Below are 564,899 nucleotides of genomic sequence, written 5' to 3'. Positions count from 1 at the left end.
GCTTTTTCTTACATGAGCCCCGCGCGCCAGGCGGGCAGATTTCTGTGCACAATTTGCCGGGAGAACTGGACAAGGGGTGGTTATCCTCAGGCGGGCCGAGGGTAAAGCTGGGGCACCGCAGGCAGCAGATCACACACCTGGCTATTTCGGAACCTCCACCAGAGGTTGCGGCTTAGGAAAAGAAAACGATGCTTTCTGCTTCTTGTCCTGGGAAATAAAATGCCCCGGGCAAGATGAGCGGTACCCAAATGTAAGTCAGCGTCTGTCACCCCCCTCTTAGCCCACTCGTCCATTTCCGACTGGGAGAGTCGATATTGCGTCTCCGAGTCAGAAAAACTGGCTTTTGAGTCCCCAGCTCTGCCGCTTACAACCTGCGTGCCCTGAACCTTGCAATGCCCCCTCCTCTGCCAGGGGGTCCGCTTCCTCCACGTTAACAAGGGGGTACCCCCTAACCAGGGTTGTAATAATCTAGACACGAGCCGTGTCCCTATAGGGAAAGTACTTTTGGAGGAGGACTGTGTCCCACAAGGAGATGCACAGAGTACCCCCCAAATGTGAGATGACGTCCGCACACATACACTTTGAAAAGCCCCCCACACACACACCGCCCCCGGGGGAAACAGGCAGCGACACATGTTGCGGCAGAACATAGCTGCACGGCCTCGTGCTCCGGGACTTGGCACATGAGATTTAATCCTTAACAGGTGGCGCCTTCGGCAGCTCTGCCGGGCACTGAGTGGCAAAGCGGGCAGAACCGTCAATCAAATGTCCTCTCGCAAAGGTCAAAATGCTGCTGAAAGGGACTAAGGATCTATCTTAGGGCGACAGGTGGGTGGCAGCCGGGAGGGCAAGGATGAAGCGCCTGGTGACAGAAGAGGGGTGAGGATGAGTGATGAGTCCCAAAGGGGAAAGGCAGAGGGGCCCCGCGGGGGTATCAAGTTAGAACAGCTCCCCCGCACTTCTGAGGGGCTTCAAAGCAGCGGCTTCAGAGCGAGCCCCCCATGCCCGGCGATCCTGTAGGTAACTATAGCCCAGTTGGGAGGTTCCAGGGCTGAAAAGAAGGGACAGATCTACTTGTAAGCCCACGGCTAGCGACAGGGAGGTGAAAATGGGCCACCAGGTTGCACGAGACACCGAGCCTTGGTGGGAGGGCTCATTTATAGATGCGCAGGCGGGCTATTGGGGAGATGAAGATAAAGTGGCCTTTGGAGGCCATGGCGGGGAGCTACCTTAAAGTGTCAGATAACGTAAAGGGGGGAGAGAACCCCATTTACAGCCTGCGGAGCACGCACGGCGCCCCAGAGACGAGAGCCGCAGCAGCGGGACTTGCGAAACAGAGAGGCCCGCACCAACCGCGGACGTCAAGAAAGCTTCAAAAAATCATGGCTCCGAGCATCCTAGTCAACAGGAGAGCGTTTATTAGCCACGGTATTAATAGCTAGGAAACAGCCGGAGCCAGCGGGGACCAATCAGCGGCCAGGAGCCCCTGTCGTCAAGCCGGCGCGGCCAATCAGACACCCGCAGGCCCGGTTGCTAGCCTCTCGGGGGCAGAGGCGAGGGGTGCGCATTGTCATGGGGGCGCCAGCTCACCCTCCGCGCGTGGGAGGCCTGCGTGAGAGCCGAGGCGGCCACCGGAGAGGCTCAGTAGTCACGAACTTGGGGTCGCTGGAGGCTGTCCTAGCGACAGGGCCTCCTGGCGTCATCTCTGCCGCCCCAAAAGGACATGAGTGATGCTCTGGGAGGAGCCCCCGGCTGTTTGGGGTGCCTCTGAGAGGCCCTGGAAGGAGAAACTACAGATGGCCAATGCGCATCTCTGCCCTCAAGGCCTGGCCCCCGGGAGGAGAGGTGGGCCTCCCAGCGCAAAGGCCGCCTCTCTGCTTTTTTTTTTTTCCGGACTCCCTGACTCCTCCGGCTGCTGCTCAGCATTTAACAGTAAATCCCACTCCTCTTTTTCAAGGTCTCACTGACAGGCCAAGGTAAAAGACCCTGGAAATTCTATATTTCTGACGAAAGCACCGCGGGTTTTATTCCCAGCTCTCCTCCCTCCTAACTGGGAGGCTGCTGTCCAGGCCCTTCACTACGGGCCCCTATTTCCTCATCTGGAAAAAGGAAAGAGTTGGACAAGATGGTCCCCAAGGAGCCCTCCAGTCCTGCTTTGCTTGAGTTGAATGTATACATCAGGCGAGTCAAATGTCTTCCAGAACATTCTGCGTGACAGTAATTAGTATCAGGTGCGTCCTGCCGTCCATGTGGTTACTTCATCATGCTGCTTTTCTTTCCATTGTATTTTATTTTAAACAGAACTCCATGGCAACATGTTTATCCTTCTGGCTTCCTAAAAGAAAGAAAGAAAGAAAAAGATGGGGGGGGGAGAAGGCAAAGAGAGAAAGACAGACTGCTGTAAACTGATCTCTACTGAGCATGGTTCAACCATACACAAACACACACACAAAATCCATATGTTTAAATGTTTTCGTTGGCTTTTCTGGAGCTCAGAACCTAACTTTTCAAATATTTGTTGGTCCAAAGCAAAAAAAAGAAATAACTTGAAAGAGCTGAATCTATGGTAATATTTGGACCCGAACTGTTTCTCAATGTGAACAACGTCTTGAATGCTTTACTTGCTCGAAAAGGACATTTGAGGGACTCAGATTCATATCTATAGGGCAAAACAGACAAGGAAATCCAGGTTTGAGAAACGGCTCACTTTCTTTCTGTACATGCTGAAACCCAACTCTCCTGAAGAACCCTGGAGGAGAGCCAGTGTCCCAGGCGCAGGGCTTAGCCTGCTGCCTCTTTTTTTTTTTTTTTTTTTCACGTAGATCTAATTCAAAGCATACATTTTTCTTCTTTTTTTTAATTCATACTTGGGAACCCTCAAAAGCCGTGTGAGCAGTCTCCTATCCACATGTACATACTTGTGGGCAAGTATACAAACGTCCTAAGCTTCAGCCAGGAAATGAAGACAAGCTCCTCCTGTAGCCATCTTCCAGGCATCGGTAAATGTAGTCTCTTCTCAAAAACAATACTCAGGCTCTTACTGAACAGCGACCCCTGAGTGCCTGCCCCTCTAAGCAGGCCTTCCCAGCCTTCCAGGTAAAATGCTCGTGTAGCCCAGAGGTCTCTCCTCCAGGCCCTCTTCCACACATCCCGAGGGTGGCTACAGTGATGGCTAACGCTCCTGCCTTTCTGATCCCTAGTTCCAGTACCAGCCTCTGTCAGTTCAAACCACCCAAGATCACACGTCCCTGAACCACCCCCAGCACCCTTAGACCTCATCCCAAGTCAGAGAAGCAGAAGGGCACACAGAGGGTCTTCCTATGAAGCTGCTTTGGAGTGAGGGAGCCTGGAGTTGCCGGGCACCACCTCTGTGCCTTCTATAGGGCATCAAGCCCCCAAGGATTTGGAGGAAATGATCAAATACAGTCCTGTCTTCTGGGATCCTGGAATTGACAATACCTCTTCTAGAATGCACGCTAGTCTGTGGCTCCCATGCTAGCCAATTTTCAGGAACTTGATTTTGCCTTCAAAACCAAGTCTACACTTTCGAGTTTGGCATTTAAGGACTTGTAGGAGGGGCTCCCTTTTTTCTTTCTGGTCACTTATCCAAACACAGTTCCTACCCACATTTCCTGCCGGTTGGATGCTTGGTGGTCCCTGCCGTGCGTCGTGATCCTGGGGTTGGTAAGTGGGAGCACCACGGCCGCCTGGGCACTTGTGGATTTTCTACCCAGGAAAGCTAAGTTCCGGGTTCAGCCCCAACCTTTGCATAGAAGAGTTTGCCAAACTGTAGATACTAAAAGACAAATAAAATTCAGCGCCTTTCATAAAAGGCCACGGATAAAGCTGACTTCCCAGTAGACTGCTGGCCTTCTAGGCAGAGCATTACGTGTTGGACTCTGGGGTGTGTGGTATGTGGGAGGGAGGGTGGGCATCGCTCTTTAGGGATCTTTTTCATGACTAGAGCCAATGAAAAAGAGCTGAAAGGTAATACCCCCAAATACCACCCACCCCAAACCATTAGTTGTTCTGGGTGAATAAATTCTGAATGATCTGCTCTTGTTTCTACTTTTGTGGATTTCTCTACTGACACGTATTGCTTTTATTATGTGTATTTTTTTTTATGCAACAACCCAAGAAGACTGACCATTTCTGCCTCTTTCTGATGGACTGCAAATAGGAAGTATTTTTCTAATAAGTAAATAAAAATCAAGAGACTCGGGACCCCCCCACCCCGTCCTGAGTAGTTGGAGGCACCGTCCTCAGATGGAGGCATTGGAGCATGGGGTGGGCGTGGGGGTGTCCAGGGGCAGCCCTACAGCCTCACCCGACTTCTGGAAGGGCTCCCTTGAACCTGCCGCAGAGGTGAAGAAATTCCAAGCTGTTAGCAGCAAAAGAAAATGAACTTCAATGGTTGCCTTCATACGGGAGGGGCCTCAGGAAACCCACTTACTGGGGGAACGAGGCAGGCCGAGAGCAGGGTCTTGGCGAAGCAGCCCACCACCGTGAGGTGGATTTTAGGAGTCACACCCTGACCCCAGGAGAAGGTGGCCACCTTGCCCCACCCGGCCCACATGCAGCCCCCGTGGCTTTGGGCGTGGGCCAGCCCGGATTCAAGCAAGGGGTTTTCCTGGCCCAACTCCATGGAAATATTTCCTTTGGTGGAGCAAAGAACTGCTTCATTCAACTGCCTGAGGCTAGGGAGGGGGCTGGCTTCACTGTGTTGACAGAACTGCAGAGGCCGGGGGAGGCCCCCCCCAGGAGAAAATGTATTCCAGGTAGAACAGGACTGGAAAGTTTGCTTTTTTTTTTTTTTTTAACTAAAAGATTGCTAACAGTTGAAAAACTGCCACCCCACCCAAGAGGCTCCAAGAGAAGACATCTGTGCTGGATTTCAGCAAAGACGGTCACAGAGACCTGTCTCCTTAAGGGCCAGGGCAAGGGGACCATTTGCAGGCTCGCTTTCAGTTTAAACACTCAAGGTCTGGATCCTTCCAAAGCCCACGGTTGGCTTCCCTGGGCCAAGCCTGGTGGTACCTGAGTCTCGGCGCTCACCCAGAAGCCACTAGCCCACTGGTGGAATCAAGGGTGCCTGGGGGACTCTGCAGTTGGAGCCCGTGTGCCCTCAGAGGTTGACTTCCAGGGCGCACACCGTCCTCCTTGGCTGACCCTAGGTTTGCCGACGTCCACGTCATAGTCGGTGCCCAAGAGAGGTCACCCAGAAACAGAGGAACTCCCCCGCCCCTTCACCAAAAAGCCAGAAGTAACCACACTCACAAGACTCCTGCCTGAGAGCACAGCTCTGAATCTCATCTGCCAATGAGAGGCTTGGGAGGAACGTGGGGCAGGAGCGGGGAGGGACAGGCGAGGTTCTTCACCATGAAAGGGGGTGATAATAACCTGCAACCTGGGGCTCTCCTAGGGTTGAAAGGAGACAAGAAACAAACCGAGGGCAGAGTGTGGCATGCAGGTAGGGGCCACTTTATGCAGTGCCACCCGAAGTGAGGGGCTAAGACCCCATAATCACGATGCCGATTGCTAGCGTTGTTTCCCAGCTCTCGGGTAGACCAGCAGTCTCGCCGGTGGGTGAGGGTTTGGGGCCCTGAGCTCAGACCTCAGGTGCAAGTCCACTCGCTACCCACGTGCCTTGAGTTAGTTGTTTACCCTCCCTGAACCTCAGTGCACAATCTGTAGAATGAGGGTAAATGCCTCCTTCGGGAGGGAAGATTAAGTGGGCAGAAAAAAATGTGTGCTGTAGTCACCACGTGTCCCCAGTCTGTCTGACACCAGGGCTGGGGATGGGGAGAGACCTTCTTGTTTTCTATGCTGCTTTCTATGAAGCATACATTTATTTTGTAATTTACAAAGTTAAATCCAACATACGTGCTAGAAGTGAGCCAAGGTCTGTGCCACGTGTGCCCTGTTGCCCTGACACGGACATGGAGATGCCCTTCCTATGTGGGTGGGACACCCCTGAATGCTGTTGTCTCCATGAGTCCTGAGAGCTTGGCTGCTGTAAGCTGAAGTTTGGGGGATGGGCTCTGCACAGTCAGCCAGGGAGTAAAGAGAAACATGCGTCCCCACTCTCAGCCTCTTTGCTGAGCCCCGTGGGTTCTCTGTGGACCAGGCTGGCCACCCTAGTGCAGCCACCTGGACCAGTATCCTCCATCCCCACCACCAACAAGAGCCAGCTCTCTTCCTCAGCAGGACCCCCGTCCCAAAGACCGGGATGTGAGATGCAGCCTGCAAGCTCAGTAGGGAAATAGATCTTCCAGATAAAAATATTCCCAGAACACTTGGCCTGCCTCCCCCCACTTCCCTGCTGTTCTCCTGTCCGTGGTAGGACACAAGCCCTCTGCGGCCAGCACCAAACATTTTGCGAGGAGGCAGCGAGGAGAGGTGGGTGAAAACACAGACTCTGACATCAGACAGGCTCGTTCAAATTCCGATACCACCAACCTACTAGCAGCTTGACTTTGAGCGAGTCTCTTTTGCCTCTGTGTGTCTCGGGTTTTGCATCTATAAAATGGGGATAATAACCGTACCTGCCCCCCGAGGGTTCTTGAGAAGTCGAAATGAGGCCATACATGTGAAGCCCTCAGAACCGTGCCCGAGTACCCAGTAGAGGCTCAGTAAACCAAGCAAGGTGGCATCCTCCCCCTGCCCACGCAGGCAGCCCTGCTGCCCACAGAGAGAGTTGATTTAACAAGGTCACCTTTTCCGCAGGGACACAGGGCATGAAACCTTTGCCACAGTCTCCTGGTTCAGGGGGAGCAGCCCTGGGCCTGGCAGATGAGAGCTGTGAGTCTCTCCATTCTGGGACTCCCAGGATAGGGACAGTGGCAAAGATTCCAAGGGTGGCCAGGTGCCCTGCATGCCAGCCCCTGCTGCGTGCCCTTCCTAGAGCCAGAATGCAGGCGCATCTTGCAGCCTCAGCCCCTGAAAAGCTCCCCCCACCACTCCTTGAAGGGCAACTTCACCACCAGGGTTGCCGGGGGTGACTGCGGGTCACCGAGGGTCATCTCTGAACACCGCAGGTCACCGCGGGTCTCCGCACTTCGCCCCCATCTACCCACTTGCTTGGGCTTACGCTCTGCAAACGCTTCGCCCTCCGAGACAGTGGCTCAAATGTTCAACATACCCTTTAGGTGTTTGCGGAAAGGATGAGCTTAAAGGCGCCTGCCTTTAGGTAAACAGAGCTGCCCTTGCACATTTGATGATAAAGAAAAGCAAACAACGGCCACCTTTCAAAGCCTGCTCCAACCTAGAGACAGCGTTGCCTTTGTGAACTGGTGGGGGTGGAGGGCTTCAGGAAGACTCTGGGAGGCCCAGGCCCTTTGAGGAGGGTCCTGCCCACTCACCCCACGGAGCTCCGGTTTCCAGTGCAAAAATACGGAAATCAGGACTCACACCACGGGTCTGCCCTGAACACAGATTGAGACAGACTGACAGACTATTAAAAATAAAAAGCCTCCTGCTTTATTCGGAGGGACCCCGAGGGTCAACGTCCAGGGCTGGGGTGGTGGCGTCTCTCTCTGAACCAGTCACCGGGTAGGGGCACACGTGCAGGGGAGCCAGGCCAGGCACACTCAGAACTGGCTGCCCCCCAAATACACCGCTGAGGGTCTGCGTCTTTAGCCCGAGCTTTGTCAACCTTGAAAGATGAATTCCAGATAACTTTGTTAATGCGTTCATTCATTCAGTTCAAGAAACACTAACTGGGTGCCTAGGACCAGCAGTTTCAAGTGCCGGGGATAAAACGGCAAGTGATGGGCAAGCTCCCTGCCTCTGGGAGTTCCGGGAGCTGGGCTGCACCCCTACTGTGTGCCGGGCTCAGCTCTGGCTGTCTCTGCTCCCATCTCAGGTGGACAGCGTGCTCAGCCCAGGCCCTGAGAGCAAGTGAGTGAGCCCCACCCTCCCTAGAAGGAAGAGCCAACTAGTGGCAGACTGTCATTTACCTAAAACAGAGAGCCACTGGGGCTGGGCTGCCCCTGAAAAGCTGGCACCTCTCTCCCAGCTCTGAGTATCAGGAATCCTGGGCCCATGTCCTTTCCCGACAGTCTGGCCTTATGTACATTTCCCAGAAATTCTCACTGTTTACTCTGAGGGGCCTCCCCACACAGCAGAAGCCCTTCAAATTCTGCTTTCGGCTGTAAGTCACTTTCTGGCTGGCTCGGGGCACAGACATCTCAGAACGTTGAACGTATGGCCACGTGGCCACCCCAGAGATCCAAGCAAAACTGTCTGGCTGCCCGGCCTGAACTGTCCCTGAAAGGTTTCAGTGTATACCCCCGGCCCCCTGCTTTGGGGGTTCGCACGGGACCCTCACACACTCCCTGAACAGCCAGTGCAGACCCAGGCCCGGATTTAGGACTGATTTCCACAGACCAAATCAAGGCCCTAATTTGGAGAAGCCTGAGTGCATCTCGACTTGGGGCAGAGGGCGGGGAGCAGGAAGCGGCTGCGGGCGTGTGTAAGCTGCCATCTCCCACCAGGCTGGAGAGGAAGCTGGGATGAGATGGGGGCCTGAAGGTGGGGATAGGAAGATGGGGAGGGTGGGCAGGTGGTCCAGGTGACTGGGTGCTCACCGGCAAGCCCCCTCAAAGTCCCCTCCCTGGGCGAGGTTTCCGCAGGGGAAGAGCATTTCCACTTGGAACCAGAAGGCTCCACCCTGCCCCATCTCAGGACCTTGTCTAAAGGATGTGCTGACCAATCCCACCCAGGAGCGACCATGGCAGAAGAAATGTGGACCAACGAGGGGGCCAGGAGGAAGGCTCTAAGTCCTAAGAGAAGCCCCTCTGTTCCCAGCATGCTAGTCACTGCAGTCTCCCATTAAAACATCCTAGCTAAAAAAAAAAAAAAAAAAAAAAACATCCTAGCTGAGTTCCCGTAGTCCAGCTCGCCAGAGAGAGCAGAGGCTCAAAACGAACATCCCCAGTGAATGAGGCAGAAGATGGAACAGGTGCCTGGGAGCCTGGCAGAGATGCTGCCGCCATGTACGTTGCACGTCCCACCCGGTGAGCAATGTGGGACTGGAGAAAGAGGGGTCCCAGGTCTGGGGTCGTATACCCCATCAGAGGCTGTCCCGGCACTGGGGAAGGGAGACCCCAACCCACAGCTGGGGGGACCTTGGAGATCAGAGGCAGCCGCTGTTCACTCTGCGCCTCCCCAGGGTCCTTGCACGTTCTGTGAATTAAGAGGAGGATTGGGGGGTCCAGGAGGGCAGCCCAAAAGGCGGGGCCTGTTGTGCCCCTCCCACTCAAAAATGCTTTGGAGCAGAAGACAGGAAGCAACTCACACTGCAGCCTTTCGGAGGCGCTCCCGGTGGGGGGGGCGGGGCCCAACCTTGAGGCAGGCCTCGGGATGGGGGTTGGGAAGTTGGTGCCATTTCCCATATGTTAAAGGCAGCGCCGTGCCTACATTTCAAACCCAACGGAAGAAAGGCAGAGGGAGGCAGAAGGAAGATGTGAGGGACTTTAACATCGGCTCCGGGGCTCAGGGTGGCCTCACCCCGAAGGATGGGGCGGGCCTCTCTGAACCGTGGACGTGGGCTCAGGCCAAAAGGCAGCCGCCCGGGTGTCAGTTCGTCCTGAGCAGAGCACAGACGCAGAGCTGCGTTCCCCTAGGTCAGGATTCACACTTGAGCCCATGTTCCTCCTAAATAAAGTGAAAAACCCCGTATCGTCCTTCCACTCCGTGCCAAGATTGACTTGCTCCCGGCAAAACCGTGTGCTGAGGCCACATGCAGCTTTTTGACTCTCTAACACCCCTCACTCCAGACCTGCAGCCAGGAGTGATGGCCTGTGGGGTTCTGGGTCCCGGGCCAGCATCATCCCGCAGAAGGGCTACAAAGCGAAAAGGGAAACGCTTGATTTGGACCACGTCAAGATGTCTCTGCAGGACTTTGTTTGTTTGAGATCTACGTTCTCTTACTAAACTGTTAGAAGATTCACCATAAAATTCCGCCCACCCCCTACACACAAACACACGCAGGTTCCCTCATCAACTTGATACCGCGTCTGCAATCTAAGCAGGCACGACTTCTCTGAAAAACCTTCTGGCAGAAGAGACCAAACATTTAAATGCACAAGATTCTGAGCCCAGCCATTTCCTCTAGAAACGATTCCCACCGAAAGGATTGCGCAAGGCGGAGATGCAGAGCCACGGGGGTATCTGGCCTGGGGCTGTCAGTCGGCAGACCAAAAACTGTGCGCGGTGGGTTCTCAAGGCTTTTAGTACCTATTTAATAGCCTGTTTAACCTTCACCCATGTACTTGATCAAGCCCGTTTGTGGATAAGGAAACCAAGGCACCGAGGAACGGCTAATGAAGAGCCGAACTGGGATTCGGGCCACAAGGCACTCCTCCCTGTCACACTGTAGTCACATTTTCTCCACAACCCCCCACCCCTTGCCCACCGGGAGGGCACTGAACTCAGGTCTTGACAGGGAACCCCCAGGGGCTCAGGACTTTGCAGGCTGGGAGTTATCCCTCTCTCCTCCAGCCATGATAAGGGCCACGTGCACCCCCATATTTGGCCAGGGGAGGTGGCATCGCTGCGCCTGGAGGGTACTCTGGTGTACGACGGAGCTCCACGCAGAAATCAGTTTGAGTTGACCCTCTGCAGAGGAACTGGGTCTTTGGGTCTCTCAGTTTCCCTAACTTGGGAGAAAGGCCTGTAGCGGCTCCCACCCCGACTCTTCAGCAAATACCACAAGGGGCAAGACATGGCCCCAGGGGTCACTGACCGAGCTGCCGTGAACTGCGCCGCAGGGAGTGCGGTGAAGGAGGGCCCCAGCTCCACAATCCTGGGGCTCCCAATGCTGCCGTCCGAGTGAGCCGTGGTGTCGTACACAGAGGCCCCCTGGCAAGGGCAGCAGGTGCCCACGCATCACCCACCACCAAGGGCCCCGGAGGCCACAGAGTGCGGGGAAGCTCGCCGAGCTGAAGCGCAGCAGCACAGGGGTAACTAGCAAGGCGCACGCACCAGGATCCTGGCCTCTTACAGGACCTTAAGTGGTTCAAAATCACTGCCTTGGAGGCTACAGCATTCAAACTACCGCATTTTCAAGGCCATCAAGCAGCCCAGGCACACACCGGTGCTTCCCAAAGCCCCCTTTGCGTTAGCACAATGGGCAAATGTTGCTAGCAAGTGTCCAAGGGGCTTCGGAGGTCTGGGGTGAACCCTGCAGGTGCCATGCCTCCTCTGAGACTCCCCGACCCTAAAGCCCTTTCCTCAGTCCTTGGGGCTGAGCAGGAGGTGGGGAATGGGCAGCCTTCAGCCTCACTCCTCCCCCATGGAGGACACAGTCTTCTGCAAACTAGCCTGACCGGGCTGGGGGCCTGAAACCTCCCACGCTGGAGAGTTCTTCCCCTTAGTAAAGTAACAGAGCAACCCCAGCTGGGAGCAGCCCCTGGGTCAAAGACCCCCTCCCCTGGGGGAATTCGTTTTCAGTCACTTCCTGGGCTAAAAGCAGCACTACCCTCACTCCAGGCTCGGGGAGGGAACCCACAGACCCCGCAGGCTGTGCAGTTTTCATGCTACAGCCTGGGGAGGGGCTGGCACCCCATCCAACACCACTGTAGAAGGGCTCTTTCTGGGTCCCCAGGGAACCAGTTCAGGCCTCTCCTTACAATTTATCGAGATCTAAGGGATCGTGCTATGGTGCTGTGTTCTTGTATTTACCTCCAAATCCTGCCCACTCTTCACTTTTATGAAAACCTCGGCTGAGGTTCACCCAAGTTCCCCAGCTATGATTTGGCAGGGCTAAGACGAGGACCAGTCTGCAGATAGCCAGGGCTTTCTCCTCACTGCTGCAGGAGAGTCTTCTGGAAAAGCAGGACCCAGCACTCCGCTCGGCGTTGGGGAACAAGAACTGATCCTCCTCAGAGTAACGGGGCTTGAGTCCCTGCACCTTCGGCGCTAGGAAGCAGCCTAGGTCCACCCCCGGGGATGGAGCTGGCCCAGACGTGTGTGTGAAGGCAGTGATAGTGAGTCGGGCTGCAGTGCCGGACACTGCTCAGACTTACGCCTGCAGGAGTATGATACCCATAGCCCAGTGCTGACGGGGGCCCCCAGGACCCGATCACCTCTGCCCAAACCGCCTAGAGGGCTGAAGTCTGCCTGGGAGCCGGAGACAAGGCTGCACCTCCGTCTGACTCCACCATCCCCCCCGCCACAGGCGCGTGATTCCCGGGGAACCAAGAGCCTTGGGGCGGGTGGGAGGGTCGACTAAGAGTCAAGTATCAATTCTTCTGGAAAAGCAGAGTTTCAGATGGGGGAGGTGCAGGACCAGGGCCTGGAGCAATTTGGCCGCAGCCTTACCCGCGAAGACTTGAGCCTGCGCACAAAGTTGCCCGAAGACCGTAGATAACCCGCAGCACCGAGAACTGCGGAGACCCATGACATCACCAACCGTGGCGAATTGTGGTAAATCGCAGGGAGCTATGCTGCAGAGAACTGCATCTGGGCGAAGAAGAGCCAGGAAGCCAGGGGGTCAGGGCAGACCTGTGTGCCAGGTACAGCACTGCAGGATTACGGTGCGGATCGCTGGCAGCTGGCGGACTTCACCCCGGCGAGTGCCGCCTCCTCTCAGACCCACGAACCCTTAGCAATCCCCAATTTGAGTCTGGGGCTTGAATATCGCCCTGGCCCCCAAGCCACCCAGCAGCCTACCCTCGGCACGGCAGAGCTGTCCTCTCTTTTCTCGAAGAGTGGAGGTTTGCAGGAGTCAAACCTCCTCCAAAACTCGATAGCTTAGATCCCGGGCCTGAAAGAGGAAGATGCCGCCGACCTCCTTCTTGGAGCAGACCGGGCCGTCCCCCTGCCCCCCACCTCGTAGCTCAGCCTCCGCAGGGGAGAGCCATTTGCAAAACAGCAGGCCAGGTGGGGGGCCACCCCACCTCTGGAGCTCGGGAGGTGAGTTAGTCTTTTCTCCCTAGCCCATCTTTCTCTTCTTAAAGGAGAAAGGTGTCCCTGGGTGGGCTGCGGGGAACAGCATCTAAGGCTGAAATTGAAGGAGCTCATCTCAGCGGGAGGTCCGCTGTCTGAACAGCCCAGGCAAGGCCATTCTGGTGACACCGTTTTCCCCAGACGTGGAGAGAACCACGCTGTGGTTCTTGAGGGCGTTGGTTCTGGCACGCTCACACAGTTCGTAGCATTTTCAGGAGCCACACTACAACACTTACTTCATTTGCTTACCACAACTGTGCGAGGAAATGGGTTGTCTGTCCTCCAGTTTTGGAGAATCCCAAACTGGCTTCTCTCACTCACTGGGCAGGGGGGCCCAGAACCATACCAACCGTCAGGGGAAAGATTTAGGGTTACACACAGGCTGTCAGAAGGAGAACTGGATCTTTGGAGCCCCCTAAATAGTTTCCCTAAGTAGGAGGAAGGGGCAGTTTCCACTGCAGAATTTCAGCAGATCCTCAAGAGGGTACACAGATTTGCCCGAGAACCACTGGAGTAGGCGTGATTACACACAGGTACGTTGAAATGAGAAGCTGCGGGTCTGAGAATCACGGGGATCCAAGAAGTCGCAACAGGTGAATCACAGAGAAGCAAAGAAGCCTGGGACCTAGGGGATCAGGGCAGATCCCGTGTGGCACTTACAAAGCTGCAGGATGGCAGGTGGGCCACAGGTAACTGGTGGACTGAGGCAACTGACGGGCCACCAGGAATTGGTGGGCCTTGGGCAACTGGCAGTCTGCGAGCATCTGGTGAACCGTGGGCATCCAGCAGACCATGGGCCTCTGGCAGACCGCTGCGGACCACGGGCAACTGGCGAACTGCGGGCAACTGGCAGGTCTCGGGCATCTGGCGGGCGGCAGGCAACTTGGCGAACCGCGGGCATCTGGCCGGCCTCAGGCAACTGGCAGACCGCAAGCAACAGGCGAACCAGGGGCAACAGGTGGGCCACAGGGAATTGACCGTCTGTGGTCATTTGGTGGGCCATGGGGAATTGGCAGACCGTGGGCCTCTGGTGGACCATGAGCAACTGGCAAACCATGGGCACCTGGCAGGTCTCGGGCATCTGGCGGGCGGCGGGCAACTTGGCGAACCGCGGGCATCTGGCTGGCCTCAGGCAACTGGCGGCTCTCAGGCATCTGGCCAGCCTCGGGCAACTGGCGGACTGCAGGCAACAGGCGAACCAGGGGCAACTGGCGGGTCCCAGGGAATTGACCGTCTGTGGTCATTTGGTGGGCCATGGGGAATTGGCAGACCGTGGGCAACTGGTGAACCGCGGGCAACTGGCGGACCGCGGGCAACTGGCTGGTGGACCGCGGGCAACCGGCTGGTGGACCGCGGGCAACTGGCGGACCGCGGGCAACTGGCTGGCGGACCGCGGGCAACTGGCAGGCCTCAGGGAACTGGCAAGCCACGGGCATCTGACGGGCCTCAGGCATCTGGCAATCCTTGGGGCATTGGCGGACCTTGGGGAACTGGTGGGCCACGGGCCACTGATGGACTGCAGGCAACTGGTGGGCCATGGGTGACTGGCAGACCCCGGTTCGACAGCAGGCTGTGCTCTTTTTGCCCAAAGGGGTAGCTAATGATTTTAGAGTGACGCTCCAAACCTCCCCAGAGACCCCAGACTCAATTCCTGAGACCCCAGGACTCAAAGAGAAGAAGGATGCAGCCTGTCTCCCAGGCAGACCCACCTCAGGCTAAGTGAGCCATTTGCAAAACAGTAAGGGGTGTGGGAGCCTATTTCGGAATTCTGTGGGCTTTTGAGTTTCCTCTTAAAGAAACAGAGCATCCCCAACAGGCTCTAAGGAACTGCCCTAGGGATGAAATTTACCAAGTTATCCCAGAGAGCCTTGCAGTCACCACTGTCTCACCCCTTTTCCCCAGGCGGGAAGTGCAGAGTGTACCCAGATCCTTTGGTCCCCCAGACCTGGGGAGTAGTCACAGGCCACTTCAAGCATCGGAGATCTGAGCAAATGCTACAAAACCTGGCAAATCGTGATGAAGCATGGGCACAAATCATGGTCCGGCAGGGGCGGTGCAGCGCGGCCAGAGGACCGTGGTGAACCTCAGCATCTGTGCAGGATGACGGTGCTGCGTGCCCCCTGACCACGGGCCACTGGTGAACCACAGCCCAAAGGAAGTTGCCTCTCGCAGTCTGGCAAATTTTGCAATCCATATTTAGGGTCTGCGGCACAAAAATCCTCTTCACTTCCTAGCCACTGGCAGCCCAATCCTGTACCTGGGCTCAGTGCTCTCGGAGATCTTCGGGGAACCCAGCAGGTGCCAGACCACATCGGGAATCCCAAAGCTCAATTCTGTAGGCCCCCGGGCTGGAAAAAGGAAAGTGGTGCTCTCTTCGACCAAGCGGTGGGTCCATTCTCATTCTTTGGGGGGCTTTGTGCATTCCGGTAGACAGAGCCATTACGAAGCAGCAGGAGGGCCCGACAGAAGGAGGGAATATGGTAATTCTTTTGGCCATTTGGTCTTTCCCTACCCAATGGGTCTTCTCTTAAAGGGGCAGAGGATCTCCAGGCAGGCTTAGGGGGGCAGTTAAAGTTTGAAATTTACCGAGTTCAGCCTTGGAGCAATGGAGGGCAGTGGGGTGTGTAGTGTATGCACGTATGCATTCTACTATCTCCCTGATGGGGACACACAGAGTTCGATCCAAAGACTTTTGGAGAGACATTAAGTCATTCTGAAACTGAGCAGGACCCCGTGGGGCCCTCCCAGGTACCAAAGCCTTTCTATGTCCCCTGTTTCTTGTTTGTAGGAAAAGGCTATAGTCTCCTAGACTTACCCTGAGTTTCAAAGTACAGATTCAAGTATTTCGTACTTAGGGAAGTAAGGGAATGCAGGAACAAAGGGAGAGCAGTCAAGAAACAAGTGGAGCAATAAAACAAGAGTTCTAGTTCCTCCTCGAGGGATATATATACATAACAACCTTTGAGTTGTTCTGCCGGAACTAAGGCCCCCACCCAGGTGGAGGATGGTAACTATTTGCTGAGACCCCAGACTGGTCTGAACCAGAAGGTTGATAAAATTCCTGGAACACCACATTACCTCACCACCAGCCAATCAGAAGATGGTCATGCAACCTGTGGCTATCACCCCAAATTAAAAAAATAAAAACAAACAAAAGAATACTCCCCTGAAAACCATTGAAGAGCTCGAGCCTTTTGATCGTGAGCTGCCCGGTCTCTTGGCTTGGCCCTGCAATAAACCTCTGTCTCTCCAAATTCCAACGTTTCAATTTGTTTGGCCTCACTGTGTGTCGGGCACACAGACTTGCATTCAACAACAATTCTGGCTAAACCGTCCTTTCCTCATATCTGGGGAGAGGCTATTGTCGTTTTCCTCCCTACAGCCTACTCTCTGCATCAGATTTTGGGAGACCTAAAGGGATGTCTGGTTCCTGCACACTCTTACAAGGTATACCGCGCTACTGGACCTTAGCATTTATTTAACACAACAGACCTAGGAAATCGGTCTTCTAGTCTCCAGTTTTGTAGAATCCCAGGCTGGTCTGTCTCAGGCTTGGGGAGGGCTGGGCCATAAAGACCCGGGGAAAAACTATCGGAGGTCACAGCCAGGCTCTCCATTGAGAATGGATTCAGGGCAAAGGGCTGCCGCAATTTCTATGCCTTCCCCCCGACCCGCCACCCCTCCAGACTTCGTGTCCCACGGGTGTTTCTGCTAGGAGTTGACGATCACAGGGCTCTCGGTAGCTCATGAGCATGAGTGGGTACAAGAAGAGCCAGTGATGGGGAGCCAGGCGACCACGGCACCACGAAAGATGGCAGGGCAGCGTGGCCGGGGACCACGGCCCAAGAGGCCGGTATGCCACGGCACAGAGGCCATAGCAAGCCTCAGCACCACTGCGGAGTGTCAACTCTCACAATCTCCGCGACGACTGAAGTCGCAGCTTAGACACCTGGTGCCTTCAGTGCATCTTAGCCCTGGTGCCAGCAGGAAGCCCCACCACACCTTTGGGCATCAGGACCCCCTCTGTTTGCTCCAGAGGGTAAGCATGTGGGCAAGAGGCACCCAAGTGGCCTGGGGCGGGCTTGGAGTGGCCCCTGCGGGTACCTAAAGCCCAATTCCCCAACCTTGGGGCTTCATTGGCCTCCAGTCTTTCCCCTGCCCCCTCTGCCCCACCTTCCCAATGCCCATCCTCTGGCATTTTCAAACTAGCATGACCTGGTTGGGGGCCAGAAAATGTGGATTTTGCTTGTTGGAAGCTCCAGGGGGAGTTCTTCCCCTTCTTAAAGGAACAGCCGGAGCAGCCCTAAAGACCACCCACCCGGGGGTGCTTGCTCCCATTCTCTCCCCTTGCCCCAGGCTGGGGGAGGGTACCTGCAGGGCTCCAGGCTCAGAGCTGAGCAGGTTCCCGGCTGCCTCCTGGGACCAGGGGAGGGGCCTCACTCCATCCGAACCTGCTAGTCTGCTGGGACCCCAGGCATCTGGTCGCTGCCTACTCTTCAGTTTACTGCGCTCGCAGGAGTCTTAACTTGGCATTTATTTTATCGAATCCTCACGACTGTCCCTGGAGGTGTGTTTTCTGTTCTTCTGCATTACAGATGCCTAAACCACAGAAGTGAAGGCACTTGACTTCTTGTACGGGCTCTGCTAAAATGGTTGGATTCCGGTCTCGTGACTGTCTCAAGGCCTGTGTGCTGCCTGGAAGGTGAAGTTGGCGTCACAGAACCCCCAGCACAGGACCTTGGAGCAAAGACTAGGGTGGGCAGTGTCCAGGAGCAATGCCGAGGCGGTAGGCTTTGGGATCCGAGCCCTGGTTGGAGAAGCAAGGCTGGATGGGAGTATGACAGGTCTGGAGAGGTTGAAGATTCTAATAAGAATCGCACCCCTAAAGTTCTTTATGACTGAAAACTCCACTCAAAGACTTGAGTGCTCCAGTAGGACGCGAGGCCTCCCTGGAGAACCTGTAGGAGAATCTGTCATGTGGAAGATGCCAGCAGCCAGGGTCTAATGAGTGACAAGCTTAGGGTACCAAACAGCTCCCCACAGACAACTGAGGCAAAGGATCCTGGTGGCAGAAGGGCTGTTCTCTTTCCTGCACAGTCAGAACGCTCCAGAAAGCCGCTCTGAAGTTCCCTGGAGCCTCATCTCATTTAATTCTCCCCACAGCCCAATCAGGGAACTGTCATAATATTTTAACCTTTAAGACAATTACAGGAATAATTCTTGTTTCTTATTTTAAAAAAAAAGATAAGAACAAACAACACAAACAAAAAACAAAGCTGGCAGTGGTGTGTGACTCTGAAAAGCGCGATTTCCCAGCCCCCTTCCTAAACGCCCTCCCCGGCCAGCCAGAGCTGGGGGGACCCCGGTCCAGGTGGGTTTCTGGTATCCCAGGTGTGATGGGGCCGGGAGGGTGGAAGTGGATGGAAGAACGTCTTCTCCACAGGGTCCACGGCATCACTGGAGGGTCAGAGGACACACTGGGTTTTAGGGTGCCCCTCCCACTCTCAAAAAGGAGCTAAGGGGAGGGCCAAGGAAGATGCTGGCAGATCAGGGGGCCCCCGCTGTGTCTTGTGAAGGCAGTTAACCCTCTCAGATCAGCTCTGCTGAGAAGGTAGATTTCAGAGGGTTTGGGGGGAAGGGCGAGCCCCGAAATGTTGGGGAGCAGAGGGACATCGCTGGCTTAGGGAGATGCGAGTTCGGAATCGCTTCCTCCCAGCAATCTTCTCCCTCTAGAAATGCAAACAGAGGCATGAATACTTGATGGGCCTTCCTGGGTCTGGAACTAAAGGGGATGGTCCCCTGGGGACCCGCCCAGTTTCTGTCTCACAGTGTCCAGGGAGCAGGCTTGCAGGTTCCCTTTTAACCAAGGAGGAACTGAGAGGCGGCTGAGTCGAGTGGAAACCACCCAGCTGAGCAAAGATACAGAGCCTGGAGGGGGTCCACTCTTCACTTCCCGTCAGCCAGGTGTCTGCGGCCGGACTAGCCCTAGAAAAATAGGGACTCCATTTCTCCTTCCTCCCTGGGCTCACTTCTCACCTCTCCATCTCCCTCACGGTCTCCTCCGCCCCAACCCCAGACCTACCACCTCCCGGCTGTCTTCCCCACCCAGGGAGGGCAGGGCCCCAGAGAGCCCCAGACCCCCCCTTGCTGCGCCCCGCCCCCATCCCCAGGGCTCTGCTATGGTGGGGAGAGTCGGGAGGAAGCCAGCGAGATGGCTGCCCCTCACCATCTGCTCTGATTACAGACCCCGGGCGGGAAGCCATGTGTCCAGGAGCCCTCAAGAGACAGGGCACCAGCTCGGCCTCACAGCTTCCCGTGTGTCTTTGGGGGAAGGTTGGCAGCCATGGGCTGACTGCTCTAATTCCTCTGGCCAACCATGAGGGAGCACGCTTGTTGGACATGGAGTGTGTGGCATTTCTACAGCGGCCCGAAGCTGGGACTTCTGGGCGTGGCTGGAGGGTGAGGATGGGGTGTACGGGCTGCACTGAATGCCAGGCTCCCAGGATTCCCCCTTTGGACAGTGAACCCCAGTGGCCCTGCCAACAACCCCCGAAAGGCCTGGAGGGTCTTTAAGTTGTACAGGAGGGAGAAGGGAAGCTGGGCTTCTTGGGGTGTAAGTCGGTGCGGGGAGGTAAGTGGAGCCTGGTAAAGGTCCACGCGTGGGACCCACTCTCCAAGGGCCCCGGACCACAGAGCACCAGAGCTCTCACACCGGGAACCTCTTCTGACCTTCTTCAGCCGCAGAGATCTAGACACATCTGCTGTCCAAATGGAACGCCAAGGTCAGGGTCTGCGTCCAGGGGTCAGGGTTGTCCTGGGCAGCAGGAAGGACACTAGAACACAATCCCTGACCTACCTACAGCACCGGCCCAACATCCTCTGAAAATAAAAGATGAAGGTAGTAGAGGGAACACTCGTTGAGGGCTTGCTAGGTGCCGGGTAGGAGGAGCCCTGGGGCAGCCGTCAGAAGGAAAAGCCCCCGGCAACAGGGTGCCAGTGGAGGGGGCACCCCAGGCACTGCTAAGTGGACACCTTCAGCCTGGAACCTGTGCAGGGGGACAGGGCTGGGTCTGGCAGGTGGGCACCACGTGGGGCTCACGGGGGTCGTGTCCTATCCCCACCCTATTCATTTCTTGCCTGGGTCAGGGGCTTCCCCGGTCCTAGACCAACACAGCCAGAAGGATGGGGGCCACACCACGCTGACAGTGTCCCATTCCCTGGACAGGATCATCTCCCACTTAGGCCTCTGTGTGTCGCAGGGTCCAGCGGGGAGGCCAGGAAAGAATCACCGGACTGGAGACATCCAAAGCATGGCGAGGAGTCAATTCATGAATCACGAGGCTTATTGCATCCAACTAGCCCACAGCACAGGTCAGTCGAAGTAGGGAAAGTAGAAAAGGGGGCAATGAATCACTGCACTGAGAAATCCGGGAAGGAGGCGTCTCAAGCACGAGCACTGACATCCGGTCCAGCAAGCGGTCTCCCAACAAGGATGAGTGGGAAGTCGCCTTCTGCTCTGACAGAGCCTCTGGAGCGGCCATCTGGAACAGCTCTCGGCCGCGTGGAACTATCAGTTACTCCTTCTGTTCCAGTGAAGTCTTTCCGCGGACGTTGCCAAATGAATTCCTTATCTAAAGTAACGCGCTTATCACCCTAAGACACCCACAGTCCTAGACCGGACGTTTCAAAACAACTAACACGGAGTTCACGTTGGCCACGGTGACTCCATTTTCAACTCCGTCACGTAGCTGAAATCCTATATGTTTCACACAAGATGAGTTGGAATCATAACACAAAGGAAATCACATCGTAACAGCCTCACGGCAGCGGGGCAGTTTTAATTTACAGTTTACAAACATCATTTATCCCGTGCCCGTGAGAAACTTAGACGGTAGGGAAGTTTGTGAGTAGAAAGTGAAAATAGCTGCAAAGCGGAATGTTCCAGGCATAACGGCCGATGGTAACAGATGCTTATTGGTCCATGTCTGGGAATAAAGGAAGCGAGTTCTGGGACCAGCAAATTCCTTTGGCTTTTCATATGTCAGAGGCTCTCGGGGACAACCTTAGAGAGCCAGCCACAGGGAAAGTTTCCCTTTCCCACTGAGATACCCTCTGCCAGGAGGGTCCTCTGGGGGCAGATGCCTTATAAGCATTTCAGAGCATTTTCAGGCAAAATTGAACCTAAAAGTGATCTGGACGGAAGATGTGTGGTGTTTCTGGGAACTTCTGTGTCACACATACACACACCAGCCTCATCCTGACCCTCGATCACTCACCCTGAGACCCCCCCCCCCACTGAGATATTGCCCCAGAAGCAGGGCCCATCCCCTGGTGAACCCACACTTAGCCAGCTATGTGCACCCTAGGCAAAGCAGGGCACAGAGTTCTGTCCAGAGTTCCCAGCCCTGCCACAGAATTATTGAAGGCAAACAAGGCTCTTCCAAGTCTAACTCTCCAGAAGGCTCCTTCCCACTCAAAGCCTGGAGACCACTTTACCTCCTTCCCAGTTAATCTCATCCAAGAGGACAAGATTTTGTAGCCAAATATTTTTATCCATATTGAGGTACATATGACATACAAGAAACTGAATACATTTAAATTCTGCAGAATAAAGTTTTGACTTGTATACAACCATGAAGCTATCAGAAAAGTCAAGGTCGTGAACACACCCATCACTGCCCAAAGTTTGCACATCCGCCTTTGTACGGTAAGCCCCCTAATACGAATGAGTTCTGTTCTGAGAGCGCGTTCGTAAGTCCAATTTTTTCATAGGTCCAGCAAAGTCAGCCTAGGTACCCAACTAACACAGTCAGCTGTATAGTACTGTATTATAACAGGTTTAAAATACTTTTCATAGGAATGATGCATAAAAAATAAACAAACACAAAAAATAAAGAAAATATTTTTAACCTTACAGTCCAGTACCTTGAAAAGTACAGTAGTAAAGTACAACAGCTGGCACACAGGGGCTGGCATCAAGTGAACAGGCAAGAAGAGTTACTGACTGGAGGAGGGAGAGGAGGTGGGAGATGGCAAAGCGGAAGGATCGTCAGCAATAGGAGACGGAGGGCCAGCTGCAACGTCACTCACGCCTGACGTCGATGGCACAGGTTCTGGTTCCTTGCTGGATTCAATTCTATCTACCCTCTTGAAAAACTGATCCAGTGAAGTCTGGGTAGTAGCACGTGCGCACCTTTGAAAGTTCGCAACTTGAAGGTTCGTTCGTACCTTTGAAAGTTCGCAACTTGAAGGTTCGTATGCAGGGGGACTTACTGTAATTCCTCCCTGCCGCAAACCTCTTCCCCAGGCAAGCCCTGACCTGCTTTCTGTCTCTGTAGATTACTTTGCATTTTATAGAGTTCTATAAAGATGGAATCATAGTATGTGCTCTTTCGAGCCCGGCTTCTCTCATTCACCATAATTATTTTGAGACTCATCCATGCTGTTGCCTCTATGAATAGGTTTTTTTTTTTTTTTTCCTTGCTTAGTAGCATTCCATTGGAGGGATATAACACAATTGTTTTTCCCCACAATTTGTTTATCTATTTACCTGTTGATGGACATAGGAATCGTTTCCAGTTTGGGGCTATTACAAATAAATGCTACTATGAACATTCATGTGCAAATTTTTGAGTGAACATATGCTTCCATTTCTTGTGGATAATGCATGGGTGGGAGTGGAGTGGCTATGGTACCTGTCTTTCACTTTTTAAAACAGCCAAGCTGCTTTTTGAAGTGTTTACACCATTTTACGTTCACTTGGATGTACTGAAGTTCCAGTTTCTCACTAAAACTTGTTATGATCAGGCTAGAATTTTGCCTTTTTAATAGTTCTGTAGTAGTATCTCATTGTGGTTTTAGTTGGCATTCTCCTAATAATAATGATGAACAGATTTTTGTCAAAAGTCGGGTCTCCATATACATGGGCTCTGTTTCTAGATTCCCTATTCTGTTCCATTGATCTATTTTGTCTCTCTCTTTACTGATACCACATTGTTTTAATTCCTATAGCTTTATAATGAGCCTTGGAACTAGGTAATGTTAACCTACCAACTTTATTCCTGTTTTTCAGGGTTGCTTTGGCTATTCTAGGTCTTTTACATTACCATATGAATTTTAGAATCAGCTTAGAATGACTTTATCAATTACTATTTTCAAATATCCAACTGGGATTTTGATTGAGAGTTTGTTGATCTATTGATTAATTTTGGGAGAAATAACACCTTAACAACATTGAGTCTTCCAACCCCTGAACAAGGTGTATCTCTCCAATTATTTACATCTTTAATTTCTCTCAACGATTTTGTAGTTTTCATTGTACAGGTCTTTCACATCTTTTGTCAGATCCATCCATTAACGTTTAATATATTTTGATGTTATTGTAAATGGCGTTTTAATTTCGATTTCTGATTGTTGCTAGAAAAACAATTGATTTTTTATATTGCTCTTGTAATCTGCAATCTTGCTAAACTTACTTATTAATTCTATTAGCTTCGTACGGATTCCATGAGATTTCCACATAGATGACCATGTCATCTGCACATAGAGTTTTACTTCTTCCTTTCCAATCTGAATGCCTTTTCTTTTTTCTTTCTTCCCTCCCCCCTCCCTCCCTTCCTCCTTCTCTCTCTCTCTCTCTCTCTCTCTCTCTCTCTCTCTCTCTCTCTCTCTCTTTCATTCTTTCTTTCTAATAGAGAGGCTACTGGAAAGATTAGAACCCACAATACAATGTTGAGTGTAAATGGTGAAAACAGGCAACCTTGTTACTGTCCTCCGGAGGGAAGTATTCAATCTTTCACCATTAAGTACGATATTAGCTGTAGGATTTGTGTAGATGCTCTCTGTCATGTTGAGGAAGTTCTCTCCTGTTCCTAGTTTGCTGGGAGTTTTTATCACAAATGGATGTTAAATTTGATTAAGTGCTTTTTCTGTGCCTATTAAAATGTTCTTATGGTTTTTCTGTTTTTAGTGCGTTAATGTGGTGAATTACACTGTTCGATTTTCAAATGTTAAACAAATCCTGCATTCCTGGAATAAACTCCATTTGGTGGTGAATATTTTCCTTTTTATATATTTATTGTTTGATTCAATTTGATAAAATTTTGCTAAGGATTTTTGCATCTGTGTTAAAAAGAGATATTGGTCTTTAGTTTTCTTTTCTCATAATATCTTTATCTGGTTTTCGTGTCAGGTTAATGCTGACTTCATAGAATAAGGTAGGATGTATTACTTCCTTTTGAATTCTCTAAAGAGATTGTGTAGCCCTGATATTATTTTTCCCTTCAATGTTTGGTGGAATTCTCTGGCGAGGCGATCTGGGCCTTGAGTTTTGTCTGTGGGAAAAGTTTTTAACTACAAATTCAATGTCTTTTATATATATATATATATATATATATATATATATATATATACATATACATATACATATATATATATACACACACACATGGCTAATTCAGTTATCTATTTCTTCTTGAATGAGCTCTCATAGTTTGTTTCTTACAAAGCACTTTTCTATAGCATATAAATTGCAGAATTTATAGGCACAGAGTTGTTCATGAAATTACCTTATTATCCTATTAATACCGGTAGCTGTGTAGTGATGTCACCTCTTTCATTCCTGATATTGGTAATTTGTATTTTCTCCTGGTCAGCCCGGCAAGAGGTTTATCAATTTTATTAATCTTCCAAAGAATCAGCTTTTGGTTTCATTGATTTTCTCTATCAATTTTCTGCTGTACGGTTCACTGGTTTCTGTTTTGATGTTAATTATTTCCTCTTTTCTCCTTGCTGTGAGTTTAATTTGCCGGGGTTTTGGGGGGGGGGGTAGTTTATTAATTTATAAATGGAGGCTTTGATCTGAGACCTTTTCAATACAGCCATTTGATGCTGTTAATTTCTGCTTGAGAGACAGCCCACAAATTCTGATAAGTTGTATTTTAATTTTCATTCAATTCAAAATGCTTTCTACTTTCCCTTTTTATTTGTCTTTGACTCCTGAGTTGTTTAAAAATGTGTTATTTAGTTACCAAGTGCTTGGGAATTTCTCAGAGATGTTTCTGTTATTGATTTCTAATTTAATTCCACTATGGTCAGAGAATATACTCTGTAGGACTTGTATCCTTTTAAACATACTGATGCTTGTTTTATGGCCCAGAACACAATCTATCTTCTTTTTTTTTTTTTTTTTGCGGTACACGGGCCTCTCACTGTTGTGACCTCTCCCGTTGCGGAGCACAGGCTCCGGACGCGCAGGCTCAGCGGCCACGGCCGACGGGCCCAGCCGCTCCGCGGCATGTGGGATCTTCCCGGACCGGGGCACAAACCCGCGTCCCCTGCATCGGCAGGTGGACTCTCAACCACTGCGCCACCAGGGAAGCCCCAACCTATCTTTATAAATGTTCCATGTCCCCTTGAACAGAATGTGTATCTGCGGTAGTTGGGTGGAGTGTTCTATAAATGTCAGTTATGTCAAGCTGGCTGTTAGAGCAAGTCAAGTCCACTCTGTCATACTGATTTTCTGCCTACTTCCTTTCTGCCTGTTCATTGTTCTATCAATTACTGAGAAAAGGATGTTGAAATAGCCAACTCCCGTTGCAGATTTGGCTATTTCCCCTTGCAGTTCTTAGTCTTTGTTTCACGTATTTTGAAGCTCTGTTATTCGAGGTATAAATGTTTGGGACGGTTCCCTCCTCTTGATTCATGACTCCATGATCGTCTCTTTTAGCCCGGGTGATATTCTTTGCTCTGCATCTACTTGTCTGACATTAAAACCGCCTGAAGTTTCTTCTGTTTAATGACAGCATGTCATATCTCTTTCCATCCTTTTCCGCTTAATAACCTGTCTGTGTCTTTATATTCGAGATGAGTTTGTTGTGAGCGACATTGGGTCCTGCTTGTCTATTAATAGGGATCCTGGGACCACTCACATTTAATATGATTACGGATTTTACTTAAGTTTAAGCCTATCCTCTATTTGCTTTCGATTTGACCTTTGTTCTCTTTTTCCTGTTTCAGCATTCTTGGGACGACTCGTTATTTATACTATTCCAGTTTATCTTCTTTGTGGGCTTCTTAGCCATAACTCTTGGCTTTATTCTTTTAGTCATTATTTAGGGTTTACAGTTATCAAGTTAACTTATCACGGTCTGCCTTCACGTAAATGTCACTTCACAGATCGTGTAAGAACCTTCCATCCTAGGCTTCCATTTCTCTAATCCCAACCTCCATGACATTGCTGTCATAAATTTTACTTCTACATATATTTTAAACCTGACAATACTTTGTTAATATTTTTGTTTTAACTGTCAACTGTCTTTTAAGACATTTAAGGAATAAAAACCAATCTTGACTATTTAGCTACAGAGTAATCATTTGGGGTATTTTCTCATTTGTGTAGATCCATATTTCGAATCCCATTTTCTTTATGCCCAAATGACTTCTCTGACATTTCTGTAGGTGCAGATCTGCTAGTGAAGAATTCTTTCAGCTTTTGTATATCTTGAAAAAAGCTTTATTTCACCTTTGTTCTTTTTTTTTCTTTTTTAATAAATTTATTTATTTTTTTTTGCTGCACTGGGTCTTCGTTGCTACGCGCAGGCTTTCTCTAGTTGCGGTGAGCGGAGGCTACCCTTCATTGTAGTGCATGTACTTCTCATTGCAGTGGCTTTTCTTTGTTGCAGAGCACGGGCTCTAGGCACACAGGCTCAGTAGTTGTGGCGCACAGGCTTAGTTGCTCCGTGGCATGTGGGATCTTCCCGGACCAGGGCTCAAACCCAAGTACTCTGAATTGACAGGCGGATTCTTAACCACTGTGCCACCAGGGAAGTCCCTCACCTTTGTTCTTGCAAGATATTTTCACCAAGTATATCAGTGAAGGTATTCTAGGTTAACAGTTTTTCCTTTCTTTCAGTACTTTAAAGATTGCTGCTCTATTGGCCTCTTATTTGCATTGTTTCTAATAAGAACTCTCTGCATTCATCCTGTTTTTGTTCCTCTGGACTAACATGTCTTCTTTCTTCTGACTGTGTTTAAGAGGTTTTTCTCTGTATTACTGGTTTTGAGCAATTTGATTGTGATGTGCCTTGATACGGTTTCTTTCCTTGTTCTTGTGCGTGGGGTCATTGAGTTCCTTGGATCTGAGGGTTTATTGTTTTCATCAAATTTGGAAAATTTTGCTGGTTACTTTTTCAAATATTTTTTCTGCCCCCCACCCCTTTCTTTTAGGGTCTTCAACTACCTGTATGTTAGACTGCTTGAAATTGTCCTATGATTCATTGATACTATTTTAATGTTTGGGATTATTTTCTCTGGATGTTTCATTTCGGATAGTTTCTATGATTAAATCTGCAAGTCCTTTATCTTTTATCCTGCAATGTTTAATCCGCTAATAATCCCACCCAGTGTGATTTTCATCTCCCACATTGTAGTTTTCATCTCTAGCAGTTCAATTTGGTTCTTTTCTTTGTATCTTCCATGTCTCTACTTAACCTTTTGAACATATGGGATATAGTTATAATAGCGGTTTCAATGTTCTTTTTTGCTAATTCTAACATCTGTGTAAGTTCTGGGACGGTTTGGGTTAATTAATGAGCCTCTTCATTGTGGGCTGTGGATTCTAACATCTGTGTAAGTTCTGGGACGGTTTGGGTTAATTAATGAGCCTCTTCATCGTGGGCTGTGGATTCTTACCTCTTTGAATGCCCGATAAACGTTGATTGGATGCCAGACGTTATGAATTTTACCCTGTTTGTGTGCTGTGTATCTTTATATTCCTATAAATAGTCTGAGTGTTTAGTCAAGTTACTTGGAAACAGTCTCATCCTTTTGGATCTTGTTTTTATAATTTACTAGGCAGGTCTGAAGCAGCATTTAGTCCAAGGCTACTTATTTCCCACTGCTGAGGCCATACCTTCTTGAGAATTCTACTTGATACCCTGTGAATATGAATTTTTCCAGTCCGGTTGGTGGAAATAGACACTATTCCCAGCCCTACGTCAGCGCTGGGACTGTTCCCACTAATCTTTTTGAATGGCTTAAGGGTTTTTTTAAATTCCTGGATTTGAGCAAGTTGGTTTTCCCGACCTCAGGTAGTTTCCTCCACGTGGGCACTGCTCAATCCCCTGCCGGGTCCTTGGGGAGAACCCCTGCGGGCCTCCAGGGCTTTCTCTCCCTAAGCGTTTCACTCTGCCCTAAGCATTCGAGCTCCCTTGGTCTCCGCAGCCCCTCAGTTCCTTCTCCTGGACTCGGGGACCCTCCAGGTGCTGCCTCCCTTTCCCTCCTTGCCCCACAGCCTAGAAATCTCCCAAGGGAGTAAGCTGGGGCAATCGGAGGACTCACCTCACTTGGTTCCCAACTTTCAGTGTTGTCCAGCGTCTTGAAAACCCTCGTTATACACATTTTGTCTGGTGTTTTTGGTGGTTTCACATGGGAGTGTAAATCTGTTCCCCATCACTCTCTGTCTTGACCCAAAGTGGAGGTTCCGCAGAATATGGCTGAGATGCGTCCTCACCTCTCCAGGATCACAGCTTTGATTATCCAGATTCCATTCAGCCTGACAAGAAGGATGAAACTTGCCAGTGGGGAACGCCCATTGTTTAGCTGTGAAAACAGCCCCCTACTTTCTCCAGAAAAACAAGAAACAATTTAGGCATGGACTAACACACAAGCCTCAGCTCCGCAGAACTGCCAAGGGGTCAGCAGATAGTAATGGTATTTGAGACCAGATGGATGGAAGTCTAGAAATTCTAACGGTACGGGGAAGACGGGGGTTATCAACACGATGGAGGGAGGGGGCAACCCCCAGAAGAGGTTTTTTTCCCCAACATGGGAGGCAGCCACTCTGCGGGTGAGAACTGATGGGCAGGACGACAGAGAAGCTGTTTCTGCCTTGCAGCGAGACCATTCATACCAACAGCTTTTATCTCTAGCCAGGAAGGGGAACCAGGACTGGGAGAGGGGCAGCGGGTGGGCCAGGGTCCCCGGGAAAATTCCTTCCTGAAGGTCTGTCTTGTTCCTGGGCAGCCCTGAGGCCTGGAACCTCACCCCTGCCCCCATTCTACCCCGCAGGAGCCAGTCGGGAGAGAAGAGCCCGCCCAGGGCTGCAGCGGGACAGGCTGGGGCCTCACACGGCCTGGAGCTGCACCGCCTCAGCCAGACAGCTGCCAGGGTGTCAGTTAATCCCCTCAAGAGGCCGGTAAGGGTGGGTTCTTGGCCCCATTTTACAGATAAAGAGCCAGAGTTCCCAAGTTACTCAGCTGACAGACGGGACAAACCAAAGGGTCAGCCTGAAGCTTCCCATGCTCCAGCCACGAATGTCTCCTTCACCGCCCCTGAGAGTTCAGAACCTCTGCTCCCCAAATTCCCCTGCTGAGTGGCATCCAGGAGTGTCCTGGACCCCAGACCCTCACTCCTGGACCTCTGCAGTGTGTCTGTACCGGGCAGGGTACTGAAAGACCCTCCGCCTCCCTCCAGACCTTATAAGTAAAAGGAGGCCGCGGTTGCCTCCTGGCATCGGAGATGGTGAATGAAAGATTGAGGGGATGCTGCCCTGGATCTGGGGCAAGGGTCTGCTCGATCCTAAATAGGTCCTGTTAGGCCCCAGCAGGAGACTCTGTGTCCTGAAGCTGGAGACGCGCGGGTCTAAAATTGGAAGGCTTGGAGGTGGCCTTGCCTTTTTCCGGCCTTGACTCATCCACACCCCGCCTTCAGCTGGGAAGGATCTGACAGGTGGGCCCGGCCCTTGGGCCCATGTGCCTGGATTCCTGTGCTCTCAGCAGAGGCCCTAAAATAGACCAGGACATGATAGCCCACGTCCACAGCGTCCTACCTCTCTGAGCAGCCATGGGGTCTCCTCGCGGACTCTCAGGGGCCACCTCCTGCATTTTCCCAAACCTGGGGCAGGTGAAGGCGAACGCGGCCCTGTGTCTCTGCTCCACTACCGGTTACCTGTGGGTTTGGGGAAAGTCACCCGGGTCCTCGGAGCTGCGTGTTTTTCGTGCGTTCACATTTTCTCTGCCCTTCAATCTGTGTGGGTCTCGGGGGCTTGTCCTTCTCCCAAGTGCTTTCATTGCCAACTTTCTCATTCCCAAAGCCCCACAGACATCATTCAGTTTCTTCCATCCACCCAGAGCACCCAGAAAGCTGCTTTGTACAAATTCAGCCCACGCTCTGAAGGCTGCGATTTCCTTCTCTCTAAAGCCGCCGTCCTCTGTTGGATTTTAAGTGTCCCCAGAGGACAGTCAGGGGCAGCGCAGAGGCCACCTGCTTCTCCTGGCGGACTCATGGATTGTCATCTTAGACTAGGGGCTCGGGGGGCCCAGCCGGGCCTTCCTCTGGTGGGAGGCAAGGCACGGCCTTGATTGATTTCACATCGCACGTGCGCATCCTGCCCGATTCTTGCAAGAATCGCACGAGAGCTCGCTGTTTCCCAGTGGAAGAAACTGAGGCTGGGAGCTAGCGCTCTCAAGTTCACACGGCCAGCGATGATCAGATGTGACCTTTGTACCCAGTTCTGTCTCCAACCAGATTGTCCGCTCTTCCCCTCCAGGGCCATAGATGCTGCTAATAATGGTTCCTTATTCCCAGCCTGGAGCCACCAGCTGCCGAGATGTTGAACAAGAGCTTCCTGGCGCCGTGTCCCATGTCCCAGGCTATTTTGGGTGTCAGGAATTCATGCACATTCAGCATGTGGCCAGGACCACTGCAGGGCCTCTCTGAAGTTGCCAGCACCTCAGCCCACCCCAAGACCCCCTTTCATTCCCTGGCAGGTGGGGACAGGAAGCTGAGGGTCTTCACCTAAAAGCCCCTGTGCCTGGAGAAAGTCAGGTGGCTCAAAGCCCAGGACCTGTGGACACTCTCTGACCTTCTGTCCACAGCCTGTAACCTCTGGACGTCTCCGGAAGGTTTCTCTAAAGTGGTGGCCTCCTTTAGACCACAGGAGCCGGCCAAGCAGATGATCCTCCGTCTGGGAAGCCTGATGGCTTTCACTCTGCCCTGATGTGACTCTTTGGGCTCACGATCAACCCGCGGTTCCCAAGCTGGACCTCGTTGTGCTTGATTTAAGGCTGGGGCAGTGGGGTCTGCGGGGTGGCGGCCTTGGCCTGTGGCGCCGCGAGTGACTCCATGCTGTGTCCACTCAGGCCTCCCTAATGCTTCTAACAACCCAGCAAGGAAGGTCTCCTCTCCCCATCCCACAGCAGAGGGAGGGTTCCAGGACCCCCGGGAGATCGGCTGTGCCCACAACTTTTCATTCGGACCTGCGTCTCTCTAAAACCCATAGCTTCTCTCTTTGGGGGTCCAGAAATGTCCGCCTTTCAAATACTACACCAAAGCCACCTCCTAGCAGACGGTCCAGGGCAGCACCAAAGCGGTGTGCCATGTCTCAAGCTATTTTCAGGCCCTGCTTGGGTTACAGGCATCTGAACACTTCCAACAGGTGGCGGGACCACCCAAACGTCCCCTGCTCGAGAGCAGCAGGCGCCGTGGGGAGCGGAGGGGCTGGATGGAAACGCATGTGCGCCTGGAGTCTGGCTTCAGAGCTGCCTTCCCTGGTTGGACCCACACTATGGTTTTATTAATAACTGGCCGGCACCGGGCCCGACAGAATCGCCAGTCACTGCAGACTTTTCCCAGTTCTTCATCAGAAGCAGAAGGGGGCACGATGACAGAGGGGGTGCCTTTGAGGGAAGTTTTCTAGGCCCAGTGGTCTCTGGAAGGTTTCTTTCCACGTGGAAAGTCTTTAAAAGCTGCATGATTCTCCTGGAGGGTGGCGGGTTTTGAAATCAAAGCATTTCAGAGATTTGAGGTCAAGGTTTGTTTGTTTTTTTGGCGGTACGCGGGCCTCCCACTGTTGTGGCCTCTCCCGTTGCGGAGCACAGGCTCCGGACGTGCAGGCTCAACGGCCATGGCTCACGGGCCCAGCCGCTCTGCGGCGTGTGGGATCTTCCCGGACCGGGTCACGAACCCGCGTCCCCTGCAACGGCAGGCGGACTCTGAACCACTGCGCCACCGGGGAAGCCCTGAGGTCAAGGTTTGAAGGGAAGGCCACTCTGCTCCTTGCTCCATCTGGGGGCGTGGAGTGAGGCTCTCCCCTGGGGCAGCCTGTCCATGAAACTGACGCCTCCTTTCGGACGTCACTGGTGGCCACAGCATCCTGGACCTGAGCTCACCTTCCCTGCAGGACCATCTACTTTCCAAGCTGCCACATTCTAGCTGTGCATCCCACAGCTGATAAAAGGAATCTGAGGTCAGCAGCTCTGGGGATCCCTCAGACTTTAAACAGCTGCCCGCTGGATACCGGGGGACGGTGGATAGCAGGACTGTGGAACATCTTGACCAGTCAGGAGGGATCCCCAGCTCCAGGGCAGGTGGCACCATCCTGAGAACCGGGGCAGGCTTCCGGTGAGGGAGGCCCACGTGCGTGGACACTGCCCACTGCCCACCTGTCGTGCCCCTTGCTGGGTGGGATGAGGGCTGTGCCTCCCTTCAAGTGGCTGCCCGAGCTGCACAGGACCCAAGCAGGCGGCCTCCCCCAAACCCCTTCTCTTGCCAGCCACAGCTGTCACAGCGCCAGGCCGGAGGGCGGCTTTCATGTGCACATACATGGCCACCAGGGCGCCACTCGCTTCGGCCACGGGTTTTAAAGAGAACCGGGATCTGTTTTATCTTCCAGTAAAGAGGACTTGGCAACTCCTCCTTCCTGGGTCAGAGAGCCCCAGAGGGGGCTTGGGGCAGTCCTGGAGGGGAAGCCCCCCAGGACAGCTGTACGCTGAGGAGCTGCTGGGAGGCCCTGTCCCTTCTGAGGGCAGGACAGGGCAGGACAGGGTGGCGGCCCAGCGTGATTGGCCAAGGCCTTCAGGCCATATGGAGGCCCCACCTCCAGACGTGCCTGGCTTGGGTTTCCCTGCCTTTGGCGCTGGGAGGCCACACAAAGATGGTATTCATGGTGAGGCCCTAAGTTCTCCCCGGAATGAGGCAGGGTTTAAATAAATACATAAGAAAGTTGGATCCTGGGGCCGGACTGGGCTTGCCCTGGGGGATGGGTGCTCTTGACGCTAAAAGAAAGAAGGCGCCTCTCCCCCGACACACACATGTTCATGGCGAATTAGTAAAAATACTTCTTCTGTGTCAATCAGTGGGGGACTCCCATGCACACCCATTCGGGGACAGTCAGGAAACCCTTGTGTTTGTTGATGACTCTAGTGACCAAGACATTCACTGCCCATGTGTTATATGAGGAATTTAATCTTCCTGCAGGCCCTGAGGTAGGTAGGTCCGGAGGTTCTTTCTTCCCACCCTTTCAAAGGGCGATCGAGGGGGCTGGAGGAGGTGTTGGGGGTGCAGAGGTGAGTGGGCCCCAAGACACGCAAGGTCTGTCCTGTCAGTCAGGTCAGGGAGACAGACAATTAGAAAAGGAAATGCACGGTCACCTGCTCCAGAGCCTGGCCTGGGACCGCGTTTGAAAGCCCCCTGGCCCTGCATCAGGCGCTCGGGTAAGTGAAATGGGCACTAGCTCTGCTTTCTAGGTGAGGAAACTGAGGCAGGGAACATGAGGGACCTGTGCTAAGAAATGGAAACTAACCAGTTCCTCCCAGAGGAAGAAAATTCTTGGGCCGTGTGTGTGCGTACAGGGGCGCTGAAGCAGCCATCAGAAGACACATGCCGCCTCAGGACCACCCTTCCTAGCCAGCCCGGAACTAGCAGGATATGACTTCTGAGTGGAGCCGTCCAGGGCAGGGGGCCCCGTGACCCTTTGCTTAAAGCCAACTGCCTAGTCTTAAAGGGCCGGGAGGGTGGCCAGAGGGCAGAGGTGCTCGCCCCCACGTGGCCACGCAGGAGGCCACGTCACCACGTGTCTGGGGAGAGTGTCCCTCCCCCGGGCTGGGGCATGCTTTCTGATCAGGTCAGCCAACTAGAGAAACACAGACCTTTCTTCCTGCCTTTTGATGGGTTCGATTCCCACCAAAGAGTGGGATTGGAAAGAGCTGGGGCACCCCCAATCCCGCCACGGGGAGCCACCCAGGACGTGCCTCAGAAGTGGGCATGGCAGCAGAGAGGAAACATGGGGAAAGCTTTGGTCTCTTTTCTCAGAAGGGTGTCAGCATTCCCCTTGGAGATGGAACTGGGTTGAAGAGACCCCTTCTTCCCCAAACCTCAGGCACGTTTCACCACTTGCAGAGGGTCTTTTAAGAAATTCAATAAATCACTCAGTGGGGTCAGCTTTGCACAACGTTGATAAATGAGGATGGACAGATGGGTGGTCACGGCCACCCCCTGGAGTTAGTATACCACGGAGCGGAGGAAGAACTGCATGGTTTGGTTGATCCCATCTATTAAAAAAGAAAAAAAAAAAGGTGCACATAGGTACATATTTAGTTAAATGACTGTATGTGCCTAAAAATATTTGGAAGCCACAGCGACTAGTTTAACAGTGATTACTTTGGGGGAGCGTACCTTCCTCTGTATTTGAATCTGTTACAACAAGTCAGTTCCGCTTCTGCCACATAAAAAGAGAGATGAGAAACACGTTACTTACCTTGGGATAAAATCACAGATCCAAGAAAGTGCCCCCTATCTGCCCCGTGGGTTCTGGCCACGTGTTCATCAATACTGCATCTGCGTGTCCAGGTTGAGAAGTATGCCCCCAGTGTGTGGTCCGGCCACTGGACGGCTTCGAGGGTCCCCTGCCTGCCCACCGTGCTGGACACAGACTCAGGCCTTTATCTGCCAGCCGAGCTGGGCATCAGAGACAACACTGTCCAGTGCTGGCTTCTATTTTGACGGGCTGAGCCTTTCCCTCTTTCTGGAAGTGGTGGATGGCAGGGCGGATGCCTCTGAAAGTGCCCCTAGAGGGAGATAATGGACCCCATTGTCTGTGGCTAAGAGGATGCCCGTCCCTGCCCCTTAAGTCTCATTCAGGGATACAAAGGGGCTCGGAACATGACAAAGACACACAGTTGAAGGAAGATTCACTGTCTGGTCTCCTCCTCTCTCTGTCTTAAGAAATCCACATCCAACGACCGCTGATTTTTGCCAAAAAAAGCAAGGGAAATTGTCCCGACACGTACCCTGGGCAGTGCCAAGGGTAGAGGAGGGGGGCTGCCCAGGTCACCAGGATTAGATGGGGGACTGGTACTTTGGGTACCAACACGGCACCAGGACACAGGACACCGCAGGGCCGGGTGGCCAAAAAGGTTGTGGATTCCGTGAGGCTCTGGCCCGGGGCTCGGCAAAGCCCCTGCCCCAATGTCCTGGGCACGCCATTGCCTGGGAGCCTGGGGCTGGGGGTGTGCTGGACGCGAAGGCAAGGAGGATGGGAGAGTGAGAGAGCTGGAGCACCTTGCTGTACCCCAAGAGAGGGCACAAGACGTTACCATCCGCACGTCCCAGATGCTCCCAGGTTTTAGAGGGAAAGGAATTTGATTGCAACCAGAACGGTGAGGAACAAAATAAGCTCGTTGTGGTGGACGTGCTGACCGGTCACCTGGTGAGCGGGGAAGGCCCAGGACGGAAGCTCTGGTCGGTTCTTGCGACCGTGAAGGGCAGAGCGGGCCGGGGCTGGAGGTCAGGGGCGAGGCTGGCAGAGCAGAGACTGTCAGTCAGCGTTGGGGAGGAGGGAGCTTCAAGGGGGCCAAAGGGCTGGTGGCATCCGAGACTGCAGAAGCCTCAGGTGCAACAAGGGCTGAGTGTGTCCCCCGGAGTGGCCACAGGGCCTGAGAATATTGTTGGGGGAACCGGGGAGCGGCAGCCAGTGGGGGAAGTGTTTGCGGGGCGGGGGGGGGGGGGGCAAACCCCACCTGGGAGAGGGCAGCAGCTGGAGGAGCCTGAGTCTTGCAGGAAGGGAGTCTCCAGTGTGTTTGCAGGTGAGGGGAAGGGGCCTGCACGAGGGGCGGGGAACATGGAGAGAGCAGAAACAAGGTCTGGCGGCATGGCGAACACAGAGGCCCCGGGAGACGGGGGCTCCCCCTCACCGGGACCAGCAAGCATGCCGGGCGCCGGAAGGGCAGAAGGTGAGGTGTGAGGTTCGTGATTTCGGCGTGGCAGCTCCATCCCGGGTATAGGGCTGAGGTGGCGTGAACTTGAGAAAACCAGGAAACAGTGAGGAGATGGACAGAGAGAAGTACCTCTGCAGTGCAAGCACAGGCTGATGCGCCCCATTGTGCAGCTGTGGGCCAGGCCACATCGGGCCGAGTCTGAATTGTGCAGTGCACAACCTGCCCAACTGTACACGCCAGCCCTTTGCAGGAGCAGGATGTGACACTCACGTGGCTGTGTATTCTCAAGAGCAGGACTGTGAGCCAGGCCCCCAAACAGCCAGGTGCTGCTGTGAACACAGGAAGGTGGCACAGGACAGATGAGGAGACAGTAATGTCCACAAGTGGAGCCTTGAAGGAGAAATTTCTCCAGGGAGTGAATAAGGAGCTGCAGGGCTGCTGGACAAGGCAGGGATGCCAGCTGCTCCAGCTGCAGCCAAACAAGGGAGCTGAGAGCAAGGTCCTCCCCAGGGGACCCAGCAACCTCAGGGACAGCAGCAGCGCAAGCTCGAGGCTGGGCACAGCAGTGCCAGCCTCAGCTGGATGGCTGAGGAGGCTCCATGAGGTTCAATGCTTGCCCGACGGTGGAGCCAGGGTTTGGACCCAGGCGTGGACCGAGGCCAGCATTTTTCTAGACCTCAGGCGGCTCACATGTCCAGGTCCAGCGCCCGGCCGGCATGCAGCCCCTGGTCCTGGGAGGGATGGGGCCTGCCTGAGATCTCCGGCAAGAACAGAGAAATCAAGTCAGTCTTAATTAAGTCGCACACAGGGACCGGGGGTCCGGAGGGGCCACGCCACCTGCCCGCAGCTCTCATTGTGCACAGCTAATCCCGTCCAGGTGTCTGCTGGCAGCCCCTGATCAATTAGTCACTGCGCTTGAAGCTGAGTGTAATTAATTATTCAATTTTGAACTGTTCCAGCTTAATGCGTCTGAAATGACATCATGCATCCTGGGGGTTCTGCAGGCGGGGACAAAAGGCAAACAGGTCTGAACAAAGCCCCCCGTGCACCTGACCAGCTCTGAATGGGCGCTAACCCTCCACCGCCCAGCGCGTCCCCCACCTCCCCGCACCATCGCTCTGAGCAGCCGCCCAGCCCCCTACACGGGGCGGCTGACGCGACCCATCCCGGGAGCGTCCGGGTCACGGACCCGCAACTTACGACGTGTCCTAGCACCATCCCAGCTCCCCAAGCCCACCAGGGGCCTGGCTCTTGGGCTACAATCAAGCTCGGGCCGCACTGGGAGCGACTCCCACTCCCCCTGACCCGCGCCCCGGCTCTCTGCTGTCATCCCCTCTCAATGCCGGGCAGAGTGGGAAGCCTGGGGCCCCGTAGCCCCTGGGGAGATGGACGGGCCCTGTGAGGGGCCCCCGCCTGCCCCAGAGATACGGTCAGGGGCTCCACGCAGCGGGCAGGGCTCCCTCCTGGTTGCATCTTTCAAGGGGAGGTCGTGGGTCCCTTGAGCCACCCTGACCTGCACCACTGAGGCCAGAGAGCGTCCAGGGGGCTCTCCTGTCCTGCCTCCCCGTGCCCTCCGCTGTCGTGGCCCAGGCCCGCCCCCTCTCAGTAGCCCATTCACAGAACTGGCACCCTAGCACGGGCATCCACCCAAAGTGACAACGGTCTCTCCTGAACAGTCCGTGGCTCCCGATCACCTTGGTCAAATGCAAGCCCTCAGCCCTGGCTGCAAGGCCCCCGTATCGCCACCCTGCTCCCCGCTTCCCCCTTTCTCCCATCTTTCTCTTCATGCACCATTGACACTCTGCTGGTCCCTGAACTTTGGGGCTTAGAGTGGCCTTCCCAGGCCCCAGTGCCCCACCTCTGCCTGCCCAGCAGCCCCTTATTCTTCCCTCTGTCTTTCCAGACCCGCAGCAGGCCCTGCCCGACGGCGCCTCTTATCTCAATGCAGACTACGCGTGTGTTTACAAGGCAGTTCCAGCTGGGGGTCTGGGGGGCAGCGACCTCTCTCCCTTGGCTGTGTTTTCCGGGCACCCAGCACAGCGCTTAGCGCATAATGGACCCTCCAGAAATGTTTGTTGAATTCGTGAAGGAAGAAATTAGTAAATCGGCCAAATTGAACTCATTATCTCCCCCTTCCTCCCTGCCAACAAGGGAGGCCTCGCACCCTGCATCTGGGAAAATGGTGTCGTTGTCAGACGCTCAGGCCGCCCAGCTGCAATCCAGGCCACTTCATCCTCTCCTCTCTTCGCCGCCCAGGGCCGTTGTATTTATCTGGGCTGCCTCAAAAAAGACCCCCAATCCTGCATTTCTCCACCCCCATCGCCCAGCCTAGCTCAGGCCTCCTGGTCTCCACCCAGCCTCCACCCTGGGGGCCCTGCCTCCACTGACCCCCACCCTCCAAGATGGGCCCCAACTGGGCTTTCTGAAATTCAAACACGAACTGCTGTGCTTTAAAACGCTCAGATGACCCAGCAACTCCATTTCTAGGTGTACACCCAGAGGGATGGAAAGCAGGGACCTAATAGATATTTGTAAACCCACGTTTACGTTGTTCACGATAGTCAAAATGTGCAAACGAACCAAGTGTCCACCGATGGATGAATGGATAAGCAAAATGTGATATATACATGCAGTGGAATAGTATCGTCTTAGAAACAAACTCTGATACCTGCTGTAACATGGACAAGCTTTGAAGACAGTATGCTCAGGGAAATAGGCAGTCGCGAAGGGTCCAATTCTGTGGGATTCCACTTACATGAGGTTCCTGGAGGGGTCAGATTCATAGTGACAGAAAGTAGAAGAGTGGGTGCCAGGGGCTGGGGAAATGGCGATCGCGTGCCTCCTGGCTGGAGAGTTTGAGTGCGGGAAGATGAAACAGTCCTGGAGATGACGGTGGTGTGACGGTTGTACAACAACGTGAACGTACTTAATGACACTGAACAGTACCCTTCAAAATGGTTAAAACAGCAACTTTTCTGTTATGCATATATAACTACAAATTTTTAAAATCCTAAAAAATATAGATTTTCTAAATGCTCAGGTGCATCAAACGTCCTCCGAGCTCCCCTCACCAGCCCTGCACAGCCTCCTGCCCGGGCTCTACCTTCATCTCAACTCCCTCCACTCTGGCTGCGCACCCTTCCCCCTGGGCACCAGTCTCCCCATCGAGCTCCCTGCCTCTGCACGGGCTGCTCCTTGTCTCCCCCAAACCTGCCCACCGCACCCAACCCGCGTACTCAGCACCCTGCCAGGGCTGGAACATGTTCTGTCTCCTGTGTCCCCCCCAGGCCTGGAAATGCCTGGTGACAACACAACACTATGTAAATATGGGGTGAACTAGTGATGGAAGGAATGAATGCTTGGGTCCCTAGTGGCCCCCCCACCACCTGCCTGTGGCTTTCCCCGCTGTTATTACTTCCTGCTCCCCGAAACTCACAGCTCCCACCCTGCCAAGTCTCCCAAGAGGAGGAGGCCAGGTGAATCAGAGACAGAAAGCATGGCCCTGTCCAGCTCCTCCGAGCAGTCCCCCATGGCCATGCACTCTGGGCAGTGGGACAGTAGCCCTGAGGTTTGGAGGAGCCAGTGCAGACCCCTAGGCCTGGGCCACACACACCCCAACCGGCAGGTCCCTCATTTCCAGGGTCCCCTGGGGAAGAGCGAGTGTCTTACATCACCCAGAACAGGACTCACATGCTGGGTTGTTCCTGCCCCGTGTTCCTGACTTTTCACTCATTTGTTCAGGGTGAGAGCCACTTTGGGGTCAGATGGACAGAGCCTCAGTTTCCCCCTTTGTAAAGTGGGAACCGCACATCCTTTGTGACTGGGGGTGACGGCACAACAGCAATTGCTACAATTTGCCAGACTGTCCCCAGCAAGCACCGTGGAGAGCGCCCGGGCTCCAGCCACAAGGAAGCCCGCGCAGCTCGGGGTCCAGTGCAGAGACAGAAAGGAAGCCAGGAGTTCCAGGATTAATTCTTCCTCAAAACCAGTGAAGAGCCACAGAGGGCCATTTCAGCGGACATTTGGATGCATCAACTCAACACACATCCACCAGGAGACACGGACTCCGCGTCACTGGAACCAGATGCAGCCTGCGGGGCCGCTGGAGGAGGCGGTCCCGCTGCACACACGGGTGAGCGCTCTGCATCCACCCTGAAAGCCACACGACAGGGGCCACGGGGGTGGGAGAGCACAGGGCACGATTCACTTACAGAAGAAACACGCACAAGCAAACCGAGCTGTGGCTTCGGTTTATTTATAGTGTCAAGACAACAGAATGGCTGTTACTGGCGGGAGGGCGCGGGGGTGTTTGCCACTGGGGAGAGCATGAGAGGGCTTCCGGGGTACAGAAATGTGCCAGGCCTGAGTGGGCGTGTTTATGGTATGTGCGTTTTGCGGCGTGTGTACTACGCTTTAATAACAAGAAGGGGGAGGAGCTTCATATCAGTTCTGTATTTGAAAGCTCCTGATTTGCAAACTGATGTTATATGCACAGTAAACTCTTATTAAATGCTAAAAAAAAAGAAAAAGAAAAAGAAGGAAGAAAAGAAGAAAAAGGGAGGGAAGGAGCGGGGAGGGGAGGGAAGAGAAAACCTAGTCAAACACACACAGACCCCCTCTGGAGGGTCTGGCTGAGGCTGAGGGCAGGGGACGCCTTTCCCGAGAGGGGACACTGAAATTTTGCCTGAATCTTGGGGAAGAGCGGGGAGAAGGGGGTGAGCTGCCAGGGAGGCCCAGCTCTCCGGAAGGGGCTGGTGTGGCCTTCTACATAGCGGGGTCTTCTTGCGGGAAGCCTCTTGCTGGAAGCCTCCAGCAATCCCAGTTCTGGGCATATATCCAGAGAAAACCATAATTCAAAAAGATACATGCACCCGCAATGTGCTTAGAAGCACTGTTCACAACAGCCAAGACAGGGAAGCAACCTAAGTGTCCATGGACAGAGGAACGGATAAAGAAGATGTGGTGCCTATATACAATGGAATACTACTCAGCCATAAAAAAGAATGAAATAATGCCATTTGCAGCAACATGGATGGACCTAGAGATTGTCATACTGAGTGAAGTAAGTCAGACAGAGAAAGACAAATATTATATGATATCACTTATATGTGGAATCTAAAAAAATAATACAAATGAACTTATTTACAAAACAGAAACAGACTCACATGGAAAACAAAGTCAGACAGAGAAAGACAAATATTATACGATATCACTTATATGTGGAATCTAAAAAAATAATACAAATGAACTTATTTACAAAACAGAAACAGACTCACATAGAAAACAAACTTATGGTCACCAAAGGGGAGAGCAGGGGGCAGGGGGAGGGATAAATTAGGAGTCTGGGATTAACATACACACACTACTATATATAAAATAGATAACCAACAAGGACCTACTGTACAGCACAGGGAACTCTACTCAATATCTTGTAATAACCTATAATGGAAGAGAATATTAAAAAAAGAATACATATATTCTTTTTTAAATAGATTTATTTATTTATTTTTGGCTGCATTGGCTCGTCGTTGCTGCGCGAGGGCTTTCTCTGCTTGCTGTAAGTGGAGGCTACTCTTCGTTGCAGTGCATGGGCTTCTCATTGCAGTGGCTTCTCTTATTTCAGAGCACGGGCTCTAGGCACCCGGGCGTCAGTAGCTGTGGCACACGGGCTCAGTAGTTGTGGCTCATGGGCTCTAGAGCACAGGCTCAGTAGTTGTGACGGGCTTAGTTGCTCCACGGCATGTGGGATCTTCCCGGACCAGGGCTCGAACCCGTGTCCCCTGCATTGGCAGGCGGATTCTTAACCACTGCGCCACCAGGGAAGCCCAAAAAAGAATATATATATGTATATCTGAATAACTTTACTGTACACCTGAAACTAACACAACACTGTAAATCAACTATATTTCAACAAAAATTTTTTTCAAAACAAGTGGGGCTTGCTGAGCCCAGAGTCTCTGATTCCCAGCGGGAAGCCAAGAAGGGACCTGGGTAAGGTGGGCGCAGGGCTGACCGTCTGTTCCATTTGGGAGGCAGGGTTGGCGGGTGGACTGCTGGGGCGGCCGGGGTCGTGATTCAGAGCAGACCTCCAGCCCTGGGACTGGCCTTGGCCGTGGCCTTGGACCAGCAGTGGCAAAGATCAGGGAAAAATCAGGCCAAGGCTCCAGGCTGAAACGTCCTCTCAGCATCAGCGCTGATGGTTCCACGCTCCGAGGGAGGGAACACTTTGGCATATGGTCAAGCCTCATTTCCTCCATCTGTGGCTCAGTAGGGATGGGGCTCTGTGCCCGGGACCCCGAGACTTGGAAGCAGGGGGAGCAGGCGTGAGCACAGACCCCACTGCTCGGTGCGGTCCGAGCGTATTTGGGAGGGCCTGGTGCCCGGCGAGCCTGCTCGAGGCAGCCCAGGGTGATGCTGGTCTGGCACTGCTCCCCATGCGGTCATGTCTAATTGCCGCTGTGGCCTAGCTGATTAGCACGGTAACCACCAGCCTCGGGAAGGAGGTGGACTTCAGAGCGCCAGGAATTAAGCCGAGACTTGGCAAGTTCATGCCTTTGCCTGCCCCGGCTAGCAACACGGGTCCCCGTGGGCAGAGGCGGGCCTTATCCAAACACGGCTCAAACGCCCTCATCTGTTGACCAAACCAGGGTCATGAAAAGGCAAGCAACCCCCTGGGCTTGATCCCTGTCCCTGCCACCCCAGCGGGGACCCCGGGGCCCCATTTCCCCCAGAAGCAGTCCGGGAGGGGTAGCACGGCCGCCGCGCTGGGCCGGGCTGCGCCTCGCATCCAGGGAACACCAAGCCCCGTGGCTTTCTAAGAAAGGATTTTGGCCAACGCCTGTGGCCACAGCCTGACCACATGGCTTGGCCACAACGAGTCTGTCTGTGTGGGATTCTCCAGGAATTGTTTGTCTCGGAGGATGTGGTCAGAGATGGAGGGCAGAGGTGGAGGGCCTGACTCCAGTGTTCCAAGGATTGGGGCCATGGTTGACAAGCCCAGAGGAAGCGTGGACATTCATACAGGTGGGGGGGAGCCAGAGCTAAGGGTTTTTTGTTTTTGTTTTTTTCACTTTTTAATGATGAAGAGTGTCCAGGGACCACAAAGGTGGAGAGAAGAACAAACCAGCCTCCATAGAGTTTTACCCAGACTCAACAGCCTAAGAGCCTGCACACTTGGAGGCCAGCGTGCAGTCCATGGCAGGACCAACATCATCCCCCTCCCCTCACACGCCAACGCATCTGACACAAGTTTTCTCCACCCTGGTCAGCTGTCTTCTAGAAGCTTTCTCTGCACCCCAGGCCCATGCCCTTGGGAAGTCCTCTGTTCAGACAAGACCCCCCCACCCCCCGCCACATGCACACAGGCCTCTCTGGAAAGTCCCTCCAAGTCTTCTGAGGTAGCCCCGGAACAGGTGGCACAGAAGAGCCAGAGCTACTTTGGGTACCACGAGACGGCCACACGCCACCTGACGCTGTCGGAGCCCCAGTACCCGTGATAAATGTGCTCGGCTCTGAAATAGCCTTCAAAGCGAGTGCCCCGGGCCGTTCCAAAGCCGGGCTCCTGGGGCTATTGGGTTTCATGATTTCTCTTGCAGCCTTGGTTACGGGTTAGCATGAAATCTTCTCACCCCTTAATTATAGTTCTGGCATTCGAAAAACACCAACACCTCTCCCTCCCTTGGTGCCCTCGCCCCATTCCTCCCCACTCCCAAACGCTCCGAGAGCCGCAGATAATCCCCGGGGCCATTTATGACTATCCCGTCCCTGTCCTCCAGTGTCTGACCGCACACTCATGGGCCCAGGCCTCTTAGCTGCCTTACAAGGTAACACTGCCCGCCAGGAGACGCTACCTCGGGAAGAGTCAAGAGGACAGAGAATGTCAGGATCTTTGTTTATGCTCTGAGCCAAGCCATTCCAGGGGCCGCCGAGAACAGACGGGGTCTGTATCCGAGACAACTTGAACACACGCTCTCTTCCCCAGGGAAGGGGTAGAGGGAGGGTGACGGGGGGTGGGGTGGGGGGAGGTGGAAAAAGTAAGCCCATGGCCTCTTTGGCTCAAGTCAGATGGAGCAAATTAAAACATTGAGGAATTTTCCCCTTCCAACTGCAGTTCTGTTTTAGGTCTGATGTCTGTCAACCAAATTAAAATAGATGAAAGCCAGCCTCAACTATGTCTCTGGGTGGAGAGGGGAGGTACGCCTTCGTGCTGGGGACGGGTGACCTCGTTCTGGGCTGCTTCCCTAATTGATCGCATCTCCAGGGTGGAAAACAGATTTGGCATCCAACCCTCCCGTTCCTCCCCACGCCCCAGTCCACGCAGGGGACACAGCAGGAAAGCCAGAGGGAAACTCTGGGGTGACTGAAAGTCCTTTGGAGGCAAAGAAAAAGATTGTGGGAGAAAAAAGTCAAGCCCACCAGAGCAGGGTGTAGATGTACACAGTCCTGGTGTTTTCAGGGACAGTGGGCTTAGCACAGGTCCGAGTGGGCCGGGTGTCTCTGCAGGCTGTATCGGGGGAACAGGGCGATGTGTCCACCACACAGGGGAGGGGGCCAGACCTACACTGCCTCGCCCTGCTCCCACCCCCTCCCAGACCCCATGCTGTCAGAGGAAAATGGACGATTTGGCAGTTTTAGATTGGAGAGAGGGAAAGACTCCCCGAAATGGAGGGACGAGTGGAGGCCACCAGAACCGCCGAGCTGGGAAAAGGACACGGCTGGGCAGCCATGCGGGAGGGAAGAAGGATGGCGCTGGGCTGGTATAAAGGGTCCCGGCGGCCGGGACACCGAACAGGGGGCCTCTGAGGTGTCAGCCCCTGGCCACTGCTTGAACTCACGACTCCAGTGCAAATGGCAGTGAATCTCCAGTGCTGCCTCACCCTCTGGCCTTCCCTGGAGTCCTCAAGAAAATCATGCCGGGAGACGGGGTGGACAGGCGCAGGGAGGGAGGCACCCTAAGGGAAGGCTCCAGAGAGCACCCACCGCGGACGGAAACCCCAAAAGAGGCACCAAGACGCCCCACGCCAACATTCTCACGTAGTCTTCTGACAGCCCGTCGGAGGGCTGAGGTCTCCCTGCTTTCGCCACAAAGCAGCAGAGAGCAGAGCCAGCGCAGCCCCTCCCTCGGGGATGCCCAAGGAGACGCCCTGCACACCCCTCCCCCTGCCCCATGTTCCCCCAAGTCCAAGCCCCCAGGGCCTGTCTGGCTGTCCTTCCCTGGGCTGCTGTGAGCACGGTGGGTGGGTGTGGGGAGGTGCTCTCCACAACAGTTTCAAGGGGCTCAGGCTTTCTGCTACCAGCTGCCCCCCTGTTTCTCCCCTCCACCCCTGGTCTGGGCCTGCACGTAGGTCATGCCACCTGCCGCTCTTCCCGTGAGATCACTGGACAGAAATGGTGGCATCTGCTGTCCCCGCACATGGCCGTAACCAGATCAGCAAAGAGCCCCCTGACCTCCTCCCGCCCAGCCCCGCCGGCTCCCTAAAATAGCCTTGATGTATGTACGGCATCTTCTGGAGCAGAACCGACCCGATCACGTAAACATTCCCGGCGTCTCGCGTAGGCATGGTCGTTATCAATAAGGCAGGTGGGGCTCCTGGGGCTCATTCTCGCAGGGGCCCCGGATCAACGGCACACATGTCTGCCGCGGCTGGGGGCTGAGCTCAGTGCCCGTGTGGGCCTGGGCTTGATGAATGGTCTCTGCCCATGCTGACATCGATAATTATAGGATAGGCTTCGGGACTGGCAGGGGCCCAGCTGCAGGACTCTACCCCAGCCACCTCCTTTTATAGAGAGGGAAACTGAGCCCAGAGAGGGAGCTAGCTGCACAGGGAGTTGGGGACCCTGGCAGCCACACACCGCATCCACTGGCCCATCTCTAGGCTCAGCAGAAAAGGAGGGGGCAGGGAATCAGGGTGCCCCGAAGGCCACCAGGTGGGAAGAAAACTTTGTGCTCAGTTTGGCCGGACGGGGACAGGCCTTTGGTTCTCGAGAATGGGCCCCGAAGAGGAAAAGAGGCTCAGAGCACAGGAAAGGTCCTCGGACTAAGAACACTCAGCATGTCCTCAAGGCCCTGGACGCCCCTCTTGGAGCCCCACCTTGGGCCTTGGCAGCAGAGTTTGGGAACCTGGTCACTGTTAACACTTGGGGCTGGATCCCTCAGTGCTCCGGGGGTGCCCTGTGCACTGGGGGACGTTGAGCCCCATCCCTGGCCTCTACCCACCACGCGCCATTAGCATCCGGTTGTGACAATCAAAAATGACTCTGGATATTGTCTGACGTCGAGACAATGTCGAGAGATACGACTGTGCCTGGTGACCGCCCCGGTCCCTGCCTGGTCTGGGAAAGGTGCCCGTGGCTGTCCCCACTCTCCCTCTCCCGTCGCACCGCAGGCCCTGAGGTCAAGTCATTTGGCCGGGACAGTGAAGGCTGCAGAAGGTCCTGGCCTTGGCGCTGGGTCCCGAGTGGAGTGGAGGTGCTCGCAGGGGAGGAGAGGGAGGGCAGAGGGAATGGGGGCGAAGACACATATATGGAGGCAGAGAAGCAAAGCGGTGAGGGTAACTCATTGTCCGGGGCTCCAGAAGGAGATGCTCCTGGGGGGACTGACGAGGCGAGAAGGGGGCCCAGGGAGCAGGTGAGCGAGACGGTCCGCATCCTGCCCAGCTTCTGGCGCCTCAGGGGGGCCCTGGGGAGCTGGCCCTGCTTGCCTCCCACCTTCAAGTGGGGTCTCTGACCTGCAGGTGGCTCCATCCATGTTTCCTGGATGGGGTCCCCCCAGTGTACCCTCCTCTGGGAAACACCTGTCCATTGGGTCCCTCGGGCCCAAGACTGACTGGGAGGCTGGGAGGCTCTGGGCAGTGTGGGGAGGGCCGCAGCCGAGCCTGTGTGAGGTACCAGAAGCCCCCAGTCCTCGTGTCTCCCCCCTGCCCACCCCGGGGGGTACCCTCGCTGCGGATGGGCTGCACACCAGGGCCCTGGGGTCCAAGGGGTGCTGGTGGGCCCAGGGGCGCCAGGTGACGGGCTGGGGGAGATGTGATGTGAAGGTTTCCCAGACAGCATTTGGGACGATGCCTCAGTGGCAGCCACCGCAAAAAGCGGGGAGCAGGGCCAGAGAGCCGAGGGCGGTGCTGGGTCCCAGCCCAGACCAGGCAGCCCAGCGGGCTTCAGTGCGTGCATGCTGCCATCGTGTGGAGGCCCGGCCTGGACGGCCCGGGAGCTGAGGGACACCCCCAGGCCCCCAGTGGGACCCTCTCCTGGCCGGGACGTCTCTGGCCCCAGGCTATGGGCCTAACTGGGCCCAGGTGGCCTTGGCAGAGGAGCTGACCGGTCTGCTGCATCCCAGGGCTGCAGAGCCCTGCCAGGGGTGGGAGGGCAGGCCAGGGGGTTAAATGGGCAAGTCTACCCCAGGGCCTTTCAAAGATGATTGACACTGGGGTGTGGGTGAGGGGAGCGGCCTGGCCTGGAGGCCTGGCCTGGCTTGGCAGCCCGTGGACCGTCCCTGCCCTGTTTCCCGTCTCACCCTGGAAGGATGCTCTCCCCAGTGGACAGCCTTCCCACCCTCCCAATGGCGCGCCCCTCTCCTCCTACACATCCTGTCTGCACAGCTGCTTCTCCTCAGCAAACCCCTCCTGTGCCCTGGTCCCCTGCCAGGGGCTGCCCCTCACCTCCCACCTCAGTGGCTGCAGCCTCTCTCCGCCCCCCTCCACCGTCCACCTCATTAAAAACTATAGCAGCTGGATAAGTCAGGGTCCTGCAGGAAGCAGACACACACTCGAGGAAGGGGACCATTTAGGAAGGTGTGAGGAGGAATGGGGGAAGGTGCAGGCCCCCCACCCGGGGTGTCATCCAGGGGCTGGGCTCCGCCCAGGTCCGCAGGGCCAGGAGGAGGGAACCGTTCCAGTGCAGGGCTGCATGGGGTGGACCCTTCAGGGAGGAATAAACGGGTCAACCTCACGAGCCACAGCCCCCCACCCCTGGGTCCAGCACAGAGCGAGCAGGGAGGGGGTGGAGCGGGGCAGGTCCCCTAAAGTGGGTGTAAAGCAGCGGGGGCGTCCCCAGGCGCACAGCTCCCGGGCTGCCATTGTTCCAGCGTCCGCAGGCAGGGAGGCCGTGTTGATTTATGCCCTGGAGCAGCCCTTCTCCTCCTCCGGGATGGGCACTCTGGACAGATCACAGCACGGCAACAGAATATAGATGGGGGCGCTGACCCTCCCCCTGCCGGATCCCCTCCCTGGCCCTCTGCCCACCCGCTCCGTGCCCTGGGAGGGAGCCTGGGATATTCCCCTCCTGCTACTGGTCTCCCAGCCCCAGCACTCCAGCCTGGGGGGCCGCGTATGTGTGTGAGACCCTTTCCTGCGATTGCAGCCTCTCCAGGTGCTACAGTGTCCCCGGTTGGTTATCTTCACACCTCGTGAATCATTCTTCGGTCAGATCTCCTCATCTGAACCACCTGAGAGGGACCGCTTCCCGTCAGGAGGCTGGTAACCCGTAAACACACACACACCTGTCCATCACCAAATATTTTCATTCCACTTTCCAAATGTTGGGCTCAACCTCACGCGATGGCTGCCTTCACACCAGCTCCCGCGTCTGTCCGCCGGTCCCTGCCAGGCCCGCCAGTCCTGCAGGGTGGAAACCGCCTTGGACTCCTGCCTCCTACATCCAGGTCCCGCCCAGCTGTCAGCACAGCCCTGAAAACCGTCCATCCGAGCGTGTCACCCCACTGCTTCACCCAGGGGTAAAGTCCCGGCCGACTGGCCAGACACCGCACTACCTGACTTCTCTAACCTGGTTCAGCCTGGCCCGGTCCCTCTCCCCTGCCCCCGGGCGCAGCACGAGGGGCCGGACGCCCCCTGCCGTGCCCGCCCTGCCCCCCACTCTTGCTGATGCCCTGGCCCTGCTGCATCCCCCCAGTCGGCCCCCTCCTCAGAGATGCCACTCTTAGGGCCTCCTGTTCCTCTCCTTCTGGAAGGTTCTTCTCCTCTCCCTGCCGTCAGGCCCCTCCTGAGCCCCTTGCCCATCCCCTTCCATCTCTCTCACGGAGCTGGGAAGACAATCCACCCTGGGGGAGCCACGGGGTCTCTGTGAGGGTCCTGGACCCCCACTCTGGGGCCACCTGGGCCTTGCCTGCCCAGAGGCATAGAGGGGAATGGAAATATCCTCCCGACGGAGAAGCCGGGGGACTTCCGGAGAAGGTGCTGGATGAGCTCTTCAAGTGGCTGCTTGAGAATTCAGAGACATGTCTGCAGTTTCTCCTGGCAAGCCCAGCCGTGGGTGATTAAAATAAAACGACCTAATAAACACCCCCAGAAGCCTTTGCACATACATTCCTACAGGGATGCTTAAGAAAATTAAGGGCTGAAGTGATTTTTTTTTCCCCAGCAAGAAAGATTGGGCCACTTAATTAAGAGCTATCCTTAATCTTGGACAAACGAAGTCTAATTTCTTCAAATTATTCCACATTTCACTAATTTTGCCCCCTTTTTTACTCAAGAGTGTCTGAGCAGAAGTACTGAGCACAATTTTAAAAGCCTGGGTGTGAAGACTGTCTCATTTCCTCTGACGTGAACAGAGCATCTGGGTGCTTGTTATTTGCAGCTGAGAAAGAAACCCTGGCAAGTGGGGCTGAGGGAGCTCAGCCCCCCTACCCTGAACTGAAGCTCGCACAGGGGGCTTCATTAGCACATGGTTGCCGGCTGCCTTGACAAGGACAGAGCACGACGGACAGAGCCTGAGACCTGACGGGTGCATCAGGCAGAAAGCACGGGTGGGTCCCAGAATTCGGGGCACCGCCGGGGGCCATCCCCACACACCCCCTCACCCACCAGCAACTCATCTGGAAATCTCACTTGCACTCCACTTCTGTTCTTTTCAAACACAAAACAAAGCAAAACAAAAAAGAAGGAAGAAAGAAGGGACGAACAGTGGCTGGGCACCAGCCGTGTGCCGGGCAGAGTGGGATTCAGCTGTAGCCCTGAAATTGGGCTGACTTGGTCATGGCCCATTGGGCAGCTGGGGAAACCGAGGCTGTGAACTTGGGCCCGGGAAGCGGGAAGCGGCGATGGGAGGTGCGTTGGCACAGCTCCAGAGGCCGCATGCATCCTGTTCTGCCACGTGTCTACCCCAGAGAGACGTGGGTCTCCCTCTGTCGGCAGCGCAGGGGCTGGTAGGTGATGCTGAACAGACCAGCGAGCGGCGTCCGAGCTCCAGGGACCTGTAGCGACATCCCTTGGCTTTGCACACTCGGTGCCGTCCCCTTCCTTCTACCAGCAGCAATTCCACTGTCCTCTCGGGGCTCACCGCCACCCCAACTGAGTCTTTGGAGCTGGAGCAGCAGAACCCCTCCCCCAGTTCGATCAGAGAGCCAGAGAACACCCCTCCCCTGGCCAGTGTGAGAGTCCAGCCCGGTTCAGCCAGCCACCATCCATCCCCGAGAAACAGGCACCATCCCTGGACCAAACTCGAAGCTAGAAGGCTCTGTGGCCAGAGTTGCTGAGGGACAAGGGCAGAGACTCTAAGAATGAAGGCACCAAAGCAAAGAAGTTCTGAAGGAGAGACCGTTCCTGCTGCGCCGTTCCTGGGCTCTCGGGTACACGAGTCAGTCCATATGCCCTTTCTTTTTAGCCGGGCTGTTGGCGTTGAGTTTCCTTCATCAGCAAATGCAAGGGTCCTCACGTTACAAGCCTCAGAGACAAAACAGCCCAAGCCCTCTGCCTGGAACAAGCATCAAGTACACCTGGTTAATTTGGGAAGCGATTCCAGGAGGCATCTGTAGGGGGTGGGGACGTGAGAGAGAAGGGAAGGAGCCCCTATAGGGAGGCTGGATAAACAGGTTCCCCTGTGGGCAATGGGGGCTCGGCCCCGCTGGCAGACCCCATCACATCGAATCTGCCTCCGTAGCCCACTGGAGGTACAAGGAGGGTTGCTCTGGGCGGCGTTCATTCCCTAGCACTTCCGGCCTACCCCACGTTCCCCGACAACCGGAAGATGTGTCCGGCAGAGTCACAGCGCGTGCAGTGGGGAGCCTTGTGGCCAGTGTCCATGGAAGCAGTGAGCGCCAGGGGATCTGCACAGAACAAGCATCAACAGCTCCACCTCCCCCTTTTATAGGGGAAGGAAGGAAGGCCCAGGACAGGGAAGGGACAGGCTCATGGTGACACAGTGTGCGAGAGGCAGCCCTGGGTCCACCTGGCCTCCCAGCTGCTGCCCGAGCACGCAGCATCCTCCTTTCTCTATCCACATCTGCCCACTGGGGACACTGCTAGACTGCAGGCTGCCCAGGCCGGCGACTGCATCTCAACTGCTCGGATCAGTCGAAAGCTTCACACGAGTACCTGCTCCATGCTGAGCCCTTGGACTCTGGAGATTGAAACCCCAGTCCTAAGGAGCCGAGGGCACAGAAGTGGTCATGAGCGGGGGGGTCTACTTTTGCACATGACATTAGGGCTTCGCTGTCAGTGGCAATAAAAGGTCCCACGGGGACAGTATTGTTCAACTCACAACACATTTCCATCCATCACATTTTTAAAAATCTCACAGAACCTGTGTCCTCCTCTGTAACAGGAGACAAAGGCACCAGAGTCCCTACCCCACAGGGCAAAGGGTTCCTGTGCCCCAGAGTTCTTGGTGAACTGGAAAGAGTGTGCCATGCATGGAGCCCACAGCTGGGACAGCCCCAGACCTACTGAGATCAGTCAGGACCCCCTGGATCACCAGCAACAGAGACGCAACTAAAACTAGCTTAGGAAAGAAAGAATTTTCAGAATTTACAGAACTGTGAAATCTAGGGGCTCAAACACGATTTCTTTCCTCCCTTCCTTCCTTCCTCTCTCCCCACTCTTTCTTCTCACCTCTCTTCCTCTCCTGGTCTCCCTCATTTCTTCCTCCTACTATAGACACCTCCTCTAAGAATCCAACACGCGGATTACACCACGTTCACACCTCCAGTAAAAAGGGTCTGTTTCTCCCTGCTCCCGTTTACAAACACAAGGGAAGGTCATGAATTGTCCCGGTTTAGGACACGTGCCCACCCCTTGAACCATTTCTGGGGGGTCCCATTCTATGATTGCCCAGGTGGAGAGAGAGCAGAGATTCACGGTTGTCGGCCCCACTAAAACCTCACTGAGCGGTTCCCCGAAGCAAGAATGTTTGGTTGTCATACATCCTCCCCAGGAAGCATATTTTCAACTTGTAGTACAATATCTGGAACTGAATACATGCATACAAGTGTTGACTAAAAAAACTGAATGGATCTAGAGCTTGGTAAATGCAGTGGGTACGGTGTTATTTTTTAAAAGAACACCCTTATTTCTTTTCTTTTTCTATACGCGAGCCTCTCACTGTTGTGGCCTCTCCCGTTGCGGAGCACAGGCTCCGGACGCGCAGGCTCAGCGGCCATGGCTCACGGACCCAGCCGCTCCGCGGCATGTGGGATCTTCCCGGACCGGGGCACGAACCCGCGTCCCCTGCATCGGCAGGCGGACTCTCAACCACTGCGCCACCAGGGAAGCCCATACACTCTTATTTCTTTTTGCCTTAGGTACTCGTGAATGTGGGGCTTTGAGACTTTTGTTTTTCCCAGCATTGAAAATAAGTCACAGCCTTTACCACTGCAAACTTCAATCTTTCGGAACCTGGCACATAGAGCCTGCAAAGATAGATTACCAAGATGGTGGTCTTATGTTGGTTTCTTCTAGGATTTCCAGGAAGTTACCCAAAGGTGCCTTAGGTCTCTATCCTAGAGTCCAAGTTTGGGTTTTCACCTAACATCAGTTGCACAGAGACAGGGGACTTCCCTGGTGGTCCAGTGGTTGACTTCACCCTCCAATGCGGGGGGTGTGGGTTCGATCCCTGGTCAGGGAGCTAAGATCCCACATGCCTCAAGGCCAAAAGCTCAAAAGATAAAACAGAAGCAGTATTGTAACAATTCAATAAAGACTTTAAAAATGGTCCACATCAAAAAAATCTTTTAAAAAGAAAGATGCATAGAGGCAGCTCACCATTGATGTAGATGCTGGGTACACTGCCCAGATTTACTCTCCACCACCCCAGGACTGGGGCGCTCATTCCCCAGCTGCTCAGAGGGTTTTTGGCATACAGCTCTTCCCTGAGTCCTCTCAGGGGGTTGCCTTCATCCAAAGAGACCTGCCATGGGATTTCCCTGGTGGTGCAGTGGTTAAGAACCTACCTGCCGACACAGGGGACACGGGTTCTAGCCCTGGTCCGGGAAGATCCCACATGCCGCGGAGCAACTAAGCCCATGCGCCACAACTACTGAGCCTGCGCTCTAGAGCCCGTGTGCTACAACCACTGAAGCCTGCGCGCCTAAAGCCCGTGCTCCGCAACAAGAGAAGCCACCACTTGATGCAACTAGAGAAAGCCCGTGAGCAGCAACGAAAACCCAACGCAGCCAAAACTAATAAATAAAATTTAAACAAAAAGGGCTTGGCATCCTTCCCCTAACTTGGGACAACTCTGACAAGCTATCCCTGTACCAGGGACCCCTGGGGGATCGACTGAGGTCTTTTCTGTGACTGCACTGCAGCTCGACTTCTTCTGCTACATCCCACTTTTTTCAGCGCGCCCCCCCCCCCCCGCCCCGCATAGGATGGTCCCAAGGACTCTCCCCAATCGAATCTTCATCTCAGAGACTAAATGCCAGGGAAACTGACCTGTAGCAACAGATGGTACCAGGAGTGGTCCAAATATCTCTGAAATGGGATTTTGGAGCTGGCTCAGCCACCAGATGGCTGGCAATGAGGACTCTATCACTGGTGATAGGGGAGCGTTGATAGCCCCTGGCGTGAGGCGGAGGTACAATTAAGACCAGAAGAAAGGAATGCCCAGGAGAGTACAATACGTCAGGTATGGGAAGAACCAGTCATCCTACTGCTTACGGAATTCATGGCTGCTGCTGGGGGCAGCTGAAGCACTGGAGGAAGACAAGAAAAGCCTGAGGGTGGTTAATCACCAATTAATGGATAATTAGGATAACCAGAGGGTCTCCTTAGCACCATACAAGTTAGAGACTCTCATCTCTTGAAGCTGGAGGGCAGAAAGAGCGGAGGATCTGGCCCAGGACTTGATGATAAAGATTGCCAAGCTTTCAAAGAGGCTGAATTCTCCACCTAGGCAAATCCAGTGCATCGGGGCCGGGGCTGAGGGCTGGAATCACCAGCAAGCTCTCTCACTGACATGTCTGGCACCTGGGCTGGAAAGGCAACCAGCTGGGAGCCAGAAGAGTCTGTGCTCCTTCGTCCTCTCTCTCTATCTTGATGTGTCTCTCCATGTGGTCTGTCCACAGAGAGTAGTAGCTGGATTTCTTACATGATGGCTCAGGGCTCCAGAGCAAGTGTCCCAAGGAGAGAGCACAAGGTAGAGGCTAGTACAGCCTTTTATGACCGACCCACGGTCTATTAGGGGAAATCTCCCCACTGATAGGGCTTCTGGTGGTGTACCCCGCCATCCACTCTGGATGGAAAGAAGAGAATCCATAAATATGGGGAGGTTAGGACACCTATGGATTCTTGAGCAGTGACCAGTGGTTTGACTGGCTCCATGGGGACCAAGAAAGAGAATGATTAGAAGATGAGGAAAGAGTAGGTCTGAGGGTAAGGCAAGTGAGCAGGCTTTAGGAGAAGGCACGGTGGAGGAAGACCTCTGGGTTACAAGTGGATACCACCTGAAAGCATCTACAACAGAAGAGGCAAGACATACCCAAGGGGACAAGATGACTGGGCTGGGCTGATGTCAGCCAGCCTCCATGTGGACAGGGCACACGACCAGAGCAGCCATGGGCCCGGCAGCATGGCCTCCCACTGACCAAGGCTGAATGTCCAACCTGCCAGCAACAGAGTCCAACACGGAGCTCCCGATACGACACATCCTTTGAGGAGACCACCGGCCACATGGTGGCAAACTGATTATGTTGTACCCTTCTACCCTGGAAAAGCCAGCCATTCATCTTGGGAATGGACACATCCAGTGTATAAATCAGGCTTCTCCAGAGAAACAGAACCAATAGGTTATGTGTATCTACAGAAACAGTTTTATTATAAGGAATTGGCTCACATTCACATCCACGTTTTCAGTGTGGACCGGCAGGCTCGAGACCTAGGACATCCGATGGGGCAGTTGCAGTCCCAAGGTTGGCAGCCTGGAGATCCCGGCAATCTGATGGAGAGACAAAGTCTGAAGGCAGTCTGCTGGGAATTTCCTCTTGCCCCAGGAACCCAACTTTTCATTCGATTCAAGCCTTCAACTGATTAGATGCGCCTCACCCACATTGTGGAGAACAATCTCCTTCACCTGGAATTTACCTATTTAAATATTGACCTCATCCAAAACACCCTCCAAGTTGACACATAGAATTAAACATCACATCCAGGAAGGGATTTGCCCTTCCTGGCCTCCGAACCTCAGCCAACACCCCCCAACCCCATCTGAAGGTTTAGAGAGTGTTTGATCCATCAACTCGGGAGCCCACATGAAATCCTAGCAAAGGAGGTATGGCCAACTGAACACAATCCTATCACAGACCGGGCCATCCAAAAGCTACTGGACACAGATGGTGGGATGGCACGTTGAAGGCACAGCTGAGATGCTAGCTTGAAGATGGCCATCCTCCAGGGCACATAGACTCTAAACAGATGACCCTTATATGGTGTTCTGCCCCCAGTAGGACACATATATGAGTCCAGGAACCAAGGGCAGAAGTAAGAATGGCCCTGCTTCTCAACACTCCCCGTGGCCCATTTGGGGAATTTGTGATCCATCCTACAATTCAGTGCCCTGTGATTATGGAGGCCCTGGTTCTCAAAGGGGGATCCTTCTGCCAGGGACACAGAAAGAGTCCCAATAAACTTTATTTTAACAGCATCATCGCTTCATTAAAATTCACCCATTTAAAGTGTGCGTATCAATGATTTTCAATAAATCTTCTTTGTTGTGCAACCAGCACGGTAATCCAGTTCTAGACCAGCTCCGTCATCTCAGTAAGATCCTTCACTCCCATTTACGGTTAATTTCCATTGCAACCCACAGCCCAGACCACCACGACTCTACTTTCTGTCTCTATAGATTCACCTCTTCTGAACAATTCATATAAACAAAAGTATACAGTAGGTAATCTTTTGTGTCTGACTTCCTCTGCCTAATACGTTTTTGCAGTTCCTCCACATTGTAAACTGCATCAGTACTTCACTCCTTTGTATTGATGACTAGTATTCCATTGTACGGATAAGCTGCATTTTGTTTGTCCACTCATCAGTTAATGGACATCTGGGGTGTTTCTACTTGTTGGCTGTTAGGTATCAAACTGTTATGAATATTTACATGCCAGTTTTGCGTGGACTTGTGTTTATATTTCCCTTGGGCAGATACCTAGGTGTGGAATTGTCCGGTCATTTAGTAAATTTAAGGCTCACTTTTGAAGAAAAGAAAATGCCAAACCATTTTCCAAAGTAGCTCTACCATTTTATATTTCTATCAGCCATGTATGAGGGAGCCCATTTCTCTCTCTAACATTTGTTATTTTCCATCTTTATAATTATAGCCATTCTGGTGTATGTGCAAAATGGAATCTCACTGTGGTTTTAATTTACATTTCCCTAATGACTAATGATGTTGAGCATCTTTTCGAGTATTTATTAGCCATTTGTTTATCTTCTTCGGTGAAATGTCTGTTCAAAGCTTTTGCCCATTGTTTAATTGAATGTCTGTCTTTTCGTTGAGTTCTCTCTATATTGTGGATACAAGTCCTTTATCAGATACATGATTTGCAAATATTTTCTTTCAGTCTACAGCTTGTCTTTTCATTTTCCTAATGATGACTTTGAGGTGCAAACGTTTTAATTTTGATTAAGTCCAATTTATCAATTTTTTCTTTGTTAGATCGTGCTTTGGATGTTGAATCTAGGAAAGCTTTGCCTCGCCCAAGGTTATGAAGATTTTCTACTACAAGTCCCTCTGAAAGTTCTATGGCTTGAGCGCTTACATTTGTGTCTGCAGCCCCTTTGGAGTTAACTTTTGTGTGCGGTGTGACGATCCAAGTTCATCTTTCTGCATGTGGCTATTCAATTGTCCCAGCACTCTTGGTTGAAAAGCTTATCCTTTCTCCACTTGAACGGTCTTGGCATCTTTATCAAAAATCAATTGACTGTAAATGTAAGAACTTATCACTGGGCTCTCAGCTCTGTTCCATTGATCCATACATCCATCCTTATGCTGGTTTAACACTGTCTCAATTACTGAAACTTCATAGCAAATTTTGGAATTAGGTAGTGAAAGTCCTCCCACTTTGTTCTTTTTCGAAATTGTTTTTGCTATTCTGGATTTTTTCATTTCCGTATAAACTTGAAGATCTGCTTGTCAATTGCTATGAAACAGCCTGCTGGGATTTTGATAGGGGTGGTGTTGACTCAATAAATCAATTCAGGGAGAAGAGCCTTCTTAACAATATTGATTCTTCTAATCCGTGAACATGAAATGTCTCCATTTATTTAGATATTCTCTAATTTCCCTCAGCAATGTTTTGTAGTTTTCAGTACACGTCTCATACTTCTTTTATTAAATTTATTCCTAAGTATGTTATGCTTTTGAATGCTGCTAATGGAACTGTTTTCTTAATTTCATTTTCAGATTGTTTATTGCCAATACATAAAAATGCAAATGATTTGTGTATGTTGATCTTGTACCCTATATCTTAGCTGAATTTGTTTACTATAGTAGAGAGTTCTACGTATAAGAACATGTCATATGGAATAAAGACAGTTTTACTTCCTCCTTTTGGATCGGGACGTCTTTTATTTCTGTATTGTATCTGACTGCACTGTCCAAAACTTCCAGTGACTAGAAGTGTAGGAGAATCTTTGCCTCATTCCCAATCTTAGGGAGAAAGCATTTATTCTTTCACCGTTGACATGTGACCCTACATAGAGGAGTTGGGTAGATGCCCTTTATCAGGTTGATGACGTTTCTGTCTATCCAAGTTTGTTGGGAGTTTTTGTTTTTGTTTTTATCACGAATGCATGTTGAATTCTGTTAAGCGTTTTTCTGTATCTGTTGAGTTGGTCACATGGGTTTTGTTTCTTATCCTATTAACAGAGTGCATTACGTTAATTGATTTGGGAATGTTAATCCAGCCTTGCATTCCTGGGATAAATCTCATTGGGCCACAGTATGTAATTCTTTTTATATGTTGCTGAATTCACTTTGCTAATATTTGGTTGAAGATTGTTGCATCTATACTCATGAGGGTTATTGGTCTGTAATTTTATTTTCTTGTGATGTCTTTGTCTGGCTTTGGTACCAGGGTAATACTGCCCTCAAGAATGCGTTGAGAAGTACTCCTCCCGCCTCTGTTTTCTGGAAGAGTTCATAGAATATTAATGCTATTTCTTCTTTAAACGTTTGATAGAATTCACCAGTGAAAGCTGTCTGGGAATTCCTTTGTGGGAAGGATTTTAATTACTAGTATATATTTTTTGCTTATTATAGGCATATTCAGATTTTCCATTTTTTCTGGAGTGAATTTTGGTGATCTGTGTCCCTTTAGGAATTTATCCATTTCCTCAGTTGCCTAACTTGTCAGCATAGAGTGGATTCGAGTATTCCCTTATAAACCTTTCAAACTCTGTAGGATCAGAAGTCATATCCCAGCTACAGGAATGATTTTTGTGATCTGTGTATTCTCTCCTTTTTTTCTTGATCAAATTAGCTAAAGGTTTGCCTATTTGGATGGTCTTTTCAAAGGACCAACTTTTGTTTTCATTGATTTTCTCTATGGTTTACTTCTTTTCTACAATTTTTACTTCCATTCTAATCTTGATCATTTCCTTCTTTCTGCTTGCCTTGGGTTTGGTTTGCTCTTCTTGTTCTAGATTCTTAAGGCAAAACATCAGATCGATGATCGAAGATCTTTCTTTTTCTCTAGCACAGGCATTTAAGCTATACCTTCTCCCTTAAGCACCCCTTTGGTTGCATCTGATAGATTTTGATACATTGTGATTTTGTTTTCATTCACTTCAAAATACTTTGGATTTCCCAAATTTCCTTCTGTTGTTTTCTAATTTAATTTTGTTGTGACTGGAGAACATACTTTGTATGAGTTCAGCTTTAAAAAATTTACTAAAATGTGTTATGGCCTAGCTTCTAGATACCTATTTTCAAGAATATCCCCCCCCCAAAAAAAGAATATCCCATGTACAATGCAAAGAATGTGTATTCTATTATTGCTGGGTAGAGGTTCTATAGATGTCAGGTTAAGCCAATTTTTAAAAATTTAATTTTATTTATTTATTTGACTGCATTGGGTCTTTGTTGCTGCGTGCAGGCTTTCTCTAGTTACGGTGAGCCCTGGGGGCTCCTCTTCGTTGCGGTGGCTTTTCTTGTTGCGGAGCATGGGCTCTAGGCACACAGGCTTCAGTAGTTGTGGCACACAGGCTCAGTAGTTGTGGCTTGCAGGCCCTAGAGCGCTAGCTCAGTAGTTGTGGCACATGGGCTTAGTTGCTCCGTGGCACATGGGATCTTCCCGGACCAGGGATTGAACTTGTGTCCCCTGCATTGGCAGGATGATTCTTAACCACTGCACCACCAGGGAAGTCCCAGGTTAAGCCAATTGATAGTGTAGTTCAAGGCTTCTATATCCTTGCTGATTTTCTGTCTACTTGTCCTATTAATTATTTTAAAAGGGGTATTGAAATTGTCCACTGTAAGTGTGACATTGTCTACTTCTCTTGGCATATATATCAGCTTTTGTTTCATGTATTTTGAAACTCTGTTATGAGGCACATACAACTTTAGGACCATTACATCCTCTTGATTAATTGATCCTTTTATCATTATAAAACATCCCTTCTTTGTCTCTAGGAACTTTTTTTTTTTTGTCTTAGAGGTCTATTTTTCTAATAATGTAGCTACTCCAATTCTCTTATGGTTACTGTTTTCTTGGTACAGGCAGGCCTCAGAGATATTGCGGGTTTGGTTCCAGACCACCACAATAAAGTGAATGTTACAATAAAGTCAGTCACATGAATTTTTTGGTTTCCCAGTGCATATAAAAATTATGTTTACACTCTCCTGTAGTCTGTGAGTATGCAACAGCATTATGTCTTTAAAAATGTACAGGGACTTCCCTGGTGGTCCAGTGGTTGGGACTCCACGCTTCCAGTGAAGGGGGCCCCAGCTCGATTCCTGGTCAGGGAGCTCGATCCCACTTGCCACAACTAAAAAAAGATACTGCACGCTGCAACTGAAGATCCCGCACACGGCAAACAAAGATCCCATGTGTTGCAACTAAGACCCGGCACCGCGAAATAAGTAAATATTCAAAAAAAGAAAAGATAACTTCTATTTCAAAAAAAAGTACAAAAAATTATTTTTTAAATTCTTTATTGCTGAAAAATACTAACCACCATCTGCGCCATCAGTGAGTCATAAGAGTAACATCAGGGATCACTGATCACAGATATAATGATAATGAAAAAGTTTGAAATATTGTGAGAATGACCAAATTGACACAAAGACATGAAGCGAACAAATGCTGTTCAAAAATGATGCTGATAGACTTTCACAGTCCAGGGTTGCCACAAACTTCCAATTTGTAAAAATCTCAGTATCTGCAAAGTGCAATCAAAGGAAGCAAACTAAAACGAGGTGTGCCTGTATATCTGTTCTATACTTTTACTTTCAGTCTATTTCTGTCTTTGAACCTGAAGCACATTTACTGTAAAGAGCATAAAATCGGATCCTGGTGGTTGTCGTTTTTTAACAGGCTGACAATCTCTGCTTTGTGAATCTTTATTTATACTGAATGTAATGATTACTTTTGTACCGAATGTAATGTATGGTTCAACATACATCTGCTATTTTGCTATTTGTTTTCTATATGTCTCATGCCTTTTTCATTCGTCTATTCCTCGGTTATTTCATTCTTTTGTGGTAAATGGATATTTCCTATTGTACTATTGTCATTCATTTTTTAAAACAATCTTTTTAAAAATTATTTTCCTAGTGATTTTTCTGGGGATTGCAACATGCATCTTTTTTTAAATTAATTGATTTATTTATTTATTTTTGGCTGCGTTGGGTCTTTGTTGTGGCACGCAGGCTTTCTCTAGCTGCTGCGGTTGGGGGCTACTCTTTGTTTCGGTGAGCAGCCTTCCCGTTGCGGTGGCTTCTCTTGTTGCGGAGCACGGGCTCTAGGCGCACAGGCTTCAGTAGTTGCAGCACGTGGGCTCTGTAGTTGTGGCTCACGGGCTTAGTTGCTCTGCAGCATGTGGGATCTTCCCGGACCAGGGATCGAACCCGTGTCCCCTGCATTGGCAGTCAGATTCTTAACCACTGCACCACCAGGGAAGTCCTACAATATGCATCTTAACTTAAAACAATTTATTTAGGATTAATACTAACTAAATTCCAATGGGATATAGAAATTTGGCTCCAATGTATCTCCCTTCCCTCCCCTTTCTTTTGTACTAATATTGCCATACAAACAAACAACTTTGTACTAGCCCAACAATACAGTTTTATAATTACCATTGTATGCAGTTGTGTTCTACATCAATTAAGAGAAGAAAAGATTTAAAATATATTGATCAGGGCTTCCCCGGTGGCGCAGTGGTTGGGAGTCCGCCTGCTGATGCAGGGGACATGGGTTCGTGCCCCGGTCCCGGAGGATCCCACATGCCATGGAGCAGCTGGGCCCGTGAGCCATGGCCGCTGAGCCTGCGCGGCCGGAGCCTGTGCTCTGCAGCGGGAGAGGCCACAACGGTGACAGACCCGCATAACGCAAAATAGTAAAACATAAAAAATTAAAAATAAAATAAAATATATTGATCATTTTTTTAGATTCTGCAGATAAATGATATCATACGATACTTCTCTTTCTCTGTCTGACTTACTTTACTCAGTATGACAATCTCTATGTCGATCCATGTTGCTGCAAATGGCATTATTTCATTCTTTTTAATGGCTGAGTAATATTCCATTGTATACATGTACCACATCTTTTTTTTTTTAACATCTTTATTGGAGTATAATTGCTTTACAGTGGTATGTTCGTTTCTGCTTTATAACAAAGTGAATCAGCTCTACATGTACATTTATCCCCATATCTCTTCCCTCTTGCATCTCCCTCCCTCCCACCCTCCCTATCCCACCCCTCTAGGTGGTCACAAAGCACCGAGCTGATCTCCCTGATGTACCACATCTTCTTTATCCATTCTTCTGTTGATGGACATTTAGGTTGCTTCCATGTCTTGGCTATTGTAAACAGTGCTGCAATGAACATTGGGGTGCATGTATCCTTTCGGACCATGTTTTTCTCTGGGTATATGTCCAGGAGTGGGATTGCAGGATCATATGGTAGCTCTATTTTTAGTTCTCAAGGGACCTCCATACTGTTCTCCGTAGTGGCTACTCCAATTTACATTCCCACCAACAGTGCAAGAGTGTTCCCTTCTCTCCACACCCTCTCCAGCATTTATTGTTTGAGGATTTTTTTTTTTTTTTTTTTTTGCAGGACGCGGGCCTCTCACTGCTGTGGCCTCTCCCATTGCCGAGCACAGGCTCCGGACGCACAGGCTCAGCGGCCATGGCTCACGGGCCCAGCCGCTCCGCGGCATGTGGGATCTTCCCGGACCGGGGCACGAACCCACGTCCCCTGCATCTGCAGGCGGACTCAACCACTGCGCCACCAGGGAAGCCCATGTTTGAGGATTTTTTGATGTTGGCCATTCTGACTGGTGTGAGGTGATAGCTCATTGTAGTTTTGATATGCATTTCTCAACAAACTTATGATTACCGGGGGGAAGGATGGGGTGGGGGGAGGGATAGTTAGGGAGTCTGGGATTGACGTGTACACACTGCTATATTTAAAATGGATAACCAACAAGGACCTACTGTCTAGCACAGGGAACTCTGCTCAATATTCTGTAACAACCTAACTGGAAAAAGAATTTGAAAAAGAATAGATACATGTATATGCATAACTGAATCACTTTGTGGTACACCTGAAACAAACAAAGCATTGTTAATCAACTATACTCCAATATAAAGTAAAAAGTTAAAAAAATACATTGGGGCTTCCCTGGTGGTGCAGTGGTTGAGAGTCCGCCTGCCGATGCAGGGGACACAGGTTCGTGCCCCGGTCCGGGAGGATCCCACATGCCGCGGAGCGGCTGGGCCCGTGACCCATGGCCGCTGAGCCTGCGCATCCGGAGCCTGTGCTCCACAACGGGAGAGGCCACAACAATGAGAGGCCTGCGTACCGCCAAAAAAACAAAACAAAACAAATACATTGATCATATTTTTAATTAATTAATTTATTTTTGGCTGCACTGGGTCTTGCTGCGCTCAGGCTTTCTCTAGTTGCAGCAAGTGGGGGCTACTCTTCGTGGCAGTTCATGGGCTTCTCATTGTGGCCATGGCTTCTCTTGTTGTGGAGCATGAGCTCTAGGTGTGCAGGCTTCAGTAGTTGTGGCACGAGGGCTCAGTAGTTGTGGCTCTCGGGCTCTAGAGCGCAGGCTCAGTAGTTGTGGCGAACGGGCTTAGTAATTCCGCGGGAAGTGGGATCTTCCCAGACCAGGGCTGGAACCCGCGCCCCCTGCATTGACAGGCGGATTCTTAACCACCGCACCACCAGGGAAGTCCCGATCGTGTCTTATATATTTGCCTACATAATCACCTTTATGGGTGCTCTTTATTTCTTCATGTAGGTCCACGTTACCATCTGGTATCATCTCTTCTTAGCCTGAAGAACATCCTTCAGTATTTTTTTATACAGTAGGTCTGCTAGCAATGAATTCTTTCAGCCTTTGCTTATCTGGGTGTGTCTTTATTTTGCTTCATGTTTGAAGGATAATTTTTCTAGATGTAGAAAACTCAACTGTTTTTGCTTTTAGCACTTTGACGATGTCGTCTTACTGCCTTCTGGTTTCCATTATTTCCAAAGATAATCCGATTGTGGTTTTCTTGTACACGATGAGTCATTTTACTGCTGGTGCTTTCAAGATTTTGTCTTTGATGACATATATGATAGTCATAACCTTTGACTATGGTACTTGTAAGTGTGAATTTTTTTTGGTTTATCCTCTGACATTTGTTGAGTTTATTGCAGGCATATACTGATGGATTTTTTAAAACCAAACTGGGGGAATTTTCAGCTCTTATTTCTTCAGAGAAAATTTCTTTGCCATTCACTGATGGTCACACAAGATCTTGAAGCTCTGTTCACAGTACACATTCTTTTTACCTTCTGTTCTTTAGTTTCTATTGCTTTATCTTCAAGTTTGCTGAGTCTTTCTTTTTCCAGTTCAAATCTGCCCTTGAGCCCCTCCAATGAATTTTTCATTTCAGTTATACTTTTCAACTCCAGAATTTCTATCTGGTTCTTTTTTTTTTTTAATTTATTTATTTTATTTTTGGCTGCGCTGGGTCTTTGTTGCCGCACGCGGGCTTTCTTTAGTTGCGGCAAGTGAGGGCTACTCTTGGTACGGTGCACGGGCTTCTCATTGCGGTGGCTTCTCTTTGCGGAGCACAGGCTCTAGGTGCACAGGCTTCAGCAGTTGTGGCGCGCGGGTTCTAGAGCACAGGTTCAGTAGTTGTGGTGCACGGGCTTAGTTGCTCCGCGGCATGTGGGATCTTCCCGGACCAGGGCTAGAACCCGTGTCCCCTGGGTCGGCAGGCAGATTCTCAACCACTGCGTCACCAGGGAAGTCCCCAGCATACAAAGATATGACATTAATCTTGACTATATTCCCCAGGCTGTACATTTCATCCCCGTGACTCATTTATTTTGTAACTGAAAGTTTGTACCTGTTTATTTCCCTCACCTATTTCATTCATCCTCTGCCCCTCCTCCCCTCCAGCAACCACCTGTTTCTTCTCTGTATTTGTGACTATCTCTGTTTTGTTTGTTCATTTGTTTTTTAGATTCCAATTATAAATGATATCATACAGCACTTGTCTTTCTCTGTCTGACTTATTTCACCAGGCATAATACCCTCTAGATCCATCCATGTCATCACAAAAAAACAAGATTTCATTCTCTTTTTTTATAGCTGAGTAATCCATTCATCTGTCGACAGGCACTTAGGTTGCTTCCATATCTTAGCTATTGTGGATAATACTGCAGTGAACATTGGGGTGCATATATCTTTTTATTAGTGTTTTCGTTTTCTTTGGGAAAATAACCAGAAGTGGAATTTCTGGAGCCTATGGTAGTTCCATTTTGTTTTCTAATTTTATTGAAATATAGTTGATTTACAATGTTGTGTTAGTTTCAGGTGTGCAGCAAAGTGATTCAGTTATACATATACATCTATTCTCTTTTAGATTCTTTTCCATTATAGTTTATTACAAGATATTGAGTATAGTTCTCTGTGCTATACAGTAGGTCCTTGTTGGTTATCTGTGGTTCTATTTTTGATTTTTTGAGGAACCTCCCTACTGTTCTCCATAGTGGCTGCACCAATTTACATTCCCACCAACAGGGTACGAGAGTTCTCTTTTCTCCACATCCTTGCCAAACTTGTTATTTGTTGGCTTTTTAATAATAGCCATTCTGACAGGTGTGAGGTGATATCTCATTATGGTTTTCATTTGCATTTCCCTGGTGATTAGAGATGTTGAACATCTTTTCATGTGCCTGTTGGCCATCCGTATGTCTTCTTTGGAAAAATGTTTATTCAGGTCCTCTGCCTAATTTTTAATCAGCTTGGTTGCTATTTTATGTTGAGTTGTGTGAGTTCTTTGTGTATTTTGGCTATTAACCCCTTATTGGATATATCATTTGCAAAGATCTCCTCACATTCGGTATGTTGCCTTTTTATTTTGTTGATAGTTTCCTTCACTGTGTAATTCTTTAAGAAACAGTTTCCTTTAGATCTTTGAACATATTCATAATAGCTGGTTTTAGGTTTTTGCCTACAAAGTCCAACACCTAGGCTCCCTCAGAGACAGCTTCTACCAACTGCTTCTTTCCTGTGTGTGACTGCATATTTCTCTCTGTATGTTTCACAATTTTTGTTAGAAACTAGACATTTTGGATAATTTACTATAAGAAAGCTGGATCCTGATTTGCCTCCCCCAGGGGTTGTTGCTGAATTTATTTGTTTGTTTAGTGACTAGCCTGGATGAATTATTTAGAGACTCTCTCCCCTCCAGTGTATAAACACCAATATCTATGCTTTTTTAAAAAAAAAATGTTCTTGGCTTCATTGTTAACCTGGCTTCCTATAAATTGATCTGGGTAAGCATAGCTTCATAGTCAACCAACAGCTGGTTGTAGGTTTTGCTTAAACACCCTGAGCCAGTAAGGTTTCCCCACGCTTGTTGTGGTCAGGTACACGTTCAAAGCCCAGGCAATTTACAAGCCTGTCCTGGCTTTCCCTGCCTGCTTGTGCACTGTCAGCCAGAGACAAGTAGATAACCAGACCCTCTCCCATCTTTCCTGAACACACACATGTGCACAGCCTTCCAGATCCCCAGGAATGTGGGGGGCCTTCACAAAACCCCCTACGGCTGTCCCATCCCCCAGATCTGTTAACATTTTGGCTGGTCTGCCGCTTTTCTGAATCAGTATTACAGCCCTGGGCAGCTGTGATATTGGCCTTTCTTGATTGTTTTCTGGAGAGATAGCAATTGCTTCTGACAGTGCCCCCAGAGAAAGGGCTTTTCTCTGGAGCTCCAAATTAAATCAACGCTATCCAATGGCAGCGAGACTGCTGGTCTTCATGCTGCCACATCCATTTGGGGAGATGGGCGCAGCCCCATGTTAGAGTGGCATGGATCCCATCACTGTCAACCAGGGTTAAGTAGCTTTCCTTGAATAAACGTCTTTCAATTTGTTATATGTCTTTGGTTAATTTCCAGAGTTTCCGAAATGGTTGTTTTTGACAATATCGTCCAATCTTATTATTGCCTCTCGAGAGACAGGATTTGCTAGGGTCCTCCTTCTACTACTGCCCTCACTAAACTTCGAATTCAGTTGCTGCCCAGTCATGTCCAGCTCTTTATGCACAGAGACCAGTGAACAAGGAAAAGAGCCACCATTTGGCAGGAGAAATTGACGTTGATTATCAGGAGGCGATGGGGTTTCAGTGAAATGATGGGAACAGGAAGGAACAGACTTGGCACCCAGGTTATTTTCTGGGCCCCTCTAAGAACACCTCCTCCTGGTTTGGTGGTAAATGGACCAGTACAGAACCACGGCCTGAGCAGTGCACGGTGACCAAGGTTTCAGATCCCACGGGGCTGAGGGTTGGGTACCGCTACCTGTGGGCCACCTAGACCATGACAGGCACCGCATACCTGGAACGATGAGAGGAATCTAGACTGGGTGGGAAAAGTTAAAGACACTGAGTGTCGTGCGTGGCCTCGAGATCAGCTGCAGCTGCAGGGAGAGAAAGTTCATCCCATAATGTTCCTCTTGTGAGGTTTCCCTAGGGAAATGAGGCCCCTAAGTCCTGGAGGAGTTGCTCTCAGAAACTGCTACATGAAGCAAGTGGGATCCAGGGGCACAGGGGCTGGACTGGACTGGCTGCCCTTGGGTTATGGGAGGGTCATGGCCGACAGCTCTCGGCTGAGTCCCACCTCCTACTTCTACCATTGCCCTTGGCTGCAGAGGACCTCCTTGCCCAAGGTCAAAGCCCTTTTTCTGAGGCAATCCACATCCAATGACTGGTCAATATGGAGGTATAAAGGCCTAGCTCCCATCCTCCAATGTGGGACAACTTTTTTTTTTTTTTTTTTTTTTGCCCACACGGCTTTTGGGATCCTGGTTCCCAGACGAGGGATCGAACCCGGGCCCTGGCAATGAAAGAGTCCTAACCGCTGGGCCGCCAGGGAAGTCCCAATGTGGGCCAACTCTGAAGGGCCATCCCAGCTCCCAGACATAGTTATCTGAGTCCTTCGCGGTTACCCCACGCCACAATCCACACCTGGTTCCTTGTTCCCCAACCCCCCCGACCGCCCACCACGGGTGCTGATCTCAAGAATGTTTCTCAACAAATCTCTTGTACAGGAATCTCCACTTAGAGCATGTTTCCAGGGGAATCCAACCTGCAACAATTGGCATTTCACTCTTCATTTAATCATACACAATTAAGCCCAGCATTTATCATGAATCAGTTCTCCCTTCTCCTTTTTCCTCGCAGCTGGTAGGGAGAGAGGGGTGGCAATAAACAAATCAAAACAAAACAAAGCAAAACAAAAGCCTAAAAGACAGGTGATAAAAATGAGGGCAACTATTCTATGAACGGGTAACTGAACCGCTTTTGGACATCAATGTCTAAAATGATGAAAAATCGTGATTGCATAAAACTGGGACCTCTGGGGACTTTGACAATAACCTCTAGGAGGCCTGAGCTGGAGATAACTTCAGACTGTGGATTGAGCGGGGTACAATCCTCCGTACCGGGCACTGCCCTTAGAGGGGTCTGGAACACATGGGCAAACTAAATGAAGGTAAAAAACTCTTTCACGTGTGTTTTGTCGCACTGGTCTCCGATGCCCACTCCAAGAGTGGGTTCGGATCACACAGAAGTCGAGAGGCGTGGCTTGGGAGCTGTGTTAGTCAGGGTTCGATCCTAGGAGTTGAACAACTCCGAGGGAGGGGGCAGAGAGAGGGGGGGCTCTGACCTTGTGCAGCTGGGGGAGCTGGTAAGCAGGCTCTGCAGAGTCTGTTGTCTTTGCTGGAGTTTGAGGAACGCAGGGCAGGCAATCAGGAAGATAAGAGGAATGCGAGGGGGGTCGGGGATGAAGGGCAAGCTGGAATCCATAAGCAGAGCTGGAACCCCACAAGGATAAACAGACCGAGGTCAGTCCTCCTTGCCTGTGAAGCTGCTGATATGAGCATCGTGCAGAAACCCAGACCTTTCCCATGGAGCTAAACACACACGTCCGGCCAGGACTTGTGGACGTGCCTCTTCTTAAATCCCATAACTTAAATACTGAGATAGAACGTGAATGACTTTTGCCCCATCTTAGGCTAAATGAAACGGAGATGAGAGAATGGGAGAAAACAAGAATATCGGGCATACAGATACATAGACATATTCAAAATAAGGAAGAACTACTCATAATTCCTACAGTCATTCCTAGAACTGGCTCCGCCATTGTAGCTGGTATTGATATTTATAACTACCTTCTTCCCACGCCATTTTGTATTCCCTTTGCCTTTAGCAAGCCTCTCAGCTACTCACGGTTCTTTGCCTTGCAGAGGGGCCCGAGCATTTATTCACGAAGAGTCTGGGCTATTGGAGGTTCTGCGTGAATTAGGTCATTAAAGTTTTCCATTGATTTTAATCACAGGACCTGGGAGTAATAAGAAGCCCCTAAGAGACTTTCTGCATTCCAGACATACCCCTCCTTTCCCCCAGCGTGTAGCGGCAACCCAATTTCTCCCTGATAGTCAGCACCAATCGCCCCAGCCAGTACAGTAACCCCCTTCTTCGCTTGTTGATTCAGGGCCATAGGGAATTCAAGTGGCCAGATGGCGGTCTCAACACCGGCTCAATAGAATCGTTGTTGTGTCAATGACGGAAGCATTCTGTAGATCCATGGATGCTCGTTTTGGCAGAAGCGTTGAGGGCGGGAAAGGCAAATGCATATCCAGAGTCAATATCTGTTCCAGTAAGAACAAAACACTCCCCCCTTCCCTGATGGAAGGGGTCCAATGTAATCAATCCACGCCCAGGTAGCTAGATGATCCCCTGGGGAATGAGCTGTATCAGGACTCAGTGCTGATCTCCACTGTTGACAAATTGAGCCCTCAGCAGTGGCTAGAGATGACTTGCCTTGGAGAGTGGAAGTAAAGGATGCTGAGACCATGCACAACTTCCGTCCCTTCCAACATGGCTGCTTTGCTCCTGAGCCTCTGGGACAATGTGTGGCAGAGAAAGAAAACTGTCCAGTATCCACGAAACAGGCATCCTAGCTACTTGGTTAATGAAACCTCCCTCCACTGAGGCCAACCTCTGAAGACCTTGGTGACCATTCCCATGGGGCACAAATATCTTCATGCTCTGTGCCGATCTGGAGGGGTCTATCCACTGATTTCTTCCAATTCTCTGACCACCCAGCCAAACCATTAGCCATAGTCCATCAATCAATACAGGCCCGTATCTCTGGCCGTCTCTCCTTCTAGACAAAATGAAAACTCGAAATTCTGCCCATTGGCAGGAGTGCCACTCATCACTGGCCTTCAGGGTTGTCCCGGGGTAGGGCTATAGTTCTGTAGCCGTCCAGTTTGGGATGGTACCTTTATATCATGCAGAGCCATGTATAAACCAGGATGGAAATTTTTCTCCCTCACTTAGCTGGAAGTTTATGGGAACTCCCCATTTATGGGAACTCCATAAATACACATTGACAGAGAGAAGGTGATATAGCAAAGAATAGGGGCCACGGGTATCTGGGTCACTTCCCCTTATGACTCACTTTTGCCTTAAGGTCTTGCTTGAACTTGAACTTATAGACACCACTTCTATTTGATGATGGAGTGCTGCTGTGTGGGCCTGAATAAGGCTTAGGGGGTCAGAATACACCTAGTCCCCAATGGGTAGCTTGGTTGCCCACGGTCAAGAGTTCAATCTCTGTGAAAGCCCAGCAGCAAATAAAAAATTGTTTCTCAGCTACTCTCAAGTGGAGAGCAGTTACCCACAGAGGATGGTAGGAACTGGCTCCAATATTTCAATGGTCTGCACTGTGGTTCACTTAGGAGGGGTTGCGAAAGGCTCCAAATAGCATCTTCTCTGCCACTGCCACTTCCAGCACCACTGGACCCACTGGATGTTGTGGCCTCGAAGGCAGAGCAGCTCGGATGGCAGCCTGGGCTCTTGTTGTGGGCCCCACTCAAAACCAGCAGATTTTCAGGTCTTTCAATAAAGGGGTCAGAATGGATATATGTTGCCTCCAAAGTCCAAAGAGTTTCACTAGAAGTTGCGTTCCTTTCATATCGATAGGAGGCAGCAGATGGCAGCTTTCACCTTGGAAAGAATATATCAACATGCCCCCAAATCATTGAACATCTAGAATTTTCACCAAGGTGGAGGACCCCTGAATTTTTGTGGGATTTATTTCCCACCCTCTGGCATGCATGCGTTTTGTCCTGCTCACCAGGTCCAATCGGTGGAATATCGTCAACGTGATGCATCGGCAAGGTGTCCTGGGAAGGGAAAGACAAACAAAATCCCTGGGGAGTAGATTATGAAAGGGCTGGAGAACTGACATGCCCCGAGGAAGGACGGTGGTAATGTATTGCTGGCCTTGCCAGCTCGTTGATTTTACTAACAGGCATAAAGAAAGAAGCATGCACTCGCGCACCGGCTACATCCTAGGTGTCAGCAGGCAGTGTGTGGATTTGCTCCAGCAGTGAAACCACAGCTAGAAAAGCAGCTGCAAATCGGAATCACCACCTGATTAGTTTATAATAATTTACTGTCATTCTCCAAGATCCCATTTATTTCTTCTCAGACCAAATAGGTGGATTGAATGAGAATATTGTAGGAATCACCAGCCCGGCATCTCTCACATCTTTTACGGTGGCAGTGATCTCAGCAATCCCTCCAAGAATACTGGTGTGTGATTTTCCTAGAAAGAAGGAGTTCTAGAGGCTTCCACTTGGCCTTTCCTACCATCATAGCCCCCACTCCATGGATCAGAGAGTCAACGTGGGTGTTCTGAACGTTGCCGAGCGTGTCTGTTCCAATTATGAACTGCAGATGGGGAGATGGCCACAGGGAGGGTTCAGGGACCCACCAGGCCCACTATGAGACAGACCTGAATAAAGCTTCACTAATCTCTTGACTTCCAAAAGCCCCTACTCTGGCTGGTGGACCACAGTGGTGCTTTGGGTCCACAGGAATTAGTATTAATTCAGAGTCAGTGTTCAGGAATCCCTGAAAAGTCTAAGATACAAATGAAGGGCTTTTGCAGCAACATGGATGGACCTAGTGTTGAACACACTAAAGTGAAGTCAGACAGAGAAAGACACATACCGCACGATATCGCTGATATGTGGAATCTAATTTTAAAAAGTGATACAAAAAGGGCTTCCCTGGTGGCGCAGTGGTTGAGAGTCCGCCTGCCGATGCAGGGGACGCGGGTTCGTGCCCCGGTCCGGGAAGATCCCACATGCCGCGGAGCGGCTGGGCCCGTGAGCCGTGGCCGCTGAGCCTGCGCGTCCGGAGCCTGTGCTCCGCAACGGGAGAGGCCACAACAGTGAGAGGCCCACGTACCGCAAAAAGAAAATAAAATAAAAATTAAAAAATGATACAAATGAACTTATTTACAGAAGAGAAACAGATCTCGAAATCAAACTTACGGTTACCAAAGGGAAAGTTGGGGAGGAGGTGATAGATTAGGAAGTTGGGATTAACATATACACACTACTACATACAAAATAGATAATCAACAAGGACCTACTGTATAGCACAGGGAACTCTACTCAGTACTCTGTAATAACCTATATGGGAAAAGAATCTGAAAAAGCATAGATATATGTATCACTGAATCACTTTGCTGTATACCTGAAACTAACACAACGTTATAAATCAACTATGTTCCAATAAAAGGAGTGCAGTACCTTAGCCTTAAGAATAGGTAGGTATTATTATGATTGATGATAATAATGACAGCAAACGGTCCTGATTCCATTCTTATCCACACCTTGGCAGAGTGACATCTGGGGATGCCACTAGGTAGCGGGGCCGGGGGTCGGGGGAGGCATCACAGGCAGAGTGAGTTATTTCATAGTCGGAGAGTAGGTGGACCGGGAGGTAAGCAGAGTTGCTCCACCCTGAAATGGCAAAGGCTGGAAGCTCATTCTACTCAAGATTCTTCCTGATGAGCTTCAGGAATGACAGACTGAGATTGCCTGTCTCCCAGAAACTCCAAGCGAAGCACGTTTACTAATACTAAGAAAATTGGGAATACATTATTTTAAAAAATAGAAGAAAGGATCGGGTAGCAGAAAGAGAATTGGCATAAATATTTGGAGATCTTGATGCTGGGTTTAGCTCACCCACTTTCTAGCCCGATGATCTTGGGCACGTTTTCCCTCCTTTGAGCCTGAGTTTCATTATCTGTAGCACTAGAAGATAATATTATCTACCTCTTGGGTTGTTGAGTGAATTACAGAAGGTGATGCTGTACTAAGCACATATTATCAAAAAGACAAGAGATAACAAGCGCTCGTGAGGATGTGGAGAAAAGGGGACACTTGTGCACTGCGGGTGGGGATGTGAATTGGTGCAGCCCCTATGGAAAACCACCTGGAGGTTTCTCAAAAAATTAAAAATAGAACTACTACATGATCCAGCAATCCCATGTCTGTGTATCTATCCAAAGGAAATGAAATCACTCTCTGAAAGAGATATCTGCCCCCTTAGGTTCATTGCAGGATTATGTACGGCAGCTAACACATGGAAACAACCTGAGTCCATCAGTGGATGAATGGATAAAGAAAATGTATACATACACACACACATACACGATGGAATATTATTCAGCCATAAAAAGAAGTAAATCCTCCCTTTCGTGAAGACATAGATGAATCTGAAGGGCATGAGGCTAAGTGAAATAAGAGAAAGACAGATAACTGTGTGACTTGTATATGTGAAACCTAAAAAACCTGACCTCATAGAAACAGAGATTTCATTGGTGCTTGCCAGGGGCTGGGGGGGTGGGAGAGATGAGGAGATATTGGCCAACGGGGACAAACTTCCAATGATAAGATGAATAAGTTCTGGGGATCTAATGCACAAATGGTGACTATAGTCAACAATACTGTATTGTATACTTGCGATTTGCTAAAAGACTAGATCTTAAATGTTCCCACTACGACAACAACCAAAAACGGTAATTAGGCGAGAAGGATGTGTTCACTAACCCTACTGTGGTCATCATTTTGCAATATATACGTGTATCATATTATCACGTTGTACACCTTAAACTTACACAATATTATGTGTCAGTCATATCTCAGTAAAGCTGGAGGATGTGGAATAAGTTACTTCGCACAATGTTAACTGCATAGACTTAGTCATGGGCTATTCATGTTACTTCCTTTCCTGTCCTACCATCTTAGGCCGGGGTTTCTAAACTTGGGCATCATTAATATTTGGGGCTGAATAATACTTGTTGTGGAGGCTAGCTTGGGCTTTGTAGACTGTTTAGCAGCATCCCTGATCTTTACCCGTTAGGTGACAGCAACGCCCGTCCAGTTTTGACAAAAATAAAAGTGTCTCCAGACGTTACTGAATGTCTCCTGAGGGGCAAAGTTGAAAAACTTCAGGCTAGTTATTCTTTTGGTCTCTTTCCACATTTGTAAATCAGGAGGTGAGGCTGGAGATTAGATTCTTTCAAAGCTACCACTCATGCATGCATTTCTTTATTCCCCTATTCAGAAAACCAATATTATGTGTCTGCTTCATGCAAGACACACTATTTTTACTTTTATGGCTTTCGGTTTTAATATCTGATGGTGCATCTTGCCCCTTCACTGTTTTTTAAATTATTCTTACCACTTCACTTTTTAAAAGATAAACCTTAAAATCATATTGTCTAATGATCTAATGCCAATAAATAGCATTAAACTTATAAATTCATCTGGGGGATAATTAGTATGCTTATAATATTGGACTTAACTACTCAGACCAGTATATATGTATACACACACACACACATATATATATATATATATATATATATACTTTTTTTTTTTTTTTTGGCTGCATGGTGCAGCTTGTGGGATCTTAGTTCTCTGACCAGGGATCGAACCTGGGCTCTCAGCAGTGAAAGCGCAGAGCCCTAACCACTGGCTCACCAGGGAATTTCCCCCAGTATATGTTTTCAACAGGATGTTGTTGGTATACAGGCTTTTATAGATGTAGAGTGTGTGTACTACCTTGCTAATGTCTCCGGTTATCTTCGGGTCATTGTCCTGAGCTTTTGTGGTAGACAATGATGTCGTCTTTAATAAACATTTAATCTCCTTTCTATGTTTTACTTTTTCTTGTTTTATTACTATGGCTAGAAGTTCTAGAATAATAGTAGCACTAATTGTTCCCCTTACCTGCTTGCTATGGACTGAATTATGTCCCCTTCCTCTGCAAATTCCTATATTGAAGCTCTAACCCCCCAATATAATGGTATGTGGAGTTGGGGCCTTTGGGTGGTAGTTAGGTCATGAGGGTCCTCATGGTAGGATTAGTGGCCTCCTAAGAAGACACCACAGAGTTGAGTCTTGCTCTTCTTTCTGTCTCTCTGTCTCTCTGTCTCTCTCTCTCGGTCTCTGTCTCTCTCTCCCTTTCTCTCCCACGTGAGGATACAGCGAGAACATGGCCATCTGCAAGCCTTCACCAGAACCCTATCATACTGACACCCTGATCTCTTCCCAGTCCCAGAACCGTGAGAAATAAACGATAAATGTCTGTTGTTTAAAGCACCAGGTCTATGGTATTTATGGTATTTTGTTCTGGTGGCCAGAGCTGGCTGAGACACTGCTCCTTTGCAGATGAGGAAGTAGACATATAGATAGTAGGTGGCCCGAGGGACAGAGCCAAGTGTAGAGCCAGGCCCCTCTGACCCGAAAGCCAGGGCCTCTTCCTGCTGTATAAAACACAGCTTTCCCTGCCCTTGGGTTTTCTTGATCAGTAGGATACCGAACATTGATTAAGACAGAAGTTCTTAATGACATTGAGGAGATATGCATTTTTTCCTAGTTTGCTTAATTTTTTTAAAAATCAGAGATGTATTTTATCAAATTCCCTCTGGCATCTACTGAACTGTTTATTTTTTTCTTTTGGCCTATAGTTTGACCCACTCTTACGCTTGCATCTTCGCCATGGTCACAGCGCAGCAGAGTCTGGAGCCACACATGCTTCTCGGCAGGGCAGGGCCCTCAGTGGTTCCGAATTAGCTGGGAATTTCCTCCCCCAAGCTGGGGCCGGGGGCTGGCCTTCCCCCTCCTTCCTCCTCTGAGCTCCGAGAGGTTCTTGGATGAGTGATATGCAGTCCAGAGCCTTCTTCTTCAGCAGTAGGAGAGAGTCACTAAAGAGAAGAAAGCCCCAGGGCCGGAGATCACAAGCGTGTTATCATCTGTAGTTGGCTTAGCGGACATTCCCCAGACCCAGGGGCCAGAGGGTCGTGGAACCTGAAGCCATGCAGGCCGCTCAGTGCTGGGAGCCTGGACTGGGCCCACGGAGCCCACTTCCTCCCTCTCCTTCAGGAAGCCCCCATCCACTGGCTCCCTCCGTGCGCAGCTCCTGTTTATTCCTCCACTTGGAGTCTACTGGGTATTTTCATTGGCCTGCTCCCCGAGCTCTGTGTACCCTGCAAGGGCCCCTCATGGCAACGATCCCTCCTGATGCACCAACCTCACCCCTATCCGCCCCACCACTGAGCCTTCCCCATCCTTGGGTCCTCGTGGCCGGCACCACCCGGCGCTGAGCCCACACCCCACACACTGCCGCAGCCCAGTCCCTCCCCCCCAGGGCACCCCAGCCCCCCCTCACCCCTGCTGACCCAGCCCATGAGCCACCGCTGCCCCGTGGGAGGGAGCAGGTCCCACAGGCTGGTTGGCTTCTCCTCCCAAGTCACCTGCCTGACCCTCGGCTTGTCTAAGAGCCACCCCAGTTATCCGTCATAGCTGCCTCCCTCCTGGACACTCCGGGGCTCACTGTCTCTGAGTGCATTTATTAAAACGAAATTAGACTTGCTTTCCCAGAAAATGCTCCACTTGCTCATGAGTTTTTAAAAAACGTTTGGCTGTTTTGGTTTGTTACTGTATCAAAGATTGTGTTTCTCTACTTACGATGGTTAACTTGCTTAGCCTTGGGGTTCTCCTAGCTTTGAAAAAAGAATCGAAAGATCTCCACTTTTTTTTTTTTTTTTTTTTTTGCTCTGGGACTGTGTCTAGCCTGGGCCTCCCCTGTTCCACCAAAGGGTCAAATATTCTGCACCCCAAGTGAGGTAACAGAGCTGGGCCACTTTGGGGTCTTCTCCCAGCGCTAGTCCTGCTGGCCATATTGAGGAATTGTGATCATTAATAGAAAATTCTTTTCATAGGAGTTTCCGTGTTTATAACCTCAGCTTTGCCATCCTAGTTTTTTTATAGTTTCTGGAACAGCACCCATCCCTGAGGTTGTATCGCCCTGGCCATCCCTCTTGTGTGTTCCTGCACTGATGAGACACCCACCACCCACCTTCCCAGCTAAGTCGGGGGGGTGGCCAGACAGGAGACCGGAGCGGCATGGAGGGAAGAGGTGAGTCCGAGATGGGGGGACTCTCAGGGGGCCTGGGGCCTGGAGGGGCAGCTGGGTGGACAGTGGCAGTGACCTGGCAGAGGCAGCCCCAGAGAGGACGTGGAAAGGAGACCCCAGCCCAGGGCTGCCAGGCCAGCAAGGATAAAGGACTTGACTGAGGTTCCTTTGCCCTCGGTGGGCACTCTGGCTGACCCTTCTCGGGTGGACACTCCATGGGTGGCTTTACTGAGCTGAGTGGACATGCTTGTGGCCTGCGGCCTGGGGCCAGAAGAGAGGCAGGTCCCTCCGGTCATAAGCGGGGCCCAAGTCAGGAGTATACACAGGGCCCATATTCCTGATGTGCCAGCGATGAAAAGATTCCAAGTCCCCTTAATTTAGTATCAAACAAAATCTGTTCTACTCCCTCACCTGGGCAATCCCACTTTCCCTAAATCCCAGAAGGCCAGAGGTGAGCATGGAATTCTCGGACGCCCTGCAGTTCTGGTCTGGAATCTGGTACCTGGGGAGAGCTGGCCCCCGGCTCTGCTTCGAGGGTCCTCAAGTGCTCCCATGTGGAACCCCTCACCCCCGCACCCCTCACCCTCACGCCCCAGCTCCATCCCCACCACCCACAAACAGCCACCCATTGGAGACAGAGGAAAGAGGCCCTGCAGGCCCTGGAGGCGGGACCAATGGGCAGGAAATGCCTGTGCTCCCAGCTCCAGAGTGTGGTCTGGGAGGCCTGTGGCCTCCTCTGCTGCATGGGAGGACTGGATCCGGCCAGAGCAAGGCCCTCCAAAGTGTGGGCCCCTGACCCTACTTGCCCAGGTCAGAGACCACCAGCAGGGAGGGACGTGTGTAGCCCGGCGCGTACAACAAACCAAAGCAACGCATGAGGTAGCCCTTGGTTTTTGTTTATTTTTTCAATAAACAAAAAATTTTTTGCATGTCTGGTTGCAGAGACGGGAAAGCTAAAAAGAGCTCATCACTGACATGTTTGAAATTTTTTGGTCACAAGATCATAACGCCTGCTCCTCTCTCAGTTTGGGGACCGAATTGGTGATCATGTCTCCGATGGCTGTCTCTAAGCTTCCCCGTCATTGGCGTAAACTACACACTACTCCAAACACACCCGAGGTGTGGATGGGCAGTCAAGGATCCCGACACTCTCAGCAGAATCTGGTTACCCCATTGAGGATGGAATGGACCATTTCTGCGTGACGTGAAGACCGTGGCAAGGCTGCTGACCCTGTTCTGATCTCGCGGGATGTGTGCGGTGGGCGCGTGGAATTTGGGTGGGGAGGCCTCAAGTGCTGGTAAGAGAGAATTTGTCACGTGGGCAAGTGAGATGGTCAGGCTGTAAGGGAGGCGTCTGTTCAGGACTCTCCGCTCCCACGTTAATTTACCTGCACTGTGCTAGGCTCCCTGGGGACCGCTGTGCGTCCGCAACCCTCCCAGGCAGCCCCGCGTCCTGCGTGCCCTCAGCTCCCTGCTCACCGCCTTGCACTCAGCAGGTGCGTAGAAATGCTTCCTGATCAAATGGATGATGGACGGATGGATGAACCAATGAGGACTTGGTCAAGGATAGACAGTGGTGGGGGGGGTCTTTTCCTTGTCATCACGGGACGTGGCTGTTCTCTACAGCACGGAGACCAAAAACGTGAAGTAGAGAATTTGATCATTGCGTCCCATCTTAGAATTTGGCGTTGGGGGAAAACAGGATCAGAACCGTCAGCAGACTCGATCGGGGTCTCACGCGAGAGGCCGGGCGGGGTACCAGACACCCGCCCGACCGTGCCAACAGTTCTTTTTTTTTGTCTTTTTAAAATTTTATTTCTTAAAACGAACTCAAGATGAGATGAGATGGTGACTCCAATGATCTGGAAGAGGTGGAAGGAGGAAGGGGTCGGGGTGAGGGTTATCGGAGGCCAGGGGTGGGCGCCAGGGAGGGGAGGGCGGGGGGGTGGCAAAGGGAGCTGGTGATCTGGGGGGGGGGCTGGCAGTGGTGACAAGGGTGGCGAGTGAGGGTGACAGGGTTTGGGGATTGAGGGTGAACTGTGGGGAGGAGGGTGGAGAAGGTTGGGGAGCTTTTAGGGGTTTGGGGTGATGGTGGGAGGGGGGTCACCTGGGGGGGCCATGGGACTGTGGGGTGCAGGGTGAGCAGGGACAAGGCGACGAGGGTAGTGGGGGTCTTGGGCTGGGGATGATAAAGGGCCCGGAGTGGTGGGGACGATGTCTTGGGTGAGACGTCGGGAGGAGCTTGGGGGAGATGAGGGTCGGGCTCTGAATCAGGATGACAAGGGACTTGGGACGGTAAACCGGTGGCTGAGAGAGATGAGGTCAGTGGTCACGTGATGGCGGTGGCGCGTGTGGGTGAACTGAATGACCGAGATGACGTAGGTGATGATGGCTTAGCAGGGTAAACACAGCAGGTAGTAATACTGCATAAAGCTAAGCATATAGATTCTTATCCAAATAATTTAAGAAGCAAAATATTCCTAACTGGCACCCAAGGGCTGTTTAGTTGCCCAACTCTAAGAGCTGGAAAGCTAAACAGAGCTCTGTCCCATTTCCTTCTATTTTTTTGCAAAAAATATAGATGCTCTTTTTTTCTAAAAAAAGTCAAGATCTATCATTAAGAAGCTGGCTAGGTCTTTGGGGATCTGAGGGTTATTAATTCAGCAACACAAATGAAATCCGTGCTGTGTAGGCCAGGTCTGGTACCACTGTGGCCACAGAACTAGAAAACGCCCCACAGGCGACAATTTCCACTAAACCCTGTGAAAACCTTGGTGAGGGCTGTGTTGCTGCTCAGATTCGCCAGGGGCACTTGTGGTTCAAGGTGCATTTACATTCCCGGGGGACATCTCTAACCTACAGGGTAGGAGGCAGGTAGACAGTTGTTGGGCCTTTGGGGAGGTGGGTAGATAGGCAGGTGGCGGAGGCGCCGCCGAAGGGGCGGCCCCTGACCGCACATCGTGACTCAAAGGGGGCGAGCGCTTCCAGATGGGCAGTGGGCCAGGAGGCACCCCACTTTGAGAAACGCAGCTAAAATCCATTGCAATGCATCAAGTGTACACCCAGGATAGGCCCGGACCGTCGGATCCCAGGAGGAGATCAGTCTTCACCAGATCCTAAGTTTTTAGGGTCAGGGACTGTTTGGGCTCATCACCCCCTCGTTCCTAATTCAGAGTTTGAGAGCAAGAGAGGGGCCTTGGTGGTCACTGTGTTCAAGCCCCTGCCTGGAAAGGGGCCGAAAGGGCAGCCCGGGGTGAGAAGGGGACTCGCCAAGGATCACACGAGCGAGTTAGTGGCAGGGCTGGGATCAGGTCCCGACCCCCGCCAGCAGCCAACCCGGGGCTCTCTCTGCCTGACACGCGGCCGCTGCCCTCCGCCGGACCTCAGCTCAATCGGAAAGACTGAAGGGCTTGCGGTGTTGATGTGAGTGCGAGTCGGAGGTGGCGTGTGAGAATTAACGAACGAAAGAGATGTTAGCCCTTTTCACAGTGGTTGGTCATGCCAGCAATCGTAACGGTTTCACGAGGACCCTGTGGCCGAGACCCCTCAGAGAGGGACGTCGGCACAGAGCCCTGGTTCTGTTGCCTTGTTTTTTTTTGGTCTTTTTGATTTTAGGTTTAGAGTTTAGAATAACATACTTATTTCTCTTACTTGTTTAAAGATGACATTATTATTTTTTTTGTATCATGCATTAAGAAGAGAGAAAGCGGATTCTGGCATTGCGTTGGTCACACTGCAACACAGAGGTAATAGAGGCAAGCACGGCGTTCACCAGATCTGACACAAAGGAGAGCAAACTCCACCACAAAGATGAGAACAGACCGCATATAGTGAGCTCTGCGGGACCCCGAGAACAGAGAGGGGCCGGTGGGAATGCTGCTTAGATCTCCTCGTCGCCAGCCTCCTTGCTGAAGGTGGTCATGTCGATCTTCTCGGGGAGGATGATGTTGACGGCCAGGTCCTCCCCACTGTTGTAGTGGAGCAGCAGGTTCTTCTTCTTGCGCAGCATGTGATTGTAACGCAGGTTGGACACCCAGGCCTCGCACTTGTTGAGGAAGACGATGCCCATGGTGCCCAGGACCACCAGGCTGGTGAGCACGCCCAGGATGGTGAAGCAGATGGCCTGACCCTCGGAGAGGAGCGGAGTGCTCTTGTTGAGCTCCTTCATGGACACCTTGAGGATGCGGTGCTCGGGCTGCGGCACCGGCAGCTCGTGCACCCCGGGGGTCAGGCGGTACGTCAGCCCGTAACCGCTGGGCAGACGGGTGACCTGCTGGGGGCCCGCCGCGCGCTTCCGGCCGCAGATGGGGCCCGTGAACTCGGGCTTGCACAGACACCCGAACCTCACCTGGGAGTGCTGCAGGCAGGTGCCCCCGTTGAGGCACGGCTCGTTGGCGCAGGTGGACACCGGGCGACTGCAGGTCTTGTCCATGAAGCCGGCGGGGCAGCGGCAGCGGAAGTCGCCCCCGATGTCGGTGCAGATGCCCTGGTTCTCGCACGGGTTGGGCGTGCAGCTGTTGGTCACGATCTCGCAGAAATTGCCTGAGAAGCCAGGGGGGCACAGGCAGGAGGCATGGGAGGCCCGGCCCTCATCGTCCACGCAGCTGCCTCCGTGCTGGCAGGGCGAACTGCAACACAACAGGGGGACACGGTAAAGGGCCCTCGGGCACTGAGCTAGGACTGTGGTGCCGGGAGTGTGGACGGACGCTCCGCTCCCCCTCGTGCCACGTGGCAAACCTCCTGGGGCCCGACAAGAGGGCAGGTGCTCAGAACGCACGAGGTGAGGGAGTGAGAGCCAGCCAGGGGGGTCCCGGGGAGCACCGGGCACCGTGACCCCTGCCTGCGAGGGGCTCCGGGGCCGTCCGAGGTGGGAGCCCCCCCCACCGAGTGGGGTGTGTGCCTCACCCCCATCACGCTGCCAGCCTGGAACATGCCTGACCTCCCGAGTCAGGACGCCCATCTCCTCTCCCACCCCTTAGGTCATCTCTCCGACCAGAGGCCTGACGGTTAGCCACTGCACAGGTCGGGAAACTGAGGCTGAGAGAGGCAAAGTCAGTGACACCCCAGGGCTGCAGCCAGCTGCCCCCGTCAGCTCCGTCCCCAAGCCGTGGAGGCCGAGCAAAGCAGGGCATCCCTCAGTGTCTCCCACCTCCACCGTCCCGAACCCCTCATTATTATTTTTATGTTCAGCGGAGTGAGCCTGCGGGCTATTGTACAGGAAACCCTTGGGGACTCTCAGAGTAAAAGAAATACGCGCTCTGTCTGCACCGGCTTGGAGCGGTGTCTGTGCCCGCTGCTTAATAGTGGCCCATTCACCCAAGTGCAGCTTGCAGACCGAAGCTGTGTGCTCAAAGCAGAGCGCACACAGCATTTAATGTAAGTGCTTTTAAACGAGCAGACCCTTTGTCATCTGATAAATGCCAAAACTCCGGGGAAGAAAGGGGCTCCCAGCGCAAGAAATCAGCATTGCTGCTTCAGGGATGAGGGCGGCATAGGAGCCGGGGCTCTGAAGGAATTTCAAGGACCCTGGGCTCTATTTTGACAGACTGGCTCCAGTCTGTTAGAGAGAAAAGCAAAATATTTTAAAGGTCTCGCTCCGTATTTCCCCTTCCCACCAGCAAGCAGAAATGGAGTTCGGTGGTCACCCCTCTCCTCTGAGCCCGCCCAGGACACTGATCTTGAGATGCCGCAAGAATGCTGGTTCCTGTCCCTTGCGGCTCGGGGCTCTCTGCCCCACCCCTGGAATGCATTTTACGCTTTGGTTTCCTCACGGGACGGGGGCGCCCCAACCCTCAGCTACTGGCCCAGGCCTGGAGTCTACTTTGAATTCTCGCCTCTCTCGAGATCTCTCCTGGTCTCCGTTTAAGCCCCCTCGGAGGGTGGGACTGGCTCCATGCACTGAGCAGATAAGGGCCGGAAATGGCTGAGCTGCTGGGAAGCCCGCTCAGAGGCACCAGAGAGGCCAGGGGCCGTTCCATCTGCTAGGCGCGCTGCCCAGAGCCCCAGAGCCCCCTCCCCATGAGGGGAGCTGAGGGCCGAACACCCCGCCTTCCGGGGCCCCGTGCTGGCTGCAGCCCCCTCTCCCCACCTCCTAAGACATCCCAGAAAACCCCGAAGCAGAGCCTACCAGCTCCCCCAAACCCGCCCCTAAAACACGGTGAGCGGGTTTCACAAACAGCCTCGGGCGCTGCCGAACTCTGATCTCTTGTTACGTCGCCTTTAGAAAATTATGCAGCTCGAGCTCTGGTTCACGGTCCCAATCTCCTCACATTCACACACATCAGGACGTGGGAACGTCAGGGGAATATGAAATCGCCTTCAGGATTGTTTGAAAAAATTATGGAAATGACACACTCCCCCATAAATACCCTGATCCGGGGCGGCCCCCCACGGGGTAAAGGATGAGCACTTACTGGGTCTTTTGTCAGGCGACAGGTCCGACTGGGTTAGGCTGAAAGGGTCTTTAGGGGGTGTGAAAAAGGAATCTAAAGCGGCATTTATCAGAGCACACATAGCCCGGAGAGAATGCTTACCCATTCATCACGCAGGGCCCGTCCTTTTTCTGACAGTCCTTTCCTGAGAATCCAGGGGCACAGGAACACTCGTACTGGCCGTTATCGAGGTTCACACAGGTTCCGTTGTTGGCACAGGGGGTCGAGGTGCAAGCCCGAACATCTGTGGGGAGAGAGAACCAGGGAGATGAGGGGGACACAGACGCTGGACGGAGAGCATCCTGGGTGGGGACAGGAAGAGCCCCCTCCATCTGGTCGAGGGGGACCCCGTGTGAGCTGCTGAGATGTCTCTGCTTGTGTCCACTGCCAAGGGTCACCCAGCGGGGTCCTGAGGAAGAGGGTGTAGCGACCCCCCGAACCCTGATATAAGTAAACAGCTCAGGGAGCTCAAGGGTCACAGAGACAGAAAGTCACAGCCACTCACTAATATTCAACAGGCCAGCTGTGCCCTTCTGCTGGCGCCAGGTCACCTCTTCGGTCCAGCCACACTGACCTTCACCGCAGACCCCTTCCCTCCCCCCAAAACTGTGCCGAGCTGAGATTCCCTAACGGCCGCCTCCCAGACAAGTCTCTTGTGTTTGAAGGGGGTCCTTGCCGCTCGGGGGGGCGGGGGGCTAGTCCAGCCCAACAGTTAGCAACGTCAGCTGCCCTTCGTACTCCTCCATCAAAAAGGAGCAGGCGGGGAATGAGATGTAAAGCCCCCTGTCGGGAATCAAGAGACCTGGTTTGGCCCCAGCACCGCCTCCACCGCTCGGTGGTCTCGCGTTCTGAACGAAGGGGGTCCAGGATAAAAAGGCTGCATCTTTTGAAGCAACGCCATGAGAACTATTGAGTGCTCGCCTGTAAGCACGGGTTTCCATGAACACTGGTGTGTTTCCACCACCGTTTTACACCTCTCGTCACGCACACTTCATTATTCGGAGCTCAGCAAGGCAGGGACGGGCTGAACAAAGGGGCCTGGGTCAGGGGCTCTCTGACAGTGGAGACCCCAGCCCCCAGGCCTGGCCAGGGAGAGACCCTTTCTGTGCCCATCTCCAGCCGGCTGCCGAGTTCAGCTCCCTCCTCCCCCCACCGCCCCGACTCTGTGCCTCACTTTCCCCAGTTAGAAAAGGGGGGGGCTCTCCCTGGCCCATCTCTGAGAGCCCCTTCAGCTTTGTTTATCTACCACCCGAGCTGCCGCATCGGCCAAACAGAAAGCCAGGGCCAACCAGAGACGCAGCGAACGAAGGCAGCCTGGGTCCGGGTCCCCGGGGCTGAGGCCACACACGTGCAGATTTATTCCCTCTTTTCAAGAGCCCCGCACCCTCATGGAGTAGATGGCAATCAATCAGTAAGGAAAAGCTTGCACGCCAAGCTGATGGCTTATCCCGAGCACACGAGGCGCTCCTTGGGAGCCCGGCTTGGTGCGAGGAAACATAAAGAGGATTTATCATTACGGGAAGGCGCCAGGCGTTAGCACGCAGCGCCTCCGTGGCAAGCTTCTAATTCCCTGTTCCGGGCTCTCCTGTCAATGGGGATCTTAAATTTAAGCTGAAGAGCTGGCGACCACCCTACTCCTCTCCCACGGTGTCAAGCCCCGTGAGCCGAGGATCAGCCCACCTTCTCCTCTCCTGGGCCTCTGACCCCGAAGTCGGGTAGATTAAGCCGCCACCGGGAGAAAGCTGCCGGGGGGGTCTCTGCCTGCCTGCCGGGGCAGCAGCTGTGGCGAGGACAGCCTCAGAGACGGGTGAAAAGGGAGAGGGCCGGCGATTACCCGGAGGGCTGTTTCCTCTGGACCCAGCCGTCCCAAGCTTTTGTCAACCCAGTGGGGAAGGGACCTTTTGTCTGGAGAACTCCACGGGGGGCGTCCTGGATTAGATATCAGAAAGAGTGGGCTCCGGGCTAAAAGCCCTGATCCCGAATGGTGGCTTTTCTGGGACCCCTTGGGTCCCCAGAACAGCTTAGAGGTACTTCAAAGGTGCGGAGCCCAAGCTCTGTCGGCCAGAGCGTGAGTCAGCTGTGGGGCAAAGCCTGCGTCATATTTCTGGGGAGACTTTAAAGTCCCGAGACAACGTGATGGGGGATTTTGAAAGCCCCCTGCCTTGGCTACGCGGGGCAGGGGTGCTAACCACGCGCTCTTAGGTTTTTCTTGACGGGAGGGTGTTAGAAACAGCCTCAGATGAGAATGAACCCATTTCTGGGGCAGAGGGAGGGGTTTTGTAGTTGGCTGTTCCCCCAACTTCTTAGGTGTCCTGAGCAGACCCCTTTGCTTCCCGAGGCCTCCGTTTCCCTACTGGTGCCACTCGTCTTTACCGACGCTGCCGTCCGTCGGGACCGAGGGACAGTTACCGACGCTGCCGTCGGGACCGAGGGGCAGCGCGCACGCGCGGCAGCTGCCCGCGCTGCTGGGGGTCCTCCCGAGGACCTTAGTCTGCCTGGGCTTCAGGGCAGGTTTTGCCAAATGAGAATGGGCTCGGATAAGCGTTCTGCAGCCTGAAGGCGCAGCGACAGCCAGCCCTCAACTGCTTAGGGCAAGGGAGGGCAAAGACCGCTGTCAGTTAACAAAACCAACAGATAACGCCAATCTGCGCTTCAGCTACTTCTCAGCCTTTCCCGACCCCCCACCTCCCCTTACACTTGACCTCTTCCAGCACAGCCCCCGGCCCTGTCCCAGTGGCCCTGACTCAGCTCCCGCTGCGCCCAGCGCTCAGCACCCAGCACCCCTCCCCGCGTCTGTCTGCTTGCTTGTTGCATACCCTGAACAGCCTGGCGGGTGAATTTCATGGAGTCTTGGCTCTGCGACCCCCTGAGTCCTTTCCCCTCTCAGAGCTTCAGTGCCCTGAACAGGTTTCTCGAGGCTGTGGTCCCCACCCGCTCAGCTTCGCGTGGCGTGTCTGCGACTCTTTATTCAACTGGCAGCCCCCCTACCCCAGTGCCTTCCTGGGTGCTGGGTGCTGGCAGTGCAGAAGGGAGCAAAATTAAGTCCCTACCTGTGAGGAGGCTCCCAGCACCAGCAGGAAGTGTATAAACAGATCATTACCATACAGAGCGCTGGGGTGTGTTGGGCTAAGGCAAGAGGGGGAGGGGCGGCAGCCACGGGGCTGGGAGGAGGTGGCTGGGGGCAGGGGGCCGGGGCCAGGGTGGGCGGGGCAGGTGCCAACCTAGGTCGCAGAGATGTCCATCCCAGCCGTCCTTGCAAATGCACTGCCAGGGCTCCACACAGAGTCCATTAACACAGCCGGGAAAGGTCACGCACTGGTCACACAGGGGACCCTGCCAGCCAGGCTGGCACCTGCGGGAGTTGGGGAAGAAAGGTGGGGATGTATGAGGGGGGGGCAGGGATGGAGAAGGGGCTCCGGTTGCTTTCTGTGGAACCAAGAGCCCTCGCGGGTCTCTGCCCAGTGCCCGGCCGGTGGGTCCCAGGAAACCAATACCAGTCACCTGAATGGAAAAGCTTAAACAGGAGATCAGCTGGGGAGCAGGCAGAGGGGTCCCTGAGAGCCAGAGGAAGAGCTGCGTTTTGCCGCAGTGGCCTGCAGTGGTCTCACCTGCGAGAGGCTCTCCCGCCACCCACCCCTCTGAGAAAGCCGTCCTGTCCCCGCCACCGCTCCCAGCAGCCCCCGCCTCCCGGTCCTCTTGTCCCCCTCACCACCCCCCCCCACGTCACTGGTTTCCTGCGGGGGCGAGGAAGCTGTTTGCTGCAGTCCAGGGGCCAAGCCTCCCCGTTTTTTCTGCCTGACGTCATGACTCCCCAGAATTCTGCCCTGGCCCTCCAACACGCTGCCTCTGGGGAGCCGCTCCATTACCTGCAAACATTGTCATCCTCGCAGAATCCATTTTGGGGGTGGCAGGCCGGGAAGCATTCAGCTCCTGAGACACAAGAAAGGTTACACCGTTCACCCCACGAGGCCCTACAGGCTGTGGCGGAGGCCACGACGGCCTCCCAGGAGGCAGCCTCCGACCCTCTGTGGCTCTACCCACCGGGCACACAGTAGGCACTTCATCCCAACCCACTGAGGAGAAAAATCTCTGCATGTCCCTGGTTATGGAGTGACCACAGCCCACTGCCTAGCTCCTAGGACCAGGTCAGACACCCAGCGTCCCTCAAAGAAATTACAGACGCCAAATCCTAAAAGCAGGAATGAGGAGACAGTGAACGAGAACGGAAAGATTCTGACCCCTGGGCACTCGGCCAAACCCTCACTTTTGCCAAGTGAGCTAAAGGCGATGGGGGGCGGGGCCAGATTTTGAGATATTCGGCTCTGGGGAAGCCCAGACAGGTTCACCTGGAGGGCTCACAGGTAAGGCGTCTGGAGTTTTTAAAGGTTAATCCCACTTAAGCCAGGCACCCAGACCAAACTCCCAATTTTCCCCACACCAGACTCTTCGTATTAAAAAGACGAACAAGGGTTTCGCGGAAAAGACCGTAATTCTGACACTACTTAGAGATTCTGACACTTTAATAGGCACCTACTGTGTGCAGTGCCTGTAACTCCCGCCAGCTTTTCAGACAGGACCCCCGTCACCACTGGTGCAGCGGGCTGGGGGACCCTGCGGGAAGGGGGCAACTCTCTCGCTGTCAGAGACATATGGCCGCCACAGACAGGAGTGTCGCAGCCCCTCACCTAGACAAACGCCACGCAGGAGGGGCTCGGGCTGGGCTCCCAGCTAGCAATTTGAGGCGAGACGACGGCAAAGTTACCCCCCCCACACAGGCCTGTTCCCGAACGCACACGCAGGGACCCCCCAAAGTTGAACCCCAGAGCATTTTCACAGAGGGCTCCCCAGCATCACCTCGTTTCTCCATACCTCCTCTCTGCACACCGACACCCTGCGAGCGCCACTTCTGCGGGGCGGGAAGGGGCCGGGGTCCCACAGCTCCCCCGCCCCCGGGGACCCCAGGGCCGGGCTTGGCATGCGAGGGTGGCAGGGAGGACCAGGCAGGCGCGGCGCGGGGCTTAGGATTAGGCGGGACGGGTGGAAGTCGGGGCGCGCGGGACGGGGCGCGCGGGGCACGGCGGCCGGGGGGGTGTCGCAGGCTTCCCCAGAGGGGGCGCGAGCCAGGCCGCCGGGGGGCTCACCATGGGCACTGCGGCCGAAGGCCAGCAGGAGCAAGAGGACGGGCAGGAGGGCTGCGGTCGCGGTCATCGCGGGGCGGCCGGGGTCGCGGTCCCGGGAGCGGCGCGGGCGCGGGTCCGGCTCCGGGCGCCGCGCTGGGCTTCTGGTTGCGGACGCGGAAGGGGGCGCGGGCGCGCGGCGAGGGGAAAGCCAGGGCTGCACCGGGCTGCGCGCTGCGCTCTCCGCTGCCGCCGCCGAGCTGCCGCCGCCGCCGCGCGCGCCGCCCTTTTCGTACCGCCGCCCCCCCGCGGCCCCCGCCCCCCGCCCCCGCCTTCGCGCGCACGGGGCCGGCGCCGGCCAGTCCCGGTGACCCCCGCCCCTCGCGGGGCCGCCCCCCACCACTGCGGCGTCCCGGAAACCGGCTCGCGCACGCGGGGCACTCTTGGCTAGACGGGCACCGGTACCCCGCGCGCCTTTGGCACACGTTTCCCCCACAGGACGGCACACGGGCGCGCACACACGGGCCCGCTTAGGACAAGTCGCATGAGCCAAACACGGGCTGGGCCGTAGACCCCAGGAAGACGCGAGGATACGCTCGGAATACAGAAACACCAAAACACTTATCGCCAAGGTCCCGAGCACGCATGCCATGGCTCACGCACCCAGAAAAACCCAAACGCACACTCTAGAGACGGGGAAAACGCACACTGTCGCACACGCACCGGGAAAAACACTTATGAGGAGCCTTAGGCACCCACACTCGTAGCCATAAAGACGCAGGGAAACGCAGACACACTCGTAGCAGCACACAAGGCAACACCAACACCGACACACCGTGCTACGCCACAAACACACACTGCGACACACGCGCACGTCCTAGCAATAGTCGGGAGCGCCACAGGCTCAGTCATAGGCACGCAGAGAGGCTGAGGACATAACAGTTATGAAACCCTGGACATCCGTCAACATGTGCTCGGCCGTCCACACAGAGGCACGCGCACAGCCGCGCGCACACCTGAACATGCGAATATCCTTGTAAACATACAGACACCCGGACACATGTTCAATCACATACGCCCACACACGCGCAGTCAGGCCCTAGGCCTGCCGGAAGGCTCTCACACATCTGATATTCACACACACACACACCCAGTCCCCGAAACTCACAAGTCTCAGGCTCCTGGTTACACGCTTATCAAAACACGCAGGTACGGTCACCCAGCGCATACGGGCGCGCGCGCACACACACGCAGACCCCAACACATCCATCCTTGCCCGCACTGACACGTGTGGGCAAGTTCACAAGTATGCTCACACTGACGTGCACTGTTGCACACCCGGCACTCAGCACATATTCCAGAACCACCGGGAGGCTTCTGGCCCCGGGTCTCAGGGAAGAGCGGCTGGGGGATGGTGACCCTGCCACAGCCCCTCCCCCTCCGAAAAACTCCTGGTAGAAGCCCCCAGCCTGAACTTAGAGCCCCACAGTCTGCTGGGCTGTCTCCCCCCACCACCCCTCTCCCTATCAGGGAGGTTTAGGGAAATGGGAAAGGACCTGGTAGGCGGTGGCAGGTGGCAGAAAGGGAATCAAAGGTGCTTAACCTCTGGGGAGGGTACCAGGAGGTCCTGAGGGTAGAAGGATCTTTTGTGTATGCTTCATTTGCATTGATTAGTTTGCCCAGAGATGCCACGGAACTGGGAGTGGACGCCCGCCCACCCATTTCTTGGCCTACCCTGCCCACAGCGCTGGGGTGGGGGGTGATCTCTGCCACTATGAACCTGGGCTGGGAGGCCTTGGCCTTTGGGCCATCTCACAGTGCCCTGGCAGGTTTGAGGACAGACTTGCTGTCCTTGGGATGGGTTTGGGAAGTCAGGCTAGGGGGAGCCCGCACTTCCCACCCTGCTGGCCCTGAGGCCCTAAGTCTGCAACCCAGAAGCAGGACTTGCTCTGGGAGGACTCTTGGAGGCTGGAGGGAAGCCCCCCGACCCCCTTGTGGACGGTGCCTCTTCCCTGCCGTCTGCCGAAGACCCAGAAGCAGGGTCTGGGTGCGTTGGGAACGGCTTTGGTGACAGGCTGGAGGGCAGCCGTCACACAGTAGCCGCCCCGACCAGCTCCCCACCCCACGCGCCTGCCTTTCCGTTACCCCATCCTCTTCCACGAACTCTTTCCTCAAGTGAAGAAACTGAGTCCAGAGATGGAAGGCCTTTTGCCCAAGTCCTCTGGGCTACGGTGGGAGTGGCTGGAGGTCCAACTGTCCACTGCATGGAGATCGCACGGCTTCTGTGATGCCCCCTCCCTCCGAGGACCCTGACCTCAGCCTCCAAAATTATCCTAGGCAGCGGGCAGATAGGGAGGGCTGCGTTCCCAGCCAGACGCTAAGGAGAAGCGGGGATATCAGGACCGAGCGGCCTGAGGTGAGGGCCCACCCCTGCCCTCCAGACCAATTCACGAGGTGCCCCGTGGGGACAGTACGGAGCGCCAAGGACCCCCCTTCCCCCGCAGCCATGGAGTGTGCCCCACCTAGACCCCTCCCTTCCCTACCTGGGTCCCTTCCCACCGCTGCCCTCTCCAGTTTTGGAAAGGGAGGGAGGCCTCGGTAGGGCAGTCTCCCTCAACAGCTTCCAAGCCTAAATGTCAGGAGCTTAGGCTGAAAGGGCACTCCCTTGGCCAGTTGGTACCTGCTCGTTAATCCCAGCTCCATCCCCTGCCTGCTGAGCGCCGACCACTTCCACTCAGAGCCCAGTTTCCTTGTCTATAAACAGGGATGCCACACCTGTCCCCAAAAGGAACTCAGGTTTTCCTAAGTAGAAAACCACGGTACTCACAAGGCCTGGCCCCTTCCTGCCCTTCCTCCAAGAGAGCTGCCAGTGGGCCTCCGCCCCAGGTGGCCAGAGGGAGCTGGCGGCGGAGGGGGTGGGGACAGGGTCCTGCGGATGGAGCCCTCTACCAGAGCCCCCTGCAGGGCCGCTGCAGGGAGAGGGGTTCCTGTCTGACGGTATCTCTAAGCCTAGAGCTTTCTGTTGGTTTGCTCTAGTCTTTCTGTTGGTTTGCTCTAGTCTCAATAAAGCGCTTGTAAATTCAGGAGACCTGAGATTTCTTTTCAGCAAGCAGACACTGAGAAAGGGTAGCTGAGAAGCCATGGGGAGGGTGGTTGGTGACTATCACAGGCTTCAAGGCTGCACAGAAGAACGAAAATGCCAATCGGGTCCCTTGGGGAGAAGTCGACTCCGTCTGCTGTTTGCAAGCGGGCCCTGGGGGCTGAGGAGCACAGGGCAGCCCCTCCTCTATCTGTGCATCCCTCCCTCCCCTCCCCGCTCCCCTCCCCTCCCCTCACTCCCCTCCTCTCTGGAGTACAGGCCTCTGAGATCACAGAAGAGGCAAATAGCCCCCGCCCTCGGGAAATGCTTGACCCACTGGTCATCACAGCCTGGCGTGGCAGGCGGTCTACACAGGTAGCAGGGATTAGACCTGCCAACCGAGCTGAACTCTATCCTTCTGCTAAGCCGAGTTGGCTCTGCCTACTACTCCCCCACTCCCCAGAAAGCCAGTGGTCCTCTGGTAAGCAGGAACAGAGGCTGGGCTTCAGTCTCCCAGGGGGCAGCAAGGAAGCTGGTGATGGGTGAAAGTTTTCTAAGCGAAGCAAAGAGATGTTATCTCCAGCCCTTTTCCACGCCCCCTCCTCCTCTCCCCCTCCCCCCCTCTCCAAACACTAACATGGCCCCCAGACTGCACCAGACCACTTTGCCCTTGATTAAAGACAGCATCACTGATCAGGCCAGCCCAGCAGGGTCCAGCTGGAGGGGCCTCAGAGACCAGCTAATCCTGGGCGTGCACAGCAGGGGCAAGGCAGCTGGGACATCCAGTTCTGCACCCTGACTGGTCCAGTCCTAGTGGGACATTGTACAGCTGGGGAAACTGAGGCCCGATGAAGACTCACAGGAGCCTTTGTCCCCTCTTCCCCCACAAACGCTGTGCATTCTCCATCCTCCCTCCAGGAAAGGGCACAGCTGCCTGGCCCTTCCAGAGATGCCGCTCTTCCCAAAGGGACGGCTCCTGTAACTAGGCGAGCCCAGTGCCCAAAATTCAGGGCACCTGGTTAGAGCTCTAGAGCTGAAATATCCTAGAGCCAGTGGGGCAGTGGTCTCTCCGCCACCAGGCCACAGGCTAGGCGTTTACAGGCAAACCGGGGCTGCCTTCCTGCCTCTCCCTGACACCCCCGCACCCCCCCAACCGCGCGCCTGGGACTTAGATTCGGTTTTAGCCGAATCTCAGCGGGGCCTCCTCACAGCTGGGCTGGGTCAGGATTGCAAGGCCCACTTCAGAGATGTGCACACTGAGGCCTGAAGCCCCCAAGACAGGTGTGCAGCTAATAAGTAGCAGAGCTGGGATTCACATCCGAGTCTACGGGGATTCCAAGCTCTGGGCTCTCCGCTCAGCCAACCGCGGGGTAAGAGAGAGCAGGGCAGGGAGGACAAGTGGGAAGATACCGAGGACAGTCCCAGGACCCCGCTCTCCCCTCCTTGGGTGAGGGCGCAGCCCAGCCACCTTGGAGGCTTCGAGGGCTTCTCGCAGACACCAAAGAGCCACACAGCTGCCGCGATTACGATTCTTTTCCAAAGCTAAAGTTCATCTTTGGAGAGAGAAATTATCTTTTTTTTTTCTGCCAAGGGGAGGGGGCTTGGGGGCGGAGGATGGAGACAAATGAGAGACACACCCGGGTACATTTGGGCTCAAGAACATGATGGTTTGGTTTCAAGTTCAATCAGAGAGAAGCCTCTTCAGTCTGAAGTGGGACTGCGCTCAGCCGAGGAGGCGCAGGCTCAGCTCCCGGCCTCATGCGCGGGGCCTGGAGAGGCGCGTGACAGCGCCAGGCCCACTGCAGGGCTCTCCGTGGGGCTGCGGGGGAGCACAGAGCCGGCCCATTTCCCCGAGCCCCCCTGCGCAGGCCTGCATGTGACACAGGGGAGGGAGCACAGCTCCCCCAGGCCCCACCAGAAGCTCCAGGGAGGGAAGAATACAAGAGGCGTCTTGGTCTGGGTCCATATTTAGTGTTGACCTATGCCAGGTCGCGCCTCTCCCCTGAACAGAGCCAATTTCTCATCATGGATGGTAGGATTCAAAAATAGATTTTTCTCGCTTCCTTTCTCACCGTTGGAATCGACATGGATGTCAAGTTCACAAGTCTAATTGTCTACGTCATCAATCAAATTATCCTTTTAAAGGGCGCCACTGAGTCACGCTGTGCGCGTGGGGGGGGGCTCTTGGGGTCCCCAGAAGGGTTAATGACAACTCCCCATCCCACCCCCATACTCTCTAGGTAAACTCACCCCCTCCCAGGAACGAGCAAATCAAGACCAGAGGAAAAAGGAGTCTTTTCATCACTTAGCCTGTCTGTCGATGCAGGCTTTGGCAAAAAGCACAGTAATTCTTCATTCATCAGAAATTCCCAGAAGTTAATTTTCCGTAAAACAGAGGCGGACCTCTTTAAACGTAGTCATTTATCCATTCAGCATTGGCTGAGCTCCTACGGTGTGCCTGGGGCTCTGCTGGGGGTGGAGTGTATACAGTGATAGACCCCAAGGTGGTCCCTCACCGCCAAGAGTTGAAGGGGCAGGGGAGACAGAGGGTTTACAGGCCTCTGACCTGCAAGGGTGTGCGTGCTGGGAGAGCCGTGCACACATGGGGAAGGGGGTTGAGCTCTTCTCTGGGGTGGGGGCAGTGTGTGAGGATGCACAATTCTTCAGGGCGTGCCATTACGGGAGGACCTCTGGGTGTGCACGCGTGTGATGGCTAAAGAGTGTGGGTTGTTCATTGTGACTGGGACAGGGTTAGGCTGGAGAGAGACCACTACAAAACTTTCAGCATTTTGGATATATAATCCTTCTGACCTATTCTTGAATGTTCTTCAGCCTCCCCTACACTGGCAAGCAGTCCAGGGAACACAAACCCCCCTTTTCTCATACCAGGGTCAACCCAAGAACAAGAAACAAGAAACCCATGAACAAGAAAAGGACTCCCGCCTTTTCTTGCCCAGACTTGTACCAAGTCTTGGGAACTGGGCTGAGCCGCCCCCAGTGGTCCCTGCTGTGCCCGCCCACACACCTTCCCAGGAGGGTCCAGCTTAGAGGCCCTTCACAGGCACCGACAAAGTGCCCGGTGATCAGTGTAAACAGGGGATCTCCTTTAGCCAGTGAAGAAAACGTCTTCTCAAGCCCTGAGCCCCTAGAAGGAGGACACCCATCCTGGCCCCAGTTTAGGAGTTTGGGTGGGGGCCCCTAGAAGGAGGACACCCATCCTGGCCCCAGTTTAGGAGTTTGGGTGGGGGGTGATTATGGCAGAATCACAGCCTCTTTCCATCTCCAAGAGTCCGGGTCTAGGAAAAAGAGGCTGTGCATCGTGGCTCGGCCTGCCACACCTGTCGGGTTTAAGGATGTGAACACACACAGCTCTCGAGGAATTTAAGATGGTCCCGTACTATATTTATTCTCTTACTTGTAAGAAAGCGTGAGCATTTGCATTCCATTATATTCAAAGAATGTTTCTGGTGTCCTTCTGCATCCCAGGCGTTAGGGATCTCTGGCAAAAGAAAGACACTGCCCTGTGCCCAAGCAGGGCCCTGGGACAGCCGGGCAGGAGGTCAGGGCATCACCTATTTGTCCTCTCTCCCCTCCTCCTCCGAGGCCTTCGCCACCACCTGCCAGGTCCTCCCAGCTCTTGCCCCCTCCCCGCCTCCAACCCACCCGGGACTGGAAACCAGTGAGCCTGTGGCCTCCCCTCAGCCACCCCTCCCCCTCTGCCACCCAGCAGCACCATCCACCCCGAGCACATCTCCCCCGCCTGGTGTTAATGGATTTTGCACGTGTGCCTGACCTCAGCAGGACCAGAAGCGCCTTGCTCAGCCTTGCGCCCCTCAGCCGGCAGCCTGCAGGGCTACCCACAGGGTGTTTGTGGATTGAGTGAGTTAATGAACAAATGAATGAAGCACCAAGTGTTCTCAGGGGTGACCACGGGCCCCTCGCAAAGATCCTACGTCCTAGCAACTGGCCTGGGCCGTGGCCCTGTCCACCCAGCACCTTCTGGCCATCCCTGATTGCCGCGTTCTAGGGGCTGCTGACCCCCTCAAACTGGGCTTCCTGAAGGGCGGCCCCCAAGGTTGCAGTGATAACCTCACTTTGTTCCCTCCCCACCAGGACCCCCCAGTTCTTTTTATAAGAATGTAGAATGTGGGGAGCAGCTGCAGTGAAACCTCAGCCGGGGCTCCCACTGTCACCTGCCCCCCTGCCCACCTCCCCCAGCGCCTGGCTCCTGTGTGCCGCTCTCCACAAGCCTGTTCCTATGGTGACGCTCTGCGCCTCACAGGCCCTACCTAGCTGCCTGCAGCCAAGCTCCAGCTAAGGATGGGGGGCAGGGGACACCCAGCCTGAGCTGACCCAGCTCACCCCACCCAACACACATGGGGTTTCTCGCTATCCCCAAACTCAAGCGTGGTCTCCCAAGACGAGCCTTAATTTGATACCTGCACAGAAATGTCTGTTCCTCCTCCCTCTCCACCTGTAGGGGCTCCCCTATTAGCCATAGAGCTTGAGGCTGGGGCCCAGAGAGGCTGAGCCATTCTCCCAAGGTCACACAGCCAGGTATTGAATGAACAGGACCAGAATGTTGGCGCCTGGTGCCCGGCCAGGATGACTCTAAAAGTTGATTGTAAAAAGTGTTTTGAGGAACCTCCAGGTTCCCTTGTTTAAAGGGGTGCATCTGAAATCTGACCAGAAAGCCCACAGACTCAAAACAGAGAAGAAATCATGTCATGAGAATAGGATTCTAGCTGGGACGAATTTAGGGAAACAAGACTGGTTCCAGGGACGGCCGCACTCTCTCCCCACCATCATTCTCTTTCCTTCCTTCTCCCTGCCCTGTCTCTGGCCTGCCCAGCCATCTGCATGATGGGGTCCAGCTCTCTCTGCCTTTTTTACTCCAAAGCTGGTGCCCGGGTGGGAGACCCACTGCCTTGGAGTATCTGCCCTCAAGGACTCTCTGAAATGCTCATCTCCATTTGTCATCCCCAGGCCTCTTTGAAGGCCACCGCCATCCTGCAGTTACCATCTCCCTCGGCCTTACCTGTCCAGGAACACACAAACCCCAAGTCCAGGGGACTGCACCTCCCCAAAGGCTCTGCCATCCACTCCCATACCCCCATCCCAGCTGCCACCACCCTGGTCCAAGCTCCCAGCCTCTCTTACCAAGGCTTGCATCAGTCACCAGTCCTCCGAACTCCAACTCCCTCGGGTTTGTAGGGAGGGAGGGAGGGAGGGAGGGAGAGAGGTAGGACTCCCGCCTCTTAGAGACCCATTTTAGCTCCTCCAGGGCTGCACACTCAGAATTAGGCACACAGTAGGTTCTCATTAAGAGTTTGTGGAATTGAATCGCACCATCTCATCAAGGCATAGATGAGGATGCGTTTGGCAGGGATGCGGGACACCGTGGGGATCGGAAATGGTCTTTTAAAACTACTTTAAAAGGGAGCCCCTCTTCCCTGCAAAGATTTGCCTCCATCCTGTAGACGAGTTTCTTTTCAGCACCTTTTTCCTGCCTCTCTCCAATGAGCCAATTATTTCTGATCGTATTTTACTTAACTCTGCCTTCCCTCCATGAGCGGAGGGCAACAGCCTTCGCTGGCCACGCCAGCAAAGGGGCCCCGATTGATCCGTGCACACCATGGAGGGGCCCCCGCTGGTTCATTCTCACCCTGGCCGTGGTGGGTTTTTTTCCCTGCTAACTAGAGAAGATACGATGAACAGTCCTGCATTTGTTGTTTTCTGAGTATTTTCTCTGCATAAGAGGGGGTGACAGGAGAAGGGAAAGGGCACGGAGAGCGGGTGGGTGAGCGTGTGGGTGGTGGGTGAGCTTGGGAAGCTGGTTCGGGCGCTCTTTATTCCCTGTGAGGCTATAACCGCTCCGTGGAAGAGTTGGGCAGGGAAGGGAGGCTCTGGATGGAAACCCCCACTGGGTCCCCAATAGGTGCTCAGGGCCCCATCCTGCCCCGCCTCTGAAATGAGGGTGCTAATGATGGCGGCAAAGGTCAGTTGCCATCCGGGTTCCTTGCTCACTGCCTTCCAGGCCCACGTGCCCTGAGGTCATGCCGTTCCCTGATCCAGCACCTGGATCCATCCCTGGGGATCTGGGCCCAGCCTCGCCCTTCCCCACTTGGCAGCTTGAGTTAACAAGGAGATACAAACCGGAGGGCTGGGGAGGGCTGCAGGATTCGGGCAGGGTCCCAGCAGGAAACAGATGGTGCATACAAGATGGTAGATTCAGGGAGAGTTTAATAAAGGGTTATTTACAGAGATGTGGGCAGGGTGTGAGGGAACTGGAGGGATAACAGCAGGCCCAGTCACCCTGTGGGCCTAGGGGGTTAGGGGGTGCACCGTCACCTGAGCTCGAAGCGCAGAGAGCTTGGTGGCGAGGGTGGGGTTTGAGCCGAGTGGTCCAGGATGACCGCTCCCATCCACTGATGTGCTGAGGCCCTGGGGGCTCACCCAGCTGGGAGCAGAGGCCTGGAGCCACAGACGTAGAAGTTCAGGTGGGCCTCCAGGTGCACAGAGCAGGGGCAGAAGGACAAAAGGAAAAGAGCCCTCACGACCGGGGGCATGGCCGAGCCCAACTGCCTCCTTCCCAGTCAGGGAAACTGAGGCTGGAGAAGCCTCTTTGGGGCAGAGCTGGGATTTGAACCCAGGTCTCTTGGCTGGAATCCTGGCCCTCACTGCTCTGGGGTGTGTACCTGCTTGGAGCAGTGCCCAAATGATGGCCTTCTGTACCGGGAGGGTCGCAGTGGGCCACGAATTCGGGGAGCACCCGAAACACCACGTGAGCTGAGCCACGCGCTGGGCTGGGGGCAAGGGGGGCTGAAATCGGCAAAAGCCCCGCGTGGGCAGAGTCGCGGCTTGGGGCCAGGTGTCAGGATTCGGGTAGGGCCAAGGTGATCTTGGGCAAAGTCTTTCCCCTCTCAGGCCTCAGTTTTCCCACTTGACGTTCCCCAGCTCTGACTTCTCACCTGTGCACATACCCTGCTGCCTGGGTGGTTGGAGGAGCCGTGGACCAGGTTGGGGGAGGTGAGAGGGGAAGGGGACGGTCCCTGTGGACTGAGCTGAGCTGCGAGTGTGAGCTGCAAGCACGGCAGCTCCAGGAGGGAGCCCGGGGCTGGGAGCTGCAGACCATGGTGATGGAAAGTGGAGGGGGGACCCATGGAGAAGGGGAGTCGAGAGATTTGGCGGGGAACGGAGCCCCGTGACACAGCAGCCTTTCAGCAATGGGGAAGGAGAGGAGTTCACAACGGAAACAGAAGACGCTGTCAAAAGGCAGGTGGGGACCAGCGACAGGCTTCCTCTCATCCAGTTACCCCATCCCCCCCCGGCTCCGAATTTCCAGCTCCTTTCACACATCCCCCCCTCCCTCCTTGACACCCATAAACAGTCTCAAATCCCTCATCTTTGTAAATACCGAGGAATCCCCAATGCCAAGAGAGACAAGCAAGTGAGGAAGGAGGTGGCCTTTGGTTCCCAGTGAGGCAGGGGCATCACTTAAGACCAAGGTGGAGAGGTAGCCACCGGGATGGGTGAGGTGATGGGGCAGCATGGGGCAGGCTGCAGAGGGCGTGAGTAAGCAGTGAGGCATTGGAGGCCATAAACCATAGCTGTGAGCGGGAAGAAAGAGAGGGTGAGATGGGAAAGGGCTTCACTTTGCAAAAGGTTTTGTGTGTGTGTGTGTGTGTGTGTGTGTGTGTCTACATTTAAAGATGGGAGAGACTAGAGCGTGTTTACGTTACAGGCAGAGAGGCTGCAGATGTGGAGTGAGGGCGTAATTGATTAATTGAATGAGAACACGGTCTCTCCCCTCTGCGAGTTCCTGGCCTGGTAGGGAGAGGAGGATTTGAACTGACACCTCCACTAATGGGAGATTCGCCGTAATTAAATTACCATGTCCAGCCGCCGCCGTCTGGGCCATAGTAAGTGCTCCATGATTTCCCTCCCGGCGATACACCATGGGTAAAGGGAAAGCGCTCGACAACTGTCTTTACAGGTGGAGCGCCTGCGTTAATTAACAATTGTGCTTTTAACTTTCAAAGTGGTTTCACATGGATTTTATTTACTCCCCAGAACCCGGCGTTTGTCACGTTTAGCTTTAGATGCTAGTGAGCGACTTAGTGTAGTGCGAGGCTGGGGGGGGACGGCTGATTCTCCTTTGTGCCCCAGCCATGTAGTAAGAGTCCAAGGCGTGTTTGTTGAGTGAATACATGATGGATGGATGGATGGATGGATGGGTGGATGGATGGATGGATGGATGTGTTGGTGGATGGATGAATGACGAATGGATAGATGGATGGACTGATGGATGTCACTGTGGAGTGTCCAATAGGAAAATTCTCTCTCGTCACGTGGGTAAACTGAGGCCTGGTGACCAGGGCATGTGGCAGAGTGCCCATCTTTGGAGGCATTAATGCATGACAATGATGACAAGTTAGTTCAGGCCAAGAGTCAGACATCCGCTGCCCCCAGAGGAGTCCTGGACACCCTCCTCTTCACTCCCTCTGAAAGGTGGTGGTGGGGATGGCTTTAGGCTCTGCGTCCCCCCATCCATGGACGTGTTGACTCTGGGAGGCCCACGCAAGACGGCCTATTCCTGGGGAGGGTACTGAGTGCTTTGCCACAGGGCTTCTCCCCGATACTGTCACTGCCCCTGAGCCTGTGCATGAAGGCCAATGCCTCATCCTGGGCTCCAAGGACTGTCCGTGAGCAGGACACACCAAACACCCACCTCTTTTTTTTTTTTTTTTTTTGCGGTACGCGGGCCCCTCACTGCTGTGGCCTCCCCCACCGCGGAGCACAGGCTCAGTGGCCGTGGCTCACGGGCCCAGCCACTCCACGGCATGTGGGATCTTCCTGGACCGGGGCACAAACCCGTGTCCCCTGCATCGGCAGGCGGACTCTAAATCACTGTGCCACCAGGGAAGCCCACCCACCTCTTTGACCCTGAGCCCTGGCTCCTGCTGGGCTGTTCCTGAAACGTCCACCCCATGCCCACCCCTCGGGGCCACCCCGTGCTGAGTGCCACCTCTTCCAGGGGGCTTTCCGTGAACACCCAGCCAGGCTCCTTGCACTTGTGCCGACCTGAGGCTTCTATGCGGGCTGCAAATGTCCGTGAGGGGAGGGGAGGGGTGCAGCAGGGTGGAGGCCACACGGAGCCCCTGCCCACGGCCCCTCAGCACCCAGGGGCGCAGGGCTGCTCTCCCACTTGCGCTCAGCATGGACAAGCAGGGCTGGCACAGCTGCAGTGGCCGCCCCGTCTCCCTCCAGCTGGGCGACGGGCAGGACGTGGGCAGGGATTCCCCTGGGAGGAGCTGCTCCGGCTTCCTCGCGGTCGGGGCGCCTGTCTCGGTGGCTCCCTGGGCCTGCACATCCCTGTCACCAGTATTTTTAACTTGGCACGGCTTTTAATAAACCCTCCGTGTGTGGGGAGCGGTAAATGATTTGAGAACTTGACTAATTAAAACACGGCTCTGGGGCTGCCGAGGGAAGCCTCTGTGGTTGGTTCCAGCCCTGGGAGAACCCTGCCCTCCCGAGGCAGCTCCACTCTACAAACACAGGGCGCAGTGCACCCAGGCCCCAGAAGCCTGGGGCCAAGGAGCCAACAGGCCCCCCGGGGGTGGGCGCAGTATGTGCTATAGCAGGGAGCCCCCACTACACACACCTCCCTGCAGCCTGGCTCCATCTCGGACCCCGCCACCTCCTCCAGGCAGCCCCCTCACAGATGCACATCTCTCTCCCAGGGTCAGGCCAGAGGTGGGTCTGTCCCCATTCTCCCAGGGACAGTGGCTCACAGCTCCATGGCCAGTTGCTCAGCCCCTGACGGCCACACTCCTTTACCATCGTCGTAGGCCCGGGGGGAGTCAGCCGGCCAGCTTGCTACCGGGCAGCCTACCATCCTTCCTCTGGGCTCGGCCACCTTGGTGGCCCCGTGCAGATCCCGTTGGACCTGTCCGTGCTCTGCTCCCCACGGGATGTGGGGAGGCATCCCTCCTCCTGCTTTCCCCCCACCTCCCAACCTCCTGGGCCTCCAGGTCACAGCACCTGGCCCTTTCCTGCTCCTAGCCCTGCCAGGGAGATGCACGCTCGGGGCCAGGAGGATCTCTGGCTGCTGGGGGTGCTCCCCAAGGACCAGAGTGCCCCTCCCCTCTGTGGGAGTCTGTGGGGGAGGAGTGTCCCACAGAGGCAAACAGTAGGCGCTCAATAAATGTCAGAGAGACCAGGGTTGGTTTTGCAGAAAACCAGAGCAAGCGATCACCCTCTATATGTGACCTCAGGGATCACCCCCCCAACCCAGAAAGTATCTACCTGCCCCCCGGACTGATGACCACCCCACCGTGCACTTCCAAAGTTAGCAGGTGGAATGCCGGCACGCGGTCCCACCCACCACTGCCCGACTGGTGCCTTGGAACGGGGCTCTGGAAGCCGACCGGCCTCAGTGGCCACATCCGTAAGATGGAGCTAAGGACCCCTGCTCCGAGGGCCCGTCTCGGGCTCCAGCAAGGCCGTGGGGCTGGGCTTGGAGGGAGAGCTGGGAGCAGAGCACCTGGACTGGGCTATCACCACTCCTACTAACTGTTATTACAGTAATTAGGGATGTGCCCACTGACCTTTGGGGTAACCGAGCCTCTCTCAAGGGCGGGAGAGCCTTCCTGACAGGCGCACCCCCCTCCTCAGAGCCTGGCCACCTGCTTGGGGGCGGCCAGGCGATGACTGGCCAGTGGGCCGGCCTGCGGGCACCCCGGAGCCCCCGAGGGTCACGGAGCTTCCCCGGTTCTGCACGCTGCTTCGTTCTGCCTGTGATGGGGAACACTGTCTGAAAAAAGCGCTTGGCCCAGTTCCCGGCTTCCACATCTGCCTGCCTCCGCCCCAGCCCCCCCTTGCTCGTCAAGACAGAAGCTGGCGGGGAGGGGTTTGCAAACATGAATCGTGGCATTTATTCGTATGTTCTCTGGCCCCGACTTTGTAAAAACATCTGCGGGTGACTCTTCCTCGAGAGAAGGGAAGCTGCTGGGTTTTTTCTCCGGGCCTTGCCGGGAAAGAGGCAAACCGGAGTGCTGGCAAGCTGAGCGTGGAATCAAGACGGGCACATTTCTCGGGGTATGTGGTTACCAATTAATTAGCAAGTCCGTGACCAAGGGGCCCAGCAAGGCGGCCCAGATGCCACTGCGTTCCTTCACATGGTCCCCAGGCCCGGGGGCAGGGGCGGCAGGCTGCGGACGCATGGGTGTTCTGGGCCAGAGCAGCACAGAGAGCCGTCACCGCACCTCCGCCCAGGCCTCAGTTTCCCCCTCCGTACCCGGGGGATGGTCATGACAAAACCCAAAGACCGGGCTTCCCTGGTGGCGCAGTGGTTGAGAGTCTGCCTGCCGATGCAGGGGACGCGGGTTCGTGCCCCGGTCCAGGAGGATCCCACATGCCGCGGAGCGGCTGGGCCCGTGAGCCATGGCCGCTGAGCCTGCGCATCCGGAGCCTGTGCTCTGCAGCGGGAGAGGCCACAGCAGTGAGAGGTCCGCGTACCGCAAACAAACAAACAAACAAAAAAACCCAAAGACCATCTGGATCCTGGTCCACACTCCCGTCCCACAGTGCTGCCCAGTTCGAACACCTTTGTCACGCCTCCCTCCTTTCCTTTCACCTGAGGCAAATGAGGCTGGCAGCGAGGGTCTCCCAGCCCTCTGTCCCCTGCCATGGCCAGCCTGCCTGTCCTGATGTCATAGCCATGCGGACTTCAGCCCGCTGCCCGCTTCCCACATCCCCACGAGGTCCCCCCTCTGGGCCTCAGTTTGCGCTCATCCCTCCACCTGAGTGTCCTTCCTCAACCTTGTCACTGGTCAAAACACAAGCCCACATGGCAGGTGCCGGTCTGGGGGAGACGCAGCACAAACGCCAGCCTGACCGGCTCTCCACGGGCCCCTGGGGAAGGGCGGCCCGGCATGTTCCCCTCACAAAGCAGCAACTCTGGGCCCAGAGTCACAAGTGCCAGACGTGCGCCTTCTCCCGGGGACCCCAGAGTGGCTGAACAGGGACCTCGCGTACAGGTCTTGACCGGGCGAGTCTTCCTCCGGCGAAGCCCCGGGAGCAAGTGCCCGGTTACTGGAGGAAGCTGGAATTTCGTAAAGGGAGGGCAGGGTTGTAGAGAAGAGCACCGACAGACAGACTGAGAGACTGTGGGATCTGGACGAGCAGCTCACACCCCTCTGAGCCACTGAGTCCTTACCTGCAAGATGGAAACGACATTAGGACCAACAACCTAGGTCTGCTGTGCCCAAAGTGCGTGCCCCGGGGACAGCTGGTCGCCAGTGGCGCCTAGAGGGACAGGAGGGCACAGCTGACCCAGAGCCCCCATTAGGGCACAGCCCTGAGCTGGATGGGGAGCCCAGCGCTGGGCCAGCCCGGGACCCTCTCCCACCGGCAGAGCTACGAGAGCGCCCCGGTGGCCCAGGCAGGCCTGAGAGCCTTTGGAAGGCTTCCCAGTGGAAGTGACCTTGGGGATGGGCCTCGAAGGGTACCAATGAGTTTGCCAGATGCAGGGGAGGGGGAGGCCTTCCCGGCAGCGGGACAAACTCGCGCCAGGGAAGGCCAGGGCACCGCCGTGCCCAGCTATTTTGGGAGCCTCGTCCGTCAGTCAGAGACCCAGAGGCAGGTGCCCCGAATTAGAAGTCGGAGTAACTTCCGGGTCTTGCCCCCAACTCTCACTCCCTTGCAGCGCAGGCCCCTCCTCCCCCCCCAACCCCCCACTCCCCCCACCCCCACCCCCGCTAAAGGCCTGAGCTCCCACGGCCCTGCTTTTCAGCTAGTAGAGGCGGAAAACATGGCTGGAGAAGGCCTCCCTTTGCCTGACCATCAGTCATGGCTGGGGGGCCATCCAGGAGGTGGTGAGGGCCTGGAAGTTTCCAGAAGGCTTGGCTCTCCTCCCTGCACGTCTAGCTGGCCACTGCCAGCGTCCCCCTGGAGGTCCCCACAACCGCCCTGTCCTGGCCAGCACCCCGCTCTCGTTGAGCCCGCGGCGCCCCCTGCTGGAGGAGGAGGGGGCCGGGGCGAAGGGGATGCTTGCTCTCCCTGCCAGCCGGCCCCGTTTCTCTCGCTGGTGCGTGTATATTTCTTAAAAGGGTGGTCCGTGTGGCAAAAAGATAAGAGGGAAGCCATAATTAATGAAAACAGGTTAGGGGAAGATATTCATTATCATTTTCAGCCTAATGAAGCCTGTTGAAGGCTCTCCCTGGAGTGATAAATCCCTCCCGGGCCCGAGTTCTCCCAGCCATGGAGCCACAGGCATGTCATAACTCATGTCACAGAAGTCACACCGCTTCTCTCGAATTTCCTCAATGCGGCCCGCTCGGGAGGATGGAGCGCACGGCTGATAACGAATTTTGGAAACACAGAATTTCACACCTCATTGCGCAAGCATTAAGATGACAATGCATTGGATTATTTTCTCCCAGTCGCCTATCGGCCTTGGCGGTGGAGGCTGGGCGGGGCGGGGGTGGGGGGGTGGGGAACACTCCCATGGGCCCCTGCGGACGCCGGGGGGTGGGATTGGAGGGCGACAGACCCAGCCAGGGGTGACCCCGAGGCCCAGGACGGGGACAGTGACAAGAGAGGTCTTTGTCTTACGGTCACGGAGTTTGGCAATTGTGTGCAGCGGGAAGGCGCCCCGGGGCCCCGTGGAGCTGTTCTCCCCCTGCCAGGCCCCTGTGGAGGCCCAGGCCTTCCAGTTACTGTTCCTGACGTCCGTTCCCAGCAAGCTCAGCCAGGTGGCTAGATGTTCTCACCCCTCCCGGGAGCACGCACAGACAGCTGCGTTAGACAAAACCCAGACTGCAGGGCCTGGTCAATAAAACTTCCCATCAGGCCGCGCAAAGCCCAGCCAAACGGCTCCCTTGGCGTCATGACGACCTCAGGTCTGGCCACACTGGCTGGAGGGGCACACAGGATGGGTTCCCAGGTCGGTCCCAGCGGTCAGCAGATGTGTGGGAAGACAGAGAAGGGAGAAGCCAGTGGCCACCCCAAAGTGTGCGACAGGGATGCGGGAGGGGAGGAGGGAGAGAGAAGCCCACTGCCCGGCCTGGGATCCACCCTGCCCGTGCCCAGAGTGAGCTGGATCTCTCCACCTTTGTCCAGCCGCCGCCCCCCACCCGCCCCCAGCGACGCGTCCCAGATCTCTGAACTTCTCTGCACAGAAGCGGAGCGTATTTCCAGCCTACTTCCCAGCATGCAGGGATTTGGGGTGCACAGGGGTCACTTGATGCCCCACAGGGCCTCCTTGAATAGAATAAGGAGAGAGATGTTTCTAGGCCCCCCCAGCCCTGTTGCTCTCAGGCCCTCAGCTGTCGCCGGCAGGGAGGACAGACATTCCACATTCCGGGAAGGAGACCGTTGGGAGGGGTAAGAGGCAGGGTAGAGACAGTCTCCCAGCCTAGGGCAGGTGGAGCCACCCAGAGGCCTCGGCCAGTAACTGACGCGCGCTCTACCTCAGGGAGGCTCCAGACCAGGTGACCAGGTGAGGGCAGAGAGGCCTGGGCCCTGCCAGGGGCACTCCCAGCTCCCCCAGCCCCTGCCGCGTCCTCGGGCTGTGCCCCACGTGCCCATGGCACTCGGAGGCAGCCCCAGTGGTGGCAGTCACCTCCGGTTCCACTGGCTGCCCCTGTGGCCCGAAGCTCTGTGAGGGCAGGAAGGATGAATCCAGACACCTCTTGACTCCCCGTGTACCTGCAAAACGGACAGGACAAGACGCCTTGCAGGTGTGGGGATCAAGACATCTTTTAATGGGCTTTGAAGATGGAGTAGGAGTTTTAAAATGAAAGTGACTTGGAGTTGTTTTTCTTCCTGAAAGGAATATATGCTGCTTAAAGACAATTTTAGAAAAGGCTGAAAATCAAGAAGAAAAAAAAAGTATGGTTTCCCCACACAGAAAACATTGACACCGAAGCATTTCCTTCCAGTCTTTTTTCTGTTCATTTTCTCTTAGGCTGGTTTCGCATGCCAGGAATCCAACTTCATCTGTAATCTTGTTTCTTGATGGTTCCCATACAGAAATATTTCCCTCTGTTTATACAAATTCAACAGAGAGAAAGTATCCATGGCTACATAATAGTTCATTGTGTGGTTTGCAGCACAGTTGGCTGGTAATTTTTTATTGGAGACGTTTAGGATTGAACATTTTACCGTTGATTAATAGAGGCAGTTCTTCCACGGTGTCATTGTTCCTAATGGTACTCTCATACTTCAGATGAATTCCTTTCAAAAGTAGAATCTCTGTACCTAAGATGATGGAAATCTTTTAAAGGAAAAAAATAGGGCTATTTTCGGGGTTGGTGCATTATGTATTCATTTTAGAAAACGTAGAAGATAGAGATTATTATAAAGAGGAAGACACAAGACACCAGGAGCCTTGTCAATATTTATATATTTAGGACCCAGATGTGAGTGTGTGTGTGTGAGGGTGACAGTGAACGCACGTTCTCATGGAGAGGGGAGACGGTCTCAAGCTTTATCAGCCAACATGTTACGTGAGATGGGTCCCACGGCTTTACCGGGTCTGGAAGGCTCCCAGCTGCCCTCTGGGTGCCCACAGGAAGCGCCACCATCGCCCGGGAAGCTGGAGGTGAGCTTGGTCCAGCTTGGCCATCCCCGTGTCTCCACCACCCCCTCATCACCTTCACGGGCCCACGAGGTGAGCTCCCACCTCATGCTCCGATTGCTCTGGGCGCAAAGCCCGGAGGCATCCTGGCAGCCCTCCCCTCACACCCACATCCAAGCCATCAGCAAGTCCTGCTGGTTTTATTTTCAAAATATGTCCAGAATCCAGGCACTTCTCACCCTCTCTGTGCCACCACCCACCTGAGCCTCCAGCGTCTGTCGCCTGCATCACAGCAGCAGACTCCCAACTTCTCCCCTGCAGGGCAAGCCTGTGAAAGCCAGAACACCTTGGGGGCATTAACCAGGGCCCCATGTAATCTGCTCTTCCCCCACCTGCCCCCAAGCCCCCACCTGTCACCTGACAGCCCTTCTCTCCTCCCTCTCTCTCGTCTCCAGCCGCACTGGCGCCCCTGCTGGTGCTCGGACACCAGCCTAAGCCCCTACTCCCGGGCCCTTGCACGGGCTCATTCTTCTGCCGAGTGTGCTTTACCCGAACGCCACGCGGCTCACTCCTTTACTTCTTCCAGGTCTTGGTCAGATTTACCCTCTCAGCGATCTGTCAACTTCCTCGCTTTATTTTTTCTCCAAGCACTTGTCGTTTATCAAGTGATTTGCTCATTTATCTAGCATGTTATCACCAGCAAAGCTTCATAGCTCATCAGATACCCACAGCCACATCTGATGGGCAGGGATTTGTTCCCACTTCCCGGGAAGGAGGAAGGAACCCACCAGGTGCGAAGTCCCTACCTCTCTTGGTCTCCATTTGACATCAGAGGAAAGAGATTCCCACCCCGTGCTCCCTCTGTCTGTTCTCCCAGGACCCTGGGGAATTCCGGAAAGCTGGGGTAGCCACGCCTCAGTCAGCTCTGCAAACAATATTTTGAAGTCTCCTCCTCCCCGCTCTGCCAGGGAGGGTGCCAGGGACTGTGTGGACACCTGAGCCCCAGGACTGGCAAAAAGCTGGCCTGCACCTCGGGTGCCCTGGGGTCTCAGCCCAGCCCCCTGAAGCAGCTTCAACCCACCATGTCGGTTCGCCCTGTGGTGAGGAGAGCCCAGCCGTGGACACTGGCCCCCTGAAATCCATGCAGATCAACCACTTGCATCTTACCACAGGCCGGCCTCTGCCTCTCGAGTGTGCTTGAGGGTGCTCGGCGCTCGCGCTGTGGTCAGTGCCCACGTGGGGTGAATCTGCTCTGTTGGATCAAGAGTGACGCTGCTTCTAGCTGGCACTGCCTGCCCTTCAGCTCCCGCACCCCTGGGCTGCAGGTAGGACGTGTGCTCGGCCGCCAGCTCCCGCGTCCCTTGGCACTGCACGGTGGAATCAGAAGGGGCCACCGGAGGGCTGCCGGGGGGCATCAGCTCAGGTCTGGAATTCCCTGTCCACCCCCTGACCCCGGTCCCCTCCCCGTGGTGGAGTCAGGCTCCAGAAAACTGCCAGGGTCCTCCTTCCCTCGGAGACCCACGCTGACTCCCTCCCCGACTGTCAACCCTACACCGGACTCACAGCTTGATGTTGGCACCTCCCCAGAGCCCCCCACACCCAACACTTACTGCAGACTCACCCAGTGCCAGGCTCACCTGCATCGTCCCCTTTCATCTTACAGCCGCCCTGCCTCACAGCAGTCCCCATGTGTCCAGGGGCACAAAGGCTCAGAGAGGTTAACGGCCTCTCCCCAGGACACACAGGCCAGTCAGTGGGGCAGAGGCCCCTCCCTTCAAAGTCACCCTGCTGTGGGGGGTGGGGGTGGACAGCCCAGCCTCGTCAAACACCTGCCTGAGAGGCCAAATCCCCAGGGTCTTCAGGAGCTGCCGCCCACCCCTCCCCAGAACCCTCCCCGGCCTCCACCCCAGCCTCCCCTGGGCTCTTTTCACAGTTGTGGCACTGAGAGAAATCGACCCAGAAATAAGCAAACAGGACGCCAAGCCCCGGCGCAGAGCTGGTGAGGGCAGGGGCTGGGTTGGGGCAGTTCTGAGGTTCCTGCCGACTTGGCTTTGCGCCCTGAGAGCACAGATTCCTCGTCTGTAAACTGGGCAGCTCGCCACTTTCGTCACCCGAGGTTCTGAGAAAGCTGCTGGACTGTGCTGGCCCCACCCTTGCGAGTGACTCACGATTGCAGAGACCAGATCTCTGAGGCCAGGGCCACTGAGGTCCCTCCGTGGTCAACATGGGCCCAAATGGACAGACAGGCGGCCTTTATCAGCTCCTCCCAAACACCTGGTCCTGCCACCGCTCAGCCCCCGGGGAAGAGGGCTGCAGAGGGAAGGCCTGAGACTGCAGCCTTGTTCCAGGTGGCCCGCACAGGGCTCCCTATGGCACCCGTCTGGCCCCTTACAGCAGCTCTCCTTGTTCGGGGCCTTGGTGGCCTCGGGGGCCGTGTTGATCTTGGAGGGCTCGCAGGCACTCACAGGGCTCCAAGAGAGGTGTTCCACGGCCGCTTTATGGAAATTATTTTACGGCCCACGTAGGTGTTGGGCGACTCCCATCCTGCAGATATCTCCAGGCTAAAAATACTGTAGTCACGCTCGGAGGTGGAGAACTTTGGGGCCCAGTGTAACAGTACAGATCTCAGGCCACAAGCTCAGGCACACAAGGATAACTTTATTTTTCTACAACTCAGCCCTTCTGAGGACCCACCCTGTGGGTGGCACAGCCGGCCCTCAGGTCAGTGCCACCCCCCTCATCCCACATCCCATTCCCAAGGTTGGGAACTTCGGTGGGGGGAGGGGGCTGACAGAATGAGCAGCTCTGGCCCAGGGTGAGGGGGACGAGATCTTAAAGACCCGTGACATACCTGCCCCAAGCTCTCCTTCCACCTCTACAAGTGAACCTCCAAAGTCTATTTTGAAATTCAAAAGTCAAGAATGAACTTCTGAACGGTACAACGGTTCCTCAAAAATCTAAACATAGAATTACCATATGATCTAGTAATTCCACTTCTGAGTATATACCCAAAAGAATTGAAAGCAGGGACTTGAAGAAAAGATAATTTTCCACCCCTGTTCACAGCAGCATTGTTTACAATAGCCAAAAGGGGGAAGCACCCAATGGCCTTTGATGGACGAATGGATAAACAAGATGCAGTTTATATGCAGCTTCCCTGGTGGTGCAGTGGTGAAGAATCTGCCTGCCAATGCAGAGGACACAGGTTCGAGCCCTGGTCCCGGAAGATCCCACATGCCACGGAGCAAGTAAGCCCGCGTGCCACAACTACTGAGCCTGTGTTCTAGAGCCCGCAAGCCACAACTACTGAGCCCGCGTGCCACAACTACTGAAGCCCGTGTGCCTAGAGCCGGTGCTCCACAATAAGAGAAGCCACCGCAATGAGATGCCCGTGCATCGCAACAAAGAGTAGCCCCGGCTCGCCGCAGCTATAGAAAACCCGTGCACAGCAACAAAGACCCACTGCAGCCAAAAATAAATAAAACAAAATAAATAAATTTTAAAAAAGATGTAGTCTATCTGTACAATGGAATATTATTCAGCCTTAAAAAGGAATGAAGTTCTGACACGTGCTACAACCTTGAGGACGTTATACTAACTGAAGGAAGCCAGGGACAAAACGATAAATATTATATGATTCCACTTCAGTGAAGTCCCTAGAATAGTCAGATTCATAGAGACAGAAAGTAGAATGGTGGTTGCCAGGGGCTGCAGGGGGTGGAGTTAGTGTTTAATGGGGACAGGGCTTCTGGCTGGGAGGATGACAAAGTTCTGGAGATGGGCAATTGTGTTGGTTGTATAACACCTGAAAGTACTTAATGCCACTGAATATAGTACACTTTAAAATGGTCAAGATGGTAAAGTTTATATTATGTATATTTCACTACAATAAAAAAATCACATACACACACACAAATTAACTTCTTTCTTCCCCCTTTTCTACCGTATCGTCCAGTGTCTGAGCTGTGAATGCAGAAGTCCGTAGGACAGAGGCACTCAACCAGGCGAATTTGTCCCCCTTCTGGGGACATTTGGCACTGCCTAGAGGCATTTTTGTTTGTCATAACTGGGAGTGGGGAAGGATGCTACTGGCATCCAGTGGGTAGATGCCAGGGATGCTGCTAAATGCCTTACGGTGCACAGGGCAGCCCCACGGCAGATGGTGATCCAGCCCCAGATGTCAAGAGAACCAAGGTTGAGAAACCTTGCTTTGGGGGAAGGACCAAAGATAGCTAAAAACAAAACATGAATGCTTCAGAAATATCTAGATTCTCTCCTCCTCTGTGTCCTGCCGAAGAAACAAACTATTTTCTATGGAAAAAAATCATATTCTTATTTTCTGCACTAGCTAGCCTCCCTGGCCTGACTCAGGGGGGAGAGGGGCACACGGTGTTCTTGCGGGGTCTCTGTGACCCTTGCCCAATGGTCTGTGAGCCCCATGGGTCAGGACTTGTCTGTCTTCGTCCTTACTCTAGGCGCCTCCCCAAAACACACCTAAGTAGTGCCTGGCCCACAGTGAACCCTCAGCTGTACTGATGCCAGAAGAAAAGCACCAGTGTCAGCCCATTATCCATGGAGTGAGGCCAATGAGGGGCACCGTATCCTAGGTTCAGGGAGCACAGCTGGGGCCCATCACAGCCCAGTGACCATCAAAGAAAGAAACAGGAATTAGCAGTCACCTGAAGAGTACTTCTCCCTCACCCCCATCCTTCTCATGTGAGATACTTGCGGAGCTCAAGTTGTTCCTTGCAAGAGCAATCTGTGTGAAAGAAATTTATGAGGACCTTGTTGACCCTCTTAACTGGGAGGTCTGGGGAAAGATGATGGATGCCAGGCATGGTTGGATCCAGGAGCAAGAGGAATGTCACTGGGACTCTATCTTTATCCCATCACCTTTCCTTTCTGCTCAACCCTGCTCTCCCTTGGGCCCTGGCCTCATTCCTTCTTGAAACAGATGGCCACCTCTGGGAAGTCCTGGAAGGTAGACGGGACAGCCTCCTCCCACTTACACTGTCACCAGAGCTCACAGTCTCCCCCGCCACCACCCCCCACGCCGCACAACCGTGCATCTCTCTGCTCACCCACTCTGATGGGCCTCTCAAGTCACACCCTCACCCCTGCAGGCGAGGTGGTGCTCCATGATGAGCAGGGAGAGCTTTCCAAGGGAAAAAACAATGGTAAACAAAAATGGACCATCTGTCCCCTCCCCCAGGCCAGATTTGGCCAGCCCAGCAGAGAGAGGGCGTCCAGCCTGAGGCTTTTTGTCCCAAGCAGCGCTGTGGCCCTACACCATTGTCCAGCCCTAGCCCTCTCTCTGCTGGTATCTCACACTGCCCATGAGCCCCTCTTCCCTCTGGCTACTTGGAAGCTTGGTGCCCACCCTGTGTCCTGCCCGTGGAGGTCTGCACAGCTCACACTGCCTTCTGAGTTCCCACTCCTTCCCCCCCCTGCCCAGTTTCCCTGCCTCCCTCTAAGTGAAATTGCTGTGTGGGTGTCATTGCTTCCTAAGCCACTTTAAAGCCGTCTGGAACAGAGTGAGGGGAAGAATAAAACAAGGCCATCAATGGTGACACAGGTGTGACAGCTGCATTTTCCCTCAACTCTTAGGGTATCAGCACAGTGGAAAGCCTGAGTGGTCCTGGTGTTTGGGGGCTGACAGTCTGCAAGGGGCTCCTGCAGGCACATGGGCTGAGGGCGTCTCCCAGGGGACCTCTGACAGGGCCAAGGACTGCTTGAAGGACATGTTTAGTTAGGGCAACACTCAGAGTCCACGAGACCAATGTCCCCAGGGATCTCAGTGAAGATTGAATTAATGAGACCCGTGGCCCCAGGTTTCCCACTTCAAACCAGCACAAAACCCCGTTGCCCGGTTCCTGTAGGGAATCCGAGTCCCCCCGGCCGTCCACTGCCCTCCCTGCCCCCCATCCACCTGCCTTCACAGGGCAGTCACCAACTGTGTAATCTTCGGTAAGTGTATCTGTTTCCTGTGGCTACCGTGACAAATTGCCCAAGGCTAAAAGCAGCAGATATGTCTCCCCTCACAGCTCTGGAGGCCAGAAATCCAACATCAAGGTGTCGGCAGGGCCGCTCCACCTGGAGGCTCCCGGGAAGGATCCTTCCTGGCCTCTTCCGGCTTCTGGCGGCTCCTGGCATTTCTTGGCTTGTGGCTGCATCACTCCAGTCTCTGTCTCCGCCTCTGTGTCTCTCGTCTGTGGGTCTCCTATAAGGACAGTGGAGAGACCAAATGCACAGAGGAACAATAGCCAGACCGTACATGGAAACAGAACTCCGACCCACAGCCTGCAGCCACCTGCCCGGGAAGCCGAGCCCTCCCCTGCAGTAAACAGCCCAGGAAGCCAGCCTGCAGGAGGTCAGACCAGCAGGAGGCAGGAGCAATGACAGCTGTAACAATTGGCCCCAAATGGCCGGGACTTGATCAATAAATCACCGCTGCCCTAAGTTTTGTCCCCGCTCCCAACTTGGGACCCAACAGAGAGAGCAAAGTACGCCCCCTAACGGGTCACCTAGGAGCCCCTCCTCCAGCGACCTGCTCCCACCGGCTCCGAAAGAACAGCCTTTGCTTTTCCCATCTGGTTGGTCTCCTTTATTCCCACCCTTGCCATTGGATTTAGGGCCCCCCACCCCGATAATCTCATCTTGAGATCCTGGACTTCATTACATCCGCAAAGACCCTTTCCCCAAATGACGCCACAGTCACAGGTTCTCAGGTTTCAGACGTGGACACAGCTTTCGGGGGAGGCCCCATTCAAGCCACATAGGAGGGAACTCAGCCACTCCCCTGCCTCTGCTTCCGTGGACGTAAGTGGCGGATGATAACAGGACCGGCCCAGCATGGCTGCCAGGACGGTTACTGAGTGTGTCCTTAGCCCGCAGAACAGGACCTGGCAGCGGGTACAGTGCACACCGAGAGTCCGTCGTTATTCAGAACGGAGAGGAAAGCCTCCAACAGTGAAGATACAAAATTAGGAGGGCTCGGGGTTTCTTTTCGGTGATGGAAATGTTCTAAAATTAGATTCTGGCGATGGTTGTACAACTCTGGAAATTTACTAAACACTATTGAATTATGCACTTAAAATGGTAATTGCTATGATACATAAATTCTGTCTCAATAAAGCTGTTAAGGAAACAAAGTAGGCCTCCGGGGACTGGAAAGGCTTTCTGCGTGATCCTAGGTTCTCTGAACTTCCGCAGCCCAGAGGGGAGAGAGAAGCACAGCCCGGGCCCCGGGCAGAAGGGTGGGCAGGACGGGGCTGAGGACGTACCTTCCAGAACATCCCGCATGCCAAGGCTCCGGGGGAAGAAGGTCATGACACTTTGCTCTTCTAAGGGGCTGAGTCACAACCACAGCAAAACTGGTGCTGTCCTGCTTTTCCACATCACCCAGCCATGTGCTCTGCTGATGGCCAGAGGGATTGGAGAGCTCGGTGCCCCTGTGGGACCCGGGACCGGGCTTTCGATATCAAGTGATGCTGTAGCTCTGGCCAGTCAGCCATCTCGGACTGGGAACCAGTCTCGTCACATCCTGCATGTGTCTACACAGCTCATGTTGTTTCTGAAAGACGAGTTTGTCATTTGGGGACCCCATGCCTTTTGGACTTTGGGTCCCCCGCAAGCCCCTGGCTCCCACACGCCCCCCTCCCCATTCTCATCCCAGCTGCCCCCATCCCAGCTCTGCCACTGAGCGGCCGGGTGGCCTTGGGCGAGTTGCATGATCTGTGCCTCATTTTCCCAAGTAGGAAATGGGGGAATCTTTCAGAGTCCGAGGAGCCCCACCCTCACTGGACCTTCCTCCAACAGGCAGGTTGCTGGCGGGTGCCTCGCCGACCCAGGAAGGAGGCTGAAGTGCCCCTGCTCCCAGGACTGACTGTGGACGCCCTGGCGTCGCTACACTCCTGAGCCCCAGGCGGCGGGGCTCCCATCCCCAGCCCCCAGCCTGCATCAGCCTCTGGGACTCACACAGACATTCCTGCTGAGGGTCAGTCCTCTGCCCCTGCCAGTGAGACACATCAATGACACAGGAGAACTGACACGATGGGATTTGGAGATTCTCTAAACAGCTTTGGTTTACCTTTCAAAGTGCACTGTTTTGGTTTTTTTCTTTAATTAATTCTTATGGGAGTAGAGTTGATTTACAATGTTGTGTTAGTTTCTGCTGTACAGCAAAGTGAATCAGTTATACATATACATATATCCACTCTTTGTTAGATTCTTTTCCCATATAGGTCATTAGAGTGTTGAGTCCCCTGTGCTATACAGTAGGTCCTTATTAGTTATCTATTTTATATATAGTATAGTGTGTATATGTCCATCCCAATCTCCCAATTTATCCCTCCCTCCCTTTCCCCTCTGGTAACCATAAGTTGGTTTTCTACATCTGTGACTCTATTTCTGCTTTGTAAATAGGTTCATTTGTACCATATTTTAGATTCCACGTATAAGCGATATCATGTGATATTGGTCTTTCTCTGTCTGACTTACTTCACTCAGTATGACAATCTCTAGGTCCATCCATGTTGCTGCAAATGGCATTATTCCATTCTTTTTTATGGCTGAGTAATATTCCATTATGTATATGTACTACATCTTCTTTACCCATTTCTCCATCAATGGACATTTAGGTTGCTTCCACGTCTTGCTTATGGTAAACAGTGCTGCTATGAACATTGGGGTACATGCATCTTTTTGAATTATAAAGTCTTAAATGGTGTTTCAACTGGGAACAAGGATCACGGATTAAAAATGGAACCTGAAGGGAAAGGTTGAAAGCAGGGAAAATATGGCGCGTACGATGAAGATATTCAGACTTACGTGGACATGACCCCCTCTCCACAGCGACCCCGAAGCCATCACTCTCCAGTCCCATGCAGGTAGGGCAAGTCACTGAACGTCTCAGGACCTCAGTTTTCTCATCTGCAGAATGGGGATGATGAGGAATAGCCCCCAAACTAATACACACACGCAAGCGTGCTCGTAGCAGCACTCTTCACAGAAGCCAAAAGGTGGAAACAACCCACATTTCCATTGAGAGATGAATGGGTTAACAAAATGTGGCCTATCTGTTCAATGGACTATTCCTCAGCCATAAGAAGGAATGAAGTTCTGGTACAGTCTACAACATGGATGGGACTTGAAAACGTGTTAAGTGAAAGAAGCCAGGCACAAAAGACCACACATTATATGATTTCAATTGTGTGAAATGTCCAGGATAGGCAAATCCACAGAGAGAGAGTAGATGGGTGGCTGTCAGGGGCTGGGGGCAGGGGAAATAGGGACTGATGGATTAATGGGTATGGGGTCCCCTTTGGGGTGATAAAAACCTTCTGGAGCGGGGTAGAGGCAATGGCGCACAACACGGAATGTACGAAACGCCATTGAATTATTCATGTTCAAAGTGTTCAGTTTATGTTATGCGAATTTCACCTCAATAAAAAAAAATGGTCCCCAGCTGATGGGATGCTGGGGACAACTAGATGAATTCCTCCCTACATGGCGCTGGGAAGGAGCCTGCCCACAGTCGGTGCCGGCTAAGCACTAGCTCTTCCCAGAGCCGCCCCTCCAAACACAACCGACTCCACAGTCACCGCAGCCGCCTGAAAGCAGAGGGTGTTCTCGGACGCCGGATTAGAAGCATCCACGAAATGAACCCAGTGCTTGGTAAAACCTGGGTAGTTTCTCGAAGAAGAAACTGCAAGAAACCAGCCCCTGGCAGTGATATTTACAAGCCGGTCATGCACGCTGGAAAGGAGTAACACCAGAGGGTTTTGCTACTAGACAGTGCCTGACTCCGCTCAGCCCAGCGGAAAGCACCGTCCCAGCACAATCACTCGGCAGATCAAAGACCTACCGCTGCCTTCAAGGTCATTTCCACCATCTCCCGGCGTGGGGACGTGGGGGGAGACAGTGCAACACGGGAACTTGCTGAGAAGCCCTGAACGTCAGACACCGCTGATGTGTCTGTGAGAGGTGGCCGAGGCTGAAAAGGGCGCCCCGGTTAATGCCACCTAACTCTCCACTAACCAGTCCGGGCGTGACATCGCTCTGGTTCTTGATGTGAGGTAAAAATGATGCTGGTGATTGGGGCCCTTCTTTCTGACCCCTGGATGTTAGGTTTGCAGCTGTGTTTACGAAGACGTGTTGACGTGAGAGACGCTTGATGGTAAAATAACTAGGGACGGAACTGTCAAGAGCGAGAGCTTTTTAAGGGAGTATAGGTGGCATTGGACTAACCCTCACCTTGGCCTTGCTGCCCTGAATCTATCAACAGCCACACTGTTGGGAAGGGTGGGCGGGCGGGTGACCAGTTTTACCAATTGTCAGAGTTTAGAACCCTCATCTTTCAGAAGAATCTGGAGAGAAACTGTCCACAGCGTTGAAAGTTGCTCTGTGTTCCAGATGTGAGCTGGGGAGTCGCGGGGCCCCCTCACTCTCTAACTCAGGGTCAAGCGGCTATTTTTATTTAGAGAGTGAGGGGAAACGTGCTATAAAACAAAGGACAAAAATACGGATAAGATGAACAAATTCACCGTTCATCTTAATGATAAAGAGTGACTCGCAAAGCCAGTGGACGCGGAGGCCAGTTTTTCAAGGCTGAACACTGTTGTTCAAAAATTTAACTTCCTCCAGGACACACTTTTTTTTTTTTTCTTTTTTGGTATTCGGTTTGGAGAACTTTGGGTGACAGAAGAGGTGAGCCGTGGCCAGGGAAACAATTTCAGTCTCCTGGCCATAATAGAAAAATCGAGTCTCGGAACAATTACGTTCAAAGTTTTTCTGGTCACCTTCTGGGCAGATGTGCCTGGGACTGAGGGCCGAGGTTGGCGGCAGTTATGTTATTTATCCCCGCTTCATTTTGCAGAAGCTTTAGGAGGGCTTAGGAAGTGACACCAGAGCGGCTGGATCAATTAGAAGTGGGTGAGGAAGATGAGGCAACGGAAAACAAAGTCAGAGGCGGGTGAGTGTGGGCCATAGGGTGTCTGCGCCAGCCTCCACCCTGCACCCCGCCCCACCCCCGCCAGGGCGGCTTAGCTCTGAGCCTCCCCCCGAGACGGAACAAAGGAGAGGCTTCATTTTCCTGCCTGCATCTCAGCTCACCCCCTCCTCCTCGCGGCCCACAGGCCTCCAGGGTCACTCTCTCATCACGCCACCTGCTTCCTGGAGCCCTGTGTCTGGGTGGCAACAGGAGTGAGGGCAGGGCGGCGTCTAAGTTCTCCCTGAGTCCCCAGGGCTCGGGGTTCACTTTATGTTTAATGAGTGAATGAATGAATGGGTGGATGAACAGATGAATGAACACAGATGGCTGAGAGAATTCGCTTCTCCCCATCATCGGGCCAAAGGGCAAGCTGAGAAGAAGAGAGTCTGTCCCTGCCCCAGCACCACTCGTCACCATCCCCCTTGTCAGAGGTGTGTGGGGACCATTTCAGCCTGTTCACTCACATCACAAACAGCTTTGGGTCATCTCCCAGGGGTTGAACCCCTGCTCTGTCACTCACTAGCTGTGTGACCTTGGCCAGGTTACTAAACCTCTCTGTGCCTCCATCTCTCCATCTGTAAAATGCGGATAAATAGCGGCACCTTCCTTGGCAGCATTCTGGAGTTTGTATCCATACAAAGGTGCCTGGACGGGTGCCTGGAGCGTGTAAGCCTGAGGTCTGGGTTGATTTGCATTTTTATTATTCTGACTTTGAGCCAGGCCCATGGGGGGAGGCAGAGATGAACGGGGAGTTCCCTCCAATCCTTAGCCCCGCATTCCAGGCCCACGACCTTCAGCCACATGTGTTCCTGGCCTCGTTTCCCATATGTGCCCCAGACATGCACTGTCAAAGCACTGGGACAGCGTAGGGCTGGGGGCAGCGGCTGGTGACGGGATCATTGTGGTTACTGCTGCTCTCTGGGTCCTGCATGTTCCAGTCGCCTGGACACCCCCCAGCTCCCCTCTGTGTGCCTGGACCAGGTGGTTTCCCGGCCTGGATGCCCCTTTCCTGGGACATCACAGCATGGCCACCAGTCACGTGGATGCTAAGGAAGCCTGTTCCTCCTGCTGCCCCCTCCATCAGAGGCCCCCGTGTGAGGCTGAGTGTGAGAACTGAGAGGCTGAGCCTCCAAGGGGCAGAGGAGACAGGAGGGAAGGCGGGGATGGGAGGACAAGGTCGGGCGGAGGAAGCGGGGGAGCAGAAACAAAGCCGCGGGCGGAGCAGGAGAGGCGGGGCAGCGGCGGAGGGGAGCCTCCCGCAGGGCCTGGCCCGGTGCTCTGCATGCGGCTGCAGGCGCTGAGTAAATGTTTGCTAAGCGGATCGAACTGAATTGTATCAACAGAGGACGCGAGGCGCACCGCCTGGAAGCTTCCAGGCTCGCTGCACATGCCCCGAGGCCACGCTGTACTCCTGCTCGTCTTAATGGGGTTTGTCGAATGCATAAGTGGTACCTCATTACCCCAGCAGCACCAACACTGGGCCGCACGGATGCCCGCTCCAACCCACAAGCTGCAGCCTTGCCCTCGCCCGCCTGGTACGAGGGGAGGGGCGGGTTCGCAGGCTGGAGGGACAGTGGCTAAGAAGTAGCGGTGGCCTGGGAGTCCAGAGGAGGGGGCAGAGGAAAGGGGGAGCAGGGCCGTGGGTGAGGAGGCACCCAGGGTCCCCAGGTTTCCATCTGGACCATGGGGTGGAGGCTGATGCTATTGGAGCAGGTTGGGAGAGAAGGAGATTTTATTTTATTTATTTATTTATTTTTAAACATCTTTATTGGAGTTATCATTGCTTTACAATAGTGTGTTAGTTTCTGCTTTATAACAGAGTGAATCAGCTATACATATACGTATATCCCCATATCCCATCCCTCTTGCGTCTCCCTCCCACATTCCCCAACCAATCCCTCTAGGCGGTCACAAAGCACCGAGCTGATCTCCCTGTGCTATGCGGCTGCTTCCCACTAGCTATCTATTTTACATTTGGTAGTGTATATATGTCCATGCCACTCTCTCACTTCGTCCCAGCTTACCCTTCCTCCTCCCTGTGTCCTCAAGTCCATTCTCTACGTCTGCGTCTTTATTCCTGTCCTGCCCCTAGGTTCTCCAGGACCCTTTTTTTTTTTTTAGATTCCATATATATGTGTTAGCATACTAGATTTGTTTTTCTCTCTCTGACTTGCTTCACTCTGTATGACAGACTCTAGGTCCATCGGCCTCACTACAAATAACTCAATTTCGTTTCTTTTTATGGCTGAGTAATATTACATTGTATATATGTGCCACATCTTCTTTATCCATTCATCCTTCGATGGACACTTAGGTTGCTTCCATGTCCTGGCTATTGTAAATAGAGCTGCAATGAACATTGTGGTACGTGACTCTTTCTGAATTATAGTTTTCTCAGGGTATATGCCCTGTAGTGGGATTGCTGGGTCATATGGTAGTTCTATTTTTAGTTTTTTAAGGAACATCCATACTGTGAGAGAAGGAGATTTTAATCGTGAGTTGAGGTTTCCCAGGGAGAGCTGGGAGGAGGGAGTATCCAGAGGGACCGGAAGGGGAATAGTTGAATAGAAGGTTCCAGAAGGGAATTGTGGGGCAGGGGCTGATGTAGCCAGGGCACGGAGAGGGGGTGGCTGACTGAGCCAGAGTCCACACCAGGCATGACGAGGGCTAGACGCAGCAGATGGGACAGGTCAGGTGGGGGCCAGCGTCCGACTCGTCAGGCGGGAAAGGATGTCACCACAGTGAAAGAGCCACGACCAGAAGTCTCCAAATGGAGCCGAGAGCTTGATTCCCTGATGAGGGGGCAGGGAGCAGCCCTCTGGAGAGAGAGACAAGTTTCATTCATTCACTCATTCACTCAATCATTCCCTGCGTATTTCCTGAGCGCCCACAGTGTTCCAGGGCAGGGACCACACGGAAACCCCCGCCACTCCCTTCCGCTCTGTGGCTCTTACACTCCGCTGGTGGCGTCTGGGGTTAGCGGAGAGTGCTCGGGGAGAGGTACAATTTCAGACAAGGTGACGAGGGAAGCCTCACTTCTGGGTACAGACCCAGGAAAAGCATCTAGATAGGGAGCCGGAAGTGCAAAGGCACTGGGGTAGGAGTGTGGCCGGGTGCTTGTGGTGGCTGCAGTGGAGTGAGGCGGGTGGAGAGTAACAGGTCAGGCCAGGGAGGCACAGGCAGTTTGGAGGGCTTCAGAGAGACGTGGGTAACCCAGGAGCCTTTGGTGAGCTTTGGGCAGAGGAAAGGCTCCTGTGGTTTACACGTGCAAAGGATTCCTCCAGCTGTCCGGCTGAGATCGGGGGAGGGGCACGGGCAGAAGCAAGGAGACCAGGTAGGATCTCCCACGGTCATCCAGGTGCTGTGGGCAGGCAGCTTGGGCCCGGAGACACAGCTGGAATCTGGCTGGTCTCGAAAGGCAGGACCCGGAGGGCTTCCCAACGAGCTGGAAGTGGGATGTAAGAGTCAGAGAAGAGTCCCAGAGGGACCCTCCATCTCCAGCCTGAGCCGCTGGAAGAACTCGAGATGGGTCTGGCTGCACTCGGACGTGGCTGGTTTACGATGCTCATTAGACATCCTGGTGGAGATATAGAGTGGGCCTTGGGATAGCAGGGTCTGGGGTTCAGTGGGGAGGTCCCAGCTGCAGGTATAAATTCCGAACTCATCAGCGAGGGAATGGGATTTATGGCCACGTGCAGAATGAGATCACCAAGAGTGATCCCAGACGCTTGTCCCCAGATCTCCTCCTTGGTTAACCGCAGCTCCTGTGAGTGAGACCATTTCTGGGTTGCTCGGCACCCTTGGCCCCAGCCCGGCGCCCGGCGGGGGTTGAGCAGGCCCCCAGTCCTGGCTCACGTGATGAATGACTCACTCCAGAGACAAATGCACCAGGAATTAATCGGGTCCGAGCTGGCTGCAGAACATCAAGGCTAGACTCCTTGCCTTGTGCCCTCTCGTGCCTCTCTTTCCAGTGGACCCAAACAGCCTTTATTAGCTTAACCAACATTAAGGCAAAAAGATCCCTATGAGAAGCGTGATTATAGAGTTCAAGGAATTGATCGCTTCTTGTGGTGGAGTTGTCTACGTTAATGAATTTTAAGCAGATCTGTCTTTGAAAGGCCGCATTTGACTCCATGGTATGGTGACCGTATTTCCCAAGCCCAGGGCCAGAGACACTGCCTGACAGATGGGCTGATGGATGGCCAAAGGACATGACAGAGTATTTGCAGTCGAGGCCGTCTCGCCTCCGTCCCTCATTTATTCCTCCTGCATGCCGGGCAGGATATTAAGAACTCACAGGTTTCTCTTATCTCCGGGCATGTCCGCACTTGTAATGGGTTAACTTCAGTAAACCTATTTGGGAAGGTGTTATCTCTGGCTTGTGTTTCGGAGGGGAGAGGTGGCGGGAGGCTCCAGGAAAGTAATATGCTAGTTTGATTAAGTTTTTCAATTTTCTACTCATTCTTGTGCTGCCCAGGGAAGGTGAGGTGGCTGCAGAAGAGGCTGGCGCTGCAAAGCGGGGGAGCCTGCCCAGGCCGGGTGCCAGTTCCAGCTCTGCCACTTCATCATCATCACAGCGGGCCTTGACGGAGCCCTTGATGGAGCTCCTCGATGGAGCCCACGCCAAGAGCGTTCCATGAGCCACCTAGTCAAGACGTCCCGAATTCCTTCCTGGGAAACAGGGACCATGTCATCACTGCTTTGCAGACAAAACAGCTTCATTTCAGAGAGGCAGAGCCGCTTGTCCAAAGACACACAGCGAGTGAGGAAAAACAAACATCACCGCAAACCTTCATCAAATGCCTCCTCTGTGCCTGTCCCAAGTGCTCAGCCCACCCATCCCTTCACTCAGCCCTGGAGGAAGTGTGTGACTGTGAACCCTGAAAGGGCTAAGAAGTGCAAAGAGTAAGACTCACATGATAATCAGCGGTCAGTAGGATTCCCACGTGCAGGTGGGGACCTGGAGGAGGGAACGTTTGACAAACTTTCCCAAAGTCATGGAGCGAACAGAGGGCATCGCACTCGGTGGCCTGAGAGCCCAGGATCCAGAGAATTCATACTCTGACCTCTTCCGTCTCTGTGCCTCCCCATTCTGAGGTCAGACAGAAGGGCGTGGGAGGAGATGGCAGCTGTCGCTCTCGCCAGGGCTGCCCCATCTGTGCTACAGACGGACAGTACACCTAGACAGTGTGTCTGATGGAGGTAGCCAGGGAGGGGAGGCAGGTGGCCCACTGGGTGTGGGCAATTCAGGGTAGGGGGTCGGGGTCCTAAAGATGAGGTGTTCAACCAGACTCTCAAGAGTCCATTGACCACTTTTTCTCTCATCTTCTCCCTAAGGAATGCCAGGGTTCCACTGGGCCCACCTTGGAGGCGTGTCTTGAATTTCACCATGTCATTGCCTCCTCTGCCACCACCCAGGCCCAGCCAACTTCTGCTTTCAGCCTCCACTCCTCAGTCACCTCCTCCAGGGCCTTCCTGCTTCCTGCAGTGTGTTCAGGTCTGATTTCTCACACCCCACCTGCCATAGGACAAAGATAAAAGTCATCCCTCAGCTCCAAAGGTCCAGCCCCTGTCCCCCTCTCTAGCTCAATGGGGTGACCTAAACTGAGAAGACAGACTGCAGCCGACAGCCTAGGTTGTAATCCCACCTTCTGCACATAGAAGCTGTGTGACCTCAGGTGAATACCTAACCTCTCTGTGCCTCTTGGCCACCCATTAGTAAAATGGGAGGATAATTACCCATCAGTAAAATGGGAGGCTACCCTAAGCCCCGCACACGTGGGGAAACGCACACCCTCTTTGCAGCCCACCAGCCCACAGGAGGGGGGACGTGCCAGAGCCTCACCCTGGTTCTGCAGGCCTGGGCCTCGTCCCCACCCCACAAAATGCACATTTTGTGTGGCGGTGCTTCCTCTGGAGATTTATCCTCATTATACACTGTTCCTGGCATCCTGGGGAGGTTAAGTAACTCACCGAGGCCACAAAGCAGGTGGGAGCTAAGCTGAGACTCCGAGTCTCACTCGCGCCCACTGAAGGTGAGCCGACAAAAGACGTTTCTATTATCACAAACAGAGGCCGTGGCAGAGCCGCCTTCCCAACAGAAGGAAAGGTCTAGAACGAGGAATAAAATCTCCATCGCTTAGTTTTTAAGATTCACTGAACCTTCCCACTTGAGCAGAAACAGCTTACTTTCAAATTAGTCAATCAGACTGTGAGTCATTTCTTTGCAGGCGCCCGCGCAGGGAATACTAATGCGGGCCGCCCTGCGGGTGGGGCCCTGCACAGGCTCACGGGGACCTTGCAGAAGCAGGGGAGGGGGCACCTGCAGCGATCAGCACCCCACCAGGGACGCAGCCCCCATCCCCGCGTGTCCTCAGGGCCCCGGGGAAACAACACCAGGTCACTCTCCCCGCCGTTCCTCTCCAGCCACTGGGCCTCGCCTTCCAGGGTGATTAATCGCCCCCCCCCAACCCCGAGCCGGGGAGGCAGGAGGACGCCCACACTGACAGGAGGAAAGGGAGAGGGCCGGAGCCACGGCCCTGCCACAAGCCCCAGAGACCTCGGTTCTGCTTTCTGCTGGGAAGGGGAGGTGGGCATCAGGGAGTGAGTCAGAGGCCCACATTGTCACGAGGGGCCGTGGGGAGAATGGCCTGGTGGGCTGCACCCTCGCCCACCCCCAAGCCTTGCAGAGGCATCTCTAAGCTCACACATCCATATAGTCATTCATTCATTCATTCACTCATTCACTCATTCACGGCCATCTACTCATCCGTCCTTCACTCGCATTCCTGCTGCTTGGAGCTAAACCTATTTAGACTGGGGTGGAGGTGGAGGTCACAAGGACAGAGGATGGGGAGTTCTATGAGGGTGGTGGTCAGGGAAGGCTTCCTGGAGGAGAGGACAGGTGAGCTGTGCTTCCCGAGGGATACAGGTAGCCAGGCAGTGGAGGGTAGGGTGGGGTGGGGAATGCGAAGGCCTGAATGTTTGGACCACAGGAGGAGCCGCTGGTGCAGCCAGAGGGGGATGGGGCCGATTCAAGAGGGCCGTGGACTCAGGCTGAACCCCGAGGCTGCTGGGTCCCGGAAGCTGTGGGCAGGGCAGCGGCATGGTCAGCGTGGAGGTCTAGGCCGCTTGCCCAGGCTCAGAGTAGATGTGAGACCTGAGCTTGGTGGCCACCTGGAAGGTGGTCTGGGTGGGAGGGATGTGGCCTCAGCTGGGGCCCTGGCAGTGCAGCTGGGAGAGGCAGATGGTCAAGGGCACCCTGGAGGCTGAGTTGACGGTGCTGTGCCATTCAGAAGAGGAGGCCGGGACATCCCCAGGTGTCCTCAGGGCTCCCAGCCTGGAGAGGGGCCAGTGGAGCCAGAAATGTTGTTCCCGGGGAGTTCCTGGAGCTACTCACTGAGGCAGCGACGGGAGCTGGCCACGCCAAGGCCACTGGAGGCCACAGGAAAATCTCTCCACCTGACGGCACCTGCCTGAGAGAGACCCTTCATTCCTCACGTTTGACAATGAGCTTAGGCAGGTCTGCAGCTGACAGGTCCTGAACGATTCCATGTCCAAGTCTCACCTCCTGCTTTGCAGTCCCGAAACGCACAGCTGCCTCTGCCACCTCCCCAGAGCCCATGCGCTCAGCGAGTCGGGGGGGTGTGTGCCAAGGGGATCCCTCCCTGGGCCCCCCACGGAGTGTGCAGAGCAGCAGAGACAGCTTCCCGAGTCTCACTCCCTCACTCCCCATCCTCGGCAGCCTCCGGGGAGCAGCCCACACAGGTCACTTCCATTTCTCCCAAGGGGCTAATCGGTCTCCCTTAGAATTAAAAAGGTCTCGAATGTCAGATGGAGGAAGGAGACCCCAGAGAGCACCTGCCTGAACCCTCACCCCCAACCCGTGCTCCAGGACCCAGGGTGATGACTGGTTCAAGGTGTCCTGGGAGAGGGGAGGGCACCTGGGACCCCAGGACCAGGAGGACGTGGCTGCCAGCTGGGGACAGTCAACCCGCCCCTCCCGGCAAGGAGCTCGCAGGCCTGGAGAGGGCAGCTGGGGGCGGGCGAGGAGATGCCTTTAGCACGGGTTGGGCGGATAGTAGGTGTAGTCAGTTGGGGGTGAACCCCGCACCCCAGAGGTGAGCCCCAGGCCCCTCCAGCTGGCCACCGCCTGTTCCCACCCTCCCCTCCCCACATGCCTGATGGGGCCGTGGCAGCGGTGAGGGTGTGCTGACGCAGAAGCGGGGCAGCAGGGTTTGGTCCCCTTGAGGCTCTGGGAGGTCCTAGGAGCGATCAGAGGAGATCTGGCAGGGATGGCGAGTATGAGGCAACCTCTCAAGTCTGAGCACAGACGGGGGGCAGCTTTCTTGGTTTTTCACCTTAAAAAAAGTTATGAACATTAAGCACGGAAGTCAATGCTGACGAGAGGAAGAAGCACCGGCCTGACCCCGCCCCCTCTGCTCCGCTGCGCTCGGCTGCCTAGTCTGCTCTCTGCCCACCGCAGTCAAAGGCACGACCACGGTTGCTCTCTGCTTTTTCATTTTGTCATGTTTCGTTAGCCATCTCCATTTTCTAGTTTAAAAAGTGTGCGCACACACATGCACACGCACACAGGTCTAACCCCTGAAGTTTCCACTCTGGAGTAGCGAAACTGACATATTTTAACTGTAGTGCAACCAACCCAAGTAACGTACTTGGAGGAAAACCTTCCCACGGCAGGGTCACCAGGGGGCTCGGGCACCGCCCGGATCTGATTTGGAAGAGCCACCAAATTCTGCTTCCCTGTGGCTCGTTACCAGCTTGGTTATTGCCCTGCCATTGGAAGTAAAGGTCTAGGTCTGTTTTTCAGAGTCTGACTCACACTGCAGTGAACATCTTCATGCAAATGCCTTTTTTGCTTTTCTTGGGTGTTTTTTTTTTTAATTGAAATATAATTGATTTACAATATTGTGTTCGTTTCAGGTGTACAGCAAAGTGATTCGGTGTTTTTGCACATTATATTCCATTATAGGTTATTACAAGACAATGGCTATAATTCCCTGTGCTATACAGTAAATCCTCGTTGCTCATCTATTTTATATATAGTAGTTTGTATCTGTTAATCCCATACCCCTAATTTGTCCCTCCCTGCTTTGGTAACCACAGTTTATTTTCTATGTCTGTGAGTCTGTTTCTGTTTTGCATATACATGCATATGTATTGTTTTTTACATTCCACATATAAGTGATGTATAGTATTTGTCTTTCTCTGTTTGACTTATTTCACTAAGCATAATATCCTCTAGGTCCATCCACCTTGCTGCAATTGGCAGTATTTCTTTTTGTGTGTGTGTGACTAATATTCCATTGTGTGTGTGTGTGTGTGTGTGTGTGTGTGTGTGTAAAACACATCCTCTTAATCCAATCATCTGTTGATGGGCACTCGGGCTGTTTTCATGTCTTGGCTATTGTAAATAGTGCTGCTGTGAACATTGGGGTACATATATCTTTTCAAATTAGTGTTTTTGTTTTTTCCAGATATATACCCAGGAGTGGGATTGCTGGATCATATGGTAGTTCTAGGTTTCATTTCTTAAGGAACCTCCATACCGTTTTCCACAGAGGGTGTACCAATTTACAGTCCTACCAACAGGGTACGAGGGCTTCTTAGGGGGGTTTTCTTAGGAGCACATTTCCAGAAGTAGGATTGCTGGACTACTGGCCCTCAACACATTTATAACAACTCTTTGTACGTATTTTCACATGCGCCTCTAAAGGTGCCATGTCATTTTCACATCCCCCTCCCGCCCTCGGGACGAGCTTGTCTCTGGGATTGTAATTAAAGGTATATACAGTTGACCCTTAAACAACACAGGTTTGAACTGCGCAGGTCTACTTCTATGCAGATTTTTTTCAATAGTAAATACTATTTACTACATGATCTGAGGTTGGTCGAATCCTCAGACGCAGAACCTTGGATATGGAGAAACCACGGATACGAAGGGGCCACTAGAGGTCATATGCAGATTTTGGACGGAGCGTTGGCACCCATAACTCTCGTGTTGTTCAAGGGTTGACTGCATTCAGCTAATTCAGTAGATGCAAAATAATCTGATGTGAATCTCAGTCATACCACTTACCCAGAAAATAGATAGCAGAGGTATTTTTCTCCCTTTTTCTCTGGCACAGTATTTTCATAGTTATTTCGAATAGATTGAACCACATAAAATTGCCTAGATTCTATCATCTCTGCCCTACAGAGAAGACAATTTCATACATTTCATCCCAAAACTAAAGATTTGAGTGCAAGCTGCAACGAGCTATCAAGAGAGCAAGGACCAAATGGCCATTTCTTCTTCCTCCCTGGCGAGAGATGCTGAGGTGACTTTTCGATATAACACTCAATTTTAGGAAATTAATTCCATCCTCTGACTTGCTTGTTCTCTAAAGGCTGGTGTCAGCTGAGCAGGGAGACAGCGGAGGTCTCCGAAGCATCTGATATTGCAAGGGCCGACAAGGCTGCACGACTCTGGTCCATCCAATAATTGTCTGGCTTTCTCTGACCCGGGCTAGGCGGGCGGCTGGCAGAGAGCCTTGTGCGGTTTTCCAGCTAGAAGGGTGTCGCCGAGACCCCTACCTTCTGCAGTCTCTTCCCAAGCCGGGCTCATCCGGTCCCTTCCCGGGAGCTCTGGGCTAGATGCCAGGAGATCCGGGCTTGAATCTCAGACGGTTCCCTAAGGAGGTGGCTTTTACTGGCAAGCGTGAAGGGAGGGGGAAAAGGAGAAAAGAAAAATGACGTGCGGGCTGGTGACGCGAGCAATCCCGCTCTCCGGGCTGTGAGGCACACTGGTTTAATAAAAGTTCGTGAAATACAAATCTTGATTTTTTTTCTCGGTTGTGGTACAATATACAGATCATAAAACTTGCCATCTTAACCATTTTTAAGTGTATGCTTCGGTGGCTTTCCATACATTCACATGGCTGTGCAGCCATCGCCACCATGCATCCCACAACGTTTTCATCTACCCAACCTGGAATTCTGTCCCCAGCAAACAGTAATTCCCCATCCTCTCCCTCCCCGAGCCCCTGGAAACCACCTTTACATTTCCCGTCTCCAGGAACTTGCCTGCTCTATGTACGTCATGTAAGCGGAATCATACAACATCGGTCCTTTTGTGTCTGGCTCATTTCACTGAGCATCACGTCCTCAAGGTTCATCCATGTTGTAGCCTGCGTTGGAATTTCCTTCCTTTCCAAGGTTGAAAATATTCCACCGTATGGAGGGACCACGTTTCGTTTATCTGTTCATACGTCGATGGACATGGAGTTGCTTCACTTTTTGGCTGTTGTGAATAGCGCTGCTGTGAACACAGGGGTACAAATACGAAGCAGGTTATAAAAATATGTCTGAGCTGGGAGCAGAGTTGAGCCTCTCACACACACTGACCCTGGAGAGAGGTGTCCAGAGGAGAAACTGAGGCACGGTGGGCAGTGACATGCAGAGAGGGCAGGAGGTGGGCCTGGCTCCCTCCCTGTGGGCTGGCTGTGCCCGGGTCCCGTAGGCCTGTCTTTAAGGTCAGCCGCAGGAAGACCCTTGCTTGGGACAAGACCCCCCAGAAGTCCTGGCAGTAGGCAACACACTACAGACCCTCCCACCAAGATTCAGGGGACATGGGCCTCCAGTCCTGCTTTCCCATACCCAGAGTCCCCATTTACACATGGGGCCACTGAGGCCAGTGACCCTCCTGGAGACTGGGTCGGCCTCCCCATCGGCCACTCTGTAGGTGGGAGAGGGGGAATGTAGCTCCCAGCCTCTCGGGCCTATTGAGTGTGGGGACAGCTGCCGAGAGACTCAGGTAATTGACGTTTCCCCTGACCTCCGGCACTTTTAATTGGATTGAACACGCACTTAGAGAAGGGCCAGATCCGGGTGCACCAGGGGGCGGCCGGTAAATCAGGCTCCCAGAGAGGCCTCCTGCGCCGGGGACCTGAATCCGCACCTGGAGCTACGGCATGGCTGCCAAGGGGCCCTGACCACCTCCCGCAGGTGCAGGGAAACCTACGGGCGGGTCTTCACTACGCCCCGGGAACATGTGGCTACTGTCCCATCCTGCGGGGGAGGACGGTGTCCCCCCTCCACGGCCCCAGCTGCCTCCCAGGAGCTGACCCAGGTCCTTTGGAGACTCGAGCCCCTCACCGGAGAGTCCCTGGCAGCGGATGGAGGGACAGGAAAAGGGGCCCGAGGGAACCTTCCACCCCCAGCTGCTCATCCGAGCGCCAGGGTCCCAGGGTGAGGTGCTCCCCCTTCACAGAGCTGCTCCCACCCCCTGTTGCCTCCACCCTCACAAGGATGCCCATGAGCCCAGAGTGCTAAGTCTGATGGATGCCCCTCATGGCTCCGGTCATTGCCGTCCCCCGACCCCAGCCCCTGCAGCTGCTCATTCGCTCCTGTTAAAACACTGTCTTCTCTTGGCTTTGGGACCCACCAGGGTCTCCTCCTGCTTCTTTGGAAACCCCCCGAGACTTTCCTCAAGGGTCATCCTGGATGCCCAGCCCTCTCTCTGTGACACGCCCCCCCAAGACTATCCTCCCCCAGCGTTTACACCCCACCTGCGTGCCCGTGAATCCCAGACCCCGTCTGCCGCTCAAGCCTGAGCTCGCCCCCGGGGGCCCACCTGCCTCATGGACCCTGCCGCCACCAAGCACCCCAGAATCACACACCTAGCACCTGTGACTCAGGATCCCATCTCCTGGGATCGGGGGCCAAAGCAGAAAGTGCTTGCCAGCCTCCACTTAACCCAGCTCCCTCATCCCTCAAGTCCAGGTAATCTCTAGTCTCCAAAATTCTGCCTCAGTAGCCTCCCTCCAGCCCACCCACCCCCCTGTCCTCCCGCCTGTCTGCTCTCCCGTGCCCAGCTCCACCCCCTCCCACAAGGAGCTCCCCAGTGACTCCCAGGACCGTGCTCAGGCTTCGGGGCCCCTAGCACCTGCCTTGCCTTCCTTCTCTCCTGGACACCCCATCCCTTGTTTGGAGAACATCAAGGCAGACACGTGTCCCCTCCTCCGAGGTCCCCAGACACAGGAGGCCCTCTTGGATAAAGACATGTCATTATCTCTGCGTTCCTACGGAGGGAGGGGAAGGGCATTCTGTGCAGAAGGAACAGCACATGCAAAGGCCTGTGCCCAGTGGGAGGGGAGCACAGGGGTGGGTTACAGGCGGCTCAGGGCGGTGGGCCAAGAGCTCCAGATGGGAGGCCATGGGGGTGGCGGGGCTGGGTGGCCAGCACGGAGGACCTCCTTGAGCCACTTAGTGGGGCAGCCTTTATCCGAAGGGCCACAGTGGACAGGTCCGGGTCCGAGGCCTGAGGGAAAGATCCCGAGTACAGGCGGGAGGTGGCCTCTGGCCAAGATCACTGGTGCCCAGCCTCAGTGCCTCCGCTTTCCCACAAGGCTCCCGGCCAAGGTTGTTCAGGCCACTGTGCGCTTTTTTACGAGGCTGGAGGTTTGTAAAAATTATTAGTTGGTGGAAACTCAAGGGCTGCCGGCCGGCCCTCTGCGGCGGTGGCGGCAGCCTGCCCGTAGGACACCCGCACGGCCTCTGGTGGGGCAGGGGCAGGGGCAGGGGCAGGGGCAGGGAGGGCGGAGGGGGGGGGAGGGGGTGGGGAGGGAGGAGGGAGGAGGGGGAGGGGAGGGAGGAGGGAGGAGGGGGAGGGGAGGAGGAGGGAAGAGGGGGAGGGGAGGGAGGAGGGAGGAGGGGGAGGGGAGGGGGGAGGGAGGAGGGAGGAGGGGGAGAGGAGGGGGAGGGGAGGGGAGGGGAGGGAGAGGGGGGAGGGGGAGGGGAGGGGGAGGGGGAGGGGAGAGGGGAGGGGGAGGGGGAGGGGAGGGAGGAGGGAGGAGGGAGGATGAGGAGGGAGGAGGGGGAGGGGAGGGGAGGGGAGGGAGGGAGGAGGGGGGAGGGGAGGGAGGAGGGGGGAGGGGGAGGGGAGGGAGGAGGGAGGAGGGGAGGGGAGGGAGGAGGGAGGAGGGGGAGGGGAGGGAGGAGGGAGGAGGGGCAGGGGCAGGGGCAGGGGCAGGGAGGGCGGAGGGGGGAGGGGGAGGGGGAGGGGGGAGGGAGGAGGGAGGGGGAGGAGGAGGGGAGGGAGGAGGGAGGAGGGGGAGGGGAGGGAGGAGGGAGGAGGGGGAGGGGAGGAGGGGGAGGGGAGGGAGGAGGGAGGAGGGGGAGGGGAGGGGGGAGGGAGGAGGGAGGAGGGGGAGAGGAGGGGGAGGGGAGGGGAGGGAGGAGGGAGGAGGGAGGAGGAGGAGGGAGGAGGGGGAGAGGAGGGGGAGGGGAGGGGAGGGAGGGGGGAGGGGGAGGGGAGGGAGGAGGGGGGAGGGGGAGGGGAAGGAGGAGGGAGGAGGGGAGGGGAGGGAGGAGGGAGGAGGGGGAGGGGAGGGAGGAGGGAGAAGGGGGAGAGGAGGGGGAGGGGAGGGGAGGGGGAGGGGGAGAGGAGGGGGAGGGGAGGGGGAGAGGAGGGGGAGGGGAGGGGGAGGGGAGGGGGAGGGAGAGGGGGAGGGGAGGGGGAGGGGAGGGGGAGGGGAGGGGGAGGGGAGGAGGAGGGAGGAGGGGGAGGGGGGAGGGGGTGCCCAGGCTGCAGCTTCCCGCTGTGGAATGTTCTCCGCTGGGACAGAGGCCGAGGCCATAGCCCCACACCCACTGCTTCCCCAGGACCACTGGAAGCCTCAGGTCGGGGACCAGACTGGTGGCGATACAGGAAGGCAGCCACTCCGGAACAGCGTGGCCCTTACCACCTACCATGGAGGCGCTGCCCTGGCTCGTGGACATGGGCTCGAATCCCAGATCTGCTGGTGACAGTAACAGTGAGACTCAGTGGACACCCACGGGCTCCGGGCTCTGAGCTGGGCCCTTCCGTGAGCTGAGCCTTTTGTCGACAGTCCTGGAAGGAGGCGCCATCATCACCCCCATGTCAGGTCACTGCCCCCCTCGGCAAGGAGAACACGGCCGAGTGGCACAGGAGAGACGCCCCCCTCCCTTGCATCGGCACCTGGTGCCCATTAGCGCCCAGCGAACGCGAGTTGCCTTTCTTTTCCCACCAGAAACCCTCCTGGAGCTGGCCGGTGCCTCTCCACACTTGCCGGGAGTTCCCTCAGCAGAAAGGAATGTGCAGGCCCAGCGATCTCAGAAACACCCAGAGTTTGCAGAATGAGCTGGACGAGGTCAACTGTGCGGGACCTTGGCCCCCAAGCCCCTGGGCGCTGCTGATTCCCTGGAACAGTTAGCAGGACATGGGGCCCGGGTCCCCTCCTGCCCTGCGCTCACCCCTCCACGCGTAATCATGACCATCTGAAGGCCGTGGGCCTCACCTTCTCTGGCTTAGCTTGGAGGTTCTCAGGAAGTGAGGGCGGGAGAACAGAGGAAGGAGGAGGGAGCAAAGGGTGGATGGAGGCCCTTCTCTCTGTCTAGATGAAGGAACCGTGTCCTAAGAGGACAGGCAGGAGCTCTGGTTCTTCCCCCAGCCCTACTGATGGTGCACTGTGTAACTTTGAGCAGGGTCCTTCTTCTCTGGGCCTCAGTTTCCCCAAGCTGCACATGTTGTCCTCCTGCTTCATCCATTATCGCCATCAGAATGACCAGCCCCACTCCATGCAAGACTCAACAGTGTGATGGGTCAGAGAAAGACCCCTAGGCTTTAATTAATAGGAGCGGGGTCTTCACAGCTAGGGAGGTGAGAGTCTGCTGCAGACTACAGCTGGGGCACTGACGCTCAGTTCTGGGAGAAGCTGACAAATGACTCCTGTTCAGAGGAAGGCACTGCAGTGTATCATGCAAGGAGCAGGTAAAAGAAGCTTTGAGACTTGGTCTGGAGGAAAGAGGTCAGGAGGTTCAGGTTGCCACCTCCAGAGGCACTGGGACCCAAGAGCAGTTCTAGAAAGCTCTTTCCTAATGATGAGAACTCCTCCATGAAGGAATTGGCTCCCAATGAGGTAGTGAGCTCTCCATCCCTGGAGGCAAGCAAATCTGTGTGTGGGATTCTGGGATTCTGTGTGTGCCCTGCGCTCTGGTCTGCAGAGGCTCTGATCCTCAGGGGGTCTGGAGGGAGTGATTTGGCCCTTCAGCCTTGTGGTTCATGAGGCCTGTGCTCTTCCTGGCCATGCAAGTGCCTGGTACACATCAGAGATGCTTTAAGGGGCCACATAGGTTGCTACAAACACACATTCTTAGTTTCTAAGCAGAGAAGGCAGAGGAGGGGCCTGCGCACAGTCTGCCGAGGCCCCAGCTTCTCTCTTTTTCCTGCCTCAGCTCTGCCAGCTCCTGAGGCCCAGTGCAAGATCCTGACCACCAGACTCACCCACCGCATCCCAGCTTCAGCCCCTTCCTGCCCTGAGGCCCCACTTGCAATGCCATCTCCACTCACCCCCTTCCTGAGTGACCTGAGCTCTTCCGAGACCCTTAGAGCCCTCCACCAGCCGCTCTTTGTCGGCATGTGGGTTTGCCAGGGTGTGGCTACCGCCTCCAGGACCCCATGGATGGGCAGGCAGACTCCACCCCCATTTACCGATGGGATGCCTGAGGTCCAGGGCGCAGCACCCTACCAGGGACCACGTGGCAAGGCTGGGCCAGAGAGACCCAGGGCCCCACTGGCCTGGGCGCCCAGCCCGGCGCCCCCTGCTCCCCTGGCCCCCGCCCCCGCCCAGCTGCTGGGGCCTAATCCAGGCCTGTGGGAAGTGGACCAGGGCGAGGAGGCGGATGGGGACGGAAGGCCCCCGATGCCGCTGGGATGCCTTGATGTCACAGATGTGGCTCTGGGCTCCTGCCTCGGGATTTTGACGGACTTGCTAAATTGCAATTCTCCGTGGCACAGGGGAGCTGGGCCCAGGCCAGGCCTGCCTTACCCTCAGCAGCTGCAGCTACGGAGAGCCAAGGGCTGGAGGCCCGGCCGGGCAGGGGGCTCAGGGGCCGCAGGACATCTGGACCTTGCAGCCAGGGGCCCAGCAACTCGAGGGAGGGGTACCATTCTGGGGAGGTGCTGACCTGAACCAGAAGGAAGAGATGGGCCCCAGACCCAGCTCAGGGAAGGCACAGCCAAGGAAGGATTTCCGTCCAGAAAATAAATTTTCCCAGCATTCTTAGACCAGAGTGGAGTGAGGGAGTGCTGTGCACACAACCTTTGTGGGGAGCAGGCTAGGCCCCGACAGAGGAGGGGGTGGTTCCCCTCCAGGGGAGTCATGTGGCAAACGAAGAAGTGGGTGCTGGGATTTGAACCAGGTCCTCCCAGGCGAGGGCTACACCCACCGTGCTCTGGCCTGGGCTGTCTAGAAACACGTTTCCCTAAGCTGGACATTCATCTCCCTGACATTGCCTCTAGTTCTAGTGCAAGGGGAGTCCCCCTCAAACGGCAAGCCAAGAAGGGGCCCGAGCATGAGATTCCACATCCAAGAAAAGGGCAGGAGTGTGCTGTGCCCCCCAGGGCCCCCCAGCGCCGGCTCTGTGCTGACGGACAAAGGCCGCAAACCTGAATCCTGGGGCAGGGGGGAGCGGGGCACGGCTTATCAACCCAGTGGCCGCCCGGGTGAGGCCGAGCCCATGGACATCACTGGGCTGATGGGCCTTCAGGAGAGCTAGTCTCCCGAAAAAAGCAGAGGTGCCATCCCCCATAGTGGGGCCACTCGAGAGTCAGTGAGCACAGACGTGCACCCTGCTGGTCTGCAGGTCTGCAAGGGGGAAGTTTTCTGGATCGGGGGTCTTTACCACCCCCCACCCCCAGTGAAGCAGCAGATGTTTTTAGCACAGCAGCCTCCAGCAGAATTCTGTGCTCCAGACAATAAATTTCCACACACGTACACAGAGAACAGCGTCTCTGCTTCCGGCTGCCTCGCCTCCTGGAATAGCTGCCTTTTAATTACATGGAAAGGTCACCAGAAAAAAAAGAAAGAAACAAAAGCCAGAGTCCCTAGAAACTTCCCCTCCGTGCCCAGAACTTTGCAACAAAGTAGCTGAGAGACAACGGGAGAACAGAGGCCAGAGCCCCGTGGGGCAGGGGATGCAGGTGCCTGGGCCCCTGAACCCTCTACTCCTAAAGTGAGTTGACAGGTCGTGAAGACTGTGAGCTCTGTTCTTCAACCACTGGGCGCCACCGCGGGTGGACGCTGGGCTTGGCACTGGTGACAGTGAGCAAAACAGCCCCAGCACCATGGGGCTGATGGTCTACTGGTGGGAGTGGGGGAGGGGGGCAACACATGTGAACCAATCATGTGACTCTGGCATCCGAGAAACCAAGGAGGCCTTCCTGAAGGAAGTGGCACTGGATCTTGGAGGAAGAGTGAGCAGTAATCATGGAAAGCAAGAAGTCTTTTTTCTTCAAAGAGGGAGTCGGGCACACAAGATGGAAAGCACCAGAAAAAAAGCAACCTGCATTCCGAACCAGCTGGACCAGGGGCCATCTGGCCTCCACGCTTTTGCTTAAGCTATCACCCCTGACCCAGAAAGCCTTCCAGGACAGCCGTCACAAACCTTAGGTGTGTCCCTGCCTTTCTAAGCCACAGAGAACCACAGCTGGAGGGGAGCTTCCTCCTCCAGGGGCTCCACTGGATGCCCCGGAAACCCCAGGGACGCTCAGGTTTTCCTCAAGCCGCCAATGGTGTCTCTACATCTTAGGAATGTGGAGGCTGGGGTGAGGCAGGTCCCCTGCATGGCTCCTGTCATTGACCCTGCATGCCCGAGGGGCTCCTGAGGTGTGCATGGAACAGACGGTCGATCTTGCTAGGTTCCGGGGGTCACAGGTCTATAATGATTTTAGGTGTGTAAACTATTCTCCTTTCTCCCCTCGTTAATTGGATTTACTGCTCAAATGGACAAAATTTTCATGATCAGTTCAGCCCCACACCTGAGACAAGTCGCTTACTTCAAACTACGCTGGGTCAGACACTGTTCTAGGCTCCACGGACACAGCAGTGAACAAAACAGGAAAGTGGGGCTTCCCTGGTGGCGCAGTGGTTGGGAGTCCGCCTGCCGATGCGGGGAACACGGGTTCGTGCCCCGGTCCGGGAGGATCCCACATGCCACGGAGCGGCTGGGCCCGGGAGCCATGGCCGCTGAGCCTGCGCGTCCGGAGCCTGTGCTCCGCAGCAGGAGAGGCCACGGCGGTGAGAGGCCCGCGTACCACAGAAAAAAAAATGTATTAAAAATAGTGAATCATCTCCATAGTGTAAAAACAACCCAAAGCAAACAGATAGGCACAGAGCCGTGGGAACAAAACCACTGCAGAGTTTTCACCCCGGTGACCTGCCTCTGGGTGGGATCACGGGATTTTAATTTTCTTCTTTGTACTCACACAATTCCCACTGATTCCACAGTGAGCTGATTCCTTTTATAATCAGACAAAAGAAAAGATACAATTTTTAATAAAAGGATGATGCATCCATGTTACTAATTGCGGTTTTGAACTGTTCAAAGCCCCAGATTGTCCCCTCCCGTTCCCACCATGCAAGTGGCAGCTCTCCTGGCCCCCCTATTTCTAGGCAGGCGTTTGCGGACACGGCTGCACACACACCGGCAGGGCATCTGGTCTCCTGCTCTGTTCACTTAACATTAACGATAAGCATCTCTTTCCACGAAGACTTCATAATTACGGTGGTTAAGGGCTGCGGCATCTTTCTGCCGGCGGCCTGGATCCTCGCTTTAAATTCGGCGGGGGGAGCAACCTACAGAGCTATTAGGGGCCAGTGATTGATGGTTCAGGCCGCGCTGCTAGCTCGGCTAGCACACACCCCTGGGAGCGCGTGTCAGCCTTATTAATCCTGTGTACCTGTCTGGCCTGGGGAATGGCTGTGTCCCTGTGCCCAGGAAAACAGCCCGGAGCTGGCCTTCCCGCCACCCCTGCAGCCCCCCAAATGCAGGGGGGACGACTCAGAGCCTGGCCAGGGGGTCCCAGCCCAAGGGCCCCTGATTGCTCACTTTCAGACCCATTTTTCTCCCTGATGTTCAAAGTCCTCTCAGCCTTGAGCTGTTCCATGTCTCAAGCTGGGGTTCCTGTTTTCCCCTGGCTGGTTTATGGGGTACCCTCACAGCACCCCATCATGTCAGGACCCGTCAGTCCCCTGTGCATATAGATATGGCCACCGCCTACCTGATCTGCCTCTTACCCATTCCCCTACTAAGCGATGGCAGGCTGGGCCTTGCGCAAGGGCCCCCCCGGCCCTGGAACAGAGCCGCCCACAGGGGAGAAGCCAGGAGGAGGCAAGAGTTTTCCTTCTTTCCCCCAGATCTCACTCCCCCTCCCATTTTTTCCCCATCCTGGAAAGAGGCACCAGCATCCACTAGGTGGCCAAGCTCTTGACCCTCCTCTGACAGCGCCCCTCCCCCCACCCCCCATCACTGCCTGTTTCCGTCCTGAGCCTGCAGCATGGCCGGCTCATCAATGCTCCCTGCATCCTTCCCTCTCCCTCCACCAGGACTGGCCCGCAGCCTGCCTGCCCCCTCCTCTCTGCACTCGGGGGAAGCTTATTAAAATGCCAATCTGCTCCTTCCCCACTTAAAAAGAAAGAGCTTAACCTTGCCCTTGGGACGAAGGCCAAGCCCCTCACCACATCGGCACTGCCCACCCTCTGCCCCCTCCCCTCCCCGTCTCCAGGGCAGACACCCAGACTCCCCAGTTCCTCCTGTTGGGAGTGACCCCTCCCCCCAAGCCTCTGCTGGGCAAAGCTCACTTTTTCTGGAGTCTCAGCGGAGACACCCCATGCTTCCTTCAGGCTGTCCTAACTGCCTCCCCCAAGGCTGGAGCAGGGGCCCCTTCTCTGACCGTTGCATCTTCTTCATCGGAGTACAATCATTCCCTTCTATTGAATGACTGTGTTGTTTCTATTGACGGGACCATCTGCCCCACCAGAACAGCAGAGTCAGTTACCAGGGGCCCAGCATCCAGACAGGTCCTGGGAGGCGAGAGAGGGAGGGGGAGGGAAGGAAGGAAAGAAGGAAGGAAGGGGACTGGAAATGAGCTAGGTACTGAAGATGGCTTGTACTGGCTCGCAAGAACCAACTGCGAAATCTTCAAGAGCTTTTGTGAGTTTGTGGCTGCACACCTGGCGGTTGGAAACTGGCCATGGTGGGAGGATTTATACCAGGAGAATCGGCAAATGCTACACACCAGGGCTTTTTATTCCCCAGAGAACCAGCCTCCCGGCTCACCACCAACTGAATTCCCTATTTTGCCCACACCATCCCCAGTTTCAACTGAGACTTACGGACTCCCAGGATGGAAAGTATCATCCCGTGCATACAGGCCCCTCACACAGTCCTTCGAACAGTATCTGATCACCTCCCCAAGTCAGTTCCGTACTGGGCCCCGGGGTTCAGGAGCTTACAGTCTGATGGGGGTGTTACACGTGTATATGGCAACAGTGTAAAATGCTCCGAGCACGGGACGGCCAAGGTCAGGGGTGGGGGCGTGGAGGGGGCAGTGGGCAGTCCTGGGTCACCTCCTGAGGGCGCCTAGGAGGGGACCTGCGATGTTTAGAACACGACTCAGTGATTTAAATTTCTACAGATTTCCTCTGTGGGCCAGTACCTGGGCTTATAAATTAGGAATGATCTTGGAGGCAAGTTACAGCAAACCCGGCTAACGGCGACTACAACAAATGAGGCTTCTTTTCTCACTTAGCAAGAAGCCTGGAGGCAGGCCGTGCTGGTGTTAGTTCCACAGCTCAGGGAGGCCCTCGTGGACCCCAGGCTCTTTCTGTCCCCCTCCCCACCACTCTTAGCTTACAGTCTTTTGTCCCAAGATGACAACTTTGGTTCCCACCTCTGAGCCTGCAGGAGGGAGTGGGGAGGGGCAGGTGAGCCTGTGCCCTGTTATTAGGGGTCTTAGCTGGGGCCTACTCTGTCTGCTGGGAGCCCCTGGAGAGAGGCCGAGCTGCTTCTCAGCCCCGAGCCCAGCCCCGGGCAGGCACAGAGCAGGTGCACTACGTGTGCACGTGTGCCGTGAGCGGAGCCGACAGCGGAACAACACGGAGGGATCTGCAGAGCCGACAGAGGGGCTGGCAGGACGGCCCATGGCTGCTTCTCAGCCCGAGGCGCGAGATAAGGCTGCGTCCTCATCTGTCTGCAACCTAAGGAGCTACAGCATGGGCTGCCCAAGCTGCTACCTGGCAGTTGGCCGGGAGCCTGCAGAAACCCCGTTAACCTTTTCAGCTCTTTCAAAGAGCACGTTTACCAAGAGATGAGGGATCTCTGCTCCAGATGGGCCAGCCCAGGACCAAGGCTTGAGAATCCATCTCTGTTAGAGGCAGAGCGGCACCGGGCAATTACGGAGGTCGGTGCCCGGAGCACAGCGTGGGCCGCTGGGCCCACCCGGAGCCTCTGCGCCCTTGCCAGTAAAAAGGCGGTGATGAGAATGATGATACCTAAAGGACCCGTCAGGTTCTCAATGGCCGACGTCAGAATCCACTCTCGCTAATTTAATCAGGAGGGTTTTGTGAGGGGAGATTAGAAGTCTCGTGGAATCTCAAGGCGATGAAGCCCGATTCCGCCCTCCGGGAAACAAAACAGCGAAGAGATATGAAAGAACAGCTCTTTGGGGTTCGCAGAAGCAGACCAGAGACAAGGACTCGAGGACAAGCCATTTATTTGGGAGGCTATGGCAGGACTTATTGGGTCGAGGAAGGCGGCAGGGAGGCCAGGAGCCAGCATGGGGTTGGGCAGGGGAGTGCTCCCACTACAGCCAGCACCGCGGGTCCTCGCTGGAGAGGACGCATCTCGGCATCCTGCCAACGGGTACCCCGGGGTCGGTGACTGTTTGAGGGCTACTCCCAGGGGGCGGGGGAAAGTCTCTGGCACTTGGACTTGCCCTGTGCACGGGAAAGCTCAGGTGAAGCACTGCCGGTGATTCCAGTGGGGAGTCAGGCCAGAGGGCAGGGAAAGCCTAGGTGCAGGGGGGCTATGGCAGCCCTGACCCCCACTGTCATAGCAGGACCCCTCTGCCGCCACCTCTCTCCACACAGCACCTGTGACACTTGCCCCCAGGTGCACTAGAAAGTCTTCTGCTGTCACCTGCCTTTCCCTTCCCTGTCGTGTGCAAGGGCATCTTCGGGTCCCATGTACGACCTTAACCTCAGGACCAAGGTTTCTATAGAAAAACACTGCTTTAGCTTTCCAGGCTCTGCAGCACAAGAAGACAAGGGCAGGTGGTAGATGGAACGGTGCTGGGTGAAGAGATCTGTGGTGTCTACTGCACCCACCTCAGGGCCTTTGCACATGCTGTTCACTCTACCTGAATGCTTTTCCCAATCTTCATGTGTCTGGGTATCTCCTTGTCCTTGGGGCTCTGCTTGGTTATCACCTCCTCAAAGAGGCTGTCATTATGATCACGCTCTCTCATTTTACCTCTCTCTGGTCACCATCTGCTGTATCATCTTGTTTTATTTTCCCCAAAGCCTTCACCCCCTCATTCCCCAGAATGATCTCTTTTGTTTACGTTTTTATGCTCTCTCTCCCCTTCCAGAACAGAAGCTCTAGGAGAGCCAGATCCTTACCTCTCTTGTTCATCACTGTGCCCTCAGTGCCCATAACCATGCTGGGCACACAGTAGAACCTCAATAATATTGGGGAGTGCATTGTGGATGGCCCTGCCTGTCAGGCTGCTGTGGCTTTCTGACCATAATGCACTTTAAGAGCCTAGTATGGTGCCTGGCACATGGTAGGTGCTCAACAAAATGTCAACTCAGAAGAGGGTGATACTAGTATCATTGTCTTGTCCAGCACCTCCATTTTCTGGGTAAGGTGACTGCAGCCCAGAGAGGGGCAGGACCACACAGAAGGTCACGTAGCGCGCCCTGGCCAAGAGAACCCGGGCCTCCTCCACCATAGCCCCCTCTGTTTCTACTTTGACCCTGGGAGAGTCAGTCTGGCGGATTTGAAATAATAGAGGGGAAAGTTACAGCTCTCCTATTCCCCAAGAAAAATTAATTCCACTGCCAGGCATTTGTCCCCAAAGCTTCGGGAAGCTGGGGATCAAATCATGGCCCTGTCTTTGTAGTTGTCACACTTCAATGTTTCAGAGGCGGGTTCCCAGGTAAAATATTGCAGTCCAGCAGCCTTGCGCCCAGCAGCACCTGGAGTAATCTCTCTCTGCACAATACAAATGGGATACAATCTCGCCCATCCGTGTTTTAAATGAGAAAGTTAGAAAAACAAAATGCAGAGGTAGTAAGTGGTTCTGATTATAGGGAGCTCAAAGTAATTGCCTTCCGGCAGAAAGCCAGGACGGCTCCACCACCATGGGGGGGGGAGGGGGGAGGGGGAGGGGCTGCCTCCCCACCCCCCACCCCCCATCCATCATCCCTTCATGGGGACTTTGAATATTAAGTAAAGTTTTATTTATGGTTCTTCTTGCAGGCTTATGACTCTCAAGTGAGGCAGGGATAATAACAAACCGTCTCACACAAAAGTTAGGCTATAAAAAAATAATTAAGGAAAATTTTCCCCACAGTCCAGGCGGCTGGGAAGCTGAGTCTTTCTGCAAACACACTCGCGTGGCCTTCGTAATGAAAGCAAATTGCTTCTGGGCTGCAGCGGGCAATGGAGAGCCAGTCTGGTTCTCTCGTTCCAGCCGCCCTCTCAGAGATGGGCCCCGGGGGAGGTTGCGGACAGCACCCCCGAGGAGAGGCCCACCTCTGGGTCCTGCCCGCCTCCGCCCCCGATGAGCCAGCCGGAGAATGCCAGGAAGCCGGGAGATTGATTTTTTCTTTGCAGAAAGTGAAAGATGCACTTGTAACAGATGGCAATAGAATCGCAGGCTGTTTGTTGGCAAATGTCAGCCTGTTTCAATAGGCCCCAAATTGCAGGGTGAGAAATCTGAGTTGGGGTCAGATCAGAGCGATCAGGTTGGGACCAAGTAGCCCAAGAACGGCTCAGGGTGCCAGGTGCTGGGGGAGCCCCGGGGTGGGGGGCAGATTTGGGCTCAGGACAGAACACCAGTGTTGCAGGACGGCCAGGTGGCCTGGTAGAGGTTTGCCACCGTCTCTGGAAGAGAATGGCATTCCTGGTTCTAAGTGGGTGGCTGCTCCCACCTCAGTAACAACCGCCACCACTTCCGGTGCCCCTGCCCTGTGCAGGGAACTGGGCTGAGTATTTTGCCCGAGTTACTGTGAGTAATCCTTACAATGACCCTCTAGGGTCATCGCTGGCTTCACGCTGCAGGTGAGGAAACTAAAGCTGAAGGGTAGCTCAGTAAGTGCCGAGAAACAGAGAACTCTCCGGGCTCTGCAGGAAGAGGCAATGGCTTCCATCAGCAGCCAGGAACCATTTCTCTAGAATTCTTAGCCTTGGAAACAGGTTGCTAAACAGAAACACTGCATTTTCCCCCTAGTTTGTCTCTTTCCTTGCTGGATATCAGTCAATCTCCTGACATCAGCCAGGATCTCTGTGTGGGTATTTACACACCTACGCGTTTCTAAATCTTTATTTCATAAAAGATATTGAACATTTACTTCTGTGTATTGGGCACATGAAATCAGGCAATGAATATTTACCAACGGACAGCCCTATGCTTGGCAAGGCGGACAAAATGGGAGCGAGACGTAGTACACTATGAAAAATGGCGGTGAGAGTGGGGTGTGGAACAGGGTTACAGGCAGAGGGGACAGCATATGCAAAGATCCTGAGGCTGGAAGAAGTGTTTTCCCCCAGTTGTTCCTATGTCACTGTGTATCAGCCAGCGTTCAGCATGCTACTTTTGCAAGAATATGTGGTGTATGTCTGGGGGGCGGAGGGGGGTTGCACAGTCATGTATTCAACTGATATTTATTAAGCCCCACTCTGTGCCAGGCACTGTGCCAGGTAGGGGGATGCAGCAGTGGACACATGGGCAGTGCTTCTAGCCAGACCTCCTGAAGCCTTCAGTAGCCCTCCCAGAAAGAGGCTGCGTTCCCAAAGCTCCAGGGCTGTAGATCTGGCTTCCTCCTTACCCTAACACGCAGTCTCTTGTGTCTGAAAGCTCTCTTCCACCTTGTCTGACCATCAGAGTCCTCTGGCCCCATCAGGCACCAACTCCAACATCACCTCCTCCAGGAAGACTTCCATCAATTACCCGGCCCAAGTACTTGTTCCTCCTCTGTCTGCTCCATCTGGGTAAGATGTTTTATGGTTTCTTCCCCTGGGACTGTAGAGTGAACCTGAGTTTGTCAGGTAGAAAAAGAGGAATAGGGGGTTGTAGCAGGGATGTAGCTTGTGCGAGACAAGGACGTGGTCTTATCAGTGCAATTGCTTCAACGCTGCACAGCGCCTGGCACCTGGTAGGTCTTAAATAATTATTGCTAGGGATGGGGTATATGCATGAAAGAAGACTCCAGGAAGACACATTCCCCGCAGGCCCTTTGCTTTGCAGCAAGGACTGCAAAGATGCTCTTTGCTGGAAAAGATGCTCTTTCACTTGGGACTTTGCAACAGGCTTGGACCTCCTTAAAGAAAAAGCCATTAAAACAGACGCAGCCATGGAGGCCTCAGCCAGGCCAGTGCAGCCCATGACGTATGGCCAGTTTATGAGACAGACTGAGATTCCAGGAACCAGGCACAGACAGGACGCCTGTGTGGAATGACAAGCTGGCTGAGACCAGTGGTCCCGTGTTCGATATCCAGCTCGTCTTCCCCTCCTCACCTCAGGCCCAAGTAAAGTGCTGGGGCACAGCCAGACCCTCCAGCAAGGCCCCCTCCTCCCCCGGCCATTGCATTCCCTGACGCGTGAGTGGAGGTGGGGACCGTACTGTCCATGGCTCTGACATGCAGGCCCATTGTTCGCAGGGCATGGCCTGAGCCTCCCCCTCCCAAGCCTGATTCTAGCAATTTCTTTCATGCCCCCCCATTGCCCCTGTCCTGCTCCGTCTTGGTCTGTGATACCCTCCCTTTCCCGTCAATCCCCCCACTACGCTGAGCACTGCTTTATACACACCTCGCCAGAGCGTCCATCTGAGAGGCCAGGGGTCACCACTCCCCCCAGTCCTCTGACCCAGGCCCTGGGTGAGACTCCTGGCCTGGACCCACTGAGGATGGGCCCAGGTGTGGACACAACTGGCCAGGTGGTCAGGGCAGGCCAAATGGGCCATGGGAAGATCCGGCCACTGCTGCCCTGGGTCCCCTGGGCCAAGAGGCCCCCTCCATGAGAGCCCAGCTGCCTGGCATTGCCACGGGGAGAGTTTTTTCAAGATGAGACCAGGCATCAGGGTTCAGGGGACAAGAGAGCACTAATCCCCACGTCCGCCCAGCCAGGGAACATTTGATCTGTTGGCAAGGAGCACAGGTATACCTCCCGCTTCCCGACGCTCCATCTGTGCCCGTGGCGAACGGATGTGCCTCGCAGAAGGCCTGGAGAATGTGGTCCTGGGCCCGGTCGCCTCCTGGAACGTGAGTGGGTGACTGGGGACATTTCAGGCAGGGCGCCCGGCCATCCCTTCTTAACAACTGTGCGGACATCTGTGTCCAGCCCAGACCCAGAGGGCCAACCCCACCCTCTCTACAACCCGGGGAGGCTCCCTGCAGTGAGAGGCTAAGTCTGTTGACTTCAAACCTTTTCACTTTAGAACATAATTCTTCAAACACGCTCTCACACACATGCCCCAAATGCACAAAACAGATCAAGGTGGCCCAGGTAGGCTGGGGCCCCGCAGGTGAGGGGGGGGCGATGCAGAGCCCTGGGTGGGTGCCGGGGACCAAGGTTCCTGCCACCATCCTTGGGTGTGCGGCCGAGTCTCTCTGAGCCCTCGGTTCCCTTGCCTGAGAAATGGGGTGACACCTTCCTCCTGCTAGAGGTGATATCCTGGGTCACACACGCATCCCCTTCTCTGGTGAAACTCAGGCTTGACTGTGTCCTTGGCCTCCCTGGGCATACCTTCATCATTTGTCAAATGGAGAGCCTCAAACACTACCCACCAGAGCTGTGCCTTTCAGACCCACAATGGTGGTTACTGTCTGTGTAGGCTGCAGGGAGAGAGGGCAGCGTGAGCCAGGAAGCGGTGGGGCCGGGTTGGGGGTGAAGGAGTGGGCCTGGCAGGGGTCCCCTCAGACCCCTCGAGACCCAGGCCAGACCGTTAGTGGTTGGTACATTGGCTTACTCCCCGAGTTCTTCCCTGAAGAGAAAAACCGCAGGGTTGTTCAATCCCGAGGAGATTCAACCCAAGGAGGAGTTCAGTCTCATATACCCACGGCCAGAATGCTGCTGGGGGCCACTCTGACCTTGGGCTCTTTTTCTCCATCAATAACGTTAGGAGGAAGCCAGCCTGTCTGACCTCAGAATCCATCACTAGGCAATGCCCGCCTGGCTGGCTGCTGACCTTCGCTCTGAAAACCTCTGGGACAACAGGACCATCTTGAAGAGGGAGGAAGACATAGGCCTCTCCGTGGCAGAACATGGTGGGCAGCATTCAGGTCCCTGGGCGGGGATCCATAGGCTCCTTGGGCACCGCGCATTGCTCCCGAGCCTTCGGTACCCCTTGCACAGTGGGAATCCCTGGTCCCCAGGAGAAGGCAGGGGGAGGGGCTGGGAGAGTGGAAAGTGGGCGCCTCAGCCAGGCTGGTTTTATCACTTTCATCCTGCCTCCACCAGCTCTGCCCATCTTGACACAGCTGAGCACCCGTGTCACTAAAGCACTTGTATTTACAGTCATTTATAAAATTGATGGTCCACACCCACTGCCCCCAGTCTCCCTGGGCATCAGAATCACCTGGGCAGTGTGTTCCAAAGATGGAGGCAGGGCCCCTCCTGCGTCTCCTGAATCAGAATGTCTGGGGCTGGAGCAGGGAAACTGGACTTTTTTAAAGTTTTCCAAGTGTGATTCTTCTACAGCCACTGGGAAGACCCACATTAGGATCCATGTCTACACTCCACCAGAAACACCTGGGGAAGTATAACAGGGAACATACAGGCATTAGAATCAGAGGGTCCTGGACAAGCCACACACACGTCCTCCCTGGGAGACTTAGGTGAGTCACCTCTCTGGACCTTGGTCCCTCCACCTTTGAGAGCCAGACCAAGCAGCACCCTCTCTGCGATGGAACCATTCTGTCTTTCTCCCGCCCTCCCTCTGTTCCCATCACCACCACCTCGCACCCCGTCTGCACCGGATGCATCTGCTAGCTCACTCCATTCGCACCGCAACCAGAGCAGATGCCGTGGGTCATTATGCCCGCTTTCCTGGTCAGTAAACTGAGACTTACAGAGTTGAGACCTGGCAGAGTTGCAACTCTGCTCCCCAGACCCTGATGCTGGGCATGTCTAGGCCGTGTTAGGCCCTTGAAGGAAGGTCCCTGGACCTCACCCGCCCTCCCTGCTCCCCTCTCTTCCTCCCACGAACAGTTGTTCAAGGTCCTCTGTGTGCCAGGCATTGTTCTCGGTGCCAGGGGTGCGAAGACAAATCGGACGCAGGCTGCCAGGAAGACAGATGCTGAAGCAAATGTTCGCAGGACAGGGCGGCATAAGTCAGAACACAAGTGAATTCAGGATATGATTCAGACGACAGGGCCGCGAGGAGGCAGAGGGCACTGCTCCAGTGGTGTGTGTGTGCGGGGGCGGCGGGGGGAGGCGAATGGGAGATGCCACAAGAAAGACACAAAGGCTGAGGCGGGAAGCAGGGGCTGCTAAAAGCCCAAAGGACAATACAAAAGCCTCAGGCCTGATCTTTGCTAATCTCGGTTTGTTGAAACCCATAACCTCATGACTCCCCCGGCTCCGCATCTGTTTATGCGCTCATTGGAATCCTCACTGACAATATATTTGTTTAATTTCCAGCAAGAGGGGGAAGATTTGTCAGGGTCAGGGATACGTCTTGCATAAAACATTTTGATTAAACTCTGTTGGCCAGAGAATTACTTTCCCCATCATACTCAGAGAAAGCTGGCTGTTTCCTAATTGGAGTCACTGCCTCGCCGGCGTGTTCGCCATTTACCGCGTGTTCTCTGCCAGATGTTGCTGGATGTAAATTCCTCCCCCGAAGAGAACCCGGAGAGTCTTGGGAGAGATGTTAACTGGCGCGAGCCACAGGAGACCGCTGTGCGCTCGGTTGGAGGAGAGCCGGCACCCTACAGGGAGGCTGGGAAGCGGACGTCCTTGTCTACAGTGGCCGGGAGGGAGTAATTAAGAAACAGAGTGTCTCAGCCCCATCAACCGTCTGATAGGTGTGGAGGCCCCACTCAGAGCTTGTAACGGCATGTCTGCCAGTGGAGTCCAAGATGCTAGGGCTCTTGGGCTAGGCTGCTGAGAGCTGAGGCCGTCCTTGGCTTTGAAGGAGGGGCTGTCAGAGGGTCATGGCTAGGAGCGAGTATGCAGAAGGCCTCACTCGGTCTTGGATGGGGCAGAGAAATCTCTGGGTAGGCGCAGTAAGGAGCTGTGTGCCTCCCAAGAGGGTTTCGAGTGGGGGCAGACTTTGCCTGTGTTCTGAGTGGAATAGAGAGCAGGATGGGGCAGCGGGGGGAGGACACAGAATGAAAAGAAGGGAGACCAGGGAGCTACTTCCTACCCCACACCTACTGTGCGCCAGCCCTTCGCACGCTCCATGTCCTTTAAGCCTCACCACAGTCCTGCTAAGTAGGGGTTATTATGCCCATATTTCAGATGTGGACACTGAGGCTCCAAGACGCAAATTAGCTTCTCTGGAGTCACACGGGCGGAAAGTGGAAGTACAGGGATCTGGGCCCAGAACCCAGGCTGCGTACATGGAGCCTGGCCAATGTGGGCAGTAAAAACTTCAGGAAAGCAGAGAAGGGGGTGCTCACCAGATGACCCTCCATATGTGTTCCATGGGCCTGCCTACGGGACTGCAGGGGCAGGCTGGACTCACTACACGATGCAGGGGCACAGACCCCCTCTATCGTCCCCTTCCGTGTTCATGGCAGGCATTGCTCATCTATCACAGCATTCTTCCACACAGAATTCTGACACTACCTCAGCACCCTCCTCAAACCAGGCCTCCAGGTAGCCAGCACCAACAATCAGGGTTGGCTGATGGTATGGGCTGGGGTTTGCCATCCCAGGCTAGTCCTTCGATTTTAAGCTCCCAGATTCTGGGCCTGCACTGTCCAGTGTGGTAGCCACTGGTCACACTACCGAGTGCCTAAACCGTGTAGACTACTTAAAGGAGATGCATTCTAAGTCCGAAGGAGATGCCAGATTTCAAAGATGTAGCACAGCCAAAAAAGTGTAAAATAGCTCATTAACAATTTTTATGTTGACTACGTGTCAGGATGATAATATTTTGGATACGCTGAGTTAAAGGAAATATATTAGTAAAATTAATTTCACCTTTCTTTTACCTTTTTAAAAATGTGGCTCATTATTCTTTTTTTTAACATCTTTATTGGAGTATAATTGCTTTACAGTGGTGTGTTAGTTTCTGCTTTATAACAAAGTGAATCAGTTATACATATGTTCCCATATCTCCTCCCTCTTGCATCTCCCTCCCTCCCACCCTCCTTATCCCACCCCTCTAGGTGGTCACAAAGCACTGAGCTGATCTCCCTGTGCTATGTGGCTGCTTCCCACTAGCTATCTATTTTACATTTGGTAGTGATATATGTCCACGACACTCTCTCACTTCGTCCCAGCTTACCCTTCCCCCTCCCCATATCCTCAAGTCCGTTCTCCAGTAGGTCTGTGTCTTTATTCCCGTCTTGTGTGGCTCATTATTCTGTTGGACAGCGCTGGTCCAGGGCTTCGGCTGCTGTGAAGAGCGCCCCTGGTGGCTGGGAAGGGGAAGTTCAGCCCATCGAGGACCTGTCTTACTAGCTGTGACCTGGGGCAAGTTAATATTGAACGGCACTGCACCTCAGTCTCCTCATCTGTGAAATGGGGTTAATAACAGTTATTATCTCATAAAATTGCGATTGAGGAATAGATAATTAATGCATGTAAAGTATATAGAAGAGAGCCCCACTTGGTAGTAAGTGCTAAGCGAGGATTGGCTCTATTTTTAACAACGTGTTGACTGGGAAGTGGAGCCCAGGCCCTTTTCTCTCCTGGGCCTTCTGACTTTGGCCCAACGCCAGAGTGGCCTCCACTCTTTGCAGGAGTGATGGAAGAGATAGGCAAGCCCAGCCGGCCCCCAGCAGGAAGAGAACAACTTCCTATAGTGTACCCCTCCCTAAAGGCTCCCCCATTGCGGCAAAGGTTTGAATGGAGCCACTTCCTGTGTCACACCGACAAAGCTCCCTGTGACCCTCCTCCCATCTGGGTCCCTGCCTGCCAGAGCCCTGAGCTCGCAAACCCTGAGCCCCAGTTCTAATCTTTGATGGCCTCAAAGCAGCACCCCCCATTTCTTTGGCTGTTTCCCACCCCCATCTCACTATACAGATGGTGATACTGTCACTTCCAGGGCACTGGAAGCTGCTTAGCTCAGTTCCAATTCCCACAGAGCCCTGGAATTTGTTAAAAGCAATAGTAGCTGAAATATTAGAGGAACGTAAATCAGAACTACAGTGAGGTATCACCTCACACCGGTCAGAATGGCCGTGATCAAAAAGTCTACAAATAGTAAATGCTGGAGAGGGTGTGGAGAAAAGGGAACCCTCCTACACTGTTGGTGGGAATGTAAATGGATACAGCCACTATGGAGAACAGTATGGAGGTTCCTTAAAAACCTAAAAATAGAGTTACTATATAATCCAACAATCCCACTCCTCGGCATGTATCCAGAAAAGATGAAAACTCTAATTTGAAAGGTATATGCACCCCACTGTTCATAGCAGCACTATTTACAATAGCCAAGACATGGAAGCAACCTAAGTGTCCATCAACAGAGAATGGATAAAGAAGGTGTGATACACACAGACACATACACACACACACACACACACATATAACTGAATATTACTTGGCCATAAAAAAGAATGAAATATTGCCATTTGCAGCAACATGGATGGACCTAGAGATTATCATACTAAGTCAGTCAGACAGAGAAAGACAATTATTATACGTAGAATCTAAAAATGATACAAATGAACTTATTTACAACACAGAGGCAGACTCAACAGACATAGAAAACAAACTTATGGTTACCAAAGGGGAAGGTGGGGGAGGAATAAATTAGCTGTTTGGGATTAGCAGATACAAACTACTATATATAAAATAAATAGGGTTTCCCTGGTGGCACAACGGTTAAGATCCGCCTGCCAATGCAGGGTTCGAACCCTGTTCCGGGAAGATCCCACATGCCACGGAGCAAATAAGGCTGTGTGCCACAACAATTGAGCCTGTGCTCTAGAGCCCGCAAGCTACAATTACTGAGCCCGCATGCCACAACTGCTGAAGCCCGTGAGCCTAGAGCCTGTGCTCTGCGACAAAGAGAAGACACCACAATGAGAAGCCCGTGTACCGCAGCAAAGAGTAGCTCCCACTTGCTGCAACTAGAGAAAGCCCACACGCAGCAATGAAGACCCAACGCAACCAAAAATAAATACAAATAAAATAAATAAATTTTTAAAAAATAAAATAAACAGCAAGATCCTACTGTATAGCACAGGGAACTATATTCACTATCTTGTCATAAAACATAATGGAAAAGAATATGAAAAAAAAGGCGTGGTATACATAGACGATGGAATATTACTCAGCGGTGAAAAAGAATGAAATATTGCCATTTGCAGCAACACAGACGGACCTAGAAAGTATCATCCTGAGTGAAATAAGTCAGACAGAGAAAGACAAATATTATACGATATCACTTACATGTGGGATCTAAAATATAATACAAATGAACTTATTTACAAAACAAAAACAGACTCACAGACATAAAAAACAAACTTATGGTTACCAAAGGGGAAAGTGGGGGGAGGGAGGGATAAATTAGGAGTTTGGGATTAACAGATACACACCAATATATATAAAACAGATAAACAACAAGGATTTACTGTATAGCGCAGGGACCTGTATTCAATAACTTGTAATAACCTATAATGGAAAAGAACCGGGAAAAAAATATATATATGTATAACCGAATCACTTTGCTGTATACCTGAAACTAATACAAAATTGTAAATCAACTGTACTTCAATTAAAAAAAGAAAAAACCCGTAGTAGCTGTGGCTTTTCAGATATAAAGCAAGGGTGGCTAGTTTTGAAGTTTCTGCAAAACTTAGAAAATACACAAAGTATAAAAGAGAAAAAAGAGTCTTCTGTCATTCCACCAATAAGAGACAGCGGCTGGTTACTATCTTCCTAGGTTCCCTTCTAGAGCAGCTCTCCAACAGAGATATAAATCAAGCCACCAATGCAAGCCACATGGGTAATTTAAAATTTTCTAGTGGCCACGTTTAAAAAAGGAGAACCGGGTGAAATTAATTTTAACAATATATTTTATTTAACCCAACGTATCCAAAATATTATCATCTCAACACATAATCAATATAAAAAATGATGAATGAGATAGTTCCCTTTCTTTAAAAGCACTGAATCTTTGAAATCCAGGGTGTTGTTTACATTCACAGCACATCTCAATTTGGATCAACCACATTTCAAGCGCTCAATAGCCCCGTGAGGTCTGTGGCTACTGTATTGGACCACGAGGGTCTAGAGGGTTTTTTTTAAGCAAATGGGCGTGGACAAGTTTGACATTGGACTGGCACGGCCTGGAGAGCTCGGGACCCTGCTGGGCCGCACTTGACCCCGAGCAGCCTTGCAATCACAAAATCCCTTCCTCCCTCGGGGCAGGCTGTTCCAGGTGCCCCGCACAGAACACACATATGCTTTCCCAAGAGCTCCACGCATCATTCCAGATACATCGGATGCCAGCGAAGGAAAAGGCCAGATGGCTCCACAGTACTTTGGCCCACGATGGGGGACCAGGCCCGCTGGGGTCCTCCAAGATTAAAAAACACGGAGTCCTCAGAATTCCTCCATCACCCTCGTTAGCACTGCTGCTGCCCCATTGTTTACACTTTCTGAAGTTTCCTCGGTTTTGTACTCTAGGGAGAAGCTCCAAGATGCCTAGTACTTCAGGCTTGACATCCTGCCAACTTGGGCTCCGCGCGATGGGCTCCCCGTACTTTCTGAACTGTAAGTCTCCGAAGATGAAAGCCTGCAAAAGAAGATAAAAATAGTCCCAAGGAAAGGGACTGCTTCAGCTGGCCCAGTTTGCAGAATCCCTGTTTCATCTCTGATGTGAATAATTCATCCCTTCTAAAGCACTGCTGTTAAGTTAGAAACATCATTATTGCATCTTCTTTGATGAGGCCTTTGAAAAAAAATCATAAACACCGAGCACATTAGGAGGAGAACCCGAAGAGCATCACTTAGAGTCATTTCCTCAGGCAGAAAGTAGCACCCATGATCCGCTGTGACCAGCTTGTTCCCTAAGTCCACATATCAAAGCTGCCTTTGATTCCCTCACCGACCCACGAAGGGGTACAAACTTGTTTGTTTTGAAAGGTTTGCCAAGGTGACCCCAGGGAAGGGAAACAGCCTGGACTAGGAGGCTGGCAACCCGAGAAACTGCTTCAACTCCATCACCAGCACGCTGGGCCAGGCACCTCCCCCCGGGCCTCCAGTTCTCAATTTCCTCAAAAAGACGAGCCCAAGTATATCTCTGGAGTGAGGTCGACTGAGCGTGTGTTCTTGTAGAAGCTGAAGGACACCTCGTGGAGCTCTGGGGACATTAATAATGCTATGAATAATAGCCGGCACCCCACCACCTTTAATTGAGCACTTACTATGTGACCGGCCACCCACACTGAGAGCTTTCGGCACATTATCTCAATTAGTCCTGCAAGTCTGTAAGGAGGTACTCGTATTATACCCATTTTCCAGATGAGAAAACTGAGATATGGAGGAGGGTGAGTCATTTGCTGGGCTCTTTACCCTGTCCTGTCCTTCTCCATCTCTCAGGAGATGCCCTGATGGTGACGGCCACTCCACTCTGATTTCTGACAGTCTTTGAATCTCAGGTAGATCCCAGGGCATATAGGTCTGCAAGGAGGCCACTGAGCTGAGTGACAGAGGCTAAGGGACATCCTGAAGCCAGCCATTTCCTACAAAGCCACGCTGCCCCTCCCCATGCAGGCTGCTGGGCCTATGCTCAAATAGCAGACGCAGGTGCAGGACGGTGGTGGGCGGCTGCCTGCTGCACGCCCTTTGGGGCAGAGGCTCTCCCGCCTCATCCTGCGGTCCCCTCTGGCTCTCCCAGGTCACCAAGCCTGGATTTCTGGGACGGGAGTGCCGAGGCAGGATGCACACTCCCAGACCCACACCTGGGCCATCACGGGTTCCTCGGCCGAGGCGGTCTTAACACTCCATCCCCATGACAGCTGATGGGTTCCAGATTTTCTGTTTTACTTCTTCAGGAAAACGGAGCCCAGAGCTTTGGTTTGGCTCCCCCCATGGAAAATCCACCCTGCCGTTTGGCTGGTGTTACTGCAGGCTGCCTGGGTACTCCTGGCCTCGGGAACCTCCCCTCCTGTACAGCAGAGCCTGGTCGGGGGAGGCCCGGCCGGACGAAGTTTGGCAGGGCCGGGGACGGTGCGGGGGGAGCGGGCAGCGTGGCCCCCAGCTGCAGCCCAGGCCTGCCCCGCAGTGGAGGCCAGGCCCAGCTCCGCACCGTGGGAAGGCGATCCGGAGACTTTTCCAATCCACAGGGCAGGATGAGCTCACTTCCGCTCCCTGTGGGAGGGGAGCAGAGGGGCAGTGCGTCTCCTTATATGGAGCCCAGGGCCTGGTGCTGGGGCCCCAGGCCCTGGAACACCTGTCTCAGCCACACTCCCCTCTTCCCGAGCCCCCTGTCTTCTTCTGAAGGTGGGTCAGCTCTTCCTGCCTTGGCCCTCGGATGGGCCAGCAGCTCTGTGTGTGGGTCTCTCTTGCTGCCCTGACGCTGTGTGGGTCCCTCTTGCTGTCCTGACGCTGTGTGGGTCCCATGTCCCAGTGTCCACACCGCAGCAGCCCCGAGCTCTCTAGGGGCATTTGGTGGCTCCAAACGACTTCCCCTACCTTGGCCTCAGTGTATCCCCCAACACCCCTCACACACCCCAAAGCAGCCCCCTGACAGGTGGGGGGACTGAGGATAAGACTGAGCGAACTGACCCCCCAGCCAGCAGGTGTACTCCAGGGACAGCTAATGCCCCTGGGAACTCCCTTCAGAACCAGCCCCATCCGTCAAGCTCCATCCCCCGGGGCTTTGGGCTTTGCTTCGAGCAGGGTCCCCCAGGGCGGTGGTCTGGGTGAATCTACAGACACCACCCCCTGCCCAGGCCCAGGGGCTCTGCCCCCACCCAGTCCTAAGCCGCTAAGCTTGGACGGAGGAGGGTGGGCTCCGTCACGCCCGTGTCTGCGGGGCCCCGCACGGCTGCCCGGTTGGCCGGCGCTGGGATAGGTCTGCAGCCCAGAGAGAAAAAACAGAGGAAATCCATGACGTCTGGGCTCAGCTCAGGGGGCCCTGCCCCGCTTCCGCTGGGTCCCCAGGCCTGGGAAGGGGCACACAGGCTGGTTGGGGTGCAGGGGCTCCGGAGGAAGTCATCTGGGCTGGAGGGGAGGGAGGCTGAGGCAGACCCCTGCTCCGGAGCTGCTGTCGAAGGCCTTCTGCTGAAGCTGCTGAGAGGGAGGGAGGAGGAAGGAGGGGGGAGGGGAGGAAGAAAGGGGCTGGGAGGAAAGCCCCGGAAGCAGCAGCGGTGTCTGAGCAGAGGCTGGCCAGTGCAGAAGCAGCGTGGTGCCTCTGAACTCTTCTCTCCCCCATGACAGTGACCTCCTCTTTGGCCGTGGGCTCCCCGCTCCCTCTTTACCTGAGCCACATCACAAGTGGAATCTCTGTCACCCCCAGCCAGACCCTCTGGCAGCTCCCCATGGTCCAACGGGCTAGTCCCAACTCCTCCCACCAGGGATGGGACCCAGCGTGGCGTGACCTCACCGGCCCTCCCTCCGGCTCCTTGCCAACCCTCCCCCACCCCGGCCACGCCGGACCCCTGACTGTCTGCGACTGTCTGCGGGGACCCAGCAGAGCCCCAGGTGCTGGGGAGCTCCTGCTGTCTTCTCCCGCTGGAAGGTTTTCCCACTTACTGCCCATCCCCTACGACCCCTCAGTGGCCATCTTGGGCTCCTGTCCACCCCCCTGGCTTGTCCACGGCAGCCCCACTCTGCCTTGTCCAGGCCCTACCCTATACTGGGCTGGACTGTCACAAGTCAGCCTGCGCCCCAGACAGGGGCTTCCTGGGGCAGTGACAGCCCCAGTGACTCTTTCGGAGCTTCTCTGGGCCCAACATAGGATACGGTATGTGTTTGTTGAATAAATAAGTGACCTAGAAAGGGGATAGCTTGCCCTTTCACACCCAGAACAGAAATATTAACCCCCTTCAAGGGCCATTCTGCCCCAGATGCCACCAGCGCTGTCCTCCGGCACACCTCCCCTCCCACTGCCCCCACCAAGTGTCCACCTTGAAGGCAGCCTTACTCCGGACAAAGTGGAACCCCAAAGTCAACAAGGGGCTCGTCAGACCCTTGGCTCCTGGCACCTCCCCAGCCCACAGCTCCTCCCCAGGGCCAAGCTGCCCCAGCTTCCCTGCCCTGGGCTGGCCCAGGGCCACCTGAGCTGGACCTACCTGCGCTCCTGAGAGCGTGGCCTTCTCCAGCAATGGGCTCCGCGTCCCCCAGCCTCCCCGCGGTCGCCTTCCCCAACCTCTGGAGGTGAGGTGCTCTTCCTTGCCTCCCGGTAAGGAGCCCCTGTGTTCCCCTCGGCCGGTGTCACTACTTCACAGGACATTGCCCAAACTCTTCAGAGTGGTGTCCACTTTTCCATGAAATACATTATCCCTCTTTCCTGGGGTCCTCTCTCCTCACCTCTGTGGCCACGAGGGCTGCCTTTGTCATAAAATAATTTAGGACGCTTTCATCTTTCCCACATCCCATTTGCCTTTCTCCTCGACGCAGGTTGTTCAAGTCTATTCCCTCCGACTGACTTTCATGTCGTAAAACTCCATTAAGCTTTTATCTGCCTGGGGGAGCCCTGCCTTCAGGAACCTGGGAAGGGAGGGAGTTTCTTGACAGTGAACAGAGTAAATATGTAAATGGGCACAGAACTCAGAGGCTGTCTCGTCCCCCCACAAATCCGCCCACCCCGCCTCCGAGATAGAGCATCTCTGCCTCACTCTGTTCCCTGTGCTGGGAAGGCACTGTGGAGGCAAGCAGGGCAAAACCATTTATTTCGAAAGCCTTATCTGAATATTTGGTTCATTCCAGAGGTAAAGAAGCTCATTCACAGAAAACTGGGTGCCTTACAGGGAGCTGCTCTGGCAGGAAGAGCTCTGGAGAAGGAGTCTGAGGTGTGGGTTTGAGTCACTGCCAGGGCTACTTTGTCCCGGCAGGAGGACCTGGCGGTGTCGACATCTGTGACATTTGTCTGACTTTTTTGGGATTTCTCTTCTCCTTCTGAATATTCACCCTTGACCTGACTTTGAGGGACCCCCAAATTGTATAAGTTGAGATGCCACCAAGACTGTACCCGGCTAGATCTGAGCTGTGATGTGTCCCCGCTGTGTGGCCTTGGGTCACGTGCCTCAGTTTCTCACCTGTCCCTCCTCCAGGGCGTCCTGAGGTCTGAGTTACATCACAAAAACCATACTTCGTGTTCCAATGAACTGTTACTGTTTCTAAATGAGTTCAGCACCATGGATTTGAATTCCCGCAAGAACACGCTGAGGTTTGCGGTCTCCCATTTCACCAGCCAACCATCAGGGGCATCGACAGCTTAACTGGGATGAGAGCTCAGTCTGCAGCTGGAGCCCCGAGGCTCAGGACAACCAGCCCCCTGCTGTTTCAAAGTAGCCAGTGGACCTACATTTCTGTTCCCACGAGGCAGCTGCTCTCCTCCAAGACTCCAGTTGGGGAAGGAAAAAGGCCCCGTCTTCTTTCACTGCCCCGAAACTGAGGGGAATTCATCCCTGAGCTGGCTGCTCACAGATACACTCACCTTTCATCCTCCCAGCAGCCCTTACAAAAGCCCCATTTCATAGGTGAGGAAACTGAGGCTCTGAGAGGTGAAGTAACTTTCCCAACATCACACAGCAGATAAGGTCTGGTCTGTCTAGCAGCAAAGCTCTTTCTCAATGACACAGTACGTGCCGCCATCTGTATGGCCTGTGGTCACCCTCCCCCCGCCCTTTGGCCTGCTCTGTCTCCCACTAAAGGCTGTATTGCTGCTAGACGCATAAGGCTGGGGTGGGTGACCTAAATTCTGCTTCTGTCCTTCCTTACTCTGCCCCCTGCCACCAGATGGGTGGAGGACCTTCTAGTAGATAGGGGTTCTGCACCTGTGATTCAGGAAACTCTCCAGGCAGGGTGAGGGGCCACCCTCTGGACTCCCAGAGGGCATGACCCGCTGGCACAGGGTTCCACCATGGCTCTCTGCCTCATCTGCACCCTCAGTTGTGGTCCTTGCCCAAGGCCAGGCTCCACACGGGTTCTTCTGAGGCTGCATCCCATCCCCCACCATCCCGACCCATGCCCAGCAACCCGGCACCCAGGTGAGCAGCGGGACGATGGGAAGTTTCCAGAAGCGCTGGGTGGGGGCAGATACACCTGTTCCCCAAAAGGTCACCATCCAGTGGATTCAATATTTTTCAGCCAGGGAGGCATCCTATGTGTATTTCGTAAAAATAAAAGGAAGACCGTCCGAAGGCTTGTTTCCTGCCTGGAGCCACTGGCAGCTCACGGCTCATTTCTCCCGTCTCCTCCGGCTATAATTAAGCTCGCAATACGGAGCATTTCTGCCTGCTCAGCTCCAGTCTCAGAACAATATTTCAGCCCACAGTTAAATGAGGTGGATAAATAAAGACGCCCCGGACTCCTGCAAGGATGACAGTCCCCCCTGCCCCCGTCACCATGCTCTGAGGACCCCAGGAGCACCCTGTTGCCTTGGACACTGTGACAGTGGCCTCGAGATGGACAGAGGCTGCAGGGCCTCCTCAGTGGGGAGGCCATTGAAGTGCCCGACCTCTCTCAGGGCCTCAGTTTTTCCATCTGTAATATGGGGGAGCAGACATGTCCCTCTGGGCTCAGCCCTGCCGGCTTGAGCCTCCACATCCTGACTCAGAGTCAGACTTGCAGAGGCACACCTGGGAATCTGCATTCCCCCGGACCCCCAGGTACCCTCTTCATGGGACCATTTGTAGGGGGCCGGCTGCCTAGAGACCTGGGGAGGAGGACCAGTTTCAGGATGATCCTAGGGTCCCTCTCTCCGCCTGACCTGACCCCAAGCCCCGTGGTGGAAAGCCAGCCCCAGGCCAGCAAGTGCTGCAGTGCCCTCGGGCCACAAGGGGGCAGAGGCACCCAGGCACAGCACCTGCGAGCTGGGTCAGGCACCACGGGGACGCATCTGTCCGTCCTGGTCTGCAGAGGGGACCAGGCGCTGGGCAGGGGCCGACCTCTCCCCTGCAGCCTGGATGGCCCTCGGGCCTCTGCCCCAGCCTCTTCTGGAAAGCTCTTTAAAACTCAGCCAGATCCCCTGAGTCCGAACCCTGGCTGAGGGCCCAGGGACGGGAATTTCACACCAGGCCCCGCTCCCACTTCTGATTCTCACCAAGTTTAATTACCACCGATTCTGATCCAATGCTCAGCCACCCCATTTCACAAGTGGGGAAACTGAGGCCCAGAGAGGCAGGGGTTTGAGCGAAGACCCTCCCCAGCCAAGCAGCGCTCCCAGCATTGGGCGACTTTGCTTCTTGTCGTGGTGTGAAACACTGCTGAGAATTTAATTCCCTTTCGCAAAAAGACAGGTTGTGCTTTGTGCAGAAATCGTTATTCAAAAATTACAGACTCTGCTTGTTTCTATGGAAACATTTTTCACCTTATGCAAATGAGGCAAGAGGCATGAAAACAACGCCTTCCCTCTCTGCCCCCCTTCTTTCTTTTTGGAACCTTGAAAAGCAGTGGCTGAAAGTTTAGTCCTGGGCAGAGCAGGTGCGAGGCGGCCCCTGGCTCTTCCGGAGACCTGGCTCCAGGATGCTCGGCCTCAGCGCCCCCAGGCTGGCAGAGCTCAGAGCCTTCCGGCCAGTTAACTTCCACTCTGATCATTAGCGAGCAGAGGCTGGCAAAGTTCTCTTCAAAGTGTTCCCCAGCCCTTTGAAGGGGAGCCCGCTGCCCACAGAGAACCCCACAGGAAGTCCACCCAAAACATAGCCTGGGGGTGGCACCCCACTTCTGGTCATCTTCCACCCTCACCTGCTTTGAGCACCTGTTGTTTGCTGGGCCCAGACTGGCATCCCTTTGAGGGGCTTTTCCTCTGTACCCCTCCTGCACCCAGCTCTGCTGCCAGGAGGAGAATGGTTGGGGATCCCCGAGGCCAGGGGTGGGGATGGCAGGTATATCTTTCCTCCTGTGTCCATTCAAGCCCCAGCGCCGGTACCTCCCGACTGTGTGGCCTTGGGCCAGTGTCTTTGTCTCTCTGAGCCTCACTTCCTCCCCCGCTTAGAATGGGGGTGATTGCACCCACTTGCAGGGTTGTGGTGAGGGTGAAATGAAAGCACACAGTGGGGTCTTAATCTATAGGAACCCCAAGTTGCTCCTTGGGAAGGGGGAGCCAGGATGAGCACAGACCTCTGGGGGCGGGGTGTACTGCGTGGGGCGTGCGCACCCCAGGAAGAATCCCCACCCCCGCCCCCGCCGCTATCCAGACCCGCTCCTGACAGAGGCAGCCACCAGGAGACAGTGTCCCACAGAGCATGGGCACCAAGTTTGGAGCCCAGAGATCTGGGTTCAAGTTCCGACTCAGAGGTGTCCTCCCCGTGTGATCTGGAGATCACTGAGCCTCAGTTTCCCCATCCTTTCCCCAGCCACCCCAAGGGCTGTGTGGGGACCAGATGACGGAAGTATGTGAGAGGTAGGCGGGTGAGGGTCAGCGAAGGTGGTGGGTCCGAGGCCAGACATGACTGTCCATCCTGAGTATCAGCCACTACTTCATGGCCATGACCCAACTGTACACTCTCTGGCTCTGGGGCCCCTGAGGACACTCTGCTCTCCTTCCTCTGCTGGCTTCTCCCCAACCCCCTCTCCTAACAAGGCAAGCCTGGCGCCGCTCTGGAAGGTGCTAAACAGTGTTCTGTGTGGTCCGTGTATATCACTTATGTAAGTAAGCAGGTATGTAAGCCCAGTGTGGGGGTACTGTTATTGTCCCACTTTACAGGTGAGAAAACTGAGGCACAGACAGGCTGAGCGACTTGCTCAAGGTCACACAGCTAGGGAGTGGGAGATGGGATTAGAAACAGCAAATCCAACCGCAGAGGCCGAACGATTGACTACCATGCTATCCTGATTCCGTCTGCATTTGGGAGTTGCATCAGTTTCCTGGTGCTGTCATAACAAAATACCACCAACTGAGTGGCTCCAACAACAGAAATGTATTGTCTCCGTTCTGGCGGCCGGAAGTCCAAGATCAAGGTGTCGGCAGGGTTGGTTCCTTCTGAGGCCGAGGGAGGACTGTCCTGGGCCTGTCCCCTCGGCTTGTAGATGGCCATCTTTGTGTTCACATGGCCGTCTCCCTCTACATGTGTCTCTGTGTCCAAATTTCCACTTTTAAGGACACCAGTCATATTAGATTAGGGGTCACCCTGATGCCTTCTCTTTAACGTAGTACCTCTGTAAAGACTCTGTCTCCAAATAAGATCACAGCCAGAGGCACCGGGGGTTAGGACGCCAACATATGAATTTGTGCGGGAACACACTTCAACCCAAACAGGAGTTAAGAGACCGTCTGAGGTACGGGACCCAGGGGTTCGAGGATGGACCAGGATGGTGAATGGGGACTTTCCTCTCAGAGTAAGACCTTAACGCCCAAAGTGCAGGCAATTAGCCTGAGGGCCCCCATTTTCTAAAGAAGTCCCCCCGAAACAGCCCAGTGGGACTAGGACGGGGGTGTCGGGTCGGGGAGACAGAGCCGCTCTCCCCACCCTTCGACCAGGCCTGCAAAGTCCGCGGGCAGAGAGCACAGCCGCTTCCTGTCTGTATCCCACTGAATTCAGTGGTCTGGTACACCAGCTATTGGAACATTATTTAGAGGAATAGAAGAAAACCAATAGGAAAAACGAAAAATCATAATCTAGTGAACAAAACTCAGGAATTGGGACAAAGGGAGAAATGAGCAGTGTCTCAGTTTTCCGAGGGGCCCTTGCTGGATTCTCTGTGTGCCGGTTATCACCTTACTGCCTTTCAGCTCCAAAGCCACCTTGATGTCTCTCCTAGTGAAGGACGAGGAGCCCCTGAGACTTTCCGGGCTGCTGGCACAGTACTGAGCTTTGTCCCAGAAGGCTCTGGAGTCCATGCAGGAGGAAGAGAGCTCATTCCTGGTCTGGTCGGTGGCGGAGCAGGTCCTGCAGCGCACCCGGCTTCCCCGCATCGGCCCCTACCCGGCGGTTTGGTCATGGACCACTTCTCCATGGACAGCTTTCCCCACACCCCAGAGGGCAGATTTCCAGCAAGTTCCCTGCGATGGACTTCCAGCTTCTGCCAGCCTGGCACCACAGTGACCCCTTCGCCATTCAGTAAAACATAACCACTCCTCCCACAATAATATCTAGAGCTCAGCCCAGGGGTGGGCGGCATCTTCTTTGGGTGCTGTCTCAGCCCTAAGAGCAGGGGTTGCTCCTTATATCTGCTATTCTTCAGAGTTCTCTTTACTTCTAACCAGCCAGTCTCTCATTATTACAATCCTGTTATAGGTAATAATCCCGGAGGACAGATTTTCCTTGTTCAAATTAATGTGTAGGGACTTCCCTGGTGGTCCAGTCGTTAAGAATCTGCCTTCCAATGCAGGCGACACGGGTTCAATCCCTGGTCTAGGAACTAAGATCCCACTTGCAAGGGGCAACTAAGCCCGAGTGCCGCAACTACTGAGCCCGCCCGCTCTGGAGCCCACGTGCCACAACTAGAGAAGCCCAGGCACCGCAATGAAAGATCCCGCGTGCCGCAACTAAGACCTGGCACAGACAAATAAAATTAATTAATTAATTTAAAATACAATAAAAAATTAATGTGTAGTTTCCGTCTCCTGGACCCTGAGTGATACAAAACTGGTAGCAGGAGTGGTCCCAGGTGGTAGATGAGATGTGGGGATGGGATTGGCTATGCCTCTGGGCTTGCACACAGCGCTGAGCTTCCTACTGCAGGAAGCGGTGTGTCAGTAATCCATACATGGAGCAGCATCACCGTTAACCAAACCATCACCTGTTGTTGATGTCAATGAAAGGGTTCAGGCCTGAGGAGCCCAAGTAGATGTTGAACTTGATGCTTACAGCAGTCACGGTGACTATGAGGGTTCGGGTGAGCTCCGGATTCTCTCGAGGGCACTTGAGAACTTTCAAAGAGAAAAGGACAGGCTGAGCCCCGTTAGCTCTCAGCTCAAGTCGCAGTCTGGGAACCAGCCAGCTTCCATGACAGCTCTAAAGAAGTTCAGATTTCTTTTAGCTGCAAGCCTGATATTACTGGAAATCAAATACAAAATTTAATTGTGAACCTGCTGAACAATTGAATTCATAGTCTCAAAAAATGTCTCATGACACAGATAGGGCATTGATTAGCAGAGGATAGGACCCTGAACCTTGGAATGGGGACATCGGATTGGATCCAAATGAAACTGTTGGCCTTGAACCCCCAAATCACGCTGAGCCATCCCTGCCAGGGGAAGTAGCTTTCCTTTTTGTGTCTGAAGAGACTAGCCTCCCTCTGCCTGGAAATTCTGTGAAAGCTCACCTGGGGCCCTGAAAAGGGATGCTTCCCCCTCTCCAGACCCATCACAGCCCCGCCCTGTTGCCACTAGATACATGACTAGGTCCGTTTTCAATATACTCCAGGAGCACAGGTATACACTTTGACCATCAAAAGCTTAACCAGCAGAAGAATTGTGAGGCTTTGCCAGTATATACTGGCAGAAACCTGGGAAACCAGTGTGGGAATGGATTCTAAGGGGATTGGACCAAAAAGGGAGGAATATAACGTTAGATCAGGCCACATAAGATGGGCATAGCTGCATTTACTAGAGACTCTGAATTTAATGTGTTAGCTTATGTAACTATGTATTAATTATATAACCAATTACCACAAACTTAGAGACTCAAAACAATACATTTTTATTATCTCACCGTCTCCATGGGTCAGAAATCTGGACATGGCTTAGCTGGGTCCTCTGCTTCAAGGCTTCTCCCAGAGCTATAACCCAGGTGTCGGGCGGGACTGCAGTGTCTTGCCCTTTCATCCGAAAGCTTGACTTGGGAAGGATCCGCTTCCAAGCTCACATGGTTGGTGACAGAATTCCATCCCCTGCAGGCCTCAGTGACCAGATGGCTGCTGTCCTCATGAACCGCTTCAACGTGGTCACTTTCCCCAAGCCTGCAAGCTGAGAAGGCATAGACCGAAGACCCAGTCCTGTGTAAGCTAGTCACAGAAGTGACAGCCTACTGTCATAGTCTATTGGTTTGAAGTTTGATACAGGCTCCCCCATCCTTAAGGGGAGGGAATCACACAGAAGCATGAATACCAAGAGGCGGGGGTCCCTGGGAGCCGTCTTAGAGTCTGCCCACCACCAGCCCGAAGCGGCTCTGACAGCTTATTTGGTTGGTTGACCAGAAGAACTTGGCCTCAAGGGCGGCCCACAGCTCATGAAGTCGAGATGCCAGGGCTTCCTCAGGATGACGCGGAGGAGAGAATGCAGGCTCAGGTGAGTAGGATGGTTGGATTGGATCTAGAATGTGAAACCTGCTGATTGAGAAGATTAAAGGGGTATAGCTGACCCTGTGCCTGGCCCTGGGAAGGTAGTCAGAGATGTTTAAGCAAAGCAGCCGCAACAAAACCCGGGAAGCTCCCCTAAATCCATTTAACAGAACAAGACCAAGGCTCAGAGAAGTGAAGCAACGTGCTCAGGGTCACACACCACACGGTGGTTCAGACTCCAGGTTGAGTGCCATACTTCCCCACCTCTCTGCACCTCCTTTTGGGGGGTAGAGGACCGAGGCAGAGCACGTAGCACCCCTGCTAGTGCAGATGAGGCCCCAGATCCCCCAGCAAGGGGGGGGCACGTGCCTCTCACGCTCACGTTGGTGTGACTGGGCTGGACTGCCAGGGAGGGGGCAGCCAAGCTCTTGCTGGCCAAGAGGGATGCAGAACTAGAAAAATCATTACAGGTAGATGAATTATTCAGAGCATCGTCGACCTCCTCAGGCCCCGGACAGCCGGAAGCTCGCTGAATAACCCAGCGCATCTTATTACCCACGTGTAATGGCCTCTTTTTCTCTGTCTCAGAAGAAAGCGATTCAACACCATCAAATATTAATGCGGGGCAGCTGATACGGTGGCCGCTCACACACTGGCTCTCCAGTGCTGCCCTAGAGGTCAGGGATGTCACCAGCCTGGGATCCAGAGACTCGACCGGGACGGCCCCGGTAGCCGTGCCCTCCCTCCAGAGCCTGAGAAGAGAGTCCTCACACACGGCGGCAGCCTCCACCCCGTCCATGATCTCAGGTGCACCAGAAATGCCGTGCTTTGCTTTCCTAAAACAGAGATTCATGTTAATTTTGCACATCATTCCCAATCTCAGTGGGTTTGAGATCCCCCGGGGGGTTGTCTCTGCCCCAGAGCCCTCCTGGGACTAAGGATTTGGAGGTGCCTTGGGGTCTGTATTAGTGTCCCGTGGCCGCTGTAACAGATTGCCCCAAACGGAGAGGCTTAAAACAACAGACATTTATTCTCTCAAAGTTCTGGAGGCGAGAAGTCTGAGATCGAGGTGTCGGCAGGGTTGCACGCCCTCTGAGGCTCCGGGAAAACACCCTCTTCAGCTTCCGGTGGCAGCCGCAGCCCTCAGCTTTGCGCACACAGCGTTCCCATCTCTTCCTCCATCTTCTGCCATGGGTCTCTCCTCATCTCATAGGACCCCAGACGTGGGATTCGGGGCCCATTCTCCTCCAGGATGACCTCATCTTAACTGCAGCAACCCTATTTCCAAATGAGGGCACCTTCTGAGGTTCCAGATGGACATAACTTGGAGGACACTATTCAACCCATTATAGGGTCCATGCTGGCACTCATGGCCACGGCTCACCTGGATCCTGACTTTTGGTCCATTCAAGTGACACAGGTGTCCTGACCCCAGAGTTTCTCCAGGTTTCTCCTTCCTCTCTGGTCCACATCCCCACTTCTCCCGCTGTTTCTGTAGCCCCCCTGGGAGTGGGGAAGCTCAGAGGGGTTGTCCAAGGCCCTCTGTCCAGGTGCCCCTCACCTCACCCCCATTGCTCAGAGGAACAGGGTCCCATCAGTCCCCCAGGCTCTGGCAGGGAGTGGGGCCCTGAGTTCTCAAGTCAGGGTGCAGCCAATGCAGTCGACGCCCTTCCCATGTCCCTTCGGCCGTCACTGTCGCCAGCACGCTGACCCAGCAGATTCCAACTCCACACTCCTGGGCCCTTCACCTGCAGCTCCTCCAGCCATCAGAGCCCCTCAGCTGCAGCGTGGGGCAGCCCAAGGGCCAGGATCACGCTCCTTCCACCAGATCAGCCCTCAGCCAGTGGCCCTAGCACCCTCACCGCTGGATGGGTCAGCTCTGCTGCACGTTCCATGCTGTACCCTGAAGACCACTGCGGGCATGGGCTCCACTTCCTGGAGTGGCTTTGCAGCTCCCTTGCCTTCCCATCACAGTGCCTCGCTCATCACCTCCCAAATAAGCTCCCATCCATCCTCTCAGGGTCTGCTGCTGGGGAAACCTGCACCGAGACACGGGGTCTAACATCTTACCAGCTGGGCCCAGGTCTCATCTCGGGAGACCCTCCACATCCAAGCTTTTCTCTTCCTGCTCTGGCCACATCTCCTGCCTCGCCAGGACGTGGCTTCATTCGTTTAGAAAATCAGAGTCTGAGATGAAGCTCACCAGCAGCCCCCAACCAGGCCGCCCCACGCCCTACCCCCGCTTCCTCCTCCCCTCGGCCACCCGCCCTGCGCCCGCCCAGGGCGATGCCAGCGCCATGCCGCACCGGCTCCAGTTCAGTCTGGCCCCCGGTCTCCCCCACTCTCTTCCCTCTATGCTTTAGCTCAGGAGTGCTCGCACTCTGCAGGCTCCCCTGGGGACCCCTCTGCCTCGCTCGAGGCCAGCCCCGGCCCCCCTCCTGCAGGAAGTGTCCCCACACCCTCCAGCCAGATGCAGCTCCCCTTCTACCTCCCAAGCTCTTTGCAGACATAGCCGATGGCCTCCACCCATGCGTCTCATCCACCGGCTGGAGACCTGGGACTGAGCCACATCTGTGTCCCCAGCACCCTCACAAGACCAAGCCTGTAGTCGGCATCTGTGGGTATTTGACATGGAGGATGGCCACCTCCCTATTCTTAGTGAAAGAAGGTATGGGCACACGGTCTGACCACAGTGAAATTCTCCCACAAATGATTGCAAGCGGCTCTCATGCTTTTTCAAGGTCCCGTGCGGCAGGGGACATCCCAGGCCCTCCTCCCACTCAGACCTACAGCAGGGCGCACCTCTGAGCCTTCACACATGCTGATTCCTGGGCCTGGAACCATGCCTGTCATCCGGCTCCCACCAGACCCTTGGCCGGGGATGGAGATGCTCCTCTGGGCTCCCCCAGCCCCAAGGCCTTGCCCCATCCCTATCCTTGGGCCTCTGGATTGGAGCAGTCTGCTTATTTGCCTGTCCCCTCAGGGATCAGCTCCTTGGGGTGTGGGCTTCAGGAGTGAGCTCAGTTATCAGGGTCAGCGTCACCTCCCAGCCCCTGGGCCCTCCTCACATTGTCCCACGTCCCCCACCTACAACTTGCCCGTCTACCCGCAGTCCTCACACCCCAGGCCTCCACCTTGCCCTAAGCCCGGGAGCATGGCCCGCTTCTGCCTCTATGCTTCCTGCCTTCTAAACAATAGTGTCTGCCACACTGTCACCCCTTCCCCAGTACCCCTGGCCTGGGCAGGGTGACCCAGTGACCAGGACACAGCGTGAGTCTGGAGCCGCTCCGAGACCAGTGTGAGACAGTCAGAGAATGTCTCCAGGGGGGTGACCCATGAAGGCTGGACTGAGCCAGGCATGAGGGGAGTGTCCGGGGGACCCGGGAGTGATGGCTGGAGACAGGATGACTGCCAATGGTCGGCTGTGTCTGGAGCATTAGGGCCAAGGAGGGAGGCTGCGGAGGGCGGGTCTGCCCTCACCTGGTGGTGATGGGAGACGCTGCAGTCTGGGCCACGTGGTGGCTTTCGGGGACCTGAGGTGCTTTTGCCTTTGTGGGCCCCTTCCAATATTAAAAAAAATTCTTTTTAAATAAATTTATTTATTTATTTTGGCTGCATTGGGTCTTCATTGCTGCGCGCACGCGGGCTTTATCTAGTTGCAGCGAGCAGGGCTATTCTTCGTTGCGGTGCGCGGGCTTCTCCCTGCGGTGGCTTCTCTTGTTGCGGAGCACGGGCTCTAGGCGTGCGGGCTCCGGTAGTTGTGGCACATGGGCTCAGTAGCTGTGGCTCACGGGCTCCAGGCGCACGGGCTCAGGAGTTGTGGAGCATGTGCTTAGCTGCTCCGCGGCATGTGAGATCTTCCAGGACCAGGGCTCGAACCCGTGTCCCCTACATTGGCAGGCGGATTCCCAACCACTGCGCCACCAGGGAAGCCCTAAAAAAGTTTTTAATTACATTTTACAACTGCACTGGTATAAAGACAAATATAGTCCAGGCTGGATTCATATTATTTTATCTTTTTCCTCTTGATTCTACGAGAAATGAAAATGAACACATTTTTGCAGACCCTTAGAGGACTGAGTCCCAGGCCCTGTTCCTGCTGCATTTAATGTGACCGTCGGCCTGGACTGCTGGGCCCAGCCAGACCGACCCACACTGCCTGGAGGCTGAGACGCAGGGGGCACTGGAGGCGGGGGGCAGGGGGAGGAGAGCCAAGTTCCTGCAAGTGGCAGTGGCCTTGAGGGGGGCTAAGCCGGACCTGAGGGTGGGGACTTGGAGGCAGGCAGGCGTTCAGCACCCCCATGGCTCATGGGGCTTTCGAGGCAGCCGTCCTGTCTCCCACCATCCTGGACGGGGAGGGACAGGGCGCTGGCCGTGAAGCTCAGTTGCCCAAACTTCCAGCCGTGGGACCCTGGGCAGGTCACGTAATGCCTCGTGCCTCCATTTCCTCATCTGTAGAATGGGGACATCCAGGTGGTCTGGGAAACACTTGGTGCTCGGTGAGTCCTTGACAAGTGTCACCAACTTCCATTATTATCTCTGTTATTAATAATTACCTCCAGGGGTCCTCCCACAGCAACCTGGGAGGATGACCACATCGCTATCCCCTCTTTACATGTGAGGAAACTGACCGGCAGAGGGAAGGGAGCTGCCTGGGGTTCCTGCAGCAGCTCCAATGAATGACAGAAATGTCAGTCCCCACCAACCAGACTAGAAGGAGAGGTACAGGGCAGCCCACACACCTACCAGGCAGTGGCAGGGCCGGCACGTCCACCAAATCACCAACTCCAGAACCCAAGCTCTTCACACCTGGCCTGCCAGGGCTGGACAGGACCCCAAGCCTCCCACTGTATCCCGACGCGGGAAGCTTCCGCAGCAGGATCGTGGCTTGTTTTCTCTTTAAGTTGTGACTCACCTTCTGGAGAAACCATATTGCAAGAACAGTACATTATCTGGGGCCCACACTGGAAGAGCGTTATTTATCAGGACAGCCCAGGATTGACGGAGCACCATGCCTGAGGGATTGGCATCTCCATAATTCCCACTTCCCCGCAGCCGGGACCCTAAGAGCAGAGAGCAGGGAGTCTCTTGGAGCTGCTGAAGCCGCCACCTGCCCCTGGAGCAAGCGATGGGGCATGAAAGCAGAGCCCGGCCACCCGCAGACCAGCATCCCCTTCACCCCAGATCATCAGTGTAGTGAACAGGACCCCACAGGGCGGGGAACGGTCTTCCACCTTGGGGTCTCCATTGGGTGATTTTAGCTACAGTCTGTCACGAGCCATTATCCATTTTACCTATTTGTTCAACATTCGTTCCTTTATTTAACAAAGTTCACTGAGTGCCTGTATGGGGCAAGCATCCCTCCAGATGCTGACAGCACAGACGTGGACGAGACAGACCAGGTCTAGCGGGCGAGACAGAACCGAACAAATCATCACAAGATTCGCTAGTTAATGACAGTGCTGTGAGGCACAAGGAGCAGGGGAAGCCCACCCAGGGCGCTCGCCGGTGATGCCAAGAGCTTAGCGTCTGTGCACCGGTGCCAAGCCGAACCTCAGAGACAGGGTTTTGGGTGAAGTAGAAAAGAATAGCTTTATTGCTTTGCCAGGCAAAGGAGGAACACAGTGGGCTCCTGCCCTCGAAAACTATGTGTACCAGCCCGGGAGGATTTGATAAGGAGTTTTATAACAATACCTCCCAAGGGCGGGGTTGCTGACAAGATGAGGGGCCTCGGGGTCTCAGGCGTGGGCCTCCTTGATGAGCTTCTCGGGTCCCTGTGATCTCGCCTCCGCCTCCGGTGGTTTCTTGGCCGCTCCTCCCTTGATTAGCAGCTGTTTGAACCTTCCCTTTGGCACTCAGGGGAGGTCATGGAGGCTGGAGTCTTGCCTACAAGAAACGGGGGGCCAAAAGGCTTCCATGCCCAGCAGCCCCATGGGGTCCTCCTCGGTTTCACCTGGGAGGCCCCAGAAGGCTTCTTGGGGGCAGAAACCCCTAGAAAGAGGGCGACCAAGGAGAGGAGGAGATGCTGGGTGAGGGAGTAGCATAAGACGGGAAGGAGCCTTTCCGTTTTCACTCCAGTATCAGTGAGGCCCTCACAGTGCCCTTCCTGGGCGTGTTTGCTCTAGGACTTTGCCCCTGGGCTCTGCCCAAGGCCCCGGGACACACAGAGGCTTTGCCATAAGGGAAAGGCAGGCATTTCTGGACCATCTCCTGATGCACTGCCTTCTCCCTTCCTCTCTTACCTGCCCCTCCTGCCACACAGCTTGGCCATGAGGATTCTTGCTTTAGGAGGGAAGTGGGGACCACTGAGAACAGGGCGTCCCTGGGACTGGCAGATGGAGCCTCTGACACACAGAACTTCCCACCTAACTGGAAGTGGAAGCTGGAAGCCAGTGGGGTGGGGGGAGCAGTGAGGGTCTCCTGAACCCCCCAGGGAATTCCAGGAACGTGGCCAGAGCCCTGGAAGATGCCCAAGGAGCCACTGGGTGAGTCTACAAACGGCAGAGGGAAATGTCTCAGGTAACCCTGCATATCACCCCTCCCCCAGACCCTGCAGTATCCCCTTGCCACTCTGCCCACGCATCCTCCACCCCGAAGCCAGGGGAGCTGTTCCAAACCCAATCCCAGACTTCCAGTTTCTGGTCTAGCACAGAGGAAGCTTGGAAGCTGCCCCTCAGTCCTAACAACAAGTAAAAAACTGAACAAGCTGAAAAATCAACAACTCTTGTTAGATTTGTGAAAGAAGCAAGGCCACAGGGCAAACTGCATCAGAGGCACCAACAGGTGAGCACAGAGAACCACGGCTCCAGGAGCAGAAAGCTGCCCAGGAACCAGGGCTAGGGAAGGGAACCTGAACGGAAACTGACGAGTTGCTGGAGGCTCAGTGTAGATGAGGCTGAGAGTTGAAACTCCAGAGGGGGCCCAGTGCGAGAGGGGTCCTCACCTGTTTGTGAACTTTACCTCCAGGTCCCCAATCTGCTCTCACAAGTGAATATTGGAGGGAAAATCCCCGTGTGTTTCCAGCAGGGGAGGAGAAAAGGAACCACTGTGAAATACACCAAAATATCCTGTTCTTAACAAGGCCAGCCCTCCTAATCTATCAGATTTAATCTATTAGTTTAACCTAATCAGAGCCTAATCTCCCTGGGGTCTTATCAGAGCCTAACAGAGGTGAGAAAGGGGAAACACTCAACTCCAAGCCACTCTAGCCATCCCTCCCCACTTATGGGGGTGGGAAGGGATGAGAAACATTCATGAAGTTCACAGTTCTGTAAGCACAGGTTCACTACAGGACTGAGACCTAGAACTCTTCCCCTCCCCCCACCTCACCACTGCATTACTAAAAGCCTATTTCCAGAAGTTTCTTTTACCCAGTACATCATGTCCGGCTTTGAAGAAAAAGTTACAAGGCATACTAAAAGGCAAAAAACATAGTTTGAAGAGACAGAGCAAGCATCAGAACCAGATTTTTTTTTTTTTTTTTTTTTTTACGATACGCGGGCCTCTCACTGTTGTGGCCTCTCCCGTTGCGGAGCACAGGCTCCAGACGCACAGGCTCAGCGGCCATGGCTCACGGGCCCAGCCGCTCCACGGCATGCGGGATCTTCCTGGACTGGGGCACAAACCCGTGTCCCCCGCATCGGCAGGCGGACTCTCAACCACTGCACCACCAGAGAAGCCCCAGAACCAGATTTTGATATGGCAGGGAGGTTAGAAACATCAGACCAGGAATTTAAGACAGTCATGATTAATATGCTAGAGCTCTAATGGGTAAAGTCAACTGCATGTAAGAACAGATGTTGACGTGTAAGCAGAGAGATGGAAATCCTGAGAAAGAACCCAAAAGAAATGCTACAGATCAAACACACTGGAAAGGAAATGCAGAATGTCTTTGAGGGACTTATTAGTAGAGGAACGGCTGAGGAACGAATCTCTGAGCTTGAGAATATCTCAACAGAAACCTCCAAAATTGAAAAGCCAAGAGAACAAAGACTTAAAAAAAATAGAACAGAATATAGGAGGGCTGCAGGACAGCTACAAAGATGTAACATATGTGTAATTGGGAATTCCAGCAGAAGAGAGAAAGGAACAGAAGAAATATTTGAAACAATAATGGCGGAGAATTTCCCCAATTAATGTCAGACACCAAATCAGAGATCCAGGAAGCTCAGAGAACACCAAACAAGATAAATGCCTCAAATAAACTATACCTAAGCATCTCATTTTCAAACTTCAGAAAGGCAAAGATAAAGAGAAAAAAAATCCTGAAAGCAGCCAGAAGGGAAAAAAGCACATTATCTATAGAAGAGCAAAGAGCTCCTTGAGAGTGGAGTGAAATATTTAAAGTGCTGAGAGAAAAGCCCCACAAATTTAGAATTCTGTACCCTGTGAAATTACCCTTCAAAAGTGAAGGGGAAATAAAGACCTTCTCAGACAAACAAAAATTGAGGGAATTTGTGGCTAGTAGACTTGCCATTCAAGAAATGTTCAAAGCAGTTCTTTAGAGAGAAAGAAAATAATATGGGTCAGAAACATGGATTAACATAAACAAAGGAAGAGCATAGGGGAAGAAATAAAGAAAGTGAAGGTAAAATAAAACCTTTTTTTTTAAATTCTTAACCTTGAACTAACAGATAATGATTTGTTCAAAATAATCATACCAACAATGTATTTGACCATATACATAATATATATGCTTATGAATGTTTATGTATAAGTGAAATGAATGACAGCAATGATACAAAGTATAGGAGGGAGGAATTAGGATTATTTTGTTATTATAAGGGATTTGTACAACCCATGAATTGATATAGTGTTATTTGAAAGTGGATCGGAGTAGCTGTAAATGTATATTGCAAACTCTAGGGCAACCACTAAAAACAAATAATATAACTGATAGGGTAAGAAAGGAGAGAAAAGAGAATTATATAAAATGCTCAGTTAAAACCACAAAAGGCAGATTTGCAACAACATGGATGAACCTTGAGAACAACATGCTAAGTGAAATAAGTCAGACAAAGACAAATACTGTATGATCTCACTTACATGTGGAATCTAAAATAGTTGAAATCATAGACACAGAGAGTAAAATGGTGGTTGCCAGGGGCTGGGGTGTGGAGGTGCTGGTCAAAGGATACAAGCTTTCAGGTATAAGGTGCATAAGTTCAGGAGTCTAATGGACAGCATGGTGACCATCGTTAATAATACTGTATTATATAGTGAAAGTTCTCAACACACACACACACACACACACAAAGGTAACTATGTGAGGTGACAGATGTGTTAACTACCTTTATTGTGGTGATCATTTCACAATATATATGTATATCAAATCATCATGTTTTACACCTTAAATTTATACAATTTATTTCTGTCAATTATACCTCAATAAAGCTGGAGGAAAAGAGAAGAGTTACTCCAACACAAAAATCTCCAGATATCAAGGACTTGATAAATATTTATTTCTTACTCAAAAAAAAAAAAAAAACAACCCCACAAAAAGGCAGAAAAAGTGAAAGAAAAAAGTAGTAACAAAGAACCATTGTAACAAATACAAAACAGTAACAAATGTGGTAGATATTAAGCCAACTATATCACTAATCGCTTTGAATGTCAATAGTCTAAGTGCACCAATTAAAAGACAGATTGGGGCTTCCCTGGTGGCGCAGTGGTTGAGGGTCTGCCTGCCGATGCAGGGGACACGGGTTCGTGCCCCGGTCCGGGAAGATCCCACATGCCGCGGAGAGGCTGGGCCCGTGAGCCATGGCCGCTGAGCCTGCATGTCTGGAGCCTGTGCTCCGCAACGGGAGAGGCCACAGCAGTGAGAGTCCCGCATACCGCAAAAAAAAAAAAAAAAAAAAAAAAAAAAAGACAGATTGGTAGAGTGGATCAAAAAACAAGAGTCAACTATATGTTGTCTAAAAGAAACTCACTTTAAATATAAATACACATATAGATTAAAAGTAAATGGATGGAAAAAATAAACCATGCTAACACTAATCAAAAGAAAGCAGGAATAGCTAATTAATTTCAGAGCAGACTTCAAACCAAAGAGTTTTATCAGGGATAAAGAAGGGTGTTAAAAAGTGATAAATGTCCAATTTTCCAAAAGGACATAACCCTTAATGTGTGTGCATCTAACAACAGAGCATCACAATATATGAGGCAAAAAAGAATAGAATTTCAAAGAGAAATAGATGAATCCACTATCATGGTTGGAGACTTCAACACCCCTCTATCAGAAATGGACAGGTCCAACAGGTGGAAAATCAGGAAGGACATAGTTGAACTCAGCAACACCATCAATCAACTGGATAAAATTGACATCTATAGACTACTTCATCCAACAAGAGAAGATTGTACACTCTTCCCAAGCTCACACAGAACATGCACCATGATAGACCACTTCTGGGCATAAAACATACCTTAACAAATTCTAAAGAATAGAAATCATACAATGTCTGCTCTCAGACCACAGTGGAATTAAACTAGAAATCAATAACAAAAAGAATACTGGAGAATCCCAAAACACTTAGAGACTAAACAACATACTCCTAAATTACACATGGGTCAAAAGAGAAATTGCAAGAGAAATTTAAAAATACAGTTGACCATTGAACAACATGTGTTTGAAATGCACAAGTCCACTTAAATGTGGATTTTTTTTCAATAAATACATACTACAGTACTACACAATCTTTGGTTGGTTGAATCTGTGGATGTGGAACAGCGATATGGAGGGCCAACTGTAAAGTTACATGCAGATCTCCACCTGTGAGGGTATCAGTACCCCTAGCCCTGCATTGTTCAAGGGTCAACTCTATCTTGAACTAAATGAGAATGAAAACATAACTTATCAAAATGTGTAGGATGCAGCAAAAGCAGTACTTAAAGGGATATTTATAGCACTGAGTGCCTGTATTAGAAAAGAAGGAAGATCTAAAATCAATCATCTAATCTACCTCAAGAAACTGGGAAAAGATCAAATTAAAATGACCATAAGCAGGAGAAAAGAAATAATAAGAATTAGAGCAGAAATTTATAAAATTGAAAACAAGAACTCAGTAGAGAAAATCAACAAAACCCAAACCTGTTCTTTGAAAAGATCAATAAAATCAATAAACCTCTAGACAGGCTAGCTAAGAAAGAAGACTCAAATTACTAATATTAAAAATGAAAGGGGGAACACCACTACAGATCCCATAGACATTAAAATGAATACTATGGACTATGAATCAAGGAATTCTATGCCCACAAATATGATATCCTACATGAAATGGACCAATTCCTTGAAAGACACAATCTGCCAAAATTCACACAAAAAGAAATAGACAATCTTAAAAGGACTACATCTATTAAAGATTACTGAGTCAATAATTAATAACCTTCCAAAACAGAAAGCACCAGACCAAGATGGGTTCACTGGTGAATTCCACAAAACATTTAAGGAAGAAATTATACAAATTCTCTACAATCTCTTGCAGAGGAAATACTTCCTAACTCATTCTGTGAGGCTGACATTATCCTAATACCAAAGCCAGGCAGAGAGATTACAAGAAAAGAAAACTACAGACCAATATCTCTCATAAACGTATATGCAAAAATCCTCGACAAAATATTAGCAAACCAAATCCAACAGTGCATAAAAAGAATTACAGACCACACCAAGTGGAATTTATCCCAGGTAAGCACCACTGTTTCAACATTTGAAAATCAATTAATGTAATCAATCACATCAAGAGGCTAAAGAAAAATCACATGGTCAATTAACAGATGCAGAAAAATCACTTGATACAATCCCAAACCCATTTATCATAAAAAAAATTAACAAACTAGGAATAGCTTACTGTTGAATGTTGAAACTTTTTCAACATTGTATTGGAAGTTCTAGCTAATGTAATAAGACAAGAAAATGAAATAAAAGGTACACTGATTGGGAAGGAAGAAATAAAACCGCCTTTTTCAACATGATTACCCATGCGAAAAATCCAGAAGAATTGACCAAAAACAAATAAACAACAACAACAAAAACCTCCTAGAACAAGTGATTATGTATATCAAGGTTGCAAGATACAGTACGAGATTAATATAGGCATTCTTTGGAGATATAGTGGGTTTTGTTGCAGACCACCAAAATAAAGTAAATATCTTAATAAAGCAGGTCACGCAATTTTTTTGGTTTCTCAATTAATATAAAAGTTACATTTACACTCTTCTGTAGTCTATTAAGTGTGCAATAGCATTATGTCTAAAAAACAATGTACCTACCTTACTTTAGAAATATTTTATTCCTAAAAAATGCTAACCAACATCTGAGCCTTCTGTGAGTAGTAGTAGTAACATCAAAAATCACTTATCACAGATCACCATAACAAATATAATAATAATGAAAAAGTTTGAACTATTTTGAGAATTACCAAAGTGTGACACAGAGACACTAAGTGAGCAAATGCTGTTGGGAAAATGGTGTCAACAGATTTGATCGATGCAGGGTTGCCACAGAGTTTCAATTTGAAAAAAATGCAACATCTGTGAAGCACTATAAAGGAATGAACAATAAAATGAGGTGTGCCTGTGTACAAAAAGCACTTGATTTCTTATATTCCAGCAACGAACAAGTGGAATTTGAAACAAAAAGCACAAAACCATTTATATTAGCACTCCCAAAAATGAAATATAAACCTAACAAAATATGCACAAGTCTTACATAAGGAAACTCTGATGAAAGATTTTTTTTTTTTAATTGTTAAATAAAAGGATATTTCATGTTCATGGGTAGAAAAACTCCAACATTGCCAAGATGTCAGTTCTTCCCAACTTGATCTATAGACTCAATGCAATTCCAAAAAGTCAAAATCCCAGCAAGTCATTTTGTGGACATCAGCAAAGTGATTGTAAAGTTTATGGGAGCTCCCTGGTGGTCCAGTGGTTAGGACTTGGAGTTTTCACTGCCATGGACCTGGGTTCAGTCCCTGGTCGGGGAACTAAAATCCTGTAAGCCGTGTGGCACAGCCAAAAAATAAATACATACATAAATAAAGTTTACATAAGAGGGAAAAGACTCAGAATAGCCAACACAACACAGAAGAAGAACAAAGTTAGAGGACTTGCATTACTCAAATTCAAAAAATACATACTAAAAATCTACAATAATCAAGACAGTGTGTTATCAGTGAAAGAATAGGCAAACAGACCAATGAAACAGAATAGAGAGCCCAGAAATAGACCCTTTATATAAATATAGTCAATTGACCGCTGACAAAGGAGGAAGAGCAATACAATAAGGAAAAGATAGTCTCTTCAACAAATGGTGCTGGAACAACTGGACATCCACAAGCAAAAAAACGAATCTAGACACAGACTTTACACCCTTCACAAAAATTAATTCCTAATGGATCACAGACCTAAATGTAAAATGTAAAGCTGTTAAGACTTCTAGATGATAACATAGGAGAGCATCTAGATGCCTTGGGTTTGGTGATAACTTTTTAGACATCAAAGGCATGATCCATGAAAGAAAAAAATGGATAAACCGGGCTTCGTTAAAATTTAAAAGTTCTGCTCCATGAAAGACACTGCCAAGAGAATGAAAAGACAAGCTACAGACCGGGAGAAAATATTTACAAAAGACATACCTGATAAAGGACTGTTATCCAAAATATAAAAAGAACGCTTAAAATTCAATAATAAAAAAACAAACAATCCAATTAAAAAATGGGCCTAGGGGTTTCCCTGGTGGCGCAGTGGTTAAGAATCCGCCTGCCAATGCAGGGCACACGGGTTTGAGCCCTGGTCCAGGAAGATGCTACATGCCACAGAGCAACTAAGCCTGTGCGCCACAACTACGGAGCCTGCACTCTGGAGCCTGTGAGCCACAACTACTGAGCCCGCGTGCCACAACTACTGAGGCCTGCGTGCCTAGAGCCCGTGCTCTGCAACAAGAAAAGCCACCACAACGAGAAACCCGCGCACCGCAACGAAGAGTGGCCCCCACTCACCACAACTAGAGAAAGCCCACACGCAGCAACGAAGACCCAATGTAGCAAAAAATAAATATAAATTAATTAATTTTAAAAAATGGGCCTAAGACCTTAATAGACACCTCACCAAAGAAGATATACACACGTCAAGTAAACATATCAAAAGATGCTCCACATCGTATGTCATCAAGGAAATTCTAATTACAACAGTGAGAGGGACTTCCCTGGTGGCACAGTGGTTAAGAATCCGCCTGCCAATACAGGGGACACGGGTTCAAACCCTAGTCCGGGAAGATCCCACATGCCACGGAGCAACTAAGCCCGTGCGCCACAACTACTGAGCCTGTGCTCTAGAGCCCGTGAGTCACAACTACTGAGCCGGCACATCACAACTACTGAAGCCCATGTGCCCAGAGCCCGTGCTCCGCAACAAGAGAAGCCACCGCAATGAGAAGCCCGCGCACTGCAACAAAGAGTAGCCCCCCGCTCGTCACAACTAGAGAAAGCCCACGCGCAGCAACGAAGACCCAACACAGCCATAAATAAATGTATTAAAAAATAAAAATAGGGCTTCCCTGGTGGCGCAGTGGTTGAGAGTCCGCCTGCCGATGCAGGGGACACGGGTTCGTGCCCCGGTCCAGGAAGATCCCACATGCCGTGGAGCGGCTGCGCCCGTGAGCCATGGCCGCTGAGCCTGCACGTCCGGAGCCTGTGCTCCGCACCAGGAGAGGCCACAACAGTGAGAGGCCCATGTACAGCAAAAAACAACAACAACAACAACAAAAACCCTGTAATTCGGTGTTTATGGAAGTTTTATTCATAATTGGCAAAACTTGGAAGCAACCAAGCTGTCCTTCAGTAGGTGAATGGGTTAATAAACTGTGATCCATCCAGACAATGGAATATTACTCAGCACAGAAAGAAGTGAGCTATCAAGCCATAAAAAAACATGGAGGAACCTTCAATGGATATTACTAAGTGAAAGAAGCCAGCCTGAAAAGGCTGTAGACCGTATGATTCCAACTATACGACACCCTGGAAAAGGTAATACTGTGGAGACAGTAAAAAGTTCACTGCTTGCCAGGGGTCAGAAGGGAGGGAGGGATGAATAGGCAGAGAACAGTGGACTTTTAGGGCAGTGGAAATACTCTATATAATAACATAATGATAGATACATGTCATTACACATTTGTGCAAATCCATAAAATGAACAACGTCAAGCGTGAACACCAATGTAAACTATGGACTTTGGAGGAAAATGTGACAGTTTTATACGTGTCAACTTGACTGAGATAAGGGATGCCCAGAGAGCTGGTAAAACATTATTTCTGGTTGTTTCCAGAAGAGATTAGCATTTGAGTCAGAGACAGGGTAAAGAGGACAGCCCTGAAACCCGGAAAGGAAAGCAACCAGCCCGTATTTCTGCTCTGCCGAGATGGGGAAAGTGAGAGCTGCAGCCTTGGCTGTTGGAGCCCAGGGAAATTGGGCTCAGGGGACTCTGGGCATCCCTGCCCAGGCTGCACCTGCCCAGCCCGAGGCACCGGGGGTGGGGCACAGGCTGTGAGCCCCAAGACGTGGGTGCGTCCCCTCAGCTCTCTGAGTCTCGGTGTCCTTCTCTCGATGGACCCCCTGGACAGGGCCACCCTGTGGCCACCTGTCCTCACAGCTCCCTGCCTCTGTCTCACCCTTGGATAAGAGCACTGGATCAGCTGTCAGCAGACCTGGCACGTGGTGAATGAATGAGTGAATGAATGAACGAATGAATAGCCGTGGGAATGCTGACTTGTGGTGAGTCATAAGAACTAAGTGAGAGAGCCCATGGCCAGCCCCACATTGCACACAGCAGGTGCGTAATTGATGTCAGCCCCTCCCTGTTCCTTCCCCCTCGTACCTCTCACACGTGTCCCAGAACTCTGAGCTCGGCATTCAAGGCCTGACCCTCGTAGCCTCGGTCCACCACTCCTCCTGGCCATTCCCTGTCCAGCCACCCCCCAGGGCGACATTGCCGGGGAATCGGCCCCAGCCTCGGTTCCCAGATGCTGCTCTCCACACCCCATGGCAGGAGGAGAAAATGGAAATGGCTGGGTGTGGAAGTCAGGGACAGGAAGCTTAAGGCGCTTTATAAGAACACTGTGGAAGCCGCCAACACCCTGGTCCAGACCCCGGGTCCTGCCACTGGCCACACTCCACACACCCCTCTTCTCGTCTGCCCAGGGGGCAGCTTGCCAGGCAGAGGACATGCTTTTCCTGCACTGTCTGGGAAGACTTCCCCCTAACATGGGGCTGCGGTCAGTCCCCTTTCGGCCCAGAGCCCGTGGAGATCCCGCGTGTGACACATGGACTCCCAGGCAAGGACACTGAGGCTCCAAGGTGGAATGACTCGCTCTGTCTCACTGCTGAACATGGTGGCCGTGCAGGTGGGTTTCCCATTTGCATGGACCTGGGTTTAAAGCTGACCCCCCCAGCCTCAGTTTTCTCACCTGTAACCTGGGAGTAAGGACACCTTCCTCTTGGGCGACAGTGAGCACTGACTGAGATCATCTTTCCTCCATTCGGTTGGCATTTATTGAGCATCTACTGTATGCCAGGTGCTGTTCCTGAAGCGTGGGATACGTCGATGAACAAAACAGAGGGGATAAACTTGCCCTCATGGAATTTACATTCTAGTCGGGGGGAGGTAGAAAATAAACAAATCAAAAAAACCTTACAATGCCAGGTGGTGGTAAATGCTTTGAAGAAAAATACAACGACTAGAAGGAGAAGGGGGAACATTGCCAATCTATGTCCCTTACCCGTCGTCAGGAAAGGTCTCTCTGAGAAAGTGGGGTTTGATGAGGGGCTTGAAGGAGGAGAGGCCACGAGCCATGTAGCTACTAAGGAAAGAGTCTCAAGACAGAGTGAACAGCCAGTGCAAAGGTCCTGAGGCAGGAGCACGACTGTGTGTATAGGAAGAGCAAGGGGGTAAGGGCAGTGGGACAGAGCAGGGGAGAGGGCGAGGTGTGCAGATCAGAGGAACAGCAGGATAACAGGGGCCTGCAGGACACGTGAGGGCCTGGGGAGGTGGCCCCACTGCAGGGTTTTGAGCAGACGTATTGGATAAGAGACTGCAGGGGCAAAGGCAAGAGGGCAAAGGAGACTCGAAGGGGAGATGATGGCTGGGACACAGTGGGCGTCTAGGAGGCGGGAAAGGCGGTCAGATTCTGGATATTATCTAGAACAATGCTGTCCGATATGGTAGCCACTAGCCCTAGGTGGCTATTTAATTAAAATTAAAGGAAAATGAAATCAGTTCCTTGGTCACGCTGGCCACACATCAACTGGTCAGTAGCCACGCAGTTGAGCACAGACAGCGTCCTTCCTCGTTGAAAGTTCTACTAGGCAGTGCTGCCCTAGGATACAGAGCGCCAAGAGAGCAACCTGCCTCCTGGATACAGGGTGTGAGGGAACAGAGGAGTCAAGAATGGCCCCAGGGTTACACAGCGCCCAGCACACACAGCGAGCTTGCTATTGTCACCTTATTATGACCATCATTCATTCATCCCTACACATGTTTGGACAGGGATGCCCTCAGTAGAACCCTTTTCCCTTCTCTCCGGCCTCAGGGTCCTAGAAGTCCCCCTGCAAATACTCAGGAGGTGAAGCCACCAGTTCCCTACCCTACTCCCATAAGCCTCTTTGAAGGCAGCAGGCCATCCTTGAGTTCCCGACTCCCCGGCCCAGAGAACACGGGCTGGGCCGGGGAGCTGCCGCTGGGTCCCCTCTGGTCCAGGTTCGGGCAAGTCACCTGCCCTCTCCCGGCCTCGGTTTCCCCACTGTGGAATGATGGGCTTGTCACATTCCGGTCTTGCCAGGGACAGAGCCCCAGCTCGGGGGCTGCAGTGAGGGAGGGGGTCTTTGGGCGAGGAGGCGGGGACAGAGATGATGAGGGGATGATTTAGCGCGAGGATGCTCACAGCCCCGGCGAATACTCTGCACCTCCAGAGGCCAAGAGGCCAATTGCGGCCCTTCATAACCGTGATGTGCAAAGTGTAGGCTCCGTCACTCAGGCGCCAGCAGAACAAGGAACCCACTCTGAAACAAGTGGCTCTCCGGTGCCTCCTGACTCTTCCCCACATAACCCGGCTCGCTCTGTTTCCTGATGAGCTACCGACAAAGGGGCCAGTAGAAGAGGACTCTACCGCAGACACCCCTGTGCTGGGGCCAAGGTTTTTGTGCGCTTGGGCAGGGCCCATAACCCCAGAGCCTTCTGCTTTACAAAAGGGCAGTTAATGGCAGCGTGAATGGGGGTGAGGGGAGGAGGGGCGGGCCGACACCGGGCTGATGCTGGAGCATTCGTTGCGTTAGCGTCCAGGCTGCGGGGAAGAGCTGGCTGCTCTCGCTGCAAATGACATGAAAGCGTGTCTCTAACAGACCGCCCTGCCCATCCCAACTGCTTTGTCTGAGGGTTTGGTTTGGGGCCGGGAGTGGGACAGTCCCAACCCCTGCAGACATCCAGAGGGAACACCTGTGCGTTCTCTCTGCATCTCGTGGTGGGCTCCTGGGCTGTCTGTCCTGTGGCCAGCTCACTGGTCCGCTGTGATCCTCGGCCCCCAGCGCTGGCTTCCCAATGCCTTTGCCAGGCTCAGAGCAGCAGCCCGGCCACTGAGACGCCAGGCCTGGGCAAGAGTCAGCCTGCCTGGGTGGGCTCTTCCAGCAAGACTTTGACACGGCTGAGTCCAGCTGCAGGGGCTGTCTCACGAGCAGCCGTCCTGGGCAGGTGGGCAGGACCAGAGCGCTGTCCCCAAGGGAAACGGGATCGAGAGTACCACTCACCTGCTATGCTGTCTAGTCGAAATTGCACACATCTTATGCCCTCGCTGCCTGAGAAGTAAGATATCTGCCGCCTGTCGGACCTGTGGGAGGGGAGGCAAACGGACACGGAGGCCAGGAACACAGGCACTGGAGTCAGCACGTCCTGGGTTGGGATCTAGGCTCTACTGCTTCCTAGCTGGGAAGCCTTGAGTGAGCCAGTTACCCTCTCCGAGGCCCTGTTTCCTCATCTGCGAAACAGGGATCACGACACCCACCAGGGTCCTTGGGAGGGTTCAATCACACAATAAGAAAAGACCCTCGCACCAAAGGCACATCAGAAAAGACACCAAAAAGCATATATAATAACATACTGAATTGTCAAGAGTAAAACAGAAACACGTGCTCATCACCAGATTCTGAGTCTAAACATTCTTGGGGGGACTCAGAATGGATATAAGGACCAGAGAGTGGAGGGTGCCAGGGGCTTGGGCCTCTGATGACTGGGGTCCATATTCGAGGTGGCCCTTTAGGTCAGTGGGGCCAATGAGAGGCAGAGTACGGGAAATGGGGGGGGGGGGGGCGGGTCCAGGGACTTTTCTGCCTTGTGCGGTCTGGAGCCCAGCCTCCGTCCAGGGGCTGAGTCCTCCTTGGCTAACTGTCGCTACGTTCCCTGTTTGGTGATAACCTTTATCTTTCTTCTTTCTTCCAGGTAGGAGGGTGTGGGCATTCCCTTCATGGCTCAGTAGAGCCTTGATTCTGCAGGGTCTGGGGATATTTCAAGCACATCCTGTACGGCCAGCAGGTACTGACAGCTGGCCACGCCACCTCTTCTCCACAACTCCTCCCCCAAATCAGGAGCGCAGTGAGTGGGCCACAGTGGAGAACCCCGACAGCATCCCAGGAGACAGCAGGCAGCAAGCCTCGGACTTTGCTTCTTTTCTCTCTGCGCACCTGCTGTGTGACTCTGGGCGGGTTGGCCGGCCTCTCTGAGCCTCCAGTCCTCATTCCTACAAAGGGGGTGACAATACTTATTGCACAGTGACCCGGAGGCCAATTCAGCTAAAATTCAAAGTAAGATGGGGCTACTAAGCATTGGCTGTAGGGCTGCTATGGACTGAATGTTTGTGTGTCCCCAAAATTCATTTGTTGAAGCCCTAATGCCCCCACGTGATGGTATTTGGAGGCAGGGGATCTTGGGGAGGTGATTAGGTTTACATAAGGTCGAGGTCATGAGGATAGAGGTCCCAGGATGGGATTGGTGCCTTTCTAAGGAGACACCAGAGAATTCATCCTCTCTCCCCATCCCCAGCACCATGGGAGGTACAGAAAGAAGGCAGACATCTGCAAGAGAGCCTCCACAAGGGACCAGATCAACCAGCACCTGGATCCTGGACTTCTCAGCCTCCATCCCCGTGAGAAATAAATATCTGTTGTGTAAGCCACGCCGTCCGTGCTATTTTGTTATAGCAGCCCGCGCTGACTAGGACAGAAATTAGTACTGAGAAGTCAGGTACTGCTGTAATAGACACTGAAACATGCAGAAGCAGCTTTGGATCCAGGTAATGGGAAGAGTCTGGAAGAGTTCTGCTAGAACATGCTAGAAAAAGCTGATATTGCGAGCAGACAGTGCAAGGTGATTCTGTTAAGACCTCAGAAAGAAAAGAGGAGAGCTGTAGAGCAAGTCTCCATCTCCTGGAAAGCACCCAGATGATCATGAAAAGAACGTTGGTAGAACTGTGAAGGTTAAGGGGGACCTGAGGATGGAGATGGGGAACGTGTTACTGAACAAGGGAGAAAAATTGATCCTGTAACACAGTGGCAAAGAATTTGACTGTATTATGTCCGTGTTCTAGTGTTTCGTGGAAGGCAGAACCCGCAGGGGATGAAACTGGCCATTGACCTGAGGAGATTCCTAAGCAGAGTGGTTCCTCCCGACTGCTTACTGTAAAATGAGAGGAGACAGAAGTGAACTGAAGAAGGAATTATTAAACAAAAAGGAGCCAGAACTTAAAGATCTAGAAAAGTCTCCGCCTGTTCCATATTGTACAAAACGAGAAAGCGTGTTGGGAAGAGTCCTGTGGGCGTGGCTGACTAGCCCTTACTGCAGGTGTGAACCAGCCAGCCCAGTTCGAACCGAAGGGGATGGAGATGGGACAGAATGAAGGAAAGCCGTGGACTACTTAGATTCTGTAGGGCAGGACAGTGAAGCTGTTCAGCTGCAGATGTGCACTATTCTTCAAGAATAGAGGAAGGGGAATTGGAAGAAGGTAGTCAAAACGCACCGACTTCCTGCCGCAAGATAAGTAAGTACTAGGGATGTGATGTAGTACATGACGCCTATACTTAGCACTGCTGTGTGATGTACAGGGACGTTGTTAAGAGAGTTGGTCCTAAGAGTTCTCATTGCGAGGAAGAAAAGTTTTTTTGTCTTTATTGTATCTGTATCAGATGATGGACGTTAACTAAATCTAGTGTGGTAATCATTTCAAAATATACATTAATCAAACCATCATGCTGTATACCTTAAACATATACAGTGATGTATATCAATTATTTCTCAATAAATAAAACTGGGGGGATAAAAGAAAAGAGGAGAATGGTCCCCAAGGTGATTCAGAGACCATCAAGGCCACCACCTAGGTTTCAACAGGCCAGGTGGCCTCCAACAAAAGCCATGGGTGCAGGGCTGTCAGGAGCTATGGGGGGTACCACCCGCTCCCGGCAGAGCTGTTGTTTCAGCCACCCGGACAATGGTCATTGTTATAGCAGCCCAAGCAGACTAAAACAAGGGCAAAGCATTCAGGGTCCGAGAAAAAGGAATTCAGGATCAGCCCAGGTGGGGGCAGACGATGACCCATATGTAAGTCAAAGGTGCAGGTTCAGAAGCCAGACCTCCGGGACTTAACTCTCTTCTCCATCACTCACTCACTGCTGTGTGACCCTGGGCAAATTATCAACCCCTCTGTGCCTCAGTTACCACATTAGAAAAATGGAAATAATAATGGCACCCAGCCTGCTAGGGCTGCACGTCATGGCCTTAGCAGGCACCTCGCCCATTACCTTATAAATGGCAGGCAGTATGCCTGTCACCACCACTACCATCCCAGCCTTGGAGTGTCTATGGTTCATCATGACTGTGTCACTGGGGCCCCTGGGTGTGAAGTACCATAAACTTAGGGTCAGTGACAAGCTCTTTGTTCTGGGATCCCAGATCCTGACACCTCAGGTTGTGTCAAGAGGTGAAAGCTAAGAGATTCGGCTGGCAAAGAAACAACTTATTCCTTCCACAGACAGCAAGAGTGAGAGCAGCCAATGGCGTCAGCTCCGCTTGACCGTCATACAGGGGAACAGCAAAACAAATGGGGCAATGACCGCAACACGGATAGTGGACACCCTGCTAAGGACGAGCCTTTTTATGGCCTGCAGCTGTACCCTTTGGGGGAGGGGTAAAAGCTTTTAGACCCCGTCAGAACCTGGGAAGGGATAAGAGTTTCACGTCTCACGCCGGCCGCCCTGATAGGTGGGGTGGGGAATGGGAAACAGCCTCGTGGCAGCTCCTCACAAGCCCCCAAGCCTCCTGTTCCAGGAGGACAACAGGACGTCCCGCCAGGCCTTAGATCAGTTGTGGTCCGGCCTTGTATACATGGCCTCTGTGGAGCTGTACGGAGTTGCCAGAGTGCCAGGGTGGAGCCATTCCCCTACGACTAGATGGAGGTCAGCCTTAAGGAGGAGATGGCCTAAGTAGGCCTTGAAAGATGGGTTAGATCAGAAGAGGCCAAGCCTCAGGAACAGTGTCCTGGGTGGCAGCTACAGCTGGAGCAAAGCCAAGGAGACCGGAAAGGAGAGGGTTTCCTGGGAAGTATGGGTGTTCGAGTTTCGTTGCTTCAATGGATTTGAACATTCGTAGTTTGGAGACAGGGGTATCTGGAAAGGAGGCACTGGGATGCGGTGCTACATCAGGCTGCAGGGCTTCAAGGTCTAGTAGGGGAGGCTGTACGAGAAACGCAGGCACCAAGCGCCCAGGAAGCCAGTGCTCAGAGAGCAGCCAGGGCATGGGGCAGAGGGTGTGAAAGAAAATCAAGTGCCTTAATTTTCTATAATTCAGAAGAGTTTAGGGTTTCCATTTGAGGTCTCCCTTTTCCTGGGAGGGGTGGAGCGAGTTGCAGCTGGCCCCCAATGTTGTCTGATGCACCTGATGTGGAGGGTCAGGGGAAGAGGTGACCTACAGGTGCAGCCTTAGCAAGAGCTGGGTTGAGCCAGATCAGGGAAGGCAGGGGCTGCTGACAGGCCCCCACGAGCAAGGGCCAGGCCCCGGGTCCCCAGTCAGCCTTCTTGCTAATCAGGGTTGCCATCCATGTCGACGCCACAGGTTAAACCGACCCCAAGACGCATCGACTGAGGAGTCCTCTCATTTAAGTCATTCCTGAAAGAAACTGCCCTGATCTCTGGCCCTCCCAGAAGGTCTCTGCTCCTGCGTTCTTGAAAAGGTTTGGCCAAAAGCAATACAAACCAACCTGAAATCGAACGTTTCCCCACCTGGGCGGCCGCCTCGCAGCCTCAAGGTACTCATGCCAACCTGCCGTCGGTACAGACACACAGCACAGCATCTCTGAGGACCCCGCCCCCCGCAGCAGCTGATCAGTTCCCGGGTCCCTCCTCGCCAGCTCCGGAAGGCAGGCAGTCATTTATTCCGTGAGCTGCCCATCAGCCTTTCTGGTTTGGTTTTTCTTGATCAGCGTGAAGGCAAACTTTAAAATGCATGAGAATCCTTCAAACAGAAACCCCAGCCCTGCCCTCCATGGCAGTGCAGGCTGGAGGCAGGTGGGGCAGGGAAGGGGAGGGGGCAGCAAGCCGGGGAGGCTTCAGAGGAAGGGCAGCCTTAGGATGGGCTCGCAGCCTTAGTTGCGGTTTTTAAGAATCGGCTGTTCCACAGCCCCCGCTTGCCCCCTCTGCCATCCCCCGTTCCAGCTTCGCTCCTCCCGGGTGAGGGAGTGCCCATGATCCCTAATAATGCACGTGGGCCTTAAAGTGAGGACAACAGCTCCTTCCTCACGTCGCTGTTACAAGGGTCCTGGCGCGGCTCTTTGAAGTGTGGGGTCAGAGCCTCTGGCCGCTGAAGAGAGGCGGAACTGCATTCAGCTGCCAGCATGGAGCAGAGACAATAGTGACCCACACCGGGGCTCATGGGGGGCTGGCTGCCCGTCACATCCAGCAGGGTCTGCAGGCTGGGAGGTGGGGACTGGTGGGGCAGCAGCAGGACGTCTGGCGGCCCCAGGCTCCTTGCTGGATGTCGGGGTGTGGTCTCTGTCCCTGAGGTCACCTCCTCATTCCTGGAGGACCCAGGACAGCCAAACACACCGGCCAGGGCAGGAGTGGGCCAGCCTCCTCCTCTCCTCCCTTCGGCCTTGGAGTCTGGCTTCCCCCGCACCTGGACCCTCTCTACACACCTGCCCTCTGGGCAAGGTCTGGGCCAGACCCCTTCTCTGCTTCTCCCCTCCAGGCCTGAGAACTGGAATCTGATTGGTCCCCGCCCTGCCATGCAGATTGGCTGCCTTCCAGGCGAGCCTCCGTCCTAGACCAATCAGCTGGGGTCGTGGGTGGGGCACGTGGCCTTCCTGGGGCCGCCCCCCGTGGAGGCTGGGGCATGGCCCACATAATGAGGCCTCAGCTCCAACTGATGCGAGTGGGGTGTGTAGGAGCCCCTTGTCGAGTGGGCGCAAATGGTGGTCGGTGCTAATGTAGGCCCGCAGAGCAGGGCAGTGGTTGAAGAAGTGGGGAGGGTTGCCAGGCAGCGTGGCCTGGGAAAGGTACTCCACCCTTTTGCATCTCTCTTTTCTTCTCTGTAAAAAGGGGTGATGATGGCTCCATCTCCTCAGGTTTGAAGTACAGAATGAATGAGGAAATTCACATAATTGGGCCTGAGTATAGTGACAGCTCAGTAAATACTGGCCGCCTCTTCGTATCGTCACCATTATCACTGGGAAGACCGGCGTGGCATCTGACCCATCTTCAGTGGTCTCCCAGGACCCTCCTCGCTCTTAATCCCTGAGCCACTTTGCTCAGTCTCCTCTGCGCTTTGCCAAATAAAGGATCTGAGAGGAGCTGGGGCCAGGGTGCTGGGTGGGGGGGTAGGAGAGTGAAAAGCTATGATTACTGCTTGCTCGCTGGCTCAGCAGAAGAGGAAGCGTATGCCCAGCCCACCTAGCAATTACCCACAATGATGATGGTGATGGAGCCAGATGCGGCACCGTGGGGGAGGGGGCTGGGAGGTGGGGGGGGGGATGAGCTAATTCTCCTCCTCTGGAGAGGGTGCTGGAGGAGGGGGGTCATTGGGGAAGATGCCTGGGCCTCTATTCCCTTGCCCGACCCCTGCAGAATCCCAGTGCTCTTAGAATGAAGTCAGAGAGAAGACCAAACACCCCAGCAGCCCTCCAAGGCCCCACCTAGACTGGTCCTTGGCCCTCTGAGGCTCTGCCATACGCTCCACACCCCTGTGCTCTAGCCACCCTGGCTTTCTGCCAAGCTTATTTCTGACTCAGGGTGTTTGCAAGGGCTGTTCCCCTGCCTGGAATGCTGTTCCCTCTGCCCTTTGCCTGGCTAACTGACTCCTACTTTGGGCTCCTGCTTAACTGCCACTATCTAAGTCACCATATGTAGGCCCTCCCTGGCCCCAATCTGAAGGAGGTTCCCACTGTAGGATTTCTTAGTGCATAGCCTGGGGCCCCTGGAAGCCTGCTGTGACATTCCCCAAATCCCCATCAGGTTCACGCTCAGGAACACCCCCAGGTGGTGACTGGCTTCGGAACCCCCTTTCTGGCAGGGAGGTGGGCTTGAGCTGGAGGGTTTTGGGACCTGCTGTGGCCTTCCCACCCTCACTGTCGGCCCAGCTGCAGCTCTACATTCTGACTTCCAGCAGCCAACCGCCGCAGCCAAAGGGCAACATTTTACTAACGAGGATCCTTTTTATGCTGCGGAGCTCATGTCTGAGCTAATTAATTTCCAGGTTCCACATGAACGCAAGAGCTAAAAATTAGCACTTGCAGAAAGCTGCTCTCCTGAATTACAGGGGGGCCCGGAAGGCCAGAGGCACTGACGGCTCCTGGCACAGGTTAACCAGCAGAGGTTGCTTCCTCTTCACCCCTTCCCTGGCTGGCCTTTCCCCCTGGCTCCAGGCAGCGGGGAGGGTACAGCGTGAGGCCACAGACACCTGGGTTCATAGAGCCCTTGGTCGGGCCCTGGAGGTGCCCCCCCTTACGCTGGCTCTGCCCCTCTGCCGGCTGCCGCTCGCCCTTGAAGTAGACTAGGGGCTCCCTGGGGGAAGGGGCCAGGTCAGACCCATTCCTGGTCCCAGAGGCATCTAAAATAGTCTTGTTTAATGAGTTTCCCCTGCCTCTTGGACGTAGCAGAAACTTCTGCCAAACTGGGACGAAGCCCAGAGACTCGCTTCTCCTCCTGGCTGGGCCTCCTGTGAGCGCTGTGACAGGAGTCCTGGGTCTCACTGTAAAATGGTGCAACTGTCCCCTGGGCCATGAGTAACTGTGACCGTGGTGACAGTGGTCACTTACTAATAATGTTTGATGGCATTGAACGAGCTGAACACAACCCTGTGACCTCCCAAAGCCCACACGGCCAGAGAAAGCCGGAGAAACCCTTTCCTTGGAGCAAACTGAGTCTGGACCTGGGGGCCAGACGGGATTCGGGTTCACAGGAGCCTTACAAAGTGCCTGGCTTTGGGGTCTCACAGGCCTGGGAGCAAATCCCAGCTTCCCTTTCTGACTCCAATATCTCACAGGCCCCTCTGTGAAACAAGAAGGGCCCAAATCCCTCATCTAGACCCTCAAGGCCAGATGCCCTTTAGGATTTAGAATTTCTTAGATTCAGAAAGTCATCAAGTACACATACCAACTATTGTCTGATACCCCAGCAGGACCTGGGGGAGCACCCCGGAATCAAATATCAGTATCTCCACACTGAAACGAGTGCATATTCCCCCCTCGTCCTCGATAAAGACCACGGGGCCTCTGGTCAGTTGGGGCCAGGCTCTGCGGCCAAGCTTAGGAATACAGTTTCAGTTTTCAAGCTTGGTGGGTTCGGGAGTGTGGGGAGAGCTGCCGGAGGGCTTACAGACGATGATTGAGTGCTTGGCAGTAGGCCTGGCTCCAGAGCGACTCCTGCAATGGTCACCGGTCCTCTGGAGGCAATTACAAACACGTTGGCATTCACAGCTGCCGGTAAACTTGACCTTGTCGCCATCCCGCGGATGGAGATGGCTTAAGGGGGACACAGGGTAGCAGAATTTGGGGAGGCTTTATTGGCACCCAGAGTTCAATCAGCCTTGGAAGTCACCCTGCCCTTTCGGGACTCAGAGTCCTTTTCACAGAGGTGACGTAAGCCAAACATCACAGCAGTCTCCTTCCAGGAAGGGCAGAAGGGACACAACTTCCCGTTTGTTTTTCCTCGCCCCGGGGTGGAGACAGCCTCGTGGATCCCCAGCTTCGAGCCTGCAGTGCCCCAAAAGCCCCAGGCAGGCAGCCGTGCTCTGTAGTAATGGAGACCTCTCCCAGTGGCAGCTCCTGCTTCCCCACAGACCCCAGGGTGCGTGAGGCGGGCAGGAGGCGGTCTCCTGCTTTAGAAATACAGAAACACCAAGTGAAACCCGAGAGTCGTTAAAAAAGGAACAGTCCATTAGAAAGGATTATAGGCAGGATCCACATGGCTGATCAGTGCCCCATTCATGGCCCCGGAGCCCGTTTCTGTGTCTGTACATCCTTCAGAAAAGCGAGGGGGGCGGCTCTGGCTTCTGAATGAAGACCTCATTCATGTCACCACCCGCCCCCCTCCCCAGGAGCCTGGCCGCCAAGTCCAGCACGTGCTGAGCTGGCGGGGCACAAGCGGGCACACACGCTAAACTCCTCTCTGTTTGCACAACTGGGCTCTCGTCTTTCTTCTGAACAGTGTTATTTTAGGAAAGTTTCCCAAACAAATTAGGCTTTTTCTAAAAGCCCGCCCTCCCTAAGGGGCCTTGGTTTTTAGCTCAAACGCTGCTAATTCTGGTTCCACCACAGGGACCCAAATCTTTAAGGCTCCACCCTCATTTAAAAAGGAGTGTTCCTGGGCTTCCCTGGTGGTGCAGTGGTTAAAATTCGCCTGCCAATGCAGGGGACACGGGTTCGAGCCCTGGTCCGGGAAGATCCCACATGCCGCAGAGCAACTAAGCCCGTGCACCACAACTACGGAGCCCACGAGCCACAACTACTGAAGCCCGTGTGCCTAGAGCCCATGCTCCGCAACAAGAGAAGCCACCGTAATAAGAAGCCCGCGCACCGCAACAAAGAGTAGCCCCTGCTCGCCGCAACTAGAGAAAGCCCACGCACAACAACGCAGACCCAATGCGGCCAAAAATAAATAAATAATTTTTTTTAAAAAAGGGGTGTTCCTTTAGGGAGCCCCAGCACCCCTCCCACTGCTCTTGGAAAGCCCTGCCTGGACCAGCCTGCCAGTTTCCCTGCAAAACTGCAGCTTCCCACCTTCCCTGGCTCCATCCCTCACACACCTAGGGCAATCAGACTTCCCTTCTCCAGTCTGCCTAGAGCTTAGAGATCTTCCCAGTTGCTTTGGCCAATGGGCGACGGGAACCTGTGGACAGTGTTTTCTCCCTTCCATCCCCCAGACATATGTTCCAGACAAGTGTTTTCAGGCGGCCTCTCTGAAGTCATCCCAGGAGAGAGAACAAAGGCGGGGCTTCCTCCAAGTTGTACCAGCACAGCGAGACACCCCCCAACGTATGCACCCCCATTCTCGCACTCTGACATTCTGGGAATATATTATATGTATGACGTATATATACTCCTATATATAATATAATATAGGCACTGTCGATTCCCCAAAAGAAAAGAGCCCCGGAATAACTTGTTCTGAAGCAAAGCCAAGTTTCCTACCTCTTGTTACCTGCTACCTGGACAGTCTTTGTTGGGTCTCGGAAGGGGGAGTTGAGGGACTAATACCTATAGGGGTTGGGGGTCTGGGCTCGGGTGATTTTAAGACAACCCTTTCAATGCAGGGGTTGGCAAAGGTTGTTTTGTTTTGTTTTCCCTCAGGATTTTTTTAAACTACACATAACATGAAATTTACCATCTTAACCATTTTTATGTGGCATTAAGTACATTCACATGCTTGGACAGCCATCACCACCATCTGTCCCCAGAACTCATTTCTTTTTTTTAATATTTATTTTATTTATTTATTTATCTGGCTGCGCTGGGTCTTAGTTGTGGCACGCGGGATCTTAGTTGCGGCACGCGGGAACTAGTCCCCTGACCAGTGATCGATCCCCAGCCTCCTGCACTGGGAGTGTGGAGTCTCAACCACTGGACCGCCAGGGAAGTCCCCAGAACTCTTTCCATCCTCCCCAACTGAAACTGTGTCCTCATTAAACACTAACCCCCAGCCCCCTCCCCCAAGCCCCTGGCAACCACCGTTCTGCTCTCTGTCTCTATGAATCTGACTCCTCTGAGGACCTCATCTAAGTGGAATCATACAATATTTGTCCTTTTGCACTGCCTTATTTCACTTAGAATGATGTCTTCAAGGTTCATGCATGTTGTAGCCTGTGTCAATTTTCCCTTCCTTTTTAGAGGCTGAATAATATTCCATCATATGAATGTACCACATCTTGTTTATACATACCCATCGATGGACACTTGGGCTGCTTCCACCTCTTGGCTATTGTGAATAGTGCCGCTGTGAACAAGGGTGTACAAATATCTATTTGATTCCCTGCTTTCAATTCTTTTGCGTATACACACAGAAATGGAATTGCTGGATTTGGTAATGCTATGTTTAATTTTTGGAGGAACCTTGGTCAAGGTTTTGCTATAACAGCTTAGGATGGGTGGACATAGTGAGGGGAGGGTCTGAAAGTGGGTCTTGATGAGTCAACAGTGGATCCATAAGTGAGCAGCCCTCCCCACCTTTGAGGGATCCACTGACTCGAGAAGGAAACATGGGTCCATATGGGCACCCGCTGTCCTGTGAAGGGGGTGGGTTGAGTGACCCACCGTGTGGATAACTTGATGTTCACACGTCATCCTGTGGTTGACAGACTCGCCGCTGATCCTGAGATCACACCTCCTGGTGTTCACGCCTCCGAGTGTGGGCAGGACCCTGACTTGCTTATAAACAGAAGGCAGCAGCAAAGGGAGTGTGGAAAGCACACGAGGAAGTTATCCACTGGCTTCGTCTTATCTTCCTGGGCAAGAACGTCCTAGAGCAGCCCCTCCTGTGGACGTGGTGGTCGTAGGTCCCGGTCCCGATGGATGCTCTGCGTGGATGCTGGTAGGTGGGTTCTCATCCTCTACCCGCCCCCCCGCCCCCCACGCCAACGAGAGATGCTGTCCTGCCCCAGACCTACCCCACCTCAGCCCGTATCAGGACCAAGGCTTCTGCGTGGCCAGGAACCAGGGACCGAGCTGGCCTGGGGCCACCCTGGGCGGCCGGGGCTCACTTTCTTTCTCCTCCCCTACTGCCAAGAGCAGCAGATTCTTCTTTCCAAAACTGCCACACGACCTTCCTGTTACCGGAGGACTCTCCCCACTCGGCCCTCACTTTGGGGGCATGGATGGTGGTGATGGTTGCCCAACCCTGTGAATTTAGTTAATCCCACTGAACTGAACACCTGAAGACGGTTAAGATGGTAAATTTTGTACTGCAGAGACGCTTCCCCTGACTGCAGTCTCCAGGTCCAAATAGAGGGCCAGGAGTGACCGCTCCCCCTACACCCGCCCACGGTTGAGTTGCTTGTTGACTTATGTCTGTCTTCCCTACTAAAACGTGAGGGCGGGGGTGCTCCTTCATGGCGATGTCCCCAGGCGCCACATCAGAGCCTGGCACACGGTAGGTGTACAGAGAACTGCTACTGAATGAGTGAATGGGGGCGTGATGCACAGGCCCCACGGATGATGGCAGGGAATCACGTGGCGATGGGGAGCAGAACTGAGCCTGGGTAGGGGCATCCCTTCCCGAGACAGGATGAAGGGCTGGGGGCAGGGGGCGGATGGACACAGTCTGCCTTGGTTTCCCCTGTTTCTCCGGCCTGTTAGTAACAAGTGTCCCAGTTTGAACGTAAAGTACAGGGTTACTGACCTGGTGACCTCAGTCCACCTCAGACTCACCATGGAAAACCAGGGGGAGGGACGGGACCCAAGAGAAAGTTGAGTCTGGGTGCTGAGATCCCAGAAGAGATGAAGGAGCTCATCGAAGCCTTTCCCCGAGAGATCCTTCTAGAAACTTCTGCTCCTTGAGACAACCACCGTCGTGACTTGAAGGCAACTGAGGTGGGGGCTTCCCAGGCACGTGCCCAGAGGCATCAGCGCCTGCCCTGCTCTCCACGGCACAGCCGGCCGCTGTGATGATGGTGACAGTGGTGGACAGGGGCGGGCACGGCCCGGGGCATGGCCCTCAGCTCCGCACGGCCCCCTCCCATGCCAGGCCACCCGACCGTCAGCACAGAGGAGAGGGTCTCTTCCCGGAGCTCTGGCTGCCCCCTGCTTGGGGGGCGCTTAACCCGCAGACTCAGAACCTCCGGGGACACGCTCTCCCGTTCATGCCGCCAGAGCCTCTGAGGTGACTCAAGCTCAACCCTATTTTTCCGCAGCTGGAGCCATGGCAATTCCCCACCAGAAAAATACCTGGGCCACACCCAGAAGGCGGAACAGGTAGTTCAACTCCAGGAGGGGATGGTGGGTAGGCAGGGGGTCCACCCCCGGGCCTGATGGGACCCCTCACCTACAGTGTCGGGAGCCAGGGCTCACGGCCACTGAGGGGCTCGCGAGCAGCCCGGGGTGCTCAGTAAGTCCACCTGGGACCAAGGATCATGAAGAGGGGCCTCTGGAGCCTTGGCTGGGGCCTCCCATTCTCCTCAGTCACTGACGACCTCCCACATTTCTCTACCCTCCCTCCATCCAGGCACGTGTTCCCTGGGCCCTGCCCCAGGCTGGAAACCAACAGTACGGATGCAGGCTCTGGCCGAGCTCCAGGAATCCCATTTCCACCCCATTGATTACCCCTGAGATGCCCGCCACCCAGGCCACGTGGCCCTGGCTGTCTGGTGACCGCACTCCCATCTTCCAGGCCCTGGGTGACAACGCTGAGGGTGGGAACCGTGGCCCAAGGATCCAGCCTCCTGGGGGCGCATAAGTCAAGCGGGAGTTATGATTAGGTGAAGAAAGTGTGAGAGTGGCAGTGTGCTCTCTCCCCAAGTGGGGGCTGGGTGGAGGACACACATCCACCCAGGTTCTCGGCAGGATCAGAGGAAACACTGTGAGCGTGGCCTCCCAGGCAGAGGCGTGGCGGCTGCCTTCTGAGTAACCCCAAGTCATCCCTCCCCCAAGGCGGGTCTGGCCCCGGGTCCCTCCATCGGCCCTCAGGAAGGGAAGGCGCTGATGGGGGCACCCCAGCCATCTCCCGGCCGAAGCGGGATGTGTCTGTGCTCCGTCTGGAATCAAGCGCGGTGGCCGTGAGCCTGCCAGGCCCCAGGGGTGGAGTCCTGGGAGGCATGCACATTGGAGGTCAGAAAAGTCAGGCAGGAGGGGCCCTCCCCAAAGCCAGCAGGGCTGGGAGCCAAGGGGCCACGGCTCTGCAGCGGGAAAGTGGGCACGGGGGCCCTGGTCTGGCGGCTGAGGGCTGGTGGGTCCTGTCGTCCCTGCTGCCTGCTTCCGGACTCTGCTCACTCTGGTGTCCAGTGCCCCCTCCACATTGTGGCTCCAGGATGAGCTTTCTCAGCTGCAGGCCTGACCCAGTCCCCGACCGCATCCACAGCTGTCACTGGACCCCCTTCCCCTGCAGCACACAGGGCAAGCTCCGTGTCTCCCGTGACCCTCTCCCAGTGCCGCCTCACCACCCGGCACATGCATCAGCCCCTGCCACTCTGTCTCGCCTCCACGCCTTTGCCTGCAGTGTTCCTTCTGCCCAGCAGGCCCTCCTGCCACCCCAGCTGGCAAAATCCTCCTTTCAGTCCAGTTCAAAGCTGGGAGGCTGCTGGCATCTGACCGTCCAGCCTTCATCTGAAAGGCAGCGGGGGGGGGGGGGGGCTGCTCTCTGCCTGGATCACACACTCACCTCATGCTTGTTTCTGTGATCGTCCCCTCAGCAGAGTGTAGGTGTCTTTAGGGCCCAGCCCACCCACCCCCGACCACAGGGGCTGGCACTGAGTAGCTGCTCAGTAAATGAAGGAATTAATGAATGAGGCCCTAATGCAAAGCTAAAAATGGAATTCCCCTCCTGGGGCCTGACCCACTTTCGGAGATGTCACCAGCTGCCCGGCGAGGCAGCATCGATTCTTCTGATGTGCACTGCTGTCACCTCAATGCGCCTCTGATTGCGGCTGGCTCTGGCCCCTAGCGCAGGGGAGCTCTGGGCAGGGCAGGCCGGGCAGGCCCAGGCCACTGGGCTCACTAGGACAGGAGGGAGGACCCGGCTGTCAGAGGTCCTGGGTCTTTGGGGTCATTTTGTCCGTCCCAGCTGCCAAGCCCCTCACGTCCTGCCGTGTGTGGATTCGGGGTTCCCTGACCCGGTTGTGCCTCAGTTTCCTCAACTGGAAAATGGGGTGGCATTGCTCACAGGCATGTAGACAAGGGGCCGGCATGGTGTTTCTGTAAAATGCCAGATAGTAAATATTCTAGGCTTTGTGGGCCAAACCGTCTCTGTCGCAAACACTTGTGCTGCGGTGGCAAGGAAGCAGCCACAGACAAGATGTAAATGAATTCGTTTGGCTATGCTCCAGTAGAACTCTATTTATGGACACTGGATTTTGAATTTCATATAATTTCACGTGTCATGAAATCTTCTTTCTATTTTTTTCCCCAACCATTTAAAAACATAAAGACCATTCTGAGCTTGCAGGATGTATGAAAACAGATAATAGGCTGGATTCAAGCCACTGGCTGTCTCTGAACTAGATTACAGAAGTGCTCCCTAATGTCCTTGTTCCCAGCATTATTGTGTTTCTGACTCTTTGCCTCCAAACGGAGGCACTGGGAGATTTGATATTAAAATAACTGTTTTGTTAGTCATTTACCCAACACACAGTATTTGTGCTAAGAAATCACCATTGATAGATGGAGGAGGTTGCTGGAGTGGTAGTGAGCTCCCCATCCCTGGGGGTATGCAAACAGAGTGGATGACTAGGACAGGGAAGCCATACAGAGAATTTACGCATCAGGTAGGGAGTGCAGGAGAGTGTCCACTGAGGCCCCTTTTGCCAGATTATGGACAATGTGCAGGCCTCTGACCTCAGCTGGACCTGGAGGGCTGGACCCCATCTTCTCCTGCCACATGTCCCATGCCCAGGCCCCGTCCTCAGGCCCTGAGCCCAGGGGTTGGATAGAGGGTCGATGCCCAGTGTGCCTGGCAGCATGCACCCCTCGAGCTCCTGGAGGGACTCAGTCCCAGCTGCTGCTGTCTCAGTTTGGGTCCCCAAAGCCAATCCTGAGACAAGAATTTGGGTGCAAGTTGTTTATCCGGGAGGAGATTCCAGGAAGCACATGGGGAAAGGAGTGGGGTGGGCGGCAGGTTTATACAGGCTGTGTTAATGATCCGTTACCACTGTGGCTCAGCTTGCAGGAGACCCTCAGAGAGAAGGTGGGGAACACCCTCAGGCACAACCCACAGCCAGAAGAAGAAACTGGGTGCTTATCCACCACTCCCACCCCCAGCTCGAGTGGCACCTCACAGCTGCCCAGCGCTCCGAGGCCAGGGAACCCTCTGCGGGATAATGCAGGTACTTGAGGTGGGATGGGGACAGCTTATCCAGACACTGCTCACAAGCTCAGGATCCCCCGGGGTGGGCGGAGGGCATGGCCAGTGCTGCCCTGAGGGCCTAACTGATGACAGCTCTGGCTCCCGCACAGCGCCCTGCGGTACACAAAGAGCCAGACCTAGGCTCCCCTCCGTCCAGTTCCATGCTTTTGGGTGTGTGGCCGTGGCTGCGTGGCTTTCCTCTCTGAGCCTTAGCTTCTTTGTTGTAATACATACACACCCCCAGGGCTGTCATGAGAACTAAATGAGATGATAACGTGTGAGCGCGGCAGACAGATCCTGTGCATCACAGATGCTCGATCAATGACGGTGCATTGTCACTGTGTTCCCTTGACTGCCCATGTCTCTGGCCAATTGAGCCTCAGTTTTCCACAATTGACCCCAACCTCACTCTAAAAAGTGACCAGGGTTGGCTTAAGCCAATCAGCATGTTCCCCCCGCCCCGTCTATTGTGATTGGTCAGGGATGGGCATGTAGCCTAATTCTAGCCAATAAGAGAAGAAAATTCAGGATGTGTTTGGCGCTACTGAAAATGGCTCTCTCTTTGCCCCGGGATAGGGTGATGGGGAGATTTAAGCACGTGGGGCAGACATTTTGCTACCAAGAGGAGAACAGCTGGTGCTGCTAGGGGTACCATTTGGAGCCCAAAGAGGAAAACAAGTGGAGAGACAGAATACAGTTGGGTTATGGTGATAGTCTTTTGAGCTGCTGGATCAAGCCTGACCTGAAGCTTCTAAACTTTTCAGTTACATGAGCCAATAAATTCCCTTTATGTTGAAGCCACGAGGAGTTGTTTTTTTGTCCTTTGCAACCTAAAGAGTCCTATAACAGATAGAGCATCCCTCCTGGTTGCCTGAGGCCCAAGGGCAGGGCCATAAAATACAGGGTTCACTGAATAGACACAAAAAGCAAGGCCTTCTCAGGCTGGGCCAGTGGGCAGGGGAGGAGGCTAGAAAGCTCAGCTGGGCTTCTGCTTGTCACTGCAGCAAAATCACTCAGTTCAGCTACTATGAATCTGAGAGGCACTATGAATGACTGGCTTGGTGGCCGGCCAGGAGCCTCCGGGTGTAACTACTGTCCCAGAGACGAGGCGACGGCAACGAGGAAGGCGAGCACCGCCCACATTCACAGTCCCACGCAGCCAGCACGCCACTCGGCAAACACAACCCACGGAGGACAGACAGGAGCTCTTTCCTTCCCTCTCCATAATTTCAGAAGGGGAGAAAACCTCCAGCGACACAGCCCACGTTGATCACTGTTATCACTTTTCGAAGACTTGCAGACCTCAGGCGCCGCTCCCAGCCCGGAAACATGAGGGTGGAGGGAGGGGAGGGGCGTGTGGGAGGAAGATGGAGGCTGGGAGTCCTGCGGTTCACTTGCGCTTAGAAATCTCCAGCTTTGCTTTACACGGTTAACACGTTTGTACCTCCAGAGACGCTGGTGAGGAGGACGGGTGTGAGAATTGTGGGGTTTTTCTTTTTGCAACAATAATAGTGAAATAGCCACAAGGGCTCAGCGTTTAACCCGTACGTGAGCCGGCTCATCGGCCAGGCCGGAGCTGCCTGTCCAGGACGGAGACAGCGCGCATGGGATGTCTCAGCCCAACTCCCAAGGTGTCCGCTGCTCCGCGTGCAGGTGGCCCGGTGGCCATGAGACCCCAGAGAAGGCCAAACAGAGAGCAAGTAAATGCTCCCAGTAGGCAGAGGGCAGGGCCTCTGCAAGTTTCGGTGCTTGGAACCGGGTGGCCAGCCCGCCCACGGAAGAAGGGAAGGGGGTGGTAGTTGTTGAATGAGGCAGGCACCAGGGTGGACGTTTTTGGGTTTTCTTTTCTTTTTTTTTTTTTTTTTTTTGGCTTTACCCCGCAGCATGCGGAACTTCCCCGACCAGGGATCAAACCTGCACCCCCAGCAGTGGAAGGGCAGAGTCTTAACCACTGCACCATCAGAGAAGTCCAGGGTGGACGTTTTACATACACTTTATTGACCCCTGAGTTGTCAATATTAGACCCATTTTATGAAGGGGTAAACCCGAGGCTGAGAGGCAGTATGACTGGCCCAAGGTCACTCAGCCACTCTGAACCAGACCGGGACTGAACCCTGCTCTGACCCACGCGAGCCCACCAGCACCACTTTTCTCCCTCAAAGAGTCCAATCCTCCCCAAACCCATTCCCGTCATGCTCAGTTTGCGCCATCCCCTACCCTGCTGCCATCAACCCAGCCCCTCCTCCAAGTCATCCCCTGCCAAACCCCCATGGACCCGGGCACCTGGCAGGGGCAGCGAGACTTGCAGGAGGGACTGAGGGCATAGGACACTGATTGGAGCCAGGGGACCTCCTGGGGCTTCCTGTCACTGTGCATGTGTTGGGATCTACGGGTTGCTCTTTGGGACCCCACTGAGGGCATCCTTTGACCCCTAAGCAGTAAAGCAGGACCCCCAGTGACACTAGGTTTCTTGACTGTGTCTCCTGCCCCCGACACACGCACACACAGCGGTGGTCTGAAAGCTGCTGGTTCAGGAGCAGCGGAGAGCGCCAACCCTCCCTCGCCCCTGGCCCCCATCTCCCCCAACCGTCCCCGGCCCCCCGCAGGGACCTCCCGGTTCTCAGCCCATGGCAGGCCTCGCACAGCCTTGCCCAGGAGCTGCTGGAAGGCAGCGTGGCCCCGGCACAATGGCAGGGATCAGGGACAAGCTGGAGGGCGTCAGGGAGGCCCCTGGAGCGCCATCTGCTCCCTGTGCCCCGAGCACGGTGGGCTGCAGAGAGGCGCGTGAGCCGGCAGCTAGGACGCCGGCAAGGGCCGCTGGGCTGGCCGTGCCCCCCCCCACCCCGATGCGAGCAGAGCAGGGGCCACTCCTGCCCCGCCAGTGGGCCTGCAGACCCGCACGGGGGAGGGAGGAAGGGCAGCTCCGCACCGCCTCTGATTTCTTTTTGGAAAAGTACACGGAACAAAGAGCGCACAGCTGTGCACGCGCCGTGCAGACATGACAATCACTGGCATTTTGTTCCAATTGTTTCAACTCTTTCTCTCTTTCAATGCAGAATATAGAAACATTACAGATAGTACTGAAGTCCTCTGTGTGCCCCCAGGTGGGCATCCAGGACCCAAGGGTTTCTTGCCACGGACACCGCCTCCTGTTCCAGGGAGGAAAGCAAGCACTTCGGGGGTGCACAGTGTGCCCAAGCTGGTTGGGGGTCCCCGGCTCGGGCCCTTTGCTCCTCGTGACCACGTGGCAAATGGTGACTCTTGTCCCTGCCTCACAACCAGGGACACTGACCTGCAGGATGTGACTGCCTCAAGCCATAGGAAGGCGTGTCACCCAAGGAAGGGGACGCACCTTGACGGCATCACCGGGACTCAGACCCCTCCATTTGTCTGTTCTCCTAGCCGTGGCGTGTCGACCTGGCTTCTACCTGCCCTAGGGTAGCCCCGGGTTCCCGATGTCACCTGCATCCACAACACATCTTCAGGGGAAAGAGGTGCTGTCTTTGCTGTGAGTCTCTTTGATGGGTCCCCACAGACCCCTGCATACTTTCCTCTGGTCTCCTCAACCTGTCCCAGTGGCCTTCCCAGACCACTGCTGGTGAGGGCAATGGCACTGCTGTGATTGGCTTGGTGGCTGCGTGCAGGAAGCCAGGTGACCAGAGCAAATAGGTGTTCCCTTGGCGAGGAGGAAGGGCGGGCAAGGGAGTGAGAAGAAGGGTGTGGGTGGACAATTCCCAGTCAGTGTCGGCCACCCTTGCCAGTGGACCACAGTCAGCAGGAGGCAGAAGTGGAAGCGAAGTCAGACCATCCGCACCAAAGCCACACCCTTGCACTGCACCACCCACATCACCTGCACCACCTCTGCTGCCTGCCTGTGCCAGCAAACCACCAAACCCTCGCCCCCCATGCACGACTCTGCCACTGCACCACTCATCCCATCGGACCACCCTCCCCACTGCCCCACAGCCACACCATCTGCACCACTGCACCTCTTTTTAAAATTATTTATTTATTTATTTATTTATTTATTTTCGGCTGCGTTGGGTCTTCGTTGCTGCACGCGGGCTTCCTCTAGTCGCAGAGGATGGGGGCTACTCTTCATTGCGGCGCGCGGGCTTCTCACTGCGGTGGCTTCTCTTGTTGCGGAGCACGGGCTCTAGGCGCGCGGGCTTCAGTAGTTGTGGTGCATGGGCTTAGTTGATCCGCGGCATGTGGGATCTTCCAGGACCAGGGATCGAACCCGTGTCCCCTGCATTGGCAGGCGGATTCTTAACCACTGCACCACCAGGGAAGTCCCACCACTGCACCTTGTAAGGTGAGTGGGGCCCAGGAGTGCGGGACCATGGCTGGGGGTGGGATCCAAGGAGCGCGAGCAGGGTCAGGAAGTAGAGCCCAGAGCAAAGGCCACCCATGGGCCAGCTACAGAGGGTGGGAGGGAAGCCCAGACCTGCCCAGACCCAAGCCAGATGGAATGACCGGTGGTCGGGGCCAATGCCAGCCTCGCCACTCCTCACTGTGGAGCCACATCCTTTGGGCACTCTTTGACTGGACATTTGAGAGGAAAATTGGGGTGGGATGGGATGAGGGGCTGTATCCATTAGAATCAGGTTTGGCTGCAAAGCAGAAAGCACAAAATAATGAGGATTAAACACACAAGGATTTGTTTTCTCAAGGAAAAGAAATTGAGAAGTTGGCCGTGCAGAGCTGGCATGGCTGGGTCCTGGGCTCCTTCCATCCATCTCTCTTTTTCTACATCCTTAGAAGGTAGCTTCCGTGCTGTAAGTCACCTCCTGATCTAAGAAAGCTCCTGGAGCTCCAGCCATCGTGTCTTAATTCCAGATAACAGGAACGAGGGTGGGCGAATGCAAAGGGAGACTTTGCCCAGCTGCCTCCCTTCGCCAGAGTCATGCAAAGCACTTCCATTTCCAGCCAAAATTGAGTAACGGGGATAAGATTTACCCTCCAGTCTTAATCTACACACATACACACACACACACACACACGCGCGCGCACGCGAATGAAACTGTGGTTTTTCAAACAGTGGATAGAAGGCAGCCCAGGACAGGGAGCTCTGAGAGAAGGTAAACAAATGAGGTGAGCACTACGAATGTCCCCTAGAGACAGTTTCCAGGCCACATCCAGAGAAGGGAGACCCACTCAGAGCCCAACAGTGTCTCTGAGCTGGGACACAGAGATCAGAGCGTCCAAGACAGCTATAATTCACAATCTAGAACACCAGAGAAGAGAGAGCTTCACAGAGATAAAGAGCTTCAGAGATCTGCAGAGGGTTCTCCTCCAGTCTTTAGCTAAGTACTGATCAGTGCATGAGTATGAGGAAACTACCAAGGCCAAAGAAAGAATGGAAGAGGCAGAACAATCCCCTGGACTTGTACAGGGGTGAGAATAGTTCATCTTCCCACCAGCCCAAGTGGAAAGACTTCATAACAATAGGGCATAAGCAGAGTCCTCAGAAGACTATTGCCTTCATGGTTGTACCCAATTAGCCCTAGACTAAAGGCTGACCTGGATCTGCCTCAAAGCTTAAAAGTAAACCTTGAAAGAATCAAATTGTCTCCAAGTAACTAGAGCTCAGAACAAAGCCAAAAATATTTAAAGAAATATGAAAAACTCTAGCACCTAACAAAGGAAAATTACAATGCCTGGCATCTAATCAAAAATTACCAGGAATGGGCTTCCCTGGTGGCGCAGTGGTTGAGAGTCCTCCTGCCGATGCAGGGGACACGGGTTCGTGCCCCGGTCCGGGAAGATCCCACGTGCCGCGGAGCAGCTAGGCCCGTGAGCCATGGCCACTGAGCCTGCGCGTCTGGAGCCTGTGCTCCGCAACGGGAGAGGCCACAACAGTGAGAGGCCCGCATACCACACACACAAAAAAATTACCAGGAATGCAAAGAAGGAGGAAAATAGGATCCATAAGAAGACAAATAAATCAATATAAATGAATCCATAAATGACCTGATGATAGAATGAGGAAAAAGGATGATAAAATAGGTATATGTGCAAAGAAGGTAGAAGAAACCATGAGCATGAAAATGAAAGAAATAGAATATATTTTAAAAGGCCCAAATTGAGCTTTTAGAGTTAAAATATACAATGTGCAACATGAAAAGATGCTCAACATCACTAATCATTAGAGAAATGCAAATCAAAACTACAATGAGGTACCACCTCACACTGGTCACAGTGGCCATCATCAAAAATGTCTACAAATAACAAGTGTTGGAGAGGGTGTGGAGAAAAAGGAACCCTCCTACACTGTTGGTGGGAATGTAAGTTGGTACAGCCATTATGGAAAACAGTACAGAGGTTCTCAGAAAACTAAAAATAGAATTACCATATGATCCAGCAATCCCACTCCTGGGAATATACCCAGACAAAACTATAATTCAAAAACATACATGAGGGCTTCCCTGGTGACGTAGTGGTTAAGAATCTGCCTGCCAATGCAAGGGACATGGGTTTGAGTCCTGGCCCAGGAAGATCCTACATGCCACAGAGCAACTAAGCCCATGCACCACAACTACTGAGCCTGAGTTCTAGAGCCTACAAGCCACAACTACTGAGCCCACGTGCCACATCTACTGAAGCCTGCACACCTAGAGCCCGTGCTCCGCAACGAGAGAAGCCACGATAATGAGAAGCCCACGCAACACAACGAAGAGTAGCCCCTGCTCACTGCAACTATAGAACGTCTGCACACAGCAATGAAGACCCAACTCAGCCAAAAAAAACAAAAAAGATACATGCACCCTATGTTCATAGCAGCACTATTCACAATAGCCAAAACATGGAAACAACCTAAATGTCCATAAACAGGTGAATGGATAAAGAAGATATGGTACATATATATAGCAGAATACTACTCAGCCATAAAAAAAAGAATGAAATAATGCCATTTGCAGCAACATGGATGCAACTAGAGATTATCATACTAAGTGAAGTAAGTCAGAAAGAGAAAGACAAGTACCATATGATATCACTTATATGTGGAATCTAAATATGGCACAAATGAACCTATCTACAAAACAGAAACAGACTCATAGATGTAGAGAACAGACTTGTGGTTGCCAAGGGAGAGAGGGGGAGGGAGAGGGATGGACTGGGAGTTTGCGGTTAGGAGATGCAAACTATTACATATAGAATGGATAGACAACAAGGCCCTAACGTATAGCACAGGGAACTATATTCAATATTCTGTGATAAACCATAATGGAAGAGAATATTTAAAAAAAAAAAGAAAGGTGTTCTCAAACCAAAAAAAATACAATGTGCAAGATGGAAAAATACACTAGGTGGGATTTAACAGCATATTAAACACTTCAAAACGAAAGACTGGTGAACTGGAAGCCACAGCAATAAAAACTACCCAAAATTAAACATAGAGAAGAAAATGACTGGGTTAAAAAATGAACAGAAGATCGCTGACCTGTGGGACAACATCAAGTGGCCCAACACACGTGTAACTGGGGTCACAGGGAGAAAAAAGGAGAGGGGACAGAAAAAATAATTGAAGAAATAATGACCAAAAATTTTCTAAATTTGATGAAAAGTATAAACCTACAGATCCAAAAAGCTCGACGAACCCCAAGCAGGGAACAAAACAAAGCAAAGAATCTCACTGAACCTCAAGCAGGTAAAGAAAACTACACCAGGTCATATTATAATCAAATTGCTGAAAACCCATAAAAGTAGAATAAAAAGACAAATTATGTACAGCGAAAAAAAAGATAAGAGTAAGAGTAGATTTCTTGTTGGAAACAATCCAAGCTAAAAAGAAATGGAGCAACAGCTTTATTGTAAGAATAAAAGCTGACCACCTTAAATTTAATGCCCAGTGAAAATTCCTTTCAAACTTGGAGGTAAAATAAAGATTTTTTCAGACCATGATAATTGGAGGGAACCCATCACCAGCAGAACAGCTCAAAATGTTAAAGGGAGTCCTTCAAGCAGAAGGAAAATGATAACAGAAGGAATCTGGATCTACAAAAAGGAATGAAGAGCACCAGAAATGGCTATTATGTAGGTAAAGATAAATGGCTTTTTTGTTCTTATTTTTAAAAATCTCTTTATAAACTGATTTACTGTTTAAAGGGGGGGGAACAAACTGTGGAGCTTATAGTATATGCAGAAGTAAAATGTACAACAAAATAACCTGAAGTCTAGAACGGGGGGAAATGGAAGTGTATCATGGTAAGGTTCTTATATTAACCATGAAGTAATAATACAATGTTATTTGAAGGTAGAGTGTGATAAATTAAAGATGTAAGATCTAAACCACTAAACCACAACAACACATACACAACCAAGGAAGCACAGCTGTTAAGCTAAAAAAGGGTAAAATGGAATAATAAATATTACTCTATTAATCAAAAAAGAAGGCAGGAAAATAGGAAAAGGGAACTAAGAATAGATGGGCCAAATAGAAAATAAGTATTAAGATAATCAATTTTAACCTAACCATAATAATCATCATACTAAATACAAATTGTCTAAACTCACCAATTAAAAAGCAGAGATTTTCAGATAAGATGAACAAGCAAGACTCAATTATACAGTATGTATAAGAAACCCACTCTAAGTATATAGGCATAGATAGATTAACAGTAAAATATATAGAGAAAAATATACTGTATTAACACTTGTCAAAAGAAAGCTGAAGTGGCTATCCTAGGAACATACAAAGTAGATTTAAGAGTAAAGAATATTACCAGGAATAAAGAGGGTAGTTTCATAATGATAAAGACTTTAATTCCTCAGGAGTTCAGCTTGAGGACAATCTTAACAATCTTAATGTTTGTGTACCTAGTAACAACACTTCAAAATGCATGATGCAAGGGCTGATGGCAAAGAAAAATAAACAAATCCACAATTACAGCTGGAGATTTTGACACTATTCTCTCAATAATTGATAGAAGAGACAGAAAATCAATACGGATATAGAAGATCTGAACAATAATATCAATGAACTTGACATTTATAGAACACTACTCAACAAAAGCAGAATACACATTCTTCTTAAGTGCACACAAAACATTTACCAAGATAAAACATATTTTGGGCGATCAACAAATCTCAGTGAAGTTTAAAGAATTGAAATCCTACAAAGTATGTTCTCCTATCACAATGGAATTAAATTAGAAATCAATAACAGAGAGATGCCTGGAAATCACCAAACATTTGGACACTAAACAACACACTCCTAAACAAGCCATGGGTCAAAGAAGAAATTACAATGGAAATTGGGAAATATTTTAAGCTGAATACAGTGAAAACGCAGCATATAAAAATGTGTGGGATGAAGCTAAAGCAATGGTTGGAGGGAAAGTCATAGCACTAAATGCTTATATATAAAAGAAGAAAAGTCTCAAATTAGTGATATCAGTATTCACCTTAAGAAACTAGAGAAAAGAAGAGAAAAACCCAAAGTAAACAGAAGAAAGGAAATTGTAAAGAGCAGAAATCAGTGAAATAGAAAACACTAAAACAATTTTAAAAATCAATGAAACCAAAAGCTGGGTCTTGAAGAAGTCAATAAACTTAACAAATCTCTGACCAGACCGATCAGAGAAAAAAGGAGAGAAAACATACATTACCAATCTCAGGGATAAGAAAGGGGACAATGGATCCTACAGAACTTAAAAGGATAACAAGTGAATATTTTGAACAACTTTATGCCAAAAAAGTTGACAACTTAAATGAACTGAACAAATTCTTTGAAGGATCTGAACTACCGAAGCTCTCTGAAGAATAAACTGATATCTGAATAACCCCATATCTATTAAATAAACTATATTTGTAGTTAAAAAGCTTCCACAAAGAAAATTCCAGACCCAGATGGCTTTTCTGGCAAATTCTACCAAACACTTACGGAAGAGATAATACCCATTCTAAAGAAACTCTCCCAAAAGGTAGAAGACAAGAAAACTTTCCAACTTATCTTTTGAGGCCAGAATTACCCTGATACCAAAACTAGACAACAACATTACAGGAGAAGAAATCTACAGACCGATATTCCTCATAAACATAGACACAAAAGTTCTTAACAAAATATTTGCAAGTGGAATTCAACAAAGTATAAAAAGAATGACAACATGTCAAAGTAGGGTTTATCCCAGCAATATAAGATTGGTTTAACATTTGAAAATCAATCATTGTGATTCAGCATATTGACAAACTAAAATATATATGCATATATATATGATTATATATATATATATATATATATGATCATCTCAACACACGCAAAAAATTTTTTGACATATTTCAGCTTTCATTCCTAATAAAGATTCAGTAGGGCTTCCCTGGTGGCACAGTGGTTAAGAGCCCGCCTGCCAATGCAGGGGACACGGGTTCGAACCCTGGTCCAGGAAGATCCCACATGCCGTGGAGCAACTAAGCCCGTGCGCCACAACTACAGAGCCTGAGCTCTAGAGCCCACAAGCTACAACTACTGAAGCCTGCGTGCCTGGAGCCCGTGCTCTGCAACAAGAGAAGCCACGACAATGAGAAGCCCACACACCACAACGAAGAGTGGCCCCCACTCGCTGCAACTAGAGAAAGCCTGCACACAGCAACAAAGACCCAACACAGCCAATAATTAATTAATTAATTAATTAATTTTAAAAAGACTCAGTAAACTAGGAACAGAAAGGAATTTTTTTTTTTTTTTTTTGCCATACCGTGTGATCTTAGTTCCCCAACCAGAGATCAAATCCATGCCCCCTGCAGTGGAAGTGTGGAGTCTTAACCACTGGACCGCCAGGGGAGTCCCAGAAAGGAATTTTCTTAACCTGAAAAAGGCATCTAAGAAAAACCTAACAGCTTAATACTAAGTTACACTTAATAGTGAAGAATTCAATGCTTGCCCCCAACACAGAGAACAAGGTAAGGGTGTCTACTCTTACCACTTCTATCCAACACTGTAATGGAGTTCCTAGCTAGTGCAATAAGGCAAGAAAACAAAACAAAGTGAGAATCATACTGATGTAAAGAAAGAAGTAAAGCTACACTTTACACACAGATGTCATGGTCACCTACGTAAAAATTTCTAAGGAATTTACAAAAAAAGCTATTAAAACTAATCTGTGAGATTAGCAAGATTGCCAGATACAAAGCCAGTTGTACTTCTGTATACTAGCAACAAACGATTGGCTAGGTAGGATTTCTTAACACAATAAATACAAATTATTTTTTAAATTGATAATGTGGACTTTATCAAAACATTACTCTTCAAAAGACACTTTTGGGACTTCCCTGGTGGCGCAGTAGTTAAGAATCCGCCTGCTAATGCAGGGACATGGGTCCAAGCCCTGGTCTAGGAAGATCCCACATGCCACAGAGCAACTAAGCCTCTGAGCCACAACTACTGAAGCCTGCGTGCCTAGAGCCTGTGCTCCACAAGAAGAGAAGCCACTGCAATGAGAAGCCCACGCACCGCAGTGAAGAGTAGCCCCTGCTCGCTGCAACTAAGAAAGCCTGTGCACAGCAACGGAGACCCAACATAGCCAAAAGTAAAAAAAATAAAAAGTTTTAAGAAAGTTAAAAGGCAAGCAAAAGCCTGGTAAAGAGGGGCTTTCCTGGTGGCGCAGTGGTTGAGAGTCCGCCTGTTGATGCAGGGGACATGGGTTCGTGCCCCAGTCCGGGAGGATCCCACATGCCATGGAGCGGCTGGGCCCATGAGCCACGTCCGGAGCCTGTGCTCCGCAACAGGAGAGGCCACAGCAGTAAGAGGCCCATGTACAGCAAAAAAAAAAAAAAAAAAATCCTGGTAAAGAGTATTTGTCTGGTTTGGTTTTTTTAATTTACTTATTTAATTTTGGCTGCCTTGCGTCTTTGTTGCTGCACGTAGGCTTTCTCTAGTTGCAGCAAGCGGGGGCTACTCTTTGTTGCAGTGCGCGGGCTTCTCACTGCGGTGGCTTCTCTCGTTGCGGAGCAGGGCTCTAGGCGCGCGGGCTTCAGTAGTTGTGGCGCACGGGCTTAGTTGCTCCACGGCATGTGGGATCTTCCCGGACCAGGGCTCGAACCTGTGTCCCCTGCATTGGCAGGCGGGTTCTTAACCACTGTGTCACCAGTGAAGCCCAAGAGTATTTGTAAAACAGGTCTCTGACAACGAACTCATGTCCAGAATAGAGAGAGAGCAGTTATAACTGAATAATAATAACCCAAACAATCCAACTAGGAAATAAGCAAATGATTTGAACAGACACTTCACTAAAATTGACTCTTAACATCATCAGTCATTCAACAAATGAGAATTAAAAGCACAGCGAGGTATCAGCACACACCCATTATGAATGGCGAAAATTTAAAAGACTCACCATATCCAGTGCTGGCAGGGATGTGGAACGGCTGGATCTTTCATACTCGGCTGCTGGGAATGTAAAATGGTGAAGCCACTTTGGCAATTTTTTAACAAGTTAGAGATACACCTACTATATGATCAAGCCATTCCACTCAGAGGTATTTTCCCAAGAGAAGTTGAAGCGATATGTCCACATACAAACTTGGACCCAAATGTTCATAGTAGCTTTGCTTATCATAGCCAGAGTGGGAAAACGCAAATGTCCATTAATAAGGAAATGGATAAACAAATGATAACTTATTCATACAGTGGAATACGACTCAACAATAAAGAGGAATGAACTACTGACACACCCAACAGCATGGGTGAATCTTAAGATCATGGTGCTGAGTGGAAAGAGCCAGAACTCCCCCAGCCAAAAATAACAAAGAAAAAAAGGAGAGCGAATACACACTGTAGGATTCCACTTGTACAAAACTCTAGAAAGTGCAAGCTAATCTGTAATGGTAGAAGGCAGATCAGGGGTTGCCTGGGGACGGGGGAAGTGATGCACGGCTTGGAAAGAGGCAGGAGGAAGTGTTTGCAGTTGGTGGAAATGTTTGCTCTCTTGATTGTGATGGTTTCCTGACATACATGTCGAAACTTATCAACTTGTGCAGTTTACGTGTGAGCAGATTATTTTAAGTCAGTTGTGCCTTAATAATGCTGTAAGAAAACAACGATGACAAAAAATCCCTTTTAACGCCTTCTTCCACACGATTCCCCACACGACTCACCTGGCCGTTCTGGCTGTGAGGATGGCTGGAAAATGTAGTCCTTCGGCTGGGCCTGGGCCTCCGCCCCCAGAACAAGGTTCTCTTCAGGAGGCAGGGAGGGAGCCATGCGGGTGGGAGACACTGGCCACAAGCGCAATCTCTGGGTTAGCACCCCCTGGGGGCTGTGGACGGGACCCCGGGGCTGACTGGGGTCTGGGAGCCCCTATCCAGCCCCTGTCTTCCTGCTCAGCAATTCAAACTTGTTCCATTCGTTTCCAAGCTCCTTGCTCCCAGACCCAATGCCCAGGGGAAGCTACACTCCCTCAGTGCGCCGGGGTCCGTGCCAGGGCCTCCACAGACCTTACTTCAAGTCTTCCAGCTTCACAGCATCCTTGCAGAGAAAAGTCAGTATGCAGTCTTGCAGATGCAGAAACAAAGGTGTGAGCTGCAAATGGCCTCTCCCCGGGAAAGGATGAGGTCAAGCTGAGATCTGAACGAAGCCCTGACTGTGCTCCCTCTGCCTCCTGGGGTGCTCGTTTGGCCAGAGAGACGCTAGCAACGAAGGGATGGCTATCCAGATGGCCCAGAGGCCGGATCCAGCATCCGGGGGTGGTTGTCCTGAGGAGGGGTGGGGTCCAAGACCGGGTCCTGGAGGGGCAGCTCCACCAGGAAAAGCCCACAAGTCCCTCAGGACTGTGCTCAGCTCCTGGCAGACCCTTGGAACACGCTGACCTGACCTCCCTCCCAGCCAGAAATGCTTCCAGAGGCAAAGTCCTCCCCCCTCCACTTGATTCCTTCTAGCCCTGCAGCTTCCACTACCTCCCAGTCTACCGTTTTGGACTTGAACCCTTGCAAGTTCTTTATCTGCCTAGGGTGACCAACTGATCCTGGTTTGCCCAGGACTGTCCCATTTGAGAGCCGAAAGCCCCAGGTCCAGGGAACCCACTCAGTCCTGTGCCAACTGGGTCAGTCACCCTAGCTGTGTTCCAGGCTGCCCCGGTCCCTGGCACCCCCGCCCCCCCAGCCGCACGCTGGGCTCCCGGACCTCAGCTGTGACCCCACCCCTGGCCCGCATCCTCAGACGGGAGGCTTTGGTTGTGTTCTCCCTGCGTCTGACCGCCCGGACATGACTTCTCTGTCCTGGGCGCTTCGGCACAGGGACCGTCTCCATTGCTTTACCTGCCGCAGCTTCCCTCCGCCTGGCTGGCCCCATCTGTGGACAAGCGAGGCCACTGGCTACGGGGAAGAGCTCGGATGTTGTGGCAGACAAATCGCAGCCTCTTCACTTCCGCTGGGAACTTTCACCTAATCCTCTGTGCCTCGGTTTCCCCTCTAAGGTGGGACTGAGACTCTTCCTGGCAAGGCTGCCACGGGATCAGCAATAATGGGCAGAGGACGTGCGGGGCGGTCCCACGCACTTTTCTTTTGCGCCCCTCGTTTTGGACGTAAGAAGCCCAGAGCGAATCCACTGCCCTGGCGTGGGGGCCGTCAGAGCAGAGCCCACAGAAAGAGGAGCTGGAGATGCTCCAGGGCCCCGAAGAGCTCCGGCCACTGCGGGCAGCTGCCTCGGCCTCCAATCGCGGCCGGAGCGGGTGTCCCTGCCGCTGCGTGACTTTGAGGCTCGCTGCAGCCACTAGATCTCTTGCAGGCACGGAACCGGCGGGAACACAGAAGAATCCGAAGAAATAATTTTCCTGCCCAGTGGAGTGGGGAAAATTGGCGTCCGCCTCTGCAGCCCAGTTTCACCAAGCGTAGCCCGCCCAGTTCCAGCGGCCCTGGCCTGCACGCCCACCTTGCCGTCTGCGTGGCTCCGCGTCCCAGCGACGGGGCGTCCGGGGTCTTTGACCCCCAGACCGAGGCTGCAAACTCCTCTGTCCCTGGGCTCACAGGTTTGGTTCCCATCCCCCAGGTGAGGAAACAGATCAGAGGGGAGAATGTCTTGCCGGGGAATCCCAGGCAGACAGGACCAGAACCGCGGTCTCCTGGGGCCCAGGCCAGAGGCCTAACCAATGGCCGTTTGGACATCTAGGGGACTTACAGGTCACCCATACCTTGTCATCGTCCTGGGTGGGAGCCACAGAGAAGGGACCCCAGAAGGGGTCACCCTCTGGTTGGAGAAGAGGGTTTACAGCTATTGAAGGATGAAGTGGTGAAACGGTGTGTGCTGGGGGCCAGGAAGGGGGGACATCTGGACAGAGGTGGCACCATGCGGACCCCGCCCCACACCCGGGGCCCACCCTTACCATTCCAGGGGCTCTGAAGCCCATGAGCCTTTATTTTATTGGAGTGTTGTCTCCTGTTCTGAGCTGGGAGAAGAGGAAAAGTAGCTGAGTGGGCATTCCTGGGGGTGGAGGGGGGCAGCGGGCAGTCTGGAAGGGACACGAGGAAGCAGAAGAGCTTCCACCTCTGTCAGGAGTTTAAGTCACACCGGAGACTCAGTGAGGCCCGTGGAAGGCCTTGAGTGCCGGATGGGTTGTGTCAGGCAGTGGGGAGCCATTGCAGGTTCCTGAACAATAGAGGGACAGCGTGAGAAAGGTATTGAGGACACTGTCCAGGACCCAGAATAGACATAAGGCAGGTTTCAGAGACAGGGAGCAACTGGGAACCTGGGCGGGGGGGTCCCTGGAGATGGGAGCTTCTGGGCTGGGAATAGTGGGTGTGGTGACCTGCCCGGATCCAGGCATCGTCAGCTTCCACCCTGTTGGACCAGCCTACCCACTCGGCACTGCCTTGCCCCCCGCCATCAGCCATGCCATTCAGCACAGTGCCAGACGAGCACACCAGGAGTTGGCGCTCTGCCTCCAGGCAGCCTGGCTTGTGGCCATCCCTGACCTCAGGCTCTGCCTCTTGGTCTGTTCCTGCCTCCTGAGCCTCTCAGAGGGCTGGCCTCCATTTCCCTGCCCCAGTGCCCAGGCCCCTGCAGGGTCCCCCTCCTACGACCTGCTTGGTGACCCCCAGGCTGCTGCTGTTTGGAAGCCACACACACCGATTGGGGCCACACCTCCTTAGAGAAGGCAACTTTGGGAGCTGAGATGAGGAGTTTTCCAGGACACTCCATGGAAAGGCGTCCCACGGTGAGAGGACACCAGGTGCAAAGGCCCAGAAATGGGAGCGTGTGGACATTGACAATGGGGCTGGAGCTGAGGCCAGCTGCGGAAGGGCCCTCAGCCTGGCAGGAGGGCGGGAGCCCACCCACCCCAGGAGCCAAGGCCTGGACCAGGACCAAGCAGGTGGGCTGCTGAAGAAGCCTGGGTCCCCAGGTGTGACCTTACTTAACACCTGCCCACTGGCGGCAGGTATACACTTAGTGGCGATTTCATCCCAGTGAGGCCACCTTGGTGCCATCCCGTGCTCCGTGTCTCTCACCATGCCCAGGCCCAAGGATGGAGGGCCCAGAGAGAAGCTCCCTTGCCAGGCCTGCGCTCCTTCCCAGCAGGAATCTGGACGCTGCCCTTCCCCAGGGGCTACAGGTGGTCCAGAGGGAGAACAAGGCACTGACCAGAGCTGTCCCCGGTGGGATGAAATGATCCATGTCCTGTGGTGCCTGGAAGCCCCTCCTTCCAGGAGGGCTGCCCTCATTTTTCTCTGCCTGACCTGGCTTGTCTATTTCTGCGTGATAAGTAAGTATATTCACGTTTTGTTTTGATAAATATTTGGTAGAAATGTTTCCCCTCCTTATAGTTTCTGAGCCCAAGTCACAGCACCCAGTCCATCCTCACCTGGTAGAACAGCCCAGCACGGGGCAGAGTCCTGGAGAGGCTGCTGCCACTTCCCACAGGGATGGCCCAGGGTGGGGACACAGCAGGGAGGATGAGGAACCCAAAGACAGCCCTGGGCCAGAAGCTGGGCCCTGGGACCTGTGGGTGGGATGCAATCCCGTGAGGCGGGCCCAGGACCATGGGAGGCGGGAGAGGGCAGGACTCTTCTTGGAGCCTTTACTACATGGTGTTGACGCCCCTATTTTTTTGAGTGAATTGGGTACAATTTTGTTCTTTGGTTGCCTGGAAGTCAGGTTACCCCCAGAAGCAGACACTGAATCCTTGACTTTTTTTTGGCCGTACCGTGCGGCAGGCAGGATCTTGGTACCCCGACCAGCGATGGAACCCATGCCCCCTGCAGTAGAAGCACAGAGCCCTAACCACTGGACTGCCAGGGAATTCCCTGAATCCTTGACTTTTAAGAAAGTGTTCCCAGGAGAAATGAGTGAGGGACGGTGAGGGCAACAGGATGGGGCAGCAGTGATTTGGGGGCATTGGTCCTGCAGAGGGCAGCTCCACCAGACCCTGCAGGGCAGCCTGGAGGCTAAGTCACAGCATCCGTAGGGGCATGGAGTGAACAAACCTCTCAGCTGCCGCAAGGTCCAGAGCTCACATTCCAAGAAACTTCTCCATCCCAGCCTGAGAGGCAGCAGGAAACACAGAAGGCTCGAATCTGGCCAGACTGGCCAACTCTGGAGCCCGAGGCAGGGACGGGCTGGACTCCTACACCGGGTGTCTACAGGAACCTCTCTCAATGACCTCTGATCTGCTGTCCTCCCTCTTCCACTCAGCCACTGCAACCAGAGGCCTCCTCCAACCCTCCCTCCTTCTCCTCCCCTCCCTCCATCAATCCTCCACTCATTTGTTCATTCTCCTCCCCAGCTTCCCTCCTCTCATCTCAAAGCACACACTCCGGCTGGGGAGATCAAGTAAACACACAGAAACAAGTAAATCAGGTAACAGCAGAGATTAGCAAGAGCCATGAAGAAAATAAAACCAGGGAACGGGATTGAGAGATAGAGGGCAGGGATTATGGCCAGGGTGGTCCACAGATGCCCAAATGAGGGCAGGAGGCCAGGGGACAAGGGACCCGGCCCCAGGGCATGGTCTCCAAGCCCTGCCACTTTTATCTCTTCTTCCCACCTTCACCTGAAACCCCACCTCCTCCAGGAAGCCTGCCTGGATGCCACTGATGCTCCAGGCTCCTGCTACACTGGCTTCAGAGGCCTTTCCAGACCAGCCCGTCTTGCAAGGATCTTCAGGTTGCATCATCTGGACCTTCTCTTCAGAGATGCCTAGAGGTGGGTCCTAAGGTGAGACTTGAATGGGGGTGAACATCTGACCAGAATGACCAGGGTACTAAATCCCAGCTTAGTCCCTATTTGCTGAGTGCCTTAGGCAAGGGACTTTGCCTCTCTGAGCCTCAGTTTTCCCATCAGCCCAAGAGGGCTAGTGCCACCTCCCTCACAAGGTCACATGGGGGTTAACTGAGACCCCCCCCCGCCCCCCACCCCCACCAGCCAGTGCTGGCATTCTCCCCTCCTTCCCATCATCAGTGAGCTGGGGGAGGGGAGAAGAGAGGGCTTGCTGGGTGGGGATTAGGTGTGCAGAGTGGCGGAAGGGCTCTCCTGGGGCCTCCCCAAGCCGGCCTCAAGCTCAAGTGTGCAAGCTGCCAGAGCTGGGCATGGGCGCCCCCGCCCCTCCCCCGCCTCCCCAGCCATCTGCAGCGTTGGCAGCAGCAGAGCCAGGGCTGCTGGCGAATGTTCTGGCACCATCTGAGCAGGACCAGTGTCTGGGCAGGAAATGTGGGCAGAGCCCTGTGTGCACACTTCATCCACATTCCACCGTTACTGTTGTCCCCCTGGGACCTGGGAGGGCAGGGACATTAGGGCTGGCGGGTGGGGGGTTGGGCTCCCACTGCCTCTTGCGGGCTACTCCCACCCCTGCCTGTGGCCTGAACGGTGTCAGAACCCTAAAGGGCAGGAGTGAAGGTCACAGACCCCGCTCCGATTCATGGTGGGGAACCCAGGTCCCACGTGAGCCTAAAACAGCCCTATAGGAGGGATTTAAAGAGCCCACCCCCCAGCAGCCACCTCTCCTCTTGTCCGGATCGTAGACCCTGTGTGCCCGCCTGGCGACAGAAGCTTGTCCTCTGATGCTCACCCCACCCTGCACCTCCCTTTCTCCATTTGTTACTCAACAATGTCCCCAGGGCCTGAGGGGGAGGAGAGAGAGAACTCTGCCTCAACACTCATGCCTCCAGTCAGCTGCTGGCTCTTTCTTCCCGTCTCCTTTTATTGTTTTTCTCACTTCCCTTGCTTTCAATGCCTTTTCACAGCACTGTCCCATGCCTGAATGTAGCAACCTACTCCCCTAATTAAATGAGTGAATAGAAACTGCCAAGTACACACACATAAAATACAAGCTGGACGGCGGTGATGGTTGGACAACAAGGTGAAGGTACTTACGGCCACTGAACTGGAGCCTGCAAAATCGTTAAGACGGTAAATTCTGTGTTGTATGTGTTTCATTGGTAGTATGTGCCTGGGAATTATATAAACACGTGTGAGCCATGGGCCCGTAGGTCCTGAGGGAGGACAGGGGTCAAGTACCTGTGCATTGTGACCTCTCTTCGCACCAGCCAGGATCCTTCCTGGCCCCCTTGTGTTTTTTTCCAGGGTTCGAATACTGGCTGCTGCTGGGCTGGGTGTGCTGGCAGACTTGTCCAGCTGCCCCCAGGGAGCTCTGATGCCCTCAGAACTGAGGCTGCTTCTTGAGGAGGCCCCAGCCTGGCTTGGACCAGCAAGGTCACCTTGCCCAATGCCTCAGGGAGGAAGGGCTGAGGTTCACCTTGCACCCTTCCTCAGGGCTAGGAAGGGGCCAGCCTTGGGCTCCGCTGGGGGCAGGGATAGGGGGTGCTCCAGCTAGAGGTTCCCGGAGCAACACTGACCCATCCAGAGGCCACCTCCCCTTCCTGATTGCTGGCGGGGTGGGGGAAGGGAGTGCCCCTCCCCCATCACTTGGCTACCTTGGCACACGTGTGCCGGGTCAGGCAGAGAGGAAAAGTGGGGCAGACATCTGCAGTGCTGGAGTGGGCCACCGAGTGGGAAGTGGGGCAGAGCAAGGGACAGGGGGAAGTCGGCGGGTCGCGCCCTTCGCCCTGAATTTTCTAAATCTGGGTTGTGTGAGCTCCAGGAGGCGGGGTATCCCCAGGGCCTAGAGCAGGGCTGGTATACAGGAGGTGTTCAATAAATGTCGAGGGATGGAATGAGTGAATGTGTGAATGGGTTAGGCAGGTGAGTACTGAGGGTTCCCGCCTTCAAGGGCTCATTCACTCTCCCTCAAAGCTCGGCCTGTGCATTCATTCCTCATTCATTCGTTCCTCCCGCACGCTCCGCACTCATTCATTCACGCGCTCTGCCATTCATGCTCACGCAGGTTCATTCATTCCCTGCCCCGCCGCCATTCCCTCCCCGGTTCCCGTGCGCACGTGGCGCCCCGCGCCCCCAGTTCGGCCCCGCGGCCCCCGAGTGCGCCCCAGCAGGGCGCTGCGGGGGGAGCCGCTGAATCAGCCGCGGCTGCGCGGGGCCGGGGCTGGCGGGGAGCCGGGCTGGGGGCGGGGGGCGGGCGCTCCCTGCGGGAAGCCGGGCGGGGTGGGGGAGCCCCGGCCGCGCCGGCTCCGGGCGCGCTCGGCCTCGGCGGGGAGGGCGCGGGCCGGGGGCGGCGGCGGCGGCGGCGGCGGCGGGACCCGAGCGCGGCGGCGAGCGGCGCGGCTGCCCCGGGGCCATGTGGACGGGTGGCCGGCGGCCGGGCCGGCTCCGCCGGGCGGTGAGTACCTGCGAGCCGGGAGGGCAAGGCGCGGGCACGGGCGCGGAGGCGGGGCGGGCACCACCCACGCGGCAGGGCGGTCTCCGCGCGGCGCCGGAGGCGGTCCGCGTGCCCCCTCCCGCTAGGGGGGGCGACGGTCCAGCGTCGTCTCCCCCGCCCGTGGCGCTCCCTCCGGTGCCGGTGCGCCGGGGCCCCAACAGGAACGCTCGCCCGGCCGCGGGGAGCACTCGCGGGGCGCGCTCGCGGGGCGGGGCGGGGCGGGGACTCGGCCTCAGCGCGCTGCCCTGCCCCCCACGCGGCCGGCCTGAGCACCTGGGCCCGAGTTGCCGGGTCTTCGCCCCCCAACACGTGCGTCCCTGCGGCGAAAGCGAGGGTGGGACGGGGGAGGGGCAGGGCGGGGCCTAGGGATCTGGGACCCTCCGCTGTGCCCGGCGGGTGGCCGGGGTGCAGGCAGGCCCCCTCCTGCCCGGGGTCAGGGCTCGGTGAGGCCGACCGCCTGGGAGAGGTCGAGGAGCCGGAAGGAGGCTGGACCAGGGGCTGGTTCACTGAGCGTTTGCAGCGCGTGGGCTTGCGCCGGCCCCAGACCCCCTCGGTGGTCTCATTCGGCACCTGCGGGGCAGGTGTTCCCCTTCTCCTCAGTAAGAAGCGAAGCCGCTGAGGCTCAGGGAGGGGAGGGCTCGCCCAGGGCCGCTCCACTGGAGCTTCCTCCCTCCCTGAACCCCAGCCCTGTTGGATGGGAATTGCTGCCCTAGCGTTTCCGCTTCCTGCCTGGTTTCGAGGTGTTTCCTTCCTTGTCTGGGCCCCACCCCATCCCCAGTGTGGTTCCTTTGGGGCAGGAACAGCGTGGGCGACATCCTGGAGGCTCCTGGACCAGCAGGATGGGAGCAGAGTAGGCACCCAGGAGTGAGCGGGGGTGGCAGAATGAGCTGTGCCTACAAAGGAGGAGCCCTGGATGGCCAAGGTCAGCCACAGACCTGGGCTGTGCAGACCGAAAGCTGACCAGGGGTCAAGGCCTTGGGGCCCCAGGCCAGCAGGACAGGGTCTCCATGGGCCTGGCTCCTCCGGAGGCCCCAGTGCCCTAGATCTTTGGGGCCGGGGACAGGTCCTTGCCCTTCACTGGGCCCCAGTTCCCCTGCCCACTGCAGGGGGCAGAGCCCTCTGCACTCCCAGGGCCAGGGAGGACTGTGGAAGAAAGCCCCTTATACACTGTGGGGTGCCGTCCCAGCCATGCCGGGTGCGGCCCTGCCGGCTGGGGCAAGTGGCCCATGGAGGCGGCTCCGCTGGCATCTGTGACGCACAGGGCGGGAAGGCAGCAGCCTGGGCCCTGGCAGCGTCCCCGAAAACCCTTAATTTCCCCAAGTCTCACTATAATCAGGCCGGCACAGAAAAGCAGGCACAGTGGCAGATGCGGCTTCTTCCCGGCTGCTGAGCGCCGGCGCCGGGCGAGGGGCGGCTGCGCTGCTGCGGAGGGACCCTCCCGAGCTACTGTCCCATATTTATAGATTCCTGCGCTCCGAGTTCCTCTTATCCTCAGAACCTGGAGCTGTTTGCACCTGGGATTCTGAGTGGGCAGGGCTAGGGGTGCCTAGAGCCTCAGTGGTGTGGGTCTGGCTTTCCATGCGCCGGGCGTGGGGAGTGGGTCGTTTCCGGGTCAGGGAGCGGAAGTGAGTCAGAGCAGTCTGGAAGGTGATGGATACCCCATCCTCTCTCAGAGACCCTTGGGTACAGGGTCTGGCACCAGGTAGCTGCCACTTATTGAGCACCTACTACGTGCCAGGCCCGGTGTAAACATCTTCACGCATCGTCTCCCCGGCAACACTTTGAAGTAGCACCCCGACTCCTGTAGGCACTTAAGGATGGTTAAGAATGAATGAATGAGAGGGGAGGAGAGCAGTCCGTGGATCCAGGGCTTGGTTGGAGATGGTTCACAATTTCCCAAATCCCAGGAGGCTCGTGAAGCCCAGGAGTGAGTAGGAGTTGAACAGGGGAGGGGTGGAGGAGCCTGAGAAGCACAGCCTGAGTCAAGGCCTGGGGGTGAGAGGGGGGTGCGCAAGGATCAGAGGAGGGTCAGTCCAGCTGGAGTGTGGAGGTCAAGGGCATGGCCATGGGTCGGCGTGTGTGTGTGTGTGTGTGTGTGTGTGTGTGTGTGTGTGTGTTTCCTCCCCTCATAGCAGGTAAAGATCTCTGGAGACAAATCCAAGGTTGACCCCAGGCTCACTGTGTTGGCCTAGAATCACCCCCAGGGTCCCCTCCTGGTTCCCCCTCCTGCCGCAGAGCAGGTCACTAGCCTGGAGGAGAGGCCTGGATAGGAGTCTGGAGTCTCGGGTTCCAGTTCCTCCTCTGCTGTGTGACCTTGAGCAAGGCCCTGCCCCCTCTGGGGCTCAGTGTCTGAGGCGCAACACCTCTCTCGGTCAGCGGAGTGGCTTCCGTGGCCCGAGAGCAGGCCCTCGATGGTAGCTGGTGGCGGGAAAAGCTGACCAGAGCTGTCTCTGTTGGTTCAATATTACAGGAATGAATGGCTGAGTGAGTAAATGAAGGAATTCTCCGTCCCCCTAGCGTACTCGCCCCATGTACCCCTCTGCCCCTTTCATTGGGACCACTTAGGTGACTCTGATACAGACCTCACCTTTCAAGATCTCAGGCTACCGCCAGGAGACATGGACCTTGACTAGTGTGGCAGGTGTTAGGAGAGTGACGGGGGCCTTCACTGTCCCCCCGCCCCCAACCAGGAAGGGGACGCAGCAGTGGCTCCAGCCCCAAAAGGCCATGCACCTGGAGGCTACCTCTGCAGCAACACATGGATGCCGGGTTGGATGGATGGGGACTTGAATAATGTCAATAAGGGGATGGATGTAAGAACGGATGGGTGAATGGATGGATACAGGAAGAGTGGATGGATAAGTGCTTGAGGGTGGATCAGTGCACAGATAGACACAGTCAGTGGATGTATGCATCCGTGGATGGACAGATGGATGTGTGGATACAAGATACAAATAACAAGGATGGATACATGGGTGAATGGGAGGTGGATGGCAGGTACAGGCACGGAAGGATGCACTGAGGCGTGAATGGGTACGTGCTAGCAGATGAATGGTTATGGGGATGGATGGGTGGAGCCTCTTTTCATGTAACCCCCCATCCCTCCCATTCTGTGATCCCATAGCAGGGAGGCTGCAGAGCTGGGGAGAGGGCAGGGGGCCATGAGGCCTCTCCAGTTATGCTGGAAGACATGCTCAGGGAACGATGAAGCCGCAGTATAGCCTCCTGTAAGGACAGGTGACCAGCGGGGACTCCTGCATGGAGCTCCTTGTCCCGGGAGACTTTCTGGAAGGTCTGGATGGCTCAAGTGCACCCCCCTTCTGAGGAACAAAGGCTGGGGCCAAATTCAGAGTGCAGGAATGACGGCACAGAGCATAAATGCTGGGCCTGTGGCCGCCCTTGAGGGTTCTGAGGCCAGCACAGAAATAACCAGAAGCAGAGGCAGGGTGATGAAAAGTGTAAGAGTCCTCAGACCCGGAATGTCCTCATCTATAAAAGAGGGGGATGGTAGTAGAAACTTGTGCACTGGCATGAGGGAGGCTTGGAAGGTGAATGCACTCTGTGGGTGTTGGCTACAGTCCCTGGCCTGTGGCAGGCCATGGCTGTTTACCACTCAGCCCTCGAAGCCCGTGTCCTCCTCCACGAAATAGGGTAGCACGGCCCAGTTTGGGGGGTTGCCGTGAGAATAAGTGAGGTGATGTTTGGAGCTCTTAGCGAATGCTCAGCCTGCCCTCCCCACCCCCCAGCCCCCGCTGCAGGGTCCGGGTTTTCCTGTTTCAGCCCCAGGAGGCAACCAGGAGCTGGGTCCCTCCTCCCTCGGAGCTCACAGACACCAGCTTCCCATCCTTGGGAGCGGGGTGGGTCTGGGTGGTAGAGGAGGGACTGAGGGGGTCCAGGAGTGAAACAGGGCATGAGTGCCTGACCTCTGGGGGTCCCATCCTGGGTCTGCCACCTCCAAGCCACGTGACCTCAGACAAGTCACTTGGCCCCCGTGAGAGGCTGCTCCTTTAAGCATAAGACAGTTCACGGCTGTCCCCCCCTCACAGGACTGGGTGAGGATCTGGGCAATGGTGTGGAGCTTGGCACACAGTAGGGGCTCAGGAAGCGGGGCTGGAGCAGATGAGTCAAGAGGCAGGGGAGCCGGAAGCCCTTTCAGGAGAGGCAGCCCGGGCCGCTAAGAGGTGAGCAGGCCCAGGCTGCGAGCCGTGGCAGCCAACGGCATCCTCCGGGACCTCGGGCCCAGGCGGCGGATAGCCAGGGGGTTGTTATGACAACAGGAACTTGTCTGGTACAGCCGGCAACTCTGGGAGAGGCTCAGAGGACCGGCTGGCCCGGGCCCCCAGCACATTCCTGTGGCCGCACATAGTAGGGGAATGGCCAACTTAGAGCCCTGGGCTGATGGGTTCTGAGGTCCCACGAGATGCCGGGCTCTGTGCTGAAGACACCCAGCGCGCTCTCTGCGCTCTCACTACATCACTGCCCGGGGCGGGGTACTGCTGTGTCCCCACGTGGCAATGAGGAGGGGACGTGACTTGCCCAGGATCAGGGGTGTTGGAGGTAGATTTGACCTTGGAACTGCCGGCCTCCAAGTTCTGTTCCCACTAGTAATGGAGCAGGGCTGGATGACTGTTGCTGGGGAGGGGGGTGTCCATGCGTAAAGGGGTGGCCTTCCAGGGACTGCAGCAGTGGCTGGGAGCACTGTGGCCTTCCAAAGAGCCTGAGACCCCTGACTCCCCACGTTCTCCTGCCCAGTGCCCAGCCCAGAGGAGGTCCACACCAGGCTGGGGATGCTTGTGCAGAGAGAGTCGGACCTCGGGTGCCTTCACTTATTCATTCATGCGTGAACTACTTGTTGAGCGCCCCCTATGTGCCTGGCCCTGTGTGGGGAGCTGGGGTAGAGTAGAGCTTACATTCTAGGGGGATACAGATAATAAACAAGTAATTGCAATGTCGATAACAGGTAGGGGTCATGTTAAGAAGAGCAGGGGTTATAAGAGGCTGCTGCAGGGGTACCTGATCTGATCTGGGGCTACAGTCCAGATGAGATCAGGTGTGAATGGGTACATGCTAGCATCATGTACTTTCAGGGCCCCAGTTCAATAGCCTGGGGACAGGCTGGGGCCCTGAAAGTTAGCTGGGAGTTAGATGATGAGAGGGAACGGCAAGTGCAAAGGCCCTGAGACCAGAGAGAGCTTGGCACATTCAGGAACTAGATGGAAGTTCCTGGAGTGGTCTGTGGGGTCTGTGGGGGAGGGTAGAGAAGACACTGGGGCCTTGCAGGGCGTATGAATGTGTGATGTTGTCTGGTTATCTGGTCTGTGATTTTAAAAGTTCACACTGGCTCGTTTGTGGGGTGGACCAAGCTGGGGTCAGGGACCCCAGGGAGGGGTGATTATAGGTGTTCGGATGAAACATGGTGGCACCTGGGACCAGCAAGGTGATGCTGAGGATGGAGGGAGGTGGCCAGCTGTGAGAAAGGCTGAATAGTCAGGGCCTGACGGTTAGGGGTACGGTGGGGGAAAGGGGGAGAGGGAGAGGGCAGGTCCAGGCAGCTTCCATCCCTGTCTTGGGCAGGTGAGCTCACGAAGCTTTTCAGACATTTAGTCACAGGTGCTGTGAGGCATCCAGAGAGGTGTCCAGCCGAGCTCAGAAAAGAAGGGGTCCCCATCACTTGATGTGAGGCATCTAGGCACTGCCAGATGGGCAGCGGCCCCAGGTACACAGCCATGAGCAGGCAGTGCCAAAGAGAGCCTAGGCCATCCTCCAAGCGGCACCAGAAGCCAGGGCTGGGGATCATGGCCAAGAGCCTGGGGCTGCCACCCCCTAGCGAGCCTTCCTTTGACTCATGCAGCTGCATCCCAGGAGTTCTGCGTGGACTCCTGGCTTCCTGAGATGCCAGGGATCTGTGTGTCTCCCTTCACGCAAAGGAGCAAGGGCTCTGGCCCTTCTCTGGGGTATTCTTCCCCACCCCACTCCCCATCTAACTGCACCCTGGGCCCCCGTGTGCCAAAGGCTCTTGCCTCATAGTGCTGTCAACCACGGTTCCTAACCTTATCCCCTGTGTATCAGTGAGGAATCGCACACAGCTGCTAGTAACAGGGACTGGAAATAACCATGGCTTAAATAAGACAGGGGGTTATTTCTGTCAAGTTAAGGAAGTGCCAGAGGCAGGTAGGTGGTCCAGGGCTAGTGTGATGACTCAGTGGTCATCAGGAACCCAGGTTCTTTTTTGTCTTTCTGTTCCTCCAGCCTTTATACATGGCTTCTGCCTCAAGTTTGCCTCACAGTGTGAAACAGCTGCAGTAGCTCCAACCATCACTCCCATGTTCTAGATAAGAAGCAGGAGGGTTTGGGAGTGGGAGCAAAAAGGGCACAGCCAAGCTTTCTGATCCCCTTTAAGGAGCAGCCACACCCAGTAATTTCTGTTTATATCTCATTGGCTACCCCTGGCTGCAGAGGAGCCTGGGAAATGCAGTCTTTTAGTTGGGTATCTTGCCTCCCAGAATAAAAGGAGGGTTCTTCACTAAGGAAGAGTGGGAGGACAGTGGGCAGCCAGCAGTCTCCACCACACCCTCCCATTCTGCCAGATGGTTGCGGTTCTAATTTCCCCTCCTTCAGGCCCCATATTCACCCATGTCCCTGCACCCAACCCCACACCTGGCAGAGATGAGGAGACGTGGGGAGTGCAGGGTGTGAGGCCCAGCCCAGGGCTTCCCCCCAGCCCCCTGGCACACAGCAGGGGCTCATTCAGTTCAGGCTGCCTCCCCAGGCAGATGAAGAGCCCAGGACATGACCTTCCCTTCTCTAGCACTTTCTAAGCCCTGGAGTCCAGCTCCCATTTAGTGAGAATCAATTTAGGGGGCGGGAGGCCCCCTGCCACGCGCTCTCTGGATCGATGGGGGCGGGCGTTCAGCTGATCACTCTGGCCAGTGAGGGACGGGTGGCCCTGCCGCCCCCCACCCCCCGCCACAGAGGGCAAAGGAGTCCCAGCCACGTGGGAGGAGAGAAGTAGGTGTCAGTGAGGTACTTGGAGAGGCTTGACCTTGGACTGCCCAAGGAGGATGCTCTCAGGGGCCGGCTTCCAGGCACGGGGCTCTGACCCCGGCAGCCGCAGGCAGGATGGCCACGGCTCCCTTGTGGAGCCTAGGGCCGAAGCCCCCGGGAAGGAGGTCTGCAGAGAGGACCTTCAAAGCTGCAGACTGAGCCCCAGCTCAGGTCAGAGCCCCAAGGGCCCACCATCTCACCCCAGCTGGCTGAAACAGCCTGGCCAGGAGGAGACAAAGGCATCACCTGGCCTGCTGTCCATCCCGGAGCCCCTGGGCACTGGCAGCAGGGCTGCCACCGGCCCTCTCGCCCGGCTGAGCCGCCGACAGGAGGCCAGGCTGCCCTTCTCCAGATTCCTGGATGAGGTTGCCGTGCGGGTTCTGGACCCCGGGACCCTGGAGGCCTTCCGGGGCCCCAGAGGCCGCAGCCCGGAGCCCTCCCCAGGCGAGCAAGACCCAGGCCTGGCCCGGGAGCCCCTCGCAGGATCTGCAGCCCCAGAGAAGACCCTGGCCCTGAGCCCCCAGCTGTCCTCGGAGGTGGCCCCGGAGGCTGCAAGCAGAGGGGGGCCGGGCCGGGCCACGGAGACTCGCGTGGGCGGCAGCAAGCATGGAGGCCCAGCTGCTTCCCCCCAGAGGCCTCCAAGCCCGGTGAGTCTCAGCCCCCGCCCATCCCCTAGGGGGCAGCTGGACAGAGGTCTGCTGGGGCCCCTTCCCTTCTCCTTGATGGGCCATTTCCCCACAAGTTCTGGCTGACCCCCTCCGAGTTCCCTCATCACCCCCCTTTCATAATCACTGTAACGGGAAAGACCTTAAGCACCCGAAGAATGAAGCTCTAGGATGAAATTTCTGGCTTTGGGGCAGGCAGGCGATTTCTGGAGTACGCACGAGTCAACAACAATGACAGCAATAATATCACACCCCCAGTGGCAGAGACCTTGGTGTTTCACCACCGGATTTTATATGATTCTTCTGAAGTTTTGAACCTCAGACACGTCCACGTGAGGTCGGATGTCGCAGTCCTGTCAGGCAGACGGGTGGGTCCACGTCCTTCCTAGCTGCCCATTTTATGAAGTTGGAAAACTGAGGCTCTGAGTTGCCCCGGGGCCCCCTGGGGAGTCTGGGCTTGGACTGAGGTCTTCGAATCTAAGTAGCACATCATCACCCCCTCCACACACACACACTTCAGCCTCAGACAGACGGGAAGAAGGATTCGGTGAGACCTGCTCGGCCGTCCTGGGGGATCGGGTCATGCAGGGTGTCAGGATGGCGGCACCCCACCTCGCTGCTAGCCTTCGTCTCCCAAACCACCTGTGTCCTCAGGGACCAGGGCGGGTCCTTATGGGCTGTTGAGGGCCTTGTCCTGGCCACAGGCTCGAGGTGGGGCTGCAGGGCCAGGTGGTGGAGATCTCGTCCCGGCCCCTCCCGGAATGGCCGCCCTGCACGGAGGGGTTCTTTTAAAAACAGAATCCTGGGCGGTAGGAGAGAGCTGATGCTTGCCGAGTGCTTACCAGAGTTGTCCTAACTCTCCATCCCTGTGCACCCCCAGCGGGTCGGTGTCATCCTTGTGCTGCGGAACTACTGCGCACTGGGAGGCGACAGGCGAGGGGAGGTCACGGGAGGAGCCGGGACTGGACACGGGCCGTCTCACCTCCCCCTCTGCACCTACGCTCCTCCGCGTCACTTGCCTCCAATGACCTGACCTGCCTTTCTCCAGGGAGAGCCAGGGAGCAGCGTGGCTGGAGGGGAGCTCTGGGTATTTGAAGACCACCAGCCCTTCCTCTGGGATCCGCTGGGCCAAGTGCAGCCGGGGAGTTCTCAGCTCAGGGGGGCCCTGCTCAAGGACCTGGGCAGGTTGCCCACCCACTCGGGGCCTCGGTTTCCCTGGCCGTGGAAAAGCGGTCATGGTCGCGAGTTTTCTTTCGCCTTGTCACGGGGAAAGCATCCAGCAGGCACCCAGTAAGGGTCGTGTCCCCGGCCTCCTCCACGCGGGCCTGGCCATCCGGGACCTCCCCACCCTCCGCTCTAGGCTCTGCACACCTTGCAGACCTCCAGGGACCACTGGGTCCGGGGGAGCCCTGTGATGCTTAGGCCTCTGGAAGATTCTGTCTGAAGGCAGCACAGGGCCTCGGGGACCTGTCGGGGTCCTGCAGCAGGTGCTGGGGGGCAGGGCTGTGTCCTGGGTCCCGGCCAGAATGTCCTTCCCAAGGAGCTGGTGTTGGCTCCTTGAAGCGGGAGGTGGGCATCAGCCCCCAGCCCAGCCCAGCCCAGCGTCATATGTGGTCAGCTCCAGCCTCGCGTTAAATACTCCAAACAGGCCAGTGAGAGACAGACTAGGATCTGGCCCCTTTCACAGACCAGGAACTGAGGCTCAGCGAGCAGGGCCCGGCAGGGTCCTGGCTGGGCTGTGCCCCGGCTCAGGGAACCCGGACAAGCCGCATCCCCCAGTGTCTTCGTGTGTGTGGCCAGTGGAGGTGCCTGGCGCACGATAGGAATCCCGTCCCTGGGACGATGGTGGCCGTGAAGGTGATGATGACGGCCCCTCTACCTAGCCTGGACAGGCTTGTGTCCTCGGAACAGTTCCCAGGGTGAAGGTGGGGCTTCGGGAAGGTAGGGAGACCCCGGGCTTCCAGGCAGCAGTCTGAAAGCCCTTTCTGGAGGACAGTGCCTGGAGCCGCACCGTCAGCCACTTCAGGGAGGAAGTGACAGAGCAGGCAAGGGTGGGGGAAGGCCTCTGCCCCGCCTGGCGGCATGGTCGTGGGGCACTCTGGGCTGCCCCTTCACTGTCCAGCAAACAAGAAGCCACTGTGGAAGGTCTCCGGGACCTCCAGCCGTCACTGTCACAGACCTGGTACCAAGGCTCGCTCGTACTACAGTGTGAGTGACTCAAGCCAGGTGTTTCCCGAGAACAAAACGGGCAGAAGAGAGCAGAAAGCACAGGCCGGGGTCAAGGAAGGAGAGGCGGGCTGGCGGCTCTGACGTGGCCTTAGTGATGTTGTGACAAGACCCCGGACGCCAGGCCTGGAACTCCCCAGGGCTGCGTTTGGATCCTGCCTGAGGGGCTTTCCCACCGTGAGACCTCACGAGCAAGCCCCCTCCACCCTCCGGGCCTCAGGCTCCCGGCCTGTAGGGCCAGCGTAAGGTGTGATAGCGCCTCTCCCCAGTGCGGGACCCCCAAGGTGCTTCTGGAGGGGGCAGCTGCTTCCCTGCTCCCCAACTGTTGCCATGTGGGAATGTGGGCCGGAGTTGCCAGATCTTCCAAAATTTCAGTAGAAGCCAAAAATACGGATTTTAAAATGTAAACTCTCCCAATTTTTAAATGTTGGCTCAAACGTTTAAAAAAAAAAAGAAAACCCTCTCGCAGGCCAAATACAACATGCCGGTGGGCCAGATTTAGCTTAGCAGGCCAGTTTGCTGCCGCGGGCCTAGTCCCTGTACCGGCACACGGCTGGGAACCCGAGGCCCTGCCCAGGCCACGCAGAGAAGCTTGGGGCTCGGCCGGGGGGATGGGACGGGGCACCTCTCAGCCCGCAGCGAGGTCCTCCAGAATCCCCAGGGGAAGGACATTCTTGGCCCCATCTGGGGACAGCCCCAAGCCAAGGTACGGATTCAAGTCCCCAACTTGCTGAGTGACCTTGGGCCAGCGCTCGCCCGTTTCCCGTCCACCTGTGCTCACCTTGGTATTCCGACTAAGGTATCGGGATGACCGACTGTGTGCCCAGCGCAGCGAGCCCTGCGGGGGATGCTGAGGGACCCGAGGCTGGCTTCTCACCCGTGACACAGTCTGTGACACCGCCTCTCCCCTCCTACCTCCCCGCCTGCCCCTCCTCGGTGCCCTGGGCCGGCCCCGCCCCCTCTCTGAACCCTCGCCTGGCAGAGCCCCTCCTCTTGCCCATCTACGCTCACTCCCTTGGCGACCTCATCCAGTTTCGGAGCCTAATTGCTGTCTCCATGCTGGCCACTCCCAGATTCACATCTCCTGGACCCTCCTCTGAACTCCAAACCCAAGTCCCCACCCTCTTGTACGTATCCCTGCTGGGATGTCTGGACCCGAATCCTGAGCTTCTCCCCAGCCCCCTTCAAGCTGCTCAGGCCAAAACCCATGGCCTCATCTTTGGCGATTTTTCCTTCCACCCCCTTCTGTAGTCTGTCAGGGCATCTGAGTGCCTCTCCCGCCTCCACCCTGGTCCCCACTGGATTTGTATAGGTGCCTGCAGCTGGACTCCTCAGGCCCTGCCCTCGCCCCTCAGTGCGTCCTCCGCACAGCAGCCCGAGGGGCCCCCACCTCAACCTCTGCTCCCCACTGGTGACCGGACGCTTCCTGAACTCAGGGCGGGACGGGCACTGCACTGATGCCCCGGCTAATCTGCCTCCCCGCCGTGGGCATCTCAGCACCGTGAGAGCAGAGAAGGTCCCCTAGTTTAGTCTGTTCACTGCTGAGTCCCCTAGAACAGGGCACACAGTGAATGTCTGTTGAATGAATGCAAGAAGGCAAGGAGTGATGTAAAACCTCTTAGAAGAGGGTCCACCCTGAGTGATGACGTCTAGAGTCTGGCTCAGGAGTGGCTGCAGCCCTTCACCAGCCCTGTCCCCAAGACAGGCCCATACGCATACGTGGCCACCATGTCACTCACGTCCTTTGAAGATTTTCCATCCTCCCTAGATGAGGGATTGAGCTCGGAGAGGTTGAGGGTTTTGCTGCAAGTCTCCGTCAGTGGGAGGTGGGTGGCCGCTGCCTGGGCCACATCTGGGATTTGGTCCCCCCCCCATCTCTGCCCTCTGTACCCTTCGGCTCGTTTCCTCCCCTTGAGAAGAGGGTGAGGGAACAGGGTCAGGAAGAAACCGAGGAAGCTGGAGCTCAGAGTAGATCTAAGGAGGGCCCAGGGGACCCATCACAGGCCCTGAGGGAGGGCAGGGACTCGCCCAGGGTCACAGGGTGAGTCGGAGGCAGAGGGGAGGCCTCAGCGCCCAGCAGACCCCTCCCTGACCTGGACCCGCTTTCCTTCTCGCGACAGTTTCCAGGCACCGCAAGATTTGGGTGGGAAAGGGCAGCAACGCACCCGGGCCAGATGGTCCAGTAGAGGATTCACACATCTGCTCGTGGGGGCCAGTGTGGGACTGACCCCATCAGCAGAGGGGTTCCCTGGGCAGGGCTCTGTGCAGGTGTGTGTGTGCTGGGTACCAAGCGGGCTCAGGTGCCCCCAGCATGGGGGTGGGCTTGGGGGAGGGGATGGGACGACGGGTGAGTGACAGGGACTGTGAGAGCAGACCAGAGGCTGCTCGAGGTGGAGAGCAGATGCCACTGGCTGGGGATTAAGAGCAATTGCATTCATTCAAGCGTCACCAACTGCTCATCAGAGGCCTCTGCAACAGGCCCTAGTGATGGAGACACCGTGGCTGAAGCAGAGGGGCCCTGCTGTCAGGGGTGTCTCTTGTAGTGCAGGGGCGGGGGCAGGCAAATGGACACGGAGGATGCGTCCAAAGGGACAGGGCGTGATGAGAAATCATTTGGTGGGAGAGAGGAGCTACTTTAGGTGGGTAGTCAGAGAAGGAAAGATCCAGGCAGAGGGAAGGAAGTGCAAAGGCCCTGAGGCAGGAGTGAGCTGGGTGAGCTTGGGACCAGCAAAGTGGCCAGTGTGGCCGACGTGTGCCAAGTGAAGGGCAGGTGGTGGGGGTGTGGTCAGAGGGTTAGGCCGGGCCCAGTCAGTATTTACCGACCCCTCGCTGAGGCTTGACTTGTGACGCAGAGTTGCCTCCCTCCATTGCCCTTGGGAGCACCTACTACGTGCATCAGTCACGTGCCCAGGTGCCACCGGGAGGATGGCAGCTCGGGAAGCTGGCCCCAACCCTCCACACTTCTGCACCCAACCTGCAGGGGTTTGCCTCTTGGAGCCTCTGTTTTTGCATCTGTAAAATGGGGGTTGTGAGACCCACCTCGCAAGTCACGATGGGGATTAAATAGGATTGATTTCCTTAACAGGGCCAAAGGCTGCGCTGGCTATACAGCAGGCAACTAAAGGGTGGAGGGGCCTGTCTCTGGCCCTCGGGAAGCTCAGACTCTCTCAGGGAATAGGGAAAGGAGGGAGGTGGTGGGGCTGTGGTGGTCGGCAGGGAGCTCAGAATATAGCTCGGGGTGAAGGAGGGTGAGTATTCAGGGCGGCAGGGGCCAGCACCAGCAACGGCATGGAGGAAGACGTAGCAGGTGGGCTGAGGCAGGGATGCATGGTATGGTCCAGTTTAGCCAACAAGTGGGGCTTGTGTGAGGCTTGTGTGAAATAAAGATGGCCACTGGGCTGGGCCACCTCGAAGAGACAAGAGGAGAGTTTAGGACAGACAGTGACAATGTCACAGGTGTGTTGCAGGAATAGGCGTGGGGCTGTGAGTATGGGGTGAACCAGAGGGACAGCGCCCAGGGCAGGGATGAACTCTCCCTCTGAGGGCACCCAGAGTGCCAGCCTGTGTTCCTACCTGTATCAGGAGAGCACTGGGACCCCACTTGCCTGTGGTCCCTGGAGGGGCCAGATGGGACCTTGAGGGTATTTCCTGCCCCATCATTTCACACTGGGGACCCTAGACATCTCAAGGTCCCTCATAGTCATGGTCTCCACCAGCCCCGGCCCCCCTCCTATAATGGAGGCACTACCTCTGGTCTGAGACCCACGCAGTGCCCCCATTCTCCTCCACCCAGCCCAACAGGCAGGCCTCAGCTAACCTCAGGTGACTCAGGGCAAGCCACTTCATGCTCTGGCCCAGGTTTCCTCATCCAAAAGAGAGGCATCTCAGGAATATCCCCAAATCTTGTGATTATGATTTGCAGAGTCAAGACTCAAACGTGGTTCTCTGGCCGCAATACCAAGACCATTGCCAAAGGCATAGCCCCTCCGCATGGGGCCAGCCACATACAGCTGTGACTGCTCTTTGCACATACACCCAGAGCTTCACGCACAACTCCCACCCCCTGGGTGAGGTGCTGGGCTAGCCCCGGGACACAGCTGGGCAAGACACAGGCCCTGCCCCAGGGAGTACAGAACTGGTGTGGAGGCCAAACCCAACTACTCCGCTGGGCCTCCATCATGGAGGGCTGACTGGAGGAATCGGCCTTTAAGGGTGAGGGCGGTGGTGACCACACAGGCACTGGGTCTGGGGAGACTGCGTGGTAGGATCAGAGCCAGGCTTCAGGGTCTGGATTAGCAGAGTGAAGGCAGGGGCTGCTGAGGTGCTGGGGCTGGACCCCCTCCCATTCCCTGTCAGCCTTCTGCCCCTCCCACCCCCTCCCTCCCTCCCTCCCTCCCACCCCACCACCCCACCCCCTGCCACCAGGAGCCTCTCCTAGAGTCCCTTCTTGGGGAAGAAATTCCCAGACAGGTCTTTTAGAAGAGCTGAAACATTCAATATAAATAATAAATGCAAGATTTTTATAATTAAATTTTAATACATTCTTATTAATTTTAGACAAACTCCCTGGCAGGTCATTCACTGTGAGTGACTGAGGCAACTGGAGACATCTGAGGGGTGTCCCCAGGCTTTGGGTGGGAAAGGTCTCTGAGGAATGGGGTCCAGGCCCAGCTGGGCTCTGTCTCTGAGCTTCGCTCTCCTTATGTGTAAAATGGGAGTGACTGCTTCCCTGAGGAAGAGCCGGACAGTGCGGTGAACGCAGGGCTGCTGGGCAGCGGTGTCCTTATTATCTCTGCCGTTCTGCTGTGAGTGGACACCCCCGGGAGGCGAGCCGCGGTTTCATTTCTCAACCATTAGCCCCTGAGGGCAGGGCTCGCCTCATTTGCTGCTGCCACCGAACCGCAAGAACCAAGCCCAGAGCTAATGAATGAGCGAGACATCGTGGGTGGATGATGGAACACTTGGACTTTGGGGCTTGGGGCTGACCCTCGCAACGCAGGGCTCCTCCCACCCTGCGTTGGTGGGGTGGAGGCCAGGCCTGCTGGGTGCGCTGGGGGTGCCCTGGTGAAGGGACAGGGCTCCTGCCTGGAACTCACAGCCAGAAGGGAAGAGGCAGGAAAGACACGCCAGAGAGGTGTAGGATTCAAGCATGCATTATCCGTGTTTATTGAGCGCCTGCTGTATGCTGGGATCTAGTGTGCTGAGCGCGGTGATGGGAACCTGGGAAAGGTGGGCCTGGGTACATAGGGGGCGTCGGGGAGATGCTGGCCAATCGGCCAGCTCTTTGTCTTGGGGGAGGAGGGTATATAGAGGGGTCTGGGCTCGTGGTCTCCGACAACTTTTAGAGGGTCGGGGATTGTGTCTGGCCGCCAGTCCAGGCGCCTCGGGAATCCTTTCCTCTGGAATTCCTTCCCGCACCCCAGCCCCTCCGCAGTCCGCGATGCAGAAGGGCAGCAGAGCGCCTTGTCTTGCTCCCCCTGCCCCCAAGCCCAGCTCGCAGGTGAGGAAACTGAGGCCAGGGGAGTCTCGGGAGGGCCTGACCAGCACCCGGGGAATTGGTGGCCGAGCCTGGCGGAGGGCCCCCGGTCGGGCCTTCCAGCTCGGCGCTGGCTGCCGGGCTGCGCCCTCGCCCGGCGGGGCGGTGGGGAGGCGGCGTGGGGCCCCGACCGGAGCGGAGCGCGCTCCCGGCGGACGCGGCGGCGGCTCCTGGCGCGAGGGGCCGGGATGGGCAGCCATCAGTCTTCCCAGGTGTGTCGCGTGGTCCCTGGGCTCAGTCCCCCGTCCCCCTTTAATGCCGGCCATGGTACGGAAGGACGGGGTAAAGCCCCCGGGAGCGGCCTCTCCCGGGCGATGGAGAGCCCTCCCCGCGCCCCCCGCTTCGCGCAGGAAGTGCGATCCCGCCCGGGCCGCTAGCGGTCCGGGTTGTTCGCCGGCGCCCGCAGGGTTAACGGCAGCCGGTGGGCCCCCCGTCCGGCCCTCGGAGGGGCTTCCCGGCTGCGCCGGGCTGGGCGGGGAGGGTCTCCAAGCCGCGCGCGGATGGGTCTGCGCAAGCCCGGCAGGGAGCCCCGCTGGCGAACAGGGCGCGCAAGGGTTAATCCCTTGGGCCCGGAGGGGCGAGCCAGGCCCGGACCCCAGGAGCTGAGGGCAGCAGGGTCCCTGATTGAGGAGTCTGAGGTCCCGACAGCTAGCACCCTCGGATCGTGTGCGTGTCAGGTTCTGCACTTCCATATGGCCCCCAATTGCCCGATTTGAACATTCTCCGACTCGGAGATTCTGCAATTCAAGGCTTGGCTTCCTCCGGGAGGGAGCGCGGGGCTGGAAGGGTTAACGGGCGGGGTGGGGCGTGGGGGGGGGGGGTGCAGCGGGGACCGCGGTCGCCGGAGAGTTAACGCAGCCAGGCCGGGTCCCCTCTTTTTCAGGCAGGCGAGACTGGGATCGGCCCGGTCACCGCGGTCCCGAGTACCCGGGCCAGCCCCTTCCTCTCCCCGGGGGGCGTAACTCGGTGCGCGGCGGCCCGGGCGGGCTCACCTGTTACTCGGCCGAGGCCCCGCGCACCCATTGAGTCCCAGGGACTGCGGCCAGTGAGTGTGGGCTGGGGGCGCGCGGGCCGGACTTTCCAACAACCGAGCGGCGTGGGGGTGACCCACCGCCGCGCCCGCCTGTGCCCGCGGTGCCCAGCTCCGCCCGGCGCGGCCGCGGAGCGCACGCCTCCTGCCTGCTGACCCTCTCGTTTGGTTTCTCGCAGGCCTCTGCCGCAGACATGGAAAAACTCAGGTGAGTGGAGCGTCTTCCGTGCCGCGGCTCCCGGGGCCGGGGTCGGGGATGGGGGCGCTAGGGAGGGCGACGGGAGAGGGCTTTGCCCGAGCGCATCTACGGCCCGCGGCCGCCCGGCGGGGCTGGCCCGGGCCGGTATGCGTGTGTATGGTGCGTGTGTGTGTGTGCGCGCGCGCGCGCGCGCGCGGCTAGACCGCGGGGAGCGCCGCGCGGGGGGTCCCCGGCCGGGCCGGGGCCGATGCGGCTGCGGGTGGGAGTGCGCCACCCAGGGCCGGGACGGCGCGCGCGCGGGTTTACGCGGTACCCCGGGCCCTGCCCTGGACTTTGGATTGTCCCCCGGGACCCTGCTCCTGCCGTTACGCATCAGTCCCCCGCGCCGGCCGGTCTCCCATCCCCCAGCTGACAGTTACCTGTTCTGAGTTTTTAAGTTTCCACCTTGTGGGGGCAGGGGTGGGGGATGGGGTCCTCCCGGCGGGCCAGGCAGTCGCGTCTTGGAGCCATTTTAGGGGAATCCCGAGAGGGCGTCTGGGGAGAGTCTCCCTCGGCCTCCCTCCAGGTGCTAAACTTTGAGCCTTAAGGACTCCACTGGGCGCCCTTCTCGGCTGGCCCGGGATCAGTCGATTTGAATATTCACAACTTCCCTTGGGCGCCCTGACCCCCACTTTGGGATCACCCCTCCTGTGTCTTCCTTCCGGAAGCTGAACCGAGGCCCAGCTCTGGCTGCTGGGTTTCAGGAAGATCCACGGGGCCTGGAGGGTCTCTTGGCCTCCTCCTTCCCCCTCTTCCCCCCTCCCAAGGCCAGGATCAGCATCCCTGGGGAGGCAGCTCGGTAGCAGGTGCACCCATTCCCCAAGGGGCAGGGACCCAGCAGAGCCCAGCTTGTTCCAGTGCAGGTCCCACGGTCTAGGGGAGAGGGCCCTGGGGCCTTCCCAAGTGACCCTCAGTGCTGTGGATGAGTCACTCGGGAATGCCCAGGGGGACCCTGGGGACAGGTGGGCCCACACGGAAGCCCCAGACTGGACATGAGAGCAGGGCCATCTTCTGGCCGCTGAGCTGGAGTGCAGCCCTCCCCTGTGGGTCCCACAGGACCAGAACCCATTTGTCTTGGGCTGGGAGGAGGAGTCCAGTCTCTTAGGTCGTAGGAGCTCAGACACAAAACCAAACATCCATCAGCCAGGCCCACCTTATCATGGTCAAGGTCCAAGTGGGGCTGATGAGGCCCAGATGGCGGCAGCTCTGCCTCTGGCCACATAGATGAGCTCAGGCCTCTGACCTCATGCCAGGACCCTCCTCTATACCCCCATCGGCTATCATCTCACCAGTACCCCTACTGGATGGGGCTGTCTGTGGAGGAGGCATCACTACGTAGCTGGGACTTGAAAAGAAGGTAGCATTCATGGGGCACCTTGAGGCCAGCCTGGTGGGGCCCCTCTCTGGCTCTCTTTCCCTCTCTCCATGCCCAGCCTGGAGCTCGTGAGCAGGAGGGACAGAGACATGGCCCAGCCTGGCTGGAACACAGGTGGACAAGTGAGCCGGGTGGGCAGATCCACTGTCTCAGCTGCTGAGGGCACTGAGCATCTCTTTGTTGGGTGGGCTGAGGGCTTCCCTGAGTGGAATCCTGAAGGTTGGTCGCAGTGGCCAGGGCCCAGGCTTCCTGGCTGCACTGAGGCATCGGAAGCAGAGCTCAGAAGCTGGTGGGATTGGGAGTCCCGTGTGGCCAGGACACAGCATAGCCTCCCAGAATTGGGGAGCATCCTCCTCTCCCTCTCACCCTATTGGTAGTTTCAGAGCGACCTCGAGGGCCTTTCCAGACTATTTCTTCCCAGCCAGTACTGGGGCTGCCCCTGTAGGGTTCTGCCCTGCATTTAGTGTCGGGGGTCCAGGACCAAGAGGCCCCGAGGGATGTAGGGGAAGCTGGTCAGCATGGCCTCCCATGGTGTAGGTCACAGGGTCTTCTGGCAAAGTCCTGACCCTCTCTGGGGCTCAGTTTCCTCATCTGTAAAGTGGGTATCCTGAGCACCCCCACCTTGCAGGGCTGTTGGGAGGACGACCTGAGATACTGGGGTCTGACGGGCCTCACCTGGGAGCTGGCCCACAGCAGGGGTCCAGGTAGAGGTTCACTGTGGGGCATCCGACCTGCACAACTCTGGGTTCCCAGGCGGGAGAAGATTCATTTGTGGTCCAAGTGAAGGGGTCTTGGCTGTCCAGCAGGATGGCTCTGTGCCGGGGTCCTTCCTCCTGTCCTGGGGCCCGCATCGCAGGCTGGGCCTAGGAATCTGAACTGAGCTCCGAGAGGGCAGGCCCTTTGCCCCGTCCAACACACACACCCACCCGCAGTGCCCGGACCACAAGGACTATGTCCTGTGACCCTCAGCGGCTCCCTTTGTGAGCAGGTACCCAGCTGGGGCTCCCTCTGCCTGAGCCTCTCTCCTCACCACCCAGCCCACGCTGCAGCCCCACTTCTGAGTCCCGAACTAGCTGTCACCTTCATGCCTCTCTGCCTTTCATGCCTCTCATGCTGTTGTCTCTGCTCAGAATGCCCTTCCACCCACCTTCTTGTCCACATGACAGACTAGTTATCCTCCTTGTCACTTTTCTCTGTGGCTTTTGTGACTCTCCTATCCCTCACCCCCAGATGGGCTCATTCCCCCTCTGGGGGTGCGCTGGTGCTGAGACAGGTCAGCCCTCCAGAACAGGGACCCAGGCCCAAAACACAGGCCCCCAGGGATCCCAGGTTGGAGACACTAGCCTGGGGAATCAGAGAGGGCTTCCTGGAAGCAGGGACACTTGAGCCAAGGCTTAAAGAATGAATAGGAGTTTGCAAGGAGGACAGATAGGACGAGCCTTCCTAGAGGTGCAGAGTCCTGGGGGCCTGAGGAAACAAGGCTGTGTTCAGGGAGACCGGTGAGGGGTGGGGAGAGGAGGTCGGTGGGGTGTCCTCTGTCCTCTCCGCCCCGCCCTGTAAGGAATCCCCTGCGAGCAGAGCATGGGGTCCATTTCTCCAGCCCCAGATCTGGCCGCCTCTGCTCTGGCCTGATGCATGCCCCCTGCCCCTCGCTCACCCAGCTCTCCTGCCTCTGACTGCTTGAAAAACTCTTCCTGTGACACTCAAATATTTGCAGATATTAGCGAGTCCCGGCTGGCTGTCAGCACGCGGAGCCGCTGCACCGCTAATCCCAAGTTAATCCCCTCCTCTGCCTTGTCTGCCCCGGCTCCGCCTGTCTTAACAACCGCCGTGGCCGCTTTGCTGCATGCCTTTTGGCAAGCCATTTCCTCTGTGGGAGCCTCAGTTCTCTCCTCTGTCATAGAGCAAAGTGGGTCAGTCGCCTCACATGGCACCTGGGACACAGAAGGTGCCTAGGAAACCCAGAGCTATTCCTGTTCCAAGTCCACCCCTCCCCCCACAATATAATTGTTCAAAGTTGTGAACTGTGATAGGCATCTAGAAAAAGTAATAAACATCTGTGCCGTTTAGAGGTTAACTTTAGGACGACCGCCACCCAGGTCAACAAGTTGAATGCTGCCAACCTCCCAGGGATCAGCCCCCATCGAGACCCTTCCCCAGTCACAGCCCCCTCCTCCTCCCCCGGAAGTCTTCAGGATCCTGGCTTTTGTGATAAAGTGGTTGCTTGTTTTCTTCCCGATTTGGCCGCCTGAGAGCATCCCTAACTGACATCGTTTTGTTTTGCCCGGTCTGGAACTTCACATACATGGTGTCTATTAGCCTGTGCTTCCAGGTTGGCTTTTTTTTTTTTTCCACTAAAACATCATGTTTTCGAGAGGCGTCCTTAGAGTGCGTGGAACTGCCCATTGCTGGCTGTCTTGGGGAACGGCATTTATGAGTGAAGTTACCTCTTTGTTCACTGATGGCCATCCGGACGGGCGGCTTCCTGTGACCGTGCCTGTCCAGGTGCTGGGGAGCTCGTGCAGCCTTCCTGGGGTACCTCGGGGCGGCACTGCTGGGGCACAGGGCACGCCCACCGCCAGCTTTAGGAGATGAGGCCACGCCCTCCCCGCGGCACTGGGACTCCCTGCGTCTCCGCAGCCTCCCCTCACTGGGCTCCCTCAGGCCACAGGCGGGGAGCTGCTCCTCCGGTAGCGGTAGCGTTAATTGCGCGGCCCTGGATTACTGCCCATTTGGGCTTCCTCGTTTGTGACTTCTGTGTGTTTTTCCATCGCTTGTCCTATTGATTTGGAGCTCTTCAGAGAGCCCTTGTCAGTCACACGTGTGGCAAATGCACCTCCCGCTGGTTGCTTGCTTCTCACTCTTTCAATGGTCCTCTGATGAACAGAAGTTCTTGATTTTAATTCCGTTGAATTTCTCTTGAATCTTTCAGGCTTTTACTTTTTGATGAAAGCTTTTTGTGTCTTGTTTAAGAAACCTTTCTGACGTCATGAAGCTATTGAAAGTGATTTTCGCGTACGGTTTTGAGGTCAGGCTCCTCTTGGTCGTCGTTCTTTGTGGGTTTTGGTTGCTGTTGTTGTCTGGTTGGTTGGTTTGGTTTTGGTTTTTCGTTTTGTGTATATGTGTTTTTTTTGCTTTTTGTGGTTTTTTTACTTTGGGTTTTTCTTTTATTGGTTTTGGGGATTTTTTTGTTTTTTGGGTTAAAAATTTTTTTTGCTTTTTTGGCTTTTTTTGTTTTCTGGTTTTCTGGGCTTTCTGTTTTTAAATTTTTTTTTTGGTTTTTGGAGTTTTTTTGGGTTTTAGGTTTTGGGTTTTTTAATTTTTTCGTTTTTTTGTTTGGGTTTTTTTGTTGTGTTTTTTGGGTTTGTGGGAGTTTGGGGTTTTTTTGTTTTTTGGCTTTTTTTTGTTTTGGGGGGTTGTTTTGTGGGTTTTTTGTGTTTTTAATTTTTTCATTTTTTGTTTTTTAAATATTTTTGGTTTTCCTTGTTTTGGATTTTTTTTTTTTTTTTTGCTTTTTGGATTTTGTGGGCTTTTTAATTTGGGGGTTTTTTGTGTTTGTTTAGTTTCTTGTTTTGGGTTTTTTTGGCTTTCGTGGGGGTTTGGGGGTTTTTTGATTTTTGGCTTTTTTTTGTTTTTTTGGGTTTTGTGGGTTTTCTGTGTGCTTTTTTTCACGCAGACGCCAAACGCTCAGGCCCATACTCTTGATTCTTTCGCGTCACCCACGGGTGTTGCAGGGCTGCAACCCCTGCAATACCAGACGCCACTCGCTGTGCCGAGACACTATGCCAAGTGCCAGGCTGACGCCCAGGAGGTCGCCCCAGAGATGCCAAATCGCACTGACCTCATTTCCAGAGGCTCTCCCTGCCCACCCCCTCTAACCACCAGGCCTCGATGCCGCTCCTCAGGTCCATCAGACAGGCTCCTGCCCCAGGGCCTTTGCATGTGCCTTTCCTTCTGCCTGGAATGTTCGTCCCCAGATATCCACGTGACTCCCTGCCTCCCCTCCTTTCACATCTTTCTCAAATGTCATCCCTGGTCAGGGTGGGGCTCCTGACCACTCATTCCATGTACAATTATAGCCCCTGCCCCAGCCTCCTCCTCCTCCCTGCCTTGATTTTCCATCTCCCTCATCCCCACCTGACTCTCAATTTGTCTTATTTATTTATCTTATTTGCATCCGCCTCCCCGCCAAGAACAGCAACTGACTGCTGACCCCCAGCACTTAGAGCTGTCACGTAGTAGATGCTCAGTAAATGCTCTGGAATGAGACCAAAGTGTGGTGCACAGTGAGGAAGGAGGATGGGGAAGAGCTATTCCCCACGCTTCATGATGCCCGAGAGGGGGGCCTCCACTCTGCCTCCCAGGAAGGGGAGTGTTGGGGACACTTTTGCCCCCCACCCCCTCAGGGAGTAGTGGTTTTTTAAAAAAAATCACCCCGTGAGAGACCCTCAGAGGTGTGAGAGCCTCCACCGGAGGGATCTGGCCTCAGCAGCATGTAGGGGAGCCTTCCTGAGGGAGATGCTTGGACGGAGATAAGGAGGAGTGGGGGGAGGGCATTCCCGGCAGGGGGTCCGACGTGGGCAAAGGCCCGCGGGCAGGGAGGATGCTCTTCCTCACCTGGCAGCTGAGCTCTGCCGTTCTCGGGCTCTCGGCCTCCTGCCCCTGCCAGCCAGGAGGGATCACGGAGCCGAAGGGGTTTGGGGAAACAGAGGCCAGAGGCGGAAAGGGGCTTGTCTAGGTCTCCGGGGTCAGGACAGCCACAGCCTCCCGGAGCAGCTGGACACTGCCCAGTGGGAGGAGGCCTCTGTGTCTGGGCCAAAATTTGCAGCCCACTCGCCCCTTCCAGCGTTCCCTCCTGAGGGCCACACCCGCACCCTTCCCAAAGCCCAGAGTGAGGATGCACTTCCGAGGCCTCCGGGCCCCCACTGACCCTTCAGAAAACCCAAAGCTCTTGTGTGGCACCCAGCGCCCCTCTGTGTGGCCACCTGAGCCCTGGACCCAGCTGCTCCTCCCGACTCTGCCTCATTTCTAAACATGATTCTAGCAGAGGAAGTCTTATGCGCTAATTCTTACTAAGCTGTGAATGACTGCCTCACTTTGATTTCTCCCTTTGGGAGTCAGGGCATTATAAAGGGACCCTCCACATGGACTGTTCTCTCTTACCTTCTTCTGCCCTGCCCTTCCAAGTCTCCTGTCCTCACAGCCCATCTGAGTCCCACTCCTCTGCAAAGGCTCCCTGATGAAGTACGTGGTTAAGAAGGTGGACTTAGCTGGATTTGAATCCCAGACCTGCCACTTACTGGCTGTGTGGACCTGGGCAAGTTTCTGAACCTCTCTGATTCTCAGTTTCTGCATCTCTAAAATGCAGATCATAATAATAGCACCTAACTTGGAAGGTTGTTTTGCGAATGAACTCGTGAACGTGGAGCTGGGCACGTGGCTGGCGCTGTGTGGGCCGCTTCACCCTGTTAGCCTCCTGCCCGCCTCTCACATGGTCTCATTTGTTCCCAGACCCTGTTTCCCCAACCATTGGGCAGATGGCATTATTCCCATCGTGAAGGAGAGGACCACCTGGCGAGGGGGGGTGTCGGGCTGTGACCTGCAGACCTAGACTGAGTTAGGACTGCGAGAGCATTTCAGAGTCGGGGGCAGCGGGCCGGCTCTGCTGTGCCCCCAGACTGCATTTTTCCCAGAGAGGGCACATCACCAGCTCTGGTGGCGGCTGAGTATTTCAGAGCAAGGACGTGCCGTGTACCTGTTTCTCAGCGTTCTGCCTCACCCCCATTAACCACGGGCAGAAAGCCAGCCCTGACTGTTTGAGATCTCTGGCCCCCTCCTGCACGCTCTCACCCTACCTTCATGACAGCCTGAGAGCTGCCGCATCGCCTGCATCCCTCGACAGGCCCGCTGAGGCTCTGGAGGCATTGCCTATCAGGGCGCCGGTGTCGGGGACGAGGCCTGGGTGTCTTTCTTGAGCGATGGAGCTGCTGCCACCTGACGTGGGAAGGATGGAGATGGGGCAGGCGGGGATGCACGAGATGTCTGTGGGATGGGTGCTCGGGAGCAGGTGTCTTGGGATCCTCAGCCCTCGTGGCAGACAGCATGGGGGCGTGCCCTGCCAGGGCAGGGGGTTGCGCCTCTGTGTCCTGGCCAGAGGGGCTGCCACGGGGAGGGTTCTATCCTGGCTCCCATGCTCACTAGCTGGGTGCCCTTGAGAAAGGCCCTGGCCCTCCAGGCCACAATTCTTTCATCTGTACAATGGGTAGCTTCCCCACTCCCTGCCAGGCCTCGGGTGAGGATTCAGTGAGGGGACTGTCAAGGGCACGCAGTAGGTCTCACTGGGTGATTGAGTGATTGAATGGGGGTGATCTCGGGGGAAGCTTCCAGAGGAGGTGATGGTCACAGGTGTCCTTTGGTTACTGATGGGGAAACTGAGACCCAGAAAAGCAGCCTCCTTCCTCGGCCCCAGTGCCTTGCGACCACCAGCTGCTGCTAAAAGCTATAATCATAACGCCAGTGTTCTTTTCTTCCAGATTCAGTTTGGCCCCCAGGACTGTCTCCTGTGGGTGTGGAGAGGTGCGGGGTAGGTGGGGCGGTGAGGGCAGAGGGACCAGGGACCAAGGGCATCCCGGAGGGGCCCAGGGGCACGTAGAGAGCGCCGGGATGGGGCAGGCCACCCTATGCCCCGCGCTCCAGGGTCATCAACAAGCCTCCCACAGCCCTGATTACCTTTACGATCCCCAGAATTCTGGAAAGCGGGCCCCACCGCCGGTCCAGTTAATGCGTGCCCGTGTCTGTGGTGGGGTGGTCACATGAATGAAGCCAGCGTGGGCTCCGTGGTGGGCAGAGTGTTGCACGGCAGCCTCTTCTCACCTGGGCTCCAGGGCGGCGTGGCGGGCGCTGGGAGCTTCATCTGGGAGCCTCGCCAGCGGTAGCACCACACCACCCACCCGTCCTCCCAGCGGACGCCCCCTGAACACGGATTCTGGGCAGAGAGCAGGTGTGGCCTTGGGACAGGGGAGGGGTCCAGGGCCAACGTGTGCACAGTCCCACCCTCCAGGCCCCCTCCGTCTAGGGGGTGAGGAAAGAGAGTAGATGAGCAGCGGTGCTGGGCTGGGTGCTGGGAAAGACGAGGCCAGGCGGGGGTGCCCAAGGAGCCCCAACACAGCCAGAAAGGGGGGCCTTGGGGGCTTCCTGGGGCCCGCTGTGTGGCTGGCCCTACCTCTCCTGAGGCAGTCCCGACTCACCCACCAGAGGGACAGCCCCAGGCCGGAGCCTGTCGCCAGTCCTTTCCGCTGTGGAGCTCCCCTGGGGCTCCCGGCGCCCCGAGCGAGGGGACCGGACACTTGGCCCGCACTCAGGGCCAGGCGCTCTCAGCCTCCTGCCAGCTGACCCAGGCCTGGGCTCTGGCCACGCTCATCTCCCGGCCTTTGCCCAAGCTGTGTTTCCCGCGCAGATGGCTGGCCTTCTTCATGACGGGCACGGGATGACCTCTCCTGCCGGTGCTGGAGGCCCTCCTCCATGGGGTCACCTCTGTCTCCGTACTCGGGCTGCCAGATAAAGTACAGAATGGCCAGTGAAATTTAAACGGATTTAAATAAATGTCACTGGGCATCCTCTACTTTATCGGGCTCCCCGATCTCAATAAACAGCTGGATGCTTACTTAGTGTAAGTACTTCCATGCCGTGTTTTGCACACATACACTGAACACTCACTGTTGACCTGAAGTTCACATTTCACCCTCTCATGGTCATTTCAGGGGGCTCAGCCCTTATGGGAATCAGAGAGCAACTTCTTCTGGCAGAGCCAGACAAACAAAACCAACCCCCTAAAGCCGCTGACCTCAGAGGCAAGGAAAAGCCCAAAGCACTGGAAGCTGCGGAGGGGAATTCGGGTTGATCGTCAGGAAGCCTGCAGCCTGTTGACCTGGCGGGGGGGGGGGGGGGGCGGGCGCTTTCTCCCTCTGAGCCCCCGTTTGCTCATCTGTAAAATGCAGTCACTCTGTGTTTTTCATTCATTCAGCGAATGTTTATTGGGCCCTCCTGGTTGCCAGCCTCTGCTGCAGGGTCTGAGGACCCAGCAGGGAATGAGGCAGACAGAAATCCCTGTCCCGGGGAGCTGCCACTCCAGGGGGTGAGGCCAAGGACACACAGGCCCGGCAGGGAAACGGGGAGAGAGGATGCCTGCAGAGTGTAGGAAAGGCCTCGCCAAGAAAGTTGCGTTTGAATGTTGACTGAAGGAGGAGAGGGGCAGCCGTGGGGTATCTGGGAGACGGATCCAGGCAGAAGAGCAGCACGTGCAAAGGCCCTGAGGCAAGGCTGTGCTGAATGCGGCTGGAAGGTGAGGTCCAGGGGGCAATGGGAAGGCCACCTGCCATCAGGTGATCAGCGTGAACACGTTGGGTTTGACCCAAGCGATGCAGGAGCTTTGGCGATGGGGGGTGGATTGGACTTAGCCTTCGACAGGACCCCTCTGGCTGAGAGCGGGTGAGGGCAGGAGCTAGTTAGGAGGCTGTGCAGCAATCCCGCGCAAGAGAAGTTGGACTCAGCGTGGTGGGCGGCGCTGGAAAGAGAAAAGGAGTCAAGGGTGCCTCCAGGCTCGGGGAGGAGTGCTGGCCCTGCTGGGTCGGGGCAGGGATTGGGGAGGGCAGGCTGTGGATTTGGGGAGGGCGAGCGGAGTGGGATGCAGTGGGCCCCACAGGTCTGTGCCGCCTGCGAGATATCCAAGCAGAGACGGAGGCAGCAGGGGGCATGCACGCCTGGAGTCGGGGAGACACGAATCTGGGGGCCCTCAGTGGAGCGATGGTATTTGTGGCTGGGGCCACCATGGGGTGAGTGTACCCAGGGCAGGAGAGAGATTGGAGGCACTATTCCTGGGTCCTGCTGGTTAGGAGGCCAGGGAGACGAGGGCCACCCGCAGAGGGGGCTGAGAAGGACGGCCAGGTGAGGATGGTGTTTGCAGGAGGAGGGAGGCGTCTACCGTGCCGTTGGCCGCTGAGGGCTCAGGTCGCCTGAGCACTGAGCTCAGGGACCGGCGAGAGCTGGTTCAGCCAGGTTGGGTATTGGTCCTGGCAGGCTGGGTGCAAGGACAGGCAACGTTTCTTGGAGCAGAGAATGAGGACAGGTCCAGGAGGGCCAGCAGAGGGTTGATCTCAGTATGGCAAGCGTACCTCCGTGTTCTTGTGCCAGAGACAATGATCCAGTAAAGAGGGGGAAACTGGTGGTCTGGGAGTGAGGGGAGGGTAGCTGGAGCCGCGCCTGGAGTGGGCGGAGGGGCTGCCTGGCGGGCTGTCTATAGTAACAGGCGGGCAGATGCTGGTAGGTGGGGAGACCTGGCGGTGGCATCTGCGAAAGTTCCCTAGGGGTGGCTTCTTTTTTCCCGTGGAAGAGGAAGCGAGGTCATCAGCTGTGAGTGGCGGTGCGGGAGGAGGCGTTGGGAGGTTGCGCAGAGAGGAGAACGTGAAGGAACGGAACAGGGGGTGTGGTAAGGTTCCCGGGTCAGTCTGCCGGATGAGCAGAAAGGGAGGCCTGTCAGCTCGGCCGTGTGACTTCCTGCCATCTGTACAGGTGCAGGCGCCGAGTCTATGGACAGCTGACCCTAACCAGAGTGGGGTTTGGGAGGTCCGGGAGGGCTTCTTGGAGGAGGTAGATAGAATGAACTAAAGAACAGGGGAGGGGGTGTTCTCAGCATGAGGGGCAGCATGTGCAAAGGCCCGTTGGTGACTCTGCAGCTGCTCCGCCCACTTGCCCAGGTTGCCCTTCTTTGTCCTGGCCCTGAGCACCCCTGGGTCCACCCGCCCACTGAGGGCTCCCAGGCTGCAGAGCTGCCAGCTCCTAGCACCTGGTTCTGCCTTGATGGGCGTGGGGGGAGGGGGCGGCGGGAGCAGGGCTGCAGCCGCCCGATAAGATGAGGTGGAAGCGAGATGAAATGTTCCCCGCAGCGTCTCCCGTCTCCTGTCTCTGGGCAGGAGAGCAGTGGAGCGTCCGTGTCACCGGGCCGCGAGGAGGGAAGAGGGACTAGTTCCACTGGATGACCTCAGTCAGCAAACCAGGAGAGAGCAGGGCCTGAGCAGGCGTAGAGTCTGAGGTCACCCCCTGTCTGGCTTGAGTGGGTGACCCCTCCTGGCTGTGGGCCCCCAGGCCAGCCCTGTGGCTGTCCCCTCCCCCAGTACACACGCACACGCACGCGCGCCCCTGCACGCTGTGGTACAGTGGCCTGGCGTGTCCAGAGTCCCCTTCTCCGTGCACGTGGCGTTGCTGGTGAAGTTGTTGCAGAGGCAGCCAAGGGGCTGCCCAGGGGCTGGGCAGGCGTGTCTGAGCCACAGACCGGTGCCAGCCAGATGCCCAGAACTGTTTCCCTCCAAGGAGACGCTCACGGCCCACCAGGAAGCGGGATGAGCTGTACTGTGGGACTCCAGGCCCCTGCCCTTGACCCTGCCGGGTGGCTCACCTCTTAGACTCCAGCCTCTGCCTCCGTCAAGCTGGCCGTGGTCGACCCTCACAGGGAGACCGTGGCTGTGCCTTATCGTGATTATGATGTGTGGGAGACGGTTCAAGGAAGAGCAAAGGGCTGCGATTTGCACTAAAATCTGGCATCTCAACGTGAGGGGAGGAACAGCTGGCCCAGTGTTGAACCCCAGAGGGCTGTGTGACGTCATTGCCATGAACCTCAGTTTACTCATCTGTCATATGGGTGTGGCGCACGCCTCCCTCACAGGGTGGCCTGAGACTAGATGAGTAGGTATGTGTGGGCACCTGGGGCAGGGCAGGCCCTCGGCAGGTGCTGGGGGCGTTGGTTAACAATTCATGCCCACCTGCCCCTCGAGAAGGGTCCTCAGTGGGTTCCCACTGGGGACACAGGATGGAATCAGTACAGCAGTGAACAAGTTCAAGGGGAATAGAGAAAGACTGTTTGTTCTGAGACACAGAAAAGTGGTGGCCACCAAGCATGGGGGTACAGGCCAGGGCACGGGGGGCCTCGGCAGGGACGAGGGGGCTCTGAGACCCTGCAGGGGTTGTCTCTGGCTCCTTTTGTGGAAGGATGGTGGCACCAGACCTTCTACAGGGAGACTCAGAGATGATGCCAGCATGGGACAGGGACAGAGGCTATTCTGCAGGGACCCGCCCCCGGGCCCACGCAGGGCATCCCAAGAGTCTGATGCGGTGGTCCCAAGGTGCCCACTGGAGGCCCAGCTGGGAGAGGACCAGCTGGGTCTGAGCAGCTCTGGGGGCAAAGACCTTCTCCCAGGGCTGGGCTCACCTTGGCCAAGGTGGCCCGTCAGTGGTAGCTCTGCGGGTGGTTCCATGGTGTCTGCCTCTGCTGGGCATTGCCCTTGACACTGGGAGCTGGCACGAGTCCCTGTGCCATGAGTTCCAGGGTATCGGCCCCTGCGGGAAGGGGAGAGGCCAGTGGGGGAGGGGCCGGGTGCTCTCACCAGCACCTCAGGGGAGCAAGGAGGACTTGGGGGGCTTACGCCCCCATTTATCCAACCCCAGAGTAGGCCCCGGGGATATAAAAAAGCACCGGACCTTGCAGCCCCGGAGATGTTTCTGCAGCCGTTCACGCAACACGTGTTGCTGGTCTCTGGCTCCACGTGGACACAGCACGGGGCACCGGGACGAGTCGGTGAAGGAGGGAGGTGGTCCCAGGGGAGGGCAGGCAGGTAGGTCCCCAGGTCCTTGTCCCCGCAGGAATGAGAAAGGGTGGAGGAGGGAATGCTGTCCCTGGCGGCAGGGGCCTGAGGTGGGCGGGGGGGGGGGTACCTGGCCGAGAGGACGGCGAGGACAAAGGCCCTGAGATGGAGAGGAAGGGGCTCAGGGTAACCCGGGCACAGCCTGGAGCCAGCGCGCTGGAAGGGGGCCAGCGCAGGGCGAGGTGGGGGCTGTGGGGGGTCTGAGGGGACGGGGGCTTCGGGGAGGAATCTTGGGGAATTTTGCCCAGAGGCGGGAGTAGTCTGGCTGGGTTTCGTGACCTGCCATCTGGCGGAGGGCGGAGACCGGACTGGGGGCCGGCACGGGGCAGGAGACCCGGCCCCGGGACAGAGGCTCAACCCCAGTGACGCTCCCTGGCGGGCAGGCTGGGGCGGGATGGGTGTCAGGGTCCCACCAGTGAGCCCTGGGTGGGGAGGAGTTAACCTGAGCGGGAAGGAGTGAGTGCCATCCTGGCAGAGGGGACACAGCGACAAAGTCACCAAGATGAGAAGCTGCCTGCAGCATGTGAAGAATGGCAAGCAATTTGTTGTCACTGGAGCATGACGGGGGCTGGAGCCTGAGCACGGAGAGTGCGTGTGGAGACAGGCAGGGCCACGGGGGGTGCCGCGGGGACCGGCTCCTGGTACCTGGGAGCCGGAGGGCGGACACTCCTTCAGCCCCACCCGCCCCATCACCACAGCCCACCAGGGAGCACCTCTGCCCCCAGGAACCTTGTTCACACCGCGGAGGAGGGAAGGATGGCCCCCGGGCCCCAGAGCACACATGTCCTTCCTCCCCGTGCCCAGCGCGGCACCACAGGCATGGGGGGTCTCACCCGCATCCCTTCCTCCCCGTGCCCAGCGCGGCACCACAGGCATGGGGGGTCTCACCCGCATCCCTTCCTCCCCGTGCCCAGCGCGGCACCACAGGCATGGGGGGTCTCACCCGCATCCCTTCCTCCCCGTGCCCAGCGCGGCACCACAGGCATGGGGGGTCTCACCCGCATCCCTTCCTCCCCGTGCCCAGCGCGGCACCACAGGCATGGGGGGTCTCACCCGCATCCCTTCCTCCCCGTGCCCAGCGCGGCACCACAGGCATGGGGGGTCTCACCCGCATCCCTTCCTCCCCGTGCCCAGCGCGGCACCACAGGCATGGGGGGTCTCACCCGCATCCCTTCCTCCCCGTGCCCAGCGCGGCACCACAGGCATGGGGGGTCTCACCCGCATCCCTTCCTCCCCGTGCCCAGCGCGGCACCACAGGCATGGGGGTCTCACCCGCATCCCTTCCTCCCCGTGCCCAGCGCGGCACCACAGGCATGGGGGTCTCACCCGCATCCCACACTTGCTGTGTGATCTTTCTTAACCTCTCTGGGCCCCAGTTTTCTCATATCTAGGAAGAGGCGCTCCGCATGCCATAGGCCTGAAATGAGAATTTGCGTCAGAACAAGAGCGGTTGTCAGGGATAAATGCCTTGTGTGTGACCAGCGGCAGAGTCTGGGTCAAGTCACAGCCATGCCCCCCATTCTCTGTGCTTCCAGGCAAGCCCCGCGCCTTCCCTGGGCCTCAGTTTCCCAGGGTCCCAGCCTCCCTTCTACTCTTCTGAGAACTCACCTGCCAGGAGTCCCCAGCGGAAGGGCCTTCTGGGGTGGGGACTGGCTGGCGAGGGCTGGGACGGGGACTCCCCCGGGGATTGCTGGACTCAGCCGAGCCGCCAAGGGGAGACTGGGTCTCTGGCTACTCCCACGGGAACGGGCCAGTCCTGCCCCTCCTCTCCGTTCACTCAGCAGCATTGGGGTCATTGGCCAAGAGTGAACCCTGGGCCTGGACTTCCAAAGTCCAGTTCAAATGGAGATCAAGCCGCTGCCTCTCCCCCCACCCCTCCCCCAGCCCAGCCTGCAGATCAGCCCAGGAGACCAGGGCCAAGGGCAGCCCATTTCACAGATGAGCAGATGGGGGCTTATAGAAGTGGTGATCGCCGTGCAGCTCACGGTCCAGGGCTGAGAGCTTCCCTACCCGTCCCCCCCCCGCCCCCGCCCCCAGCCTATCAAATCAGCACTTTCAACCTTTTCTGGGGGGAGGGGCAAAATTTGATCCTCGGTAAATTTTTTTTTCTGCACCCCACAGCATGTGGGATCTTAGTTCCCCGACCGGGGATCAAACCCGCGCCCCCTGCAGTGGAATCACGGAGTCTTAACCACTGGACCGCCAGTGAGGATTTTTCATCCTCACTGTAGGAAATATGACAAATCCAGAAAAGTATAAAGAAAATGTTTTAATTGCCCAGAATCCCACCACCCACCCAAGACAACATTAACAGTCCTTCCCTTCCGTTACCTTGTGTGGCGTCTGTGCGCAGTTATTTTGTAAATGGGATTGTGCCGCCCCTTCTCTGAGCACATGCACTCGCCCGTGTCTCTAAGCCTTGTCTGGACGCCTGATGTCCAGGGCAGCGTCCTCCCGTCAGATTTCTGCTCTGGCTCCGGGGCCAGCCAGGCCACCGGGAGCCCTCCCTGGAGAGACTACGGGAAGGGGGCGACCAAGCCGACTTGAGCCTAAAGCTGTGATGTACATCCCGTTGCCCCCAGGCAGGGTGGCACCGTGGGGCTGGGGTGGGTCATCCACCCGCCTCTGTCCCACCGCCCGCCCAGCCCAGACAGGCCACAGGCAGGGTGAGTGAGAAGGGGTGCCAGGAGGGGTGAAGTGGGTCCTGTCCTGGACCCCTAACATCCAGTAGGTCCCACAACCTCCAGAATACCCCACTGGTGTCCGTCAGCAGAGGTCGGGGGTCACACGCCCTCCATCCTCCTTGCCTCCCAGGCTCTCTGACCAACGGGTCCTGCAAGGAAGGAGCAGTAGCCGGACAAAAACCTGGAGCTGGGGGAGCCTGAACGCCATGACTTCCCTCTGAGGCTGAGATGGGGATGCAGGCCTGGGGTGGGACTCGGTGCCAGCAATGCACTCGGGCAGCCGGGGCTGGCAGGTGCCTACCCCCCAGCTCCTACGCTCCTACCCTGCCACCCTGCTGATGACAAGGAACTCTCCTGCCGGTGGGGGACGATCCCCCATCTCTCTGTGACTGCGTGCCCACGGCGGGCCCGGCGTGGCCCCCGGTCCCCGTTCTGAGCAGCTCTGTCCTCTTCACCCACAGGCTGCGCAGCCCCTGGGTGCCCTCGTGCCTCGGGCAACCCCGCGTCCTGCAGGGCCGACTGGCCAGGTCCTCACCCTCGCTCTGGGACAGGTAACACACCTGTTGTCTCCCCGGCTCCTCGGTGTCTCTGCGTCTGTCCCCAGACGTCCATCCCACATCTGCATCAACTCCCCCGACAAGGCCCAGAGAGGGGGAGGGTGTTGGCTGCCAGCACACCCTCGCCACTGCTTCCCGGCCATCTGGTCTTGGAGGCGAGGCCCCGGTGTCCCCACAGACCAGCCCCGGGCTCGGTCCTCGGGCTCAGGCCTCTGCTGAGCAGCCAGAGGGGCTCCTGGTGGGAGGCAGGCGGGGTCCCACTCTGCGCCGAGGGAGCTCATCTTTCTCCCCTGTGAGGTGGGGAAGCCTTCCAGGGGCTTCCCACGGGCAAGGAGGGAACCATGAAGCACGCACCCACCAGCACACACCCTGCCGGGTTAGGCCAGATACTGACCAATTCACCAGGACCCAGGTCAAAGCGAGGTGACCCCCCCCCCCCGGGTAGCAGTGTGAGCAGGGCTTCCCGAGCCCCCCAGCCGGGAGGGTGACCCTGATCCAGAGGGTGGGGCATGAGGGATTTCCAGGCCCTCCCTGTGCATCTGTTGAGGGGCCCCCTGAGCCAACTCCACACCAGGTGGGAGGCAGAGGCACTGAGCATTCCCCCCATGGTGCCTGCCCCCAGCATCGTCTCTTGGCGGTTCTGATGATCCGGGGAGTGCAGGGACCACGGTGACAGCCCTGCTCCCTGAGGGTGGGTGCTCCAGCGTGTGGGTGCACACATCCCCGTTTTACAGATGTGGAGACAGAGGCTGAGGTCAGGCAGGGCTCGGGCAAATGCCCTGGGAGGGAAAGGCAGGAAAGGATGGTGGTACCAAACAGGTGACTGAAGACCTCAGGGTGCCCAGCCCAGGGCCCTCCCTGGACCAGGCAGGGGAGGGGACATGTCCAAAGCTCTGGAGTAGTTGATGGCCAGGACTTGGTGAAGGACTGTGAAGGGTGGCCACAGGCAGTGAGAGGGGTCACCGCGGCCTCTCAGGGTCTGACTGGGGACCGCTGGTAGCTGTGACCTTCCCGGGGCTGGGGAGCACAGGGGGCAGAGAAGAGTCAGCACTGGACGCACTGGCTGTGAGGTGCCTGTAGGCCTTCTGGGAGGAGACGTGGAGGGCAGTAGAGCCCTAGAGAGAGGTCGGGGCTGCAGATGGAGGCTGGGGAGGAGTTCGTGTGTGGCTGGGCACAGAGGACCTTAGGCCTGAGATGTGCGGGGAGGGGGCGAGGGGTAAACCAGGGCCCTGAGGATCAGCCTCGGGGACGGAGCTGGAGTGGCAGAGGTGGGGAAGGCGTGGTGGGGCACCGGGGTTGGCGCTGCTGTGACTGAGGGACCAGGGGGGCATGTCCAGGGCCAGGGCCCAGGTGCCTCCAGCAAGTGGGCTGGGGGCTGTGCCAGCCCAGGGCTGGACCCGCTGCGGCTGAGGGGTGGGTGGGTGGGTGTGAGGGGCTCAGGAGGTGAGAGCAGTACTTGAAGGGTGGTGGGACAGAGCCGCCCAGTATGTCTGGAAGGCCATCCGGAGGCCAAGGGTAAACTGAGGCTGGGGTGGGCCAGCTCGATGAAGCTGGCTGCCTCGCGAGGGGCGGTCGCGGCTCAGATGCCTGTCTGGTGGGTCCCGGCTCTGCTCGGAGCCCACCTCACAGCCCTGTCATATTTTCCTCCTACACGTGCCTTGTTGGTGAACCTGCTCCCTTGTTCACTGTTTGTCTACTCTCGAGACTATAAGCTCCGCGGGGCGGGGACCGCGTTTGTCTCATTCGTGCTGTGAGGCACAGGGAATGGCGGGACAGGGCAGGAAAGGAAGGAAGGAGGGTGACGGGTGGATGCATCGTAGGGGGATACGGCTGGGTCACGTCAGGGGTGGACAGTCTTGACGGCAGGGTCCGAGCTGTGGCTGCAGGCGAGTGACCAAGGTGGGGGAGGGCGGGGGCTCAGGTGGCCCCACGGGTGCTCTCACCTCTTCCCGAGGGTGCAGACCCCGCCTGTACCCTGTGACCGACAGCCCCTGTAGGATGACTGACTTCAGGGGCCGCCACCCCACTCCCACGCCTGACCCCGTGTGTGCAGGGGGCCCTGGATGACATGGGAGAGCCCCCAGGAAACTCACCAGCCCCCTGGGGAGAAAGGCCTGGGCCAGGGGCAGTCTGGGGCCTGTAGCTGCAGGGGGCTTGGAGTGAATCAGTCAGGCGTGCTGTCTGGAGGAAGCGGCAGGGCCTGCTTGGCAGCCATGGGCAGGCACTCTGCCACTGGTCTCCCTCCTTGCTTGTCACTCTGCATCTTCCTTGGGGACCAACTCTTGGGAGGACCCACCCCGCCCTTCTCTGAGGTTCTCAAAACGTAGGCAACTCTTTATTTTTATTTATTTATTTATTTATTTATTTATTTATTTATTTATTTATTTTGGGGGGTACGTGGCCTCTCACTGCTGTGGCCTCTCCCGTTGCGGAGCACAGGCTCCGGACGCGCAGGCTCAGCGGCCATGGCTCACGGGCCCAGCCGCTCCACGGCATGTGGGATCTTCCCGGACCGGGGCACGAACCCGTGTCCCCTGCATCGGCAGGTGGACCCTCAACCACTGCGCCACCAGGGAAGCCCTATTTTTATTTATTTTTAAGAATGTAGACCTGGGCAGGAACCCAGGAAGTCTTAATCGGGGCTCTCTGGGTGTGCGCCTATGGTAACACGTGTGGTTTACAGACAGGGCCCGAGACTGAAGCTCACTCTACCCTGGGCTCTGGAGGAAACCTCCTGCTTGCCCACAGCAAACCCACCAGAAGTTACCATCCAAAGGGTCTTCGCTCCAAATGGTCCCCTGAGGAGGGTTGGGCTTCCTCCAGCAAACAGTTAGCCCAGTTGGGCCCCTACTCCGACCCGGACACCTCTCTGAAGCCAGGGCTTTGTGTCCCCAGGGCAAGATGGGGACAGTCGCAGGTGGACTGGGGGGGTGCGTGGCGGGGACCAGCAGCCAGGTCTGTGTGATGGCAGGGACCCCGCCCACGCCGTGACACCATGGAGTTCACCTTCAGGCTGCACCATTCTGGGCTTCGTTGTGACTGTAATGTAGGGGGTGACGGGAAAAGTGCAGGGGGTGACAGAGCAAAGCGCACACCCAGGGCACTGAACGGCAGCTTGAACCTTAGCCTCACTCGTGGCTAACAGCCAGCAGAACTCCCCTGGTGCCCCTCACCCACCGGGCCGCTCTCCCTTCCCTGCAGAAATCAGCCCTCCCGGCTATTAAAGGTGAGTCCTTCCCCCTTGGCCCCTTCTGCGTGCTCAGCCAGTCAGGGGAAAGGTGCCTCAGGTCAGCCCGTGGTTAGGTGCTCTCTGGGATAGGAGGGTGTGGCCCCTGCCCTGGTGGAGTTCACGGCCAGTCCCCTGGGTGTGGCCACCACACCTGTCCCTCCTGCCTTGTGCCCGACGGTAGCTGATGTGAATTGATGGCATATGGCTCAGAGGGTGAATCATCCCGTTTCTGTTTCCTGAGCATGGGAACTCGGCGGCCCGGGGTCCCAGAGGAGCCCTCAGTCTGTGGGGAAAATAGTGCCTCAAGAGCCAAGCCTGGCCCTGGAAGGCTTCCTGGAGGAAGGGAGACATGAGCAGGCCAGTGGTTTTCTGAGTGTCCGATGCTCTGTGCAGCTAGCTGGCCACTGTGGCGGATGCTACCTGGACGTGGGGCATCCAGGCTCATCCTCTCCCTGGCCCGGAGGTCACACAGCCTGCTGGGACCACGCAGTCGATTTGGGGAAGACAGTCCTTGTCTAGGGTGTGGCACTAGTGCCTCTGGGCCTCAGCGTCCCCAGCCAGCGCTGTGGAGGAGCAAAAGTGGGGGACCCTGTAAGCGGTGCCATCTGGAGGTCGGCTTCCAGACCGAGAGACTGGGTGCCGATGGGTGCTCTTTAAAGCAGGGTCCTTTAAGCCGCCCCAAGTACTTGCCCCCGCCAGTGCCAGACTGGCTCAGGGTCAGAGACCCTGACCCCCGGGGCGGGGGCTGGGCGGTGTGCGTGCCTGTGGTGCGTGTGCGCGTGCGTTGGTGCGGCCGGGCGCACCCCGTGCGCACCCACCGGCGCCTCGAGCTCAGCGCCGCGGCCCGGCCCGCCGCCGCGTGTCGTTGCAGCGCGCTGCAGGAGCAGAAGGGCGAGCTGCGCAAGCGGCTGTCCTACACGACGCACAAGCTCGAGAAGCTCGAGACCGAGTTCGACTCCACCCGCCACTACCTGGAGATCGAGCTGCGCCGAGCGCAGGAGGAGCTGGAGAAGGTCACGGAGAAGCTGCGCAGGTAAGGGGGCGGGGCCATGGAGGGGCGGGGCCGGCGACCTGCCGCTAGCGGAGCCGCGCCTCCCACCCGAGCTGGTGACCCCATTCGTACACGGGGAGTCCAAGGCTCAGCGACGGCAGGCTTTGTGCCAAGAGCTGCCAAACCAGGATCTGAACTGGCGCTGGCTACTGCCGGGTACAGGCTCTTCCCAGGCACCTCTGCGTCCCCTGCTCATTCCTTCTCTTGTACTTATGTGGTGGGGCGGCAGCATGACACAGAAGCAGCCATCTCCAGACCCAGACCCCAGCCGCTGTCGCCTGGGTCTCTGACCGGGAAACGATGTCCAGCCTTGGAGGTGAACCAGCATTTAGAGACGGTTCCCTCGAGCAGCACAGCAGGCAGTGGCAGCAGGCTAGGTGTGCGGGACCCTGAGCAATGACTCCCTTAAAAACAAAACTTCTGTAAGCATCGCGCTGCACGTGTAAGATGGGTATTCTTCTAAAAGATATTACACGCTTCCCAGGCTTCTTTTAGGAAGAATGTAAAGAAAACGCAAACTTTGCTGTTGGCTTGGTTTGTTGTAAATGTTTATAGAGCACTGGATTTGCGGTGAGGCTGTTTGTCCCTTACTACTTAAGCACCTCCAGCCTCAGTTTCCCCACTCGCAAGACAGGGGCCATAACACTACACGTAGGTTGTCGAGAGGATGGACACTGCCCCTTCCACCGTCACACCGCATGGCGGCAACGGCTTCCCACCCAACACCTGCCTCCGTCTCAGCCTCTTCCAGGGGGAACCGTATCCGATTCACTGTGTGTCCCCAGCACTCACCCCAGGGCACGTCACACAGTCTTAAGGTTAGACCCCTGCTAACCTGCTATTGAACTGTGAACCCTTTCGCCAGCCTTGTAAGGACTGTGTGTAAACTGTGAGTTAACCGGCTCTGAGTGAGGACCCGACAGAGTCCCTTGTGAATAACAGGCCTTCCCTTCTCATCTACAGGGGTCCTCGGCCCTGGCCCAGGAAATGTTGCAACGAGTTAGCTTCAATCAGATGCTTTCTAGCACAGGAGCAGTTAGAGCAGGGTGGGGCCTGTGTTCAGCCCTCAGCGGGCCGTATGGCTACAGGGGCCGTGGGAGGGTCAGGCCTGGCACCGCAGTGACGTCAAGGCCTCCGTTCCAGGATTCAGAGCAACTACATGGCGCTGCAGAGGATCAACCAGGAGCTGGAGGACAAGCTGTACCGCATGGTGAGGGCACGCCACACACCCCCACACCCCAGCACTCCCAGCCCTGGGCCCCCAGCTCTGGAACCATGGTGAGGACCTCGGGCCTGGTGGTCATGCCCTTGCCCGTGAGGAGCTGGGCCAAAGGCCTCGTTTCCACCCTGCCCGCTCCCTGCTCCCCAGGGTTGGGCCAGTCCCACCTGTCTCTGCCCTGATTGGGTGCTCTCCAGCACTCACCTGTCACTGTCCCCACGGTGCAGAGGAGAGACTGAGGCTCAGAGAGGCAGTGACTTGCCCAAGGCCGTCTGGCTCCTCCCTGGCAGAGCGGGACTGGAACATGGGCTGCCCTGTGCTCTGACCCTTGCGTGCCTTGGCCTCCAAACTCTTCCTCATTATCGGCCGCGAGAGGGGACCCAGGAGGCCCCAGGCCTTGGCTGGCTGCTGAGCGCCTCCCTCTTCTGCCTGTCCCCCACCTCCAGGGCCAGCACTATGAGGAAGAGAAACGAGCGCTTAGCCACGAGATCGTCGCCCTCAACAGCCACCTGCTGGAGGCCAAGGTGACCATCGACAAGCTGTCAGAGGACAACGTGAGTGCCGGGCCATTCCGACCCTGAGGGGCTGGCGCAGGGCCGGGTGGACAGACGGGATGGTCAGGACCTCACGGAGTACCTGGGCATTCGGGGAAGGATGGGGGCGGCCTCACAAACTGCATCCCGCGAGACCCTCTACTGGCAGGAGATGGGACTTGAGATAGGGAGCATGGGGCCACGCTGTCCCAGTCAAGGCAGGGCTTCCTGACCCCAGGGTTGGGGCCTTCGGCCACTCGCAGTGGACATCAGAGTCCTGTGGCTACCCGCGGGTCCTGACTTCCAGGGTCCCGCGAGAAGGGCCCCGCTGCCCGCCACAGACCCGTCAGCTGAGCACACACTCACTGATTGGCATCTGCTCCTCGCCGGGCCAGACCCTACGAGGCTCTGAGAATACGTGTGAACAACACAGGCAAGCGCCCTGCCCACGTGGAGTTTACATCTGAGCAGGGGAGTGGGGAGGGCGGACAGTAAACAGGATAGATATGTCAACTGTGTAGTGACTTAGAAGTGCTAAATGCTGCAGAGAAAAATAAAGCAGGGGATGGTGCTGGGAGTTGCCAGTTGCAGGGTTAGGGAATCTCAGTCGGGTGCTTCTGGAAGAGGCTGCTGGAGCTGAGACCTGAAAGCGGTGAGGGAGCTAGCCATGGGACAGCGGGGAAGGGCGCTTCTTCCAGGCAGAAAGAGCCACAGTGGCAAAGGTGGGTCTGAGTAACTTGAAGACCAGCAAAGAGACCAGAAGGGGCTCTTGTGGGGAGGAGAGGCCGAGGGTCTGAGATCAGAAGGAAAACAGGAGGCCGCATTGTACAGGCTTCGATAGGAATCTAGGGGGTTTTTCTGAGTGAAGTAGGAAGCCACTGAAGGTTCTTGAACAGAGGGGTAGCCTGACTGAACTTACTCTTACTGGGCTCCAGTGGCTGCTCTGCTGAGGACAGACCGTAGACGACAAAGCCATGAGTGGGAAGGTCAATGAGACAGCAATCTGGGAGAAAGACGATGGTGGCTTGGCCAGGATGGCGGCCAGGGAGGTGGGAAGCGGGGGGCTTGGGTTCTGGTTATATTTTGAAGCTGGAACCAAAGTGATTGACCGATTTGGGATGTGGGTTATGAGAAGAAAAAAATGCGTCCAGCCCGACTACAGGGGTCAGAGTCTGCTGGAAGGGAGCCACCTGCCGTCTCCTGGGCTGGGACCTTCTGGGGGAGACGTGGGAGGGGGTGGCAGGCGTGGGGCAGGAGCCGGGCCCTGGACAGCCAGGTGGAGATGCCACAGGTAGGAGATGGCGGAAGAGTGCACAGAGATGAGGGGCGGCTCTCAGAAGACTGTTAACAACTTGGTGGCAGGTCTGGGCTGGCCAGACAGCGCCTGCAGCCCTCTGATGCCAGCCACAGCCAGTCTGGGGCCTCACAGGAGCCCAGTTCTCAGCTCTCAACCAACTATATCCTTTCAGGGATGCACTGAAGGAGTGGGAGACCCGGGTTCCCTCCACTGTGCAGGCCAAGCCAGGGCACCAGCCTCAGTACAGAAGGTGGAGGGGCGGCAGCCACCAGGACCAGGATGGCAGGGGCGCCCACGCCCTCAGCAGCTCACCTAAGCTGCAGGACGCCTGGGCCTGGTTGACTTGAGACTATGGGAGCAGGTGGACCTCAGGGCCCATCGGTGGACCCCAGACCCCCCGCCCCCGTCAGAGCCCTGGCTGCAGAGGGTCCCTGGCCGGCAGTGGGAACCAAGGCCCAGCGGCAGGCACGTGCAACAGAGATTTTCCAAAGATGAAACCAAAACCCCTCGATGCCTACTGTTTGCATCTGTTTTCAGCTCAGGAGGCTGAGCTGGTCCCCGCCCGGACCTGGGGTCACACAGGCCCTCTGCCCCCCACTCGCCCTGACCCTTGCCCGGCCCTGCAGCCACGCCCGAGTCCAGGCCTCACTCTGAGACGTGGGAGCGGCAGGCCCGTTCTTCGTCCCTCGCCGTTGCCGGCGCTCTCCACTGCGTTCTCTTGGGAGGGACTCAGAGGCCGCGGGCAGGGAGACCGGGCCTGGTGTCCATGCCTGGGGCCTCTGGGACTTTAGGGCACGTTGCGGGCCCTTCTTCTCCCACTGCCCCCCACCCTGTGGGAGCTTCCCACCCGGGTCAGTGGTGGGACTGCCTGGGAGGGCGCCCTCCATGCACCAGCGGCTCCAGGTCAGAGCAGGGGCCCCCGTTCTGCAGGCGAGAGTGTGAGGCCCAGAGAGGGTCCTTGTGCTGCCCACTGCACAGCCGGCTCTGCCCGCCGGTTTCCGCATTGGCCACTGGGCACCGGTCAGGGTGGCAGTGACCTCGGCGAGGGGCGAGCCTGTGCAAAACAGCTTCTCTTGTCTTTTAGGAGCTCTATAGGAAGGACTGCAATCTAGCGGCCCAGCTGCTGCAGTGCAGCCAGACGTACGGCAGGGGCCATAAGGTGTCCGAGGTAACGTGAGCCCCGCCCCGGCCAGGCCCACCGCTGCCCCTGCCACCACTCAGGGCCCCTTCCTCGCAGGTCCCACCCTTGAGAGCGAAGGGGCTGGCTGCGCCCGAGGCCCCCTGACCCTACTCGATCCTGCCGTGCCCTGGCCTCTCTGGGTACGTGGTGGAGGGACCACCGCATACACACCTCCCCGCCAGCCCGGACAGCCGGCGCACCCCCCCCCGACCCCGTTTCCCCACCCGCTGTGTGAGCCCCCCTGAAACCCTGTGGTTTAGCTTGGGTACAATCCCTAACAGTGCTCATTTCAGAGATAAGAAACTGACTTCACACGGAAGTCACTGGGCCAAGGCCACGGGGCCCAGCCTCGGACCCAGGTCTCCCACCCCAGCCAGGCTGCCCTTCCCCTCACCCAGGCCTTTCCACCTTCCGCCTCCCCGAGCCTGGGCCACACCTAAGACGCTCACAAAATAGATCAAACAGTAGCGGGACGCCCCCCACGGGGCACCAGGCGCTCCTGCGGAAACCGCTGGGCGCCTGGCCCTCAATCTTTGTCGCATCTGTTTCTGAGTCTGTCTGGTTTGGGAGCACCCAGGCCACGTGCGTGGGCCGGGGGTGCCCTCCCAGAGACCCTGGGGCTGGGAGAGCAAGTCAGCCCCTCAGGGGAAGGCCCGAGAGAGGCCTGAGACAGAGCCGGGCTCCAGCCTCCAGGCTCTGCGGTGCCCCACTGGAGTGGGCCGGGGTGGGTGGCGGTGACCAGGGGTTCGCAGGCACATCCCAGGAGCTTGCGAAATAGAGCATCCCGGGCGTCGGCTCCAGCTGGTGGGATTAGAGAGGCCCTGGGCAGGTCCCTGGTGGGTCAGCCTCGGCTGCCGGTCCGGGGCTGACCGTGACCCCCGTCCCCTCCTCTTCCTCGCGGCGTCCCATTCTAGCTGCCCTCAGAGTTCCAGGAGCACGTGAGCCTGCACATGGAGAAGCAAGGCTGCAGCCTGCCCTCCCCGCTCTGCCGCCCGGCCTACGCTGACAGTGTCCCCCCCTGCGTCCTCGCCAAGGTGCTGGAGAAGCCAGACCCTGGCAGCCTGTCCTCCCATCTGTCGGATGCCTCAGCCCGTGACCTGGCCTTCCGCGACAGGCTGGAAAAGCCGGGCCCCCGGCCCCCCTACAAGGGGGACATCTACTGCAGCGACACGGCCCTCTACTGCCCCGAGGAGCGGCGCCGTGACCGGCGGCCCAGTGCGGACGGGCCCGTGACCGACGTGGGCTTCCTGCGGGCCCAGAATTCCACTGACAGCGCGGCCGAGGAGGAGGAGCCCGAGGCGGCGGCCTACCCCGCGGGCTACCGGCACGGGGCCTTCGGGGGCTACGCGGCCTCGCTGCCCACGTCCAGCTCCTACTCGAGCTTCAGCGCCGCGTCAGAGGAGAAGGAGCGCGCCCAGGCCAGCACGCTCACCGCCTCGCAGCAGGCCATCTACCTGAACAGCCGCGACGAGCTCTTCGGCCGCACGCCGCCTGCGGCCTACGGGAGCAGCCCGCGCTACGCCTCGGCCGCGGCTGCAGTGGCCGCCCCGCTCGAGGCCGAGGCGGCCCCGGGGTTCGCGAGGACTGTGTCGCCGTACCCCGCCGAGCCCTACCGCTTCCCGGTCTCCCCCGGCCCCCAGCCCGCCCTGATGCCCCCCAACCTGTGGAACCTGCGGGCCAAGCCGGGGTCGGCCCGGCTGGCCGCAGAGGACGTGCGTGGCCAGTGGCGGCCGCTGAGCGTGGAGGACATCGGCGCCTACCCCTTCCCGGCCGCCGCTGCAGCCGCCGCCGCCCCCGGCCGCGCCTCGCCCGGCGGCTTCAACGACCGCTACTTTGGGGCCGGAGGCGGCCCGGGCGAGAAGGCCGAGGGCCGCGCCAGCCCCCTCTATGCCAGCTACAAGGCTGACAGCTTCTCGGAGGGCGATGACCTCTCCCAGGGCCACCTGGCCGAGCCCCGCTACCTCCGGGCGGCCGGTGACCTGAGCCTCAGCCCCGGCCGCTCGGCTGAGCCCCTGCCCAGCTACGCGGCCAGCGAGGGGGAGCGGGAGAGGCTCGGGGTGCAGCTCTGTGGGGCGGGCGGCAGCCCCGAGCCCGAGCACAGCCCCCGGAGCTCCAGGGACTCCCTGGAGCCCAGCTCCATGGAGGCCTCCCCGGAGATGCACCCCGGCGCCCGCCTCAGCCCCCAGCCCGCCTTCCCTCGGACTGGCGGCTCGGGGCTCAGCCGCAAGGACAGTCTCACAAAAGCCCAGCTCTACGGAACCCTGCTCAACTGAGCACCCACGTGCAGGCCTCGGCCGTGGCCACCCCGCACACCGGGTCCCGAGGGGTGCTGCCTCGCCTCCCTGATACCCATCCTCCCGGCCCCGCAAACGAGGACCCCGTTGAGCCTGGGGCGGGGGGGAGGGGGGGCACCCCACCCACGTGTCTCGTCCGCCCCCGCACCGCCACGGTGGACCGTTTCTCACACAGCAACCTCCTTCCCCACCGGAGATGAGCATCCCCCCTTTTATAAAGTGCAACTATTTTTATAGAGCAAAAGGGTCTTTCTTAACGCACTCAGCCTCCAGCTCCCTGGATGGCGGCCTAGGCGTTTTCGACGCGACGCTCCTTGATGTTCGGGTGAGGGTGAGTGGGGCCTGCCCCTCAGAGGGAAGGATGGTGTCCTGCGGAGACCCCCCACCAGCCAGTGACAAGGGAACCCTGACGCTCTGTCCACAAAGAGGGGGACTGGAACGGGTGGAGGGACGTGTAACGTTTTCAGCTGTTCTTGCCGTGTGGCCGACGACCGACCACCCCCCAGCTCCCCCGTGGTCCGTAGTCCCAAGTGGGGCCGGTGCTCGTCCCCCAGTGTCCCGCTCCCCAGCACCACCTCGCTCTACCTCAGACGTAATGAGGCCCTCCGACCCCGGTTTCTGTAGCTTGCTTTCCTGTCGTCTGTGATGCATGCCCCGTCTCAGTACTGTATTTTGCATTCATTAATAAAAGACGTCGGTGGAAAGAATTCGGGTTTGGGTAGTTTCTCCTCCCCCCTGCCTTTTGATCTCAGGACGTGTGGCCCTGGGTGTCTCCCCCCGTCCTCCCCTCTCTGAGGCCAGGGCAGCCTGATGATAACACTCCTCCCCCGCCCTGGCAACGTGTCGTCCAGTGTTTGAATTCTTCCATCGTCTCAACCCACTAACCGTTGTTATTGCCATTTCATACAATGTTCCTTATAGACTTTGCTTCTGCCTCAAGCTTCCTTAGGATGTCCTTTAGTTCGGCTCTGCTGGTGACACTCTTCTGGGTTTTTTTTTTTTTTTTTTTTTGCTCTGAAGATGTCTTTGCCCCATTTCTGAAGGATATTCTCACTGGGGAGAATGTCAGTGCACACAGATGTCCCCTGGCTTCCTGCTGGGGTGGGACTCGCCATCAGTCCCCCCCCCCACCCCTTCCCAGGAGTTGTTCCTTTAGTGCTAATCTGTCTTTTTCTCTCCAGCTGTGGGAGATCTTCCCTTTGGTTTTCTGCAATTTCCCTGAGGTGTGTCTCGCTGTGGATTTCTCCTTGTTGGGAATTCACAGGGAGTCTTGTATCTGTGGATTGGTGTATCTCAGTAGTTGAGGAAAATCCTCAGCTACTTCTTAAACTATTTCTCCACCCTTCCCTCCTCCTGGGACTGCCATCAGAACCTCTGTGTCCCTGCCTCCTTAAGACCCACACCTTGGTGTCACCGTGCTCGACCTGCATCCTTCCAGGTCACGAATTCTCTTCTGCTGCGTCCATTCGGCTGCCAAACACAGCCACCAAGTTTTTAGTTTTAGTTTTTAATGTTTTCCATTTCTAGAAGTTCTGTCTGGTTATTCTACAAACCCACTATGCCACTTTCTAACAGTTTCCTATTCCCTGGAGATATTTCCAAGCTTGTGTTTTGTTTCCTTAAACAGAGCGGGCACAGCTGGCTCACTGTCTGGGCCTGACGCGTCCATCAGGTGGGGTCTGCGGTTCCTGCCCATGTCGCCTTGTTTCTTTGTGTGCCTGGTTGCCTTTGAGCATATGCTCCTTGATGCCCTTGAAAAAGTACTTGCGGACGTTCTGCAAGGCCTAGGATGGAGGGCCCCTCCTCCAGGGGGCTTTATGTCTGCTTCTTCCAGGGGCGGGGCACTTCCCACTGGGAGGGGACCACCTCGGCCCAGGTGCACGCCTGAAGTTCTCCGGCCCACCCAGCTTCGTGTAGCTCCAGGGTGCCTGCACCTGACCTGCCACTGCAGGCCCGGCTGCCCACCCCCAGGAGCAGATGCGCCCCAGGAAGCAGCCTGCTGGCAGGGGAAGGGCTGTGGAGAGGCTCCGGAGTCAGCTCCCCTGTGTGGGGCCCGGTTTCCCTGTGGGCAGGTGGGGAAGCAACCCTCACCGAACTGGGGGGGCAAATGAGTGGGTGGAGGGGAAAACACATGGCCCCTGGCACCCAGCAGGCTCTCGCTCAGAGACGCTCCCAGAGGGGCCCTGAGCCTCGCCAGCACCACGTGGGCTGTGAGACTGGACAGCAGGGCTGGGAACCCCGAGGACTTTGCAGTCTGGGCCCAGAAGGGCGGGCCCCTACACGGTCACTTCAGAGTCTGACTGCTCGTCCCTGCAGGTGGCCAACAGGCCTCACAGAGCTGTCCTGCCATGGCCTCTGAAGCCAGCCACAGCCGGGATGGGCTTCCCTCCTTCCCTCCTTCACCAAGCACCTCCTCGCTCCACTCCAGTCCTGCCTCACTCCCAACAGGACCCTGGCTGTGCACCCACCGTCCACCGACCCTTCTGTCCATGTTTCTTCTCAACCCACAGCAGGCAGTGCAGGGCTGTGTGACCTTGGGCAAGTCCTGGGCCCTCTGGGCCAGTTTCCCCTTCTGGAGCCTGAGGACTCTGACTCGTGAGATTCCCAGGGGCCCTCGAGACTGGTGGCTGTCCCACTGCATGGAGAGCCCCAGGCTGGGCCAGAGATGGGTCCCGAGGGAGGGGAGGAGCGCAGGCTTCCCGGGCCTGTCCCTCTGCCCACCGGGACGGTGGGGCTCACAGCCACCTCACGGGGGCTGCGAGCATCAGCCTCACTCAGCAACAGACACAGCCACGCTGGCATCTCAACATGAAAGCGTTCTTCTCCCACGACGGCTTCAGATCTGTATTTCAGATTCATGGGTGAGGCGAAGGTAGGCACTCAGCCCCAGGAAGGTGGGTGGAGGGGCAGCCCACACTCCTTTTTCTTTCCTGCTCCATACTTTCTAAATTTAGCTCTCTTATTTTAAAATTGCAAATGGTGAACTCCTAGACGCCTTGCAGAGGATCAGGGTACGGAGAGCACCTGCCATTCTTCCCAGTAAAATAACCTAAGAAGGGGTAGGGCTTGCAGGGCACGTAGTTAAGAAATCAAATCCACAGGGGAGGGGTGCTAAGAAGCAGCTGCAGTGATGTCTGGGGCTGTCCCAGGAGGGTCAGAGCTTCGGCTGGCTCAAGGCGACCAGTGTGGTAAAGAAACGGCCTCCAAGGACAGAGATTTGGCTGGTGTTTGCCCCAAGAGAAGTCGAAAGGGTACCAGCCCACAAAGGCCCCATGCAAGCAGGTGATGGGTCTGGGACCCATGGTGTCCTGGCCCCGAATCCCACAGGGCTGCAGGTAGCCGGGGTGTGGACTCAGCACAGGGGAGGGGCCGGGCAGTTCGGTGGACAGGGAGGTCGTCCCCTGGCCACACCCCAGCAGCCACGCCAAAGCCAGTTGAGTACGTGTGTAACTGATGCTCATTAAACAAAGGAGTGGTCCCATTGACATATCACAGTGGGGAGAGCAGTCCGCAAACCACGTGATGGAATTCTCACTCAGTACACACTCCACATCAAGGAAGGCAGAAAAACGCCCGCTTCGGGCTGGGCTGGAAAGCAGGATGTCTGGACCCCAGGATCTGGGGCTGGATGCAAGGTGGGGGCAGGAGAGGCGGGCGAGAGGCACCTGGGAAGGCCAGGCCCCGCTACGCCCCAGACGAGCACAGCCTCCCCTCCCGGCCTGTGTCTGGGTTCATTCGCACGTGGTCAATCCATCTGACAAATGCCTGCCAAGGGGCTGTTCAGGCTGGACCTGGGGGGACACACCCTCATGACAGTACTGTGGGGGTCCCGCCACTCTCCCCTCCAGCTGCATAGTGGCAGCTGTGCCTGGCCAGGGACCCCTGGTCTGGGGCGGGCATGTGACACAAGCCAGCCAGTCAGAGGCCTTCCCTGAGGCTTGTCAAGTGGGAGTAGCTCACTGGGGGCTTCTGCCGTGAGAGTGAGCCAGAGCTGGCCAGAGGGGGCCTCGCCAGACCAGGTCTGAGGATGAACCCAACCGCGCCCTCTGGCCTGAACTGGCTCAACTCCTGCGCCAGTGGCTGGGCTGACGCTGATGCTAATATTATCGCTAATACTGATACTCCCACTGCTGGCTCCTGAACGCCTACTGCGTACACATCCTGCCGAGAGCTATCGCACCCAACCTCATGAATCCCCACAAGCTGGGTACTGTGAGTTCTCGTTTACAGTAGGGGAGACTGAGGCACGGGGCAGCTCAGCACTGGCTGTGACCGCACAATAGCGAAAGGGGGTGACGGGGTTGAAGTCCACGGCCGTCTGATCCCAAAGCCCACATCCTGCGGGCAGGTCTTACCTGCAGTTATTCACAGAATGCCTCCCGCACTCAGGGGCCAGGGATGCAGCCGGGAGCAGGGCCCCGCGAGCCCGGGAAGTTTGCACTGCACTGAGCACGCACGCTGGGAGGCAGCGTCAGGAGGGGACGGGGCTCAGGGCGCCTGTTACACTCGGAGCCCTGAAGGAGTGGGGCGAGGGGTGCGGGGGGAAGAGGGGCCCAGCACAGGGGGCGGCGGGAGGCAGCTGTAACCTGGGAAGGCTTCACAGAGGAAGTGACCCCAGGGCGGGCTTCACAGGTCACAGAGCTCCCCACTCAGAGCAGGCGAAGCCACCTGGGGGCGTGAGGGGCGAGGCAGGAGTGTCCACTGCCTGCCCCGGCTCTGAGTGGATGCACAGTCAGCCTCCCCTCTGCTCAGGCTGGAGCAGCCCCCCGTGCGGGCCTCCACTTCTGCCAGGGCTGAGCACGGGGTGCAGTTATCTTTCCCTCCACCAAAGAAGCCATTCTTCACCTCCCTGGTGTGAGGGACACCCGGGATCCCGTGCTCGCCACCCACCCACGCGCTTGGCCCTGGCCTCTCCAGCCCAGCTCGGGGGCACAGCATCCACTCAACACCCACTGCAGGCCAGGCTTCGTGCTGACTGCAGGGGACGAGGACGAAGGACAGAAAAGGGGTCGGCCCTCAGGATGAGTCCCGCCTCAGGGCCTTTGCACTGCCCTTCCCTCTGCTTGGGATGCCCTGCCTGTGGACCCCAAGATTCCCAAGGGCCCGGGGGTGAGTTAGACACACTGAAATAAATGTTTGCCACCAGCCCCAGCAAGCCCCAGAGCCCCTCCCAATCTGCCCAGTCCCCCTCCCCAGACTGGAGCTCCCAGGGTGCTGACACCCACCACACACTTGACCTTCTTGGACCCTCACAGCAAGCCTGCAGGCTGGTGATTCTGACACCACTTTACAGAGGGGGGAACTGAGGCTCCGAGAGGAAATATAACTTGGTCTCGGCTACACTGAGCAGAGCCGGGCCTGGAGCCCAGGCTCTGGAGAGGCCAGGCTGGCCACCACCTGCTCCTGTGGTTTCCTCCTCAGGTCCCCTGTGTTTTCTCACTGACCCCCTGCCGGGGACACCCTCCTCACGGGCTCATGGTCTGCCCCCTCCAGGGAGACTTCCAAGGCTTCAGGGATGCCCCTGTCCTGAGACGTGCACCTTTGGTCCCCACCCTCACCCATCAGTGGATCTCTGGGCTCCTGGGGGCTTAGGGCCCTTGAGGCTCCTCAAGGGCCCTTTGCTTCTCCACGTTGATCCCTCCCCCGGGGCAGACGCACTCCCATGGGTAGCGTGCACACCTGACAGGCAGCGGGCAAGGAGGAGCGCAGATGGCCCAGGGCTCGGGCAAACCCGGGGGCCCCGCTGGCCACGCTTCGGGGGAGGGAGAGGGCGGCCCGCGCCTGAGCAGGCCCTGTGAGACTGGGGGCGGGCAGACCTGGACCCGGCGCCCCCGGGGGCTGCCCCCCCTCCAGCTCCCACCCCAGGTTTTGTCTCCAAACTCCAGCAGGCCTGCGAGTGGGGAGCCGATACATATTTGTCGCTGAAATAACCTAAGAAATAGCAAAACACTCACGTTTATTGAGCGTCACCAGCACCGTGCCAGGCGCTTTCGCTCACGCAGTCCTCAGAACCCCGAGGCACACGGGTGTTTGTCCCCATTTTACAGATGAGGACACTGAGGCTCAGAGGGTGGAGAAGGCAGCGGCCACCCGAGCCTGACCCCGAAGCCAACCTCAGAGCCTCCTCATCACACACACCCACCCACCCCGGCCGGTGTCTGGAAAGTTCCGTGCTGGGAGGCTCAGTGCCAGATCTTAACGTCGCCCTCCCAGGAGCAGGTGGCGAGGACGGAGGGCAGCACGGGGTGGAAGGTGGTGCCCACACAGGCCTGCGTGTGCCCGTGCAGCGTGCGGGCGCGGCTGGCGGTGCGGAAGCTGTACACGAGGACCCGGCCGTCGGCACTGCCCGTCAGCAGCAGGTCACCGTCTGGAGAGCACTCGCAGCCCACCGAGTAGCCTTCCACCTGCAGAGGGTGACCCGGGGTGAGCAGGCCATGCGGCACAGGGCGCACGGCCTCGCCTGCCCCTCCCACAGGGGAGCGGGCTGGGGCCCAGAGGTGGCCAGGAGCAGGGCCGGGCCTCACACCCAGCGGCCGAGGTCCTGCCCTGAGGCCGGGGCCCCGGCATCGGCCTGTGTCACAAGGCTGGTTTAGTGTAATCCAGACAGCCCAGCTCTAGGACAGCTGATGGCGTCGGGCCTCCGCGCCAGGCGCTGGGTCCCCACTGGCTCTGCCCCATGAGGCAACCCTCAGCAGGGAAAGGGGGCAGATGGAGAAACAGCCCCACTCCCGTTCCATCCTGCGCCCCTCCCCAAGCCCCGTGACCTGTCCACGTGAGCTGACAGATCAAGGAAACTGCCCCTGCCCAGATGTGGCCCGGGGCCTCGAGCGGACACCAGGCCGCGTGGCATGGGGTCACCCGGGAAAGAGAAAACACGAATTGCCTGGACAGAGGGTCCCTGCCCTCAGGGGCCGCAAGCCCCTTGCTGGCATTGTCAGCGGGACGATCTTCCACCTGGGGGACGGGGACGAGGTACCTCGTGGCCTTCGTAGCGTCGTCTTCTGCTCATCCGGTAGGGCCACACAGCAGAGAAGAGGGCCAGGTAGTTGCCGTTGGTCTGCGCCAGGAACACAGGCTCCCTCGGGTGCAGGGTGAGGCTGGGGCAGGTGTACCTCTCCTGAGAAACAGCAGGGCCACAGAGAGGGTGGAGGAGGCTCCCAACTGGCCTTCTGCCTCTGACAGACTCACCCCCCAAACTCTGCCCGTGGGGCCTCGGGCCCCCTGCCCAGACCTTGGCTTAGGGGTCTGTGTGAGTTTCCTGCTGCTGCTGTAACAAAATGCCTCCAATTTCGTGGCTTAAAGCAACACACATTTATTATCCTACAGTTCTGGGGGTCAGAAGTCCGAAACGGTCTCTCTGGGCTAACCGAACTCAAGATGCCAGCAGGGCTTTGTTCCTTCTGGAGTCTTTAGGGGGGAATCTGTTCCCTTGTCTTTTCTGGCTTCTAGGGGCCCCCTGCACTCCTCGGCTCATGGCCTTTGGAGTAGACTGAAAAATGTCCCACCGAATACTTCCATGTCCTAATTCCTGGGACCTGTGAATGTCACCTTATATGTCAAAAAAAAAAAAAAAAGGCGGTGGGAGCTTGCAGGTATAATTAAGGATCTTGAGATGAGATTATCGTGTATTACTGCCCTAAACGCAATCACATGCACCCTTATAAAAGGGAAGCAGAGGAGATCAGACGCACAGAGGAGGCGATGTGAAGACAGAACAGAGAGAGACCTGAAGATGCTCTCTCTGGCATGGAGACTGGAGTGATGCAGCCACAAAGCAGTATCACCAGAAGCTGGAAGAAGCAAGGGACAGGCGCTCCCCCCGAGCCTCCAAGGGGAGCGGGCCCTGACAACATCTTGATTTCAGCCCCGTGATACTTTTTACAAATTTCTGGCCTCCGTCACTGAAAGAATACGTTTCTGTTGATTTAAGCCACCAGGTTTATGGTAATTTGTAATTTGTCACACAGCGATAGAAAACGAATCCACATGCCCATCTCCCCACCTCCACAGTGAGCCGTCGAGGGTCCCCGGCCCAGCCCAGGGTCCCGCGCAGCCAGAACACATAGTAAGTGAGAAGGTGACTGGCCAAGCGGGGAGGTAAATGCCTGCACAAGGGGTTCCAAACAGGAGGGGAAATCTCACTGTTGAACAGGCTCGGGCACACAGAAACACCCCTAGAAGCTCCCTTCTCCATTGTACGTGTTCCGTGTTCTAGGTGATGTCCTGAAGCCACAGCCTCTAACTGAGCCCCAATTCAGAGGGTGGCGTCAGGAGCAGCTGGAACTGTGGCTGCAGACGAACGTGTTGTCAGAGGCACACGATGGCCTCATAACGAGCTCCTGGTGTGACGCTACCGGGCAGAGGAGGCACATGTAACCTGACAACGAGCCCCTGGCGTGACGCTACCGGGCAGAGTGCCTGCTCGCCTGCACAGAAGGTGACGAGGTGTGACCCTAGGGGGGCTGGGGGCTCAGGCACACAGCACTTTCTCTACCTCACTTGCTTCCCTGGTCTCTGCAGGGCCGTCAGAGGCAGGATGCCCCAGTGGCTAGACATGCCCGTCCGGGCCCTCCCAGGGCTTATCGTTCTCGGTGGGTTGCACTAGAGCCCTGAAGTGAAGGTCTAGAGGCAGGTTGGCTCAGGGTCACTTAGAATCCTCTAAGAACAAGGGAAAAAGCAGGGAGAGGAAGATGGTGTATATATACGCCTGACATATATTTTTAAATTCAGGGTGGCAGCACCAAAGAGATTAGCCATAGCTAATTTGAAATCTTAAAAGATGATGGTGGGTGGTGATAGTGATGTCGGTGATGGCGGTGATGTGTGGTGATGGTGCTGGAGATGGTGATGGTACTAAAGGTGATGGTGATGATAGCGGTGATGGTAATAGAGGTGGGGGTGATGACAGGTAGTGCATTTTATGGAGAACTCCCCGTGCCTGGCACTGTGCTAGATTCTTTATAAGTACTTATGTCTTTAAATTCTCAAAGCCACTCTATGAGGCAAGAAACATTCTCACCTCAGTTTACGAAGAGAAAAATGAGAATCAAAGAGGGTCGATAATGGGCCCAGGCCCTCTGCCTATAAGTGGTGAATGCAGGATTTTAATGCAGGTGGTCTACCTTCGGGGTCCCTGCTTGAACCCTTGAGTCACAGCCCCTGCCAAAACCACTGAGCCAGGGCAAGGTGGAACCCTGAAGGCTGGCTGGGGTGGCGGAGGGAGGGTAGGGGTGTCTCGGGGGTGCATCCGCGTTCCCGTGGATCTGGACCGGGCCGCCCCTCCACACGCTTACCCCGGGGCCAGGCTGTGCTGGACGGAGGATGAGTGAGAGGACCGTTAGGGAGTCACTCCGATCTGGGAGCCAGTGGAAGGTTCTCTGGGCAGGCCTGGACCTGCATTTTGCCTTCCCCGACCCTACAGATTTCAGGCAGCCCATCTGTCTCCAAAGGTCCTGTCTGCCGAACCATCTCCGCAGAAGTGCCCTGGGGCCCCGGACAGCCTGGGACTACACGGATGCACCCTGAAACCGGAAGCAATGCCAAACAGGGTTTCTCACGTGGAAAATCTGGTTGGAGATTTTGGCGGAGCTCCGGAAATCCCAGGCAATAATGGTGCGGTCGGCAGAGTCCCGGCTCGAAGCATCCGTGCTGCTCAGAAACTCGGAGCCTTCTCGGAGAAAGAGGATGTCCAGGGTCTGCTGGACGGTGGCCTTGTAGCTTCTCACCACCTGCAAGAGTGGGCACCCGTCATGCCGGTGGGCCCCAGGGGTACAGGGCGGGTGCCACAGACAGGGACAAGGAGGGCCGCTGAGTGCCCCGAGGGCCGGAGAGTTTGGAGAGGCTGGTGCTGGAAAATGCGCCCCCAGGCTGAGGAGCCCAAGCGTGGAGGTGGGGCTGCTGCGGGATGACCTCAGGACCTGCCCCGTGATACCTCCACAGTGGGCAGTCCTCCGCGTCCCCTCCCCACACCCACTGGCGCATGGGTGCAGGGAGGCATGAAGATCTCCCCAGTCAGACTGGTCCCCTGGAGAGCAGCGGGGGCCCAGCGAAGGAGAGCTTAGGGAAGGGCCCACGCCTAGCCAAGGGCACCTAAAGGCATCAGTGATGCCCATCAATACCAGGGCCACACTCTGTGCGAGGGTCTTGCTTCTGAAGAGGTCACGTAATTCACAGCTTTCAAAGCCTCAGCCTAACGTCCCTGGAGTGATAAGTGCATCGTGGGAGCCAGTGTTCTCGAGCCCACGGAACCAGAACCGCAGCCTGTAAGTTAGCTTTAAAGACACTCTTTCTTTCTTACGTCATCACCAACATTCCACAGCCTCCTGTTTCTAAACTAACACAATTAAGCGGCAAGCTGCTGTTCCGCTTCCTTCAGGGCGTTTTCTCACATGAACCTTCCAGCCTACAGCAGCTGGGCTGGGCAGGGGCAGGGTGGAGGTCCCAGCACCCGGACTAACACGTACCTCCATGCAGTAAACTCCTGGGCAACACGACTTTAAATTGCAATAGTGAGCAACAGGCCGCGGGCACAATGCCTTGGGCCCGCCTGCCGGGTCTGGCGGCCTGTTTACCAGCTCCCAGGGCGCCACCATGTGGCCACAGCATAAACACAGCTCTCCGGCACCTCGGCAGCCGGCCGTGAAACGAGCTGCCCTCACACTTAAAAACGGGAGTTTAGGGATTCCCTGGTGGCGCAGTGGTTAAGAATCCACCTGCAAAGACAGGGTACATGGGTTTGAGCCCTGGTCCCTGAAGATCCCACATGCCGCAGGGCAACTCAGCCCGTACGCCACAGCTACTGAAGCCTGCGGCACCTAGAGCCCGTGCTCCGCAGCAAGAGAAGCCACTGCAGTGAGAAGCCCGCGCACACCAAGGAAGAGGAGCCCCCGCTCGCCGCAACTAGAGAAAGCCCACGCGCAGCAACGAAGACCCAACGCAGCCAAAGATAAATAAATAAACATAATTTTAAATAGTAAATATCTAAAAAAATAAATAAAATAAAAACTGGAGTTTACAAACTTTCAAAATGTTTCAGACACAGATTTTCTATCATCCTCTTTCAAATATATATAAGTCAAATTCACATTAAATGCAGCACTCCATAAATCCAATTTAGACAGAGGGGTATTTTGAGACCCATTCTCCAGATGAGGAACACTGAGGCTCAGAGAGATGCAGGGATTTACTCCAGGGCGCAGGGCCAGGGTGTGGTGCTTCTCTGGGGCCCACATCCCCGTCTCCTGCTGGCCAAGTCCTGCCTCAGTAAACGCTGGGGCAAATTCCTGGGGGAGGGTGGGAAACAAACGATTACCTTCTCTGAGCCTCTTCAGAAGCAGCCCTCAGCTAGGGCGATTTCAGGGTGGGCCCCCTGGAGCCTGAGGAGTAGTCCAGGGGTAGAAAAGTGAGGGCAGTCCTGCAGGCCTCTGAACACTGGCCAGCCTGTGGAACTGCCCACCTTCCTCCCTCCCTTCCTCTCCCACTCTGTGCACCAGGATCCCACATGCCCGCTTTGCCCTCCCAGGTAGCCATGAGTCTCCTGGAGTGTGGGCTGGAAGGAAAGCTCCAGAGCCCCCGCCAGGAGGGGCATAAGAGCCGCGCTGCTGGCAGATGCTCTGGCCTGCCCAGCCTGGAGCTGGGGCAGCGGTCTAGGGCCTGGGAGGGGACGTGGACCACCAGAGTCCCCAACACGTGCTCTGAGACGTGCACAACATCCCGACTCAAAGAACAGCGCCGTCCCAGGGCAGGGTTTGGAATCTGCTCTGGTGGGAAGAGAAGGGAGGGGAGGGAGCAAGGCCCGTCGTCATGGCTCCAGATCCATCCCCACCTCTCATCCCCAGCGCCACAGTCACCTCTGACTTAAACCACCCTCCCCACCAGCAGCCCCAGGCCTCCATCTGCCAAGGCCACATGCGGCCCTGAAGGCCTTCCTGCCGCCTTTCCCGACACCCTCCCCATCACCACAGTCCAGGCGAGGAGCAGGGAATCAAGGGTGGCAGGGCAGCAGGTGCCGGGAGAGGGATAAGTCCGGCCCAACTCACGTCCCTAGATGTGGCCTGTGCACCGAGGCGCGTCTCCTCCTGGGCGGCGGGGACACAGCCCCAAGAGCCCATAGGGAGTGGCTGCCGATGGGCAGCACCGTGACATCCGTGGGCACCTGAGCCCCTCTCCAGCGGCGGCACCTGGATCCCCACACGCACTCGGGAAACACACTGACCCAGGAAAGCCTGAAGGAAGAGGAGGGCCCGTTGAGTTCCAGCCACAGGCTGGGGGTTTCACAGAAATCATCTCCTGATGGCAGCAGGAGGAAGCTGCTCCCAGAGGGCGGTGCGAAGGCCCAGAGAAGCAACGTGCCAGGGGTCCTCGGCCTGTCCCCGGCAGAACCACTCACGTGCCCACCGACACACCACCTGCCTTTTCCAGGAGAACGAAAACCCTCGTTCTGTACACTTCCTGAGAATGGATGGAAATGGCCCAATTCATTAGGGCGTCGTAAAATCGAATGGCCGGGAAACAAGCCGTGTTACGGGCGATCCCTGCCAACAGCGCTGCTGTAAGTGGAAGGCTGACCTTTGAAGTGATTGCCGCTGAACATGATTTACTTGCCTTCACAACTGCTGCTGCCCCGGGAAAGAGCAGAGGAGCCATTTGTGTGTCTAGCTGGTGGGTTTTATGGCAACCTTAATTACACCGACAGCTGGTACGTCCCATCCCAGGGGCGTGGGACAGCGCTACAGGGCCTAACTAGCTGGATCCACAGGGAACCTCACTCAGACCCTTCTGGCAACCTGGGCCTCTGTCGGCAGACAGTTGTAGACACTTGGCCAAAAGTCTACGGCTTTGGGAAAAATGGAAGACGTGATCAAGACACATTCAGGTGTGATGAAAATCACCTAATATCCTTAAAATCTTGTCTGCTTGGCCCCCAAACAGACCTCCGAAGGCTCACCTTTCCCTTCCCCGGGCCGTGCCACTTCCGAGGTGTGCGGGGTTGGGGGGCAGGCTCCGCGGCTGGTTTTGAGTCACCGCCACCAGGGGCCTGGACTGGACAACAAGCCAGCCTCTCGCGTCTATGCGCTGCTGGACCCCAGAAAGAGGGAGGCTGGGGGCCCAGCTCCCCCCTCCCCTCCACCCCGCCAGTCCTCTGCACCCAAGTCTGGAGGGAAAGTGAGGGAGACACTGCTCTGGGCCCCCCAGGATGGCCGAGGCCACCTGCCCGCCCTAAAGGACTGTGAGTTCCTGGGGACAGACGCCTGTCACATTTCTGGGACACCCTTGGCCAGGACTGGGTCTGCACACTGCAGACATCAGTAAGTTGTGCTGAATTAAGGTCTGGATAAGTGAATGAGCAGATAAACAAATGGACGGACGAACGAAAGGACAACTTGAAAGGCCTCTGGCTGCCAGTAACAGGCGGGCCCTTGGGGCTGAGGCAATGCACGTGGACCTGCTGCCACCGGCTCCAGTAGGCGCCCTGGGAGATGATGTTCATTCACGGGGCCCTCCATGGCCCTCGGCGTGGAGACAAGGACACCTCATCCACCAAGGACCTCCAAGACCGTGGAGGGGGGAGGGGAGGGAAGGGCTCAGGGCATGCATGCCACCACCAGACATCCGGAGGCGGGAGGGCCAAGCTCTCAGGCAGACACCCGGGTATCTGAGCCTGATGGCCTATCACTGGCTGCGCGCCGCTGGGCAGGCAGCTCACCTCTCAGCGCTTCAGGCTCCACACCTATAAGGTGGGGCTAAGAGCAGGACCTAGAGCTTGGGCGTGAAGGACGGTGACAGGCCTGGCCAAGAGGCCAACACACAGCAGATGCTCATAAACCTCTTCCCAGGCCGGCCAGAGCTAGTCCCTGGGATGGGGCTGGGGGTCCTTGGGCAGGTCCCTTCTCCCCAGATTTCAATTCCTTCCCCTTGAATATATTGGTCTCTTCAAATTCTAAGATGCGAGGAGTCTCTGCACAATGGCAAACTGGAGAGGTGAGTAAAGAGCCCCTTTCTACGGTTTAAAATCACACAAGTAAAAGTAGCCAATCACATGGGATAGTGTACACCAAAAGTGCTCTGTGGGGCTTCCCTGGTGGCGCGGTGGTTGGGAGTCCGCCTGCCGATGCAGGGGACACGGGTTCGTGCCCCGGTCCAGGAGGATTCCACATGCCGCGGAGCGCCTAGGTCCGTGAGCCGTGGCCGCTGGGCCTGTGCGTCCGGGGCCTGTGCTCTGTAACGGGAGAGGCCACAACAGTGAGAGGCCCGTGTACCGCAAAAAAAAAAAAAAAAAAAGTGCTCTGTGGATAATTTTTTTTAAAAAAAACAGAAATTTATATTAAAACAAAAGAAACTATATAAATATGAAAAGAGAGTATGACTGAATTTTTCTACAATCTGAGAGTAGGGGAAACTTCCCTGGTCATCACTCCAAGGCCAGAGCAATAAAAGAAAAGATGCATAAATCTGGCTACATGAAAATAATAGTAGTAGTAATAATAATAATAAATATTATTGCACGGCATAAAAAACAGATAAATAATTATGAAAAATAAAAAAGACAAATGGGAGAGATATTTGCAACTTATATTAGAGGCAAAGGTCACTGTCCCTAATACACAGACAGGGTCTAAAAATCAATGAAAAAGACCAAGAGCTCTACAGAAAAATGGGCAAGAGAAGTGAACAGAGAGCTCATATGAGAGGGAATGTAACTGGTCCTTCAATCTTGCTCATAAGAAATGAAATTTTAAATTACATGGAGATATCATTTCTTACTTGTCAGATTAGAAAAGCCAGAAGTTTGACAACACACTCCGTTAGGTGGCTGTTGGGCATTACTTACTTTGCACACTGCTGACAGAAATGCAAAATGGTACAGTCCCTATGGAGAGAATTTGGGTGACACCAAGCAAAACAGCATGTGCCTTGTTACTCGGCAATATACATAACCCAGCAAACCAACTTGTAGGAACTGATCCCGAAGTTACAGCAGCAAACACCAGAAAACATAAGCACAAGGCCGCTGAAAGCAGCACTACTTGTAAAATTAAAAAGCAGAAATAACCCAAACGTACAAGAAGGGACCAGTTAAACAGACATCAGTCCAGACACACTCTGGAATACCATGTGTGCTGCTGTAAAAAAGAGTGAGGCCCATCTCCCTGCCTGCTGTGGGCTGGCTTCCAGGAGGTACTGCTCAGTGCAAAAGCAAGGTGGAGAGCAAAAGGGCGTACAGTAAATACGAGAGGTTTGTGTTTGCTTCCATAAAAACAGTAGAAAGATAAACCAGAAACTAAATAATAAATAAATCAGTCAGACTGCCTCTAGAGGGGAGAGGACAGAATGGGGGAGACAGGGCTAGAGGCAGAAAGTAGAGGCTTTCTATAGAGGGGCAGACAGTAAATATTTTAGGGTTTGGAAGCTACATTTAGTCACTGTTGCATTCTCTTCTGTGTGTGTGTGTGTGTGTGTGTGTGTGTGTGTGTGTGTGTTACAGCCATTTAAAAATGTAAAAATCATTCTTAACTCAAGGACCATACAAAAACAGGCCGTAGGCCGGACTGGGCCCATGGGCTGTAGTTTTCCAATCCCTTCTCCAGAACCATGTATGTATTTTATAAAATTATACAACAAAATTAACTTAAAAAGCAGGCTCTAAAATATGAAAGCAAAATTAAGCAAATGAAACAAAACATGTATTGAGTTGGTAGCTTAATCACACAAATGGGGTTTATTTTAAGAGACATTAAAGCATAGTAGTTTAAGGCAGATCCTCAGTTGAATATACATTATGAACAGAAAACCAGTAATCTGATGGTAAACCCTAATTGGATATACCTTGTGGACAAAAAGAACTGTGAGAAATCTTCAATTGTTTTCAGTCATTACATTGCTAGTGTCCACATACACCCAAAAAATTGTGGTAAGGAAGACAGAAATAAAAATTTTCAGTTTAAAAGAGATCAAAAACATATAAAAACAAAGAAGCTAAAGAAAAATTCTGTAATGCTAAATTTGAATTGGACAAGTCAGCATAAACAATGATATATTTTTTTCTTAACAAGAAAAACATTTCTTAGCTCTGTCCACAGAAGAAGTCTAGAAACAATGACCAACCACAACACTTAGATTCTGGTCTCTAAACCCACAAGTGACACAGATGACAGAGCAAGGCATTACAATGGTCATCACAACTATACATAACATACGTTTAAGAAGGCAGAAGGAAGACTGACCAAGGTTAGTTGAGACATGGAGGATGTATGAGCCCCTCATTGAATTTCTAAAGATGAAATGCACAACGTTTGAGGAAAAGCTATATTAGATGGGATTAACATCAGATGAGACACTGCAAAAGAGAACATTACTGAAACTAGAGGACATAGCAATTGAAAATTTCAAAACATACTGGAGAGAAAAAAGACTGAATTTTTAAAATGAACAAAATCTAGTTTTAAACCAAAATGGAGCAAACCCACTATGGTCTCTCACTCTCTTTCATAAATTACAACTAAAAACTCTGGACGAAATTCAAGAAGCAACTACCTGAAGATTTTGAAAAGTAAATAACAGCTGATAGGTTGAAGAGGGAAGTCAAAATTTGAAGAAAGACCCATATGACAGGTAAGGTTCTAGTTTTTTGTTTCTTTGTTTTAGTTTTTACTTTGGGGGTTTGGGGGAGTTTTTTTGTCTTTTAACTCCTGATGTTGACCCACAGACAGACTGAATCAAGGAATTACATAGTAGACATGGACAGCAAAACTTCTGAAATAAATCCATCATCCTGGCCAGAGGAACAAGAAAATGGGTCCTTGTAAGCCAGAGAGTATCGGGTGAAATTTTTAAAATATCTCCTTGCTCTCCTAGCCCTGCCCTGATGCCAATCCCAACAGCTCTGGCAGTGCAGCACAAATACCTAAAAACCAGAAGGGAAAAAAACCTGAAGAGAAGAACTGGAAAATGGAGGGAAATTCATGTTATTTTTTCCTCTATCTTCTCTGGCCCATTTGCTTTGAAAGGGATCCCGGTTATGGACACTGTGTGACAAGGGAGAAGGCTAACATTCTGAAAGAACTCCATTGCTCTGGGCAGAAGAACCAGGAAAGGAGGCCCAGGGAGCCAGGCAGTGTGGGTGAAATTCCAAAGAGGAGATAGCTGAGAAGGGAATCCTCTACTTCTGTATATGAACTGACACACATCCCAGGACAATCCCTAAGCTACATGTGCATGGAACATGGCCAAAGGGGCACAGCTAAAGCTTTGAGAAGTGGAGTACCATATAACTGCTGCCTCAGTCCGAAACTAACCCTTTAGTGGCTCCGCATAACAAAGGTTTTTAATACAGAACTGAAAATGGAGCCACTGACCACAGGAGATAAGGAACTTGCAATATGAATCTAGCAGGTTTGGTTGCCTGTTAAGACAAACAAATCACTATTCTCTACAGGATTTTAATAGGACCCAGGATCTTACAACATAATGTTCAAAATATTCAGGATATATTCTGAAATTACTTGACACACAAAAACCAGGAAAATGTAAACAGTACCCTTGAGAAAAAAGAAACCATAGATGCCAACCCTGAAGTGACCCAGATGTTTGACCCATATTATCAGACACATTTAAACCGCTATTAAATAATAATCATCAATGAGATAAACACCCTTGAAATAAATGGAGAGATGATTTCAACAGAGAAACAGAAATTATATATATACCTTTAAGTAGAAATTTTAGAACCGAAAAAAACACTTTTTAATCATGGGATAAGCACAATAACAAAATGGAAGTGACAAAAGAAAGACTTAGTGAACTTGAAAAAGGATCAATAGAAATAATTCAATCTAAAGAAAAAATAAGCAAAGACTTAGGAACCTGTGAGATAATATCAGAAGCTTAAATATTTTTGTCAATGGAGTTCCTGAAGGAGAAGGAAAAGAGAGCAGTGCGGAAAAGAAATACTGACTGAACATGCCCAAATTTGGTGAAAGGCATAAATTTAGAGTCAAGAGATTCAGCAAGCCACAAAGAGGGTAAAAATCAAAGAAATCCAACCCCTGACACACCACAATCCAACTGCTGAAAACATCAAAGAAAAAAATCTTGAAAGCAACCGGGGAAAAAATGAACCATTATATGAACGACAATTTAAATGCTGTGGATTTCTCATCAGAAACTATGGAGGTTAAAAGGCAGTGGGACATACTAAAAATGGTGAAAGAAAGGAGTGTCAACCCAGAATTTTATAGACAGTAAAAATATCCTTCAGGAATGAAGGTGAAATAAAGACCTTGCCAGATGAAGAAAAACTAAGAGAATTTGTCATCAGGAGACCTGCTCTATTTAAAACAAGCGCTAAAGGAAGTTCTTCAAGTTGAAGAGAAATAATAGCAGAGGAAAACTTGGAACTTCGGGAATGAAGGAAGAACAACAGAAATGGCATACGATTGGGCAAATATAAAAGGTCATTTTTCTCCAGTTAAATTCTTTAAAATATGCATGACTGTTGAAAACAAAAAATTCTAAGTCCTTAAGGCAGAAAGAAAACTATACCAGACTTGAATCTACACAAGAGGATGAAAAGCAGCAAAAAATGGTAAATACGAAGGGAAATAAAAAATGCTTTTCTATTATTAAAATATTTTTAAGATAATTTGCTGTTTCTAGCAAAAATAATAACAATGTATTGTAGGGGATTGTAATATACGTACAAGTAAAATTTATGCCAAAAAATAGCACAAAGACCCTGAGGGGTAAAATTGAAAATTTGTATATTGTTCTAAGGTTCTCATACAATACAAAAAGAGTTAAGACTTGAAGGTAGACTGATGAGATAAAAATATATATTATAAACTCTAAAGCAACCACTAAAAATAAACCACAACACAAATCCACAGATAATAAAGCAACAAAGGAGATAAGAAAAAAATCACAAAATAAAAGCTAAATTAATCTATAAGGAAACCATAAAAACAAAAAAAGGAGAAAAAGGAATAGATGGAACAAACAAAAAAAAAATAGCAAGATGCTAGATTTAAACCCAGCCATATCAAAAATTACATTAAATGAAAACAGGGTAAATATACAAGTCAAAGGAAAAGATTGTTATATAGAATTAAAATGAAAGAGCAATACCCAACTAAATGCTGTCTATAAGAAACATGTTTTAAAAATAAAGACACAAATAGGTTAAGGTAAAAAGATGAAAAAGATATACCATGCTAACAGTAATCAAAATAAACCAAGAATGCCTGTTAGCAACAGACAAAGTAGATTTCACAGTAAAAAATATTTTCAGGGATGAAAAGGGTCTTTCACAATGATAAAAGAATCAATTCATCAGGATAACATAACAATCCTAAATGTTTATGCACCTGATAACAGGGCTTCAAAATAAGTGACGGGGAACTAACAGAACTTAAAAAGTATATTAGACAAATTTACGCTTATAGTCACAAATTTCAACTAGGTGGTCATAACTAACAGAACAAACAGAGATATCAGAAAGGATACTGAATACTTGAATAACACTATTAACCAACTTGAGATAATTGACATTTATAGAACATTGCACACAACACAGTAGAATATACATTATTTCCAAATGCACACAGAACATTTACCAAAATAGACCATGTTATAGGACATCAAACAAAATTTCAATAAATTTAAAAGGATTCAAACATACAATGTATGTTTTGTGACCATAATGGAATTAAATTAGAAATCACTAACAGGTATGTAGAAATTTCCCAAGTATTTGTAATCTAAACACTCTTAAATAATCCATGGATCAAGAAGAAATACAAAACGTAATTAGAAAGTATTTTTAACTGAATGAAAATGAAAAACAATATATCAGCAGTTGTGTAATGCAGCTGCAAAACCTAGTGGAAAATTAAAAGTACTGAACATCTATAATAGAAAAGAATAAAAATCCCAAAATAATGACCTCAACTTCCACTTTATGATGGAAAAAAAAGATAAACCTAAGTTTTAAGCAGAAAAAAAAATGTTTAAAAGAAAAATTGATCACTTTTTTAAATAAAAGAAATAGAGAAAAATCAGGGCATCCCTGGTAGCCCAGTGGTTAAGAATATGCCTGCTAATGCAGAGGACATGGGTTCAATCCCTGGTCCGGGAAGATCCCACATGCCGCAGAGCAACAAAGCCCATGCGCCACAACTACTGAGCCCGTGCTCTAGAGCCCGCGAGCCACAACCACTGAAGCCCGTGCACCTACAGCCCATGCTCTGCAACAAGAGAAGCCACCCAATGACAAGCCCACAAACCACAACGAAGAGTAGCCCCCTCTCCCCTCAACTAGAGAAAGCCCACGTGCAGCAACACAGCCAAAAATAAATAAATATATTTAAAAAAAGAAACAGAGAAAAATCAATGATACAAAAATGTATACTTAAGAAAGATCAACAAAATTGATAAATCTCTATCCAGACTGATCAGAGGAAAAAGAGAAAAGACTCAAATCACCAATATCAGGAATGAGAGAAATGAGGTGACATCACTACAGATTATACAGGTATTTTTTAAATAATTAAAATAGTATGAAAAACTTTATGTCAAAGAGATAACTTTGATGAAATGGATAAATTTCTTGAAGGATATAAACTACTAAAGGTCACTCAAAGAGAAACAGAAAATTGGAATAACCTTATATTTACTAAATAAATTTATTTGAGGTTTTAAATCTTCCCGCAAAGAAAATTTCAGGCCAAGCCAGTCTCATCACTAGTCAATTCTGGCAAATATTTATGGAATAAATAATATCAATTATACACAAACTCTTCCAGAAAACTGAAGAGAAAGGAACACTTCCCAAATTACTTATGAGGCCAGAATTACTCTGATACCAAAACCAGACAAAGATATTATAAGAAAAATATAGATCAATACCCCTGATGAACATACATTAAAAATTCTTAACACATTTTACCTAATAGAATCCCATAAAGATATAAAGAAGATAATGTATCACAATAAAGTGAGATTAATCCCAGTAATACAACGTTGTTTTAATATTTGAAAATCTATCAAGAAATTCCACCATATTAACGAAATAAAAGAGAAAAACCACACTATCCCTTCAATAGATGTGAGAAAGGCATTTGACAAAATCCAACGTTTATTCATGATAAAAAATCTCAACAAACTAGGAATAAAAGGGGATGTCCTCAAACCGGTAGGGGCATCTACCGAAAAAAACTACAGTTAACATCATATGTAACTATGAAAAAGAATGCAATTTTTTTTTTCTAAGATTGGAAAGGCAAGTATGTGCATTCTCACCACTTCTAAGTCAACATTGTTTTAGAGGTTTGAGCCAGTGCAATAAGGTAACAGGAGGAAGGAGGAAAGAAGAAATTACATCCAAATTAGAAAAGAATTAAAGCTGCCTTTATTCACAGATGACATGACCATCTTTGCAGAAATAGAACCTACAATGAAGCAACTAGAACTAATAAATGAGCTTACCACAGTTGCAGAATTCAAGGTAAAAATACAAATATCCACTATATTTCTATATTCTAACAATGTATAACCAGAAATTGAAATTGAAAAATACTATTTACAATAGCATAAAAATATATAAATACTTAGGGATAAATCTAAACAAAAACAATGTGATGGAGTTGTACAATAAAAACTACAAAACATTGGTGAGAAAAAATGAAGGTTTAAATATATGGAGAAATATACTATGATTATGGATTGGAAGACTTGAAGTTAAGAATTCAGTGCTGACATTCACAGAAAGACAGACAAGATGAAAAGGCAGAGGACTATGTACCAGATGAAGGAACAAGATAAAACCCCAGAAAAACAACTAAATGAAGTGGAGATAGGCAACCTTCCAGAAAAAGAATTCAGAATAATGATAGTGAAGATGATCCAGGACCTCGTAAAAAGAATGCAGGCAAAGATCGAGAAGATGCAAGAAATGTTTAACAAAGACCTAGAAGAATTAAAGAACAAACAAACAGAGATGAACAACACAATAACTGAAATGAAAAACTACACTAGAAGGGATCAATAGCAGAATAACTGAGGCAGAAGAACGTATAAGTGACCTGGAAGACAGAATGGTGGAATTCACTGCTGCAGAACAGAATAAAGAAAAAAGAATGAAAAGAAATGAAGACAGCCTAAGAGACCACTGGGACAACATTAAACACAACACCATTCGCATTGTAGGGGTCGCAGAAGGAGAAGAGACAGAGAAAGGACCAGAGAAAATATTTGAAGAGATTACAGTCGAAAACTTCCCTAACATGGGAAAGGAAATAGCCACCCAAGTCCAGGAAGCACAGCGAGTCCCATACAGGATAAACCCAGGGAGAAACATGCCGAGACACATAGTAATCAAATTGGCAAAAGTTAAAGACAAAGAAAAATTATTGAAAGCAGCAAGGGAAAAATGACAAATAACATACAAGGGAACTCCCATAAGGTTAACAGCTGATTTCTCAGCAGAAACTCTACAAGCCAGAAGGGAGTGGCATGATATACTTAAAGTGATGAAAGGGAAGAACCTACAACCAAGATTACTCTACCCGGCAAGGATCTCATTCAGATTCGATGGAGAAATCAAAACCTTTACAGACAAGCAAAAGCTAAGAGAATTCAGCACCACCAAACCAGCTCTACAACAAATGCTAACGGAACTTCTCTAAGTGGGAAACACAAGAGAAGAAAAGGACCTACAAAAACAAACCCAAAACAATTAAGAAAATGGTCACAGGAACATACATATTGATAATTACCTTAAACATGAATGGATTAAATGCTCCAACCAAAAGACACAGCCTTGCTGAATGGATACAAAAACAAGACGCATATATATGCTGTCTACAAGAGACCCACTTCTGACCTAGGGACACATACAGACTGAAAGTGAGGGGATGGAAAAAGATATTCCATGCCAATGTAAATCAAAAGAAAGCTGGAGTAGCAATACTCATATCAGATAAAATAGACTTTAAAAGAAAGAATGTTACAAGAGACAAGGAAGGACACTACCTAATGATCAAGGGATCAATCCAAGAAGAAGATATAACAATTATAATATATATGCACCCAACATAGGAGCACCTCAATACATAAGGCAACTGCTCACAGCTATAAAAGAGGAAATCGACAGTAACACAATAATAGTGGGGGACTTTAACACCTCACTTACACCAATGGACAGATCATCCAAAATGAAAATAAATAAGGAAACAGAAGCTTTAAATGACACAATAGATCAGATAGATTTAATTGATATTTATAGGACATTCCATCCAAAAACAGCAGATTACACTTTCTTCTCAAGTGCGCACAGAACATTCTCCAGGATAGATCACATCTTGGGTCACAAATCAAGCCTCAGTGAATTTAAGAAAATTGAAATCATATCAAGCATCTTTTCTGACCATAACACTATGAGATTAGAAATGAATTACAGGGAAAAAAACCCTAAAAAACACAAACACTGGAGGCTAAACAATATGTTACTAAATAACCAAGAAATCACTGAAGAAATCAAAGAGGAAATAAAAAAATACCTAGAAACAAATGACAATGAAAACGCGACGATCCAAAAACTATGGGATACAGCAAAAGCAATTCTAAGAGGGAAGTTTATAGCTATACAAGCCTACCTCAAGAAACGAGAAAAATCTCAAATAAACAATCTAACCTTACACCTAAAGGAACTAGAGAAAGAAGAACACACAAAACCCAAAGTTAGCAGAAGGAAAGAAATCATAACAATCAGAGCAGAAATAATTGAAATAGAAACAAAGAAAACAATAGCAAAGATCAATAACACTAAAAGCTGGTTCTTTGAGAAGATAAACAAAATTGATAAACCATTAGCCAGACTCATCAAGAGGGAGAGGACTCAAATCAATAAAATTAGAAACGAAAAAGGAGAAGTTACAAAAGACACCGCAGAAATACAAAGCATCCTAAGAGACTACTACAAGCAACTATATGCCAATAAAATGGACAACCTGGAAGAAATGGACAAATTCTTAGAAAGGTATAACCTTCCAAGACTGAACCAGGAAGAAATAGAAAATATGAACAGACCAATCACAAGCACTGATATTGAAACTGTGATTAAAAATCTTCCAACAAACAAAAGCCCTGGACCAGATGACTTCACAGGTGAATTCTATCAAACATTTAGAGAAGAGCTAACACTCATCCTTCTCAAGCTATTCCAAAAAATTGCAGAGGAAGGAACACTCCCAAACTCATTCTATGAGGCCACTATCACCCTGATACCAAAACCAGACAAAGATACTACAAAAAAAAGAAAACTACAGACCAATATCACTGATGAATATAGATGCAAAAATCCTCAACAAAATACTAGCAAACAGAATCCAAGAACACATTAAAAGGATCATACACCATGATCAAGTGGGATTTATCCCAGGGATGCAAGGATTCTTCAATATACACAAATCAATCAATGTGATACACCATAGTAACAAATTGAAGAATAAAAACCATATAATCATCTCAATAGATGCAGAAAAAGCTTTTGACAAAATTCAACACCCATTTATGATAAAAACTCTCCAGAAACTGGGCATAGAGGGAACCTACCTCAACATAATAAAGGCCATATATGACAAACCCACAGCAAACATCGTTCTCAATGGTGAAAAACTGAAAGCATTTCCTCTAAGATCAGGAACAAGACAAGGATGTCCACTCTCACCACTATTATTCAACATAGTTTTAGAAGTCCTAACCATGGCAATGAGAGAAGAAAAAGAAATAAAAGGAATACAAATTGGAAAAGAAGAAGTAAAACTGTCACTGTTTGCAGATGACATCATACTATATATAGAGAATCTTAAAAATGCCATCAGAAAACTACTAGAGCTAATCAATGAATTTGGTAAAGTTGCAGGATACAAAATTAATGCACAGAAATCTCTTGCATTCCTATACACTAATGATGAAAAATCTGAAGGAGAAATTATGGAAACACTCCCATTTACCACTGCAACAAAAAGAATAAAATACCTAGGAATAAACCTACCTAGGGAGACAAAAGACCTTTATGCAGAAAACTATAAGACACTGATGAAAGAAATTAAAGATGACACCAACAGATGGAGCGATATACCATGTTCTTCGATTGGAAGAATCAATATTGTGAAAATGACTATACTACCCAAAGCAATCTACAGATTCAATGCAATCCCTATCAAATTACCAATGGCAGTTTTTACAGAACTAGAACAAAAAGTCTTAAAATTTGTATGGAGACACAAAAGACCCCGAATAGCCAAAGCAGTGTTGAGGGAAAAAAACGGAGCTGGAGGAATCAAACTCCCTGACTTCAGATTACACTACAAAGCTACAGTAATCAAGACAATATGGTACTGGCACAAAAACAGAAACATAGATCAATGGAATAAGATAGAAAGCCCAGAGATAAACCCACACACCTATGGTCAACTAATCTATGACAAAGGAGGCAAGGATATACAATGGAGAAAAGACAGTCTCTTCAATAAGTGGTGCTGGGAAAACTGGACAGTTACATGAAAAAGAATGAAATTAGAACACTCCCTAACACCATACACAAAAATGAACTCAAAATGGATTCGAGACCTAAATGTAAGACCAGACACTATAAAACTCTTAGAGGAAAACACAGGAAGAACACTCTTTGACATAAATCACAGCAAGATCTTTTTTGATCCACCTTCTAGAGTAATGGAAATAAAACCAAACATAAACAAATGGGACCTAATGTAACTGCAAAGCTTTTCACAGCAAAGGAAACCATAAACAAGACGAAAAGACAACCCTCAGAACAGGAGAAAATATTTGCAAATGAACCAACGGACAAAGGATTAATCTCCAAAATATATAAACAACACATGCAGCTCAATATTAAAGAAACAAACAACCCAATCCAAAAATGGGCAGAAGACCTAAACAGACATTTCTCCAAAGAAGACATAAAGATGGCCAAGAAGCACATGAAGAGCTGCTCAACATCACTAATTAGAGAAATACAAATCAAAACCACAATGAGGTATCACCTCACACCAGTTAGAATGGGCTTCATCAGAAAATCTACAAACAACAAATGCTGGAGAGGGTGTGGAGAAAAGGGAACCCTCTTGCACTGTTGGTGGCAGTGTAAATGGATACAGCCACTATGGAGAACAGTACGGAGGGTCCTTAAAAAACTAAAAATAGAATTACCATATAATCCAGCAATGCCACTACTGGGCATATACCCAGAGAAAACCATAATTCAAAAAGACACATGCACCCCAATGTTCACTGCAGCACTATTTACAATAGCCAGGTCATGGAAGCAACCTAAATGCCCATCAACAGACGACTGGATAAAGAAGTTGTGGTACATATATACAATGGAATATTACTCAGCCATAAAGAGGAATGAAATTGGGTCACCTGTTGAGACATGGATGGATCTAGAGACTGTCATACAGAGTGAAGTAAGTCAGAAAGAGAAAAACAAATATCGTATATTAACGCATGTATGCGGAACCTAGAAAAATGGTACAGATGAACCAGTTTGCAGGGCAGAAGTTGAGACACAGATGTAGAGAACAAACCTATGGACACAAAGGGGGAAAGCCGCAGGGGGGTGGGGATGGTGGTGTGATGAATTGGGCGATTGGGATTGACATGTATACACTGATGTGTATAAAATTGATGACTAATAAGAACATGCTGTATAAAAAAATAAATAAAATAAAATTCAAAAATTAAAAAGAAATATATATATATATAAAATGTCCCTTCAGATAGCAATAAGGAGTGCTGGTTGGTTGGTTGGTTGGTTGGTTTTTGGAGGAATGGTAATTAAGGTATAAATAAAACTAGGGTAGAGTCCTCCCTCATAAAGCTCACATAAGCTCACATAAGAACACTGAAACGAAACTGTAAGTCAATAAAAAAAAAAAAAAGAATTCAGTCCTCCTCCAAATTGATCTGTAGATTAAATAAATGCAATATCATTCAACGTTTAAGCAGGCTTTTCTTGTAGAAACCGACAAAGTGCTTGTAAAATTGAAATGTAAATGCGAAGAACCTAGAATAGTCAAAACAATTTTGCGAAAGAAAAAATTGGAAGACTTACACCACCTGATTACAAGACCCATTATAAGATTACAATAATGGAAACAATGGAGTAAAGATAGACAAAGAAAACAATGGAATTGAAGAGAGAGTACAAAAAAGACCTACACATATTTAGTCATCTGATTTTCCACAGAGGCATAAAGGCATAGATATTGTTTTCAACAAATGTTACAGGAATATTGAATACCTATATGCAAAACCATTAACTTCCATCCATACCTTGCACCAAAAATAAAAATTAATACAAAATGGACCACAGACTAGTATAAAGCCCAAAACTATATAACTTCTGGAAGTAAACAGGAGCAAATCTTTGCGGCCTTAGGTTAGGCAAAGTTTACTTAGATTGTACACCAATAAGATATGTTGATAAATCGGACGTTACCAAAAATTTTTTAATTTGCTCTTTAAAAAAAAAACTGTTATGAGAATGAAAATACAACCTATAGACTGTGAGGAAGTATCTGCATATCACATATGTGATAAACATCTTATATTCTAAATATAAAGAACGCTCAAAACTCAGTATTACAAAAACAAACAGTCCGATTTTTTAAATGAGCAAAAAATCTGAACAAACACTTCATCAAAAAAATCAACAGATGGCAAATAAGTTCATGAAAACATCCTCAACATTGTTAGTCATTAGGGAAATGCAAATCAAAACCACAGTGAGATACCACACTATATATCAGTACATTTTAGAATGTCTAAAATTAGAAAGATTGACCATACCAAATGTTGGCTAAGACAGAGAGCAATGGAATCCTCACAAAATGCTGGCGGGAATGTAAAATAGTGCAATCATTTGGGAAACTGGCAGTTTCTCTAAAAAAGTTACACGTACACCAGCATATGACCCAGACATTCCAATCCTAGGTATTTATCCAATGTCTCAGTCAGCTCAGGCTGCCATAACAAAGTTCCATAGACTTGGTGGCTTAACACAACAGACATTTATTTTCCCACAGTTCTGGAGGCCGGAAGTCTTCAGATCAAGGTGCCAACAGGGTTGGTTTCTGGTGAGGCCTCTCTCCTTGGCTTGAAGATGGTGCCTCCTTGCTGTGTTCCCACGCGGCCTTTTCCCTATGTGGTGCACAGAGAAAGCTCTGGTGATTCTTCCTCTTCTTCTAAGAACACCAGTCCTATTGGTTTAGGGCCTCACTCTTATGACCTCATTTAACCTTAATTATGTCTTTAAAGTCCTGCTTTCAAAATATAGTTACATTAGGGGTTAGGTCTTCAACATACCAGTTTAGTTTGGGGGAAGGGGGCCGGGGGGTGGGGACACAATTCGGCCCATAACACCGAAAGAAATGAAAACATGTGTCCACACAAAGGCATGTACATGAATGGTCATTGTAACTTTGTTTGTAATAACTAAACACTGGAAACAACCCAATGTCCATCAATATGTAAAAAGATACACTGTGGTATATCCTTACAATGGAATACTATTGAATACTTAGCAATATGAAGGAATGAACTATTACTGATACACAACAACATGGATCAATCTCAAAATAATTATGCTGAATGGGAAAAAAATCACGCAAAATCAAAAATCACCTGCCATATGACCATATTTACACAAAAATTCTAGAAAATGGACACTAACTTACAATGACAGGAAACAAATCAGTGGAGGGGTAGGAGGAAAGCATTATGAAGGGGCACAGAAACAGCTGAAGGTTATGGATGTATCGATACTTAACCTTGGTTGTGGCGATGGTTTCATGGACATATGTGCATGTCGACACTTATCAAACTGTATACTTCAAATATGTGCTGTTTATTATATGTCATTTATACTTCTATAAAGGTGTTTTTTAAAGGGCTGACATGGAAAAAATGAAGGCGAAATAAAGACTTTTTTGATAAACAAAAACTGAGAGAATTCACAACCCGCAAACCTGTACTACAAGAAACGTTAAAGGAAGTTCTTCAGGCTGAAGGGTAATGACAGCAGATTGGTACTCAGATCAACAGGAAGAAATTAAGAACTTACAGCCAATTAAAAAATAAATTGAAAGGAATAATGATAAGAGCAATTTTAGGCCAACAAATCTGACAACTTAGATGAAATGGACAAATTCCTTGAAAGAAAAAAGTTACAAAAATGAGGAAGAAATAGAATACCTGAATAGCCCTATATATACTTTCTTTAAATTTACTTTTTATATTATATTGGGGTATAGTTGATTTACAATGTTGTGTTAGTTTCAGGTGTACAGCAAAGTGATTCAGTTATCCATATACACATATCCATTCTTTTTCAGATTCTTTTTTTCTTAAGAAAAAAATTTTAATTAATTAATTTATTCGTGTATTTTTGGCTGAGTTGGGTCTCTGCTGTTGTGCACGATCTTCCTCTAGTTGTGGCGGCGGGGGCTGCTCTTCATTGCGGCGCGCGGGCTTCTCGTTGTGGTGGCTTCTCTTGTTGCCGAGCACGGGCTCTAGGCACATGGGCTTCAGTAGTTGTGGCATGCAGGCTCAGTAGTTGTGGTTCCTGGGCTTAGTTGCTCCGCGGCATGTGGGATCTTCCTGGACCAGGGCTCGAACCCACGTCCCCTGCGTTGGCAGGTGGGTTCCTAACCACTGCGCCACCGGGGAAGCCCCCACCCCCACCTTTCCCCTCTGGTAACCATAAGTTTATTTTTGAAGTCTGTGAGTCTATTTTGTAAATAAGTTCACCTGTATCATTTTTTTTAGATTCCACATATAAGTGATATCATATGATATTTGTCTTTCTCTGTCTGACTTACTTCACTTAGTATAATAATCTCTAGTCTATCCATATTGCTGCAAATGGCACTGTTTCATTCTTTTTACAGCTGAGTAATATTCCATTGTATATAGGTACCACATCTTCTTTATCCATTCATCTGTTGATGGACATTTAGGTTGCTTCCATGTCTTGGCTATTATAAATAGTGTTGCAATGAACACTGGGGTGCATGTGTCTTTTCGAATTATGGTTTTCTCTGGCTATATGGCCAAGAGTGGGACTGCTGGATTGATTATATGGTACTTCTACTTTTACTTTTTTAAGGAACCTCCATACTATTTGTTCCCCATAGTAGTTGTACCAATTTACATTCCCACCAACGGTGTAGGAGGGTTCCCTTTTCCTTACACCCTCTCCGCATTTATTTTTTGTAGACTTTTTGATGATGGCCATCGTGACCGGTGTGAGGTGATACCTCACTGTAGTTTAGATCTGCATTTCTCTAATAATTAGCAATGTTGAGCATCTTTTCATGTGTCTATTCCATCTATATGTCTTCTTTAGAGAAATGTCTATTTAGATCTTCAGCCCATTTTTTGATTGGGTGTTTGTTTTTTCGATATTGAGCTGCATGAACTGTTTGTATATTTTGGAGATAATCCCTCATCAGTGGCTTCATTTGCAAATATTTTCTCCCATTCTGTGGGCTGTCTTTTCATTTTGTTTATGGTTTCCTTATTTATACTTAAAAAAAATTATTTTGTAAGTAAAAGCCTTCCAACAAAGAAAACCCTGGGTTCAGGTATCTTCACTGGTGAATTCTATCAAACATTAAGAAAGAAATAACACCAATCCTACACAAACATTCAGAAAGTATACAAGGAGAGAACCTTTCTCAATTCATTTTTGTGAGGAAAATATTAACCTCACATCAAAACCAGACAAAGACAACATAAGAAAAAAGTATAAGCCAATAATCTTCATGAACATAGATATAAAATCCTTAACAAATTATTAGCAACTAGAATTAAACTGTATATAAAAAGGATAATATATCACGACCAAGTAGGGTTTATCCCAGAAATGCATAAATATTGATTTAACATTTTTTTTAAATCAATGTAATCCACCATATTAACTGAATCTAGGAAAAAATGATTTGACAAAATTCAACACCAATATATGATAAAAACTTTCAGAAAATTAAGACTAGAAGGTAAGTCCCTTAAACCAATTTAAGATATCTAGAAACCCCCACATATAACATCATTCTTAATGGTAAAACCCCGTAAGATCAGGAACAAGACAAGGATGTTCACTCTCACCACTTTTATCCAACACTGTACTGGAGGTGCCAGCCATTGCAATATAGTGAGAAAAAGATAGAAATGCATATACATTGGAAAGGAAGCTATGAAACTCTATTGTTTGCAGACAACATGATCATGTACATAAAAATTCCTAAGTAATCTATGAAAAAACTACTAGGACTAAGAAGTTAATTTAGTAAGGTCACAGGATACAAGGTCAAATGAGAAAGTAAATAGTATTTCTATATACAAGCAACAAACATTGGAAAATGAAAGTTTAAAAGAATTCATTCACAATAGTATCCAAAACCATGAAATATAGTTTATACCAAGGAATAAATGTCATACAATATGTGAAACATCTGAACACTGGAAACTACAAAGCACTGCTGAGAGAAATTAAAGAAGATCTAAACAAACAGAAAGATATAATGTTCATGAGTCAGAAGACTCAATATTTTTAAGGTGTCAGTTCTCCTGAAATCAATCTATAAATTAAACATAATCCTAATCAAAATATCGGGAGGGGGCTTCCCTGGTGGCGCAGTGGTTGAGAGTCCGCCTGCCGATGCAGGGGACATGGGTTTGTGCCCCGGTCCAGGAAGATCCCACATGCCACGGAGCGGCTGGGCCCGTGAGCCATGGCCGCTGAGCCTGCGCGTCCGGAGCCTGTGCTCCTCAATGGGAGAGGCCACAACAGTGAGAGGCCCGCGTACCAAAAAAAAAAATATATATATATATATATATCGGAAGGTACTTTATTGTAGACATTGACAAGGTGATTATAAAACTGAAATGGGATGATAAAGAACCTAAAATAGCCAGAAAAATGTTGAAAAAGAAAAACAAAGTTGGAGGGCTTGTACTATCCAATTTCAAGAACTACTGTAAAGCTACAGTAACCAAGAGAGAATGGTATTGGTAAAAGGATAGCTAGCTATATCAATCAATGAACAGGACTGAGAACACAGAAAGAGACCATGCTTACACGGCCGATTGATTTTCAAACAGAGGTCCTAAAACAATCTAATGGGGAAGGGAATGTCTTTTCAACAAATGGTGCTACAGCAACTGAGTATCCTACGTGACAAAAAGTAAAACCTTACCTCATACCATACACAAAAGGTAACTCAAAGTGGATCATAGACTTAAAAATACAAGCAACAACTACTGAGCCTGCGCTCGAGAGGCTGCAAGCCACAACTACTGAGCCCACCGCAACTAATGAGCCCGTGCACCGCAACTACTGAAGCCTGCACGCTACAACTACTGAAGCCCGTGAGCCTAGGGCCCGTGTTCCACAACAGGAGAAGCCACCACAGTGAGAAGCCTGCGCACCACAACGAAGAGGAGCCCCCGCTCGCTGCAACTAGAGAAAGCCCGCACGCAGCAACGAAGACCCAACACAGCCAAAACAAAAAAACAAACAAAAAAAAAAACCAAGGAAAAACTATAAAACTTGTATAAGAAAACAGGAGAAAATCTTTGCAACCTTACAGTGGACAAAGATTTCTTAGCTAGGACACAAAAAGCCATGGAATGGGAGAAGAAAATATACAAAGAATTCGTAGAACTTCTTCATCATCATCATAATCTTCAATAGGCAAAAGATTTGAACAGACCTTCACAGGAGAAGATATTCAAATGGTTGGTTTACAAACCCATGAAAAGATGAGCAGCATCATTAGTCATCAGGAAAATGAAATGAAAGCCACAATCAGATACCACTACACACCCACTACAATGGCTAAAATGGAAAAGATTGACAACGCGAAGTGCTGGTCAGAGTGTGGGGGGAACCGAAACTCTCCTGCGCTGTTGATGGGAATGCAAAATGGTACAACCACTTAGGAAACAGCTCAGCAGTTTATTATCAATTTAAACTTACACATACTATGCCACTTAACACCTACACTCCCAGTTACATACCCCAGAGAAATGAAAATATCAATACATATCCGCACAAAGACCTGTTCATGAACAGTCACAGCAGCTTCATTTATAATAGCCCAAAACTGGAGACACCCCAAAATGTCCATCAGCAGGTAAATGGATAAACGATGTGTGATATATTCATACAATGGAATACCACTCAGCAATAAAAAGGAATACTGATACGAACAACAATATGGATGAACCCCAAAATCATTACGCTAGAAGAGACCAGACACAAAAGATTACCTACTGCGTGATTCCACTTCTATAAAAGTCTAGAAAAATGCAAACTTCTCTTTAGTGACAGAAAGCAGGTCAGTAGTTGCCAAGGGGCTGAAATAGGGGAATGGATTTATCGCAAAGGGGCAAGAGGGAATTTTGGGGTGATGGAAATGTTCTGTATCTTGATTGTAGTGGTGGCTCCACAAATGTATACATCTGTCAGAACTCATTGATTTGTGCACGCTAATGGGCGGCAGTCAGCTGTATTAAGTTACACTTCAGTAAAGCTGAGTTTAAAAAAAAAGATTCAGAAGCATATTTAAAGAGGCTCACTCACGAAATACAGGGCGATTTGACAGCTGGGGTAATAAGGGCCACAACTGATTGAGACATATCAAATATTTTATAAAGCCAAAAGTTCATAATGGCACTAACAAAATAAAAAGAACACCCATGAAAACCCAATTAGGTACCTTTGGAGATGCTAGGGAAGCAACCCATTATTCTGAAAACTTGTATATAAAGGAAAAGACTCAAGCCTTTCTCTTGGCTTTCCTGTCCTCAGGGTAGCTAAGTTTGAAAGCAAATCTTTCTCTATAGAAGTAGTCCAGTATTTTCCAACTTCTAATGAATTCATAGATCTAGGCAGTGATCATTAGTAACTGCCGAGACAATTAGGTGCAAAGCTGATGAGGATTTTATAAATGAGGTACCAGGCAGACAACCCCTGAACTCCCTGATCAATCACACCGTCATCAAAAATGGTTCAAGCAGACATTAAGTGCCTCCTGATGGAAGTATGTACCACTGCCTATGACCTCTTCTTCAAAAAACTGAGCCTGAATCTGATCAAATATTCTTGAAAAAAAGAATAAGAGGGTTTCCCTGGTGGCGCAGTGGTTAAGAATCCACCTGTCAATGCAGGGGACACGGGTTCGAACCCTGGTCCGGGAAGATCCCACATGTCACGGAGCAACTAAGCCTGTGTGCCACAACTACTGAGCCTGTGCTCTAGAGCCCACGAGCCACAGCTACTGAGCGCGCACGCCAAAACTACTGAAGCCCACGCACCTAGATCCTGTGCTCTGCAACAGGAGAAGCCACCGCAATGAGAAGTCCCCGCACCACAACAGAGTAGCCCCCGCTCGCCGCCACAAGAGAAAGCCCACGCGCAGCAACGAAGACCCAATGCAGCCAAAGATAAAATAAATAAATAAATAAATTTATAATAAAAATTTTTTTTAAAAAAGGAAAGAGAAAATAAGTCCCTGAGTCTTATCAAGCCTCTATCATAGGTATTACCTGGGCGCTTATTAGAAATGTATCTTCCCCGGAGCCACAGGGTCAATTAGAATTGGAGTAACAAGCTCCCCAGGTGATCTGCATGCACACCACAGCATGAGAAGCCCTGTCTAGCCTTAACTGCCAGTTTATAAGACATACAGGGAACAGAGGAATGTGTTAGATCACACCACAGGGGATGCAGTGAGGAAAATGAAGGACAAACAACCAATTTATTCCCCAGTTAAATAAGTTACAAGGAAAACAAAGAAGGAGCGAAACCCAGAGGTTCAACAAGGCTTATCAACCAAATGTTCAGATTCCCATTTGAACAAGGCAACTGTTTTAAAATGTTTAAAATTACGAGCCAATCAGGGAAACTTAAATATGTACTGAGTATCTGATGATATTAAGGAATTATTGCTAAATTGTTAGAAGGGACAACAGTACTATAATCACCTTTTTCAGTCCTTATCTTTTAAAGAAACAAGAGTGTGTACAAATGAAATACTAGCATGTTTCTGGGATTTGCTTCAGAAGAATTCAGCAGTGGGGGCACGGAGGGAGAGACTGTTGGGAAAATGGGTAGGACTATAGCTAAAAGAAGCTTGGCCATATGTTTATAATTGTTTAAACAGGGTGCTGGAGGTTCATCAATTTCTCTACTTTGGTATATATTTAACTGCTTCAATAATAAAAAGTTTCTTTAAAGTGCTCTGTGGGGAGGAATGAGCTCCACAAATGTTAATTCTTCTTATTGTCAGTGGGCCTGAAATAACAAGCAGAGTGGGGACCAGCGGAAATCAAGCAGCAGGTATAGAACAGACATAATTAAAGCAAAATTACAGCTGTGGCAACACACATCTGTCCCGTTTTGTCCAGAACCCAGTCCCAACCTGCCAACAGGACTCCAGTGGTCTTCAGAGGCTGGGGCAGAGTTGCTGAGGCTGCAGGCAACGCTGTGTTGCGTAAATGAGACTCCGGAGCTCGGCAATTCTCCTACCTAGGTGCCAGTGGTTTCTATAGAAACCACCAGAGAATGATATTTCAGAGAGCACAGAGCATCTCCACTGGCCTCCACCGGCTTTGTTCACACTTACCCATCAGCATCTGAGATCCAGCCTATCAAAGTGGGCCTCGTGGCTCACTTTTAAAATAGGTACAGCTCATTATAAAGCACCTGCGCTCAAATGTTTCCTAGGAAACAGAGGCCCCAAGATGCCCTTCTCTAAATCCATTAGCATTTAACACTCCTTAATGAGGTTTAAAGATGGCGAGCTTTAATAACCATATGCTGGGGGAGGACACCTTTCCCTTTTACGTTTAGGTATAACTGACGAGCTGGCTCGGGCTCCCGGAGGACCAGCCTCTGCTCTGAGCCTTCCCTAAAGGCAACGTCGTGAGCACTGGGGGTATCTGCGTGCCTGTTTGAGGGCACCGGGGGTGTCTGAGGGCTCCCTGTCTGTAAAGCCTCCCTCGAGGTGTTCAGCCCTGGGCCACAACCTAAACATGGCTGGGGTGGAGGCCCTGCACAGACAGCCACCTTGATTCCTAACCCTCCTGTACACACACACACAAACATACCCACACCGACTTACACACACACCCTGTGCGCACGCCAGCCACACAGACCCCTCACCATTCCCTCACCTGTCAAGCCCTTTCACGCCTCTGCGCCTTTGTGCATTCCTTATGCCTAGAATTCCTTACCCAGACTTGATGACTAGAACACTCCTATGCATCCTTTAAAACCCTCTGCCAACCAAGCCTCCCAAAGCGCCAGGCAGACTCGTCAGTTCCTTCGTCCGTGGGCCTCTCGTCATCCCCTCCACGGCAGCTACCACCACGCTACACTCTGACTGACTCTGTCTCTTCCCCTTGACTGTGAGCTCAGGGCTCGGAGCAGGGATGAGCCTCATTTCCCTCCATCCTGTGGCCACGTGCCACCCGGCAGGTATCTGGTGAGCGTCTGAAGGAGCCCCTGATGAATGGATCTAGACCAAGCACTCCAGGACCCTGGGGAGTCAGCGGGTGGGGAGCAGCCCCGTCTGGGCCTCCAGTTCCCCTGAGCGCGGGACAGGAGGCTGACTGCTTGCAGCATGAAGCCTCAGTTGAGCCCTTCCCAGATACACCCTGTGCGGAGGGGGCTCTGCTCGGTGCAGACCCCATCACAGAGTCCAGCCCCTTCCTGACAGATGGGAGGACTACGGCCCAGAGGACGGGCCTTTTCCCCAAGGGGGTGGGGGTGGAGGAGTGGCGGGGACAAGTGTCCCTCAGACCATGTGGAGAAGGAAGCCACCAGCTGTCTGCAGCTGGGTGGGAGGCCCAGGGCACCGCACCTCTCCCCACACGGCACCTCCAGAAACTGCCTCAGGCTCCTCCACCGCGGCCAAGCAGGAGCAGGATATGCCCCCCAAGGACCGCCTTCCTAGGTGTGACCCTCCACAATGTAGCCCGAGGAGCTGGCCAGGGAGTAGCAGGGCAGGTCGTGGGCCTCGGGCCTGGGGGAGGGGGACATGAGGGGACACCTGGAGAGAAGCAGCCAACTGCATCTCACTCTCCAGGAGCCCCAGGGAATCCAGGAAACCCACACCCACACGGTCACCCCTGGATAGGGCCTGAGTTGCCACCTTCCTCTGTCTCTGCACTGGCCAGTTTTCTGGGACTCACCGGACCTGGGACAACTCCTGGACGCCTAGGGCTAGGTTCTCGACGAGGCATCTCCTGAGGTCCCGCTGTCTGCTCTTCCCCTATACTCTGAGCATCCATACTCACTAGGCAATAATTAATTCATTTCTCTCTTTTAAAAATTAATCAAAGACACAGGGGAATGTATATCTGAGCCTCTGATCAGCTTGAGAGGACCATGTTATCACACCTGGTTAGAACATCTTCAGCCGAAAGCAGGCACTTGACATTTCGGTCAGGCGCGCTGCCTGGCTGGGGGAAAAGTATGACCTCCACTCAGCTTTTAGCAAAGCTGAAGGCAGCTCCTGACTGCCAATTATCACAAGTTCGTGGAAAGCACGACCCTGTGGTGATCATCGGAGACGGCAGGGTGCATTAACTGAACACCTACTGTGTGCCATGCGCCTTGCTAGGGGCTTCACGTGTGACCTCACTTAATCCTCATGACCACCTTGCGGGGTGGAGATTACCAGCCCCACTGTGCAGACGAGGACACCCAGGCTCAGAAACGGGAAGGGCCTGCCGGTGATCACACAGCTGAGTAGAGGCAGAGCCGGCGTGACATGCGATCTGCGGCCGACACCGGAGCCCGTCCCCACCCCCCACCGCACCCCACAGGCTGCCCAGCCAGAGGCAGAGAGTAGCTGCTCAATTAGTGCCTGCTGAACCTGAGGCGGATCTGAACATGCCCACAGAGAAGCCATCAAGTTGGAGACCGTGAAATTTTAAATTACGGCTACAGAACACGAGAGAAAGGAAGAAAGGCAGAAATAGACAATTACACATGTATCCACATTGCTGAACCTCTCAAGTGAAAAATTGGTTTTCCTCACTTTACAATGGAGGCATGAATTAAAATAGGGTTCTAACAATGCAGCCACCTCCAAGGGCAGCGCAGCTCGGCGGAGTCTGGGCGCCTGCGCCGTGCGCGGTATGCACCCATCTCTTCCAGGCGTCTCGGACCCTCAAGAAGCAACACGGGGCAACGCACAGAGGCTCAGGCCTACTCTGGACAGGACAGATGGAGAGTGTGGGGCTGTCCTGCCTGGGCCAGAGAGAAGGAAACCAGAGCACAAGGGACCTAGTCCATGGCCGAGACAGGGGCCCTGGAAGGAAGCAGGCCCCCCTGGCCTGGCTGCCCTGGCCCCCCGCCCCACTTCCTTCCACCTCCGGTCGCCCCGCCCACCCCAACCTTCAGCCCCTCCCCCTGAACCAGCTCTTCCCCGGACGGTGGTGAGCCTGCATGCCCCTCGCCTATGCCCAAAACAAGCAAGTTAACCCACCAAGCCCGTTCCCAGGGTGAACTGGTAATCCCTTCTGGAAGGAAGTGGCTTCTGGATTCAGTGGGATCCAGAACCTAAAAGCACACATACCCTTTGATCAAGTCTGCATCTGGGAATTTACACACAGGGATGCTCGCCTTAGTGTTGTAATAAAGGGAACACTGGGAATATGATAAATACCCAATAATAGAGGGCTGGTTAAATACATGACAGTATATTGGGTAACTACTAAAAATTACACCACCCAAAAACTGTTTAACAATACAGAAACACTAAGGATATATTCAGTTGGGGGGAAACTACTTAAAAATGTAAATATATGCATTGAAAAACTGGAAGGAAGGACCCCAACTGTCAGTGGTGGTTCTGGCTGTGTTGAAATTGAATGCGTTATCGTCCTCATTACAGTTTTCCATTTTCCAAGCAGCCTGCAAAAAGCACAGATTACTTTTGTAATCTGAACGTCTAGAGAACAGCCTCCCTTTCTGCTCTCATGTCACGGGCACACCACGTCTCCAGGTCCCTGACATCCTCTCACACCTCTACCTCTGCATGTTGCTGGCACCCCGAGTCCACAGTCCCTCCCCCGATCCTCATCAGCTCGCAGCCCTGGACCCAGCTCTCCTCCCAGGTCTCTGGCTGCTCCTTTGCAAGCTCCCCTTCCTCTATCTTCTTTGGAAAATAATGTATCTACTCTTTTATTCTGAAGAGTAAATCCCACTCGTGGCAGACAAGTCAAACAGTCTGGAAAGGTGTGAAGTCCCCCAGTCCTGTGAGGTGGTGGCTTGGGGCAGGCTGGGCTCTCAGAGCCAAGCCTGGTGAGGGAGGCTGGGCTGGGCCGTGCGGAGTTGTCCTCACCAGGAAGGAAGGCCTGGACCTGCTCTCATGGGCACTGCAGGGTGCTGGGCCGGGAAGAGCCCTGAGCCCAAGGGCGATGTGTTCGGATTTGCGTTTCCAAATGATGATACTTGCCGTGGTGTGGAAGACGTAAGGCGGTGGGCAGTGGGCAGCGCTGGCATCCCGGGGGGAGAGGGCGAGGGACAGACCTGGTGAGGCTGCGGGGATGGAGAGGGAGTGGATGGAGCAGACAGAGGGGAAGGGATGGGGCCACGGCTGGCCCACCTGGACCCTTGGTGCATATCGGGAAAAGACCCTCCTTCAGGTGGAGATCACCCCATGCTAGGGGCATCGCTTGGCCAGTGGAGCATAGGCTGGATTCCAGCACCCAGCCACCCCCTTGGCCAGGTGCCTGTGCGCAGTGGACAGCCTGCACGACCCCAGAAAAGGGAAGCACAGGGTATGGGGGTGGTATGGGGAGGGCAATCCTAAAGCTGCCAGGGAGGTTTCCCACATGGTCTAGCAACTTGGTGGATAACGGTGCCAACAGCAGGCGTGAGGCGTTTCCTGTAGCTCCTTTGAGTCTTGGAAGCTAGGAAGATGTCCTACACGTGGCAGGTGCTCAGCAAATGTTCAATGAATAAATGAATGAGGCAAACCAGGTAACCACATCTTTTTTAAAAAAAATTTTAAGTGAAATACTAGAATTAAAAACTGAGAAATTCACTTGATATAAAAAGGGCACACAGCGGGTGAGGAGAGATGTCCACCCTTCATCTCCTCTCTGAATCCAGCGCGATGAGTGGACAGCTCGGCACAGCCTAATTACAGGATGCACCACGAGGTTTCCTCTCACACGTCCCCTCATCCTTCTCAGCTTGCGCACTACATCTGTGAAAGGCACCAGGCAGTCTTCTCTCAGGGTACGTAGGGAAGGCTGTGGCCACCGGGAGAGTCTGCCCACTGGCAGGGTACACAGAACATCCATGCACTGGAGACAGCACAGCTGTCAACACCGCCCTCTAACTGGGGGGCTCTTGGTTGGGGCACGAATTTGGATTGCACAAACTTTCCTAAAGTCATACAATCTTTGCAGAGTTAAGGCTGCAGCTTCACGGAGGTTGCTGTGACCATTTATTCGAGAAACACTGATTGAGCCGCTGACCCCATGCCAGCAATACAGAGTCTGGGGACACAATGCCAGGTTGGACAAGGCCGTCGTGTCCCCCAGCCCTCATGCGGCTCACATTCCAGTGCGGGGGTGACACTTGCCAAGCAGCTACAACCCAGACTGAGAGAAGGAGGGGGGCACCCGACCCAGGGGGGCTTGGGAAGAGCCCCTGGAGAGGAGACAGCAGTGGAGGCCCACGGGCAGGTGGCATCAAGCCAACAGAAGAGGGGAAACTCAAGGCCAGGAACAAAATATGTTCAAAGTCCACCTGGGGCCACGTGGGATCCAGTAAGCCCACCAGAGCCTCTCTGCCCACTGATTACAACAGGCTCTGGACAAAATGCAGAAAGCAGCTCTCTGAGAACACTGAAAGTGAACACAAGCAGACAGACCCCGGAGAGAGGGCAAAACCTGGAGGAGTGAGCAGCACGAAGACGAGCTGCTATTTTCTTTCCTTGGTCTTTTTTTTTTTTCTTCTTCTTCTTATTTTGTCTAACAGCTTTGACTGGCAAGCAGGCCCCCAGTGGAGCTGTGGTGGCAGCTTCAAAATACATAAGGGAGAAAAGACAGAACTGAAGAGAGAAATACACAAATCCACAATTATAGCTGGTGACCTCAACACTCCTCTCTCAATAACTGAAAGAACAAGTAGACAAAAAATCGGCAAGGATCTAGAAGAACTAACTGAACAATACCATCATCTAACTTGACCAAACTGTCGTTTATAGAACACTCCACCCAACAACAGTGAAATATACATTCTTGCCAAGAGCGCATGAAACATTCAGTGAAACAGACCATATTCTGGGCCGTAAAAGTATTTGAATCATATAAAGTATGTTTTCTGAGCATAACAGAATTAATAACAAGGAAATTAACAACAGAAAGATATCAGGAAAATCCCCACAAATTTGGAAGCTGAGTAATAAGTTCTAAATATCCCATAGGTCAAAGTGGAGGTAAAAATCAAATTAGAAAATATGTTTTAATTGAATGAAAATGTAAATACTGCACATCAAGATTTGCGGGATGCATTCTTAGAGGGAAATGTATAGCATTAAAATGCTTACATTAAAAAGGATTTTGAATCAATGATCTAAATTGCTACCTTAAGAAATGAGAAAAAGAAGAGCTAATTAAACCCAAAGCAAGTAGAAGAAAATAAATCTCTAGCCACACTGACTAAGGAAAAAAAAGAAGACATAACTATCAATATCAGGTATGAAGGAGAAGACAGAACCTAAAGACATCAAAAGGGATAATAAAGGAATATTATGAACAAGTTTATGTTTATAAATTTGATAACTTAGATGGAATGAACAAATTCTTTGAGAGACACAAACTACCAAAGCTCATTCATGAAGAAATATACAGTCTGCACAGTCCTATATCAAACCTTAAGGAGACCACAAGGAGACACCACCTCACACCCACTGGGATGGGGAAAAGCAAAAAGACCGATAACAAGTAAGGTGAGGACAGGGGAAAATCGGACCCTTCATACATTGCAAAATGGTGCAACCACTCTGGAAGACAGTCTGGCGGTTTCTCAAAAGGTCACCCATAGAGGGACAATGACTCAGCAATTTCACTCCCAGGTGGAGTCCAAGAGGAATGAAAACACATGTCCACACAAAAACTTGTAAATGAATATTTATAACAGTATTATTCATAAGAGCCAAAACATGGAAAGAACACAAATGCCTATCAACTGATGAATAAACGAAATGCAGTCTATCCATACAATGGAATATTATGTGTCCCTAAAAAGGAATGAAGTACTGACACACGCTACAACATAGGTGAACCTTGAAAACATTATGCTAAGTGACATACTGTATGATTCTGTTTATATAAAATGTACAGAATAGGCGAATCTATAGAGACAGAAGGTAGATCAGTGGTTGCCAGGGGCTGGGGGTAGGGGATAGAGGTAAGGGAGCTGGGGTGACTGCTAAAAGGGGTAGAGGGTTTCTTTCTGAGGTGATGAAAATGTTCTAAACTGACAGTGATGATGGTTGTATAACTCTGTAAATATACGAAAAACGAACGAATTGTATACTTTAAATGAGCGCATTGTATGGTATATGAATTACATCACAACAAAGCTGCTACTGGGACTTCCCTGGTGGTCCAGTGGTTAAAACTCCACGCTCCCAGTGCAGGGGGTCTGGGTTCGATCCCTGGTCAGGGAACTAGATCTCGCATGCTGCAACTAAGAGCCCGCATGCTGCAACTAAAAGAGCTTTCATGCCGCAACTAAAGATCCCACAGGCCGCAACCAAGATCTCGCATGCCGCAACTAAGACCTGGAACAGCCAAATAAATAATTAAATTAGGGCTTCCCTGGTGGCGCAGTGGTTGAGAGTCTGCCTGCCGATGCAGGGGACGCGGGTTCGTGCCCCAGTCCGGGAAGATCCCACATGCCGCGGAGCGGCTGGGCCCGTAAGCCATGGCCGCTGAGCTGCGCGTCCGGAGCCTGTGCTCCGCAACGGGAGAGGCCACAACAGTGAGAGGCCCGCGTACCGCAAAATAATTAATTAATTAATTGATTGATTGATTAATTAAAAAAAAAAGCTGCTAACAAAAAAATTTAATAAGTATTTAAAGTATATTAAGACAAAAAATAACTCGGGCATCAAACCCATGATTTTTTTTGGATACTGTTAGTTATGGCAAACTAAAATAAGTTTTTAGGTAAAACAAAAACTGTGAATCTATTTCATAAAGATATTAAATTTTTAAAAATCTCAAGGAGATAAAAAATCTCAACGAGAGATGTTCAGTGTATGTAACACAGCTTATTTTAGTGGCAAAACAAATTACAAAGGTCATATACATTAGCATTACATAAATATTTTATTTATATAATCATTACGGGTCCAGAGTCTGCTTTATATTTTCTGATACATCCTACTGCATCTTTAAGAGCCCCAGTGATCACACGGGGACGTGGCCCTCCTGAGTGCCACGCTCTCCCGTTGTCACACACTGAGCTCCAGGTGGCAACTCACATTTCAGGTTTTTAACTGGAGTCTGCTTGACACCCCAAGAAAAGTGCTGCCGAGTGAAGGTGAAGAGAAGGACTGGGCTGGGGGCAGGGGTCTGAGGTTCTGGAATCCAGGGACCCCTTCCCCAGCTTTGCCCAAGATTTTGGATGACCCAGGAGACACATGGGGACCCCCTGGCCGCTTGTGAAGGCAGCCGGTGAGGCCGACAGATCAGGTCCAAGCCCCACAGTGGCCGTCCACCCCTGCGCTGAAAGCTGAGCCTTTCAGGACTGGTTTCCACATCTACCTGTGGAGGCCGAAGGGCTGCCCTCACAGAGGCGCCGGGGTTGTGACTTCAGGCCTGAGGCCGCAGGGCCCACCACTGTCAAGTTCACAGGGGGGTCCCTGACACCGGGCATCGAGCTGCAAGTGGCGGGACCGAGCAGGCCTCTGAACTCAAGGGCTGCCCCATGCAGGCCTCTCCAAGAAAAAAGCACACGGCTCTCACTGCCAAAGCTTTATTTACACCCAAGACCAACGCTTCCTTCGACCTGTGAACAGGAGGGCCTGCAAGGGCGCGGGAATCAAGGCACCAGGTCCAAGGTCTTACCCCCCTACCAACCAGCCGTGTGCTGGCTGCTGGAACCATTCTGAACCTCCGGCACCCCGCCAGGGGGATGGGGTGACAGCAGCGCCTGGTACACCTCCCAGGACTGCTGTGTCGCGGTAGATGACACACAGGGAGGGTCCAGTACAGAGCCCGGCAGGTGGTGGCTGCCCAGTCCGTGCCACCCGAGAGCACCCCACCGCCACTTGACAGATGGGGCAACGGGAGCCCGGAAGAGACAAGGATCCACGGCGAGTCACACGGAGCAGTGACCACGCTTCCCTCAGCACCAGGCTGTCCACGCCCTCCCTCCTCTCCACCTCCCTTAGGCTCCCGCTCTCATCTCATAAAAAGTTTGGCTGAAGGCAAAACTTAGCCAGAACTGCAGAAGTACGAAGAGTCCAAACAAAAGGCTTTTTAGTATAAAGCTGATGAAAGAGACAAATGGAGAGTAAATAGGGCAAATAAGCAACCTGCCTACAACGCCACGAAGACTGATGGCGCCCGGGAACCAGGAGGTGAAGGTGCTGACAGCTGCCAGCTTCCAGACAGCTGCCACTGCAGGAACGGACATTTCAGGACACCCTCACCTACACCAGCAGAGACCCTGCAAAACACCCTTCGGGACTCACACTGATGCTCCCAAACCGTGGCCCCCAGGGCTGTGGTTCGCCACTGGGCTCTTCATTCGAATCACCTGGAGAGTTTTCACAACGCTGGAGGCCGAGGCCACCTGCAGGGGCGGGTGGGTATCCTCTAAGGCTCCGGGTGCTCTGACCATGGCACCAGGGCAGCCAGTCCAGACCAGCAACCACTGGCTGCATGACCAGCTGGTTCATTCCCCCTCGGGGCAGGACGGCCACGGTCGGTCAGTGCCGGAGAAGAGCGTGTTAACAGACGCTGACTCAGCTTCCACTTCGCCTGGGCGGGCTTATCACTTGGGTTTTTTTTTTTAATTGGCCTGGATTAAGGCCGTTAGTCATTCCTGCAACAGTCCCATCCCATCCAGCCAGGACTTCGCTAGGCTCAGGGAAAACAGCAGAAAAGGAGCAAATCCCTGCCCTCGGGGAGCTTACATTCTGTGGGGAAACTGCAGCAGAGTGAGGGGCTGTGACGACAGGCAGAGATGAGAACCCAAGCAGGTGGGAAGGACGAGCCAGAGGCCTCGCCCACTGTCACCGGCATGATAGGACACACACCTGCAGCGGGTTTGGGACAAAGCTCCCAAAGGAGGTCAAGGAATGAACTCAAGATCTGGAAGTCAAGACGGCCCTTTACAAACTTAAAAGGAAAGAAAGATGTAGAACAAGCATGGACTATTGATGATTCGGGTCAAACCAGCACTAGAGCAAAACAAGTGAGCTGGTCTGTCAGAGTAGATCTCATCCTGAGAACTACCCGAGCGGGTGGGGGTTGGTGTTTTCGAGGCCCAGTGGGGACCTGAGGGCACCTGAGACCCTCCTTCTCGGAAGCAGAGTAGACCTATGCATCGGAAGTCGCGCTCGGCCCTAGCCTGCCCAGTGTCGGCCCTGCCCACGGAAGGGAAGAGAACTGGAGCAGAGGCCAGGCTCCCAGTGTCGGGAGCCACATGTCCCAGATTTTCCAGGGCTGCTCCAATTTGCAGTGCTCAGTCTTGCTTGGCTGAGAGGTAATTTGCTGAGGTTGGGGTTCCAGAATTTAGTCTCGCAAAAAGGGTGATTCACGAAATATGCAATATGATTTTTAAGCTTCTGTAGGAGTTTTTCTACAACTTTAATTCATGATACAAGGGAGAAATTTTATTACCTATCCTAACTTTTGGCTCAAACTACATAGTCATCTTAAAGCAAACCTAAAAGTAACTACCTTGGAGCCTTTCCCACAGTGCTGGTGGGCCCTGCAGATCTGGAACTCTCCAGCTCCCATTCCCAGCCGGGCAAAGACCCAGGGCCCTGCGAGGCTGGATACTCCGTCATCTACGAGACACCGGGGCACATGAGAGCTCAGACTTGGCTGAGAGCTGCAGTGTTAGAACCACTGCACCAGCCCTCATCTGGCCCAGGATCTCCCAAGTCCTCGGCCTCTGTCTACACTTCTGGAATGACCAGTTACAGCTGAATTGCAGCTAGCCTTTATTTCCCATTTGTCGGAGGGCCCACTCCCTCTGCAGAAATCCCAGGGAGGCCACTGCCCCCCGAAATGCGGGCAGGGCACCATCATGATGGGAGGGGCGGCTGACCCCAGCAGCCTGAGCACCTGCTCTGGTTCCAGGTCCTGTGGAAGATGTCAAGGCGCAGACATGACTGGACTGAGCCCCCCTCACAGGCAGTTGTAAATGAATAGCTGTCAGGTGAAGGTGCTCACAACCTATTTATCACTGAGATAGGTCACAGGTGGTGCAGGTCAATCGAGGACGAAGACCAAGGGTGCTCACGTGAGAGAAGCATGGGACCTCTGTGTTCAGAGGCCCTTTGAGACCTGGCTTCTCACAGTGTGGTCCACGGGCCATCTGTCTCTGCATCTCCGGGAGCTTGCTGAAATGCAGGATCTCACCTGCGAAGGGCTGAATGTTTGTGTCCCCCCAAAATCTATATTTTGAAGCTCTAACCCCCAATGTGATGATATCTGGAGGTGGGGCCTTTGTGAGGTACTCAGGTTTGGATAAGATCATGAGGGTGGAGGTCCCATGAGGGCAGTGGTCGCCTTAGAAAGGGATGAAGAGGCCAGAGCTTCTTGCTCTCCATCATGTGAGGACACAGCAAGAGGCAGCTATCTACAAACCAGGAGGAGCCCCCTCACCAGGACCCGACCACCCTGGCACCCTGGTCTCGGACTTCCAGCCTCCAGAACAATGAGAAATAAACGTCTGCTGTTTAAGCCCCCCAGGCTGTGGTATTTCATTACAGCAGTCTGAGCTGACTAAGACATCATCTTGCCGAAACAGAGTCTGCATCCTAACAAGAGTCCCAGGGGCTCTCCTACACACAGGAGAGTTCAGAGGCCCTGCTTGAAAGATGACCTCATCCTGCCCCTTTACTATACCATGGGGGAAACCCTTGACCGAGAGAGGCTTTAGTTTAGAGATTTGCCTAAAATCAGCCAGCTAAGCAAGTAGGAGAGGGAGGATGGGAACCCAGGGCTGCTGGATCTCAGGCCAATAAGCACTGGCGGCCCGGAGGGGCTCGGACCCCCGTGGTTAACATGAAGGTCAGACCACAGACATCCTGGGTTCCAGACCAGACCCATGTTCGAGCAGACCGTCGGGAGACAGAAGAGACTGGCAGCACGGGGCCGGCACGAGTAAGCAGGCTCGGAGGGTTCGTGCAGAACACATCCTGCCGACCTGCCGGAAATGAAGCCAGGCGCTCTGCGGCGACGAGGGATGTGATCCACTCATCAAACCAGAGCAGAGAGAGATGGGCCAAGAAAAGACAGGGGAGCCAAAGAGCCCGTTTGCTGTAATGCACTGGGCTGAACCAGAGAAGTCCAGAATCCCAACATTCATCATGTGGGTAAGCGTAAGGAATTAAAGTCTAAGACTGGAAAGTAGCTTTAAAGTTATCTGTTCCAACTACTCCTCAGACCCGGCAAGAGGCTGTCTGGCCGCACCGTCCTGCTCCAGGGGTGGGCTCAGCTCCATCGTCGGAAACCTACCCCTTACCTTCAAAATGCTGACTCACTTTTAACCCAGCAATTTGAGTTCTGGGGCACAAGCTGCAGGAAATAAACTGCGAATGCGGAAAACACTAGATGCACAAATGTGTCTCACAGTGGAATGTATCACAAAGTAGACTGCGATGGTTTGTCTGGAGATTATAACAAGAGGGGGAAACGACCCATATACCCCTAACTGAGGCACGGTTCTCTGGAAAAGACATTCTCTGAGCACACGGTTTCCACAGGGTGCCCATAATAGGGTGAGGTACAGGGGCACCCACCCTGTCAGCCAGGTCAAAAGGATCAGTCCCGACAAGCCACAGCGTGACACACACCACAGCCAGATACGTCTTAGCAGGGATGGGCCAGATCATAAGTATTTTTGGCTTCGCGGGCCATGTGGTGCAATTACTCAACTCTACCACTGTGGTGTGAAAGCAGCTGTAGCTGATACACGAATGAATGACAGGAACTGCATTCCGATAAAACTTTATTTACAAAAACAGGCAGCAAGTCAGATTTAGCCCCAAGCTGCACTTGCCGATCCCTGATCTCCACCTTCACATCTATTAACTTTAAATGGCAAACCAAACCAAACAAAAGGAAATGTCCTAAAATCCAACCTCAGGAAATGGCTTAATAAGCTAAACCATTTGAAATTGACTCATTCGATCCATATTTATCGAGTGCCTGCTGTGTCAGACGCGGCTCTGAGTGCTGAGGATAAAGCATGGAGCAAATTAGCCAAGCATACTGCATCAGAGGAATGTATTAAAAATCTACAAGAATTCATTTCACTGTAAGGAAAACCCTTACAATGCTGAGTGAAAAGCAAAATACAAAGACCAAACAATGTTTTAAAAAACACACAGTGGAAAAGAACAATGAAATAAAAATATTTAAATGTGGGGCTTCCCTGGTGGAGCAGTGGTTGAGAGTCCGCCTGCCGATGCAGGGGACGTGGGTTCGTGCCCCGGTCCGGGAAGATCCCACGTGCCACGGAGCGGCTGGGCCCGTGAGCCATGGCCGCTGAACCTGCGCGTCCGGAGCCTGTGCTCCGCAACGGGAGAGGCCACAACAGTGAGAGGCCCGCGTACCACACACACAAAACACACACACACACACACACACACACACACACACAGTGGAAAAGAACAATGAAATAAAAATATTTAAATGTTACTAATGTTTACCTTTGGCTGGCTCAACTACCCCTTCTCTCTGTTTCTATTTGTTATTTCATATAATCACATATTACTTTTATAATAATAACAGTCCTTCCGTTGTTTTTAAAAGAGGAAACCCGTCTTGATTTTAAGCTAAGGTCTGTGTCCCTCCTGCAGTTTCCACGACTGCCCCTGAAAGCAGTCAGAAGACAAGCCGCTCAGCCCTAGGTGTTCCTACGCTCACCAGGGAGGGCTGGAAAGTTCAGCACCTGGGACAGAGCCCCAAGGCCCCGTGGGAGCCCAGCAGGAGGGCAGAGAGCCACCCCAGGTGGCTGTCCACACCTTTCCTCTCTGGCCCTCCTGCTGGGTCCGTACAAGGCACTTGGGCCACACCTATCAGAGGAAACAGAACTGAAGCAGGAAAGAGACTGGTCCCCTGAGTCTGGCTGCTGCACATGGAAACAGTCCTTGTGACCCAGCAAGGGAGGACAGGCCGTCAGATTGTTGGTAAAAAGGAAGTAAAAACAAATATTGCACAGATCCCTTTACCCACATTATTAGCTGGGGAGAGACTGGCAAACATGCCGATACCAGTCACAGCAACATCTGCTCCTAATTGCTTCTCCCCCAGCATTCTCAGAACACGTCAGCTGGCGTCTGCCCTAGGAGAAAATCCGATATTTTTAACAAAGTCTTAAATCAGATGGCGTCCTTGATGAGTAATTTCTTACGTGTTTGCTCTTTGAGGCTAAAAACAGCACACCTCTAAGGGACGTGGCTGTCACCAGGGGCTGGTTGATCAGGAGGCCCCGCTTCAAACAGCATGACTAAGAGTTTCTAACTCCAGCAGCACTTTCCAATGTCTTCTTTCATTTATCATGTATTTATATCCCATATACAAGTGTTCAAGTGCTTTTAAAAGTCCACACATCCACTTCTTTATGGGTAACTTTTCTCTTTTCCAAATGTTCTTGTTTTTAAAAAGTCTCTTGTAAAAGAAAAATGTGTTTTTTTAAAAAAGAGTACATCTCTCTATGCTCTAATTCTCCCACTTGGGAAGTACTTTAGGCAAAATACCTACGTATAAAACATCCTGTTCTCTTTAAGGAAACTGTCTCTGGTTTTAGGTTCTCCTGCAAACACCAGCAGCCCCTTCCCACAGCCCGGGGGGAAGTGCCTTTCTGCAGCAGCCGGTCTGACGCACCAACTCGCCTTTCGAATCGGGCACTGGAGGTCTTGTCCCACCTCCTTCCATCCTGGCCACGCAGAACGGCCTCTGCTCAGTGACGACCTGATGGGGGGCTGCACCTGCCCAGGATGGGGCAGGAGGCGGCCCTGGAGGGGGATGCCTTTAGGCAGAGGCTTTGGCGCTGCAGAGGCAGCAGGCTAGAGCCCTTTGGCGTGGGACCACTGACTCCCCTGAATCCCTAATGGAGGAGGACACTCTCTGACGTTCCACACCCTCTTCTTTCAAGGTCAAGATCAATGCCGATATCATCATGAACTACCCTGTAGCATTCTAGTGGCTGTGTGCCTCCTTCAGACCAGGGCGGTGCTTCTCAGAGCTTGAAACAGCCATCCTGAAATCACTGAGCCCCCCAGAGGCAGGAGGCAGTCAGGCTCTTCCCCACTGCCCCTCCCTGAGCCCCTCTGCACCCCTGATCCCAGACCCCTGCTCACAAACCTCCCATGGCTCCCCGCTGCTGATCCAAACCCAGACTCACGGCATTAAAAACCTCTCTGCCCGGCCTGTCCCACTGCCTGGGGCCCACGCCTGGCCAAGTTGAGCAGGCCACTGGCCATGTACACACCTTGTATCCCCCACGTCGAGCAGGTCACTGGCCCTGCACACACGTTGTATCCCCCATCCCGTGTGACTGCCCTCTGCCTCCGTCCACTCATTCAGTCGCCCACGGTCTGATGAGTGCCTACTATGTGCCAGGCACTGTTCTAGGAGCTAGAAGTCAGCAGCAAACAAAACAGACAAAAATCCCTGCCCTGGAAGAGCTTACATTCGAGGGGATGGAGACAAGGCAAATAGACAAGTAAAATCCATAGTGTGCCGGGTGATCATAAGTGCTATGGGGAGAAAAGAGGTGGCAGGGGGACTAGTGAATGCCAGGGGTGGCTGGCATGGTGGTCTGGGAAGGCCTCACTGCAGAGGTGGCGTTTGAGCAGAACCCTGTAGGAGGGAGGGAGCCTCTCCATAGAAAACTGGGAGGAGAGCATTCCAGGCAGAAAGTGCAAAGGCCCTGAGGCAGGACTGTGCTGGTGTGTTCTAGGAAAGGCAAGGAGGCGGGTGGGGCTGAGGCTGAGCGGAGATCATGAGGCCTTGTGGGCCGCCCTAGGGACACAGCTTTTCCTGTGAGTGAGACCTGAGCCTGGAGGGTTCTGACCAGAAGAGTGACACATCTGACTTCCACTGTCACAGGCCAGGCCGGCTACTGTGTTGAGAACAAACCGTAAGGGGTCGGGGCTGGGGGGGGGTGTGTGGTGGGGGAAGACAGATACCAGAGAGGAAACTACTGCAATTATCTGAGCAAGAGACAACGGCAGCTTAAACCCGAGTTATGACTGGGTTTGCTGATGGTTTGGGTGTTGGGGGGATGACAGGAAGAGTGGAGAGAGGGATGATTCTGATGGTTTGGGCCTGAACAACCAGAAAGATGGAGTTGCCACTTTTTTTTTTTTTTTTTTTTTTTGGCCACACTGTGTGGCATGGGGGATCTTAGTTCCCTGGCCAGGGATCGAACCCATGCCCCCTGCATTGAGAACGTGGAGTCTTAACCACTGGACCGCCAGGGAAGTCCTGGACTTGCCATTTCCTAAGTTAGGGAAGCAACAGGAGTGGCAGGCTGTGGTGAAGGACGGGAGTGGACATCACTTCTCTGTGGGACTGACGGTGACCAGCCTTTAAGCCCCAACGGGAACACTGTCTCCTGCGAGAAGCCTTCCTTACACTGAGCTGAACTGAAAGCTCACCCGCTCTGAATGCCAGCCCCTCCCTCCCCGCCAGCCCTCCTCTCACTCACATACACACACACACAGAGCACTTCTCCACCCCACTTATTTGTATCCACATACTATTCCCCTGAGTCATCTGAGGCTGACTCATTTCATAACATCGGGAAGCATTTGCACACAGTAGGTACTCAACAAATATTTTTAGTAATATGCTGTATAGAATTGCACCTATGGTGCTTTAATAATCTAACAACTCAAGAATGTTCTTCCAAAACATCTAAAAATTATGCTTCCCACTGATTAAATATTAAGTGGTAATTATTCCATCTCAAGGGTCCTATATATAGATGCTGACCCACCTCCAATCATTCAAAATGTCCAGGCAAGCTCTCCTGGAAAGGCCATGTGAGGAAGAGGGGTGTTACCTTGCTGGTCCTTACGTCCCAAGCTTTCATTTCAGAGCTGAAGCCGCCACATACGAAAACGTTGTGGTCACTTGGATGAAATTTCAAGGTAGTGATTCTAAAGTCACTTTGACCACTGAATAGCTGGGTTCCTACAACACGAAAAGAGAAGAGAGGGTTAGAAACTACTCAGATCACAAACTAAATACCTTAACACTAAGATAACATCTGATATTGGAGCCACGGGAAAGCACAGCCCACCTGGGCCTGAGGCAGCCAATGGAGACTTTCTGGAAACACAACAGCAGCGGCATTTGCCCTCACTCTCTGGCCACCCTGTCCTCGATTAGCTGAATCCCCCCACCCCCAGGGATAAACGAGATGCCTGAATCCACCTTTTAGGTGCTCTGTAAACATTATGCACATCAACTCATTTCAAGCACATAATCCAGTTTGCAGTTGAAAAAACCAAGACTCAGGGAGACTGAATAACATTTCCAGAGCTACACAATTAATTTTGTTAGATTATTTACTGGGAGTCTAAAAACCAAAAGCAGGGGCTTCCCTGGTGGCACAGTGGTTGAGAGTCCGCCTGCCGATGCAGGGGACGCGGGTTCGTGCCCCGGTCCGGGAAAATCCCACATGCCGCGGAGCGGCTGGGCCTGTGAGCCATGGCCGCTGAGCCTGCACGTCCGGAGCCTATGCTCCGCACCAGGAGAGGCCACGGCAGTGAGAGGCCCACGTACCACAAAAAAAAAAAAAAAAAAAAAAAGCAGAATGCTCCAAAATGATTCTTTTTAGGATCAGCATCTTACAATCACACCCTCATGATAACCCATCAATGGTTTTCCATAGAGCGTGGCCAGTGGGGTGGCATCAGCGTCTGGGCGATAAATGAGAGTGTGACGTCACAGTGGCTCAGGCCACAGGTTGGAGGGGGTGCGTGGACCACCTTTTCTATCTGCCATGAAACTGCTGTCAACTGCTCCTGGATGCTGTGCAAACGTCTGCGTGCACACACATACCTCTGCTGTGGAAACTGTCTTCCTATCACTGAGCTCTCTTAGAGGTAAGCCATAAATACGCCAGAAATGTCGATCATTTAGAACAGGTCAGACTCGGGGAACAGATCTTTTGTGCTGAGCCCAGGTCTCGAAAGCCAGCATGCTTTCCTCTACACGGTGCCACGGCCCAGGAGGGACAACCTTGAAACCCTTCCCCTGGACTGAGGCAGTGGGCAGTTAGGGACATAAGAAGCTAGATACCAATGCAACGCCAAGATCTCAAGCATCATCTCCTCTTACGGGGACCCAGGAAGTACACTTGGTCCTTCAATTCAGAGAGCGCTTCCGGAAGGCTGCCCTGCTCCGTGTTTAGGACCCCACTGTAGTTAAATGCTCCACCGGCTCACCAGGTAAGGAAACGAAAGGCATCAATTGGTCCTCTTGAGAGTTACAGCAGAAGCCTTGACAAATCCAATTTGCCTAGATCCTTGGTCTCCAAACTTGTCTAACAGTACATCCCCCAGCCATGAGAAACCCTTAGGCACATACCGCCTATTATTTATGTGCTACTGTACCAATATATTATGAGTATAAAAGCAATTACCAAAAAAAGAACATTTTGAAAGATGAGACAGGATAAAGTAAACAATATTTTAAAATATATTTTAATATGCCATTTACTAAGAGTATCAATAAACCTCTTGGAAATTATTAAATCAAATGAGTTATAATAACTTTAGTAGAGCAACAGGACTGAATATGCTTCCACTTTTTTAAAACGTAGGGACCTTTTTGTGACTCAGTGACTTGACAGTAGCCCGGTTACAGCTTAAGTTTACACACTGAAGTCTGTCAGAGCCCCAAAGCCTCCTTCCAGAGATGTGAGGACCCAGAATGGAAGACGTTTACCACTAGCAACAGGGGAGACATTTTCCGCTTCCATCTACCACTGATGCAAAGGATTTTGTGAACAATTTGCTAATAAAGCTCCATTTCCCCTAATGCCAAATAATGGCTCCTGCCACTAATCAGCAGGTATTACTGTATATTCTCCTATTTCTAACAACCTAATTCAAAATCCACTGAAATTTTCATTTACAGGATTTTAAAGCAGGATTAGAAAAACACTGTTCCCAGGTTAACAGTGCTGACACTGAAGTTTTTAATAGGTGACACGTTCACATCGTTTTTGGCAACAAAAATTACAGTGGTATAAACAATTAAAAACATCTGTTTTCAAAGTGTTCTCTCCAAAGTGCAGATTTCTTGGAAAGAGGCTACTCTCTTGTTCTTTGTTCAAGCATCACCTTTACCTTGATGGATGATTAAGTGTGTTGATTTTTTTCTAATATCTTCTAAGGGCCTACAATTGGCAGTCAGTTGTCATCAGGGAAAACTCTGGAAACACTTGGCTTTTTGTAAATGAAGACTCTATACCTCTTTAAGCTCAACAAGCCCCTTAACTATTTTGCTACAAAATGCAACTCACAAAGATTTCCACGGTCATCCTATGTCATCACAATGCTGTCAAGACCTGGCCAGTTTGGGTCGTTGCACTGAGTACGGTGACGGGACTATAGACAGCAGCCTAGCTGTCCGAGCTGAGAGAGCAGTTAAGGCAGATGTGGTTCTCTGGGATGTTGAAAAGCCATTTCCAACTGGAATGATAAATAGCATTCTGTGGCAAGAGGGACAAAGCTTGATATCCGTTCTTAAATTACAGGAGTATTAAAGAAGGACTGACGTGAACAAAGATAGGGAAGACGTGATTCACCAACAGGAAATGAGTTGTTCTAGGGGTAGTAAGGTAACTTCTTAAATTATACTAATATTGCTGTCATAATACTGTTTTTCTAATAAGTAAAGAACTCTTCTATAAAAGCATGAGGAAGATGAGCAGACTTGTCGTATTCTGTGTGCTGTGTCCCTCTTATTAGGTCAAGAGACAAGCAACACTCTCAAGTAGACCAAAAAAATCACTTCCCGAGGAATTAGTCTAATTGGAAACCTGGTATTCCCAGTTCTTATTCTTCTTTTCCTTTCCTGAAACTTGTCTGGGACCCAAACTCTTCCTCGCCTTTTCTGCTACACTTCGGGGTCAGAAAGCAATCGTGACATGTCCGGTTAGCAAGCCCCCCGCCCAGGGAGGATGGAGCAGGGGGCCGCCCGCCCGTGCGGTACTGCGTGCCCTGGGGATGGGCTTCGTGCCTGCAGCGCTGGCTTCAGGAGCTTCGCTCCAGCCAGGGGGCTGGGGGAGCCACATGGGGGCTAAGGGCGAGGGACTATCATTACATCCCTTCGATGGAAAAGGAGCACAGATGTCGCTGCGACCCTCACACCGGCGCAAGAAGGCCCCTGTAGGCCAGAAGTCTTCTCTCCAGACAGATACAGCTGCGCCTAATGCCGACTCCTTGCTCATTTGGAACTCAATGCCAACCCTTAAGTCCAAAAGGAAAAACAAACTCTATATGCCTGGAGAAAAAATTCTCCCTGTTTCTTGGACCATAGCATATACCATATGCTTATTTCAGGAAAAGCAGTGAATTAGCCATGTTTTTTTCAAAAAGTGCCGTGACAGTCTTGCCAATAATGGGGGAAAAGGATGAGAGGAAAAGTGAAAGTCGAGTTGCTAAAAGATAATGACTGAACTTTTTTGCTGAAAAAATGTATTTCTGACTACGTTATTCATCCTCAATCCCCCAAAGAGATTGAGAGAGAATCTATGTCTTTTAAGTACTAAAATTTTCCAGTTAGAAGACAAGCTGTAATTTCTATTTTTTCCTACTTTTACTTGTAATAACTAGGCCTTCACTGTACTTCTTTGTTAAAAGGGACCAAAATGAAATTTTTCCATTTTTGAATAATAATTACAGATACCTATTGGGAAACACGAGGTAAGGAGGTCTGGGGCGAGACTGTGCCTCAGAAATCAGGACCCCAGCCATTGTCACCCAGCAACCTGTTCAAAGTGGGAGGTGATACAGCAGAGGGGTGGGGAGTCACATACACCCGGGTCCCACCCCAGCTCTGTCACTTCTAGTGGAGCGACCTTGGGCAGGGCCCTTCCCTGCTGTGTCACACGCCCTCATAAACACACGTCTGTCGGGAGGGCTGTACGGAACGCATTCTAGAGGGCCTGGCAGACAGCAAACAACAAAGGGGAGAACTCTTACAGTTTGAAAAAAACTAAACCTCAAATTATTGAATTCACCCTTAGTTAAACTGAAAGCTAAAACCAAGGGATATGAGTTTTTAAGAGCAGGGAACTTGAGAGATTACTGACGTTGAGTTTTTGTTCTGAGGCTATGAGAATACAATGCCTTGGGCTGCCTTTACATTTAGTTAAAGAGATACAAATAAAGGCTGGTAAATATTTATCAGAAACTGTCTTGAAGGTGATAGCCACACTGGAGGTGAAGGTCCTTTGCTGTCAGATGTGTTCCTACTCTGCAACTTTTCATAAATGGAGTAGCTTTTTTTGTTTGTTGTTTTTGTTTTTTTTAATTTTTCTTTATTTTCTTTATTTTTTTTACTTTTATTTGTGGCTGCATTGGGTCTTCGTTGCTGTGCGCGGGCTTTCTCTAGTTGTGGGGAGCGGAGGCTGCTCTTCCTTGCAGTGCACAGACTTCTCACTGTGGTGTCTTCTCTTGTTGCGGAGCACAGGCTCTAGACGCGCGGGCTTCAGTAGCTGTGGCTCGCAGGCTCTACAGCGCAGGCTCAGTAGTTGTGGCGCACAGGCTTAGTTGCTCCGCAGCATGTGGGATCTTCCCGGACCAGGGCTCGAACCCGTGTCCCCTGCATTGACAGGCGGATTCTTAACCACTGTGCCACCAGGGAAGCCGGGAGTAGCTTGTTTATCGCATCCCCTCCTGGGCAATGCTACTTTGAGCACAATGGTTAGTTGTATATAACCTTTAACCGTGAGACTTATCTGGCTTGTTTACATGTTTGTTATGGAAAATTCCATTTATTCACTGCATACTGCTTATAAGAAACCGAGTTTTAAAATATTTAGTCCACTAACACTGACTTTATTGATCTTGTTCTAATGAACTCAACCAGTATAAAAGAACTGTTCAGACTCTCTTGGAGTTAGGAAAAATCACTTCTTTTCCTCCTTGAATCCATAATGATACAAATAAACTATAAATCGCCATTAAAACAAAAACCTGTTTAAGACAGAATGGAGAAACTCAACTGGGTCTCTTGACACGACTAGCGCTGGCAATGCACCGTCACCAATATTGCTATGATAAGGCAGCTGGTAACACTGGCCGTGTTCCTCCTCAGGGAGCCCCCCTCTTTCTCAGGTGGAGACACTGAGCTTCCCAAGGTGACCACCTGCGTGGCCAGGCAACACTGCCTGTCAACCCTAACGCCTACCCTGTGGGACCCTATGCTCACGAGGGCTCCAGGGCCCTGAGGGGCCTCCTCTGTCCCAGCACGTCTGGCCCCCGGCCCAGTTCCTGGCACATAAGAAGCACTTGACACAGGTCAGGTGAAACCCAAGTATGGGTCCGCAAGAAAGAGCAGGGAAGCTCATGCCCTCCTCTCCAGAGAGATGGCGCCTATCGCCTCCAGGCCTGCCTGGGGCTTGCACGTGTCATGCCACAACCCTGCGTGGGAGGTGTAATTACCCCATTTCTCAGCATTGGGGGAATGAGGGATGGAAGCCCAGAGAGGTGAGGCCTCGTCCAGGGCCTTGCGAGTCGGCCACGCTGGGGCAGAGGCTGGACCCCTGCGACCCCGGAGCCCGCCCGCGAGCGATTCGTGACCTTTCCTTCCGCTGAGCTCTGCACGCACATCACAGGCTCGGGAGCCGGTAGGGGAGATGCTGACGAGGGATTGGCTGGTGCTGTCGGCTGGTGGTGATTGAGCTCGTGTTCCCAGGCAGGCGGTGTATGACTCACTCCGTGAAAATCAATATCGTTACACTCATCCTCTGGGAAGTATTCAGCCAGCCGTAAATTTAACCCTCCTGGCTCAAAGTTAACGAAGAAAGGAGCTTACTAACTTTCAAATCAAACTCTGTGAATCAGAAACGAGCGCCATCTTGGCACGCCGGGCAGAGTCCCGGGGAGGGTCCAGGCCAGAGTCAGACAGGCCCGCGTCTGCACGCTCCCTGTAGGTAAGCCAGCAGCCCCGGGATCCGCCGGCAAGCCTCTCAGATCCGTGGGCTCCTAATACGTGAACTCAGGAGAATAAATCTTACCTTCAGGGCTTGTTGTGAGAATTAGAAATAATGCACGTAAGACAGCAAGCCCCAGACAAACGACAGGCCCGACAGACAGCAGTGCAGCAGCAGTAGTAGTCACAGAAGAAACAGCAGTAACTGTTGTAGAAATTTCTTTCATATCAAGTTTGGTCACTGCATTTCATTAACTGGACAAGACTGAATTTTCCAAAATTAAAAAAAAAAAAAAAGTTCTCAACTTGCAAACAGGTCCCAAAGGTACAACTTAAGTTGGTTTTCTGGGACTCAGAAGTCACCACCAGGACAACGAACAAGCCGTGACTGTGTTTAGCCTCCGGGGTCAGTCAACAGAGGTCGTCCTACCTACAAAGGGAGCCAAACTGCAGCCACTTCTCCAAAGCCAAGTGAGCCCCTGACACTCTTCTCCGGGCTTTTAATATGGACGCTTCTCACCCTTCCTCTGACAAGTGTTTTAAAATCGTCAGGGCAAACATTTCTCCTGCTGGAACGGCGGCTGTCGATAGCCGGAGAAGCACCCTTCAGCCAGTCTGGGCACGCTTTCTTCCCAGAGGCCCCGAGTTATCCTCGGCAGGTGGTGAGCCAGCTGCCCGGGTGAGAGCGGGCTCCCCCGGAGTCGGCTTAAGCAAACTGTTTGGTCACAGCCCAGAAACACACGTGCTTGAGGGCACCCACTCTTGTCCTTGAACAGCCAAAGCCTCTGCCAGTCACACGGGCCGGAGCTGAACCCCAGCTCTGTCACTGCAAATCATCAAACGCTCCAAGCCTCAGTTTCTGAGCCCATGAAATGGGGATAAAAATACTTCCCCCATAGGTTAGCATGAAGACTAACTATGTAATAAGCAGAGAGCCTAACATCCACTTATTCATTCTGGCTTGATACAGGCCAGGCAGGGTGCCAGGAACCAGGGCTACACGGCTCACAGCCTGGCCCACAGTGAGCACCCAGCCAATTCGTCACTCCCCTTTTCCTTGGAGCATTCCTGTGATGGAGGCGCCAGTCATGATGCAAAAACAAGGGAGACACCAGAAGACACTTCTTGGAAAAGAAAAGTCATGATCATTTATGGGTCCAGTCCCAGTCGGCCACTTGGGCCCACGCACCATGACCCCCACGGAAAGACACAGGGACCCCAGAGCAGAAGGAGCCAGGCAGGGGCGGGGGCAGCAGGCGCGGGAAGCGGGGTCTGAGTGAAGAGGACGCCCGCTCAAGTGAAAGGCGCGTGCCGACCCATCACGAGGAGGAAGCTGCTACCCCGCTCAGGCCATTTTGTCATGGAGCAGCGGAAGACGTAGGAGAGGCTGGGAGACCCTGAAAGGCGGTCTTCCTGCTGGTCTGCCCCCAGACCCACACGTAGGATCAAGAGCCACACCAGTAAGCTGGCTCGGGGGGACCTCTGGGGGCTTTTGGAACTGAGCCAGCAAAGCTGCCCCATTTGGGGACATGGTCCAGCCACTGCGGCTCTCTGGATGCTCAGAGGAACGCGGCCATGATTTCCTACCTTCTGAAGGGCCTTGTGGGGCAGGGGCGGGGAAGGGAAGGGCAGCCTTTGCTGAGTGCTTGCCGTGCAGCAGGCACTCTGGATACGTTATCCCAGCTGTTCCCCTCCGTGACCCCAGCTGCTGGGCATTGCTACCCGTCTCACAGATGCGGAAACGGAAGTAAAGGAAGCTTCCCCAAGGACGCCCGGCTTGGGTAGGTGGAAGAGACGTGTCTGCACCCCATCCAAGTTCCTCCTACCACACTGGGCTGCCTCCAGCATCCGGGAGCTGGGGCCGGGTGGCACGGCCTGGATGCCCTGGATGGGCTGGACACACGTCAGGAGAGCTGACTGGGCACAGGAAGGAGGACAGGGTGCCCTGCCCATCCAGGGCCCTGGAGGCTCCAGGGAAAGGACCATCTCCTTTGCAGCCAACAAATGCAAAGTTCGAGGCCTCACACGCCTCCGAGGCCTTAACATCCAGGCTGGGGGCGATGGTCTAAGGGGTGGAATCTGCAAGAACCAGTACCACTTAGAACTGAACGAGCTCAAGCTCTTCGGGGGCTTTTGAGGAGACTGGCTGATGTGGTGTGCCAGACAGCTGACTCATAAAGCAGGCGGCACTCGGGGCCCCGGTGGAGTAGAAGACCAGCGCTCCCCGAGGCCACCTCAGCCTAATGCACCAGAGACGTTTCGTTAGGAAGATTACAGACTGAAATGATAGCACCAGAAATAATGAACCTGTGAGCAGATTTTATTTAAGTGTTGATTCATGGTTGTTCTCTAAGCCAACAGCCCGTCAGAACTATAAATGAACGAGATAAAATGTTGCTGGCCCTCCGTATTTCAGGCCGGGTATTGACGTTTTAGAATCCACAGATTTTTAACTGTATTGACTGAGGAACCAGGATAAATGGCCTTGGCGCCAAATTCCCATTAACGACAATGGGCACCGAGTGACTAATTCCCAGAGCGCTGCGGTGAGAACGCCCTGCGTTGCTTTCTCCTGGCGGGGAGTTCTAATTAGATTGAAATGGAACAGCCAAATCACCAAGGGCGGAAAGAGGCAAAGCAAGTGAAAAGGAAGATCAGAGTCGGTGACGAGAAAGGACAGAAGTCCAACGAGGCCGAGAGCCACGGGGGCTGTACACAGCCCCCGCACACCCTGGGCCAGGTGGGGTGCCGGAATGCGGCGTGGGCGTGCATGCAGACCCCACTCCGGCGGCCCCTGATGAACCCACCCCCGCCTGGCAAGGGCCTCCTCAGCTCTGCCTCATGTGCATGCACGCTGAGCAGCTGCTCCGAGCCAGGCCTGGCCAGGTGACAGAGACACAAAGACCACCTGGATGGGCCCCATCCTCAAGGAGCTCCCACACTAGCCATGGAGATGGACACAGAAACCAACAACCCCTCAGTGACAGAGGCCCCACCCAGGGGCTGGAGGTCTTCCCCAAGGGCAAGGCCAGACCCCTGGACCCTACCCACCAAGCAACAAAGGACATCCAGCACACTGACCACGGTAGCCCCAGCCCAGGTCCTGTACAAGTAGCTGCTGAATGAATGAGAGTGGGCCTTCAATAGGCGAACCAGGTGGTGAGCCCATTCCCAGCAGAGGGGTGGAGGGCAAAAGTGCCCCCTCACCTCCCTGGGGGGATGGCAAAGCCCTGAGGGCAGGACCATGCTTTCCCTGTCCCACCCAACACACCACAGCTAGAGGAGCAGCTGGGACCGGGCCAGACAATGTTCCCTCCAGCGAGTTCTACCACCAGCTGGGCAGGGCTGCCATATCCCCTCCTGAAGCTCCCCACCCAGCCTCGGGTCACCCCCAACCCGCTACAGCCACCAGGGAGACCTGCCCAGGGTGCACTGGAGCCATGATTCTCTCCTGCTCCAAACTCAGCAATGGCCCCCTACTGCCACCTGCTGTGGCAGTGCCTAACTGGCCAGGTGAGAGGACTCTCTTTGAACGTCTGAAAATGTCAGAGCCCCCCCACCACTCACTCACTCACACACACACACACACACACACACACACACACACACACACACACACACACACAATGGCAGTGTCTGCTTAACATCTGTTGATTGAGAAGATAGATCATGACAAAGGGCCGCTAGGAATCCATTAATGTTATCAAATGAACTTGTATTTGATTAACACGACAGCATCACCAGCATGTGAGAAGCATCCCTTCTCCACTCTTGGGCAGACAGCGCAGGTACCCATGGGTGCTCAGTGACACTGGACTGGGGAGCGGCATCTGGGGAATGCACACCCCACAGGCCAGGAAGCGCATGGAGCCCGAGCTCCCATTCCTGCACCCCCAAACTCACTTCCCCCAGCTCCCTGCACCCCACACTCCCACACACACCACGTGGTTCATGTTCCTGAACTCCGTCCTCATTCCATCTGCTGAGAACCCACTTCCCTCCCCCTCCCCAGCCCCACTCCATCCTGATTCTCTGTCCCCCAGTTCCTGCCTCAGCTTGGGTCCCACTTCCTCCAGGAAGCCTTCCTTGATCTCCCAGGCTAGATGTCCTTGTGGTTCCTATGTCTCTCTCCATCACTGCACCCTGGGACTCTCTGCGGTTCTGTCTCCCCCAGCGGATGTGAGCTCCTCCAGGGTGGATCCTGGGACTTTTTCACTGTGTCTCCAATACCGAGCATGGCTTATTGGACACACAGGTAGCAAAGTATAACAGTCAGGTAGCCAGCTTCGGAGCCTGGCAGACCTGTGTGCATCCTGGTTCAGCCGCTTCCTGGCTGTGCCCGTGCCTGTGTGTGACGAGGGGATTCCGGTGGTGCCAGTCTCAAAGGGTGAATGGGGCCTCATTGTTAAGCTGCAGAGGAAGGCCTTGCACACAGTCGGTGCTCAGTGACAGTACCTACTGCTGGCGTCAGCGACCCAACTGCCACCGTCACCCAGTGGCACCAAACCCCCTAAGCCTCGACTCCCTCTCAGAGGGGCTCACAGGAAGATCATGGTCTTTGTTGCCAAAAAGAACACCGTACACTCAGCACTGCGTAAAGGGCACAGGGTTTGCAGCTGCACGGACGTGGCTCCGAATCCCCACGTGCCTTGCACCACTGGGAGGCCCTGAGCCAGTCACTCGCCCCTTGGAGCCTCAGTCTAGTCACCTGTGAAATGGGGAAAACAACGGCTGGCGGGATTGAAATGTGTGCAAAGCCTGTGGCACAGTACCAGCCGCCGACACAGCCAACAGCCTGGTCAACACCCCTACTGACAGCACACGGGGCCCAGTCAAAGGAGCTGCATGGCCTCAAAAGGGTCGTCCCTCAGTGACCCAGCAAGAGAGGAGGACACTCCAGGTGAGCGACAAACCCGCTGCATCCAAGCTGCGGGGCGGAGCTGGGTGGCTGGACCCCGGAGTGATCATCCCCTGTTTGCCAGGCTCTGGGAGAGGCACGGACCCCAGGACCACCACAGCTGGGCCAGGCAGGCAGTGGCTGCCTGAGGGCTCGAGGGACGCCCCGGGCACTGGTGTGAACCCAGGCCTCCCCTTCTGGTGCTGGCAGCGATGCCCAGCAGAAAAGTGACCCAGGAGGAGCCCAGGGAGGAAAAGGCAACGTGGGCGCTGAGGGCAGCCGGCCTGGGGGTCAGGGGCAAGGCTGGAACCCAGGTCTGCGCTCGCTGGCTCTGTCCTCGCCCGAAGCACAGACAGGCCCCCGCTCCGGGGCTGTGGCCGGATTCGTGCTCAACGTGCCGGCTGCATCGGAACGCCGGGGAATGGAAAGTTCCTCCCACTGACTCCTCTCTCCTCCTCGTGCTGCTTGTCAAGAGCCCCCTTAGGATTTAGCCAGCGCGAATCCATCTCGCCCAAATGCCTTTTCAGTGTGGGCACGAAAGCAGAGCTCGTTTGCTGGCTTTCTGTATGAGCTGGAATCATTCCTTACAGCCTTTCAGCGATAGTGAATTGACAGGAATTCTAAACTGATTCCAACCGAAGGACGCTGTGATAAAGCTAAATCTATCTCAGTACAAATTGCATGTCAGAAGTTGATTAAAAAGCCACCTCTGTCCAGCTCCACAGCTTGGGGCTGGGACAACCTTGGGACTCTGTCCTCCGGGCAGGTTGGCAGAGGTCCACTGTGAACCCTACGGGCCAGTCTCGGTTTCAGGCAAACAGCCTGGAGACACGCTTGCCGAGTGTGAGTCTCCCCTCGTCCCGCCTGCCCCTGCCCTGAAACCATCTGCAGCTTGCGGCTGCAGAATCCCCCCTCCCAGAAACCTCCCCAGTGAGAGAGCTGACTCGGCTGCCAACTCGGAGGAGGGGGCGCCTCGGGGTAATGAAACAGAGAAACACACCTGTTTCGAGGTCTGTTAGGTGCAGGGCGGAGTCGAAGCCACCACTGAGGATGTGCCGGCCACAGGGGGACCACCGGGCAGCCCGCACTGCCTCGCTGTGCAGGGAGTAGGTCTGCAAGCAGCTTCCCGAGTCCACGGCGTTCCACACCTACGAGGCAAACACAGCGCCAGATGTCACGAGCGGGGGCCTGAACCTGGGGGCTCAGCTCAGCCCCTGTGCACAGGGAAAAGGCTCTCACGGTAGAACTAGATTCCCAATATTTTACCATCAAAGCAATATCTAGATGTCAAACTTCTCTTCGTGGAAATGTAATAAGGCCTTGGGACTGGCAAGTCGAGGGGGAGACTTTCACAAAATTTTTTCTGGGGGTTGAGGGAGCTCACAAGGAAACAGCATGTCCCGTGTTCTGCCGCTCACCTGCCCAGCCCTTCACACCTGCTTCACACCTGCTCACCACCAAAAAGTTCCAGCCCAGCCTCACCTGCACCTCTGACATGTGTCCTCCGAGACAGGACTTTCTGAGACCTGTAGTGGATGCCGCACCAGGCCAGGCTACCTGCACAGGTCCCGCTTTAAGACTAAGATCCAAAATAGAGTCTGCCACAGCTGTGTTTGCAACCAGGCAGAACAGATCTCTGCCCGAGGGGCAAGCTGGCCTTTTTTCTGGGAGAGAAAGTACTGCCCCTCACTCCCCCCTGCTTTCCCTGGGGAGTGAGGCTTGTGGCGGAAAGCCCTATGTACACTTAATGACCTCTGAAATGTGTTTTTAGGCCCTCAAGTATAGAACTGTACATTCCAAGGGCCAGGACCACTTGTGCATGAAAGGGCTGCGTTCGGCTTCCCACCAGCTCTCCCAGGAAACTCTGCCGACCACCACACACCCCAGGGAAAAGCCGGCAGGCGAGCAGCCCAACCAGGCTGGCCCAAGGCCTGGCACACGGAGGTGCTCAGCAGTGCTACTGTCCTCCCTTGGTGTCACTGCAAGAAGAAAGGGATGCTCTCACCTATCATCCAAGGTGGGTCAGAGGACTGAACACAAGAAGCAGGAAGGCACCTACAGGGCCTCCTGTGTGATGCTGCGGCTTGCCAGCCTTGTGACCTGGCTGAAGCTTGGCCTCTTCAGGCCTCAGTCTCCTCCTCCATATAATGGGGATAAGAAGAGCCCCGTCCCAAGGGCAGTGGTGAGGAATGAGTGAGGGCTGGGCACACCGCACCGTAGCTGGAGCACAGCAGGAGCCACGGCGCCGGAGGCTGTGCTTCTTGAGGCATGTAGTGCATGCGGTTCTTAACAGCAGGATTCCCTGACCCTCTCTTATTTCCTTAATAAGAGTAAACCCAAAGCGTGCCCACACAGATCCACAAACTGGCTGTGAGAGATAACCTCCCCTTTCAAGATGAGAAAATTCACCCCGCCGCATCCTGAAGGTTCTCAAAATACACAGGATCAGAGCTCTGAAAGCGTATTTCCCGGGCATATGGAAATGTCTAAGATTAAGAAAACAAGAGGTCAAGGGTAGCCTTGAAAGAATGGTAAGAGAGCTCAGTTCCTTTCTTCCTAATTAGGGGTCAACAGCTGGGGTTTCAGACTGAAAAGCAGAAAGTAGCAACATTTACATTTAGAAATACGAACAGAGATCACAGAGGAAAGAGCCAGAAGGCTTCAAAGTGAAGTGAGAATTCATGGCAGAAACGCAGAGCCCAGGGAGCTGCTGTTTTCTCAAAACTGTGTGCAAGTATGACTTTAAAGGAAAAAAATAAAGTCAAACGAATGAACTAGATCTACAGGGTTAACTCGGCTAAACAGTGAAAAGATAATATCGAATACATAAGACAAGCTGCATATATGCAGTACGACGCCATCTAAGTCTTAAAAACACATGGAACACCACCTCACACCCAGCAGAATGGCTTCCATCAGAAAAAAAAGAAGAAGAAGATATGTGTTGGCAAGGAGGTGGAGAAATCAGAACCTTTGTACATTGTTAGTGGGAAGGCAAAATGGTCCAGCCACTAGAGAAAACAGCACAGCAGAACCTCAAAACATTAAGCATAGACTTACAGTATGATCCGGCAATTCCACTTGTGTGTATGTGCTCAAAAAATTAAAACCAGGATCTCAGAGAGATATCTGTATCCCAATGTTCACAGCTGCATTAGTCACAACAGTGAAAATGTGGAAGCAACCCAAGTGTCCACTGATTGATAGATGGATAAACAAAATGTGATATATATACACACAATGGAATATTACTGTCTTAAGAAGAAATGAAACTCTGACACAACCCACCACATGGATAAACCTTGAAGACAACACACTAAGTGAAATAAGCCACTCACAAAAAGACCCCATATGTGGGGTCCCTAGAGTAGTCAAAATCATAGACGTAGAAAGTAGAACGGTGGTTACCAGGGGCTGCGGGGAGGGGGAGATGGAGACTTTTTAATGGGGACAGAGTTTCAGTTTTGCAAGATGAAGAGTTCTGCAGATGGATGGTGATGACGGCTGCACAACTATGAACGAATGTACTTAATGCCGCTGAACCTACACTTAAAAATGGCTACGCTGGGGCTTCCCTGGTGGCGCAGTGGTTGGGAGTCCGCCTGCCGATGCAGGGCACACGGGTTCGTGCCCCGGTCCGGGAAGATCCCACACGCCACGGAGCGGCTGGGCCCGTGAGCCATGGCCGCTGAGCCTGCGCATCCGGAGCCTGTGCTCTGCAACGGGCGAGGCCCGCGTACCGCAAAAATTCAAAAAAAAAAAAAAAATGGCTACGCTGGTAAGCCTTATGTGTATTTCACCACAATTTTAAAAACACACATGAAGCAAAACTCTATCATGTTTCTTTGTGTACTTGTAGTCAGACTATAAAAAATATGCTTGGAGAGGGGAGAGGGAGAGGGCCAGGGTTGGGGGATGGGAGCTGTGAACACTACACTGTATTTCCCCTAAAGAGAGGCAAAGAGAGCGTGAGAGGGCTTCCCTGGTGGCACAGTGGTCGGGAGTCCGCCTGCCGATGCAGGGGACACGGGTTCGTGCCCCGGTCCGGGAAGATCCCACACGCCGCGGAGCGGCTGGGCCCGTGAGCCATGGCCGCTGAGCCTGCGCGTCCGGAGCCTGTGCTCCGCAACGGGAGAGGCCACAGCAGTGAGAGGCCCGCGTACAGAAAAAAAAAAAAAAGAGAGCGTGAGAAAATGAATGTGCTCCAAAGCAAATATGCCCAAATGTCCCCATCTATTAAACTCATTCATTTAATCATTCATTCAGCAAACACTTCCTGGGTACCTGCTATCAGCCAGGTGTTGGGAAAGGAGGAGAAGGAGGTGGTGGGGACGAGGAGGGGGTGGACATATATACACTAATATGTTTAAGAGACCTTAAACCCTGTGGCACCAAGGCCAAAAGCAGCAACCAGAGAGGTCTGAATTCTTGGCCACGGCCTCCTAAATCAGCCGTGGAAACGTGTTTAAGGAAATCCATCAATCCGTAAATTATCCAATAACTCCCCTCTGAAATGAAAAATGCATACTTGGCTCTCCTGGTTGATATATACACAACGATAGCATCAGAATCAATGCACCCCAGTCAGCCACTTCTCAAAGTATCCAGGGTGAGGGAGAGAAGAATCTTTGCTAATCGCTCTCCCTAATTGAATTTAATGTTTGCTGTCAGGTTTTAAAGATTAATTCCCAAACACCGCGCAGCCTGAAGTGTGTACCTTTTTTCAATTAAGTAATTAGAGAGCCCAATCTGCCTTCATGGAATTAAGGAGTTAAGTCTTCTGTCACACGTGCTAAGATGACTTGCTGTATTAACTGGAGACATTCTACGTGTCCGACAAAAGTCAGATTTAGAAAGAACGTGGCAAGCGAAATGTGGTGCAGGTGAACGTTCACTGCAGTTTCCGTGTTCTGCTTACTGAGACGTGGCCCCACCAGGAGTTCCTAACCGTCTCTCAAGACCTATAGCTTTAGCCACGGGTCACCTTCTCTCTGCCTACCTGCCTGACTTTTGTTTTTTATTGGGTTGGCCAAAAGGTTTGTTCAGTTTTTTCCATAAGATGGCTGTAGTAGCACTTAGTTGTTTTTAACTTCATTCAAAACGATTTTGTTAGATTGTATGTGACAGCTGTCATATCAGCATGCATTTAAAAAAAAAGACTTATCGACACATGCACCCCAATGTTCACTGCAGCACTATTTACAATAGCCGGGTCATGGAAGCAACCTAAATGCCCATCGACAGACGAATGGATAAAGAAGATGTGGTACAATGGAATATTATTCAGCCATAAAAAGGAATGAAATTGGGTCATTTGTAGAGACGTGGATGGACCTAGAGACTGCCATACAGAGTGAAGTAAGTCAGAAAGAGAAAAGCAAATATCGTATATTAACACATATATGTGGAATCTAGAAAAACGGTACAGATGAACCGGTTTGCAAGGCAGAAACAGAGACACAGACATAGAGAACAAATGTATGGACACCAAGGAGGGAAAGGGGGGGTGGGATGAACTGGGAGATTGGGATTGACATATATACACTAATATGTATACAACAGATAACTGATGAGAACCTGCTGTATAGCACAGGGAACTCTACTTCACTTCGCTGTACAGTAGAAACTAACACAACATTGTAAAACAGCTATACCCCAATAAAAATAAATAAATACATCAAAATTGGTGAATTTTTGTGTTGCCATTTTAATATTGAAGATGGAAGAAAGAAAGCAACATTTTCGGCATACTATGCTTTATTATTTTAAGAAAGGTAAAAATGCAACTGAAACACTAAAAAAGATTTGTGTGGTGTATGGAGATGATGTTCTGACTGATTGAACATGTCAAAAGTGGTTTGCAAAGTTTCATGCTGGAGATTTCTCACTGGACGATGCTCCATGGTCAGGTAGACCAGTTGAAGTTGATACCAATCAAATCGAGACATTAACTGAGAACCACTCAGGAGATAGCTGACATACTCAAAATATCCAACTCATGCGTTGACAGTCATTCACAACAGCTTGGTTATGTTCATCACCTTAATGTTTGGGTTCCACATAAGTTATGTGAAAAAAACCTTCTTGACTGCATTTCCACATGTGATTCTCTACTTAAACATAACGAAAATGTTCCGTTTTTAAAACAAATTGTGATGGGCGATGAAAAGTGGATACTGTACAATGATGTGGAACAGAAGAGATCGTGGGGCAAGTGAAATGAACCACCACCAACCACACCAAAGGCCAGTCTTCATCCGAAGAAGGTGATGTTGTGTATATTGTGGGGTTAGAAGGGAGCCCTCTATTACGAGCTCCTTCCAGAAAACCAAACGATTAATTCCAACAAGTGCTGCTCCCAGTTAGACCAACTGAAAGCAGCACTTGACGAAAAGCGTCCAGAATTAGTCAACAGAAAACGCATAATCTTCCATCAGGATAACGCAAGACCACATGTTTTTTGATGACGAGGCAAAAACTGTTACCGCTTGGCTGGGAAGTTCTGATTCATCCGCCGTACTCAACAGATATTGCACCTTTGGATTTCCATTTGTTTCAGTCTTTACAAAATTCTCTTAAGGGAAAATACTTCAATTCCCTAGAAGATTGTAAAAGGCACCTGGAACAGTTCTTTGCTCAAAAAGATAAAAAAGTTTTAAGAAGATGGAATTATGAAGTTGCCTAAAAAATGGCAGAAGGTAGTGGAACAAAAGGGTGAATATGTTGCTCAATAAAGTTCTTGGTGAAAATGAAAAATGTGTCTTTTATTTTTCCTTAAAAGCCGAAGGCACTTTTTGGCCAACCCAATATTATAAAACAAATACAATCTCTGTAAAAAATACTCAAATTATACAAAAGTGCAAAAAGTAAAACCCCATAGGAATCAACAACAGGATGGCTGTTTCTCTGATTACATTGTAAATAAGTGTTCTGCAAAAAATTTTTCAAAACAAACAAAAAAAACCCCAGAAAAACACAAAGAAGAAAATAAGAAGCAGCTATCATCCCACTACCTGGAGATAATAGCTGTCAGACTTCTGGGTGAATCTTTGCCTCCCGTTTGGCCCTGTCCTGCCAGCTCCTGCCTCACGGACCCTCCTAGTTCAGTCCCAGCTCATGGACTCCTGTTTATCCTCGACAGTCTCTGCTGTCCCAGGATATCATTCTAGAGACCACTGTCAGGCTTGCACAGCTTACCACAAGCCTGTGCAGCCGGTGCCCAAGCCTTCATCAGGCCATTTACCTGCAAAAGTTTTGGGAATCCTTCAGGGTGTGTGTGTATTCAAGGGCTGGAATTGCATTGAATCCACAGACCAATTTGGGGAGATGTCCTAACAATACTGAGTCTTCTGATACATGAACAGGATATATGTCTCTTTTTATCAATATTTAGGTCTTTAATTTCTCTAAGCAATGGTTTATAGTTTTTTGATGAAAAAATCTTGCACAACTTTTGTCAAATGTATCCCTATTTTTGTCATGTTGTGATGATATTGTAAATAGTATTTAAAATTTTTAAATTTCAGGTTCTTTTCTAATGTAGAAATACAATTAATTTTCTATATTGACCTTGAATTCGGCAAACTTGCTAAACTATTAGTTCTAAAGGGTTTTTTTTTTTGTAGATTCAGAAGAGTTTTCTACATAGACAATCACATATGTGAACAAAAACAAGTTCACTTCCTCCTTTCCGATCCAGATACCTTTTATTTCTTTTTCTTGCCTTATTGCACAGGCTATAATCCCCAGAACAATGCTGAATAGACACGGTGTGAGTGAACACCCCTGCCTTGTTCCTGACCTCATGGGGAAAGCAGTCATTCTTTCACACAGTTAAGTAAGATGCTAGAGGTTATGTTTTCATAAATGCTCCTTAACAGTTTGAGAAAATTATCTTCTATTTCCAGTTTGCTGAAAGTTTTTATCAGGAATGAAAGCTGGATATTGTCAAAAGCTCTTTCTATATCTCTTGAGATGATCATCATATGGTTCTTCTTTTATAGTTCATCAATAGGCTGTATTATATTAATTGATTTTCAAACATTAAGTTAAACTTGAATTCCTGGGACAGATCCTACTTAGTCATGACATATAAATAAATAAATAAATAAATAAATAAATAAATAAATAAATAAATGAATGTTGGATTGATTTGCTAAATCTTACTTCTTCTCTTGGTTTGGTACCACAGTAATGGTGGCCTCACAGAACAAGTTGGGAAGTGCTTCCTCCTCTTTGATTTTCTGGAGGAGTTTGAAAAGAATTGCGTATTAATTTTCTAGGGCTGCCATAACAAAATACCACAAACTGGCTGGTTTAAACAATAGATATGTATTCTCTCGTGGTTCTGGAAGTCAAAAGTCAGAAATCAAGGCAGGATTGATTCCTTCTGAGGGCTGTGAGGGAAGGATCTGTTCCAGACCTCTCTTTTTGACTTGTAGATGGCTGTCTTCACACTCACATGGTGTTCTCCTTCTATGCCTGTCTGTCTTCATATATCCCCTTTTTATGAAAACATAGGGACTTCCCTGGTGGTGCAGTGGTTAAGAATCCACCTGTCAATGCAGGGGACACGGGTTCAGGCCCTGGTCCGGGAAGATCCCGCATGCCAGAGAGCAGCTAAGCCCATGCGTCACAACTGCTGAGCATGCATTATAGAGCCCAAGAGCCACAACTACTGAAGCCCGCATACCTGGAGCTTGTGCTCTGCAAGAGGAGAAGCCACTGCAATGAGAAGCCTGCTCACCACAACGAAGAGTGGTGAGCAGTCTTCTGCTCACCTGCTCACCACAACTAGAGAAAACCCACACGCAGCAACGAAGACCCAACGCAGCCAAAAATAAATAAATAAATTTATTTTAAAAAAAGAAAAGAAAATGAAAGTCATACTGGATTAGGGTCCATCCTAAAGACTTCATTTTAACTTGAATATCTCTATAAAGATCCCATCTCCAGGGCTTCCCTAGTGGCACAGTGGTTGAGAGTCCGCCTGCCGATGCAGGGGACATGGGTTCGTGCCCCGGTCCGGGAAGATCCCACGTGCCGCAGAGCAGCTGGGCCTGTGAGCCATGGCCGCTGAGCCTGTGCATCTGGAGCCTGTGCTCCGCAGCGGGAGAGGCCGCAGAGGTGAGAGGCCCGCGTACCGAAAAAAAAAAAAAAAAAGATCCCATCTCCAAATAAAGACATATTCTGAGGCACTGGGGGTTAGGACTTAGAAATACAAATTTTGAGAGAGACACAATCCAACCCATAACAAATTGGTCCTATTTCTTACTTAAATGTTCGGTAAAATTCACTAGTGAAGTTTTGGGGCATGGAGTTTTCTTTATGGGAAGGCTTTTAACTATGAATTCAATTTCTTTAATAGAGACAAGGCTTTGGAGTTATCTAATTTTGTCAGTGAGCTTTTATTGCTTGAGTCTCTCAAGGGATTTATCCAGGTCATCTAAGTTGTAGAATTCATTGACAGAAAGTTGATCATAGTATTACCTTAGTACTCTCTTAATATCTTTAGAATTTGTAATTAAGTCACTTCTCTTATTCCTAATATTGGTAACTTGTATGTTTTCTCTTTATTCCTGATGAGTGGCTAAAGGTTTATCACTTCCACTGATCTCAAAGAACCAGCTTTTGGCACCACTGACTTTTCTCTACTGTTTATCTGTTTTCTCTTTCAGTTATTTCTGCTTTTTCTTTATCTCCTCTCTTTTGCTTACTTCAGGTTGTATTTGCTTTTCTTTCTTTTGTATGTAAAGTGGAAGCTAAGATCATTGATTTGAAATTTTCTTCTTTAATATAGGCATTAATGCTATAAATTACCATCTGAGAACTACTCTAGCTACATTCCACAAAATTTTATATGTTGTGTTTTCATTTGCATTTGGTTCAAAATACTTTCTAATATCCCTATCAGTTTCTCCCTGAACCCAGAGGTTAATTACAAGTGTGCTGTCTAGTTTCCAAATATTTGGGATATCTGTCATTGATTTTTAATTTAATCTTATCACCATTAGAGAATATACTTTGAATAATTTCAATCCTTTTAAATTTACTGAGCCTTGTTTTATGGCCTAGAATATGGTCTATCTTGGTAAACATTCCATGTACACTTGAAAAGAATGTGTGTTCTGCTGTTGTTACATGGAGTGTTCTATCAATGCCAATTAGGCCAAGTTGGTGATAGTGTTGTTCAAGTCTTCTATACCTTTACTGATTTTCTGTCTACTTGATCTATTGATTATTGAAAAAATGGTGTTGAAAGCTCCAACTATAATTGTATATATGATTATTTCTCCATGCAGTTCTATCAGATTTGCCTCATGTATTTTAAAGCTCTCTTATTAGATGTATACATATTTATGCCCTTAATGTTTATGTGCCCAAAGTATCTAGTGTTATGTCCTTTGATGAATTGACCCCTTTCTCATTATAAGATGTCTCTCTTTATCCCTGCTAATATTCTTTGCTCTGAAATCTACTTTGTCTAATATTAATATGGCCACTCTTTTTTTTAATTACTATTAGTATGGTATATCTTCTTCCATCCTTTTACATTTAACCTTTGGTGTCTTTTCATTTAAGGTTTCTTGCAGGTATTGTATAATTGGGTCCTGCCTTTTTATCCAACCTAACACACTTTGTCTTTTTTTTTAATTTATTTATTTTGGCTGTGTTGGGTCTTCGTTGCTGCATGCAGGCTTTCTCTAGTTGCTGTGAGCAGAGGCTACTCTTTGTTGCGGTATGTGGGCTTCTCATTGCGGTGGCTTCTCTTGTTGTGGAGCACGGGCTCTAGGCACGCGGGCTCAGTAGTTGTGGCTTGTGGGCTCTAGAGCGCAGGCTCAGTAGTTGTGGTGCACAGGCTTAGGTGCTCCATGGCATGTGGGATCTTCCCGGACCAGGGCTTGAACCTGTGTCCCCTGCATTGGCAGGTGGATTCTTAACCACTGTGCCACCAGGGAAGCCCTCAGCCTTTATTTCTTTAAATAATTTTTTCTGTTCTCTCTTCCTCTGAAGACTCCAATTTCACATATCTTGGGTAAGCTTCAAGTTATCTCACAGTTCACGGTGCTCTGTTTATTTTTTCCCCAAGCTTTTTACTCTCTGTGCTGCATTTTAGATAGCTTCTATAACTATGTCTTCAAATTTGCTAACCTTTTCTTTTACAGTTTATGACCTGCAATTAATTCCATCTAGTGTAGTTTTCATCCAAAACATTTTTTTTTCACCTCTAGAGTTCGATTTGGACCTTTCTTCTGTCTTCCATGTCTCTCCTTATTGTGTTCATACTTTTCTCCACCTCTTTGTATATATAGGGCATATTTATAACAGCTGGTATAACGTTATTTACTAATTGTATCATCTTGCCATTTCTAGGTATGTTTCTATTTATTGATTTTTCTTCTCATCATGGTTCAGATTTTTCTTCTTCTTTCACATGCCTTTGTAATCTTTGTTTGGAAGCAAGACAGTGAATTTTACTTTAGTGGATTTTTAAAAATTTTTTTGTATTCCTATAATAGTCTTGAGGTTTGTTCTGGGACACAATTAAATTCCTTGGAAACAGTTCACTTCTTGCCAGGATAGTCTCTAAGCTTTGATAGGAGGAAAAAGAGCAGCATTTATCTAGGGCTGTTTTACTCCATTCCTGAGGCAATACCCTTGTGAATTACAAGGATTTCCCACTCTGGCTTATGGGAATATGACGTATTCTTGGTCCTGTGAGCTCTGGGGATTGTTCATCCTGTTCCTTTCAAGTGGCTCTTTCCCCACCTTGGGGAGCTTCCTCCTACACATGTGCTGATCAGTATTTCACTGAAGACTTGGAGGGAACTCCTGTAGGCTCTGGAGCTCTCTCTCTCTCTGGGCAGCTCTCTAGTCTCTGGTTCTCTATTCTGAGAACCAGAACTCTAGAGAGAACTCTAGCTGCCTTGCCCTTCCTGGATGCCAGCTCTGTCTCCTCAACTCAGGAGGATCACTGGGACCCATCTGGGTTTCTCCTCCCTGTGTTATAGTCCAGAAACTCTCATCGGGCTGTAAGCTGCAACAATCTCAGGGCTCATCCCATTTTGTTTCCCCTCTCTCAGGGATCACTGTCTACACTACCTGGTGTTCAGTGCCTGAAAACCACTGTTCCTTATATTTTACCTGTTTCTTTTAATTATTTAAGATTGAGGCATAAATCTGGTCCCTATTACTCCATCTTAGCCAAAAGCATAAATCCCCTTAAGTTGTTTAGAAGTATGTGATTTAACTGTCAAATGTTTATGGAGTTTTTCTTATTTTTCAGTATCTTATTATTATTTATTATTAATTTAATTCCACTGTGATCAAAGACTAGGCTTTCTATTGTTTAAACTCTCTTTTAATATTTATTTATTTACATTTCTTTAGGCTGTGCCGGGTCTTAGTCGTGGCACACAGGATTTTCACTGCAGCATGTTTTAGTTGCAGCATGCAGACTCTTAGTTGCAGCATGCATGTGGGATCTAGTTCCCCGACCAGGGATTGAACCCGGGCCCCCTGCATTTGGAGCATGGATTCTTACCCACTGGACCACCAGGGAAGTCTCTAAGCTTTTTTAAATGTATTGATATTTGCTTTATGTCCTAGCACATGGCCTACCTTAGAGAAGTACTATTTGAATTTGAAAAGCATCTGTACCCAGCATTGTTATGTACAGTGTTCCATAAATGTCAGTTTAGTTAAGGTAGTTGATAATGTTATACAGATCTTCCATCTTTATTGATGTGTCTAGTTGTTCTATCAACTACTTAGAGAAGAGTGTTAATATCTCCAATTATGACTATGGATTTGTTTACTCTCCCTTTAATTCTATGAAAACTTTTTCCTGTATTTTGAAGCTCTGTTTTTAGGTACACAAGATTGTTACGTCTTCCTGATGAATTAATCATTTTATCACTATGAAAAGTCCCTCTTATCTCTGGTAATACCCTTTGTCTTGAAGTCTATTTTATTGGTTAGTATTATAATACTTCCGGTCTTCTTACGCTTACTATTTGGATGATATCCCTTTATTCCACCTATTTCCTTTTAGCTTATTTGTCTCTTTTTTACTTGAAGTGCACCTCTTGTCAACAGTATATAATTTAGTCTTGCTTTTGTATCCATTCTGACAATCTCTTTTTTTTTTTTTTTTTTTTTTTTGTGGCCTCTCCCGTTGCATAGCACAGGCTCCGGACGCGCAGGCTTAGCGGCCATGGCTCACGGGCCTAGCCGCTCCGCGGCATGTGGGATCTTCCCGGACCGGGGCACAAACCCGTGTCCCCTGCATCGGCAGGTGGACTCTCAACCACTGCGCCACCAGGGAAGCCCTGACAATCTCTTTTGATTGTAGTGTTTAGTCCATGCACATTTAATGAAATTGTCGATATGAGCAGATTTACATCTACCAGTTTGCTATTAGTTTTCTGTTTTACCTCTGTTTTATTCCTCCTTTCCCCCTTTACTGCCTTCTTTTGAAATACCTATTTTTAGAATTCCATTTTATCTATTGGCTTCTTAGCTATGCCTCTTAACCTTTTTTAAGTGGTTGCTCTAGGGATTATAATATACATGCTTAATATTTTATTTTTTTCATCTTTATTGGAGTATAATTGCTTTACAATGTTGTGTTAGTTTCTGCTGTATAACAAAGTGAATCAGCTATATGTATACATATATCCCCATATCCCCTCCGTCTTGAGCCTCCCTCTCACCCTCCCTATCCCACCACTCTAGGTCATCGCAAAGCACCAAGCTGACCTCCCTGTGCTATGCGGCTGCTTCCCACTACTTATTTTACATTTGGTAGTGTATATATGTCAATGCTACTCTCTCACTTCGTCCCAGCTTCCTGTGCCCCCTGTGTCCTCAAGTCCATTCTCTACATCTGAGTCTTTATTCCTACCCTGCCACTAGGCTCTTCAGTACCATTTTTTTAGATTTCATATATGTGCGTTAGCATATGGTATTTTGTTTTTCTCTTTCTGACTTACTTCACTCTGTATGATAGACTCTAGGTCCATCCACCTCACTACAAATAACTCAATTTCATTCTTTCTACGGCTGAGTAACATTCCATTGTATATATGTCATGCTTAATATTTTAAAGTCTTCTTATAGTAAATTGTACCAGTTTACATAAAATATAAGAAGCTTGCAACCATAAATGTCTTCTCCAACCCCCATCCTTTACACTATAGTTGTCATATGTATTCCACCCATATATGTTATAAACCCCACAATGCAATGTGAAAATGTTTGCTTTAAATAGTCATATGTATTCTTTTAATTTAAGAGGAAAAAATAGTCTTTTATATCTTCCCACATATTTGCCATTGACAGCCACTTCAATCCTTCCTCAAGATATGAGTTCCTATCTGGTATCATAGTCCTCCATCCTAAAGAACTTCCTTTAACATTTCTGTAGTGCACATCTGCTTCCAATGAATTCTCACCTACTTCTCATTCATCTGAAAATGTCTTCATTTCACCTTCATTCTTAAAGGATACAGAATCATGAGTTGAGACATTTTTATTTTTCTATCAGCACTTTAAAGATGCCATTCCAGGGGCTTCCCTGGTAGTCCAGTGGTAAAGAATCTGCCTTCCAATGCAGGGGATGCAGGTTCAATCCCTGGTCAGGGAACTAAGATCCCACATGCCGCAGGGCAGCTAAGCCCACACACCACAATTACTGAGCTCGCGCACCTCAACAAGACAGCCCGCGTGCTGCAAACTACAGAGCCCACATGCCCTGGAGCCTGCGCACCACAACTAGAGAGAAGCCCACGCACCACAACTGGACAGAAGCTCACGCACCGCAACAAAGAGCCTACACACCACAACAAAAGATCCCACATGCCACAACTAAGACCCAAGGCAGCCAAAATAAAGAAAATAAATATTTTTTTTAAAAAGATGCCATTCCACTGTCTCTGAACTCCATTGTTTCTGATGAGAGAAGTCAGTCATTTTCATATCATTATTCCCTTCCACATGATACTCATTTTTCTCTAGCTACTTTTTTTTCTTAATAAACTTATTTATTTATTTATGGCTGCATTGGGTCTTCGTTGCTGTGCAAGGGCTTTCTCTAGTTGAGGTGAGCAGGGTCTACTCTTCATTGCAGCGCACGGGCTTCTCATTGCGATGGTTTCTCTTGTTGTGGAGCATGGGCTCTAGGCGTGTGGGCTTCAGCAGTTGCAGCATGTGGGCTCAGGAGTTGCGGCTCGCAGGCTCCAGAGCACAGGCTCAGTAGTTGTGGTGCATGGGCTTAGTTGCTCTGCGGCATGTGGGATCTTCCTGGGCCAGGGATCGAACCTGTGTCCCCTGCACTGGCAGATGGACTCTTAACCACTGAGCCACCAGGGAAGTCCCTCTCTGGCTACTTTTAAGATTGTTCTCTTTAGCTTTGGTTTCCAGAAGTTTGACTATGATATGCCACAGTGTGGTTTCCTTTATATTTGCCCTGTTTGGGGTCTGCAGGGTTTTTTTTTTTTTTTCCTTTTGAATCTGTAAATGTACATATTTCATCAAATTTGGGGAGTTTTTAGGCGTTATTTCTTTGAAAAGTTTTCTCTTCCCCATTGTCTCTCATCTTCTCTGAGACTCCAATTATACATACTATACTATTATATATTAGACAAATATCTCTGGATATTGTCCAGAGGTTCCTGAGTATCTGTTTCTTTTTCCCTCTATTCTTTTTCTCTGCTTTCAAGTTGAATAATTTCTATTGCTCTACCTCCAAGTTCACTGGCTCTTTCTTCTCTCATCTCCATTCTGCAATGGAGTCCAAAGCACAAACTCTTTATTTCAGACACTATATTTTTCAGTTCCAGGCTTTCCTTTTTTTTTCTTTACAGTTTCTATTTTTGTACAGAGATTTCCTATCTTTTTATTCATTGTGTGTATATTTTCCTTTGTGTCCCTGAGTATTTTTATAATTGTTTTAAAATACTTGTCTGCTAATCTCAAAATCTGGATAATCTTGGAGAGAAACTCTTTCTCTTGAATGTGGGTTTCTTTCTTTCCTTCCTGTTTCTTTCTATATTGAGTAATTTTGGGTGAAATATTAGATTTACAAAATTTACATTGTATAAACTCTGGATTCTGTTATGTTTCTCTGAAGAACATCAACTTTTTTAAAAACAGGAAAACTAACCTGACTCTATTCACATTTCAAACTTTGTCTCCTCTGTTGTGTGCAGCAGCAGAAATTCCATTCAGTTGTCTTAGTCTGAGCTGAACTGCTTAGAATCTGCCCCATGCATGGGTTCAGGAGTCTTCAGAGATTTGGGCAGAGTCTATACACAGAATTTGTGGCTCCCCCGCTCTGACTCTTTCCTGTCTGAGATTTCCCTCGTCACTCTCCAGCTGCTGTAGTTGCCCCAAATTACGGTTCTTCAAGCCAGTAACACTACAGGTTTTCTATCTGACTTTTAGCTGCTCTGCCTGGCACAGACTGGAGCCTACCCTCAGGCAGAAAAACATAAAAGTAGGAAATTCATCCAGTGCTATTTCCTTCTTCGAAGGGAAGACCCTCTTCTATGTCTGCCTGCTTTTTGCTGTGCTCCAATACCTTCGGGTAGTTTGTTATTGCTTTTGTTCAGAGTTTATAATTGTCAGCTGTGGGAAGGTTAGTCTGACGGGAACTGCTCCTTCATTACTGGAAATCAAATCTAATATCGAATTTTAAGCATCTGGTTTGCAGTAATGGAGAGTAGTACGCCACCCTATCTCCTCACCTCCACCCCAGTACTTCAGTAAAAAGTACTGAATACCTCTACCCCAGTATTTCAGTAAAAATCTCCCCACATCCTGAATCCTGGTAGGAATATTTAGAAAAGTCAGGGGATTGGAGCATTCATTGTGTGGGTGGGTCACTGTGTCACAGAGATGACGAGAAGGCCAGTGTGATCTACACACTGATGTCATTTACTGCAGGCATGAATGAGGAGCCAGGAATGATTTAAGGAAATAATCCCACACACAACACTCTCCCCACCCCTGTCAGCTTCAGGAAAACTTGTAGAGAGCCTGGGAAGCCTGCAGCATTCCTAGCATACATGGTATAGGAGTTTGAACCAATTTCACTTCAATCTCTTAAGAGCAGGGTACCTCGGCTGGTATCTGCAAAAACAGTGAGAGCTAAGGCAGCATTTTCATCTTACACCATCCTCCTAAGTGCTTCCTAAAATGTTTTCTAGGGGCTTCCCTGGTGGCGCAGTGGTTGAGAGTCCGCCTGCCGATGCAGGGGACACGGATTCGTGCCCCGGTCTGGGAGGATCCCACATGCTGCGGAGCGGCTGGGCCTATGAGCCATGGCCGCTGGGCCTGCGCGTCCGGAAGCTGTGCCCCGCAACGGGAGAGGCCACAACAGCGAGAGGCCCGCGTACCGCAAAAAAAAAAAAAAAAGTTTTCTATACCAAATGATGCAAGTTCCCTTAAAGTAAAGGTTGAGGAGAAACTTGATCAGAATCTGTAAGTACATGAGCATTTTCATTAGACAGAGAATTCCAAGAAATTATTCTCTCGTTCAATAAGGTCAGAACAAAGGGAAGGAGTTTTAAATGCCAGCAGAAGATGTAAAGGAGCAAAAAAGAGTTTTCTTTGCGTAAAAAGGATTAAGAGCAAGATGTCTGCAGAGGTTGCTGAAGAATGCGTGGAGAGTGGAGGCGGGGGCTCTAGAGGTCATCAGCCTCCTTGTGGAGTGGGGAGGAGCCCTTGGCGGCCTGCAGGCCCCCCAGCAGGTGGTGCAGCCTATCCAGCGGTGGGGAGTGCCCGACTCCAGGAGGAGCTGGAGCCCCTTCTGAGAGCACTGCAACCTTGGACATTATTCTGAGACAAAATACCACCTCACCTCCTACCTCCAGGTAACAGTAATCACGCACTCAACCGTACTACACATAAGCCGTGTTTTAAGCACTTCACAAGAATTAACTCAATCCTTACTGCACAGTAGGAGGTGGGTATTATTATAAACATCATTTGACAGTTGAGATAACTGAAGCACAGAGAGGTTATCTGCCCCAGGTCACACGGTGAGAGGTGGAGCAGAGAATCAGACGAGGCAGACTGGCCGGAGAGCCTTCAGGCTTAAACATCAATGCTCGCCCACCTCCCGCCTGCAATGTGCTCTGCGGCCCCACACACGGCTCCTAATCCAGTTCTCTGGACTAATACAACACAAAGTCAGACTGAGCCCTCTTCCCACTGCCAGCCCTTTAGGGACGGATGAATAGACAAACGGACAGATGAACAGACGTATGGACAAATGTACAGAGGAACCAAAGGATGGCTATCCTGGTTTTGAGTCCTCTAGAGCTTGGACAAGCAGACCTCCCTTCTGAAATGCTACCCAATTTGTTTATTATAAGCTGTGGAACAGAAGAATGCTAAGTATTGTGCCCTTTGGTCACGAGAAACCTCCACCACCCTAGAAGTAAATCATTAATTCTTTAGGTTGGGTGCTCTTTTTCAACAAGCCACGGCCATCTAGTCGGACACCATCGCATGGTAGACACCACCACCTCCCTGCCATGTTCGCAAGAACAGCCTGAGATTCTCTGGCACCAGGAGGACCTGGGGTTCCAGCTCTTCTGCAAAATAAGGATGAGATGGAATCGTCAAGATTCTAAAGACCTGGGCCCCATGAGTGTCAGGTGCCTTTCCAAATTAAGATACACTTGGTCTCTGGCCTCAATATACACAGATCCTATGAGTCTAAGAACTCAAAAAAGAATGAATGGTTTTGGTGACTGAACGCTGGCTCCCAGCAGCACACCTGTCTTTTAGTCCTGCAGTGCCATGGATTCTACTGCTTGCCCGGTGTCCACGCGCCCACCTTCCTTGGAGAACCACGCATGCCCCACTCAGTTAGTGTGTTGCACGAGGCACTGGCTCAAAGCTTCTACAAAGGACACGTAACCCAGTCCTGGACAACCCAAGGCAGTGGGGTACAAGCCCAGGGCTGCAGCAGGCAGTAGAGGGGAAGAAGCATTTCCTCACCGTTGGGGCTGCGAAGCAGTAGCCCTGAGGCTGAAAGGGAGCCACCACAGGGGTGGCGTGTCCCTGGGACCAGGGCACACCTAGAGACAGAGAAGGTGAGACAAAGACATGAGGACATCTGACCCCTGAGTGCGGCCACGCCTGAAGCTAAACAGCCCTCAGCATTGTCACCCTTGAACAAACAGATTCACTTTTTTGCTTTAAGCTACTAGGAATTGAGTGTTCTATCACTTGGAACCGAGAGTTCTAACATAAATCCATTGTAGAATTTTTCCAGAGGTCAATGTTAGTTTTATTGATAGTTAGCTTCTAACACCAGCTTTTCTCTCTCTTGGAAAGCCCATCTAGTCTCCTCAAATGTCCCCCCTTCTCCACAGCTTCTAAGCACTACCGCAGCCCATCAACATAGGTAGAATGCTCTAGGTCTCAGTGCTGGAGCGCACTTAAACACTGCCAGGTGCTCTTCCAGACCAGCCCACCTCAGGGGGAACAGGAAGGGCAGTTAGGGACTTTTTCAGGCTGAATGTCACGTCTGCCCTTGAGCCGCAGGCCTCTCTCCTCCGTGGCTCGCCTACCCTAAAGCCAGATCATCAAAAGGGGCTTCGTACTGCTCCCCACTCTTTGAAGCTAAGAAGTACTCGTTCTCAAAAAATGCCCGGGGAAAGAGGAGGGTGTGACCTGGTTAGAAGGAGTCATAATATCATACTTTAACTTCTGTGCATCACTTTCCACAGTACTTTTCCAAATTACGGAACCATGTGATCCACAGATAGACCCACGAGGTCAGCAGGGAAGTTACCTCCATTTTACAGATGTGCAAACAGAGGCTTTGAAAATTGGGCAACTCTCATTCATTCATTGGGTTTATTCCACAGATATTTATTTATCCAGGGTCCACTATGTGCCAAGAACACTGCTCACTGCTAGAATCTCCGGGGAACAAAACAGCTCACAAGAGTCTGATGAAAGAAAAAGATACTAAGCAAATGTACAAACGGGTATTACAACTGGGGACAGTGCTAAGAGAAAAGAGCTGGCCTCCAAGAGATAATAATAGCAGGTGAAGCTTAATTCTGACTGAGGAGGTGGGCGGGCTGCTGAGGAAGGTGGGGAGGTGGGAGGGCGGGGAGAGCCAGCCTGCAGAGGGGCCAGGGGCCCCATGTGGATGGGAGCGCAGCAGGGGCGGGCAAAACAGATCGGAGAACTCTGGAAGTGTCTCCCTCCACAAAAGATGGGGAGCTGTTGAAGGGTTAAACATAGGAGAGAAAAGCAAGAGTCAGCTTTCCTTTTGAAAGAACAGTCTGGCTGCTGCACAGGAGGCCAGAATCCTGTGGGGAGACCAGTGAAGAGGACGACCAGAGGGGAGGGAGCAGCCCGGGGCTAAGGACACACTGGACGTCATTTTGGAGAAGCGTCACCAGGACCTGGGGGTGGATCTGACTGGCAGTGAGGTGGAAGGAGAGAAGCTGAGAAGGTGGGGTGCTGCAGGCAGAGGGGGCACCACTGGAGGAGTGGCAGGGAAGACAGACGGGGACAAGGGACAGTAGTGACAGGGAGGTGGGACATCCGCCACCTGAGCCGGGGGAGGAGCCGGCTCGTGATCAGCGTGTCTGCTTCACCCACGGGGCAGGGACGGGCTGCGTGCAGCAGTCACTGAGTGGGGGCCCCTGAGAGCACAGCCTGACTTATTTCCAGTGGCCTCCAACTTAATCCTTGTGCAGGCCCAGGCTGGGGGGTCCTGGTGTCCTGGCTGTCACACACAGCCTTGTCCCCGGGGAGCACCTCCTGACAGCTTTTCCAGAGACCCAGCTAAGTCCCCCACCCCACCTGACGCCAGCCAGGGCAGGAACCCCCAACAGGGTGACCACTCTCAGAAAGTGAGGCCACTCAGGTCCTGCTGCCACGGCAACCGCCACAGGCCAGCGCCAGGCTGTCTCTGCTCCCCAAAGAGGCCTTCCGGGGCAGCCCTGAGGGCAGGCTCCGTCAGGCCCACAGTGCCCACCAAAGCCACGGTTCTCACCAGCCCTCCGTGAGGGGGTTTGGATGGGGGTGGTCATTCTCATTATGATTTCTCAATATGCATTAAAAAACAAAACAAAACAAAAAACACAGGCCCCTCACCCTAAAACGCATGCAGACACCCAGCAAGGAGGTACGCTCAGAGCTTTCTGGCCTTAAGGCCTTATCTGGCTGTGGGCTTCTGCTGGCCACGCTCAGGGACTCCATACGGGTTGCAAATGGACCCAGTCTAGCGGGAAAACCTCCAGTTGACCTGAGAGCCACCCACTCACCTGCCCAGCCTCACCTCTCACCACCACCTCACCTGCACATCGCCCTCTAGCTAGGCTTCCCAAACTCACCTTGCTCTTTGCGACCTGTGGCTTTACACATGCCCTTCCCTGTACTCGAAGCAAATTCCTCCCTCTCCACCACATTGGCCCCTACTCTTCCCTCCAGTCTCAGCTGAGATGTTCCTTCCTCCAGGAAACCCTCCTGACTATCTGGGATATAATCCCAGTGGATGTTCCCATCGTGCTCCACGCTTTCCCTCCTGGAGGGCTGGAGGCACCATGTGGCAGTGGCTGCCATCTGACCTCTTTCCTGAAGACAAGTAAAGAGTGGTCATTGTGGTCGGGACAGAGTGGTCGGTGGCATTGTGCAGCTAGATGGACTGCTTTGTTCTTCCATTTTCAGTCATTACTCCTTTCTCCCATTATTTATTTATAATGTTTTTAAGATTATGAAAGAAACACATGCACTTATATAATAACCCCCACAAGGGCTATCATTTCTTTTTTTTATTTATTTTATTTCTTTTTTATTTTTGGCCGCGTTGGGTCTTTGATGCTGAGTGCAGGCTCTTCTCTCGTTGCAGCGAGCGGGGGCTACTCTTCGTTGCGGTGTGCGGGCTTCTCATTGCGGTGGCTTCTCTTGTTGCGGAGCACGGGCTCTAGCCATGCGGGCTTCAGTAGTTGTGGCACGTGGGCTCAGCAGTTGTGGCGCACGGGCTTAGTTGCTCCGCGGTGTGTGGGATCTTCCCGGACCAGGGCTCGAACCCGTGTCCCCTGCATTGGCAGGCGGATTCTTAACCACTGCGCCACCAGGGAAGCCCGGGGCTATCACTTCTTTAGACCCCCACCTGCCCCACACTGCCAGGTGCTGAGCCGAGTGATGGAATCTTCACAGCACCCCTCTGAGGTAGATGTAACTGGGCCATTTGATAGATGAAGAGACTGAGGTATGAAGAGAGTTGCCCAAGGTTATACAATGTGCACGTAACGGGCCCAGGATTCATGGCCAGTGTCCAGATCTGTGTGCTTCTCCCTGGGGTGCTCCTCGCCTGGGTGCCAGGTGTTGCCACTCTAGGCAGTGGGAAGTGGGTAAGGGACTGAAAAAGTACAGAAGGGGACACTGAATCTAATCCTTGTGCTCAGACGAAGGAGCCACTGTGACCCTGCCGGCAGCATCCGCCCAGTATTTTTCTCTGCATGCTTGGTTTTTCCTGGGATCTCACTGAAGATACAATTTGGCCTCCTGCTTTCCTCACTTAACACTTTCCAGTGTTCTTAAAAACTTCCTTTTCGAAAGAGCAGTTACTCAACAATTCCAGAAAAGCCAAGCATGGCTATGGCAGGGGCCTTGAACTTGACCACTTGCCCCTGGTGCCGACAGATATATGCACACAGCAAGAGGATTTAACTGCCTGATTCAGCACGGTGGGAAGGAGTAAATTGCTTGTGCCTGGGAAATACATTACCTCAATCTCACAAATGGTTTTTGAAAATCATTAAGCCACAGAAATGTCATTCTGCAGGCCCGGCTTCTGCCACCTCCCCGAACCGCCCAGTGGTGCCCCACGGCGCTGCATTAGGTGTAGACAAACTCAGAGCACTCACACCTGGGGTGGTAGCAGGCTGAGCCCCTCGGCCCAGATCACCCCCAAATCCCTCCTGAAAGACAAGGAGATGGTTCTGATCTGCTCAATTCACAGACAGTAAAAGAGCTGCTGACACTCGACAAGGAACAAGTCCCATCTCCCCCCGGAAAGCTCGCATGCCCACCATGCCCACCAGCAGCAGAAGTTCCTGCTCTGCGGCCGGCACTGCTGTTAACTCCCCAGAAATTATCTTTGTGATATCTCCAGGCTGGTGCCCAAAAATAAAATCCTAGTACATTTATGCGTCTCAAGTCCATTTCTCAGAAACAACCCCTAAGTCTAATGGCCTCTAAAAGGGCCAGCTAAGGACTAACTGACCAGTTTCCAGTAGCTTTCGGTTAACTCAAACCTCCTCAGCGCCCAAGCTCACGCCCAGGCCTGGGGTTCTTGGGGGCTGAATATCCACTATTCCCTAACAAACTGTACCTGGAATGCATTCGGTGGTATAAATGGTGTCCCCAAAATTCCTAATAGTCTTGAATTAGTCTGTATAATTACATTACTTCAATGAGCACAAAATTATGTTACCTGTAAAAGTCTAACAAGTGATTCTAAAGGATTAAGAAAAGTTATATAACAGGATAATAAGTCTATAGCCCTTAGGTCAATGATTTTTGCGGTCACACAGCCTGTAATTCACAGAAGCTGCTTGGCCGTGAGTTTAACAGCCAGAAATCCCTTTACCTGAACCTGTGCTGACAGCAACAAGGATTCACACATCAGAGAACAGCAGTTCCCCCAAGAGCCAGGTGAGGTCAGCAATACCTGTAGTGATTACAGAAGGCTCATTTGGCCATTAGTCAATCTGTCTCTCCTACACTCTTGATCACAAGCTTTCAGACACGGCACGCGGCTTCCAACTTTTTTTTTGAAAGAGGAAAAGCAGGACAGCTGCTGCTTAGCTTTCGAGCTGTCCTTTGTTAAGTTCATTATTACCAGTACTGCACTGTGTGTACCGTGTGCTGTAATTTATACATTTTTACTGATGCTAATCATCAACGTCGGCAGGGTACCTGTTGTGGCTCCACATCATCTGTGAAGACCCCTGGGGACCCCAGGAGCAGGTGCACAACGCCAGCCCGCTTCTGCTCTGGACTCTGATTGGGCCTCGGTCGATCCTTCCCACCCTGCCAGCCGGAAGGCGGGCCCAGGGCTGGAACACCAGGTGGTCACAGTGCTGGGGAAGTGTCAGACGTAGCGGTTAACTGAAGGCTTGGGATCATCGTGGACTGAGCCTCCTTTTCCTCGGCCGACCTAAAGTCCTTGCCCCTAAGGCTGGCATCGCCCAGGCAGCCCCGTCACCAAGTCAGGGGCCCAGGGTTCTAAACTCCAAGGCGTGGTAACAGCTCCCCAGCACCACCTCCGACACTCGGGTTAGGATGGAACAGAGTGTCTTTCTACACCAGCCCTTCTCCGCCCAGATGCTCCCAAACAGGCTCCGTGCCCGCTTCTTCCCAGAGAGAAGTCAGAAGCCCAACAAGGCAACCCAAGGGCTTGAGAACGAAGGTGGAGGAAAGCTTCCTGTTAATCCAAAACTGAGAAGCCTGCCACCCAGCAGGCCTCCTTTCAGCTCTGGCGACCAGGAAGCTTCCGGCAGTTTCGGGGCCCAGGTCAGCCGGCTACAGCATGTGTTGCCGCCTCCACCCCCTCCCCCGAGCTACATGGCTTCCAGGCTTTCTTTTCATCTCTACAACAGTAAGCTTTAAAATCCTCTTGCTGTGCTGTAAGTTTTTTTTTTTTTTTTTTTTTTTTTTTTGCGGTACGCGGGCCTCTCACTGTTGTGGCCTCTCCCGTTGCGGAGCACGGGCTCCGAACGCGCAGGCGCAGCAGCCATGGCTCACGGGCCCAGCCGCTCCGCGGCATGTGGGATCCTCCCGGACCGGGGCACGAACCCGCGTCCCCTGCATCGGCAGGCGGACTCTCAACCACTGCGCCACCAGGGAAGCCCTGTGCTGTAAGTTTTTATGATAAACTAGTCTAAAACCTCTTTTGGAAGTTGTCGTGGCATAAATTATGAATAAAGACCAACAAAGCGAAAGCTCTGAGGTACAATCTTATTACCACCTTGCAGGCGTTTGGTGTCATTTTTCTTGCAGTAAACATGTAAATCTGCTGTCCGAAACAATACAAGTTGCTTTATTCTGTGTCTTATTTGCATGATTTTTAATGGCAAACAGTAATAAAGTGTAACTGAATCCTCTAATCCTAAACTCATCTAGACGTCGCTGCAGAGAACGCATTAATAATAAGATCCCAAGTTCACAGGGGAACTGTAGCGCGGGGCTCTGAGAGTCCCGGGGGTTGGGAACCGTGAGAGCAAGCAGGCGGCCTGGGGGACACCGGATGAAAGCAACAAAGACATCAAGGTCCGATTCCACAGGGCACTTCAGACACCCCGAATCCTAACCCCGCTGTGCCCCTTCTATTGACATGGCCTGAGCAGACGACCACGTCTCTGAGCTGCCATGTCCACAGCTAGAAACTGGGGGCCAGGCCTACCGCTTCCCAGAGCTGCAGGGGGGCTCAGAGGGAATTACGGTAAAGTAGAAGGTACAAAGGAAGGCGCCACTAGCCATCTGTTCTCTTTCCTGTCTTTTACCACCTGCTGCCGAAATGACCCTCTGTTGGAGCAAACAGGACTCGAGACCCTACACAGTAAGGCCCTTCTTGAGTGCCTCCCTTCAGGATGCTGGCCGGGCCAGATGGCTCAGCTGCACAAATGAAGGTACCAAGTGTCCACCCTCAGTTCGGTCCCAGAAGCCCAGTAACCAAAGCCCCAGCCCAGGGCCATTGCAGACATGACGGGGACATCCGAAGTCTGCACAGAAGGGTCCAAAGGTCTGGCAGACCCTGAGGCCAGTGTGAGGAGGACGATGCCCGGGCCACGTGTGTCCGTGGAAAGGCAGCTGCCCTGATGACTGTCATCTTGGCTTCAGCAGCTGCCCTGGCCTTGGCCTCAGCTGGAGATGAGACCCGTCCTAAGCCGGAGCAGAGCTGGACCGGGCCGTGGACAGAGTGGAGCCCAGGAGTGCAGGCCTGACAGAGCCCCACACACCTGGGTTCCACCTTGAACCACAGGCTTCAGAGAGACATAGGTCCTGTGCTTCTCTGGGACAGCTTTCCTGACCCACAACGAAACGGAACGGGCCGTGCTTGCAAGCGTGCCTCTCTGCATCCCCATGGCTACTTTCAAAGTAGAAAAACCACCAGCAGCCTCGGTGAAGCATCAGCCCCCTCCTGCCCAGCTTTCCTTTCATTTTCACGGGTTCAGCCTCAGCATTCAGCCCGGCACGGGTGCGTGCTTCTCAGGCACACCCCACCAGGCTGTGCCTGTCTTCCTGTGGGCAGCTCCTTGTAGAACTGAGACCACTGCTCGGGCCTGAGGACCGAGTGGTGCTGTGGACAGGACAGGGGCTCGGCGGCCCGACCTGGTGTGCGGGCCTGACTCTCCCTCCGGGCACCCGGGAGGACTTCGCCCTGTCATTCCTCTCTTGGCCTCCAGATCTAATCTGCAGGACAGAGAAGCGTGACCCCCTCCTCAAGGTGGCTAGGAGGATAAACTGAGAATATGCTTTAAGAGCCCCTTGGCCAGTGCCAGGCGTTACACGACAGCGGTTATTATTACCACGCTCCAATCGCTCAACGCGCATTCCTCTCATGCTTTCCAAATGCACTCATTTCACATCAGCCCGGAGCGCTCCCAATTAATGAAAGAACAAATTAAACTGTCATTACTTTGGTTTAATTCTGTAATTAAAGAACTTCAGGAAGCGACAGGCTCTAAATAATGCATGCTTTTGTCAAAAAAAAAAAAAATGTTGAGTTCTGGGCAAAGAGAAAAAAAATTAAGGGGGGAAAACCTTTGGGGAAAAGGACTTTTCCCCAAGAGATACGAGGTAGGAGCGATGATATTTATCCCCAAAGATCGGAGGGAACAATCAAGTGACAGCTAAAGGACTTAATTTGTTTTTGAATTAAGGCTTCAGCCATCGCCAAAAACAGGAAAACATACGGCCCCCAGCCCGAGCTCCGGCTCTGCATCTGCCGTAAACAGAAATGGTGTCGGGAGTAATTCAGTCGGTGGCTTTTCCAGTTGATGAGGCAAAGCGCGGCAGTCATTTTGACATCTGCTTGTGTGTGACTCTCCTTTTTATGTCAGTTCAGGGGAAAGCGAAATAGAGAGAGGAAAAGCATGCGGCACGTACATTTTTTCAAATGTGTGTCTCTTAACCGGCGGATCATGCAGCTGCCACATGTGACAAACCTAAAGAGGTTGCCCGTGCAGGGGTGGGGAGCGAGGGGTGGGCTCGGGATCAGACAGACGGATGGGATTCAAACCCAGCTCCACCTTGCCCTGCCCCACCCCCGCTGCTGGGCGAGCCAGAGGGCAGTGAGCGCCTGTGGGCTGGCGGCAGAGCACGAGGTCTGAGTTAGGAACCAGCAGCCAGGCCTGCAACTTCAAATTAAATAACTTGCCGAGATGTTTTCTTCTCGTTAGGCATTAATGTTTTCATAAATCTCATACACGGGGTAATTGCAGCGTCCTGATTCTCTGAATCACATAAAGAAATGGCTTTCAGACATGGCTCGCATTTACGCTTCTATTAGCTGCAGAACCCAAAGGATGAAATTAAATATAACGTTTTTTTTCCTGCAATATCGCCAAGTTCCTAGAACAGCTCGGAGGTTTCCCTGAAAAGGTTGGCAAATGTGCGCTGCTTTACAAACTGCATACTTTTATTAAATTACTGCCCCTGCAACATCCTGCCAGCCGCAGGATTAAAAGGGAGAAGAGATTAAACTGATGGGAAAGGCTCCCAAGCAACAGGTCTAAGTCACAAGTGATAAATCTCGTTCTATGTCTGTACTGTGGGGGGGAGGGGGGGAGGGTGACAGAGGGGGCTTTAGCTGGGGCTGTAGGGGAGCTAGTATACAAAATTTTAACGACACGTACCCACTATTTCAAGGCTGAAACAGCAATTATCCACATTGCTGGACATGTCATAATTTTATTTTCTTTCCTTCTTTCCCCGCCAGGTACCCACTAGGGTACTCTGGATCTGGTAGAATACCTGGGATGCAGTCGGTGCCTACTAAATACTGCTCAGTGACTGAGTGAATGTGTGTACCCCCCATCTGAGAGCTGGCCACAAAGCAGGTGCTCAGGAAACATACGAGTCATTGCTCCACTCAGGGGCGGTGCGACAAACCGACTCTCGCCGTGATGGGCCACGTCCTAACCCCCTTGCTACACAGGCCCGCTCCTCTTACGGAAGCCCCACTGCACCCTCCCAGCCCCTGCGCTGCCGTGTACGACCTTGGGCAGCTGCTCGACCCCCTTATGAGGAGGTTTCTCCGCTATAAAATGGGAATAAAAATACCTAACAGAGAGTCAGAGTGAGGACTCTTCATGGCCGCAAACCTCCCTCCTCCTCCGTCAGCGTGCCTGCAGGCCCTCTGCCAGGCTCGGGCTGGTCGGGAGCTTTACCCCCAGGGTCATTCCATCCTCAGAGCAGCCCTGACAGATGTGAGATAATGACTGCTTCTACTTCACAGATGAGGAAACTGAGCACACAGAGCTTCAGTAACTTCGGCGGCAGGAGAGGAAGCAGCAAGCCCACGCTGCTCTCCACTGAGCCCCCAGCCCATCTGCAGGGACGCTCTTGCCAGCGGCCCTATGTGCCCTTCACCCTCCCCCCTCACGCCCCTCCACGTGTCCGCTCACCCCAGGCACGGCTGCTTCCACCTCTGCCTGGAAAGCCCCTGAGGTGAGTCCTGCCTGGTGAGGAGATGCTCTCCCTTTGAGACCCAAATCACCCCTGTGCCACTTTCCCCGCTCCCCTGGCAATGAGGGCAGCCCTGGTCGCGGTCCCAACAGCTTGGGTCACGCAATTAGTGATGAACATTTATCCATCCCCGCTCTGTAGTGACACCTCCCTCGAGAGGAGGGCCCCCAACCCACACCTCTGTACACCTCGGTACCCAGCACACAGTAGGAGCTCAGCTAACGCTTGATGCCTAAGTGGGTCAACGAACAGAGTGCCTTCTAAGCGTCCATCATGACGCTCGTACCAGAATGTTCTGAGAACCTAAGCCAGGAAGCAGAGCCTTGGCTCCCTGGCTTGGTTTCAAGACCAAATCAGGCAGATCTCTGTATGCCTTGTTTGATTAAAGCGATGAGCAGGAAGTAAACACAAGGCTGTTTATGGCTCCAACATAGAGCCCTTGTTCAAAATGCCGGGGACCGGGCACTTTGACACAAATTCAGCCGTGGCATCTTTAATCATTTCAGGGTTAATAAAAAATGTCGATTACATGTGCCATCATGGCTCTCCTGGGGGAACAACCCCAGCGCTGACAATCTCTGGCCAAATGGCAGCTTGGCCTGTTTGTCACACACCCTTCCAGCTGCCTCGCTGACAAATCAATCGAGTTGGTTACCTCCCCCCGGCCTGTCCCTTCGTAAATAATCAGTGGCAACGTGGATCTTCCAAATAATCTGACCTGAGAATTGCTGCTCTGACTCTCCCTACGTAAGAAAAGGGAACAGAAACAAGGAACGAGCCTCTCAATACCCCAGAAGGTAGAGGTCGCCGGGAAAGGTGGGTGTCGCGCAGCCCCGGACACACGAGCTTCTTCCACCTCAGTGGGCCGGGGCCTGTCTTTCTGTCCCACTGTCCCTCAGCGCCCAGCGCGGCTCCCGCAGAGCTAACACACCGCATCACACTAGCCGGCCTCCGTGCCCCCCAGGACCTTCCGAGGGGTCCCATCCTAGCCCCATCTTACAAGCGAGCAAACGGCAGCTGAGAACAGCCAAGCAGCGTGCGCAACAGGACTCAAACCCAGGTGTCTGGCACCAGCCCGCTGCCCGTGGCCAAGAGGCTACTGAGTGCGGCTGCCTGTCTGCATTTTGAGAGCAGCTACTTTGCAATCAAGGAATTCCTGCGCAACCTGCCAGGTGCAAATGCAGCCAAGAGGAAAACGCTCCCCTGGTATAACCGACACTTAACACACAAAGCGGAATGCAGTCAGGTAGAAACGGAAGAAGGAAAGCGTTGCTTTCCACCCCGGGACTACTCCAAATGCCCTGAAACCATTAAATGTACCTAAATTAAGCATTCTATCTCTATCAGAGAATGACTTGAAAATGACTACTCAGGGGCTGTTACTCACATTTGTTTCTAAAGAATGAATCCTCTCCTTGACATAGATCTGGACACGGACCAAAAGTCGGGGTCCTTGTTTCCCCCCCGAACAGAAGTGGGGCTTGGACGAATCTCTCAGCCTCCCCTACAGCACAGAACACGCTGTGCTGGTTTCGTTCCCAACCACTGCAACATGCTTTACGAAGGAGAGGGATCTTTGTCACCAAAACCTCAAACATTCAAAGTCGCTTTCATTCTCAGAGAAAACATGGCGGGGTATGAAGAATATACAACTATTTCCAGGATCCATTTTAAAGCTTTTGCCATTCAAAGGGTTAAGCTGAGCGCGGCTCCTCAGAGACCACTGTTAATTTCTCCAACTCACTGTCATAGAAAAAGCACCGCCCCCGCGCAGCAATCAGGGGCTGCCCGACTACCCTTCCAGAGAGTTCCATCTCCAGTGAGAAACCCAGATGACACTTTTTCGACAGCCCAACAGTCATTAGGTTTGCAAGTTAACTTTCACAAGACAGGCAAAGGCTCTTACTTTGATGGCTTCCCTCCATCTCAGCAATTTTCTCACCTTCATAAACACTAATGGCTCTTGAATACCTGCTGTGGACGTGGCGTGCTGTGCCAGGCTGAGCTGCACAATGCCACACAAAATGCCGTCGAATGAATCACGCGTCTCCACCGGCAATCAGCTCCATGATGCACAGGAGTCCGGGGGCTGAAGCAATGGCAGCTTCTCAGCCGAGGCAGCGAGCAGGTCTCTAAAGGGCAGGGTTCCTCACTGCAGGGCCCGCCACGCGCCAGACACACCGCCAGGTGCCTCACACATACTCTCTGTAATCCTACCAACAACCCAGGATGTGTCATCATGGCCATTCGTTCACCGGTGGGAAAAGTGAGGGTCAGAGAGGACAGATGGCCCGGCTGGGGCACAGAGTTAGAAAGTGCCCAGGAAACTGAAGGCCAGCCCTGCCTCCATACCTCCCCTTGCCTCGGTTTACAGGAAGGTGCCCCAGTCACTAGTGCTAGGCCACTTTCACAGCAGGCGGTCAGCCACATGCTGGAGGAAATGCAGACACTCCTCCCCCCACCTCCCCGCAGGAGTTCTAGAAGGAATGCTGGCTTTGGAGCCAGAGGGTTCTGAGTTCAAATCCCAGCTCCATCTCTCACCAGCTCTGTGACCTGGCGTGTCACCACACCATTCGGAGCCTTAGTTTCCTCAGATGTAAAGTAAAGGAAATGTAACAAACTTGAACTTCACAGGGTGGTTGAGAAGATTAAACAAGATTAAACCAGGTGACATATGCAAAGCCACTCAACCTGTCTCTTCTCTCTAATCAGCTCTGCCTGGAATCAGCTGGGGATGAAAGAGCATAAGCCTCAGCCCTAACTTCAAATCCCACCTCCCAGATTTGCCAGCCGGATGTGCGTGAGCGGGGCAGAACCTCGCTGGGCCCCCGCTAGCTCGCCCCCCATTGCCACCGTACAGACAGTGCACGGGTTAAGGAGACTGTGTCTAGCAGGGAGTGGGCGCTCAGTAAAAGCTCATTCAATTCAATTTAACTTAATGAAAAAACCCTACTCATAGCCTCAAGAATGGCAGGGGCACAGAAGGCTAAAACTACAAACTCAAATCCATTTGAAGCCCATAAATTTTATATCCTGCCGATGAATGCATTTTCTTATTAAGCAACAATATTATAAACCTCTTCTGAATTCCTGGCAATGTTTAAGAGTCATATCTTCATCAGGCTAAAAGCGGTTGTCAAATCACAAAGAACTTGAAGCAGTTCTAAAACAACTGATGAAAAGGAATAACTGAAACCAAGTTTACTGAACAAATCAAATTATTTCACTGCTGCGCCTGTCTTTGCAAATCTTCTCCAAATTACACTTCATTATGAGACTCAGAAATTAGACACCAGTAACAAAGTGAGAAAGCCAGAACACGTAAATATTTACATAATCGTCAGAATAATATTCTTCTGTGCAAATCCTCCTACTACTTTGTTTATTCTTATTAACTCAAGTTTAGAAATGGGACAATTGTGTGAAACAGGGCCCTGGGGATTTCTCTCCCTGACTCAAACCATTTCTTTTTTTCTTTTGAGAAAAGTGTGGTGCGTCAGGAGAGAAGAGAAAGAGAAGGCGAGGAAAAGGGAGGGCGGCCGCTCCCGTCCAGCCCCTCCGGTCCTCGATCCCCAGTCATCGGCTGGGGCCTCTGAGCAGCTAAGCAGACATACACACTGACGCCAGCGTCTCTCTTGTCTCACTGAGGGAGAGTTAACGCGCCAGGGCTGTGGGTGAACACGCGGTGGGGGGGGGCGGGGAGTGTGCTAGTGGGGACAGCAGATAATCGCACTGGGGTGGCACAGCAACAGTAATGACAGCAGCAACTAATGTCCGCGTGTCTGGGTGCTGGGCAGGACACACGGCATCCCAAGTCCCCACAGCCACTCTCTGCAAACGGGGACATACTGTCCCCACTTCGAGATAAGGGCACTGAGGTGAAAGAGCTCGGCAACCACCTGGTCCAAGGCCACACAGCTAGTGAGCACCAGAGCGGGAGTACGAGCCCAGCTTTGGGTAGCTTTCCCTAGTGCACGAGCACCACGTACTGGGTGCCGACACCACCACAACAGCAAGGTTCGGCCCTCGACAAGCACCGGCTGGTACCTCGGAGGTGGGTCTTGCTGAAGCCAAGAAGAAAGTAGGGCTGAGGCTGGATGGCGGTAGAGATGGAGGGACCCGCTCTCCGTAGCTGGACACTGTCCCAGGAGCAAGGCCAACACATGGGCTCGTCCTGAACAGAAGTCCCCGGGACTGGGTTTCACCTCCTCCTTTCTTATCATCGTCTTCAGCATTCAAGCCTTCATTCATTCATTCATTCATTCAATGAGCAAGTGCTGAGCCCCTGCTCCATGCCAAGCACTGGGGGGACCCAAAAGGCTGAGGCCCAGCCGCAGACCTAAAGGGCCTTCTGTGCTCCACCAGGCAAGACCCTAACTGTCGTGTCACGTTTTCCAAAACAGAAAGGCAGAACAGATGGTTCAGCCTATGGTGTGGTACAGGGACAACTGCAAGCAGGGCACCCTAGCAAACCGAGGCCCTGTGGGGTCAGCGTCCTGGCTTCCAGGGTGGGTGCATGCCCTCCACATCCCCTGGGACTCGGGGACAGAGACTCGGGCTTTCTCTTCTATGTAGATGATGCCCGGTCAGGTGCTGTTAGGTGGAAATCAACCCCAGGAGCGACCCAATGACGTGGCAAAGTGAAACCCAGGTGCACGGGCGACCTACGTCCCCTTCTCCTCTCCCCAGTGCACAGAGGCCTCTTCGCCCTGAGACACGCAGCACCCGTCGCAGAGCTGTCCAACAGGCCTGGAGGGGCGCTCAGGCCGCGAGGAAGTTAGGATAACAAAAGTATCTGACTACAAATCCATGGAGACACCATTAAGAGGCCATTAAAACAGCATTAAAACATGTAAGCTCAGTGCAAAACTATCTTATTGCAAATTATACTGCTGTAAAATAAACAAAGGAAATAGATTCCAAGAAACATTAAAGCAACGTTAAAGCAAACAGAACCCCGTTCTCAAGCTCAGGAGAATTCTAAGTAAAAAGCACGCAGTCTGGGCTTCCCTGGTGGCGCAGTGGTTAAGAATCCGCCTGCCAATGCAGGGGACACGGGTTCGAGCCCTGGTCCGGGAAGATCCCACATGCCGCGGGGCAACTGGGCCCGTGAGCCACAACTACTGAGCCTGCGCTCCACAACGAGAGGCCGCGACAGTGAGAGGCCCGCGCACCGCGATGAAGAGTGGGCCCTGCTCGCTGCAACTAGCGAAAGCCCTCGCATAGAAACGAAGACCCAACACAGCCATAAATAAATAAATAAATAAATGTTTAAAAAAAAAAAAAAAAAAAAAAAAAAAAAAAAGCTACTTGACTTCTAAAAAAAAAAAAAAAAAAAAAAAGCACGCAGTCTGTGGTGAAAAGCTGAGCCCAGACTTGGCAATCAGCCCTGCGTTCCCACCTGGCCTCAATCCCCAACTAGCTGTGTGACCCTCCATAAGCATTTCACCTCCCTGAGCCTCAAGATCCTGTATGCAAAAAATGCTATGTTGATGGGAGGGTTAAATGAGATGAGTGGAGAGGGAGAAAGTTACGTGCTCAGACACTACACATCTCAAGCTCACGTGGCTGGTCAGTAGAAGGAAGAGTCTGGAAGGGTGACACCTGAGTCTGGGCTGGGAGCGTCTACACTCATCTGAGAAGACTCGCCCTTGGGCAGAGCAGTCAACTGAGGCCCCGGGGAGATTAAAGATCTGTGCACGGTGAACTCCACCCGCAGCTGTGCTCTCCCTCCTCCAGGCCCCTCTTCAGCTGAAGGCTCGCAGGTGTCTCCTGCGCTGTCACTTGTTTCTCCCTGGAAGACGGGTCCAACCACCAAATCTCGCTTAGGCGCCTCTCCTAGGTGAGCCGCAGCACCGTGTTCTTCCCTGAGAGGCCCGGGAGTTCCCATGTGGACTGGGAGCCACTAGGTGAGGTCTGGGCAATGCACTGCTCACCGCATTAACCCACCACCCAGCAGAGCTGAGTAAATGAATCAATGAGTGCCCAGCTCCTCACCCCGCTTGGCAGGGACAGGTCGGGTCACAAGAGTCACCTCTGGACCAAAGGCCCAGCCAGGCTCTTTCCACTCCAGGACAGCTTAGAGAACAACTCTTTCGGTAGCCTCCAAACTTTTTTGATCACTTATCACTAGCATTAAAAAAAAAAATTTTTTTTTGAGCACACAACCTCGAGTACATAAATACTATTCTACCGATACATTATAAAACACGTACAGGGCTTCCCTGGTGGCGCAGTGGTTGAGAGCCCGCCTGCCGATGCAGGGGACGCGGGTTCGTGCCCCGGTCTGGGAAGATCCCACATGCCACGGAGCGGCTGGGCCCATGAGCCATGGCCGCTGAGCCTGCGCGTCTGGAGCCTGTGCTCCGCTACGGGAGAGGCCACAACAGTGAGAGGCCCGCGTACCGCAAAAAAATAAAAAATAAAACACGTACACACACAAACAGAAATTTCAGAATGATGATATGAAAAGTAGCTCTAAATGGAATGCACAATTTCTCCTGGGTTACCCTCCCTCCCCCAGGATCATGGCACCCAGGGATGTGAGCCTTGCTTTTAGGAGCACCCTCTGTTTGATCCCCGTCTCCTGACAGAGGACGGGCAACTAGGGCATGTAATGTAGCCGTCGTGCATGAGCCCGATCTCCAGCACCACACAGACTGACCTCAAACCCCAGGATCCAGCTCAGTGTGCATAACATGGGGTCAGTGCTACTACTCTTAGCCTCAGTTTCCTCCTCCAAGCACACTGCCACTCTTCCACCATCAGGTGGAAACGAGGTGACATCCCGGAAGGACTGCACTATTACCAGCACCTAGATACACGCAGTATAGTTCATTCTCATGTACCCAAATGATAGTCAAAAGGAAGGAGAATGCAATGGGATACTCTGCAGCTGTGACAAAGCTACCAGGGGAGCTCTGGGGACTGGTGTGGCCTGACTGGACACATTGTTAAGTGGGAGGGGAAGAAAAAAAAAGCAAAATGTGAAAGAGGATCTATAATATGCGAATATGTTTTCGTGAAGAAAGAAGGAGAGGGACTTCCCTACCGGTTCAGTGGTTGGGACTCCACACTCTCACGGCCGGGGGCTCGGGTTTAATCCCTGGTCGGGGAGCTAAGATCCCACAGGCCTCATGGCACAGTCACAAAAAAAAAAGGAGGAGAAGAAAGAAACTTCCCTGGCGGTCCAGCGGTTAAGACTTCACCTTTCAGTGCAGGGGGTGCGGGTTCGATCCCTGGTTGGGGAGCTAAGATCCCACATGCCTCGGGGCCAAAAAACCAAAACAGAAAACAGAAACAATACTGCAACAAATTCAATAAGGACTTTAAAAATGGTCCACATCAAAAAAAAAAGAAAGAAAAAGAAGAAAGAAACTACCCATTTGAGCAAAAAGAAACATAGAAGGAAAAGCCAAAGACTAATGAGATTGGTTACCTACAGGGCAGGGCTGGGAAGCGGGCAGATGGGATAGAGGAAATGGTGTGGGGATGGGGGATACCTCTCTAAATAGAACTTTTTTTATAGATTTGACTTGCATATATATGTGAGTGGTTCACATGGAAGATGGAAGGAAGGAAGGAAGGAAAGGGGGAAGGGAGGGAGGCAGGAAGGAAGGGAGGGAAAAGGAAAAAATAGAACACAAAGAAAAACAAATGCACCAAATGGTATTTCAAACAAACAACAAAATCACACTGAAAGGGAAAGAGAAAAAGAACTTAGCCCAAGGAACATCTGAATACATTTGGACTACACACCCTCAGGCTAAAGGCATAAAAGAGCTCTAATAATGAATTCTAATTAGTAGGCTTTTTTACAGAGGTTAACAATTCTGAAATGGCTTTTTGACATTCTCGAATTGAGCAAGTATATAAATATGTTGTGAAAATGGGAGCTAAGTTTCACATTACTAGAGAAGGAAGTCACAAATATGGAAATGGAAAAGGGCAAAATGAATCCCACAATACCGGGTAGGATTCAGAGAAACCCACATGAACTCGTGGGTTTAATGGAAAGAACTAGATAGAGGTATATGTGGGTATGTGAACGTGTACATCTACTGATCTGTCTTCTGAGATGCACTGACACCCCAGCAGTGGTGAGCACACTTAAAACCCAAATCTTGGTTTCTAAATGCCTTTCTCCACTAAAGAAGGCAGAGCTCCTTAGAGCTCCTTGGAGATAGCTCCTTGGAGATGGGACAGGGATAGAACAAGATGAGCCCGGATTATTCTGCCGTGCCAAATAGTAAGTGGGTGCTCACGGAATGATGGAGACAAATGGACACAGGAGCCAGCTTGAAGGAGCTTCCACTGGTCCAATGATAAAAACAGATTAGAGGGCTTCCCTGATGGCGCAGTGGTTAAGAATCCACCTGCCAATGCAGAGGACACGGGTTCGAGCCCTGTGTCGGGAAGATCCCCCATGTCGCGGAGCAACTAAGCCTGTGCGCCACAACTACTGAGCCCATGTGCCACAAATACTGAAGCCCGCGCACCTAGAGCCTGTGCTCCGCAACGAGAAGCCACCGCAATGAGAAGCCCACGCACCGCAACGAAGAGTAGCCCCCGCTCGCCGCCACTAGAGAAAGCCTGCGCGCAGCAATGAAGACCCAACACGGCCAAAAATAAATAATTTTTTAAAAAAACCCACAGGAGAAAGAATCCCAGCAATTCTATTAAAAAAAAAAGATTAGAATTTATTAGACAAAGAGTCCATGAACCCACACTCTTATAAAATAAATAAACTTATGGGGAGCGGGGGGTCTCTTTATAGTAGGAAGAAATGATAGAGTCAGAAATCACCATTTTCCAACCATCATCATAGGAATTGATACAGCAAGAATCATCAGTGAATGCTAAAACTAGTGGATAAAGTTTGAGGGATAACAGGCTATTTAGTCTCAAAGTTACTCCCTACATGATACTTTTGAGTTACAAAAGGCAAAACAGGGCTTCCCTGGTGGCTCAGTGGTTGAGAGTCCGCCTGACGATGCAGGGGACACGGGTTCGTGCCCTCGTCCAGGAGGATCCCACATGCCGCGGAGCGGCTGGACCCGTGAGCCATGGCCGCTGAGCCTGCGCATCCGGAGCCTGTGCTCCGCAACGGGAGAGGCCACAGCAGTGAGAGGCCCGCGTTCCGCAAAAAAAAAAAAAAAAAAAAAAAGGCAAAACAGTAACGATACTGGAAAGACATCACACTAACCAAACAAAGCCAGTAACTCCAACAACAGGACTAAATGACAGCATGTGCCTCCTGATACAAGGCACCGAGAAGGACACAACGTCACCCCTAGGACATTCCTGCCAAAACGTCCACAATCTGAGTCTAACCATGAGGAAGCACCAGACAAACCCACAATGAAGTATAGTCTACAAAATAACTGGCTTGTACCCTTCAAATATGTGAATGTCCTGAAATACAGGAATTGTTGTAAACTAAAGGAGGCTAAAGAGACATGACAATGAAGGTAACACTTGATCTTGAGTTTTCTTTCACTATAAAGGACATTATTAGGACATTGTTGAAAAAAATCTCAATAAGGTATACACAGGAGATTAGATAATAATGTTGTTTCAATGTTATTTTCCTGATTTTGATAAATGCACTGTGGTTATGAAAGAGAATTTGTTGTTTTTAAGAAATACACATTGAAGTATTTAGAGGTAAAGGGCCATCAGTCTGCAACTTACTCTTAAGTGGTTCAGAAAAAAAAATGTACCTAAGTATGTATGTATGAATGTATATACATGTACATCTATATATCGAGAGAGAGAGAAAGAGAGAGGATAAAATGGTATTAACATTTGTGGAATCTGGGTAAAGGGTGTCTGGAAATTCTTTGCACTACTCTCAAAACTTTTCTGTAAGGCTGAAACTACGTCAAAACCTTAAAAAAGAAGAAGAAAGGAGAAAAGATTTCTTTTGAAGGCTGGTAAATTTGATGGAGTTATTTGCAAGGTCTTTTGTTAGGCTATGCTTTGGGGAGATTTTGGCATTGTGACAGTAAGCTTTCTGAAAATAACTAATGAGAGGAGCTGACTCTTACAAGTGGGGTAATATCCATTGACTCATTATATCCTCTTACGGTTAGTGTTTCTGAAGATACTTTCCTTTTCATTTCCTCTCTTTCTTTCTTTCTTTTCAAATTGCTGCCTCTGGCAGGCTTCCTAACCTGAGTGAGATGAGAACAAAACACCTGAATTCTCCTCAGCTCTCCCATTTCAAGCACTGTCGTAATTCACAACTTGCTGACGCTGAAAGTGAGATGCACATGGGCTGACACATCTACTGCACAGAAGAAACTCAAAGAAGAAATGCAGTCATCCCAGAGGAAGAATCGAAAAGGGAGTTCTAGACAGAAATGAGCTTTCGCCAGGCCAAACAGCTCTCCAACTGTCAGATTCTCCTCACATCATGCTCAAAGTTAATTCAGTTCTGACGGATTTTCCCCCCAATACATAAAGAGGGAGACTTTAATAAATAATCCTTTAACTACTTTTATCAAACGTATATGACTTTTAATTTGTATTAAGCAAAACCAAATGAAAAACCAATTTCTTTCAGTTAACTAGGGAATTGAAGTACCTTGCCAGGCAGTCATATAAGTCTAGAAAAATCCTTTAGAAAATATAATTAAGTCTAAACATTTTAAAACCACTAGTCTTATCAAAAGTTGTTTTATTAACTGAAGCTCCAAGGATTCAGATACCCAAATCAATCCATGTCAATATTTTAATGTCATGCAGTAATCAGCCACACCAATAAAAGAAGAACGCGCCTCAGAATGAACGTCAGGGGCCAGAGAGAGTGACAGGTTAACCAGCTGAGCAGAAATGGCCTCAATTTAAACCTGCGAGGGTGGTTAACGTGTCCTTGCATTGACTCACTCACTCACTCAGGAAACCCCTGCCTCGGGCCGGCCATGGAGACCCGAGGCAGGCCAGAAGGGAGGCTTTCTCCAGCGGTTTGTCCCTGCAGGCTGAGGACTGGAGCACCTCAGAGTGGGCACCTCCCGGGGCCCTCCCCACCTACCAGAAAGGCACAGGCCGCCAGGTGGAGGACCCGAAGAGCAAGCCCCTCCTGTGCAGGCCCGCCCAGCCTGGTCCTCCTGGGACCTGCCCCACGTCGCCCCCTTGAGTCCAGCAGGCCCAGGCTTCCTTACTGGATCACCTACACGGTCCCCGGTCCCCTCTGCGCCTCTGTGTCCTCGCCTACCAGCGGGGACAGCAGCCCTGCCAGCCTCGGCCGAAGTTGCCGTGCAGAAAGCATTAGGCGGTCCATAAGGACCCTGCAACTCTTTCGATTAAGTCAACACCCATTCAACATCCATTCAGGGAGCACCTACTTTTTGCGGGGCACTGTCTAACATGCTGGTCATGAAACAGTCAAACTCCTGGCTTTCCTGGAGCTAATTACTCAGAAATAAGGTACTATGATTAACAAACAGACTAAGAATTTGGGCTTCACAGTATATGGCCCCATTAGTATCATCCCCTCACCTTGGTCAAACCTTGCAACTCTTCCACTTCCCCAGGAGGGTCAGGAAGTCAGAGACCAAGGCATCTGGAGGTGGCTCAGATTAAAGGGCACAGGTTCAGGATGTGCCTTCCTAGGAAGACACACCACTCCCCAGGGCCTCTTGATCTTCAGGATTTGGCTAGAGCCTTTGGGGCAAATTCCATCTTACCTAAGACGTTTCAGATTCAAGTGCAACAAATGTTCACTGAGCGGCACCCACCATGTGTCAGGCAATGTGCGAAACATATTACAGACTGAATTGTGTCCCCCCAAAATTCATAAGTTGAAGCCTAAAACCCCCAGCGTGGCTGTATTTGGAGACAGGGCCTCTAAGGAAGTAAATAAGATAAAATGGGGTCATAAGAGTGGGGCTCTGATCTGACAGCATTAGTGTCCTCGTAAGAGACACCAGAGAGCTTGTTCACTCTCTCTCCATGCAGGAGAAAAGGCCACGTGAGCATACAGCAAGAAGGTGGCCGTCTGCATCCTAAGAGGAGAGCCCTCCCCAGATACCAACCCTTTGCACCTTGATCTTGGATTTCTAGTCTCCAGAACTGTGAGAAAATAAATTTCTGTTGTGTAAGCCACACAGTCTGTGGTATTTTGTCATGGCAGCCCGGGCAGACTAAGACATGGCATTTCACATACAACACTGGGTTGAATCTTTGATTTTCTGAGGCCCTTAGAAGCTGTATGTGTAGGACTGCCTAGGCCTCCCCACAAGCCACCGGAACCTTGTTTATAAAAGGCATCTTGCAGGGCTTCCCTGGTGGCGCAGTGGTTGAGAGTCCGCCTGCCGATCAGGGGACACGGGTTCGTGCCCTGGTCCGGGAAGATCCCACATGCCGCGGAGCGGCTGGGCCCGTAAGCCATGGCCGCTGGGCCAGCGCATCCGGAGCCTGTGCTCTGCAACGGGAGAGGCCACGACAGTGAGAGGCCCGCGTACCGCAAAAAAAAAAAAAAAAAAAAAAAGGCATCTTGCAGATAAACAGTGGATTGTCCTATAAGAAGACAGGCTTGTATCCTGTACCACTCGAGCCCCTGAACGCTGAGGGGATGGCTCCATCTCTTTCCTTTCACTCTGGGCCCTGCTCACCTGCTAGTAGGTAGGTCTCCTGTGAGCCCCAAGCGGTGGCAGTACGCAAGGCCCCCTTTCCCTCTGCTGTGCTACCCTGCCCCCATACCTCCCTGGTCCCCAAGGAGAGGGGGAGTGGTGACCAGCTGAAGGTCAGAGTTCTAGGAGGTGGGTGGACCACGTCCACAAAGTGCCAAATAGAAAAACAAAATGTCCAAAAGTTTTACAGATGAGCACCTGCGGCTCGGTAAAAAGCTTCCAGTGACAGCACCGTTCACTGATTCAATAAGTGCAGGAACTGAAATGGCTTAGGTGGAAGTGAAGCTGCCACGCTCTGGAAAACTCTATTAGATGTCTCAGAGTGGCCTGGGGGATCGTGATGACGCGGGTGCCAGAGAGGAAGGAGAACGCTCAATAATACTGCTTCGCGAAGGTGAGAAGAAAAGCAAACCAGTTTCATGAAATTAATACATATGAGCTTTTAAATATAAATGTGCAACGAAATTAAACTTACATTCAAAGTAGAATAAAAACTAAGGTGCGGTACTTTTGAAAAACGTATTATAGATTGAAAAAACAAAATACACGTGCATCCACTTGATTAAAGAGAAGTGAGAGGGCTCCGCTCAGGGGCAGCTGCAGGCAGGGCACGGCACCGGGAGGAACCACACGGAGGGGTCTGCTCCCCTCGACAGGCACAGAGCTCAGGGGCCAGCCCTCCGCAGACGAGGGGACGGAGGCCAGAGGGGCCGGGACGGTGGCTCCGCACACCCACCAGCGCGCACTCCACGCTGACCAGCCCACCCACACCGGAGCCCAGTCGTCCCGGCCCTCTGCCCGTGGGCCCCAGGCCACCCTCACCGTCCAGGGGCAGAGGGGACGCCACCTGCCTCTAGCCGGCGTCTGGGAAGCCACAGCACAGCCTCAAATCTCGCGATGGGAGCACACAACAGGTGTTTCCCCGGGAGGGAAAAATGGCCTTGGTGGGCGCTCCCCAGGGGAACCAGGCTGGGAACGGAAAGGGAGGAGCCTCCTACCCCAGGTGGGGCATCAGCAGAGTCACCAGAAGCACCCACCTGGCCGTTGGGGCAAAGACGCCCACTCCAGCGCACAGGCCTGCCTTCTTGCCTGCTCGGCCCTTCCGCTGCCTGGAAAAACAGCAGGAAGGAGCCCTGCACCAGGAGTCAGGCGGCCAGGGCCCCAGCCCCTGCCCCTGCCCTCTGGCCCCAGTGTCCTTGTGGGTACAGCGGAGCGGGCAGCAGAAGGAAGCCCGTCAATGCAGCCTAACGGCAGCCCCGCCCACCCCAGCGCTCTCGCCAGGAGTCATTTTTCTCCCAGCGGCAGCAGCCCAGACACCCCTGAACTTGTACTTTGAAACAGGCCATTTTTCCCTCAGTGGCGAAGGATGTCAAGTGATAGGCCCAGTTTAATAAAGAAAGTGATGACTGGGACCCCAGCACACATCCTTCACCTACACGCCACCTCCAGCTCCTTCCCTGAGACCTCCGCTAACATGCTGGCAGCTGCTGGGCCGCCACGCTCAGCCCACGGAGCCGGCGCCATCCTGCAGGGCACCGTGTGTCACTCCACAAACACTGACAAAGCACGTACTGTGCATCGCCCACCATGATCATGCTGCGGACACAGCCATGAGAAAGACCCCACGGCCCTGCCCCCATGTTAACCAAAGGGACACATTCCAAGAGGTGACAGACAAGTGTGGTGAGGGGAGAGATTAGGGGCAGTGGGGACACGCTGGGAGGGGCACCCAACCCAGTTGGGGGGGGGTGGACCCTGGGAAAAGGTCCAGCTGGAATTACTCGGATGAAACCGCAGAAGGGAAGAGGAAGGCCCCAGAAGGCCTCAGAGGCGCACGGGGGAATTGGGACTCTCTTCTGGAGATGGAGGGGCACCTCTGGATGGTTTGAAGCAAGACTCGGAGTGATCAAGGACCTCTGAGCCCCTCTGCCTGCAACTTCAGTAGCTGCCACTAGAGAAACGAGCGGGAAACAGGCACAGGGCCCACCTGGCAGGGGAGCTGCTCTCCGGGGCAGGGCACACCTGCGTTCTGTGTGCTCTACTGCCCGGCCCCACGCCTGGCGCCCAGCAGGGTCTAGGAACTGGAAAGATGCTGTGAGCGTGGCCGACAGATGGCGTGGATCGGGCACACACCCCCAGAGGGCTGGGGCTCGAGCGGATCACGCTCTAGGATGGGCTTTGGGGCACAGGGAAGTTGCAGGGCAAGAAATGCTGGAGAACTCGCTGTAATCCACCTTCTAATCCCGCGCAAAGTCCACACAGAATGCTTGACAAATGCTGCCTGGGTACACGCTGGAGCCTGAGGACTTTACTGATAACTTCTGACACCTCTACCCGCCCGCCTGAAATACCGCGCCACAGCACCATTGTCTAAGATTCATGCTTTCTTCAGAGAACTTGGAGCACAAATTTATAACTTGTTGTCAACTAGATGCCCACTGTTCTCGGGAAGGGCAATCCCATTCGGGAAAAATAGCCCATAACTCTTCCGAGTTGGAAGACCATTCTCGGGTTGATTTCCCAAAGCACAAAAGAAGAAATACAAAGAAAAGTGTAATTGCAGAAAACAATAACCCCACAGACATAACCCAATACAGGGCCCATTATCTTCTCCACACTGACTTTTCAATAATTTTGTGATGGATTCTCCCAGAAAGCTTAATTTGTACTTTTAACCACAGGGGTTAGTGGGCCAGAAAAAATTAATTCTAAGCATTGGCTCACAGAGAGAGAAATAAAGGCTCGTCTATTAATTTTTTAAACTACGCCATGCGAAGCCGTGGAATGCATATGTGCAGTGACACTGTGTGGAGAATAACCGGGCACTGCTTTGTGCTGATGCAAGTCCACTTTGGGGTGAAAATGTTAGCACGGGGCCTTCGGCAGCCTCAAGGTCTAACCCTGGCACCACCCGGATAGCCCTGGGCTCGTGTTGAGGGCTCCTTCCCCCAGATGGCTTCTCCGGCTGCACACCGGGCCTGAGACAAGCCAGAATTGTTTTAATTCTGCCCCGAGCTCATTACGTGCAAGAACTTTGGTAAACAGTCCACACATTTCAGCCAGGAAACACTGTTAGATTAACAAAGACCCCCGAAATGACACCCGCGTCCCCTGCATCGGCAGGCGGACTCTCAACCACTGCGCCACCAGGGAAGCCCGAGAACTCTTTTAAAACAAAAACTTGCCAAGGGCTTCATAACAGCCTGCCGAGTGTGCGTCAACACGGGACGGATCCCACCGTCGTCAGCGTGGGACGGCACTGCCTAATGGGTTTCACACAGACGCGAGTCAGGCTGCCAGGGACGCTTCCTTCGAAATACACAAGGCGGGCTTTGGCCTGGGTACCATTCCCCATCACACCTCGAAGTTTTGGAATCTAACAGATGCGGGTCCAAATCCTGGTCTCCCTAATTATAAGCTGTGCACCCCACGGCAACATCTGTACCTTCACCCAACAACCAAGCAGGAGGTGGGATCATTCGCTGTGAGGGGCAGGCAGGAGGGGCGGGTGTGCCGGGCAAGGCATCACTTTGTTGGACCTACGTATCCCTACCAGGGCGATGAATGATTAAACTCTGGCCCTGCGTGACTGCAAGGTACCTGGCAGAGGCTGGTCCATCGCAGGTGCCCTCTAGGTGGTGACAGCATCAGCTGCTGTTGGGTGGAGCCCCAAATCAGCCCACATCAGCTGCTGTTGGGTGGAGCCCCAAATCAGCCCAACCCACGAATCTCACAGACTAGGAAACCAAGACCCGAGCTGGGAAGGGCTGTCCCAGAACGCAGGCCCCAGACCCCGGGGCCCAGGATGCTCCGGCCCAAATGCCAAGCAACGGCGAGGGTCCTCGCCTTCAAGACCCACAGGAGGTTGGGGCCCCTTGGCAAAGCACAGTCAGGTCACACCTGGGTCATCAGATAAGGAAGCCCTGGGGTCAGTGGGTAGGTCCCCAACAGCAAAGGATATGCCCTGCTCACTCCCCTTATGCAAATGAGGTCTGAGTTTAATTAAGACAGCAGGTACTTGTATTTGCTTACACGGGATACAAACTGTTAGGCGGTGAACAAACTTGTCACAAAAATGGAGCTAATGCCCTGCCCTTGTTAGACTTTTGCTGGCCCCTGGAATGTGGTGTGAAAATTCCACAGGCTCTGAAACTTGGCTCCCCGGAAGTGGGATGGTCTTGGGAGTGCCTGAGCTGCGGGCACCCACCCCCCCCAGCCTAGGAGGCCTTGCCCAAGTAGAACCCAAATAGGACCCAGCGGCTCCACGTAGGAGCGAACGAACCACCACAAAGCCTTCCTCCCCTGAAAAATACAGATAATGAATTCTTCATTTATACCCACTCTGGTTGGTACAGGGCAAGCCCCGTGAGACCAGCATTGACAGTCCTGGCTGGCCGCCCTGTTCTGTGAAGCAACACCCATCACCAGCCTCCCCAGGACCAGCACGGAGCCTGGCCAGGACAGAAGCTCCCCTGAGCTTCCTGCAGTGACCTGTGCCCCCGCTGCAAGGTCTGGACAGCAAGGCAGCAGCGATGGCATGAGGACGCTGCAGGCACCCGACCTAGGAGCTTCAGGCAGTGGCATGCACGGTTCACCGGGGGCCCTGGTTTGGAGGCAGAGGCTGCTTCCAGAGCGTCTGCAGAGGATCTGAGCCAGCTCTCAGCACACAGACGAGGCCTCATTTCCGGCACAGAGGCTCCGGCTCTAAGCACAGATAAGAAGCCGAGCGCCCCTTAGGAGGCCGGCGGAGAAGATAATGTTCTCCAGCAAGCCGCGGAGAGAGTGTTCAGACGGAACCTGATTAAATTTAAAAGTAGCCCAAAGTTCGCTTTTCAAGGAAGGCCTAGGGATTCATTTTAAAACTCGTGATCAGATGTGGCTATTTTCCAGATGTTTGGGAGAGAAGCCAGTAGGTCAGACTGGTCATTACAATAATCGAGCGTTTTGAATTATTTGGTTCAGCGAGCATTTCCTGAACGCTCCCAGGTGCCAGGCTTTCTGAAGGCGATAGACTGCTCTCTGGACCTCACAGCGTCATTAAGCAAGGTGTGTTTGAGTAGTGGGGTGCCAGGCAGCCCAGGGAGGACCCCAACCCAGCCTGGGGGTCATGGTGAGCCTCCCAACCTGGGGCCTGCCAACCCCGATGGCTACCCGTCCTGGATGGCCTTCTGCCCAGAAGCTTCATGTACACGCTGTTCTAGCAGGAGACCAGGGTGGGGGAATCGGTACCAGAAGTAATTAAATGACCAAGGAGACAGCAAGGCTCGAAGACAGACTCACATTGGCATCATTTCTTATTACTATTATTGTGATAACACATAGCAAGAACAGGACTCCCAGACAAGGAGAAAGCAAGCTTCAGGGCATTTTTAAATTGGGCAAATTATAGAGAGGTGAGAGATTAAATGAAAATCTATCACATTACAAATTCAGCCTGCAGTTACTGAGATCATATTTTTTTCATAAGTGAGTCATACCAATAATAACTCCAAGGTCTCTATAATAGTTTTCAATAACCTCTGTGGGATACTCACCACTTCTCTTTTGAAAAATTGACATCATAAGCCAAAAAAACAGCCCTTTGACGTTTCTGTCTTCTTTAGGGCAACCAGCTGGGAAAGGGAATACGACACCATCGCAGGAGGCAGTGTGGCGCTTGGCCTCACTGGTGGACAGACAAATTAAAACAACAAGATCCTGTTTCACACCCACCAGAGGGGCAAAACTCAAAATCCCTAACAGCAAGGGTTGGAGAGGGTGTGAAGAAATGGAACTCTCGAGTGCTGTGGTGGCGTCAGGAGAACAAACACCCAGGACAGCAATCTGGCAACATCAGGGTGGGCCAAAGGGGCAACACGCCAAGGCCTGTCAGCCCACCCAGAGGGGTCCAAGAGCCTCTCCCAGGTGTGTACAGGAAGCATATCTAAGGCTGTCGGTTTTAAAACAGCTCTAAAAGCTGTGACATTTGTCCCGTTAAGATGGAACCTAATCCCTCTCAGCCTTAATGGGAGTCAGCCTTGGTGACTTGCTTCCAGCGAACAGAATGCAGCAAACAGGACGCTTCCTGACTTCTGAGCCAAGATCATAAAGGCAATCCCGTTATGGTCTGGCTCTTTCGCACACAGAACCAGACGCCATGCTGTGAGGAAGCCCAGGCCACAGCACTCCAGGCAACAGCATAGTCAAGGACCTGGCTAGCAGCCAGAGTCACCCTCAGCCATGTGAGCGCACAGCCTTCAGATGACTCCACCCCACATGACGCCAAGTAGAGCAGAGATGAGCTCTCCCCACCAAGCCTGGCCCAAATTGCAGATTCACAAGCAAAAGAACCATTCCTGTTATAAGTTACTAAATTTGGAGGTGCTTTATTATACAGCAGTGGATGACTGGAACACATTCACTGAAATATTGTTTGCAAGAGATAAAAAGCGAGAAACAACCTTCCACAAGTAGCGGAATGAATAAACAAACTATAGTTTAGTCCATCCTGTGGAATAGTACACAGCAGTTAAAAATGAATAATCCAGAAAGACAGCCAGATGCGAGTGTGTGTTTGTGTGTATGGAAAAACTGCAAAAACATAATGTTTAATGTTTTACGAATTACGAAAGGATATAGAGCATGGTAATATTTCCATAAATCTTTAAAGTACAAAGCCGATATTACATGTTGTTTATGGATAAGCACATGTAGTAAAGTTCAAAAGCAGATCCACCAAACTCAGGAGAGCAGCCATTGCCAGGGAGGGAGGCAGGGCTTTGGCTATATCAGTAATATTTTACTCCTTACAAAACAAAAAGAGAGACCCAACACAAACATGGCAAAACGTTAGTAACAGTTAAATCCGGTGGGGGTCCATGGGAGCCTTTTATTATCTTTTATTTTCTGTAGGATTAGAGCAGGTCACTAACTGCTCATTTCTGTGCCGCTCAGCTTGGTCTACACGATGATAAGCTGGTGATGGCATTTCTGGATGATTCCTCCACTCTCCTGGGAGTTCCCTGAGGCAAGGACTGTGCTCGAGATCGCCACTGCACGCGGTGGGTGCTTGACGGACTTCCCTTTGCCAGGTCGACCAGAGAAACCAACAGGCCGCAGGAAGAGTGCATTCCCTCCCCTGGTGCATGGGAGCCAAGCAGAGAGCAAAGGAGATGCGCTAATTAACCCAAGGGACTCGGCAGGCCTCAAAACGCAGGATGAAAGACAACTCCACTAAAGAGAAAGACGAGCCCCTTCCTCGGCCTGAGGCGCACGGCTCCCCCTTCTCTGCCTCGGCACTGTTAAGATTGCAGCTTTGGCCAAACGGTATGTCACAAACACAGGCAGCTGCAAATGCAGAAGGTACAGAAGACAGCAGCAAATATCTCATTATAATAACAGCCCAAATGCAGGAGACGGAGACGGTCTGTCTGAGGAGCAGAAGCGGACAGAAACCAAAAGACTCATCCAGAGGAAGGGGTGGGGAAGGCTGCAGCCAGGCAAGGAGGAAGCTGCTACATGGGGAAGGCTGAGCAGAGGACGAGGAAGCGGGCTGTGGACCACGGCCAAACCACTGAGGACGGGGGGTGGAAGAGAACAGGCAGCACCTCTAACGGCTCAGCGGTACCCAGGAGCCAGCCACGGGCCCCCTCGAGCATCCTGTCCCCTGAGCCACGCGCCTCCACCTGGTTGAGCTGCCCTGGGGAGGCAGGGGGGGCGTTTCCTGTTATGTGCAGCCTAGGGCACTCCTAGTCGACAGGGTGCAAACTCCAAGTGAGGGGACAACTGGCCATCTTTATTCTCCCTTTTCTACCTTTTCCTATTTTCCAAATGCTGTTACCATGATAAGAAAATTTTTATGTTTTTCTTTAAGTTGATCCGAGTCTTGGCTAGTAATTCCAGCCCTAGGAACCAAGCCCAAGAAAATAACTACACAGAAGCTAAACATTATGTACATAAAGATGATCACCGCAGCCTTGCCTATAAAACAACAATAAAAAACCTGCTGGAACAAACCTCAATGTTCAGCAAAAGGGACACAATTTAGTAAATTGTGGTGCAACCACGTGAAAGAAGAAGTCTATTTGGAAGGCTATAAAAAGAGGGAGAGACATTAAGCTTTAGAAACAGGATCCAAAATGATATATGAATAATACCTACAGAACTGTAAAAAATCTCTTCACAAGGGAAAGGTGAAACACAAAACCCACGTTATTTGCTGTGGGCAGGGACGGCCGAGCCAGCAAAAGGAGCTGAGAGGAAAGGGAGCGGCCAGGGCCTGATGCGTGCGGAGGGGAGGGGTGCAGGGGGCCGGGGGGCGGGGAGTAACAGTCTCGTTGCCCAGAAGATGGCAGCTCCAGGCCGCCAGGTGCCCTCAGAGGTCTGGGCAACACAGCCCGGTGAGGGAAGCTCTCGTGGGACTCGGTGGGTGCTGCCCCCTCCCAGGTGCATCCTCACACAACCCCAGGGCACGGGGCAACCTGATACAAAGAGTCCAGAAGGAATTTCAGAGCATGGGCTCACGTACTTGAAACTCTTCAGAAAAGAAAGTTTCCCATTAACTTCAAATACGCGTGTTCTCTGAGGATTGAGTGCAGAAAGAATTTCCGAGCATTTACATCCCCGGCCCAAAATACAAAGTCTAGTCCAGAGATGTGAACCGCCTGTGTTTGCCATATCATGCTTCTCGTGGGAGATTAGACGTGAGGCTCCACCTTCTTACCTGAGCTCTCCTCCCGCTATAAAAACAGCTCCTGATGTCAGTGTCTGAAACGACTTGCTCACAATTATAGTCATTATATTAATGGGGATGACTGTAAAACTCTACCTCGGCTTGCGAAATGAAAACACCAGGCTGCCAAACCTTCAAGAAGAAATTAAACTGTTAATGTGTTAAAGACTATTACATCCCCAAAGACATTACCATAGAATTTTCCCCGAATTTCAACCAGGCAAGATGCTGGACTGTACTGGAAACCCCTGTGAATTGCCTAATTATAGTTAAAAAGGGCACCATCTTCCCGTGAAATAGCCTTTTCTGTTTCCCAACAGAGCTTTTGACGATTCTAAAAACTGTTCATTTGAAGACTCCCTGAGAAGGAGATCACATTACAGGGCAGGCAGTGAGAGACACCAGGAAGCCAGAGAGAGGAAGCCCCCACGGAGAGGGGAACAGAGCTTCCCTGGAGCGCGGCATTTCAGGGCCGGGGTCCCACGTGAGAAAACAGAGGAGAGGGGACGGGATTCACGTGAGTTGCGGCGTAGAGACCACTCCCCGGCCCGCTCTGCCATCGTGGGTGATGCTGGCAGGGGGGAGACTTCCACTCAGTACGGCCTGCGGTGACCCCTAGGCCTGTCCCAGTGTGTGTCCCAGTCACACATCCTGCCTTTTACGCACGTGGCTGGGACTACGGCACCATTTTGCTCCAAGTCGTCACTTTTAATAGATGCAGGGAAGTGAATGCAGGGCCGTCATTGTGTGCATAATGTACAAAATCACGGGCAGTGAAGCAGGATGTGAGGAATTCAGTAGTGACCTTCATGCCAACCTAAAAGTACATGCACGGAGTCTAAGTGTCGGGGCCCAGCGCGGGGAGAAGGTCACCATCACAGAGACAGTGGAAGGTAGATGGCAGCGGCCAGGAACAGCTCAGGGTCACTGCGGCCCCAGAGAAGTCGGGCAGAAAATGCGACGGCGGCTCTGTGTCTGTCACACAGACAGACCAGGCAGCGTCGAGGTAAAGGCTCGCTCTCCCACCTCGCAGGCAGACGCAGCCAGCACAAGGCTCGGTCTCTAGCACCCCTATCCGCAGGACGAGGTAATGCTTACAGCTCTCCTTCCTGTGGGAGGGAGATGCTCACAGCAGCATCGGGGCAGGGGCAGGGGCAGGGGCAGGGCCAGGGCCAGGGCCAGGGCCAGGGGGGCTGGAGCCACAGCCTGGAGGCTCGGGCCCTTTGGGGACAAGTCACCCAGGTTGTGGGAAAGAGCCTGGCCCCAAACATGGCTCCAACTCTAGCTCTGCAGGCCTGAGGTCCTCTGCCTCCCCAGGGACTCACTGGGTGATGGGAGACTGAGGAACTCGAAGCCCCCAGCATGTGTTAAGTGTCCTGCTAAAGCACTCCTCCCTTAGCTGGTGTCGGCACAGGTCCGGCACAGCAGATGCCCACAGGTAATATGTCGCACCCCTGCTCAAGATAGGTGGTTTCCTGCAAAGCTGAACGTACAATGACCATACAACCCAGGAGTTCCACTCCTAGATATTTACTTGAGGCACGAAAACAAATGTCCACACACAGATGTTCATAAGAGTCCTAACTCTAATAGCCCCAAATTGGAAACAAACCAAACGCCCATCAGCAGAAGAACAGATAAACAAATTGTGGCATTTTCATGCCATGGGGTACTACTCAGCAGAAAAAAGGAATGCACTACTGATGTACACAGCGATGTGGATCAGCCTCCGAGACGTCACACCGAGTGAGAGAAGCCAGACACAGCGATTACGCGCTGCATAATTCCATTTACGTGACATTCTAGAACAGGCAAAACTAATCTATAGTAACAAAGCAGATCAATGGTTGCCTGGGGCTGGGGTTAGGAGGAAGAAGGTAACTGATAAAGGACACTAGGAACTTTCTGGGTCGTGGAAATGTTCCGTATCTTGATGACGCAGAAGGGGTGGATGACTGCACAAGCGTACAGATCTGTCAAAACTCATCCAACAGCACACTTAAAATGGGCGCCTTTCATTACATGTAAATTGCACCTTAAAAAAGTTAATTCACTTTTTTAAAAATGTAAAGCCTCTCTACTTCATTATGAATAAAATCCCACCTACTGTACCGCACAGGGAACTCTGCTCAATATCATGTAACAACCTAAATGGGAAAAGAATCGAAAAAGAAGAGATACGTGCATATGTATAACTGAATCACTTTGCTGTACACCTAAAACTATCACAACGCTGTTAATCAACTATACGCCAATATAAAATAAAAAGTTAAAGAAAAAAAAAGGAAAAAAATAAATAAATGAATAAAACAGTGCCTAGCAAAAAAATTAAAAACTAAAACAAAATCCTAAGGCCCGGTCGTGTCCTTCGAGGCCTCTCACAATCTGGTTCCTGCCTAAGTCACCAACCTCAACTCACACCACTCTCCCCTTTGCTAATATCCCAAACCTAAGGCAAACTGAAGGGAACTCCCTCATTTTCCCAATGAGAAGATTAAAAATAAAACGAAAAGGAGAGAGGCCATCTTGAACATATATACTTGTAGAGATACTGAGGAAATAATCAAATATCTATATTTATATTTAATTTATTAACTTACACACAGGCATATTTAGAATCACCTATTATGACAAGTGCAGAAACACTGTGTCCTTCCACTGCCATCCCTAGGCATCCTCGAGATCACTGTATTCACCACACCAAGGAGACGTTTCTACGCGTGTCCAAAAGGGAACCCAGCAGTTACTAAGCACCTAGTATAGGGCACTGCCTTGAGCATTTGCAATGAACACTCCATTTAAACCTTCACAAAACCACAAGAGGTAAACATCACTGCAGTTCCCAAACTCTGCACCAAGGCACCCCAAGGCACACCAGCAAACTCACCAGGGTGAGTGTGAAGAGATATTTTAACTTTTTAAAGGAAACGCAGTACTATCTGTTGACACCATGCAGACTGCTAGCTGAGGTCGTTAACCGTTTCGATGTTAGATCATTCTGTGTTTCTATATTCCATGGTCATATCTATGCACAGCTGGGTTTTCATCAGAGGTTCTGTGATAAAAAGCAAGTATCACATGAAAATCAAGGTGGAACAGGACATGTGGGTGGCAGTGCCCGGCCCGCCCCTGACACTGGAGAACTTGTGCATGTCCAACAGGTGCCGAGCTGTTAGGACACAAATACTTAAGCTGTTTGGCCCGAACTCCTTAGTAAACAGGACCACTAAGGGGCTTCCTTTGGCCTGGAGAAAGGTGGGAGACGTTACTGTGACACTAAGAGCGTTGTAAACTGAGACCCTCTGCACCACTGTCTCTATTTTACAGATGGGGAAACTGAGGCACCAAGCGATTGCTCACCCAAAATCACAGAGCTAAGAAGTTGGGGTCCAACCCCAGCACAAAGCAACATGGCCTTCCAGATGCATTTACTGCTAAATGGTTTATCAAGACTGTGTGTATAAGTGTGTGTGTGTGTGTGTGTGTGTGTGTGTGTGTGTGTGTGAGAGAGAGAGAGAGAGAGAGAGAGATGGGCTGGAACAAATTAAGTGATAGACAAAATATCAAAAGATCTGCTTAAACTTTGTGGCCCAAAATTAAGAGAGTGTCCTATAATTTGAGAAACTTCAACAGACTCAACTATACAGGAAATACCTCGTCTGAGGAGAACCTGAGGACGAGCCAGGTCTTGCATCTGTCTCCCTTCTTGCCACACCAACCCCCAGCCCCAGCCTCCGTGCCCCACCGCCTGCCCTGCCCCCTCCATTCTCATTCCTGAGTCCTTCCCTCACACTTCCAAGCTCAGCCTCCATGTTGTCTTTCCATGGGTTCTCCCCTACCTACTGGCCATTTTCCTCTATTTCCCAGTAAAGAGCACTTTGCTATTTATAATTACCTTGTAAATGAATTAAGTTATTAGACTGTGAGCTAGGTACAGCGGCCCCACATGGTGTCTGGCACCCCAGAGGCCCTCAATGAGTATGGCTGCCATTACCAATGGCTGTCTTCCCCTGGGCCCACACCTGAGCAGCATAGTGGAGGCCGTGTGCTCTGGCCTCCATCCTCCCCTGGGAGGCCCCTGAGCAGCTCCAAACGCCAGGAAGCAGCTCCCTGAGGCCAGGGATTGGCCTCACATGGTTGATGGGGTCGGCTCTTTTTCCTGATCTCAGTGGCTGTCATCCTCAAAATCTCTTTCAAAACAGAGCTTTAACTATCTCCCTCTGGAAATTCAGAAGGGCTCTGGCCCCGACTGTTCTTATTTTAAAACACTTGTTTTCTAGAATGGTAAACTTTTTCAGCTACTGCAAACAATTAAAATCGAAAGTGATCCATGGGGAGATGGAAGGAGGGTGGGTAATTATTATCAACGAAACCAACGAGAGGGAACAAATGTATTGGGCCAAAAATCTAATAAAACAAGTAGGAGAAATCTGGCGCAGCTCTGCGGGCAGCAAATTACTCTTCTGCGTCTTCACAGACAACACACGGGAGAGGTAATTTATTAACTTGTGCTATGTTGGCCTCAGCATTAACCTGTATCCCTAAAGTACTTAACTCCTACCCAGGAAACTGCTTACTTAACTTGCTTTAGGACAAGCAAGGCCAATGTAGGCTTGCTATTCACAGCTTCAAATTCAATTTAAAGGGATCCCTGTTCCAATTTCCTGTAGAAAGTTACTCTGTGTTCTAATACATCAGTGTCAGGAAACACGGCCTTTACTTAATTTCTTCTCATTATTCATACAACCAGGGATCACCCAGAGCAATTTCTCCTCCTCTGTGTGCCTAACAGTCATGATGGAGCTTTTACTTTTCATCTTTTCAAGGGCCAGCTGCTCTGAGGTCTCCCCTTCCCTCCAAAGCGCGCCCTATAGAGACCCTTGCTCGCCCTGCGGGGGATCTCTGCATGGTGGCATAGCTTGGGATAACGACATTCAAGTCTGCCAATATTTCTGATGCATATTCTAAAAGGCAATGCAGAGTCAGAGAGCACAGAGACCAGTCCCAAGCCACCATGTCACCTTAGGCCAGACACATCTCCCCACGGCCTCAGACTCCTCACTTGTGAGATGACAGGCTGGGCCCGGATCACCGAGTCCCCATCCTGATATAAGCCACAGAGCCATTTGCTCCAAGGCAGCCATGTGAGGAAGCCCACCTGAGACAGATAATGCAGAACTATGCGGGGCGAGGGGGGAGGGTGCTCGAGCCCCCCAGCTCACCCTCCTTGGAGGCAGCCCCCGAAAATTTCCATGAAGCCCTCAGAGCCCCCAAAGCACAGTTTTCAAACCAACCATGTGAGTTATCTCGACAGAACCCTCCAATAAAATAAGTCTAGGGCTCCGAGTTTCCTTTGCACAAGCAAAACGCTCTTAATAGGACTGTAATGGAAAAATAATTCATGCATTTTATTTCCTATTTAATGCATTTATGTATTTTATACAATAAGCATACATTATTTTAATAATCAGAAGAAAACAAACATTATTAAAAAGAAAATAATTCACATGGCTTTAAAAAAAACAAAACAAAAACACCCGAGGCACAGAAGAGACCAGCCAGGAAGGTTTTTGTACTCTCCCAGCGTCATCTGCCTGCGTTAACAGCTAATTGCTTTCGTCCCTTCAGAGCAGCAAAATACCACGGTGTCTGGAAAGGTCTGATGACTCACCCAGCGCTCTGCGGCTCTCTGCTGCGTCACCGAGTCCTGTGCAGGCCTGCGTAAACACTCATAACCCCAGCTGCCTTCAGCTTTAGAGACTGGGGGCGGCGGGGAGGGGGGCACCGGAAGGAAAAGAGCCGGCACTAAGAGGGTAGGGGCTCTGTGGAAGCTTCCAGAATGATCTTGGCCTTCCCACACCTCGGGTTTCTTCACCCCTAACATCCGCCACACAGGGCCAGGCAATACTGGAGCTCAATATACGTACAAGTGGGTTTTCAGTAAACGCAGGCATTTTTAAGCCCCTAAATTTTGATTACATTTATACCTAAATCTCGGGAGTCTACAATAAAGGAGGAGAGCCCTACAATAAAGGAGTGGGCAAAGCTATCTGAAGTCGGGCTTGCTATACCCGTTTCCCTATCTGCTCTATCCTAGGGTCTTCATTATCACAGGAGCCTCAGAAGAGGTCTCCCCAGGGGGGTTTCCCTCCAACTGCACACACACCAGTACACGAACTCGCCACGGCTCCCACTTCTTATACGAAACACTTGAGATCCAGCCACATGCCCCACAAAGCCCCGACCCCCCACTACAGGCCACTACCATGACCACGGCTCCCCACCCCAGACCCCTCCTCCCCTTCTGATGTGCAGGCATCTGTACTCTGCACCCAAGGGCCTTCGGCCTGCAGTCTCTCTCCCACCCCAACAACCTCCCAACCCCCAGGCCCAGCTCACCTGTCCCCTCCCACCCCCATCAGGACTGGCTCTCTTCCTCGTTGCTCCCCGACACCCGGTTTACGCCAGCCAAGGGTCCTTCCTACAGCCCACATTGTTATAATTGTCTGGACATTCACCAGACACCATGAGCGCTCAGGGGAGGGCCTGGCCACATCTCTGTCCCCGCTCCAATCTCTGGCACCCAGACTCAACCTAGCAATATTGGGCATCGGAGCCTGTTTGGGCACCAAAGTGTGAAACTGTGGTCCCCGCTCTTAATACGTTTATGCTTCAGGGGACAGCTGCCTCCAAAGCCTCCAGAAAGGACATAGCCAGAGCTCCCAGAGTACAGGTGGCCTGGCAGGTTTCTCTGATTTGCAAGTAATAAGCAGCCACCAGTAGCAGATGCCCTGGGAATGTACCAGTTTCCAACGAGGGCACCCTGAAGAAGGAATCGAGGGAGCCCACGACAGCCAGCCAGGAGGCCAGCCTCGCTGATCGAAGCCAAGCTGACTTTCCAATCCCCATCTCACCTGAGCTGGGAAGGTGAATAGCGCTTAGAATTAAAAGCTTTTCCTCACTGCCTCCGGACTGTGAGAGGTATGTGGGCCTGAGAGTGAACAGGGGAGTTATTCATGTCAAAGGAGAACAAGTACCCCCCAGAATGGGAGCACATCAATAAGAATCTGAAAGCAACTTTTCAGGAGTATAGGACACAATGCAAATTAAATGTCTGAGCACTGCATATATATCAGCGTATATATATACCTAATCTCTGAGAAACGCTTCGCTTACTATCACGACGTTAACTGCAGACTCAGCCCGGCATCGAGCTTCTTCCCCCGAAAGGACTTCAGCAAACTTTGTCTTCTGTGCTTACCTCGCTCCACTCCCAGACCGCAGCCACCATCATGCTGAATCCACACAACGCACGCCGTGGGGCTTCCCTAACAAGTTGGGCTCATCACAGGTCCCCACCTTTGGTCCTGCTCGGTGGCCCCCTGCCCAGACAGCAATTCTGAGTCACAATGAGGAAAAAAGAAGGGAATGGAGAAAGGAGGGGACCCAACTACAGATCTACTGCCGAGTCTTTAAATCATGTTTCACATCTGCCCAACTGCCCTGAGCCTGCCCCTCCTTTCTCTGTCTCCATGGTGTGCCATCCATTCACTCACGACACCAATGCCTAGCCGGCACCCACTCTGTGCAAGGCAGAGAGCCCGGGAAGGGCAGACGCGGCCCCGACCTTAAAGAACCCAGTCCAAAAGGACATGAAGACGATCAGGGGGACCCAGGGCTGCGCACATACGACAGGCACAAATTCTGGAGGTGCGTGGGGCGGGGTGGGGATTAATGAAGCTGGGTGGCACGGATTCCTGCTCTACCACCGGTAGCAGCCTGACTTTGGGCAAGCGGCCCAGGAGGGACCTGGTACCTGCTGCCACACATTCATCTCCCACTCAACTCCCAGCTCCTCACACTAAATACAGACACCGCCAGCTTAAGTCTCAATTTCTTCAACTGCAAAATGAAGACAGAACACCTAAAAGTGGCTCCTGAAAAAGTGGGGGCCATCCACATGAAGATCCACGTGCACGGTGAACGGTCAACAGCTGCTGTTGAATTACGTCACTGAATTGTCCCACACCCCCTCCTGGGTGCATGACGACCAGGACACACACTTGCCCTGTGCTCCTGCAGCCAGCCCCCTCCATCAGTACTCCGGCCCCCAAAGCCAGTCACTCCAGGCCTCTCTATCGATGTGAGAACGAGGACTTCAGACTTCCCTTCTCCGTCCTTTGCTTCGAACTTGGGCCCCACACGTCTCGATTGAGCTGGAGCCTCAAAGCCTTGGGAGAATCCGAATATGTGACTTACTCAGCATGCGAGGGTGGAAAGAACACCGGCTTTGGAAGTAAACAGTCGCGGACTCCAGTCCCAACTCCGCCACCTGCTAGCAGCAAGCTTCCTAGGCCCTCTGAGCCCTGGGCTCCTTGACTGTAGGATGGGCAGACCATCAACATCTCAGAGGTTCGAGGAGGATTGATCATGTGTGTGATGCCGGCACTGAGCTGAGAACATGGTGGGATCTCAGCCAACGGGACCTCTTATCATCCCACCAAAATTCAATCTCACCTTGAGTTCTGGTGATACGAGATGCAGCCCATGGTAAAGTCGGCACCAGCACGGGCCCCTTCTCCTCAAGACACTTCATCAGGCAAGGCAGAAACCAGGCCAACGAGAATTAACTTAATGCTCCGTTTGGCAGTGCTTCCCTAGGTCCATCATCCATTCTATTCCCTGCAAGCTGCCAGCCAAACAAACCGGAACACTGATCGCCGCAATCATCTCGATGGAAGTCTGAGGGCCAAGCACTTTACGTACGTTTCAATTAGAAGAGTAGGCTGGCCATTCTAATTCCACTTCATTCCAGCCGGCTTCACCCTGGGCAACAAATGGGCTCCTAAAAAGTTGGGTTCCTCAGCGGTCTATTAATGGAATCACACCCCACAGAGACCTCACATGATCATTTCAAAATGATGCATATACTCATTCTCCATCTTGAATTTGAAGCACAGGGAGGGAACCAGGAGTTCCCATGGCTGCGCGAAGCTCCGGGCATCACTCAGGGCTGCCATCTTGCTGACTGTGCAAAGCAGCCCTGCAGGCGGAGTGGCACTAGCCTCACTTCACAAGACACAGGAGAGAGAGGCCGAGGGCCTTCCCTAGGCCCCAGGTAGACCGGCCGCTAAAGGACAAGTCCGCTAGCTTCTTCCAGGAGTCCCACTGATCCCAATAATTCCGAAGGCTTTTGCCTCCAGTTCACTCTCTCAATATTTGGCCATAAGTGCTTTGGCTGGAAAGGCAGCTAGGTCCTTCTAATTCAGCTGAGCCCAAGTCAGTTTGCGGTTGGGCTGACTGCTCCCCAAGATTCAGAGATGAGTGAGGAGTGGCTCTTCCAGACTCAGGGCAGGGGACCTGGGGGCACGAGGGCAGAGAGGAGGAGACCCATTTTTCTCTGTACATCCTTTGTCTCCTTTGATTTCTTTTAATTGCCTATTTTTTCCCAAGTTATTTAAACTAAAAAAATTAAAAACAGTTCACCCATTTCTTTTGAATTTTGTACCAAATTCATGTATTTCTACTCTTAAAAATAAGTTTTTTAATGATATAAGTAAAAATGGTTTCTTCCTCCTGAGGAAGCTTACAGTCAAATAGGGGAGATGAGATTTGATCTACAGGAAAAATTTCATTCACCCCAACAGCCATTTATTGGGCTCTTGTGTTATGGAGGCCCTGAGCTCAGCCAGACAGGTCACAAAGGCAGTGAAACTCAGCTGTCAGTTCCTCCGAGAGGGAAGGACCTGCACGGTGCTGCTGCCTCGGTTTCATCCCCGTGGCATTTTCTTTCACGGTGGTCACAAGGTGTTAGTAACTTCCCTGCTCGCTTAACGACTTCCGATTCAGCATCCGGAAAGCTCATTTCAGTGACTCTGCAGGAAGAGCTGGGGTGACACCTGTAATCCTCTCATTACCTCATTTAGCTAAAGTTAGTTTGCAGATCACAAAACCACTTAAAAGGGCCCTGGAGATCCGTCGAACCTTCCTGTTTTCCCAATAAGAAACCAAAGCCAGAGCTGGCCTGACTTCTCAGGGTCTCAGCTGGTAAACGCAGATCCACACGTGGACTCCGGCCCCGACAGCCAGCCCACGGCTCTCCCCACCCCCATGGCTCTCCTGTCTTGTCCCCGTCCACAGTAATAGCTGCACAAAGAAATGAATCACTTGCTCACCCAGATCATGCCTGTAAAATCAGAAGGTTGTTTTTTTAGGAAAAAGTAATAACAGAGGCGGGGGGGGGGGGTCTTAAATAAAGCCTGTCCTTCCTGACATGATGGATGGAAAGCTTTTGGGCATGAGACGGAATGGTGTGTGATTATACCAAGCTAATAATGGCTGTCACATGTCAGGAGAGCAGATGTCACTACCTTTTGACAGAGGGCACTTGGGAAGAAGAAGTTACAAAGAGAAAGCTTTCCCTTTACTTTCTGAGGGGTAGAATAATAATTCACCTGAATTGTCAAGACTTGTTCAGGGTGGCGTATGTGTAATAAAGGGAGGTCCCAGAGCTCCCTCACCATCGCAGACATTCATGGCAGCAGCAGTAATCACTGGGTTTTAAAAGCCCCACACGATTGAGCACGAGTCCTTTCCAGCACTTACTACTCCTTCCCCAGCACCTACTAATGCCAGTCAGACCCCAGAAAGGTGCACCAAGGAGAGTGAGCTAGAGCCCCTCCCAGGAGTCGTGCTAAAATGACACCCCGAGGGAATTCCCTGGCGGTCCCGGTCCAGCAGTTAGGCCTCGGCACTTTCACCGCCGTGGACCCGAATTTGATCCCTGGCTGGGGAACTAAGATCCCACAAGCCGCACGGTGCGGCCAAAAATAAATAAATAAGATGACCTCCCAAAATCCAGGGAGAAAATGGCAAGCACCAGCACGCAGAGGACGAGCTGAACTACGAGGGCAGAGGGCAGCCGGGGAAGGAGGAGAGAGGCCCGGGCGCAAGTTACGGGCAATTCATCACCCTCAGTTTCTTGTCCTCTCCAGGACTTTTCAATTCCTCCATATGAACATGTTTTTCTTCTAGAATCAGAAACAAAGTGAAGAGCCAAAGAAATAAAAAACTGTAAACACACAAAAAAATTTTTTAACGGACCACTGGTCCTAAGAGCCTACTGATCCAAAGCTACGAGGAGAAAGAAATGATCAATTCCAGCAGGGGGTGAGGATGGCCATCCAGCAGAGAGGGAACGCTCAGCAGCCCAGGAAGGCAAGGACCTGCCTCGTGAAGAACTGGGGATGCAGGGACGTGGGCCCTGGGGTCACTTCTGCCAGGGTAGGGGAGAGAAGTCTAAGACACTGCGGCGGGGAGAGGTGTCTTGCCCCCATAACACCTAGGACACGTGGGCAGGACTGGTCTGAGACCCCCTGAAGCAGCCAGAGAAAGCCATAAGCAAGGAAATGCTTAATTAAGCAGTGCAAGGGGGGATCCACGCGGGGCCCGAGGCCACCCAGGAGGCCGTGCAGATGCTCAGAGGAGAAGGGACTGTGGTAGGGAGGGAGGGGGGCCCCCGCACCGCCCCGGGAATGGGAGCAGCCGCCGATGCGCCCCAGAGGCCCAGAGGAAATATTATTGCAAGACAAAAACTGAATTATGAAATCCGCAAGCAATAATTAGTTTAAATTACTACTTCTACTTGAATAATTAAACACGCTTATTTTCACTCACTGATGTTTTATTCATTACCATACATCTTTCCTGAAAGTTGTTTTTAACGTGAATATTCTTTTATTTGCAAAGATCCCACAGAGATTTACTATGCTAATTTCAATCCTTTCTTCTAAAATAAAAACCACAATAACAAAAACACTCCAGATTATCATCCATTAGTGACTGCTGTGTGGGGTCCATTATCAACTTAAGTCATAGCAACTGGCTGGAAATACTGTGGGTTGCGATAAAGTTATTCGCACACCAAAGCTTCCTTCCTTTAAAATTCACCGCTGAAAGGACGATATTTAAATAAGCTCGAAATGACTATGAAAATGAAAAGACCCGAGTGCAGAAAGACCACTTAGGCATCAATGAGAAGCGCCCTTTGCTTTTTATCTCACCCTCTATTAATGAAAATGTTTTTGCATTTCCACAAATAATGTTTGGATTTTATAAGTCTTATTTTTACATCCTGGAGCTAAGATACCCATAAGCACAGTAATAAAGGCTTAAGGTTTTCATTAAGTAAAGTTACCTTTGGGAATAAGTGCTAACTTAAATATAATCCAGGAACTAACTCTTCCCTGCTGGGTTATTAGCTGGTATTGGCTGAATGGCAAAACTCCAAATCTGAGCTACTGCCAACAAGCTGGGCCTAAGTCAGACCCTGAACAAACAGAAAGGAGCAACGTTGCCACCACTGTAAACCAGCTCCACGAAGACGCAGAAGCCAATAGCCCCCTGAGGGGACCACAAAGCCTACTTAATGTTCAGGCATGCGGGCTGTTCCGCAGAACCGACAACAGCTAGACTCACTGGATTACTATGACAAATATCAAGGAATGTGACTGCAGTAAAGTGTGTGTGTGTGTGTGTGTGTGTGTGTGTGTGCTCGCGCGTGCACTCTTGCGTACCCCAGCCCTGTTACTCAAGTACGGGCTCCTCCAGAGGAGCAGTGCCTGTCTTGGAACTGGCAAGTCCTCACTGAACATTTGTTGAGTGAAACTAAGTATCTGAAGATTTTTTTAAGGCCCCAACTATATTTCTCTTTCCCCCAACCTCCTTTAAAAGCAATCAGTCACCCATCCCAAGAATGCAACCGACGTGCAGCGCCCACCTCCCAAGGGGAATGTAAATTACTCTCTGCACCTGGCAGCCCCACTGCCTTTCCCCTGGTGTTTTCCCTCCGTTAATATAAGTAAACTCCACTGAGTATTTCTCACACGGGCTGCAACCAGTCTTCTGGGGCCATGGGAAAGTGGATTACTCAAAATTTTGAAGTTGCCAAATCAAAAATGACCATCTACTGAATAGATTTATGAGCCGTGGCCCCAGTTTGGCCTTTGATAAATGAAGGGACTCTGAAGGCCACAGGCCGGGGCTCAGCTGATTCTAGAACTCAACATTATCTGCGTCATCATCGTTAGAAGCATCCGGAAAGCAGAGCAGAGCTTCTGCTGGGGCTTCTGTTTCTGTGGCAACAGCTTCACTGGCCTGTCACAGAAAGGAATGGAAGGAGGAAACTGGAGGGGGAGAGGGAAAAGAGGCAAGGCGGGTGTGGAAAGGAGGAAAAGCTAAAAAGAGGGCAAACGAGGACAGGACGTGGTGGAAGGCGGTGGGGGGGGGGGCGGGAGTACAGAAGAAGACAGCAAAAGAAAGGATGGGGGAATGTGGGGAGGGGTGTGAGAGAAGGAAGGGAAGGGAGGGGAGGAAACATCAGAAGCTGAGACTTCAGTCAGGCCAAATCACCTACAGATGTGCTTCTATCTGTCCGCAAAGAATGTTCTAGTTTCAGTCATTAAATGTAACACATTTCAACTCTCAGTCAGTGCCCCAAGACACGCTCAATTATCTGATAAACCCCAGGAAAGCTGTGTAAAAACATCAGTGCAGTGAGAGGTCTAACTCCAAACCCTCACTAATGTCAACATCAGCCCAAAGGTCTGGCTGGCTTAAATCCAGAAGGAAAAAAGAAAAAAAAAGAAAAGGCCCGGAGACCTGTTATCACTGACCTACAGCCATTAGGACAGGGACCCACTGGTGCCTGATGAGTGAGTGTGCTCGCTGAGCCTCATTCACGGGCCAACCTGCGGGTCCTGCTCGAGATTCCACAAGGAAACAGGTCCTGAAAACCAAAGAGTGTCCAGCCTGAGCTTGGCTGTAGGGCTCTGACAGGGGACAGCAGCCAGGGACTGGAGGACAGGGGGTGGGGGGCCTCAGTGCAAGGAGCTCAGAATAAGTGGCCAGGACAAGATTCAGTCCACTTCCTGTCCCCCCAGCCCCCCCACCAAGAGCGGATAATTAACAAATAAAAATAACAAGCGCTCTAAACGCAACATGGGATCCTGGCTTGGATCCTGAAAGAGAAAAGGACATGAGGGGGAAAACTGGTGAAATCCCAGGAAAGTCTATAGTTTAGTTAACGGAATTATACGGATGTTATCATCTTGGTTTTGACAAACGCCCCACGGTAAGCTGGGGACGGGTATACAGGAACTCTCTGGATTACAACGCTTCTATAAATCTAAAATTATTTTGTAAAGTTTTCAAAGAAAAACAACGAGGTCTGTTTAAAAACAAGACTCCTGTTTTTCTCACACTGATTTATTTTTTTCATATAAAACCAACGCCCTTGATAGGGTTTAACTATCATAAAGCTTTACTGGAAGGCTGACTGAAACATTATAGCGAAAGCTGTACTCCTGCAGCAAAAGTGAATTACTGAACTCGGAACATGTTAGCAGTGTCTCTGCGCTTTGGACCTGGGATATAAGGAGTGGCGTGTCCCCGTGCATCAAGGAGCAAGGTTTCTGTCTGACAGAACTAGAACAGCTTTGAAGAGCCTGCCTTCACACAGTCCACTCCCTCTGCCCAAATGCTCTTCCATCTCTTTCCTGCTGAACAACTTCTACCCATCCTCTAAGACCCCCTGTGACTCTGGCTGAAACTGTGCCCCCAGGGCTATCCTTTGTGCCCCATGGCATCTTATGCTCCAGCCACCAGAGCAGCTATGATGCACTAGAAGTATACGTCCACCTGTTTCTTTCTCCCAAAGAGGCCAGGAGCCTTTCAAGGAAGGGTGAGACGCTGTATTCATCTCTGCATCCCACTCCCATCCCCAGCACCCAAGTCTTGGGACAGATACTCAGTGAATGAAAGCCTAGGAGTCAAGAATACGGGCAATTCTTTTAAAAGAGAAAATACCAGTATACAACCTTCCATCTTCTGTTAAAGGGTCAAAAAGGTCCTATTTGTCAGAAGTGAGGGAAGCAAGCCCTTTTAAGAGAAACAGATTTTTGTTACAGAATGACGGGTCCATTTCCACAGATAACACGAGTCCCGCGCAAGTATCCTCTTCTGACCAGAGAGCTGAGAAGCTTTTCAAAGGTTTTGGTTTCCTTGACAACAGCATTGCTGGAGACAAGCAGGGAAATAATTAAAAAGTATGTTCTCTTTGCTCCGAACTCCTTAAGTGTTTATAAGCAATAATGAACAGGCCAGGCTCAGTGTGCACGGCGTCAGTACGGACGAGCCGAGGACATGCGGGGGCACCCCGTCCTGCCACCCCCTCCAGCGGGGCCCCCTCTGAACCCGGGGGCCTGGGTGAGGACCTGCCCAGGACCACATTCATCAAGGGAATCAGCCCACACGGGTCAGATTCGCAACAACTGCGCTTGCCAAGCGCCAGGTCTCGGGCCACGTTTAATCCTCACAACAGTCTGCCGAGTCGGGTACGTATTCTTAGCACCATTTGACGGGAGAGAAACTGAGGTGCAGAAAAGTGAGGGGCATCCCAGGCCACTCGGCCCAGGGCCCCGGGGAGAGCACACGAACTCCTCAGGCTGTCTCTACACAACTGCCCCAAGCCTCCGCTCTGACCCTCAGATCTCATCGCAGGGCAGCCAAGGCCCTGGAATAAAATGCCTGTCCCCAAGCCCCACCGTCCTGCCAGCCCACGTCCCCGCTCAGGACCACTTGCTGTGGCCACGCTCAGGCAGCAAGACTGCGCATCCCTGCACCCCTGCCCTGGGGCCGCGAGGACACGCAGAGCCACGCCAGTCCTACGGCGGTGCTCAGCCCTGAACTTGATTGAGGTGCCTCCTTCTCCGTTCAGGGTGGCTTTTCATGCTGTGTTTTGTTTTAACAGCTTTACTGTATTCGTGTCTTTTATAGTAAGCCTCCTCAAATCTTTTCTCGATTTATGATTTATAAATAAATAATAAATAAACAAACATACAAGCTGCAAGCGTCGGCCCAAGCCCGTTACCTGAGAGTGTACAGGCAAACATTTCAGCAGATGGGGAACAATCATTGCTTTGATTTAGTGTCCAGCTATGATCTTCGAAGCCCTTTACAAAGCCCAGCCACCTCTGCAGGGATGCTTCCTGCACGGATTGGAGGTGGGGGATGGCGTCAAGGTGTGTGGACAAGACCAGCCCCAAGAGCCTCCATGCCCCTGAGGTCCAAGGAGGCCCACAAAAGTGCGGCAGACCGAGTAGGTGTTATTCATTCATTCCCAAATGTTTTTTCAGCACCTACTATGTGCTCAGCTCACCTCCCAGAAGGGGAGATACAACAAAGGAAGAAAACAAACTCCCTGCCATCATGGAATTGTTATTAGAGTCCTTCTCATTTCACAGATGAACTAGTTAAGACTCACGAAGATTAAGGGCGCTGCCAACACACACGTGACTGCCTTCTGGAGTTCCCAAGCAGGAAGGGCACAGGGTACAACCCCAGAAGGCAAGAGCAGAGAGAGGGGAGATCAAACACCAGCTCTGTGCTTGCCCCTCTCTGCTCCTCAGTTTTCTCATCTGTAAAATGGACATAAGGATGCCGCTAATGATGGTGCCAGCTTACATGAGGGAGCGCCTGCTGTACGCTCGCCAAAGAGTTTTCACGAGTTTTCTTGCTCAGTCGTCAGATGACTGAGACGGATGCTATGATTACCCCTGCTTTACTGATGGAGAAGCTGAGGTCCCAAGAGTTAGGTAACTTACTCAAAGCTACACAGTCAGAAAGTGCGGGGGCCAGGGTTGAGCACACACCCTCACCCACCACAGTGAGACTGCAGCTCTGCTGACTGCCCTGTGCCGCAGCTGGGGGTAAATGAGATGCAAAAGCCCAGTATGGAGGCTGACCCAACGCAGGAAGCAGCAGCTGGCCTCATGTCACCGACTGTCCAGGCCTAGAGCCCACAAGAAGCCCCGCCTGGCTCCCCTCGGTGGGCCCCAGCACTGCCTAGGCCCACCCTCCCTGGCCCCCCTACAGCGTGGCAGTCAGCACAGCGCAGGGCCATCCCTGTCACCCAGCCAGCTGCCCACCGCCTCGTCCTCTAAGACCCGGCTCAACCTTCCCCTTCCCTGAAGTCTGGCTGGTCCTCAGCCCCTGTCCCCAAGAGAGCCACCCCACTGCCCTTGTCTTCCCGTCCCCAGCACAGAGGGCCCCTGGAGGGCCTGTCACACTGTCAGTCTGTTTTGATGCCTGTCCCCCATTAGCTTTCTTGCCAGCAAGGGTGTCTGATCCCCTCCGAGCCTGTCCAGAGCCAGCATTTAATCAATGGCTGGACCAACGGATGCTCAATCAAAGGAAGTGCTAGGGGAAGCAGGTCTCCTGATACAGACTCGGAGGGGCAACTCATGCACTCTGGCACCTGGCGCCCCTCTGGGGCCCTCGCTGCTCACACCACAGACAGAGCCTAAAACAAGGCCCGAGCAACTCACTGGCCGTACAACAGAGAGTCCAGAAGGCCTGGCTCGCACATCCCAAGTCTACACCCCAATGACCAGCGGCCGACGTCATGCTGCTGAGCCGGAAAATAGGCAGGCGCAGCCCGGGGGCCTGGAGAGGCTGCTGGCGTCAGTGGGCGCCCGTCAGATTATTCGTTCAACAAATCGAGGCAGCTGGAGGCAAACTGGACCGCCAGCCCCCTGTGCTTAGGAACGAGGCTTAGTAGGCAATTACAGAATAAACGCTGGCTTGAAGTTTCTTGATAATACCTTCCATTTGTAAGGGTTTAGAGTTTACAAAGTGGTTTCACACATCTAACCTCATCTGATCCTTACAGCCCTGCGAGGTAATTATTTCACAGATGAGAACACGGAAGCCCAGACAAATCGGGGGAGGACTCGTTACCTCATTCTGAACACGTGCAGGCCAGGGCTGCCGCATGTCAAGACCAAGCTTGGGGCTGGCCGTGGGCAGCAGAGCCACTGTTCCAGAAGGGGCCTTGGAGCCTCGACACACACCCGCACCCACCTCCCTGCCCACTGGCAACGTGGGCTCCAGCCTGCCCTGAACCCTTCCATCCTCAGCCCTTTTGAGAGGAATCCGCTCGCCATGGTGACCAGTTCTTGAGTGCTGGAAGGTCCTCCCTCCCCTGTGCTGACTCTGTCCCCTGCAATTTCCACCTTTAGTCCTGCTCCTGCCCTAGGAGCAAATCAGAGTGCGTCTCATTCCTCTTCCCCACCAAGGCCCTGCCAGCACCTGGGGACAGTGACATGCTCCCCACGCGTCCCCCCACCGGCTGGCTAAGAGCATCACAACGAGACCCCGAGGAGCCAGGACGTTTCAGAACACGCTTGGGTGAGAGCAAAAGAACACGAAAAGAAACCAGGATGAGAACAAACAACTTCTCTAAGCAAAGGTTACAATGAAAATGAGTTTTAATTTGTGTTTTTGTACCTTTCAAAATAACACTTCAGCTAGTTTAGAAAGAGACCACTTCTGTTTATAAAAGCCCTTGAGTTTTCCTCCAGTTGCCAGGGCTTCTGTAAACACACTGTGAGCGGGGAGACAGAAATTGCTACTTGTGAAACTTTTAATGCTAGCACGTATGTGAATTAGAATCATAAACTCAGCAGGTTAAAAAATGTTCTGAAAGCAATTTGGGTGTTAGTCTAAATAATTATAGGTCACATTCACTTAGATAAGAGCCTTTGCCCCCTCGGGGCTCCAAGGGAAAATTCTAGGCATGATAGTTAAGCAAAATAGTTGGTTATTACGCAGGCTTTGTGGTGGCAGTGCAAATTGGTATAATCCTTTTGGAAAGCAATCTGACAGGAGATGTATCTGGACCCATGAAAATGTAAAACCCTTTGACCCAGCAGTCCCACTTCTGGGAATCAATCTAAAGAAATAATCCAACAGAAAAGGTTTCATGCATGAAGATAACCACTTCAGCATTATCTATAATAGCAAAAATTAGCAGCCACCTAAGTGTCCAAGGACAGCTAAGTAAATTACAGCTAATCAACTCGATAGAGTATCACGGAACCAGTGGAAATTGACGGCCCTCCAACGACGCAGAGGCAGCCGGTCGCGCTGTGGCAGGAGAGGCTGGGAGAGAATGTTAAGTGGGAGAAGCAGGCTGTGTGCACCCTGTGAGAAACACAAGCCCATACGGACCAGAAACTGACGGGAGCGTGTTAAAAGGATAATCATAATTTTAGTGTACGTTGGAATCGGGAGATCTTCCCCCATCATTTTGTAATGCTGTTAAATCATCTTCGTAAAGGGCAAAGCGGAGGGCAGGGAGGAGAGGCAGGGGGACCGAGGGAGGCTTGGACCCTGTAGGATCGTGTTTCGGTCACACAGTTTGGAAATCCAACCAAGCAGGAGGCGGCAGTGGCAGAGCTGGGGCTGACCTGCACACACGCGCCGGAGCGGGGATGTGACACCGTTGTGAACACTACAAGCATGCCCCCAAATGGAATTACAGATGAGGATAAAACCGCAGTTCTCAAACCCTTTGGTCCCTTTGACACTCTCTAAAGCGAGGGAGGACTCCAAAGAGCTGCTGTTTATGTGAGTTTTAATCCCTCCACATTTAGCATATTAAAAATTAAAACCGAGGACATTTTAAAATATGTACTAATTTATGTAAAAGTAACAATAGTAAACTCATTACACGTTAACATAAATAACGTATCTCTTATGAAAAACAACTGTTTTCCAAGGCAAAAAAAAAAAGAGTGAGAAAGCACTGTTTACATTTTTGCCATCTCTTTAATGACTGGCTTAATACAAGACAGCTGCGTTCTCATAGCTGCTTCTGCATTTAATCAATGGCAACAGCACACATCCCATAGCCTCCGGAAAACTCCACGTACACTCATGAGAGAATGAGAGTGAAAAGGCAAGGAACTTCTAGGTGTTATTATGAAAATAATTTTCACCCCACAGACCCCCATGAGAGGGTCTCGAGGGCCCCTAGGGGTTTGCAGACACACTGAAAACCACTGCAATAAACTACAGCATTAAAAACTGCTGCCGTAATGGGGAGGGGGCGATTTAAAATTGTATGTATAGCTGGAACTCAAGAACGTAGAATTTTTTTGAAGAGTGGATGGAAATATACTAAAAGGTCTGCAGTCATTGCCTCTGGGTGGAAAGACGCTGGGCAATTTCTTTCTTTATGCCTTCCTGTTTTTTCCATAGTGTATGTGTATTTCTTTTATGGTCAAAAACAACATTTCTTTTTGGAGGAATGGCTTGGGTAGCCGCGGTGCATCCGTGCCCTGTGGAAGCAGCCGATGGGAAGAAGGTCATTTTAAATCAGGAGCAGCCAGCATCCGTGTGGGGAGTGTCACCAAGCGCGGCTGCTCCTGGTATACCCATCGATCGCTGGCACCCGGAGCACATCCGTCACAGCACGCACAGCCTGTCCAGACCCACGGAAAGCCGGGGAGAGATGACGAGAATTGAAACTGGCTCCAGCTAATCACTTCTAGATGAAGGTCAAATATAGGTGACTATTTACCAGCACCCGGATGGGAGAGGACATGCTTTAAAGCCAGAGGACAGTTACAAAGGGGAAGGTCCACAGACTTGACCACAAAAAATGTTAGGTTTTCTCTGCAAAAAATCAAATAAAACAATGAAATACCAAACTCAAAGTCAAACACCACATGGCAGGGGGTGGGGAGGGGCGATTCTTTTGACAGGTCAATAGCATTAGTATGTAAATTGCTCTGGTAAGAGAAACACCAAGACTACAGGAGATTAATGGGCAAGAACCACCACCACAAACACTCCTTCAGCCTTAATGAGGTGCCAGGCTCAGTTCTAAAAGAGCTGCACATAAATGAACTCATTTGGTTCTCAAACAAGATACCACTAGATTAGCAAACGTTTAAAAAAGTAATAATTCTAGCGCTGTCGCGGATGAGGAGACATGATCACATTCGTAAATGATGCTGTGTGCCATAAACAGAATTGAGAGATTGGGAATGACATATATACGCTACCATGTGTAAAACAGATAGCTAGTGGGAACCTGCTGTATAGCGCAGGGAGCTCAGCTTGGTGCTCTGCGGGGACCTAGATGGGTGGGATTGGGGGCGGGGGGAGGGAGGTCCAAGAGGGAGGGGATATATGTATACATATAGCTGATTCACTTCATTGTACAGCAGAAACTAATACAATATGGTAAGGCAACTATACGCCAATTAAAAGAAAAAAAGAAAGAAAGAATGAAGTAGATCTGGGCACTGAGAGGGAAAGATGTGCACCACACGTGAGTGAAAAATCCAGCTGGAGGACGGCACAGAGAGTGAAGTTTGCATGCTAAACAAAGACCCCAGTCCTCTTTCCCGCTCAGATGCCAGAATGCAGGTAGCAGGGCTGAGCGCACCCCAGGGAGTGGAAGGTTCCTCTCTGGGAAACTGACTAGGCTGAGGGAAAATCATCAGAGATGTTCACATTTGGGGGTCCAGCTTACCTCATCACTCTGTAACAACATCACTGTGGACAAGCCACACGCACACACACACGCACACACAGAGCCTATGGTCACATCAGCTCTTTTGCGTCTCCCTCCTGAATCTGAATGAGCAGCAGAAAATCTCTAACGTGAAACACAGACACCAAAACAAAAAGACAGGGCTTCCCTGGTGGCGCAGCGGTTGGGAGTCCGCCTGCCGATGCAGGGGATGCGGGTTCGTGCCCCGGTCCGGGAAGATCCCACATGCCGCGGAGCGGCTGGGCCCGTGAGCCATGGCCGCTGAGCCTGCGCGTCCGGAGCCTGTGCTCCGCAACGGGAGAGGCCACAACAACAGTGAGAGGCCTGCGTACCGCAAAAAAAAAAAAAAAGACAAAAGGAGCTGAAAAGAGACAGAAACATTTCAGAAAACATGGGAAAACTTTCAAAGAACTCAGAAAGCTAAGAAAAGACCTTGTAAACATGCAATAAAAAATAATACACTATAAATATCTTTTCAAAGGAACATTCAGAAAATAAACAGCTCTTGGAATGTAAAAATCTGATAGAACCGAATACTTCTCTGAATATATGTTATACTTCAGTAGAAAAGTTTAAGCATAGGACATCAGAAATAACAAAATCCCAGGAAAAAAAGGATTGAAAGATAAAGGAGGAAATTCCCCAGAAAAATAAAACAGAAAGGCAAAGCAATAGAAAACTAGATAAGAAAAATTAGAAGCTCAATCCAGGGACACGCAGATCATCTAACTAATCAGAGTCCCAGAGTCAACGCCCTTGACCGGCAATAGACGGGGGGTGTCGCCCATCTCCCCGTGGCCCCCCTTCCCTGCGAGGGGCTGAGGTCCGCACACCTCACTCCTCGTGAGGAAAGACAGCCCTGGACCAGCTCCAAGACCCCTGGCAAAGCAGAGCTCCACCCTCCCCGGTGCTAGGTTTCCAAAGCCCTCCTGCCCCTCCTCCGTTTCATGCTGGGTCACAGTATCTTGTGAGGGGGGCTGAAGCATGCTCTCTTTTTTCTTGTCGAGTAAAGAAACTTCAGGAAGCTTGCCAAAGGGAAGCTATGTGAAGGCAGGCTTCCAGGGATGCTGGGCTGACACCGCGGCCTCACTCAAGGGCTCTGGCCCCTGCATCCCGCTCCACTCCCCCAGTTCGTGGGGTCTTTGCTAGAGCCGTGTCCATCTGGGAGAGACGCGAGACTACAAACTGCAGGAGCCGGGAGAAAAGGCTGAGAAGTTGGAGAGACTCACCCACTCCTTCTTTGAAGGGATAAAAACCCTAGCAGTTGGGAGAGGAAATGACCACCATGACAGTTTTTAATGCTGGTTACACAAATAAAGTACCTAGGCTATGATTAAAATCAGCTGATGCACACGGGGAAGAAGACTGGAAGGAAACACTCCCTGCCAAATGTTCATAGTCCATATGTTTGAGTGGAGGGTCTATGGTTACATCTTTAATTTTCTGCCTTTTTTTTTAAAACAAAGGAGAAGGACAAAGCCATCACTGGGCACTAGATAGGGGCCTTTAAGAGTCTTCTGTGTCCAAGTTTTAAAAGCAGCAAGAAATAATTTACTAGATTGTCTCAACTCCTAAGTGTGCCAATTTTGCAATCTGCATTTTTCAATTACATTAAAAGCATTTTCCCAAATTGCTCTATTCTTCCCTTAATGACACAGGATGAGACTGGATGAGGCCGGTTCCCGGAGAACAGAGTCTGCACCTTCACACAGCACTGTTTTCTCCCCATCGGCCTCTGGCACTGGGGACACTGAACTGTTTAAGTTAAACCGAATGAAGTTTTCAAAAGACAGAAAGAAAACACAGCTTGGGTTCTGCCACACTTTCTTCTCTTATCCCTCTTTCAACCCAGGGTTTTTCCTGCAAGTCACAAGCTTACAAGGCCCTTCTGGCAGGCGAGGGAGAAGTGGGAAATATCTCATTTGTTGGCCTCAGAAACGTCGCAGCTTTCATATGGGGGAGAGGAGTGTCAAAACTTCACTTCCCACGAGGAGAAGGTTCCAACCCAGGATCTCACAGCTCCTCCCGGAGGCTCGGCAGCCCTGCTGTCGACCAGCCTAAAGCCCTCACTCCCCGGTCTGTTACCATTCAGATGGTCGTGAACTTTCCCTGGAAGGAAAACCCTTAAAGGATGGGAACAGAGAGGAGCAAACATAGGGTACAGAGAGGGAAGCAGCCGAACACTTCCTACACCTGACCTCCCTGCGTGCCCTCGGGCAAGTGTCTTCCCCTCTCTGGGCTTCTGTCAAATGCAGATGGAACCAGATGATCTCTGCGTGCACACACATGCGCGCCCACACACACACACCACCCATTCTCTCCTCGCCTTCACCTAATTACCCTCGATGCACTGTTAATCATTCACTCCCCAAATACCAAACGCCCACCACCACAACCCAGCCCTCCTCCCCAGCTGTGCGGCTCTCATTTCCAGTAGATTTGCCCCGTGCTTGGAATAAACTGCCGACCATCTGCATAATGCTCCACAACTCCTCACTGGACACACCACATCCTTTCTCAATCTCATTTCGTAAAATCCGTCAAGACTACTTCTTTCAAAACTGAAATAAACCCTCACTCTGGCACTTGAATCCATAAATTCCTTGTCTTTGAATCTGAGATATACTACTTTCTACAAAGCACATCTAAGATACCCTCACATAATCTGATACACTAACAATGATAAATCAGCGGGATCCTGTAATACATAAAAATGCAAATCCAAACCACCACGGAAATCACCTCATCTCCTGATGCCCCTTACAAGAGCCACAAGGCTTTGAAGCTGGGCAGTGCTTGGGCACCCCCCAGGCGAGGGGATGCGCTTTTCCATCCTTTATTCTCAGAGGCAGAGGAGCAGAACGGGTCTTCTAGCTTTTGTTGCTCAGCCTCTGGAGCCTGACAGCCAGTTGCCTCTACCGTTTACCAGCTGTGTCACCGTGGACAAATCCCTTAACCCTCTGTGCCTCGACTTCCTCACCTGTAAAATGGGAATAATAAGAACGCTTGCCTTGTACGCCTGTTATGAAGACGAGATGGGGTGTTTTAGGGGTGTGCCTCGCAGGTGGTGGGCGCTCCGGGATGGTTGGCTCTCCCCACCCTCTCATCTGTATCACAGGCAGAGGTCGCAGCCTCCAGGACAACGTACATAAGAAGGGGACCCGAGGCCCACCTGGCGGCACACCTGCCCTACCCGGCACTCATCCTCCTGGGTCTCTTCAGGTGGGAAATCGCTGCCCCCAGCACTGCCAGAGGCCCAGACACAGAAACACTCTGCAAACATCCAAATGTTGCTGGGTCCATGCTCTTCCATCACACTTGAACGCGATCAGTTTGGAGACGTGGACCCAGCCCTCCAATATAAACTTCCAAGCGCATAGCGCATGAAAACGGAGCGGGTAAATGGCTTGCTACAGACAATCTCAAAAACTTTCTAAATTTTAAAAGTAGCCATCTCAGGAACAGTAACATTGAAACTCTTGAAAACTATACAGCTATAGACAGATTATGAAAAGATTCACAAGAACAAGAGTTACATGAAGTCGGAGGATTCTGGGTGACTTGTCTTTCAACCAGTTGTTTCTAATTAATAGCTCCAGATGCAGGGGAGTCGGGAAGCTGTTTCTTCAGCCCCTCCCACTGCTAGGCACTGGGCTGCATCTTCTCATTTCTTTTCCACAGCAACAACCCTAACAGGTAGCCATTATCCCCATTTTACCAGTAAGAAAAATGTGGGATCAGAGAGGCTAGGTGATTTTCCCAAAGTCACAAAGCTACCAAGCAGCAGATATGAAATGGCAACCCAGGAGTCTCAAATAACAATGGCACTGATGGAGGCTGGCCAATCGAATCAGGTTCTACTCACCACATACAACGGCTTTAGCTAAAGCTTGGGTTCAAATCAAGGCCCTCCTTAACTGCATTAAAGCAGCAAAAAGACATTTATGTATAGCCATGTTCACTGCCGTACTGACTATTTGAAAAACAAAAGCAGGAAACAATAGGACACAACATGGAAATGACCAAGCAAAGTTTGGAATCTGAGAGAGTGAGAAAAATATGTTCGGGGAAAGTTTTGAATGAGGTAGAAAAATGCCCCTTACAAACAATACAAAAGATGCGGGTGGGGGGCTTCCCTGGTGGCGCAGTGGTTGAGAGTCCGCCTGCCAATGCAGGGGACACGGGTTCGTGCCCGGGTCCGGGAAGATCCCACATGCCGCGGAGCGGGTAGCCCCGTGAGCCATGGCCGCTGAGCCTGCGCGTCCGGAGCCTGTGCTCCGCAACAGGAGAGGCCACAACAGTGAGAGGCCCGTGTACCGCAAAAAAAAAAAAAAAAAAAAAAAAAAAAAAAGATGCGGGTGGGGAAGCGCACAGTCAAAACCACACACGCTCTGCAGCGCTAGACCAATTCTGTAAACATAGAGGGATGCGCTGGTCCTGACCAGGGGAGTCCCTGTGTTAATGAGCTGCTGGCTCGGGGTGGGGATTGTCAGTGATTTCTGTTTTCTCCTTCATTCTTCGAGTTTTCTGCATTTTCAGAGTCGGTCCCTGGCAGCAAGAAACATGCCGTATGCCTCTGGGAGTCTTCTTGATGCCTGGCACAGGGCTCTGCACACGGGGCTGACAATCAGGGCCGCCCGTGTTTGGCCAAAGCAGGATACATTCCGTTTGTGCTTTTTTCTTCAAAAAGGGCCTCAAAGTCTGAATTCTGCCTTTACGTGGAACGGGTATTCAAGCATGTTGAGCCAGGTGAAGACAGGGGGAAATGAAAAGAGTGTACAGGAGGGCATTCGCGCTGGGATTACAACTACAGGCACAGATGCACAGACCGACAGGGCCAGGGAGGGACGGGCAGGAAAGAAAACAGAGCATCGATGAGGAATTATGAGTCATTGTTTTGTTTCACTTAATTTCTCCAGCTGTAAATTTTTCAAAACTAATATAACCATAATTTACCACTCACAGAACATTTAGAACATATTAAAATAAGTATCTTTCTGCTGTAATGTGCCCAATTGAAATTTACGAATTCCAAAGCTGCATTTTAAGGAAATGAAGGAACTGGCGCTCCACATTCTCTAGATTAATCACATGGATTGTGCTGTTTTTCTCCTGATCAGAAAAGAAATCGTATTTCAGTAAATGTTACCTTGAATCAAGGATTCTTCCACGTTCTAGAAGCTTGGAGGAGCAGCTTATGCTGTCTTACTGTGCCCCCTAGTGGCAAAGAGCATTTATGCACGTCAAAGACAATCGTTTCCCAAAGGCTGGAAGTAAAATCCAAAATAATTGTTTAATCTTTATTGATCACTTAACATGTACAAAACTTTGTGCCAGGTGCTCTGGGGAATATAAAAGTGGATTTGGTACAGTTCCCATGCTCAAGAAGTTTAAAATCTACAAGCAGACACGGTTCCATGGCAATGCGGGTAGAAAGAGATACCACCCCATGGTTAAGGAAGGGTGAAAATTCCCAGGGAGAGCAAGAAAAGGAGCACGCAGTAAGTGCCTCCTATGTGCCAGGAGCCACACCAGGTAATTCATAACTAATAGCATTTATTTTTCATGAAAACCCAGCAAGCTATGCATAACTACCTCTGCTTTACATAACACAGGTTGAGGCTCAGAGAAGTGAAGTAACTTGCCTGATATCACACAGCCAGTCAGCAGCAGAGGGAGGATTCAAATTGAAGTCCTATGACCCCAGCCCCCAAGCTCTCCCCTCCTTCTTGACCAAGGGGGTGGGCGGGGGCGGGTAAGAAGGCACTCTGGTAGACTTTAACTGAAAGACAAGGGGAAGGTACCCTCCAAAGGGAGCACAGAGTGGCGGAGGGGGGGGAGGGGGGCGTGCCCTGTCGCACCCACCTCTTCTAGCTCATTCCCTACTCACCCAGCATCTGCTCTCCGCCCAGGACTGGGCTGCAGCAAGCCAGGACTCCTGCCTGCGCCCACGATCCTGTCCCCACCCCAGATAAGGCATCCACACAGTGCCTCCCAAGCACCCCTCCAGCTCCTACCAGACCACAAGGACACCCACGCGGCCCACCTTCCGACACCAGGGAGGGAAAAGCTGCCAGCTGCCCACTGGTACAGACACAACCCTGAGGGCCCAGCACTTCCAAGGCCCCAGCCGGGACTTCCCTCCCCAGCTTCCAGCCCCCCGCCCCCAGCTGCTCTCCATCCGTCTTCCCATCCTGGCTCCTCCGGCCCTGCCTCAAGGTCTTCACACTGAAAAGTTGCTTAACGTCGATTTGCCAAATAATTCTGTCACTGAAAACTGTCGAACATCATAAAGCAGAGAGGACCCTGGCCAGACTATTTGCATCTATGGCTTGTAAAGGCCCCGATTTTCGAGACACCCACAGTAAGAAGATGGTCAGGAGATGCGGACCCCAGCAGCCATGACGGCAGCCACACTCTGCCCCTGGGGCCACCCCCAACGCCACTCTGCAGCCCCACCACGAGAGACGGACAGCGCCGGGGGGCAGGGCTCCCTGGAGGGTGCCAGGCCAAGCAAGGAGCCAGTGCCCGCGTCATTGCCTGCAGCACACACCACCGTCCTCGGGACAGACGGGCGACGCAGCCGTGCCAGGCCCCGCCCAGGGCAGCCCCAAGGCCAGGGGAGGCCTGGGGAATTGCCCCAAGCAGGGCTTGCTTTCCTGTAACAGATAGTCCCTCTGCCTGAGCAGCCGTCCCAAGGTGGACCAACTGCGCCCTCTTCTGGTCATGAGCTGTCACAGCGGGTTGGCTGCTCCCAGGTCCCCTCCGCGGGGCCTCCCCGCCTCCCCAGCACACAGCCCGCAGGCTCATCTCTACACGAACACCCGCTACATGGCCGAACAAACACCACGCCCCGAGTCAGCGGCGTCACTCAGACGTTCTCTGTTCCAAAACTATCATGGGATGCCCCTGCTCAGGAAATCTAAACTTCCTGGGCAAAAGTGACCGGAGCAGGGCCCGCAGAGCACCTCACTGAGGCCGGGTGCAGACCGGTCCCCACAGGGCTCCAGGCCTGCCCTTCCCCACCAGGAGACACAGCCCCGAGGGCGGGTGGGCAGCAGACACATCCCTCCACCCAGCTCTGCCCACAGCGACCCAGCCTGTCCTCTGAGGCCGCTGGCAAGCTTGCCACCTCCTCAACAAATACCGTATATTAACGCATGTATGTGGAGCCTAGAAAAATGGTACAGGTGAACCGGCCTGCAGGGCAGAAATGGAGACACAGATGCAGAGAACAAACGTATGGACACCAAGGGGGGAAAGCAGCGGGGTCGGGGTGGTGTGATGAATTGGGAGATTGGGATTGACACGTACACACGGATGTGTATAAAATGGATGACTAATAAGAGCCTGCTGTATAAAAAAATAAAATTAAAAAATAAAAAAATAGGAAGAAAAAGGGAAAAAATTTAAATACCTGCATGTTCATACACACACACACACACACACACACACAAAAGCCTCGGCTGCCCGTGTCTAGCAGACGGGCCCCGCCCCCTGGGGTCCTAGGAAGGGGCTGCCCAGGCCCTTCAGGTGGCCCACCTGTAACCATGCCACTCTCCACAGAACTCCACCACACCACGGGCCCGGCATCAGACTGGGGGCTTTAGACACAGCACCTGGGTGTGTGTCCCACCTGAGAAGCCCCGGCCGCAGGTCTCACAAGCTTGTCTCATGGAGAGGAAAGAGGCTCAGAGAGGTCAAGTGCCTTGCCCAAGATCACGAAGCTTTGGGGATGGAGCCAGCCCTTGAGCCCAGATCATTCTAACTCCAGGGGCCAGCCAGACACTGCCCACCAGGAACCCTCCAGACAGGCTCCTGACCAGAGGGACAGGTGCTGGTTCGCGGGAGGAAGGGCCAAGAAGCCCCAGGACTGGGGGATGGGTCCAAGCACGTGACAACGCACACCAGGGACGCGAGGAGCCTCCTGAGCTGACCACGGGGCCCCCGAACTCGCAGAAAAAGCAACAAAGATGTGCATGTAAACCCTGGGGCTCCAGGCTGCAGACAGGACACGACACTGTCCCCACAGAACTCCATCAGCCTCGCAGACAAGAACACAGGACTCAAACGTGCCACCTAAAATGACACTCATCGACAGAGGTCGTTTCCAAGACTTCACTGTACTTGGGCTTCCTTTCTTAGCTTCCAAAAATGCCTCCTGGGAAAAAAAGCTCAAAATGAAACGTGCAAATACAGTGTCCTCGGCAGGCAGGATCCAGAACCGTGAGAAAACAGGCGGGGAAGCTGACATCTATTGAGCACCTATGGGGCTCCTGCCTCTGCGCCAGGGGCTTCGGAAGCGTTTTCGTCACACAGTCCCATGACCCAGGTACAACCAGGCCCTTCACAGATGAGCCTCCAGACTCAGACGGGGCGGCTTGGGCAGCTGGCCAGCCACTCACAGCAAAGCTGCATCCGAAGCCACGTCCCTGCAACTCCAAAGCTACTTTCTTTCCAGGAAGCTTTTGCTTGGCTCACGTGTATTTGGCACCAACTATGTACAGGGCTTTGCTAGGGGCCGAGCGAGGAAAGTGAGGAGGGGGACAGAGGACAGTCTGGGGCGGCGGGGGGGGGGGGGGGGGGGGGGCAGGTGAGGGTCCTGGAGGGCAGGTTCCAGGCAGGTGTGACACACCTGTCACACTACCTACCTGTCCACATGGGCACTGCTTACTACAAGTCTGCCTTACCTCAGGAGCTTTTAAAATAAATAAATAACAACCAAAAAAGAGTTTCTGCGTAAACCGCAAGTCCCCGGCGGGGCATCCAGAGCCCTCCCCGCTCTGACCCTGCCCTCTTCCCCAGCCTCGGGTCCCTCACCCCATCATGGGCCTCATAGCCGCCCATGCTTAGAGCCAAGCCCACCCCCTTCACCAAGTGAAACTTCCCTCCTGGAAGCCTTCACCAAGCCCTCTCCAGCTGAGCTGCTGCCCTCCCCCGGGTGCCCTCAGCCCCCATGGAACCCCCTGGGGCCCCATCCTCACGGCCCCAACGCAGCAGCTTGTGAGCGCCTCTCCGCTAGTCCGTGGCCCCTAGCCCACTGTGCCGGCCTGGAAGCCAGGGTCAGCTCAGCGACCTTTACACCCCCTGCATCCGGCACAACACCTGGTACAGAGCTAACTGTTGTTCAGCACTCAGTGGGGGTCGCAGTGGATGTCCCCAAGGTCCTGGGGCCTGGCCTGGGCCTTTCTTGCCCCTCTGCTCCCTCTCACTCAGCGACCTCATCCTCCAGGGGCAAGAGTGTGTCTGAGCGCCCCTGGCGCCCCCGGGAGGGGGCAGGGCTAGCATTCTCTGGTGGCCTGGGCAAGGCCGCCTCGGGGGAGGGGGGCAGCGATGGGACAGGATGCACCAGCCATCCAGGTGGGCCACTGAAAACCTTCTCCCAAAGGCAACAAAGAGAACTCCAGAAATGCCCAAAAAGAAACGTACAGCCTGTAACCAGGCCGCACCTCACCGTTGTGAAGAACAAAACAGCCCAGCGGTTTATTCCTAAGAGCCGCTGAGAAGAGCGATCTCACTGAAGTCTTACCTTGAAGGTTTTATCCATCGAAGTTGAGAGGAGCATGTAGCTCTTGGAAGAGACTGGACACCACTGAACGCTGTTGACTGGGCCCCGGTGGCCTCTCAGGTGGAAGAGTACCTTCCTGGGAATCTCGGTTTCCTTATACTGACTGTCCAAATACGGCTGAATAAACTTGGACACTTGGGGCGCCACACAGAGAGGGGCTGGGGCACGCCCTGCACAGGGACCCTGGGGCTCCATGCCTTTACTCTTGCCTGTCTCCGTGCTTAATGCTTGCAACTGTCTTAGTCTTTTCGGGGTATAGGGTACAACACAGTCCTCACACCACTGCCTCTGAAGAGAGCTGCCGTTTTTACCTGGGGTTTCAGATCCAGTTCGGGCACAGAAAGATGGCTCAGGGGAGCCAGAGGTTCCCCAGGAGAGTTTCCCCTGCTTTAAGCGGGCAGCTGCCAGGGGCACGTGGCCAGCTGGAGCATGGCTGGTCCACAGGGAAGGACGAGCAGGCTGGCTGGTGGGTAAGGTGACCTCAGGCTCTGTCCTGGGCCACTGCAGCCTCTGGTTGGGGCAAGATCCTGAGTCACTGCTCCAGAGCCGAGCCAGAGGGAGACGACAGCTGGCTGCGTCTTCACAAGAACCATGCTTTGTGGGCAGTGCGCCCCCGTCCTTCGCATCCAGGACTTCCGAGGCAAAATCCCGCCCAGGAGGTCTGACAGCATCTGAAGCGTCTTTCTTCTGGCCGGCAGGATTAAAACTGCCCGCAGGCTCAGTCTCAGCCTCTGAGTCCGAGTCATCATAAGCCACCAGCGAAGCCATTGAAGACACAGTTTCTCCTTGTCCGTCAAGGGCAAACTACCTAAGGCCAAACAAAGTGTCAGAAGATGTGCATGGCAGAATGTTTCCTACCACGTGCCAAAAGCAAACGTGCCACAGGACAAATCCAAGACTGAAAAACCCGTAAGAATAAACACATTAAAAATGAGGCCTTGGGACTTCCCTGGGGGTCCAGTGGTTAAGACTCCGTGCTTCCACGCGTGGGTTCGATCCCTGGTCGGGGATTCCCCCCACATGCTGTGCCGCACGGCAAAAAAAAAAAAAAAAAAATTTAACAACAAGAAAATAGTAAGACCTACACAAAGAAAACTGAAAATGTACTGAAAGATACAAAAGAGGACCTGACTAAATGGAGACAGGGTGCCTGGACAGAAAGACTCATGGTTTTAAAGAGGCTTTTGGGAAGGGCGCTTTGGGCAGGATCTATTGTAAATTTAAACACACATAGCTTTTACTGCCACAACCCACTTTGGAACTCTGTCCTACACAAATACTAGCACGTGTTTGCAAAGATAGGTGTACAGAGAGCCTACAGCACTGTTTATGAGCAACAAACAAGAAGAGCATACACTCATCAACGCGAGTGAGGTTAGTTCTGAAAATACTGAAATGCAAAGATGACCAGGACCCACCATGTGCTAAAAGCACGCTGCCCTCACCTTTGTCCTCCCTTTATGCTCCAGTCCTTCCTTTTATTCTCTCTGCCTAGAACACTCTTCCCCAGATATCCCATCTCAACTACAAGCCTGTCGGAGACAGAGACGGGCAACACAGGGCGGAGAGGTGCCTGAGGCATGGGTCCACCCCATTCCAAGGGTGTGATCCAAATCTGCCAGTTTCACTCCAAACACAGGCTCACACAACGATTTCCCCTTTCTAAAAAACTCTTCCTGGAATTCTGAAACATCGTACAGAATCAGTTGTAGCCAACTAGTTTCTACAAAGAAGTACTTCCTCCTGGAATTCAATTCTGTGCAGTTCACATGAAGCAAGTAATCAAGAGGAAAACAACGATGCTGCACACATCCAGGACAGCAGAGGGCGTGGTGGAGCAGCCCTGAAAGCTCAGGCAACAGGCCACTTCCGGGAAAGCCTGCGTCCCCTACCTTAATAAACCATCCTGAGCTCCTCTTCCCACACGTGGGGTCAGGTGAGGCCTGAAGACTCCCTGGGGGTCCTCGGTTACGCCATTCCAGACAGCCTATCACCCACGTCTTCCCCTGGGCAGTGGGTTTCATGTCCCCTGGAATCAACCATCCCACCCCTTCCATGCCTTTCCCATAAAGGGTACCAAACAAGTTATGTCGTCATTCAAAAAACGTCTGTTGCCTGCCTCCTCCAAAAATCCCACCCGCACCTGTGGCCCAATCCAGGCAGGTAACACCTTCCACACACAGAGCCATTATCTAAATAAAACTTCCACAACAAGCCAGCCCATCTCAAATGGAACTAATATAATATAATGGACGAATTATAAACAAAGGGAAGCGTGCACTGTGAAGGATTTGGCATTTCTTTTCTCTCACTACTTAGTCTAGTCCTGCATCCTGATCAGACACTTCATCTGTCTCAATTCCTATGCACAGGACCGCCCACCACAGCATTCCGTCCTACCAGGGGGAACCCACCAGGTTCCCACAACAAAGGCTCCTGTCTGCAGCCACTGGGATGGATTCCTACCCACCCAGTTGTCGAATCACAGGAGACGCCAATGACCAGAACTAAAGATGAAGTCTACAGCAAAAGATCAGAGAGTAGTGGGCTTGCGGCCCATGAGCCCCACTTCCTACAAGGCAAGGCAGCAAGGACTGAATGAATGCAGGCAGGTGGATGATAGGGCTCCCTATCTGCTTCATGTACATTTCATTCAGTCATTCAACAAACACTGACGGAGCATGGGCTACTAGCCAAGCCCCACACGAGGCACCAGGAACACCAGGGCAAATGAGACAGTCGACGATGCCCTGCGCTCGCCATGCTCACATGCCAGTGGGGAGAGACAGACCAGAACCAAGCGAAACAGAGCATGTCCGGAGGTGAGAAATCCTAAGGAGAAAAGTAAAACAGAAAAGAAAAGGAGGCGTGATAGTGGGCCTGGGATGCAGTTTCACATTGGGAGGCCGAGGCAGGCCTAAGGCAGAAGGTGATGCTCTGCAGGTGAGGGAGCAGAGGTGATAAAAAAAACACTGAAGACCGGACCAACAAAACTGATCAAATGGGGTGAGAGAGAAGGAGGCAAGGATGACTCAAGAAAAACAGGCAAAAATGGAGAAGATTGTGAGCCACTGCGGACAACATAAACTTTAGGAGGAAAGTGTTTGCTGCCTTTTATGTTTCTAAGGCAAAGGGGGGAAGAAAAGGAAACTTTTTCATGGAAAGAGGGAGCGATTAAACCAAGAAGAAGAACAGCCAGAAGAAAAAGTCGTCTTTGGAGAAATAAGGCTACAAAAGGGGGGAGTGGCATTGGCAGTCATCAGCATGTCTGCTCCACCAGGGCAGGACTTTTTGTGTTCTGTTCACTGATCGCCAGCATCTAGAAATATTTGTGAAATGCAACCTGGGGGGTGGGGGGGCACAGAGAAAGTAAAAGGAATAGGATATTCTCATTCAACAAATATTTCCTGATTACCTACTCTGTGCCAAGCCTTATGTTAGGTCTTATGTACAGAGATTAAGCACAAAACACGGATCCTGCGCCGGAGGCGACAGACTGATGAAGGCAACAAACAAGATACGACCAGAGATGGGTTTTGAAGAATGCAAAGGAGTTAGCCGGGCTGTCAAGAGTGAGAGGTGAGGATCGTCCAGAGCACTGCGCGTTCGGAAGTAACCGGAGACACAGGACAGGCGAGCGGCAGTGAACTGTCCGCGCGGAGGGGCGTGGAGCGCTCGGCCCACCGCCAGATCCCAGTCCCCTCCCGCCCCCGGCCCTCCGCTCACCACACGCACCGGAAGCTCTCGGTCCTCCCGGAGGCTGTCCTGCCTGTACCCCGCAACCCAGTCGCGTTCCGCCGGCGCCGGGGCCGCCAGCCAATCAGCGGCGGCCTCCGTCCGGCCCCGCGACGCGAACAGCCAATGATGGCGCAGCCAGGCCGGAAGTTGTTCCGGCCGGAAGGCGTTTCCACGGACGCCCAGGAGGCCACCCGTGGCTGAGCCGGCAGCGCTGACGGCCCCGGCTGGGCGGGTAAGTGAGGGGATGAAAGAGGGAGGGAGGCCGGGGCGGCGCCAGATGACCTGGCCCTCCCGGAGCCGCCTGCACGCCAAGGCCCGGAGTATCCTCCTCAGAGCCCGGCTCGCTGCTCGCTGGGTTCTGGCACCACGGGGTGCGCGGAGGCTGCCACGGCGCCCATCGCCCCCGTCCTCCCAGCGCCGCCGACCTGGCCTGTCGCCCACTGCCACCGGCACCGACCTTTCATCGTCTCCCTCCTCTTCTCGTTCGCCGAGGGGAGAGGCCCTCACTTTTAACGAGTGTTTGCCATGTGACAGGGGCTTTGCCGGTAGTATCGCACTTAGTCCCCTCCACGATAAAGTTACGAGGCTTCTTTATGCCCATTTCACAAATGAGGAAACGCAGGATGAAGCGGAGAGGGAATGTGACTTGCGCAAGGTCTTGTAACAAGAAGACGCCCAAACTGGGTTTGAAATCCGGGTCTGACCCCAGAACTCATGATCTCTCCACTGCCCTGCGCCGCCTCCGTGAACAGCAGCGGCGAGGAATTTGCCATCCGCCTTCCCCCCCAACCCCCTCCCTCCCCGCCCCAAGACTATACACAAACACAGTTATTCATACTGATCCTGAGAATAGGGAACGGGAAGAGGGTGGGGAGGTTATATGGAGGCCAACCTGGGATACGGGGTGGCTGATGCAATGACCAGCTAATGGCTTGCTTCCCAAGAGCGTTTCCCTGGTCTCCACCCGCATGCCCCCCTCCGCCCAGCCCTGATTGGACAGTCTCATCAAAGAGGTTGGTCGAGAGGCTCAAGTGTTTCTGAGAAATTGGGTGATTTACAAGAAGCTCCTACATGCAAGTAGTAAAGGGTGGGGTAAACAGGAAAAAAAGAGAGAAGAGTCTTTTCTAGAAAGGAAACTGAAAGAAAAAGGGAAAGACTATTAAAGAAGAGCTCGAGCTGCACTGGGCAGTCTCAGCTTCTCAACTGCCCAGCGTGACCAGTGGCCACCTCTGCAGCATCTCCTGCAACCTGGGTATGTATTGCCGTCTTTGCTAGGCTTAGAGTTTATTCGTATTTCTACCAGCCTTTTCCCAAAGTACAGGAAACCTTGGCTTAGGGCATGAGGAGTAGTATCTCTTAGGACCAGGGTGTTGTGCATTTTATTTCATCTCATTGTCCCAAAGTTCAGGTGACTCACAGCTCCTGTAGGGAACGGAGATACCGGAAGAGTAGCTGCCTATTTGGATTCGTAGCTTGACTTTCAGCACTTTGATGTTGGCTGTCCTATTTTTCACTGATGAGACCTCCTTAAATAGTCGATATCCATCCACAGTCGATATCCACATCCACGATATCCATCCATCTCATTGTGATACTCATAAGTAGCTTATGCCTGGCTTCATATAAATTAATGTCCTCTTTGCCTTTTAAGATGATGTTCATTTTATTATTTGGAGGGGAAAGTAAGCTTTCCTCTCAGTGTTTAAAAAAGAAAAAGTGACCTCAATCTGTTCCAAGGTTTGAAGCGTTAAAGGACTCCTAGCTGGGAAGACATCATTTTCTTGTCCTCTGGAAACTTGACAGTCCAAGGCCATTGTCATCCACACTCAGGGGTCAGGATGTGGAAGATGGTCTCCCACCTCCTGGTAATATTCCAGGCATCCAGGAACTTCTGGGTCCCCCGCTCTTCTCAGCTGCTCCAGAATTGGCTGTAGTGCACGATGCCACCCTTCCCCCAAACTGCAGAATCAGTGTATTCTGATCTTATCTGTGAGATGGTTTCATTGTGGCCCAAGGGATTGTCCTGCCGTTCTGTTAAACAGTTCTGTAATTCCTCTTTCCATTCCTCGTCCCAAAACTGTGCCCAGTTTCTTCAGGTGCCTGTTATGCTCCCTGGGAACAGTGGGACCTTTCAAAATGAGCACAAGTTTCAAGTTCCTTAAAAAGAGGGATGGAGAGTTCATTTTGAAGAGTCTTGTAGTTTCCTCCTTAGCTGTGTGCCGACCTGCTGTGAACTCTGCAGTTTTGCTCTTTTCACTCCCAGTCCTTTTTTAGAGGAGATGATACCTTACTTCACAGATGTAGCTTCACTTCTTTGTTTTAGATTGTAGTATTTGTGAAATAGATAAAGCAGTTTTCCCTGACAAAAATTCAAAGCCCTATTTGCAGTTTACACAGTAAACACTGAAGACAGTGGTCCTTAGTCTCTTGGCATCTCGGACCGCTTTGAGAAAGTAGTAAAACCTGGATACTCTGCTTAGAACCGCAAACGTGCAGACACACTGTTGATGTCATTTCAGAGGTTCTGAACTCTGGGTTCAAAACCTCTGAAGCTAAATTAAATTCTGAAAGTTAGTTAACAAAGAAATAAAGGAGAATGTTGACTAGATAGGAGGACAAAAGGAGAATATGTGCCCATAAATGGGCTAATGAACGGATGCCTGAAATGAGGGAAGTGGTAGTTCTATTCTCTTTGTCTCTGATCACTGCCGAAGCTCTGTAATCACCCAGGAAGTTGCATCAGGCACACACACACGAGATTGCAGTGTGGGTGATTCCCACACAGTGAGTATATGCCTCATGGTCCTGAGAGCAGGGAGACCTCACCTGCTGTTTCCTCAGTCAAGTTTCATTCCCGTGTGCCTCTTCTTACTTAAATGGGATTCTGATAGTTAAAGATACATGTTTTTCCCTACAACAGGGACCCTAAGTACAGGCTCAGTTCATCTAGCTGATGCTCTGCAGTTATCTGCTCCGTTGCAGGGGTAGATGAGCCGTCTGGAGCTCACCGAGTCATTCTACCTGGCACTTTCCCTAGGAATTTTTAAGGGTAATTTTAATCCATGCTTGATTTTGGTCCTACTCACAGACTTCAAAAGCCACTTGTTGCCTTCCGTGCAGGACACCACATTTTTGGAAGGACAAGGGTAAACCGAAGGGAATTCCAAAAAGAGTGACCAGGATAGTGGGCAGATGTTCGCAATGGGTGAGGAAACCAGACTGGGTACGTGGGATTAACCTGGCTCTTCCCAAGTCTCGGAAGGCTCAGTGCAGTGTCAGGAAGTTCTAAGAGGACTTCTAAAGTCCAGGTAGGAGAAATCTACCTTAAACTGGAATACTGCAGAGGTATCATAAGAGGATATAAACCGGAAGGGGAAAATTAAACTAGATGATTTGTGAGATTCATTCATTCAGTAAACGTCTGTTGATAAGCTACCCTGTACCAGGTACTAGAAGCACATGAAAGAGTAAAACCCAGTACTTGCATTCTCTGTGTGATGGATTTTCATAAATAACTACATGCAGTGTGAGTGCTCTAATAACATCACTAACGAGTGCTCAGGGATCACCGAGGACAGAGCAACCAACTTGGCCCCGTGGGTGCAGGGGTCAGGAAAGGCCGCAAAGAGGAGCCGAGGTTTGAATTAGTAAGACAGCGGGCAGAGGAGGGTATGCGACATCCCGGGCAGGGGGAGCAGCTGGGATTTGAGAGAGCACATGCTCGAGGGGGGCTTTGGCATCGGGTCCCGGTTTGGCTACTCTGGCATAGAGCCTCAGGGGATGGTTCTAACTTCCCCGAGCCGTCAGCCTCTGGTCGCTAATGCAGAGCAGATACTGTACCACCCAGCTTTGAAGGTTGGGAGAATTGGGGATCATGTGTAAAGCATCTGGGCGTGATGTTTGAGCCTTTGTGGCTAGAAGTAATTTTCATCACTTTGGTTGTTATTTGATATGGGCCTGAGTGTTTCTCCTCTCCAGCGCTAGTCAGAAGGTTCTTCCACATTTTTTCTCTTTTTTACGGGCCTCCCTTTCCAGGAATTGAGGCAATTCTCAGCAAGGAGGGGAAAGAAACTGGCTGCTGTCCCATCCTGGTTTCACTATTACGGTTTCATTGACTTATATAAAGATTGGTTTAAATTTTACGTATTTTTTAAACAGATATTTAACAAATGGATGAATAAAAATAAATTACCCCCTCAAATTTGTGTTTTGTTCATAGAGCTGCTAGGAAAAAAAATTGTAATGATTAAAGACACAAAATAGTCATTCGTTAAACCTCTCCTCTGTGGCTGAAGCTGTGCTAGACTATTTACTTACCCACGTTATCACACCTACTCCGTGACCAGTCCTGCAAGTCAGTGTGGTTATTGTTATTCCCATTTTACGGTTGAGAAACTGAGGCGTATGACAGTTAAGTAGCCCGTAGGATAATGTTTGAGAGCATAGGTTCTGGGGTCAAACTGAGTTTGTATCTCATCTCGACCACTCACTAACTGCGTTATCTTGGGCAAGTGTTATAGCCTCTCGGTTTACTCATCTACGAAACAGAGATAACAAATCTGTCCCGTAGGATTGCTGTAGGTTTAAGTGAATTACTATGTATAAGGTGCTTAGAAAAATACCAGGCACTTAAGAGCTGGAGGTTAGCTGCTCTGGTACAGCCGCAGTCACTGTCACCCTCATCCAAGGTGTAACAGCAAGTTACAGATGGGACTGGAGGTCAGCCAAGCTCTGCAACCCTAACAAATAATACTTGTGATGGGTTTGTGCCTTGCTTTACATTCTGTAAAATGCTACCGTGTCGTTTTCTCTCATTTCTTCTCATAACAGCCCTTGAGGTAGGTGACAAAGTTCCCGATGGTGCTGCTTTATAGCTGAGGAAGCTGACACTCAGAAAAGGGAAGTGACCAACCCAAAAGGGGCTGATTGTGGCCAGCCTCGGCCCCAAGGTGGCCTCAGGTAGCCTGCCGTGTGCCCCACCTTTTTTAAGGTTAATAGTAAATAATGACCAATAGGAGGTGCAGGGACACCTTCTTCAGAGGTTTGCGGTTAAATAAGGCAGCATGTGGAGTGGACAGGCCGTATATGATTCTTAGCTCATTTGGAACCCAAAAGGGATAAGGCCCTGCCTCCACCCAGACTTCCCTTCGTCTGAGAACGGAACAGCTGGCCAGCAAAGGAAGCCATTTGTTCAGCAGTATGTTGGTTATGACTGCAAAGGCCTGGGAATTCATCCCGAAAGCAATTAAGATAAAGAGTAAATAGCCATTTGCCAAATGTTTCTAGCTGTGGTGAACTTAGGGTTACTAAAGCACTTTGGTGTTTACTGCCTGAGCAGACACGAGTCCTTCCTGAGTCTGGGCACTGGCTGAGGTACAGGGGCACCTCAGCCGATGCACGCTTGCCCTTGGTTAGGAGGGGTCTTTCTTTGCCCTCCCTAAGTCTGTAAATCACAGCGATTCCTTTCGACCTCATCATTAGCATTTGTTCTTCCTCTTTTCCCCTGTTTCATGGCTCCAAATTTCTGCTTATATTTTTATTAATGTTATATTATCTATGCCCTTTATTATAACTCATCTCCAACCTTTTTGGAAAGAAGAACTAGCTACGGTAAAGGAAAAACAGCTGCGATGGTTTGTTAATCTCTCCTTCTCCTCCCCCCACAGTCTTGTCTGGACCACTGAGCAAATCTGCCAACACCCTAGCCGGCTGTGAACGCAGGTCCTGGAAAATGGCAGATGTGCCCAACGGTGAGCAGGGCTGTGGGTCTCCACTGGAGCTGTTCAAGAACATTGCTGCTCAAGGGGAGCTCGTGAGGGCCCTCAAAGCCAGAAACGCGGCGAAGGTATGTCATTTAGCTAGGTCCTACACACACACACACACACACACACACGCACACACGCACGCACGCACGCCACGTCTGTAGGGTCATGTTACCAGGATTCCGTTCCCTCACCACCTGAGGTGTTTTGGCTCTCAATTTAAATGTATTTTCTCCTTTATCAGCATCGCGTGTAGTCTAAAGGGAAGCCGCTGGGAAACACAGCAGCCGTCCACCCCGCCTCTCTCCATTTCCTGCTCCCAGAAACAACGATTTTCAATTCTTGTAGCTGATTCTTTGGCTGTGTAACCCCTCCGTCTCTCAAAACCACACAGTATATTGCTCCTGATAGATGTTCGGCTTTGGGGCTTTCACTGTGGACGACAAGGAATTAGCACTTTCATAAGCCCTTCCCATCCCCCCAGTCTCCATGTAAACGCTGCTGACCCACTGGGTAGAGCATAAGTGCTTCTCCTTTCCTGCCCAACCTTTGTTTTCTCCAGAGTTGATAGTTGTCTTAATTGCTTTTTGCTTGGCTTTTCTTTGTTTCATTTTGGGGTTTTTTGGCCGCACCTTGCAGCCTGCAGGATCTCAGTTCCCCAACCAGGAACTGAACCCAGGCCACGGCAGTGAAAGCCCAGAATCCTAAACACTAGGCCAGTTGGGAACTCTTCTGCTTTGCTTTTCTTTTTCTTTTTTTTTTTTAATTTGGCTGCACCCGCCAGGTCTTAGTCGCAGCACGTGGGATCTAGTTGCAGCATGCAGGATCTTTTAGTTTGTTCCTTTCAAACTAGAAATTCATGACCTTTAATTCTCAGAAATTATATTATTTCTTTGATTTATCCTGGGTTTTTTGTTTTGTTTTCTGTTTCTTTGTGTATTTTTTTAATTCAAAGACTGGTCCTCTGAATTTCTTATTTTTTGACCTATTTTCCTCATTTATTTTTCTTTTTGTTCTTTTAGGTATGTTTCGTCAACTTCTAACCCTCCTATTGTTTTTTTTTCACTTATTCTGTCATTTTTGACTTCCAAGAGCTCGTTTGATCTCTGAACATGCCTTTCCTCATAGCTCTTTGCTCTTATTTCATGGGTACACTGTCCTTCTGTCTCTGAGATCTTGGTGATAGTTCTTCCAGTGTTCTCTACCCCCTTTATAAACTCGGTTTCTTCCAAGTTAGCTTTTTGTTCCTTCTGCCTTTTGTATTAGATGCCATCGTCTGGTGTTTGGTGATGCTCAGCCGTGTAGTGGCGCTTTAGCGGGAGCGCTCAGAGCTGGGAGGGGCTTGTCCTGTGGCTTTCCCTTCCCTGGACGGCAGCCACACTGCTCTCTTGCCTTGGGAAGGCTTCAGTGTCAGGGTCTTTAGAGCTCTTCTTTGAGGCTTGTAGAGTCCCCAGAGAGGACTCCTCCAATCTGCTGTCCAGAGGGTACGAGTCCGGCCGCCGGCATTGTGAGCTGAGTGGGGCAGAGGAGCTGGGCTGTGTGATCGCTCGCTGAAGCCCCCGTTCTCCGTGCGCTGCCCCCGCCCCCGCTGGGCAAAGCACCTCCAGTCTGGACACTTCTTACTCTCCTTGATGAGACACTAAACCTCTGGATGGGGGAGGGGGGATGTACCGGGTAGCAGGGAGATCTCAATAACTGCTTCTTAGACTTTCAAAGTGCTCCTAGTTTTATAGCCCGCTTTCACCCTCACTTCTTTGAGTATCTAGGGCCGCCAATGCCCAGACCTCTCAGGGATTCCACAGCAATATAAGTCCAGTCGCTGCCCAGGTTCCCCGTGTTGTCTTAGCATTTGTTCTTCTCCCATGTTCGGTCAGGTACCACTCATCCCTCCTGTTTCCAGCTTCTGAATCTTGTTGCTGTCATCCTCTTCGTGTTCCCTTTGTCCTCGTGGGTTATGCCTTTTTTAAAGATCTCTTTGCTGTTGCTGCAGTAGGTTTTAGAAGTGTAACCCATTCAGTCTGCATCTGTAACCATCACCTAAGCACTTCCTTTCACTCTCGGTCACCCAGCTTCTTCATGCCCATGACTTCCTTGTCTGTCACTTCCAATCCCTGTTGTCGTCTTTTCAAAAATCTCTTCCTAGGTTCTCACCAGATGGTATCAACCATATCACAGTCACTCCAGTAGTTTACTTTGACTATTTGGACCCTGAATAATCCATTACATTTTAAAAGAAAGAAACAGTGATATCCAAAAAAAGGAGTTGATTATTCACAGAAGGGGGTTTACAACACCAGGCAGGACTCAATAGATGAGGCTAAGTTGTTTTAAAAAAAAAAAAAAAATCTGAAAACCTAAAATAAATAAAGGACCGAAATGTTGATCATTTACTCTATAAACCCATTTTAGGAACCTGACAGTGATATTTTTGTCATTTAACGTTAAATTCGAATAATGTTAATAAATGCTTTTAGTTAGTAACTCTTAGTGACTCCAGTTATGTTCAGCATTTTAGCAAACAATACTTAACATGGTTTTTTTTTTTAACATCTTGATTGGAGTATAACTGCTTTACAATTGTGTGTTAGTTTCTGCTGTATAACAAAGTGAATCAGTTCTACATATACATATATCCCCATATCTCCTCCCTCTTGCATCTCCCTCCCACCCTCCCTATCCCACCCGTCTAGGTGGTCACAAAGCACTGAGCTGATCTCCCTGTGCTAAGCAGCTGCTTCCCACTAGCTATCTGTTTTACATTTGGTAGTGTATATATGTCCATGCCTCTCTTTCACTTCGTCCCAGCTTACCCTTCCCCCTCCCCGAGTCCTCAAGTCCATTCTCTACATCTGCATCTTTATTCCTGCCCTGCCACTAGGTTCACAGTACCATTTCTTTAGATTCCATACATGTGCTTTAGCATACGGTATTTGTTTTTCTCTTTCTGACTTACTTCACTCTGTATGACAGACTCTAGGTCCATCCACCTCATTACAAATAACTCAATTTCGTTCCTTTTTATGTCTGAGTAATATTCCCTTGTATGTATGCACCACATCTTCTTTATCCATTCATGTGTCAATGGGCACTTAGGTTGCTTCCGTGGCCTGGCTATTGTACATAGTGCTGCAGTGAACATTGTTAACACAGTTTAGAATAACTCTTTCGAGGGTGGTCTTTGACTAATGCATAGTCAGCTGACACAACAAGAGAGATCAGAGGTTACATGATGAAACCAGAGTTAAATGGAGTAAGTTTGTATCTGACCCTGAAATGTATCATACTAGAAGCACCTGATGTTTTGGAAATTCACTTTAAGTGAAATAGCTGAGCCACTCGGGGATCTCTGGCCCAGTGAGGGTACCGCAGGCTCTCCCTCCCCTCTCTCTGCCGTCTGTCCAGGCCATGGCCCTCGGCGTTCTTTCTCCTTCGTGTACCAAGAGAATAACACCCACTGCTTTCAGAAACAGTAGCCCACAAAGCTTCTCCTGGCGGGTAGGTCAGAATCTGGGGGCTGTAACGGGAGACAGAGCGGGATTCAAGAAATGACACTGGATCGTAGGGGTTAAGGTAGAGAACAGAGCCTTTTTTCTTCTTCTTTTAGCGTAAGTAAACTTTTTAAATTGAAATACATCATTCGTTCAGAAAAATATGGAGATCACAAACAGGCAGCTCACTGAATTTTCACAAAATGACCAAACCTGTGTAACCAGCATCCAGTTGGAGAAACGGCACAGAAGCCACCCTCGGGCCGCTTCAGGCCCTGCCTCTACCCTCCCAAGAGAGGCCTCCACCCTGCCTCCCCCACCGTGGATAGTTCCTTCTGTGGTGGAACTTTATTTAATCAGGTAGTGTATATAGAGTCTTTCATGTCTGGCTTTTTTCAGAACATCAGCTTTTAAAATCTGTTTCAATGTCCTGGTCCATGTTAGATTGAGAACAAGAAAACGGACAAGACGAGCCTGCTTGTCTGTTTCGGTCCCATTCCAGTTAACAGGTGGTCCTTGAACTGGGACCCTGGTTAGATGTTTGACTTTCAAAGAGCCACCTGGTTGGAAGCTGAGTTAGGCCACATAGAGTATGAATGTCACACAGCTGGTGATTAAAGGGTACTGACTTCAGGGCACTTCAAAGCAAGGTAATTCTCCCATAGATAACTTGATAGATCATGCTTGCTAAGCCTTTATTCTGCTGCAAGTACAGCCTAGGTACTACCGTAATGAGGTGAGGAAAACATGCTTGCCTGTCTAAGGTAGGCCAACATCCTGTCTCTTGCATGAGGTCTATCCATGGGGCTATTGATGCCACAACTCTGACTCGTTTAAACGATGAATTCCAGATGGTTTCGGAGTTTGAAACACAAATCTGTGCTTGCGAAATCACCCTACAGTAACAGTCCTCTGTGGCCCAGGTGCCGTACCTGACAGAGGAGCTCTCTCTGAATGGAGTTTGGTGCTGCGATGTTTCTCCGCTGGGAAGCCCAGTTTATAGCACATTATGTATAAACTCTAAATGGAAGTGTTTGTATTTCCCTTGGCAAGCAAATTGGACTGTGTATATTCTTTGTGATCTAATCCAGCAAGGCCAGTTGTGAGGGTAGAGCTTTAGGGCATAGCATGACTAATCTGCTTAATTAGGTTTGCTTTTTTAAATGCCAGGCTTCCAGGGGTGGCTAGTGTGGGCTCCTGGAAGAGAGGAGGTCTTTTCCAGCTTACCCAAGGATATATTTTACATTTGTTTTTCTTATGCTTATTTTAAAACACTAAATGTGCAAACACTTTAGACAGCTTGATAAGACTCCAAAATGCTGTAGTATAACTGTTTCCCAGTGAATCCCTCCTTAATTTATGACCTGAAAGTCTGTATTTTTTCCTTGCCTTTATCTGTTTTCACAATGTCTACTTGAGTTGCTGTTGCTGTCCTTGGTGGCATCGTTGTTTAAGTTTCCATAAATATTCATCTCAACCTGTGTGGATTGTAAAAACAAGTTCCAGTGCAGAGCTCAGTGTAATTGATTAGTGGAGCTTGTCCCATGTTCGCTGGCATTGGTGGTGTTTAAGTAACATTTAGCACATTAATTCTGTCATAAACAACGGTGTAAATTGTGTTGCTACACGTATCCTATAGTGTTTGTGGTAGTAATCCGTAGCACTAGACCAACAGATTAAAAAAACAAAGGGGCTTCCCTGGTGGTGCAGTGGTTAAGAATCCGCCTGCCAATGCAGGGGACACGGGTTCGAGCCCTGGTCCGGGAAGATCCCACATGCCACGGAGCAACTAAGCCCGTGCACCACAACTACTGAGCCTGCGCTCTAGAGCCCACGAGCCACAACTACTGAGGCTCGCGCGCCTAGAGCCTGTGCTCCCCAACAAGAGAAGCCACCGCAATGAGAAGCCCATGCTCCACAACTAGAGAGAGCCCGCGCGCAGCAACGAAGACCCAACGCAGCCACAAATAAATAAATAAAATAAATAGATTTTTTTAATCATAAATTAAAATAAGTTCAGGCCCATGACTTGCTGTGTGTCCATGGGCAAGCTCCTTCACCTCTCTGAGTCTCACGTTCTTCAACTGGAAAAGGACGGTGACAATGACACCTTCCTCGTAGGGTCATTGTAAGGCTAAAGAAGGTAATGTGTGTGAAAGCAGTTAGCACAACGCCTGCCACACAGCAGTAACATTCGGCAAGTGTTAGTCGTTGTTAATACACTCAGCCTTCACCCTTGCTCCTTTGTGCAGAATGAAATTGATTCCGCAGTGGAGATGTTGTTATCCTTGAAAATGAGCTACAAAGCTGCCACGGGGGAGGATTACAAGGCTGACTACCCTCCAAGGGACCCGGCACCTGGGAGTGACAGTGGCCTGGATGCCACAGAAGCAGGCGAGGATTTTGTGGACCCATGGACAGTACAGACAAGCAGTGCAAAAGGCATTGACTATGACAAGCTCATCGGTACGTTGTGGGAAAAGCCCCAGCTTTTAGGAGTGATTCCATTGAGTTGATTCCACTGATGTTTTCTAATTTGAATTAATCATACATCCAGCCAAGCTTCAATGCCAAGGGGAAAACAGATCCTAAAATCTTTTGTGGTGCATTATATTCCCAGAGGATTATTTTTAATTAACACAACAATATAAAATAAATCTCAAAATAATGATTTATAGTAGATAGCTGAGTAGAAGCTTTTTCCTTTTTTTGAGCAATTCAGAACTTGGGGAAGGTCCACGGAACTGGGCATCTTTACAGTCACTTAAGTTGTCTCTAACTTAGTGGGTACAAGTCAGTCATAGATTACTTCAGGTTTCTCCTCCAGTGTGATACTGAGTGCGGAGCTAAACAGCTGGAAGTCAGCTTAAGAAAGATGACTCCTCACAGGTGGCAGGTCCTCACTGCCAAACCCTTCACTGGAGGGCTTCCTGCTCAGGAAAATCCTTACTCTGAGATCATTGATGGCTGTCAAAAAAGAAACAGAACTAAAATGTTCTTACCTAAGTCTAAGCCATTTTCCATGATTTGTGTATAGACTATCAATGAGGGAAAATTCTCTTGAAGACAGCCGTTAATTCGGTTAAAGACTATTTAAATTTATGGTTGTGAGTGAATATAAATTATAGCTTAATAAGCAGTAAGCAGCGGGGGCGTGGGTGTGTGTGGGTGTGTGGGTGTGTGGGTGTGTGGGTGTGTGTGGGTGTGGTTGCCTGGAGTTGCTAGGTAAACTGCATTCTGGATCTGTTTCCTGTCAGAATCCCATCCCAGACAAAAGAGCATTTTGTTCTGTAATTTATTTTCTGTTCTGCTGGCTGTGACCTCCACTCTGGGCTGGTGGAAGGGACCAGAGCCTCAGGCCTAAAGAGGCCTGGGTCTCTTGAGACCGTGCGTGGATCGCAAGGCTTTCCCTCTCGTTTCAGCAATATCACCAAACCTCCCACCACCTAAGATCGGCATCTCTTCTTTTTTTTTCCAGTTCGGTTCGGAAGCAGTAAAATTGACAAGGAGCTGATAAACCGAATAGAGAGAGTCACGGGTCAGAGGCCGCACCGCTTCCTGCGCAGGGGAATCTTCTTCTCACACAGGTCAGGGTCTTCTCACTGCAGGGCCTCCCACACTTCCTCTTCTTTTAATGAAGAAAACTATCAGGGTGCTGTTCCCTCAGACCTCCAGGCCCTTGCGGCGAGTGGTTGCCAGTTGGCAGAAGGCCGGTTCCACCTCCTGTGCTGGCAGTGACTGGCCGTGGGATGGTGCCCGTCCCTTCACCTCTGGCCCTTAGTTTATTCATCTGTGAACTGCCCACCTCACAAGGTGAAGGTCAAGTACACAGCAGATGAGATTCATGCCAGGTTACGTGCTATAAACTATAAAATGTCACAAAACAAAAGAGATGAACGTGTCCAAGTTCAGCATTTCCCATGAGATAAGCAGGCTTCCTGAAATTACATACCTCTTCCTCCTGTTGTACTGGCCTACTCATAAATAATAGCCAGAGAGAAATGAATAGTGTGGCGGAGTTGCTTTGCTGTGTACCTGAAACTATCACAGCATCGTTAATCAGCTATACACCAATACAAAATTAAAAGTTAAAAAAAAAGTTAAAAAAAGAGAGAGAAACTAATAGAGTGAACATGCACAGAATATCCCTACCTGAGATCATAAATTCCATGCAGATAACATCAGAGAACAGGCGGCTTCTGAGTGAGGTCTTGCCTCTCCCACCCCACACATCACCTCGGGTTGGGTTCAAGGCCGTGTTCGTGGAGTTTATAGTCCGAGGTAGGGTTGTTCTGTTCTGCCCGCACATCAGGGTTACGGAGAGCACGTGCAGGACAGAACTCGGCAGTCTGCCGAGCACTTTAAATTCTACAGGCAGAGAACTCCAAGCGCCGCTCAGCCCTCTTTCTGGGCAGAATGCAATCAAAGCTTTTTCCTTAATTGAGATTTAATTCACGTGACATAAAATTCACCTTCTGAAAGTACATAATTCAGTGGTTTTTTGGTGTATTCACAAGGTTGTGCAACCATCACCACTGTCAGAACATTTTCCTCACCCCAAAAAATAACCCTCTACCCATCAGCAGTCGCTCCCCATTCCTCCCTCCCCACCAGCACCACTGACAACCACTAACCTACCTCCTGTGTCCGCGGGTTTGCCTGTTCCGAACATTTCATATAAATAGAATCATACCACATGTGGCCTTTTGTGTCTGGCTTCATTCACTTAGCATCATGTTTTCACAGTTCCTCCATGATGTATCATATGTCAGTACTTCATTCCTTTTCACACCTGAAAAATATTTTATTGAATGGACAGACCCCCCCCCCCCCATTCAACAGTTGATGGACATTTGGGGTATTTTCACTTTTGGGTTATCAATAATGCTGCTCTGAACACTTGTATGCAGGCTTTTTTTTTTTTTTAATAAATTTATTTATTTTATTTATTTATTTTTGGCTGTGTTGGGTCTTCCTTGCTGTCTGTGGGCTTTCTCTAGTTGTGGCGAGCGGGGACTTCTCTTCGTTGCGGTGGGCGGACTTCTCACTGCAGTGGCTTCTCTTGTTGCGGAGCACAGGCTCTAGGCGCTCGGGCTTCAGTAGTTGTGGCGCGCGGGCTCAGTAGTTGTGGTGCACGGGCTTAGTTGCTCCACGGCATGTGGGATCTTCCCAGACCAGGGCTCGAACCCGTGTCCCCTGCATTGGCAGGCGGATTCTTAACCACTGCGCCACCAGGGAAGTCCTGTATACAGGCTTTTATGTGGACATATATTTTAAGTTCTCTTGAGTGCGTACGTGGGAGTGGAACTGCTGGGTCATAAGTTAACCATTTAACTTTCTGAGGAACTTCCAAACTGTTTTCCACAGTGACTGCATCATTTTGCATTCCCACCAGCAAAGTGCAAACAAAGGTCCCAATTTCTCCACACCCTCGCCAACATTTATTATTTTCCATTTTGTGTTTTTCCATAACCATACTAGTAAGTGTGAGGTGATACTTCACTGTGATTTTGATTTGTATTTCCATAATGACTAATGATGTTGAGCACCTTTTCATATGCTTATTGGCTGTTTTTATGTATTCTTTAGAGAACTGTCTCTTCTGATCCTTTGCCAACTTTTTAATTGGGTCATTTATCTTTTCATTATTGAGTTATAATAGTTCTTTATATATTCTGGATACTAGTTTCTTATCAAATACTTGATTTCCAAATATTAGCTCTTAATTTACAGTGTCCTTAGAAGCACAAGTTTTTTGGTTTTTTTTTAAACATTTATTTATTTATCCATTTATTTAATTTTTGGCTGCATTGGGTCTTTGCCGTTGCACGCGGGTTTTCTCTAGTTGCTGAGAGCAGGGGCTACTCTGTTGCAGTGCGCGGGCTTCTCATTGTGGTGGCTTGTCTTGTTGGGGAGCACGAACTCTAGGCGCAAGGGCTTCAGTAGCTGTGGCTCACAGGCTGTAGAGCACAGGCTCAGTAGTTGTGGCGCACGGGCTTAATTGCTCCGTGGCATGGGGGATCTTCCCAGACCAGGGCTCGAACCCGCGGCTCCTGCATTGGCAGGTGGATTCTTAACCACTGTGCCACCAGGGAAGTCCCAGCACAAGTTTTTAATTTTGATGAAATCCAGTTTTCTTTTGTTTGTTTTTCGTTGCTTGGTGTCATATCTAAGAAACCATTGCCTAATTCAAGGTCATGAATATTTACACCTGTTTTTTCTTCTAAGAGTTTTATTCTTTTAGCCCTTACATTTAGGTCTCTGATCCACTTTGTGTTAATTTTTGTATATATGTGAGGGAGGATTCAACTTCATTCTTTTGCATGTGAATATCCAGTTGTCCCAGCGCCAATTTTTGAAGACTGTTGTTGAATTTTCTTGACACTCTTGTTGAAAGTCAATTGACCATATATTTAAGGGTTTATTAAATATACTACATAGTCTTGATTACTGTAGCTTTGTAGTAAGTTTTGACACTGGAAAGTGTGAGTCCTCCAACGTTGTTCTTCTCAAGATTATTTTGGCTGTTCTAGGTCCCTTGCATTTCCAAGTGAATTTTAGGATCAACTTGCTAATTTCTGTAAAAAAAGGCAGCTAGGATTTTGGTAGAGATTTTGCACTGAATCTATAGATCAATTTGGGGAGTGTTGCCATCTTAAAATATCAAGTCTTCCTATCCATGCACATAGACGTCTTTCCATTCACCAGGTCTTTAGTTTCTTCCAGCAGTGTTTTATAGTTTTCAGTGTACAAGTCTTGCACTTCCTTTTTTTTTAAATAAATTTATTTATTTATTTATTTATTTACTTTTGGCTGCATTGGGTCTTTGTTGCTGCACGCAGGCTTTCTCTAGTCGCGGTGAGCGGGTGGCTCTTCGTTACGGTGCGCGGGCTTCTCACTGCAGTGGCTTCTCTTGTTGTGGAGCATGGGCTCTAGGTGCGTGGGCTTCAGTAGTTGTGGCACGTGGGCTCTAGAGCGCAGCCTCAGTAGTTGTGGCACACGGGCTTAGTTGCTCCGTGGCATGTGGGATCTTCCCAGACCAGGGCTCAAACCCGTGTCCCCGACATTGGCAGGCAGATTCTTAACCACTGTGCCACCAGGGAAGCCCCAAGCCTTGCACTTCTTTTGTTAGATTTATTCCTAAGGTTTTGTGTGTTTTGATGCTGTTGAAAATAGCGTTTTCTTCATTTCTTTTTGGGATTGTTCATGGCTGTTTCTGAAGGGAAAGCACACTCCTGTGTGTTTCCTCTAGCTCAGTGCTCACTGCAGCTCTGCTTCACTTCTGATACCGGATATGTGGGGTTTCCACACATCAGGAGGGTCTGCAGCACAAGCTGGTGTCTTACGATTTAACCCAATTCTGACACTGTCTACCTGGAGATAGCATCTGATCCCACAGGTTAAGGGCTCAGTCCCACAAGACTGCCCCCCACCTCCCTACTTCAGACAGGAATCACGAGTCTGGACTGTTACCTGTGCCATAAATCAGAGGGTCCCATGACTGCTTCATGGAGTGAATTTGCCAGAGCATCTCACGTAAGTCAGGAAAACATTTTACTTACTAGATTACCAGTTTATTATAAAAGCGTGTAATTCAAGAACAGCCAGATGGAAGAGGTGTACAAGGCAAGGTGTGTGGGAGCACAGCACTTCCATGGTCTCCCTGGGCACCCCTCTTCCCACTTCTCCATGTGTTCACCAACCCGGAAGCTCTCTGAAGCTGTCCTTTGGGTTTTTATAGAGCCTTCACTACATAGACGTGATTATTTAAATCACTGGCCACTGGTAATTAAACTCAATATCCAGCCCCTCCGCCCTCCCCAGAAAGTGGAGCGAAGGCAGAGGGGATTGAAAGTTCCAATCCTCTAATCAGAGTTAGCTCCCCTGGGAACCAGCCCGCCTCCTTAGGTTATCTACGGGCTTTCCAAAAGTCACTTAAGTAACATAAATTTTGGTGTGGTTGAAAGGAGCTTACTATATGAATAACACTCCTATCTTTACCATTCTTTTCACTTAGGAAATTCCCACAATGGTTAAAGGAGCTCTGTGCTTGAAACAGGATAGAACGAAGACCAGATATATATTTCTTATAATCCATCACAATATTGCACTACTGTATAGAAATACCACAACTGGTTTTTGTTCGTTGATCTTACGTGCTGCAACTTCGCTGAGTTCATTTATTAGTTCTTACTAAAAAAAACAAAATTCAGCCACATAAATTTGAAGATCTAATTATCTTTATTCAGTGATTCATAAATCAGGCAGCATCCCATCTAGCAACTAGAAAGGCGCTCCAAGGGGTTTTACAAAATGGAAGCTTTTTACAAGGAGAAGGGTGGGGCAAGGGAGGAATTAGCAAAAGGAAAAAAAGGATTATTTTTAGGCCAGGACATCTTTTTGTGGAAGGGAATGGCAAGCGCTTTACCAGGCAGAGTGATTCTCGAGGGATCAAAGGTGTAGGGCAGGAGACAGTTTACCTCATAGGTGCTGAGCAGAAAATTCCAGACTGGTTGATTAAGATTACATTTCTGGGGAAGGTGGAAAGTGCAGTTAAATCAGATATTAAGTCTAGGTTTAGTATCATGGGCTTTAACATGATACCGTTTTGGGCCTGTGGTTTTCTTTTTAACATTCTCTTTTTTTTTTTCTTTTTTTGTGGATTCTGGAGCATTTTTGTTATATAGAATTATTTCACCCGCGAGTAAGGATAATCTTACTTCTTCCTTTCCGATTTGGATTTCTTTTTCTTGCCTAATTGCTCTGGCTAGAAATTCTAGTACAGCCCTTGTGAAAGTGAGCATCCTTGTCTGATTCCTGATCTTAGGGGGAAATCTTTCAGTCTTTCACCATTGAGTAGCTGTGGGTTTTCCATAAATGCCCTTCATTTTAAGGAAGTTCCCTTCTATTCTGAGTTTGTTGAGTATTTTTATCATGAAAGAATGTTGGGTTTTATCAAATCCTTTTTCTTCCTCTGTTGAGATGACCATGTGGCTTTTGTCATGTTTTCTGTTAATACCGTGTATCACATTGATGGATTTTTGTATGTTGAACCAAGTTTGCATTCCTGGAACAAATTCTAGTTGATTATGGTGTGTAATCCTTTTTATATGTTGCTGGATTTGGTTTGTGAGTTGCTGAAGATTTTTTCATCTGTATTCATAAGGGATATTGGTCTGTAGTTTTCTTTTGATGTCTTTGCTTTGGGTATCAGAATAATACTGGCTTCATAGCATGAGTTGAGGCGTATTCCCTCTTCCATTTTTCTGGAAGTTTGTGAAGGATTGTTGTTAATTCTCTTTTGAAAATTTGAGAGAATTCACTAGTGAAGCCATCTGGCCCGAGGCTTTTCTTTGTGTGACTTTTTTTTAATTCCTAGTTCAATTTCTTTGCTTGCTATAGATCTGTTCAGATTTTCTATTTCTTCTTGAGTCAGTTTTGGTAAATTTGTCTATTACATCAAGGTTGTCTAACTTGCTGGCATACAGCAGTTCCTAGTATTATTCCTTATAATCCTTTTTACTCCTATGAAATGTTTAGTACTGTTTTTTTGGGTAATTTTTGTCTTTTGTTTTTTTTTTTTTTTTTTTTTTTTTTTTTTTTTTTTGCGGTACGCGGGCCTCTCACTGTTGTGGTCTCTCCCGTTGCGGAGCACAGGCTCGGCGGCCATGGCTCACGGGCCCAGCCGCTCCGCGGCACGTGGGATCTTCCCAGACCGGGGCACGAACCCGTGTCCCCTGCATCGGCAGGCGGATTCTCAACCCCTGCGCCACCAGGGAAGCCCTTTTGTTTTGTTTTTTTAGCTCAAGCTTTATCAATTTTGTTGCTCTTAAATCAAAATTTTTTATCTTAGCATTTTACAGTTCTCACTGCCCTGTGACGTATTTACTTCAGTATAATAATGCTGTAGGCTCTTGGATTAGGGAGGCATAGGACTTGAAGCTTTGGCCATGCTCAAATTTAAGAACGCCTCTCAGAACTGTGAAGTAGGCATTTGATGAGATCTGCCACGCGCTGCGCTGTCTCCCTCTGCAGCCGAGGGGGCCCTGCGGGAAGCCATCCTCACAAAGCTGAGCCCAGCACGGGAGCCTCGTCGGCGCCCTGCCCTCGGGACAGCACGTCGTGAGTGCTCAGAGACTTCCTGCAAAGCCATCTGGAGCAGCGCAGCCGGGACCTGGTCTCCGTGCTCCCACTGCAGGTGGCACAGGTTCAGTCCCTGGTCGGGCAACTAAGATCCCACATGCCACACGGTGCGGCAAAAAATAAAAAGAGCAGCTCATGGGACGGCTGTGCTCTTTTTCTTTTCTGTAAGCCGATAAAAGTTTGATTTGGTTACTCGTGAGAACCAAAGAAGGACTCTTTTTCTTCCAAGATCAAGTGTTTCATTCTTTCCTTATCTCAGAAGCACTAGGTGATCATTCCTTGGGGAAAAATCAAAACTATGCACGAAAACCAGAATCCCCCTAATCCTATCAGCCCAGAGATAAGCACTGTTAGCCCCTGGTCTGGGGCATAAGGAGGAGTCACCTTCAGAATACTCTTGTCTGGGTTCTCCTACCCAGACCTCTGGAAAGGCAGCTATTCATTCCCCTTTTATCTGGGCATACTTTGCCCAGAAACAAAGAACATTCACACCCTGGAAGGGTGGTTTCATACCCTGCCAAATGTTGCAGTCACTGGCAGGGTTTGTTTTGTTTTGTGGGGTTTTTTTAACGTCTTTATTGGAGTATAATTGCTTTACAATGGTGTGTTAGTTTCTGCTTTATAACAAAGTGAATCAGCTATACATATACATATATCCCCATATCTCCTCCCTCTTGCGTCTCCCTCCCTCCCACCCTGCCTATCCCACCCCTCTAGGTGGTCACAAAGCACCGAGCTGATCTCCCTGTGCTATGTGGCTGCTTCCCACTAGGTATCTGTATTATATTTGGTTGTGTATATATGCCCATGCCACTCTCTCACTTCGTCCCAGCTTACCCTTCCCCCTCCCCGTGTCCTCCAGTCCATTCTCTACATCTGAGTCTTTATTCCTGTCCTGCCCCTAGGTTCTTCGTAACCTTTTTTTTTTTTAAGATTCCATATATATGTGTTAACATACGGTATTTGTTTTTCTCTTTCTGACTTACTTCACTCTGTATGACAGTCTCTAGGTCCATCCACCTCACTACAAATAACTCAATTTCATTTTTTTTAATGGCTGAGTAATATTCCATCGTACATATGTGCCACATCTTCTTTATCCATTCACCTGTCGATGGACACTTAGGTTGCTTCCATGTCCTGGCTATTGTAAATAGAGCTGCAATGAACATTTTGGTACATGACCCTTTTTGAATTATGGTTTTCTCTGGGTATATGCCCAGTAGTGGGATTGCTGGGTCACATGGTAGTTCTGTTTTTAGTTTTTGTTTTTTTTTTTTTTTGCGGTACGCGGGCCTCTCACTGTTGTGGCCTCTCCCGTTGCGGAACACAGGCTCCGGACGCGCAGGCTCAGCGGCCATGGCTCACGGGCCCAGCCGCTCCGCGGCATGTGGGATCTTCCCGGACCGGGGCACGAACCCGTGTCCCCTGCATCGGCAGGCGGACTCTCAACCACTGCGCCACCAGGGAAGCCCTGTTTTTAGTTTTTTGAGGAACCTCCATACTGTTCTCCGTAGTGGCTGTATCAATTTACATTCCCACCAACAGTGCAAGAGGGTTCCCTTTTCTCCACACACTCTCCAGCATTTACTGTTTGTAGATTTTTTGATGATGGCCATTCTGAACCGGCAGGGTTTTTAAAAATACAGATTCCCAGATGTCACCCCAGACCCACTGGACCAGAGTCTGTGGAGGCACACCTCAGGCAGATGTGATGTGGAAACAGCTGGTCAGGTGATTCTGATACACCGCCAGGGAGGAGACCTCTTTGTGTGCACTGTCAGTGGACCGCAGTCCTTGGGGAGGGTGGATGATTCCAGAATAACTCCCAGACGAAGACACCTGGTCCCAGTGTGGCTGAGGGAGCCCAAAGCAGATCTCCACCTGGGGGCATCCCTCACTTCCCTCCCTAAGTCAGAACTGTGGGAGCCCTGTGATTTCCCCCGTCTGGGCCAGCAGAGTGTCGGCGCTGCGTGGTTCTCAACAAGGACTGGGTGATGTTGGCCTGGTGTCACTCCCAGGAAAGTGTGTGAAGCAGGCAGTATGTCGACATCGATACTTGGAGGAGTTCTAAGAGAGATCCAGTGTCTGACCAACATTTAAATATCTCCTTCCCAATCTGCATGTCTTCCACTTTTGAAACAGTCACGGGAGAACCAGCTCAGAAGAAGTTCCCTGTTGTTTTCACAGCGTAAGCGCCAAGGATAACAAGCTCTAGTGATTATCCGGGTTGTTTTGTCTGTTTACCATTTCCAAATGAGCATTCACACCGCGATTTTTTTCTCAGAACATCACACTATTTTCTTTTCTCCTTTTTCCTTTAGAGACATGCATCAAATTCTTGAGGCCTATGAAAATAAGAAACCATTTTACCTGTATACGGGCAGGGGCCCCTCTTCTGAAGCAATGCACGTAGGTCACCTCATCCCGTTTATCTTCACAAAGTAAGTATTGCATCGTATGACTGTTCTCACTTGTATTAGTGAATCAGAAATGTTAGTCACATTACTGATCGAGTACGGTGTATAAAATTATTTTGTTATTTTGAAATTCTTTTGAACCATGGAGAGACTAAATCAGCAGTATATCTGCCAATCATAGATTATATATGTATTATTTTGCCAAAAAAAAAAAAAGAAATGTTAGTCACAAACCTTGTCTAGAACTGACAAGGCAGTACTAGTTCACATCTGCTTGAACAACCAAGGTCTTGGGGAGTTGCTGCCTTTGTGGCTTCTCTTCACCCTGTTCCTGGTGTCGCTTTAGCGGGATGTGGGTGGTAGAGAGAGCACTGCTTTGGAGTCAGTGGACCTGCGTCCTCCTCTTCCCCTGTCCATGTGACCATAGAAGAGTTACTTCTCTGGGCCTTAGTTTCCACATCTGCCAGAGGGAGTAATAATACCTACCACCTACAGTTCTCGTAAGGCTTCAAAATAAAGTGTGCAGGGAAACCAGCACAGAGCTGACATGGTAATAAACAGTTGTAGCCCTTATGAACAGGAGTCAAATTCACAGTGTGATCAGAGCGTGTGATTTTGTGGGCAGGGACGTTTTGACATACATTGTTAGCAAGAACCGTGTTTCCAGAGGCACAGGGGCGTTTTTCTGCAGGGAAATGAGATGACGGCCTTCTTACCCCCCTCTCTTAGGTGGCTGCAGGATGTGTTCAACGTGCCCTTGGTCATCCAGATGACGGATGACGAGAAGTACCTGTGGAAGGACCTGACCCTGGACCAGGCCTATGGCTACGCTGTGGAGAACGCCAAGGACATCATCGCCTGCGGCTTTGACATCAAGAAGACTTTCATCTTCTCTGACCTTGACTACATGGGGTAAGGAGAGAACGCCTGGCTGCCTTTTAAATAAGTAGATGCAGATTGTAGACAAGTCATCACGGCCACGGCTGCAGCTGAAACACCTGAAGCATCTCGAGGTCTGGAAGATGTTTTTCTTCGCTTATTAAATGTTATGGTCTGGTTTATTGACAAATACGATTTCCGTCCTCAGCTTGTGACAGATGTGCATCTGTGTCGTAGTTTCTCTCCACAGATGGTCAGTTGTGCCAATTTGGGTGTCTTTCTCAGTGTACCTTTTTCCCTACGGAGAAAAGACTCACTGGTGACACAATTCCCTCACAGTCTAGTTAAACCGGACACTTAATAGTCCAAAAGATTTCCTTCTGGAAGTCCTCAAACTGTAACTTCTGCGGTTTTGAACTTCATTCCAGACGACTGCCAAGAAGTGTGTTAGAAAAGTAAGACTCTGTCCGCCGTCCCAAGAAGAATGCTCTTCAGGTCACCAAATATTGCATGAGCCCCTAAGATGTGGCGCTCCCTGCACGGCTCTGGCCGCCCATGAGGGACAGTGATTGAGGGCCCAACTTGCTGGTGGAGTGTGGCCCCTGTTAGGAGATCCGTTAGCGGCGCAGACAGGGTGTAGCGGAAACACCAAAGGGCTGCGTGAGCAGTAAGTGCAGAGGGGCTTCCTGATTAACATTGCCCCAGGAGGGTCCCTTTTGTAACTACTGAAATCTGAGGGGAAGCTTTATAGCCATTGAGAGGAATACACGCCTTGGTATGAAATCTGACCTTTCTAGCAGCCAGTAAATGAATGAATTCTCTAATTTTACCTATTACGTTTTTTTAATCACTCTGTTGTGGGCGCAGAGGCATTGTGGGGTCCATGAAGAAACATGACCTTCCAAGGGAGGAAAATAGACCTGGGTTCGAGTCCCAGGTCTCCTCTGTTCAGGGTCTGTGAGTCAGCAAGTCTGGTCCATGAAATAGGGTTAGATGAGACCTTAGCTGTCACCGTTATTATCATTTTCATGACACTTAGTTTTATTTCTCTCCCCCTATTCCTTAAAAGGACCTGATTCAACTGCTTGAACCCATAGACACACCATGGGTTCTGCTGCTCTTTCTAGGACAAGGCAGTGCTGGCATCACAGTCACTGGCATCCTTTTGTGCAGCCTCTTCCCACCCACCGTGGCCCCTCTCAGCCTCTGGTCCTCCACCAGCCAGCGCTCTTTCTAAAAGGCAGGTGTGGCTCAGTCCCCTGCTCACAGCTTTCCTGGTTCTCCATCATCATCAGGATAAAGTTCTCGCTTTCTCCTTTGCACACCAGCCCCTTGTGATTTGGCCTGTGTTCCTCTCTGGTCACCGCCCCCTGCAGCTATACAGAACAATTTGCTGTTCCACACCCTCGCCTTTGTCCCTGCTCTTCTCTGCCCTGACCCCGGGACTCCCAGCTCCGCGGATTCCTACGCTGCCTTCCAAACACGTGGTCAAGCACCGCCTTCTCCTGGGAGCTGTCCCTCCTGCAGCCAGATTTAGGTACCCCTCTCTGGTCCCCCTGCGCCCCGGGCCCCCGTCTGGTGCAGTGTGAGGGGTTGTCCTCTCGCACTAGACCAGTAAAGCAGCGGTCACGGGGTGCTCGCTGTGGCAGGTGCCCCCCGAGGCCCCGAGAGCACAGCACTGAGCAAAACAAAGTCCCCCGTTGTGGTGCTGATGGGACAGAAACAAACGCCTCTGATGAGTCCGTGAGAATGTCGGGGCGGGGGCGTGAACTTCTGAGCAGTCCGCGTGAGAAGATCACCCTGGCCCACCGTGCTTTCAGCTCGTTCTGAGAGAACGTGGCGTCTGTGGCGACTGGTCTCCACCCTGTCCTTCTGCTACCTGCAGCTTCAATTCTGCCACTTTTGCTCCCTAAGAACTCCCTTTTTCTTTATGAACGTGGGGTAAAGATGAAAGCCCAGACAAAGGGCCTGTCCTAGCTCTTCTTAGGTATTTTATGTTGAACCTAAAGTTAGGAGGGACATTTAAATGTTAAAGTCTGTTTTCAAGTGTCTTTTTCCCTTTAAGAGTTTCTTCTAAACACTCAAAACACTTTTTTTCTTGAAGTTTAACTCAAAATCTAAATCTCTGACTTCATAAAGCTCCTTCCCAAGCCGATCGTCCTTACGAACAAGAAACACAGCAAAGCCTCCTTCACCCACTCGGGGGACTCCATGGGGGAAGGAGTCGGTGCTGGGGCTGAGGCTTCCCGCCACCCTGTCCCCCCACACGTTTGGGCCCAGAGGGGCCTTCCTGACAGGACCCCCGAGGGGTGGAAGGACACTGCTCCGGGACGCTGAAAGCCAGTGGTCCAGACCCAGCTCTGTGCCGGGTTTGGTTTGGTTCCTGTGGGCAAGTCCTTCAGTTCTCTGAGCTCCCGTTTTCCTATGCAGTGGGGGGTTACTACTAGTTAGGGGTGGTCTAGCCGAGGGGTTCAGAGTGCCCTGCCTGGGCTCGCGTCCTGACCGCCACTTCCTGTGTGACTCGGGCAGTGAGTGTTGGACAGGTGTTTATTAAGCATCTACTACACGTCAGACTGGTGCTGGGGGTCAGCAGCCAAGACAGTTATCCAGCCGCTCCATCAGGTTCTCTCTAACGGGAGTTAACAGGTAGTAAACCAGGTGAGAATGAGTGTTGTGAGGACAAAGGAAGAACAGAAAGGACAGGGTGGTTAGCTCAGTGGACGGGAGCACCTACGCTGCAGCTTCATGAGGACTGACCACTGAACTGCTGCATGTGAAGCGCTTCCAGCAGAGCCTGGCCCTGGTGAGTGCCCAGTGTCACTCTTGAAAATCTCTTCCAACTTAGAACCCTGTCGTTCATTTGCCTGCCTGTGTGAGGAAATCCAGGCCATGTTCTCCAAGCTATGTGAGTGTGAGGGGCAGGTGTTCTCGGGGGACAAACTGGTACCCAGCCCTCATTTACAGGATGCAGCTGGGTCTGTTCCTGGTCCCCAAGGCGAAGCCTCGGGGTGCGTCACGCTGCATCGGCACAGGGGCGAGCCCGGGGGACAGACATCCCTGGGGGGGTGGCGGGGGGTGGCCATGCTCTCGGTGCAGCCAGAGAGCGACCCGGCCTCCAAGAACGGTCAAGGCGGTCTTCTTCAGAAGCGCTGCTTCTGATACTAGGGATGCTGTAGACTTTCCCTCCTTGTGGGGCTTAGAGGCCACCTTACGCAGCATGACCCCAGACACAAGAGGATGGACCTGCCGGCTGATCTGCCCAGGGGACTAGCATTGACGGTCGCCTCAACCCCGGGATGCACGGCGTTCTTGCCCCTCCCCCCCCGGCGGCGGACAGCCCTGGTCCTCGCCAGGCGTAGGCAGCACGAGGCCTGCTGCTTTCCCCCAGGAGACCCCTGGCACGGAGGTCGCTCCTGTTGCGGCAGAGTGAACGAGCGGGCATCTCTCCAGGTGGCTATCCCGCTCTGCTCTGTGGTGTGTTCAGTGTACGTCGGGGGGTGTCGGGGGGGTGACCTGTGCTGGGAGCGCCTTGCTTGCTGCCATTGCTCCTGGCGCGTCCTCTCAGCACTGTTCCCACCCTGGCCGGTGCCCCCAGGGCTGAAGTGGAAGCCACCATCCCTCCCCCGCCCTTGCTCCCTGTCTGAGTGGGACTCTGCTCAACTCAAACAGACCCTGCTGCGGTGGCCTTGGCCTTTACCGGCCTCCCTGCCTTGTGGCTGCCCTAGACCCAGGCAGCCGGCATCCCTGCACTTCTGACACTCGCCACGTGCCTGCCCAGAGGCATTCGGTGGCCCTCTGTCAGGGCCAGAAGCCTTACTTAAACTCTTCAAACGCTGTGAGATGTGGTGAGAAAAGCACAGGCCTTGGGGCCAGACGAGCCTAGGTTTGGATCCCAGGTCCTAGATTCTCTAGGTCTATGACCATAACCTCTCTGAGCCTCTGTGAAAGTGGAGGCAAAGCTGCCGCCTCACAGGGGAGCGGGGCAGTGGCAGTGTATCTCCCACACTCAACACAGCTCCTGCCCCCGATAGTAAACGGCAGCTTTCCCGCCTTTTCCCTTTTTATCTTTATGGTGCCTGACACATAATAGGGCCTGGAGGAAAAGCTACTGAATATGTTAGTCTAAAGATGCAGTGTAAGAAGCCCCTCTGGGTTTTGTCCCTTCAGCCTAGTTCCTTCTAATAGCAGAATGGCTGCCACAGATCCAGGCCTTGTATTCACACCTCTCACTACCTGGGAGAGTTCGCCCTGTCCCGACAGCCTGGCTGCCCCACGGTGGAGGGGACAGTGGTGGCCGGATGCAGGGAGGACCAGCTGCACTGAGACAGACCCTCCTTCCTGGGCCTGTCAGTTGCTATCCGGACACTACATCCAGCAACAAGTTGCAAATACCCTTGAACAATGAGGAGGTTAATCCACGTGTAACCCACATTCGGCCCTCCACAGCCTAGGTTCCCCACATCCGTGGATTCAACAAGCCAAGACCATGTAGCACTGCAGTGTTAACTATTGAAAAGTACCACGTGTAAGTGGACCTGCGTTGTTCCAGGGTCAACGGTAATCTCCCACGAGAAAGCACACAGTCCGTCTCAACAGAAAAGCTGCACTGGGGCCCCCAAACTTAAAGCCCCATATGCTCAGCCAGTGACCCTGGCAGAATTTAAATATCTCATGTTAGCCGCTGAGTTAACCACTGAATCCGGTGTGTTCTTGCCTTAGTTGCTTATCAGCTTCATGTTGATTTCCTTCCACAGGTAGAGGTGTGTTCGCCTCGCCTGCCGCAGGCATCTTTGCGTACAGGGGGAGTCACAGCGCCTTCCTCCCCAGTGTGTTCCGGCCTGTGTCTGGCCTGCCATGTTGTACCATCTGCTGCTTTGCCCTCAGTGGACGCCACCCTCTGGGTCTGGGGTTTGATTCTGACTGTCTTTGCAGGATGAGCCCAGGCTTCTACAAGAACGTGGTGAAGATACAGAAGCACGTCACCTTCAACCAGGTGAAAGGCATCTTTGGCTTCACTGACAGTGACTGCATCGGTAAGGAGACACTGCTGCTGGCGGCCCCCGCCCAGCTGCCCTCAGACAGGAGCCGAGCTCAGCAGGAGGCAGGTTGACACGCTTGGTGCCTGCCCGGGGCTGAGCTCTCTCTGAGATCTTAGCATTTGCAGTTTGTCTCTTTAAATAGGTGGGTTTTCCCTAGAACATCAGGAGCTGGTGTGATGCCTTTGGCCCCTCTTCTGGGCCATGTGGAGCTATCCCTCGGGACACCCTCTGTCCCTCTCCTTAGTTATCCGTTCGTTTTAAGGTTTAGAAGGAAGAGAAGGGTACGGATGACTTCTGTCCTCCACCTGCTCCTGGGACGCCAGTCCGCGTGGGAGGCCTTGGTGGGGGCCCAGGGGCTGCAGGAGGGCCTGCTCTATGGCCGGAACCTGCCGTCTTTGTCTCCCTGGACCTCAGCTTCCCCACCTGCAAAAGGAGGGTCCTGACTGGAGGCCCTGGGAAGGGCACCCTGCCTGCGCTCCTTCGCTCTCCTTCCAGGCTTGTCCCCAGCAGATAGGCCCCCTTTGCCCACGTTTACGCCCCTTTCCCTGTATCTCCCTCCATGCCCCTTTCAGACGCATTAGCTTTCTCTCCTTTGAGACCCTTAGCTCCTTGAGCAGAGAATCAATCCTGAGACTAGTGGCTGGGTCTCCGGACCCCCTCCCCTTTATTTTGGGTGCACGGCCCCAGGCCTAGTAGCTGCCAACCTGGGCAGCTCCCAGGATGTGCCTGCAGGCGCTCTGTGCCGGGTGTGCCTGCTGGGACGGAGCACATTCCAGGGCCCACCGTGAGGGGCCTGTAAGGAAGCGTGCAGAGAGAAATGCGCAGAGGCCTTATTGGGAGGCTTTTCACATAAGCAGAACTCTTCGATGTTTCGGTCAGATCATTCCTGACAACTGGGGCATAAACCCGGTGCTTTTGAAAGGGTTTTTTAACCCTGGGAATCCCGGCATGGAGTGGAGAGGTGTCTCCCTGAAGGCTGCCCAGGTGAGTAGGGAGACAGCAGGCGCGACGAGGAGCTGCACACACTTTACTGCGGGGAGGCCTGGGCTCGAGCCCCGGCTCAGCCACTCACTGACTCACACTAGTCCCGGGAAACCACAGAGGCAGTCTGAGCCTAGCGTTCACGTGCATCAAATGGGGACGACAGTGACACCTTCTCCATAGAGTCGTGGGGCGTAGACGAGCCCAGGGAAGGCCCTGAGCCAGAGCCGGGGCTGCTCAGTGCTGTAAAGGGGGTGCTGGTGCCAATGGCAGCTGCCACGTGGACACCCAGAGGCAGAAAGGAACCCAGAAATGAGGTGTGTCTTTCTGCAGAGGGGAGAAAACAGCTGGCGGGAAAGAGCATCACAGAGACAGCATTTCAGGGCTGGAGCCACGTGGGCTATCTGGGAAACGCCTGAGCAGCGCAGAGGGGTAGACTGGCCCAGCTCCACTTACCAAGGGTCACACCGAGATCCATGCCCTTTGACCCCAGGGTTCCGCTTCTGCAGGTCTAAGCAAATAGCAGTAGCAGTGCTAACAACAGCAGCATCCAAAACATTGAGAATGTTTTATGCACCAGGATGTCATAATGTATCATAATTAAAGCTGAGGAACAACCCAGACGCCCAGTGGGTAGAGAACCGCTGACTCTCCAGGGTACGTGTATGGGAAAGAGTGTGGGTACAAAGTGGAACCTGTAAAGAACAGACCGGAGGAGAATCACAACTGAAATGCAGTGAAAGGGAGAGAAAATGGGTGCAAAGAGACACAAACTGGGACTATAGGGGTTTTTTTCTTCCTTCTACTCTTCTGTAGTTTTCAGGTTTTCTTTAATGACTGTTACTTTTCCAGTGGGGAGAAAGCCGATTTTTGTTCACCCCTTTTACAGTTCCAGCAGGAAGTGGTCTCGTGTATAAAGATGTTTTGTCCTCCTTTCCAGGGAAGATCAGTTTTCCTGCCATCCAGGCTGCTCCCTCCTTCAGCAACTCATTCCCCCAGATCTTCCGAGACCGGACAGATGTCCAGTGCCTCATCCCATGTGCCATCGACCAGGTCAGGAGGCAGTGCCAGGGTTATGTCATCCTGGGTGTTGCAGGAGGTTCTTTGCCCTCTTTGGTGGGAAAGGAGGGTCTAAAAGGTGTTGCGGGGCGGAGCTGATTCTTCGAACTCACCAGAAGCTTGGGGGTTGCTGTGAGGCCCGCTCAGGGGTTACCCACGGGCTAGCAGCTGGCCCACTTCTCCCACTGACCCCTCCCTCCCCACAGGACCCATACTTCAGGATGACCAGAGACGTGGCCCCCAGGATTGGCTACCCTAAGCCAGCCCTGCTGCACTCGACCTTCTTCCCCGCCCTGCAGGGGGCCCAGACCAAGATGAGCGCCAGCGACCCCAACTCCTCCATCTTCCTCACAGACACGGCCAAGCAGATCAAGACCAAGGTGAGCGGCACCTGGGGCGCGGGCGGCCTCTGCGCAGGACCACCCCACAGGGAGACACACACGCGTGGTGCTGCTCTGTCCTTCGGCCTCCGCTGCCCCGGGGGCCCTGAATTCCAGGGTCCAGGCAGCCTGTCCCTGTTCCCAGATAACAGGGGGATTTTCTTATTTGTGTCTTTTCATGTGGGCAAGGCTTTGGAATTTTTTTCTTTTTTTTTCTTCTCTGATTTCCTCACCAACACTGTTCGGGAAGCAAAATCACGGCAATTTTCTTTAGTTACAGTTAAACAATAGAAAAAATGTAGTGTATTTCTGGGCATCAGCCGTATTCCAGGAGCTGGGCCAGGTGCTTTCTTTATGTTTCTAGGTTTTAATTCTCACTGGGAGATAGTGGTGTGTTCCCTTTAAAGACAAGAAGGATGAGGCCCAGAGAGGATGACCAGTTTGACCAGGTTTCCACCGGAAACCAGGAGATGCCCTCCCGGCCCACGGCCCACGAGCTGCCGTTACCAAGCTGGTAGGGGCTGGTTTTCTCCAGAGCGTTCTCACTGAGACTCAGGACTGATAAGCTCCTTCCATAGTCGGGTCCCGCCTGGGAGTGCTATGCCCGGCCCGGCATGCAGCAGGAGCTCAGTAAATATTTTCCGGGTCACCAGAGAAACTGGAAATCAGAATTAGTTTGAACTTCCTTACTTTTCAGGGCCGCACTTCTGTTGCTCAGGTCTGAACTGCCAGTATGTGTTCAGTCCTCTCTCTGTTCCACAAAGCTGTTGACATTTCATTTGGAACCAAGTGCACGTTTGCGGGCTGGACGATCACAACAGGAGTGACAGAGACTGGATTTGAGGCATGTAGCGCACCCATCTGAGTGACCACCGCGCCCTACCCCTTCTGGAAAGTCCCAGATTCTGGTTGACAATGGGGAACCCTTGTATCAGAACTGTCTTCCAGGAAGTGGTAGCCGCCAGCTTTCCCAGCCTCGGCCGGGCTTTCCTTTCTCTTTCACTTCTGGCTGGAAATTCCAGAGCACGGAGTGCGCGTTAGAGGGGAAGGGAAGCTCCTGTTCCCTCTAGCAGAGAAGTCGTTTTGTTTTGTTTTTGGAAGTTGTTTTAAAGAAGTCACTTTGGCTCTGGGACATTTTTCATTCACTCAGGACCAGCAAAGACCCGAGGGCTGGGTGAGCAGTGAGTGGAGGGTCGGGAGCCACCCAGGCTGCCAGGGTCACGAGCACCCTGTGGGGCAGGACAGGGTCAGGCCAGGCCCTTGTTCCCAATCCCCAAGCCCACCTTCAACTCCAGAAGCAGAATCTCCACGCCAGCCAGGAGAGGGGGCATCTGCTCCAGGCCCCTCCCACGAATAACAACAGTGGAGTGCTGGGGACACGGCAGCTTGGCTGCATGATCACCTGCCATGTGCTCACCTGTGCGAGCTCACTGAGTCCTGACAGCCACCCCGGGGGCTGCGTCCATTTCATAAGCAAGGACGTAGGGCTCAGAGGGGTCCGGCAGCTTCCCTACTTTCACACAGCTGGGAAGCAGTGGGGCAGGGCCGTAACCCGGGTCCCGCACGGCTTGGGCCCTCGGGTGGCCTGGAGGCAGGAGCCCTGGGTTGTCTGGGCCCCACCACTTACCTGCCATTGGTGGGTGACCATGGCTGTCCAGGTGTCACTGTCAAGTGGGAGCAGCTGTACAGAACTGCAGACTCGGGGCAAGGCTTCCATGAGCTCACATATAAACTGGTTGCAAACTGTAGAATGCCACCCAAATTTAAGATTTCAGTTCAAATTTGGATCGTTGGACCGCTCCTTTGTCATGCGGGCCAAAACGTGCCTCCCGCCTCCCTGGGACGTCACACCCGGGGACAGGTCGGAGCTTCCGCTGTCCCTCAGAGCCGCTGGCACTCCCACCAGAAAGTCCAGCTTTCTCTGGCCTCACTCGCCAGCCTCTGCCCCCTGACGTTAGTCTGGGATTCTGGATGATCCGGTTAGGAATCTGCTCTGGAGTCCTGCTGGGAGGCTTACCAAACGTCTCCACTGAGACTGCTGACGCACCCTTTTCCGGAAGAAAATGAGGGTGACGTTTGTACGTGATAGGTTTCTCAAACAGTCGTTGAAAGAACACTGAAGGAACTTTGTCTCCCCTTTTTGGCTTTTCTTCACTTACCTCTTGACCCTGATTTCTCTAAGATTATCTTCAATCCTACAAACCATTTTGTTAGTTTCTGAGTCTTTTTTTCTTCACCTTCTCGAAGTGCCTGTCTTTAGGTGGGCACCGCCTGGGGGCCCTGTCCACCTCGGCGCTCCTCACAGGGTCTGCCCTCCCGGGAGCCCGGTCCTGTGCCTCACGTCCTCCCGTCCACGGTGGGGGGCTGGTGGGGGGGGGGTGCTCTGCTCTCCTGTCCTCCACCAAGAGCACGCCCTCCCAGGCAGCAGCCGCCCTTCCCTGGTCGTCCCTTTTGCTCTGAAGATGGCTCATATCTGTCCTCTTACTGAATCCGAGGACACTTTAGGACATTTTCCCCAAATTTCAGCACAGGTGGTGCTTTGGCTTTCCCGATTCTATTCTGTGTCTCTGGGGAGTGGGGGGTTCAGAGCTCATCCCCCCTCCGGTCCCCCCTTCTCCGCAGTGAGCCCCGCGGTGGCCCGTCCCGGGCTCGGTGGGAAGGAGCAGTCAGAGGGCTCCCCCCACTGCTCGGGCCAGCTTGCACGCACAGGGCGGCGGCCCGACGAGCATGTGTGTCCTCTCACTGGCGCAGGTCAACAAGCACGCGTTCTCCGGAGGCAGAGACACCACGGAGGAGCACCGGCAGTTTGGGGGCAACTGCGACGTGGACGTGTCCTTCATGTACCTGACCTTCTTCCTGGAGGATGACGACAGGCTGGAGCAGATCAGGAAGGTGAGGCGGGGGCCCAGTGCCCACACGGGACCTGGAAGGCCTGGCAGCCACGCTGGGGGCAGCCGGTGTCCCTGGTGCCTGGGGCAGGCGCTCAGCTGAGACCAGATTAGAGTTGAGTAGGTCGGTCGTGTTCTGACCACGTGCCCAGAAACCTGATGAACAGATAGTTCCCAAAAGAGAAAATACAAACCGCTAGTGAGTAGCCACACAGAGAGGTTTAATCCCACTAGTCATCGAGAAATAGAAGTGAAATCAAGACGCCTTCAATGTTGAAACAATTCCACTACCGATTTAGCGGGTTTGTGCCGTATTTGCCCTGATTGTAATCCAGACGCTTTGGGGCTCACCCGGGTGAGTCGAGCGTTCCCTGCGTGCCTCTCAGTGAGCCAGAGGGCCTGAAGAATGTTCATAGCTCCTGCTTCAGGTTTTCCAATTCTTGGCATCTTTTCCAAGAAACTAATCCTGAATAAGAAAGAGCTCTCTATGCAAAGACGGTAAAAATGATAGGAGCAAAAAGTTCAGAAGAGACTCTGTACAACAGAGGAAACCTTAACTGAGCATTGCCAGGAGGGATTATTAGGCAGGTGTGAGGTTTATGATCACACGGGAGAATATGCCAGTGATAGTGATAAAAGGACACCAAATTGGACGTGCAGTGAGATCCACTATGTTTAAATACAACGCACCAGAAAAAATCTAAAAGGAGACATGCCGGGATAGTAGCAGTGGCCCTTAGCCTCTGGGCACTGGCTTTGCAGGGGTTTTTTTCTTTACTTTGCAGCTGCTTTGTGGTTTCGGTACCTTATTAAGTTTGTTCAGTAAGTACATGTTACCATCACGATCAGAAAATGAAAAAAGATTCCGCAGAGATTTTAGAGAAGCCAGTAAGGCTGAAGGGGGCAGCCACGGGCTCAGGGCTTGGAGTCCCCCGACCCCGCAGAAGGGTGGGCGAGGTGGGGGGGCGGACCCCGTTGTTCCCCTCGCTGTGCCAGCCTGAGTCACGGCTGCTCACCAGGGCCCAGAGTCATTTTAAGAAAGGCGTGGTTTAAGGTTCTCATTTTTCTATGCTGCCCGTGTGCCAGGCTCTGCATGGGTGGTGCCCGGGCAAGGGAGGTACCCAGGGCGTGCGCAGCCGTTTCTCACATGGCCTGTCTCCTCCCGGGCAGGATTATACCAGCGGGGCCATGCTCACCGGCGAGCTCAAGAAGGAGCTCATAGAAGTTCTGCAGCCCTTGATCGCTGAGCACCAGGCCCGGCGCAAGGAGGTCACAGACGAGATAGTGAAAGAGTTCATGACTCCCCGGAAGCTGTCCTACGACTTTGAGTAACGCTCACTTTCTATACATTTACTGAGATGTAATTTACCAAGAATCCCAGCCCAGTCGAATCACCACTTCCCTTAGGCTCTGTCACACGATAATTACTGGCCTGGCGTCTATAAGCCCTCTGTGTGCATCAATGCCGTTTCTTCTGCTGAATGTCATTCCCTGTCTCCTGTGAGCATAACCCTGTGGGGTGATTGGGTGCCGGGTAACACTGAGTGGTCACACAGACAAGTCCAGCTGGAGTCACTCCCACAAAGCAGCCCCAAGGATGTGCAGCCTTGGGCTGGATGTCCACTGGCCAGCTGTTCTGGTCCACAGGACAGCTCCTGTTTGAAAGCATCCTACATCCAAACATACTCTTAAACGTGCTCTATCAAAGAATATGTAGTCTGTGTATGCAAACCTGGAATCAAGATGTTATTATCATAAAACCGGAAAGAAGTGCTGGCCAAGAGCTTTGCTAAACATTTAACCAAGAGACCTCTCAGCTTGGAAGCGGCCTTGAACGTTTCTGGATATTGGCCAGAGTGGGCCAGTGTTTACTAAATAGAGTCTTCTGTGGGTGAAACGTCCCAGTTTGCGTGCTAGACTCCAGACCGTGCATGTACTGTACTCCAGAGATCGTGCTGTTTTCCCTGAACGTACTCATATTTTGTTTGCACCAAGTAATCCTAGACACTCCATCCTGAGAACTGATGGCTGCTTTACTCTGATGGTGCCAGACCCTGAGGGGAGTCTGTTGCCTTTGCAGGTGCTTTTGTTTTGACACTTGACTGGCATGGAAGTCTGTCTGCACAGAGCAGTGCCCTGCCTGTGCCCCAGACGGGTGGGCACAGCTAGGCAGCGTGCAGCAGCCCTCGAGGCCCGCGGCTGTGTGTCCATGGGAGGCCCGTTTAACCAAGGCGCCCTGTGTAGTTACGGAAAAGCAATGGCCTGTCTCGGGGAAGCCCTGGGTCCAAGAGCCTGCCCTGGCTGGAGGTGCTGGGTCCACTCCTGGGTGCCCCGCTCTGGTCTCACTCGTGACAGATAAACTTCCTTTGGTCCCGCCTGTGTCACTGTGCTCCGTCTGGGGTTTGAGGGGTGAGCAGAGGCCTCGCTCCAGCCCAGGGCCGTGCCGCGCCTGACCCTCTGTGGATGACCTTGCTCCTGCACGGGTCATACCGGGATGCGTGTGGGATGGAAGCGCGGTCCCGGGAGCCCCACGGTGTGGAGGTGCAGGCTTCGGGAAGCAGCTGGAAGCGGCGCCTTCCTGGCGCTCGGCGGTCTCCCCGTGCTGGTTTCCACCCTCCCTGGAGGTTCCCAGCAGCTGCTGGAGAATGCAAGCAGATGTCCTTGTTTCGCGGACAGCACGGGGGCATCAGAGCGGCGCCATGTAGCGACAGGGCCCAGGCCAGGGGCCCAGCCAGAATGGAGCCCTGGGCTCACTCTGCCCGCCCACCCTGTACTGCACGTGGGCAAACTGAGGCTCAGGAGAGGAATGTGACTTGTCTGAGGCCACACAGTGAGTTGTGACCAAACGTGCCCATCCTGTCTCGTGTGCTGTCTCCTCACACAGGCTGTTTTACATGTGAGGGCCCTGAGGTTTCCACCTGGGTGGCCGGGTGCCGTGTACAGCACGAGCTCATCCCGTCTCCTCTCCCGGCCTCAGCTCCCACTGGACCGGATGTGGCCCGTGGAGGTGAGCCCAGAGGATGGTGAGGCTGTGTGGCCTGGGCAGCTGAGACAACCTCTCTCTGCTCCATTGTGTCCACGTCACAGGAGGGACCACAGCAGCGTCCCCGGGGTGGCAGAGCTGCCCCTTCACCCAGCCAGAGCCTCCAGAAGGAGTGGGTGTCATCCTGGGGCCACAGAAGGGCGGGGCTGAGGCCCCACACAGGCCAGTGACTTTGGGCGGGACCCCCCGTTCCCCGTAAAACAAGAGCACTGACACCTCATGTTTGGGTCAGCCGGGCCCTGGGCCAGAGGTCAGGTGACTTGCCCAAGGTCACTGCTGGTAAGGGCCACAGACCCTCCCACCCGCCACATTTTGCTGCAAACCAGTAGATTCTTAAAGTTCCCCGAGAGATGCCCTGGGTGAGGATGGGCAGGTGTGCGGCCCGGCGGTGTTTGGGGGCTGAGGTGGGAGGTCGGTCCCCAGCCCCCGTGACTGTTAATGCCCACCCCTCAGACCTTGCTCCGCCTCTGTCCCCGGTCTGGGGGAGCCCAGTGGAGCTGCATCTGAGGGGCACTGAGGAGCCCACTGACGGCAGTGGAGAGCTGGGCCAGGCCCTGCGCAGGCTGCAGCAGTTGCGGCCCGGAGGCCCCATGACCCTCAGTCAGCACAGGCTCTGGGAGCCCCTGGGTGACCACCCTTCATCTCCCGTTTGAAACTTCAGGTGCAGCCCGGACTTGGTTAGGGTGGCCCCGTTCAGTAGGGGAGCCCAGCTCTGGCCCGCTGACACTGGGCCCAGCCCTTCTCTTCCCTGTCCCTTCACATCCGCCCTCCGAAGGGCCCTGCTTCCCAGAGGCTGCAGCCGGAGCGAGGCCCGGGCCTTCCTGCAGAGCCACTTCCCCAGCACAGCAGAGCTAGTGCTCCGTGACCGACGGTCCCCACCCTCCCCATGAGGAAGGAGTAACTCTCCTTCCAGGGCCAAAGCAGGAGGACACACCAGTCATCTTCTTGCCAAAAGTGGACACAGGGTTTGACGAATATTGAAACCTTTTGTTAGGAGACGCCCTTCTCCCAGCACCTGGCCAAAGCATCCCAGCATCTTTAACTGCAAGCCCGATGAACTTCCAGGAATCCATCGCGGGCCTTCGTTCACTCACTCATGCATTCCACACTCCCTGAGCACCCACTGCGTGCCAGGCCCTGACATCAGGCATGTGCAGCCCGTGCACAGCTTATCGTCTCGGGGCGGCGGGGGGGGCAGGAGGTGGGCAAGTGACCAGACCACAACCAGGCCCCACGGAGCAGAGCAGGAGACACCTCAAAGCAGCTGAGCTTCCTGGGGGAAGTGACGTCTGGGATTAGTGATGCGTGGAGTTAGCCAGGCAGAGCGGAGGGAAGGGCGTCCCTGGCAGGGAGCGCAGGGTGTAAGCAAATGCTTGGGTCTGTACGACAGCAGAGGCCAGAGGAGAGGGTCCACCCACGTGTTCTGGGAACAGGAAAGAGTTGTGTTCAGCCAGAACACTGGAGGTGGACCAGTGAACACTGGACTTCAGTCCAAAGTCACGGGCAAGGCTAGTGTCTGAGTGAGGCAGGTGCTGTCTGGCTTTACCAGAGGGCTGCTGTGGTGGGCACCCGGAAGGTTCGTGTTGGACCGTCACCAGAAGCCACGTGATGCCAGAGAGAGGACTGGGGCCTCAGAAGTGCAGGTGTGAGACCCCCATTCTCCCTGCTGGGTGGCCTTGGGTAGGCCGGTCCTCTCTGAGCCACTGTGATAACCTGTGTACGGACCCAGCGGTGTTGAGGACACACGGAGCCTCCCTCCTCCAGGCCCCATGGAAAGGCAGCTCACATCCTGGTGTCTGGAACTGGCTGGAGATCAGTTTCATTCAGAAAGGGGGTGGGTTTGGGACGGGGGTGGTGAGGAGAGCAAGTATCGTGCTGAACGCTGAACGGCCCCCTGGGGCAGGTTCAGTGCACAGGCGTGGCCCCCGGCCCCAAAGGCCGAGGGAGCGGGGCCAGCCGGAGAGCTGGCGGGGCCTCGGCGTGCCGTCAGTGCAGTGGGAGCCCTGGTCACACAGGTTTGGAGGGCTTGGCCTCTGAGGACAAGCTGGAGATGGGGACCCAGTCACCAGCCCCACAGACCACAGAGCAACACCACCGAACTGCCTGAGAAACGTTTTATTGGCAACAGCTCGCCACTGAGTCTCGGGTCCACAGGCAGAGTGAGGGGGGGGTGACCGGGCTCAGGCGACACCTCCCTGAGCATCCTGGTGTGGGGACCGAGCGCGCCGGGTGCCAGGCGGCTGCACCCGGGTTCCGGCTGGTGGGGAGACCAGTTGGCTGCGTCTGAGAACCAGGAATGAAGAGCACACTGCACAGCAGGGAGAGCTGAGCGGGGAGAGAAGGATGGGGAGCCGAGGGGGCAGCGGGACGAGCCACTGACCACACGCAAAGACGGCTCCAGGCGGCTGCATCCTCATCCCAGAGGCCCACTTCTCCCTGGCTCCTGTGACCCTCAGGCCAGCCCTGGGCCCCTTGACCTCCTCGTGGTCAGTCGGGGGGATGGCCCCCAGGGGCCCAGACCCCGACACTCCCCTCCGCCCCCTCCAGCCCCTGCGGCCTCTGGAAGCTGCTGGCAGGTTGGCCCTGGGGGATGGGCGCCAGCTATGAGAGCAGGCCCTGCATGAGCCTCAGCACGGCCTCGTAGGTGACAAAGACCACCATGTTGACGGGGAAGGCGCGACAGCAGTTGAGCGACAGCCCCTTGAAGAGCACCCTCGGCCCCTCCTCCCGAACGCTGGTCACCACGCAGTGCAGGAGGCCCCGGTAGCGGCGCTGGCCCTGCCCATCTGCCTGCAGGCGCGACTTGATCACGTCCATGGGGGTGGCCACGGCCCAGGCCAGCACCCCTGCACAGCCACCGGCCACCAGCACGCCCAAGACGTCTGCGGGGAGGGCCCCACGGGCACGTTGGTTGGAAGCCGCACTGGGGCCCCCGAGGAGAGCTGGTAGGCACCCAGGGCGGGGCCTGGCCATGAGGGAGCCCTGGGCTCTCGCCACCAACATGACCTGTCCAGGGCCACCCAGAGCAGGCCTGTCCTGACTCATGTTGAGGGCAGTGAGCTTCCCACCTGGGAGGCACTGGGTGCCAGTGTGACCTCAGCCAGTCTCCTCCCCCCACGTCCACTCCCGCCAGGCTGAGCCTCACCACCAGCACCGCCCCAGGCCCCGGCCCCCGCTCACCTGGCCGGCTGCGGCCAGCGGGAGTCAGCTGCTCACAGAGGACGGCGTACGAGAGGAAGTAGGTGGCAAAGGAGTGACCGTCCCGGAAAAGCAGGGCCGAGCTGCCCTTGTAGAGGCCGCGCAGCCCCTCCTCCCGGGCCACCGAGGCCAGGCAGTGCAGCGGCCCGCGGTACTTGGGCCCTGGCGCCCGACCCACAGCGGGCGCAGGGCACGTGGGGGGCGCAGCCGAGGGCCCCGAGGCCGAGGGGCGCCGCTGCTGCGTCTGCGTCTGCGTCTGCGTCTGCAGGCGCACCTTGGCCACCTCGGTGGGCGAGGTCAGGAACACCTGGAGCAGGGGCGGGGCCGACAGGGATGAGGATGCAGCGCTGCCCGCTGCCCGCACTCCCTGCCCCTGGCCTCCCTCCGCCCCTGTGGCCCGTCGTGACCGCCAGGGAGCCTGGGCCCCAGGAAGCTCCGGCCTGGCCCACGGGCCATGGTGGAGCGGGGTTCAAAGCCGGCTGCGCCCACCCAGCCAGAGCCAGTGCTTCCTTTAGCTACACATTCTCTGCTGGTAGAGCGGCCTGACACACAGTAGGTGTCGGGTAAATATGACTCCAGTTCACGAAAGCGCTTAATCTCATCATTAATCTATTAATGACATATTAATGTATTATTTAATTAATGTATTTAGTGTAAGAATAATGTAACACAATGTAAGCATTGATAAAGTTAATAGATAACATAGCAGATAATTTTACTAATAACATTGGCTGCATGTCGTGCTCACTCGTACCTGTCAGACCCCGTGCTGGGGGCTTCACATGCGTGACCTCACCACGCCTCTTACAGATGAAGAGACAGAAGCTCAGAGAGGCTCCCTAGCCTGCCCTCAGTTACCAAGTCAGCTGTGTCCTCAGCCACAGTCCCCCAGGATCCATCCAGCCTCTCCCCACCCCTGCGGTCCCAGGACCCCGTCACCCCGCCCCACTCACGCGGACGAGGCCGGAGGCGAATCCGGAGAGCGTGATGTCTGTCTTGGCGGGCTTGGCGTCGGCGCTGCCATACCGGAACCGGCAGACGTGTGCAAGGCAGTGGCGATAGGTGCCAAAAGACACGGATGAGACTAGGGACACGGTGCACACGGGCAGCGAGAGGCCCCTGTAGAAGCCCCACACCTGGCAGCAGGTGGAGGGGGCCCGAGGGCTCGAGTCAGGCCAGAGGCCCAGCTAGGAGGAGTGGCTGCCCGAGGGCGTCCTGAGCCCCTGCCCCCGTCCTCCCTCAGGCAAGTCACGTAGACTGCCTCAGGCCTCAGTTTCCTTGGCTGTAAAATGGGGATTGTAACCCCCGACTCGTGAGGTTGTGCTGAGGGATTGAAGGAGGGGGGCCAGGCCTGACCTAGGGCAGCTGTTTGATGACGATGACATTGAACTAGCAGCTTGGTCGTTGCTGTTTCCCTTTTGCTCACCCCTGGTTGGCACTGATTCCCGAGTTCACTTTGGTAAGTGTCCCTGAGACCCTCCTCTGGACGGGGCTCCGAGCTGGACCCTGGGACCCCTGATGACTCCACCCAGCATTCTTTCAAGGGGTGCCCAGGCTGGAGGGGACAGAAATGCAAACAGGTTCCTCCCCAGACATTCCAAGTCCCCAGATGTCCCCTCTAGACCCTCTTCTGGAGGCAGGACCTCATTCTGAGCACCTCCTGTGTGCCAGACACCCTGGCTCTTGTTCTCGGAGGAATCCAGGAGGTTGGTACAACTTTTCCCATTTGGAAGGTGAGAGAACTGAGGCTCAGAGAGGAGCTCAGTATTGCCAGGCTGGTTGGTGAGTGGCAGCCCTGGGGTCCGAGGCCCCATCCTGCTGCCGTGACCCTCTCCCCAGGCCTACCCGCTCTCGGTGATACGTGTCCCGGATGCAGTGCCAGATGCCCGTGTACCTGGGCTCTGTCTGGATCCTGACCTGTGGGAGAAGTGGGCTTCAGGAAGGGGTGGCTCCAGGCCAGGGGCAAGGTTGGCAGGCCCTGGGGGAGGGGAAGAGCCAACGCCTGATTGTCGCAGCCTTGCTGACTGTGGGCAGAGCAGGGACAGTGAGCCCCCCATTTAGGATGAGAAATGTGAGGCACAGGGGGAGAAAGGGGCACTGCAGTCCCGAGGAGCAGGGGGCGACTGGCTCTGAATTGCTAGAAAGGTCTTCTGGCCATGAATGGGGGGCTTAAGCCCAGGCAGGGGCCTGGTGATGACCGCACCTTCACCGTGTCCAGGGGGTAGCCCACAGCAACACCGCAGACGCCTGGAAGGAAACCAGAGGAACCGGTGAGAGGAGCGGGAGCCTGAGCCGTCCCAGGGAGAGGGGGCGGGTGAACCCTGACGGTGCTCCTGCTGAGAAAGGCCGCACCTGACGCTTCTCTTCCGCACCGTGTCTCATCAGTGAGGGAGCGTGACCCCCATTTTACAGATGAGGAAACTGAGGCTCAGAGAGGTAAACTGATGTCTGCCAGGCTGCTAGTGGCTTCTCCTTCCCGAGTCTTGGCCCACTGGAGCCTCATTCTGAAAGCCAGGGACGCTCCTTGGCCTCCCCTCTGGCGGTGTGTTTTGGGAGACTTGGTCCAAAATTTGCCGGGCCCTGTCTCCAAGCCAGGCCGAGCTCACCCTCAAGCCTCAGTCTGTGAAGGGTTTGTCTGCAAGACAGGAGGCAGCTGCTGGGGGTGATGGCGGGGGGGACACAGCCCAAGCAGAGGCTGGGGGCTGGGAAAGTCCGGGTCACCCCAGGCCTCTGTGAGGAACTGCCTGGAAGCGCAAGTTTGCATGGGACAGAGTAGGACTCAAGGCTTCCTGGACCAGGGCCCTCTGCCTCCTGCAAAGAGGGCCAGGTGCCACCCTCCTATCTCTTTCTCCTGTCTTGACACCAGGGTCTCAACGTCCAAGCCCCCAGCACTGCCATGAGAAAGAGAGCTAGTGGGCAGGTCCCTGGGATTTCATCCCTGGTTGGGGGGGTTGGTGAGGGCCATCTGAGGACAGTAAGGCGTGTGGGGGCTGTGCCCTATTTACTGTGTATCCCAGGACTCGCTGAATACGCATGAATGAAAGAATAAACTGAATGAATGAGTGAAGGAACAAAGAGAGTGAAGCAAAAGACTGACTGACTGACTTGGGTAGAATTACCCCTCCTTGACCCTTACATGTACCTCACCAAACTCCTACTCATCCATCAAAGCCCTGCCATAGCATCAGCTCCTCTCAGGAGCCCTCCCTGACCCCTATACTCTGGGCTGCCTCTGTGCCAGAAAACACGTTAGTCACAGCCCCTGTCATATGGCTTTGCTGCTGTCCCACCGCCTGCCGTCTCTGACTCCAGAACTAGAGTTCCTCAAGGAAAAGGCCCAGGTCTGATCCCCATGACCCGGAGCCAGGCACAGAGCAGGAGCCCTTGCCACCTAGGGCTTCCCTGGGCTCTGGAGAAAAGATGCAGGACTCGGGAGCCCTTCCTGCCGTGTGATCTTGGGCAAGTCAAGCCCCTTCTCTGAGCCTCCTCCTTAGGGGGCTAATGTCCAGGGAAGCAGCTGGCCTCAGGCCCGGCCCACAGCGGGACCTCAGGAAACCCACTGATGAGGCCAGGGCCCTGGTCTTTCCTGGCTCGGCACCGCTCTCCCCTTCTGAAAACACCCCACACCGTTCCCAGAAGTATTGACGGGCAGCCGCTGCTGTTTCACAAGAGCAAGGCCAAGGGTGCCTCGCCCAAAATAGCCTCTGTGTGTGTGATCGATGCTGGTAGGAGCCCGTTCCCCGTGGGCCAGCTATCTCTGGATCGGGCGTTCACAATAGCCCTTTCCCCAAAAGTGAAAACGGTCCGGGGGTCAGCAAGGCCGGGATTGGTCCTGTGTGTGCACACAGCCAGCGGACGGGGGTGCCGGGCTCGGCTGGGACCCTCCCTTTCCGCGCCCACCCTTGCAGTCAGTGTGGCAGGACCCAGGCCCCATCTGTCCTGACTGTCCACCCTCTCCTGGAGCCTCCCCTCCCCTCCCATGACTCCGCCATCCCACTCCATGCTTACAGCTCCCAGGCTCCCCCTGGCCACGCAGAGACCACCCTCTGCTCCCACCCAGCAGCCCCTCAGCCTCCCAGGCTGAGCCCCCCAAGGCCAGTGCAGACTCCCCCCCGCCGGCCCCCCAAAAGCTCCTCCTGGGCCCTGTGTCGCCTGCCCCGAGCCTCCGGGAAGACTGCTCTGTCCTCCCAGCACCTGTGGCCCACACCAGGTGCCGGCCACTTCCGGGGGGCTTCAGACCCCACTGCTGCCCGGGCAGAGCACCCCCTCCAGCCCCTCCTGCTGGCCCCAGGAGCAGCGTTCCCCCCCAAGACCCCTCTGTCCCCACTGTTACCTCCGATGGCTCCAGCAGCAAACTCCATGGACAGCGTGGCTGGTGGGGAAGGCCCTGCGGTCAGCGTGCCTGAGAGAGGTACGGTGCCACCACCAGGGTGGCCTCAACAGCTCCCCGCTGGCTCCTCTCAGACCTTATACCTGCGGTGGGGGGCGGAGCCTGCTGACCAGTGGCCCCGAAGGCAGAGGCCGTGCTGGGCAGCAGGCAGGTCAGTGCCCACCTGGACTCCCTCCCCACTACCCCAAAGGACCCTTGTTCCAGTGTGCTCAGAACCCAGGTGTCGGGAAGTGTGTGAGAGACCACGGGAGGCTTAAGCTCAGGAAGCAGGATCACCGTCTGCACCGCCTGCAGGCCTGGCCCCAGGCCACGTCCAGACAGCTCCCGGGGCGGCTGTGATGCCCCCATCCCTCCCAGCCCAAGCTCAGACTTTATCCGTGTCCTGGGGCCTCCTCGACTCCCCTGGAATTGTTCCTGCCCAGGGAACCCTCAAAGCTCCCTCGCTGATTCATTCAACAAACACTATCTGAGTTGAGGCTGCACCGAGGCAAATAAGACCCCGGCCCTTTCCCCAAGGAGCTCCAGTTAGCAGGGAGGGAGTTGGGGGCGACAGGCCACCGATGACTAAGCGTCCAGGAGGCTGGCCAGAGCCCTTCTGTGAGCAGCCCCAACAGAGGTCACGGGCAGCCCACCCTCTACTCCACGCCCTTCACACCACCCTGGGCCCACACTTCCCCTGCCGCTTCCATACCTCTCTCCCTGCGCCCAGGGCCCCAGCCAGGTCTGCCTCCGTTCTGAGTCCCCAGCGCCCAACACGGACCCAGCTCTGAGCAGGGCTCACTGAACAAAAGGACGGGGGCAGGGGCTGCTGATTTGGCCTCTAACCAAACCGGGGCACTCCTGGAGGGGAAGCCGCTCCAATAAGAGGCCACTTCTGTCTGCTGGGCACTGGAAACCACTGTAAAGAATGGTGACGCCCTCCCCCCGCCCGGCCGTTGCACCCCGCTTTAGTTAACCAAGCACTCCTTCACCAGCTCAGGGGGTCCTCGTCGCAGCCCCGGGAGGGAGGCAGGGCTGATGGTCCCATTTTACAGATGGAGCCACTGAGGCCCGGAAAAGGGACTCGTCCAGGGCCATGCAAGCAGCACGGCCAGAGTTGATCGCTGGATACTTGTACAACCAGCCCCTCTCTGATGCCGAGGGCCAGGCCCTGATGCCCGTGAGCCCTGCGCTCATGGCCATCAACCCAGTGGTGTGCTCAGCACGCCCCCATGTGACCCCACACGGCCCTTCGAGGTCACTGAGGCTCAGGGAGGCTGTGCACTTGCCCAGGGTCACACCCGGTGGGGAGAGGTGTTGACATGGCAGTGTCTGGGCAGCCTGTCCAGGCGGCCCTGGGGCAGGGGCCATGTGTCCGCCCATTTCCTGTCCTCTGACAGAAGGATCTGCAGGCTGGCCTTGAACTGACGGGTGCTGACAGAGGGGGAGCCCTGCCTCCACCTGCCCAGCTGTTTGTGGAGCAAGGTGGGGACACAGGTTGGCAGTGGCCGCTGCCACGACAGAGGACAAAGGGCAAAAGGCAGCCTTTCCAAGGCCAGTCCTGATATCCATCCCGGCCTTTAGAGAGGTTCAGGCTAGCATCTGGTTAGGAGCCAGGCTGTCTGCCTTCAAACCCCAGCTCTGAGACCTTGGGCAAGCCCTTGGCCTCTCTGAACCTCCGTTTCTGCATCCATGAAATGAGGACAGTACCTGCCTCTCGTCTGTGAGCACTCAGGGCAAACCCCGCGTGTGTCCCTGTGGGAGTGGCCAGCCAGACGCTAAGGCTGCATTAGTAGGAGCGTAGGTTCTGGAAGGAGGGAGGTGACGACAGGACAGTTCTGAGCAGGGCAAATCCATTGGGGACCTGGGTTCAACTGCAGATGTTACACTTGAGGGGCCGGAACCTTGGATGACGAGGGAGCTTGAGGCGTGTTGTCTAACTGAAAGAACAGGGAACTGTCTAGTCTCATGTTTCTGCAGTGTCTAATGTAGTAAGTGCCACCCAGCCCCAGGCACCTGAGCCAGAGCCCAGGAATTGCCCTGGCCACCCTTCCCCCTGCACCCCACATCCTGTGAGGCACCCAGTCCTGAGGTCAACCCTCTGAAGTTCACATTGGGATCCACTCCCACTACCCATGTGCACAGCCCCCAGCTGCATGGTCTCCACCCCTGGACAACAGCCCACCCCGCCCATGCCCCCCACCTGGGCAACAAACGCTGCGCACCTACTACATGCCACATTCTAGGCACTGGGCCACTGCAGTAAACACAGGCAAAGGTCCTTCCCTGGCTCATACGTTCCAGGGGAGGAGACAGAAAACCAACACAGTAAATAACCAAAATAAAGAGTCTGCCAGAGGGCGGTAAGTGCCAGTGAGAGTCAGTAGGGAGGGGACAGGGGGTGTTGGTGGGGGGCGGGGACAGTGCTAGAAAGGGCAACCCAAGAGGTGGCATTTGAGACAGGTGTGTTTTCTTGGTCACTGCAGCCAAGTTTCACCTGCCCTTTGTCTCCTGAACAAACATGCCCAAACTTTAGCCTTCTCCACAGCAGAAACAGAAAACATGCCACCTCACTGTTCAGGCTGCTTTGTGCAGGTCTAAGCGTTTCCCCAGCCAGCTGTGAGCTTCTTCAGGCTGGGCCCACAGCGCCCAGCCCAAGGTGAGCACCCTGGCGAGACTGGATGAGTAGATGCGTGAAAAAAATGAGTCAGTGAATGGAAGAGTAGATAGATGGAGAGATGGATGGATGGATAGACGGAAGAAGAGAAGGACTGATAGATGGAAGGACAGACAGAGAGATGGAAAGGTGGGGGATGGGTAGATAGATGAGGGATGGTTGGATGGATGGATAGTGGATGGACAGATGGATGAACCCAGGGCAGGGTCATGTGCTCACCCCTGACACAGGAGTTGGCAAAGAGGCCGTCTGGTGGCAGGGTGGGCAGGGGTTTTGGCTCAGGAGAACCCCACATGGTTTGGGGGAGACCTCAGCCTAGACTAGGCTCCTGGCTCCACCTCTCCCAGCTGTGTGAACTCGGACAGTTGTGTGACCTCTCTGAGTCTTGCATGGATGGCAGGAGACAGAGCCCATGGGCAGCTGCTGGGGCCACGCCTCCCAGTGGCAAGGGTTACTATTACTAGCAGCAAGGTCGGCTGTAGGCCTCCTCCACCAACGGCAGAGCCCCACCACGTGCGGCCCTACAAAGCCCGAGCGAGGAGTTCCGAGCCGCCCTCTAGGGGGAGACAGACATGGCACAAACAACCGTGGCCCCGCCAATGCAAAGGGCTCGGGGGAGCGAGACCCCCCTGGGCATGGCGGGGCTGTTTGCTGGCCGAGGTGCCATGGAGGAGCTTGACACATCCTAAAACGCATTCTTACACTTCATAGCAAAAGGAATGACTACAAGTTACTAACAAAAAATCCAGACCAAAGAGATGCAGCCGGCACAGAAGTGAAAGCCCCGCCACCCAGGCGCGGGTCCCGCCTCCCAGCACGACGCAGGCAGATACAAGTTCTTTTTTACCATCGTTTTGCGACTTGCTTCCTTTCCTTATCAATACATCTGGGACGCCTTGCCACCGTGGCACCTGGGGACTCACTTCCTTCTCCTGCATGAACACAGTGCCCGTGGGGTGGCCGCGGGGCCTGGGTGGACAGGAGGCTGAGCCAGGCTGCCCCGGCGTGGCCTTCACCCTGCGCTTCTCACTGTGTGATCCTCTGGGGCCTCAGTGTCTTTGTAAGAGAGCACTTCTGTTGCTTCCCACCGTCTGGCTTTGAGAGAGCTAAAGCGTCAGCAGCCACGAGGCTCCTGGAGCCATGCCTTCAGCCAGTAGACACTCTGAATATCACCCTTACGATTCAGCTTGCTAGTGGTGTCCTTTGAGCTAGTGATGTCCTTTGGACTGTACTTGGACAGACAAGTGTGATACTCCAGTCTATTACAGAAAGTGCTCCAATAAGCACGCTTTGGAGTCTTTGGTGTTTCAGTGGGCACGTTCTCAGAGAGGAGTTTGTTGGGTCAAGGATACCTGAACTATTTTTATCTGTCACGTACGTTGCCATTTTTGGCAGGATTTAGAGGGGCGGGGGTGAGGGGGACAGTGGGATTTCCAGGCAATGAGTCCAGAATGGGCACTGGAGGACTGGGCTGGCTCCAGAGATTGGCATTTCCAGAAAATGGGGCTCCTTGGCAAGACTGGACGAGGTCAGGAGGGCCCGGGTGCTCTCCTGGCTCACTCTGTGACTCTCTGAGCCTCAGTTTCTTCATCTGTAAAATGGGACAGGAGAGAAGTCTGTACACTCTGGCTCGACCCCTGCCGTGCTCTGCCCGATGGCACAATGCCCAGCTGGGTGCTGCAGACCACACGGCCACGGCAGGAGGCAAGGCTGCACCCACCTTTGGTGGTGGGGGGGGTATCTCTAGGGTGTGACTGGTTCGGGGGGAAGGGGATGGAAGAGTCCCCACCTCAGTTCTCCCAGACACCCTAGCCCCCCTCTGATATCCTGAGGGGTTAGGGCCCTGGCTCCCAGGGCCTCGGTTGCAAAGCATATGACAGGGCGTCCCCTGCTGTCTCCCGTGCCCCCACCTCCACCCTGGCAACGGGGTGAACAGGAAGGGCTGCCCCCAGCTCCCACTGCTCCCAGTGGGGGTGCCAGATGGTGCTGCCTGCATGTCTGAGCTCAGCTCAGAGCGCCAGGCCCCGTGGAGCCACCCCTGTGTCACAGATGAGGACACCGTGGACCAGTGACAATTAGGGGAAGACCTGGAATTTGAGCCCCGCTGTGCCACCGGTGACACCGATGAACTTGACCCCATGACTCAGTTTCCCTATCTGCGAACAGGGATGACAGCTACCCAGGGCAGGGTTAATGCAGATAAGGACTTTTTAAATTCTTTTTTTCTTATTTTGTTGGCCTCGCCACACAGCATGTGGGATCTTAGCTCCCCGACCAGGGGTCGAACCCACAGCCCCTGCAGTGGAAGCGCGGAGTCTTAACCACTGGACGGCCAGGGAAGACCCAACACCGGTAAGGACTTTGAAGGCTCCAGGCACCGGCTGTCAGACAGAGCAGAAGAGACCCTTGAAGGGCCAGCCAGCAGCCTCAGGCCCGGCTCCGCTGCTGGCTTGCGGAGGTCAGGCTCCTCCAGTCCTGCCCTGCCTCCACCCACACGCCGGCCTTGTCTCCCCAGTTCCCCGGCACCCAGGCCATAGCCAAAACCCTCCGGTCACTTGTTGCAGCGTCTCCTGTTTCCAGTCCCCTGTGACCCCTTCACGACCTGCCCAGGAGGCATCTTCAACCCTGGGGTCCACTGGCTGGAAGGGCTGAGAGGATCATACCCCCTGGGCCTCAGGCTTCTCGCCTGGACAAGATGACCTCTGACACCACCCAGATCTAAGACCCACGGGCTTGGATTGAGGAATGAGGCTCTGTCCCAAGCAGGGCCTGAGGCCTATCATATCTGATGATGTGGGGAGAGCAAGCTATTGACGTCTGTCAATCATTCATTCATTCCAGCGCACACCTTCTTGTGCAGGCCTCACATTGGGTGCTGGGATTCAGAAATGACTCAGATGTTGCCCAGCAGCCCTGGCCTGGCTGGGGAGTGTATTCTTTATCTATTACTGCATGAGAAATTATCCCCAAATGCCTCAGAAGCTTATGATACCAAATGTTTATTATCTCGCCATTTCTGAGGGTCAGGGATCCGGTAACAGCTTAGTTTCGGGGCTTTGGCTCACGGTCTCTCGTGAGGCTGCAGTCAAGCTGTCAGCCAGGGCTGAGCCATCTGACGCCTGCCGGGGGCCCAGAGGACTGCGGTCCAGGCTGACTCACTCACACGGCTGTCGGCTGGGGGCCTCAGCTCCTGGCCAAATGGGCCTGCTCCACAGGACCGCCTGAGCAGGCTCAAAACACGGCGCCTAGCTTCCCACACAGCCGGGGTCCGGCCACAATGCCTTTATGCAGTCGTGGCCCTCTTGAAGGGGGTGGTTTCTGCACAGGCAGCAACAGGGGGACCTGCCTGGTGGTCCAGCGGTTAAGACTCCGCACTTCCACTGCAGGGTGCTTGGGTTTGATCCCCGGCCGGGGAAGTTCCGCAGGCCACGTCGTGCAGCCAAAAAAAAAAAAAAAAGACAAATTGCTCACAGGCAGCAAGAGGAGTGCTTGCCTGGACGGGCGTCCTCAGCACATAAGACCTGGACGAGACCGGCAGGGAGCGCGGTGGGGGAAGGCCGAAGGCGGGCCAGGACTGAGAGGGGCTTGGACCACCCTGGCTGGAGCACGTGGACACATCTCATTGGTTGTGGGCTCGGGCACATCCAGGGGAAGCGGCGGGCCTGGGGGGCAGTGGCCAGTGAAGGAGGGGAGGCTGGGACAAAGTGTCAGGGCGGAGGAGACGCCTGAGCCAGCTGGGAAGGAGAGAGAGAGGCACACTTTGACAGGAAGCCCCTGAGGGCAGGCTCACCTGGACCCCCGCTGGCACAACAGATGCTCAAAGGCGGATGACAGAAGCCGGCCCGCCACCCTCCATTTGGACAGCAAGGCCCCGAGAGGGGTTCACCTGGGAGGTGAGCCTGGCCCCTGGCTGAGTGGCACAGGAGCCAAGTGTCAGGCACCCAAGGGGCCCAAGGACGGGCCTGTGGCAGGGGCTCCAGAGGGCAGAGCCCAAAGCAGCGGGGCAGGTGGCAGAGGGGGGATTCTGGCTCGGGCAGAGGGGACCGTTCTCCCTGCTTGGTTGCCCCAGTCGGGCACTGGCTCACATCTGGCTGGGTGACTGCCCCAGGCTGGGCAGGCAGGACAGAGGAAGCCACAGGAGGGAGGAGGGACACAGAGCTGACAAAGGCCCCTCCCACCCGGACAGGTTCTGGAAAAGGGGAGCTTGGACTCTGGGTCCAACAACCACAGCAGGGCTCCTGGGTTCCAGGGTGCCGAGGCATTTCTCTCAGCCCCTTTCTCCGTGGTTTCCGGCGCTCGCGAGGAGCCTGCCTGCCACCCTGCCATCCGAACACGCCCCTGGGCTCAGTACCCAGTACCCCTGCCCGGGGCACCACTCTGCCCACTCCTGCCCCACCCTCCCCCCGACTCCGCCTGGGTGGGGGTCACACGGCCCTCCTCTGGCCACTGCGCTGCTCACCCAGCTGCCCCCACCATGACAGTGGAGCCCCCAGAGGGCCCCAGGAGGCCCGTGGGCAGCAAGCACACGCCGTGTCCACGCTTGGCCGAGCTCCCCCCAGCCCAGCCCCTCTGTGCTGGCCAGTTAGCCCAACCCAAGCCGGGGTCCACCCCTATTGGCCTCCGGGTCCAGGGCGCCCCAGGCACATCCCCTTAGCTCTATTTTTATACCAGAAGCACTTGCCGTGTCTATTTATATCATTCCCCATCTTGAGTTTCTGGTCATCTCATAATCTGGCCAGAGCCTCCCTCGATCCTGCCTCTCGGTCCACTCACTCCAAGGCCAAGTGGGTGCGGAGCACAGCGGAGGCCACAGCTCACTTGGAGAGGTGGCCCTGGGGAAAACTGTGGCTGTTTGCAGCTGAAGGAAGATGCAAGAAACCCACACACACAGCGCGGTGGCCACTTTGGGGATGGCTAAGTTCTGCTGAGATGTGAATTCCGCAAAATCTACCCAACAGGAGAACTCTGGGTGCCGCGGACTCGGGAGGGGCCACCAGGACACTGGCTAACTGTCCCTAAGGGGTCCCAGGCCCTCCACCCTCTGAGGCCCAGCGCAGACACCCTCACTGGGGTGGCTGAGTCACTCCCAGGGCAGACTGGACCAGAGGCCAGAGGGTCACGCAGACGGCAGACGGTTATCCACCAGGAGAAAGACGCCCCTTGGGCAGAGCCCCTTCACCACCACCGGCACAAAGCCACCACGCCTGTTCACTGCAGCAACTTCAGCAGCCATTAGAGGGCCCTCCTGAGCCAGGGCCTGGAGCCCAGCTGCGGGGTCAGGGTTTAAGAAGACCTTAGGAAAAAAAAAAAAGAGGCCCTTAGGAAACCCTTCAGTACCTCAGCTGATTAATTAATTCTGATCTTCCATGTTTCCTGCAAAGGTGTCAATGGATAAAGGCAGAGAGCCGGGCATTTTGCTCTGGAGGAATGACAGCAAGGTCGGGTCTGCCCCTGCTCTGTGCCCACTCTGCGTGGCCTCCTTCACTTGCTCTGGCCCCTAGAATCCTCCTGAACCCATCTGACAGATGACGAACCTGAGACAAAGATGGCTCACAGGGCCACACAGCCAGGAGGGGTCCAAGTTGAGACTGAAAAGCAAAACTGAGCCAGAGTTTCCCGAACCTGTCCTTGGAGACGGTCTCAGCCCCTGAAGAGGTCAGTTTCAATGCAAGTTTTGCCTCTGCCTGCTCCGAGGGCCCAGGTGGGGCCCTAGAATCTGCATTTTAGCCGTCTCTCTGGGAGACTCCGATCCTAGAAGTCTGGGGTGGGAGACCCGTGGCCACAGGGCAGGACAGCCCAGAGCCCAGACTCACTCACCCAGGGCAGGCTCCTCGGCTGCCTGCTCGCCCCCTGCTGTGTGCCAGGCCCAGTTTAGTGTTAGTAAAGAGGGGCAAAGTCCCGGCCCTGGTGGAGCTAACATGCCAGAGGAAGGGAGGTGATAACACATAGAGGAACATACAGTGTCACTCTAGGAACTGGACGAAAGCAGGGCATGGGGATGGGGTGGGGGGGCCCCCAGCCAAGCCCCTTTTGAGGAGCTGAGAGTTGAGCAGGGAACTGAGTTCTGGAGATGACCTGTGCCAGGCTGGGAGGAGGAGCTCCCCCGCAGGGGAAGCAGTCAGTGCAAAGGCCCTGAGGTGGGAATGAGCTTGGAGCTCTGAGGGTGCAGCCAGGTCACCTTGGGCTCTGAGGCACTGAGCTTGGGTTTTATTCCAAGTGAGAGGGGGGCCAGTGGACAGCCCTGTCCTCCCCACCAGCCTTTGCCCAGGAGCTTTGGAACCTGTTCCGGTGGTTTCCATCCTAGAATCACGCCTGCCCTGGCATGGCCTAACACCCCAGAAGGTCTACACAGCAGGTGCCTCGGCCCACCCTCACCCCACTCACCCTGTGACACCTTGAGCTCCGACCTCGCTCCCCACCCCACCCGGGGTCCAAATAGCCTCCCGTCACCGAATTCATCAGATTCCAGGGTGAGAACACTTACGACCCTTTTTTTTTTTTACCTGTTGGTGTTTCTAAATTTTCCAAACCCAAACTGTCTTGTGTAAGAAATTATAAAAGCTGTGCAAAATAAAAACTCTACCATGCACTTTCAGGGACCAGGCTTGACCCCTGGTCCCCTGTGGCACTTCTCCCCTCCTAGCTCTCCTCATACTGCTCTGGCCTTGGGCCCCTCCCACCTCTTAAAGGCTGGGGTCTGAGCCCCGCAAGGTGGCCTCCCCTGGGAGGGGGAAGTGTCCTGGGGCCCCGTGGAACGTGAGAAGTTTGAAAAAGCACATTCTGTGCTGTAATTTTATCCTCAGGAAATGAAGAAGAACAGACATGGGCCCCAGCGGCTGATGTAATAATGCAGGCCTGTCAGGACGTACTCATTTACTTGGCCGTCACTTCTTCGCTTCTGGGTCTCTCGCCAGCTGTTGTGGAAGGCCCAGGAGGTCAGGGAGGAGGGTCTCCCCCCACTCCATCCCCATGCCCTGCTGTCGTCCAGTTCCTAGAGTGACACTGTATGTGGTCCAGGGTCTGCTCCAGGCCCAGAGCACCAGCCAAGGGAGGGATTCCTGGGCAGCGGGGACATGCATGATTCTCAGGGAGAGGCGGCTTTCAGGAGCCATGTGGTCGTAGGGTTTAGTAAGCCCGCGGCGCACCCGAGTGACCCCAGCCCCTCGCAGCGCTTTTACCCCTTCCTCACGGCCTTGAAAATGCTGCTTCAAGCACATCCTGGGATGAACGGGACAGACCCTGGACTTGCCCTTGGGGTGCTCCCAGTTGGAGGCCACTGCCCAGCACCCACAGCCTAGGCCTCTCTAACAGGCCACTGTGGGCAAACCTGCCCCAGAGCCCACCCCTCTACTGCTCACCACATACTGGACCTTTGTCCCCAAACCCAACAAGCCTCAGCCTGAACACTGGCTCCCCCGCAGCCCAGCCCCACTTCCAAGCCCTCCCTGCAGGATGCACAGCTAGAGGCCTCACACCTCACACCTCCTCCCTGGCCTGTAGGATCCCACTCTACAGCTACCAGCTCCCCCACCTGGATTCCTGTAGGGTCGGCCCGAACAGGGCTTCCCTCCAAGGAGCTTTCTGAAGCTCAAATATTGAGTGCCTACTGTGCACCAGGCTGCTGGGCCCCTTGCCAAGGACCCCCCCGCCCCAAGGAGTCAGGGCTCATGCCACCTGCCCCAAGCATGGCATTAACTTAAAGGCACTTGTGTTCTCTTAAAAACAAAACAAAGCGGGTCCTCTTTGTCTCCTTATTAATTGGTCCATAATAATCTTCTGACTTACTGCCCTGTTAAGGCACTTGACTCTCCTCTCAAACCTCCAAAAACAGGGATGGATGCTGCAGGCATTTGTGCTTTACCTCCTGAGGCCTCAGTCACCCAGGGACCCCCTGTTCCTAGAGGTGAGTCACCTGGATGTAGGTTGTCCAGTTTAATCGCCATGGCCTCAGAGGTCTCCAGCCAACTTCTGCCCCTGTTTTGAGTCTGGGCTGCTGCTCCTGGGGCCCACATGCTTTTCTGGCTCATGGGCCTTGTTGAGGCCTGAGCTGGGTCAGAGGCTGGCGATATTCAAACCCAGGCCTCCAGACCCCTAGCTCAGGGCCCACCAGCCATGACAAGCACTGGACTAGGAGTCAGCAGACCTGGGTTTGGGTCTCTGCTTACGGAATGTTCTATTTAGATTCTAAGAAGACTAAAAGGAAACCGCACATAATCGTTGGATTCCTAGTGGCCTCTGTATCACTCGTTGGATTCCTAGTGGCCTCTGTATCACCAGGGTTCACTACTTATTGTACATACTCCTGACATATACCCCCTAGTACCAAGTATATATAATCTTTAAAACCTGTCCATGAGATACATATCCATGGCAACCCCCGTGTCGATTTCAGAAACAGTAAAATGCAAATAAAAGAACTGTGTGATCCACCACACCGCAAGGTGTGGTCCTGACCACAGGAGCACGAAGAAGGAAGTTGGGCGCAGGCCTGAAGGCCTGAAGGTGTCATCTGACTCCCATTGTGAGGGAGAAAGCGTCCAGGCGAGCCCAGTCCCAACCGGCCAATCAGGACTTCGTGAGGCGCTGGGGAAGGAGGGCAGGGGGAAGGAGGGCAGGGGGAAGTCTCTGACTCGGACCCTCCCCAGGGAGCAGGGAAGGGGTCCCTTGCCACTGCCAATCTCGGGGACTGGGGGGGAGGGGCGGGGGGCGGCGTCGGATTCGGCTCCTACTTAACCCCCCCGACCCCCCGCCGCCCAGCCACCCGCGTAGACAGGAGCCCAGCGCCCTCCCACTTCGCCTTCGCACCCTCCCTCCCCTCCGCCTGGCTCTCCAGGCCCGCAGGCCTCCCAGAGCCGCGGCCCGAGGACCGTCCCCTCCGGCCACACAGCGCCTGGCCGCCGATATGGACGCGCCGCGATCTGGCCTCTCCCGCCTGGCGGCTCTCGGACCAGTCCAGGAACCTCCCCCGCCTCACAACCTTCCGCGGCTCCCGCAGTTCGCGCTCAGGTGCGGGCCCGCGGGGGCCTGACCACGCTCCTCGCCCCTCCCGAGGTGAGCCAGGCGGCCGGAAGCCGCAGGCCCACCGCCAGGAGGGCGCACAGACGGGAGGGGCGAAGACTCCCCGAGGGGGTGTTTCGCCGCTCGAGGAGTGTGACAATTAGTGTCCGAGCCTGCAGGCCCTGGAGGGTCCTGGCGCTTCCACGTTCGTTACCGCGGCGTGTCCCCATTATACAGGCGAGGACCCTTAGGCTGGGCGGCGGAGTCGGGATCTAAACCCAGGCCCCAGGATCCCAGGCCCAATCCGGAGCGAGCGCACGCCACCTCCCGCCCTGCTGACTCGCATCGCGCACGCCGGGAAGCTCCTGGGCCGCGCAGGCCATTGGCTCCTCGGCCGGGCCGGGCCCCACCTTCCCGCAGCAGCACACACCCGGCTTCCTCTCCCGCCCGGGGCGGCGCGGGCGGGCGCACGAAGCACATTCTTTGTCTGCAGCGCCTCGGCAGCTCCCCCGCCCGCCCGCCTGCCTGTTATGTGCCTCCCGCCCCGCCCGCCCCAGGTCCGCCCAGCCAATGAAGCGCGGCGGCGGCGCGCAGGGCCCGGGGTGTTGTCCGAGCCTCGCCCGCCCGTTGGCTGAGCTCTGCGCCCTGCCCGAGCCCGGCCGGCAGGTCCGAGGGGCTGGACACGCCGACCGAGGTGAGGGACCACGGGCGGTGCGCTGGCGACAGCAAGGGCCAGCGAGCCGGCCAGCGAAGGACGTGCGCCCGGCGAGGAGTCGCGCGCTGAACCTCCTTCGCCGCCGCCAGACCCCAGCCTGCGCGGTGCTCCGTGCCTGGAGGCGGCCAGGCCGAGTCCCGGCCCAGCAGGGCAGGGGGAGCCCTCGACGGCGACCAGCCCGGCGAGGGGCTAGAGAAAGAGGACAAGGAGGAAGGGCGGCCTCACCGAGGACCCGGCAATGGCGCTCGACTTTCTGGCTGGATGCGCTGGGGGTAAGGAGGCGGGCGGGTCCTGTCCGGGCGCGTGCGGGGGCCGGGAACGCCGGGCCGCCGGGGCGAGGCATCCGGGCTGGGACGCCAGCCCACCTGCGAGCTCTCGGCCCAGTGGCTTACCCTGAGGCTGGGGATTCCTCGTCTGTAAAATGGGTTAACAGTGCTCTTGTCTCACGGGATTCTCGTGGGCGTGAATTGACGACAAGCCGGGAGGGCGCCTAGCACGCTGTCCGCGAGGACAGGTGTCTTCTAAGTCCTTCGGGTCACGTTCGGACGAGAGGTCTGGCGCTCCGGGACAGTACCGTGGCTGCCAGGGGACTGCCAGAAGGATGCCCCACAGCCCTCCTCGCCCGAGGCCAGCGGACGGCGAGGCCCCGAGCCCATTTCCCTCTCCCCCTCCCCCAGCCCGCGCCCACCTGGAGCACGGTCCCCTCCCTCGACCCAAAAAGTTTGAAGCTGGCTCTAACCCCTCTCCCGTAGCCGTCTGGGTGGGGCTGGGGCCGGGGCCACTGGACGACGCCCTAGGGAGATGGCGTAAAAGGCGCCGGCACGACCCCAGGCACCGAGTCATGCTGTGGCGCCCCGCCCCCTTCCTACGTGGTTCTGCTGGTGGTTAGACTCCACCCGGCTGGCAGAGTGGGCCTGACACGCCGCGCGAGCTAGGCCTTGGTCTCACGCGTGCGTGTCACCGGAGCCGGGGCGTGGCGCTGGGGTCCTGTGTCCCCGGGAGGACCTGAGTCAGTGTGCTGTACGGGCTCTGCTGTGGCCTGACCGTTGGGCGTCGGGCTCTGCACTTGCCTCTCTGGCCTTTAGTTTCTCTGCTTTTACTTGTAGAGTTAATTTATTCAACAGGTATTCACTGGGAGCCAGGTTTAGCCCCCAGGAATTCAGCAGAGTGGACAGAAGTGGCAGGGCTCTGCCTCACGGGGAGAGGGCTGCTGGCTGGGTGTCCCCAGGCCCCATCCAGTCTCTGACATCAGGTGCTTCTCTTCTCCAGCACCTGCCCCTGTTGTCTTTAATAAAGCTCTCAGCTACCTGCCAGCCGTGGGCACCCTGGAGGAAGAGGAGAGCGTCTAGCATTTAAACCAGTGCGTTGCTAGCTTCCTGTTCTGCACCAGAGGAGGGCTGGTGGAGAAGGGGGTGTGCCCAGGAAGTGTCCCAGACGGTCACCCGATCAGGCCTCCAGGCCCCAGAGCTTTCAGTAATTTGGGGAGCATTTCTCCCAAGCCCAGGGTGCCAGAGGAGACAGGAGGGGTTGGCCTCTGTGGACCCAGCTCTCAATCCCGGCCATCCCCATTCCACTCTCTGCTCTTCCTGTCCCCCTTGAGGGACCTCCCTGAGTGTCCTGCCACCAGGCCGCCGGCTTCTCCTGGGCCCCAGACCCTTCTCTACCCACCCCCAGTGGTGGCTCAGCCCCAGGGCCAACACCCCTTCCAACCCCTTTCCGCTAGGCGGAGTGTGGGTTCTTTCCCCAAAGGGGCAGGATTCCTTCTGTATTCACGCAGGCGTCCTGGGATCCACGGGGATTGGGCTGGGAACGCTCATCCTAAGTCCAGGCCCATCCCCCTAGACACACTTGTTAAGTCACTCTGGGCTCTTGCTTACCCAGGACCCTGCCTGGAATGCCTTCTGCCCATCCTCGCCAAGCCCACCTGGGAGAGATCCTGTCCAGGCCCCAGGGTTGGGGCAAGGCCAGGGTCCAGACCCGGGGAGAACTGTAGGTACTCCACAGCCCCCAAACCGACTGCCCTACCCGGATCCAGGTGGAAGCCTGGGGCTGGTGGTGCCCACCTTCTCCTGCACTGTGTGAGCGGTGACGGGAAAGGGTAGGAGAGACCCTCTCCTGGTATATTTGACCCAGGAGAAACCTAGGCCCTCAGAAGTGTAGAGAGGCTGCCAAGCTCTTCCCTTCCCCTAGCCTCACGTGCGCTAGGGGCCGGCCCACAGGACAGTGACCGGATTGTGTCCCAGGCCTGCCTTCCGGGCCTCTGGCACGGCCTGGCTGGAGCAGAGGGGCCGTCCAGGAACCTTACGCAGGCGGCGCCCCTGCCTTGGGGCCTGGCCCCCAGAGGCTGCCTGGCTCCTTGGGGTTTGAGCTCCTCAAGGCCTGGAGGCTCAGGGCAGATGAAGGCTGCTTTTCCGCAGCTGGGGTGCCTCTGGATTCAGATTCCCCGGAGGAAGGACAGTACGTTACCTCTGATTGGCTGGGTGTGGGCCACGTGTTCAACCTCGCCTTCCGGGGAGGTGCGGGTGGGACCTTGATTGCCAGCTTCCCTGAGGTCTCCCGGGGTGGAAGGGTCCCAATGCCCGCCTGCACTCCCCCACCACGGGTCAGTTCCTGGTCTGACCTTGGGCTCTGAATGGGGGTCCCCTTGCCACAGGCATGGATGGGAGGAGAGAAATTCAACCGTAGGCAGTGGGACCCTGCATATGGGGGACAGGTCAGTCATCCTGGTGCCCCTTCCCACCACTTCTTCTGCCAGGCGCCTCCAGGACAGTGGTCCCACCTCCTGCCCTTGAGGGTCATGGGATGCGGGTTGCCCCTCAAAGGCCAGCTTATGTAAGGCAGTGGGTACCGGCTTTGGAGTTGGGAGACACGGTCCACTTTGGCTGCTGTGACTGTAGGCCCCTCTCAGGGAGATGGCCCTCAGGCTTCCTGGCTCTCAAGGTGACTGGGAGGTTAAAAGGGAAGGATTTGGGCTTCCCTGGTGGCGCAGTGGTTAAGAATCCGCCTGCCAATGCAGGGGACACGGGTTCGAGCCCTGGTCTGGGAAGATCCCACATGCCGCAGAGCAATTAAGCCCGTGAGCCACAACTACTGAGCCCGCGCGCCTAGAGCCCGTGCTCCGCAACAGAAGCCACCTCAATGAGAAGCCCGCGCACCGCAACAAAGAGTAGCCCCCGCTTGCTGCAACTAGAGAAAGCCCGTGCGCTGCAACGAAGACCCAGTGCAACCAAAAAAGTTAAAATAAATAAAATAAATTTAAAAAAAAGGGAAGGATTTGGGGGACTGGAGGCCCTGATGGAGGCAGGCCCGTAGCCGACTCTTGTTTCTGTGGATGGAGATGTTTAGGGTGAGGGGGGCCAGCCCTTCACCTGAGGGCCGTCAGATCAAGGGAGAAAATAGGAATGCAGCTGCCTGCTCTCGGAGCCCTTGGTGGGATTGAGGGGCACCTCTCCCACCCTACAGGCTGATGAAGGCTGTTGCTGGCACCTGGGCAAGTCTGGGACCAGAGGCGGGGCCACCCACAGGAAGGGGCCTGGCTGCAGGGGGCACGGCTGGAGAGAGAAGGAAGGCCAGGCAACACACCCCAGGCAGTGTTAGGTTTCCAGAACCCGAGGAGATCCAGTTACAGCCCACGAAAGGAGGTCCTAGAATTAGGATTTTCAAATTCAGAAAATTTGAAACATGAAATGAAAAAGAAGGTAGATCTCAAGCGATAAAAACAAAGTGTGTCTCGAAGATCAGAAACACAGAGGTGGAAGTCTTGAGGGGAAAGACAGGCTTGGGGTGTCTTTTTACCCCCCTGTGAATGTTAGGGGTCCCAGAGGGAGAAAAAGGTCTGGATATGATGAATAGATAATAGAGGAAATTTTCTCTGATCAGGAAAAAGCTAGTCTGCGCTGGGGGAGTTCCAGGCTGGGTTCTTTTAAAGAAAAAAGACACACCCTTGGTGTCTCCTGGTGACATTCCCGAAATCTACAGATAAAATCTCAGTGGCTTCTTCATAGAATAAATAAGTTATTGATAAAGGAGAACAGACACGCTGACAACAGATTTCTCATCTGCACTGGAAACCAGAAGATTCTGGGACGTTGCCGCCCTTTGGCCTGGGCCCGGAATTCTCACCAGGGCACAGGACTGTTTTCCCTAGTGGCGTTGAAGAAGCAGATCTTGCAGGTGAGCAGGAATTCCGAGGGCACGTCTCCCATGTGTTACAACTCAGGGCCATAGTCAAGAAAGGCTCCAACGATCGGTGTAGAGACCCCGAGATGGCGGGAGAAGTGAAGAGGAGATGGGATAGCCCCGAGTCCCGTGGGGTTTGTAGATCAGTGGAAGCTGGCAGGGTGGGAACCCCCTTGGGGGTAGGGTGGGGCAGTAGAGGGCAGAGAGAGCCTCCTACTCTCACCCCATGGCCGGGACAGTTCTCACCCTGTTTCTACATAAGGGTTATGAGTGTTCAAAAGCAGAAGTAACTCTTAGCTGAACTTAGAAATTAGCAAGCAGAAAGGGGATACATAGTAGTTTGCCTGAACCAGCAAAAATGTGGAAAGGAAAGGAAGTACATAGATCATGCCCATAAAATAAGACGGAATCATGTCAGATCTCTTGTCTTGGCAAAATCTGAGACTGCTGCAGGCCAGAGTAGAAACCAAAACCCAGCTGTAGATTGTGGAACAACTAAAACAAAGCAGTAAGACAAGGTTGAAAATTAGGAACTGGACAAAACTATACCAGACACACGTGACCAAAAACAAAGCAGGATTGGCAAAGCTAATATCAAACAAAGTGGATTTTAAGGTCCGAAGCATTAAGATGAAGAGGACATTATACAAGGATTAAAAATACAATTTATGGGGGAATTCCCTGGCAGTCCAGTGGTTAAGACTCCACGCTTCTGGTGCAGGGAGCACGGGTTCAATCCCTGGTCGGGGAACTAAGATCCCACATGCTGTGCGGTGCGGCCAAAAAGTAATAATAATAATAGTAATAAATAAATTTTTAAAAATTCAATTTATGAAGAAGCGTAGTAACTCCCGTTGACTCTGGGCATCCACGAACATGCTAACCAGCTCTGACAGGGAGCTAGCTCTGAGTGGTTAAGGAGGGCGGCTCCAGGGCCAGAAGGTTTGGGTCCAGATCTCCGCTCCACCGCTTACCTAGCTGTGTGGCATGGACATATTACTTTTCTATGCCTCAGTTTCCTCATCTGTAAAAAGGGCTAATGGTCCTTTCTTTACATACATAAGAAAGAGAGTTGGTACACGGACAAAACTAAGAACGGTAACCAGAAGGTAGAAACGTTACTGTTTGTTACTCAACAAATGTTAGCCTGTTTAATTGCTATATTTAATTATACATTTAAATATAGCAAAAAAAAAAAAACTGTAAGATGTACACACATGAAATTCTAGGGAGGAAAGCATGGGAGTCAGTGCAGCAGTTACCCGACCTCACTGAGCCTCACTTCTTCCATGAAGCAGAGTAACAAGACTGCCTGATTCACAGGGATGTTTGTAACCCACACAGCATGCAGGACTCTGACAGGTGCTTGTGGGCCATTTGGAGGGGGAACCTTTGTCCTCTGAGGGGGACTGGATTCGGACAGGTCCTGGACTGGTACATAACCAAGCATGAACGCCTCAGGTCCTGGGTCAGCACTTCGGGGCCAGGAGCAGCCCTGGGGAGGTTGATGTTCACACCTGTACAGGTGAGGAGAGTGACGCTCAGACACCGAGTTCTTTGTGAGCTCAACCAGCTGGTAAATGACAGAGGGAAAATTCAAATCTGGGCGAGGGGCTGGCCCCAAGTCCAGAGCCCTGGAGCCCCCAGCCGTGCCAGGTATTTGGAGTGATGTGAGCATCTTAGAAATGGCGTGTGCAGCCTCCCAAGGGGGAGCTTCTGTTGTCACCTGCAGTGAGCAGCAGGGCGGAGGGAGGGTCACCAGCTTTTAGCTGGCCAGGTGCTGGCCTGACCTCGGGGCGGTCACCCTCACTTACCCTCACGCAGAGGATTAAGGGGCTCTCCAGATGTGCCAGGCACGTCCTTGCCAGAACCGTGCCCCACGCTGCGGTTTCTGAGGCATCTGGGTCACACGTCCTCCTTTCTCCCTCCAGGTGTGGCAGGTGTGCTGGTGGGACACCCGTTTGACACGGTCAAGGTGAGTCTCTCGTCGAGGTTTTATTCTCAGGCCCTCGTGGAGGCACAGACATTGGAGGGCGGCCTGCAGCGTCCTGGTGGCTGGACCCCCCTTTCCGGGCACCACCTTGGGAGCCCTTCCAAGGTCCTCCCACAGGTTCTAGAATGAAGGTAGAGTCAGGGTTCTTCTCCCTGCTGCCCAGGTGAGAGGCAGCTTGTCCACCGGGCCAAGTCGGCCTTTCCTCCCAGGTTTGTCCCTGCAGTCTCCCAGCTGGGGCTGAACTTGGAGGTCCATTCTGGGGCTTGGCCAGCTGGGACTGAGGGGCCGAAGGACAGGTTTCCTCCTACCCAGAGCAAGGGGCACCCCCCCCCCACCCCGTCTTTACGCAGAACTCCTCCAGACAGCTTCCTGAAAAAGAAAGAAAGAAAGTTCAGGGAGAAAATACAGAAAAATCAAACCTTGTCAGCCTTTCCTGTGACCGTGATCTTCACAGAGCGGTGGTGATCAGGGCTGAGAAACTGAGCGGTCGTTTCCCGAGGGCTGGTGTGCACCTATAGGGTGCTGGTGGCTCCAGAGCATGGCCCCGGGGCTGGCGCCCAGTTCCCCCTCTGCAAGCCCACACCTTGGCACGTCGTCGGGCCCCAGGTTCTCCGGCACGTCAACGGAAACCAAGGAAGTCCGCATACCCAGTTGGAGATTCCCAAATAAGATTTCCCCCCTGTTTCTGGGGTTTTTTGGTCCTTCAGCTATAGCCACATCAGGACCCTTCCTTGCGGGCTTCCCCTGGGAGCCTGGTGAGCTGCCAGCAGCAGGCACTAGGCCAGACCTGGTGTCCCGCTGTGAACACTGAACTTGGCATCTCTTCCCAGGGGGGCGAGGGCAGAGCGCAGGCAAGGATGTCATCCCTAGGTGAGTTTGAGAGGACTCCCTGTCTCCTCTTTCTTCAGGAACCCAGGTGTTCCTGGGCTGAGAACAAGTCTTGTGAACTAGGGCAGGGATTTTCTCCAGCACAGGCATGAGGGCCCTGCCTTACGCACTGGCTCTGACTTTAAAAAGGTCTGTCCCGGGAATTCCCTGGTGGTCCAGTAGTTAGGACTCCCCACTTTCACTGCTGAGGGTCCAGGTTCAATCCCTGGTCGAGGAACTCAGATCCCTCAAGCCACTCAGCAAAGTCTCCCCCGCCCCCCACCCCACCCCCCGCCAAAAAAAATAAGTCTGTCCCTGGGCCTGTGCAGCTCCGGGCCCCCTGCCCGGCTGATCTGTCATGGGACTGTGGGCCAGTCACTTTACCTCTGGGCCAGCTGTTCTGACCTGCACAGTGAGGGGTTGGCAAGATTACTGAGGCCTTTGGGCCCGGTGCTCAACTGTGTAGTTTGTGCTGGGTGAAATGCTGGTTCCGAAGGTCGTGGAATTCCTTATTCCTTCCAAGCCACTCATTGAATTTGGGGAGGAGTTGGAAAGGCCAGGCTTTCTGGCCACCCTGCAGCCCCTGAGCCCCCATACGGGCCTGTGGAGAGTGAGGTGCTGGGGCAGCCTGTCCGCACGGCTGCCGGTGTCTGCCCAGCTGGCCACCCCCCGGAGCCTGCCCACGGGCCAGAGCAGCCCAGGACAGCCAAGCAGGGTCCACGTCATGCTGTGTTTCTGTCGCGTGTTCATGTGTTGTGAATGCCTCTCAGAGCTGCATCCAGCCAGGAAGTGTCTCCGATTCACTTCTTCAGCCCAGCTTTGCAGAGGCCTCTCTGAGCTAGGACTCAGCCAGGCCTGGCCAGGCCTTCTGCACCTCCCCGCCCCCGGCCCCTCAGTCAGGCCCGCCAGGCTTGGGGGCACTTTGCTCTGGCGTCTCTAGCTCCCTCGGACCTTCTGAACCATGACCAGCACCCCCGGGACACCCCTCTCCCCCCACCTTACCTGGCACCTGGAGGGTGGGCTTTGAGGAGATCCATTTGGAACTGTGTTTTTGCCACCGTGGCCCACCAGCATCACATCTGGGCAAAGCTGTCTTTAAAAAGCCAAGCTCTTGGTGTGCGGGGTGGTGTGGTCTTTGTGAACTTCCGCCATGGCGTACCAGGGCCGGGGCCGGAAGGTGCAGAAGGTGCAGGGGTGCATCCCATCGATCTTATCTTCTGATGCTTGCAAAATCTGGGATTCAGGTGTGGCTTTATGAGCAAGTGAATATGCAGATAGAGGGCTGTATCACTGGTTTTGATGAGTATCTGAACCTCGTATTAGATGATGCAGGAGAGATTCATGCTAAAACAAAGTCAAGAAAACAGCTGAGTCGGATCACGCTGAAAGGAGATAACATTACTGTGCTCCAGAGTGTCTCCAACTAGAGATGATCAGTGAAGTGAGAAATTGTTGAGAAGGCAGTACAGTGTTTTTAGGCGTCCTTTGTTAGAAGTGTAGTTCTAAAGCATTTATTCGTATTGTTTTGCTCACCTTTTTGTTATTACCAGATGACAATAAATGCTGTGGGATTGTTTTTATTAAAATATTTACATTGTTTCCTTCTTAAAAAAAAAAAAAAAGCCAAGCTTTTTATTCGGAAGGGGGAGAAAACCCACCCCCAGCAATCACCACTGACACTCTTGTTCTACCCATGGGCTCAGGTACCATTAAATTGTGCTGATTCTAGAGAAACTCATTTGGCTTGATTTAATGCTCTATCACCAATGGCCTTTTTTTTTTTTTTTTTTTTTTTAAATGTTTTCCATTATAAAAGTTAAGCATTCTCAAAGAAAATTGGGAAACGTGATTTTTTTTTTGATGGCTTTTTTAATCATCGGGTACATACACATTTTTTTCGTTGACTTTTCTATTACAAAAGTAATGTAGGTCATAAAAAATGTTCACCGTAACAGAGACATATAAACTAAAAAGAAAACAAAAAAAGACAACAGTCCTTTATGTAACCTTTCCCCCAAACCTTGTTAATGATTTCTACCAAAAAACAGACATGTACACAGGCCCATATATTTTGCTTGCTTTTGGCAAAGGTGGGATTTACTTCATAGCTCCGCGGTGGTTGTTTTAATTGAAGTGTCACACACGGAGAAATGTGCACACGCGCTCCGTGTACGAATCTATGAATCACCGTGAAGCACACACCTGGGAGAAGAAACGAGGCTGGTCCCCCCCGAAGCCCCCCTCTCCTCCTGACACCTCCGCCCTCCCCTTTTCCAGGCAGCCACCATCCTAATTCTCGTCTGTGGTGTGTTCTACCTCTTGAACCTCATGAACTCGGGCCTGGGCTCCGGAATGCACGCAGGGACACCCGTGCTCCACGCCCATCCAGGCTGTCTTACGCGCGCAGGGACACCCGTGCTCCACGCCCATCCACGCTGTCTTATGCGTGCAGGGACAGCCGTGCTCCACGCCCATCTAGGCTGTCTTATGCGTGCAGGGACACCCGTGCTCCACGCCCATCCACGCTGTCTTATGTGTGCAGGGTCACCCGTGTTCCATGGCCATCCACGCTGTCGTATGTGCGCAGGGACACCCGTGCTCCATGCACGTCCACGCTGTCTTACGCGCACAGGGACACCCGTGTTCCACGGCCATCCACGCTGTCTTATGCGTGCAGGGACACCCGTGCTCCACGCCCATCCACGCTGTCTTATGCGTGCAGGGACACCCGTGCTCCACGCCCATCTAGGCTGTCTTATGCGTGCAGGGACACCCGTGCTCCACGCCCATCCACGCTGTCTTATGTGTGCAGGGTCACCCGTGTTCCATGGCCATCCACGCTGTCGTATGTGCGCAGGGACACCCGTGCTCCATGCACGTCCACGCTGTCTTATGGCTGCAACATTGGCAGTCTGTTCCTCCAGGTCTTTGGGGCTAAAATCTGAGTCCAAAGTTTGGTTTTCCTCTGTTGCACCCAGAACCGCAGCCGCTGTCCGCAGACACACCGCCTTCGCCCATGTTTCTGTGGGAAGGCCATTTTCTGTCCTATGTCACTGGATGTGACAGTGTGACCAGGGAAACCGTGTCTGAGCCCTCTTTCACCAGGGAACAGCTGGCCCGGGCAGGGGAGGGGGCGGGGAGGCTGGGGGCTGGCCTCGGGGGTCCCTGCCTGGATGTGATGTTGAAATTTTGTGTTGCTTTAACCGCCTTTACTTTCCGAGCTAGGGGCTGTCTCCGTCCATAGCAAAATGTAACTTTGTAGATGAGCGCTAAGCCTCACCCGGAGAGCGCTAGTAAGTACAGACCAGGTGAACCCAACGCTTCTGTTCTCTGTCGTTCCCCCCTCCCTGCCCCCCCCCCCCAGTCAGACCCTGGGCCTGGACCCCGCCACGCCACGCCCCTCCCCACCCCCCATGCCCCAGAGATCTCTCCCCAGCTAGGGACAGGGAGGGTGTGAGGTGAGCTTGGGCCCAGCCCAGATCCTGGGGTGGGAGCCCTGGGGGCTGGCTGAGAAAAATCAGCCTCCTCTGGGTCAGGGAGTCTTCACGTGGGGTCTGCCAGCCCCGTCGGGGAGCTGGGAGCCCCCGGGGCTTGTGTGCGAATGACCGCTTTTCCAGGGGTGGGTCCCTCAGTCCTCAAATGACATCCTGTCAAGACTTAAAAGACTCCCCCGAGGCATCTGAAAGTCCAGCCTCGGAGGGAACAGCTCCGTTTCAGATCATGTCTGCTGACACAGCCCTCTTGGTGTCAGTGTCGGGGGACCACAGGAGGAAGAGACAGTCCCCCAGAGACCCCGGAACATTGAAGGGAAAATGAAGAGCCTCCCATCGCAGAAAACAACCTGAGACAGAGCTCGTGGTGTTAATACGTTCTCCAAGCTCATCGAGTGGCTGTGCTTTTCTCCTCTGAGCTGGCAGCCAGGGCAGGGAGGGGTGCTGGGGTGAACGTCGCAGGGTGCCCTCGGTGGTCAGCTGCCCCTCAGAGCAGTGGCTGCCAGCTCTTGGCTGAGGTCCTCGTGTGCCGAGATGGTATATTCTTTTCTTCCTTACAAAACATTTCCTGTAAGTGCACTCGCCAGCACCCCTACCCCACCCTGGCCCCGACCAACGCAGCCACTCAGGTCCCTGGAGTGGACAGCCTGACCGAGTTGCAAAACATCTCTGAGCCTGTCTTCCCACCTTTGAAATGGGAGTGACCGAACCCACTTCAGCCAGTGATTATGCCTGTAATGGTGATAATCTCTGAGTCAGAGCCGGAGACCAGCTCCCGGAATGGGACCTAACCTAGCTCACCCCGACCCGCGTGACACGGATTCGGAGTTCAGGAAATGTGCTTCTGCTCTGCACTGTGGGGCCTGCGTATCAAGGACAGAGATAAGCTCTTGGTCAACAAAGAACGCTTTCACAGTGAGGCTGTGGCCCGCTGGGCTCCAAGGGCGGTGCAGCCTGATCCCCCAGGCCCCAGAGTTGCTGACACGGTCCCCAAGGAGGCTGCCAGCTGCTCTCCTGTCACCACTTTACTAACTCATGACCACTGCCCTCACTGGGGGGCACTGGCAGAAACCAAGCGGAAGGCCCGTGAGGCCCGAGGCTCCTCACTTTCAGTGCCCGTTGCGCGCTGCCAGCCCCTGATGAAGGGAGTGCGTGGTGGGATGTTAGATCCTGAGCCCCTTTGGCGTCGGCCACGATTTGCTACCGGGAGGGTGGGGAGGTCTCGAGAGATGTCTCATGCCCCACTGTCACTACACGGTGCAGAGATAGTGAAGCCGGGGTCTTGAGGACCCCTGCCCCTCTGCAGCTGGCTGTCCCTGTGACTGCCCGCTGATAGCCTTCCCTGAAGAGGCACAGACACCCAGCCCTGCCCCACCCTGGAACTCCTAAAGCCACAGAAAGCTCCCTGGCTCCCTGCCTTCTGGGTCTGGCCTCGGGCCTCCTGGAGAGCGCCTCCACGGGTGTCCTGAGTGCTGGCCCCGGGGAGCCGGGCGTCCTGGCTCCACTAGCCTGCCTTTCACCCGGCCCTCCTTCCAGGTGCGGCTCCAGGTCCAGAGCATGGAGAAGCCCCAGTACCGAGGGACCGTGCACTGCTTCCAAGCCATCATCAAGCAGGAAGGCGTGAGTGGCCTGGGGCCGGTGGGGGTGTGGCGGGGAACCAGCCTCTGGGATGCTGCTGTCCGCAGACCACAGAGCTGGAAGAAGAGGCGTCGGGGCAACTGTCGGGCAAATCCGGGCTTTGCGAATGGCAGGGTGCAAGTGCCCAGGCCTCTCAGATTGAGGGCTTCGGTTCTACTAAAATTCTGCTTGATTCTCGTGTACCGCTAGGGGGGGCCAGGGCAGCCGCCAGCTGCGTGGAGGGTCCCTGCAGAGGTGGGCTTGGGCAACCCCGGACTCCAAGCGGGAACAACCCCTAACGCGTCTCTGTGCGCCCCGCAGGTGCTGGGCCTGTACCGCGGCCTGGGCTCGCCCCTCCTGGGGCTCACCTTCATCAACGCGCTGGTGTTCGGCGTGCAGGGCAACACCCTCCGGGCCCTGGGCCGGGACTCGCCGCTGAACCAGTTCCTGGCGGGCGCGGCGGCGGGCGCCATCCAGTGTGTCATCTGCTGCCCCATGGAGCTGGCCAAGACGCGGCTGCAGCTGCAGGAGGCGGGGCCGGCCCGCGCCTACCGAGGGCCCCTGGACTGCCTGGCGCAGGTCTACCGGCGGGAGGGCCTGCGCGGCGTCAACCGGGGCATGGTGTCCACGCTGCTGCGCGAGACCCCCAGCTTCGGCGTCTACTTCCTCACCTACGACACGCTGACACGCGCGCTGGGCTGCGAGCCGGGCGACCGCCTGCTGGTGCCCAAGCTGCTGCTGGCGGGCGGCACGTCGGGCATCGCGTCCTGGCTCTCCACCTACCCCCTGGACGTGGTCAAGTCGCGGCTGCAGGCTGACGGGCTGCGGGGCGCCCCACGCTACCGAGGCATCCTTGACTGCGTGCGCCAGAGCTACCGCGCCGAGGGCTGCCGCGTCTTCACGCGCGGGCTGGCCTCCACGCTGCTGCGCGCCTTCCCCGTCAACGCCGCCACCTTCGCCACCGTCACCGTGGTGCTCAGCTACGCGCGCGGCGAGGAGGACCGGCCCGAGGGCGATGCCGTGCCCGCCGCCCCGGCGGGGCCCGCCTTAGCCCAGCCCTCCAGCCTGTGACACCCGGAGCCCCCGGCACCCGAGGGCCCGACCTCTCCCGAGGCCGCGTTTCCAAAGCGCAGCCTAGACATAAATTGGGCCCCCGACGCCGACCGCCCTGCAGCGGACTCCCAGACCCCGTGGGCTGTGGATTCCATCAGACCTGGGTTGAATTCCACGCCCAAGCTGGGTGACCCTGGCCACAAATTTGACATCCTCGGTTTTCTCCTCTGTGAAAGGGGGATCCTCATGCCCACGTTGTACAGTCAGGAAGCTCAGAGATGATGCCCCTGAGGTGCCCAGCCTGGCACTGTTAACTTGGAGTCTTCCAGAAACCCAGCCAACACGCCAGCCCTTTCCTGGGATCCCAGCCACACCACCATGGGGTCTCTGATGACCCACCCATGAGCTTGCCAGCGACTCGCTAACGCTGCAAATCCTCCACCTGGCGGAGCTCTCGGGACACTTCTCGGCCACCTGTCCAGTCTGTGTTAGGGACAGAGAGGCAGCTCAGGGGCTCCTGGTGTCACAGAGCTGAATCCTCTGCTAGTGCACCCCAGCTTCTCCATGTGGCAAGGCTGGGAATACCCCTACCCCTGACGCTCCCACTGGAGGGTAATCTGGGGGACCACTAAGAAGCCATGAGACCTTCTGGAAGCTCCGTATTGGCCTAGGGGCCGGGGTGGGGGAGTGGGCACAGGTCAGTGGGAGGGGAGGTCTCAACAGGTAAATACAGCCATGGCAAGGAGAAGTCTTTTCACCCTCTGGGCTTTCAGGCTGCCCATCTGTAAAATGGGGACGTGGGTCAGCGGATGTCTGGGGCTCTGGCCCACTACCAACGGCCAGGAACCAACACCAGGGTTCCCCAGGAAATGGTGTCTTTCCCAGGCAACCTCAATGCTTCGTGTCCCTGTGAATCATCGCAGGGCCTGTAAGTGGGCACAGGTACCGCCAGTTTGGGCCCCTCCAGGCCGAAGGGCATCTGAGCCCACGCTCCCGGGGCTGCCCCTAGAAGCGGGGCTGTGGTGTGAGCTCAGGGCAGCCCGGGCACATCCAGTGCATCATGGCCGTGAGAGTGGGCGGGGAGGAGGATGCTCCCGCACAAGGTGGAGCTGACTGTGGCCTCCTTTGCCCCGAGTGGCGCTCAGCCTCTTGGGCAAAGTGATAAGCTCTCCCAGGAGGCAGGCTGTGCTCAAGGAAGGACAGGGCTCCCACCTTGTACACGTGGCATCATTGTTGTACAGAAACCGCCAAGGGAATAAAGTGTTCTTTGTTTTTTTAAGACAGCGGGGCTTTGTGTATCATAGAGGAAGAGGTCTCAGTCCCACCCCGACACTGGAGTCAGAGGGGCCAGCATGGTGGTGGTCGGCCTGACCTGGGCCAGCTACGGGGTACCTCCAGACCCTCGGTTTCCTCATCTACAAGATGGGGCTAATGGAGGCGTGAGGATTAAGGGAGTACAGCTCACGAACATGCTGAGCAGTCTCAGCCGGGCAGCAAGCGCTTCTCCGTGACTGTTGTGACCGGGTGATGGGAGGCCTGGTCCCCGCCCATCCTCCCGCTGGGCAGGGCAGGCGGCCTGTGCTAGGAGCTCTCTGCAAGTACTGAGGTGGGAGGGCTCAGGGGACACTAGCTGAGGCCAGACTCGGCCTCCCGGAGGAGGGGAGGTCTGAGTGGAGCTCTGAAGGGCGAATGGACCTGTCCCTCTGAGGTTAGACCTAGCCCAACCTAAGCGGTCCGAGAGGGCTTCCTGGAGGAAGCCTCGCTTGCCAAAGGAGTGTGTTCATGTCTGTCCACCCCCACTTCTGCCCAGCCTCCTGCAGTCAATCCTGGACACGCTGAGTCTCCACAGCTACCAGCCTGGACTCTCCTTCCAACTGCTGAGCCAGAAGCCCCCGCCCGCCTGCAGAGGAGGGCAGGAGAGAGGGCCCAGCTTCCGCTCCAGGAGGGGACCAGCTCTCCTGTGCCTTCACACCCCGTTGAATCCCCAGCATCAGCCTGTGACGTCAGGCTTGTCTGCAGCTTCCGGGGACAGGAGGGTGGGAAGGGGCTGGCTGGTGACCCCGGGCAGAGTGTCCTCAGACACGTCACAGGCTCTGTTAACCCAGCGGTGTTCCCCCTGACCCCCGGGTCCCAGGCAGCAGCTCCTTCCCCCGTGAGGTTCCTCTGGCCCCTCTCTCACTTCTCTTCCCTCTGAAAGAAACCAGGCAATTGCTAAAGCCCAGGGTCCCCCACTCCCATCCATGCTGCAATGGTTAAACGTTACCAAAAACTCAGGCGGGAGGAGGGGTTGGGAGAGGTGTAGGGTTTGTGTGGACTTCTTGACATTTTATTTTCTCCCTGATTTGAATTTTTACTTGTTTTATTTGCAATGAATACTATATTAACATGGTACAAAGTAAAAAATGCAAACGGAACCCAGGCTATGCTGCGAAGAGAAAAACCGGGTCCCCGCCTCCTCCCAGCCGTGCACCCCTCCCGGCACGTCCCAGGCGAGTCCCAGCACGTGGGAACATCCACGCTCCCGCAAAGCACGGCCCAGGTACTGACCGTTCTGTTCTTTGCTTTTTTCAGTTGACGATTACCTTGGAGATTGTAGCAGTTTCCCAGGGCTGCCGTAACAAAGGCCCACAGATTGTGTGGCTAAAACGACAGACATTTATCCTCTTAAGTTCTGGAGGCCAGAAGTGTGAAATTCAGGTGTCAGCGGTGTTGGTTCCTTCTGGAGGTTCTGAGGGAGAATCTTTCCCGGCCTCCTCCAGCACCTGGTGGCCAGCAATCCTTGGCTTGTAAGCACATTGCTCCTCCAGTGTCTGCCTCCGTCTTCATGTGCCCTTTTCCCCTGTGGGTCTCCGTCTTCTCTCCCCAGCCCCACCCCGGAACTGCGCGGCTTGCAGGATCTTAGTTCCCCAACCAGGGATCGAACCCGGGCCCCCGGCAGTGAAAGCGGGCATCCCAACCGCTGGACGGCCAGGGAATTCCCTGTCTTCTCTTTTCATAAGGACGCCAGGCGTTGGCTTAAGGGCCCACCTACTCCTGGATGACCTAACTAATAACACCTGCGAAGACCGTTTACAAATAAGGTCACATTCACAGGCACCTGGGTTAAGGACCGCAACACATCAGGGGACTCAGTTCAACCCACAACAGACACCTTTCCTCATCAGTGCGTTCCAGGTTTTCCTGAACAGCTGCGTGGCCTTTAATCGGGTGAGCATCCCTTACCTTATTCTTTCAGCTACGCTTGGGACAGTAACTAGATGGGGACAGCTGAACAGTCTTGGGGGAAGGGCAACACTGACCAGGCCACAGAGGGACAGTGAGGCTGGAGCTGAGGGGGCAGATTTAGCCAAGGCCTGGGAGGGGGGACGGGAAGGAAGGGCGGCGTGGCAGACGCTCCCAGGTACCTAGAATCCCAGTTTGTTCTGTGCTTCAGTGTGTCCAGAAAAAAAATAAAATAACACCTTTCCAGACTCCCTTGCAGCTAGAGGTGGCCATGGGTCCCAGATCCTGCCAGTGAGATGAAAGCTGTGGCTGGGGCTTCTGAGAAAGCTTTGTGAAAGGGACACACGCAGCTGTGACACATCCCTTGCCCTCTGACCCTGCCCCCTCTTACTGATGAAATGGGGACAGGATGCCTGCAGGTGCAGTGGGGATAGAGCTGGCCCCATGGCCTTGGTGGGCCACTGAACCAGCCTGGCCTGGGGAAGGCCAGTCACACACTCTTCCTTGGTTTCTCTGTCATTTGTAGCCAAATGCATCACGACCCGGTAAGGAGCTGGCAGGTTTTGCCCGGGGTGGGGGATGATCTGGGTCATGCCTTAAAGACCCCCCCAGGAGGCTGTGAGGTGAGTGGGCTACACTGGGCAAGAGGAGGCAAGCCTGGGTGGGGGCATCTGAGCCAAAGGGCAGTTCCAGGCTGGGAAGGGAGGGTGCCGGTGGCAGGTGGGCAGGGCCACTGGGGAATGAAGGGAGACAGGTGAAGCCCCCATGCAGTTTGAGGGAAACCCCGAGTCAACCCACCAACCGTCTTCCCCGATTTCTGCAGCACGGGAGGCCGGCCGTGGGGAAGTGCGTCCTCTTCCCCGTGCCCCTTCACGCCTCTCTCCTTTTCCTTTTTTATCCCTTTGGGCCCCAGGCACAGGGAGTGAACAAAGCGTGCCCCACCTCCTGACACCGTCCTCACTGGCCCGACCTGGCCCGCCGTCACTGATGTAATCAATTCTCCTGGTCAAAAGCCCCTCGCCCCACACAGAGCTGGGGCCTTCATGGCTCCCCCATGGGGGGCGGGCTCCTGTGACTGCAGGAACAACGGATCAGCCCTTTGCACACACACACCCTTTAATACTCCCAAAAGCCCAACAGAGGACACCGGCGGGGGGCGGGGGGCCCTGTCCAGGGTCACAAGGCCAGAGCCCCGGGCCCTGTGGGCCCACAGCCCTCACGGCGACCGGCCGTCCTCCACCCACCGGCGGGAGCTTCACCAGAACCAGGATCAGCCTGGGCTCCCACCCTACCCGCCCCACCGACTCCTGGCGGCCGACTCGTCAAGTGCTGCGGTTGGAGTGGCAGTTCAAGTAGCAGAGGAGCCTGGGACAGGCCAGCACCCACTCTGTGTGAGCCTTGGTCTCAACTCCCTTGCTGCGTTGGTACCCAGACCCTGACCTCATGGCACCCACCCGGGCTCCGTGGGGAGGGAGTGTCCACCGTGACCAGGGCACACTAGCTAAGGCTGCTGGGAGCTGAGCCTACGCAGAGGGAGGGAAGGCAAGGATGCAGGAGAGTGAAGCCGGGACATGGGGTTGAGTGGCCGAATGGCGACGGGTGATCTGCTGGCAGCCTGCAGGCTGAGGCAGGAGTGGCAATCAGAGAGCAGGAGGCCCAGGGACAGACTGGAGGGGGCGGGTGTCAGTGAAGACAAGGCAATTTGGGGGCAGCCATGGCAGTGGCATTCAGGGGTGGGGTCATCAGGAGGAAGAAGCCAAGGAACAGACAGGCCAGACGGGGGTGGGCCACCCTAGGACAGATGCTGAGGTCACCAGGGGTGGTGGGGAGCCCGTGGCCTGGCACTAGAAGGGGGTGACTGCAGCAGAGCGGGGCTGGGGGGGAGGGAAGATGAGCAGCCCAGCCCCTGGCCCACGGAAGGAGGGTGACGGAGACAAAGCAGCGCCGGCCTGGGGGGCTCCCACGCCCCCCTCACTGAAGCCTCAGCGTCTCCCACCCTCCCGATACAGGTCCTGACTTCAGCCGAGGTGGCCAGGCCTCCTGGGGCCGCTGCTCCCCCTGCCCCACCCTCCACGGGCAGGCACCACCCTCTCCCTGGTCTGGGCGTGTGCCAGGAGCCCTCCCAGCCCCAGGCCCGCTCAGTTGACCCCCCGATGCCCCCCCGACCGCCCTCCCGGCCTCTCCTGGGGGCCAGCCGAGCGCCCACTCCCCTCCTGCCTTTGGTCCCTGGAGGGCGGCTGCCTCCTCCTCCTGGACTCCGAGGCTGGCCCCTGGTCCCCCTGCCGGCCCCTCACGGTGGAGCAGGCCTCCCATCTTCCATCCAGGAAGACGAAGTTCCTGAGGCCCAAGGTCAACAGGCCCAAGGTCAGGTGCCCTTCGTGTTGGTCGAATGCCAAGGCCTTTCCAACCGCCGTGTCCCCTCCCCCTGGCCCGCGGCGGGCATGGGGGCCATGGGTTGCCGAGGCGGAGGGCCCCTAAGCTTCCCACGGCACTCGGGCTCCCGAAACGGCCAGGCGTCTCTAGGGGAGCTGGCTTTCGGGGTCCTGGCACCTGGACGCCGCGCACGCGCGCACCTGTCCCCACCAGCCCGGACACGACCCCCGCCCCACCCGCGGCCCCGCCACGGCCGAGCTGCTCCAAAGCCAGAGGTGCGAGCCAGCGTGGGACCTGGGACCAGAGCCTGAACTCGCCATGGCAGAGCCTGGGGTGCGGGGGAGTGGTGGGCAGAGCTGGAGAGGGTCTCTGGCCACCAGCTCCGGGGACACTCGGGGGATCCAGTACATAAGCAACACGTTGCAGAAGGCGATGGAAAAGAGGCAGCTTGCAGGTCGCTTCCAGCCAGGCAAGCACACCCTTCCTTGGGGCCTCCTGCCCTGAGGCTGCCCTCCCTCCCCAGCCCCTTCCTCTCTTTTCTTTCACAGCACCCCCCACACTTATCTTTTATCATCTCTTGCCATCTCCTCTACTAGATGTAATCCTAGTACCCTTAGTTAGTGCGGTTCCATCAGCACCTGAAACGGGGCGTGACACATCATTGGGGGCTCAGCGGGATGAATAAACCTGGCAGTTCAAGGACAGGGAAGCTTTGGAAATGAAAACCTCCAAGAGGGAGGCAAGAGGCTGGGAAAGTAGGTCGGGGCTGGGGCTTCGGGTTTTACCGGGTACAAGCAGGGAGTCACTGGAGGTTCCGGTGCGGTGACAGCTCCCACGCTGTTGCCTGGCACGGCAGTGACGGCAGGCCGCAGGGGCCAGATCTAGGAGCTGAAACACTGCTGGCAGTGGGAGTCCTGGAGAGCCAGATCCAAGACCAGGAGATGCTCTCTTCTAAGAGCCAGAGAGGCTGCCTAGCTGGGAGCCCAGAGGCCATGGCGTCCACCACAGACAGGGACCAGGGCTTCTTTGAAAGGGGGTTGGAGATGAACGCAGGCTGAGGGTTCTGGGGCAAACAGAGTGCCGCTGGGAGCCAGGTAGCCTGGGTTTTGACTTGCGGCTGCCCGAACCTTCACCAGTGCCCCTCATCCATGGCACGGGGTGATCTGTGGAATTCCTCCAAGGGCAGTTTGGAGGAATGACTGAAAGGGTGTTCACAATGCCGGGCACGGTCCTGGGCACAGCTCTCAACAAATGGTATTTTCGCCGGGTGGAGGTACCGGCACGTGCAAAGGAGGGACACTGGTCTCGCTGTTATCTGGGGGTGCCCACAGAAAGCAACGCCAAAGCCCTCAACAATCCGAGGTCCTTCCCATCTCACACCTGAAGATGCGCAGTTTTTCACCATGCTCCTCGGCTCAGCTCGACCTTGGCTTCACTCGGCAGTCTGGGCCTCACGTGGACGTGCCCCCTCAGCCACATTCTGTCAGCAGCCCCTCCATCATTAGCAAAGAGGAGGTAAAGTCACATGAATTAAGGGGTAACAATAAACCTTGATCTGCAGTACATCAGTCACAGGAGCCTAGCTGGGTGAGGGTGGGGGAGTATTTCGTTCCCCAGTCCCTAAATCCTATCTAGTTCTCAATATATTTACCAAGTGTTAAAGAGTCTATCTCAGTTTTAGTAAGCTTTTCTTTTTGGCACAGAAGCTTCCAGAACTAACACTGAGTGAGGGTCATGGACCCAAGTGCATGAGAATTTCATTTGGCTGTGCCCTCTAAAAAGTAGGTGAGGGCTTCCCTGGTGGCACAGTGCTTGAGAGTCCGCCTGCCGATGCAGGGGACACGGGTTCGTGCCCCGGTCCGGGAAGATCCCACATGCCGTGGAGCGGCTGGGCCCGTGAGCCATGGCCACTGAGCCTGCGCGTCCGGAGCCTGTGCTCCCCAACGGGAGAGGCCACGACAGTGAGAGGCCCGCGTACCGCAAAAAAAAAAAAAAAGTAGGTGAAGGGACTTCCCTGGCGGTCCAGTGGTTAAGACTCCACGCTTCCACTGCACGGGGCACAGGTTCGACCCCTGGTCTGGGAACTAGGATACCACATGCCGCATGGCCAAAAAAAACCCAAAAAAGAAAAACGACAAGTTATAATAATGTTGCTTTTCACTATGGCCTGAAACCATGCTCTGGGTCTTAAAGGTTCTGAATTCTTAAAAAAAAAAAAAAAAAAAGAAAAGCGGGTGAGGTTCTCATTTAAACTCCTTCTGGCCCATTAGTCCATCTTGGAGTTGAGGTTATGTTATGAAAGCATTTCTTAACACGAGAAAGACTGAATCCTAGGGGTTCCCATTCCTGTGCCAGAAGGAAACCCACAAGGATCTGCCCCGGGCAGCTGAGGTAGCCACAGACCAAGCGGGAGCTTACGGCCAGTTGTACTGTGTAATGAAACTCAGGAAAAGAGGTGGCTTAGAGATTGAGGAACAAACAAGAAGCACAGGCGTTAAAAAGCTTAACAATATTATGCGTTTATTATAGTTTATAGAGCCATGTTACACATGCTTGGTGCTTCAAACTGAGTTATTGTTAAATGTTTTTCTGGATGCAAAGCCATTTGATGCGGATGCCTTAAATACTATAATATTTCTGCATCTATGACCTATGAGCTAAGGAAAAACCAAGGACAATTCCAGAAATGGCAAAGAACATTTAAGAAAAAGATGTACATGAGACGCAATGCTAAGTCCTTGAACCAGGGCCTACAGAAGTTACCAGAAAGTGAATAAAAACAGAATTGTTCTATGAAAATAGTTTAACCAATCACCATCTGTAGATAACAGAGCCTCATACCAGTTTTGGATGTTGTAGAAAAAAGGTTATTGTTTGGTACTGATGCCCTTTCCCCCTCCATACTGTATGCAGACATCGTGCAGCCCCCAGATAGAGCAGCAAACAGAATACAGCACAGCGACTGGCCCCCTCCCTATGACATCCCAAGGCTGTTTCTTACGGCGTCTGAGTGCCTTGAACGAAAAGCAGTCAATTTGACCAAACCTGCCACTTCGTGGAAAACCAGTCATCGCGCTTTACATGAATGTGATGCCACCACACCCACCTTCCTCTGCGGACTCCCCGAAAGCTGGCTGAAAACCTGGGGGCCCGGGTGACCAACCTGTGGGAATTTTGATTTGCCTGCTGACCTAACGCCAACGTTCTATCACTTCCGGTTTTTCCAATGGGAGCGCATGAAGTGTGCCAACCGCACGCCGCTCCCCTCCCATCAGGTCTCCATCCAGCCCCAGCTCCAGCAAACATCCTCTCCGGCCCTCCGGAGACCACTCGGGCATGGGTACAGACACCGGAAGCCTTTGGCAGGACACGCCCACTCGTGGAGGGCCCGCCCCTCCTGCCTGCTGCCGTGGCTCTGAAGGGCCCGCACTTACAGGCCTTCAGGCAACCAGGGAACCCGAGCACAGTCCGGGCACTGACAGTCAAGGCCCACAAAGGTCAGGAAGCTGCGGTGCAGGAGACCTAGCCAGCCACGCAGTCAAGTGCTTCTGCGCAGGCGCGAGGGACCCCGAGGCCACCCTCTGTTACGTGGAGGAGCAGACTGTGGAGCGCGCGACCTCGGCTGCGAGGAAGCACAGCTTGGGGGGTCGCGCCTCCTCCTCAACCTCTTGGGGTCAAAGTTAGGGTGGAACACACCTGCCTGGACCTGCCGGGTCTGAGCTCTGACGATGTGCTGCACTTGCACCGCTGCCAACGGGAGCCAGGGCAAGGGGCTCTGCAGTCAGGTGCCCGGGAGGCCAGGCTCAAGGCCATCCAGTGGAAGGCACGGGGCGGGCGGGCGGGCGGGCGGGGGCGGGAGCAGGGAGAGGGAGCCTCGCGGTGCGGCCCCGGCGTCCAGCGGACGCCCACGAACCGCTCCAGCTCTCGCCACTGCTCTGCCCTCTGGGGTCCTTGCTTTTGCTGGTGGTCAGATGTCAAGAATATAGAAGGAACTGAGGATTAGTAACGTGGCCTTACTAAGCATGCCGATCCCAAACCAGAACCAGACACAAGGAGGGATCCGTGTTCTCTGCCTGTAGCTGTTGTGCGGGTGGATTATCAGGGTTCCAACTCAAAAACGTAGAGAGACCAGGGCTTCCTGCGCCACAGAAACCGATCCTGAGGTTAAGGTACAGGAGGTAAGCCTGGCTAATCAGCGCCGGCAGCAGTAAACCTCCTGAAAGAGCTTCAACAGCTGCTCTGACAGAGCCGCGGTCTCTACAGGCGCCCTGCTGAATGAAGGGTCTCACGGATCATGAAGAAACAAACCAGAACTCAGCAACACCATCAGGCGTCCAGGGTACTATCCAACGGGTCTCGCTTTACTCAAATTTAGCAAAATAATCGACATTTAAAAGAATGTACGTGAAAACCAAATAAAAAAAAAACACAAGAACTTTGATTTTCCTCAAATCCGCAGGCCTTGAACCTAGGCGCACAGCACACAAACACCATGAAACCAACAGAGAGCTCAATGTCACCTTGGAAAATAAATGTCACTCTGGGGTGACAGTTCTTTATACAAATATTATGCTTCCCCCTAAACCCCTACCACCAAAAAAAGGGGAAAATAATAAATCCAAAAATAGAAAACAACATCTTGTTAAATGTAAACTTATCCTCTGGAGTTTTTATATATGCTAGAAACATGCATTTATTTCAGCTCAGATGTAAGAAAATATGTCTATCAGTATTACTTATAAATCAGATTAATCCTCAAAACAATTGACTCACTGTGAGAACATGATTTTAAATTTTAGTAAATTACATCTTTACCAAAATTATAAATTCTAACCACGAGCAAAATGGGTATGTTATACCCAAGGAGAACTACCCCTACTCTGTAAGCTGCTGCTCATTTATCAGTTTCCTACACTACTGGTGTTAAGTTGAGAGTGCTATGTCAATGAGGAGCTTGGGCATTAAATTTTCCTCAAATGCCCAATGAAATGCCTTTCACAAATTAACTGCAGATTGAGAGCAAACACGTGAACAGAGAAAAGAGTCAAGGGGAGCGATGGCTATTCCACTCAGAGACAGAAAGGGACAGAAGAGATGACCAAAGGTATCCCCCAAGGGGTCAAGGCACAGAGGAAGAGGGACCTCCCTCCAACTCAGGAGCCTGGCTTCTGTAGGTCATGACATGGCTCTCGGGGCTGCCGGGGAGACTTCCCCACAGCCCAAGTCTGTCCTGCCGTGGGCCCTTGGGCAGGAGTCCTGAGGACGGTGCCAGGACCAGGCTCCAGTGTGGCACAATGCTGGGTGAGGGTGATGCAGCTCCAGATGCCTAACGCAGCCACCGGGGGACTGCTCACCCGATGGTGGGGTGGGGAGGGAAGCACGGGCACCGACACCACGGGCGGTGGTGGAGGCCTCTGCCCCAGGTCTAGTCAAAGAACCACAGGTTCGCACTGGGACGCTCAGCTTTGAAGGGGACCTCTGCCATGGGCTTACCTCTCTCCTGACTGCCAGATACAGCAAAGCCTGGCTTACCCAGAGAACAGCTGGGGTCTTCTGATTAACTCAGTTCTATCAAACTACTCAATGGATAACAGATTCTGAACAAATTGAAAAAAGTGTCTCAAGTTAAATTTTTCATCTGTGATTCAGAAGGCACTTCAAAATTCCGGAGGGCCACAGGGTCACTGTCATTAGGTCACCAATCCTCCTGTACAGGACCAATGGAGAAGTTGTAAGAGACAGGGCTCTGTTTGTGACCCGATGATGTCCTGGACGTCTTGTACCTGAATCTCTGGTATCAGCTAGTCCGTCAATTACTTTGCAGAGTCAAGCATACAGCACAAAGACACACAGTATGTTTGCATTTTGAATAAATGGGATTTTGCTGTATCATGGCAGTTTATAAAATAGTCTCATGAGTTTGATATTTGACTCTAAGTAAAACCCAAAAATTATAATCGTACATTTAAGAGGTCACAATGTGAGAGGTAAAGTACTCATTGAGTACAGTTTTCTTAATAACCGAATCACCTTGCCAATCTGCACTCAGTATCCATTTATTTAGAAGCACAGAAGTAAGCTACTGGCGCTAACTGCTACAATGTGCTAGCGTTGAAAGATTCCACTAGATGGATGAACCAAGGCTCTCAAACCAAGTAGCCAATAACCATAAGCGTTTCCTGTCAGACAAGCCAGGACCTGCGGGAGCTGCCCTGAAGGCGGCCTGAGCAATGGAAATGCCTGGTCTCCCCTCTGCTCGCGTCCCCTGCCAGGTAACACCTTACCTTGAGAACACACACAGGCCAGGGTAGCACAAACTGCTTCGGTCACACGTTTGCTGGGGGAGCTAAGATCAAAATCCTATTACCAACGGGCCTGGTGTGGGGTACTCTGAGGTAGTTCCTTAACTCGGGATGCCTGTTACCTACTCTCTCAGAATTCAGTACACATGGGAAGTATTAAAATATCCATGCATCGCTTTAATCACAAGTCACTGTAATTGAGTGCAAAATAAAGGAAACTTGAGTTGCTTTATTTAACTTCCAATTTCTGGGAGGCTCAAGAATTATAATTATTCTGGACAACAAAAGGAAATAAGACTGTGCTTACAGATCTTTTTCTGCCATATTCTTTCTGTAGGATTGCTGTTTTATTGTTGCCCTTTCTGTTACACGGGATGTACACATCAGGTGTTAAAAGGTACAATACATTCTACGACTGAGCACCACTTTCTGTAACTGAACAGGCAAAGAAATCACACTGAACATCAGCATCTGGCAGTATTTTTCGGAAAAAAAAAGTGACTAAAATGGGTTTAAATTGATTAACACTATTAAATCACATCTAATATTTTGATACTACATGATTCAATACAGCTATACGATACAATTATACAAAATGTGTTAACATCAAAGAATACAACCAAAATTAAGATAGCAAACAAAACCTATATAACTTTTTTTTTACAGGAAAATACTTTTGAAGTATGCATGTAACTGCCCATTCTTTTAAAGAAAATCTACTGCAAGCAAAGTTATCAACCTCCAGAAAAATCACACATAGCATTACTAAGCATATCCCCAAAAAGTGTACAATATGCACACTTGGAAAATACAAAATTAAAAAATTGTAAGCAACAGGTGAGCTTCATATTTATAAGAGTGTGAAAAGAAGTCCCATTTTTAGCACTGTTGTATAAAGAATTGTCTTTTGATGCGAAGTTCATGAATTGTCCTCCTGTTGGGACCACACTTTACAAAAACACCGTGTTTTTGAAACGAGATTACAGAGCAAGATAGAGCATCTTAGCAATGTCATCTTATTAAAGTTTTTTTTTTTTAATTTTTACTACTTTATCAAAACATGTCCCTTGGGTATGTAGGATTCGTTTTTAAAATTCTTCTCTAGAAACAATATACAAAGGAGAGGCATATTTATTCCCAATCACACTCCTGGAAGATGCTTCCCGAGGCTGAGAAGGGTCTTCTCTCTTCTCACTGGTTGTTTTTGGCCTTAGCATGTGTTAAGATGTGAGATTTCAGGTTAGTCGACTGAGCAAACTTCTTATTACAACCGTCGAAGGGGCACACATAGGGCCTGTCTCCGGTATGGATTCGCACATGTGTGCGCAAATTGAAGTCCAGTGAAAAGCGTTTCCCGCAGCCTTCGAACGTGCACTGTCGAGGAGAGACCAGAGACAACCCGCTCAGACTCCGACTAGGCGCGGGAGGGGGCAGCTCACTGCTGGGGGGAGAGCAGCCTACCTCTTCTACCTCACTCGATCCTCCCTGCCCCTCCTTGCCTTGCCTGGCCCTGCCCTGCCCTGGGGGGAAGCTTTTGAGATACAGTCTAAATTAGGGGGCAGGGAGCTGTAACTCTGCCCAGACAACTCCTAGGACCCATGCATAGCCCTCATGAATTGTTTAACTACAACATAAGAGAAACATTCAGCAAAACAGCAAGAATCTTCCTAAATCTTATGTTAGGGTCCTAACATTTGTGTAAATATTTCAAATAATAAGAGACAAACGGTTAGGAAGGTTTCTGGTGTCAAGTATCAAAAAGAACCATGTTAGATTTACCAGCTGCACTGCTAATTCGTTCACTTGTTCATGGGCTTCTAGAAACAAGGCAATAAACACTATTTTCAAAGTTACTCTCTTACAGCAAAAATTTTAGAAGTTCCCTGTCAATTAGCAGTTCAATATACTATAAAAAATAAGTTAACTACAGCAAGCAAATTGCTTTAATCCCGCAGTGAACACATGAGAACTTCTGTTTTAGGCTTGCTCTCGAGCAATCCCGTGTTTCTCCTGACGTCAAGTACACTCCAGAAACACCTCGATACATCCCGTCTCTGGTACCACACAGATCACACGCGGCGGAGGCGAGAGCTGGGGCAGCCCCCCGAGTGAGTCACCAGGACCCCACTGTGGCCTCTCTGAGCGGCGTCTCTCCAGCAGGCTGCCGCCCTGCCTACACCTGCGGGGACAGCGGAGGGGAGGAGGGCTGGCTCTACCTGAAAGGGCTTCTCTCCAGTATGAACCAGTTGGTGTCGTTTTAGTTTTGAGCTCTCAACAAAAGCTTTGCCACACTCTGCACAGACGTGGACTCTGGGGCCGTGGGTGTGCAGATGTTTTCTCATGGCAGAGTTATCCCTGAACATCTTTGTGCAGCCCTTCGAACAGAGAGAGAAGCTTAGTGGTTCACACTGCAAACTGTTACAAACGATTCTACCGCCTGACAGCCTTCACTGACACAATACAACGACCCTCCCAACCTCCCCACATACATTTTACTTCATATTGCAGTAGAAATATTATTTACGACAAAAAAACCCAAAAAACAGCTGAAAAAGGCCTTAACATGTAATGCAAGCTTCTGTTTTACAGTGAGGAAACTGAGGCTTAGAGATGCCTTTAAGTAGACTTGCCCAAGGTCACGCTACTAGTAGGAGCCAGGCTGGGAGTAGAACCCAGACACCCTGGCTGCCGGCTACACCAAGGCCGCCTCACCCGGCTACGCCCCCAGATGAAGTAACAGAAGCACTGAGAGAAACGGAGTTAAGATGACGGCAGTCCACCACTACCTTTGGTGGGCCCCGTATTCTGTACTGCAAGAATGGGCTGTCATTCTCCATCGCCTACTGTTCCCTCTTCTCTCTTTGCCTCTTTCCCCTTCTTGACAGAGAAAGAAGCAAGAGGGTCTCCAAGGAATGGCAACTACAGAAGAAATTTATTTTGTGAGACACTAGGAAAAGAAGCAGGTAAACTGATACCAGAGCTGGGGGGGGCGGGGGTAGATGGGTAGGCGATGCTCGGGAGAAGCATGTCCTGCACCATTTCTTCTGCAGTTGTTGCCCAATAATGGAGTGAATGGGGAAATGATCAGACAGCAGGACAGAAGGACAGCACGAGTCAACACTGCACAGCTTCACAGGCAAGGGGGGCGGGGGGGGGGGGCACCACAGATTTTTCACCTTGACCCCTAGGCTGAGTTTCCATCCAGAAAATGGAATTGGAAAAAAAAAATCTTTCTGGAAAAGAAGTACAGAGAGAAGCTAGAGAGAAGACGAGCACTTAAGGGATAACTGTTTTCAAATGCTTATTAGTATTTGGCCTCAACAGAAATGCTTTTATGTATCAAAATTTCCACAGCAAGAACATTAAAAAAAGAGACAAAAAGAACTTATGGGTGCACAGCCATCAGAGGTGAGACCATGAAAGCAAATTTATCCTTCTCCAATTGTTGTTGTTGTCTTTTTAAATTTTTTACTCCATTCAAAATCTCTCCCCTCCTTTTTCTGTACCACCTACTTGATACTTTATTTACACCTCCAATTAAGTTTAAAACAGACCCAATCAATATCTCAAAGTACTTTTTAGGCTATCATTAAAGACTAATAAATAGCCACATTTGAAAACAATTAAGTACTCCCTAGCAACACACAATTAACAGGGTAAATTAAAATTGTGAAGGAAATGAAGTCTTATTAGGGTCACGTCAGCAACATCCAAAATGATTTCCAAATTTCCATAAGGAGCCCACAGTCCCATAAAGGTCCATGGGTGAGGCACAACCCAATGCCTTAAGACTGACTTGTTTAACAATCCAAAAAGAATAAAATCCTAACAGAGTATATTCAGTACACAGTGATAATAAAAACACTGGCACCCTACAGCAACCCCATTTAATGGTACTTAAGTTTAAGTGGCCTTTACGGAACAACAATACTTACATCACAAAATACAGTCTCTTGAATTTAGAAACCAGGTTATAGCTCCTCACTGCATCTCCATTATGAAGATGGAAATAAAAAGTGCGATTTCTTATAAGCTCTCTAAAACTTCATTCACAGTAATGAACACTTTCCCCCTAGCATTACTTACTTTATGAGGGCAAGCTATTGTTCTTGGAGCATCATCTTCTTTAATTTTTCTTGGCTTCATTCTTACCAAAGGGGGGGAAAAAAAAAGAGAGAGAGGTTTGTAGGAATGGGTAGACTCATCTGGCATAAATCATATAGTCCCTAAAATGCTTTCCCTATAGGTACAAAAACTAAGATTACAACATGCTTCCGTGAAGGGGAAGGGACGAGAAAACTCACATTCTCTGAGGACCTGCGACTGTGAAGAAGCACTCTTCCAACCTACAGGTAAGTATTCTTAGGCACAAACAGGACTGAGTGGCTGCCTGTGGTCTCGTAGCTAATAAGCTGGTGCAGCTTAGGATGGCACTGTGAGCTGTATGATTTAAGTATCTGCTCTTTTCCCCAAACTCTTTAAAAAATAAAAAAGACCAACAGCCCCAAAACCACAGATGAAACTCCTAGTGGGAGCAAAGTGAGGTAAGCAAAGTGAGGTATCCAAAAGCAGCTGCTGTGATAAGGGTGCTTTAAGAAAGGAAGATATGGGAGGGGGGTCTTAAAACTATATATCCTATACAACTGCTTAAAAAAGGGGGGGGGGGGTTGTCCATCTTATACTGACAGAAATGATCTTTATAAGAGACTCTTTTTAAAAAAGGGTACAGAAAAGTCCTTTTAAACAGAGAATTGTTTATATACATATATGTATAATAGCTCTAGAAGGAAACACAGCAAACTGTGAGTATTGGTTACTCTGGGGAGGAGCCCCTAGGGACTGGCGGGAACACCCCCAAACCTTTTCACACTGTTTAATTTTTATCATACTATTAGTTTTGGTGTTGGTGGTGATGGGAGGGAGATTATAGTTTCGACCACTTGGGCAGTCAGGGAGAGCCCTGCTTGTGGAGTTACTACCCAGAGCTTGCTTATTTGGTAACTTACCTACCTGCTATTTTCACTGAACCAACCTTTGGTCTTTTGTCAAAACTTTCTCTCCAAAACTCCCTAAAGATCTGTGTGTGGTACAGGGTGAGAAACTAAGAGTTCCTAGAAAAACTAGAAAAAAAGATTTAAAATCTCTGAAACCGATGTTCTTGTCCCTAGTTTTGCCATCTCACACTCCTGTATGAGGATGCATATTTAATACACAACTAAGCTGATGCTCCCTGAGAGCAGGCTCACTCACCACCCCTCTTTTACTATGAAAGACTGCTGCTGTCGTCTTGAAGGGAGCAAAGGCCCTAACAGTATTATCCTTCTTCACTCTTGATCTGAGAAAAGGATTCCCTGAGGCTCCTTACTTTATAAAACCTGAACTCATGAAATCACCTCCTTAAACTTTCCACATCCTGGATGAGCAGAGGTGAAACAATTCATCTGGTACCTATAACTTATCTCTAAGGAGTTTGTTCAAGACAGTACAAATTTCCTACTTGGAATTCTAAGAGAACGTTTTCAGCCTGGTATCCTCCCCAGTCCAACCGTGTAGATACTTGTTCTTTCTTGTACTTGGAAGATTACCACATCAGTTAGCAAACATTTTCTAAGTGCCTGCTGTGTACAGGGCTCTGAACTAGCCTATGTTACCTTAAATAGAGTTTGGGTCTGAGTTCACAAAACCAGGTACGACAAAAATTTGGTGCCACTGCGCCACCTGGAGGTTATAATAACAGAGTCTGAAAAATAATAGTGATTCATACGACACGGTTCTACACCAATCAAATGTTAATGATAAGAACTGTATATTAAGAACCAAGCTTCAGTCTTCCCAATTAAGATGTTTACTCTTTGATGATTCCACTCAAATGCTGTCCTGGCTGTGAAGATAACTACATGATTGCCCAAATTCACAGAACGGTACTAACCTAAAAGAGGTGAATTTTACTGTATGCAAATTATCTCAAAAACCAAAAACTCTGACTTTAAAAACACATTCACTGGGTTGACAAATACGTCGTACTGACAACCTTTTTCCCCTCTTCCACCCGCCTTAGGGCTTGAACGTGGGGACAGTGGCAGTGAAATGCCTATGACCGTAGGACAGGTGTAGCCCAGTTACCTACGAGTGTCCCCAGACCTCACAAATTTTCTTAAATTCATTCCTAGGAACTTAATTTTTTTTTATCATGGAAAATTTCAAATATACACAAAAGTAAAGAGAACAGTCCTATGTGCCATTCACCCAACTCTTGATTCATTTTTTGAATGTTATTAAGTGGCATTTCTTCTTAAAATGTCATTTTTAAAATGTGTGCTAATATTTAGCAATATACTTAATTTTAGAATTAGAGTTTAAAGCGCATCTGGGCAAACACCCTTGGACTCGAGGAGGAAGTGGAGGTATTTAACTGCAGCCACTCTTAAGCTCTTGAGCAAATCAGTCTTGTTCACTTCAGAGTGGCAAGTGAGGCAGTATACGCAGGTACCTTTTACATGATATTCGAATGCAAACACTAAAAAGGGCATTTTCCAAACGAGCGTGCCTAGATTGAAAGTGTTCTGTTTTGTGAGTAAAGACTAAAATTAAAATCTTTGTGGCAACAATTGGTACATAAACCTACAAAAAAAAAAAATATATATATATATATATATATTTGAAATCCTAAAAAAGAGAGTCATTTTTTAAAAAGACTAAAATTATATACTACTACTTAGAATACCTTCTTGACCCACCCAAACCAGTCAGTCACAAGTAACCAAGATACGAGTTTCTCACTGACTGAGAAGCTTACAAAGCTCTCGGACCCGGAGACGACGACAAGAGCTTTAGCATCGTGAGGTGAGCGAGGTGGAATGGGATGTGTGACTGGGTGCCGGCTTCAACCAGCTGCACGACCTTGAGCAAATCACTTAACTTCTCAGCCTCAGTTTCTTATTCTGTAAAAAGGTATTAATGCTACCTATTTAGAGCTGTGGAAATTAAGAGATGATGTACGTTAAGCTCTTGAGAAATGACGGCTATTATTACCGCCAACCTGTGCTAAATGGGCCGAGGCAAAACTGAGTTCATTCCTTTAAAAAATGCCAGTTGTATTTAACAACCCAGAAGGTACTGGTGCCTCCAAACCACCATTGTCAAATAAAGGACTGAGAGACTGAGAAAGAAATGCACAAGTAACGTGGAAAGGCCCCTCCATGTATTAGAAATGATATGGAGGAGCCAGGTAGGCAACAGAAGTTTCCCGTTCAATTAAAAATAGAGACTATGTGCCCTATGACGTGACTGCTGATTTTACACTCTGCCATTCTGCATACATTGTAAAGGCTGGACACCAGTACCAAAAACTGCAGGAATTTCCTGGACAATTTTCAGCAGGGCGTTATGTAAACCAGAAGTTCTGACTAAGTTAAATCTGTAAATGTCCCAGAAGCCAAGATGAAACATTTCTGAAGAAGTGATTCTTGAATGAAAATAAGCAGCTTAGCCGACTCCAGACTGGAACCAGCTGTGCTGACGGGACAGAAGGCCCTGTGTAATAGCGCTGCCATCTGCAAGCACCGTTCACCTCCCTTCTTTGTGTTGCCTAAGGCAAACGAGCCAAAGTTTGTTCAAGGGGTTCTCTCTTAGTGTACGTTCATGTGATATTGAGGGGTTTTATGGCATTTCAGCTCCACCATCACACTTCATCTTTATATCAAACCAGTGAAAAAGCCTCAGGGTGGGTAGTGAACCACAACAACAAACCACCACCAACTCGGGACTGATCGAACCACTTGTTATTCTGATCTTCCTGCACAGAAGGTTTCCAAAGGGCTAAGTTTAGTTAATGAAAAATGCACAAAATTTAATCAGGGAACAGAATTCTCTAGGTCCCACCCACTGACCAATTTTTGAAGTTATTTACTAAAAACACATTTCAAGAAAGAACAAAACCACCATAGTCCCACCTCCGCAATACCATGACTTTCAAATAAGTCATTATTTCTTATACCTGTTCACACACACTAAGTGATTTACTAAGCGGTCTAGGCTCAGTGCAGCAGGAACCTGAACATTCTTTGGTCAGTTCCAAGTCCAGTCTAGAATCCTACCGTGCCAGTACATGGAGGGGAGGGGAAAGCAACTAACATGCCACCTTAAGATGAGAACTGAGTCACAGGGTGGAGGTGGATGAAAAGAGGAGGCCAGGAGAACAAGTTCTGTGTTTTTTTTTTTTTTTTTTTTTTTGCCGTACGCGGCCCTCTCACTGTTGTGGCCTCTCCCGTTGTGAAGCACAGGCTCCAGACGCGCAGGCTCAGCGGCCATGGCTCATGGGCCCAGCCGCTCTGCGGCATGTGGGATCTTCCCGGACCGGGGCACGAACCCGTGTCCCCTGCATCAGCAGGCGGACTCTCAACCACTGCGCCACCAGGGAAGCCCTTCTGTGCGTTTTTATAAGCCAACAAGATAAGATATGGCCCCCAACAGTTTGAAACTTGGCACTTCTTTGTCAACAGCTTTGAGACCCAGTCACCATTCTGGGGTCTCTGGAAAGTCCTATTCACAGCTGTTACATTGTCAAAATGTGAAGCCCTAAGAGAATAGGGCATTCCAGGCTCAACTATTTCTCACCACCACTGCCCAATTAGAGAGATTTATTTGGTTTTACTCATCTTTTCAAGAGATACTATGGAAAATGGGGATGAGAATGAGCCCAACCTCACAACTGCCCAAATCCTGTACCTTTACTTTGTACATGTTGTCAAGGGGAGCAAGACTGCATTCTATTCTGCATACAAAATGGAATCTTTAACAGGCTGATTATAAAAGATAATAAACACACACTATATTCAGGTAATTACATAAGTAATGCTTACTAAAGAATTTAACTGTGTGCTAGGATCATATTTCATGCTCTGCAAGTCCAATACAGTAGAGCTTCAGTTACCGAGGAGAGAATTTTCCTAGAGTCGAGTCAAATGAGTGTTCTCTCTTTAAATATTGTCAAAATTATGCCCCATTTTTAGGCCACGGTTTTCTTAACCCTGCCACGCTTGTCATGGACTTTCTATCTTCTCTTCTTTAGAAGACTCTTTCCCATACTACCAAGATCTTCTAGCTCCTTGCTCATTCTATCCACTACTGAATGAAATGGACTTTTCTTGAAGAAATTCTTACAACCCACTGACTTCCTATTCTAAACTGAACAAGTTTTCCAGCCTGTTGCACAGCAGTCTTCTTGATTTTCTGTTCACTGTATTCTTTAGGAAGTCTTCCCTTTGATGTTCATCCTCATTATACTGGAGCACACCCTCAAGTAACCTCTTCAGAAAGGATGCATGCAACATAAAACGAATCCTTAGGTGTCTAAAACTGTCATTGTTTTGCCCTTGTGTTGGACTGATAGCTTTGCTGGATCAAGAATTCTGTTTACAATAATCTTCCTCAGAAATCTCAGAACATTGCTCCTTTGTCTTCTAATTATCCATTGCTGTTGAAGAAAATTCTCATTCAGGTTTAATTATCATCCTTTTGTAGACCTATCTTTTCTCCCTGGAAGCTTTTAGCGACATGTGCCCGAGTTTAGAGCTGAAACATCCTGGAGTTTCTGTTCAGAAAACTGGGGACAAGCTTTAAGATTGCTGCCCCAATTCTCCAGCAAGGGGAACAACGCTAAGGGTCACCAACACCTAAGTACTTCTACTGCTCACTACCCATGGGCCCCGCCTCTCTGCAAAACCTTGCCTCAGCCCTCTGCTCCTCCACCAGAATTACTTCACAATGTATTATTTAGAGAAATATTTATTCTTCCCTCTCTTGGCCCTTCTGGAAACTCTACTGGCTCTTGGAATGCTGTACTTACCTTTTTCTTTTCTCTTCTTTTCTTTTTTGGCCGCACCCCACAGCATGTGGGATCTTATTAGCTCCCTAACCAGGGAGGTGCAGTGGAACCTGTGCCCCCTGCGGTGGAAGCACGGAGTCTTAACCACTATGCTGCCAGGGGAAGTCCACTGTACTTATTTTCTTGAGTCTGAATGATGCTTTGGCTCTGTCACTGGTTCTGAATACAAGGGCCTTCCCAAGACTTTACTCTTTTCTCTCCAAAACCTCCCACTGCCCCCGGCCAAGAGCGTATTTACAGAACACTCTCATGCTCTTAGCGGGCCCCCATCGGACGGCTCCAGCCCTAACTTACTTCCTGAATCCACCTCAAGTCCAGCACGGATGTCTCTTCAGCATCTAAAACCAAACACTGCATACTCTGAACCCCACACCAGCACCCTCTCCCAACTTCCCTGTCACCTATGGAGCAAAGCTTTTAATGTGCATTTAAAAAAAATTAATGTGCATTTGCCCCTCCCTCTAGACATACAGCCAAACTGTCTCTGTCTTCCACTGTCTCCTGTCATCTCTGTCACATTTATTCACATTTACATAATCTGACCGCCACCCACCACAATTCTGGCTCAGGCCTTCATGAGCTCTTGTTCAACTGGTTTCTCCCGCTTCCTGGGTGTCCCTGCACCCATCCAGCCTGGATACAGCTGAAAAGTAATTCTCTCAGATTAAATCTCTGATCATACAACCCCTTCTCTACTGCTCAAAAACCTTCACCAGCTGTCTACTACATACTAAAGAGCCCGTATCTTGGCCCAGTATTCACAGGCTCTAATGATCTGGTTTACGTCTACCTAAACCCAGTCATTTCCCTGTAAGCACCCTAATTCACAGCCAAACTTGACTACTTCTGTTTTCTGAATATATACTGGAGAGTGAATGCGTATTCTGTGTTCATGTTGTTCTGGCATGGAGGCCCCACCACGAAAGACCCATCCACCTGTCAGAACTCTATGTTCTTCAAGGCCCAAATCAAACGCTGGCCCCTCCACAAAGCCCTCCTTGATTCCTGTGTTCCAGCGCTCTATCACTGGGATAGCAGCCCATATACCCCAATAAACCCGAGTACCATAAGGAAGATGTGACTAACTTTAGGAACACATGACAACATTAAACACAGGCATGATATTTGGCTCAATCTGTCCAAAAACTCTTGACCTCACTGCTAACTATGTACCCTACAGATTCCATTTTTATTTGTACTTCTGGTGGGGAGGGGAGCAGGGCAGTTAATATTCAATTCACATATCTGTATTTAAAATACCAACAGCAATAAAAGCTGGAACACGGTGTCATTAACAAAAGGATAGGGCCTTAAGTTTTTTAAAGCCATGATAAATCAGAAATAAATTAATGTTTATATTCCCTATACTACAGTTTCACTGGAAAGGAGAAAAGGGTACAGACCCTTTTATCAAAGCACGATGGTATTCTTATACCCACGTGACATGTGGAGAAACTGAGGCTCCAAATGGCCAGAGGCCGCCCAGCTTGTTGTTGGCAGGCTGGGAGGAACCAGGACACCCCAGGGTCTCCAGCTCTTCCCTACTCTGCTCTCAAGAGACGGGGGCGGAAAGAAAAGGTGCTCCACTCCACTCTGTTAGACAGGACAGGAGAGCACAAAGATTTCTTTCTTACTAATTCTGTCTTTGCCTCAATTTCCTGGGCTGTTCCAGGTTCCATTCAACCTCAAGTAGGGAAAAGGAGTATACTTCCTACTCTAGATTTTATTAGTGCATTTCATTTTATTCAGAATTTTACATCTGTGTGGGTTTTTTCACGTCCTTATAAAAACTGCCAAACTATACTAGAAAATAATGTAAAAAGGGGCCAAGGTTTTTTTTTTTGGGGGGGGGGGGCCAAGGTTTCTATAGGAATCTGGCTGGTTTCAGGCAAAACAAATAAACAACCATTGGGTTCAGACCTTCCTTCCTGCTCCTCACCTTGGAGAGTCAGGCACAGGGTCCTGGCCCTAAATATTTGATCTCTTCCTGTCATGCCAGCTTAAATCAACAAAACACCAGGAGCCTAACTGATGACCTGCTGAAATTGGAACTGATGAAGTCCTTTCCAGCGGTCAGCTGTACAAATCCAGTACAGACCCAGGCCTCCAGCAGCTTCAGACCAGGACAATACACGCAAATTTAAAATGTATACAAAAAGGCCAGGAGGCAGTGTAAAGATCCATTTCCAAACAAATTAAGTGCAATTTTATTTATTCACAAGCAACATCAATTACAGAATTAAAGAGGAGGTATTTGCTGCATCTTATTCAAATCTAAAATGGTGCCAGTTACATTCATAGCATAGTTACCACTGAAAATAAAAACCAACTGCTCTTGTTTTCAGAAGCTTCCCTAGAGCAACAATACAAACCACTATTGTAACTTAGGCACCAATAAACACAGCTGGCAACACTCAAGTACTTTCTTTAACTAAAAGAAAGGAAAAGTTCTTATAACTTACCTAGCAAATTCTGCTAGTTGTTTGGGATCTGAGAGATCAATGCCAGGTATCCCTCCAGGAGGAAGTTTCTTTCCTGTCATATACTCTGAATAATCGGGAGGTGAGTTCTCTCCAATGATCTGTTCTTCAACCACCGTCTCATGGTCAATATCTTTTTTTTCATCTGAAAAACATCGTAAGACGGATCGTCTTAGCTGAGTAAAGAAGTATATATAAGCAAACACATTTTTAAAACCATAAAAAATGCTTTCCTTAGCAGCTTCTTAAATGGGTAATTTATAGCCATTACCTCTTAACCACCCAGTCTTTCTCCTCAATCTCTTAAAACCCTGTTTCTGCTTGAAGGTCACCAAAATCCTCAATGCCAAAGTCAACAACCTTTCCCTCACTGTTCCTTCTTAGCCTAGTGGGAAGCGTTGGCCATTACTGTCCCTCAGCATCCACTTTTCCCGGTTCTACGCCCACTTCTCTAACCGGCGGCTTATTTTCGGCTTCCTTGCTTCTCCTCCTACCACTTCTCAGAGTTCTGCTTTCTGTCCACCACACACGCTTCCTGTTAACCAGCAACTCTGCAACGCTGACTCAGATCTGATTTTCTAGCCTTCACCTCTTAGCTAGCCTCTTGCCTACCGCTCCAGCCTCCTCATTCTTCACTCTTCTCCCCTCACTCTTAGCTCCAGCTATATTGGCCTTTTAAGTTCCTCCAAGGTACCACGGCCCATCCACCCTAACCTCATGGCCTTTACCCGTGCAATTTTTATTGACTACGACGTGTACTCATAGCTGTGTGATTTCTGTCACCCACTCCCACTAGACTGTAAACTCCACGAAGACAGGGATATTTGTCCGTTTTGATCCCCATGTATCCCGTATCCCTAGAGCCTTGCTCTGAGTCAGCATGTAGGTTGGTCCTCAATAAATATGTGTTCAGGGACTCCCCTGGTGATCCAGTGGTAAAGAATCCACTTTCGAATGCAAGGGACAGGGGTTCGATCCCTGGTTGGGGAACTAAGATCCCACATGCCTCGGGGCAACTAAGCCCACAGACCTCTCAACTACTGACCTTGTGTGCCACAACTAGAGAGGGAAAATCCACACGCCACAACTAGAGAGAAGCCCCCGCGCGGCGGCAGAAGATCCCGCATGCCTCAACAAAGACCCCGCGTGCCACAACTGAGACCCGACGCAGCCGAAGAAATGAAGAAAAATAAATAAATAAATAAATAAAATATGTGTTCAAAGAATGTAGGAGAGCTCTACTTAAATGTTCTACTACCATCACAAATCCAACAGGTTAAAAAAAAAAAAAGAAAAGGAATACTGACCCCCACAATGAATCTCCTCTATTCTAGACACCAAATACTATTGACCATTCTGGGTCCTATGCTGTCTGGTCTCATTTTACCATATCTAGTATTTTATTTCTCCTTTGCACATGCCCTCTATATTCCAACCAGCTGTTTTTCACACAGGTTAATTCAGAAGTGCTGGGAAGGAAATATTCAATAAGAATAAGGAGTTTCTCCCTCTGCTCTTTCTCATCACCTCTCTCCAAACCCAGCCTACCCTCTGGAGTCTAGCTCAAATTCTCTTAAGGGCTGGCTGATTCCATCGCTCCAACCTCAGATTCTTACCTTTGAATTCCTGGATTATTTCTGAATAATAACATTGATGAACTCTAAATCATGCTGTTTTGAACTTTTGTTGGCCTTGTCTCTCAAACTAGAGTGAAGTGCCCAGAGACCAAAACCAGTCTTCTACTACTTTGGTGACTAAAGCAGAAAACAGAATGCTTCAAAACTCTCAATGCTAACTGAAAATTTCTGCTTCTCCATCAAATTGCTTCACAATGAAAAGCACAGAATACAACAGTTTTAAACTTTAAATGCTTCTCCTTTCCCACCGCTCTTCACTTTAGGGAACATTATAGGTCATTACAAGGAACCACAGAATATAATAGCAGCTGACATGTTATTGAATGTTTCCGGGAAGGCACTATTTTAATCACTGCACATATTACCCTATGAGGTGGGCAAATTAGCAAGTTCATTTCACAGAAGAGAAAGCTGAGACACAGAGAGGTTAAGTAACTTGCTCAGGGTTAACCAGTTAGTAAGTGACAGGGGTGAAGTCTAACACCTGAGCGCTTTACTGTTAGGCTCAGCCGCCTCTTGTTTGGAACTAGAAAGAACCTGATAATATAACCCAGGTTACCCGTTTATAAGAAAATCTCGCTGGATGCATTAATAAAAAAGAAGAGGAAATGTGGTTACTGATCACAAGTTACAGAGCTGGGATTCCACACTGTAACCAGATTCTTTCGTTTCTTTTTTCAGGGCTGTGATAATTCCTTTACCCTCTGATCGCTCCAGCCTAGGCACAACTACCACCACATCAACTTTCTAGTGGTATCGAAATAAACTGGTGGTTAGGGAGGCTATTTTTCTTCAGTGAAACTATTTTTATTCTCACAGTGAAGACACATTCTTGTTGGTATCTTTCTAATAAATACAAGAATGATGGCAAGGTTGAGAATCACTGCTGCTCTGAGCAAGCCACTGATAAGGATTATATGTCTCAAGTGTACTGGGGCAGAAACAAAGCTGAACTCTTGGCATAAAGGAATCACAGGCTCAACCATTCCTTGTATTAGTTCAACACGTAATAACCGAGGGCCTCCTGTGAGCCTGGCACTGATCTAGGCAGCAGAAACAAAACCAGGTCTCTGCCCTCATGGGACTTACAATCTGGCGAGGGAAGTGGTCTCAGTCGGTTCAGGCTGCTACAGCAAAAATACTCTAGACTGGGTGGCTTAAACAGAAATGTATTCCTTACAGTCCTGGAGATCAAGGTGCCAGGCCACTGAAACTCTTCTTCCTGGTTCCCAGACATCAGATGTCTTCTTGTTGTATCCTTACATACACACCACTTCTCATCACATTACATAGCTTCTGTCTCTTATTATAAGAGCACTAACCCCATCCATGAGGGCTTTATAACCTAATAACTTTCCAAAGGCCCCACCCTCCAAATACCATTGCATCGGGGATTAGGGCTTCAACGTATGAATTCTGGGGTGACACAAACTGAAGTCGAATGAGGAAATACTTCTTGAGGATCAGTTCTTAGTTCCAACATTCAAGAATATAAAATACCCAGAAAACAATCAAATGATTAAGAATCAGAATACATGGGACTTCCCTGGTAGCACAGTGGTTAAGAATCCACCTGCTAATGCAGGGGACAAGGGTTCAAGCCCTGGTCCAGGAAGATCCTATATGCCACAGAGCAAATAAGCCCACGTGCCACAACTACAGAAACCGGTGCGCCTAGAGCCCGTGCTCTGCGACAAGAGAAGCACCGCAATGAGAAGCCCGTGCACCACACTGAAGAGTAGCCCCCACTCGCTGTAACTAGAGAAAGCCCACGTGCAGCAACGAAGACCCAATGCAGCCAAAAATAAATAAATAAATAAATTTATTTAAAAAAACAAAACAGGTTAGATTCAAGTTTTATTGTGGAGAAGGAATGAACATGGCTGGGTGATGAATCAGACGGGTGGGGGGGGGTGGAAGAGGGATGTCAAGTATGCCATCTCAGTTTCTTGTTTGTGTTTCCTGGAGGACAGTGGTGTCATTAGCTAAGATGGAAAATGGGGGAAGAGACAACCTGCAGGAGAGGATCTGGAATCCCACTTTGGTTTGGCTCCACTGGCTAACTGTGCGACACCTAGTGGACAGACCTCAAGGAGGTGAGAAATAGCTACGTACTGGGGATAAAAAGAAATCTAGGTTGGAGAGAAATATAATGGGAATCACTGGCATACAAACTGCATTTAAAGCTGCAGAAATATACCTTATCTATAAAAAAAAATATAGGAAGAGAAAAGGCTCAGAACCAAAAGCTGTGTAATTCCAATACTGAGAGAATGAGGAGGACTCTGCAAAGGAGACTAAAGAGATGTGTTCAGATAGAGAGAAAACTACCTTTGTCTAATGAGAATCTTAATCAGTGACACACCAAGTGAAAGTGGCACACAGTGAAAGCAATCTGTCCTGAAGTACACACAATAAGTGCATGATCTGTACATCATTTTAAAAACCGTAACTAAACCGATTAAAAATCAGTCTGCTTTTGATTATCACTATATACCTGCACTTTGAAAACAATGTCAATGATACAATCTTCTTTCCTTAAAAAAAAAATTAAAAAAAACTTCTGTTGGTCCAAGTTCTAAATAATTGCTGTGGTTACTGTACGCTTTCATAATATATACTTAAAACTTCAAATTATCATCACATATTTCTTACTTATTCCTTAACGAACACTGTGTTTCATGGAAGTTAATTTGGAGAACTCCTTGAAGACCAGTGCACAGAAACTGTAAAACAGATGGTTGTTAACTATTCAACAGCAAAATTTAAGAAAATAAACTATTTATATAGGGGAAAAAAATCACATTTCAAAGAAGACTGCTAGAGAAATGACAAAAGATGCTAGGATCTATTGCCAGAAGAAATCAAAGATGTCTGCCTCATTTTCACCAAGAACTGGACACATATTAAAGCAACAGATCAAATTATGTCACTGTTTGCTATAATTTTTCCATTTTATCTGATTTTTGCAAAGAAAATCTTCAGAAGTTTGCCAAATAGAAGAGAAATTTATGATGCACTAAGAGACAAATAACTGCATTTACAGATCATATGTACATAAGCTTCCCTCTTTGTTCAAAACACCTAAGTGAGAAGTATTAATTCATTTTCTTTTTGTACAATTTTATTTTAAAATGTTTTACTATTATAATATGTATTCAAATACAGATTTTCACTGCCTGCAGTGGCCATTATTATATTCCTTCCATTTCAGAATGACTACTGAAATAGATTCGCTGTATAGAAGAGGATGAAGGTGTTCACTGATCAGCTCTGATTATCAAGTTTCTTATATGTGTTACTGAGTTCTAGTGACTGGCAACAGAGTAATTATCAAATACACATCAAGGGACTTCCCTGGTGGCACAGTGGTTAAGAATCCGCCTGCCAATGCAGGGGACACGGGTTCGAGCCCTGGTCTGGGAAGATCCCACATGCTGTGGAGCAACTAAGCCCATGCGCCACAACTACCGACTGAAGCCCGAGCGCCTAGAGCCCGTGCTCTGCAACAAGAGAAGCCACCGCAATGAGAAGCCCACACACTGCAACTAAGAGTAGCCCCCGCTAGCCGCAACTAGAGAAAGCCCACGCACAGCAATGAAGACCCACGCAGCCAAAAATAAATAAAATAAAATAAATTAAAAACAAACAAACAAATACACATCAAAGTAAAGCATGTTCATGAAGCAAAGTATCTAAATTTGCTTTAAAATCTGTTTTGTATATTCTTCTCTGGAGTTCTCCTTGAGGGTGGGACTTAATTAATTATCTCATTGTTTCAAGGGGACAGGGTTAATCCACATTAGAAGTGTCACCAAAATCAGCTTCTATAGTCTCGAAACTAACGTAACATAGTAAATCAACTATACTCCAAAACAAACAAAAGAATCAGTTTCTATAATCAATGTGACTTAAACTTATAATTGTGATTATACAACACAACTGGGCAGTGCAAATGAAAACTAAATATCAGAATTCCTGTTTGGAAAAAGCTGAGAAAACAAGTCATTGATTCAAAGAAGTAGGGTGGTAGGAAAAACGCAATATTGAGAAAACTTCTGGTCAAAAGTGTGGATTAGGTGATTCCCGTGCTCACTGGCACTATGGCTAGAGGCAAATGACCTACAACAACCAGGCCTAAGATGGAAGGTGTTGGAAAAACAAACTCTAGCCAGTACCATCCAGCAATGGGGTGGCACACTTTGAATTGTTTCAGCAGGACAATCTATTCATTCACATTTTTAAAACATTCTTTTTTCTGTACATGGAACTATTCAAAAGGTTAAAAAGGTACATAGATAAGTCCCTGTCTCTTAGCTATTCAGCTTCTAAGTTACCAAAGCTCTCAGTCGTTTGAGAGGCAAAGCAAAGAGACTCAAAACATTTACAGTCAAAAAGAAATGACTAAGGAACTAAACTAAATGTAAAGGCTGGGAGCACTCTACAGGCCTAGAAAACAGGTTCATAAGTGGAGCTTCACATGCCCTCCATGCTCCCACCAAACTGGTTTGCTTGCAATGTTATTCAATGTCTGATAAAAGGTATTTCATAAACACAACGCTCCTTCCCTTCTTGCCCACCTCTCATCCCCCACCTGGGCTTTCCAAAGCCCAGATCAAGATCTCTTTCCTTCAAGAGGCCTCTCATTGCTATCACTGACCCTTCTTTGGTCTCCTTACTTATTAAAGGGTAGACCACCTATCTATCATATATAAGGCTGAAACAAGGTAACACATTAAATGGGAACCATGGTGTCTGGAAAAGAGGTGTGCAAAAACACCTTTATTCCAAAAAATAAACAAACAAAAAACCTTTATTCCACTTTGCCCTCCCTCCTGGGCCTAAGGGGAAGAGTAGGTCCTATGCTTATGGTTTTTAAAGAATGTTGAACTTTTAAAAACTATAGTAAGCCAAGTAAAGAATCACCTTCAATTAGGTTTCATTTAAGTCTTTTGGCTGCTCCAAGACACTACATGAAATCTGACACTGTACTAGCTGGAATCTGTGCATTGCTATCTCTCAGTGGGCCCCTTATATAGAAAACAGGTTATTTTAGAATTCAGTCCTAAGAAAAGTTTGATTCCCTTAGAAGTTTTTCTATCTTAGAATCAGCTAACAGTAGTATAGTTTCCTTGTTTATCTTGATTGCCAGGAAGCTCATTAGGGTTGACCCTAATGCTTCCTTTTTTTCTGTGATCCTGATTTTCACCAATTTACATATTTTTTTACCTACTTCCCTATTTATTTATTTATTTGTGGGTTGGCTAGATTTTGTTTCTCCACACCTTCCATCTTAGGCCATTAACTTTGGTCTGACCATTCTAGGTAACTTTTGACCAAAATGACATTATATACTCACCACCGCCATGAAGCCAAACCTTCACCGAAATGGGGGAGAGCTAATACTTGAGATTCATTGTTAAGCAACAGACAAAAATCGGACATAGGCTGTTTCCACTTTTCCCCACTAACAGAGACCTTAGGAAGGGATACTATCATTTACTGAGTACCTGTTTCATGCCAGCAACTGTCACATTCCTCAATTCAAACAAAACCTTTATGGTATTAACCTCAAGTTTTTGGTTGAAGAAATCAAGCCTCAGAAATGCCAAGTAGTGGGACTTCCCTGGTGGTCCAGTGGTTAAGACTCCACGCTTCCAATGCAGGGGCTGAGGGTTCGACCTCTGCTCAGGGAACTAAGATCCCACATGCTGCATGGCGTGGCCGGGGCGGGGGAGAAATGCCAAGTAGTGTATCTAAAGAGGCAAAGTGGCAGATCCAGGATTTGAATCTAGAACTGAAGTCCATGCTTTTTCTAAAAAAGGAATGCTCTTCCACCCTCTCCCCCACACTTACTACTCCTTTTCTGAAAGTAGTAACAGGTAAGAGTGCTATTTTGGACTCTAGGCTAGGATTCTGCCTTACAGCACAATTCCATGCACTCGTTCACTAAGTTATTTACTGAGAATCTTCTATGTGCTTTGTACCATCGTAAGGCTGCAGGGTTACAGCCCAGGACTTACACTCTAGAGGAAGTAGACAGACAAGCAGCAAGTTAGAAGATAAAAGCAAGACAATTTCAGACAGTGCTACAAAGAAAAACAGGGTTGAGAGAGAACGATGGCGAGGGGGGTGCTCATTTGAAAGGATGAAAGGGTAGGCCTCTTAGAGCTGAGACTTGAAAAACAGATGGCACTAAGAAGGTGAACATCTGAGGTCAGAGCATTGGAAGCAGAGGTAAGAATAAGTGCAAAGAAACAAGTTCAAGAAACTCAAAGAAGGCCGGGAAGGCTGGAGCATAATGGGAGCACAGGGACAAGGAAGGAAGTCAGGGAGGAAGCAGGGCCACATCACGTGTGGCTGGTGGCTTATGAGAAGCCTGGATTCTACTGAATGCAATGACATGTCTCTGGGATGATGATGATGATGTGTGTGTGTGCAGATATAAAACATAAAATTTACCATTCTGATAACCATTTTTAAATTTACAGTTCAGTGGTATCAAGTATATCCACACTGTTGTGCTTGAGGGATTTTTAGGCAAGGGAGTGAATTCACATAATTTAAGCCTTAGAATCTAATTCAGAAAGGAATAGTGTGTGTGGGATCCAGTCAGATCCCCAGAAGTAAAATCCAGCAGTTTGTATTCAATCCTTGTCAAGAATCTATAAAAAAGTAGTTAGTACAATAACCATATGTATTACTACAAATTACAAGTGAGTTATCAACAAAATAAGAAATTAAAAACCAACTCTCAATCTGGAGTCATGGCAGCAGCTTCTATTTTTGGGGGTGCTTAAAATCTAGAAGACAAAAAGGGGAAAGAAGGGGGCAGAGTTGAGAACTGTAAAAGGAGAAAGACACTTTGGAGTGTTTTTAAGAGTGTGATACTCTGTGAGACGCTAGAAATTCTACCTGAAGTTTATGGCTCTCCTAGGAGAGGAGACAGGGTCCAGACACCACAGAACAGCCTCCAGCACAACAGTGCCTCTTTCCCTGCCCCTCAGCTCTTACATTTGAGAGGAATAACTTACACAAGAAAGAAAAGAGCCCATCACAACCATTTACATTGATGTTTATTCATATCTGAAACCTCACTGTAAGACTAAAGTAACTGAATAGTTACTATGAATTGTACTCAAGAGAGTTCCTATTATCTCACCAGATCATGTTAAAATTGGGTAGTTTTCTTTAAGAAATTGAGTGTACTGCTTCCTTTTGTCACATAAAAATTCAGAAAGGAGTAGAATTTCTTTGCTGTAAAGGAAATGAAAAATGCCTTTTGGGGTCCCCCTACTCAAACAAGTCATTTTACAAAGATCCCAAGGTCAGAAGTTAAGCTATGCCAAGGTCAGACCTCTGGTCAGTGCCCTCTAAAGGGAAATTTGATGCTGCTACTAATAAGATTCCCAGAAACCACTGGGCTTGCTGTTACTGATAATCACAAAGTTAAACAGAATGGGACCTACTAACACAAGACACCTAGGACTAGGAAATGGCTCCTCTCCTGACCTGTGAAGTCCACCATAAATAGGAAGGCACAACCTTACACAACACAGTCGACTAACTTCCAAGACCTGCCCACATCTTCCTAATAGTCTGCTAACAGTAATGACATGAATGTTTTCTTCAACATCCAGGTAGTGTTTCTGACGCCAAATTTTGAAAATACAATGTTTGCGTGTTTATCCAATAATACGATAGGACACAACTCACTGGTAAATGTTCAGATTTAAAAATTATAAAAAAGTTTTCACTTTTATTCACTCTTCCCATGGGAAGTAGTGAGAGCAGTTTATAAATTGGTCACCTAGAAAGAGAAGGTCATGAGATGACAGAAGAATGTAGATCTTAGGAAATGTTCGTTCTTGATAATTGTTTTTGCTAATAACCTGTTGTAGGCCCTGAATTTCCCAGCCGTAAAACAAACTGATCGGACTTCCCTGGTGGCACAGTGGTTTAGAATCTGCCTGCCAATGCAGGGGACACAGGTTCAATCCCAGGTCAGGGAAGATCCCACATGCCACGGAGCAACTAGGCCCGTGCGCCACAACTACTGAGCCCGCGTGCCACAACTACTGAAGCCCGAGCGCCTAGAGCCCGTGCTCCGCAACGAGAAGCCACCGCAATGAGAAGCCCGCACTCACTGCAACTAGAGAAAGCCTGCGCGCAGAAACGAAGACCCAACGGAGCCAAAATAATTTTTTAGATAAATAAATAAAACTGATCTTACTAAAGCAGGCATCAAAACAAATAGAAAAGCTTTTTGTAAATATCAACCCAGGAGTCTGGCATACTTTAAAAATTTATTATTCATTCTCTTCCAAAAGCCTAAAATGCTAGTTGTAGGTAGGTCAGGAGCTGTGGCCTCTTCTGACACGGATTTCTCTTTTCCTACTGGGGGAGACAGCTGTTGACTGGGGGTGGTGGGGAGGGAGGGTTAATAACCGGCAGATGCAATCTGACAGCACCGAGGCTTATCAGTAAGCCAGGCTTCCAGAGCTACCAGGTTAGGCATTGGGCTCGATGACTTAGGCTGCCCTATGTAGGTCATGGGGTTGACATGATTACTTTGGAGGGTTTCTTGGGCTTGGCTCCACGGGAATTTACATTTATGGCATCTCTCCTTAGTGTTAAAGAGCATGGTAAAAAAGGAAAAACAGTGAATGGAATGGTCAGGATTAGTAATTTTTGGCAAACCTGAACCTTCTGAATGCATAAAAGTGAGAAAAAATTTAATACTTTTTGACTTTCTTTCAATTTGCTGATTCTAATGTCAATGGCTTTCTGCTCTGAGATGTTTTACTCGATCCAGCACAAAGCACTGCTATATTTGGTCTAACCTAAGACAGTTAAAATACCAACAGCCTAGAGTGAAGGTCACGAATTCTAACTACCTGAAACCTCAAGATTTGAAAGCCTTCTTAGGGTTCTCTCAAAACTAAATGTTTTAAATACTCAGCTCTTATTGTTAGCTTTCCTACTCCACCCAGTGATTTAGTTAAGTGGTTTAGTTTTTAGTAAGTTCTACAAAAGAGGATGTCGCTCCCAAACTATAGTGATGAACATCTAGGGGAAAAAAATACATAATACTATGCCCTAAATCTGGCAACAATGAAATGTTCATTAATTACATGCCAGGGAAAAAAAGCAAAAACAAACATGGGCCTTAAAGCAAAGGATTAAAACTATTCAAAACACAGTTAAACTGTGATTAAATATTAAAACATATTCAGCCTTAACTAGACCTTACTTTCCTCATCTGCAAAAATAAGCAGCTCCTGCTGTTTTATCTCTACAATGGCATATTACTCAGCCGTAAAAAGGAATGAAGTACATTCTACAACTTGGATGAAATCTTGAAAACAGACTAAGCCAGACACAAAAGGCAACATATTATATGGTTCCATGCAAACGAAATGTCCAGAATAGGCAAATCCAGGGAAAAAGTGAGATTAGTGGTTGCCAAGGGCTGGGGGTGGGGGTGGGGAATAACAGTTATGGGGTTTCTTTCTGGGATGATAAAAATGTTCTGGAATTAGATAGTGGTGATGATTGCACAAACTGGTGAATACACTAAAAATCACCGAACTGTGCACGTGGGAATTATGTCAATAAAAAGAAAAGAAAAACAGCAGATCTCTAGGGACTCTTTCAGATCTATAACTACTCTACTACAGAACTACTAGATTCCCTTTCTGCTGTTCCATTCAAAAGATACCAACCATACATGCCAGATTTAAAGAAATGGACATTACAATACCCCTAAACTGTACAACCCTGCAGCAACCACCTGCACAAAGAAAATGCCTTTTAAGCTAACCTGATTCGTACCACTTCAACTAAAGCCTACATCACCAAGTTTCCTGAGTATGGAGAAGTGGATTAACAATTTGGTTAAGATCAAATGCAGAATATATAAAATCCCCTGGGCTTCCCTGGTGGCGCAGTGGTTGAGAGTCTGCCTGCCGATGCAGGGCACACGGGTTCGTGCCCCGGTCCGGGAAGATCCCACATGCCGCGGAGCGGCTGGGTCCGTGAGCCACGGCCGCTGAGCCTGCGCGTCCGGAGCCTGTGCTCCTCAACGGGAGAGGCCACAGCACTGAGAGGCCCGCGTACCGCAAAAAAAAAAAAAAAAAAATTAAAAAAAATTTCAAACGATATCCCGAATTCAGCAAACTCATCAATAACCAACACCCCCTCTCTTATTCCATTCCGATTAATAATGGGAAAACATGGCTTTTAGTTCCAACATGATCACTGTGCAATCATTCTGCGCTACCAGAATGCATACAGAAAGGATCTTTTGATAACCTTTTAAGTACTCAAATATGTGTTTCACTGAAACCTATAGCCCCTGCTAAACTCAAAGTACCGACAATTCTACCAGGCCCTCCGAAATCCAGAACAGCAGCGCTGTTAGCACTTGCTATTACATTTTGACAGAACCTCCGCTCCTTCGCTCAGTCCTGAGTCACAGATCCATCCAGCTTTAGTTACCTCCGCCTGGGGTAGATAGATAGATATGATACAACCAGACCAGCTTCTCAGTCCAGACTTTTCGCCTATTTCATTCGTTCCTGAGAATGTTAACAACGCTTCAATACTCAACGTTCACCGCATTTTGAGGCTCCATCCAATTGTGAGAATTTATTAAGACAGCGCTGGAGTAACTATGGCGTAAAGGATTCTACCACTTAAATCTAATTATCACAGGTACTAGGTTAACTAGTTATGGTAGGATTATTCTGTCTATTTACTATTCCAACAATTTAACAAGATAGCCTGTGAATAAAATAATAGGATAAGGACTTGAAAACACCAGTTACGAAGTAAAAACAAAAAATTTACATATGCAGATAAGGCTCTTCTGCCCCAGATATTTTTTCTGGCCCTCGTTCAAAGCAGTACTAAAACAGTAGAAAGACCCTTTCCAGAATCTTTCTTTTCACGGTAAAAATAAGGAGTTTTCTGTCAAGTATAAAGCATCTGGCAGCTTTACTCGATTTGATCAATTTAGTGGCAAACGTTCCTAGCTGTGTAACTAACCAGCCTTCCTGCAAAGAGCCAAATACTTAAGAAAGGAAAGAAAACTCCCCCAAACGCCCAGGACTGAGAACAATCTGCAAAAACCCGCGGCCCCTCTCGCTAGGCGCCGCGGGGGGAGCAGAGGCAAGGCCCTCGCCGCAGCGCGGTGACAGGCCCCGCCGACGCCGAGCCCGCACACACGCGAGCTCGACGTGCCGCCCAAGTCCCGCCCCGCCGAGGCGGGCAAGGCGAGCGCGGCCGCGGGCAGGATCCGGCCTGCACGCGGGGCGGGCGAGAGGAGGGCCAGGCGGGCGCCCCCGCCCCCCTCGGAAGGCGCCTCCCGGGATGACTTGAGGCTCCGGGTTGGGGCGGGGGCGGAGCCGGGACAGCGACGCCCCCCAGAGGAAGGCCGGGGAAAGGCGGCGGCCCAGCCCGGGCGCGAGGTCCAGGCCGCGCAGCCCCGCCAACGCCCTCCCGCGTCCCCGGGCCTCGCGGGGAGACGGCCTCGCGGCCGGCCGGCCGGGGGCCGCGAACAACGGGCCCTGGGCCGGCTGTTGGCCGAGCACGCCCCGCCCCGCCCCGCCCCGCCCGAGCAAACTACGCCATTGCGGCCTAGCGGGCGGCGCCGCGCCTCCGCCGCCATCTTCGCCGCGCCGCCGCCCGCCGCCCCCGCCGCGGCCCGCCATCTTTTGGGGCCGCCATACTTGCCCCGCGAAGAAGATGGCGGCGCCCATCACACACATAAAACATGGCTTCCCTTCAAAACAAAAACATCCCGGGGGCCGGCGCGCGCCGGCGCTCACCTGAGGACCACATGGTGACCGAGAACTCGCCCTCCAGGGTCTTGATCTGCACCTGCTTCTGCTCCCACTTCTTGTTGCCCGCGTCCGCGCCGCCCGCCGCCCCGGCCCCGCCGCCGAGGTAGCCCTTCTTGCCGCTCTTCTTGCCGCCGCCCTTCTTGACGCGGCCGCCGCCCGACGACGACGAGCCGCCGCCGCCGCTCTTGCCCGCCGCCGCCACGGTGACCAGCGTCTGCTCAATGTAGTCGTCGTCGCCGCCGGCAGGCGCGGGTACCGGGATGAGGATCTGGTCCTCGAAGCCGTCCTCGGCGCGCAGCCCGTCCGAGTCGTCGCCGCCCACCACCTCCTCGCGCGTCTGCACCAGGATCACCTCCTGGTGGTGGTGCACCTGGGTCGGGTCGTCGGTGACGAGCGGCTGCAGCGCGATCATGGGCGGGTGGTGATGGTGGTGGTGGTGGTGGTGGTGGCCGCCCGCGTGCCCGTGGCCGCCCCCGCCGCCGTGGTCGCCGCCGCCGCCGTCCTCGTCGTCGTCGTCCTCCTCCTCCTCCTCGCCCACCACCGTGGTCTCGATGGTCTCCACCGGGATGGTCTCCACCTCGATCTCGTGCAGCTCCACGATCTCGGCCGGCATCTCCGAGCCGTCCGTGGCGATGTAGAGAGTGTCGCCCGAGGCCATGACTGAGGGCTCGGCCGCCACGGCCGCGGCGGCCTCAGCTCCGGGGCTGCGGGCAGGCGGGCGAGGAGGCAGCCGGCCGTGGGGAAGGAAGGCAGAGGGAGGAAGGCGGCGGGCGGGCGGGGGGAGAGGGGGCGGGCGGCGGGGGGAAGGGGCGGGCGCGGCGGCGGCGGCGGCGGGCTTCCCCGCCTCCTCGCCTCGGTGCGCCCCGCGCTCGCTCGGCCGCTGCTCGCCCCGGCGCCCCGCCGCGCCTCGGCCGCCCGCTTTGGCCGCGCCTCCTCCCGCCCTCCGGGCTGGCGCTCCGCTTTCCCCTTCCTCCTGCGCCTCCGCCTCCTTCCACACAAATACCAACTCCTCACCCCGAGCCCAGATCTCGCCGCCGCCGCCGCCGCCACACTCCGCTCAGGCTCGGCCTCGCGAGACTTCCGTGCAGCCTCGGCACGCCCCGCCTCGCTCCTACTTGCCTGCTCGCCCTCTCGCTCCTCCTCCTCTGCCAATCGATCTGCCCGTTCGCCGCCGCGGCCCAGCCCACTCAACCCGGGCTCCTCCCGGATTGGGGCCGCCGGGACGGCCTCCGCGCGCGCTGGCTGGCCGCTGCGCGTGACGTCAGCGCGCCGCCGCCGCGGCCGCCGCCGCCGCCAGTCGCGCGGCCCCCGCCCTTCGCGGTGCCATAGGTGCGGAGCCCGCCGCCCCGGGCCCGGGCCGCACTCGGGAGCGGGGCGTCGACGCTGCAGCCGCCGCCTTGGAGCCGGTGAGCCGTCCGCGCGGCCCCCGGCGCCGCGGGGGAGGGGACCTGCGGGGCAGGGCGGGGCCGGCTGAGCGCAGGGTCCCGGCCGGTGGGCGGCCCGGGGGCCGCGAGGGGGAGCGGGCGGCGCGCGCGGGGCGGTCCCGGCGCCCCAATAAAGTCTGCTTTGACGAGAAACGCTTGTGCCTCCTTTTTCATGTCGGGCGGCGTTCGCTCTTGACGCCTAGCTTCGGGCGGGCGATGGCGGCCGAGTGAGGGAGGAGGGCCAGGCCAACAAAGGAGGGTGGGCGGGCGGGCAGCGGAGGGAAACGTCCGCCGGCGGCTGCGGGTCGGCACATATCGCCGCGAGCGCCCCGTCCCCGCTGGGTCCGGGACTGAGCGCAGGTGGGCTGCAAGCGGGGCGGGGCGGGCGGAAGCGGCGCGCGGAGCCCCCAGGTCCAGTGTTGGGAGGATGTCCGTTATCCTTTTGTGACCCGCGGAAACCTGAGACGAAGCCGTTGGGTGCCTGCTTCCCCATAGGTCTTAAGAACAGCAGGGTCCCGGCCGCTGGTCCGGTAGCTTGGCTTTCGAAAATTTCCTTCTGAGCTTCCCTTTCTTCGCTCTCCAGCCAATCATTGTTTCCCTCGACCACCGTCTTCACCTCTTTCTCACTTGCATAGACGCTCCTCCTAATGTCCACCAGGCTTTGCATTTGTTTCCTCGTTGAAAATTCTACAATTTTCCCGCACTGTTCTTAATACCTGCAGCAGAGCCTATATTTTTCCTGGCACGAATTAGCGGCAATTAACCCTTCCTGAATAGCTGCGGTGAAGTGGTTTTGCCCTTATTCATTGTTTTGGTCGACCTGACTTTGAGTTTGAAGCAACAGAAATAAAAACTGGTTTTTAAGAAAGAAAATCATGTGAAAGTGAGAAACTGGGAAGGTGTGTCTTTGTTGTACCCGTTTGGCCAATTTAACGGCTGAGTGAATTTCTCAAACGTGTATATTCACAACGTTTAGCCTTGTCTTTTGGAACAGTGTTCTTGAAGGTGAGCACCGTGATTATTCTGAACTGTAATATATACATTAATCTTAGATCCAACTTATTAAAGCAAGCAGGTGTCTTTCTTGACAACCTTTAGAGAAAGAGGTTTGTGTGTTCTGATTAAAAAGTGACTTTGTCAATCTCGTTTAGTCCGTGCTTATTTTTCAACGGCATTGGACTTGATATTTGAGGATGTTGGTATAGGGAGTGAAAAATTAGATCGTTGTCTCTGAGTTTTAAATTCTGAGTAATTCCCATTGGAATGCTACACCCACACAGTTTGACAAAGTCAAGTCTGTTGAAATAAGTCATTTCTGGCTTCGTGGCTTATAAATTCTGCATAAATATTTCACAAATGAAAACGAATTGTGGGAGAATTTTTATGTGGCTTAATTAATTTCACTTTCCCCACTCTCTAGTAATTGATGGGAGGATGTCTTTGCAAGTAGTTGATGCTTCCCCATAGATACAAGAGAAATGGGGGAAGTACCCAGTTAGGCAGCCTAGCTCCTGAGTCATAGGTCTACAGACTTCACAGTCAAGTGGAGAAAGCTGAAAAGGGTTTATCTGTCAGGAAGGGTGGTAGGTGGGAGAAAGCACTGAGACGGTCCAGCTATTCACCTGCTGCATGAAGAGCTTTTAAAAATTGCCCCACTTCCCTGGTGGCGCAGTGGTTGAGAGTCCATCTGCCAATGCAGGGGACGCGGGTTCGCGCCCCGGTCCAGGGGGATCCCACATGCCGCAGAGCGGCTAGGGCCGTGAGCCATGGCCACTGAGCCTGCGCGTCAGGAACCTGTGCTCCGCAACGGGAGAGGCCGCGGCAGTGAGAGGCCCGCGTACTGCAAAAAAAAAAAAAAAAAAATTGCCCCAGAGCAGGTGACCTGTTAGATAGGTCTTGAGTTTTCCATGGTGGGAGAGATTCTTGTTTTGTGCTCTTTAGCTATGGAGTACCTTATGAATAGGCATGCAAAGACACGATGCTGTATTTGCTCTAGCTTGCTTGCATTTGCTGCTAAAGGTAAAAGGACAGGTTAAAGTGCAGTTCCAGAGCCATGGGCCTCTAAAGGTAGGGATAATTTCACTGCTTTTATCCTGTTCTGTTTGGGCAGAATAAACTGGGCCAATGAACCTTCCCTCGGAACTTCTAGAGTCCTTTTGTCTTGGCAGCAAGAAAATTGACTGACCCCACTTAATTAAACTGGGTATTTTACAGCCATGTTTGCGTGCTTTTATCCTTCCAACTGAGGGCAAAGACCACGGCTGGGTCCGTCTACAGCCTAATGCCTTGTACATGGAATGATTGTTGGTTCATCAAAAAATGAAGGCACCATGACAGAGAGGACTTCTGTGTGAAAGTGCTCGGCCATTTTAGGTGTCTCAAAAGCTCCAATGAGGGCTTCCCTGGTGGCGCAGTGGTTGAGAGTCCGCCTGCCGACGCAGGGGACACGGGTTCATGCCCCGGTCCGGGAAGATCCCACATGCCGCGAAGCGGCTGCGCCCGTGAGCCATGGCCGCTGAGCCTGCGCGTCCGGAGCCTGTTGCTCCGCAAACGGGAGAGGCCACAACAGTGAGAGGCCCACATACCGCAAAAAAAGAAAAAAAAAAAAGCTCCAACGACTTCCAGTCCACCGTGGAAATGAATGTCAACAACTATAGAAGAAAGTAGAAGGTTGGAAGAATCCTAAGAGTTGTGTAAGGTTTCTAGAATCTTTGAGAAGTTAGAGCTCACTAATGGCTGAGGAGATGTGACACATATCCTGCAAGGAGTGTGTCCCTTGACAGGACAGCACAGGACAAAGGTGTGGACTGTTAACCACAGCTCTTTGGATGGCGTCTCTCCTCTCTCATTCCTAATGGTTCCGTTCCGGAAACCTCCATTAAATTTCCAACTCAGCTTTAAGACCATGTGGTTTAGGAAGGGACATGCGTGGAGAGGAGGGGAGAGGGTGGGAGTGGGTGGTAGAATAAAGGATGTGAATTGAGAGACACCTAGTATCTCTTTCTCTCCTTTTTTCAGAGTATCTTCTCATTTATTAATTATAGGGAGGCTAGCGATGAAATCTGATTCTACCTTATTTTTATTTCTAACAGATCGGAAATGATCCAGGCAGTGAACTCATGCTAAGTAATGTCCCTTACCACAAACTAGTTTGGTTGTCTCGTAAAATTGCTTTTTGGTTAGTTCTAATGTCTAGTTCTTTTGGAGTTACTTCTAGCAGGTAGTTGGTGCTGTGCATTGGTTACTGTATGGAGAATATTAGCCCAGTCTCTGTTTTGCAGTTAAGGAAACCAGCTGAGAGAGGAGCTGCTGAAGGTCACATTGCAGCGTAGTGATGGGGCTGCAGCTAGAGCTTTGCCTTTTGTTAGGCTAGAAATCTTTTTACATTTGCTGATCGGACCCTGTTCCAGATCCATGCTGAGTTTCCAATAAAACATGTAGAAAAATCAGGATGAAAATTTGTGTTTCTGCATCTAAATTAGTTACCCCTAGTTTGGATCAATACAAGTTAATTGAAAAACTATAGGTGTGTACACATTTTCCTAATCATCTAAACTATAGTGTGTTCTTGATTGTGGAATTTTTGAAACCTGGGCTATTTAGGGGATACTCCTCCCTTCCCCCAAAATCAATGCATACATTAGATTTGGAGCTTAAATTGTGGTGGAATACCTTAACCATACAAGTCTGTAAAGCTAACACCATTTCTGCAACGTTTCATGTCCTTCGCTTTTATAGGGTCTTAGACTCTTTTTCTGAGGCTAAGTGGTTTAGTACAGTAGATGAATCTGGTTATTGCCTGTAAGTCTAAGGAAAGTTGAAATCTCTAGTGATAAATTCGCCTTGTTTTTCTCTACTTCGCTCGTTGTGTGCCCCTCCAAAGTAGAAGCTAAATCAACTTCTTTGTACTGCAGTTGCTCCTGCCACCTGCCCATCCAAATGAATGTCACCCATGTGATTGAACAGAATGAATGGAAAGTTCTGTCTCGATCTGCGGTAGCTTGTTTCACGGCATACTTACTGCAGCGCAGAAATACAGGAAGCCGAGCCACTCCTGCATCGGTGTGTGAGGCAGGTCAGTGCTGGAGCTCTGTGAGAGTGGGCTGGACACGCAGCCTCTGTTAGGGATTTTCTCCGTTTGCTAAAGAGGAGTGACGGGCGGATTAGGTGAGCCCAGCTGTTCATCCCTGTTTGTCAAGCACCTGCTCTGCGAGGCTGGAGAATACTGCCCTGCCGTTAACCAAACAATGTGCCCAGGTGGGAGACAGGCTATGACCTGCTCTGCGAGGCTCTGCGAGGCTGGAGAATACTGCCCTGCCGTAAACCAAACAATGCGCCCAGGTGGGACACAGGCTATGACCAGAGAGCTCAGAGATACCGGTCTCACTTCCACTTGGCAGTCCTGACAAGAAGTGGAGAGTCTGGGGACAAGTGGACCTAGGCCAAGCTAGTCAGATAAAGCCCTTTCTGAGGAGGGGACATTTCACCTGGGACTTGAGAGTTAAATAAACCACCAAGTGCCAAGGCCAGTGCTTGGCTGCAAACCAGCTTTTTTTTTTTTTTTCTGAAATGTTAATTTCTATGTGAAAAGAAAGTAGATAAAAAAAAGTGATAAATTTGTAAATATTTGCGATAAGCCCATAACACTCAGTGTAAAAGGGCTATTTTTGCCTCAGAAACTCATCAAATGAGCAAATTAATCCACCAAAACTGCTACTGAGATGCCTGAGGTTTTCTCAGTACTTGGTTACTGACATCATGTCCTTTTCTTTTTCGTTTTCGTTTTTTATGAGCCATTCCTTGTTCAGAGTTCCCACTTGAACTTGGGGATTAATAATGGAAATGGTCCTGGAGTTCCAGGCCTTGGAAGGTAGACCAGCTACAAAGGTACTTAGGAAGGCAAAACGGATGAGTGGCAGCAGTAGAGCAGTGCCGTCCAAACAGGTCGGGGCCTGGCTGTGCCCTTTGTCATCCAGGTGACATCCACAAGGTCTTGTAGCCTCTCGGGTCTTCATTTCTTCGGCTTCAAAACGGGCCTAACGGTGCCAGTCTTCAGGCTTACAGGAATCAGCCGTGGTGGTAAGTAAACCGTGTGAAGGCTTGATGCTCCCCAGGACTGATTATATTTCCTTCTTACCATCTCGCTCCAGGTGAGCTAGCCTCTGCCACTCACCTCTCAGTTTCTGTGCTGGTTTCAGGGCTCATCCTTATAGGCTGGACCCAGTGCTTACTTGGTTTCTTAGAGCAGATAAGAATTCATTTGCTAGCCAGACTTTTCTTAAAGAGATTTGTCATATCAGTGATAAGTTTTGAATCTCCCCGAGCTAGGTGGATTACTGTCTACTAAAAGTAGGCTAAACAACTGCTTTTGTGTTTTCTGTGTCAATCAGAACTCAATTTCTCAACACTGGAGCTCTTTTTGGAAGTGGGTCGACATTGGGATCCAGCTGCTCGTGTCTTACTGGTCACTTTTCCCCTTGTGACACAGAGGTGCTTTGGCCGGAAAGGGTAGACCCAGGAAGACTTGGCAAGGGTGTCTTCGTCACGGTGGGGTCAACAGCTGCCACTCAGGGAAACAGCAGCCCAGAGGTGGCAGACAGAAGAGGATGAGCATCGGTCTCCTCTCTCCACGTCCCAGTACAGGGTTGCCAGCAAACTTCCTTAGCGCTTGTGTACAGTTTTAATTGGGGGATTTAAAGGGTGGGTGCAAAGGAAGAACTATCGTATTCTAAAGCATGCCATCCCCTTATTCCCCGAGGGATGGATTGGGAGTGTCCTTGCACTGTTTTGCGTAAACAGCGGTGTCATTGCAGCAAGAATGCGGTCGTGGATTGCCTGGATCTTTTCCTAGTGACTGACCAAATCATACCAAAGGCAGTGCCGACTGACATGGTTGGAGGCTAAAGCCATCACCCCACAATGCCCCTCTCTATCATCACCTCACTGTCTCCCATGCTCATCGAAGACCTGGCGCTTAAACTTATGTAATGTCTTTCTCTCAAACCTAAGCCATACCAGCCCCTGAGTCGTCTGAGTCACTGCAGCCTATTTATGTTGGCTTCCGAAACTCCAGCTACCTTCATTCCCACCTCTTCGGCTGCCATATCCTGGTCCTTGTCATTCCTAGGAGCAGTGCCATATTTGGAATCCCTTTTTGTTTGTTTTTGGCTGCCCTGTGCAGCATGCGGGATCTTAGTTCCCTAACCAGGGATCGAACCCATGCCCCCTGCATTGGGAGCACAGAGTCTTAACCCCTGGACCGCCAGGGAAGTCCCACATTTGGAACATTAAACTCCCAATCTCCTATCCTCTCCAACTCTCACACCGTCTTTCCTGTTATCCCTTGATTTCAGCCTCAAACCTTCAATTTTCTAATCCCTCTTTCCTTCCCAGACCAGAACTCCACAATTGGTTACCAACATCCTCAGCCTCCCGCACTGCTTATGGCTGATAAAACGTCACCCTTGGGTCAACTCACTTTTGTCTGTATACTTCTGAGATCCTGGGATCTACTGGAAGAAACGCCACTTGCGTATGTAGAGTTCTGCAGTGACTTAGGGTCCCCGGCGTCACCTAAGTGATGTCACTTGACATTGCTTTTTACTTGTCCCGACTCAGCCCCCCTCCACCGTTTTGCTCAGCAGATTCTTTAAATTACTTGCCTCAAAGTTCATAAGAAATCTGCTTGTGTCCTTCTCTCCGTCCCCACTGCAGTAGCCCACTTCCAATGCCTCCTACTTCAAGAAAGTTGGAAGGGTCAGAATTCATTCCGTCAGACACCAGCTCTCCCTTTGTGGCCGCTCCTGGATGAGCCTGTGTCCTGTCTCTACCTGTGTTCCCTCCTCCCCTTCCTCTCGGGCTCTGTGCCATCACTTGTCATCTCTCGTCTGTCCCTGGCTCTTTTCTTGTCCCTGGCTCTTCTGCCGTTTGTCCCTGGCTCTTTTTCTTTGGATTAATAAGTCTCTCCTGGTCTTTATTTATTATTATTTAACATATTTATTTTTGGCTGCGTTGGGTCTTCGTTGCTGCACGCGGGCTTTCTCTAGTTGCAGCAAGCGGGGGCTACTCTTTGTTGCGGTGCGCGGGCTTCTCATTGCGGTGGCTTCTCTTGTTGCAGAGCACAGACTCTAGGTGCGCGGGCTTCAGTAGTTGTGGCACATGGACTCAGTAGTTTTAGCGCACAGGCTTAGTTTGCTCCGCGGCATGTGGGATCCTCCCGGACCAGGGCTCATCCCCTGCCTTGGCAGGCGGATTCTTAACCACTGCACCACCAGGGAAGTCCCTCTCCTGGTCTTCAGAAACAAGGCTGTCTCTTGACCCTGTGTCTCCTTGTAGCCATTGCCCATCTCCTTCCATTCCCAGCTAAGCCTCCTGAGACCAGGTCTGTGTTGAGAGTTTTTGCTCCATCTGTTGAGCTGCAGGTACTGTGTCCTCACCTGCTGTGGTGCCCTGCCCAGGTGAGGCTTTTCTGACCTCGTTTTCTCATCCTTTCTTGCACTTGATGTGGCCGGCTGCTCGGTCCCCGGATTCCTTCCTTAGCTCTGCTGTCCATCTTCTCGCTTCTGACTTTTCCTCCTCTTGGCCCTCTTCTGCATGCTGTCCTGCGTCACCTTATCCATCCCTGTGGCCTTAACAGCCACCTGCGTGCTGAGCAGTCTTAGCTTCTGTCTCTAGTCTGGATTCTCCAGAGAGCTCTAGACGCACATCCACTGTCCCCACTCAGTGTCCCACGGGGTCTCCCTAACAACCTTCTTGCCCTCTTCCTCTCGGGTACCTACCCTCTCACCAGTCACACCCAGTTGCCCGGGGCCGAAATCTGGAAATCATCTGACTCCTCTGGCTCCGTAATCCCCGTGTATAGCCACCAAGTCCTCCTAAATATTTTTCAAACCAACTTTTCTCCATTCCTGCTCTTACTGTCTTGGTGCAGGCCTTGGCTCTCTCTCACCTAAAGCTTTGGCGACCAGTCGCTCTACCTGCCTCCAGCCCTCTCTGTTCCCAAGGCTCTCCTGGGTTTTTCTAACATGCAGATGGGACCACATTACTCCAGTTCAAACTCGGGATGGAGCTGCTCCTCAGCCAGGCATTCCTAAACCTGCCGGCCTCGTTTTCTGTCCTTCCCGCTACTCCCGGATACATGCACCACAAGAGTTCACACCTTTGTTTTCAGACTGTTTTTCTCTGCCTAGGAGATCCTTTCTCACCTCCTTCGACCTTATTCCTCTTCCGAAACAGCTCAGATGACCTCTCTAGGAAGCCTTCCTAGGGGGGGAATTTCCATAGCATTCTGACCAAATTGCTCTCGCTCTCCTCACATTATAATGAAAACGGCTGTTAATGTTGCTGCTGGTCCACAACACTGCACATGCTTTGAGGGCAGGGAGTTTCTCGTCCGCCCTGTCAGAGCAGAAGTGCCCGTTGATGCTCCTTCCTGTGTCCTCCAGCGCTGCTGCACGTGGAATAAAGTCCCGAATCCTTGGCTGGGCTCGAAGGAAGCATGGCATAGCAGGGAAAAAATAGGAGTTTTGATCAGACAGACCCGGTTTTGAATATTTGCTCCACTATTTATAAGCTGAGTGATCTCAGGTGAGTTTGTTGACCTCTCTGGGCCGTTTCTTTCTTTTTTTTTGGTATTTCAGATAAACAAGTCTTCCTTGTTTATTTGAAATTCAGATTTAACTGGCTGTCCTGTGTTTTGTCTGGCAACCTCACCTTGGAATAATGCCCCAATTTTCAGTCCTCTTCTTTTTCCTCCCTCTACTCACATTTCTTTCTCTCTTTTTTTTTGGCCGGGCCACGTGGCTGGTGGGATCTCAGTTCCTCGACCAGGGACTGAACCTGGGCCCCGGCAGTGAAAGCCGGGAATCCTTACCACTAGGCCACCAGGAGACCCCCTCTGGGCCAGTTTCTTGATCTGTAAAATCAGAATATTACTATTCAAGATTGTTGTAACGTTTGATCTAAATAATACGCACAATGCTCCTGGCATGTAATAGGTACGAAATAAATTCCCTCACCTCTTCCTGGTTTTCACTCTCCCTCCTGCTGCTTCCCGGCACCACCCCACCCCCGCAGTTCCGCCTCACAGAAGCGTCATTGTTGGTGAATCTGCCCCTTCATTTTCCGCCTTTGTTCATACTCCCATTCTTTAAGGAATGCCTTCCTCACGCTCAGTTCCGAGCCTGCCTCAGGGCGTCCTAGACCCTCCAGTTGCAAATAAAGCCCTCCCTGGTCTTCCGTTTCTCCGCAGCATGGAAAATTCCCAACTTGCTAAGCAGTTAGCTGTCTTTTACTTTAATTACTTGTAGATAGTTCCTGAGTTGGAAGCTTCCGGAAGGTAGGGATGTTTCTTCTGCTTTCTCGTAGCTGTTCCTGCATCTGAGTTACTCAGGGCCTGGAACACCCTAAGTGTTAAATAAATGGTGGTGTACTTTGATGGGGGTTGGTGGGGACAGGAAAATGCTGCTTCATGGGCCAAGCAGCGTGGCAGAGTCTTAAAGTAATCAGACTCTGGGAACCCTGAATTTAGCTTACTCGTCCTTAAGATGTTTTGAGTAGTAGGAATTTCCACGTTTGCGAGCAAATAAGTGTCTGGAAATTAGACATAATTCTAGGAAATTCAAACAGTGAAAACTGGTTTATAATGTGAAACAAGTAAAGAAGATTGCTTATCCCAAACTACATGCAAGTGTATATTTCTAATTATTTCTCAAAAGTGTCTTCAAAAATGAAACCCTTTAAGGAGACTGTGCTTTGGAAAAACGGTCTTATTTTGACCTGCACAAAGCCCACACAGTCTTTGCTCCAGCCCTCTCAAAGCAAACGTTTTACTACAAGCAAACCCCCAGTGCCACTGCCACAACAAAGAGGGAGTCCACGTAGAAAGACCATTTCCTGCCGAAGTAAATGCCTTGATTCATGTATTAATCCAGTGGTAAGCAGGTAACAATGCTGCTTGTGTTACAGGCAGGTAGAGGTGTTTTATAGATCTGCTCACACACATCTCTCCAGCCATGAAGTGGTAGTTTCCCTTGGATGCTTACTCATCCCTTTTGTTTTTCCCCAAACCACTGAATTCTAGATGCAAAGGCTACTCGATGAAAGACTACAGTCTGTCCGCTTCTGGCTTCCACCTGTAGCGGGCCTGGCCATGTTCAGCTGTGACTTCATGGTGTCAAGGTTCACTGGAACTCATCCCTTTCAGTGTTCAGAGCTGCAAACCAGCCACTGCTTGCTTTCACATGTATGTAGCTTTTAAATCGCCTTTCCCCATCCTCTATTCAAACCGTTGCTTTTCTTAGGATCCAAATTTAGTGACTTACCTGTTACATACCAGATGTAATATGTGGATCTTCATCTTATTGGCTGTGTCTGTCATAGGAGCCTATGGAGACGGGAGGCGTCTTGACTGTCGTCCATCACGTTATTCCACCAGCTCGATGTTAGCTGCTGACTCTCACATAGCCTTTATGTAAGCTGGGGTCGTACATCAGAAATCCCTTCTAGAAACAGCCTCGAAGAGTGGTTGAACACGTTACTGTATGTCACGCGGATGTACGTGTGTGCGTTTGTTTAGCAGAATACATCAGGTCCCTGTGGCATCCACTCTGGTGTCTGGCCAGCGACCACTCTTCTCCCTGCATCCAATGCTCCCTCCTTACAGAGCCCCAGTTTTTTCTTCGGGTAGCAGGTAGAAATCTGCTCCTTCGGGAAGAGGGTGGAACTATCTTAGCTCGGGGGATAAATCATGATTGGCTAAACAGCGAAGGCAGTCCTTTTTAAAAAAAAAATTTTTTTTTTTTTTAATTTATTTTTGGGCCACGCCACATGGCTTGCGGGATCTGCGTTCCCCGAGCAGGGATCAAACCCAGGTCCCCAGCAGTGGAAGCACAGTGTCCTAACTGCTGGACCGCCAGGAAGTCCCTTTTTTTTCCCCCCAAGGCAGTCTTACTTCCTTTAGCCAGTGATGGATGTGAAAAGGAGTTGGGAAGAATGTGACCCAGTTCTGGCCAGTGAAATATTAAGGAAAACATATGTTACTTTAGAGGCTTCCCTTCCCTAATAAGAAGATAAAGCCCCAAGAGAAGACAGCCCCTCTTCTTCCTTCCTGCCCAGAAACCGGCATGATGACGAGGACTGTGTGGAAAGGCGAAAGGAATTGCAGAGTCAGGGGTCAGGCCTGTGGAGCCGTGAACCCACTGCTCCCACTGGGCTTCTCACGTAAACCCTTGTCCTGGGGTGCGAGGAACTTGCAGGGGCCCATTCTTGACCTACTGCCACAGGGGAGACTGTAAGTTGTTCCCTTGGGGAACGAGAGACCAGGGAATGGGATGGAGGGGAAGGGACATTGAAGGGGGTGTTACCGTTCTGCGTGTCTAAAGTGTTGTCTCTTGGTAATTTTATGGTCCGTCCATATGGAATCCACGGGATAGATTTTATATGTAATGATTTTTAATTTTGTAAACGTTTTTAATATGAAAAAATGCTACGATACAATAATAAGCAAAAAATGTAACACATTTGTGTATATATTATAATCCCAACTCTTTTGAGGGAAAGGTATAGGAGAAGTGGAAAGTAAACATGTCAAAACAGTGTCGTTTGCTTCCGGGAACTAGGATTTTGAGCAGTTGGGGTTTATGTGGTAGGTTTTTGTTTGTTTGTTTGTTTATATTTGTGTGCAGTTATCACACATGTATTTTTACTTTTAGATTTTTTTATTGTGGTAAAAGACATAAAATTTACCATCATAGGCATGTTTAAGTGTGCAGGTCGTTGGTGTTAAGTATGTTTGTATGGTTGTACATCCATCACCACCGTCCATCCCCAGAACTCTTTTCATCTTGTCAAACTGAAACTCTGTTCCTGTTGAACAGTAACTCCCCACTTGCCACTCCCTGCAGCCTCTGACACTCACCATTCACTTTCTGTCTCTGTAAATTTGACTTCTAGGTACCTCACTCGTATACGTAAATCACGCAGTGTTTGTCCTGTTATTGTCTGGCTTATTTCACTTAACAAAATATCCTCAGTATTCATCCATGTCATGAGGTATGTCAGAATTTCCTTCCTTGTTAAGGCCAAATAATGGTCCTTCGTATGTATATATCACATTTTGCTAATCCACTCATCCCTCCGTGGACACTTGGGTTGTTTCCACATTTTAGGTGTTGTGAATAATGCTGCCGTGAACATGGGTGTACAAATAAACAAGTATTTTATAATTTTTTTTTAAGTAGCAAATGAAGAAAAGCTCGTGGAAGCCAAATTATCCGTATTAAATTTGTGCTTTTTTCCCATCATTTCCCGTTTTGTATCAGATCTTTTGGATACTTTAGACAACTAACTATACCATTTCCCTATCAGAAGGAAGAATGGTGGCTGGGAGCTTTCTCCCCATTTAAAAACCTAAGAGTAGTGAAGTGGTTAACCATTTTCAAGCGTTCTACCTACCTCCCCCCTTCCCTCGTAGTTAAAGAGCAGGTTATTTGACTTCTTACCACCTGAGAATGCTCCCCTAGTACCTGTCGGCCCCCCGCCTCGGAGACCGTCCCTGGAGAGCCGCTCACTGTGCCCACATCCCTGGGTGTTCCTGCAGCACTCAGAAGGTGTAGTGGCGTCATCAGTTTCCCCAGCGAACTACACAGAAAGCAAGAGAGCAGCAAGTTCAAGTCACTAGATTAGGTGCTCCCACGTGGCAGCCACCCCGCTAGTCACCCAGGGGTCAGCGAAGAACAGGCCCACCGGGTACCAGACGGCCTTCAGGGAACCTGTTGCTCCAGGTGGAAGAGGCAGTGTTAGAATCCACAAACTTGGTGGGCGTCGTGGAATTTGAGCCCAGAGGGGAGTTTCCTGGTGGCCTAGTGGTTAGGATTTGATGTTTTCACTGCCGTGGCCTGGGTTCAGTCCCTGGTTGGGGAACTGAGATCCTGCAAGCTGCACAGCATGGCCAAAAAAAAAAAAAAAATAGAATTTGAGTCCAGAGCCCCTAGACCTGATTTCGTCCAGCCACGTGAGACACTTAGGCGAGGCATTCAGGCTGTAGGTTCAGCTGAAAGGGCCTTTCCCGCGCTCATCCTGGTTGACGGCCATCGTCTGTGAGCTCTGACCATCCAGGCAGACCCAAGTCAGCTCTTTGGCCCTAACCTCCTCTTACAAGCCTCCTGTCAGCCCTACTCCTTCCTCCTTTGCAAGATGTCACTGTGCGGTCACACTGGGTGTGCCTTGTCCCTCCCTGCCTTTCCTTCCTTCTGGAATGTCTTCCTCCCCAGGCTCCACCTCTGCCCGCTGGATCCTTCAACTTCCACCTCAAAGGCCACCTCCTCAGCACTCCAGCCGGGCAGGGCAGAAGCCCTCCCTGTTTGATCCACCTCTGTTCTCTGATTGGTGCGCCGTTTATGTTCCGTGTGGCAGCAGGCTTGCGGTTGTGCTTGTGTGTATGTGTTGTCGGCTCCTCTCTCCCCTGCGTCGTCCCCATCCTCTCCCCACCCCCCCAGATATAGATATACAGATAATCTTTATGTTATATGAGCATGAAGAAAGGAACGGGAATGTACCCACTCTTTAGTTAGTAACGGTCACCTTAGGCGAGGCAAGGGAGAATGTAAAGAATTGAAAACAAGCTTATCTACTGAGCTCTGAGGAAGTGCGGGGAAATAAGCTGGAAGGAGGCAGGCAGCGCACATCTGCGTCACTAGGAAGGAGGCTGAGGATGGCATCACGGCTCTTCCTGCTGGTTATGGGTTACGTCAGCAACTCGGGGCAGAGGAGCTGGAGCCTGCTTCCAGAAGCATGGCGTATTTTTATATTCCTGGTGAACTAAATAGAATTCTTATTTATGGGAGAACAGGCACAGTCGCCCTCTGATCACCCGGGCCTCTCGCTGCCTATGTGGGGCTGCGGCCCTGTCGCCCACCGCTTCCCCCTCTGCACCCAGCTCTCCCTCCTCTTGATTCTCTCCTTTCTGCACCTTGTCTCCCTGGCTTCTTCCCGGGCTTTCCTCTCCTCCTCTGTTGTTTTCCCTTTTCCTGTCCCCATACGTCATCCTTCCCTCCCCGGCTTCACTGGCTCCTCCCTTTTCAGTATAAAGTTAATGTATACGCTTCACGCTTGTTCTATTTATTGGCTGTGGCTTCGTGTGTTATTAATAGAGCAGTAGATAAGTTATGGTTTGGAGCTTCTTTTCCCCTAGAAAAATTCCAGCCCAAGTTACTTTTTCAGTCAGTGGGCTTTAATTGATTTTTCTCCCCCAATCAATGATCTTCTACAGAAAAGCTCCCCACTGCCCTGTGAAATACAGGCCTGGGAAAGAGGCCCAGAGACTCAGCTCTGTGGGAGCTGAACTCTGGCCCTCTCCGGCCCCCCAGCTCCACGCTTTCCCCGCCGCCCACCCACTGCACTGACCAAAACCTGGGAACAGGCCTTCTCCCTCCCCATCCAGTCCCTGGCACCAGCAGCGTCGGGCCTGTGGGGAGTTTTTCTCCCTCTGCCTCCTGGGAAGGAGGATGGGCTGGGCACCTTCTTCCCTGCTCTGCTTCCCAGACTCCCTGGTCGCTGGGGTTCTGGGTGAAAATCGGGTTTCTTCGATCAGATACTCAATTTTGGAAGGCTGAAATAAAGTGTCAGCTTTGCCGTGTACAGGCATATGCAGTGTGTAAATGACAGGCTGAATTTAAAGCAGGAGGTGGCAGTGCAGTTAGTTCGTTCCTTCATTCGTTTGTTCATTGGTTCTACCCCCTCTCTGACGCTGAGGGCTGTTTTGCGTTGGGAATTGGAAAGACAGAGGCTCTGGAGGGAAATCACTTCCAGTCCAGTTCCCATATTGAGCACCCCTCCGTGCAAGGCTTCCCAGTACTTGGTTTTCTGGCGAGAAAGATCACAGAGACATCAGCGCATCCACGGCTGTACCTCCAGCCGTCACCCTGCCTTCTGATCCCTGGGTCAGCTCCCTGCTGCACACCTTTGAATTCGGCAATCCCGGTGGTGGCCTTCCTGGTCTGGGCCCTTGTTCGTGGTTCAGCCATCCCTGGATCTCTGGCCCATTGTTTTCAGCCCATCCAGTGATTTTGTAAATTAATTCCCTGTGTTAACCCCTGTCGGTTTAAAATATAACCAATGCAGGGGTTCCCTGGTGGTGCAGTGGTTAAGAATCCGCCCGCCGATGCGGGGGACACGATTTCGAGCCCTGGTCCGGGAAGATCCCACATGCCGCGGAGCAGCTAAGCCTGTGCGCCACAACTACTGAGCCTGCGCTCTAGAGCCCACGAGCCACAACTACTGAAGCCTGCGCACAGAGCCCATGCTCTGCAACAAGAGAAACCCCCACACTGCAGTGAAGAGTAGCCCCCGCTCACCGCAACTAGAGAAAGCCCAAAGTCCCAACGCAGCCAAAAATAAATAAATAAATTTATTTTTTAAATAAATGAATAAAATAAGAAATATAACCACTGCAGAGAGAGAGCCTGCTAAGAACTAAATGTTTCCCCGAGCAAAATTCATGTGTTGAAATCCAGTCTCCAATGTGATGGTATTAATTAAGAGGTGGGACTTTGGGGAGGTGATTAGGTCATGAGAGTGGAGCCCTTGTGAATGGGATTAGTGCCCTAATGGACCCCAGAGAGCTCCTCTGCTCCTTCTGCCCTGTGAGGACACAGTGAGAAAACGGGTATCTGCAGCCAGGAAGAGACCTCTCACCAGGACCCGACCGTGCTGGCACCCTGACCTCAGGCTTCCAGCCTCCAGAACTGTGGGAAATAAATATCTGTTGTTTATAAGCCACCCAGCCTATGGCACTGTGTTACAGCGGCCTGGCTAAGACAGAGCCATCTCTCACCATCCGCACTGGGCAGCAACCCCTCCCCATTTTTCCTTCTCCCTTCCCCTGCAGCATCGTGGCGTGTAGTTCTGTACTGCCTTGGGTACCTGTTGTTTCTCTCTCCTCCTTCCATTGTTAGCAAGCAGCTAGTTTCCCAGGCCTTGTACAGAGAGGTGCTTAATATGGAATCTGGACTAAAGTGACTTCCCAGAGCCTCTGTCTTTCTAATTCCCAATGCAAAATGGGTCAGGGAAGGGGTAGAACTAACTAGCTGTCACTTCCTGCTTTAAACTCAGCCTATCATTGACACACTGAATATACCTGGGGGTGGTTTAACACCTGGCAGGGCCCCCTGCCCTTAAACCTAGTTGCTGGTTGGTTTTAACAAAGCTCTGATTCCAAAGCCCATCAAGGAATTCTAGCAGGACCTGGGTCATGGGTGTGGCTCTGTCCTCAGGGCAGGTTCTGGCCTACCTCAGGGACAAAGAAGCTCCTCTGCCTTAAATGAGGCTGGAATCTGTATCAGCTCAAAAGTTGTAAAACAAATACGAGCTATTTCTGGAGTGGAACAACTGCCTCGGGATCCAGGTGAGGTGAGGAAGCCGCCTGGATTTGCAGGAGAGGCAAGTGGGGCACACAGGACGGAGGCGCCTTCCTGGAGCTACAGTAGGCCGGCCGGCCCTTCCAGTGCGAACCTGCACTATGGGGCTTCCAAACGACCTTAAAGCTTTCCGAGTTAACTGGGCCCAAAGGGTGTGAAGCCAAGGGGAGAGGCGGCCGAGCAGCGCGTGCTTGTGTGGGCTCTGGGTCGCTCCTGGGAGCCTGACCCCGCCTTACCTTATGGTTGGGGAGGGAAACGCCACAGGAGCCACTAAGTGCGAGCCGTGGGAAGCGCCCCGCATCTGCTGTGCTTTTCTTTTCTGTTTTTTAAATTGAACTAAAACATAATCTCTGTATACAGTATAAACTTTTTCTTCTTCTTTTTTTTTTTTTTTTTTTTGCCCGTGCCTTGCGGCTGGCGGGGTCTTAGTTCCCCGACCAGGGATCAAACCCGGGCCCAATATAAACTATTAATAGATACCCAAATACAATATGGTTTTTCAAATGAAATCATGTGTATAGCATTGTATTCATAAAGTACGCTAATCAAAGCTATACAACATTAACAGCAAATCCAAATGGAGATATTCCTCTGAATTCCACATTTCATCGAGCGTCAGAAACCACCAGCCTTTTAGTCGTGGTGCATTATTCTATATCTGCATTCTGTGCATCAGATTGGACCCCTGGGTTTTATTTCATTTTCTGTGGGACATTCTCCACAGATATGTATCATCCTCTGCTGCTTTGGGGGTTGCACATCCTTCTGGGTGTCCGTTGTTGTCCCCACATAGCACGGAGAAACTTGTCTACGCCTCCAAACAGATTCCCGCTCACTGCTGTGTCCTGCTGGGCTTTGACCGTGGATGAGCTGGACTTCTCCAGTGCCTGCCTGCTCCAGCCTGACAATTCTTTGCTTCTGTGGCTGCGTCCTAAATGCGACCCAAGCTGGACACTGACTAGGAAGAACAGGGCCACCCTTGCTTCTTTACTAGCTGTGTGACCTTGGACAGGTGGCCTAACGTCTCTGAGCCACAGTGGGGAAACAGGCCTGGCTTTCAGGGCACTTGTAAGAATGAGGTGAGGTTCTGTATGTAAAGCACCTTAGCTTGGGGCCGGGGGAGGAGGGGGCGGGCCCTAGCCCACAATCAGAGACCTGGATTCTGTTTATCTCTGCTAACTCCATGTGACCTTGGGTAAGTAAGTCCCCTCTGAGTTGAAATGGACTTATTTTGTGATATCTGTGAAAGATACCCAAAAAAAGTCACGACGTGGCCCATTTCGCTAGTTTCTACATGGCCTTTTATCTGTAACTTGCAGTAGCATCCAGGGGCTCAGGACCCAGGGTGGGGAGACTGCAGACCAAGGAGCACTCCTCAGCAGGACCAGGGCAGGGGCTCCTAGATGGGGCCTCTGTGGTGGGATCAGCTGGTTGTGGAGGCCATCCTCATGGAAGACAGCCACCAGCCTGGAGGCTTGTCGTTAACTTACCCAGGAGCTCGTGAGCCCAGAGGCCGGGGGCCACCTCCCTTTCGCCCTGTGCCTTTGCCAAATCGGTCAGAGCACAGGAAATGCAGGAAATGGCAGTTGATCCAGACAGACGGGAGTGACGGTGGGCAGGCGGGCAGCTGCGCCGAAGCCGGGTCTAGCCCAGGGCCAGCAGGTGTGTGAGCAGGTGCTGTGCTGTAGCCAGGTGCTGCTATCCACTCTGGTGAGCTGCAGCAGCTGGCCCTGGCAGGGCGCCTCTGGATGGGGTGTGGAGGTGGGTGCTTGGGAAGCTGAAGCGGCTGGTAGAACAGCAGTGGGGTGCAGGAAGCGGGGGTGGTCGGGGAGCGCTGAGCAGAGCAGAATGGTGGGGTTTTGCAGCCATGGGGATGTCTGCAGTGCACCTGGGCTGGTAGCCGAGCCTAGCTGGCTGCGTCAACCTCGGGAGAGTCATCCCCCGGAAGCATGGGGCATGCTTACTCCAGAAAGGCTTCAGGGGGCTGTTGGCTGGGTGCCAGGTGCCTTGCAGTCACTCCGAGGGCTGGACACCATTCCCTCCATTCCACACAGGAGGAAATGAACCCAGAGAAGAGGGGGCTTTCCTGACGTCAAGCAGCTAGTAGGTGGCCAGAATTCAAGCCACGTTGCTGGATATTGAGGGGCTTTTTCCTCCCAGTTTTCAGGATTAAAAATAACGTTGGCAAGGAATAAATTCGTTTTTTTTTTTTTCTTTTGGATTATTCTCAGGAGAGCAATGACAGGGTCAAAGCATTCCAGCATTTTCATAGATCTTGGTATATATAATTATCAAATTTTGCCCCCAAAGGGATGCATCAGTTTACAAGGCCAACAGCAATGGACCAGTTTCGCCTGAAAATGTTCCCCCCCCCATAAAAACACTGCTGAACCCCAGAGACTGTGCCCTGTCCTGACCATGATCCTCCCTTCTCCCCGCAGGTAAGCCCAGTGCAGAGCTTTGTGATACAGCCCATTGGGGTTTTACCTGGGAAGGCATTGAACTTATGTGGGGAGAGTGGATCTCTTTATAATGTTAAGTCTTCCAATCCATGGACATGGTATATCTCACCATTTACTGAGGCCTCTTTATCTCATTATCAAGTCTTATGATTTTCTCCAAAGAGGTCTTGTACGTGTTTTAAGAGGCTTATATTTGATGTTATTGTAAATGGTTGTTCTTACTTCATTTTCTAATTGTCTTAGCTAGAATTTTTTTAACATTGGTGGGTTTGGGGGGGTGGGGTTTGCACATTGATTTTTATATCCAGCAACCTTGCTAAAACCTTTGTGTCCTTGCTAAAACCTTTGTGTCCTAGTAACTTATGTGTTGGTTCTGTGACTTTTCTATCCTCTCTAAATAAGGACAAGTTTGCTTCTTCGTTTTGAATCTTTATACCCTTTTTCTCCTTGCCTTACTGCTCTAGCCAGGACCTTCAGGACAGTTTGAACCATACTGGAAGTGGTAACAATGGACATCTTTGTCGTGTTTTCAGTCTCACAGGGAAAGCTTTCAATGCTTCAGCACTGTATGTGATGCTTGTTATAGGGTTTTGTAGCTGCCCTTTATCAGGGCAAGGAAGTCCCTTCCATTCCTAGTTTGCTAACAGTTTTTCTCATGAATGGATCTTGAATTTCATCTGCAACCATAGAGAGGATGGTATGACTTCTCATTTTTTTTCTGTTAAAGCAATAGATTATGCTGAGTTTACCAATGATGAACCAATCTGCTTGCACTCTTGGGATTAACCCACCTTGGCTGTGTTGTTCTCCTTTTCATGTATTGCTGGATTCAGTTGGTTACTCATGTTGAATTTTTGCATGTATTTCATGCATGAGATTGCCCTGTACTTTTTCTTTTTCCCATTTCCCTTATCAGGTTTTGGTGTCAAGGCTATGACTGCCTCACAGAAGGACTGGGGCATTTCCCTCTTTTTCTACATTCTGAGTTTGTGTAAGAGTGGAACTCTTTGTTCCTTAAATGCATGTGAGGGTCACAGGTGAAGCCATCTGGGCTGGCCATTTGCTCTGTGGGAAGTTCGACTCCTGATCAACTTTCTCAGAAATGTCATCCCTTTCTTCTCCTCCTCCCAGACCAGACCACCTCACAACTGGACCATTGTGGCACCCTAAGGGGTACTGCCCTGGGCCTCCCCAGCTAGTCTTCCCGAAGCTCCATCTCCATCCTAGCTCTCTCCTGCTCCAGAGCATGCATGGGTCCCCACTGCCCCCAGGCAAAATCCAGATTTATAGCAAAATGCTCATGGCCCTCAACTGTGGCTGGACCACCTGTCCACCCTTCCCTAATGCTGTGCCCTGCTGAGCTTGTGGCACACCTAGCTTCTGTCCATGCGGACACACTACAAAAGGCTGTCACGTCCGTACCCCTTTTGCCACTAACATCACCTCTTCCAGGAAGCCTGCCCCTTCCCTTTAGCTACGGATCCCCTCCCTCCTGTGGCTCTCTATTTCTTTTCTTTTCTTTTTCTGTGCTGCTCTCATTTTTTAAAAATTTATTTTATTTAAATACAGTTGATTTACAATGTTGTGTTAATTTCTACTGTACAACAAAGTGATTCAGTCATACATATACATACATTCTTCTTCACATTCTTTCTCTATTTCTGCATATTATCAAAATTGCTTTGGGTAGAATTATTCTTTACTCAAATGAGTGTTCCAAGAGGGTGGGCATTGTTTTTGATAGTTTACTTATTCAGTCAACAAACATGTCCGGTGCACCAGGCACCATGCTCAGTGCTGGGATACATCAGTAACTAAGACAGACAGGTTCCAAGTGTTTCAAAACTTTCCAGTGAGGGCTTCCCTGGTGGTGCAGTGGTTGAGAATCTGCCTGCCGATGCAGGGGACACGGGTTCGAGCCCTGCTCTGGGAAGATCCCACATGTCGTGGAGCAACTGGGCCCATGAGCCACAGCTACTGAGCCTGAGCATCTGGAGCTTGTGCTCCGCAACAAGAGAGGCCGCCACAGTGAGAGGCCCGCATACCGCGATGAACAGTGGCCCCCGCTCGCCACAACTAGAGAAAGCCCTCGCCCAGAAACGAAGACCCAACACAGCCAAAAATAAATAAATTAAAAAAAAAAAAAAAAAAAACTTTCCAGTGAGCAGGAAATAAAACAGCTTGCACTGTACAGGTATGAGTATAAATAAAGCAAAATTAAATCACCCCAAATCTCACTGTTAACTATTGGTGCATTTCTTCCCAGCTTTAGAAATGCATTAATAACCTACCTGAATAGGTACATCTATTACAGATAAGGAAACTGAGGCACAGAGCTCTTAAATCAAAGGTCACAGGGAAGATGGAGGCCTGGGTTTTAACTCAGGCAGCCTGGCTCTGAGAATCCCACCCCACACCACCGGCCCTTGAAAAAATATAATGGGTCAAACTGTGTGTCCCTGTTTGGGGGCCCAAATTTTTCACTTCTCTTACGACACACATCTTACCTTGGGAACACCGAAACGTGCATCTGGCCCCTACCTTAGTATCACACCTCATGGGCTCTACCTGTTGCCTTCTCAGACTGTCGTGGGGAGAGGCCCCGCCCGGGGAGTTCAGGGGCCTGGGTTCTTCTCGCCCTGCCACCAACTCACTGTGTGACCTCGAGCTAGTCACGCAGCCTCTCTAAGCCTCAGTTTCTCCACCTGTAAAAACGGAGCAGGGATTCTGTCACACTACAGGCCGGCCTTGAGGAGCCCTCTCTGTTGAGCGGGTGGCAGTCCTGGGATCTCTGCCGAGTGCTGGGCTGTTCAAGGCTGCGCACCGCGGCGCATCTGGGCCCATGGGGCCCACCTCCCCCCACCAGCATGGCCGCTGTGCCCCGTCGCGTCCGGGTCCGAAGGCCCATGGCAGCAGCTGGGAAAGTCGCTCCCCCAGGCCAGGGGGAATCTGCACCAGCAAGCGTCCCAAGAGGGCGATGGCTCCGGACGCTGTGCCCCCTCGCCCCGTGGCACCTGCGCTCAGGGTGGGCGGGACAGGCATGCAGGGTCCGGAGGCTGCGCTGGCGGAGCGTGGGGGTGACTTGCGGCGTCAGGGGACCACAGGCTGCCCTGGGGACCTCCGCCTCGCCTTCCCGGCCTGTGTCATCGGAAGGTGTGAAAGTAACACGGGATGCGCTTGGAGCTCCTGGCACGCTGTAGGCTGTCAAATGCGGCAGCCTTGACCATCCTCACAAGTCGGGCTTTGGGGTCCGGTTAGATTAACCGGGTTAGGGGCCGGAGTGGCTTCCTCCCTCGCCGCAAGGACCAGCCCCGTCTGCGCCCTCCGTAGGCCGGGTGGCAGGCCCTTTACGGGCTCTCCCCACTGTCAGGGCCCTGGCCTCTTGACCCTGCTCCTCCCCTGGGGCCTCCACTGCCACCCCTGAGAACTTTCCTCTTTCTCGACCAGGCGCCTTTGAACTTTGCATGCCACGGATCCCTGAGGCAGTCTGAGGGAAACCTATGGACTTCTCTAAACAGTATTTTTAAATGAGTAGATGGAGGAAACCAATTACATAGAAAAGCAATTAATAAAAAATTTTAAACACGTGTGCAGTGTAGTAGTGTATTTTATTTATTAGCGCATTAAATAAAAAGACCAAAGCTGCAAGTCCAAAATTCATCACTTTAGGGCTTCCCCGGTGGCGCGGTGGTTAAGAATCCGCCTGCCAATGCAGGAGACACGGGTTCGAGCCCTGGTCCGGGAAGATCCCACATGCCGCGGAGCGGCTGGGCCCGTGGGCCACAACTACTGAAGCCCACGCGCCTAGAGCCCGTGCTCTGCAGCCAGAGAAGCCACCACAATAAGAAGCCCGCGCACCTCAACAGAGAGTAGCCCCCGCTCGCCGCAACTAGAGGAAGCCCTAGTGCAGCAACAAAGACCCAAGGCAGCCAAAATTAAATAAATAAAAATAAAATTTTAATTCATCATTTTAAAGTAGCAGTGAGTGTAAATGTTATTTAAAGATTTTTCTTCAGTTGAAATGTGATTTGAAAATATGTGGGTTTCTGTTGGTGACAAAGTCACAGGTGCAGCTGACACCACTGAAGTTTGTTGCCCCCATTCCTAACTGATGAGAAAGTAAATATCAGTCAGAGGTGTGTGGAAATGAGGATGTAAAATTTTTGTGTCCAATTTCAGAAACCCCTGGCTTCTCTATCCTCTGGTCTCCCCCTCCCCTCCCTACGGTTCTCTCTGTGAAGCCTGGTTAAGAAACCTGCTCTGGTAATAGGCTTGTGAAAGGGGGACTAGGAGAGGAGGGGGGGAGGGTGTGTGCAGAGAGAGGCAAGCCTTCCTGATTGGGTGGGTCTGCTTGAAAGGGAAGCATAGGGCTGATTTTTATGCCTCTGGGCCTTTGCACATGCTGTTCCTGCTGCTAGGCCTTTCCATCCCATGCCCTTGCCCCATCTGCCACCCCCATCCAACTCCTTGGAAAGCCTCCACCTGCTTCAGCCCCAGCACAAGGTCCCCCCTCACTCTAGTTTCCTGCTGTTACCATCTCTCCTCAGAGCATCTGCATTGATCTCAAGTGTTTGTATTCAGGCTGGGCTATCCTGCTGGACTGACCCAAGCAAGGTCTCGGCCAGGGCTGCGCCACCTCTGGGTCTCCAGGGCCCAACTCAACATCAGGGCTAAGCGGGTGTTTGTTGAATGAATAAATAAAAGAGCGAATGAGTGAATGACAAAGTTGTGCCCTGCCATGATCTCAAGCTTCTTGCAGGGCTCACGTTTCAGAGAAGACCGCCTCTAATGATGTGTATTACTTTCCTAATATGTGGGGTTTTTTTTTAAGTTGTTATTTTTTAAAGCAGGTGAAAAAAAATGTTTTAACTACAGTGGAATATTATATGGTCATAAAAAGGAATGAAGTACTGACACATGCTACAATATGGATGAATCTTGAAAATATACTAAGTGAAAGAAGCCAGCCACAAAAGGCCACATATTGTAAGTTCCAATTTATATGGAATGTCCAGAATTGGCAAATCCAGAGAGACAGAAAGTAGAGTAGTTGGGGCTGGGGAATGGGGCACGACTGCTACTGGGTACAGGGTTTCTTGTTGGGGTGTTGAAAATGCTCTAAAAGTAGATAGTGGTGATGGTTGCAAAACTCTATGAATATACTGAAAACCGCTTAAATGGCTGAATTTTAGGCCATGAGAATTGTATCTCAGTAAATGTGTTATTAAAACGTGTGTAGGCAAATACCTACATTTCTGTCAATTTCCACACGTTCCTGCAATGTGGTCCCTGCACAGAGCTGGGCAGTGAGATTATTGTGTGAGATAAACGCACACAATAAACTTGTGTTACACTTGTAATCAGTAGTTTTAAAAAGTTTACTTAAGAACACTTGATTCTTGGGACTTCCCTGGTGGTCCAGTGGTTAAGAATCCGCCTTCCAATGCAGGGTACGTGGGTTCGATCCCTGGTCGGGGAACTAAGATCCCACATGCTGCAGGGCAACTAAGCCCACATGCTGCTACTGAGCCTGTACGCCACAACTACTGAGCCTGGGTGCCACAACTAGAGAGCCGACGCACTCTGGAGCCTCTGCCACAACTAGAGAGAAGCCCGCGCACCGCAACGAAGAGCCCATGTGTCGCAATGAAAGATCCTGCGTGCCGCAACTAAGACCCAACGCAGCCATAAATAAATAAATAAATGTTTTTTAAAAAATGAAAAAACACTTGATTCTTGGACTTCCCTGTCAGTCCAGTGGTTAAGACTCCGTGCTTCCACTGCAGGGGGCACGGGTTCAATCCCTGGTCAGGGAACTAGGATCGCGCATGCTGCATGGCCAAAAAGAGAATAAATAAATAAATGAAAAGGTATTTTTAAAAAACCCACTTGATTCTTGTATATACTATGTCATCATCTATCTAAAAAGGTTAGGGGGACACAAATAGCTACATTTTTATTTATGTTAGAAAGAAATGATGGGAGGAAAACCCATAATATAAAGTGGTTGCCCTTAGGCTTGTGGGTTGATGTAGCTGTAGCTGGTGATGGGTCCTTGGAGGTTCATCAGACTGTTAAATTCTCTCTACTTTTATGTATGTTTGAAACTGTTTATAATAAAACATTTAAAATATACCTGAACCAATCAACAGATATTTATGACTGAATAGCTGCATTTATTGAGCGCCTGCTGTGTGCCAAGCACTGTGTGAAGTGTTCCTGGGATCCAGGAGGTCATTTTATCCTCACACCAGGCCTGAGGAGCCAGCACCTGTTACAGGTGAGAGGCCTAGAGGCGTGTGGTCACGTTGGGAGGACAGGGCGGGGGACAAGTGTGGAGGTACCAGGGTTTAACGGAGCTAAATCCTCATCTTTCAGCAGCAGGCAGCCATTGGATCGTATCTAAAAAAAACAAAAAAACAAAAAAACAAAAAACCAAGAAATCAGGGACTTCCCCGGCGGTCCAGTGGTTAAGACTCCACGATTCCACTTTAGGGGGTGAGGGTTCAATCCCTGGTTGGGGAACTAAGATCCCACATGCTGTGCTGTTCGGCCAAAAAAAAAAAAAAAAAGTGAAAAATCAGTAATTGTCAGTATAAGCCTGTCGCTTACACATATAAAAGTGAAAGCCAAGGCTTCCCTGGTGGCGCAGTGGTTGAGAGTCCGCCTGCCGATGCAGTCGTGACCCGGTCCGGGAAGATACCACATGCCGCGGAGCGGCTGGGCCCGTGAGCCATGGCCACTGAGCCTGCGCGTCCAGAGCCTGTGCTTCGCAACGGGAGAGGCCACAACAGTGAGAGCCCCGCGTACTGCAAAAAAAAAAAAAAAAAAAAAAGTGAAAGCCTGAAGAAACATCTAGAAGAGCACAAATGGCTGCCTCTGAGGGGAGGACTCGGGGTGGGGCTGAGGGAGGGGGAGAGGGTCGGGAAACTGCCATTTTTTCATTATAAGCCTTGTAGTTCTATTTGTCCTTTAAAGATGTGTACCTGTTACTAATTTTATTGAAAATAAAAGTAAATAAAGAAGAGAGAAAGAAAACAGAGGATCAGAGAGGTGAAGGAACTTGCTCAAGGTCACACAGGATTCAGAGCTGAGCCAGAGTTCAGACTTGAGACGGAGGTGGGCCCTACAGCCCCGCTGGACCTGATGCTGGAGGTGCACAGAAGGCCATCTGGCCAGAGGGACCAGACTCATGTTGAGGACAGGTTATTTTCACTGTCAGATGCTGCTGAAGTTAGAACCTGAGAGTTAATGTTAAAAAGCTGTTTATGAACCTGAAAGGCCCTTTCCACATGTCCGACCTTGCAGGCTGGGCTGTGGAGGTTCAATGTCCACCAAGCCCCTGCTCAGTGACGGCAAATCAGCAGAGTTCTCCCTAAGTTGGCTGCACTGTTTTGCAAGAACACCCATGAGCCATTCTCCCAGTGCGGCCACAAATGTGTCAGGCAGAGGGCTGGGTTTGAACTCAAGTCTCTGCAACTGTGGGTCCTCAGGGAACTGGTGGGGCCAGAGCAGAGGCACTGGGCTCTGGAAAGTAGGGACTGTTCTTGACCACGTGATGGGGGTGGGGGTGGGTGAACCCCGGAGGCGGCGGCGTGTGCAAAGTCCCAGGGGCCTTGATCTGGGAGTTTGGCACGGGTCAGCGTAACAGGAGAATGGGGGGAGGGAGGCTGCAGTTGAGGAGAGATGGGGGCTGGAGGGGGAGGGGGGAAGGGCTGACTATGCACAGGGCACAGACTGGGTGAAAGCCCAGGGCAGGAGGGAGCTGTGGCTGGAGCTGAGGAGCCAACGGCAAGGACGAGACCCGAGGGGAGGCTGAGAGGCCGCAAGGCTCCGATCCGCAGGGCCTCGCGGCCTAGCAAGGATTTGTGTCTTTATCCCAAAAAAGCCACTTCGGGGTTTGAAAACCTTGCCCCGCCACTAAGTGGGGAAGGGAGGCAGTGGGGAAAGGAGGCGAGAGCTGCAGCTCCAGGGCGCCGCGTCCTGAAGTCCCAGGGGGCCGGGAGGAGCACACCCAGTCCCCCGCCGGGCGCTCCTGGCGGAGCGAACGGCCCAGCCGTCCCGCCCACAGCCCCGCCCAGCAGGAGACACGCCGGTGACTCCGCCTCCCCCTCTCTGGTTGGCCCGGGGCGGGGGCACCTGACTCAGAGCGGCCAATCCTCGCGCTGGCAGGGCCCCGGGCCCCGAGCTCTGCCGCGCAGCGAGGCGCTTACAGACCAGCTGGCAGGGGGCGGCAAAGGGCGGCTCGGGCTGCTGGGGCTCACGAATGGGGGCTGGCAGCAGGTTGCAGATTAGCAATTCCCCGGACGTCCACTTGGCCAAAAGACCAGTTTCTATGAACTGACGATGACGTGTGTGTTGGCCGAGGTCGTCCGGCGTCCGCTGGAAAGTGATCATTTCTCGTTGTCCCTATCCCACCCTGCTCTGCTGAGCCAGAGTTCCAAGCCTCTGAGGGCGGGAGTGAGGGGGTCTGTGGGGGCCGTGGAGTTACAAGTCTGCTCTCCTCCCCCCAACACTCACTTTCCCCCTTTGTGAGGTCCCGACTTCTAAGTCTCAGCGTGCACGCCGCCTCGTCCAAGAAGCCTTCCCTGGAGGCCCCAGCGGCTGGACTCCCTGGGGCTTCCCAGGGCTCTGAGCTTTTCTTTCCATTCGGAAGCATCGTTATTTGGGGATGTTTATCCCGGAGGGCAGGGGCCCTCTCCCCAGCCAGGGCCCCAGGCTCGTTGGGGGTCCATCAAGGCAAAGTAAAGGGCTGAAGTTGGCCCACCCGCAACTGACCCGGAGGAGATGCAGACAGGGTGGCTTCTTCCGCCAAGGCCGGTCGTGACTTGTGAGGGCTGGGAAGCCGGAAGTGTCCTCTGGCCCCGGAACCCCACCTGTACCAGTCCATATGGGGACCAATGACCCGGCCTTGACCCCTCAGACGGCCCGAGGGTAAGGGAGATGCGCCTTAGAAAGCATCTAAGGAAGGACCGTTTGCACCCAGTATTCAAGCTGTGAAAACGGCGTGTAACTGCATCAAAACTATGGGAAGCGGGCTTCCCTGGTGGCGCAGTGGTTGAGAGTCCGCCTGCCAATGCAGGAGACACGAGTTCAAGCCCTGGTCTGGGAAGACCCCCACATGCTGCAGAGCGGCTGGGCCCCGTGTGCTACAACTACTGGGCCTGCGCTCTAGAGCCCGTGAGTCACAACGACTGAGCCCACGAGCTACAACTACTGAGCCCACGTGCTGCAGCTACTGAGGCCCGCGTGCCTAGAGCCCGTGCTCCACGACGAGAGAGGCCACCACAGTAAGAGGCCCGCGCACCGCAACAAAGAGTAGCCCCCGCTCTCAGCAACTAGAGAAAGGCCATGCGCAGCAACAAAGACCCAACACAGCCAAAAATAAATAAATAAAATAAACTATTAAAAAATATATATACGGAAAGCACAGGGCAAAGCTTCGGGTAAACAGGCACTCCTAGCAGGCGTCAGGTCCTGCTGCAGAGGCCACTCACCCCCGTGGGAGCAAGGACTTTGCCAAAACACAAAACACGAAACAACCTTACTGATTTATCTCGCTATGGCTCCTCTCCCTGCAAAAGGTAAGCTCTAAAGGCATCAGAAGGTGTGCAGTGAAAAATTTACCACCATTGTCGTCATCTTTAGTGTATTTGTATTCTATTCCTTTCTTTCCTTGACTAGATCAACTACTGATTTAGCTGTTTTCAATCTTTCTTTTTTCTTTTTTTTTTAGCTGCACTGTGGGGCTTGTGAGATCTTAGTTCTCCCACTAGAGATTGAACCCAGGCCCTGGGCAGTGAGAGCCGAGTCCTAACAACTGGACTGCCAGGGAATTCCTGCTATTTTCAATTTTTAAAAAATGATTTCTGGGCTTCCCTGGTGGCGCAGTGGTTGAGAGTCCGCCTGCCGATGCAGGGGACACGGGTTCGTGCCGTGGTCTGGGAAGATCCCACATGCCGCGGAGCGGCTGGGCCCGTGAGCCATGGCCGCTGAGCCTGCGCGTCCGGAGCCTGTGCTCCACAACGGGAGAGGCCACAACAGTGAGAGGCCCGCGTACCGCAAAAAAAAAAAAAAATTATTTCTACTGGATTTATTTTATTTGAATTAGTTCTACTGTTTTTTCTCTTCTAAACCATTTTACAATTTTTTTTTTGTAAAAAAAAAAATTTTTTTTTTTTACACGAACCCGTGTCCCCTGCATCGGCAGGCGGACTCTCAACCACTGCGCCACCAGGGAAGCCCGAAAGGCTAACTTTTAAAAAATAAAAAAAAAAAAAGAAAAGATCTTTTAAAAAAATTAATAAAATCTATGTCAATAATTATATTATTGTCTTCTCTAATCTTAATTTTTCTTAATTTTCTTAATACATGTATCTGTGAGAGATGAATTAAAATTTTCTACTACCGATGTGTTTTTACTTTCTCCCTGTATTTCTTTCATTGTATGAATGTGGATACTGTGTTATTTGATGCAGGGTTGGCACCAAAGAGCAAATGAATGCAATTTGGTGCATACTAGATATGTGATACCTTCACTGTGACTTGCACTCATTCTCATTATAAAGTGCACCTCTTGGCCCCACCTAATGTTTTGCCTTGAACTTGACCCCTGCTTTCTGTTTGTTTGCATTTGCCTGTTATCCCTTGCACCATGCTTTTATTTTCATTCTTTCTGAGTCCTCTGGATTGGGGAGTGTCTTTTGCCTCCAGCTTAAAGTTGAATGTGACCCATCTGACGGGCAGGTCCCTTTACAGATGAGTTTGCATGTATCGATGTGACAAATCTATCTTAGACTCAGTGAAGTCATCTTATTTTATGCTTTCTATTTTTGTAGTTTATAAACTATTGGCTTAATTTAGGTGCAAGATTTCTTCTGATATTTTGGAAATTTTGTAGCTGTGTACTTGTGGTTACCTCTGTAAGTTTATATAACACCCTTAGTCCTTTATTTATCTACTGACTCCCAGCTATGAGTAATGATGACTCTATTATGTCTTTCCTTTCTCCTTCCTTTTCTCCACCATCCTTTTCACAATATAATTTTAAATGAAAGAAACATCAGGTTAAATATATCCATTTATATCACATATATATAAAATATGTCCTTGTGTCTAAGATGTCATTGATTTTAAGATGCTCCACTGACGTAGTAACAGCTTCTTGAACGAAAATAAAACTCTTTCCCATCCCGCAGTCCCTGCAGAGGGCTAACAGTGGTCATGCCCGAGATGGAATTCAGGGGCCTCTTGATCATCTTGTCTCTGAACCCTGTGTCCCTGACTGGGCTGCCAACAGAGTTCCTGTCCTCCTTAGGGCCATTTGGAGGAGGTGTCCAGCGTCCTTGCCAGTGATCACAGCTGTGAGTGTCTCAGCAGGAGCCACCTGGGTGGAGGGGCTCTGGTTGTGTCTCCCTGGATTCCAGGCACACAAAGCTCTGTGTCGGGGGTGGGGTGGGGGGGGTGGGAGTGGGGGGGGTAGGGGGGGATGGGTGGGGGGGGCGGTGATGTCACATCCGCCCTGCCTTGACGGTCCTCTTTCTCCATCCTCTTTTGTGAATCTGGGCGTGGCTGACATTAGCTCAAATACAACTCCTGTTTTTTTTGTTTTTATTTTTGTTTTTGGCCACATTGTACGGCATGTGGGATCTTAGTTCCCCGACCAAGGATCAAACTCGTGCCCCCTGCCTTGGGATAGCAGAGTCTTAACCACTGGACCTCCAGGGAAGTCCCCCAAACAACTCCTGTTTAATAACATCTTATTAAAGCCTTCTGGAAGTTTCTCAGGACCCCAGAGTTCTCAGCAGAACCCAGCATTGCCTGGTGCCAACCCATGGCTGTGCCAGTCACACCTGCTCTGCTGAGCCTCCTCTAGCTCCTGTGTGCCAACCTGACCAGGGCACCCTATCCCGCCCACACCTTGTACTTGCCTCCCTCCAGGCCTTTGCTTCTGCTGTTTCTTCCACCTGGGCTGCCGTCCTCCCTCCAGTTTTTGCTGGTCTAAACCTCACCCACTGGTCTAAACCCTCAGCCTGAACATCACCTCCTGCTGGAAGCATTAGACCCTCCCTCTTCTGGCCCCTCACGGCCTGGCCGGGGGTAGCTGGCCACCGGGCCGCTGGAAGCCCTGGCTCCATCCTCGGACTCACGTCTCTGCCTTCATTCCCAGAGCTGCAGTGGCCACAGAACTTCCCGGGAAAGGCACTGGAGTCAGACAAGACCCACTTCCACCAAACTGCATTTTCCATGGTTGTAAAAGTTGTGAGGTTGAATAGAGAGAGTTACGGCCAAGTGGCTGTCCTGTGCGTGGCAGTGAGGACACGGCGGTTGGAGACAGCCCTTCCTGCCAGCGGGGCTCAAAAATGGGGGGGAGGCAATCATTAGTATTTTGGTATAGTATTATTATATTAGCTTTACTGGTTTATTTACATTAAAGTGTCAAATCTTATGTGAGCAGCCAGATGAATTCTTCCCTATGTCTACACTGTGTCTCCATGCAGATCAAGTTATAGCACATTTCAGGGACTTCCCCGGTGGCACAGTGGTTAAGAATCTGCCTCCCAATGCAGGGGACGCGGGATCGATCCCTGGTGGGGGAACTAAGATCCCACATGCCGCGGGGCAACTAAGCCCACGCGCCGCAACTACTGAGCCCACCCACTCAGCAACTAGAGAAGACCATGCACCACAAGGAAGACCCAGCACAGACAAAAATAAAAAATAAAAAAACAAACCGCATTTCAGCCCCCAAAATTCCCTACCAAGGGCAACTGCTACCTTGCCTTTAACCACCATAGATGAATTTGGCCTGATTTTTGTACTTTACATCAATGGAATCATACAGTATGTGCTCTCTTGGGTCTGATTCTTTCACTCAACATTATTATGTTATCCGTCTATATGTTATTATACTAATAACGACAATAATAATAATTGTATTCCCCTCCCCCTGGGGCCTGGCACATGGCAAGTGATTAGTTAATAGTGAGGCTTGGTTGAGGGAACTTGACCCTTTCAGCTTTTTTTTTTTTTTTTTAGTACGAGAACGTGACCTGAGTCGACTCCATTGTTGAAAACTGTTCTGAAGGTGGAAATCAGGGCAGCAGAGAACGCCAGGGAGTTCACTTTACTGGTCGTTGGTATCTGTGGTTTGGCTTAGCTGTTTATAAATGCCCTGGCAGCGTCCTGAGGTTACCTCAAGCTGGTGGCTTCTGTCATCCCTTGGGGTCACTGGGCCCTACCCCTCCGCCCCGCCCTGGTCTACCCAGGTCAAGTGCCTGCTCCTTGTCTAGCCTTGGTGTCTAGGACTCTGCTGTCCTCCTCTGTGTGTAGATACCCAGGAGGTGAGACATGCAAGCCTTGACCTTGGTCTGGAGGGGAGAAAACATTCTGTCATCCTGCTCCAGAGCCCCCAGGTTGAAATCTCTGGACTGGTGCCTTAATCCAGCGGCTCCTGGGGGCCGTTGTCGTTGGTTCTGAAGTCCCTCCCGGAGGGACAGGCCATGTCTGCTCTTCCTAGCTTCCCTTGCACAGATGGGAAACTGAAGCTCCAAGTGCAGGCTGAGTGTTTATTCAGGGAGTGGATGAGCACTCAGCCAGCACCTATTAGGCAACTACTGTGTACCCTTAGTAGGCACTGAAGACCCAGAGATAAGCCAACCTGTCCAGGCCAAGGAGAGCCATGCTCCAGGGAGGGGTCTGGGGAAGCTTCGCCAAGCGGTTGGCCTTTGAAGGCTCAGGGACTTTGGCCAGGCCTAAGTGAGGTTAGTCCAGGCAGAGGGAACCGCTGGAACAAAGGCTTAGCAGTGGGAGAGTGATCCGGGCCCAGCGATGGGCTGCTGGCTGAGAGAAGTGTTCAGGAGAGAGGCTTGTTTTTTTGTTTTGTTTTTTATTTCCTTTTTTTTTTTTCCCTGCACCAAGACTTGTGGGACCTCAGTTCCCTGACCAGGGATCGAACCCAGGTCCCCTGCAGTGGAAGCACAGAGTCCTAACCACTAGACTGCCAGGGAATTCCCCAGGAGAAAGGCTTGTTGAAGCTGGTCCAAGACCCTCCTTGGGGTGGTGTTGGTGAACCTTGGAGACTCCCTTTGGAGCAGGTGCAGGACCTGAGCTCTAGGCTTTCCTTTCACCCTCTGTGTGACCCTATGTTGGCCCCTGGGTAAATCTCTCCAAATCTCTCCCTGTGGCAGATAGATGAATGGAGGGTGGGGTGTAGTGAATCAGTGAATGGGGTTTGAAAGCTGCAGTCCATGCCAGGGAGGCAGGTGGGGTTGAATGAGCCAGGGCCCTAGGCCCACAGGTGATTAAATCAGCACAAGGTTTAGTCTTGGCTCTATTAGGCATGCTCTCTACTGTCATCTCCTGGAGCAGGCCATTCCTGCACTCCACCGATGGGGGGGCAAACTCAGCCTCTCTGGCAGGGCCAACAGGAGGCTTGGCCACCTCCCCTGGTTCAGCCACTGACTGACTTGCTGGTTGCATTTGTCTCCTTCAAGGTCTCAGGTACAGTCCCCTTTGCTCTTTGCAGAAGTGGAGGTGTCCCTGATCCAGACCCCATGGAGGTGGCCCCAGGAGCAGGGGCCCAAGAAGAAATGTTGAAGGAGGATTCACTCTTTCCTTCTCTCCTTTCTTTCTTCCTCCTGCCCTCCCTCCCTCCATCCCTTCCTTTTCTTTTTGGCTTCATGCGGAATTTCCCTTACTAGGTATGGAACCGGCGCCTCCTGCAGTGGAAGTCTTAACCACGGGACTGTGGGGGGAGCCCCCGTTTTACAGGACTTCTAATGGTCTCTCTCGTGGCCGCCTGTCATCTGCCCCTTCTCCCCCGCAACCGCTGGAGCCCCTCCCGAGGCCCCTGTGATCGTCCTCTCCAGCCGCAGCCTGCGGGTTCCTTCCCAATGCCAGGCCTCTGCCCAGCGGTGCCCTCCGCTGGGAGTCTCTTCCCTGTTCTCCCTCTGGTCAGGAACCCTTTCTTCCCTCTCGTTGGAGGCCCGAACCCGCAGCTTCAGGGCTTCCCACCCTCACCAAGGTTGTGGCATCTGGGTGGCTGTGCCCTCCCCGCTCCCGCCCCCCCCCCCCGCCCCCGCATGGGCGTGGCTGGCGCCCGGAGAGCTGAGAGCCTTGAGCGTGGCCCAGGGAGGGGCCTGTTGCCCCCCTCCCCCAGATAGGAGACAGATGGGCCGGCAGAAAAGGGGTTAAAAGAAGGATTCCAAAAGCGAATTTCTCCCTTCCTTGCGGCCTCCCCCCCACCCCCCCCCCCCCCCCCCCCCCCCCCCCCCGCTACCAAGCTCTGTGCTAGACCTGCGAGTCTCCCCTCTGGGGCCTTCTTACCTCTGGCGCTTGTTCGCGGGAGGGTGGGATGGGGGGCCGTCGGGCCACCAAGTGCCCCGGTTCCCACCGGCTACACGCAGGGGAGCCCCGGGGTGGGGACGGGGCGGAGCGGGGCGGGGGCAGTTCAAGGCAGAGGCTGGGCTGGGCTGCCTCGGTGGGCCGGGATTCGGGTTGGGAGGGTGGGACTCTCAGAGGCAAAACAGCAAAGGCCACAGGCCAGGTGACCCAGTGAGGGCTAGGGACGCGGGTGTACCTTCCAGCCAGCAGGGGGCGCGGGTTGGCCTTGGGGGTGGAGGAGGGCGAGACTGAACGATGCTGGACCAGAGAGGTTTGTTAATTTTAAAACATTAAATTAGATGGCAACTGAAAAAGAAATGCAAAACCTAAAAATTGAGAATTATGTTTTATTTGGTGGCCTTACCGAGGACTGTAACTTGAGAGCTCAGTGCCTCTCAGATAGCTTTGAGGAACTGCTCCAAAGAGGTAAGTGAGGAGCCAGGGTATATAGGAGTTTTTGCTGGAAAAAAAAAAAAAGTAGTAGAACATCAAAAGATTACTGCTAATCACAAAAACCAGGCATCTCAAGTTAATGACTCTAGTGCCTTTCTATGTATGGAAAGATGCAAGAGTCTGGGGACTTCCCCGGTGGTCCAGCGGTTAAGAGTCTGCCTGCCAATGTAGGGGACATGGGTTCGAGCCCTGGTCTAGGAAGATCCCACATGGCGCAGAGCAAATAAGCCCATGGGCCACAACTACTGAACCTGTGCTCTAGAGCCTGCGAGCCACGACTAGAGAAAGTGCAGCAAAGAAGACCCAATGCAAAAAAAAAAAGATGCAAGAGTCTGGGCTCATTGAGATTAATTCCTTATATATGCATCTTAACTACTTAGGATCAGTATCCCGTTTTTCTCCATCCTGAATTCCCCTCAGGGCGCACCGTAGGAGGCGGCTGCAGTGGCTGCTGGCTTGATGGCAGGCAACGTTTTTTTGGTCCATGTAGATATTTTTTATTCTTTTAATGATCTAAGCTTATAAAACTCAAACAGGACAGAAGCATTAAAATAACAGCCCTGGTCCCACAGCCCCTCCTCTCGGAAGTAATCCCTGCCCTGCCCTCCCCTCTTGGGGAGCATCCTTCCAGGCCTCCTCCAGAGCATTCACGTATGCAAGGACACACACACACACACACACACACACACACACACACACACAGAGCAAGATGCCAGGCTCACAGATGCACTCACAGACACGCATTCACTCAGACACACAGGGACACGCCGATACATGAGAACACTTGTAGCACATAAATAGGTTGGTCAGAATACTCTGTGGTGTGGGTGTATTTAGGCAGACACATCTCTGGTGATGAATCTACATACATTTTATTTTTACAGGTTTTGCATAAAAACCTCGCCTCCTTTTCCGGCTTTCCTGCTGCCACACCAACAGGCATTTCACATTTCCATCCCATCTTCCGCACTGTGGGTGAGCCCAGCTGCTAGGTGCAAGGTGGCCCATGTCTAAACTCTTCACGGCTGATGACACATTGCCAGGGCTGCTTGGGTGGTGGTGATGGGGGGCCCTGGGTGTGGGCATGAGGTATTGCCTACCCCTTGGGATTCAGGAAGATGCCCTGAGAGTGAGGGCAAAGCCAAGGAGGGGAGAAGTCAGAGGCCAATGGCTGGCCTGGGGCCAACACTTGACCCTCTCAAGGGACATGTCTGAGGCCTTGGGGGCTCTTTGGATTTGTGTGGGCCGCAAACACTGATTATCCCCTGAAAATACCACCATATTGAGCTGAAAGTAGACTCCGGAGAGACCCTTAAGGAGAGGGCTCTCCCACACCCGGGGTTTTTGGTCTACCTGAACACATGGGGGCCCAGTCACTCTGCCTGCAATTCCACCATTACCCCCACTCTGGTGAATTCTGGGGAGTTCTCTTGAAAGCCACTATGCCCCAGGTGATCCTAGCCCCAGCAGAGCCCCCAGGGGGCCTGACTGGTTGACACTGTCTTCTACAGTCTGTGGGTATGTGTGTTGGGTGTGGGAAGGAAGCATTTCAACCCCCAACTCCAGGCGCAGCTCAGAAGGTGTTCCCACTGGGTGGTGCCGGCAGTGAAGGTGAAGCCGCACAGCTCAGATGGGATTTGAATGCAGCCGAAACCCAGATTGGGACTTGAACCCACTGTCTTTTAATTAAAATCACACACCTGGTCTCAGGACTTAATGAAGCTCAGGTTCTTTTATTTATTTAATTTATTTATTTTTGGCTGGGTCGGGTCTTCCTTGCTGCGTGTGGTCTTTCTCTAGTTGCGGCGAGCGGGGGGCTACTCGTTGCGGTGGCTTCTCTTGTTGCAGAGCACGGGCTCTTGGTGCGTGGGCTTCAGTAGTTGTGGCTCGTGGGCTCTAGAGCGCAGGCTCAGTAGTTGTGGCGCACGGACTTAGTTGCTCCACAGCATGTGGGATCTTCCTGTACCAGGGATCGAACCCGTGTCCCCTGCATTGGCAGGTGGATTCTTAACCACTGCACCACCAGGGAAGCCCATGGCTGGAGGATTCTTAAACACTGCGCCACAAGGGAAGTCCGAAGCTCAGGTTCTTTATGTCTCATCACAGAAAGAATTCAGTGAGAGACTAAGTGATAGGGAAGAAGTGGATCCATTTAGAGAGATACACGTTATAGACAGAATGAGGTCCATCTCAAAAGGCAAGACCGGCCTTGGGAGAAACACACTCCACAGACAGGTTTTGGGCTGTCTCAGAAGGCGAGAGGCGGTTAGTTTTTATGAGCTGGGTAATGAATGGGAGGATTATTCCAACTATTTTGGAGAAAGGGCCGAGATTTCCAGGCATTGGGCCACCGCCCACTTTTGGCCTTTTATGGTCGGCCTGGGGACTGTCATGCTGCTGGTGGGTGTGTCACTTAGCTTATGCTAATGTAGTACAGTGAGCAGTATAATGAGGCTCAAGGTCCACTGGAAGTTGAATCTTCCGCTATCTTGGGCCTAGTTGGTTCTAACCAGTTTATGTCCTATCGAGGGCTGTGTCATTCTTTCAGAGGTTGTGCCCTGTCCGCTCCCCTCCTGTTTCAAAGGCACTTAGAGGCCTCGCACCCTGAATAAGATCTGAGCTTCAGAATGCTTCTCAGCAGGCTGCCAGGTCCAGGAGTGGGCCCTGCGGAGACACCTTGACAGGATCCACAGACAGGCGTGGACGGAGGCAGGAGAGGACTGAGTGTGCAGTGTGCCAGCCCTGGGCTGCCCCTGTACCTGGCTGTCACACTGTCACACCTGGGCCTGGGCTGGGGATCTGGCCCTGGAGACCAAGGACCTCCCAGAGCTTTGATTTGGAAGCCTCAGCTCCGCGGAACACGCAGAAGCCAGACAGTCCTGGGCAGAAGCTCCTGTCTCTGCTGAACCTGTTTCCGCCACAGTCACACGGGAGGGGGGAGGCCCCCAGTTTACTGTTGGCCCAGGGGAGGCGCTGGCGTGACCTGGGGCAGGGTCTGACTTCGGGTCCATGGGGCTGGCACTACATCCCATGCCCCAAACATCCACCCACACCTGACTGGGTTCGTTTGTCTGTGGTTGGAACCCTCCCCCCGCCAAATCAGGGCGGACTTCTCCAACTGGTTTTAATTTTATCCTTAAGCCACATGTTTGAAATGACTTAATCAAAGAAGTGTCATGAATTAAATCTCAACAAGAGTGCTCAGGGCCTGGCTCCCCGCCCGGAGTGCCAAGGGCCCCACGGAGGAGGCGTCCATCAATCCCGTGATCAACTGGTTCTCCCAGCTGATAACTGCCTTCATTTGAGGGCCTACAAGGTGCCAGGCGAGGTCTTGGGTGCTTCCTACACAGGCTTCCACTTACATCCAACCACCCTGGGAAGTGGAGTAGCTATCCCCACTTTACAGGTGGGGAAACCGAGGCTGGGATGTGAAGCTTGCCCAAGGTCACCTGGCAGGTGAGAGGCAGAGCTGCCATCCCAGTTGGGTCTATCTGTGTCCAGAGGCTGTACTGCCCCTTGGGCAGAACTGGGAAGAAAGAGATCACAGAGACAGATGTTACTGCTTTGCTGTAGGACAGGCCAATAAATGGAGAGACAAGGTGCTGGGGCAAGAAATAGCGACTTTCTTCAGAAAGCCAGCACACTGAGAAGGTGGTGGACTAGATGTCCCAAAGAACCATCTTCCCTGAGCTAGAATTCAGGCTGCTTTTACACTGAAAGGGGACAGGGTAAAGTCCTGGTTTCGGCCAGCCTCTGGAGGGGATGTGTTACTTTCTTCCTTCCCGCAGCCGTTCACAGATGGGCCCAGTCAGGAGGTTTCCTATGAGCTAAACAAAAGTATTTTAGCTTAACACTCATTACCTGGGAGGCAGGGTCCCCAGAGACGGGCCATTGTGTATAATTGAAGTTTATAGGCAACATCCCTTTAGTGACTAACTTGTAATAGAATACAAAGGTTCTTCCATATTATATAGTGACCAGTGCTGAGGCGAGAGGGTGGAAGAGAGATGAGCCTCTAGTTCAGGCTCACAGGTCTGGGAAGCCTCTGGAGAAGGTGGCACTTGGGCTTGGCATGAAGGATTTGGAGAGAGACGGGGAAGGCGTGCGAGGTAAGAGATTTGGGGACACAGGGAGGGGGTGGGGGCATTGTGGGGTGCAGCTGGAGGAGCTGCTCAGACTTAGCTACAAGGGCAGAGCTGGCCTGGTCTGGGCGTACTGGGCGGGCTGGGGGCGCCAAGGTGGGAGAGAGGCAGGAGGGTGGACCTGGCAGCCGGCTCCAGGGCTTCCTGTGCACAGCATTGCTGAGGAGGCTGTGGCCAGGCTGACTCGTGTTCTTTTACAGGTTGTTTCTTTTCTGTCTCTTCTTGGGAGCTTTTGGCATTTTTCTCTTCATTGCAGGTATTCAGAAATTTCTTGACAGTGTTTGTAGATGGTGATGTCAGGCATTTTTGCTGTTATTGTTTCCTTTTGTGTTCATTTTTAAAAATTTAATTAATTTATTTATTTTTGGCTGCGTCGGGTCTTCATTGCTGTCCGCAGGCTTTTTCTAGTGGCGGCAAGCGGGGGCTACTCTTCATTGCGGTGCGCGGGCTTCTCATTGTGGTGGCTTCTCTTGTTGTGGAGCACGGGCTCTAGGCATGTGGGCTTCAGTAGTTGTGGCACGTGGGCTCAGTAATTGTGGCTCGCGAGCTCTAGAGCGCAGGCTCAGTAGTTGGGGCGCACGGGCTTAGTTGCTCTGCGGCATGTGGATCTTCCTGGACCAGGGCTTGAACCCGTGTTCCCTGCATTGGCAGGCGAATTCTTAACCACTGCGCCACCAGGGAAGTCCCTGTGTTCTCTGTTTAATTAAATTGTAACATGTATTGGGGGCATGGGACGAACTGGGAGATGGGGATTGACATATATACACCACTATGTATAAAACAGGTAACTAATGAGAACCTGCTGTATAGCACTGGGAACTCTACTCAGTGATCTGTGACCTAAATGGGAAGGAAATCTAAAAAAGAGGGGATATATGTATACGTATAGCTGATTCACTTTGCTGTACAGCAGAAACTAACACAACGTTGTAAAGCAACTCTACTCCAATTTTTAAAAATGTAACGTATTAAATGCACACATTTTAGGAACACAGCTCCATGAATCTTCACAACTGTCTACACCTGTGTAACCACCACCCCAGTCCGGATGCAGACCACTCACTTCCAGCCCCTGGTGGGCTCCCTTTCACCCACGAAGGAAACCACGATTCTGACCATTGATCAGTTTTGCCTATTCTTGAACTTCACGTAAGTGGAAACATAATCTGTATGCTTTCATGTATATTTTAAAAATAAACGTCTGAAATTTTAGAACAGTTACTGGGAAGATAGTCCAGAGAGTTCTCCCACACTCACGCTCATTAGTATGGTAGATTCGCTACAATTAGTGAACACGCATTGATATCAATACACTATTACTGACCAGAACCCATACGTTATTCAGATTTCCTCAGTTTCTCCCTGATGTCCTTTTTCTGTTCCAAACTTCCTTCCAGGACAGCACATTACATTCAGTTGTCATGTCTCTTCGGGCGCCTCTTGGCCGTGACAGCTCCTCAGGCTCTCCTTGTTTCTGATGGTCTCGGCAGTTTTAAGTACTGCCAGGTGTTTTGTATAATGTTCCTCAGCTGGGATTTTTCTGACTGTTTCTCATGATTAGACTTGAGTGACGGGTTTGGGAGGAAGACCACAGAGGTGAAGTGCCCTTTCTTCATATCAAGGCCACATACTATCAACGAGATTCATCGCTGTTGATGTTGACCTGGGTCACCTGGCTGAGATGTGCTTGTCGGGTTTCTCCTCCATGAAGTGACTCTTCCCCCTCCCCTTCCATACTGTCCTCTTCGGGGGGTTTTTTGTTTTGCTTTGTTTTTTTTTTCTTGGCCGCGCATAGCGCGGCTTGTTCTATCTTAGTTCCCTGACCAGGGATTGAATCCTGGCCCTCGGCAGGGAAAGCACAGAGTCCTAACCGCTGGACTGCCAGGGAATTGCCTATACTGTCGTCTTCGGAAGGAAGTCATGGTGCAGCGCACACTTGAGGAGTGGGGAGCTGTCCTTGAGGGTGGGGTATGAACGTAAATTCCTTGGAAGTCTTCTGCATGGGAGGTTTGTCTCTTCTCCTCCATTTAGTTATTTACTCAGTCATTTATATCAATATGGACTCATGGATATTTGTTTAATGCTTTGGGTTATAATCCAATGCCATTTTCTTTCTTTCTTATTTTTTTAAGATTTTTTTGATGTGGACCATTTTTAAAGTCTTTATTGAATTTGTTACAATATTGCTTCTGTTTTATGTTTTGGTTTTTTGGCTGCGAGGCATATGAGATCTTAGTTCCCCAGTCAGGGATCGAACCCACACTGGAAGGTGAAGTCTTAACCACTGGACCGCCAGGGACGTCCCGGTCCTTCCTTCCTTCCATAGTTGATTTACAAGGTTGTGTTAGTTTCTGGTGCACAGCAAAGTGATTCAATTATATATATATCTATATATCTATATATATATCTATATCTGAAATATACATATCTTTATTTTTTTCCAGATTCTTTTCCATAATGGTTTATTATAGGCTATTGAATATAGTTCCCTGTGCTAAACAGTAGAACCTTGTTGTTTATCTATTTTATGTATAGTAGCTTGTATCTGCTAATCCCAAACTTCTCCCCACCCCCTTTCCCCTTTGGTAACCATAAGTTTATTTTCTATGTCTGTGAGTCTGTTTCTGTTTCATAAATAAGTTCATTTGTGTCATATTAGATTCCACATATAAGGGATATCATATAATATTTGTCTTTCTCTGTCTGACTTCACGTAGTATGATAATCTCTAGGTCCATCCATGTTGCTGCAAATGGCATTATTTCATTCTTTTTTAAAACATTTATTTAGTTTTGGCTACGTTGGGTCTTCATTGCTGTGTGCAGGCTTTCTCTAGTTGTGGCAAACAGGGGCTACTCTTTGTTGCTGTGCGCGGGCTTCTCATTGCGGTGGCTTCTCGTTGCGGAGCATGGGCTCTAGGCGTGTGGGCTTCAGTAGTTGTGGCATGCGGGCTCAGTACTTGTGGCTCGTGGGCTCTAGAGCACAGGCTCAGTAGTTGTGGCGCACGGGCTTAGTTGCTCTGTGGCATGTGGGATCTTCCTGGACCAGGGCTTGAACCCGTGTCCCCTGCATTGGCAGGCAGATTCTTAACCACTGCTCCACCAGGGAAATCCTATTTCATTCTTTTTTTTTTTTTTTCTTTCATTCTTTTTTTATGGCTGAGTAATATTCTATTGTATATATGTAACCACATCTTTATCCATTCCTCTGTCGATGGACAGTTAAGTTGCTTCCATGTCCTGGCTATTGTAAATAGTGCTGGTATGAACAGTGAGGTGCATGTATCTTTTCAAATTAGAGTTTTCTCCAGATATATGCCCAGGAGTGGGATTGCAGGATCATATGGCAACTCCATTTTTAGGGAACTTCGTTACTGTTCTCCATAGTGGCTGCAGCAATTTACATTCCCGCCAACAGTGTAGGAGGGTTCCCTTTTCTCCACACCCTCTCCAGCATTTGTCATTTGTAGACTTTTTTTTTTTTTTTTTGCGGTACGCGGGCCTCTCACTGTTGTGGCCTCTCCCGTTGTGGAGCACAGGCTCCGGACACGCAGGCTCAGCGGCCATGGCTCACGGGCCCAGCCGCTCCGCGGCATGTGGGATCTTCCCAGACCACGGCACGAACCCGTGTCCCCTGCATCGGCAGACGGACTCTCAACCACTGCACCACCAGGGAAGCCCTGTAGACTTTTTAATGATGGTCATTCTGACCGGTGTGAGTTGGTACCTCATGTAGTTTTGATTTGCATTTCTCTAATGATTCAATGCTACTTTATTTTATTGCTCAAATTGTCCTAGCTTTGGCTATTGGGAACTCTTGTAGTTGGCTCCTGGGTCTCTTTGTCATGCCCCCGTCACTGTGTGTGTGTGTGTGTGTGTGTGTGTGTGTGTGTTGAGCACTTCCTTACTTTCAGCCATTACAGGATGCTCCAGGCTCATCTTGTATATTTCTAGCCCTAGTCCTACCATCTGCCATTTCTCCAAGGAGCCCGGGTTCTTCACTGGAGAAGGGTATTAAAAATGAAGATCACATGTGATCATAGCTACTTGGATGTCCTTGTTTCTAGGTGCTCAGAGCTAACAAAGCAAGGCAATCTATTACTATTTCAACATGTAACCATTGTGTATATGTTAAGCTAAACATAAATTTACGTTGATGTCTCCAACCCTAATCCATTACTACCTGGAACATTTCAGCCTCTTGCCATTGCTTATCTTAACATCCCACTCCAACAGCAAGAAACCTGGCTCTTACCATCTGCCACTTATTCACTTAATTGTTCCATTCCAGGGTACTTGTAGAGTGGTTCTAGAATTGTTAACACATGTCCCCACAGGAAACAACCTTATCCACTAGAGTACAATGCTTTTGCCTTTAGTCTTGCAGTCTGTACACATTTCCAGTGTTACTTAGGTCAGCACCTTATTCCCCCAGGCCCTTCACTGAGGTTGTTTCACCCATTTTTAAGACAATTAGATTCTTTTGTCATATTCTGCATTGCATCCTGGGATCCGTACCTCCTAAATGGCTTTTTGCATGCATTAAGATTCACTCTCTGTGATATAAAGTTCTACGAGTTTTGACAATTGCTAATGTCTTATAGTCACTGTTACACAATAATTTCACCTCCTTAAAAATTCCCCTGTGCTTTGCCTGCTACCCGCTATCAATCCCTAACTCTACCCTCAGCGCTCCTGGCAGCTACTGTTCTGTTTATTCACAATAGTTTTGCCTTTTCCAGAATATTCTATAATTGGAGTCACACAGTATTTTCAGACTGGCTTCTTTCACTTACCAGTATGCATTGAAGAGTCATCCACGTCTTTCCGCGAATTATTAGCTCATTTCTTTTTATCTCTGAATGATATTCCATTGTATGGAGGCAGCCCAGTTCCTGTCGCCCCACATCCTTGACAGTATTCGGTGGGGTCAGTGTTCTGGAGTTTAGCCAGGCTAATAGGTGCACAGTCGTATCTCATTATTGTTTAATTAGCTTGGCATGATGTTAGCATATTTTCATAAGCTATTTGCTACCTGTATATCTTCTATGGTGAGGTATCTGTTCAGATCTTTTGCCCATTTGTTAATTCGGTTATTTGTTTTCTTGTTGACTTTTTATAGTAGTTTGTACGTTTTGGATACAAGTCGTTTATCAGATATGTGTTTCGCAAATATTTTTTCCTCCTCTGTGACTTGTCCATTCTTTTAACAGTGTCTGTCACAGAGAAAACATTTTAAATTTTAATAAAGTGGAAACTACAATTTCTTTTTCTCTTTCATGGATTGTACTATTGCTGTTGTATTTAAAACCTCATCACCAAACCCAAAGTCATGTAGATTT

At 52.3% G+C, this 564,899-nt stretch overlaps 8 protein-coding genes, 1 long non-coding RNA gene and 1 pseudogene across 26 annotated transcripts; 6 read left to right on the top strand and 4 right to left on the bottom strand.

The window, feature by feature from the left end:
- Nucleotides 1-80,866: 80,866 nt before the first annotated feature.
- On the bottom strand, nt 80,867-88,988 carry DLK1 (delta like non-canonical Notch ligand 1). Of its 4 annotated transcripts, none has more exons than XM_032623148.1 (6): nt 88,773-88,988; nt 87,498-87,561; nt 86,853-86,983; nt 83,734-83,875; nt 81,549-81,828; nt 80,867-81,323 (listed from the first exon to the last, which is right to left on the bottom strand). In XM_032623148.1, the coding sequence occupies exons 1-6, from the start codon at nt 88,837-88,839 to the stop codon at nt 81,081-81,083; spliced, it is 927 nt and encodes a 308-aa protein (XP_032479039.1). In that variant the 5' UTR covers nt 88,840-88,988; the 3' UTR covers nt 80,867-81,080. The 4 variants fall into 4 exon arrangements, with proteins under 4 accessions (XP_032479039.1, XP_032479037.1, XP_032479038.1 ...); XM_032623146.1 differs by having other exon boundaries at nt 81,076-81,395; nt 88,773-88,844; XM_032623147.1 differs by having other exon boundaries at nt 81,076-81,329; nt 88,773-88,844.
- Nucleotides 88,989-236,127: 147,139 nt separating this feature from the next.
- Nucleotides 236,128-264,097, top strand: BEGAIN (brain enriched guanylate kinase associated). The gene is made up of 8 exons (XM_032623488.1): nt 236,128-236,159; nt 236,948-236,976; nt 253,220-253,309; nt 257,416-257,577; nt 258,739-258,805; nt 259,261-259,368; nt 261,729-261,812; nt 262,739-264,097. Exons 2-8 carry the CDS (start codon nt 236,963-236,965, stop codon nt 264,095-264,097), a joined length of 1,884 nt encoding a protein of 627 aa, XP_032479379.1. The 5' UTR covers nt 236,128-236,159; nt 236,948-236,962.
- A 5,957-nt stretch (nt 264,098-270,054) lies between these two features.
- WDR25 (WD repeat domain 25) lies at nt 270,055-413,176 on the bottom strand. Of its 2 annotated transcripts, none has more exons than XM_032624164.1 (7): nt 412,292-412,329; nt 408,518-409,364; nt 328,507-328,654; nt 316,500-316,630; nt 273,676-273,846; nt 271,095-271,235; nt 270,055-270,522 (listed from the first exon to the last, which is right to left on the bottom strand). In XM_032624164.1, exons 2-7 carry the CDS (start codon nt 409,322-409,324, stop codon nt 270,301-270,303), a joined length of 1,620 nt encoding a protein of 539 aa, XP_032480055.1. In that variant the 5' UTR covers nt 409,325-409,364; nt 412,292-412,329; the 3' UTR covers nt 270,055-270,300. The 2 variants fall into 2 exon arrangements, with proteins under 2 accessions (XP_032480055.1, XP_032480054.1); XM_032624163.1 differs by lacking the exon at nt 412,292-412,329 and adding an exon at nt 412,752-413,176 and having other exon boundaries at nt 270,301-270,522.
- WARS1 (tryptophanyl-tRNA synthetase 1) lies at nt 411,909-447,706 on the top strand. 6 transcript variants are annotated; one of them, XM_032624167.1, is made up of 11 exons: nt 411,909-412,526; nt 417,961-418,139; nt 423,797-424,010; nt 425,023-425,131; nt 434,012-434,131; nt 434,837-435,019; nt 439,919-440,019; nt 441,947-442,059; nt 442,272-442,445; nt 445,197-445,337; nt 446,504-447,706. In XM_032624167.1, the coding sequence occupies exons 2-11, from the start codon at nt 418,026-418,028 to the stop codon at nt 446,663-446,665; spliced, it is 1,431 nt and encodes a 476-aa protein (XP_032480058.1). In that variant the 5' UTR covers nt 411,909-412,526; nt 417,961-418,025; the 3' UTR covers nt 446,666-447,706. The 6 variants fall into 6 exon arrangements, 5 of the variants coding, with proteins under 5 accessions (XP_032480058.1, XP_032480061.1, XP_032480060.1 ...); XM_032624170.1 differs by having other exon boundaries at nt 412,476-412,526; nt 417,961-418,044; XM_032624169.1 differs by lacking the exon at nt 411,909-412,526 and adding an exon at nt 413,320-413,546 and having other exon boundaries at nt 417,961-418,044.
- Nucleotides 447,707-449,706: 2,000 nt separating this feature from the next.
- On the bottom strand, nt 449,707-469,913 carry SLC25A47 (solute carrier family 25 member 47). Of its 3 annotated transcripts, XM_032624173.1 has the most exons (7): nt 468,725-469,913; nt 455,908-456,047; nt 453,778-453,821; nt 453,420-453,491; nt 452,528-452,710; nt 451,557-451,881; nt 450,838-451,258 (listed from the first exon to the last, which is right to left on the bottom strand). In XM_032624173.1, the coding sequence occupies exons 2-7, from the start codon at nt 455,933-455,935 to the stop codon at nt 450,978-450,980; spliced, it is 933 nt and encodes a 310-aa protein (XP_032480064.1). In that variant the 5' UTR covers nt 455,936-456,047; nt 468,725-469,913; the 3' UTR covers nt 450,838-450,977. The 3 variants fall into 3 exon arrangements, with proteins under 3 accessions (XP_032480062.1, XP_032480063.1, XP_032480064.1); XM_032624171.1 differs by having other exon boundaries at nt 449,707-451,881; nt 468,725-469,910; XM_032624172.1 differs by lacking the exon at nt 468,725-469,913 and adding an exon at nt 457,654-458,082 and having other exon boundaries at nt 449,707-451,881.
- Nucleotides 468,224-482,815, top strand: SLC25A29 (solute carrier family 25 member 29). 3 transcript variants are annotated; one of them, XM_032624182.1, is made up of 5 exons: nt 468,272-468,604; nt 474,443-474,486; nt 478,597-478,664; nt 480,399-480,482; nt 480,801-482,811. In XM_032624182.1, exons 4-5 carry the CDS (start codon nt 480,420-480,422, stop codon nt 481,548-481,550), a joined length of 813 nt encoding a protein of 270 aa, XP_032480073.1. In that variant the 5' UTR covers nt 468,272-468,604; nt 474,443-474,486; nt 478,597-478,664; nt 480,399-480,419; the 3' UTR covers nt 481,551-482,811. The 3 variants fall into 3 exon arrangements, with proteins under 3 accessions (XP_032480072.1, XP_032480073.1, XP_032480074.1); XM_032624181.1 differs by lacking the exon at nt 478,597-478,664 and having other exon boundaries at nt 468,224-468,604; nt 480,801-482,815; XM_032624183.1 differs by lacking the exon at nt 468,272-468,604 and having other exon boundaries at nt 478,593-478,664.
- Nucleotides 474,480-477,034, top strand: LOC116749625 (annotated as a pseudogene).
- Nucleotides 482,816-483,942: 1,127 nt separating the features above from the next.
- LOC116749623 (formin-2-like) lies at nt 483,943-490,177 on the top strand. 5 transcript variants are annotated; one of them, XM_032624179.1, is made up of 6 exons: nt 484,056-484,071; nt 484,626-484,739; nt 485,281-485,377; nt 485,668-486,145; nt 486,764-488,642; nt 490,041-490,177. In XM_032624179.1, exons 4-5 carry the CDS (start codon nt 485,798-485,800, stop codon nt 487,436-487,438), a joined length of 1,023 nt encoding a protein of 340 aa, XP_032480070.1. In that variant the 5' UTR covers nt 484,056-484,071; nt 484,626-484,739; nt 485,281-485,377; nt 485,668-485,797; the 3' UTR covers nt 487,439-488,642; nt 490,041-490,177. The 5 variants fall into 5 exon arrangements, with proteins under 5 accessions (XP_032480068.1, XP_032480070.1, XP_032480067.1 ...); XM_032624176.1 differs by having other exon boundaries at nt 484,062-484,071; nt 485,281-485,299; XM_032624177.1 differs by having other exon boundaries at nt 483,943-484,071; nt 484,532-484,739; nt 485,281-486,145.
- YY1 (YY1 transcription factor) lies at nt 489,626-520,059 on the bottom strand. Its single transcript, XM_032624174.1, has 5 exons — nt 519,264-520,059; nt 505,778-505,940; nt 497,516-497,576; nt 495,646-495,804; nt 489,626-494,803 (listed from the first exon to the last, which is right to left on the bottom strand). The coding sequence occupies exons 1-5, from the start codon at nt 519,934-519,936 to the stop codon at nt 494,621-494,623; spliced, it is 1,239 nt and encodes a 412-aa protein (XP_032480065.1). The 5' UTR covers nt 519,937-520,059; the 3' UTR covers nt 489,626-494,620.
- Nucleotides 520,060-529,882: 9,823 nt separating this feature from the next.
- Nucleotides 529,883-531,514, top strand: LOC116749653. The gene is made up of 3 exons (XR_004348665.1): nt 529,883-530,039; nt 530,784-530,945; nt 531,083-531,514. It is a non-coding gene; the product is annotated as an uncharacterized LOC116749653 (long non-coding RNA).
- The last annotated feature ends 33,385 nt before the right edge of the window (nt 531,515-564,899 follow it).

Source organism: Phocoena sinus, chromosome 2 (genome assembly GCF_008692025.1).
Source record: "Phocoena sinus isolate mPhoSin1 chromosome 2, mPhoSin1.pri, whole genome shotgun sequence".
NCBI lineage: Eukaryota > Metazoa > Chordata > Mammalia > Artiodactyla > Phocoenidae > Phocoena > Phocoena sinus.
This window is presented reverse-complemented; position numbering and strand designations above follow the sequence as displayed.

Coding starts and splice junctions, on each gene's coding strand:
- SLC25A29 (XM_032624181.1), top strand. CDS start 468,571: ATGGCGCTCGACTTTCTGGCTGGATGCGCTGGGG. Junction 468,605..474,442: donor TCTGGCTGGATGCGCTGGGG/GTAAGGAGGCGG, acceptor TTCTCCCTCCAG/GTGTGGCAGGTGTGCTGGTG. Junction 480,483..480,800: donor CCATCATCAAGCAGGAAGGC/GTGAGTGGCCTG, acceptor TGCGCCCCGCAG/GTGCTGGGCCTGTACCGCGG.
- WDR25 (XM_032624163.1), bottom strand. CDS start 409,324: ATGGCTTCGCTGGTGGCTTATGATGACTCGGACTCAGAGGCTGAGACT. Junction 328,655..408,517: donor CGATGGATAAAACCTTCAAG/GTAAGACTTCAG, acceptor TTTGCCTCGTAG/GTGTGGAACGCCGTGGACTC. Junction 273,847..316,499: donor GGGACGTAAGGACCAGCAAG/GTAACACCCCTC, acceptor CCACTCTTGCAG/GTGGTGAGAAGCTACAAGGC.
- LOC116749623 (XM_032624177.1), top strand. CDS start 485,798: ATGGCTCCCCCATGGGGGGCGGGCTCCTGTGACTGCAGGAACAACGGA. Junction 486,146..486,763: donor CAGGCCAGCACCCACTCTGT/GTGAGCCTTGGT, acceptor CTCCCGATACAG/GTCCTGACTTCAGCCGAGGT.
- YY1 (XM_032624174.1), bottom strand. CDS start 519,936: ATGGCCTCGGGCGACACTCTCTACATCGCCACGGACGGCTCGGAGATG. Junction 505,941..519,263: donor GGTCACCATGTGGTCCTCAG/GTGAGCGCCGGC, acceptor GATGTTTTTCAG/ATGAAAAAAAAGATATTGAC. Junction 497,577..505,777: donor CAACTAGCAGAATTTGCTAG/GTAAGTTATAAG, acceptor CCCTTTGGTAAG/AATGAAGCCAAGAAAAATTA.
- WARS1 (XM_032624167.1), top strand. CDS start 418,026: ATGGCAGATGTGCCCAACGGTGAGCAGGGCTGTGGGTCTCCACTGGAG. Junction 424,011..425,022: donor TGACTATGACAAGCTCATCG/GTACGTTGTGGG, acceptor TTTTTTTTCCAG/TTCGGTTCGGAAGCAGTAAA. Junction 442,446..445,196: donor CCAAGCAGATCAAGACCAAG/GTGAGCGGCACC, acceptor TCACTGGCGCAG/GTCAACAAGCACGCGTTCTC.
- DLK1 (XM_032623145.1), bottom strand. CDS start 88,839: ATGACCGCGACCGCAGCCCTCCTGCCCGTCCTCTTGCTCCTGCTGGCC. Junction 87,562..88,772: donor CTTCGGCCGCAGTGCCCATG/GTGAGCCCCCCG, acceptor CTTGTGTCTCAG/GAGCTGAATGCTTCCCGGCC. Junction 86,984..87,497: donor GAGGATGACAATGTTTGCAG/GTAATGGAGCGG, acceptor CAACTCCCGCAG/GTGCCAGCCTGGCTGGCAGG.
- BEGAIN (XM_032623488.1), top strand. Junction 257,578..258,738: donor GTCACGGAGAAGCTGCGCAG/GTAAGGGGGCGG, acceptor CCTCCGTTCCAG/GATTCAGAGCAACTACATGG. Junction 259,369..261,728: donor ACAAGCTGTCAGAGGACAAC/GTGAGTGCCGGG, acceptor CTTGTCTTTTAG/GAGCTCTATAGGAAGGACTG.
- SLC25A47 (XM_032624171.1), bottom strand. CDS start 455,935: ATGGAGTTTGCTGCTGGAGCCATCGGAG. Junction 453,492..453,777: donor ACCCCCTGGACACGGTGAAG/GTGCGGTCATCA, acceptor CTTCTCCCACAG/GTCAGGATCCAGACAGAGCC. Junction 452,711..453,419: donor ACACGTATCACCGAGAGCGG/GTAGGCCTGGGG, acceptor ACCTGCTGCCAG/GTGTGGGGCTTCTACAGGGG.